Genomic DNA, 539,210 nt, shown 5'->3' on the forward strand with positions numbered 1-539,210 from the left:
AAAGTGGCTGAGTTAAAAGCAACTTTGTCAGGGATATTCAGATCGATGAAAGAGTGCAGTCGCCTTTGCAACTGTTGCTTTTAATAAACCAGAGTAAAACAGGTATTACTCTTTTCATTACGTTACCTGTAAAATCATGTCCTCAGTGCAGTCAGTTCTGAACCAGTATTCATTTTATCTCTCTTCAAAGCAAGCCCGGACGTTGCAGTTTGGATATTAATTAAAGCAGCTCTGATTTAATCTCGAAATATGATCCTGTCCAATCATTTGCTTAAGCTTCTCAGACCCGCTCGAAAACCTTGTGGGCTCGTACTAGGTTCTCCATACTTGTATTCTATGTATGGAGAATGTTTTTGTCTGTTTAATAAAATTATTGACTGGTCTTATATTGATTTCGTTGGTGTCTGACAGGTAATTACTTGGTCAGCTAAGAAATAAATTGTCTATTGTTTTCAACAATCGCCTCCTGCAGGCCAGAAATATTTTTTCTAAATATATACGTTGAGATGATAAATAGGTTTAATATCGGTGTTCCTTTAATCCTTAATGAAAAGATTTATAATAGCGACGTAAAAAATGCTACATTTCTTTAAATTATTTCTCAGGACAAAGTTTTCTGAGAAGTACACTCTTCTGATTATTACTTTTTATAACTCTGCTTAGAATTTTCTGCAGGAATATTGCTTTTTCTTTTTAGATTTATTTATTCTCTTTAAGATGTTCATATTTGAGTAGTCTCCTATTCTCAAAATAAGATTTCTATCCCAATAATATTCTGCGCCTGCCTCAGATTTGGAGAGGAATAAAGCATGCGATGGCTATTGCATTATTTCAGACAAAATGAGGTAAAAATGAGTCTTTTTGAACAAACCGTAATATTAACACTACGTGCACTTTATTTATTTATTAAAAAAGGCGGTCCCAGCCAGCTTTCCTAGCAAACCCACCATCTATTGCAACACTGAACAGATAATCTATAGCATAACATAGTTGGTTATCATTCAACTACCAATACAGCAGTTGGTTATCATTCCTGGCACATGGAGACGGCCAGGAATATTTTGCCAGAGCACGGATTATATCAAATACAGCATCAATATAATACCCCCAATTTGGAGGGTACGTCAATTCATTAGTTCAAATAACAATGAAACAGCATGTTGCATTAAAGTTGATCATGAGTCTGCTCATTTTGATTAGAGGAAGTCTTTCTCACGAGGAAATATTCAACTGCTTCACCTCGTCACAGAAAGTAGACTTTGCATTCACTACGTAAAGTCACAGTCAGAATAAGTCAAGAATTTTGTAACTACAACAACATATGCAGCTGTTGCACCCCATCACATAGCAATGGAGAAGCCGTAATCAAGAAGAGCACTGCTCAGGAAATTGAACGTAATCCATATACAAGTCCATGTAGAAATGGAATGAACAGGAGATGCAGCATCCGTTCATTAGCTATTAAGGAATACGCAGCTCAGTAACAGACCAGTTCGAACCAACATCTTCAAGAAGCAAAGCAACGATTCGATATTCAAGCATCGCCATCACAAGCGGCAGCCTCGCTGTGATCAAATCCTTCACAGGAGCCCCTAGTTTCTAAGACACGAACCCAGCCATCCAGAGAGGACAGATGTACTTGGCGCCTCCGTAGCCAGGTGGGCAGGAGCAGCAGTGCGTAGCACACGCTTCTTGATTAGACCGGGGTTCGAACCCGTGACCACCAAATACGGAAGATGCGGAAAGATCAGGGAATGATCACCGCATATCCCCGGAGCAATATGGCCTTAGTTGCTAATGCTCCTAAAAACCAAACAACAACAACAACAACAACAACAGATGTACTTCAAGGGTGATGGATCACAAATTCAAACTCAAGTCTGGTCCCTAAATACTGCCTTCCACCTCAATATCGAGATCAATTTCATAGTTGGCTAATCAGTCCATACGGGTCGCGTACCACTGTTCGAGATATTCCCCAGTTGCAAACAACTTCCGATCTTCTATCTAAATTGCCACAAAACAGCGTCCACTCCATTCTTCGAATGAAGTGCTGCTCGTGTTTAATACTAACCAAAGCAGGATCAAAGCCATTCATTCGACAGGCAACTCATACGAACCAGAGACGAACCATTGTCACGAAGAACCTGATAGCTCCTGCAATCTTGGAAAAAATCAAGCAGGATGTGAGCGATCAACTACAGAGAACAATGAATACGGGAATAACCAAACCAGAACTGGTGGAAGAACAGCAAGCATAAGAACTACAACCCGAAGCAGTCGAAGTGGAAACAAACGAGGTCGTGATATTTAGAATAAAAGAAGAGTGGAAGAAGGCCTCAGCAGAATTCGAGGGCATATACCCCACAAAAGCCCACATCATACCAAAGCAGAGACCCAACAGAATCCTACGGCAAGGTAAGGACCACTTCAATAGACGAATAATACTGGATTATAACAAAAACGAAGTAGCCACACAATCTGACAACCATTTACCGCATTAGCAGCCATCAGGATGAACGGAAGAGAAACCAGAGACCAACAGAACACAAAATGTAAAGACAAGGAATTACAAGCCTGGGAAAGAAGGCTATAGCAGAAGATAGAAGAGATAAGAGGGAAGATAGGCCAACTGATCAAGTACCAACGAAGTAAAAGAACCAAGAAGCTGATAAAGTCACGATTCTCCTCAAGAAAGACAACATCCACATCAAACACAAGAATTATAATCAGAGGATCGAAATATACATTGACACTCTCAAGCAGAAACTCCTGGTACACAGCAAGAGATGTTGCCGTTACAGGGAGAGTGTCCAAAGAAAAACAGACAGCATATTTGATGAAAAGCAGAGCCTTCCACAAGAAAATAGGAATAAGAGGAGAAGCAAGGCAACGAACCCCCCACCCCACCCCCCACCCCCCATCAACACCACCCCTAATCAGAAGGCACTCGAGGAGTTCTGGGCACCCTGTGAAGCAGCAAAGTTAGCCGTAAAGGCTGTGCTTCCTGGATAGACCTAGAACGGAAGAAAAACAATGACAGCATGGAAGATTCGAGAGGAAGAAGAACAACAATCATACAGAAAATGTGCTATAGCCATTCAAAAGGGTAAAAAAATGTCCGAAATCCATACGGATCACTTTCACAAAGATAAGAACTGCAGTCCATCAGCACATTTTTGCAGTCCAGAACTGAACAGCACAAGGAGATGCTTATAGAATAATAGCATTCGTTCTTTTCCAGACGTCAGGAATGATGTCATTAGCGCACATCCCATGCCTAACCTAATCAATTAAGACTTCTGTTCCGATAGCTAGAGGCCAACTTACGCATATTGAGCCATTGACCTCCAGCTTAGTGCTTAATGTAATCAGACCGACGTCAGTTACTTTTCTCCAGCCTAATCAACTGGGTCTGCTCCAACTGCAGGAGTACACGTCTTCGAAAAACCTTCAAGGCAAAGAATTGGATAGAAAAACAAAATCTGACAGGAGAATTGTGGCAGAAAATCGAGGTTGACTGAAAGAGACCGCAGGACCCTAAAAAGAACTGTAGCTTGAAAATATAAAACTGATGCCTCAAAAATAGCTGTAGAACTTAATGTGAATTCAGCAATCCAGTTTTTAACAAAACGGTTCGGTGAGAGCTTCATAAAGCTGAAATTTATGGCAGAGATGCTACTGCCAAGCCACTTGTTACTGACAGCAATGCTAGAAGAGGTTGTAATGGTATAAGGAGCACTCTTGATGATCGGAAACGTGTCATATTTTCAGACGAATCATTACTCATACTTTTTCCATCATCAGGAAGAGTCTGGTCTCTGGCGAATGTCAAAGGAAGCGCATCATCCTAATTGTCTTCTGCCAACCGTCAAATATGGAAGAGGATAAAAAAAACAGTTTGAGCAGCAATATCTTGGTATTCTGTAGATCTTATCATCACCCTGAACGGGCGAATTACTGCCATCCTTGATTACCTTGATTCCCATTGAATTACTGCCATCCTTGATTACCTTGATTCCCATTGAGCAAACATTGTTTCCCACAAAGTATGTCACGTTTTAAGGTGAGACTGCCCAGATACACAGCCAGATATGTCCTATCTGAGGAGAATGAAACAGGCTAAGCATCTCCCATGGCCTGCACAGTCACAGCCTTAAACGCTATTGAGCGGGCATATAAAATAAAAAAACAAATTTTCTGTTTATACTCCGGGACGACCAAATGGTCAGAGGAGTTCACAATATACACAGAATACAAGAAACAGCACCGTATTCAGCAGTCACGGGCTTGAACCCTGGTCAATCAAGGCACGTGTACTTATGCACCTGCGCGCCTGGCCACTAGGCTACGGCGGCCCTGGAGAGGAGAGTAAGAAGCAGATTTCCTTCATCTACATCACTCAAGGAGCTTGAAACGTTCCTTCATGAATAATGGCATATTAGGATACATTATTTCAACATCAGAGTACCTACCCATCCACCGATTAGAGGCCAAACAATGTAATGGTAGATTTGAAATTCTCAGTGGACACCATCGCCCAGATGGCGGTGGTATCCACTGAGAATAAGCAACAACAGTCTTCTGCATTGGTGAAGCGCTGCTTATTCAAGGTAGTGCAATATCAGGCAACTCGTTGTGAATTGTTATACGTAAGTGAGTCACCATTTCAGTGATTCACTTACATGTAACAATGAGGCTTTTGCACTAACCATTACGACAGTTCAAGATTTATTTGAATGAATTCCAAAGAGAATACAAGTTGTTTTAAAAGCAAAGGTGGCCCAACACAATAATCGCATACGTGTAACCGTTATCATAGGCGTTTCTATTATTATGTCCACCCCCTGTACAGAGAAACAGAGGGTCTACAGTATTCTATCGACGATCTACAGAACAACTGTTCTGTAATAACTATTTTGTAATACAAAGTTATTCGTTAATGATTTCTCTCAATTCAGGAGCAGTGGACAAGAATAGACGCTTAAAGTTGATGCGAGATGCAGATTCTCAGAGAACTCCTTCAAAAAGAAACACTGCCAAGAGGCGCCCCCCCCCTCAAAAAAAAGATGCTTATTTTCGATTTTGACGCTGTCCTTTCCTTGCAACGTCCTCAACAACACGTTAGCAACACTTCTGAGACGAGTTACAGCGCAAACGAGCCTCAAACTTGTAGTGGTACTCAAACCTGAAAAAAAAAAAAAACAAGTACGTACCACATATGGCACTTTTTCGCATAGCAGGAATCATTCTGCTACCTCGAATCTTTTTCCCCTTTGGTGAATGCAACAACCTCGCCTTGATCTTAGCCTGGCAGCCAGATTACGAAGGAAGAAACAACTTTTTAACGCGACAGATGGAGTCAACTGTAAACATTGCTCGAAATTAGGCTTTCCAAGCATAAACAGCGAACCCAACTCTCGTTCTGTTTGGGCTAATTTTGAAGGCAAACACGTAAATGGGTGAAACAGATGGGTGGGGTGTGGGAAACCAACCAAACTGGTGCTGACTTAATTCTGCAGCTATTCGAGGGAGGAGGAGAAAATGTTTGTAAATCGACATTTCTGAAGATCTCTCACGCGGGGAAGGGACTGTTCAAACAGTCTCACCAGGAAGTGTCGCGCGTGAAAGTTGTGCGGAGGGCGCAGCGATGTCTCCTAGAAGGGCCGATTGTCCTACCGCCCACGAGCACTCTGCGGAATGAGGTCAGGGAGGTTCTTAATGAAAATGAAGTTTGCGCACCTTTGTCATCTCACACACGCGCTCAGCGCCGCTACTCAAAGAAACGTGCGCAACGGAATATTTCGCAACGTGCAGCGGATATTCTTTTCAACAGAAATTTCAGAATTCGCCATTCGTGTGTACAGGATTTTGTGCACCTCTTTATCTCTTTTACAGAATGCGCAGAAGAGATGCACAAAAGAGCAAATCCAGAACTCAAGTTGGCATGTTTGGCCTCACATTTAATCCATCAAAATTTGCCCTTTATACGTCACTGCGTAGACGCCGTAGAGGCTGTGATATATAAAGGGCACGGCTGTTGTTGTTGTAGTAGTTGGGTTTTAGGAGCTGATTTGGTAGTTGTTGACGCATCGGCTTCTGTGGCCATATTGCACCTCCCAAGGTTTTTTGCAGTACTTTGATCCAAGCCCGAGGCGGGAATCGAACCCGCGACCTTTGGGTTGCCGGGCCGGTACTTTACCCATTCGGCTAGCCCGGTCGGCCTGTTTTAGGAGCATTCAGCAACCAAGGCCATATGCTCCGTATATACACTGTCTGTAAATTGCGTGTTCTGTGGTCGAGTTTCTATTTGCTGGACGAAAAACCCGAGTTTTCGGGAGAAAAAACCATGCTACCTCGCTTGAGACCGACTAACTCAACCACGTTGTGAAAAAGTCCAATAAATGTTCCTCACGTCATCCACGGGACTCACACTCAGGTCTTTTCCACCCAGTGCGTGGAGGACGGCGATCCTATCGACTGTGCTACCCACAAGGGCAAGGGTAAGGCAATCTCGGGACTCGTGACAGATGGGTCAGCCTAAAATCGTTTATTCATAGTGTGCTGTGATTGCAGAGGTGGGCCCAGAAGATAATGTGTAGGATGAGAACGAGGAACAAACTTTGACCTGTAATGCTGGATATTTTACAGATGATTCGTTGTTTGAGATTGCTGAACTGAGTTCAGGATTAAAACAATTAAATAATAATAAAAGTCCTGGGCTGGATTTAGTAGAGAAAAATGAAATAATTAAATTTATAGATTGTTACCCAAGTGTAGCTTGAAATATGTATAATAAATGTTTATTGGAATGTATTTTTTCCTGATTTTTCCTGATTTTTCCTGATTTTTGGAAGAATGCACTCCTGAAATTGAGAAGGAAACCAGGTAAGGAAATTACTAATCCAAAGGCCTTCGGGCCAGTATCATTATTACCTAATCTTGGTAAACTGTATGAGATTTTTGTATGGGCGATGCAGTAATTGCTGATAAATAGGAAAATTACATCAATTTGGTTTAAAGAAAAATGTCTCAACTGAAGATGCAATTAATGCATTGCTAAATGATGTACACAGTCCAAGATTTAATTATGAATTAGCTAATGAAACTCTTTGTCTAAATACTTATAACTGTTATGCAGCAATGCAAGGTTTTTCCACCCTAGTTTTCTATAAAAGGTTAAACTTGCCACATGGACAGTAGTTGAATATGATGTTTTTTGTTTTATTTTATTTATTTTATTTTATTTTATTTATTTATTTTTTTGCTGGCTCCAAGGCCTGGGAAACTTGGGAGCGGGATTGCTGGCACTCTCCGGTCTAGAGCTTATACCGGAGGGTGCGGGATTTTTGTGCGGTAGCACAGACAGATTAGTGAACCCGTGCCTGGGGTCGGGCGCCGGGTAGTGGGTTGTCAGAGTGTTGGCTGGGACCAGCCAACGAAACAATAAAGAACAGTGACAACAGATGGTTTTGGCATATGTCTAGGGGGCCACCGGCGACCATAAATACATACATATGCATAGTGAGGTCTGCACCAATTTATTATACACACTAAGTGGTCATTTTGTTGGGTACAGCCACCCTTTTCATAAAATGGAGGCTCCTCCAACAACAGATGAGATGCATAAAAACGCAAATTGAGAACCGAAGTGAGGTGTCGGCACGTTTAGCCTCACATTTAATCCATCAAAACTGACATCTACCATCTGTGTCCTGCCAATACTCTGGAGCTCTTTAGAGACTTCAAAATAGACCCGGACAGGGCTGCAATGACAGGAAGTTGATTGCAGGGGATCTCTACACTAAACTACATTTATAATGAAGAATGCATTTCAAGAAAGAAGAGTTTTGTTCACAGCAAGACTTCAAAAAAACCATGAACTCATAAAAACTGTAATGAATGTTTTATAGTGTCTTCAAAAGACTCTTATAGGACTGACGATATTCCGCTCAGCAGAATGACAATGACATTCAATTCAGGTGAAAAATGATTGCAGTTATTCTTCTTTATTTATTTATGTATTTTGTGATATTACTATCTGTAAGTTACTGTATTACTATCTAATAAGTTATGTTGGATATAGGTATGAGCCACTCTCCTAGATAACTTCTGTACAGTGGGGGGGGGGGGGTTGTTGAATAAACTGATAATAACAGCATCACAGCATCACGGTTAGACCACGTGATGCTGTTGCTGGATGTTGCAGGTGGGAAAATACGTAGGAGACTGTAGTTCTGGGCCAGACGGACGAGAGGAAAGATTTCAATGGGCAGAAGGATGCCGGTTTCTCACGGGTGACTGTGTCCCGGATGTATCGAGATTGGTCTAATAATCAAATAACGTACAGCGTCGATCCTGTGGTTCAAAATAATTCGTCGAAGCGAGAAGGCCAGCCGCCGAAGCTGACAACACTTGTGCAGGGAGGGGAACACTTCGGCTATAAATTCGATCAAAACTCAACCCAATATCACGGTGGTAACTAAAGAAGCATTTCAGAACGCGCAACTCGCACAAACTTTTAGAACGGTGTAATAACTGCTTTTTATCCAGTCATGTGGTGATTACTTTGAATAACAATAAAAAAATTTTTGAGTTCCTTCACTTCGTTTTCTTTTCATTGCACCAATCTGGAAACTTTATTGCCACACCTCGTACTTCGTAGACAGACTGAAATGAAAGTGTTTGTGACTTTCTAATTCATCAAAGTTAATGTTTTGTTGTTATGTGAAGAAATTAACAGCGTCCTCCTCGCACTAGCGGGTTACCTTAAACAATTTGGCATTTACATTAACCCAGCGAAGTCTAACTGCATGCTCTACTCCCTGAAGAAAGAAACAACAATCATCTCGCCCAACATCAGTGGAGTTTCCATCCCGACTGTTCATTATCATTTAGATTTGGGGGTTGTCTTTGACACAAAACTCAGATTCAACAAGCACATTAACGAACTCATCAGTCGTGTGGCGCACCTAAAATGGAGAGCAAAACAACACTTGCATTACGTCTCAGACAGGGTTACAGCAGCAAAATATGTCAGGACCATTACATATGTAGCCTAGTGGCCAGCCGCGCGGGTGCATAAATACGCGTGCCTTGAGTGACCGGTGTTCAAGCCCTTGACTACTGAATACGATGATGTTTCTTGTATTCTGTCTATCTTGTGAACTCCTCTGACCGTTTGGTCGTCCCGGAGTATAAACAGAAAATTTATTTATTTATTTATTTATATACTCCCCACCACTTTATGCAGCTGAAATCTGGGCATCAGCAGCACCTACGAACAGGAAGCTCATCTGGACAGCGGAATATTGGCTCCTCAAATAGGTAACCTACAAGCACAGGTTACCACCCCTTGTTTATACAACTGAGATGGCCCAGGCCCTGAGAATCCCCAAGCTGCCCTCTCTCATTGATGAAAAAAGACTGATAATCGGAGTAAAGATGTTGACCGGTCTGATCACATCTCCTTCATTCTGGGATCTCTGTGGCTGGAGGATTCCACCTGCCCAGCTCAGAGCCACCCGAACTATTTGCCCTCTTCATTCACGTCTTCCTCCACCTATCAGATCGTTTCCTACCATGCCAGATGCTCGGACGAATTCAGGACATCGACGCCGACCTTAACAAATTTCCCGTCAACGGACGATATAGACGTAGGATGCTCGGCCCAACACCCTCCATGGACCGCGAACTGTCAGCTGCATTTGACAATCGCCAAACCCCTTAACTAATACAGGGAATGGCGACCACAGCGGACGTAGCGCCACCATCTCTTGACAAAGCCCTTCGACCTATCGCAACCGTCTAGACGGAAATGAAACTGCCCCGGTTGGAGACCCTGTGACTCAATTAGTGAGCATTATGGGAAACGAGCCTGACAATGCTCTTGCTGCTCTCCGAACTGTGAGGACAACAGTCACAACTGTAAATTGTACATGTATTTGTCATTTCGTTTTATTCCTGTATCATTCAATGCCATCTTCTTTTTGTTTCTTTGATGTCTTATAGTATTTAACGTTTTTGTAGCACCTCTTATTTGTAAACCCCTGGCCTTTTGGCCGTGAAGGGAAAGTTGCAATACTTAACCTTGTAACCGGTTACAATCAAATGTTGCAATAAAGATTCTCTCTCTCTTCTAGCAAACATCCGAAAATTATTCTCCAAAAGTCATGTGCCAGTTGAGCACCCGATGCCATTTTTAATCGTCAACGATACACTGACCTATATTTTAATGGTCGTCCACGCAATACAAAACTCATACTAAAGTGAAGGAAACAGTTTAAAAGTGGATTCTTTCTAGCGATCATCTTCTTTCGCATTTTGGATCATCACTTTTGGAATCGGTCCACGAGCTGATCCAGCTAATTGGAACTCCTTTCAGTACAATTACCGCGACATCAGTAAATGAGTAGAGGGGGGCACGGGGAATGCATGTATTAACTACCCGCTGTCTGTCACACGAACCTGGTTGAATGCGAACAAACCGACATCATTATTTAAAAAACAAAAAGCAACGGGATCACGTGACCAACATCACTAACTGGGCCGAGTTACTCTTAGGCTCAAACATCACGTTCAATGCTGCCACGTTTCCCACGTAACACGATCGTCCTCAATGGGGTGCTACAAAGTAGAATCAGCTTCGATTACGAAAACGCACAAAATGCTGCATTTTGGACAAATTTCGCGGATCACGTTTTGCTTCTGCAACATCAGTTAGCAGTGAATCCAGCAAATTTTAACACTAACACTAACACTAGCTAGCAGTTTTTAGAAAAGAAAAACAGACTAAAAACAGTTTTAGTATTTTTTTTTACATCTCTTAGTCTGTTTTTCTAAGTTTTTAGTCTGTTTTTTTTAACACTAGCTAGCAGTTTTCCGACCCACCTAACAGTGCCTCGATAGCATCAGCAAACATTCTTGCACCCTTTCTATTTAAGGGTATCCCATCCCTGTAGAAGCAGTCTCTTCTGTTAACAAGCACAGACCACGCAGAGAAATATTCTGCCCCATGAGTCTCGCACAATCTCTCCTGGGCCGAATTCATTGACAATGTTCTCATCTTATACTCCCTCCTATCGTGTCCGGGCAGAATTGCACACACTTTCAAATTGAATCCTCACTCGCCACTCTTTTTTCAACGTTGCTCTGCGCTTTTTTTTTATTGCGATCATAAGTGAAATTTTACACGCATCCTGATGCGATGTCCACACTCGTTAAGTGAGTCTGCAAATCCCCAACTCTTAATGCGACATATAGGTCACGTGGGCTCGAAACGTTGTCTCAAACGCGCTAGTACAGCGCGTCTTTTTCTTTTTTTTTTTCGCAGGCGATGATGCATTCGAGGAGCTTTGCTGATTTTTGGATCTGTTTTAGAACAGCTTCGGTGGATGAGTGGAGTCTTCGAGGAAGCAGACTCGGTGGAGGAGCTCGTTAAGAAATCGGACAGGTGGCAACCGGAGACTCAGAAGAAAGCGCACGAAAAGTAAAGAGGAGGCACCGGAGCGTGCACGCGCCAACCAAAGCAAAAAAATTTCGGAATTTGAAGGTCCTTCGTCTTGGCAATGGTAATTTGCGCGCGCATTAACGTCTAAAAACGTCCGAGATGGCCCAGAGCGTGACCGGTGGCCTGAAAACGCCATCGTTGGCACGGTTTATCCGCTAATCGTCACACGACGGACACATTGATGACAGCTTCCGCAACGCGACCTGCTCGCGAACAGAAATCGTGCCAACAAACGTCGAAATTTCAGGGGCCACTTGGGAGGGGCGAACTCGCTGTCGGAATGCAGGATGCCATACTGCACGCTACGCGGAGCGAAACCAGTCCGAATGGCGCGGTACTCCTACAGACAACGCCTCGCTGGAGATAGCGGGCCAGGCAGAGGGCGCTGCGTCCTTCCTCGCGATGGAAGCGCTCCACCGTCACGAGGAAGCCGCTGAAAAGTTTGTTTGTTGCACGATTCCGGTCGGGGATTGTGCCTCCCCGTCCGACTCGCATCCTCCGCTGCAGAACAATCGCGCAGACGACCCCCTCCCTCCCTCATTGGGGTTAACGAATTCGGTGCAGCGAAACGAAACGCTTAACGAGGTTAACGCAGTCCGACAAGCGGGTCACAGTCCGTACGAAAAGTAGGCTGCGTACGTGTGGGAGAGGGAATCGCATCCTCCCACTTCCCACCTTGGACTCGGCTCGCGCAGGCAATCTTCTTCACGAGCTACGTGCGATTTCGATAATGTCGTAGATCGATGTAAACGTACCCACCCTGTACGGAAAGTGGACCAATTTTTTATTTTTAGGGATTTTATTTTTAGGGATTTTTTTATTTTTAGGGATTTGCGAGCGAAAGACGGTTGCATCGGTTGTTCCCCTATCCAAAGGCACCCCAAAGACAGCTGATTGACTTTCGTCACCCACACTCAAACGGATGGATGCGGAGCCCCGATAAGCTCTGAGGCACGCAACTTTTTAAAAAAGGGGCTAGGGGCCTCCTCCTGTACGTATACGAGAGTGCGTACGTACACGTGCTTCAGTGACCGGGGTTCAAGCGCATGACCGCTAAATACGGCGCTGTTTCTGTATTCTCACTATCCGCCATTCGATACAGAGGACGTCGCGGAGAGGGGAGAAATCGCAGGAGCCGCTACACCCTCAACGTACCAAAAATAAATAAATTTCCTGTTTATACTCCGGGACGACCAAACGGTCAGAGGAGTTCACAAATAGACAGAATACAAGAAACAGCACCGTATTCAGCAGTCACGGGCTTGAACCCCGGTCACTCAAGGCACGTGTACTTATGCACCCGCGCGGCTGACCACTAGGCTACGGCGACCTTCTCGTGAACTCCTGTGGGTCTCTGGCCGTCCCGGATTATGAACGGAAAATTTATTTGACACTTGGCGCTTAACAGCAACTGCACCCCTTCAGAATCACATCTTGTTGTTGTTATTATTGTTATTGTTATTATTAACAGCTACAAAACAGCAAACAACGTGCCTGAGGGTGCAGCTACAAAGAATTATTACATAGCTTCAAAAAGCTTGGAGTATACATTTCCCAAAGTAAAGAAAAAAGTATATGTACAGATAAAATAAACTAAATAAATAAAAGGACTCATCCGTCCTATTTAAGTGAACAGGCAGAGCACTGGTATTTCTTCACACACAATCAGAGTCTTAGAACTTAAAAGAAGAGTCTATTTTAAGTCAGGTACCGGATGAGGTTAGCAATTTCAGTTGCCTCTTGAAGTGTCCGGGGGTACCAAATATCTCAATATTTGCTTTGTTCATTGATCTTGCAGTCCTGTTGTAGAAGTTGTAGTATCCATAATTTGTTCTCGCATAGGATGGTTTCAGTAGTGGATGGTTTCTTAGCGCTCTTGTCGGAGCGTTGAAATTTATTTGTGAGACGAGATGAGGGCAATTCAGGGTACCATTTATTAGTTGGTTAAGTAGGAGTAAATCGGCTTTATCTCTTCTTTTTTCCAGCGTTTCGAGTCCAAAGAATACACACCACTCTTGGTAGGATTTCTCATAGTATTCAAGGCCACTTTTAAAGCAAACGTACTGGATTGCTCTCTTTTGAATATTTTCAATTTCTAATTTTTGGTACGCAACATGTGGGGACCAGACCTGTGAGGCAAATTCTAGGGCTGGCCTAACATAGATTTTGTAAAGAAAGATGAAAAGTGCCAACTGATTGAAGTCTCGGTTAATTCTTTTCAGGAAACCTAGTTTTTTGCTAGCTGCCTTTACAATGTTAGAGACATGGACATCAAAGGAAAATGATTCTTTAATAAAGATACCTAAATTTTTGGCTGTACTAACTTTTTTGATTGCCTTGTTGTTGATACAATAAGAAAAATTAAGTTTGTTTTTCTTGTGTGCATTAGCAAAGCTCATCAGCTCACACTTGTTTTCATTGACTGCCATTTTGTTCTCCTTCAGCCACTGAATAACTCGTTGAAGAGCTTCGTTTAGGATGATGCACTCATTGGTACTGCGAATTACTTTATACATCTGGGCTGTGACAGAGAGCGCAGTCCTGAAATCGGATCGAAACTGCAGGTGAGAACACGAGAGGTCTCATAAAAACCATCGGGTCTCGATGGAGATTCCACGAGTCGCATTTCGGTCGAAAGTTTTGATGTTAAAATTAGATCTTGCGATTTCTAAATTTTATTTTTTTCTAATCGGGCTTTTTTCTCAATCGGTACGCTTACGAAGCAAATGTAAAGATTTATTTAAAAAAAAATAAAAAGAAAATCAGCGCGTGATGGTCGCGTTTTGGTAGACGTTTAACCGCATGGGCGACATATCGCGTTTCCTCTACAAACGGCGTCAAATTGAGAAGATTGAGCCCCAGAAAGGTCCAAACCAGAAATGGCTTAAACCTAAAAATAAGGGAGACAGACCCCGGCGTGTTTTTATTGAACCACCCCGTTTATGGTGCAGCGAAACAGCCCACACAGTGCGGGCACGATCTTTTTACGAGTCGAAAAAAATAAGAAATTTTTCTATTTCGAAATTTATTACATTTTAAAGGGACGGGGTCGGGCAAGTTGCCGATGTTTCCACAGTTGTTTGGCTGAGGTAGAGCGCGGATTGGCTGTCAATAAGGGGGGAGGGGGGGTTCGCACTAAAACAGACAAAAGAAGTGACAAGTGGGGACTGTTCCGTTTACTCGCAAATATAACGAACGCAGGTATGGCCGTAAAGCTAAGTTGGGGGAAAAAGGCACCGCCCCCAAATTGCCCCTTAAAAACTGTAAGTGCACGAATCAAGCAAATGCGCAGTACTGTAAAGATGAAGGGGAAATAAGAGGTAAGATTTGACCGCGAAGGGAAAAAGCCCTGCCAGAAATGGTCTGTACTTCGGGGGACAAAATGAGCCGTGACTCTCTTAATCGAAGACACCTTCATTTTCCGCAGATACAAAGTGACGAAGTGACCCCGTTGAAAACTGAAGGGCGGCTAGGTCTGGCGAAGAGCGCAGAAAAAAGGATTAAAAGAGTGTGGCCATTAAGTAAAGCAACTGATGGAGGCAGTCCGTAAACAACACGGGTATTTCTGCGGAAGGATGGCTTGGCCATACGGAAGGTTCCCAAGGTAAAGAGGACAGACTTCAGCGAATAAGAAGAAAGAGAAATGAATGGCGATTGGTCAAGGAAAGGGGGAAGACGGATAAACAAAAAAGAGAAACACGGAGAGGGAGAAGAGGCGAGACATTTTTCTTTTATGGAGGTGTGAGACAGATTTTTGGAAATGGGAGTCAGAAGAGGGCCGACACAGTTCAGTGGGCATTAATAAAAGTAAAGTGAGAGGAAAGGTGAAGAAAGAAAATGTTACGAGAAGTGAAGATAGTTGCTGGAAAGTCTAAATGAATGGCCAGGCCGGTTCTCTCCTCGTATTGAGGAGAGAACCGGCAAAGAACGCAGTCCAGAGATGTACGCCTAATGGACCAGTAAGCCAGACCAAGAAAGAGATCAGAAGCCAGGAACTCTTTCGAGGCAGTGGGAAGAAAAGAGAAACGCAGAGAAATTAAGTCCTGGAATTATGATTATGTTAACTGATAGGCAATGAATAGGACTGTTAGGTAGAGCTGTGAATACTTTGTAATAAAAAGGGGTGGTGAAGAACAGTGGTAGACAGAGAGAAAGAGTGTGAGAGAGTGAGTTACCTAACTAATGTAAAAGCAAATGTGCAGTAGTGCATTAGATGTTATTGGCATTAACAAATAAAGTTCGTGCTCTGATGGCTAAATCATAAAATGTGGTGGGCTTTTCCTGTATCTTCCAAAATAAATAAATAATTCTATCATTCATATCTTCTTCTTCATCGCCAGGAAGTGTCTATCTAATCCCGCTTTGCATTTTACCACACTACAGACTTCGACCAACGTTGCTAGAAATTCATTCCAGCGAACGAGAAGGGTCAATAGGCTGCCCGAAAGTAAACTTCATTAAACCCAGCTTTCTGTTACTCCCCAAAATTTTGTATTTGTGTCCCCTGGTTCATCCCCCTTTATATATCTGCTTCGTTCATCTTACCGATTCCCTTCAAACCTTGTTACACCTCTATCAGCACTCCCCATCTTAAGATATCTAGTTGCCAATGCTTACAGGCTGCACTTTCTCAGCCGTTCTTCATATGGACATCGATTACTACCCTTCACCAATCTAGTTGCCCTTTTCTGAACCCCTTTTACAAGTTCTACTTCTTCTTCAAGTGTGACCTCAAGACCTGATCAAAATACTCTAAAATGCGGTCTGATGGTGATCACTCTCACCATCAACAATGACACCAAAGGCCTGACTGGAAAATTTCATTTCTGACTGAACCGAAATTCCCAAAAGTCTCTTTCGTCCTGGTACATCTTTCATTTTTAATATTTAAGCTTTAATTTTCAGTCATTAACAGCCATAGCTGGATTTGCGATTTTAATATTTTGAAACTTTTGTTTCTAAGCATTAAAAAATTGTAAACAAAATTGTCTGTTTTCTTTCGTTAACCACCCTTCCTACCTTTAAATCATCAGCAATATTTGACAGTCCCTCCCCTGCTGTTGTTGTTTTTTTGTTCTTATTGGGTTTTAGGAGCATCGGCTACTTAGGCCATGCAGCTCCGTGTATATTGTCTGGGAATTGCGTGTGTTCCGAGGCCGAGTTTCTGTTTTGCTGGACGAAAAAACCATGGTACTCTCGCCTGAGGCCTACTAACTCAGCCACATTGTGAAAAAGACCCATAAAAATTCCTCCTGTCATCGTTGGGATTCGGACTCAGGTCTTTTCCACCCGGTGTGGGGAGGACGGCTGCTCTACCCATGAAGGCCTCTCCCCTGCACTCCTTGATCATTGTCATTGAGGAAAATAAGAAACAGAAATGACCCCAGCCCTGAGGGATTCCACTTGTACTCATCCGTCCTCAGGTATTTTCATTTATGACTACTCTGTCCGCTATCTTTTAACCAACCCTTGATCCAACAAAAGATCTGGCCATTAATCCTAGTTTTCTTCAGTTTATACAAATAGCCCTTCATGTTTTTTTCTTTTTTCTCATGGGTACCGAATTAAAAGCTGTACATAAATAATGTCAAGGTTGTTTTATGCATCCAACTGTTTGTTGCTATTTTTTACCATGCCTATTAAGACGGTGCATCTTTAAACGGACTGCATTATCTCATCCACCACTGAAGTCAAAGTCACGGGTCTACTTATCACGTCTTTCGTACCTCCTTTTTGAGCTGGGTTTTGACTTTAGCGCTTCTTCAGTCCCGGGGATGGGGGGGGGGGGTGTCTCCCTGTAGTCTGATGATGATCTATAACATCTTCAGCCGGTTGATGCACTCACAGGTTTTTTGTTGTTGTTTTTTTCAGTAAAACAGGACCATCCGCTCCTGGAGACTTTCGCTCGTATTTTACTCATACATTCTTTTTCGGGACTGTGATATACCACTTAATTCACAGCCGTCAGAATCCTCGTCACTCATCCCTCGTCAGAAGGGTTTTTCGACTGTAAAGATCGCTGCAAACTACCCATTCAACTTGTCTGTTACTTCTGCTGGACTTTCTATGACTTTTCCATTCGATCAAGTAAGGGACCTATCTGATTCACTCTGTTCCTTTTGTACTGATGTACGAAAGGGACTCGTCTCCACTTTCAGACTGGTTAACGTATACCGCGTACAGCGCCTATTGTGTTCATCACGTCTGTCCGTCCCCGTATAACAACTGGATTCTTACTGGATGGATTTTCATAAAATTTTATATTTTGCTCTTTTATAAGATTTTTCGAATCATCTCAAGTTTCATTAAAATTGGACAATAGAAAAACAGCAATTATTATTTTTAGTGTAATAACTCGACTTCCAATTGATCGATTGTCACACAACTCGTCTTTCGAAGAAGGATTTGTGTAGCTTCCCCAAATTTCGCTAAAACCGGACCAACAGAAATCCGGAGATTATTATTATTTATAATTTATATACATATGACATTGGCTGCAAATACGAGCTGAAGAACTGACTATTACCATTCCTATTATTACGTTTGTAGCCGCGCGCTGATTGGAAGAACGATCAGGCATTTATTTATTTATTTATTTTTGTTATAGATTATGAATTATTACTATTTGCTTGAAATATAACGCACCGTGTACATCAACTAACTCGTTGGCTCTCTTTACAAGTGATTTCTCGTATTGAGGTTTCACCTGTCTTACCCCATCAGATAGGTAACTACCGATAGTCTGCAACTATTCGATGCTCTAAATGAAACCCTCAACCTCTTCGGCTGTTCACTTGGTTATCTTTCTGATGTGAAACTTTTTCACATCAGAAAGGGTGAATCAATTGAATACTTCCCATAATGAACTCGTACCCAACAGCATATACAGTTGTCTCTTCAGCTAATAGAGCTCAAGTATCTCAATCCATTATAGTCCCCTCTCTTGATATTGAAGCCCTTTTTCCTTTTCCTTTGACCACAGAATCTCTTTGGACATTGACTATTTTATGACATCGCATTATCAAATTGGATGCAGTTTGGATCCTTGGTGAGAACCAAGTCGACTATATTAGAGCTCCTTGTACCTTCTCTAACATGTTGGAATACATAATAATCACCCAGGTAGCTCAGAAATCTGTTTCCTCAAGAAGAATGCCCGTCCATGAGGTAATCACACTTGACAAGAAGCATGACTCCTTCCCCTACCCGTCGGCCGTCCTTATCCTTCTTAATTACGCTATACTTAGCTAGATGAATGCTTCATCACCTATCTCTCCATAGAGTGACTGAATGAAAAACTCAAGTTCGTTTCATTTGTTTTCAATACCCCCTGCCATTACATAAACAAATAAAATTTTGTACATTTTGATTTTTACCGCTCTGACGCACCCCCCCCCCCCCACTACAGTTGTTTAATCACCGTTGCTTACCGGGAGCGTGCAAGTGCGATTTTTCCAATATGTCACTAAACTATTATATTTATATTTAGGCCACTCGAATAATTAAATTCATCTGCCGTGCTGTGTGTGTGTCATTGTCTGTTAATTGCGTGTGTTCTATGGTCGATCTGTCTGTTTGCTGGACGAAAAACCCGAGTTTTTGGGGCAAAACATTGCTATCTACTAACTCAGCCACGGAGTGAAAAAAGTCCATTAAAGTTCCTCGCATCATCGACGGGATTCGAACCCGGGCCTTTTCCACCCGGTGTGGGTGGAAAAGGCTCGGATTCGAATCTCACGCAGACTCCAATATGTCACTACTTCCATCATTACGGTGGATCCCTTAGCCCTAGCACTTTCCCTGAATCCTTGGCAGTAGTAAAACTTGTTGTACCCGCCTCTTGAAAAAATTAATCTTAAATGAATTCTTTGCTGAAACAAATGTCTTCTATTCATTAGGTAAAACCATGCTGAAAAAAACGTTCCCATCATAAGCCAAGTCTAGAGTTAATCCTCAAAAAGGCTTTCATTGTACATTCTTTCCTGTCACGTTTGGGAAGAACTGTAGGAACAAAAACATCCTGTCCCTTCTTCCGACATTTTTCTAGCACGACCTTATATTTCTCAACAAAATCGTGAGTTCTTTTATGTTTTAAGCCATTGTAATTCACATGGATCATTGCATACACCCTTTACTGCTCTTAAAAACTGATAACTCGTTGGCTGCGTCATCTGTTTTCGCACGTGGCTCTGTTTCGTCTCTCTTTACTACAGAATATATTTCCAATTGCCTTTTCAATTGAATCCCTCAGAAAGACTACCTCCTGTGGAACCAAAGCATTATGTACTGAAAGATCCAGTCCTGGGGCATGCTGGAGATAGCGTCGCTCAGTACAGCACATTTCAATCTCTGTTGAACCCCCAGTTCGAATTTTTACTAGAGCATCAACTCGCGTCCTCAGAGACTCAATGTTGCCCAACTGTGTTGTAATTTAAAGTCGCCGCACTTCCTCTATTTGTCACCAGAAATGTAGACTGGCTACATTTCTATGTCATTATATACTGTATGACACAGAAATGTAGAAATGTTTTATATACCAACCAACTTAAATACCCTGGAGAGTTCACATTGCATCCAGGAATATTCTTCTTCTTCTGTCTCAGATGCTTACCGGTGTGATTGACGCCCCCCAGTCTTCGAGGACTTATCTCTACTCCACGTGCTGGACGCAATAATGACAACCCCCACCTACCGTTGCATTGTACACTGTCCAACTTGTGCTGTCTGAAGAACTTTCCGAACAACGCAGTCCCCCTTTTCAATGCATTGGCCTGTGACCACCCTGCGAAATACTGTGAAGGCAAGCAGTAGAATAATAATAATAAGGGAAAAAGGCGTAACTCACAGGTGTACTGTCGGTAACAATTCTCCTATCAGTGACGACCTATGAGCTGAAACAATAACTTAAAAAAAACAAAAACAAAGTAATACCTTTAAAAGTTTCCCTTAAACTAAAACTATCACAATACATCGAAGAAAACTTAATTTAGTTCCGATCAATGGTTTTATTAGTGTTAAGTACACTTCACGAGTCTGCAACCAACAATTCCAAATGCAAAAATTTGGAATTGTACTCCCCCGAATCAATCCAAAAAATATAAATAATAACCCGAAGTCAGGGAGAAACTACGGGCCAATCTTTATTGGAAGCCACGGACTGAAGAAACAAATCCACATTCCTCGCTGGCAAAACTAATGACAGAACCGATGCATCGCCACATCTTTGAAACTCCTTCTGAACCTCCTTCTGCCAGGTGGGATGTTCTCGGCCAAATCAGCGCGGATAGACCGCGAGCAAATCTGTTGCGCGCAAAAGAAAGCTCGAAGAAAGAACATCCCTACTCGTGCGAAAAAAAAGGACATTTGAACTTCCTATCGACTTTGACCTCAACTTCAAAATATTGCCGATAACCCGTGAAAGAGCCAGAAGATTCCATCGCAAATAAATAACGAAGATTCTTCCTCCTTCACACCGCTGGATGACCATCAGTGAGGCCCACAATCGGACGATGCCAAAATGTACACCGCAGATGACCTCACACTTTATACACGACTGCTCTTTGGCTCGACATTCCCAGGAAAGAACACGAGGGAGTTCATCCGAGGGTGACGAGGAAGGAGATGGCCACGAGTTCTGTTTTTTGAGCGGAGACCTTCAGTGGGGCGAAAGAACGGCCCACATCTGGTTAGGCTCGGGGCAAAACACGCTTCGGCGAGTACGGAATCGCAAGAGGGAGCCGTAATTAGCAAACTACGGCGCAGTGATCATAACACTCCCCCTCCGGCGCACCAGGAGGGAAACCCGCAGCCACGACGAACGTCGTGTGTGACCCACTTCTTCACAAGACCCCTTTCGATGCCCAACAGCTACTCACCAGATGTCGCCACACGGCTGGGCTGCCCAGCACAGCACGGCGCAAGCGAGACAATTGGGCAACGAGCGAATCTCAATAGGGATGCCAGCGATCACATTCACCGTCAACGAGGGGATTGAACGAACATTGTTCGGTGGTGCGACCTCGTAAATAGGTTGCCGGGAAGTAGGCCGGGACCCCCGCCCCCCACACAGTACAATAAATAAATAAAAAAGAGGCACTTTAGAGGAAACGTGGAAACGTTCGGAGAAATCCCCCGAACCCCTCGCAGAGAGAATTATCGCGGTACCATTCTCGTACCTTCGCGTGACGGAGGTCACTGATAGTTTCTGACCTCCACCATTGGTGCGAAGAGAGCATCGCGAGTTGTAGGCGGAGAATGCAAACAGTATAAGGAGTGCAGAGTGCCTGGGAGGGGCAACGAGGGGGTGGCAAGACTCACTGTATGCTGGAAAACTTAGGAACCATCGGGTGGTTCGCGAAAATCGAACAACAGTTCAAGAATGCCGTCTGTATTGAGTAGGTGCGCGTGAAACGGGAGCCAAAAATATTGACCACGTGGACACAAATTGATTGCGTGCGAAATATATTGACCGCGTGACCACTACCCACGTGGTCAGTAAAGTTCGCGTAACTCCTTTCACGCACACCAAAATTTGAACGAGTTAATCCGTTTACCCTTCCCCACCCCCCCGTCCTTCACACCGTGCCAGGACTTGCCCCACTTACTTGCAATGAACAGAAGATCCTCGAAGACATCACACGATCTGAAACGGCGATGCAAATCCGAGCGGGGGAGTCCCTCGGTTGCAGGGGCCTTCCGACGTGGCCGCGCTCATCTAGGAAGTGGACTGCCGCCACAACACGGGTTGCTATGACAACGAGCACGCCGAACGAAAACACGAATAAGAGGAATCTTCAATGCCCGCGTGCAGCTGGCTCGAGCAAATGGCGCATCACGAAAGCACACTGTCACGTGATTCACTGACGACCTCCCCTCTTCGTTTAGCGGATGAACGGCAGTTTCCAGGAGGACGGTTTCCTGGTCAGGTGCACTGCTGCGGGGAATGGGTGGGTCGGTGTCTTCTGTGGGGGAGGGGGGCTTTCGCACACACACAGAAACATGCACTCCTCGTGCCGTCTCAGCAGTCGCAGAAATGAGCGGTGAAAGTATCGTCGTTACCATTAGCGACGCCGTTCCAGTTTCACGCGGGTACTCGCCCTAATTTGGCTAATTTGGAATCAGTGGGTGTACGGAAGAGGGCGCCGATGAACAAATGATCGATCGCGCATTTCCAATAAGTCCCCGCAATCAATTATCGCCCGCTTCGTTCTCGAGGGCAAGAATGCACTCACGTGACTTTCTAATTCCTACCCTCCCCTTCCATTCCATTCACTTTGAAACTTAAGTTGTTCGCAAAGTGCGGCCCGTGAGCTTTTTGTACGCGGTCTGGGGCCGTTTTTATGCTGCCACGTGCAAAGTGAAGAAAATCTTTTTGTTCAAATGTTACGGAGTCTGTACAAGAGAACGAACACGGAGTTTTAAGCCACATTGAGAAGTTGCATCGAATAACGAATAAATATTAAAAAAAACAAAGTAATTACTTTGCCTTTTGAGCAAGTTGAGCTACATACACGAAGGAATGCTTTAATTTTAGCACGTGGCTTTGTGGACTGTGGGCGTGTATTGCAGGTTGGAGCAGAGTGCAGATTTAGATGTCCCGTAGATTTGGTGAGACCACAAGTTGGCCCCCTTCAGCACTCGGGATTCGAGGCCCAATAGTTTCTCGAGATTGGTGCAGCAGACCAAACTTCCATCGCGATAACAGAGATGCACTTGCACACCCTTCTCTTTGCAACCATTCTTTCGTGCGAGGTCCTCCCACGATTCCCGGATATTTTTCAGATTTGGACAATTTTTTAGACGCAAAAGAAGGTTGTCCAAAATTTGGCTGTTGCTAAAAGAACAACCTAGTCCGATGGGGTGGAGTGGAATTGAGTTGGAATGTTTCGGCCAACTAAGCACCATCCTACCACCGGACCGGCTTCTTTAAATTAAGTTTCCGAGCCACAGACAGCGGTGTATTATCTCGGGGAATGAAAATCCCAATCGAGAAAAAAAAAGCACGCGCACTTTGCTCAGACGAAAAATATCACGAAATCCCTCAAATTCGAATCTTTTTTCCATTTTATTATTCATCTTATTTATTTATTTTTTTTTTTTTGCAGCGCAACAGTTCCGAAAAATCATTTGTGTTGCCAAAATCTGACGAAGAACCCCAAATTCGCGATTAGCCAGGAAGCGAGTTCACCCCCCCACAGGCAGTCTCAGAAACGCGCATTATAATTACGGCAACATAAAAAATATGAGCAGACACCGCGGTACTTTTTCAAGCGCCTTCTTACTAGCAGTGGAACTAAACCATCCCCTTAAGCAGCTCCACCGGCGCGAGAACACCCTCGAACTGACTTTCTTCTTTTTTTTTTTCTTTGGGGGAAGGAATTTCGCCACCGCCGAGGCCTCGATGCCCTACGGAAAGGGTTGGCAGGCCTCTCGCTGCGCTGTCGTGCTCCGCACCTGCCAGGCGAGGAAGGCTACCTGGAAGTGCGGTACTTAATGCGGGTGACCCCGAGTGCGAGGGCGGAGAAGGCTGTAATGAATTATAATTGATGAGGGAAGCGCGCGGACCTCGTTGCCGCGATTTTCTTGTTTGTCCGCTGCGAGCGGGTCTACCTTCGATAGGAAACGAACCCGGGGTGTTTACTTAAAGTGTCCGTTCCTGTCACACCATCAAAATTCCGACGAACAAAACGCGGGGGTTTTTGTGATGGTAATTCCTCGCATTCATCTCCCTCAGTGTCACTAATACACGCCACGCGCGTCCCGTTTGAATTAATTTCTCGGAGTGAAAGAGAGGGGAAGGAAACTTTTCTGAACGCCACAATGCAAATGAGTGTCCCGGACATCCTACCGAAATAAATGTGTCCAACCACTTTTCCTCACACTTCATTTTCAGGAAAAAAAAAAAAAAAAAAAGGAGAAAGGCGCTGAGAATCAACTCTTTCTCTAAACTGGCTTCACTCGGTCCGAGACTCCACCTGCAGGCACGTGCAGCCGATAAAGGCCGTTCAGTAGGGGGGGGCGAAGGGAAAAAGACGATAGGGTATGCATTATATCGTTGTAAAGAACTCCCCTTCCTCCCCCCCGAGGCCCCCTTCAAACCCCCGGAGAGAGTAAATTTCCTCTCTGGTTGCAGATGCTTTTGTTGTCCACCAGGTGCCGCCTTTGCCGCTGGTTATTATGTCACCGCTGACAACGGGGAGGGGGGTCTCGACTCTTTGGTCCATAATAAAACCCCTAAAGGTGCCTTGAGATAGCATGCCGTTCCAGAGAGATAAAAAAAAGAGAATAAATTTGACGCTGTCAGTCACACTGTAATTATAATTCATCTTTCTTTCTCTCATCCGCGGGGAGGTCGTTGTTCGGGTGTACTCACTGATGTGTTCCGAGCCAATATGAGAGTCGCTGCTCCACACTCCATCGAAGCGGCCTTATTTCGTTGCGGCTCCTATTTTCGGTGAGGGGGGGGTAAAGAAGCTCCCTCGTAGACGAGGGACGCGGGACCAGAGAATAACACATAAATTACACGCATCTGCGCAGCACGAGAAAATTTAATGAACGAAATTACTGCGTCGAAGGTCAACACTCACACTCGAGAGAAACCCATCGGACAGAAGAAAAGAAGGCGAGGTTATCATTCCAAAAGTAAACGGTAATGTCTTCTGCGATCACCTTGAATTCCTAAACTAAAGGTTACTGAATCTTAACGAACATCTTCCAAAATTATTTGACACCAACCAATATTTACAACGCGACGCTGACATGTGTCTCAATAGACCAACTGAGAGCTTGCGTGTGCTGCGACAAAGTCGACTTGTATTCCGAGCGGAAAATTCTATTCACAGTTTTTCACGTTCGGTCATCTTCGGAAGTTTTCCCGTCGCTTCGTGACGGTTTCAGCATCAGCCCGCTTTCGTTTGCAGATCACATCACCAATCGTCGAACTGCGAATCTTCAGTGCCGTTGAGTCACATACAGACCGATTTTTTCGTGGCACCCTATCATCAGTGCGCTCTGGACGTCTGTGAACTCCGACGATCATGGCATCTCACATTCACAATTTCCCTGCTGTGTCCTGGAAGGCCTATGAGAATATTTATAGTTGTGCCTGACACGCGCCCAACTATCTAGAGTGGTATTTGGACATTAATGGTGGAGCAGTGTATTATCTCGGCTTCTGTAACACTGTTCTCTCATTTGTGGAAAAGTTTGGCGAACCTCAAAGTTATTGTTCTTAATATTTTAGGGAATTAACGAGTTTGGCCACCAGAAAATCATTTTTTTGTTCATCGGCAGTTGGTGGTCAAAGCGCTCTGGTTAGCATGGTTCTGTTTCGTCTGTTGTAACAAGTCTGTTTAGGCCGATTTAATTGTGGGGGTGAAAACCCCAAAATTGTTGCATTACGCTATAAAAAACTGTAAAAGAAATTTATGTTTATAATACAATACCAATTTTTTTCCATTTTTGTTGTTTAATTTTTTTTTTTTTTTTTGTATTTTTAAAGCTCGCCCAGAATTCTTCCCCTTATTCTTTTTGTTTTATTCCATTACTTTCAATATTTGCCACAGGAAGTTTGAAAATTTCCCAAAAATACTGGTAATTAAAAATGCGGCTGAAGACTTCTCAAAATATTCCCTGAGCCCATGGAATTAAGGCCTCAATCGCATGTTTCTTTCCAATTTCTCAAATCATGCTGGAGTTCCCACAGATTCGGTTTTCTCTCGAACTCTTTTTCTCCTCTATATTTTCGACCTCTTCCACTGACTGGAAATGCTATCCATAGTTTTGTTGATGACAGCATAATACATCCGACCTTCAATGACGCAAAGAAAAATTACAAGACTTTCTTTGCACCACTGAATTCAGGGTTTAAAAAGGATTGAATTAACTTCAGTACTTCTAAAACTCTGTCCTTTGTTATTTTTCGCAAAAGGGTACGCTACTTTCATGTTCATCTTCGATACACTGAGATTTCCAGACAGCTCTATTGAGGAAATCACCCTAACTTCCAATCTTTCTTGGCACAAACATCTCATTAATATTGTATCCCCTGCATCGAAAAATACTGAGTTGTCTCTCTTTGGGATCTTCTGAATACTTCAACGAGCACTGTCCGTCTGAATTAGCATCTGTAATCTCCCCCTGCCCCCACTTGCAAACCAGTTCGAACACGTGCCTGAAGAAAGATTTTCACTGTTCAACTTCAAACTTACAAAACTAAGTTTACGCAATCAAATACTCTTATAGTTATAGCTACAGCATTCCACAATAAATTTCAGCAGTTTTACTTCTTCGACATTGAAAAAATGAATTTCAAATCCCAACTGTCTTTAGGCATGCATCCAGTGGAGATGCCATCGTATTTGGAAATTGCACGAGGGTACTTTATAAACTGTAAATACATAATGCCATTGACATTCTTTAAGGTTTCACACGAGTTCAAAATACATTTTTTTTTTTTTTGTATTTTGAACTCGGCTACTGCGGGCAATGGCAGGACAGGAAACACCACTTGAAAAGGCTCATTATCTCAACACCATCTTCTACATCGTCTGGAAAAGGTTCGAGTTCGAATTCCGTCCACACGGATTTATTTCCTTCATGAAATTGAGGTTTTTCTTCCCGATAAACAAATGCCGCATTTACAATTGGACACAGAATGTGCCATGCAGTTTAGTTTTTTTCTCGCTATACATTAAAAAATTTTCCTCCTAGTGATATTTATTCAAGCCAATGGGAGAAGACGAGGGGAAATTGCGTCACTACAAATGCGCAGGTAAATAATTGCATTGTTTTCTTCCATTGAAAGATAACTGTCTCCATAACGTTCACTAACCTCGTGCACATGCTTCACTGTCAAGTACATGACCACGCCCGGCATCATTTCATGTTCCATTGTAATGTCAGCTGATGAAGGTACCAGATATAGTTTGTATAGTTCTAAATAGTTTAGTATTCTGTAAGAATTTTAAATATTTGTATAGTTTGTAAATATTTTAGTCCTTCTCTTTCGGATGAAACATTCCTCATGCATTATGAAACCCGAAGCAAAAGGCTTAAGTGACCTATGTAAATGTAGGTAAATAATTACATAGTGATATTTATTGCACCTTGAGGATGCCGCATGGTGGGGTAGCCAATTGGGGGAAGAGGGATGCGGGTAGCGTGGTACACGTGGGCGGGGCATTTGCGTCACTACAAATTGCACGGGTAAATAATTACATAGGTCATTTCCTGATTATATATCGATCAGTGCGATTTGATAGGTGTGGTCTTTTATGTAGAAAAGATTTTACTTACTCCGACATACCTCTACATTTTACGTAGAGAAACGTGCGCGGGGTTGGCGAGAAAATCCCCCTAGTTATTTATTAAAAAAAATTGCCCCGAAGGGTGCAATTTCTTTAAAAGTAAATTTTTTTTACAGCCGGAAATGGAAGGATGTCTTTAATTTAAGGCAACTTCATGGAGGCTTGCGATTTTGTTTTGAAAATGGGTTGAGTGAGTAAAATACCTTGAAAATTGCTGTTTCATTACGCAGGGCGATTCGGGGGGAAGGTCATACCTTCAGAGCTTGTGGGAGCGATCGTTTTGAGCCAAAAAATATTTTGATATTAAAATGCGTAATTTTGTTTATAATTATACACTCATAAAATTTTATTTTTAATTAGTAACAGCTTTTTATAGTTATTTTGCAACATATTTTAATAACTTTTATACAATTAATTTGTGCCAAGTTCATGCACCAAACGTTTTTATAAAAACTGTTTTTTTTTTTTTTTTTTTGGAATATGAAAATTGATTCCTGGTAAGAGGGCGCTGTTTAAACGTTTACTGCGAATTATTTTGTGAATAAACCTCAATCGTTGAGTATGTCTTCTAGAAAGTAATGGTTTCGTTTTATATTTAGCCAGATAAGAGATAATGATATTTATAATTATGATAAGCAATGATGCCATCTTGTCTCAGCGTGTATTTTATAACGCGTACGTATATTTGAATGTTTTCAAATTTATTAAATTTAAGGAGACCAAATTGGACACGTAGGAAGCATTAAAGAGGAATATAATATTTGCGTTAGTTTGGAATTTTAAATGAATAAACCTAATAAGAACCTTCTTATAAAACCGGGTTTGCGATAAGCTGATGATAAAATATTATTTATACGAGTGGTGAATGAACAATTCTCTGTAAAGGTAACCCCCTACACGCTGTATAATATATGCTCCTTAATGCAGGTCTGTGGTGTATGCAATTGGATAATTTGTTTTCTAAGGATGATGGTAGGAAACAGTTTTACGTTTGTATATATTTATGGCGAAGTTGTTATTGTTTGACCACAGTTTAAAAAGGGAAAGATTTGGTATTTCAGCAGAAATATAAAATTTTGTGATCAGCATAAAAAGTAATTTCGAGCCCTCCCCCGGTAAAGGAATAATACTTAGATAATTTACGTTTATGTTAAATAATAAAGGGCCCAAAGAAGAGCCTCGGGGGATGCCAGTTTGAAAGGTAATAACTCTAGAAGAATATCCTCGCAATAATCCTTGATAACGACGATCAGTTGCATATCTAAGCGAGTGAAAGATACTAGTTTATGTTTCAGTAGTTGATGGAATCGAGAAGGCCCTTGAAGGATCGGCGCAAACTACGTCAACCCAGTGGCCCATGTTAACCTCAGAGGATACAAATTACCATAGAGTAGCGAGGTTAGTGGTCAGGGATATCTCCCCAGACTGAAGCTTTGTTCCAAAATGGGGTTAAAAACATGCTGACAGTTTTGCGTGAAGAATAGTATCGAATATTTTTGAGAAATTTTTTAAAATTGTTGTTGGTCGGATTATGTTTTTGATCACGTAGTAGTAGTAGTAGTAGTAGTAGTAGTGGCACATGATGCAAGAAAGCAAGTGTAGGAGCTTATGCAGCATCAGCCAAAAAAAAAAAAAAAAAAAATCACACCATTCCCTCCAAATGCCTGTCCAGTTCCTCCTTAAATTTATTTAACCTATCAACTTCTACAACGACAGATGGAAGTTTGTTCCAGCAATTAACCACCCGCTGGCTAAAGGCAAATTTCCGCACATCTATTCTACATCTGTCCTTTCTTAATTTGAACTTATGTCCCCGTAGGTTGGTAATCTGAACAAGTGGAAGGATCCCATCAGAATTCAGCGTGCTCAACCCATTCAAGGCCTTATAGACCTCAATCAGATCACCGCGCAGGTGCCTAGTCTCCAGCCACTGCAATTTGCAGAACTTAAGCCTCTCTTGGTAAGAGAATCCCTTCATTCCCCTCACCAATCGTGTTGCTCTTCTCTGTACACGCTCACGCAAATCTACATCCTTCCTAAAATGAGGCCTCCAGACCTGTACGCAGTACTCTAGGCGTGGCCTGACCATTGCCTTATACAGAGGGACAATCACCTCCTTTTCCCTGCTAGCAAAATTCCTATATATCATTGACAAAACCCCATGACCCGCCCTAGCAGCCTGTCTGCACTGCTCAGAAAACTTCATATCTGACTGCACAATTACTCCCAGGTCTTTTTCATTTTCTACCACCTTAAGTGTAGTACCACACAGTTGGTACGTTTCTCTGGGGTTACTTCTACCCATATGCAGTACTTTGCATTTGTCAAGGTTGAACTTCAGTTGCCACTTCTTAGCCCATCTGCCCAATTTATCTAGATCCTGTTGCAGTAGCACACTGCCATTACTGTCATTAACAACCCTGCCAACCTTTGTGTCATCTGCAAACTTCGACATTAAGCCTGATATACCTTCATCAATATCATTGATAAATACACAAAACAACAGTGGACCCAACACCGAACCCTGTGGGACTCCACTAATAACATTAGTCCACGAAGAGCAGCACCCATTGATTACCACCCTCTGTCTTCTCCCACTTAACCATCCTTTTATCCATTGTAGCAACTTACCCTTAATACCATTCTGCTCCAATTTGTACAGTAGTCTTCCATGCGCAACAGTGTCAAAAGCTTTCCTGAAATCCAAGTACATGATATCAAAATTATTTTTTGCATCCAGTTCCTTTGTGACCACATCATAATAACCAATCAAATTTGTCAGACAAGACTTTCCCTTAACAAACCCATGCTGTGTCTGAATTATTGCTGCAGTCTTGTCTAGATGATCCTGCAATGCATCTTTAACCAGTGACTCCATTATTTTATCCGGAACAGAAGTTAAACTACCTGGTCTGTAATTACTCGTGTCACCCTTCGAACCTCCTTTGTGAATTGGGGACACATTTGCACATCTCCAGTCCGTGGGAACCTCCCCTGAGTCCAAGGATGCTCTCATAATTATGGCTAAGGGTTTGCTTAGTTGCTTTGCCGCTTCCTTTAATATAACTGGATAGATCCCATCCACCCCAGGTGCCTTTCTTATGTGTAACTTCAACAATTTCTCCTCCACTTTGCTCTCAGTTATTACAAAATCATTAAGCACTCTGCTATAATTTAATAACCTTCTTCCATTTTCAAATTGTAATAATTCCTCACGTGTGAATGTAGATGCAAAATACTCATTCAGTTTGTTTGCTATCTGAGCAGGATCATCAACAGTCGAACCATCGATGTCAAGTGGACCAATCATATTCATCCCCTTCCTTTTAGAGTTTATATAAGTAAAGAAATCCTTGCTGTTTTTCTTAGCATCTTTTGCCAAAGATTTCTCGTAATCCGCCTTCGCCTGCCGAACCTCCTTTGTGACCTGATTACAGACTAGCTTATATCTGCCACAGGCTTCTGCGTCACGTGGGTGGGCTATCGCTCTTTAGCCCTACCTGGAATTACCATTGGCTACGGATGATTGAAATTTAAAAAAAAAAATGGTTAAAAACATAAATATATAAGCAGACAAACGTTTATTGGTAGGTGTACGTGTGTTTCTTTCTTCTTTTCATTATTTTTTAAAAGTGCGTGGCTACTTCGTTATCGGGGGAACTTTTCTGGCTGAAAGCGACTGCTGCGGTCAACTCCCAAATGCGGATAAGCGAACGCTGCACAGCTTGTATTACAGGCTGGAAACGCTGTCACTTAGAGCGCGAGCAAATACCAAAATTAAACGATAAGCCGATCATTTTTCGGTACTCACCTGCGAGTGCGGGCTAATCGGCCGCCCGACACGGAAAAATCAAATTGTACGTACACGTGACCGGCGAGAAGCGGAATTAATAAACGGCAATGACGAGCATGTCCGCGGTTTAATCCATAACCGCACGCCACATTTGCTCGCTACAAACGCATCCCCTAGTTAATGGTGTCGGGGCAGAAGTCGCACTCTCTGGTGCGAGGGTAGCTCTTCGCCTCTCCGCAGCTACCTGTGCAGCGCGTGAAAGAAAGGGAAATTCGTTGACCCGCCCTTTTGTGGAACCGTTTGGGCCGGACAAAGCGCCTTTCTTTCTCTCTCTCTCTCTCTCTCTCTCTCTTCGCACACTGTCGAACGTCGCGTGCTGTGGGCGGGGCTAGCCGTGTTTACTCACGTGGTGCCCATTGTCATCAGACGACGCCGGAATGTTTGTACAGTGACTCACGGCGGCGGTGGCGGCACCTGGGAATGCGGCAGCTCCAAAAAGCCGCCAGATTAGCGCTGCCGCTTACAATCGGCCTTTCGGGACTGTCAAAAGTGACGTCATTATTGTGCCCTTATGACGCCAGCTCGCAGGTGCACCTCGTGCTACATTGTTTCCAAATCGCACTTCGTGTGTCGAACCCGATCGCCTCTTGAACTCTCGAACGGGGGGAGGGGAGGGGGGGGAGTTCTCCGAAATAAAAGCCCGACATTAAAAAACATTTCCGAAAGGTCGCTCACGAAACGTCAAAATAAATTTTCCGTTTGAAGCCACACACGGTTAGCACAAGAAGAGGGACAGAATGCAAGGAACAGCGCCGTATTGAGCAATCACGCTCACTCGAGGGGCGCTGCGAGCTTTATCTTTCTGTACATTAAAATAATTTTCCTCCTAAAATAGTGATATTTATTCAGCCAATGTGAGAAGAGGGATGCGGGTTACGTGGTAATACGTATCAAATACAAAAATACGTAACAGAAGCTTGTTTTACCGCGGTAAAACAAACTTCTTTTTATGCGTGGTCACGCGCTGTGTTTATCTAACACGGCCACGCGGTGCCATTCTTCATTTCCACACGCAACTTATTATTTAAACAAACTAAATGCAACGAGGCATAATATTACGTAGCCATAGTAACGTATTTATGTATTCGTAGCGGAGGAAGAGTCACACAGAGTCGAAAGCTTCTGTAATTATTTTATTTTATTTTACCAAAAGAAGCGAACGCAGCGAGCAGGGGGCGAAGTCCCCTAGTAATTAATTAAAAAAACAAAACAAAAAAAAAAAAACAGAGAATTATAATTATTCAAGAAAATTGCTACGGTCACGAATATTCCAAGGTAAAAATATTCCCCTAAAAGGAACCTTTGACCCACCCACAGAGAAGGGCGAGGCTCAGTTCCTCGAATTAGGACAAGGTAGAACACAACGGACAATACAAATAGAGCAAAACTTTAGACGGTCAAGGGCACCCCGGATATTTAGACATTAACCAAAAGGGGGGGGGGGGAGAAAGGAACGCGAGTTATATGAAAGGAGTTTTAGAGAGAGAGAGAGAGAGAGAAGGCGGAAATTGGTGATTGAGGTGTTGCGGGATTTGTAGAAGTAGTTGTGTTACGGAGGGAATGCGTAAGAGTTTTTGGGGGTCTTCGTCAGTGGTGTAGTGTAGCGGAGTATGAGAAGAGTACAATGGAGAAAATTTTATGGAGTGGAGTTCAAGCCGTGGTAAATGAAAAATTCCAAGTTTGATAATACCGGAGCCAAGTTGAAAGTCAAAGGCAAACGGAGGAACCACAAAAAAAAAGTCCAGTTAAGGAACAGAAGAATCGTTTTTGTTAGGTAAGCTGGCCTGGAGAAAAACTGTAAGAAATTTCCAATACGAAGTTTAGTTGCCAATCTTAGCCCTCGGGAGCAGAATGAAGTACGAGGGGGTATGAAAAAGTTACCTCGAAATAACAGCCCCAGAAAGGTGAAACTTGTGATGGTGAGGAAGAATGCCGAGTCTTCAACCGATGAAACAAGTTCCGAACGCAGATGTACTCGACAGCCGAATGTCCATTTTGGTGGAGAATTCGTCAATTTTAAAAACGCGGCTTTCACCAGGCAAGAGCTCACCGGTATTAGAGACCCCGGTCTGATGAAGCAATACATCAACAGATGTGTTACTCCTATTCCCCTATACGCGGCACAAATCTGGTCTTCAGCTCCCGAAAGCAGTATCAAAGCCTTTCTAGGACTCGAATACTGGCTCTTGAGATGGCTGAACAGAATTTCAGCTAAACCTTTTACCATCTCAAGAGCTATACTATACTCCAATTTAGAGGTCACACCCTGGAGACAAATAATCACGTCAAGGAACATAATGACCCTCGCTCAGCTTTTAACGGGACGACTGGATGCACCGAAAGCCCGAGAGTGGATAAAAATACCCGGCGAAAAATCAAGACGAGTTGCAGATAAAGAACCACAACTGAAAGCGGCATTTACGCAGTTGAATAGCCTCGGAAGATTCTTCCCAGCAAACACCATCCAGCTATTTAACAACCTCAACATCAATCCTGAAAAGCTCTGCAATTGCAAATCCTACAGAAAGGAAGTTCTCAGAAACTCTTACTTGCAAATACAGATGTAAGGATACAGTTTCAGCACCTTGTTAGGCCAGGCACAAGCCACTGGGCTTTAGGAAAACCGACCTCATCAATGTGTAAGGATTGGCCTACCTACACAACTCTAATCCCCACAGAAGAAGAAGACTGCTGGAAAATTGAACTTTAAAATTTTTATTTTGCCGTATCATGGTCATTCCTGTTGTTTCATATGCTGTACGTTGTTTTGGCTGCTGTAAATATTTGTGTTTATGTAAATATGGTAAAACTCCCACTTGTGGGTGTTTAAGCAGAAGGTATGCTTCAATTGTCACGGTATGTTCTTACCAGTTTACAGTAGTTAAATAGTAAAAGTATTTGCGAATAATTAATAACTCAAATAGTGTATTTTCCAGATAAAATGTAGTTATAAATCAGATATTATGTATTTCATGTATTTTATAATTGTAACATAGATGTATTTTTGTAACATAGTTGTATATGTATTTTCACCCTCTAGCCAGTAGCTGTAACCGGGTGTTCTCCTAAGAGAAATAAACTGATGATAATAATAATAATAATCTTAAATACACTTTTCCCGTTAACAACACGGAAGAGGTGTTAACAGAACGCACGTTGTCGACCATCTACTGAAACGAGGCCGCGACAATTTCTGGAGTAGTGGGGCTAAGGAACTCGAGGCGCACAAGCGTAATATTCCAACACCGATTAAAGTTTTTTCCTTCGAAAATTCCCCCTTTTCTTGTTGGGAAGAAGTTGGGCGAAGCCTGTCGATAAAGAGATCATAAATCCCGATCGAAATCCCTAATTACGATCCCGTGACCCGATCTAATTACGGCTCTCCGTCTTCCCCGAAGCCGAAGTTGCTCGTTATTTGAAATCATTACGGCGTCTATTAGGGGCAGTGCTGGTCAGGGCAGTGCCATATGTCGACCATCTACTGTAATTAGGGTTGCGACGATTTCTCTCGAAGGCAGCCCGGGGTACAAACTCCGAAAAGACAGTTAAAGAAAAAGAAGAAAAAAATTATTTTTTTATTATTATTATCTGTTTATTTCCATAAGGAAACCACCCCGGGACGGCAAAGTGCCAGGAGGGTGCTAAGTACAAATCAGGGTACGAGATACTACGTGCAGTGGGTTACATATACTGAACACGTAGTCTCGTCCCGAAATATTATATACACATTTTATGTTTAATATATACAGTATTTACACATTGATGATTCTGTACATACATTATACAACTCATATATTTACAATTCACTAATAATTCCATCTATAAATTACATATTTACATAACTGTTACAGAAGGTATATTTTTACAGTCAACAGATTATTATTGTTCTTAAAGCAGAAAGCTTCACTTTTATTCACAATTCTTTAGTACTTTGCAGCCGATTCATATTTCAGTAAGTCTGTACGAATCCTGGAAGATCTCTTTCCGGTATGTTGCATCCTCACACAGTTTTTCGGCATCTATCTGTAGTGAGTTAAATATTCTCGCTGCATTTGATGGGAAGAATCTTTGCAGGCTACTAAGATTGTTCAGGACTGAACGTAGTCGATTTGGTGCCGCGCGATTTGAGGTTAATTAGTCACTGGCCAGTCGTTTTAAAGTCGAGATGCGAGCCTCGCAATTGGCTGTGGTACAGAGCGAGCCAAAAGTCAGGGTACACAACGAAAAATGCTTTATTTTGAGAACCTCTACTTTTTTGTTTTGTTTGTTGCAGAAAAAGCAGAATTGTGTACGCACAACCTTCAAGGTTATCGAATTCAACCGCGAAAATCAATGTTATCAAACAACCAAGAATTTTGAGGAGATTAAGGGGAAGGAAGTGTTTCTGAATCCCAATATTATATTCTGTTCAGCTCGAACACAATACAACGTTGCACGCTTCAAATGAGTTCTGGATGCCCCACATTCCCAAGAAAGATTTCCAGTGAGCTAAAACCCCATATTTCGGCGAGAATAATTTTTTAAGATTAAAGTTTACATTCCAAAACCGGGCCACGCATTTAACGCGAATGCGCGAGAGTTCAATTTTAAGAAAAGTTCCTTTCTTCGCGTGTGCGAAAGTGAGGAAAATTCAGCCGATGGCATCTTGTTTTCCGATGAGGACACTTTCAAGATCAATGGACACGTTGCCACCATTATTATTATATATAAAAAAAACCCTTCTCTTCTTTATGGGGTTTTTTCCACCTCGTGACGGGTAGTAGCACTAAGTGCATGGGGCGGTTGGTTGTGTCCAGTCACCTTTTACAGCCCAAATTCTTGGGCTGTAAAAGGTGATCAATAATGCGCGTATCAATGTAAAAATGTACAATGAAATAAATTGAAAAGACAAAAATGTATCGGTATTAATTTGCGTCTTTCTGGCACGTGCCTTTACAATTTCGTACGATTTTTGAGCGCTTCTTGCTCTCACTCTGCCATTTTCCACTCGTAGAATAGTGTGTTTAAGACTTCTGCACACGCCTGGATTTTGCTAATTGGGGTGATGTCCCCTCTAGTCTGAACGGATTCAGATCGTGGCCTTTGAAAGAGAAGGCGATTTACTTCACCGCTTGCTACGACGGAACTTTGCATATTTATGAGTTTGGAGAACGAGTAAACATCCGGTGGTCCACGAAAGGCAAACAAATGCGCACCTTTCAGTTTAAGGAGTTTCGTTGGGAACCCTCTGGATTGACGGTAGATCGGACTGGGAGGTACCAAAATGGTGGTCACCTTTGCGAAGCGCTTTCAAAAAGCTCGTATTTTGATAACTAAACCATTTAACGTGTTGGCTGTAAAGAGTTTATGGTTTTACGAATGCGAGTTTATTGTCCAGAGTGCAGGATGGTCACCATGACAAACGAACAAAAGCAAACTCGACCCGTTTCATCCAGCTCGTACATCTCCATGGATGAAACGGGTTCCACAGTAGAATATAACAATATTACCCTCGCCCTTCCCCCGAGTGCTGCTTACACTCGACACAGGATGTCACTCTAGGGAAGGGGAGGGGGATATTGCGTGTGTCTGACATGCCGCTGCAGGTCGTTCGCAGTTTGTGTGTGCGTGTGTGGAAATTGCTAGTTTATTGATGGGTTGCGACCTCGTCAGAAGGAATCCCCCAAAGACGTGCCATATCCATCAGGTTCAGAATGCGAAGGTGCGTAGAAAGACTCATGAATGGGGCCTTCGGTTCCCTTACTTGGGAGGGGGGAAGAGCCGCAATAAAAGAAGGCCTATTACGAAACGTAATTGCAACTTCTTCCCAAGGTGATTATCCGAAAGTCCCGCAGAAAGCGGTGCTCGGGGGGGTCGAGCAATAAACAAGACGTTTCCTTCGCCAGCAGCAACGCGACATCCTCATCCTCGGGTACTGCACGAGGACAAGCGAGACACTCCCTTTCCTAAGTGTCACTGGGTCACAGGGGTTGGGCACTGGGAAATCCATTCACTGTCGCTCTCAACTTTTCTTTTTGTCCTCGATGTTCATCCGAAGGCACTCCGTCGTTTTTAGGAAGAGTGGGAGACCGAAAAGGTGCACGGTACAGTACACTTGTCGCTGTTTATTTAATAATTTCGGCACAAAACCTCAGGGACAGCTTAAGGGTAATAAGTACCACGATCTGAGCAGAGGACCTTCGAACAACGAAGCACATCTTGGCATTAAACAAACGAATGACATCGAATTCTGTGGTGCAATGAAGCAAGCGCCGAGTTCTCAAAGAAAATGAAGTCTGGGGCTGTTGGAAGGCTAGATGACTGTAGAGGTTAGCGAGGATGTGCCTAACAATGGAATAATTATTCATTTCTATTAACAAAATTCGCGTACAACAACGATGAACGCCACTTCTGTTCTAGCAGTCTGTCTGCGCTGTTCAAGTGTGCAACCCTTCAGAAAGAAAGCTTTGTGAAGGGTTGTGCACACTTGAGAAAATCTGCAAAAACGCTCCTTATGTAAGACTGTAAACAATATCGACAATATGTGATGCGTATCCTTTTCTCATCTCCTTCCATCGCAGTTCTCTTCCATCGGACATTAATGGCGACTTCGATATGCGCTAGAATATGCACAAGGAACATCGGGTATAGACGTAATGGTCTTTTGGGGAACTCATAGAAGGGAGCTGGATTGTGAGAACTGGCCTAAGAAAGATTAGGAAGAGTAAAAGGTTATAAAATGAAATAAAGAATAATATTTTATTCTGCCACCCTTTCCTTGTCTATACAGCCGTTAACTTAGTCAACAGCTCCCTCACCTCAAAGGCCCACAATACAGTCTGACTGCTACATCATACGTCTTCTCGATGTGACAACCAGAACAACCAGAAATATGTTTTATTGGTCAGAACTGCGTATATCTCGTGAGCAATTGAGGCTGACGCACAAATTACAACAATTTTTTTTAACAAAATGGGAACAGTTTTACTAATAAATGATCACTTCCTTTTCTCCATCTTTAATTTCCAATTTGTTTATTTCGATTTCGTTAGTTCATTAGAATCCTCTTTAAATCAATACCAAAATGCAACTTTAATTAATCCAATGTAATATAACGTTCTATAAACCATCGTTTTGGACGAGTAGAACGAAGTGGGACTTTTGTATAGGCACACGACTACCAAATCCCAGATTCTTCAACTCCAACTGAATATTGCAATAGGAAATGGGTCTTTCTTTACCTGCATTGAGATTTTCAACCGCTTGTCGCACACTGGACCTTCCTTCTGACGCACTTTAAATTCCTGCGGTCTCGTTCTTGGAGCACCACTTTCTGCCACATTTCTTCCTTTTAGATCAGCATTCTCCTTTCGCTGCCATTCATTGTATACTTTTGAGATTGCTGTTGTTGTTGTTGTTAGGTTTTGGGAGGCATCATTGACTAAGACCATATTGCTCTGTCTATAACGTCTGTAAATTGCGTGTGTGGTCGATCGATTTTCTGTTTTGTTGGACGAAAAACCCGAGTTTCCGGGAAAATTCGGAAAGCATGCTGCCCTCGCCTAAGACCGACTAACTCAGCCACGTTGCGAAAAAAATCCATAAAAATTCCTCCTGTCAATTCAAACTGAGGTCTTCCCCACGGCCGAATCGACTACGAATTCTCGGAAGAGCTTTTCCAATATGTAAGTTTAATTATCAGCCGATGCCAATTGCAACAGGTTTCTAATTTTTTGGCCACACGACTCATTCTTTATTTGTGTACAATTCAAAAGATTAAGTTTTCAGAAACAGGGACATAGAGAAACAAAATGAAGTTCCTTTGAAAAAATCTTTCGATGTGAAATCAAGGACAACGTGGAAAAACGTTTGGCTATGATTGCAATCCCAGCCCTATGTTGGGTTGAGGCAGGGGTGGAGCCAGGATTTTCTAAAAGAGAAACTAAAGCACCGACCGTGCCGGGCAATCGTGGAACTTTAATCGCCATATTGCAGTAAAAAAAATCCCACATTATTTTGATCATAAATATAAGGGATGTAGGCTCTTTTGCCCTTGCCTGGGACTGCTTGCGGTTGGGGCTGATGTTTTTGTGGGATGAAATTTCGAGTTTTTCTCTGGAAGTCTCGCCCCAGACCAGCAGACCGCACCAATCTGTGAGAAAGAGCCATTTTTGGACTGGATTGTGCGGTGGTCAAAATATTTATTAAATTGACAGTAGACAAACAACAAAAAATGTTCGTTATTTTTTTATAAATAGCTTTGTGATTGTTGCGGGAGAAAGAGGAGTGAATAGATCGTTAATAAAACTGCGAAAACTAAGGGGACAAGTGATGATCCTCGGGGAGCTCCTTGCTCCAGACAGAAGTTGACTGTTATGCACAGTCAACTTGTTTATCCTAAGTGATGAATGGGAATCGAACCTGGTCAACAGCGCACTCACGGGAGGGGGGAAATGAAAGTGATGACCTCCCAAGAACAATTTCTTTATTTATTTGCAACGTTCATTCTGCTGAAAAGGAACGGCAATCTGTTCGCGATATCGAGAGGGGCTTCCAGGTAACCACTAAAGAAGCTCTTGTCCTTTTAGGAGGGCTCTTGTGTGTTACAAAATGGGGGGATCGTGTCCCCAACTTTCTTCCCCACAACCAGTAACGACGGTCAGCCTCTGCTCCAAGGTCACGGGGGTCTCCTGGTGAGTGCATGCCACGCGCCTGTACTCACGGCTTGCCTCACGACGCCTCTTCGGATTACACCCGGATTGCAGTTTCGGAGTTCTCGTGAAAGAACGTGCTATTCGCGAGGAAAGGGGGGAAAGAGCCGGCGTTGGCCGCTTGAATTTCATTCGCTCTCTCTCTCTCTCTCTCTCTCTCGGATTTCGCAATTGTTCAGTGTTTGCGAGTGAGAGGGGAGCTTCGTAGACGCGTGCCTCACACACAAGGGCCATAAGAAAAAAGGACACCGTAATTAGTTGTGCCTCTTTAAGCTCCCACCTTCTCTTCAGTAGATTCCTGGCCACCGCCGGATGTAATCGGCAGTCGGTAGACCGTAAAAGGTCACCGACGGATACACACACCCTGACAAATCGAAACCGAGGTATTACTGTGGAGTGGGAGGTTTCTTAGTAGACTCTCCTCCTCGGGCATACTCCTCCCCCCCCTCCCCCTAATGACATTGAAAGCGGACGAGAGCTCGATCGAGACTGTTGGCGTTGTTCTGTGCACCGGCCACCCTAAGTGCGATGTAATTCTCCTGTAGATTCTCCTATAAAACGAAGTGAGGCTAATAAATCTCTATTGGAGAATTAAATTAACCACGCATGCCTAAAATTCATTTTATGCTTTAAATGAACGTGCAACACGTAGAACTCTCTAAACTGGTCCGCTATTATGCAACGTTAATTTTCCTCTAATCCTTTGGGATTAGAGGAAAATCTTAATCAGTTATGCACAGTTAGTAAGGATTTTGGACTAAAGATGAATATGGCTAAAACAAAAGTAATGATGAACAAGTATGCCACAGAAAGGGAAATAATGATTGAAGGAGCAGTAATTGAAAAGGTGCAGTCATATACTTATCTGGGACAAGTTATTAGCTGTAATAATGATAAATGGCTGGAAGTCAAGAGAAGAATAAATTTTGGATGGATAGCATTCAGGAAATATAGTCACATACTGAAGAGCAATATCCCAGTTTGTCTGAAACGTAAAATAATGAACCAATGTATACTCCCCACTATGACTTATGGAAGTGAAACTTGGGCACTAACCAAAAGAATGGAAGAGAAGCTGAGAACTACACAGCGAAGAATGGAACGAATTATATTGGGAATCAGACTGTTAGATAAGAAGAGAAACACATGGATTAGGCAGCAAACTCAAGTAAAGGACATTCTTATCAAAACTAAAGAACTAAAATGGTCTTGGGCAGGACACATAGCTCGAAGACATGATGACAGATGGACTAAGAAAATAACAGAATGGTACCCAAGAGGAGCTAGAAGAAAAGCTGGAAGACAAAGGCGGAGATGGATATATGAAATTCATGAGTTTGTGGGTAATAAATGGATTGCCATTGCACAAAACAGAAGGAAGTGGAAAGTTGCTGGAGAGGCCTTCATCCTGCAGTGGATTGAAAATGGCTGATGATGTTTTAAATTTTATCAGAAACAACTCGCACCACAGTGCCGCCAATGTGGACAAAGCGGACGATGGCGAATAAATTGATATCGGTAAATTAACAGCGGAGGCACACCCCTTCCGCACACCAACGAGGCCCCCTCGAAGGTCCAGTGGGGGAGGACACATTCCAATCGGCTTTCGCCGATGGGAAGGGCAAGGGCCTCGTACTGCACGAGTTGTGGTGGGTGGCGTAGCGAAACGAAGCTCATTCATTGTCGATCGAATTCCCAGGAAGAGACGCGAAGGTCGCGGGGTATCTGAATCGCATCTCGTATCGGCTTCCGACCACCCGACACAGCACTGCACGCGAGCGCTTTTTATGCGCTGCGTTTCCATGGTTTCAGCGAGATTGCAAACACGCACTCGGGAAACATCGCCCTCTCGTGTTCGTTTCCAAAACACAATTGGTGTTCTTTCGAAGAACGGAAAATTTTGTTGGATAAAAGTCAAGGGGCGCCCTCTTCTGGCTTTGAACGTCACTACTTTGTTAAACGGAAGTACTGTACTTATGGGGAGAGGGGGGAGTGTTTGCTCGATGAAACTCATTCTACACAAGAGGCTGAGTTTCTGAAAATAACGCGTTTTATTTATTGGTTGTTCCCACAGCTGATGGACGGGGGAAGGGTGGGTTCCGCCGCACGATTACACACTTGGCGAGAGCCCTGGCACGAAGGCGAAAGTGGGTACCGAACCGAACAGTCACGGCCGCAGAATCCCACGAGCCTCATACAGAGGGAAACGAGAGTGCTAGCGACCATTGATCCCCGGAAATAAACCAACCGAAACTTGGAGCAGAATGGAAATCCGTCGAATTATGCGAATGCTTCGGGTGCTTACCGAAGTAATTCCCAAAACTATGCAGCCCCGGATCCTTCTATCCATTGCGGGAGAAGTTCAACCCTCACACACGCACAGAGATATGGAATGTGCGATGGAATGTTCAGAGAGGTGTAACCAACCACAGTTGTAGTGAGGGCCCGGGTCGAAACGGGGACCGAAGTCCAGAAAGATGGTACGTTTTAATTAAATTTATTTTTGACTACCGACTCCCAAATCGAAACCGACTTTTCTACAATTCCACCATTGAGTGTACGGGGAGGGATAAGACTGCGTTGTGAAAAAATGCGAGAATTGTCAAGTGGACAGAGTGAGGCGGACGGGTAAGGATGTGACAAGCTCGGAGATATCAAATAACTGCAACAGTGGAAGGCATTCTGGGTCAAGGTACCACGAAACAGTCACAATGTGAGCTCCAATAACGAGGAATGTGCTCAGAGAGAGAGAGAGAGAGATTCTGGCTGCACAAGGCCACGACAAGGACAGATTAAGGACTTTGTTCTCGTTTGAAAGGTCGGGATGCTCTTAACAAACGAAGCGCGGGCAGGGGAACGAGTGATAAACGCGGCTGCTGCAAACAAGAGATGGTAGCGGGCGAATTTCTGTCCCCAAATAGTCATGGCTGGTGAACAGAGACAGTTTGCATCGTTTATTTAATTTTAATGATATACGCAGGATGTAATTCAGCCCTCCTGCAAAACCTCTGGAGTATGTCGAGTAATCAGAGCGATAAGGAAAACAGTTCTGGAGTATTTGCCCGAAAACGCTTCTGTGCCGAGTTAAAACTTCCTGAAATTTTTCTGTCCAAACAAGAGCTCAATCTTTCATTTATTGAATTCTTATATTTCTTTCGCAAACTGGCAGTATTTTCAGAATGCCCACTTTAAATCTGGGCACGTGACTTCCACAGATGTGTGGAAGTCACGTACTGAAGTGTGCTGAAGTGGGATTCACTCAAAGAGGTAACTACCATCAGGGGTAAAGGGAAGGGTTATTGCTTTCGTAAAGGTAACTACGATGGTCTGAGACAGTATTTAAATTCTATACGGTGGGACCAACTGATGATGTTACCAACAGCAAATTCAAAATGGGAAGCATTCAAAGAACGTATCTTGGAAGCTACTAGGCTTTACATACCAACTAAGAAATATTGTTCAAGGTTTAGGCCTAAGTGGATGTCAGATGAACTAATGAGACATATGGCAGAGAACAAAAATGCATGTGATACATATAAATTAACACGTGACACAGAAGCCTATGATAGATACAAGTTGATATGCAACCAAGTTACAAAGGAGGTTAGGCAGGCGAAGGCAGATTACGAGAAATCCTTGGCAAGGGATGCAAAGGAAAACAGCAAAGAGTTCTTTACTTATGTAAACTCTAGAAGGAAGGGGATGAATCAGATTGGTCCACTTGATATTGATGGGTCAACTGTTGATGACCCTGCTCAGGTAGCTAACAAACTAAATGAATATTTTGCATCGACATTCACACATGAGGAGTTATTCAGCGAGGGGAATGCCAGAGGTGTATTCAACTCTGGCAGTAAGTTAGATAATCTTGTAATAAGTCAGAGTAAAGTGGATGAAAAATTGTTGAAGATAAACACAAGAAAGGCACCTGGGGTGGATGGGATCTATCCAGTTATATTTAGGCCTGACGTAGCCCAGTGGTCAGGAGCGAGAGTGCATAGCATGCGTTCCTTGAGTGGACCGGGGTTCAAGCCCGTGACTACTAAATACGATAAATATTTGTATTGACGATTTATTGTAAACTCTACTGACTTGGTTGTCGTGCCGGAGTATAAACAGAAAATTTAAAGGAGGCAGCAAAGGAAGTAAGCAAACCCTTAGCCATAATTATGAGAGCTTCCTTGGACTCAGAGAAGGTACCCATAGACTGCAGATGTGCAAACGTGACCCCAATTCACAAAGGGAAGTCTTGCCTGACCAATTTGATTGGATACTATGATGCAGTCACAAAAGAACTGGATGCAGGGAATAACTTTGATATTATATACTTGGATCTTAGAAAGGCTTTTGATACTGTTGCACATGGAAGACTGCTGCACAAATTGGAGAAGTGTGGCATTGGGGGCAAATTGCTGCTATTAATAAAGGGGTGGTTGAGGGGGAGAAGACAGAGAGTAGTAATGAATCGATACTGCTCATCCTGGACTAATGTTATTAGTGGAGTCCCTCAGGGTTCAGTGTTGGGTCCATTATTGTTTTCTGTATTTATAAATGATACTGATGATGGTATATCTAGCTTAGTGTTCAAGTTGGCAGACGATACGAAGGTTGGCAGGGTTGTTAAGGACACTACTGACGCTATGCTGCTGCAACAGGATCTGGAAAGGTTGAGCAAATGGGCTGAGAGGTGGCAAATGAAGTTTAACATTGACAAATATAAAATACTACATATGGGAAACAGCAACCACAGAGCAAAGTATCAACTCTGTGGTACTACACTGACAGTGGTAGAGAATGAAAAGGACCCGGGGGTATACAGGAATTTTTCTAGCAGGGATAAGGAGGTGATTATTCCCTTGTATAAGGCAATGGTCCGGCCACACCTTGAGTACTGTATACAGGTCTGGAGGCCTCATTTCAAGAAGGATGTAGAGCTGCTGGAACGAGTACAGAGAAGGGCAACAAGATTAGTGAATGGAACAAAGGGTTGCTCTTATGAAGAAAAGCTTAAATTTTGCAAATTACAGTGTCTGGAGACTAGGCACTTACGAGGTGATCTGATTGAGGTGTATAAAGCCTTGAATGGTTTGCGCATGCTCAATGCTGATGGGATTCTTCCTCTTGCTCAGAATAATCAACTGAGAGGGCATAAATTCAGATTGAGGAAAGACAGATGTAGGATAGATGTCCGGAAATTTGCCTTTAGCCAGGGGGTAGTTGGTTGGTGGAATAGACTTCCATCCCTTGTTGTGGAAGTTGATAGCCTAAATAAATTTAAGGCTCAGGTGGACAGGTATTTCGAACGAACGGAGGGGTGAAGTGGAAGTTTTTTTATTATTTTTTTTCTTTTATTTCGCTGATGCTGCATAAGCTTGCTTTCTTGCATCATATGCTTCTACTAATGCTAATGCTAATGACCAAAGAAGCGATTCGGCCACAGTGATCCCGCTCGCATTCCTACAAGCTACACTGATGACCTAACAGTCGTAGTTCAAATTGACCGCAAACTTTCGTATTTCCAGTTCCTGCAAGTTCCACCTACACTCCCACAGTTTGCTGACACTCCCATGCAATTTAGATTCGAATTCAACTCTAAAAAGTCGACTACGCTATTGGCGCTCAAAAGAACCAAAGATGTCTTCATCCGCATCCCACAAAAGCAAGCTGAACTTTTGTCACTATTTGGAGGTTGTAATTATGAAGAGCCCATGGGACATGTATGAAAAAATAATGTGTCGGCTTTCTATTTGTCTTCTCTTAATGAAATTTGGAAATGCTCAATAAATTGTTTTCCAATCGAATCAAATATAAAATTACATGAAAATCCACCCTCTGGGAGCTGGGTTACTATATGCGGAAGGAAAATAGTAATAAATAATAATAACTGCCGGATTTCTATTGATTCGATTTCAAAGAAAATTAGGAACGGCCCAAGAAATCCTTTTAAAAGTCCTAAAAATACGTGTGCTGGAAGTCGAGTTGTTGCTTGCGAACAAACGGACAAACTTGGTGAAGAGAACAGGTGCATAACGATTCTAAAAATGTATCAATAAAATAAGATTACAGGAATACTTTACTACATATTCAATTTTTGAAACTGACCAATAACCAATAGACATATATAAATAACCATATATAACATCATGTAAATAACCATATATAACATCATATATAACCATACATTATGATCTCTTTTTGAGAATTGGATTTGCGTTCTGAGGTCCATTTTCTGTTTGCAGAAAAAAAACAAACCCCCGAGTTCCCCGGAGAAAAAAACATGCTACCCTTGCCTGAGACCGACTAACTCAGCCACGTTGTGAAAAAGGCCCATGAAAATTTCTCAAGTCATCGACGGGACTCAAACCCAAGGCTTTTGCACCCGGTGCAGGAAGGACGGCAATTCTACCAACTGTGCTATCCACGAAGGCTGTGATCTGAGGTGCCCACAGGACCATTCACCTCGATCGTGTACTTTGAAGGTTTGTTTGTGAGAAAAAAGAGTGTTGGCTGTGGTTTTCTGATATTCTGGTAGCGAAATGAACAATCTGTGCGAGGCCATTTTAGTAATTGCAAAAGCCTCAACTTCTCGGCCAGGTGGGTCCGTGTGACTAGAAACTGAAGCCAGCTGGAGTTGTGAACAATGAAATTACCAAGGAAAATTATCACGCTGTTACGAGAGTTAGACTGGAGAAAGTCGAGTTTCAAAGAAAGGAAGTCAAAGAGTTCCGAGTAATTAGTGGAACTGGGAGATCGACGGAGGCAGCAAATGAATTTTACAGGATGGGGTAGAGAGATTTTAAGCCAGAGAAGATCGAAAAGAGGAGATTGCAAAATTATTTAGTCTCTGAGAAAGAATATAAAGAGCGGATATATGCACGAGTACCACTTTTGAAGCGAAAGGAATCGTACAGCGAATAATTCGGATAACTGAGATGAGCAATGGTTGAATCAACCGATAATTGGGATGCTGTCAGAAAAAGTACATGAAGTTTGGCAGACTGTAGGTGGAGATCGACGTCATTGAGATTGGAACTGAGACCACCTATATTTGTGAAATGAATGAGGAAGTTTTTGGGAGGTTTAGATCTTTTCGCAAATAAGTTTGTTCTATTGGTTTGACTATCCACGATGTATTCAGTAGTAATAAAAGGTGGGAGGGGGGGACATGTTATATGAAGTACTGTAATGAAATTTTTGAATATGCCAAATCACACAGCAAGAATATCCAGCCCCCCCCCCCTGTCATAACGTTGCCTGGACAATGCCCTCCCTTGTGTACGCACTACTTGGACTCCCCCCAATCACTATCTGGGAGAATCGAGGCAGTGAGCTGGATATTCTTGCTGCGATACATCAGAGATTATGTATCGAGTCAATTGCAATACAGACAAACAGATTTCTAATTTTAACCTTTATATCTTCGGAACACGGAAGGGCAAATTTTGAAGGTGGGTTAGGACTGTTTCTGATTGTTGATCTCATTTTTTAATAATTGCGAATAATAAAACAAAATAAACGAAATGATATATATTTTTTACTCGTTGGGGACGGGGGGATGATGGAAATATTTCCTGTTCCTCAAGTATCGATTGCGATCAGTCGAAATCACCAGCACATTCGGCTGAGGATAACAAAAAAATTAAACGAAGCTCTTTGGAAAAACTCAGATAAATCGTTCCGTAAAGCTTCAATTAATTCTTTTCCAAAGAAAACGTGTATGTTGTTGTCCTCTCTAGAGGAGAAGAAGACATTATTATTATTATTTTTTTTTTTTTGTAAATAAGAACGTTCATATCATATATAATTAAACAAACAACAAATGGATATCAAATACAGTATAGAAGATTCGCCAACACTTTTTTGTTCTTATTTATATTCTGCACGCAGAGAAGTTTACAATTACGGTACTTACTTTGAAAATGAGTGCAATCATTAAGCATATTTAGCAGTCATGCGATTATGAACCACAATCCACTCAAACGGGTGTGCTGTAGCGCTCTCGCTCTTGATCCCTCGTTTATGTAGAGCCTTCTTTTAAGTGCTCATAAAAAAATAAAAAATAATAAATATATATATATACAAAAAAACGTTGAAATAGAAAGTAAACTTTTAGTATTTAACAGTGGCCTTTGTAGCCGAGTGGTTAAGAGCAGGAGTGCTGTACCACACGCTCTTTGAGTAGACCGGGGCTCAAGCCCCTGACTGCTAAATACGGCTGATCACTGGACCAGCGTGGCACATTATGGTTCCTTTCCTTCAAAATGAATCGTTGAGGCTTCCATCCTGCAGTAGAGTGACAATGGCTGCAGTTTTTTTATTTAACAAACTCCAAAAATTTCGATGATCGTGCTGAAACAAAACTTGGCCTTTACAAATCTCAATGCACGAAAGAAATCTTTCTGGAACATTTTTCTCTAACTAGTAGCACAGTTGGTAGACTCACTACGCTAAGAATCTCTGGGTACGATCAGACTGCCATGCACGGAAATTGAACTTGGCTTGTTATAACGTACGATCACTCATCGGTGAAGACAGGATATTAGAGCTGGAAAAGGAATTAGAAAATGTGAATTGGAATATCATCGGTTTGGCTGAAACAAGAACAAGAAATGAATCACTTATAAGTTTATCAAGTGGAAATCTGCTGTACACCAATGGAAACAGTGAAAGGAGTGAAGGTGGAGTTGGGTTTCTGATCCATAAAGATTTTAAAAACAACATTTTGAAATTCAAAAGTACATCACCAAGGGTGTCAAGACTAATACTCAAGATTTCTAAGAGGTACAAGCTAAAGATTATAATGATTTATGCACCAACATCGAGCCATGATGATGAAGAGGTTGAAGAAATGTACACTGAAATTGAGAGTCTTCTAGATGAGCAGAAAACCCACTACACTATTATTATGGGAGACTTCAATGCTAAGGTTGGAAAAGGGCAAAACAGCGCAGAAAGAGGAACTATAGGAAATTTTGGAATTGGTGAAAGAAATAAAAGAGGTGAAAGACTTGTGGAATTTGCAGAATCTCAAGGAATGTCAGTAATGAACACTTTTTTCAAGAAAAGGGTGAACAGAAAGTGGACATGGAAGAGTCCAAATGGATTAACAACTAATGAAATCGACTTCATCCTCACTAACAGAAGATATATTGTGAATGATGTTACCGTCCTGAATAAGGTAAATGTTGGAAGTGATCACAGAATGGTAAGATGTACACTTGATATAGATGTAGGAAAGGAAAGGAAAAAACTGACTCGAGTAAATAATACAAAGGTCTTTGAAATAACAGAGGAGGAGAAAAGGCAGTATGTACTGGAACTTAAGAACAAGTTTGAGCTTCTGCAGACTGCTCAGGACCAAGATATCGACGAGGAATATTACAACTTTCTGAAAGTGATAAAGCCCAAGAAACCTATAGGGAAACAGAAATCCAAAGAAGAAAAAATTAGTCAAGAAACACTTGTCATGATGAACCAAAGACGACAAATGAAGAGCAAGAAAAACACTGACAGGGAGAAAATTGAGTATACTGAGTTATGCAAAGCCATTAGAAAGAGACTCAGAGAGGACATAAGAAGATTTAACACAAGAAAAGTAGAACAAGCATTAAGGGAAAACAAAGGATTTAAATCAGCAGCCATGAGCAGTAATACAGAAAGACAAATGATACTGAAACTGAAGAATAGCGATGGTGTACTTATAAACAGCAGAGAAGGCATAATTCAAACAGCAGAAGACTACTATAGAGAATTATTCAAGGAGCGAGGGAATGATACCAGCAGTAGGGAACATGGATTGCAAAGTAGCAACACATACGACATACCCCATTTTCTTCCTGATGAGGTAGAACATGCATTGAAGAAAATGAAGAATCGGAAAGCCCCGGGGGAAGATGAAGTTACTGTAGAGTTGTTAAGGTTGGGAGGAAGAGACATAACACAAAAACTGGCAAGGCTCTTCACAAAGTGCATTAGAAAAGGTGTGATGCCTAAGCAGTGGAATAATGCAATCATAGTTTTGCTGCATAAGAAAGGAGATAAATCAGAAATTGGAAATTATAGACCAATTAGCTTGTTATCCCATATCTACAAGTTGTTCACAAGGGTCATTACTAACAGATTAGAAAGAATACTTGATGAGAATCAACCGAAAGAGCAAGCTGGCTTTAGGACAGGATTCTCAACTATGGATCACCTTCACGTAATATCACAGCTAATGGAGAAAGCAAATGAATATAAAACACCATTATGCCTGGCATTTGTGGATTATGAAAAGGCATTTGACTCCATACAGCATAAGGCAATGTTTCGGGCACTGGAAAGACAAGGCATAGATACTCCATATATTATGATTTTGAAGAAAATATATGAGAGTGCTACATCCTTTATTAGACTAGACAAAGACAGTAGCAAATTTAAAATCGAGAAAGGAGTTCGACAAGGAAACACAATATCTCCGAAGCTGTTTACTGCTGCCCTTGAGGAAGCTTTCAGAAGATTAGACTGGTCGCAGAAAGGAGTCAATGTGAACGGAGAGTACCTAAACCATTTACGATTTGCAGATGACATTGTGGTCATAAGCCACGATCCCAAAGAATTAGAGGAAAATCTTAATCAGTTATGCACAGTTAGTAAGGATTTTGGACTAAAGATGAATATGGCTAAAACAAAAGTAATGATGAACAAGTATGCCACGGAAAGGGAAATAATGATTGAAGGAGCAGTAATTGAAAAGGTGGAGTCATATACTTATCTGGGACAAGTTATTAGCTGTAATAATGATAAATGGCTGGAAGTCAAGAGAAGAATAAATTTTGGATGGATAGCATTCAGGAAATATAGTCACATACTGAAGAGCAATATCCCAGTTTGTCTGAAACGTAAAACAATGAATCAATGTATACTCCCCACCATGACTTATGGAAGTGAAACTTGGGCACTCACCAAAAGAATGGAAGAGAAGCTGAGAACTACACAGCAAAGAATGGAACGAATTATATTGGGAATCAGACTGTTAGATAAGAAGAGAAACACATGGATTAGGCAGCAAACTCAAGTAAAGGACATTCTTATCAAAACTAAAGAACTAAAATGGTCTTGGGCAGGACACATAGCTTGAAGACATGATGACAGATGGACTAAGAAAATAACAGAATGGTACCCAAGAGGAGCTAGAAGAAAACCTGGAAGACAAAGGCGGAGATGGATAGATGAAATTCATGAGTTTTTGAGTAGTAAATGGATGGCCAGTGCTCAAAACAGAAGGAACTGGAAAGTTGCTGGAGAGGCCTTCATCCTGCAGTGGATTGAAAATGGCTGATGATGATGATGATGATGGTAGACTCACTGTCCTCCCCACACCACATGGAAAAAAGAATTTCCAGTCTGGAACTCATGAAAAAAGAATTTTCATGAGTTCCAGTCCTGTCGATGACATGAGGGATTTTTATGGGCCTTTTTCACAACATGGCTGACTTAGGCAGCCTCAGACTAGTGTAGCATGTTTTTTTCTCTCGGAAACTCGAGTTTTTCATCCAGAAAATCGACCACAGACACAAGCCATTTACAGACAGTAAATTGCACGGAGAAATATGGCCTTAATCGCCGATGCTCCTAAAACTCTACAACAACAATAACAACAAAATAAACATTTGGAACGTTTGCTAATAGCATATCTTATTTTTAATAAGGTATTTTATTGACGATAAAATGTATGGACATAACATTATCTATGCGTTACCTATAACGTTGTAACTGTTTTTAGGTCCGTTATAATAAGAGGTTTCCTGGAACAGACGTGGTCTTTTAAACTGTTGCCCAGAAAACTCTTACTCGATAGGGCCGCGATGTCCGATCCACTGTTTGGTAATTTTTCATTCAGGAGTTTCCTATCTTCGAGGGAATAATGTACAGGAACGGCAAGAAGCATGAAAATAAGGTATTTTCCTTTAATTTTAGAGTAAGCAAAATATCGTAACTTTCATAAACAGCTGTTCGCTAATAACATATCTTAAGAAGTAACCTTTCCGTTTAAAAAAAAAAAAGAAAGAAATAAAAAATAAATAACCCAACAATCTCCTGAGAGCAAATATCGATCCAAACAACATTTGGAGCACACATTAAAAAGTCTGATTGGAGTACATAATTGAACAGCTTACCCTCTTTATAATTTGGACAGTAAAGGTTCTCTATGGCCGAATAAACGCAACTGTGTTATTCAACGTGTTCGTTGTCTTGAAAATTGCCTCAGACTACAAATCATTTTACTGTTCAAATTGAACTCTCCATCACACTTATGCGTCAACCAATTTTGGAATGTAAACCGAATCTTTGAAAGGTTTTCACACTGAGATTTTCCTGTTTTTAACTAGTCTGAAAGACTTCTCGTCATTTTTCTTTTCTTTTTTTTTTTGGAGAGGTAAAATTGATGCTGGAACTGGGTACTGAAAAGATCGGGAATTACGTGATGAACTGTAAGATGTAAAATCTTACAAATATAATATTTGGTGGAGGAGGGAGATTGATTTAAAGTAAAACTTATAATATGGCAATATGGGGGAGCGAACCTTACAAGCCAAGGGATTAAATTAGACAACGTCTATACAAGGGGAGCGGTAAGTGAAAAGCTATTAGCAAGCTAGGTACACTCCGACTCCCAGCTCACACAGGCAAACCAGAACAATAGAAACGAGTAGCAACTGTATTAGTAAAAGGTGTCAACTCTGGTAAACAATAGCGCGGTGGACCACGTGCTGTCGGGACATTTCTTTAATCGGTTACACCTGGACAGTAAAATACGGAACAAATGCTGGGAATTAGATTTAAGTCTGTCTGGCTGTCGGTGATGGCAAGTTTTTAGATCGTGGGAAATTAGTCTGCTACAGTATAACTATAAGCGGCTGACTTCAAAGGTACAGACAGCCTGAGAAAGTTTACAAACTTCTTAAAATAAGAAGTTGGATCGGGCAATAAGGAAACAGCGTGAGAAAGATTAAAATTAGCGAATAAGAAGAGAGAGAAAGTAGATAAAATGAGTAAGATTGGTTAAACAGAAAACTAGAGCGGAATTGACATATGTAGGCTGTACAGAAAAGGAGATGAACAAAAAGTGAGTAAACAGGGAAAAACAGAGTCATACCCTGAGTTGAGATTCCTGTCGGTGTTTATGGAAATGAGTTAGAAGACACAGAGTTGAGAATTTGGGAGTGTTTTGCGAAGATGAGTGAGTGTCAGATACCCGAGTTGAGTTATGTGGGTGTTTAGGAAAATGGGTTAGTGGGATTCTAAGTTGAGTATTTTGTTGGTGCTAGGGAAAATGAAATAGTCAGCGAACACAGCAGTCGAGATTTTCGTCAAATGAGTTAGTAATATGGACAGTTGAGGGTTCTGTTGTGGTAGGAAATGTGTGCCAAAGTTAACAGTGGAGTGTTTGGACGTGGTGGGAAAAGAGAAGGGTGGCGCCCTGGGAAGTTTTCTTCTTGAAAGAGTTCTTAATAGGTGGAGCGAAAAAACGAGGGTAGCACCCTATGAGTTTTTCCTTGTGATGAGTTTTAATAAAGTGGAGTGGAGAAGGAGTTAGTGTGAGATGCCCTATGAGTTTTCCTTGTGATAGGTTTTAATAAGGTGGAGAGAAGGGGAGCGAAATCCGCAGAATCAGTAGCTCGAGAGAAAGGAGCGAAAATGCGAAATTAGTAGCTCGAGGAGAAGGAAGGAAGCAACGAATGGAAAAGATAGAAGTAGCCCTAATAAGGTGGAGAAAGAACACCAGTCCCATGCAGCAAAGAGTTCCTAAAAAACTACCTGTAGCAAATTCAGGTGTAGCTGATGAAAGAGATCCCCAGAAGGTACCCTGAGAGCCAGGAAAGCTTGAATCCGCCCCGGAAAGCAAACCAAAGAAAAAAGATAATAGTAAGTACTGTAGGTTAACAAGGACTGTTGGTGAAACAGTATAGTGATTAATTAATGAAAGACAGAGATAGCACTAGAAGTGAATTGATAGATAAATTATCTCTTAAGTAAATTATATATATACTAACAGAGTTTAATTAATTCAAAAAGGTTATTGTAAAATGCAAGAGAAACGAAAGATAAGTAATAGATTAAATTGTTGTTCAAATGATTATAATATGTTAGAAGGATAATAAAGTTTATAGTGAGAATCTTGGAATGTTCTAAGGACAGATAATTGAATATAGTGTTTGTATTGATGAAGAATTGTTGGTTCATCTGAAGGATTAATAACAAATAGAGACTTTAGGAAAGTGAAGATTGGTCTTCAGTGTATTGTAACAGAATGGCGAGAACACTGAGTATAATGATGAAAATAGCATATTGATTGTTAATATAAGAATAATTTATGCAAGGTATCCTTGACTTAACCTTGTATGCATATTACCTGTTTTTTTATTCAATTGCATATTATGTTGTATGTATATATATGTAAATAAACTATGTTATGTTATATATTAATGTGCGTTGTTTGTCATTCCTGAACACTCAGCCTTTCCAAAGGGAATTATACACAATTGAGAAGTTCCCACGAATCTGGAATTCTCCTAGGAAGTAAAGTCAGATGCGTAAGTGGGGGAAATAAGAATAAAGTGGACAAACACATAATAGGGAACAAAACGAAATAAAAATAAGAACAATAAAACAATAACTAAATATATAAATCATCATCTCAAATTCCACCCCCCACAGAACACCACTCGGAAAATTCTACTTTCGCAATTATAAATTTTCAGCAATAAAGAGAACGTTTTTAAATTTACACGCGCAATTTTGTGAACCTACGATGCTAGCAACGATCCTGGATAGGAACTCGCTTAAAGCAGCTAACATTAATCTTCTGTTTGAGCTGAACACTCTTCTAGGGAGATTAGCGATTGCCTGTCTACTGCAAGGATTGATTCTTCGGTTAATATTTCAGTCGTGAACAAAAATCACCTTTATAAATATTTTTCAATATACTGTATATGTATAATAAAAAAAATAATTTTTAATGTGTACAGTACTGTTGGCGTTGGCTCAGGCTAATTAATAATCGTCGATCAATTCATTTTAATATATTTTTCTACGGCTTAAAACTATTGCAAGATATATGCAATGTAAACAGGGACACGACGTGTGGTTGTTTCGAAGGACACATTTATAATATTAAGAACATCGCTCCATACGTCAATATTCTCGATATACGAGTTTTATAAACTAAGAACTCGTACCTTACCTTGAAAAGAAACGACAAATCGTGGCGATGCCACTGCCCTCTCACGGTACAAGTTCAAAACTTTTCGCTCTTACCTCAGCCGAACTGAAGGGACGTTTGCGATTGAAGAAGGCCCCCGAACAACAACCTCTCTTTTCAAAATGCTGTTCGTGGTGGAGCGGCTGCAGTCACCATCTGACCTTGTCTGAACCGTGTCGGGGAATGTCCTGTTTCTTATTTTTGAGCTACTCCACAATGAACTGTTTCCTATAAACGAAGTCAGTTCCATTAATCCACAAGGTTACTTTTTAAAAGTGGTGAACGTTATCCAAACTACAATTATAAGCACATTTACTGTACGTACTTGGAAACAGTGGGGTTTCCAGGATTTTCTAAACGGGAGGGGAGTGGGGGTAAAGTAGTGTTCAGACAATCATTAATACACTAATTATTTAAAATAGGATAATAGAGAAAAACAAAATTTTCTTGAACAGAAGAACAAGAAAATAAAGCCAATAAATTGTACAGTACTTAGGTGCAGTCAGTTAGAACTTAGTACTTAGTTACTTTGTCATCCCAATTAGCTTTCTTTGTCTTCTCACCCTCCTTCGACCCACGCACGGTCCGTCAAAGGATGCTGAGATGACACAAAATAGTTATTGATTAGACTTCTATTTCTGAAGATCGTAATTTGTAAGACATCCTTTTTGCAAGTTTAAATGGCAGGGCCGTGCAAATGGGGGATGCGTTGAATGCGCCGCCCCTACCGATCTAGGGGCTCCAATCGAGGGAGCCATTAAATTCTCAACATAAACAAATGAGGCCCCTTAACCCTTTTGCATCCGGGTCCCCAAAACCCTTTGCACGGCCATGTTAAATGGGTATGATTAACTTTTCGGTGGAACAAAACATCCAACAAGGGTGAAAAGACGCGGTCATGCTTCCAAAGTAGGACACTTGGGAAGCTTTCAGGCGGTGACCTTTTATCTGAGATTAAGGGTCCCTGATAGTGACGTAGCCAGGGTAGGGTCAGCAGATACGTTGTACCCCCTGGCGCTGAAATCTGGTATTGTGACGCTTTTTAACATTACAGCAATTGGCGCCTTTTTTTTTGTGAATGTACCTCTGCTGACAAAAAATCCTGGCTACGCCACTAGTCCCTGAGGATTTGTTCTACGACAGCTGCAGCAAACGGGATTTACTGTGGTGGAATTCATATGACGGCCCACTGGATCGCCAAATGAATTTCACCGCAGTAAACCCCGACTGGGGTCGGAGGGCTGATACGAAGAAGATGGCGAGTACTGGTGGCCAGGGATAAAGGGATATCATAAAAGTTAAGTTTTGACAAGTACAAACGGACCACATTGTAGGAGAGAGTTTTAATTGGGTCGATTTGAGTGGATAAGCGAGGATAAGAAATTAGAAAGAAAATATACACGTTTTCGGGAAACTGTGATTGGGAAAGAAAAAAAAAAAAAAAAAACAGAGAGAGACAGGAGAGCAGTGGACTTGAAGAGTAGGGTGTAGCTTGGGTTGGAGGATAGAACGAGATGTGGTTGTAACGTGTAAAACGTATCTGTTAAACGCAGTCTTGAAAGAAAGTAGGAGTAATTCGGATGTATGGAAAAGATATGTTTTTTTTTTTTTTTTTTTATCTCTGATGTCACTATTTCACTGGTTGTCCGTTTGCTCAGATCGTGTCATAAAATTATTCTTATAAGGATGAAATCCTATTGCATTAGCACTAGTAGGGATATATGATGCAAGAAAGCAAGCTTATACAGCATCAGTAAAAAAAAAAAACCTTCCGTTTCACCCATCCATTCACTCCAAACGTTTGTTTAGTTCAGTCTTAAATTTATTTAACCTGGCAACTTCCACAACGGTAGATGGAAGTTTGTTCCAGTAATCAACCACCCGCTGGCTAAAGACAAATTTCCGCACATCTATTCTGCAATTGTATTTCCTCAATTTGAATTTATGCCACCTCAGGTATTTATTCCATCGGTGTTTTTCATTTTCTAATGACCTATAGGTAAATGAACACAGATTATTCATTTACCTACCAGAATAACAGATAATCTTAACCACAGGAACAATCCAACTTACTTCCTCAACAATAGATAGAAGCTTGTTCTAGCATTCAACCACCCACTGATTGAAGGCAGACCTCGGTAAATTTCTCCTGCAACCGTCCATCCTCAATTTAAATTTGTCTTCCCCCCCGTGTGTGTGCAGAGAGAGCAAGAGGAAGAATGCCACCGGCAATGAGTTTGCTCAATCCATTCAAAGCCTGAGTTGCTTGGAGCTTAACGCATCACTTACAAAACACCACTTACATATTGCGTCCAAACAAGTTCCTTTAAAAAGTCTAAAATATCAACGTGGCTATATAAACTGAAATGTTTCATGAAATGATGGCGTTGCTAGGTGTCGCTCGTGATGTAGCTGTTCGTCGTTGTACTGACAAATTTGATTGGATATTATGATGTGGCTACAAAGGAACTGGATGCAAAAAATAATTTTGATATCATATACTTGGATTTCAGGAAAGCTTTTGACACTGTTGCGCATGGAAGACTACTGTACAAATTGGAGCAGAATGGTATTAAGGGTGAGTTGCTACAATGGATAAAAGGATGGTTAAGTGCTAGAAGAGAGAGGGTGGTAATCAATGGGTGGTGCTCTTCCTCGACTAATGTTATTAGTGGAGTCCCACAGGGTTCGGTGTTAGGTCCACTGTTCTTTGTATATTTATCAATGATATTGATGAAAGTATATCAGGCTTAATGTCGAAGTTTGCAGATGATACAAAGGTTGGCAGGGTTGTTAATGACAGTAATGGCAGTGTGCTACTGCAACAGGATCTAGATAATTTGGGCAGATGGGCTAAGAAGTGGCAACTGAAGTTTAATCTTGACAAATGCAAAGTACTGCATATGGGTAGAAGTAACCCCAGAGGAACGTACCAACTGTGTAGTAGTACACTTAAGGTGTAGTACCACACAGTTGGTACGTTCCTCTGGTACGTTGCTACACTTAAGGTGGTAGAGAATGAAAGGGACCTGGGGGTGGTTGTGCAGTCAGATATGAAGTTTTCTGAGCAATGCAGACAGGCTGCCAGGGCAGGTCATGGGGTGTTGTCAATGATATATGGGAATTTTGGTAGCAGGGAGAAGGAGGTAATTGTCCCTCTGTATAAGGCAATGGTCAGGCCACGCCTTGAGTATTGCGTACAGGTCTGGAGGCCTAATTTTAGGAAGGATGTAGATTTGCTTGAGCGTGTACAGAGAAGGGCAACAAGATTGGTGAGGGGAATGAAAGGATCCTCTTACCAAGAGAGGCTTAAGTTCTGCAAATTGCAGTGGCTGGAGACTGATTGACGTGTATAAGGCCTTGAATGGGTTGAGCACGCTGAAGTCTGATGGGATTCTTCCACTTGTTCAGATTACGAATCTAAGGGGCATAAATTCAAATTAAGAAAAGAGAGATGTAGAATAGATGTGCGGAAATTTGCCTTTAGCCAGCGGGTGGTTAATTGCTGGAACAAACTTCCATCTGTCGTTGTGGAAGTTGATAGGTTAAATAAATTCAAGGAGGAACTGGACAAATATTTAGAGGGGATTGTTTTGTAATTTTTTTTTTTTTTTTTGCTGATGCTGCATAAGCTACTACTACTATTATTATTATTTTTTTCATATCTATTTTTATGTTGTAATATTGCTGTCGTATTCTAAATATTACTGCTGGATTCTACGTATTTAATTGTAGTGCAATTTTCCACTGGCTACGCGCTAATGTCTTCAACTTAACTCCACTGTCATTCGAAAATTACTTCACCTTACGAAATACAAAGCCTGTTGCATTTCGACAAGACGAGATCGTGTTTCAGAGTGGTTACGTGGCGCCATCTATTAGCACGAATGGGAACTGTACAAATTTGTCGCGTTGCTAAGAGTACAAGAGGCGGTTCAATATAGGAAACACCCTGATTACTCATCTTGTTTACCGCAATGTGAGTCATTAGTTCTTTTACTAATGTAGACAGTTCGTTCACCAGGGAAGAGCTGACAAACAAAACAAAAGCGCGCGCGCACTTGCAGATTGCACAAATTACGATCTCCCCTCGTAAAATAAAGTGGATCCTCGTAAGCTTCATGATTTGTGAATACCCTTCATCGCTTCATTTTGAAAATACGATTGACATCGAAGAACTGGATTATCCATTCTTCACACTCGGCAACCCCACAAACCCAGTCGGAAAAAGTGAAGCAGTTGCCATGACAGCAGCGAAACTACCCCGAAGGCGAAAAACACCATTAGAGGATATCACCACGCAATTATCACGATGATGACATCGACCCACTGCATTCGGTGGGCTCTCCTGTACTAATTGTCCAGGATACAGACCACGAGTAAAGCAATTGTCTATCATCAGGACAATAAACTGCTTTCTTTCCCAGTGCAGTTGAAAACACTGCCGTGTGCACAAAAGGACCAGGACTGAGCAAAATTTTGCGTACCAACTGTATCAGCTAAGCACGTGAATCATCCGTAACAGATGCTGGAGATTTATTAACCTAAGGTCAATAAACAAATAATAAGTTTACCTACGCCATCCAGAACGGTACTGTTACCATTCCATGAGTTAACACACACTCAGTGTTAACCGTGGCCAGTTTTTTGAATACTGTAGTTCTGAAAAAGTTAGACAGCACTAGAACACTTGCATTTCAAACCTGGTCAGCTCATTTCAGATGAATCGCCGGGGTGTATTGCCAAACCAGACACTAAAGGAGTAGAAACAGCACTTCACATTTTTCTTTCCCAGAATGAGATGTAGAGCCACTATGGAAACTATCCGGTAGTGCGGAATCTCGATCTGCCTCGACGACAATGTTCCACGAATGGCCACATTGCAACTTTCGAGCTAAAGCGCGAGCCATATGAGCCTACAGGCACATATGTATAAGCCTTATGCACATAACTTTAAACTTTAGACTCATACTAACGCTGTTGTGTACACAAATGTAAAGTCGCACGTTTATATGCAGACTTTTTACAACAACGCAATAAGACCATAGTTCAGGGCATCTGTGTAAGCATATTTAGGTTCTGAGGACATCACCTCCTCAGAAATTGGGAGGACGGATAATTGGTAGATGCCATTAAGAAGATGACAGGTCGGGTCGGGTACCATGGCTTGGGGAGAGAACGAACTCCGAGTTCTCAGTTGCAAGAAAGAAAGAATTGAATTATCTGAAACAACTGGTACTTGGCACTCGGATTCTCAAGCAGTTCGATGTCCTGTTCGAGCAATCTTCAATCAGCAAATCGGTGTGAAAATCCAAGCAAGTAATTCGATCAATGAAAGATAAGGATTTAAAATCGATCAGCTTTTATTAAGTGGGTGAAATATTCAAAGGGAATAAACTTCTTGTTCAACATGATTTTGTAAACCATATTGAACCTTATTGTTCCAATATTTCTTGGGATGTCCCGTTGGCTGTACAAAAGCCACACCTTCCTATGAATGCGACGTGCCGGCACAATGGATCACCACTTCGGGAAGCTTCCTTCATTATTATTATTATTTTCTTCTTCTCCATTAAATGCCCATCAGCCCTTCGTGAGTTTGCTTTCCATGCTCAGAGGACACCATTTCACAACTTGCATATGCCTCCCCCCCCCCTCTTCCTATTTGGGCTTCAATTACCATTTTTAAGGTTCTTCTCTCTGGTTTTTTTTAAATTTTTTTGTTATATATTTTTTTTTCAGCAAAGCCAGCGCTAGCTGTCCCAAAGCGCGTCGATGCCGAATGAAGAGGTCATCATTCACTGCCACGGCCACGGCAGATGTCCGACGCACGAAAATTAAAGCCTTCTTTCGCACACCAGAAAACCCCGCATCGTCACGAGGGGGGGGGATATTACCGAACGTCCGTCTCCTGATAACCACTGAAGCGACCACCAGGTGGCGAAGAAGCCTTCCTGAAGCGGTGCCCGGAGTGGGAAGGCCACCCGGTCGTCATTAGGGCCATTTTCCTCCATTAGAGGGACAGAAACGTGCAGAGGGGTGGAAGGGGAACGCGACGGTGTCTCACTTTGTAATCTCCAACTTTCCCACTTGTGATTTGGCGGAGCACGCGAGCGAGGGAGAAGCTCATTCCGTTCGAAAGGGCGTGGGCGGACGTCTTCTTAACAGCTGGTTGTTGCATACTCTGCCCGGGGACATCCCCACCTCGAAAAGTGGGAGGACGGGGAATTGTTAGATGTCATTAAAAAGAAGACAGGTCGGGTCAGGTACCGAGGCCTGTGGAGAGAAATGAACTCGGCGAGGCGACATGCGCCGAGTGACGCAGCCACTAGGGTGACCACGTGACCACGTCGACTCTGAAGTCCATCTTCGGTCGTGCTGGAGACCTTTGAAAGACGATCCGTCTCTCACTATGCACCTAACGTGCTTGGGTCGAAATGCTGAAAATGACGTTTAGTGTCTAGAGCAAAGCTCCGACTGTCTCCCCCCCCATCTCCTCCACCATGTGGTATGAGTGCGATGTTTTTTGAGGTTATGATGAAGATCCAATATTCCTTACATTTCGAGGGAACAGCTCTAAAACGGTTTTGCAGTCCAGCCGCTAGATAATCCACAGAACTGAACCTCCTGGAAACTCTCCAGGAGGCATCCAGATGAGCTCGTGTATAATATCGCTACCCCTACTCTGTTAGCTAGTTGCTGAATGCACTGTCGAGACTACGTTAAGGAGCTGCATATATTTTTCCTCTGTGAATACTAGTCCTTACATGTTCCTCCCACTCTTCTTTTATTTAATTAATTCAATACACCGCGAATAGTGAGAACAACAGAACAAACTTATCTGCGAAAAGATCTAAACTTTCCAAACACTGTCTCATTCATTTTCAATATCAGTGATGTCCACATGTCCGTCCATCAATGAGATTGATTTTTCCCCACGCCCACAGCTCCTCTTACATTTTCCTGGAGAATCTGTTATCGGGAGTCTCAAACACTAGGCATTCACCCATCAATCTGTTCGCTCGAAAGGTTCTACTTGTACTATGTCTGCTCTGATTTTTTTTTTTTTTTTCAAAGAGTTGCTCATCTAGAATTTCCTTTTTTTTTTTTTTATTTCGACTATGGAGACTCGTGATACAATGATGTCAACATCAGTAACGGCATGTGGTATCAGGTTATTCAGAGCAGTTGTTGAGGAGACTGCTGGGCTCGTATCGGAGAAATTAGGGACTCAAGTGGATGAACAGACTCACAACGAGCCTGCTGGTCTGCGTTTCTGGTTGCTTCCTTGATGGATGACCTGTGCCGCTGTAGTATTATTGTTGTTCCAGGGATAATACGTGGAGACTGATAGAGGTATTACTCTTTAGTGTTAATTGCTGTACTGTTGGGGCTGCTTAGGTTTGAGAACAAAGTTGACTTCTTCATTGTGACTACAATTCTTGGTTTGGACCTCTACTTCTTGGATTGGACTTCTACTAATGATTTTGAGTCTTCGTGGTGGACCTATAATGGTCAGTTGGTTCCTTGGAGGTCCTCGCAAACTTATGTTGGAACTTTTATAGTTTCAGATACCTTCATGGCGTTGCATTGTGATATTACATCGAGAACGAATTCACCCCCAACGAGGGAATCTGAAGACTTTAATAACATTAACTTTTTTTTTTTCTTTCATGTAGCCCCTGAAATTCAACACCATCAGCTACAGAACGCTCTGCAATTCGCATTAAATTCTTATTGCACAATGTAATAATAATTAGTATTACTTAGCCATGTGCTGCAAGGAACTCTTAGGTTCTACAGTACAGGCCAAAAAATAAAAATAAAATAAAAAAATAGTAAATAAAAATAATAATAAGTAAATTAAAATAAACCTACCTTTTTGACTGACTTCTCACGTTTATCCAGCTGATCTTTGAATTTCTCCAAAACTGTCAGCTTCAACCATCCATGGAGGAAACTTATTCCAGTAATTAATAACGCGATGGCTAAAACAAAACTTTGTGCAATCAAGTAGCAGCCTCTTTCCCGTAATTTGTTAAATATAAAAATCTTTTCTAACAGTAAAAATTTCGCCCCATTCATTTTTAACCTCACGGAGTCTTAAAGAACTCAATCAAGTCTCCTCTACCCTTCCTCCTCCTCGTTTTCAAGCTCTATAGCCCTTTTAACTGAAGCCTTTCTTCATACGGATGATCTTTTGCCAACCACACCAGCTGCACTTCTTGTCTTTGGACCAATTCAAGAAGTGTGTCTTTCTTTATTATTATTATTATTATTCCCCAAGTGCACCTTGCATTTTGCTGCATTAAAACATAGCTGCCACTTTTCTGACCATCCCTGAAGTTCATCTAAGTTGTCCTGAAGAAGCTCTGCTTGGCGCTGATCATTAACAGCTATCGATCTTGATATAATCTGCAAATTTTGGCATTTCACCCTCTGTCCCCTTTGTCATTTAAGAAGATCTTAAAGAGATCAAAAACAATGCCAGCACGTCACAGCTAGTACACTGAGTGGACAGAGATCATGGGATACCTACCTAGTAACGGTAGGTATCCCATGACCCACCTTCCGAGCGGATAAGGGCAGTCACACGGCGAGGCATTGAGTCCACTAGTTCACGAAAGCGTTCCACAGGTATTTCCATCCATGCTTGCTGCACCGCTGTCCATAATTCCGTCGCATTCCTGGATGGAGGATCCAAAGCTCGAATGGACCTTTCCACAACATCCCAAAGATGCTCCACAGGGTTCATGTGCGGTGAACGGGAAGTCCATGTTCTTCGAATTGCGGAATGCTCTTCAAACCATGTTCTAGTCACCATGACTCTGTGGGGAGGTGCATTGTCCTGCTGGAAGAGTCCATTGTCCTGCTGGAAGAGTCCATTGCCCTGTGAATGCACGATGACCATGAAGGGATGTAGATGGTCTGCAAGGATGGACACGTAACCTGGACCGTTCAGAGATGCGTCTAGACGTACCAGAGGTCACAACGTGCGCCAGCTGAACATGCCCCAGACCATTACCGACCGTCCACCTGCCTGAACAGTTCTTGTTGACGACAGGTGCATAGTTTCGTGCGATTTCCGCCAGATACGCACCCTCCCGTCCGCTCGAAATAAGTGGAAGCAGGACTCATCGGACCGGGAGACTAGTCTCCAATCATCCAAGGCCCAGTACCGATTTTCCTTCCAGTTGAGGCATAGCGTCCTGTGTCGTAGTGTTAGTAATGGGACTCTGGTGAGTTGGCGGCTCCCATAACCTATTACGACCAATGATTGCCTGATGGTCTTGGTGGAGACGTTTCTGGCACCTCCCTCTTTGAAGTCGGCGGTGATTTGTGCCACTGTCACTCTCTGGTTGGCTGAAACAATGCGAGATAGATGGCCACGTTCATCCACTACCTTTCTCCGCCCACAGCACTGTCGACGATCAGATGTTATTCCGGAAATGACGTATTCCAGATACACCGTTGATACTGTCGAATAGGGATAGCGTAATTTTTGCACCACCTCCGCGATAGAGTGACCCATGCTTGGGGCACTCACTATCATCCCTCTTTCAAAGTCGGTTAACTCACGATGTTTATCCATACTGACATCGAATTACGTGAGTGTAGTAATGCAGTATGCCTATATACCTGGCAAGCGGTGAGTTCGTCCACTAGTGAGAGGGGGTGACAGCGTCGCGTTGCCCAGGAACCAGGTATCCAATGAATTCTGTCCTTTCAGTGTATTATACAAGCAATAACACGGAGTCTTAGTGGGGAATTTCTAAATGCGATTATTTCTGAGTCATGCGATTCTTGGAGGTGTTATGCTTTTACTTTTTCTAGAAGAAAGCATATTTATCGCTGGATAAAATTAAACAAATTACAAACAACCAAAAAAACATGTATTTCAGTCTGTATAGACATTTCAATAAAATAAAAAAAAAATGTTCTAAAAAATAAATAACAATAATTTTAAACAACGTAAATAATTAAAAATTCAACTAAACGTATTAAATATACAAAATGATTATTTTTTAATATATCATCCTCGTTCGATAATGCATTGAGGCATCTGTGGAGTGATCTGATTGAGGTGTATAAGGCCTTGAACGGGTTGAGCAAGCTCATACTGATGGGATTCTTCCTCTTGTTCAGATTAAGAACCCGAGGGAGCACAGATTCAAATTGAGGAAAGACAGATGTAGGATAGATGTGCAGAAATTTGCCTTTAGGTAGTTGATTGGTGGAACAGACTTCCATCTTTTGTTGTGGAAGTTGATAGCCTAAATAAATTTAGGGCTGAATTGGACAAGCATTTGGAGTGAATAGATGGGTGAAATAGGAGTTTTTTTTTTGGGTTTTTTTGCCTGGTGTTGCATAAGCTTGCTTTCTTGCATCGTACGCCTCAACTAATGCTAATGCTAATATAAATCGGTAAATGTAATCAGTAGCATCAGTATAAAAATTAATTATTATTTATCAACTCAGCTTTCTCTTTATCTGCCAGCACGTGGATCATATCGATACCGTAAGTACATTATAGTATTTGAATGGTTTACAATAACAACATTTTCTTTACATTATACAGTCTTTCGAAGTGGTTTATAATAACAGTCTCTTTCACTCCAGTGAACCGTTCACAATGTATCAAAGCCACTGCCATTCGGTTTAGATGAACAAAATTCAAAACAGAAAATGTTACCAAATTTAAAAATAAAATAATTTAGCAAGAGATTTTTCCGAACTTGCACTAAACCCTGTCTAATCGAACTACTTTGTGCTTCCATAAACCACGGCCATATTGTGGCTTCTTAATAAAAGATGTACCTTGGTTTACGATTATTTATTTTTTTTTAATATATTTTTTCTATGCTATTAGTTGTAATTCGTTTAACCGAATATTATTACACTAATTTTTACTTAACTCACTGCGCCTTATACAAAAAAATCTATTAATTAATTAAAAATTGTTTATTCTCTAAAAGTGTATTTTATATGCATACATAAGGTTATTTCCCATTTTAAAAGTCGAAATCACCTATTGTTTTCGAGTTACTAACTTTTAAAATTATTCATATGAATAACTTTAAAAGTTTTATAAGTTAGTAAAATGGGTTTCCTAAAAATCCTCTCTGTGCCCGGACTGTATAAATATCTGTCATTATTTCATTTTTAATTATAAAGTAAATTCTAAATTAAATTGTTTCATTATAGCAGCGTGTCATTTCCTTAATAATTTCTGAATAGCTGCGTTATTCAAATTTCTTTAAAGAATTTATTATGGATCACAGTACTATATAACAGCAGAAATTGCAAACATGACACGTTATATATAGCAGTATTTCAAAAACAGTTCACTCGAGTCATTGACATCAAATAGAATAAAAGGACTTCGTATTTCAGCTTTAACAGCGGTGATGCTATCTGAAAGCAAGTCTGGCTGATGGTAGAGGACGAATGAATGAATGATGGAAAATGAATGGTAAATGAACGATGATAAAGACGAAAGAGTGAATTCGAAACCCATCAATGATAGGAAGAATTTCTGTGAGCTTTGTTTCCTCCCGGAAATTGGGGTTTTGTATCCAGCAAACCGACCAGAGGATACATCTAATTACATACACAATATACTGAGGCCCAATAACCTTAGTTTCTTTGGTGTTAACAGACACCTACCGGATATACGCAACGTGCGTGTATATAACGCAATCCGAGTGATTCAGACAACCAATGTTTTGCTAGTCGAAGTTTCACCGCAATATGAGCTTCGTTACTTTGGGTATCGGATGGCGTTTAAAAGATTCTCTGATTGTGAATCTGAATTACTTTTTGTATTTCGAAATACGAATACTCATAAGTTTGTATGTTTTTTGTTTCTTTATTTTCTTTGTTTGCCGGTCACCACAAATGTATGAATTTATTTTTTTACTTAGATTTTGTTTCTTATTTTAACGACTCCTACAATAACAAAAAATAGGCGGGGAAAAAAACAGCAAGAAATAGTTCGTGACCCCACACCCCTACTTTTAAAAGAATTCTCGATTCACTTCCCTCGCTATCAGGAAGTGTAATAATACTGGGCTTGAAGCGTTAGGTTAGAAAATATTTTAATGACCCTTCAGAAGACACAGACCTTTAAGTTCTTTAAGATTAAAAATAAATTTACATTTTCCACCAAATTGTTAACTGCGCTGTAGCCGTATTATTAAATTACCATTAAAAACAACAACCTAAATCCTAACAGCTGTCCACGTTCGAAGCAGAGAAAGAATTATTTATGGCATTCATTAATAGCATGGTTATCTTGCTTGGGAAGATTATGCTTTATCTGCCCTCATTCCCTGCTCAATGGTTTCCTTTTTCGCTCCATGAATTCTCAGACTAATAACAGTAACGCTAAAAAAAATAAAAACGGACACACCGAGCGAATGTGCACCGCAATTATCAAACGTTAGGCGTAAGCCAGCAACATAGGCGTGCTTCTAGGACAAAGTGATGATCCCGTGTTCGTTTTTTAAACAATATTTCTTCGAATGTAACGCCCAAACCCAAATAACGATTTAAAAAAAAAAAAAGTTGCTATTTTGGCTCTTTGGTATGCTAATGGTCGTTTATGGCTTAAAGAACGAGATATTTACCTTTTAAACAACGACTGGAAACTACCATACCAAAAGTATTGCGATACTAACAAATAAAAGCAGTTTATGCAAATTGTTTGTTATGCAAATTGTTTACCCTAAGATATAAATGGAGAAAGCTGAAATCCCCTTTAAACCGGCATGACACACGGAAAAGAGCTCGTCGAATTTAAATGTAGACAGATATTGGGATGCCTAGGAGAGGCATCCCAATATCTGTCTACATTTAAATTCAAATGGATTTCTAGGCTCTCCCCATTTAGATCTCCGCATGAAACGTCACACGGAAAGGCAACTGACCGTGTTGAATTTCATATGTCTCACGGTGGCAGCAGAACTAAATTCGTCCATCTCCACCATTTGTCATGTAGAGAAAAAAAACTCTTAATCACATCGGCCTGAAGTGTAAATGGGTATTTACCAGGCCTCTCTGCCATCAGGTGGCAGCCACCAACATGGGCAAATACCAATCGATGCTCGCCCTAGCACAAGGAGCCGAACCTGGGTCTACTCCTGTGTCAGTGCTAACATAGCACCAGAAAATCCAGCAGCCACCAGTGGCCGTGCAAAACCGGCAGGTGCCCGCAAAATCCCGTTCCCAGGTCGCCCACACCAGAGAGCCAGCAAAAAAAAAAAAAATAAAATAAAAATAAAAAAATAAAATAAAATAAAAAATTAGCATCTGAAAAAAAAAAAAAAAAAATCAGATGCCAGCAATCCCGCTCATCAATTATAATTTGCACATATTACAGCCAGCATGCAGATTGCAATTTAGAGCCAGCATAAAAAATAAATAAATAAAATAAAATAAAAAAATAAATAAAAAATAAACAAAATTAAAAAAATATATATAATAATAATAATAAAAAAGGTCATCCCCTGGAATATAAATCCAAACTGGAGATATATAATATCCAGCCTACAGTTACCCTGAAACTACAGGCCAGCATAAAAAAAAAAAATAATAATAATAAATAAATAAAATTTAATAAAAGTAAATAATAAATAAAAATAATAATAAATAAAAAAATAAAATTTTCCTTCTCTTTTTACTGCTCAGTAAGACCAGAAGTTGACATTACAAGGAAACATATCTGTCTCCGCTTATTAAAGACCAATCTTGCAAATTCTTGCAAGGCATTAAAATGCCTTCTATTTGCGAGGTATCATTTTTCATTTGCAGGACAATAGTGTTTCTTAAATTTTGTCTGTAGTGCTCATAAATAGTGCAATCGTACAGTGCATGATACCAGGTTTCAACAGACGTACAGTGGCAAAACGGGTCAGGTTTTAACCCAAAATAATGCAGCTTATAATTAAGAGATCCGTGTCCTGATAAAAAAAAAAATACGAGGTTTCTATTTCTGGAAACAACCAGCTGTTTTTTTTTTTTTTTTTTTCTTATCACAGACAAAGTTAACATCTGGAAGAAACAAACGGGTAACTTGACCAGTCTCACTACTGCACCATATGGCCTGCTACTTTAGCAGTCATTACAATTTCTTAGCCTTAGACTTAGTGATATCTAAATTATTAGTAATACCCATAAAAGTAAGTTCAACCCCCTTTCTCAAATAGTAACAAAAAACTCTGTAAGCACCACAGAGATCTAGAGGCATACAACCAGATATAACCTGAGCAGCATTAGTGGAAACACATTTTAAACAAAGATAGTATCATTTTCCTTTGTACAGACAATAATTTCTGTCTGAATTTTACAGTGAGTAATCTTGAATACCAAACATTAGCTGCATACACAATGATAGGCAGAAAAACTGCCTTATAGTATAATACAAGAGTCTTCTTACTCAGGCCCCATTCCTTTCTACTAACCCTAATAATAGACGAGGAAAAGTTTTTAATTTTTTCACCTAAATACTCTAAATGCTGCATAAAAGTCAACTTACTGTCAATTAATATCCGTAGATGCTTTGTTGTCTTACCCATAGGGATTTGTTTCCCTTCAATTAATACCCTCGGAGGCCTTCCCACATCTAATCTACTGTAAAATGCCCACATTTTTCATATTAATTTACAGATATTTCCCATGCATTTCCCTCCCCCCCCCCCTTTGCTGTGCCCCTTCTTGCTAAAGAGTTGTTTTGACCGTTTCAGCAGAAAATATAAATGCCAATCGTACATGAGTAACCGCTATCAGTTTCTTGTCAAATATAGAATGGTAAAATTCGACTTAGTTGCTTTCTCAGTTATAAATTCCCTTTGCCATTATTTTCCTAACTGAAGATAACAGTCGCTACGTAGAAGTAAGTTCACAAGTCCACGAAAATACGAGCTTCGCTCTCCCTGACAAATACTGGTCAGTGTGTCTGATGTTGACCGCGTGAGAAAAGTGTCCCACCCTAGTTCAAGCTCGGTGTGAGGCGAAAGTTCATGCGATAAGGAGCATATACCCTGGTGGACGATGAGCGAAAGGGGGTTGTTTTGTGGTGGCTTTTGGTAGAAGCAGTCGGTTAGTTAGTCTGTATGAGAGAGAGTGAAAAAATACAGTAGTTTTTGGAAACGGGAATTACGTTACAGAATGACTGTACAGAGAGAAGCTTGAAGAACAGCGCAAGAAGATACAGAATGAGCGAGCAAAGATAGCAGAACCCGAAGGAAGGCTGCGAAAGCACGGAATCCCCTCACCGAGTTCCGCCCCCCGTAGAATGAGTCATCCGTATTTAGGTAAGTCATCCCACAGCTATACATAAACCTTACTCCTCAATAATATAATTAATTATGTTAGCATTGATAAATTGTTGAATACCCTAATTGCTGCTATCTTAAATAGCTTACTACATAGTATTTCAGTCTATCATAATTTACTATTGGTAACATGATGTGTCACAGGGTAAAACCTATTTTATGTGTGCTATCCTAAATAGCGCGACATTTTAGTAATAACTCCCATTACTTCTTTTGACACTGAATGTAACCAGTATGATTTATTATGATGGTATTGTTAAGTATAGAATATCCTAATGCTGCTATCTTAAATAGCGCACCATTTATATTGTCGTCTATCGCAATTAACGATAGATAAAATAGTGTACAATAAGTTAAAACACATCTTATGCAGAATTTTTAGTATTGACCCCATCATGTTTGTACAACCATTATGTCATATGCTAGTCCTTGCCTGAGATGAAGTATCCACACGAAGAACACCTATGTGAAGAACCCATTAATTTCCAAAACATCAATAAATGCTAAGAACTCTTAAATACTTCCATAAAGTCAGTTTATATTATTGTAACCAAATGATTTAGGATTTGCTTGTCACTGCCGCTAGGGCAGTAGTTTTCATACATGTATCAATTCTATAGTGGAGTATATTAAACTATATTTTGTTTTAAACATATGCCTCAGGCCTATCCTCTATTCACACGAATGAGTAAGCAAAGAATTATATAATAGAACTGATACCGCGGGTACTCGAATTTCTACCTATAATTGGAAAGAGTTTGAGTATTTTCACAACGCCTGATCGAAGCTGCAGTTCCTATTCCCTTGAATAGTTTACCGAGGGCCGAGATCATTGTCCTAATATGAAAAACCACTAGACAATCACATGAGTATACTGGGGTTATGATTGAACAAATGATTAAGGAAGGAAAACGTCCCGCCATACAGATGTGTTGTCCAGAGAAGTCCGAACGAACGAAAGTAAGTAATTAATAAGCAAGCAAGAAGTATAATAAATAAAACCCCACCCCAGTATAACACTTGTGCCAATTGTGTCCAGGATTAAATATTTTGCGGGATGAAAAACTGTCTACACAGAAGAAGAAGTCACAAAGAGAAAGAATCTAAAGGGATTACTGATAAGTAGTAAGATTGTTGATTTCGTGCTTTAAGAGAATAGGTAGGAGGCATTACTCCTTTGCAACAACACAGGACATCTACACTAATTAATAAATTATTGCTATTTTTATAATTAGATTTAATAAACAAATGACTACATGCTATAACACACTCTTGTTTTAAATAAGTGATTACTAACATCATAATTTTGTTTCAGCAACAGGTAAGTCACATTATTTTGGAAGACGGGCCCAAAATTAGCAATTAAATTTCCCAATTCCTAGTAAATTTAAAAAAAAAAAAAAATGGAGGATCAAATTCCTCAAACAACAGGAATATCATCCCCCCTACCTCAAACACAACAGCCACCACCCACCCCAGAACCAGACAGACCGCATTCAGCGAATATCGCAGGATTTTTAAGTCTTGTGCCATTATTCTTTGGCAAAAATGATGAAGGCCCTTCAGTCCAATTGTTTTTCGAAACTTTGGAGAGTGTTGGAGAATTAGCACTCTGGGGACACAGAGAACTTTTGGCAGTCTCGAAATCTAAACTTCGCGCTTCGGCAGCCGACTTTTTAGCCCAATCCTTTGAATTACGCGGGGAAAAGAATTACAACATATTTAAGAATGCTTTTTTAGCTCAGTTCGAAAAAACGGAACCAATTATCACTTCCCTCCAGCAGTTCGCCAGTGCTGTGCAAGAACCTTCGGAAACCATTGCGAGTTATAGCGCGCGCGTGAGGAATTTGGCAAGGGCAGCTTTCAAAATTCAGGGAGAGACACCTGAAGTATTAAACATTTTAGACCAGGCAATGCTGGCCCAATTCCTTAGGGGCATATCTGGAAAAATTAGAAAAATGGTGCTCACACACAATCCTTTAACTTTTTCACAGGCAATTGAGATTTCGAAAAGAGAGGAAATTAATGACCAACTTACTCACACAAAAACTGTCCCTGTACATGTTATTAATAGTCCTGTAAGGGCCGAGAATGAACGGGAGCGACAGGAAAATAATCCCAAACACATTCTTGAACCCATTCAAGATCAAATACGCGACTTACAACAATCGTTAAGTTCATTATCAGTAAATCACGCAACAATCAACAATTTAGAGACACAAATAGCCGCCCTGAGTCAGCAGATGCAAACTATGAAGGTGGGCAAATTTTCCCCTCCCCACGGTCAAGCAGCATTAGGCGCTACCTACCTCCACTCGGACAGCGCAGTAGATCCGCTAACCGACGCTAACGTGACCTTCAGACCAGAGGTCGTTGACCGCCCGGAAAGACGCATAATCTTGCCATACTACGGCCGGCAGCAGGCAGCCAGAAATATGGTAAAAAATCGCGAACGAAGGGAAAGACGCATTTTTGACGGTCGTCCGAGCTTCCATCAACCCACTCAACTTTTCCGCAGCCGCCCGTGCACGAATTACGAAACGGACATGTACACTGCATCTCCAAAAGTTAGGACGTCCTATGCTAATAATCAATATTGTAATTTTAATGAAAATCGAGATCAAGTCGCCAATAGAATGTATTATGATGATCAAAATAGGGGTAATATAGACTCTTATTCTAGGATAAGGAGAGGAACATATAGGAATGAGCATATTCAGGGGCAACTTCGGCCAAAAACATTTCAGGGCAGACAAAATAATTATACAAATACTGGAAGCTACAGGCGAGATAGAGATAGAAATTTATGACTAAAAAGGGGTTCTAAACTTAGTAGGAAAGATCCGCGATGTAATAAAACCCTTTTGCCAACCCCTAACTTTAGTAAAGTTAGTAAGCCAGAAGTCAGAGACATCAGAACACAACATGGCATTTACATTCTGGAGGATAATACTAAACTACCTGTGGTATTGGGTTCTGTACAAAACATTAAAACTAGATTTCTTTTAGACACAGGTGCTGGCGTTTCTTTAATGAGTGCAGATTTATTTAATAAAATTAAAAATGATACATCGTTAGATTTCAGACCTCCAGAATTAACTGTAACCGGAGTTTCGGGAAATATTGTGCCAATACACACTACAGTAACTGCTAATATTAAATTAGATAAGGCAACTTTTAGGGAGAAAATTCTGGTTACTTCAAAAAATTTTAGTGGCAAATATGATATCATCCTCGGCTTGAACATATTATGGAAGTTTTCATTCAGCCTAGACTTAGGTAAAGGGATCATACGATCAGTTCCATTAGGGATTTGCCTGAGGGAAGAGGATATTCGGCAACAATTGGTGGATTCCACACCCACAGTTGCTAAGCTTACATGTAAACATGTGCTCCCAGCAAGCACAGAACAGGTGGTAACAGTATCTTGTGACCAGCTTGCTGCTCCTCCCAAACAACTAGTATTAGCAGGGCCAAATTCAAACTTAAGCCGGGATGATTTAGCAGTGAAATATTCGGTAGACCAGGTGGACGAAAGTGGGAAAATATCTGTGCTCGTCGCCAATTTAACAGCGGAACCGCTGCATCTTCCAAAAGGCATGGGTATTGCGTGTCTGGAGAACCTGAATCCTCAATCAATTAACCCTAAGAGCCAGGAAAGAGGCAAAAGGGAAGTTTCTCCAGTGACCATAGAGGACTTTAAGCTTGATCACCTGACTGCCGATCAAAGACACCAATTATCAGACCTGTTACGCAAATACTGGGATGTGTTTGCCAAATCACCAGCCCAACTAGGCAACTCAAAAGTTATCCAACACAGAATTAAATTGACAGACAACATTCCTGTTAGACAGAATGCTTACAGAACCCCCTTTTTACTAAAGGATGAGATTCGCAACCAGGTCCAAGAACTCCTAGATTCAAACATCATTGAACCCAGCTGTTCTCCGTATGCCGCGCCCATTGTTCTGGTGAAGAAGCGAGGTGGGGGATACAGGTTATGTATTGATTTTAGGAAACTTAACGCCAAGACGATCTCCGACGCATACCCGATCCCTTCCATGAGTGAGATACTTGAACTTCTGGGAGGCGCGCGCTACTTCAGCTCTTTGGACCTCGAAGCCGGATTCCACCAGATTGAAGTGCACCCCGCGGACTGCCACAAGACAGCTTTTACTACAGGGGAATCGCTGCTACAATACCGGCGCATGCCTTTTGGGTTAAAAAACGCGCCATCTAGTTTTGTGAGAGCAATGGGGCTTGTCTTGGATAATTTACAACGAGATTCCATTTTCGCTTACTTAGATGACATAATCATAGTGTCGAAATCTTGGTCCTCACACCTTTCGAAGCTTGAGAAAGTTTTCCAGCGCCTGAGAAAGTACGATCTGAAGCTGAAACCGAAGAAGTGTGAGTTCCTAAAACAGCAAATAAAATACTTAGGTCATCTCATTGATAAGGACGGTGTCCGTCCCGATCCAGCGAACGTGAAGGCCGTTCGAGAGTGTTGAGAGCCAAAAACAATGAAGCAAGTGCGATCGTTTCTTGGGATGACAGGATTTTACAGAAAGTTTGTCCCAGAGTACGCAGAGATAGTCAGGCCGCTAACCCAACTTACAAAAAAGAACACCCCCTTTTTATGGAACAGTGCCACCCAAGAGGCATTCGACAAGCTGAAGGTCGCTTTGACCACACCACCCCTATTGATTTACCCTGACTTTTCTAAACCATTTTTTGTGTCCTCTGACGCATCTAATTATGCAATCTCGGCTGTGCTAGAGCAACAAGTTGACGAAAATCAAAGACAGCCAATCGCTTACGCCTCCAGACTACTAAAGAAAGCAGAGACTATGTATAGTACCACAGAAAAGGAAGCTTTGGCAATAGTCTTTGCGGTATCACAGTTCAGACCATTCTTAATAGCCTCCAGTTTCACACTAATAACAGACCACCAACCATTAAGCTATCTTCTTCACTTAAAGAATCCATCCCCCAGATTAGCTCGCTGGAGTATGCTTCTACAAGAATACAATTTCAAAATCATATACAGGCCGGGTCGACTTCACTCAAATGCCGATTTCCTTTCAAGGCCAGTGTTAGAGGAAGAGGAAAGACAAAAGGGGCTTAAGAAATCCAAAACTGCTGAATTAGTTGCTCCTATAGCAGCAAATCCCACCATAGAGTCACTGATCATGCCGCAACAACAAACCAGAACTTTGATTAGGAATCTCCAAAGAGAGGACCCTAATTTGCAGGAGTTAATTGAGCAATTAGAAGGAACACTACAGGCAACAAGCAAAGTCCCAGATTCCTTCTATCTGAGTGAGGACAGGATACTGTATCACTACACTTTACCTGACCATGGAGCTACTCGCTCAGAGCCCTGTGAACAGTTAGTAGTTCCAACCAGCTTGAAAGCAGAAGTGTTGAAGTCCTGTCATGACAGTTTTCTCAGCGGGGGCCACCTGGCCCTACACAAGACGTTAGAGAAGGTTAGAAAACACTTTTTCTGGCTAGGCCTTTTTGGCGACGTCAAGAATTATGTGGAGACTTGTCCATCGTGTTTGGAGCGTAGAGGGTATAACCCTAAGGCAAAAGCAGCCCTGATGAGAGTTCCTAATGAGAACTCACCTTGGGTCCGAGTGTCCTTGGACATTTTGGGACCCCTTCCAATGACTTTGAAAGGACACAAATATTTACTGATGGCAATAGACAATTTTACGCGTTACGCAGAAGTAATCCCACTGCATACCCAGAAAGCTGAGGAAGTGGCCACAGCTTTCATAAACAATGTGATCTCGAGACATGGGATTCCTAAATACATCCTAACAGATCAGGGCACTAACTTCATGTCATCACTGTTACGACAGGTGTGTAAAAAGCTAGATATTCATCAGCTTCATACGACCCCCTTCCACCCCCAAGCCAATGCAAAGGTCGAACGTCTAAACCACACCTTGGCAAACATCCTGTCTCATGTGGTGAACGAGTCTCAAACGGACTGGGATGTCATGGCCCCACTAGCAATCGCTGCGTACCACGCGGCAACCCATAGTTCCACACAGGAATCGCCAAACTTTTTAATGTATGGCAGAGATTTGCTGTTGCCATCTGACTTATGGCATTCCAAAGAGAGACATTCATATGCATCTTTGGAGAACTATGCAGAACTATTGTGTGCACGCCTTCGCAGATCCTATGAAATCGTCTCTCAGCACCTGGAAGAGGCAGTGCAGAGGCAAGAGGATCGTAGAGCATCTGTTGCAGTAGACAAAAACATCCGTGTAGGAAGCCTTGTTTATCTTTTTACCCCTAAGATAAAACCGGGCACTACAAAGAAATTGGCGCGTTTGAGCACAGGTCCCTACCGTGTGATCAGTCAGCCATCATTAGTGAATTATGAAATACAGCACCTGTACAACCCAAAAGATAAACAAATTGTGCACGTGGACAGATTGACAAAGGTTATTGACAGGAAAGTGTTTCCCGAACTGAGAGTAGAGGAGTCAGAGGAATCAGAAGATAGCAATTCACCAGACCAAACAAGCACTACATCAGTGCCCAAAGAGACATGGATCTTTGATGAACCTTTTGTGGAGGATTGTGATCTTATCCCGCCTATAATTCCCCGTCCAACATTGACCAGGCCGACCAGCTTACCCGTATCAATCCCGTTGTCATCCCTCCCACCAAGAAATCAGGAGGGCCAACCAAGGACAGATCAGTTAGTAAGACCAGAAGGAGCTGTGCAAGCACCTACTCAGACCCACGGATATAATTTACGTAGTCGCGACCGAGTAACTCATGCCCCACCAAAGGAAATTGTGGTGTCCCAGTCACAAACTGAGGAATTAGTACCAGAGACAGCTTCAGTGGAAAGAGCAGATACAGTGGTTGATACTTCCAGCAATGTAGCTGAAGCAGAAAGAGGTGTCACCCCAGATCAGAGTAACAACACTCAAGCAAACACAAGCCAAAGCGAGCCACCAGATAGGATAGAAAGAGCAGTTCAGTGGATATTGGGTCCACATCTTGCTGAGAGATACCTTCGACCAAGCGATGGCAGTAGTTCTGATCTGGCAGGTATTCTGAGAGATGCCTGGAGAGACTAAAGTGAGGATAGTGATGTGTATCGATTTCAAGGAGAAACAAGCCATAATTACAGTTACTAGCAAAGTGAATGCTTTGGCAAGACAGTTGTGTACACCGAACAACCAGTTTCAGAACCAGCACCAGTAAAATTTAAAAAATAATAATAATAATAAGATTGGTGACAGAAAGTAGAAGCGGGAAAAAGGATTGAGAAGTATAAATGGCACAGGTGGAAACACAGAAGAGAGAAGATATGAAAAAAAAAGGAGAGAAAAAAAAAAAAAAAATCTTTTTAGCATTCTTGTAAGGCATTCAATGTACAAAAGGTTCGATTCCGAATCTGTATCTAATAGCTAAATCGGGGAAGGAGGAAGGGATATACACCTGTATACACATCCCCTGCATAATAATGCATGAGATGAAAGGGACAGAGAATACTGAGAACTATAGGAGCAGATGTGAAGAGCAAGCACAAGTCTTTTTTTTTGAGGAGAGAATGAGGAATGATTGGGAATTTAATTTGCATTTCTGCTTAAACTGTGGTAGGACCATTGAGAAAAGGTTTCTTTTTAATTTACATATCACTTTACCAGTACAAAAAAAAATTTATGACATCAGGAGATCAAGATTTTAGATAAGTAGATCATCTTCCTGTACTAATGTGAAAAAAAAAACACTTGTGTTATTTCAAGAGAAAGAGAGAGGGGATAAGCGAAGTTATGATAAGAAAAGGATCAAAGTACATAACTGACCACAGAGGTGAAGAAATTGATCAGTTTTGTTGGATTCTGGCAGTGTGTTTTATCAGCAGCCAGATAAATGGATGGCAAATTGAATGACATGGCACAAGTAGGAAAATAGAATTAATTTATCTTTATAAATCTCACGCAGAAGCACGAACCACTCCAATGAACCTTGAAAAAAAAAAAACCAGAGATTTTGTATCCGAATTCTATTCAAATATGACCATTGAGCTAATACTATTAAAGCAAACACCTTTCTCCACCAAATATATCTAGACTTTATGAAATTATGCGGTATAAAAATGGAGAGAGGAAGGATACAGGTGGCTGAGGGAATGTCCGGAAATCCCCTAGTCACTTTTTGTTTTCCCTCTCTCTCATTGCACATCGAAATCCAAAAGTCAAGAGAGAGGATCCTAAAAAAAAAAAAAAAAAAAAAAGGAGAACAAGAGGGAGATAATATTTGGTTTCTTTTGGAGAGAGGATAGGGCAATTGGCCTGGGGATGGCTGGTTCCTCCCAGTCACTAGTTGTTTTTATCACTTTCCAGAGAAAAAAAATTTAAGTGAATAGGAGGTAACTTCTGAACTTCAAGATCTAGACTTGGGATCCATCTTCTTGTACTACATATATATAAATAATATATATTAAAAAAAAAAAAAAAAAACAGAAACAAGATTGCTGAAGTAGTGTACTCATGTTCGTGCCTTCAAAAATCCAGACTGCTGATAAACAAAACATTGTGCTAATTAGGAGAATCAAGGGCTATTTTAAAATAAGAGAATGATTTCTAAAGTTTTTGTTTTCTGATGGGGATATTATTTTTTTTTTCCATCCATGGCATGAAAAGTTTCCTAAATTGGAAGGGTGAGGTGCAGGTTTCTAAACATGGACTTGGGATGGTGGAACGCCTTTTCCACCCGACCTGGAGCACACCTGCCCTTCCCCGGCCACCTACAACACGCCCCCTTGGATCACCTCCTCTTTTCTCAAAGTGGATCGTCATTGATTTCCTCTTTGCCAGGAACCAAGAAAGTGCACTCAAAGTAGAGGAGATTGCCCTAGTAAGTTGGGACCATCAGTATATTTCATCAACCCCAAAGGCAGGAGCGTTTGCATCTCGGATCATGGTTAAGCATCCTTACGAAGCCATACCAAACGATCATAGCTATAGGAGAAAGAAAGGCACGAAGCCTGGAAAAAGTCCTTCCCTTCCGGACTGTGGTGGATGCTAAAGTCTTCTCCTGTCCCGATCCAGAATTCTTGCCTGATGCAAGAAACAATCCCTTTCATTGTCCCTGGAACCACCCGGCGGACCACTGTGCAGTCCGCACAGTGAACCTTTGCACCCAGTGGCTGGAATTCATCGGTCTAGTGAAGGCAAGAAAAGCTCTTCCTGAGAACTGAATAGTGAAAGTGGTTTACCACAAGGCCATGTGTTAACAGCCAAGAAAGACAAGGCCAAACGTGGAGACAGAAGAGATTGTAATTCCATTCATTTCTGTGTAAGGAGATTGCTAAGGTCTACAATATTCAAAAGAAAAATTATATATATACATATATATATTTTATAGACCTAACTTTAATATTTTTATCAGCTTTACATATATGATATTTCTTTTATGTATGTTGCAGTGTTCCATTTTAGTTATTAGTTCATGTCTATGTTATTGTGATGTTTAGTTACATGTATACAATTATAATGTACTTGCTTAATTAACTTCAGATGCTTTGTGTCCATGACCTAAGGACAGTTACTAATTGTGTGATTGTTTATGTTTTATGTCGTGCCTGTGAGCCAAGTAAGGACTATGAACAAAAGCAGTGCCCAGAACATTCCTTGGAGGGATAAGCTCCTTTTGTGTGTCTCCAGCCTGCTGAAGAATAACCTCACCGAATCATGGACTACAGAAGAACTTTTCTTTTACTGCCTGACAACCTCAGCCTGGAAGTCCAGATCTGTTTTCTGTTGTGCTTCAAAATGCTCACTTATTTAAACCAGGGAAACTGTTAACTGAAGCACGAACTTTAGTGGTGAGAAAAAAAAAAAAAAACAATTTCTCAACAGATGGGTGCAGACAATGGCCTCCATGTGGAGAGCGAACAGCATTGAGAAGTGTGAATACATTAAGTCCACACAGTGAACTAAGTGCTATACGCTTTGTTTTGTTTGTCTTGTATTTTATTTGATTATATCCATATAATATGTTAGTAATTAAGTTAAGTTTCTTTTACATACTGTAAGAGGAGGAATGTTTATGTTGTCCCCCCCCGACAAAAGTCAAAGCCCCAGTAGGGACGTTGAGAATTTCAGTCTTAGTTGTGTACCCTGACTGAAATCCTCAGCGGTAGTGGCGAGGAGTGTAAAATGCCCACATTTTTCATATTAATTTACAGATATTTCCCATGCATTTCCCTCCCCCCCCTTTGCTGTGCCCCTTCTTGCTAAAGAGTTGTTTTGACCGTTTCAGCAGAAAATATAAATGCCAATCGTACATGAGTAACCGCTATCAGTTTCTTGTCAAATATAGAATGGTAAAATTCGACTTAGTTGCTTTCTCAGTTATAAATTCCCTTTGCCATTATTTTCCTAACTGAAGATAACAGTCGCTACGTAGAAGTAAGTTCACAAGTCCACGAAAATACGAGCTTCGCTCTCCCTGACAAATACTGGTCAGTGTGTCTGATGTTGACCGCGTGAGAAAAGTGTCCCACCCTAGTTCAAGCTCGGTGTGAGGCGAAAGTTCATGCGATAAGGAGCATATACCCTGGTGGACGATGAGCGAAAGGGGGTTGTTTTGTGGTGGCTTTTGGTAGAAGCAGTCGGTTAGTTAGTCTGTATGAGAGAGAGTGAAAAAATACAGTAGTTTTTGGAAACGGGAATTACGTTACAGAATGACTGTACAGAGAGAAGCTTGAAGAACAGCGCAAGAAGATACAGAATGAGCGAGCAAAGATAGCAGAACCCGAAGGAAGGCTGCGAAAGCACGGAATCCCCTCACCGAGTTCCGCCCCCCGTAGAATGAGTCATCCGTATTTAGGTAAGTCATCCCACAGCTATACATAAACCTTACTCCTCAATAATATAATTAATTATGTTAGCATTGATAAATTGTTGAATACCCTAATTGCTGCTATCTTAAATAGCTTACTACATAGTATTTCAGTCTATCATAATTTACTATTGGTAACATGATGTGTCACAGGGTAAAACCTATTTTATGTGTGCTATCCTAAATAGCGCGACATTTTAGTAATAACTCCCATTACTTCTTTTGACACTGAATGTAACCAGTATGATTTATTATGATGGTATTGTTAAGTATAGAATATCCTAATGCTGCTATCTTAAATAGCGCACCATTTATATTGTCGTCTATCGCAATTAACGATAGATAAAATAGTGTACAATAAGTTAAAACACATCTTATGCAGAATTTTTAGTATTGACCCCATCATGTTTGTACAACCATTATGTCATATGCTAGTCCTTGCCTGAGATGAAGTATCCACACGAAGAACACCTATGTGAAGAACCCATTAATTTCCAAAACATCAATAAATGCTAAGAACTCTTAAATACTTCCATAAAGTCAGTTTATATTATTGTAACCAAATGATTTAGGATTTGCTTGTCACTGCCGCTAGGGCAGTAGTTTTCATACATGTATCAATTCTATAGTGGAGTATATTAAACTATATTTTGTTTTAAACATATGCCTCAGGCCTATCCTCTATTCACACGAATGAGTAAGCAAAGAATTATATAATAGAACTGATACCGCGGGTACTCGAATTTCTACCTATAATTGGAAAGAGTTTGAGTATTTTCACAACGCCTGATCGAAGCTGCAGTTCCTATTCCCTTGAATAGTTTACCGAGGGCCGAGATCATTGTCCTAATATGAAAAACCACTAGACAATCACATGAGTATACTGGGGTTATGATTGAACAAATGATTAAGGAAGGAAAACGTCCCGCCATACAGATGTGTTGTCCAGAGAAGTCCGAACGAACGAAAGTAAGTAATTAATAAGCAAGCAAGAAGTATAATAAATAAAACCCCACCCCAGTATAACACTACCTTTACATAACATCATTACAGTTTTACTAATAGATATCTTTAACTTATGATCTGATGCCCAACATACTAGATTATCCATTACAGTAGCTGCCTTAATCTCTAAATCCCGTCTTGATATGCCATCGAAACCCAGCACCAAATCATTTGCATATGCAATTTTGTGGCATATGCAGATGATTGTTAACTGCGCTGTAGCCGTATTATTAAATTACCATTAAAAACAACACGTTTTTAATGTTCCATAAGATTGCCCCAAAACAGGCCCCTCGGGACAACCTCTGGAAATATTCTTCGGGTACACCAAATACTGAGATCTTACCAAAATCTTCGTGCCGTGCAAATAATTTGACAAACATTTATATAACAACTGAGGACATTTCAACAAGCGCAAAAATAAAGTATGCTTTCGTGCCAGGCATTATCAAAAGCTCCTTTAAAGTCTCTATAAATAACTACTACATATTTACTATTTGAAGAGCCAACATAATCTACAAGGTCCTTTAGTGCATCTTCAGCGGAACATTTTCGTTTAAAACCATGGTGATACAGTAGTGTATAATTACACTTAATAAATCAATCATTTAATCTGAGGAATAACAATCTTCCAAAAATCTTAGACATATTTGGAACTAAAGAGATAGGCCTGTATGTTCTAGGTTCCAACAAATCTTTGCCAGGTTTAGGTATCAACTTTAGCAAGGCTGGTAAATAACACTTATTAAAAATCTCTAACATTAGATGTGGATAGACATGAACCATTTTGAGTACTGCATTATTTTCAACAAGATCAATACCTGGAGTTTTATTGATGTTAATATCCGAACAAACTTGTTTAAGGTCGTTAACCCTAAATAAAGTATCCGCACCTGAACCAACATAATTACAATTATCACACCTTACATGCAATTGATTTACAGTATCATCCCCCACATTATGATCTGGGAATAAACAGTTAACTATACCAGCAACTGTTGTCTCCCAGTCACTTGTTTCGCAACTACCTGACGTAATAGTAGATAACAGGGGACTGATTTGCATTTTATTGGTTACTAACTTATATACAAGGCCCCAAGGATCAGAGTTATCCACCCCTGAGACCAAGTTTTTCCATGATTCCATTTTACTTTTAAGTATTAATTTATGATAAGCTGCCCTATTAATTTTATAGATTTCTTTATAATACATGGCTTAGGACTAGCATTAGTAGAGGCATATGATGCAAGAAAGCAAGTTTATGCAGCATCAGCCAAAAAAAAAAAAAAAAAAAAAAAAAAAACAACTTACACTTCACCCCTCTGTTCGTTCGAAATACCTGTCCAGCTGAGCCTTAAACTTATTTAGACTATCAACTTCCACGACAAGTAATGGAAGTCTGTTCCACCAACCAACCACCCGCTGGCTAAAGGCATTTCATCGTTACTCTATGGCACACCACATACCAAATTTTGTCTTGCTTCATCCCAAGATGCACGAGTTACACCACGTTTTCGCGTGTTCTTTTAATTTTGTCGAGCAGTGTAGTTAGTATTAGAATGCTAAATGTTTCGCGTCATTCTCACCTTTCCCGTCTCATAAAAATGAATATCCAGTTCTGTTTTGAATTTCTTTTGCCAAACTTTGCACCTCGGTCACTCGACCGATTAATCTTAAATAAATAAAAACAAATCAATTTTCATTTTCACTCTGCCACCGTAGCCAGGTGGGTTTAAGGTTTCATTGTAATTGTTTCAATACAGCAATTAAACTCACACACTTGGTGGAAACCCTTTTGTATTCGATTTCGCAATGTGCGTGCCTTTCTCCGCGTACATCATCCCAGGACCACAGCCAACCTTAATAATTGAAATTCCGACAGGCCTAAGATGTGACCCAGTTCCTGAAAAGCAAACATGTCACAATGTCAGTTGGTAGAAACACTGCAAGCACCTTCATGTTATGTGTGAGATGCGATGCGATCAGTCACCCTTAATATCAGCCAACGTTACATGAACGATAAAAACTCAAGTACTCCAACAACATACTGTGAAAGTGAAATGTAAACAGCAAAAGGCATCACAAGTCAACTCTCTCTCGCTGGTTTTTGCTTCCCGAAATTCAGGTTTCTCGACCACAAAATACATTCAATTTACAGATACAAAATATTCTCTCCTCATAGCCTTAGTTGCTTTGGCGCTTAACACATACATACATTCTCTCTCTCCTTCACTCTCGTGGATAGTGCAGTTGGTATAATCACCGTCCTCCTTATATCGGGTGGAAAAAACTTGAGTTCGAATCCCGTCGATGACCTTAGTAATTTTTATGGGCCTTTTTCACAACGTGGCTCAGTTAGCAGGTCTCAAGTGAGGATACCATGGTTTTTCCCTCCAGAAATTCGGATTTTTCGTCCAGCAAACAGCAAATCGACCACAGAAGACTCACAGACATAATATATACGGTCCAATATGCCCTAAGCTGTTGATGCCCCTAAAACTTGCAACAGTAACAACAACCTCTCTTTCCTGCTTCAGCGGGAAGAAAAGAGTTGTGGAGAGATGTCAGAACAGTTTACAGATTCAGTTCGGCCGGAAAATTCAACAGAGGGCCAATTGTTGATAGATATTGGTAGATACAATGGCCGATAACTTCAGTAGGAATAGTAACAAGAGCTATGGAACTAGTGAAGACTGTGTCCACTCGCACACATTATCCTACAACATGTTGACTGCAGATGTGCAAATGTATCTCCAGTATTTCCCAAAGGGGGATCAAAGGGTGACACGATTAATTACAGACCTGTTAGTTTGACTTCTGTTCCTAGGAAAATAATGGTCACTGGTTCAAGAAGCATTCCAGGATCATTTAGACAAGACTGTAAAAATAATTCAAACAGAGCATGGGGTTTGTTAAGGGGAAGTCTTGTCTGACCAAATTGATTGGATACTATGATGTGGTCACAAAGGAGCTGGATGCAAAAAATAATTCAGACAGAGCATGGGGTTTGTTAAGGGGAAGTCTTGTCTGACCCAATTGATTGGATACTATGATGTGGTCACAAAGGAGCTGGATGCAAAAAATAATTTTGACATCATATACAGTGTATTTGGATTTTAGGAAAACTTTTGATACTGTTGCACATGGAAGACTACTGCAAAAATTGGAGCATTATGGTTGCTACAATGGATAAAAGGATGATCGAGTGGGAGAAGACAAAGAGTGGTAATCAACGGACACAACTCTTCGGGGACTAATGTTATTAATGGTGTCTCCCAGGGTTCAGTGTTGGACCCATCGTTGTTTTGTATATTTATCAATTATATGGACAGAATCAATATTTGTATACAGATGATACAAAGGTTGGCAGGATTGTTAATAACAGTAATGACAGTATGCTGCTGCAACAGGAAAAGTTGGGCAAATGGGCTGAGAAGTGGCAACTGAAGTTTAACATTGACAAATGCAAAGTACTGCATATGGCTAGCAGTAACACCAGAGTAACATACCAACTGGGTGGTGTTACACTCGCGGTTGTAGAGAATGAAAGAGATCTGGGGGTATTTATGTAGTCAGATGTGAAGTTTTCTGAGCAATACAGACAGGTTTCAGAGTAGGTCATGGGGTTTTGTCAATGATATACAGGAATTTTGCGAGCAGGGATAAGGAGGTGATTATTCCTTTGTATAAGGCAATGGTCAGGCCACACTTTGAGTATTGCATACATGTCTAGAGGCATCATTTTACGAAGGATGTAGAGTTGCTGGAATGAGAACGGAGAAGGGCAACAAGACTGGTGAAGGGACCAAAGGGGTTGCTCTTACGAAGAAAGGCTTAAGTTCTGAAGATTGCAGCGTCTGGAGACAAAGCACCTGCGAGGACTAAGCATCTCATTGAGGTGCTGATGGTTTGAGCAAGCTCATTGCTGATGGGATTCCTCTTGCTCAGATTACGAACCTGAGGGGCATAAATTCAAAATGATGAAATAGTTGCAGAATAGATGTGCAGAAATTTGCCTTTAGCTAGCGGGCGGTTTGTTGCTGGAACAAACTACCACCTGTTGTTGTGGAAGTTGATAGCTAAAATAAAAATTAAGGAGGAACTGAACAAACCATTGGAGCGAATCGTAATGGGAAGGTTTTTTTTTTTTTTTTGGCTGATGCTCTATAAGCTTCTTGCATCATATATCATATGCCTCTGCTAATGCCAAGTCCTGTGCACAGATTTCCAAAATGTCACATGTTCAATCCGTTAATGTGATCTGTTTATGTATATGCACTGACCTTTCTGAAACCACTCGCATACATAAAAATTGCCGATCACGCACACCGTAGATTGCATCTTACTTTTGTCTAATCGACAAATGTCCAGATCGATCAAAATAACGCTCACATGCTGACTGGAGCATGTGAAGAGAGCAGACTGACAATTTACTGATTCTCCCCTGGCTACACCAATAACAACAGAAACCAACCCGATTTCGTAATGATCAACCCTCTGGCCAATAACACCGGCTGGTAATCTCGGAAAGGTTACAAAACACCCAAATTGAAAATCGAAATTTTCGAATTGTGTTTTGTAACAGTTTCAATTTTGGAAAGAGTTGCATTGCAGAGCACTTCAAAAAAAAAGTGAAGATCCTTTATGGATAACTGGCTGTGGTTCACATTTCGTCTCGACGAAAGGAATTTTAATGGCTTCGCCCATTTGTCTCAGGAGATAGTTGTACGAATTTTTCTCCTGAAAACTGAGGTGTTTGTTTCCCGTAAAAAGAAGCAAATTGACCAGAGACTTCTATAAATCTTGAATGGCATAAGTGGAAACTGAAAACAAGTGTACTGTATTTCTCTATTCAGCGCACGGCAACAAACATAATATCCAGTTCTTCATCTACAATATCATGTATGTATATTGATAGCTTGTGATATGAATGAAAATAATTAATAATTATTTTATTAATAATTAATTATATTAATTAAAACAAATAATAATTTCTGGAATTTTGTTGGTCCGATTGTACCAAAATTTGGGAAATTTCGACAAATCCTCCTAATAGAGCGAATAAAAAAATTCATGAAAATCCATTACTGAGAGCCGAACGAATTATATGCAGACGGACGGACGGACAAAGAAACATGTGTTAGTCCAATTTTAATAATATGTGTCATGGCTCAACAAATTTTTCTGAAAGACACAAATATAAAATTTCAGGAGAAGCTGCATTGAGAGTCGAGTTATTACATGCGTACAGACGGATGGACGTAGCGCAGATAATAAGCTCGTTTTGCATATGCGTTAATGCGCCTAAAAATGGAGAAAGACGAACATCGGCGAAACATCTGAGTTTAGTATAATCAGTCTTTTTATAACAAACAGATTCAGAATCCAGTCATTTCTGAAAGGTATTCGAACCCTTCCACAAGATACAATCATTTTCACTGCACTACTCGCCCGGAAGGGCGGTTCTGTTTTGCATTAAAAATCTGTTTTAAAATTAGAAGCGAGTAAGCGCCTGAGTTTAAAGGCACAATGATTATACCATTTTTAGGCGCATTCGCATATATATATATATATATATATATATAAAAGAATGAATGCCTATTGTCTTTACCATGCTCATCAGCCTGTCTGTCTCTGTGTCCTTTCGTTTGTTCGTCCGTCCGCAGGTAACAACTACATTTCTAGTGGACGGATTTTGATGAAATTTTACATTTGTGCCTTTTAAAATGATTTGTCGAAGCATTCCACATTTCACTAAAATCGGACAAATAAAAATCCGGCATTATTACTTCTTTTTTCGATACAATTTTTATCTAAAAAAAAAAAAAAGAAAAACATATTAATGCAGTATTATGCTTTACACAGCCTGTGAACTTCGTGTTATTGTTATGTAAAATTCGTGAACGTGTACTGTTATAAAGAGATACATATACGAGGTATTGCGGTCATGTTGAATGAGTTTAAAAATAAACAGAAGTGGTAAGTTGTAATTCAAACTTGCTCGAACAGATGGGAGACTGTTGAGTAGGTTGCAAGCAACAATCAGTTTCGTTAATAGCGTTAACGTGCCGTGCCACGATTTTGCGATGGAGCAACGAACAAATATCAAATTTTGCTCTAAGCTGGGAAAATCTACAACAGAAACGTGACTGTTGATGGTGACGAAACACTAAGTCGTACCAATGTGTTTGAATGGTTTAAGCGGTTGAAAGACGGATGTGATGTTCGCGATGACCCACGAAGCCGGCGTCCGTCAACCTCTGAAAATCTGCCATCAGAATGATAGCTCATGAGTTGGTATGAATAAAATTCTGTATGAAGATTTAGGGAACAGGAAGGTCTGTGAAAAATTCATGCCGCACAGCTTCAAGGATGAGCAGATGCAATGAAGAGTGTCATCGTACGAAGACTTCATCCAGACCCGTCAAGACAATCCTGATTTCCTCGTTTGTATTATCACTGGAGATTAGTGTTCGGTGTTTCAGTACGACCCAGAGGCGAATATGACACAAGAGACCCGTTTGAGCCTTCCCAAATCAACGTTGCCCAGTGTTCTGAAGAGAGAAAAGACCAAGGGTATTACAACAATTAGTATTAGTGTTATTAAAGGCAAAAATTAAGGAAGCAAGCAAGCTTAACCCATTTCGTAATCGCATCCCTTCTAATAATTTGGCTAATCCTTTAAATTTATTCAAACTATCCACTTCCACAACATCAGGAGGAAGTTAATTCCAGAACTCAGTTACTCTCTGTTTGAAAGAAAATTTTCGCACGTCTATCCTGAACCATTCTTTTCCAATTTAAATGTCTTCATGCATGCATTGTAAAAGTAAGAATGCCTCAGAATTGAGCTCATTTAAACAATTTAAAGCCTTTTTCCATACGCTTGATATGGAAACTAGCAAAATGAGACGGAGCACAATAATGCTCCATGCCTGCCTATAGTCTTTACCTGAATTCCTCGATGAACTGGAATGTCGAAATGTAAGTGAAGCCAGTACAGTTGGAACATCGCCAAATTCCAACCAGCTAATATTGTGAAGTGGTCAGGTCTTCCATTGACCACTTCACAATGCTATCATTGACCAACTGCGAGGGCACGAATTATAAATTTCTTTAATAAAAACACCCATTCTGTTTTCAATATTACTGATGATGGCATACTTGCGAAGGCTCAATTTATATCTCAGTGTGGGTTACACTTTCTATTACCGAGAAGACGCCCGGTACAAGAAGGATGGTAATCAGTGCATCGGATACACATTGCAATTTATTCTTCGATGATTTGTATAGGGACGTGAAGATATTTCAAGCATCAAAACAAGCAAACAAAAAACATATCGCTATATTTGACATTCTCCATTCCCTTGGGTTTTTTCTCTCTTCTGGAATAGCAGGTTCAGTTTACCTCGAAACTAAGACGACAGCAGCGTCTATAAATAATTCTTCTCTACGTCAATCTAGTTTCTTATATCGATGATTTGAAAGGCTTGCTAATCCTCTGAGACTACACCTTCGAGCAACTACACCCATTCAAAGAATTTATAAACCGAGGCAACAAAATTTCTTTCGAGAAGGAATTAGAAACGGATAAAACATTATTGCTATTATTTTTTTAAAAATTACTCAATTATTCCATTTCTATCTGACGTATCTAACGCTTGAAGACCACCCTAGTAGTGTTTTGCAAATTATAAATAATTATTACCAGTTTAATATACACTAAGTGATCACTGAATTATGACCACCCCTATGAAAACTGAATGCGACCCGATGACCACGTGAGGTACGAGAGTGCGCAGTTAGTCAACGTACGTAGCATAGATGAGGTGTCAGTGGTTTTTTTTTTTTTTTTTATGAAAACCCCACACACGAAAGGTATCAAAACCTATAGTACATAGTACCATGCATGGGTTGAAGGAGAAGTATGGGGAGAGGGGGATGCCGGAAACTTTGCTCTAGAGACTAAACATGGGTTTCACCACTTCAAGCCTCCAATAAGCAAAGTGGTGGTATTTCACCGGTTGATGAAAGTCATCTACCACCTCCAATTCAGTAGGTAGCAAAATTCCGAGCGTGATAGGTAAAAGATGGGTTTATCGGACTTCGATAACGGACAGATTGTAGGAGCTCAACGAGCTGGTGCCTCGATTTCCCAAACGGTTGAACTGGTGGGGTGTTCGAGAGCCGCCGTTGTTAGAGTGTACCAGGACTGGCGTCAAAATGGTCAAACAACGATCCGACGGCAAAACTGCAAAGGTCAGCGAAAAGTTGATGTTAGAGGTGAGCGCCGGGTCCGACGTCTCGTAGAGGCGAAGCACTGTTGAAGAGCTGACTACCCAATACAACATGGGCCAACCTGGAACAATATCTGGCATGACCATGCATCGCACGCTCGCACGTATGGGCTATTCCAGCAGACGACACCTACAGCATCCTCTCCTAACCTACGTTCATCGGCGTAAAAGACTCTCTTGGTGCAAAGAGCATGCAAGTTGAACGTTAGAAGACTGGAAGAAGGCCGCCATAGCCTAATGGTCAGGTGCGCGGGTGCATAAGTACGCGTGCCTTGAGTGACTGGGGTTCAAGCCCGTGACTGCTGAATACGGTAATATTTCTTGTATTCTGTCTATCTTGTGAACTCCTCTGACCGTTTGGTCGTCCCGGAGTATAAACAGAAAAAAAAAAAAATAATAATAATAAGGTGTGCTGGTTGGATGAGTCACGTTATTTACTCCACATCGTGGATGGTTGTGTACGGATTTGGCGTCAGCAACATCAGGTTTTTCATCCATCATGCATGGTATCAAAAGTGCAGGCCGGTGGAGGCAGTTGTATGGAGTGGGGCAAGTTTCGCTGGCAGGAACTTGGACCCCTGACACATGTGGAACAACGTATCAGTGGTCTCCGCTATCGTCAACTGCTTTCTGACTGTGTACCACTATGTTACACTTTTTCCGGAATGGTGATGATGTCTTTCAAGATGACAATGCGCCGAGCCATTGGGCACTTGTTCTGCAAGAATGGTTTGAGGAACACAGTTCTGACTTCCAGCATATCGATTGGCCTCCGAACTCCGCCGATATCAATCCCATAGAGCACTTGTGGGACACTATGGAAAGGTATATCAGCCGTCTGGATACACCAATCCCCTCCATACCTACATTGCTAGCCGCATTACGCACAACTTGGTTTGCCATACCTCCCGAACGCTTCCGACATCTTGTTGAATCAATGCCATGTCGGATAATTGCTGTACTGAGGGCAAAAGGAGGATCTACGAAGTATTTCCAGCTGCGAAAAACTTTCCGACTGCCTAATAAAATGTTCATCATTATCATGCCAGCTTCTTTCTTGCAATTTTTGTAGTGGCATTAAAGATATAAAACGGACTGCGCAACTTAGGAAATCAAAATGGAGATGTGCACTCTGCCGCAAGCAAAATAGGGATTCGTCAGATATAGCTGACATATTGGCTGCTCCCTTAGTGCACCGGCCTCCCCCCCCCCCCACAGTCTTTCCCTCTAGAATGCTGAATGTTGTTAATGACGTCACCACACATATCAATTCCACTCTCAGTGAACCGGTTACGAACAGCAAGCCGTTGCCTGGGGTTACTGATAATTGTTCTCAAACGGAATCACAGGCTCAAGTCAGCTGCGCTTTTTGCGGGTGTAACACTGAGAAACTTGAAACTATTGAAGGCATTCTAAGAAAACTGTATTCAGAAAATAGCTCGCTAAGGGAACGTCTGAGCCAGCTTGAAGATTATTAACGAAAGTCCTTGAGCGTACTACAAGGTCTCTTGCCCGTGAACACTAGGCTCCCTTGTCTTGGCCCACTGGAACGCCCTTCTCCCACACCTGAGTCATCGCTACTACCCGAAACTGATATAGTTACACTCTCTAAAGATAGTGCCTATAGCGCCATGCTAAAATCAACGAAAAGGAACTCTGACGTTGTAGGCATGAATGGAGCACAGCAAAGCCAGATGCCCGGACCTCAACCGACACAAGCATCCCGACGCCAACGGTATTCCAGAAACAGCAAAACCACCTTGATTGGCACGAGAGTAGTTAATACTAGCCTCAGAATATGAGATTGCCAAGCCACCAGCAATACTCATGCTTCAGCAATACTCTTCATTATCAGGCTGGATCCGTTGACAAAAGTTGAAGAAATTCAGGCACTGTTGATGGAATTAAGCATACCTGGTAAGCCTTTCAAAATCAATACCAAGCATCCGTCTTATGCTTCCTTTAGGATTCAGATTGATGGGCCTAATTACCAACAATACCTCAATGCAGAATACTGGCCCAGAGGTCTGTTGGTAATGCCATACTATGGGACACCAAAGAACAAGAACTTATCAAGCCCCAACCCCATTCTACAACAATGCATAACTACACCAGCATAGCTACCTGTCCTCTCTAGCGGAGTCTCCCAAATTATATCCGAGAGCGGGTGCAACTTATGGATATCTAACGTGGAGATGACGAGCGAACATCGGACCGGTCGCATTCCAGTTAGAATATCCAGTAAGAGGGCACATCGAACGCGACATCGATCCCAGGACGAGATTTCAGATCATTATGTGGAAAGCAAATACTGTTCCAAGAGTAATCTCATCATAGTACAACCTTCTGTCGAAGTAAAAATTCGATGTTTCCTACAAAACATCAGGAGTGTCAAAAACAAGCTAGATGGCCTACTTGATTTGCTTTCCTGCGCAGAGCAGAAGCGGATTAAGGTCGATTGAGGCCCCGGGCGCAAAAGAAAATATTGGGCCCCTTAAAAAAAAAAGAGAGACAGGGAAAATAAAAATACATGTTAACCATTTTTTTAAATAAATAAAAAATATTAAGTACTATTAATGTTTTATTTCCAATAAAATTTGAATATAATATATGTATAATATAATTAATAATAGCATAATAATAATCACAAAGTTTTGAACTAATTTGTTGGGGTTTTGCGTGGGCCCTTCAGAAGTCGGGGCCCAGGGCGCGCGCCCGGTGCGCCCGCCGTTAAATCCGCCTCTGCGGCAGAGTACGACTTTGTCATTCTGATTGAAACCTGGCTCAGAGATGAAATGGAAATTGATGCCTTCACCTCAAATCTTGGCTATCACACGCTGGCTGCAAATAGAATTGGGAGACGAGGTGGCGGTGTAGCAATCTTTGTTATTATTATTTTTATTTTTTTTATATTTTTTAATATTTATTTATTTTATTTTTTATTTTTTATTTTTTTTTTTATAGAACAAAATAAGTTGTATAAACAACAAATTGTAAGATTCCTCTGGCTTTTTGTGTAAGGAATCACTATTGCATAAAATTTATGTTAATAAAGAATCTTATTATTATTATTATTATTATTATTAGGTAGGTGGTCATAATTCAGTGATCACTCAGTGTATAATAGTGGTCCAGCCTGATGGACCACTATTATACACTGAGTTCGAGTCCAGCTTTGGGGGAAGCGAACGCAGCTCCATCACGCTGGGAGACGGGTATAATAATAGTAATAAATTAGAATAATAATCAAATGAAAAATAAATAAAAATAAAAAAACATCGCAAAAGTTGCTCCAGCAGATCTACTACCCACAAGGTCGGAGTGACAGCTAAGGCAGATCGTGGCGCTATCTAGTGTCTCTCCCAAGAACTAGCACTACCACTGGACGTAACCCGAGGCTAAACAGCTCCACCTCCATAGATGTACGATGTTGAAGAGAAATAATAATCATACTGGATCGAGTGTGGCGCAGAATAAAGTCACTCGTGTTCAGAGCTTAGGCAGAGTAGCCGTTTCGAAAAGTCGGAGACAGTCTCCCGAGGAAGACAGTGGCGCTGTCCCCCATATGGCTACCAATAGAGAAGGGCAAGACCATCCAGAACGATCGGAACTGCGCTAGTGACCCTCCAGGAAAGAATGAAACGCCAACGGATGAAGTGGAGCATCAAAATGAATACGTCGAGACTACATACCAAGTGGTTGGAACGTTTCCCGAATATTCAGGTCACCGAACAGCGAATAGCGGACCAGAGAAGGACCGTCGTCACGAAGAACCGGACAGATCCTGCAATCTGGGAAAAAATCAAGCAGAACGTGAGCCACCAACTGCAGAAGATGGACAACACAGAACCAGAGGAGAAAAAGCAAGAAGAAATACAATCCACTACCAAGAATCTCGGAAAGTGGAAAGAGACACGGTCATGATATCCAGAATAGAAGACGAGTGGAAGAAGGCCCTGACAGAATTCGAAGGGGTGGACCCCACAAAGACCAATGTGATAGCGAAGCAGAAGCCCAATAGAATGCTGTGGTGAGTTAGACCACCTCAATTGGCAAATAATACTACATTACCTCGATAACAATGGTGCAACACTGGAGGCCATCTGTGAGATATCTATCTTATATGTTATTAATTATTATTGTCAGGGTTTAAGAATTTTATTTGTTCTGATTGAATTCTATGAAACTGGTTGGGAAAACAGAGTGATCACATCAATAGACACTTGGCCAGTTTGTTTGCGGTAGAGTGTGGATTAGCGCTGTCAATGGGGAGCAGTTCGGGCTATGAACAGAACAATTGTAGTGTCAGTTGGAGACTGTTCTCTTTACTGTAAATAGAGCGGGCACTGCGCTTGAGGGAATGACCGGAGTAAGAATGGATGCAGAAATCAAAGGGACCGTAATTAGAGTGACGACTTTAGGAATGTAGAGCAACTATTGCTTTTAGGGAGGCTGTACGTTAAGTAATCGTCTCATAAAGACACTTTCCCCGCAAGAAAGATTAGAGCTCCAAAGAACAAAGGTCCGGAAATCCGGGGCAAGCCAAGATTAGATATTATAGTGCAGAATAAAGAGCCCGACCCCAAGGTGCGCTCTTACAAATTTCAAGGGCGATTACTTCAGTAAAGTGTAACGAAAGGGGCAAGTGAACGAGGATTGTTAGAAGAAGTGTTCTAGAGGTCTCTAAATATCTAAATGTCCTCAGCTATGAATAAAGGAGCCCAACCAACCAATCAACCAACCAACCAGAGAACGGTGCAGAGACAACTAAAAGAGAATTGAATGAATTAGAAGGAGGATGCTGGAAATGAAATTGATGGTGATTGGTCACGAAAGGAGGGAGAGGAAGAAACAAAAGAGAAACTCAGAGAGAGAGAGAGAGAGAGAGAGAGAGAGAGAGAGAGTGGGGAGAGATATTTTGGAGGGTGGTTGGAAGAAAGTTCTGGTCCAGTTCGGGAAGGTGTGGAAAGGGGGAGAAGAGAAAAAGTTATGAAAAAAAAAATAATAATAATAAGTTCTGTGTAGCACTTAACCCGATACAAGAATCCCAGCGAAATATAGGCCAATCACCAACTCCCAACTATGTACAAGATCCTGACCAGCTGCATAACCAGGAAGATATCAGACTTGGAGAGCCAGAACATAATGGCCGAACAGCAGAAAGGATGCAAGGAGAAATTAACCATAGATGCCGCAGTTATGGAGCAAGCCTACAAGAAGTGCTGCAACATGTACACAGCCTACATCGATTACCGCAAGGCCTTCGACTCCGTGCCTCATAGCTGGCTAATAGAGGCGCTGAACATCTATAAAGTCAATCCGAAACTTCCTAGGAGAAACGATGGCGAAATGGAGTACAACCATTAAGGTCGAAAACATCACAACCACGCCAATCCACATCAGGAGAGGAATCTTTCAGGGAGATGCCCTGAGCCCATTGTGATTCTGTCTAGCACTTAACCCGCTATCCACCATGCTCAACAGTAGCAAGTCGGATATAACCTCAAAGAAGGAAGGAAGAACCTGTACACCCTCATCCACCTGATGTACACGGATGACGTCAAGCTCTACGTGGGAACCGAGAAGCACCTCCAGCAACTACTCCAGATCACCGAAGAATCCAGCAATGATATTAGGATGTAATTTGGTCTAGACAAATGCAACATCCACGGATTGCACCAGGGAAAATTAGTCAACCGAAGCCATGGCAGAGGGAGAGGCCTACAAATACTTGGGGATGATGCAGGCTCAGCAGTTACAGCGCAAGGAAATTAAGGCCTGCCTGACTGAAAAATATCATCAGAGACTCAGAAGCCTGCTGAAAGCAAAGCTGAATGGAGGGAACACAGTTAAATCCATAAACACCTATGCAGTCCCAGTGCTAACATACTCCTTCGGGGTCATAGATTGGAGTAACACCAAGCTGGAGGATATCATGAGAAAGACAAGGACAATGATGACCAAGAGCCGCCAACACCACCCGAAATTTGCCGTGGAGAGACTGACAATTGCCCCGAAAGAAGGAGGAAGGGGCCTGATAGACCTCATTGAGCAACAGAAGACAGCGATCGTTAACCTGAAGGATTACTTCCAGAAACACACAGCAGGCCACAAGGAAGATAGACAAGCGGGTGGTAGATGACTTTCATCAACCGGTGAAATACCACCACTTTGCTTATTGGAGGCTTGAAGTGGCGAAACCCATGTTTAGTCTCTAGAGCAAAGTTTCCGGCATTCCCCTCCCCTCCCCCCATACTTCTCCTTCAACCCATGCACGGTACTGAGTACTATAGGTTTTGATGCCTTTCGTGTTTGGGGTTTTCATAAAAAAAAAAAAAAAAAAAACCTAAGCGAAGAGTCCCTCCCAACCAGGATGCACAATCATCCTGGTTGGGAGGGACATTATTTTTTTTCATGCAACCAATTTTGTAAATGTATTACACATCCTGCTGTAAATCTAATGCCGTTTTTGTCAAGTTCTTTCCAATAGTATATAAGATTAAATCATCTGCATAAATTTTTAAAAAGGAGTTCTTAATTACTTCGAATATGTCATTTATATAGAGGTTGAACATGATTGGCCCTACATGGGTGCCCTGTGGTACTTCTCTCTTTATATTGTATGGCTTTCCCTTTGTATTCTCTACTTCAAATAATAATAATAATAATACTAATAATAATGATTTGCTGATTATCGTGCTAAAATAATGGATAAGTAGAGACAGCCAGGCTAAACTATAGTTCATTGTACGTGATGCTGTAACACTTTCACGGGAAGCTCAAGGTTTCCATGTGACCTCTATTTTCCTGTATTTCAGTCGAAGATATCCTTCCGTATTTCCCCATTTATAGACATACCTTGCATCAACTAATCAGTAGCATCAATATGAAAAAAAAGGAAAGAAAGAGAGAAAGATGTGCTAATATGTAACTAGCTGATGTTTAAACATTGTAAGCGATGATCATTCCAAATAGGAGTAGAAATATGTTAACTCGTGAAATGTGAACAAAGGGCAACAAGTTACATTGGAATATGAAACAAAGTCGACATGAACTGCTGATGCCCTTCATGCACAACCTCTTAAAACAAAATTATACATTCGATTTATTGCAATGCTCTGTTGGTTAGCGCATTGATCATAGTTGTCATTCCTCTATACATGCGCCCTCATGGGTAGCACAGTTGATGTAATCATGGTCCTCCCCAATCTGACTTGAAAAGATCTCAGTTCGAATCCTGTCGATGACGCGAAGAATTTTTTTTTTTTTTTCCCTCAACATTGCTGAGTTAGTCAGTCTCAGGACAGGTAGCGTTGTTTTTCTCCCGGAAACTCGGGTTTTTCGTTAAGCAAACAGAAAATCAACCACAGAACACACGTAATTTACAGGCGTACACCGCGCAATATGGCCTAAGTTGCTAATGCACCTAAAACCCTGCAACAACCAACAGCCTCTATACAGTTTTGGAAAAGGCTAGGTTCGATTTCTGTTGCAATCGAAATTGAACTTTAAGAAATAACAAAAAGAAAAATAAATAAATAAAATAAAAAAAAAAATTGTCATATTAGGGTCAACCGAGAACCAACTCATCTACCCAAGTGTAATTTGTCCATAAATTTCGAGTGTTCTCTGATCGATTTGCCTGTTTTTTTTTTGATAAACGAAAAACCGGAGGGAGAACCATGCTGTCCACTCCTGAGACCGAATAGCTTAGCTACAGAGATCAAAAAGCCCATAAAATTTCCTCGCTTCGTTGATCAGAACCAAGGCCTTTTTGTGGGAAGGATGGTGATTACACTGTGCAACTCGCGCAGACTACAGAAATAAGACACTTATTCACAAATGATACAATGGAGCAATTACAGAACGGCGTAGTACAAGAATCCCTCCCTTCACCCTTAACTCAAGCGAGCCGGCCAACTAGTCGTCCAAAATAATTTAACTTCAGGCCCGGGCATTATACAGAAAAAAGCATATTAAACTTGCAGTAAATGCATCGAAATCTTACAATTTGAAGCGAATCACCATAAGTTGCCAGTGCAACATGTAACTGCTAAAACCATATTAAAAAATATTCTCTGAAATGCTATTTTGAAATCAGCTCTCTGTTTTGATAGCCATGGTCACCAACAAATTTAGGAGTCATGCATAAATCTGGCTTTCTTCCATCATTTTGCCTATAATTTTTTATGCCAAATGTGCCTGATTTTAACTATTGTTTCGTTGTGCTTTTCTATGATTTACAGCTTTTAAAAGGGGCATGGACAACAAATAGATTTCTGCGTGATTTCAAATACATTTATGAAATAATAAATGAATACATATGATGTATTCGTTTTGGTTGCCAAGCTCTGTAGTCCACATATTCGGAATCTTTCCTCGTGTGGTCGCCCTTTTGCCGATCTCACCATGCCAGTTGTCGTCTTTGGATCCTTTCAAGAAGTTCAATCTCTTTCTTCTCCACTCTACCTGAACACAATATTCCAAATGCGGTATTTCTTTTTGTAATCTTCGGATAATAAAAAGAAATTCCGTTACAGGTGTTATTTGTTTACATTTTGTAACCCAGGTGGGAAGGAGCAGCAGTGCGTAGCACACGCTTCTTGATTAGACCGGGGTTCGAGCCCGTCACCACCAAATACGGAGGATGCGGAAAGGTTAAGGAATGACCACCGCATATCCTGGAGCAATATGGCCTTAGTTGCTAATGCTCCTAAAAACCAAACAACAACAACAACAACAACATTTTGTAATGTTCCTGCAGACAAGACCTCTGATTTCTTGAATTTGAACAGCATTCCAACCTTTACTTTTTGCCTAGTAGGTCATCCTACGTATATCTTTCAGTTTATTACTGGGCAGTTATTTTTTATATCCCTCTCCGAGTTTTTTTTTTTTTTTTTCAAATTTGTGTCCGTGTACATCCATCATATTAATACAGAAAATGATAGGTCCTTCTAAGTAAGTAGTCACGTGGTGTCTTTATTAAATTTTTCTTGCTTAGTAGTACTGCATCTAATATTCTTCTCGAGTTGAGTTGTCCTTTGTATTGAACAAGCACTTCTTCGGCAGGTGATTTTTGATATAAAACAAATTTACGTTTTCGTTCATTCAAATCGCGGATTATCCAGGGTTTCGATGGTGGATGGAGTCTATTGTATTTGCAAAAAATCACATAATACTTATGTAAAGTTCTTATATAATGAATATCTTTTAATGACAAACACGAGATGTATAAGGACCTAGTAGTTTAGTACCGCGTGTGCCTATAGTTTAACGTTGAAAAGATAAGCATGTTGATAGTACACTTGAATTTCTGTAGATTTTAATTTGCAGGAATTACCGTATATACCGCGTATAAGTCAACCTTTGAACAGTAAAAAATCATCGAAAATTTTAGGGTCGACTTCTACGTTGAGCATAAAATCTTAAACGAATTAAAAGTATTTTCGAGGATTAGAAATACATAAAATAACACCAATATATTTTTCAATTATTAAAAATATTTTTTACACAAATATACATTGTTGCTTACTTTAAAAATTTTCTTCATTGTAATCTTTTTTTTCCCCTTTTTTCCGTTGGGAATTACAGTTTCGGGTTTACTTTTCGAGTTCTCGAAACTTTCGAGATTGTCAATTATTTCTTACAGCAAAAGTGTAGGGGGAAATCAATTTGTACTAGAGTGCCTCATTGTAGTCTTTGACTATGTAACCTAAAGCATCAATAAGAGCGATGTCGAGTCACCTATGCCTGTAGGTTTTGGTTTTGTGACCTTTAGAATTTACTGTGCGATGTAGTTAAAGGTCACAATGCAAACTTTTAAAAGCAAGAGCAGAAATAATTGAATTAAAAAAGAGAATGGTTTTACTATAATATACCATTACGCGATGAAAGATGACAGTAAAAAAAAGGGGTTATACGACAAATATATGATTAAGGGGAATTTTCCAAGCCAAAAAAAAAAAACAGAGGGGGGGGGATTCGATTTATATGACAGAATATATGCCACATGTATATTCCATCGGACATGTTTGAATTGGATAGTGAATGGACGTTGACTAGTTGATGCACACGTTCAGACTGGTTTGGAAGAGAACGGTGGAATTACAGATGTCAGTTCAGAAGAACAATGCCTGACGTAGCCGAGTGGTCAGGAGCGAGAGTCCATAGCACGCGTTCCTTGAGTGCACCGGGGTTCAAGCCCGTGACTACTAAATACGATAAATATTTGTATTGACGATTTATTGTAAAGTCTACTGACTTGGTTGTCGTGCCGGAGTATAAACAGAAAAATTATCTATAGAAAGCATGCATTAGAAACGTGTGTGTGACAGACAGTGAAGTACGTTTGTTAAACAGCGATTGTTAATTAATTAACTTGACTACTCTCTTTTGAATAGAATCTAGGAGCTTAAGAGAGGTTGAACGTGTACAGAGAAGGGCAATAATATTGGTGAGGGGAACGAAGGGGTCGTCTTACCAAGAAAGGCTTAATTTCCGCAAAGTGCAGCGGCTGGAGACTAGGCACCTACGAGGTGATCTGATTGAGGTGTATAAGCCCTTGAATGGGTTGAGCACGCTGAATTGTGATGGGATTTTTCCGCTTGCTCAGATTACGAACCTAAGAGGGCATAAATTCAAATTGAGGAAAGACGGATGTAGGATAGATGTGTGGAAATTTGCCTTTTCCCAGAGGGTGGTTAATTGTTGGAACAAACTTCCGTCTCTTAAGTTCCTCCTTAAATAAATTCAAGGAGGAACTGGACAAACTTTTAGAGGGAATGGATGTGGGAAATCGTGTTTTGTTTTTTTTTTATTTATTATTATTATTATTTTTTTGTGGCTGATGCTACATAAGCTCATACGCTTGTTCTCTTGCATCACATGTCCCCATTACTACCACTACCACTCTAGATGTGGGAACAATATGGCGGATTTGAAATTTTTGCAGAATCAGCAGCTGTTTAGAGGAAAGTAACGCATCAAAACACTTCCTCTGCAGCAAAATGACATATTTTTCGATGCCGAGGAAGCAATAATACTTGTGATGAGTCACGGCGATCCCAATATAGACATATGATCTTGTCTAGAAATCTGAGTGTTACCGAAGGCGAGCAGTTGGGTATGTATTAAATAATTTACAGATTCTTATCGTAAATTATTTACTATACAGGTTTTATATTTACTATATAAAAGTCACTGCGCATTTTGGTGAAACAGTGTGATTTTCAAATAAATTTCATTACGAGAAAGATATTCATTCTTTTTTACATAAAAAATAAGTATTTGTAATGCGTTAGAGATGTTATTATAATTTTTATTAATTTTTTAATGTTTTCTTTTCAGACCGATAATTCATGATGAATGTTCAAGAGCGATTTTCGTTGTAGCATCGCATCAAATGAACGAAGTTTTGTGACATTAGGGAAAGATTTTCAAGGAGATTTCATAGCCTGTTCTACAGACAATACGATTCGTGCACTGGTGAATAAGTTTAAAAGAACTGGGTCTGTACGTGACGATGAGAGATGTGGATGCCCAAGGACAGCACGTGAATACATTGAATCAATTCGAGAAATGTTCGAAGAGGACCCAAATTTATCAATTAGAGAGGGATCTCGAAGGGTGAACATACCCAAGACATCAGTTCAAAAAATTTTGCGTTCGACACTGATGAAAAAGCCCTACCACATCCAACTGTTTCACGAAAAAGATTTTCCACGTCGAGCAGCAACGTGTGCAGAACTTGTCAATCAAATCCAAAATAACAGCTTAATGGACCACACTATGAAATCTATCGTTTGATGCGGGATGTTACAACACAAATTCGCTCTTGAACATTCATCATGAATTATGGGTCTGAAATGAAAACATTAAAAAATTATAACATCTAACACATTAAAATACTTGTTTTATGTCAAAAAGAATAAATATACTTGTTGTAATGAAATTTATTTGAAAATCACTGTTTTACCAAAATATGCAGTGACTTTTGGTTTTGGGACACCCTGTTTATACTTAAGGCCCACAGTAGTAAAACAAAAACAAAAAAATAATAATAATAACGATTAGAGATTCTGCACCGCATATTTGCTTTTTGAAATGAGTAGACATTTCAAAATTACACAGTTAGTTTACGAATCTATCATATCCGATCAAAAGACTGAGGTATAAATATTTGCCCAACAAAAGGGAATAAGCAAAGTTACATGTCAGATGGGATACAAAATTCATGCACACTCATTGAGAGGTAGACGGATAAATCGGACGTGAAAAGGATTTGTTAGCTCTATTCGAAAGAGGTGATAGTAGGTTGTCGCGCACAACGGGCATATCCATTCAGTAAATAACACAAAAAGAGGAATACTCAAATCAAACCAGTCGGAAAGTAACACAAATATTCATTCTAGGACAAGTAGACACAATTAATGACTTCCCCTTCCCCACAAACCATATCGATAGTTGAAATGTAGAGTGAGTTGAAATCGCAAAGGTACCTAATTGAGCTGACTAAGAGAGAGTGAGACAAAAACAAAACAAAATTGTCATATTGGGGTTACCAGAGAACAACCTGATCCTTATGGGTATTACGTTCAATTTACAAACATAATACCCATGAGGATCAGGTTATGCACGTTCAATTGCTATCATCACCTGCGATCGACTAAGTCAGACACGGAGTGAAATAAGCTCATAAAATTTCCTAAAAGTGAAAAACTCGGGTTTTACACCTGGTGTGGGAAGGACGGTGATTATAACCACTGTGCTACCGCGAAAACTGACGAGAGAGAGAGAGAGAAGGGCCACCAGCCAAGAAGCGTCTTATTTGGCCATACATATTAGTCCAGAAATTGCGTGTGTTTTCTGATCGACTTGAGACGAAAAACACAAGTTTCCGCTGGGAGACTTTGTTGTCCATCTGAAACAGACTAATTCAGCCACAGAGTAAAAAAGCCCATAAAAATTCTTCTCATCACTATCGGAATTTGAATCTGGGCCTTTTCCATCCGGTGTGAGGAATACGGTGATTATACTAACTGTACTACCCACGAAGACACCCCAGAGAGACATAACATTATAATTATGCTGATATGAATGTAAGATCAACAACAACCACCAGAAAAACACTTCATGGAATGGGTTACCATGGCCACGCAGTTGTTCGTAAGCTGAAACTGTCTTCTAGTAGTGCGCGCCACTGTCTATCTTCGTGCAGAGAACGGAAATATCGGATATTCTAGCAATGGAAAAACGTAATGTGGAGTGATGATTCATGCTATACAGTACAGGTATCAGATGGACGAACCTGCCCAAAGAACATAAGAGAGCACCCAAAAAGTATATATATATATATATATATATATATATACACACTTTTTGGTGTGTATATATATATATATATATATATATGGACCAGAGACAGCTATGACAGCTATCACAGCACTTAGTTACCACCTGATCATTCACAATATGTTCATAGATATTAAGACTGATGTAATGTTTTATCTAGACATTGATGGCGTTAATCAGCTCTTCTCTCCCTTGTCAGGTTCTTTGTTTAGGTTTTCACTGATTGTATCACTATTATAATTAATTATCTTACGTTTATAACTGTTAACTATTTGCCATATCCACTATATATATATATATATATATATAAAGATTGTACCAATTGTACTACCCCAACAATGAAGTTCACTTTAAGCGGATAGAATACTACTCTTGCTCGAACAACACACTGAAGGGGAAGTAAAATTTGCTCTCTCTCGGAGAGTGATTGATTGTTGGAACAAACTTACATTTGGTGTTGTGGAGATGGATAATTTGAGAAAATGTTAGGAAAATTCGAGAAATTATTAGAGGAAATGGACAGATGAGGAAGTGGGTAATGTTTTTTTAATACTAATACTGTAAGCTATATAAGATAAGCTAATACTGTATAAGCTTGCTTTCTTGCATCATTTGCTACTACTAAACTTATAACAATATTAATACTACAGTATTATGATATTCTGAACAGTTCTATCTTGTCTGCATTTGAAAATTTTTGGAGAGACGCCGTATTTACACGAGTATGTCATTAAATATTGTCGGTACAACAGGAGAATAATGTGCTGAACCCACAACATTTATATTTGAATCCAACTGAACACCTTAGGATGTTTTGGAACAAAAACTGAGAGATAAAACAAGACATCCCTGTACTTACGAGTAGGGAAGATTTCATTCTTGCCAAAAACTTGATTGAAAAAAAAAAAAAAGTGCCTCCTGGAGTATTATTGAAGTCATTACTCTATATTGAAAAATATTTTTTTTCTAAGCAGATATATGTGTTTTTTCATCGGTGTCTTAAAACGTTGGAGGACAACGTATTTTGGATAGAAAATAATAACTTTTCTATTAAATTAAATCGAAACGGGGACAAGGATGAATGCAACTTGTTCGATGAAAGATAATGAGTATTCTAAAACCAAAATTTTATGTGGTTTAACTTTAAAAAGCATGTCAACTAATTACTTATGACCAAGTGACCAAATGATATCATCGTAGCAGTATTGGAAGCAAATAATTGTTTCTGAAGAGAAGATAACAGTATGTGCTCATATTTACTCAGTGCAAATATTATAAAATAATTTTTGTTTATACTTTGCCAAATATTTATCGTATTTAGCAATCACGGGCTTGAACGCCCGTCTACTCTGACACTCTCGTTCCTGACCACTCGGCTACGTCAATCCTAAATATATTACGTTATAGTACATTTACAAAATATGATTAATATTTGTACTGCTGTTGTAAAGAGAAACGAATTATATCAGTCTAGATACTATTCACCGTTCTCGCCGAAAAATCAACAAAATTCACCACAGAAAGAATTTGCTGTTTTTTACTGCCCCAATATCGATTCATTATGTTAATTTTCTCATTCTTCTGTGTATTATTACAAGAAAATGGTATAAGTTTTACGCATAGTTTTCATTTTAATTTAGATATTCAACTTATAATATTTATGTAATCTCCTTGAGTAATTATATTCTGATTCAATAAAGCACTGAAAGATTTTGTGTTTACCACGATTGAAAGAGTGAAATGAGGTGGTTTTGTGCTTGTAGAAAGTTTAAGATGAAACCAGCATTTTATAATCCTACTCTGGTGACTCAGTTTTCTGTAGCACGATTGTTATTATTTATTTATTTTCTAAATATTATTTTTTAATCAAAACCAAAGTGATGAAACGCAGGACTTTGTCATTCTTTTAAACTGTTGTTGTTGTAATAGGGTTCTAGGAGCTCAGCAACTAAGACCATAAATTGCGTGTTATGAGGTCGATTTTCTGCTTACTGGACGAAGAATAACAAGTTTCCGGGAGGAAAAAACACGCTACCTCGTCTGAGAACAGCTAACTCAGCCACGTTGCGAAAAAGGCCCATAAAAATTCCTCACATCATCTAAGGGATCCGAACTCAGGTCTTTTCCACCCAGTGTAGGGGAGGACGGCGATTCTACCAACTGTGCTACCACGAGCCCACTTTTAAGCGCCTAAATGCAAACAAGAAAATACCTCCTCCCCAACCACATAAATGGATACCAGTAATACTATATCAATCTTTTTGTATTTTCCAAGAAATCGTATTTTTTTTTAAAGTAAACTAAATGCTTTGGAAATTTTGATATTAACAATTCAGAAAATATTGAAAGATACATTTTATTTTACACCGGGACATGGAGTATGAGGCCATGGAGTACTACGGTTTGGACATGGCCTAGTAGTTAGTGTGTTCAAGGAGACACAAGTAAGGAGGTTGCAGGTTCGAGCTGTATGTTGCCACAAAAAATGCAGGGCCCAGAAAACAGCGATGGAAATTCGGCTCGCGTTTTAATATCCACTCACGCTTAATTTTTAAACTCTCCGGCCTCACCCATTTCGAGAATATACGGAAATTTATTTATTTGCATCCTCAGTATAACGCTACCACTTTATAAGGTGGCGTCCGCTTTGTCCATGGAATATCTGGTAATCAAACACCCGTATCATATATTTTAGCAGTTAGTTTTAATATCAACTTAACATAGCTGACATTTCAATCATATGATTTATGCAAGTGGAGAAAAGAAAAAAAAAAAAAATCCTGACCAATGACCCTTCCGTCATCGTTACAAGAAGACAGGTCGATATCAGAGTAGCGACATCCACTGCAACGCGCAGAACTAGAGTGAATGCCCTTAATTTTTTCTGTCAATAATTTCATTCGGACTCCTTTCGGCTGATTGCACACTACTCTGTTCCTGGAAATTTTTATTTCTAGTGGCGGAATTTAAAACGCTTCCAATTAAATTTAAATATTTCTTTCGCGAAAAAGAAATTATATTCTCGAATTTATAAAAATATATATATATATATTATCCCCCCCACCGTGTTTAAAAGTTTCTATTTCATACAGAAAGTTATTTTCGTCCTCTGTGCGAATACCATATACTATATTCCTGACGTAGCAGGAATAAGTAGAGGTAATTCACTCGCACTGCGACGAATATAAGGAACTGAAGTGAGCATTAACTGTTTTGTACCGTTTTAAGTTAATAAAATTGGGGGCCCAAACAAGCCTGCTTGAAGGACAGTTTTATGTGACATTATAAAAATCACAAATAAAGATGAATACATATTAGTGTGATTTTAAAATAAAAAATTTCCTCCCCTTCCTCCTTTTGGTCCAAAATATGGGGGCACAATAAGTTTCGTAATTTGCTCCAAAACTATCGCAACAAAGATAGCAAGTGCGCTTAGTGCTGCCATCCCAGAGGCTCACATCTGGTGAGTATGGGCTTGGCACACCCAGGGTCCTGAGAGCTGGATATCATCATTCTTCTCTTTCTTAGTGATTCCTTTCTACTTCTGAATCTCTCTCTCTCTCTCTCTCTCTCTCAGGGTGACACAGGAATTTTTTTTGGCTGGTGCAGCATAAGTGTCAGGCTTCCTTGCACCATATGGCTAATAATAATAATAATAATTTCAAATTTCGAAATCGGGACACACAACGGAACTCTGGAAGAGTTCGTCAAGGAACTGATGTCATAAAGGAGTATCGTATGATGTCAAATTGATCCTTTCATTCTACCCTCTCCATCCCCCAAATGGGAAAAATGTTTACTTACTTTCAAGATCGTAGTTCTTGAAAGTAAACATATTTTGACAATTTTAATATTAACAATTTAGAAAATATAGAAGACGTCGAAATTTATTTTGGTTCATATTTGTCACACAAGACTTCCCCCTTAACAAACCTGGACTGTGTCTGAGCTATAACTGCAGCCTTGTCGAGATGATGCTGGTTTACTTCTTTTATCGGTGACTCCATTATTTCCCCGGAACAGTTAAACCAAGAGGTCTATAATTACTCATACCACCTTTTGATTCCCCTTTGTGAACTGGGATATATTCACACATCTTCACTTCGCAGGGACCTCCCAAGAATCCAAGGATACTCTCATAATTATGGCTAAGGGTTTGCTGACTTCCTTTGCTCCCTCCCTTAATATAATTGGATAGATCCCATCCACCGCAGGTGCCTTTCTTAAGTTTAACTTCAACCATTAGTTTACAAAATCATTTAGTCCCCTGTTAGAGTTTGATAAACGTTTGGCATCCCTTTCCCTAAAAAAATCGTCATGTATGAATGTAGATGCAAATTACTCATTCAGTTTGCCAGCAACCAGAGCAGAAACACCAACAGTTGCACCATGGATATCAAATGGACCCATTTGATTCATCCCCTTTCTTCTTGTGTTTACATAAGCAATGAATATTTGCTGTTTTTCTTTGCATCCTTCGCCAAAGATTTCTCGCAATCTGCATGACAAATTTTTCCTAACAAACTTTTTGTCGACTGATAATGCACATGCGTCCCATGCTTTTTTCTTCTCTGCCACGAATCTCATCAGTTCATCTGACATTCGTCTAGGCCCATACCTTGAAGAATATCTCTTATCTGGTATGAAAAGCCTATTAGCTTCTATGATTAATTAACTAGTAAACGAAGTTGTCATTTAGTGTGTACAACATGATGCAATCCAAGCTTACCATCATCATCATCAATTGGTCCCACTGTAGAATTTAACTGTCTGACACTACTGTATTCACCTTTACGAAAGCAAAAACCCTTCCATTTACCCTTGATGTTAGTTACATCTTTAAGTAAATCCCAAATCAATACATTGTGATCACTGCCACCTAGTGGTTCTTCTATCTGCAGATTCTTAACGCATGAATAAGCACTGCTGATAATCAGATCAAGAGTAACATTTCCTCATGTCGCCTCTCTAACATGCTGCTGTAGAAAATAGTAATCCAATAAATCAACAAAATTCTTGCTAATCTCTGAATGGCCAAACTACAAGTTGCAATCAATATCTGGAAAGTTAAAAATTTTTCCATTATTAGATATTCTGATTTACTGGCGCACTCTATTTATCAGTACGAGATCTGTTATTTCTTCGTGGCGATCATGGTGCCCTTCTTGTTCGATAAACAAATCTGTTATATAAACAAAAAAAAAAAAAAACAGAATACGCTGATGACGACAAGCTCTTAATAAGAATTTAGAATTTCGCCTCGGTAGTAGGAATTACTTCAGAAAATCAACAAGAGACTAAAAGACCTGACAAGTGCCTTAACACCTTTAACCTATGAATAAACTCTCTAAAATCAAAACATACAATCAAAACATACAATAAACAATTTTCTCATTGAGGTCATAACAACACTAGACCAGCTTAATGCCGCTAGAATCACAGTAGTCTTGTCAGACGAGGACTTAGCATTTCGACACGAAGTTGTCATTTAGTGTGTACAACATGATGCAATCCAAGCTTACCAATGTGAGTTGCAAAGCAACAGGTCCTCCATACCAGACATGGAAGGAATGTACCTTTATACCAGAAAACCTGGTAAGAAGATAACCTAACAAACTTTTTGTCAGTCATCCACGCACATCCGAGATTTGGCTGTGCAGTCCATTCTCAAAAGAATTTTCGCTGCGGAATTCTGGCTTCTGAAATGGACCGACGCCAATCTGCATATTTTAACAGCTCTGTAAACAACAGAATTAGCCAATGCTTCCTAGCGCTATAGAGGATGATCATTACATCGAAAAAGGAAACTGCTCTTCACAACAAAGATGGCAATACGAGGCCATATTTTTGGGTACCATAGCGCATTTTTCTGCACACTCTCTTCGAACGTCACCACAACTAATTGCACAACACAACCTGCCGCTCGCCGACACATTTCTACCAAATCAGATGCTTCACAATATCGAAAAGATCGATGGGGACCAAGAAGTTGGAGATCCCTGTTGATCAAACTGAAAATCCTTGTTCTAAATACAATATATGAAATCTCGCTCCAGCTATAAATATACGAAATTTCATACTCCACCGACATGCGCCTTCCTGATATAATCAAGCGATGCTTCCTACAAGCACTCATCGAAGGCAGTCCAAATCCATAGCGATGAGTGACAGCTGAGTCTGCTTCCTTGCATATTATATTACTTGTATAATGATTATAATACTAATACTAAGTAATGTATTGCCAAACTGAATATTGTTGATGTAATGAAGATTATTTGGAAGGTAACCATACAATCTGATGTAAAGAATTCATCTTAGTGTAGACAGGCTGCTAGACCAGCCCATGAGGTTTTATCAATAATATATAGGAACTCTGCTAGTAAAGATAAATATCTGATTATTCTATTATATAAAGCAACGGTTCCTATCTTATATTGTATACAGCTTTAGAAACCCTAATTTAGGAAGGGTGCGGGTCTTTTTTTTTTTTTATTAATCACAAAAAACAGCACTTACATTTGTGAAAAACAGTTTGAAATTTAATGATAACATATAAAAATAAAAGTAATACAAATGAACTTCAGTAAAGTTAAAATATAATAATACAAAACATGAATGGGCTAAAACAAGTTTGTGATATTCATTTTTAACACTAGTTTTATTAATAAAAATATCAATTTTATTATCATTTAACAATAGAAAAATTTCTATTCTGTTGAAAAATTCAAATTTAAGATGTTTTGTCCTAAATTTGGAGATGTAAAATAATTTATGTTCCCTCAAAGGCCTAGGTGGACAATTGAAATTAATACATGACAGCAGCAATAGAGCATCTATTTTGCCTTGAATAATCGAATGTAGAAGGAAGCAGTCAAACATATTCCTTCTAACACTTAACACGGTCTGTTGGAAAGTGGACAGAGAAGACTGACAATGTGGGGAAGGACACAAGGCGAAGAGTCTTATCAAGAGAGAGAGACATTCTCTATGATTATTTTTGTTTTCGCATTTACAGTCATGTGACTTACAAAAAGCGAGCATAATATTAAATAACCGCGGAAGTCCGAATAGTTTCTTTTAGTCAAGGAGTAATTGACTGTTGGAGTAACCTACCATCTGCTCTTGTCGAGGCTGGAAGTTTATCAACATTTGAAGTGGTCATTTGAAGCGTATTATTAATTATATTTTATTTTATTTTTTTGGTAGATGCAAAACTTTGCTGATATCATTAACCAGTACTAATAATATATATTATATTTATTTTTAAGAAACACATATTAATGACAGAATTGTGCGAAAAATTGTGTCGATCCTGTAAATATAAACACCATTTATTTTTTTGTCTTCCGAAACTTAGCACGGGGCTTTTGCAAAGGTTGCTACAATTTTTGGCAGAATTTTAGTTTAAATGACTTGCCTTTCTGGCTAGCATTCAGTAATTACTATCATCGTTGAAAGACCTGGGTTCGAAGTTGTCAAGACGGGAGACATTTTTGAGGCTTTATTCATTTTTTTTAACAGTGGCACAGTCGGTTTGAGTGCTTATCTTGAGCTAGAATCTCATCAGCACATAATTACACAGATATAAACTTTATCACTTAAAATTGGATCTTCTTCTTAGCCGCACCTGCCTGTCTGACTAGTCAGGATTAGGGAGACACGTTACCGTCCCTTCCCTTATCACCATTATCTAGCCTCTCTTTTAGGTTCCTTGGTTTTATTTCCCTAAAAGGCAGGTTTCTTGTTCAACATACAGGCAAGTCGACCAAAGAATACCGGTAATTATAGACAAAATGTACGAACGCTTCATTCTCTTAGTGTTTATCACACAATCTAGCTAAGTACATAACAGACATTACAGGTCAATACCTTGCGTCCGATCTTTCTCAATAATGCAATCACGGTTAAAAGTACCTCAAGCATTTGTAAAGGCCGAGACAAACCAATATACACTCAGTGATAGCTGAATTGTAACCATCCCAACCAAAATGGACTATATCGCTCGCATAGATCGCAGTATAAAGTAGCAGTTAAAGAACTGTGTACGAGTTTCAAAAGGGCATGATTGTGGGAGTTCGTGCGCCGGGTGCTTCCATATCGAAAATGGCACATCTTGTCGGTTGCACACGGCCCACTGTGGGTTAAAGTGTACAAAGAACAGTGTCAAACCACCTCCCGCCGATAGAAGGCAACCAAAGAAGTCCAACAACACTAACAAACAGGGAATTAATAAAGACTAATCACTGCAGTAAACAGACATTTGCTGAGAAATATTACATCTCTGTAGCTCTTACCAGAACCAATATTTTTGCCCCGGTTCGGACCTTAAACACGCCCTGAATCCATTAAGAGAATGTTCCTTGCAATATCCCCACTGAATTGAACAGCTGAAAACTCGGCAAACAGGCTACGCCTCGTTCCTAGTAATATGTTCACCCTCTGTCTACCAAAAAGTTCTTGATCCCGACTTCTGGCCCCCAAGCATATTTATCAAACCTTTCTCTGAGGAAAAAGTGGTCCTCCCCCCCCCCCAACTCATCCTCTACGATAGCAATCACCACATTCAAGGTTCTCTCGCAAAATGCGTAGTATTGTCAACAAATTGGCTCCTCTGCAGTCCCTTCTCCTGCTCGGCGAATATGATATCATTTGTATCCAGGAAACTTAGCTTAACTATGGAACGCAACTTACCCACATGGCCACTCCTCACCGTTACGGAAGTATATGTAAAGTGTAAAGTGTAAAGTGTAAAGTGTGTTTAGGGTCAAGCGGCACCAGGGGTTTCCCCCATCTCCGCGTAGGTTACATTGTATGTGAACCAGTTTACTGGAAAAGCCAGAGATTTAAAAGTGTATGGACTTTGTATATGTGTGATGCCTTGTACCGTTGTTCATCTGGTCATTTAGCCGCCAGACCTCTACTGAGGCCCGACGTTGCCCCACTTTCGCCCCGTGGAGGCAGACCAGGTATCCACTTGAATATAGTTCACTCTGGCAGGTCCTGCCACCTAATTTCCTGAGATTTCAGTGGCTAGGACCTAAAAAAAAAATAAAAATAAAATAAATAAAATAAAAAATAAAAATAAAATAAATAAAATAAAAATAAAAATAAAATAAAAAAAAAAATAAAATAAATAAATAAAATAAAATAAAAATAAATAAAAATAAATAAATAAAAATGTGATCACGTTGAGGAGGAAGTGCTAGGAGGTCAAAAGAAATGGTGGGCGAAATTGATTTTCACTTGTGGAATTTAGGTTGTGTGGGGCGTTCACTAGCGTGCAGGTAGAGTGGGGAGGGAGACTGAAGACTGGGGGGGAGATAGATAGAAGTATGGAGCCGATAGGGAAGACAACTCCAGTTTACAGTGGGGCATGCCCATGCCCCACCAGAAGGAAAAGAAGGGGTGGCGAGAAGGGGAGGTGACAGCAGGGCTGTCCCCTCATCCCCCACCAGGGACGGGTAGAAAGTAGGCCAGGCAAGGGAGCTGGCCTATTTGCCCACAGGGCATACATGTGGGGTGGCTTCAGTCGGGCGCCAAGGCGTCAGGGCTGCCCCATTTGGTATTCCCAGGAGTGGAGTGAAGATATCTCTGTCCAGGTTTTCAGTCCAGGTCTGTATGACATTTGTGCAGATCATGCTTCGTCTTTTATTAAGTAGTTACTCGTGGGATCCAGGTCCATCCACTAGTGGATATTCAGTAGGATAGGCTTCAGTCACAGTCAGGGAGGACTCCCGAAGGTCCGATTGTAGTCAATGCATTTGGTTAACAGTTCTCAAATGGAATCGGTGTCCTCCATCGGTCAGTATTTGGGAGAGTGCAGTTCAGGCACAGTCCAGTTTTATCTTGGTTCATCATTTGTTGTGATTGTTGTTGTATTTATCCTAGTTGTCCTAGATTTTCCGGCAAAGGAAGAGTCTGGCGTCTTACAAAGAGGCACTGAGCAAAGTTGGTTAGGGCATTGTAGGTTCCCTCGTCCTCCAGTAGGTAGTGCTCCTGATTTTTGGGGTTGAACTGGACTCGTGTGATGAGGTGTCCACGCAGATCTTCGTACAGTTCACACTCGTGTAGCAGGTGGTCCCAGGTCTCGAGGGAACCACATGCGCAGGCTGGGTTATCTGTCAGTCCAAAGAGGTGTAGCTTGTGGCGGATAGCTCCATGTCCTGTGAGAAGGTAGGTGACGTGGAGACCAGGGCAGAGCCATGTCGGATATTTTGGGTACACCTTTTGCAAGTTCGGAAAGAACCTTCGCGTGATGTCTCCTTTGTCAGAAATCGTCCAGCGTTGTTGCCATATCGATGTCAAGTACGTTTGCAGCCTGTATTTCTCAACTTCACAGTTATTAGCCGGGTCCGTAGTGTGGTCCTGGAAGGTTGTGACTTTGCCACGTCTGAGTTGCTGAAGCATGCCATTGCGAATCACCTCAAGATCAAGAGGGAGAGCGCCCGTGATCACTTGTAGTGCATGAGTAGAGACTGTCTTGCATGCTCGGGTGAGGGTCAATAGGATGGGTCTATGTATGATATCCAGTCGTCTGCGGTTTACCGCTGTTGAGGCTTTGTGGAACCAGACGCCGGAGGCGTATGCGATTGCCGGGATAATGGCTGCTTTATAAAGGATCGCAAGTGTGCGCCTTTTCAGGCCCCATTCGCAACGTGTGACTCTGGCAAGCATGCCAGCGTATTTTTTCATCTTAGCCTGTATATATTTTAGGTGTGGGGTGAAAGACCGATTACGGTCCAGGATAACTCCCAGGTACTTTAGTTCTGTGACTAGCTTAATTGTCCTATTGTTGATTCTTATTTGCGGCGGTCTAGTTGGGGTTAGGTAGCCCTTAAGTAAGATGGATTTAGTCTTGGTGGCCGAAATGGTGAGCCGATGCCTTTCCGTCCATTCTTGCAGTGTGGTTACTGCTGCATTCGCGAGAGTTTCTAATTGGGCTCTTGAATCTGCAGTAAGGGCTAGGGATAGGTCGTCTGCATAGGCCAATGCCTGTACACCCCCTAAGTCGAGGGAGAGGAACTCGTCCAATACATAGTTCCACAGGAGGGGGCCTAATACTGAGCCCTGGGGGCATCCTCGGTGTATCTGTCGATCTACCTTGCAGTAAGGGGCCTGTACCAGGATCCGTCTGTTTGTTAGGTAGCTTCTTATGCAGCTGAATAGATTTGATGGCAGTTGGGCTGCCCTGAGTCTTGCGAGGACGCTCGGCCACCAGAGGGCGTCGAACGCCCCTGCAAAGTCAATAGAGATGAGGAGAAAGTATTTTTGTCGGCAGCTCTCCGCCATGTTAAGGATACATTCCAGTGCGTCGAGGGTTGAGTTTCCCGGTTTAAAGCCAAACTGTTTGTTTGCTGTTAAGCTAGCTGTGAGGTAGTGTGATTCAATCCTATGTCTGAGCAGCTGCTCCAACACTTTGCTGAGCACAGTCAGGAGTGCTATTGGCCGATAGGAGTCCGGCTTGTGCTGTGGTTTTGAAGGGTTTTTAAGGATCAATTTAATGTTTGCCACCTTCCAGTCCGTAGGGAACCAGCCTGAGTGGAGACAGTGGTTGTAAAGGTCCAGGAGCAGATTCGGGGTGTACTCAGCCACTTTCCTTACTATTTCCGGCTCGAGCATATCTAATCCTGGGGTTTTCCTGTTTCTTATCTTGTTAATAGCAATTTGTAGTTCTGCTTGGGTGAAGGGCTCCTCCGTCCTGGGGGATTTGTATGCATCGTTGGCTTGGCATAGCAGTTGCTGTTCAGGAGTGTTGTCTCCTTCAATGGATTTAAAAGTGGCGTCTAGTATATTGTTTACAGTATCGTGCCAGTTGTTGGTCATAGCACCCTGGGGAGTGATGGTGGAAGGGGTTACCTCCCCCCTTGGCAGCTTATTTGTGACTATCCGATAGATGATACTCCAGGGGTCAGAGTTGCCGACAGTAGAGACCAGATGCTCCCAGGACAGCTTTTTCCGCTGCCTGATCGTCGCAGTATAGGTGTTCCTGGCCTCCCTGTACTGTTGCCTGAGTGGTTCCACCTCAGGGGCCAGCCAGGTCCGTCTGGCTCTTTGGAAGGCGCGTCTCTTCTGGTTCATTTCTCTTCTTAAAATATCAAGTTCTTGCGACCACCACGGAACGGCTCCTGGCCGAGGGGTCCTTTTCCTGATTGCTTGATTAGCCGCATTTACAATGGCATTGGTGACAGCGCGTTGGTGTTGGTCCGGAGTTTGTTTGTGGAGCTGGTTGGATGGCAAGTTTTGTGCATTTCTAGTGATGGCTTCTTTGAATTTTCCCCAGTCTGCTTTGTTGACAGCATATCTATTCTGTTTGTAACAGTTTGTCTGAGTACGGTGGAGTGATCTATGCATAGTAAAGGTGATAGCCCTGTGGTCGGAGGAGGTCCAATCCTCCTGCACTTTCCAGTCATTGAGGTGACCGGCTAGGGATCTAGTTGCCATGGTGGCATCCAGTGTGGCCTCCCAGAGAGTTGAACTGAATGTTGGTAGATTATTAGAGCGATTTATGACAACAAAGCTGCTATTGGCCAGGAACTCCTCCATGTGTTGCCCATTTCTAGAGCCTCTACGCTCTGGGGTCTCACTGTGCCACAAAGGTGAGCGGCAGTTTAAGTCGGCGGATACAAGGATCTTGGCTCCTGCTAGTTCGGTTTGCACTTTATGCAGATATTGAATGTACGGGAGGATATCTGCTTCTGGACGACAGTACAGGGAAATGATGTAGAGTTCCCCTAGAGAAGTTATGATGTGTGCACAGGATGCCCACTCGTGACACAGGTGTGAGATCTTGGTGACAGTTATGTTGGGGTTTCGTACAACAACTGCAGCCCATGGGGTTGCTCCATCCATTTGGACAGTTTTATAGCTGGGTGGGTATCCTCGGACAGCACCTGCACAGGTATAAGGTTCTTGCAGCAGGAGAATGTCTAGATTTTCTTCTTCGGCCCTTTTCCTTATCTGTCCCGCTACAGCAATGGCTCGTTGTGCATTAAGTTGGAGGAATTTAATGCAGCTGTTGTTGTAACTTTTAGGAAGAGTCCCCATAATATATTCTTGATTGTTGGGCGCTTCTTGCTTTAATATATACCGGGCATTTGTTATCTCTGACTGAATGTGTGTGGGGGAGTTTTTGCCACTTGCAGTTTGCGCAGGCTGGGTCGCTTTGTTTATTTGGACAGTTTGCATAATTGTGCCCCTTCTCAGCACAGTGTCCGCAAGTTGGCTCCTGCTGGACGCACGTGTGGGTGGTGTGGCCGAATCGGCAACACCGGAAGCACTTTGGGACTGCGATGTGTTCCCTGAAGCGGTGGGAGCTCCAGTTTATATATATCCTCTCTTGTTTTTTTATCACCCTCCATGCCTCAGGGGCCAGTCCGACCACCCAGTTTATTGAGCTACCATTCCCGCTCTTGGTTTGGTGTTTAGGTACCAGTAGACTTGCGTAGTCTCTGTCTGGTAGATGTTGTTGGAGGTTTCTTGTGTATATCTCCTCGCAGATGGAAGTGGGGGTCAGATCCGGGTCTGTGCCGAATATAACAATTGAGGGACCTTTTTCTCTAGGCAGCTCAGCAGAGAGTCCGAGCGTCGGTATCTTGGCGTTATTTATAATCAAGTTGGCATCGTCTTTTGTTTCCGTCTCGATTATTACCCCAGTGTTACGAGTTTTCCTGATGGTTCTAATCTTGGCTGTTTTGAATTCTTGGGTCAGAGAGTCAATGACTTTCTTCTTGACCTCTTCGCTAGTTTTAAGAGTATCAGTAGTGGTTGGTTTAAGAACTACAAGATGTGGTGTAGGGAGCAGCGTCTTCCTGGGTGCAGACTTGGTGTTGGTGGTGTTTGTGAGAGCCATTGTTGTCGCAGTTTGATTCCTCAGCGCATCAGAATATGCCGGGGCGCGCTGTGGCATTTGGCTTGCCCCGCATTCCATATAGGCCTGTAGCCGTGTGGTAGCTCTCTCTCTGTCAAGGTGTTCATCATGTAAGATTGTCTCCATCTTGTGGAAGATTGTGACAATCTCAGATCTGAGTGCTGCTGACACTCTATTTGAGTTTTCCTTGAAAATGTTCTCAAGTGCGGTTTTCAGAAAGAGCGTCTTTTCGTATATGGTACCCTCCGGTATGGCAGGGTCGAGGGGTGAGTCCTGCTGTATGTCTTCTTTTTGGTCTTTTTGCGATGTGGCTATTTCTGGCTGTTCTTTAGTTTCTGTATGGGAACGTGTTTCCCGCCCCAATCTAGGGATCACTTGATTTCGATTTTTCCGCTTGGTTAGTTGCGATCCAGAACGGGAGTCCTCCTCTTCGTCCTGGGGTTCCACAATAACAGGGTCGTCACTCTGGCCCGGGGATTTATTGTGTTTTCCTGTTCTTCCTTCCATTTCACGAAATTCGGATAACCGGTACAGTTCGGATTATCGAATGTATGGTAGGATAGTAAGATAGGCCACTGAAAATGATGGCAAATGATACCCACCACAGGTTCGTGGCATATAGCCAAAAGATTAGCAATCAATGGTATATTTGGGCTGTTATACCATAATCTACCAATTTTCCAATAAGTCCTACTGAATCCGCCAGGGGGCGTAGCAGCTTTGCATATTCAAATTAATGTTCAGGACCATAACTAATCTAGATTTGCATAATTTAACACACAGCACAGCTAGTTCACTATGTAAATAGTTCAGCAAGCAATCAAATTAATAAATGTTAATCACTGCTAGAGTATAGGAAATTGTTCCCGAAAAATGCATTGGAAACAAGGCCGCTGCGTTTGACAAAATAAACTGTTGTGTTCCGTTAATTAATCGCCTTCAGATCGGAAGGTCACCACATCCCCAAATAAGGCTATTAGCAGGGAGGTACGATGGCACTCCTAACGCCTGCAAAAATAGGAATGTTTGACCTTGTGTTTTCCCGTCGTTGACTGTAAAGCTTTGTAGCTGAGAACTTTGACCTTGTGTCACACTGCAGCGGACAGAGTGTCTTAACACATATACATATCATATAGGAAAATTTCAAAATAAAAGGTTACCTGATGACAATCTGCATAATATAAGTTGAAGGACGAGAAGAACATCCAATACAGCATCTATTAGTATAAGTTTAGATTTCATAAACGGGAAGAAACTATTTAATTTTTTAAAAAGTTGAAGAGCATACAAATCACTTGTCAACACACTACACGCGCACGCGCTGTTCCCGGAAGTATATGTAATGGCATGGACCACAGACGTGGTGGTAGTGTCTGCATCTTGTTCAAAGATATCCACCACCTCGTAAGTGCACAACTCAGTGACTCGCCAACATTTGAAGTCCAAGAAGTGAGGATTCAGGTCGCTTCTGTTTACTTACCCTCCAGACCATAATCCTGACACAAGGGATGAACTAACCACCTCGATTATAACTCACATAATCACCTTCATTTTAGTAGATTTTAACCTCCCCAAGACATGAAGCCGCTCTGAATGAGCTCGTTCGCTCCTTCTCATCTCTAGGCACTGCACTAATCCATACGCGACCTACAAGACACCATCAAAACTTTGACCTCTTATTCCATAACAACGACAATCTCACTCTCACAACGCCAATCTTTAGTTTCGCATCAAATCATCTTCCAATTGCCTTTCATTGTGAAAACATTTGCTGTCCCCAACAATCTGGCCAAGATTACCATAAAGAATCTCATCTCAAGATCTTCTCATTAAAAGATATACAACCTCAAATCATTCTACAGAGATTAAGATCAACAGATTGGAACCAAATCGCTGCTAGACATCCTGATCAAACGCTCACAAATTTAGCAAACTTCTTAAAAGACATCGCCAGCGAAGGGGCTTCCAAATCCACCTGCCTGTCTTCCAGGACAAAGAACTGGTTCACCAGTGACGCGAAACGAGCCTTCATCACGAAACAGAAACTATACCGGAAAAGGCAAAGAATACGAGATCTAGCTCACTACCAGCTCTATCATAAACATCGGGCACGTTTCCTACGTATACGGAGAAAAGCATAGAATGACTGGATCTCTTATAGAATGAAACTTGGGAGAATAACCTACACCAACAAGAACCAACAGGTCCCATGATCATTGTCGTCTTCCTCGAATGGACCAAGTCTCTTGAAACCAAGCCACTGTCTGCCCCCATCCCGTCAATACAGGTTAATCCACTATCACACCAAACATCACTGGTTAAAATAGTCATTTCAAAGGAACGCCTTATTGAAGTAATCAGCAGTCTCCCCAACAAGTCCACCACTGGCTCTGATGGATTTCCAGTTTTTATGGTCAGAGAATACAGTGCATATATCATTGACCTTCTTGATGCATAAAACTCCGTCCTCGCACTAGGAGCTTACCCTACCATCTGGAATACATATTATGTCTCTCCTGTCCACAAAAAAAAACGGTAACTCAAAATCGTCCAACGATTACAGACCAATTGCTGTAGGATGCAACCTTCTCAAAATCATGGAAAAAGCCATACTCCCTGCTCTCACTCATCATATGTTTGGCCATAGCCCTCTATAGTGTATTATCTGGACGATCCACGATCACCAACCGCATTGACACACTCTTCGGAATAGAACATACCTTAAGCAACACAGAGCAACGAGATATTCTGTTCCTGGACATTAAATGGGGCTTTGCTCCATATTATCCAATTACTTCAAAATCTGTAGCCACCTTTTAGATCTTCTTAAGAAGCTCCTACAGTCCAGGATCCTATGCATGAGAAATCGCAACCTTCACCATCGAACTGTCTACTCCAGAGGACTACCCGAAGGGGGGTATTCTCTCTGCCGCCCTCTTTAGAACCCTTCCTCGCACATCATGCCAACTTTACCACGTACACTGATGATTTAATGTTCTTTATTGACACAAAATGCCCACAGTCTCTTTCTCTCTAGTCTACCATAGTGACTTCCAACCGGCAGTTACAAGAAATTGAAAATTACCTCCATGCGATTGGGCTCTCCATAAACAAAGAAATAACCGCTCAACTTACTAACACCAAGAAGAGAAACATCAATGATGTGAGCATCACAATAGCGAACTCTACAATTAAAATAATCACCCAGCATAAGGATTTAGGCGTCATCTGAGACAAAGATTTTACTTCCTTGCCTCATTTTAATGTTACTCGAAAAAAAAACATGCAGCTATATAGTTACATAGGCAATGAAACAGGATTTTTCCAACTTTCATAATCCGCATCTTATCATCAAATATATAACCACGGGGTGGGGGGGGGGCTGACATTTGTGAATATGGGCTTGGCACACCCAGGGTTCTGAGCTGGATATCATTCTTCTCTTTCTTGGTGATTCCTTTCTAATTCTGACTCTATCTTAGGGTAACTTCTCGGGAAATTTTTTTTTTGGCATAAGCCTCAGGCTTCCTTGCACCATATGGCTAATAATAATAATAATAATAATAAATAACTAGGGGGCTCTACCCTCTGCTTGCCAACCCCCGTGCACGCTTTTCTATGTAATATGTAGAGGTATGATGGAGTAATTCAAATCTTTTCTACGTAAAAGACACACCTGTCGAGACGCACTGATCGATATCTAATCTAATATATAAAACAAAATAGAAAGTGTAAGAAAAAACTATAAAAAGTAAAATTGTGTGAATGTTAAATGGTGAAAGTAATTATTAATTGTATATTCTATCTTAGCCTCATCACTGGACAGACTGATGGCTATGCATGCCCTCAGGGGCCGCATGGTTATCCAAGCTGATACCATACTGTAGCTTTTTCTAGCTGGCATGATGTGGTTGTTGTTGTTTGGTTTTTCGGAGCATTAGCAACTAAGGACATGCGGTGGTCATTCTCTGACCTTTCCGCACCGTATTTGGTGGTCACGGGCTCGAACCCCAGTCTAATCAAGAAGCGTGTGCTACGCACTGCTGCTCCTGCCCACCTGGCTACGGAGGCACCACGCATGATGTGGGATGCTGACACTGGCCATTAGGGTAACCCCCAGGCCAATGTGGGACAGAACTGCAAAAAGCATGCCCCACCATAGGAATCTCTTTCCCTATGTTCAGAGACTCAACAAGCTGGGGTGGCTGAGTCCCTTTCCCCCAATCCCCTTCTCCCACCATGTGTGGCCTCCTACCCCCTTTTGCCTGGTGGCTCACCCCACCACCCAATTTCAACTCCCACCCCCGGACCAAGATGGGCGTCCTGTACCAGGAGTCCCCTTACTGTCTCCCCTTTATCAGGCAAATGCCTCAACACTGCCCCCTCTGTTCTCTACCCTTTTTATCCCACCATCTTCCTATCTCCCAATTATCTCCTTTCCAATCAATTTTTTGGGGCTCTCCTTGGATGTATAGGCTACCGCAAGGTTCACCCTGCCAGAGCTTTCTTCTCTCTTAATGTGTCCTGACCCGCCTCCCCATGGCGGTGACGGAAACTGGGGTTGTTAATGGCTCTCCACAGCCCTCCAGACTAAGTGGCCAGAGGAACAACACAACCCACACAACCTGGCCTTACGTAGAATATTGTATTCCACACAGAGTAAAAACATGGAGTTTGGGGAGATCCCCGGTGCCGCCAGACAAAAAACACTAGGTCACTGTGATCGACATCTAATCAGCAAATGACCTATGTAATTATTTACCTGTGCATTTGTAGTGAGCGGCATTTTCAAGGTCGAATAAATATCACTATGAAATTATTTACCTGCGTTCACATAGGTCACTTAGGAAAAGACCTTTTGCTTTGGGTTCCACAATACATGAGGAATACTGTTGCATCCCAAAGAGTAGGACAAAAACATTTAACTAAACTACAAACTATATACGTTACAATCGAACATTTTATGTTCGATTGTAAATCAGTGAATCACGTGCACGAGGTTGGTGAACGTTATGGAGGCAGTGAGATAAAGGGAGATAATTAATTGCATTTGTAGTGACGTAATTGCCTCGCTCTCTTCTCCCATTGGCTCGAATTCACTAGGAAGAAAACTTTTTTTAATGTATAGAGAGATATATTCTTATATTCTTCGTTACATAATCCCAATTCCTTTATATGCTTCAACTATATGGTCTTTTGCACCCCATCTTACTAAACCAGGTTCCAATCCCTGGAGTACTGGATTTTAAAATGGCTGAATAAGACTGCAGACCTACCACCTACAATCTCAAAATCTGTCTGCTCTCCAATCTAAATATGCTATCTTGGAAGTATCACATAATCTCCAGGAACCTCGTGATCTTCGCCCAGCTTTTCTCCGGAATATTAAGCTCACCTAATATCTGGGATATCATTGCTAGACAGTCAGGTCGTAACAGAAGTCATACCAACGCGCTCCCAAACAGATCTAATTTGTGTAGCACGATCTCCTTGGATAATATGTTTCTATTCAACTCCAGCGAATTTTTTAATAGACAATCCATAGACTTTCAGAAACTGTGCAAGGACAAAACCTACAAGTCTTCCACTTTTGCAGACATGTATGCCCTATCATGCTGTAGGTGAGATTTTTTTTGGTGATGCAACATGTCTCTCGCATTGTTGCATTTATGTATGTATGTTCCTCGCATTGTTGTATTTATGTATGTTAAGTGACTGTTTGAGGGTATGTATTGTATTTACCCTTTTGAGTATCTGTACACATTGACTGTAAATAGTATGTTATTATTTATTCCATATTATTCATGTAACCCGTGTTCCTCTAGCTGCATAGCTGTAAAGGGACATTTCTTTGGAAATAAACTGATATTAATAATAAGTGTAAAGGATTACGCAATGTGTGAAATGTGCAGCACGTTGTACGGGCTCAACGGCAGGTCACTATGCGATCGTACAGTGACCTTCCAATATGGGGAATGTAAGAAATTGTTCTTGCATTCCAAATGACGATGCACTGCATAACATTGGTCAACACGTAAAATATTACGAAAACGAAAATACCCAATCTTGACTAATTTTATGCTGCTGCGCACGAAAATCGCATTAAAATTTATCGATTGATTCTTGTTTTCGAATTACAGTTGGGGTTTCATATTAACAAGTTACTCTACATTATCAACTACGGTTCTCGGCAAAACGCATGGCAAACCACAGTTTCAGTGCCATCACGCTCAGCATCACGTGACAAGTTGTTGTCGCCTCAAATGCGTCTTCAAATATGTTGCAGTAATCCTCGAATACGGCTAGGTACCGTGTGATTTGTTCTCAGTTAACGGTTGTCCTCTATGAGATTCCTATTTTTTGTGCAGTATTTGCATATTAATATAAGATTAATATGCCCTGCAATTGTGTGAATAGTCCGGTGACTTCTATTACGTATGTGGAGAAGTCACGTAAGCGTTCCTTAACTCGACCCATAAAAAAGGCTTGCTTCTTGTACTTTGGGTATAAAGTAGGCAACCAGGACAAGAACTGGGTTCGACATATATGCTGCACAACCTGTTCAACAAAACTCAACGCGTTGGTGAACCGAAAGGAACGTTTTATGAATTTCGCAGTGCCTATGATATGGAAGAAACCAACAAATCACGTCAAAGACTGTTACTTCTGTATAAAAATACAAATTATTATATTAGGGCCACCCGTAATTGCATATGCCTGTTTTGCTAGACGAAAAAACCCCAGTTTCTGGGGAAAAAAATCTTGCTGTCTACGCCTGAGACCGACTAACTCAGCCACGGATTGAAAAAAGCTCATTAAAATTCCTCGCCTCATCGATGGGATTCGAACCTGGGCCTTTTCCACCCGGTGACGATACCACTGTGCTACCGCTCAGACTGTTACTTCTGTATGTGTCTCCTATTAGAAATGGGATGACAATGAACAAAAAGTGGACAGTGACATACCCAAATATACCATTTTCAATTCGTCTCGTGAGCCACTGTAAAGTACTACCTGTTCCTCAACCACCCGACCGTTTTTCTGTACACTCTGATGAAGATGAAAACACTGATCAACATCAACTTCATATACACGAAGTACAGCATCCGTCTACATCAAGGGAGCCACAATTTTGTCCAAACCTTTATCCTTTTGAACCACATAAGATCACAGAAAGTGAGTGTAATGACCTCATCAGGGATCTTGAACTGTCGAAGAATAAAGCAGCGCTTTTGGTCTCGAGGCTACAATAGTGGAATCTTCTAAGATCATTCTGTGAAAGTACAACATTTCGCACTCAAAATAAAGACTATTAAAAATTCTATCAAACAGAAGGTGACTCACTGTTTGTAAGGATGTTGTTGGTCTAATGGCAGCAATGAACTTGAGGCATGTTCCCGAAATTGGCGACTAAAAAAACCAAACTATTATTTTTAGGCCGCTCGAATAATGAAATTCATCTGCCGTGCAGTGTGTCTTATGTCTGTTAATTGGGTGTGTTTTATGGTCGATTTGTCTGTTATGCTGGACGAAAAACCTCAGTTTCTTGGGGGAAAACCTTGCTATCTACACCCGATACCATGGAGTGAAAAAAGCCCATTAAAGTCACTCGCGTCATCGACGGGATTCGAACCCGGGCCTTTTCCACACGGTGGGGAGGACGGTAACGATACCACTGTGCTACCCACGCAGACCGAAGAATGGCGACTATTTATAGATGCTTCTAAGGTCCAGGGCCGGCGGAACACGGTTAGCTAAGCTTAGTAAGCAGGGCATAGGTGTCGTCTGAGGTCGCCGAAATTCAAAATTTTTATTATAATAATATTTGATAAAAGTATCTCAAGGGCGCCAAATACATTTGTGCCTAGAGGTGCCAAAAATCTTAGGGTCGCGCCTGCTAAAGTTTAATAAGGCTGTGTAATAACACAGCCTTATTAAACCTTATTATTCCATTACACAACCTTATTACCCAATGGAAATATGCTGTACCTCTTGCATATGCCGTCAACAAAAAAGAAACACGCACACATGGAGAACATCCCCTTAGGTGTACACGCTCAAAAGTATGAGTGGTGATTTAAAGGTAATCGCCATTTTATTAAAACTACAAAGGGTTACACTAAGTAGTGTTGCTTTCTCTTCGCATTGTGTCATTTTGCACATGCAGACAACCTGAAAGCTGGGAGCATGTAATGTACTACTGTCCTTATTATGAGGATTATAGGACAAGACTGATCACAAAACACACGGAAACCTACACCATCAGGAACATGCCTTGAGTGACCGGGGTTCAAGCCCGTGACTGCTATACGGTGCTGTTTCTTGTATTCTGTCTATCTTGTTAACTCCTCTGACTGTTTGGTCGTCCCGGAGTATAAACAGAAAATTTAATTAATTAATTTAAATCTATTTCTGCAAGATGAGCTCTACTACCGTGTCCTTACCGAGTTTGTTCAATCAATCTTCCAACTTAGACAACAATCTCCTAGGCAACAGTTCCACAGTAGTACAAAGGGAATCCACCTAAACGCACTGCAAACCCCATCCAGGGTAGGAGTAACTTCAAACCCTGCTAACACCTTCGGGTGTGGGATGGCTTTGCACCTGTATACTGGAAGGTGGGTCAGGTGCTACAAACGCCTTCGGGTGTTAAATGCCATATGGCGCTCATTGCAGGGTAACTGCTACCCTGCAATATTTTTTCTTTCCTTGGCCCTGAGTGGGTGGACTCCCCAGGCCAGGGGTTCCAACCTTCATTCCTGCCTACATCTGGACGCCTTCTTTCTACGTCTTTCTTCTTCCTTCCCACTTTAATTATCTCCCTCGTTTTCTTCTTTTTTTAAACTTGGTCTTTGTCAGGAAGCTCAGCAACCCTGGCAAAGGCCAGTCAGAGTATTATGGGCAGCCTGGCTCATCTCCCAGTTGTGGTGGCGGGGTCCTGCGGCCAAGAAGCCAGTGACATAACAACAGAAGATAACGGTACTCTGACACAAACCAGACATCACACTTTTTCTGGCTTTTACAGAAATTCTGTATTTCTTCACAAAGTACCATGGTGCAGATGTGGGAAACCACTGGTGGCGCCTGCCACAAAACACTATGCCACTCTGTCTGGTTGATGATTTGTTCATACGTGAAGCTGTGTATATCTATCCGTATTACGAACACGAAGTCTCTTGAGACTGCCTGATTTTTCGCGATACGGGATTAAAGAAAAGCATTTTGCATTCTTTTCTTGGACTGATTTATGATAGAATTGTACTGTTCTTTAACATATCGCATTCTTCATTCTTTAAACTTTATAATTTAATGTTTGTAATTTTTTGTATCCGCATGCTTTGCTGTATACATAGATTTAGCAATAATGCCACTTCATTAGCCGTGAATTCAGGCATCGCGAATTTTGAAGCCACCAGGGCAACAGACAAGTGTATGTGTGTGTGTGTGGGGGGGGGGGTGTCAAAATAAAAATATTGTGGCAACTTGTAGAAAGGAAATTACATTTTTTATTTACTTAAAATTTGTAAAGATATGATAATTATCTCTTTCATTATTAGTATCTATGACTAAAGAAGCTCAATAATAAAAGGCCACGGGAGAGCCTTATTATTATTGGGGCTCGACATCCCCTTCCACATACGGGGATAGGGATAAGGAAGTGCAGCTTTTCTGAGCACAAATCATATACCTCTTGCCATGAAATTTGTACTGGCAAATGAGGTAAGCGGTGCAGACGCTACCCTTTGTTCCAAGAGCACAAAGGTGGTTTTTTTAATTTTTTTATTTATCCCAAGAGCTACTACGTTCATGTAATTTATTTATTTCAAAAAGTGGATGGGTATTTTATTCGGAAATTAGTATTAGCATTAGTAGAAGCGTCAGAACTATAACTGCAGTTATTGTTCAGACACAGCATGGGTTTGTTAAGGGGAAGTGTTGTCTGACCAATTTGATCGGATATATGATATGATGACAAAGGAACTGGATGCAAAAAATAATTTTTATATCATATACAGTACTTGTATTTCAGGGAAGCTGTTGATATTATTGCACGTGAACGACCACTTTACAAATTGGAGTAGTATGGCATTAAGAGTAAATTGCTGCTTGGGATAATTCAGTGGGAAAGGACAGAGAGTGGTAATCAATGGACTCTGCTCTTCCTGGACTATATTAGTGGATTCCCCCAGGGTTCGGTGTGCACATTGTTGTTTTCTGTATTTATTAATGATAGTGATTAAGGTATATCAGGCTTAATATCCAAGTTTGCAGACGATACGAAGGTTCACAGGATTGTTAATGACACACGCTACTGCAACAGGATAAAGAAAACCTGAGCAGATGGGCTGAGAAATTTAACACTGACAAATGTGAAGTACTGCATGGGTAGCAGTAATCCCAGACTAACATATTAACTGTGTGGCACTAAACTCAGGGTAGTGGAGAATGAAACCTGTCAGTAATTATGCAGTCAGATATGAAGTTTTCTGAGCAGTGCAGACAGGCTGCCAGAGCAGGTCATGGAGTTTTGTCAATGATATACAGGAATTTTGCTAGCAAGGATAAGGAGGTGATTATCTCCTTGTATAAGGCTATGGTCAGGTTACACCTTGACTACTTCGTACAAGTCTGGAGGCCTCATTTTAGGAAGGATGTAGAGCAGCTGGAACAAGTACAGTGAAGTGCAACGAAATTGCTGAATTGAAGTTATGGAACAAAGGGTTGCTGTTATGAATAAAGGCTTAAGTTCGGAAAATTGCAGTGTATGGTGATGGCACCTGCAAAATGATCTAATTGAGGTGCATAAGGCGTTGAATTGGAGTCAATCTGATGGGATTCTTCCTCTTGCCCAAATTAATCGCCTGAGGGGCCATAAATTCAAATTGAGAAAAGACACAGTTGTAGAGTAGATGTGTGGAAATTTGCCTTTTGCCAGGGGACTATTGATTACTGAAAGAAGCTTCCATCTGTCGCTGTGGAAGTTGACAGCTTAAATAAATTCAAGGCAGAACTAGGCAAACATTTGAGTGAATGGATGGGTGAAATCGGATGGTTTTTTATTTTTATTTTTTTGGCTAATGCTGTATAAGCTTGCATCATATGCCTATACGAATGCTAATAATACAAGAAAGCAAGCTCTATTATATATTTTTAACTGAGTGCTGTCAAACCGTTGCTTCCCATACGAATGGAGGGAATAGCTAGTCAAGCCAAGGCCAAAAATTCGAACTCCATTACAGGTGAAACACTACAGGATCTCAAACTCATACTGCCTGTTGAAGCTGCTAGAAAAAATATTTTTGCCGATCCTCACCAAGCAGATCCTAGCAAATACCCCACACAAAATCACTACGCACTTTTACACAGCTCAACTGTGACCAATCTTCTAGAAACTACCAACAGGATCATCATCAGCCTTTGAGAATAGAGAACTAGCAGCCACCTACGTAGGCATCGAATCTGCATTTGATGCCGTGCACATTCCATCTCTGCTAAAGAGAACTATTATCAATTTAACCCCAGGGGCTCACATCTGGTGAGCATGGGCTTGGCACACCCAGGGTCCTGAGCTGGATATCATCATTCTTCTCTTCCTTGATGATTTCCTTCTACTTCTCTCTCTCTCTCTCTCTCTTAGGGTAAATTAGAGTTTTTTTTTTTTTTTTTTTTTTGGCTGGTGCAGCAAAAGCCTCAGGCTTCCTTGCACCATGTGGCTAATGATAATAATAATAATAATAATAAATAAATAGGTGGTGACATCTTAGCTTTCCTGACATCTCCTCTGCTGTGTAACCGCATTGTGAAACTGTCTGTGGATAACTCCCAATACTACTAAGTAATCTTGGTTGGAGTCCCACAGGGGGTAGTACTATCCGGCCTCCTCTTCACTGCCCTCATTGCTCCACGGTAATCCGAGAGCTGAAGCAATTTGCTCTATGCATCAATCCAGCCCTCAATGGAGCTTCTGTCCCGCTTGTTCAAAATTACTCTGACTAGGGATCAGATCCAACCCAAAGCTTCTGTTCAGTTAGCATGTAGACATGCTTCTCACAAAAGCTGCTAGACAGAGATGGTTATGCAAGCAGCATCTTCAACATGTGACAGACAAATCCACCATTGTCAAATACATTTGAACAATTTTTATCGCCCACTTCTCTATGCTGCAGAGATCTGGGCATCCGCATCTCCCTCTACCACCAAATCAATATTCTCCTCTGAGTATTGGCTCCTGAAATGGGCTTGCCACAAGCTGAGCCTTCCTCCCCTTCTCCGAACCACCGCTATGGCAAACACACTCGACATCCCAAGGCTCAGCTGACTCACTGATGAAAGAAGAACCGTCATTACAGTCAAACTCATGACTGGTCCATCTCCTCTCCCTCCTTCTGGGATAACTGTGCATGGAGGATCCCAGTGGCGCATCTGCGAGCAATTCCACAGCTATTCCCTCTGCAAACACGCCTTCACCTGTCGGATCAGTTCCTTCTTCAGCAGATGTTATCAAGCGTCCAAGATCTAGATGTCGAGTTCAACAAGTTTAGTCATGATCGACATTATAGAAAAAGAATATTCCGTAGTAGATGGCCAAGGCTACCAATATTATAACCTGAGTCCCGATCAATGTATTCTTTTGCTCAATTCGATATACATAGGCGGCTTCGTAGCCAGGTGGGAAGGAGCAGCAGTGCGTAGCACACTCTTCTTGATTAGAACGGGGTCCAGCCGTTAAACCACCAAATACGGAGGATGCGGAAAGGTCAGGCAATGACCACCGCTTATCCCGGAGCAATATGGCCTTAGTTGCTAATGCTCCTAAAAATCAAATAACAAACAAAATCGATATATATATAATTATGCTATTCGATGTACAGTACGTTCTCATGTTATGTATTTTGTGACTAATGTTCTGTACACTCACTTAAATATTATTAGCTATATGGTGTAAGGAAGCCCGAGGCTTATGCTGCACCAGACAAAAAGAAAAAGAAAAAAAAAATTCCCGAGTTACCCTGAGAGAGCGAGTGCTAGTCAAAAGTAGAAGGGAATCAGCCCAGAAGTGAGCCCCTGGAGTTAATGTTTAGTATATCCAATTCATTTCTGTATTTTTCTAATATTGTATTTAACTTATTCATTATTCTTTTACTCATATTTTTATTTTATTATTACAGTATTATTATTATTTTTTTGGTTTATTCAGGAAACTTTTGTCTTTTCATTACATCGTTGGCCACTGTGCAGTGACGGGCAGTTGCAACTGCACTACTATGTACATCACTACTCTCTGTAAGATTTCTCTTTCTTATACAGCATCAGCCAAAAAAAAAAAAAAAAAAATTAGCCATACGGTGCATGGAAGATTATAACGCTTACAATTTTTTTGGCATCTTAAATTATAAATAACCATAATTATCAGAAATAAAAATAAGTACGCAAAAAAATAACTTTTCCCTTCCTTGCAGTGGAGGATCGAAATTGGGTCACATATTTTTGTACAATTTCTTTATAAGACGATTTAAAAAAAAACGATTTTCATAAAACCGAAGGGGGGGAGGAAACATTCAAGAATTGCCAAATTAGGAAGGATCGTATCCGCGTTTAATGACGTGAATTTAGTAAATATTCAAAAAAAAAAAAAAAGTGTAGTTGTTTTATATCAACAAATCTCTGCATTTATAACTGCCAAGTTAACCTGAAATAACTTCGGTTACCAACTTTTATTTCGGCATGTACATTCAAATCTAAAAAGCAGATCCAGATTTTCTCTCTGTACGTCCTGATGGAAGCATGTTTGCTTCACGAATGCACCACAACATCCAAACACGTGCGTTTTGTGAGTTGTAATGCACGGACTGACATATGCTTAAACGCGACAAAAATGGGCAAAGTTGGACAGTAATGTGTTACCATTAATCCATTTTCCCCTCAGTGGTGCAAAATAGTGCATTTCGCAAACACATAACAGGGAGCAGTTGTTCTTAGAAGAAGGAATGACGGCAGATGCCACTTACCTGGTAGGAGACTCTGATTCACACCCAAAAACCCTCGCACTCGTGGATTGTCCGCATGTGGGTGAATAGAATATTACGGCACGTGCCACCTGCTCGCATTAACAACAACTCTCTCCCAAGGGCCCGGGGTTGCCCAAGCCAATCGCACTCGGGACACGATACTCAGGTATTATGCACCTGAAGGGCATTTCTAGACCAATAGGAGAGCAGCATTGTCGTAGGAGCGGGATTGTTATCAGCTGGCTTCGTCGTGCTGGTTAGATAATGTGTCTGCTAGTCGTACGCTGAGCACAGATTTAAAATATCATGTTGCTCGTAAAATGTGTATTGATTTGGAAGTGCATACGCTCAAAAATTAAATGTTCCAGTACAGGAGAGTTTTAAAGGAGAATTCGGGATTATCGAAGTGATTATTTTGCTCGCCTTCAGTTAATATCCTTATTATGAAGTTTGCTGAACATTTGTCAGCCCACATCACTCCAGAATGGCGAAAACAGTATATTCAGTACGAGGTAAGCCTAAGCACAAAAAAGAAAAGCCGAGTGAATCTTTCTCCTATCTTAAATAATGCTTCGTTTGGTAACAATTAAAAATGAGTTTGTTGTTGGACAAAGGCTTTGTTGGAAGCTGTGCTGCAGAATGATGGCTTCCGTGCCAAACGAGCTTTCTTCACTGTTTCAAACAAAACTTGTGTTCGCTGCTGAATTTTCGACGACAATTAAGCACGTGGATAACTATAAGAACTCGGAGATATGTCTGCAATAATGCAAAAAGTGCACTGTGCTCCTTTTATTTATTTACTTTTAATGCAAAATAAAACCAAAAACCGACTACTCGTATCTAGCAGTACGCCTGTACTAGACAAAAGAATTATCTGCACTTCGTGTGCTAGTTGTGGGGTTGAAAAAGTGTACGTTCAAATCAAGTAACCAATTGTGTTTATGTGAAACATGGTTGGGTAGAGTTTTTAGTGTACGCGGATTTGGGTTTAAATTGATTTTTTTTTTTTCCCCCAGAAAGCAAAATCATAATATTCCTTCCCCCCACCTTCTCCGTGATCTCGCTATCGATATTTGAGGTCCAAGCTTTTCAAAGGTAACCTGTCATTTTCGTAGAGCACTTCAACCTCCCCAAAGAGATCGTGTTTGAATTTACCAGTGAAGGAAATTAATTCCACTATTATAAGAGGTTCAGGAAGCTTCTAACGGGAATAAGTTTTCCTGCCATCTTATAATGAATTGTCAGTTATATAGAAATAACTTAATTTCTTCCATAACGTCATTAATAAATTTCGACCGTCTGCTAATTAAAATGATAAAAATAATAATATAATTTTTCATAAGTGTTCGCCTTTTAATGGAAAATTAAAAAACTTATTTGAAAATTGTACACGAGGAAAATGTATTTACATTTTGAGAAATATATTGACAATTGGAATGTCAATTCAGTTCTTCATTCGGATTTTGAATCATTCTTTATGTTAATGCATTCACTTCTTAATTGTATACAGTATAGTGGCTGTACACAAATTAATATAATTTATTAGATATATTATTAATAGTGTAATTCACGTACCGAACTTTTTTTTTTCAGTAAGAAAAGCTGGTATTTGTGCGTGAATGCAAAACAGGGTTCAACTTCTAAAAACAATGCAGAAATGCATCATGGGTACTAAAATTTTATGTGTGTGTGCATCTCTAATTCTGCATAAATTTTTGTTCAATCTGTGGTAGCAACCTGTCCCAGTAAATTCCATGAAGATTTGAAAAATACCCAAATATAAACTGAAAGAAGTTCTGACAGAGTGAGAATGGGAAAAATCAGACTAAATCCTCAATAAACAGTAACTTCCTCCCTACAAGATTTCATTTGCCCCACAATGCACCAAATAAATATATTAAAAATAGAAAACATAAATGTATTTTTACCTGGATGCCTAAAATCTTAATTGTGTTTTTCTTCCAGCTTATATAATGGAAAATTATACAACAAGGATGCTGCTACCCCTACCCTGGATGCCTAAAATCTTAATTACCTCTACCCTGCCACGGGAATCAACTTTTATGTTAGTAATTGGATAAAAGTGGTGGTGGTGTTCCATCCATTTGGATGGATTTCCCATATTTAGTAGATTAGAGCTATCCAGAGTTAGGATTTCTGACATCCACATAAATTCCTCCTAAAATGCATTTTTTGATTAAAGTAGCAAATTCTGGAAGTGATATTTATAATATTAGATTTATTCCATAGTGCATTGTTTTTCATTCATTTTACTCTCCCTGAGGGTTAAAACTCGTTTTAGTTGGTATGGTGTATGTCCAGGGAGGGATTACTACCCCAGATTAAAAAATAATTGTAATATCCAATTTTGCATGGAGAGAATTGTAGATTCTACTTTAAGTAACAAGGATTCATAATTTTATCTGAGTATCAATATATGATTGTTTGTAAACTCAGACAACTTGCAGATCAGCCCATAAATACAGGCATAATTCTCTGCACAATGTGAGCTAAGATGTTGATGTGTTGTAAACCACTACTAGCTTAATGTTTAAAACTGTCTCAAGGGTCTTTGGTTAGAAGTCGGCAAGCATTGTAATCTCTAGTTAAACTAGAAGTTGCACAGATAGTCTGACTCAGTTGAACAGGCTGTCTCCAACACTCTTAGTACTACTTCTAACCTGTGTATTGCTTCTTGAACTGTTGATGTTCATTGGAGCACTTTCAGGAAGATTGATGTTTACACGCCTCGATATCCATACACAATGCAGCAATTGGAAAATGAGACTGATGTTATGAGATGAGCGCTGGTGCTGCCATTTACTAGAAGTAAATATGAAATGAAAGGGATTGTTCCTCAAGCAGTGCAGTCAAGGTGAGTGGAAATTGCCACTGTTTCAGAACGTAGTGCAAGCTGAATTGCACTTCTCTTCTGTGTTGTAAGGACAATGGAAAAAAAAGAGCAAACAAGTACTGTCAGACTACAAAAGTGCCACAGAAACATTTCAAATAATGAAGCAAATGTATGTAGAGAATTATCTTGTGCATGTGTGTCAGTGGCATAAGTGTTTTGCCCATGGAAGAGAATCACTGAAAGACAAAGAACATCTGGGCTCTGCAAAAATGGTTTGAATGCCAGAGTTGATTGAAAAGATGCAGGAAATCACTACCAACAAGCAGTGTTCAATGCTTTGAATATTTTAGATCTGTGAGTTAATAAGGAAACCATTTGACAAATAATAACCCAGATTCGAAGAAAAGGAGGGTCTGTGCCTGGTTTGTTCCACATTCATTAACAGTATGCACGAGTTTAACACTGCAGAGAACTCATTGAGGCCCCTGAAAGTAACCTTGCTCTCTGAATATGATTGTTATGAGTGACAAGATGTGGTGTTTTCATCACAATCCCACAATGAAGCGATACAGTGCGAACTCTCCCAAGGTCATTAAAGTTCGTCAAGAAGGCCAAAAATCAAAACCATGCTCATCACTTTCTACGATAGCAAGGGAATTGTGCTCAATGTCCAAAGTGTTACTGCTGCCTACTATCTGGATGTTTTGAAATGTTTGTTGCAGAGAATCCGTTGTGTGCAGCCTCAATATGGAGAAGACTGTGGTTGGTTTCTCTTGCATGAGAATGCTCTAAGCCTTGAGGCTCTCACTGTTCAGGAGTTTTTGGCTAGTAAAACATCTGCATACTGTCACACCCGCCATATTTACCAGACAGCCATGTGCGACTTCTTGTTGTTCTCAAAGTTCAAGGCACCCCTGAAAGGCTTATTTTCATGATGTCAGTATTCAAATAGCTGTGATGAGAACACTGAATAGTGTACCAGTCATGACGTTCTGCAGGTTGCTTCATGTTCGTTGCATGCAGTGGATGCAGGTGGAAATTACTTTGAATAAAGCAAGGTTAGTTTACTCATACATGGGATCATTATATTTTTTAGCATCAGTTTTGTTTTCCAATTGGCATACTATGTATAAAATTGTAACAATGCATAAGATTTTATCCCTAAATAAGTCTAAAATTAGTAGCCTTTGTTCTGTAGGTTCTGAATTGAATAGAAACATTTTGCCATTTGGTTAGCAAACTTGTTCTGGACTGACAAACCAAGTTGGGTTTTTGTTTTTTTTTTTCATTGCATGAAGTGGGGAATACTTCTATTTGTTGCATTTGGCTCATTGGTTTCAGGAAGCCCCCATTTCCATTCTCTGGGCTGTGGTGCAGTTTTTCTGTTTCATTTATCATCAAGTCTTCCTTTCTTGAAAGGAAGAAGAATGGAAACCAAAACCATAAAACCTTGTTAGAAGATGTTATATTGCTTTCAAGATTAGCCTTCATGTATGATGGAGTGCTGCCACATAGTATTAGAACAAAAGAATGCTCATACTAGCAAGTGCTTGCAGTTGTGTAAATTGTAGCATCTGGATCTGATTGAGGTGTTTAAGGCTCTGAATGGATTGAGTAAGCTCAGTGATGATGGAATTCTTCCTGCTCAGATTACAAGCTTGAGGAGACATTTTAAATTCAGCTTGAGGAAGGACAATTGCATAATAGATGTATAGAAATTGATTGAACTAGACACTGTTAGAGGGGATGGACAAGGTAATATTGAAAGTTTTTTTTTTTTTTTTCCCCTTCTTTTTTGGTTAATGCTATATAAGCTTGCATCATTTGTTAACTATTGAAAAGAAAGCTGAAGTATTTACAAATGGGAACTGGAGACTGAATTCATCCTTTTTGGGACTTAGCTTTAAATTTAAAATTTCAAGAAACTGAGTGGCATATTTATGTGGCTGTCTGATTGATTATGTTCAAATTATATTACTACAGTTTTACTAAAAAATATCTTTACCCATATACAATCTGAATTTGGACCAATTTATCTTATAAAGGAGTGATTCTCACTCCAGTAAAGGAGTGCTGTAATTAGTTAGTCTTTGCCATTTTGCAATATAAATATGTAAAGTGATGGGCTTGCATCCCATTCTTCTTATTTCAAAAATCATTTTAATGATGAAATAATGAAAGAATAATTTGAGTTAGAATAAGTAACATTTTAATATAATTTATCTAGTTGTCACATGAATGGCACTTGAAAATAATTTTGTATTTTCAAAGTGACAGTATAATGCAAGGAGGCAAAGATTATGTATCATCTGTATTGTATCTAGATTTTGTATATTTATCAATGATATTGATGAAGGTATATCAGGCTTAATGTCGAAGTTTGCAGATGATACAAAGTTTGGCAGGGTTGTTAATGACAGTAATGGCAGTGTGCTACTGCAACAGGATCTAGATAATTTGGGCAGATTGGCTAAGAAGTGGCAACTGAAGTTTAACCTTGACAAATGCAAAGTACTGCATATGGGTAGAAGTAACCCCAGAGAAACGTACCAACTGTGTGGTACTACACTTAAGGTGGTAGAAAATGAAAAAGACCTGGGAGTAATTGTGCAGTCAGATATGAAGTTCTCTGAGCAATGTAGACAGGCTGCCAGGGCAGGTCATGGGGTTTTGTCAATGATATATAAGAATTTTGCTAGCAGGGAAAAGGACTTGATTATCCCTCTGTATAAGGCAATGGTCAGGCCACACCTTGAGTACTGCGTACAGGTCTGGAGGCCTCATTTTAGGAAGGATGTAGATTTACTTGAGTGTGTACAGAGAAGGGCAACAAGATTGGTGAGGGGAATGAAGGGATCCTCTTACCAAGAGAGGCTTAAGTTCTGCAAATTGCAGTGGCTGGAGACTAGGCACCTGTGCGGTGATCTGATTGAGGTCTATAAGGCCTTGAATGGGTTGAGCACGCTGAATTCTGATGGGATCCTTCCACTTGTTCAGATTACCAGCCTACGGGGACATAAGTTCAAATTAAGAAAGGACAGATGTAGAATAGATGTGCGGAAATTTGCCTTTAGCCAGCGGGTGGTTAATTGCTGGAACAAACTTCCATCTGTCGTTGTGGAAGTTGATAGGTTGAATAAATTTAAGGAGGAACTGGACAGGCATTTGGAGGGAATGGTGTGTTTTTTTTTTTTTTTTTTTTTTGGCTGATGCTGCATAAGCTCATACATTTGCTTTCTTTTAGCATTAGTAGAGGCATATGATGCAAGAAAGCAAGCTTATTCAGCATCAGCCAAAAAAAAAAAAAAACCCCCTCCCATTTCACCCCTCTGTTCGTTCGAAATACCTGTCCAGTTGAGCTTTAAATTTGTTCAGGCTATCAACTTCAACAACAAGTGATGGAGGTCGGTTCCACCAACCAACCACCCGCTGGCCAAAGGCAAATTTCCGCACATCTATCCGACATCCGTCCTTCCTCCATTTCAATTTATGCCCTCTGAGGTGATTATTCTGAGCAAGATGAAGAATCCCATTGACATTGAGCATGCTCAAACCATTCAAAGCCTTATACACCTCTATCAGATCACCTCGCCGGTGCCTGGTCTCCAGACTCTGTAATTTGCAAAACTTAAGCCTTTCTTCGTAAGAGCAACCCTTTGTTCCATTCACTAATCTTGTTGCCCTTCTCTGTACCCGTTCCAGCAGTTCTACATCCTTCTTGAAATGAGGCCTCCAGACCTGTATACAGTACTCAAGATGTGGCCTAACCATTGCCTTATACAAGGGAATAATGACCTCCTTATCCCTGCTAGAAAAATTGCTGTATATCATTGACAAGACACCATGAGCTACTCTTGCAGCTCGTCTGCACTGCTCAGAGAACTTCATATCTGCCTGCACAATTACCCCCAGGTCCTTTTCATTCTCCACCACTGTCAGTGTAGTACCGCAGAGTTGATACGTTGCTCTGGGGTTACTGTTTCCCAAATGTAGTACTTTACATTTTTCAATGTTAAACTTCATTTGCCACCTCTCAGCCCATCTGTTCAACCTTTCCAGATCCTGTTGCAGCAGCATAGCGTCAGTAGTGTCCTTAACGACCCTGCCAACCTTTGTATCATCTGCAAACTTGGACATTAAACTTGATATCCCATCATCAATATCATTCATAAACACCGAAAACAACAACGGACCCAACACTGAACCTTGAGGAACTCCACTAATAACATTAGTCCACGTTGAGCAGTGTCCATTGATTACCACTCTCTGTCTTCTGCCACTCAACCATCCCCTTATCCATAGCAGCAATTTGCCTCCAATGCCACACTGCTCCAATTTGTGCAGCAGTCTTCCATGTGCAACAGTATCAAAAGCCTTTCTGAGATCCAAATATATAATATCAAAGTTATTCCCTGCATCCAGTTCTTTTGTGACTACATCATAGTATCCAATCAAATTGGTCAGGCAAGACCTGCCCTTAACAAAACCATGCTGTGTCTGAGCTATAACTGAAGTCTTGTCTCAATGATCCTGCAGTGCTTCTTTAACCAGTGCCTCAATTAATTTAACTGGAACAGAAGTTAAACTAACAGGTCTATAATTACTTGTGTCAGCCTTTGATCCTCCTTTGTGAATTGGGGTTATATTTGCACATCTCCAGTCTATGGGTACCTCCCCTGAGTCCAAAGAAGCTCTCATAATTATGGCTAGGGGTTTGCATACTTCCTTTGCTGCCTCCTTTAATATAACTGGATAGATCCCATCCACCCCAGGTGCCTTTTTTATGTTTATCCTCAACAATCTCTCCTCCACTTTCCTCTCAGTTATTACAAAATCATCCAGCTCACTGCCAATGTTTACTTTACCTACATCATTCTCCTTCCTGAATAACTCCTCATGCGTGAATGTAGATGCAAAATACTCGTTTAGATTGTTAGCCACCTGAGCAGGATCCTCAACTGTTGAACCATCAATATCCAGTGGACCAATTTGATTCATCCCTTTCCTTCTCGAGTTCAAATATGTAAAGAACTCTTTTCTGTTTTTCTTTGCATCCTTTGCCAAGGATTTTTCGTAGTCTGCTTTTGCCTGCCTAATCTCCTTTGCGACTTGGTTACAGACCAACTTATATCTATCATAGGCTTCCATGTCACCCATTAATTTGTATGTATCCCATGCATTTTTCTTCTCTGCCACATGTCTCATTAATTGATCTGACAACCATTTAGGCCTAAACCTTGAACAATATTTCTTAGTTGGTATGTAAAGCCTGGTAGCCTCCAAGATTAGTTCCTTGAATGCTTCCCATTTTGAGTTTGCTGTTGGTAACATCATCAGTTGGTCCCACTGTATAGAATTTAAATACTGTCTCAGACCATCATAGTCGCCTTTACGAAAACAATAACCCTTCCCTTTACCTGTGATGGTAGTTACCTCCTTGAGTAAATCCCACTTCAACACACTGTGATCACTGCCACCTAGTGGTTCATTTATCTGCAGATTCTTAATGCATGAAGAATCACTACTGATAATCAGATCAAGAGTATTGCTCCCTCTTGTTGCCTCACGAACATGCTGATGTAGAAAACAATCATCCAATAAATCCACAAAAGCCTTGCTAGTGTGCGAGTGACCAATCCACAAATTCCAGTCAATATCTGGGAAATTAAAATCTCCCATTATAAGACTCTCTGATTTACTGGCCCACTCTATTTCCCTGTACAATATCTTATTATACTCATCAGAGTCATTAGGCCTATAGCACACTCCTACTCTCAATTTTGATTTCCCTATGCTTATGTCACACCAAACTGACTCGACACTGCCCTGTCCATCGATGTCGACTGGCTTCACTTCCTTGGACTTGCATCACATGCCACTTTCTTGCATCACATGCCACTACTACTAATACGATCTGTGTTCAAAAAGAAATCTAGCACCAAAGAAAGATCAAATGACTGAAGATGTATATCCTACGGAATAAATTTTTCCAATATTGCTTGCGGGATAATGCTTAATGAACATTTTGATATTTGCAGTAAGTTACTGCTTGATTCAGATAAAGTCACTATTGAATTAGCTAATTATTTTAATTGGATTTTTCAGTTTATTATTGAACATTAAATAGACTTCAGAATAGTGTGTATAATTCCTATTTCCAAGATGGGTGATGAATTATTCTGATTGTAGTCAGTATTTGTTATACCTTATCTGATTCTGATGTAACTGAGTGGTTGGCACTAGCACATTGATATGAGGTGACTTTGTATGAGCCTGTGTGACTGATAAGTTTAGTCAAGAGTATATTATTGTGGGATGGGTATGATTATTTGTAAATCTTGACTTCTGTGGTTGTGCCAATGTGTAAACAATACATTTTTTTTTTTTAAATTGTTTTAGTCCTCAAATGCAGTTTGCCTAGTTAAAAAAAAAAAATTCACACATCCATTCCTTCTAAATGTTTAACCAGTTCCTCCTTGAATTTATTTAAGCTATCAACTGCCAAGACAACAGATGGAAGTTTGTTCCAGCAATTTACTACCCACTGGCTAAAGGCAAATTTCTGCCCATCTATTCTACGACTGTCTTTCCTCAGTTTAAATTTATACTCCCTTAGGTTTGTAATCTGAGCAAGAAGAATCCCATCAGAATTGAGACTGCTCAACCCATTCAAGGCCTTATATACCTCAATCAGATCACCTCACAGATGCCGCAGTTTGAAGAATTTAAGCCTTTCCTGGTCAGACCACCCCTTCATTCCCCTCACCAATCTTGTTGCCCTTCTCTGTACTTGCTCAAGCAATTCTGCATTCTAAAATGAGGCCTGCAGACTTGTATGCAGTACTCAAGGTGTGGGCTGACCCATTGCCTTATACAAAGGGATAATCACCTCCTTTTCCCTACTAGCAAAATTCCTGTATTGAAAATACCCCATGACCTGCTCTGGCAGCCTGTCTACACTGCTCTGAAAACTTCATATCTGACTGCACAATTACTCTCAGGTCTTTCATTATCTACCACCCTAATTATAGTACCACACAGTTGGTATGTTTCCCTGGTGTTACTTCTACCCATATGCAGTACTTTGCATTTGTCAATGTTAAATTTCAGTTGCCACTTTTCAGCCCATCTGCCCAAATTTTCTAGATCCTGTTGCTAGCATGCTGGCATTAACAACCCTGCAAACCTTTGTGTCATTTGCAAACTTCATCATTAAGCATGATATACCTTCATCAATATCATTGGTGAAGTACATCAGAAGGTGGGAAGACATTGTAAATAGCAAAATCTAAATTAATAAATTCTGCATTTCGATATCATTATTTCATATAACTTTGATATCGTATACTTAGATTTCATGAAAGCTTTTGATACTGTTGCACATAAGTGACACTGCTCTTCTTGGACTAATGTTATTAGTGCAGTCCTATGGGGTTTGGTGTTGGTGCCCATTATTTTATGCATTTATTAATGAGGGTATATCATGAGGGTAAAAAAAAGGGTATATCATGCTTAATGTACCCTCATTACAAGATCTAGAAAAATTAGGCAGACAGGCTGAGATATTGCAATTTTAAGTTTAACATTGACAAATGCAAGGTACTGCATATGGATAGCAGTAATCCTGAAGTAAAGTATCAACTGTGTGATACTACACTCAAAGTAGTGGAAAATGAAAAGGTCATGGGGTGAATTGTGCAGTCTGATATGAAGTTCTCTGAGCAGTGCAGACAGGCTGCCAGGACAGCTCAAGCGGTTTTGTCAATGATGTACAGGAATTTTGCTAACATGGATAAGGAGGTGATATCCCATTGTATAAGGTAATGGTCAGGCCACATCTTTAGTGCTGCATACAGGTTTAGAGGCCTCATTTTAGGAAGGATGTAGAGCTGTTAGAACATGTACAGAGAAGGGTAGTGAGGGTGCTCTTACCAAGAAAGGCTTCAGTTCTTCAAATTGCAGTGTCTGGAGACTAGGCACCTGTGAGGTGATCTGACCGAGATGTTTAATGCTTTGAATGGCATTGAGAAAGCTTAATGCTAATGGGATTCTTTCTCTAGATTACACACAAGGGAGCATAAATTCTAACTGAGGAAGGATGGTTGCAGATTAGATGTGTGGGAGTGGGCCTTTAGCCAACAGGTGGTTGTTTGCTGGGATAAACTTCCATCTGATGATGTGAAAGTGGATAGCTTGAATAAATTCAAAAAAAGAATTGGACAAATTGTTGGAGGGGGGATTGATAGGTGAAATGTGTTTTTTTTTTTTTTTTTTTTATGGTACTGTATAAACCTGCTTTTTGCATCATTTTCCCCCACTGATGCTAATACTAACTTCATCAGAGCTGTTTTTAATCCATTGAGAATAAATGGATAAAATATGAAGTGATAGCAGAGATACAATATGATTTTAGATTGGCTGGCTTAATGGGAAAAGAATAAGAGCTTCTGTTTTTTTTTTTTTTTTTTTTGTGGTGGTTATAAACACAAACATTATCAAAACTTATAGTTTGAGTTAAAGTTTGGGAAATAAAGAACCATTTGACATATACTGCAGTTTTTGTCAAACTTCAATTTAACACAAATTAAAAATTATAATCTGCAGATTATAAATTTTAGCAGCATTTGGAGGAAGTTTGTTTCCTGATGATAGAAGCTGTGGTAAAAGTGATGCTTTGAACTTTATCTAAATGTTTCTGCTTTCCTTTAATTTACTTATTACATTTGTCCACATAGATTTTGATGTTTTCACAGTTCATGCTATATTTGGGTGTACTTTGTGCTAATTCTAATATTCCAGATCAGTTTAACTGTCATGTATACTTTTTTTTTTTTTTTTTTTTTTTTTTAACAGATGGTAAGAATTGTTTTCTTAGATACACATTCCATGTATATGAATGCTGCTTCCTTTGTGATTGACAGCTATAGAAATGTTGAGACTTGCAAATCAGTTAGCTATATAAATCTGTTTCATCTGCATTTACTATCTGCTTCTAACATGCTTTTATTCTGCATCTTTGATAATGGCAAGTTGTGGTTGTGTGAACAATCTAATATGTTTTGTTCCATATGCAATAACTGTGTTGTGAAAAAACAAGGTAGGTTATAATGTTTTTGAAGAACTTATGCCCATGTCATGGAATTAAACTAGATATCCAAAATAAGTGCACTGTACATGTGTAGGGGGCTTGTAATTTGGAAATGTGGGAAAAAGAAAGCCATGATGTTGGTTCCATAATCTGAAAAGAACCTTGGGATCATATTAATGACTTCTACATTTGTCCCATAAATGTATCAGGTTATAAATCAAAAACACATGAGACATATGGCAGAGAAGAAAAATGCATGGGATACATATAAATTAATGGGCGACATGGAAGCCTATGATAGATATAAGCTGGTCTGTGACCAAGTCACAAAGGAGATAAGGCAGATTATGAGAAATCCTTGGCAAACGATGCAAAGAAATACAGAAAAGAGTTCTTTACCTATATAAATTCCAGAAGGAAAGGGATGAATCAGATTAGTCCACTTGATATTGATGGTTCAACAGTTGAGGATCCCGCTCAGATGGCTAACAAACTAAACAAGTATTTTGCATCTACATTCACACATGAGGAGTTATTCAGGGAGGGGAATGCCAGAGGTCAGTTAAACTCTGGCAGTGAGCTGGATGATTTTGTAATAACTGAGAGGAAAGTGGAGGAGAAATTGTTGAGGATAAACATAAAAAAGGCACCTGGAGTGGATGGGATCTATCCAGTTATATTGAAGGAAGTAAGCAAACCCTTAGCCATAATTATGAGAGCTTCTTTGGACTCAGGGGAGGTACCCATAGACTGGAGATGTGCAAATGTGACCCCAATTCACAAAGGAGGATCAAAGGCTGACACAAGTAATTATAGACCTGTGAGTTTAACTTCTGTTCCAGGAAAATTAATGGAGGCACTGGTTAAAGAAGCACTGTAGGATCATCGAGATAAGACTTCAGTTATAGCTCGGACACAGAATGGTTTTGTTAAGGAAAAGTCTTGCCTGACCAATTTGATTAGATACTATGATGCAGTCACAAAAGAACTGGATGCAGGGAATAACTTTTGATATTATATATTTGGATCTTAGAAAGGCTTTTAATACTGTTGCACATGGAAGACTGCTGCACAAATTGGAGCAGTGTGGCATTGGAGGAAAATTGCTGCTATGGTTAAAGGGATGGTTAAGGGAGAGTAGACAGTGGTAATCAATGGACACTGCTCATCATGGACTAATGTTATTAGTGGAGTCTGTCAGGGTTCAGTCCATTGTTTTCTGTATTTATAATGATATTGATGATGGTATATCAAGCTTAATGTCCAAGTTTGCAGACAATACAAAGGTTGGCAGGGTTGTCAAGGACACTACTGACACTATGCTGCTGCTGCAACAGGATCTGGAAAGGTTGAGCAGATGGGCTGAGAGGTGGCAAATGAAGTTTAACATTGACAAATATAAAGTACTACATATGGGAAACAGTAACCCCAGAGCAGCATATCAACTCTGTGGTACTACACTGACAGTGGTAGAGAATGAAAAGGACCTGGTGGTAATTGTGCAGGCAGATATGAAGTTCTCTGAGCAGTGCAGATGGTCTACAAGAGTAGCTCATGGTGTCTTGTCAATGATATACAGGAATTTTCCTAGCAGGGATAAGGAGGTGATTATTCCCTTGTATAAGGCAATGGTCAGGCCACACCTTGAGTATTGTATACAGGTGTGGAGGCCTCATTTCAAGAAGGATGTAGAGCTGCTGGAACAAGTACAGAGAAGGGCAATAAGATTAGTGAATGGAACAAAGGGTTGCCCTTATGAAGAAAGGCTTAAGTTTTGAAAATTACAGTGTCTGGAGACTAGGCACCAGCGAGGTGATCTGATAGTGGTGTATAAAGACTTGACTGGTTTGAGCATGCTCAATGCCAATGGGATTCTTGCTCAGAATAATCACCTGAGAGGGCATAAATTCAAATTGAGGAAAGACAGATGTAGGATAGATGTGCGAAAATTTGCCTTCAGCCAGCGGGTAGTTGGTTGGTGGAACAGACTTCCATCCCTTGGTGTGTAAGTTGATAGCCTAAATAAATTTAAGGCTCAGCTGAACAGGTATTTCGAACCAACGGAGGGGTGAAATGGGAGTGGTGTTTGTTTTTTTTGGCTGATGCTGCATAAGCTTGCTTTCTTGCATCATATGCCTATGCTAACACAGAGCATTGTTTCACCTGTAATGCCATGAACATGAAGTACTGGTACTACCTTCACCACTGATACCAGTAGGTATGTTTGCTCTTTCTGTCAGGTCCTGAATTCGATATTTGTTATGTAGAGGTGTTTACAGTTTACCTGACTGTGGTTTACCAGACTGTGAACCACAGCTGTTTACAGTCTTGTTAGAGATTTTTAAATCTGACCAAGGAGTCAACATCTATTCTCTGTCCAATTCTTAACTTGCAGTACTAACTTATCCTCCTCTTCATTTATTCCTTTTATATCCGTTCTTTGGAATGATCTTCCTTCAAGTGTAGTTCCGAAAAATTGCAATCTACAGAAATTAGTCTGTCAACAAGTAACCTCTCTCTTCTCACCTTCAATCCATACACAGTACTAAGCACTATAACTTTTAATACCTTTTGTGTTTGGGGTTTCTTTTTAAAAAAAAAAAAAAAAAAATTAATAATTCCACTCAAGGAGAAATTGCACTTGAGTTCAATGAAGCACTCGTGATTAATCTTATCTTAATATCATATTGGTTTGATGCATTGCCTTGCTGCTTCCTTTAAAAACTTCTATACAAGAACTTCCTTTAAAAAAAAAAAAAACTTCCTTTAAAATCTTCTAAACAAGTCTTCTATTACATTACTCTTAACTTCTGTATAGCTGATTTTTTGTAGTACTTCTTGCTGTAAAAAGCAACAGGGAGTACTAATTCAGTTAGGTCAGGGGTGGCAAAGCCATGGCATGTGTGCCCAAAGTGGCTTGCCTACAAATTTTTTAGGCTTGTGGAATTCAGAGCATCCAAAAAAAATTCAAAACTCCATGCAGGGATTTGTTTGAAGTCTGAGTAGTGAGACATACTGATGAAACTATTCACATTCAGTATTTAGTGTAGCTTCCTTCATTGTCATTTACAGTTTGTATGGGATGTGGAGATTATTCTTCATTAATTCCAATAAATTCTCATAAATATCTTAATGCTATTGCCCTTTACAAATTGTTCAGAATGTCAGCTCAACCAGCAAAGAAACAAATTTTCAAATGAAGAGGGGAGTTGCAGACCATTTCAAGAAATAGAGTGAATGGTTTGCTTTGATTAAGAAGCACTATGCATTTTGTGTTCTGAAATGCAAGGATAGTTTTTTAAAAGATTTAACCAATTTTGGCACACACCCTTAAAAAGTTTGGACCCCTGGGCTAGGTCATCAGTGACTGAATTTTCTGCATCAAACCATTAAGGTAGTGTAGTAGTAATGCCAAATTATGCGAGAAAGCAAGCTTATATAGCATCAGGCAAAAAAAAAAAAAAAAAGTCCACCCATCCATACCCTCCAAGTATTTGTCTAGTTCTACCTTGAATTTATTCAACCCATCCACTTCCACAACAGATAGAAGTCCGGTTCCAACAATCTGCTAGCTGAAGACAAACTTTCGCTCACCTATCCTGCAACCATCCTTCCTCAACTTGAATTTGTGCCCTTGTGTGTAATCTCAACAAGTAGAAGAATACCATTTAACATTCAGCCTGCCCAATCCATTCGAGGCTTTAGACACCTCAGTCTGATCTCCCTGCATGTGCCTGGTCTTGAGATGTTGCAATTTGCAGAATTTGAAGTCCTTTCTAGGTAAGAGCACCCTTTTGTTCCCTTCACCAGTCTGGTTGCCCTTCTCTGTACCTGTTTTAGCAGATCTACATCTCTCAAGATGTGGCCTAACCATGACCTTATACAAAGGGATAATTACCTCCTTGGAGTAGTATGGTATATCATTGACAAAATCCCATGAGCTGTCCTCACCACACTGCTCAGGGAAATTCACATTAACTGCACAACTAGCCCCAGGTCTTTTTCATTCTCCACTATCCTGAATGTAGTACCACCCAGTTGATAAGTTACTCTGGGGTTAGTTGACCATATGCAGCACTTTGCATTTGCCAATGTTAAGCTTAAACTGAGATTTCTCATCCCATCAACCCAATTTCATAGATCTTGTTGCAGTAGCTCACCCTGATGACTGCTGTTAACCACCCAGCAAGCCTTTATATTGTCTGCAAACTTAGACATTAAGTTTGCAGATTCGTTTTCAATATTTATCATATCATTTGATAAATATTGAAAACCACAGTGGACCCAGCACTGTACCCTGGGGAACTCCACTAATAACATTAGTCCACAAAGAGCAATGCCCGTTGATAACCTCTGTCCGACTTCTTCCACTTAACCATCCATTTATGCATAACAGTAATTTGTTCTTAATGCTATATTGCTTCAATTTTTACAGCAGTCTTTTATGTGTAATAGTATCAAAAGCCTTCCTGAAATTTAAGTATATGACGTCAAAATTATTTTCTGCATCCCGTTCCTTGGTGACTACATCATAGTAACCTATAAGATTGGTTAGACAAGACTGCCCCTTGACAGGTCCATATTGTGATTTGCAGTATAATTGCATGCCTGTCCAAACGTTCCTTCATTGCTTCTTTAACGATGTCAATGGCTAATCATGTTAAACACTTTACGATTAACTATTAAGGATAATCAGGAGGGGAATTCTTCTGAATTAAATCTTGTTTGACCAATTTAATTGGTTACTATGATGTTTTTGCAAAGGAACTGGATGCAAAAAAAAATAATTTTGATATCATATACTTGGATTTCAGGAAAGATTTTGATACTGTTGCACATGGAAGACTGCTGTATAAATTGGAGCAGTATGGCACTGTGGGTAAAGGGATGGTTGAGTGGGAGAAGCGGTAGTAATTAATGGATACTACTGTTCATTGATGTTTTTAGTTGAGTCCCCCAGGATTTGGAGTTGAACCCATTGTTGTTTCTATATTTATCAATGATATTGATGAAGGTATATCAGGCTTAATGTCCAAGTTTGCAGATGATTCAAAGGTTGGCAGGGTTGTTAATGACAGTATGCTGCTGCAACAGGATCTAGAAAAGTTGAGCAGGTGGGCTCAAGTGGCAACTGAAGTTTAACATTGACAAATCGAAATATTGCATATGGGTAGCAGTAACCCCCAGAGAAATGTACCAACTGTGTGGTACTACACTCAGCATAGTGGAGAATGATAAATACCTGTGGGTAATTGTGCAGTCAGATATGAAGTTTTCTGAGCAGTGCAGACAGGCTGCCAGAGCAGGTCATGTGGTCTTGTCAATGATATACAAGAACTTTTACTGGCAAGGATAAGGAGATGCTTATCTCTTTGTATAAGGCAATGGTCAGGCCACACCTTGAATACTGTGTACAGGTCTGCAGGCCTCAATTTAGTAAGGATGTAGAGTTGCCAGAAGCAGTACAGAAAAGGGCAACAAGACTGGTGAGGGGAACAAAGGGTTTCTGTTATCAAGGCTTATGTTCTGCAAATTGCAGCATCTGGTTTGACCAATTTACCATCATTTTAGTTTGTAGTAAATTGCTGAAGTAAGTGAAATGTAGGTTCACAACATGAGATTAAAAAAAAACCCTATGCCATTTCACCTACTGCGTTGATTTTCTGTGAACTAAAATGATTCTCTGCACTGACTTTTTCATCTAGTAAATTTCCTATTGTCTAAGGTATCTGCTGAGAATAAATAACATTAGTCTTCTCAACTGCTTATTTGAAGTAGTGCAGTACCAGGTAACTTGTGAAGGCATAATGGGATGTAACAAAAATATTCCATTTCACCTACTTCAGTGATTTAAGGTGCCTCCTTAGCCAGGTGGGAAGGAGCAGCAGTGCGTAGCACATGCTTCTTGATTAGACCTGGGTTCGAGCCCGTCACCACCAAATACGGAGGATGTGGAAAGGTCAGAGAATGACCAATGCATATCCCGGAGCAATATGACCTTAGTTGGTAATGCTCCTAAAAACCAAATAACAAACAAAACAATAACATTCAGTTATTTACTATGAACTAAAATACTTTGCACTAACTAACGGATGCCTCCATAGGCAGGTGGGCAGGAGCAGCAGTGTGTAGCACACGCTTCTTGATTAGACCGGGGTTTGAGCCGTGAGCCACCAAATACGGAGGATGCGGAAAGGTCAGGGAATGACCACCGCATATCCCCTGAGCAATATGGCCTTAGTTGCTAATGCTCCTAAAAACCAAATAACAACAACAACTTTGCACTAACCTTCCCTAGTCTGAGGCTTTTAGCTCTAAACACTTTTGAGAGGCTTGGAAAAAAAAAAAAAAAAGCATATGGAAGAATAATCAATTTAATTATGACTATATAATTTAACAGCTTAGAGGATATAACTACTTTTTATTAAGTGTTATGTGAAGTTGTAATCTCTGTAATTAGTTGATAAGAAGATAACTATATTTGTTATTAATCACAGAAAAACAAAAAAAAATTGACTGTGTACATTAATTTTTCAATATCAACTGAACAAACATAACTTTGAAAGAAAAAAAAAACATTTTAACAAATGTTCTTCCTCATAAGTTTTGCAGCTTTTTAATTTGTACTAGAAATTTTCTGCAACATGACATTAAAAATTCCTTCTTGAATCATTTTTAATTCAATGAAATTCAAAGAGAAATTGCAAAAAAAAAAAACCTTAAACAACTTTTCTGTAGTATCACTAAAGGAAAGTCATTTGCACTGAGGTTGGAATACCTTGGCATCCGTGCATTGGGAAACTTTATCTAAGACTTGTATGAGATGTGTAGGCTGTATTGAATTGTTAGAAATAATGTTCTGGCTATTAATATTATGAGTTTATTTAACAAATACCCCTGCACAGAAATTATCTAGGAGGGTAGTTCATACATACAACAACACTTGTTAGAGAATAACAGAATAAAATCACAAATGCATAAATAAAAAGGAAATGTTACATAGATACAGAAATCAGTACATACATGGAAAAATTACATAATTTTACACTAAGAATTGAATCTGATAATCGTTCTGCTGACCAAAAAGGAATATTGGCAGTCCTATAAGAGTATTTTGAAGGCCTCTTAGCACATTGAGTACAGATTTTTGAGTTCATGGGCACTTGGTCTTTTGTTATGAGTACTCTTTCTTGAATTATGTTCTTCATTATATTCATAGTTTAGTAAACAGATTTGCTGCAATGAACTTCCTATAAGTACTGTTATTACAGTACCTGTCTGTTGTTGTTATTTGGTTTTTTAGGTGCATTAGCAACTAAGGCCATATTGCTCCGGGGATTTGCGGTGGTCGTTCCCTGACCTTTCCGCATCCTCTGTATTTGGTGGTCACGGGCTCGAACCCTGGTCTAATCAAGAAGCGTGTGCTACGCACTGCTGCTCCTTCCCACCTGGCTACAGAGGCGCCAGTACCTGTCTGGGTCTATTTTGAAATCTCTAAAGAGCTCTAGAGAGGCTTGTTTCATAAAAATTTGTACAATAAACAAATGCATCACCCTGTGTTCATTGTTACTTTGATTCTTCTCAAAAAAAGTGATTCTGAATTGACAAATCTGTGTTGTACTATAACCTTTGGTCTATTCAACAGATTTTTTCATGCAGTTCTCTAGAATTCAAATAAAAATTCTTATCGTTTACCTGTGATGTGTAGGAATTGATTTGATTTCAGTTACTGCATTGAAATACTTTTGCAATCCTGAGTATTGTTTCTAAGATTGCTTTGAGACCAGCTGAAATAATGGATATTTGCAGGAGAGAGAGAGAGAGAGAGAGAGAGAGAGAGAGAGATGATTTCCTTTCCAATATCACTGAATTAAGAGATTCTGTAAGAAATCTGAGATATTAAAAGGATAATGCTGCAAGGAATCAAGCTTATACAGACAAAAAAACTATCTATTTCACAGCACCAGATGGTAATTTTTGCAAACAATGTCATATTTGATTGTATCTTCGTGGAAAATTTTCAGCATTTTAAAAGTGGAATAACTAACAAGGGAACATGTTTTTATTATTATTAGCTACATGGTACAAGGAAGCCTAAGGCTTATGCTGCACCAGCCAAAAAAAAAAAAAATTCCCAAGTTACCCTGAGAGAGTTGAAGGGAATCTCCAAGAAAGAAAAGAATGATGATATCCAGCTCAGGACCCTAGGTGTGCCAAGCCCATACTCACCAGATGAGCCCCTGGGGGTTTTATGTACTCAACTTAGTTTTTAGGAACTAAAACTGCATTATTTATACTAGTATATATTAGTTCCCCCCCCCACACACAATTTTCTCAACTGATATTACAAAATAAAAATTTTCAGTTTCCAGTACTGCACTCTTCCTTGTATAAAGGAATAACAATATCTGCTTGCAAAGGTCTGATAAATCATTGATTGTATCCTAAATGTTTTTTGTCCTAATTAATTTTTTTTTTTAAATAAACATTTATAACTGATTATTTCGTGGCCTGATTCTTGTCATTAACTACCCTTCCTACTTTCAAATCATCAGACAACTGCCTCAGTGCTTTCTCAACAGTGCCATAAAAGAATATAAGAAATGGGGTGGGGGGGCACATGCACTTGAGCCAGCTCCAGATTCACCTAATTTTTTTTCTGTAATTCCCTTTTCAGTTTATATATAACTTCCTGTAGTAGCTTATAATAAGCTTTGCTATAGTTTAGGTCAATGGTGCATAAACTGGTCTGTGGACAAGTCTGTTGGGCTCTGTGAGAAGGTAGACTTTCCATTCACTATGAATTGCATAGCAAAAAAAGAAACAAGATAACTCTCACTAATTCTGAGAGGTAAATTGTTGAGATTATTTTCTGTATAACTATGGAAAGCCAAGGTATAAGTGATATATATATATAGAGTGGTTTGCATGGAACAATGAAATGACATATTTTGGGGGTTTGCTGGTAAAGCTAGGAGTAAAAGTTGGGGTGGAAACCCCTGGTTGAAAAAGTTTGTAACACTGCTAAGTATGTCAGTTTTTTTTTTTTTTTTTTTTTTTTCAGCATTTGACGTTTTGTGACTGCATCATGGTGCATAATCAATCTGGTTAGGCAGGATCTTACTTTGGCAAGTCTTTTAGACTTGTATTCTTGTTGGGGTGGTCTTCTTTTATGTTCTTAGCCATAGACTTCATTATATGACAATGAAGTCAAACTGAATAGTGTGCACTTCCCATCACCTTTTTTCTTTTTTGTATTCACATATAGAACTGCTTTTAGCTAGGAATTGTATTCAGTTTCCACTTATCCCATTAGTGGTTTTGTTGCAGATTTACTGCTTATAATTGCCATATGAAATGGTCCTGCGATAGTACAGAATTTTTTGCTTCTTCCCCCCCCCTTATTTAACCTCTTCACCTTTTAGTATTACTGACTTCTAGGACAAATTCTTTAAACACTTACCATAATGTATTATTGTCCTATAGCATATAATTTCTCTATTCAATTAAGAGACCAAAAAGATACTTCAGATCCCTAAGTATCTTCTTTTAAAGCAGTAGCTTTCTTTTGACCACCAAGATTTTTATTTTCTTGGTTCATGCTCACCTTTGACAATGTGCTGTCCACTATTGGCTCCTATATTGTCACATCCTTGATATTGTTTGGATAATTGGTGAGAACTAGATCAAGGACATGAACATATTCCCACTCTGACATGCTGGAATAAATAATCATTTACTATTTTCCATGAGGTAGTTGCATTTGTTTCTCTTTTTTTTAATTGCCTAAACAAGTTTTTATCATACTCCTCAGTTGTTTGACTTTTATCTATACCTCCACTGTCATCTTTCTGTTATTACAGCTAGTCAGTTTGGCCACACACCCAATTTTAACCTGGAAATGGTTCAAGATTTTGAAAATGGTGTGTTGCTGGTGTGTGGCAGTTTTTGATGAGAAACATTAAACTATCTTCCCCATATATATTGTATTGACTGTAATGAATTATTTTGTCCACATGGCAGTGTGGCACCATGTTTCGGCTATCTCTGTATATCAGTATTAAATGACCCCACCAGAAGCTTCTTAAATTTTTTAATTTATTTACAACACTGCTGCAGTTTCTATAATAGAGGTTAGATTTTTGTATTTTAATAGTAGCAACAAATGGCTGATGATGAGATTGCAGGGGAGCAATCTCATCATCAGCCAAAAAATAAATAAAAACCTTATCTATACATCCCTGTAATTATTTGTGCAATACTTCTTTAAATTTATTAATATTACACATTTACACTCCACAACACCAGATGGATATTTGTTTCAACAATCAATTACCCTGTAACTGAAAGAAAATTTTTGTACATCTATCTGAAACCTTTCCTTCTCAGTTTAAATTTGTTCCTTTATGGGTGTTGTCCAAAAAAGGGTAAGGATGCCTTCAGTTTAAAGCCTTAAACACTTCAATCAGATCTCACAAGTGGTTAGTTTTCAAAAGCTGTAATTTGCAGAACTGAAGTCTTTCTTGGTAAAAGTATCCTTTTGTGTCCCTTATTGCTGTTCTTTATAATAAGATTGCAAAGAACAGCTGAGGCATCCAGACCTGTATGCAGTAGTCAAGATGCAATGTAACTAGTTTCAAGACTAGTTTGCTTTTCTTATACAAGGAAATGGTTAGGCCTCACCTTGCTTTATTTTTATGAATGTGTTACTTTTCAATTATCTTGATATATCCCTTTGTATAATTTAAACAATCTTTTCCTTTCCCTGCTAGGACCCATGTTTCCTTGTAATTATGCCTCTAATTCATTACCTCCTTGGTAAATCCAGGTTGTATATGAGAACTGATGAGGAAGGTGTACTCCTAATTCCCACAAGTTCTCCAGAATACTCAAGTCCTCTTCTGTGATATCAGCAAATACTCTTGAACTACTTGAAGAAAAATGTAGTTATTCCAATAACTAAGAAACAACTCAAACTAAAAGACAAAAATTCAAATTAGATGTTGATTGTACAATTGACAAGTCAAGCAAAAATGCAAATATGCAACAATGCTTCTGACTGAAATTACTTAACTGAAACAACACTAAACTGAAATTAAATAGCAAAACTGCAAGTTAACTAGAAAAATAATTATTATTAGTCACGTGGTGCAAGGAAGCCCGAGGCTTATGCTGCACCAGCCAAAAAAAAAAATTCCAGAATTACCCTGAGAGAGAGCGAGCAGTAGAAAGGAATTGCCAAAAAAGAGAAGAATAATGATATCCAGCTCAGGCCCCTGGGTTTGCCAAGCCCATACTCACCAGATGTGAGCCCCTGGGGTTAGATTAATTTGATAACTAAAGACAAGCTTAAAAGACAAAATGCAAATAATTAATCAAATTGTTATTCAGATATTGCCAGATGCCTGTGGAGTTGAGGAATGGATCCATTAATCTGCTTACACACTGACCACAAGTTTGATGAATAATTTATTACATAATACAAAATATATCCTGCTTAAGAACATAATATTTTGTATTATGTACTAAATTATTTGTCAACTTGTGGTCAGTGAGAGTAGATCGGGTAATTTTTAATTATACATACTTTTAGATAGTACATACTTTTAATATTCCTTGTAAATGTTTCTTATGTAATGGATTATTTATTATTCATCAACTTCTCTTCAGTGCCTCATTCTTGAGACTAAATCTGTTAAGAAATAACAGTAGTGAAGAATGTTTGTGGTCAGTCATTACTGATAAACAACTAAGTGTGAATTACTTAGTGAAACTTTTTTTTTTTTTGAAATGTTACTTTTGAGTGACTAAAATTCTTATTAGTATTGTCGAAATGATGTAAGGAAACAAGTTTATACAGCATCTCCCAAAAATACATTTCTGACATCACCTTGTTTGTTCACCTTTTCTGTTATTGCTGTGTGATTTTTATGTATACTGTTTGTGCTAAGAAATAAAAATAAACCAAAAATAAAATATTTTAGTTATTATTTTGGGAAATGTAGTAGGGTGCCCCAAAATTATGAAGATGTTGAACTGAAGGTTTGGGGGGGGGAGAAAGTACCATTGAAGTTTTTTACTCAGTCATGAAAAGCTGAATTAAAAATATATTATTATTGTTAGCCATAAGGTGCAAGGAAGCCTGAGGCTTATGCTGCACCAGAAAAAAAAAAAAAATCCCGTGTGTGTCAGAAGTAGAGGGGAATTGCCAAGAAAGAGAAGAATGATGATATCCAGCTCAGGACCCTGGGTTTGCCAAGCCCATACTCACCAGATGTTGAGTCCTTGGGATAATATAGTTTATATGGGTAAATCAAACTGAATATGATACTCAGTAACGAAGTATTAGATGTTTAGTGGGATCTAGCAAGATAAATTAAAATCTCTTTCTAACAATACTGTACATAAAAACAGGGATCAACCATGAATTTATGGAATTCAGAAACCAGCCATGTTACACAGCTTTGTTAGGTTTTGCTTTGGGGGAAGGGATCTTTCCTACCAAGGTCAAAGGAATCTTCCATTTGCTCTCCCATAGTTGGACATTGCATAAACAGATGAAGACATAAGAATAGGCAAATAATACACAGATATAGAGATCCACTGATCAAACCAATTATTTTGAATGATTAAAAATAAAAAATTAGAAATGTGTTTATTCTGCAGAGTGATTGGGAAGTTACCTGCTATTTTTAAAGTTGATACTGTGCTAGTATGTAAGGTCTTCATTAAATCAATGTTGGTTAGTAATTTAATGCTGTTTAGCTATACATAGTCACAGTTCACCATTTTTATGTTTTGCATAATCAATACCTTGTCTACAGAGTGCAAGGTCTCAGAGAACAGACACTAATCATTCCCCAGATATTGTCCCACATCAACAATAGTCAATTTTTGTTATGTGTTCCTTTGCAGACTTATTTTACCCAAGCTAATTTGGGTAAAATAGGTATCCTAGCTATCTACTCTGTTGATCCAGATCTCTTTAATCCATTTGCTAGGAAAATTGGCATCCCTCCCATCAATATTTCCTACTTACCATTTTCTCATGATGTTATGTTGGGTTCCAGTCATTTGGAGAAGACTGGCAAAGGTTTGGTTTCCATTGCAGAAAGAATTCTTTAAAAATCTTTTTCAGTCTAGGCTTTAGTTAGTATGGTGCAAGGAAGCCTGAGGCTTTTGCTGCACCAGCCAGAAAAAAAATTCTAATTTAGAGAGAGAGAGAGAGAGAGAGAGAGAGAGAGAGAGAGAGAGAATCCAGCTCAAGACCCTGGGTGTGCCAAGCCCATGCTCACCAGATGTGAGCCCCTGGGGTTTGATTTGAAAGAAAAACCATTGCTTTCCTTCTCTGGAAGCTGAAGTGTTTCAAAATCCCATATATGGCTTATTTGCTTCAGAGCTTATCTTAATCCAACCATCCCTTGCCCTTTGGGTGACCACTGGTAATCAGAATAGTGAAATTTTCATTTTTGAACCCTGAGTGTGACACTTTTTAGGGAACCTTTTGTGAGGGAAAACTGGATGTTTAACAACCTTGATACATGTGTAATGGCTTATATTAATTTAGAAAACCTAAGCAACTGTTTATTCTGCTCAAAAAAAAAAAAAAAATTACAAGGGAGGTAACATTTTGGTTAGTATTTCATGCAAAAGTTAAGATTTACAAATGTGATCTGTTAACATGTTCAGAAAAGTTATGCAATTTGGGTGGTTTTTTTTGTTTTTTTTTTTGATAAAATAAACAATTTTTTTATCTTTGTGGAGGCATGTGCACCACTCCCAAGTAGGCTTGTAGTTAGGATAAAATTTTGATGAGTAAAATTGTAAGTTTGTGTACACTGCACTGTGAACTTTCAGGCTGTGTTAAACTATGGAGTTGTACTTGTTTATTTATTTAATCTTTTTAGAGATATACTTCAGACTGTTGATGGCATAAGGCCAGATTTCAGAGTGGTTCTGAGATAACATCTTTATTAAACACAATGATATTAAAGTGGAGTTAGAGAGATGTGTTTATTTGAAGTTAGTTAGCCATGTGTGAGTACTACTTTATATTATCAGTGATAAAGCTCTACCAAAATATATAGAATAAATCCATCTGTTTATTCTATTTATGTGGTAGAGCTTTATCACTGCATTCATTTACTTACATGCCCAGAATTTCTGGGCATGTAAGTAAATGAATTTTACCATTTGAAATCAAATTTGACGTTATGAAACACTTAGTAGTTGAAACATCTATAGGATTAATATGCATATAAATATGATTAAAGTGTTCTACTAAATGTCTTTCTTTACATTGCTTACAAGCTTTTGGGCATGGATATATTGGGCCCATCTTTTTTTGGGGCCCTATATATAATGGTCATAGATCTGGTTTATACTATAATAGTAAACCCAATATTAGTACAAAGCTATATGGTAGATGTTATTAAAACTAATTTATTTATACAATAAAACCAATATTATACTAGTGTATAATATTGATTTTAATTCCTGACAGCTCTGCAGCTGGGTGGATGGTAGTTAAATTAAGAAATTTAACTAATCAGAAAACAGATTTGATAGAAGTTTTAAGATAAATACAGGTTTTATTAGGCATTGATAATTATCCATAACAACATAATTATCCTTTAACTGTATAAAGATAAAAGAAAAAATAAATGAATGCACAACTTAGAGAATTTCTTAGCTTTATCTTGTATTTGACACATGGATGAATACTGTGGTCCTGCCTAGAAATTTTAATTATAATTTAATGCTCAGTTACACCCTGTAGGGTATTTACTATATCCATATTATTATTAGCTACATGGTGCAAGGAAGCCTGAGGCTTATGTTGCACCAGCCAAAAAAAATGAGAGAGACCTTCATTCTCCCCTAATGTAATAAGCTATATTAATAATTTATCTTTTTTGTGAATACACCAAAGAATTAGAACCTATAATACTATGCAATTGTTGACATTAGACTTAAATCGTAATTATTGGAAAATATATGTAAAGGATGGTTGTTCCAGAGGATAAAATTAAAAGGGATAAATGAGAAAAAGTTAGCTCTGCAAGTTTGGAGCGGGATAATGAATGAATGTTGACCGACTGTTTCAGGCATGTATTCGGACCAGTTTGGTGGCAAGCAGTGCAATTACAGATGCCAGTTCAGCAGAACAGTGTCCGTCAAAGTCCCTGTTGAAAAAGTACAGCAGAAATTGGATATCCATCAGACATGAGTAAAGACATAAGAGATGGGTCATTACTTAACCCAACTGCCTCTTTGGAATAGGCAAGGAGCTTGAGAATGGCTTTGGAGGCACCACCCTCCCCAGATGTGGGAACAATATTTCATAGTAAGCAGATTTTGGAAAAGAAGTTATAAGAAGAAAAATAATAACAAAAGCTAAAAGGAAAACCAGCTTTTTGATGCAGAGGAAGCAATATTTGTGTAAGCAATATTTGTGTTGTAGAGAGAGAGAGAGAGAGAGAGAGAGATTAGAAGCCAAGTGATCTCTATAGAGATGTGATCTTCTCTGGAAATCATTGAAGATTAGCATAGGAGCAATACTTTTTTTTTTTTAAATTTTCCTGTGAAAAATAAAATAGGATTGAATTTTGGAAGGATTTAAGTTCTTTTTCTCCAGAAGAGAATTGTGCAGATATGGGCATTTAAGGAAGTGATGGATATTTGAGAAGTTGAAGTTTTGTGAAGGTCTGGTTTTCTGAGGATAGCATAGCACACCATTCTTAGAAATTATGAATTGGATTTCAGTGGAAGGAGGTTTGTGTGGTACTGCATTCAAGGTAGTGAAGAATGAAAAAGACCAGAGCCTAATTGTGCAGTCAGACATGAAATTATCTGAACAGTGCAAACATGCTGCCAGGACAGCTCATGGGGTTTTGTCAATGATACAGAATCTTTTGCTAGCATGGATAAGAAGTTGATTATTCCTTTGTATAAGGAAATGGTTAGGCCACACTTTAGGAAGGATATAAATCTGCTGCAATGGGTACAGTGAAGGGAACAAAAGGATGCTCTTAGCTAGAAAAGATTCAGTTCTGAAAATTGCAGTGTTTTGAGACTAGGCACCTGTAGGGAGATCTGATTGAGGTGTTTAAGGCCTTGAATGGATTGAGTTAGCTGAATGTTAATGGCATTCTTCCACTTGTTGAGTCTACACACATGATTGGAATATAAGCCGACTGGGCTAGCCGGGTGGGTAAAGTGCTTGCCTAGCAACCCAAAGGTCGCGGGTTCGAATCCCGCCTCGGGCTTGGATCAAAGTACTGCAAAAACCTTGGGAGGTGCATTATGGCCACAGAAGCCGATGCGCCAATAACTACCAAAAAAAAAAAAAAAAAGATTGGAATATAAATTCAAGTTGAAGGATGGTTGCAGGATAGATGTGGGGAAGTTTACTTTGATGGATGGTTGATTGTTGGAATAGGCTTCCATTTGTTGTGTAAGTGGATAGGTTGAATAAATTCAAGGAAGAACTAGACAAATTTATGGAATGTATGGATGGGTAATCTATGTATGTTTTTTTTTTTTTGGTTGATGCTATATAAGTTTGCTTTCTTTCATCATTTGCTGCTGCTACTACTAGATTTATTTCAGAACTGTGGAATTTTTTTTTTTTTAACTGCCAAATAAAGTACAAATTGCATTAATTTTGCTGTCCCCATCTTGTGTCAGTAATTTTTACTTTTATTTCCTCTTTTGCTGCAATTTTCCCAAATAGAAAATATTTTATAGGATTCGGGGGAAAAAAATGCTATTCATATTAATTAACCAAAAATATGATTTTATTTTTGCACATGATTGTGTACTTTTAAATACAACTACATTTAATGTTCATAACATCATGCATATATGGCATTTGATGACATTTATTTTTATATGAGCTTGAAAGCCATTATATTGGTCAGAAATATTTGCAGTACCAGCAGTGGTATGTTAATCCTATAGGCAAAAAAATACATCTGCCTAAGGACCTGATCAGAGGGGACCCCAAAAATTAGTGTTTCAAAAGCTCATTGCTGTTTTTTACTAATATTTTAAAGTGATTTTTTATCGGAAACTAAACTTTCTACCTGCCAAGGTGAATGAACTTTGAAGATTAACATAATTTTTTTGCGTTTTTTTTCAAAAATGGTTTTACCGATTTTGGTGAAATTTTTTTATTTAGTTCTTCCTTAAATAGTTGAGTTAATTGAAAAAAATACTGTAGTAGTAGTAGTGGCACATGATGCAAGAAAGCAAGTGTAGGAGCTTATGCAGCATCAGCCAAAAAAAAAAAAATAAAATAAAAAAAATAAAATCACACCATTCCCTCCAAATGCCTGTCCAGTTCCTCCTTAAATTTATTTAACCTATCAACTTCCACAACGACAGATGGAAGTTTGTTCCAGCAATTAACCACCCACTGGCTAAAGGCAAATTTCCGCACATCTATTCTACATCTGTCCTTTCTTAATTTGAACTTATGTCCCCGTAGGTTGGTAATCTGAACAAGTGGAAGGATCCCATCAGAATTCAGCGTGCTCAACCCATTCAAGGCCTTATAGACCTCAATCAGATCACCGCGCAGGTGCCTAGTCTCCAGCCACTGCAATTTGCAGAACTTAAGCCTCTCTTGGTAAGAGAATCCCTTCATTCCCCTCACCAATCGTGTTGCTCTTCTCTGTACACGCTCAAGCAAATCTACATCCTTCCTAAAATGAGGCCTCCAGACCTGTACGCAGTACTCAAGGTGTGGCCTGACCATTGCCTTATACAGAGGGACAATCACCTCCTTTTCCCTGCTAGCAAAATTCCTATATATCATTGACAAAACCCCATGACCCGCCCTAGCAGCCTGTCTGCACTGCTCAGAAAACTTCATATCTGACTGCACAATTACTCCCATGTCTTTTTCATTTTCTACCACCTTAAGTGTAGTACCACACAGTTGGTACGTTTCTCTGGGGGTTACTTCTACCCATATGCAGTACTTTGCATTTGTCAAGGTTGAACTTCAGTTGCCACTTCTTAGCCCATCTGCCCAAATTATCTAGATCCTGTTGCAGTAGCACACTGCCATTACTGTCATTAACAACCCTGCCAACCTTTGTGTCATCTGCAAACTTCGACATTAAGCCTGATATACCTTCATCAATATCATTGATAAATACACAAAACAACAGTGGACCCAACACCGAACCCTGTGGGACTCCACTAATAACATTAGTCCACGAAGAGCAGCACCCATTGATTACCACCCTCTGTCTTCTCCCACTTAACCATCCTTTTATCCATTGTAGCAACTTACCCTTAATACCATTCTGCTCCAATTTGTACAGTAGTCTTCCATGCGCAACAGTGTCAAAAGCTTTCCTGAAATCCAAGTATATGATATCAAAATTATTTTTTGCATCCAGTTCCTTTGTGACCACATCATAATAACCAATCAAATTTGTCAGACAAGACTTTCCCTTAACAAACCCATGCTGTGTTTGAATTATTGCTGCAGTCTTGTCTAGATGATCCTGCAATGCATCTTTAACCAGCGACTCCATTATTTTACCCGGAACAGAAGTTAAACTGACTGGTCTGTAATTACTCGTGTCACCCTTCGATCCACCTTTGTGAATTGGGGACACATTTGCACATCTCCAGTCCGTGGGAACCTCCCCTGAGTCCAAGGATGCTCTCATAATTATGGCTAAGGGTTTGCTTAGTTGCTTTGCCGCCTCCTTTAAAATAACTGGATAGATCCCATCCACCCCAGGTGCCTTTCTTATGTTTAACTTCAACAATTTCTCCTCCACTTTGCTCTCAGTTATTACAAAATCATTAAGCACACTGCTACAATTTGATAACCTTCTTCCATTTTCAAATTGTAATAATTCCTCACGTGTGAATGTAGATGCAAAATACTCATTCAGTTTGTTTGCTATCTGAGCAGGATCATCAACAGTCGAACCATCGATGTCAAGTGGACCAATCATATTCATCCCCTTCCTTTTAGAGTTTATATAAGTAAAGAAATCCTTGCTGTTTTTCTTAGCATCTTTTGCCAAAGATTTCTCGTAATCCGCCTTCGCCTGCCGAACCTCCTTTGTGACCTGATTACAGACTAGCTTATATCTGCCACAGGCTTCTGCGTCACCTGATAATTTATATGCATCCCATGCATTTTTCTTCTCTGTCAAGAGTCTCATTAGTTCATTTGATAACCATTTAGGCCTAAACCTTGAACGATATTTCTTAATCGGTATATAAAGTCTAGTAGCTTCCACGATTAATTCTTTGAATGCTTCCCACTTAGAATTTACTGTTTGTAACATCGTCAGTTGATCCCACTGTACAGAATTTAAAAACTGTCTGAGACCACTGTACTCCCCTTTACGGAAGCAAAAACCCTTTCCTTTACCCCTGACCTTTCCTTTACCCTTTTCCTTTACCTCTTGTATGTAAACAGCACTGCTGGTGCCCTTATGCTTAAGGCAGTACAGTAGCAGGGAGAAGGTAGCCACAATCTTATCAACCAGTCTTGAGTGAATTTCCAAGCAGAATTGAGTTGCAGTGGAATAATTTGGCAGTTTTTGATTTTAATGAGTCTATGAAACCTAAATGAACAAATGTAAGAACATTAAATATTGAGTTACAAAAGAACACTGAGAGCTGAAATATGTTTAGCTCTGTGTTCTTCTGTCACTCGATATTTAATGTTGATGGGCCACTTTTTCTTTAGATGGGTCCAGAATTCCATTTTGCCTTGGACCCCATGAAGGTATAATGCACCACTGAGCACCATCAAAAAAGTACCTCCAACTATCTTTTTTCATGAAGACATTTTGTAATTTTTTTTAAAGCTACACCTGTTGATTTTTCTATATTTAAAATAGTAATCTCTTCTACTTTTCCTTTGCTGTCCACATCTGATTATAATTGATTGCTGCTCCATTCCATGTACTATCTATTTGCACCTAAAAATATCAGCCTTTTTACTTCTGCAATAGTTCATTATTTCCTTACAAATAATTAGCATTATTTTATTAATAGTATTTACTCTGTCAATTTAGGGCTAAAAATAATAAAGATTACAGTGGAAGAGTTAAAACAAGTAATGTGAAACTATAAACCACAGTTTTGAATTACTTTTTTTTTTTTTTTTTTTTGTAGTTTTATATTACTCGTTTTTACTCTTCTATTCAATAAACAACTAGTTGAAATATTTTGTTTCACATAGTAATGCGAGAATATGAAACCTGATATTCTCTCAAGATGGTCACTACTCTGCAGGAAGCAAAATGCGTGAATCTAAAATTCATGCAAAAAGTGTAAAAACTTGTAGTGGGTCACTTGTCACGTGGACCACCACCAGTTTTTGCACAAAGTACTTGCATTTAATTTCTCTAAAAACTGTAGAGATCACTTCAGAGATCATTTCAGTAATTTTTTTTTTTTAATTTAGGAAGATAAAAAAAAATTTCAGATTATTCACTAATTAACAATTTACATGGGGTCATTATTTGCAAAGGTCACCTGCCAAGTGACCTACCACTACCAGCTTAAATGGGATGAAATTATATGCTGATGTCCTTACTCTTTTTTGGGACATATGCAAGGAGACAAACTTAAATTGGAAAAGGACAGTTACACAATAGTCATGAGAATTTACTTTCCAGCCAGAGAGTAATTGATTATTGGTATAAATTTCCAATTGTTGTTGAATTAGATAGTTTGAATAAATTTAAAGGGCTTGACAAATTATTAAAAGGGATAATGCAAATGATGTCTATAAGCTTATACAGGTATTTATAAGCTTACTTTCCTTGCATTATTTTGACACTACTTGATACAAATTTGAGCTATTTTCCTAAAGCACTAATTAGTATTAGTAGAGGCATGTGATGCAAGAAAGCAAGCTTATACAGTGTCAGCCAAAAAAAAAAAAAAAAAACCACATTTCACCCATCCATTAGTTCTTCCTTAAATAGTTGAGTTAATTGAAAAAAATACTGTCTTGTATGTAAGTGCAAGACAGTCTTTTATTTATTTTTTTTCCCCTTGTTATTTAAACTGTCAACTTTTACAATGACAGATGGAAGTTTTTGTTCCAGCAATCGACCAGCCTCTGGCTAAAGGCAAATTTCTGCACATGCATTCTACAACTGTCTTTCCTCAATTTGAATTTATGTCCCCTCAGGCTATTAATCTGAGCAAGAGGAAGAAACGTGGTTAAAAATGAACATTGTCTTAATAGTAATTTGAGTAATATTTTTATTGGCAGTTCTCATAAAGTAAGTTAACATAATTAAATTTATAAATTACCTTATAGGAAATGAAAGCTATGTTATATGCTGCAGTGGAAAGATCTCCATCTTCAGAAGGTATTTGGCTCTTTTTTTTTAGTAAAATGCTATTATATGTAAAGTCCATCTTGCTCATTAATTTTGATTGAATGCAGATAAACAGGCAGTTCAAGCACATTATGTTTAAATGAGTTATTAATACGAGATAAGGTGAATTTGATGACTCATTTAAACATAATGCTCGAATTGTCCACTTATCTAAATTTAATGTGCATTGAATATAAGTTCTTTTATGTGTTTTTTTGCATTTTAAATTGTGTTTTTTTACCAATCATCAAATTTGCTGCATGTTTTAAATTTTCAAAATTTTCAACACCTATAATTTTAAAAATGGCTTTCAGATCTTTTTTTGTTTAAAGAGTTTCGATGGTTTGCAAAGATTTAAAGAGAGATACTTGTCCATCAAAGATGGTTCCTCACTCTTCAACTTCAAAAATCAGTTTATTTGTGATATGATCAAGGCTGATCAACATTAAGCTATGTGTAAACTATAGTGAAATCTGTATTTCTTATGGGACATGTCAATCAATTTTAATGCAAGATTTGGAGATGCTGCTAATATATCCTGAAGTTTTTGCTTTGCATTCTTACCATTTAATTACAGAGTTGTCAATTTTCACATATCAGGATCTTTGTTTTCTTCTATCATTACTGGTGATGAATCATGGTGTATATCTTTATAACAAAGGCCTTATATATATATCTCCCCTATGGGCTTGGCAAATCTAGGATCCTGAGCTGGATATCATCATCATTCTTCTCTTACTTGGTGATTCCTTCTACTTCTGACTCTCTCTCTCTCTCTCTCTCTCTCTCTCTCTCTCTCTCTCTCTCTCTCTCTCTCTCTCTCTCTCTCTCTCTCTCAGGGTAACTCAGGAATTTTTTTTTTTTTTTTTTGGCTGGTGCAGTATAAGCCTTAGGCTTCCTTGCACTATATGGCTAATTATATATATATATATATATATATATATATAATTAGAAACGCCCCTTTTTTCACCCATACACTTGCTTCAAATGTTTGTTCTAGTTCTGCCTTGAATCTGTTTAAACTATCAACTTTTACAATGACAGATGGAAGTTTGTTCCAGCAATAAACCGCCTGCTTGCTAAAGGCAAACTTCTGTACATCTATCTTACAACTGTCTTTCCTCACTTTGAATTTATGCCCTCTAGGTGATTATTCTGAGCAAGAGAAAGAATCCCATCAGCATTACCCCCAGGTCCTTTTCATTCTCTACCACTGTCAATTTAGTACCACAGAGTTGATACATTGCTCTGGGTTGCTGTTTCCCATATGTAAAGTACTACATATGGGAAACTGCAACCCCAGAGCAACATATAAACTCGGTGGTACTACACTGACAGTGGTAGAGAATGAAAAGAACCTGGGGGTAATTGTGCAGGCAGATATGGAGTTCTCTGAGCAGTGCAGACGGGCTGTAAGAGCAGCTCATGTTGTCTTGTCAGTGATATAGAGGAATTTTTCTAGCAGGGATAAGGAGGTGATTATTCCCTTGTATAAGGAAATGGTCAGGCCACACTTTGAGTACTGTATACAGGTCTGGAGGTCTCATTTCAAGAAGGATGTAGAGCTGCTGGAACGAGTACAGAGAAGGGCAACAAAATTAGTGAATGGAACAAAGGGTTGCTGTTATGAAGAAAGGCTTAAGTTTTGCAAATTACAGTGTCTGGAGACTAGGCACCGGCGAGGTGATCTGATCTGATAGAGGTGTACAAAGCCTTGAATGGTTTGCGCATGCATCAATGCTGATGGGATTCTTCCTCTTGCTCAGAATAATCACCTGAGAGGGCATAAATTCAAATTGAGGAAAGACAGATGTAGGATAGATGTGCAGAAATTTGCCTTTAGCCAGCGGATAGTTGGTTGGTGGAACAGACTTCCATCCCTTGTTGTGGAAGTTGATAGCCTAAATAAATTTAAGGCTTAGCGGACAGGTGTTTTGAACGAATTGAAGGTGTGAAGTGGAAGGGTTTTTTTTTTTTTTTTTTTGCTGATGCTGCATAAGCTTGCTTTCTTGCCTCATATGCCTCTACTAATGCTAAAAGCATTAAGCATGCTCAAACCATTCAAGGCTTTATACACCTCAGTCAGATCACTTCGCAGGTGCCTAGTCTCCACACACTGTAATTTGCCAAACTTAAGCCTTTCTTCATAAGAACAACCCTTTGTTCCATTCACTAATCTTGTTGCCCTTCTCTATGCTCATTCCAACAGCTATACAACCTTAAAATGAGGCCTCTAGACCTGTATTCAAGGTGTGACCTGACCATTGCCTTATACAAAGGTATAATCACCTTATCCTGCTAGAAACATTCCAGTATATCATTGACAAGACACCATGAGCTACTCTTGCAGAATGTCTGCACTGTTCAGAAAACTTCATATCTGCCTGCACAATTACCCCCAAGTCCTTATCATTCTCTACCACTGTCAGTGTAGTACTACACAGTTGATATGTTACTCTGGGGTTATTGCTTCCCATATGCAGTACTTTGTCAATGTTAAACGTCAGTTGCCACCTCTCAGCTCAGCTGCTCAACTTTTTTAGATCCTGTTGCAGCAGCAGCATACTGTCATTAGCGTCATTAATAACCCTGCCGACCTTTGTATCATCTGCAAACTTGGACATTAAGCCTGATATACCATCATCAGTATCATTAATAAATACAGAAAACAACAATGGACCGAACACTGAACCATGGGGGACTCCACTAATGACATTAGTCCATGAATAGTCCATTGATTACCACTCTGTCTTCTCCCACTGAACCATCCCTTTATCCATAGCAGCAGTTTGCCTCCAGTGCCACACTGCTCCAATTTGTGCAGCAGTTTTCCAACAGTATCAAAAGTCTTTCTAAGGTCCAAATATATGATATCAAACTTATTCTTTGCATCCAGTTCCTTTGTGACTACATTGTAATATCCAATAAAATTGGTTAGACAAGTCTTTCCCTTAACAAACCCATGCTGTGTCCAATGATCTGGCCAAGCTATAACTAAAGTCTAGTCTATATGATCCTGCAATGCTTCTTTAATGAGTGTCTCCATTTATTTCCCTGGAACAGAAAAACTAACAGGTCTGTAATTACCTGTCTCCCTTTGATCCTCCTTTGTGGATTGGGGTCACATTTACACATCTCCAGTCCATGGGTACCTCCCCTGAGTCTAAGTAAGCTCTCATAATTATGGCTAAGAATTTGCTTATTTCCTTTGCTACCTCCTTTTATATAACTGGATAGGTTCCATCCACCTCAGGTGCTTTTCTTATGTTTATCTTCATCAATTTCTCTTCCACTTTACTCTCAGTTATTACATGATTATCTAGCTTACTGCCAGAGTTTAATACAACTTTGGCATTCCCCTCCCTGAATAACTCATGTGTGAATGTAGATGCAGAATATTCATTTAGTTTGTTAGCTACCTGAGCAGGATTGTCAATAGTTGAACCATTGATATCAAGTGTACCAATCTGATTCATCCCCTTCCTTCTAGAGTTTACAAAATAAAACTCTGCTGTTTTTCTTTGCATCCTTTGCCAAAGATTTCTTGTAATCTGCCTTTGCCTGCCTAACCTCCTTTGTGGAGGTTAGGCAGGCAAAGGCAAAGGCTTTGTGGAGGTTAGGCAGGCAATAGACCAGCTTATATCTATCATAGCCTTCTGTGTCACCTATTAATTTATGTATCCTATGCATTTTTCTTCTCTGCTACATGTCTAATTAGTTCATGTGACATTCATTTAGGCCTAAATCTTTAACAATATTTCGTAGTTGGTATGAAAAACCAAGTAACCTCCAAGATTAATTCTTTGAATGCTTCCCATTTTGAATTTGATGTTGGTCAGACACACATCAGTTTGTCCCACCGTATAGAATTTAAATAGTCTCAGACCACCGAAGTCACCTTTATGAAAGCAAAGCCCTTCTCTTTACCCCTGATGGTAGTTACCTCTTTGAGTAAATCTCACTTCAACACACTGTGATAGCAGTAGTTAAAGGCAAAGAAAAGGGTTATAATTTAACCCTTTTCTTTGCATTTTCTGAGCTATTATTTATAGCTCAGACGCAGCATGGTTTTTATAGCTCAGACGCAGCATGGTTTTGTTAAGGGCAGGTCTTGCCTGACCAATTTGATTGGGTACTATGATGTAGTCACAAAAGAACTGGATGCAGGGAATATCTTTGATATTATATATTTGGTTCTTAGAAAGGCTTTTGATACTGTTGCACATGGAAGACTGCTGCACAAATTGGAGCAGTGTGGCATTGGAGGCAAATTGCTGCTATAGATAAGGGGATGGTTTAGTGGCAGAAGACAGAGTGGTAATCAATGGACACTGCTCAGCGTGGACTAATGTTATTAGGGGAGTTCCTCAGGGTTCAGTGTTGGATCCGTTGTTGTTTTCGGTGTTTATGAATGATATTGATGATGGGATATCAAGTTTCATCTCCAAGTTTGCAGATGATACAAAGGTTGGCAGGGTTGTTAAGGACACCATTGACGCTATGCTGCTGCAACAGGATCTGGAAAGGTTGAACAGATGGGCTGAGAGGTGGCAAATGAAGTTTAACATTGACAAATGTAAAGTACTACATATGGGAAACAGTAACCCCAGAGCAACGTATCAACTCTGCGGTACTACACTGACAGTGGTGGAGAATGAAAAGGACCTGGGGTAATTGTCCAGGCAGATATGAAGTTCTCTGAGCAGTGCAGACGAGCTGCAAGAGTAGCTCATGGTGTCTTGTCAATGATATACAGGAATTTTTCTAGCAGGGATAAGGAGGTGATTATTCCCTTGTATAAGGCAATGGTTAGGCCACATCTTGAGTACTGTATACAGGTCTGGAGGCCTCATTTCAAGCAGGATGTAGAGCTGCTGGAACAGGTACAGAGAAGGGCAACAAGATTAGTGAATGGAACAAAGGGTTGCTCTTACGAAGAAAGGCTTAAGTTTTGCAAATTACAGAGTCTGGAGACTAGGCACCGGCGAGGTGATCTGATAGAGGTGTATAAGGCTTTGAATGGTTTGAGCATGCATCAGTGCTGATGGGATTCTTCATCTTGCTCAGAATAATCACCTGAGAGGGCATAAATTCAAATTGAGGAAGGACAGATGTCGGATAGATGTGCGGAAATTTGCCCTTGGCCAGCGGGTGGTTGGTTGGTGGAACCGACTTCCATCACTTGTTGTTGAAGTTGATAGCCTAAACAAATTTAAGGCTCAACTGGACAGGTATTTCGAGCGAACGGAGGGGTGAAATGGGAGTGGTGTGTTTTTTTTTTTTTTTTTGGCTGATGCTGAATAAGCTTGCTTTCTTGCGTCATATGCCTCTACTAATGCTAATGCTAATTTCAGAAAAGGAAATTACAATAGCTTAAGGTGTTACGTGACTTCTATTAACTGGGTAGATATCTCAGAATTAATTTACTATATAAATTAAACCTTCAATTGTATTCAGAGTGAATACAATTGAATTATGGTATGCCTTTAAAACATTAATCACAGAAGCCTTTAATGCATGTATATGGTTTAACCCTTGAATTAACAATGGGGCGAAGAGTTGTCTGTTAATGCTGAAAGCCCATTAAATCGAATGTAAACTGGAGGAGAACAATTTTTTTTTATTGTTCTTAATGTAAAAAAAAAAAAAAAAGCTTTAATACAATATACAGTACTGTACAATATTAAATTATAATAAAGAATATGTAATATTCACTCACCTTTTTTGACAGTGTAGTTGAAAAGTATTTTGCTGTGACCTTAGTGGTAGCAGTACAGTAGTTATTTAGTATCTAAAGGTGAAGGGGAATCCTCAACTTCAGATTCTTCTGAAATGTTCACAAATGGAGGCACTGTGTCATCTGTTTACTTGTAGACAGTTGAGATGTACAAGCAGTTGGAGGTGAAGTGGGAGTCGGTGAAGTTCGCTTAAAGAAAGGGTCCAGCTTCAGTTGTTTGCCACTCTGATGTTGTTTCTTAATAATTATCACGCTGAAAATGTTCATAGTAAGGGACAATTTCAGGGTCAGAAGATGTCCCTATGTAGCGGATGGTGATGTTCATGTGATTTCTGATTTCAGACATAATGGTGTAATTTGCTCTTCCTCAATGTCTTCTTCCCCTGCTTTGACATTGAACCTCATCCACAATTTCTTCTTCAGTGAGGACTTGGTACCCTGGATCACCTTTATCATCTTTAAGCCATTTCAGAACATCATCTTCAGTTGTTTCTCGATTACCAGCATTTACAAGGGTGCGCCGAAAGTCATTTGCCTCGAATCCTTCAAAATCCAAATCCAGTTCAAAATTGTACAACAACTTCTTCCAACCATTTGCCAAAGTCATAGTCTTCATCTCCTTCCAAGCAGCTGCAAAGTTAAAGAGTGCAGGCTTAATGTTGTAGGCTCGTAGATTCTGAAGTGTCCTGGCTCCTCTTGTGTTCTTCTTCATCCTCCAACACAACCATTACTTCTTCCAAAAAGTTCTTATTCAGCCTCTTGCAGACTGCAATTATTCCCTGGTCCATTGGCTGAATAACTGAAGTTGTGTTAGGAGGCAAAAAAAGACATTTAATTCTGCCATCCTAACTAACTTCTCAGCACCAGGATGAGCAGGGGTGTTGTCAAGAAGCAACAATGCCTTTACATTATTTTGGGAAATTTTCAGAATATCTGTCTGGAAGCATCTCACATCAGGGACAAAGTGGTTGAAGAACCAGTCAGAAAAAATCTGAAGTAAACCACTCATTCTTTGAGCTGGTGTAAATAACAGACAACTGGATTCATAATGTCTTTAAGAGTGCATGGTTTCTTTGATTATCAAAACAGTAATGGAAATAGGTAATTATTTTTAATTAATAATAACACTGAGGTTTTATATAACCTAAAAAAATATTGTCGCGATTAATATGTACATTACTGTATTATTTGTTTGGTCCGTTAAATCAAAAATCTGTTATATCAGGGTCCGTTAAATTGAGGGTTTACTGTACTATTTTAAAAAAAAAAAAAAAAAACTCCATGAGGAGGAATTTGAAGTTGGATGAATAATGAAGTTGCCATATTACTTGAGCAGAAAAAGCTGGCATGGAAAAGTTACTTCAATAAAAAAGTACTGAAGCCTATAGCAGCTATAAATTGATCTGTAATAGTGCCACAGAAAAGGTGAGGCTGACAAAGAGTGGGATAAGGAATTCTTCACATATGTGAAGGAAAGGACAAATCAGATCAGACCCTCATGTAATGGACTTGGAATAGTATTAGATACCCCAGCTGATGTTGCAGATGAACTCAACAGTTATTTGCATCGATATTTACAGAAGAAAAACCTTTTATGTCAATGAGGAATTGAGGCGCCTCCGTAGCCAGGTGGGAAGGAGCAGCAGTGTGTAGCACACGCTTCTTGATTAGACCGGGGTTCGAGCCCCTCACCACCAAATATGGAGGATGCGGAAAAGTCAGAGAATGACCACCGCATATCCCGGAGCAATATGGCCTTAGTTGCTAATGCTCCTAAAAACCAAATAACAATAACAATGAGGAATTATGGGAGTGAAGTTGAAAAACATGTAATTAATGATATTGAAATTTCACATGATTATTTAATGAAAACTTTTGAGCCTGCAGGCGAGTAAGGCTCCTGGGGTTGATTGAATATATCCTATAATTTAAGGGGAGGTGACAAGTAAAGTACATTGAACCATTAAGACTAATTATGAGAGCACCTTTGGATAGTTCTATTGGTTTGGAAAAGTGCCAGTGTATCACCAGTACATAAAGGTGGTTCTAAGAGTAATGGGAAGTTACCTGACTGTCCAGTCCAACTTCAGTAGTAGGGAAAATCAATGAGGCAATGATTAAGGATGGAATTCAGGATCATTTCGATAGAAATGAATTCTGAAAGATGCACAGCATAGTTTTCTAAAGGGAAAATCACATTCAACAAATCTGTTTAGCTATTTTGTGATAAATGGTTATTCCTCACATTGAGTTTATGTACGAAGTGGGGTTTCCCAAGGATCAGTATTGGGACTACTGTTCTTGATTTTCTTAAATGACATTGATGAAGGAATAGAAGGTATTATGTTTAAATTTGCAGATGATGTAAAGATCACTAAAGTAGTTAATGATTTCTGCCAAGAAGAGCTTCTTCAGAGTGGCCTAGATAGACTTCAGAGATGGTCAGAAAAGTGGCAGCTATGCGTAAAGCATAGCTTACAGCAGTGGCCTCAAACTCAAATTGCATGCGGGCTGAATGCACGATCTGAAAGCAGCTGACGGGCTGAAATTCATTTTTTAAACAAAATGAGAGTGAATATAAGCACCGTATTTACAACAAATACATAACTGAAATGCATTTGCAGGCCGTGTAAAATTGCTTCGGGGGACCGGATGTGGCTGCAGGCTGCGTTTGAGACCACTGGCTTACAGCATCAGCAAAATGCTAGGTCTTACACCTAGGGAATAGTAATCCCAAAATAATTTCTACATTTGGTAGAGTTGAACTAAAGTCATTAGTGGAAGAAATGGACTTAGGAGTTATGATACAGTCAGACATGAAGTTCTCTGAGCATTGTAAACAGGTGGCAGGGAAGGCCCATGGTGCCCTTTTGATGATCTATCTATGGAACATTTGCTAGTAGAGATAAGGACATCATAATCCCATTTATAATAAGGCTATTGTTAGACCACACTTGGAATACTGTGATCAAGTATCAAGACCACACCTAAAAAAAGACAAAGCTTCTTGAAAGAGTCCAAAGACTGACTTGCCTGGTGAGATCAGCAGAAAAGCATCTTTTTGAGGAAAGACTTTGAATATGGGGGTTGCACAGCTTGGAAATTAGGCACCTTAGAGGATACTTAATTGAGGTGTTTAAAGAACTGAGCAGCAAAAGTAATATGAATGAAGAAATTTTTCATGGTTATAAATGATTCTAGAACTAGGGGCATAAAAATCCAAGTTACAGGTGGTGGGGAGAAGTTTAGACTGGATCGCAGGAAGTTTTATTTTAACCAGCGAGTTGTAAATTATTGGATTGAGTTACCTACATGGGTGGTTGAGACTGACAGTTTGGGTAAATTCAAAGATCAGCTGGATAGTTACCTATGGGAGGAAGGAAATTAATTTGCTGTGTATTTACTTTAATTTTATTATTATTAGTTTTTTTTTTGTATTTTTTTTTTTGCTAGTGCAGCATAAGCCTTAGGCTTCCTTCCACCACGTGTCCATTATTAATACTAAATTCTTTCAAAACTGTTTCTTTCCAGTGGGTACAGTTGTCTTTGATTACAACTCCACTTTTACTCGAAATAACTTTTTCGAGTTAGCCATGGTGCTTTTTAAATTTGTCCAGCCACGTGAATGCCCCTGATACCGGCATTTTTTTTGTCTTTTAGCTTTGCCCACTTAAAAATGGCTTCATCTGTATCTTCTTACAGACATAATTTTGCATGCTTCCAACTGGGTCCCTTTTCCTCAAACACTTTGAGAATCGAAATATGGTTTTCCAGAATGGTTGCTATACTACTGGTAGGAATACCAAATTTTAAAGTAATTTTTTTTTTTTTTTTTAGTGCTGATCTACACTATTAAGTGCTTCTACATTTTCCACTATATGCAAGAATTTAATCTTAGACATTGTAAGGTTACTTGCACAGCAGCTAAAGCAAAACTGATTTACCGATCACTTTACCTACCAGGCAAACAGACAAATGAAAATTTAGTGCAAGTGTCGATGACTCATTTCTGCAAAACAAATTTCTGGGATAAAGGAAAATCACTTTCTTCTAATTCTCTAATAGGGTGCTTACTGAAGAAAACTGGTTGACTAAAGCCAATGTTAGCTTTGGGAATATGCCTTAATCTTTGACAATGGCTGCAGGTACATAGATAGCAGTTGACTAGTATGAATTCTCAGTAGAATAGAGGTGGTTGTGTAGGCTTTACTAGCAACACTAAATTGGGGAATGTTTTAGCTCTTAATTTGTGCTCTTAAGAATTAATTGCTTTAGCTCTTAAGACTAATCCTTTGATTTAATTTGTGCTTTCTAGCTTTACTGCCTAAAGGCCAGAGGTGCGAATCATGCATACCCAGGTCTAGAAATCATCAGTTTATATGGAAACAATTTTCAATGTAATGATCAAGGGGAAATCAAAAAATCACTAAATAGAAAACTTCGCTATATATATATGTTCGTTAAAGAGAGGTCTGACTTTGTGTGTTTATTATTATTTATTTATTTCTTTTTTACTTTAGGAGGCATTGTTCTTGTGAATTTGTCCCACATGATCAGACAGCAATAGTACAAAACAGTTCTTCAGTGATTGTACAATACTATTCAGAGAAAATAGGACTGGAAAAGTCTGCTTCAGAGAATTGTTGCTTGCATCACGATAGTTCTGCCTGCAACCACTCAAAAGTAGTTGACACTACTTTTGAGAAGTCTCAATTATATGACCACGAAAAAAGAAAATGCTTTTTATGAAAGTAATTATGAAACTATAAATTTGCCTGAAGCTTCATACAAAATAAATTTTTATTATGTCATACTAGATATAACAATATTACAAATGAAGAGATTTGAACAACTGAAAGTTCATAATAATAGTTAATTTTTTATTAGACCTTTATTCGTTTCCATCTCTAAATAAAGAAACCAAAATTAAACATTGTATGGACTTACAAACTAATTTGTCAGATTCATATTTAAAAGAAATTAACATAAATGCTATTGACTTGTATGAAGAAATATAGAAAATTGGTCAATTTTTATACAGCCAAATATGGAAGCATATTGATGTGTTACTGTGTGTGTGTGTGTGTGTGTGTGTGTGTGTGTGTGTGTGTGTGTGTGTGTGTGTATATATGTACTGTATATATATATATATATATATATATATATATATATATATTTTTTTTTTTTTTTTTTAACTATCTTGTTATGTTTCCTAATGTTTCTATTCCAATATGAATATTTCTCATCCTACCTGTCATCACTGCACATGGAAAGCATGCTTTTCCAAATTAAAAATGGTAAAGAACTATTTAATATCAACCATGACGCAAGAAAGGTTAACAAATTTTGAGTCTCATTAGTATTGAAAAAGATTATTTCCAGTTTCAGTATTTCTGAAATTGTCAACGATTTTTCAATAAGAAAATCGAGAAGAATAAACATTATTTGGTTATTTACTGTGATGTAAATAAACAAATAATTATTGCATTCTTCTTCATTATGATTTAATGTATAAACATAATAGTTTTGCATGTATAACTTTTACTTAATTATTTTCTAATTAATTTTTAATTTATTAGTTGTGATTATGTAAATTTTGTTGTCAATTATAATTGTATTACTTTTGTTATTAATTATCATTATATGAATAAAAGTACAACAAAATATATAAATATTTTTGAGGGGAATTGCAATTTGTACCTGGGCACCACATTCCCTAAGAATGCCCCTGTTTAACTCTATTAGGAGACTCCATTCTCAGGAAAATTTGTGTATTCATTATTTGAGTCATTGATTTCCAGGGTGCATCTTGTATACATTAAATGATGGATCTAACAGCCATATTTCATTTGTCTTGTTATTCAATTTCCTTGCATGTTTATTTCCTCTAAAACTTCTTTTAGATATTAGTTTGTTGCTTATTGATTTGCTTAAAAGGTTGTCATTTGGTGTACTCCTTGGCAATACGTTATACATTTATTACAGCTCAAGAATTTGCATTTTCTATAAAAACCCTGCCATCTGGAAAGTGATGGCATTTGTAAATTTTTTAACAACCAATAGATGCTAAACATTTAATTTTTCTTTTTAAAAAAGAACTGGGGAGATCACATTTCTTTTTGCACAGAGAAATAGTGAGCTAGTAAATCAGAATGTCTTTATAATGGGGGATTTTAACTTTCCAGATATTGACTGGAACTTGTGGGTTGGTCACTTGCACACTAGTAAGACTTTTGTGGATTTATTGGATAATTGTTTTCTGCAGCAGCAGCATGTTCGAGAGCCAACCAGAGAGGGTAATACTCTTGATATAGTTATCAACAGTGATCACTTGTGTATTAAGAATTTGCAGATAAAGGAACCACTAGGTGGCAGTGATCACAGGGTACTGATGCGGGATTTACTTAAAGATATAGTTACCATCAGGGGTAAAGGAAAGGGTTTTTGCTTCCATAAAGGTGACTACAGTGATCTGACAGGTTTTTAAATTCTGTACAGTGGGACCAACTGATGTAACCAACAGCAAATTCTAAGTGGGAAGCATTCAAGGAATTAATTGTGGAAGCTACTAAACGTTTCATACCTATTAAGAAATATTGTTCAAGGTTTAGGCCTAAATGGTTGTCAAATGAACTGAGACTCGTGGCAGAGAAGAAAAATGCATGGGAGGCATATAAATTATCAGACTACACAGAAACTTATGGCAGATATAAGCTAGTCTGTAATCAAGTCACAAAGGAGATTAGTCAAGTGAAGGCATATTACGAGAAATTTTTTTTACATAGGATGCTAAGAAAAACAGCAAGGATTTCTTTACTTATATAAACTTTAAAAGGAAGGGGATGAATCAGATTGGTCCACTCGATATCGATGGTTCGACTGTTGATGATCCTGCTCACATAGATGGTTATCAAATTGTAGCAGGGTGCTTAATGATTTTGTAATAACTGAGAGCAAAGTGGAGGAGAAATTGAAGTTAAACATAAAGGCACCTGGGGTGGATGGGATCTATCCAGTTATATTAAAGGAGGTGGCAAAGGAACTAAGCAAATCCTTAGCCATAATTATGAGACCATCCTGGGACTCAGGGGAGGTCCCCACGAACTGGAGATGTGCAAATGTATCTCCAATTCACAAAAGGGTATCGAAAGGTGACACGAGTAATTACAGAACAGTTAGTTTAATTTCTGTTCCTAGTAAAATAATGGAGTTACTGGTTAAAGATGCATTGCAGGATCATCTAGACAAGACTGCAGCAATAATTCAGACACAGCATGGATTTGTTGTCTGACAAATTTGATTGGGTATTATGATGTGGTTACAAAGGAACTGGATGCAAAAAATAATTTTGATATCATATACTTGGATTTCGGGAAAGCTTTTGACACTGTTGCACATGGAAGAATACTGTACAAATTGGAGCAGAATTTGTACAGTATTGAGCATATTAAGGGTAAGTTGCTATAATGGATAAATGGATGGTTGAGTGGGAGAAGACAGAGGGTGGTAATCAATGGGTGCTGCGCTTCGTGGACTAATGTTATTAGTGGATTCCCACAGGGTTCGGTGTTTGGTCCACTGTTGTTTTGTATTTTTATCAATGATATTGATGAAGGTATATCAGGCTTAGTGTTGAAGTTTGCAGATGATACAAAGGTTGGCATGGTTAATGACAGTAATGGCAGTGTGCTACTGCAACAGGATCTAGAAAATTTGGGAAGATGGGCTGAGAAGTGGCAACTGAAATTTAACATTGACAAATGCAAAGTACTGCATATGGGTATAAGTAACCCCCAGAGGAATGTACCAATTGTGTGGTACTACATTAGGGTGGTAGAAAATGAAAAAGACCTGGGAGTAATTGTGCAGTCGGATATGAAATTTTCTGAACAATGCAGACAGGCTGCAAGAGCAGGTCATGGGGGTTTGTCAATGATAAACAAGAATTTTGCTGGCAGGGAAAAGGTGATTGTCCCTCTGTATAAGGCAATGGTCAGGCCACACCTTGAGTACTGTGTACAGGTCTGGAGGCCTCATTTTAGGAAGGATATAGATTTGCTTGAGTGTGTACAGAGAAGGACAACAATATTGGTGAGGGGAATGAAGGGATCCTCTTACCAAGAGGTTTAATTTCTGCAAATTGCAGCAGCTGGAGACTAGGCACCTGTGAGGTGATCTGATTGAGGTGTATAAGGCCTTGAATGGGTTGAGCACACTGAATTCTGATGGGATTCTTCCACTTGTTCAGATTAAGAACCTAAGGGGGCATAAATTCAAACTGAGGAAAGACAGCTGTAGAATAGATGTGCGAAAATTGCCTTTTAGCCAACGGGTGGTTAATTGCTGGAACAAACTTTCATCATTTGTGTGGAAGTTGATAGGTTAAATAAATTCTAGGAGGAACTAGACAAACATTTAGAGGGAATGGTGTAATTTTTTTTTAATTTTTTTTATTTTGTTTTTTGGCCGATGCTACATAAGCTTATACCTTGCTTTCTTGCATCACATACCACGATTACTACTTTTATTATTACATCTAGTCAAAGGAATACCTGAATGTGTGAACTCAGAAAAGGACCTTATTTTGATCACTGATTGCTATCAGATCAAATAACAGTGTCATATCTCCCTATGTTGAGAGTGAGTATGAATTAATGAAGACTCACCTAAAGTCATGAAATGTGCTATGACCATTGTCTTTTATAGATTTCCTTATTTAATCTGTGGAAGACAGATATGTCATGAAATATGATATGGTCATATCGTATTCATGAGTTTTTAGTTTGTTTATTTCTCTCTGTCTGAGTTATATAGTGACACCCATTGATTTATTAAGGTTCTATCTCATGAAATACAGCTTTAAGAAATAAAAGAAAAAAGTAATACACAATAATAAATTCAATGCTGGGAAAGAAAGAAATAATAAATGAAATGAATGGATATCTGAGTGCCTGACATATGATTTCGGCTATTTGCTATTAAAGTTCAGTATCAGTGATGTTCAGCAGCATTGTATAGCTGCTACAGCCATTATTCCACAAAATAAGGTAAAAAGTGTAAGTAAAATAAGGGAAATAATATAACTGTGGCAGATTCAGATAATTTTAATTTAACAACAAAACACCAAATAACACACAAAAACATGGCACTTTTCAATGGAAGAGTGTGCTTTTTTTTATATTCCATTTTGAAGTGCTATCTACTTTAACTATCTACTTTAAACTTTATGGCTATTAAAAATTTAATCTTTTACAAAGATATGATGATAGAATAAAACTGTTATTAGGTAGCTTACCAAGAACTGTTATAATCAGAAATCAAATCTAGAAAAAAATGTATATTAAGTTACCACCAATTTATTCTTTTAGTAGTTTTACAGTTTTTTTTTTTTTTTTTTCCCCAATTGTAGTGGTAGAGCTGAGTATCATTACCAGGTACTTTGCCAGCTTTGATGAAGAATTTTTCCACCACTGTGAGAAGGAGCTGGAAAAAATCAATACTTTCTTTTCAGGTTTGTTTATTAATCCTTCAAACTACAAACCTTTATTGTATTTGTACCTATTATTTTAATGTACACTTATTTTCTTTGCATTAGAAACACTCCCTTGTGCAGAAATGAACTGGTCTGTGATACTGCTGAAGGCTCAATGTTATTATTATTATCATCTGTTTATTTCAGTAAAGGAAACCACCCCAGGACGGCAAAGTGCCAGGAGAGTGCTAAGTACATATCAGGGTAAGAGATATTACGTGCAGTGGGTTACGTATACTGAACACGTAGTCTCGTCCCGAAATATTATATACAAATTTTATGTTTAATATATACAGTATTTACCCATTAATGATTCTGTACATACATTATATAAATCATATATTTATAATTCACTAATAATTCCATATATAACTTACATATTTACATAACTGTTAGAGTAGGTATATTTTTCCAGTCAACAGCTTACCAAATTATTATTGTTCTTAAAGCAGAAAGTTTCACTTTTACTCACAATTCTTTGGTACTTTGCAGCCAATTCATATTTCAGTAAGTCTGTACGAATTCTGGAAGATCTCTTTCCGGTATGTTGCATTCTCACACAGTTTTTCAGCATTTATATGTAGTGAGTTAAATATTTTTGCTGCATTTGATGGGAAGAATCTTTGCAGGCTACTAAGATTGTTCAGAACTGGACGCAGTGGATTATTTACTTCTCTGCAATGTCTAGCAGTGGCACGTGGTTTGACTGGAATATTATCCAGGACTGGACCATCTACTCTGCTTGTGAGCATTTGTGCGAGAGTGTGTATGTTCCTGTTAATTGTCCGCTGCATCCAGGGTGTGATGTTAAGGTTTGAGCAGAGAATGGCCCTTGAGATAGTAAAAGGGTGGCCAGCAACTCTGTTAAGCCATCGCAGGAACCAGTACTTGATCCCAAGGATGGACTTGTAATGTAAATCTGGAGCTGAAGACCAGATTTGAGAGGCATACATTGCAATTGGCAGGACACACATTAAAATGTACTTGGTTGCTAGCTGAGGATCCCTAATTCCTACTAGTTCCTGTCTAGTAGCCCATAAAGCAGCAAATATTTTTGTCTTCATATGCACGACGTGTTGAGCAAAGGGGAGTCTGTCATCCCACTTAAGACCCAGGTCCAGGTGAGAGTGCACTTTTTCCACACTAGACTTGTTCACAGAGATTGAGATGTCATTTTTATTCTGCTTGTAAGTTATGGTCATTTGGGCAGACTTCTGTGCGTTAATACAGAGCCCGATGCAATCCAGGTAGCTCTCAAATTCTCGGATTGTGCTATTTGCCATCTGACAAATACCTTCTGCTGATTCATAATCTTTGGAAGTGATGATGAATTTTACATCGTCAGCATATGTTATAAAATTGTAGAACCGTGCAAGAAACGGCTACAGGGTGGCCGCGAAGCTGAAAGAACTCCCCCCTGTGGCATCCTCGCGAGATGGTAAAGCATGATTGTAGCTTTTGGTGCTTAACAGTAAGTTTTCTGTGTTCTAGCAGGCTGCTTATTATAGTTAACAAATTTCCTCTTACATTAAAATAATTCCCTAAAATCGCAATTAGCGCTGGAATTGAGACATTGTCGTAGGTTGCGGAGATATCCAAAAAAATATCAATTTGTTTTTTCTCATTTAGTGCTTTCTGCACGCGAAAAAGGGTTTACCAGTAAGTTTGTTATTGTTGATCTCCCCGAAATGACTGAGTGCAAATGTGGTGGTCTATGGCTGAAGCAGTGTTGATTGATGGGGAAGCAGTGCTTTTTCGAATACCTTCTGTAGGGTGCAATTAATAGAAATTGGTCTGTAATCCTTAGCCAATTTTGGGTTTTTAATTTTTGGTATTGGAGTTACAATGTAATTTTTCCAAGCTTGTGGGAAAGCTCCTGACCTGATGATTTCCTGATAGATGTGCAGTAATAGATCTATTATAAATGGGCTACTTATTTTAAGGATGAACATTGGAAATTTGTCTGGTCCAACAGTGGCATTATTGGGCGGATCATTGATTGCTTTCATTACGCTCTCTCTTTGGTGATTTGTATTTCACTCAATGGAGGTCTTGTTGGTTCTTCTCTTGTCGAATAGTTTTGCTTGTTTAAATCTTTCAGGAGGTCCAAAATTTTGTTACTATCATCAGTGTTCTCAATTTGAATCAGTCCAGGCAGGTTACCAAAAGTGTTATTAGCCCATTCCTTGAAAATGCATTCGGTCATATTCTCTGTGCTATTTCTATTGCTAGTAATTCTTTTTGCTTGTTTTAGTTTGTTATGAACAATACTGCAGTGTGCCTGTCATTTTGCTTTGATGAAATGTGCTCTTTCCTTCTTATAATGAACGTGATTGGCAGGATGACCTGTTATTTGCCATTTTCTATACAGTTTTTGCTTCCTGAGGAAATTTGCTTTCAGTTGTGGGTTGAACCATTCTTTTGTGTTCTCAGATATTTTGATTTCTTTTGCTGCTCCTTCCAATGCTGTTTGGTATAGTTTTTTAGTGATCATTTCTAAAGCTTCCTCTACTGGTTTTTCTTGCAGGCCATTCCAGTTGTAACTAGTCAGATGACTGAGAATGACTTCTGCCTTAATATACTTCACGGAGAAAAGATACTTACTTTGCTTTTTCCAGTTCGTGTGCTTACCCTGCATGTATTTATGTATCTTCAGTGTTGCTTCTATTTCAATGGGATTGTGGTCAGACTTTAATTTTATGAAGTTTTGCATTAGCCTTATGTCTAAGGATCTATGGTACAACAGGTCAAGTTGCTGCATTCCCCTTGTCATTGGTGTCGGAAGCTGCATTAAGTGCAATGCACCCAATGTAGCATCCAGCTCTTTCTTGGCCTCCCTGTGTTTCGGAAGAGGCAAATTAAAATCTCCCGCTATTATTGTGTCGACTGATGGCTTTAGATTTGCAGCAAGCCACACAGAGTTCATTTCTCGTCTCCTTTGTGTGCTCAGGTGGGAGGTATATGATGCATAACTGTATTTTCACGTGCTCTTTTGAAAAGGTAACGCAAATCCTTCAAAATTATTTGAATTGGTTGTTTATTCTCGTATAGGCCGGTATTTATTTTCATAGCAAATTATAACTCCCCCCTCCTCGTCCATCTGTTCTTCCGGTTCCCACACATTTGTAGTTTGCTGCTGCAGTTAGTCGGCCCTGAGTGCCAAGCGAGTGACTATAGTGATTTCTAAGCGATTTTGAAAGTGATTTACTTAAAAGAGCGGTTGATTATAGAATAGTGTTATTTTTCTGAAGTTATTTAATTTTGCACTTCTGAAGTAAAGAAGTTAGCTCACTTTACAGAAAGGCAAGACACCTTTCTTTTTGTATATAGGAATAACTTATTAACACACTAACAACTAATCTCTTTATCGCTTGGTCCTGGTGGCACCGCTCCTGCCTCCACGTGGCGGGGCTGGAAGTCTGGGAGAAGAAATCCACTCTCCCAGGGCTAAAAGGAGCAGTAATGGAAAACACAAAACAGTCCAGCTGCGGATCTACTGATCCAGATCTAGATAGGCATGATCTAGATCATGACTTAAACCCATCGCATGCCAAGAGACAAAAAACAGAAGGGACAGATTATTCTGCTCCTCTCTTTTTAATATTGCATTCCTCCACAGACCAAACACTGAGTAAGTTATCTCCATTTTTGATTCAGAAATGTCTCAAATGTGTGGCTGGCCCTCCAAAAATGGTTCGTTGATTAAGATCTGGAGATTTATTAGTGGAGATGAATGAACATAGACATGCAGAGAGACTCCTGAAAATTTCTACCTTTGGTGGAATTCCCACAAAGGTTACCCCACATACCACCTTGAACTCCTCTAAAGGGGTAATATCAGAATGGGATCTCCTAAATGTATCGGAAGATGAACTTGTCCAGGAATTAAACAACCAAAATGTAATCCACGTCAAAAGAATTTTGATCAAAAGAGATGGAGAGCTTGTTCCTACTCGGACAGTTATACTGACTTTTAAAACACCAATTCTCCGCACAACTATAAAAGCTGGATACCTCAGATGTCATGTTCGACCATACATTCCCAATCCAGTATGGTGCTTCAAGTGCCAAAAATTTGGTCATTCACAAACTGTATGCAGAGGTGTAGTCACTTGTGCTGCTTGTGGTTCTAAAGAACACACACATACCGATTGTAACAAGGAAACTCAAGTGTCCTAATTGCCATGGAAATCCTTCTACCTTCTCTAAGGACTGCGATCAATGGAAACGAGAGAAGAATATTCAGAAATATAAAATAGAGCATAAGGTGTCATAACAAGAGGCAAAAAAACAATTTACAACTCCTGTTAAATCATCTACGTATGCGTCAATTACTCAACGACTACGCTCAGTATCAACTCAAACTGACTGCTCAGTCCCTCCAAATATCTCTATATCTGGTTGGGCTAAATCAGTACTTTTCATCAAAGGAACACTCTCCCTCCAAATATGTAACTCAAGAAGTAAATACACCAGTAACAGTACCTCCAGATAAGAATCCCAAACAGCAACAGAAAGAACAAATCAAGAGCTCTGAAAGAAGTGATAAATACAAACTCAGATCTGATACCATGGACATCGATGAAAAAGCAGGCGAAGAAGATACAATTCTTGAAATTCATCCAGAAGATGACATCGACACAGGCAGACCAGTTTTCTCAAAGAAGGAAAAGGAGAAAATAGACAGGCGTAAGCAGACTACTTCACGGATGTTAGCAGACACCAGTTAAGACCAAACAATGAGTACAGTTATTCAGTGGAATTTCCATGGCCTCTGTGCTAACGTAGATGACTTTTACGATCTATTAAGTAAATATAAGCCTGTTGCAGTATGCATTCAAGAAACCAATCTCACGAATACAGTATCTATGACAATTAAGCATTATACTATATATAGAAAAGATAGAAGTTCCTCTAATTCAGCTCATGGAGGAGTAGCAGTCATAGTGAACTCTGTAGTTCCCTGTAGACATATCCCCATGCAAACATCTTTAGAGGTGGTTGCAGTTCGTGTCACCATTGGTATAACAGTAACATTAGTTTCGTTGTATCTATTGCCAAACCATGCATACAGCTTTAATGATTTAGATGAGATAGTAAAGCAGATACCTGTTCCCTTTTGTATTATGGGTGACTGGAATGGTCATCATCCCCTATGGGGTTCCCAACATCTTGACTCTAGAGGACAGATAATAGAAAAATTTTTAGATAAACATAATCTAACTATTCTAAACACTGGTGATCACACATACATACACTCTCCATCTGGTTCAAGTTCAGCTATTGATCTTTCAATATGCTCCCCCAACAATATTTCCTATCATAGACTGGACTGTTACTGATAACCCTTGTGGTAGCGATCACTTTCCTATCATCTGTACTTTCAGCTCAAGTTCTCCTCCCCAGAGAGAAATTAGGACAACCTGGAAATTTGAAAAGGCTAACTGGACTAAATACCAGGAAATAGCTCGAATAGATACTGCCGTCATAACAACCCTCACAATTGATTCTGCAGTCAGGTATACTACACGAAAAATAATGAAAGCATCGGAGGCTGCTATTCCAAAATCTTCATCCAAAATCCGGCTTCATCCAAAAATGTGGTGGAATGAAGCATGTAACAATGCTAAAAAAGAAAGGAATAAGTACTGGAATCTGTTTCGAAAATATCCAACCACAGCCAACTTCCTACAGTTTAAGAGAGCCAGCTAAAACTCGTCATATAAGACGAGAGAGTAAAAAAGAAGCATGGGCACATTTCGCTTTCACCATAAACAGATCCACAGATACTTCTAAAATATGGAAAAAAATCAAACGAATTAATGGCAAATACTGACAAACAACTTCTCCTATTCTACTTGTAAGAGGGAAGGAAATTTCTGAACCTCTAGAGATTGCCAATATCTTAGGTAATTCATTTGAAACACTTTCAGCTGTTGCCACATATGAACCAGCATTTAAATTGGTAAAATCCCAGACAGAAAAATACAAACTAAAATTTAATACTTCCGTCCCATATTCGTATAACCTACCTCTGACCATGATTGAATTGCGCAGTGCACTTTCCCGATTAAAGAATAGTGCTCCAGGCCCCGATGGAATATTTTACACCATGATCTGTCATTTAAGTGAGGATTCATTAACTGCCCTATTACAACTGTATAACAGAATTTTTCTAGAGGAGTATTACCCTGCTAGCTGGTGCCATTCTTATGTGCTGGCTTTCCCGAAACCAGGAAAAGACCACACAGATCCCAGAAACTACTGCCCTATTTCTCTAACCGGTTGTCTGGGAAAAAAATTAGAAAAAATAGTTAACGCTAGATTGACATGGTTTCTAGAAACGGAAAACATTCTAAGTCCAAACCAGCATGGCTTCCGGAGAAGATCTACACTTGATTTCATTATCAAAGCAGAAACAAATATCTGGAACGCTTTGCTCAGAAACGAGCACCTAGTCATGATATGCGTTGACATAGAGAAAGCCTTCGATACAACTTGCCGATATGGGATTCTTCAGGACTTACATAAATGTGGACTTCGGGGTCATCTGCCGATATTCATTAAAAACTTTCTAGGCAATAGATCATTTCAAGTCCGATTCCATTCATCATTGTCTCGAGCATATGTACAAGAAGAAGGAGCTCCCCAAGGTTCAGTGTTGAGCGCCACACTCTTTGCCATTAGGATTGATAACCAAGTGTATACCTAATACAGTTGACGCATACCTATATGCTGATGATCTTGCCCTCTCATGTCACTCTCAAAATATGCGACTAATTGAAAGACAACTAAAGGTACCATTAACAAAACTCTCTTGGGCCAAAAACAACGGATATCGACTTTCTAAACCAAAAACAACTGCCGTACACTTCTGTTGCAAACGTTCTTTACATCCTGATCCAGACCTACAGTATCGTATTACTTTCCAGCCTAGTATTAGATTCCTTGGTGTAATTTTTGATAAAAAATTAAACTTCCTGGAGCATATAAAACATATCCGTACAAGTTGTCTTAGAAAACTAAATCTTCTGAGAGTAATTTCCTCCATGTAATGGGGTGCAGATCGCTACGTGTTGCTACAGCTATATCAATCGCTGATTAGATCCAGGTTAGACTATGGGTCTCCTGCATGTGACTCGGCCAGACCGAGTGCACAGCCGACCGGGCTAGCCGAGTGGGTAAAGTACCTGCCCGGCAACCCAAAGGTTGCGGGTTCGATTCCCGCCTCCGGCTTGGATCAAAGTACTGCAAAAACCTTGGGAGGTGCAATATGGCCACAGAAGCCGATGCGCCAACAACTACCAAATCAAAAAAAAAAAAAAAAAAACAGAGTGCACTTAAATGGCTCGATCCTGTACATCATAGTGCCCTAAGAGTTGCACTGGGGGCTTTTCATACTTCACCAATCTTAAGTCTATATACCGAAGCCTATGAGCCACCGCTACATCTTCGACGACAAGTTCTGTTACTAAATTACGCAGCCAAAATCAGCAGTCTTCCACATCATCCCATATGGCAATATCTCTTTATGCCCAAATGGAGTAAACTTTATGAAAGTAAACTCCGGCTCAATAAACCATCTGGAATTAGGCTTCAAACTCTTATCACAAGCTGGGATCTCAATTTCACTAACGTACTTCAGGATACTAGCATGGAAACCCAGCCACGGCAAATGCCCCCTATACATATTGATAGACACTTTCAGCAATGGGGAAAGAATAACCTTCCAGATTCTAACATTAGGCAAATTCATATGACCCACTCCTCTGAGTTTAGCACTTCCATTCAAATATATACAGATGGATCCAAAATTGGTAGTAAAGTTGGTACTGCTGTAGTATTACCAAATGTCACCATCTCCAGACTGCTTCCGTCTGAATGCAGTACTTATACCCCAGAATTATACGGTATTGTTCTAGCCCTAGAGAATATCAAACAAGACTCGTATACCAAATCCATCATATATACGGACTCGTTAAGTGCTGTTAATGCTCTACAGTGTAAATTCTTCCCTAGTCATCCGCTGGTACAAAAAATTTGGGCACAGCTACTAGAACTTCACGGACATGGACAGAAAGTAATATTTTGTTGGATCCCTGGACACGTTGGAATACCAGGAAACGAACAGGCAGATTTAGCTGCTAAATGTGCTACAAATGTGATACCATCTAATTTCAAGACTCCTTATATTGACCATAAATCCATTATCAAACAGATGTATAAAAAAGAGTGGACACGTATGTGGCAAGATCAAGCAAATAATAAACTTCTTGAAATCAAGAGAGAACCCAAGCAATGGCAATCCAGTCTGAGACGAAACAGAAAGGAAGAAACCATCCTGGCCAGATTACGCATTGGTCATACATTCCTCACTCATAGCTACCTACTAACAAACGATGATCCTCCACAATGCAGTAACTGCTTATGCTCATTAACAGTAAAACATTATCCTGGAATGCCCGCTATATCTGAAAGAATGGAAAACTGCTTTCTTCTCTCATTTTCATAACTTCAGCCAGTTATCATTACAGTGTGTTCTAGGAGATCGTGAGGATATGGATGACATTTTTCTCTTTCTAAAATTGATAAATAAATAAATATCACAATATATGAGTTATATCACTCGTAAGACAAACGAAGAAGATATTAGACAGTAATTAGTGCATTATAGCCTAAGCTGCTGATGCACCAACAAATTTAACAACAACAGCTGCAGTTAGTCGATTTAACTGTTTTCCATTTCCAACCAGGTTTCGATGAGGCAAATGAAATCCAGGTCCTCATACATCCACATCGTTTGCAAGGTGTGGAGCTTATTTGAGATGATCCTCACGTTTTGTGCAAACAAGTGGATATGATGTTCTGCATCCCCATCTGGGGGTAGGTTTTTTTTTTTTTTTTGATTGCTATTGAGCCAGATTCCTTGCATCATTTTTAACCAGTGGTCTGGCCCATATGGCTGTAGGGCTTGACTAAGGTACCTTAGTCAAGCCTTACTGGCCAGGTGCTTATGTCTTGTAGGCGAGTTGCTTTATCTGGTGGACAAGAGATTATAAAGCAGGAATAAGCTGGGTGTCGTGTTTTCACTTGCTTTACTTCCACAGTTATTCCATGTTTGCCGTCACACCTGGCTTTAATGTTTCTGGGCTGTGTTGTGGGCCCCAGCCTTGATACAAAAATTTGCTCTCTGGTTGCAACAGAAGTAATGTTGTAGATTTCAGAAAACTGTTTGTTTGTTTCAGGTGTGTTACAGGAAGACATGTTAATACTTTCTCTGTGAACTGGATTACGTCCTCGTCGAGAGTAGGCATGATATTTTGGGATGGGCGAGTTTTTCTACCCACAAAAGTGTTATGCTTTTTAGGTAGCTTAGCGATGTGTGCATAAGTGAGTGGGTTTGCAGGAACATGATCTGAGGGGGAAGATGTAACTCTGTTCGTACTCTCTGAATACATGCATGCTCCAGTCATTTCAGTGGATGCCTGTTGTCCTAATATTTCTGAGACTTCTTTATTTTGGTTTCGACTTTTCCTAGTGGAATGTGTGAAGTCATTTCCTTGTGCTGCCCCTAAAGTTTCACTGGGTTTGGTGCTATTGCTTGTGAGGTCCTGCTGCAAACAGACAGTTCGCGGCTGGGCTTGAAATTCACATATTATTTGGCTACTTGTAGTTTTGCAATTCGTTCTGATATGTTTTCCCCCGAATTCCATTTTTCTTGTCTTCTGTTTGTGATTTTCAATGCTTTCTATCCTCCTGTGCAGCCCCAGGGGCTAATCTTGGGGAATAGTGAATATTGGTGATTATCTTGAGTGATTGTTTGATTTGATTGAATTAAATTTTAGTTGATAGTTACCATTTTGCTGTTTCTATTGTTGCACAAGTTGTAACCTGATTAGCTGCCCTACGTCCTCGGCGTCTGGGGTGGGCAGTTGGGGGTTTACCCCTAGCCGGCTGAACAGTGTTTTGAGGTAGGAGGTGCAGAGTTGGTCAGGAGTTAATTGCATTTTGTGCCCTCAGGATTGTATTTAAAAGTTTCCTGGGACCCTGACTCGTTTGACTTGAGTAGGGATAGATTTTAAATTGGTTTGGATAGATTTCCAGACTCTGTTGTTAGTTTAATATTTTGTGAGTTAATATTTTTGAGTTCGGGTCTGTTTAAAACTTTTGGCCGCCAGACTCCTTTATTAAGAGTTGTATATAGTTGGCTAAATTGCCCTTTTAAAAATTTTAACATGGCTAGTAAGAAGTCGAGCGCTGGCTCTCTTCCTTGCGATAGAACAGAAACAGATTCAGGAAGTGAAGACTCAGATGATAGCTCTGTGTATGAATTTGATGAAGAGCAGGATAAAAGTGCTGTTGCTGAAAAAAGGAAGTCTAAGGATTCTGTTTCTAAGAAGCAAAAGCAAGTTATGAGAGCAGAGTCAATAAAAACTAAGGTGACTAAGAGCAGTCAGGTGGTTGATTCACCTAGAAGTGCTAAGAGAACTGATATGTCTGTGGATAATAAGGAGCAGTTGTTTAAAAATATGAAGGTTATACTAGGAAGTATAAAAGAAAGTTCTGAAGATGTAAGTGCTGCAAAAAGATTGGAAAAAATAGCTGAATCTCGTTCTAATTTGAGATATATCCTTTTTCAACGGGAGAATCGAATAACTAGTAAAGTATCAGCCCGAATTTTGGAGTTATGGGATGACCTAGAGATGGTTGTCTTAGAGCTTGATATTAATGCTCGAATAAAGAGGGTTAAAAAGGACACTCAAGGAATTCCTAGAGAATATGCAACTGTAGTAAAAGATAAAGTGGAGAATAAACCGAAAGTTGCCATTATCTCAACCAAGAATGAGAAACATAAGTGCAGTGAAGATGTGAGAAATGATCTAATAAAGAATGTAAGACCGATACTTTGTGATGTCAAAGTGAGAAATTTAAGGGCTGTTCGTGATAAGAAAGTGGTGATTGAAGTTGAAACAGAAAAAGATCTAGATATGATTACAAAATGTGTGAAGTTTAAAGAACTTAAATTGAATGCTGAAAAAGTGAAGAAGCAGAATCCGAAGATTTTGATATATGATGTTGAAAAAGACATTGATAAGAAGGAGTTATTAGAACAGCTATGGTTAAAGAACTTGAAAGATTATGGAATAAAAGAAGACCTGTTTCAAGAAAATCTGGCAGTTATATCTGTGAATAAAGCCAAGAAGAGGAATGTTAATAACTGGATTCTTCAAGTCTCCAGTCCTGTTCATAAGCAGTTAACAAGTGTGGGCAGAGTATTTTTGAATTGGTCCGCTTGTCGAGTTCGTGACATTGTCACAGTAACTCAATGTTATAAGTGCATGACTTATGGCCACATTGCCAAATTCTGTAGGAATGAGGTTTTTTGTGGCTATTGTGCAGCACATGGGCATTCTTTTAAAGATTGCCCAAATAAAGATAAAGTCCCTTGTTGCGTAAATTGCAAGCGCAAGAAAATTGTAAGTGATCATGTTGCAGTAGATCATGCATGTCCAGAGTTTAATAATGCAATGGAATTAAATAAGAAGCGTACTGATTACTATTAGAAGTTAATGACATTAATTTGTCGATAATATATCAGGATGTTTTGATGTTGAGGTGCTGTGGCGGTGTCGTGGACTTGGCGAGTATGGGACTAGTGTGTGGATGTTCTGTGTGTTGGGAAGAGATCTAGTGTGAGATTTGAGTTAGATAGCCAAATTTGTATAATATGATTTTAGAATTTTAGTTAACCTTCTGAGCGAGTAGAGGTCTTCCTCCTCGAGGAAGGGGCGGCAACTGGAGTCGCATGAGATACTAAACTATCTTCATGCGATGACAGGCTAATGACCGAAAATTTGTAAGTCATTTAAACAATGGAATGGTTAAATGTATAATTAGGACATAGTTTGATTTGAGATTATAACACCAAAAATTTTAAAAGTACAAAAATTTTCTTTAGACTTCTGTGCAGATAGGCATATTTGCCTAGGTGGCACGTTGAGGTTCCGTTGTTTATATGTATCCTCCTGTGCAATCCATGCATATCACTTCTACTTTTATTTGGGTAGCTCTGCCTCGCATAGCAAGTTTCGTCAGTTATGGGGCCACTGAGCCACCTTGTGCAACGAGGATGGACTAAAAGCATCCTAGCTTTTCTTCCAGTCATTTAAGGGTGTGCAATATTCTACTGTTTTGTTCTTTGAGAAGAAAATTCTCTTCCTGCAGTTCTTGTAGCATTTTATGTACAGGGATGAAATTGCTTGCAAGGTTTTCGGCATATTCCACAGCCTGCATTGAAAAGGGGCTGATGCCGTCTGCAAGGATATGCTTTAATTCCACATGCGAGACATATTCTTTACAGTTCTCTTCCTGCCTTTCATTTGGGCTATGATTGCTCCTCTGTCTAGCGGAATCCCCTTCAGAGTGCTTGCAGTCTTCTGGGCAAATATTACATCCCAAGGTTTCAAAAATTAATCCTTCAGGATGGCCCAAGATGCCATTTCCAAGGTCAGTCTGTGAGAGGATTACTCTTGTTGCTTGTTCAAGGTCGTTAATCTGTTCTTTGCAAGAATCTTCACAAATGACTTCATTAGGTAATTCTTCATTTTTTCCTGTTTTTCGCCTACAAGCGTCACATTCAAACTTGCATTTTCTAGTTTTGTTCAATCTCTTAATATCGACAGAAGTACAATCAGGCTTATTGCAATAGTTTTTGTGACAAGTAATGCATTTAATTATGAAGTTATCATTCGTCAGACATATGCAGCAAGTAAGCGGCACGGCTGATGTACTGAAATTTGTCATTCTGCAATGCAAACGGGAGCCGGAATTTCAGTAATTTCGTGGCAGGTAGTCTTTAGCACAACAAGATAGTGCACTTCTATCGTTCGATGACTGGCCGATGAAGTATGCATGTGGGAGTGGCAGAGGTATAATCCCTAACTTTGTCATCGCTTGACCTTGTTCAGAGCTTAAGTGCTGCATTGCCCTAAGCAGAATATTGCTATGTTCTGCTGCTCTGAATCACTAAAAACCGACCGTTCGTTTCAACTATTACCCAAAGTATGAATGCTTAAAATCAAGATTAAACATATTAAGCTGTTCAGGATTCCATTAATAGACACTATATCCAGATTCCACTTCTCATAAGCTCTGTCAATATGCAGTACATTTATGATCCTTTCAGGTTAACTTAGGTATTTGAGTATTTTTAGGAGCACATAATTCAGTAACTCACTGACCTTCACCACCTGGCGGAACTCCTGTAATGGTTATAAGTTTGTAGTACACACACACGTGGCTGTGGGGGCAAGACGTGTGGATACTGGCACCTGCCCAAAGTGCTCTTATTCTGTGGTGCCATGAGTTTACCATGACTGACTCAATGGCAGTAGACAGCCAGCCAAAAGTCACATGTGGGACTGCCATGTGCATTCAATGCTTATGATGAGTGTCTTGTCTCGATTAGCTGAGCCATTCTCTTGAATGGCTCAGCTAATTGCCTAGCAGGACTAATAGCTATATGGACCATGTGCTGGACATTAACTAGTATAGGCTGTCGCAGTCAATGGCCATCACAGGTACGTATGCTCACTGTGAGACACAAACCTGTGCCTTGCATGGGCATGTCAGCACCAACACTGGACCACCGACTTGTGAAAACCTGTTGCCAGTGGCATGTTATCCTATAGGCAAAAAAAGACATCTGCCTAGGGCCCAATATCACTGTTTCAAAAACTCATTGCTGTTTTTTACTAATATTTTTAAAAGATTTTTATCAGAAACTGAACTTTCTACCTACCAAGATCAATGAACTTTACTTGATGTTAATTTGAAAATTACATTTTATTCAAAAACGGTTTCATAGATTTTGATGAAATTTTATGCTTAGTTCTTATTGTTTGTTTTGTTATCACAATAAAATGAAATTAAACATTCTTCATTAGTTTTGTCTTTAGATGTGACCCCCAAATTCCATTTTGCTTTGGGCCCCATGATGGTATAACGTGCCACTGCCTGTCACCTGATCTGATGAATCCCATTTCCAACTCCTTCACGTTGAAGGACATCTGTATTTTGAGCAGGCAACATGAGGGTATGGCACCTGGATGCACTCTTGGTATTCAGCAGGCTGGAGGTCCATGGTGTTATTGTTTGGAAAGTGTTTTCATGGAGTGCCCTGGGTCCTTCAATCATTGTTAATCAGTGGCTTGATGGGAATGCCCACCTTTCTATTGCCACCAAATATCATCACCCCTTCATGAAATAGAAGCAGTGCAAAAACCATTGCCCCTCACCCTGTGGTTGTGTATCCACAAGCCTGTAGTTTTCTGACCCACTTTACTCTTCCTCATTAGCATTGACAAACATTCTTGCACTCCTGTTGAAGTGTATCCTGTTCCTGTAAAAAAGTTTCTCCTGTTAACAAGCATAGATCATGCTGAGAAAGTCTAGACCAAAAGGATACCAGAGGGGAAAGCATATGGTGTTCTTTTAAGGCATATTTTGGGTATGCCTAATTCTAAGTAGTTAATTTTTTTTTACACACACACACACACACACACACACACACACACACAGAGGGAAAGGGGGGGGGGAGTCAGTGAACCGAAATGGATGTATTACTGTACGTTCAGATTTGACCACTTGGCTCCAGTGGATGCTTGTGATCCTAGATGATTTCATAACTAAGAGGAGGTTGGGGAGGGAGGGAGGGAGGGAGAGAGAGAGAGGGAGGGAGAGAGGGAGAGAGAGAGAGAGAGAGAGAGAGAGAGAGAGAGAGAGAGAGAGAGATTATTGAATTTACAGGTAAATAGGGGCTCTGATATATTTGAAATATATCAAATTATATTAAAAATGTAAGCAAACCTTTAGTCAAAATTCTGAGCATTGTTGAATTCATTGGAGATGTGCAGATGTCTGTCCTATTCACTTTGCAATTTAATTGCAAAGTGAATATTACAAACCTCTAAGCTTGACTTTTTTACCACAGAAAAGAATAGTGTCAATGATTAAAGAAGTAATAAGCCATTTTTATAGTATATTAGATTGTACAGAATAGTGTAGCATATCTCAAACTTGATAGCGCAAGGTAAACTTTTTAACTTGATAGAGTAATATCAAGTAATAGAGTATCACTGCATTTAGGAATCTGTTAGCTTAGTTTAGTGTTGTCAATTGATCTTTTAAATATATTAAACCTATTAATTTATTGTCAATTAAATTGAAATTAAACAGAAATCATGCCACAAGGCAGTGGGGGTGCTGTGGCTTAGGGGAGAACTGAAGGAGGCGATTTTCCAGCGCATCAGTCTAAAAAAAAATGTGCAACTTGTGAAATGTATGTGGCCTGTCTGGAGAGGAGGTTTTTTTTTTTTAAACCCTAAACATGAGAGGTATTAGAACCTATAGTACTTGGTCCTGTGCTTGGGTTGGAGGTTGAGAAGACGAAGATATTTGTTGACATTAGACTTGAACTTCTGTAGACTGTAATTTTCAGAAAACATGTATGAAGGAAGGTTATTCCAGAAAACGGCAGTTGAATGAATAAATGAGGAAGATGAAAAGTTGGTTCTGTGAGTTTGAAGTTGGACAGTAAATGGCTGGTGGTGGCATGTGTTTGGACTGTTTTGAAAGAAAGAGAGAGAGAGAGTGGGAATAATAGAAGCCAATTCAGAAGAACAGTGCCCATGGAAGTATCTGTAGAAAATGCATGCAGCAGAAACAGGACATACTGTGAATGTCTTTGTGTGTTAGGATTTCCTCAAAGGAATTAAAATGGGAGACCCATCCAGCTCTCAGTACCAGAGCTCGCTCTTCCTTGTGCAACAGGCAATGCTGTGGCAATCTTCAAGGCAGAATGAGCTGGTCCCACAGGAGTCAATTGTCTGAGAAATGGGAAATATATTGTGCAAAAAAGATAGGTGGTATGAGACCAGAGTATATCTGCCAGGGGGCAAAAGTTTGATGTTGCAGAGCAGATATTTTTTAAAGGCCCTAAAGGTGATGTTGTACATGTGGCACTAATGACATTAAGAGTAGAAGGTATACAGACTTACTTAAGAAGTAAGTTTGCAGATCCTTTTAATCATTTTTCATCCAGACAAGACTGCAGTTATAGTTCAAACACAGCATGGGTTTGTTAAGGGGAAGTCTTGGTCTTGTCTAACCAATTTGATTAGATACTATGATGTGGTCACAAAGGAACTGGATGCAAAAAATAATTTTGATATCATGTACTTGGATTTTAGGAAAGCTTTTGATACTGTTGCACATGGAAGACTACTGTACAAATTGGAGCAGTATGGATTCAGGGAAAGTTTCTGCTATGGATAAAGGGATGGTTGGGTGGAAGAAGACAGTAGTAATTAATGAACACAGCTCTTTGTGGACTAATGTTATTAGTGGAATCGCCCAGGGTTTGTTGTTGGTCCCATTTTGTTGTTTTCTGTTATTTATCTATGATATTGATGAAGGTATATCAGGTTTCATGTCTAAGTTTGCAGATGATATGAAGGTTGGCAGGGTTGTTAATGACAGTATGCTGCTGCAAAAAGATCTAGAAAAGTTGAGCAGATGGGCCGAGAGTTGGCAACTGAAGTTTAACATTGACAAATGCAAAGTACTGCATATAGGTGGCAGTAATCCCAGAGAAATGTACCAACTGGGCAGTGTTAAATTCAGGGTAGTGGAGATTGAATGGGGTAATTGTGCAGTCAGATATGAAGTTTTCTGAGCGGTTCAGACAGGCTGCCAGAGTAGGTCATGGGGTCTTGTCAGTGGTATTCAGGAATTTTGCTAGCAGGGATAACAAGGTAATTATTCCCTTGTATAAGGCAATGATCAGGCCACACCTTGAGTACTGTGTACAGGTCTGGAAGCCTCATTTTAGGAAGGATGTAGAGTTGCTAGAAAGAGTACAGACAAGGCTTAAAGAATTTTTATGAAGGAGGGCTTAAATTCTGCAAATTGTAGCATCTGGAGATTAGGCACCTGCAAGGTGATCTGATTGAGGTGTATAAGAACTTGAATGGTTTAAGCAAGGTCAATGCTGATTGGATTCTTCCTCTTGCTTCGATTACGTGCCCAAGGGGACATAAATTCAAGTTGAGGAATGACAGTTGTAGAATAGATGTGAAGAAATTTGCATTTAGCTAGCAGATAGTTGATTACTGGAACGAACTTCCATCTGTCGTTGTGGAAGTTGATAGCATAAATGAATTCAAGGAAAAACTAGAATTAACTTTGGAGCGAATGGATGGGTGACATGGAAAGTTTTTTTTTTTTTTTTGCTGATGCTCTAAGCTTGCTTTCTTGCATCATATGCCTATAATAATGCTAATGTAAGATCAACTTGGCAACAATGCAGTTATTGCAATTTCAGCATGAATTTATTAAGGGAGATTGTGCCTGACCAGTTTATCTATTATGAGGTAGTCCAAAGGAACTAGATGCGAAAAAAAAAAAAAATTGATATCATGTACTTAGATTCAGTACAGCTTTAGATACCATATGATTGAGTGATATACAAATGGAGCATTACGATGAAATTACTGCTGTGTATGAATGGTTGACTGGTAATAGACTGAATGTTTATTAATGGCTATTGTTGTTCATGGATTGATGTTATTATTGGCATCCCTCTGAATTCTTTGTTTCCTGACTATTGTGAATATTTATTAACAATATTGAAGGTGTGTTAAGTTTTAATGTGTAGGTTTGTTGATGATACAAAGATGGGCAGGTAGGTTAACAATTGTGAACAGTGCTATACCAATAAAACCAGAGTCCATTAGGCAGATGAGCTTTAAAATTTGCAATATTAACATAAATGATGTATGATAAATGCTAGCTACTGAATGTAGGTAGCAATAATCCAAGACTTATCACTTAAATAACATATTGTCATGTTCAATGCAATGCAATGATGAATGCAAGTGACCTGGGAATAATTCTGCAGTGTAACATGAAGTTCTGAGAGCAGTATATTTAGGCTGCTAAGACAGCTCATGGGTTTTATCAATGATATATACCAGAAGAGACAGAAGTGATTCTATTGTATAAAGCAGTGCTTAAGCCCCATCAGATTATACTGCCTCATCTGCATAGAGGTTTAGTGGCAAATGATGCAAGAAAGGAAATGATGCTCATACAGCACCAGCAAAAAAAAAAAAAAAAAATTAAAAATTAAATCTTGTCATATCACCTGTCCATCCCCCTCTAACAATTTAACTCTGTTCATTGAATTTGTTAAAACTATCCAATTCTACTACACCAGATGGGAGTTTGTTCCAACAATCAACTACCCGCTGGCTGAAGACATTTGTGCACATCTATTCTGTAATCATCCTCCTTCCTCAATTTGAATTTATGCTAACTTGTGTGTAGTGTGAACAAAAGGAAAGATTCTATTGGCATTGAGCTTACTCAATCCATTTAGAGCTTTAACACCTCAATCAGATATTTCAGGTCTCTAGTTTCTAGATTGCTGCAATTTTCAAAAGTGTAAGAACACCCTTTTGTTCCCATCACTAATCTTGTTGCACTTCCCTGCACCTTCTCCAACACAACCATATCCTTCCACAAATGAGGCTTCCATGCCTTTATGCAGTACTCAAGATGTGGCCTACCTTATATGGGGATAAGGCACATCTATCTTTATTTACTTACATAATTCCTATATATATTGACAAAAAAAAAAAATTTCTTGCAGGACAGGCTTTCCTTGCAGCCTATCTGCAAGAAAGAAAGCACTGCTCATAGAACATCATATCTGACTCCACAATTATCCCCAGCCTTTTTTCATCGTCCACTACCTGAGAACACAGGTGGTATGTTAATATGGGATTACTGCATAGTTCTTGTGTAGAAAGGATATAAATCTTCTGCTGTAATTGGTGCTGAAAGGACAGCTTTTACCAAGAAAGAATCATTCTGTAGATCAGAATGGCTAGAAACCAGGCACTGCAAGGTGACCTGATTGAAATGTTTAAGGTTTAGGGTTGATTAAACCAAATGCTTAACCCCTACACAGTGGGGGGGACATAAATTTAAACTGGAAAAGAATGGTTGTTGGATAGGTGTTTTTCAAAGATCTATCGCTCTTTCACTTAGAGAGGGATAGAGCATTGGAATAAGCTTCACCTAACATTCTAGAGATACATAGTCTGAATTTAAAGGAGGATTGGAATTATTTCAAAGAGAAATAATAATTCCAATTATTATTTCAAGGAGAAAAACTTATACAACCTCAACAAAAATTACCCACATGTAGTGGGTATTTTTGCTGCTAATAATCGTCAAGAAATATTAAGACAACCTTAAACTGCCCGTGAGGAATTAAAAAAAAAAAAAAAAACACACACACACACAGTCAGTTCTGCTATAATGCAGCACGTGTGTTCCTAAAAATCTCCACATTGTGGTATTTCATGCATTAAATACAAAAAGGGTTATGGGAAAAATAGGGATAGGGACAGAGCACTCAAAAAAAAAAGTTAAATCCAGTAAAATTGCTAACACAGGTTTAAACATGTTAAATTTCTAATAAATTAATAAAGATTACAGTAAATATAGCACTTTTTTGGATTGTAAAATTTAAAACACTAAAAAAAGAGAAGTAATCAGTAATGGCCAACATGGGACACACACACACACACACACACACACACACACACACACAAATTGCACTAGTGAGATATGGAGTAAAATGTACGAAGCTTTAAGAATGAAGAGAAAATTCTGAAAATTGTTTTTCATATGATTGAAGGTTTCTTGGAAGGGGAAACATATTTCACCATAATGTAAAAACACACAGAATTTCAGCTATTGATATTATTTCAAATGCAATAAGATCAAGTTTACCACCCATTTATAATTAAATTGCACTAACAGAAAAGCCAAATAAATCGGGAACTGCAAATTGTTTTATGGTAGTGACCTCCAGAAATGTGCTCCTCTGCTCAGATTATACTGCCTCATGAAATTTCTGTTCAAACAGAAAAATGTGAGTTGGTCTATAATATCACCATTACCTTGTGAATATAGTGAATGACAACAGTGTCTCCAACCAATACAACTACAATAAATGGGAATACAGTTCTCACACATCTGAAATTTTTTACACGTCGTAAACTTGTATGTATCGCTGCACAGATTGTTACATTCAGCTTGGTGCCGGGTTTTGTGCTCACTTGGTGTTACTTGCAGATGAAATCATGCATGAGCCAATGCGAAAATCGTGTTATACTTGCATTGTTCCCTAATATATCAGTCGTGTTGCAAAAATATGCATCATAGCAGAACTGTGTGTGTTAAATGTTATTTAAAGAGTCAAAGTAATAGTTGATGGAAAAATAACAATAAAAGACAAAAATGAATAAACAAGGTATGACATGTGTAAAGCAGCAGTAAAGGATGCAAAAGTATAAGCATGTAAGTGTAAATAACTGAAAAGTTTGTATAGATGGTGACAATTAAAGTGCCAGGGAGTAGAAGGGTAACGATAGTAGAAAAAAGTAGTAATGTAGATATGAAAAAGGCAAAAATTAATATCCTACCGAAAATGCAGCTCAGTGGACCTATTACCCCAGTAAATAATTTTCTGCTTCCTTTGAATACATTTTAGAGAAAATTTTTTCTTTTTTTTTCTTTTTCTTTTTTTTCTTTTTCTTTTTCTTTTTCTTTTTTTTCTTTTTCTTTTTTTTCTTTTTCTTTTTTTTCTTTTTCTTTTTTTTCTTTTTTTTTTTTTTCTTTTTCTTTTTTTTCTTTTTTTTTTTTTCTTTTTTACTACCATACAATGCCTTGAAGTATGGTATGGTAGTATCGTTGTTTTATGTCTAATTCCCTTATTCAAAAATATGGAAAAAAAAACCTTGCATACTTTCCCTACTATCTTTTAAGATTAAAATTAAAAAATAATGAATTCAAAATGCTGGCAAATAAACCAATATTTGTTTACTGAGCATAGCATTTGTTGATCTAATATGAACTTTCTAGGCATTGATCGAAAGAAAAAAGCGAATAAAATTCATTATTAAATGAATGTGCTCTTATCCTGCAGTTTGGTTAATTTCACTAATATAAAATGAATTTTGTATTAGTAAACTTATTTTACTAATGTAATAAGTTTTTGCATTAAATTATAATTTTATATTACAATATAAAAAACTAATTTCATTAGCATTAGTAGAGGCATATGAAGCGAGAAAAAGTATCAGCCAAAAAAAAAAAAAAAAACTTTCCATTTCACCCATCCATTAGCTCCAAATGTTTGTCTAGTTCTGCCTTGAATCTATTTAAGCTATCAACTTCTACAACGGCAGATGAAAGTTTGTTGCAGCAATCAACCACCCACTGGCTAAAGGCAAATTTCTGCACATCTATTCTACAACTATCTTTCCTCAATTTGAATTTGTCACCTCAGATGATTAATCTCGGCAAGAGGAAGAATCCCATTGGCATTGAGCATGCTCAAACCATTTAAGGCCTTATACACTTCAATCAGATCACCTCGCAGGTGGATAGTCTCCAGACACTGCAATTTACAAAATTAAGCCTTTCTTTGTAAGAGCAGCCTTTTGTTCCATTTATTAATCTTGTTGCCCTTCCCTGTATTCGTTCAAGCAGCTCTACAATTTTTCCTAAATTGTGGCTTCCAGACCTGTATATAGTACTCAAGGTCTGGCCTGACCATTGCTTTATACAAGGGGATAATCACATACTTTTTCCCTGCTAGAAAAATTCCTATATATCATAGGACGTTTTCTGCCCTGCTCAAAAAACTTCATATCTGACTGCACAATTACCCCAGGTCCTTTTCATTCTCTACACCCACAGTAATACATTACTCTGGGGTTACTGCAACCCATATGCAGTACTTTACATTTGTCAATGTTAAACTTCAGTTGCCATCTCTCAGCCAGTCTGCTCAACTTTTCTAGATCCTGTTGCAGTAGCATGCTGTCATTAGTGTCCTTAACAATCCTGCCAACCTTTGTGTTGTCTGCAAACTTAGACATTAATCCTGATATTCCATCATCCATATCATTAATAAATACAGAAAACAACAATGGACCCAACACTGAGTCCTGGGGACTTCACTAATAAGTATTAGTCCAACAAAGAGCAGTGACCATTGATTACCATTCTGTCTTCTGCCACTCAACCACCCCTTTATTCATAGCAGCAATTTGCCTCCAATGTCACACTGCTCCAATTTGTGCAGCAGTCTTCCATGTGCAACAGAATCAGATGCCTTCCTAAGATCCAAGTATATGATATAAAAATTATTCTTTGCATCCAGTTCCTTTGTGACCACATCATAATATCCAGTTAAATTGGTCAGACAAGACTTCCCCTTCACAAACCCATGCTCTGTCTGAATTATTACTGCAGTTTTGTCTAGGTTATCCTGCTTTTTGTTTTGGTTTTTAGGAGCATTAGCAACTAAGGCCATGTTGGGTGGTGGTCATTCCCTGACCTTTCCGCATCCTCCGTATTTGGTGGTCACGGGCTCGAACCTCGGTCTAATCAAGAAGCGTGTGCTACGCACTTCTGCTCCTGCCCACCTGGCTACGGAGGCACCGGTTATCCTGCATCACTTCTTTAACCAGTGACTCCATTATGTTCCCAGGAACAGAAGTTAAACTAACAGGTCTGTAATTACTTGTAGCCTTTGATCCTCCTTTATGAATTGGGGTCACATTTGCACATCTCCAGTCCATGGGTACTTCCACCCCTGTCCAAGGAAGCTCTCATAATTATAGCTAAAAGTTTGCTTTCTCCTTTGCTGCCTCCTTTAATATAAAAGTATAGATTCCATCCACCCCAAGTTCCTCCCTTTCTTGTGTTTATCTTCAACTTCTCCACTTTGCTCTGAGTCATTACAAAATCATTTAGCTCACTGCCAGAGTTTACACCTCTGGCATTCCAGCCCCCTCCCCACCAAATAACTCCTCATGTGTAAACGTAGATGCAAGATACTCATTCAGTTTATTAGCTGCCTGAGCAGGATCAACAGTTGAACCATCGTTATCAAGTGGACCAATCTGATTCATCCATTTCCTTCTAGAGTTTACATAAGTAAAGAAGTTGCTGGTTTTCATACATTAATAATTGTTCTGTACATATTTCTTATTTGCTATTATTTAACATCTTTCACCTTATAAAAGCTGTTACCTGTTTGAAATACTATATCAGTAAATTTAGCTTAGCTGTTAACAGTTTGCTGATAATGATTGCAGAAAAAATGGCAGAAGGAACCAGAAAGTTTGGTAATCTGAAAAGTGAACTGAACAATTATAAATCCAGAAATGCACCTGGAAGAGGATGGGAAGATGAAGATAAAAAGTAAGTAATATAATAGTGCGAGACAATTATTTTGAGAGAAAGACTGAAAAATGATTTTTTTGATTAGTGTACCCATCTGTCAATGTTGATTGGTTTTATATTATTTTTAAGCATGAAGCTTGTGTAGTTGTCATTTAGAATAAATTTTTGCAATAAAGATTAGAAATAACTTAATTGTTCACTTTGCAATGCCATTATTTTAACATGAGGGATACTATTATGAATAAAATATTTATTTTAATTGTACTTGATGCAGCTGTGCACCAACAAACTTTCATGAGTGGTCACTTAATTTTTGAGTAAAAGTATTAATAAACCTGGTTTTCCTTTAAAAAGGGTACCTGAGCAGGAATGGGATACTTGTACACTACTAGAATTGTCTGCTTCCATGACATATTTTTGAATCCCCATTTATTCACTTTTGCATTACAGAGATTTATCTGCATTCATTAACAGACAGTTAGGCAAATAAGTACCTTGTCCAGATGTAGTGTATGTTATAGTGTGCACATTTTTATAATTTATCCAAAAAACTATAGCACTTGTTACTTTCAACCTCTTTTTTGGTGCATAATGACCTTTTAGTTGCTGTTGCACAGTAAAATCAGTCATGTAAACTACTCCAAGACTTATTGTAATAACATGATTGTTGTTAAATATTATTGGGGAGGTGTGTGTGTGTGTGTGTGTGTGTGTGTGTGTGTGTGTGTGTGTGTGTGTGTGTGTGTATATATATATACAGTTTTTTTACCCATAAAAATTTAGCACATGGTCTGAGAAGGAGTAGTTGATTTAAAATTGATAAATGCAAAGTATGCTGTGTGTGTAGCAGTAATCCCAGTATATAATACCAATTGGGTGGCACTACACCAAAGGTAATGGACAAAGTAAAAGACCCATCTGAGCAGTGCAGACTGGTTGCTAGAACAGTCCATGAGGTTTTTTCAATGGTATACAGGAATTTTGTCAGCAGAGAGGTGATTTATCCTGTTGTTGCCATGGTTAGGTTGCATCTTGAATTGGCACCTCCATAGCCAGGTGGGCACAGGAGCAGCAGTGCATAGCACATGCTTCTTGATTAGACTGGGGTTCGAGCCTGTGACCACCAAATACGGAGGATGTGTAAAGGTCAGGAAATGAACACCGCATATCCCCGGAGCAATATGGCCTTAGTTGCTAATGCTCCTAAAAACCAAATAACAAAACAAAACAGTGTCTTGAATACTGTACATTTACTTTGCTAACTTCATTTAACTCTCTACTGGATAAGTTTTTAGTAGTTTTATTTTATGAAAACCTCAAACATGACAGGTATGAGAAACTATAGTATTTAATACTGTGCCTGGGTTAAAGGTTGAAAGGATGAGAGAAGTTACTTGTTAACGTTAGGCTTGAATTTCTATAGATTGTAATTTTCAGGAAATGCATGTGAAGGGAGGTAGTTCCAGAAAATGTTAGTTGAGGGAATAAATGAAGACAAAGTTGTTTCTGTAAGTTTGAAGTTGGGCAGTAAGAGGATCCTGACTAGTTGTGGCACATCTTCAGACTGGTTTGGAGAGACAGGGGGAAAGAGAGGGGGGGAAGAATTATAGAAGTTAATTCAGAATATGCCCATGGAAGTATCTATAGAAAAGGCATGCAACAAAAATGGAATAAATATGAGATAGAAAAGTGGAGAGACTTTGTAAGAGATGGGTCATTAATTAACCTAACTTCTTTTGAATTGAATGTGACAATTCAGAAGCCTGAAAAGCCATGGAATATTGATCCCACCTGATGTGAGAACAATATTCCATGGTGGGATGGGGTGGGGGTGCATTTGAGTGAGTGGCTCTATAGAAAAATAATGCTGAGAGCAAAAGAGAGAACCCATTTTTTTTTTAGTTCCAGATGATGCAATATTTATGATGATCTTATTCCACAAGAGATGGGAAGTTGTGGTAATCCCGAATAGAGATATGAGATTGTCTGGTAATTTGAGTATTGTTAAAGATGAGTATAGGAGCATAATCCTTTGTGTGAGATATGAAATAGGACTGGCTTTAGAGAAATTGAAATTAACTAAGTTATCTTCGCCCCACTGGAAATTAAGCATTTAAGGAATTGGCAGTGGATATTTGAGAAATTGTAGCTGTTTATGTAGGGCAAGATTTCTCAAACTGGAAGGTGGAATGCAAAAGCTGTCATCAGCAAAACTATGGATAAGACTTCTCTTCAATAGAAGGTCATTAATATACAAGAAGCAAAGAGTGGAAAAAGAAAAATGAGCTTTGAGGAACACCAGCATTAGTAGAGAACTTAGAAGAAGAGCTCTATCTGTAGAGATCACAATGAGCTGTCAGAGAACTGGATACCCAGTTACAAAAATTCATGAGGAGTAGTCCAACTATTCCTCATGAATAGTCATGTACGAAGTAATGAAATTTTTGGATATGGCTTACATGCAGCAAGAATATACCCGGCTTTTTGACATAGGTTTAGACCTAAATGGATGTTAGATGAACTATTGAGACATGTGGCAGAGAAGAAAAGTGCATATGATGTATATAAATTATCAGGTGATACAGAAGCCTATAGTAGATATAAATTAGTCTGTAATCAAGTCACAAAGGTTAGGCAGGCTAAGGCAGATTATGAGAAGTCTTTGGTCTGTTAGACAAAGAATGCAAAGAAAAAAAAAAGCACTTCTTTGCTTGTAGAAGGAAGGGGTTGAATCACATATGGCCATTTGATGTCTGTGTTAAATGTTGATGACCCTGCTCAGGTTGTGGACAAATTGAATAGGTATTTTCCATTTACATTCACACATGAGGAATTCATTAGGGAAAGGAATGCCAGAATTTTATCAAACTCTTAATGGGGAGCTAAATGGCTTTGTGATACGTAAGAGGAAAGTGGAGGAGAAATTATTCAAGATGGACATGAAGAAAAAAAAAAAAAGCACCTTGGATTCAGGGGAGGTCCTATGGACTGGAGATGGGCAAATGTATCCCCAATTATAAAGGGTGATCAAAATGCAACAAGAGTAATTACACACCTTGTTAGCTTTAACATCTGTTCCAGGGAAAATAATGGAATAACTGGTTAAAGAAGTAATGTAGGATCATCTCAGCAGGCATGTAATTATACTGCAATCGCAGCATGGATTTGTCAAAGGGCAGTCTTGTATAACCAATCTGATAGGTTACTATGATACAGTGACCAAGGAACTAGATGCAAAAAATAATTTTGTCATCATATATTTAGATTTCAGGAAGGCTTTTGATACTTTTGCACATAAAAGACTGCTATACAAACTGGAGCAATGTTGGTATTAAGTCCAAGTTACTGCTATAGATAAAGGGATGGTTAGGTGGAAGAAGACCGAGTGGTTATCAATGGGCACTGCTCTTTGTGTATTAATGTTATTAGTGGAATTACCTACGATTTGGTATTGAGCCCATTGTTTTCTATATTTATCACTGATATTGATGAAGGTATATCAGGCTTAATAGGGTGATCTACTGGAGCAAGATATAGGAAAATTGGGTAATGCACATGGGTAGCAGTAACCCCAGAGTAATTTATCAGTTGTGTGGTTACTACCCTTAGGGTAGTAGAGAATAAAGAAGACTTGGAGCTAATTGTGTAGTCAGACATGAAATCTTCTGAGCAGTGCAGAGATGCTGCCAAGACAGCTCATGGGGTTTTGTTAAACTTTGCTAGAAGGAATAAGGAGGTGATTATCCCTTTGTATAAGGTCTCATCTTGAGTACTGTATACAGGTCTGCAGGCCTCACTTTAGGAAGGATGTCCATCTACTGGAATGGGTACAAAGATGGCCAACCAGATTAGTTGAAGAGAATAAAAGGGTGCTCTTACCTAGAAAGGCTTCAGATCTGGAAATTTGTATCTTAAGACCAGATCCCTGCAGAGAGAGATCTGACTGAGGTGTTTAAAGCCTAATAAATTGAGTAAGCTGAATGTTAATGATATTCTTCCACTTGCTGAGACTACACACACACAAGGGAACATAAATTCAAGTTGAGGAAGGATGGTTGCAGGATAGATGTGTGGAAGTTTGCCTTCAGCCAGTGGTGGGTGGTTGATTGTTGAAATAGGCTTCCATCTGTTGTGAATGGATGGATTGAATAAATTCAAGGTAGAACTAGACAAATTTTTGGAGGGTACAGATGGGTGAAATTTTTTTTGTTTTATTTTATTTTTCCTAATGCTATATATTCTTGCATCATTTGCCATTGTTACTACTATCACTAAAATCCCTTCACTTTGCACTTGAGAGTAGTCACATCTTTAAGCAAATTTCACTTGAATACACTGATCACTTAGTGTTTCTGTAACACCTGACTCATTTTATTGGCCACCCATATCAACTGGGTGCACTACTTTTGATTCAGTGTGCTTCTTAGAGGAAAATAATTTCTCTCATTCTTTCTGTAAATGTTGTACTCATTTAAATTCTGCATCCCTGTGTCTGAGTCACACCTATATTTCTGATATTCTTACAATTTTCATTTTGGTGGCCTAACCAGTACTTTAAATTTCTCAGATTTGTATACTATATTTCCATTAGTGTATAAGTGTATGTGCACCCAGAGGTGTATTGCTCAAAAAAATAGTACTGAAACGCTCGTTCTCCAGAAGACTATATATGATAATGCCACATCCACTGTACAGTAACTGAATCAGATTCGTTCATTGCGAAAAATTTCATTGTGAAATTTATATATATATTTTTAAAGAAATCTATTAATTTTAAGATAGATAGATAAAATAGATATTTCTCCCTCCCCTTTAATTATGCCATTGTTTCATTATATTAGGTGTATAAATTTAAGGATTTTCTATTATTACATTTATAAAAAAAAAAAAAAGTACTGGAACATTGTTCCTGTGCATTCCAGCTCAAATACACCACTGTGTTCACCTATTTTTGCTCCTAGTAACGGTAATGCATTCCATGTAACTGCTTGGTTCATCAGCTGACATTGTAGACATGTTTTCCTGGTTGTAGTGTGTCCCAATAGAAGCAGCACAGAATCAGTTTTACTTCTATTTACTGCTGTTGGACTATTAGCCTGTTTCCTCCCAGCAGTTTTCTGACCTACTTAACACTGCCTCAATAGCATCAGTGAATAGTATATCTGATCCTTGCAAAAACATTCTCTCCTGTTAAGAACATATACCATGTTGAGAAAATTTCTATCCTATAAGCCTTTCCTAATTTATGAACAAGGCTCTCGTGTACCCTTGTCTATTGTGTCTTGGCAGAAATTGCAGACACCTTCAATTTTAATCTTAACTTTCCTGAATGTTGCCTTTCACTTGTTAAGTAAATCCATGGGTCTCCTACACTTAATATCATTAGTACCATCTTGTCCAACATCACCTTTTGTGTCCTTAAAAGATAACTGCTCAATGTCATCAACATTTTCCCCTTTCAGACATGCCATGTTTCTATTCCTATATATTTTTTTTTAATATATTTCTCATTTCCCTAACAATGGGGTTGCTGACAATAGCTGCCTCCTGTTGGACCAGTGCTTTCTGTCATTGGGATTGAAACAATGTTATTTGGTGCTTAAGTGTATGGCATTGAGATGGGCAACTGAGAACTTGATTCAAGATGCTTTCTGGGAGTGAGAGCAGTTGGTGTCCATCTTTTTTGACATGGAAAAAGCATAGGACGTCTTGGAGATTTGGCATTTTGATAGATCATTATAGCTTCAGCCTTAGAGGCCAACTCAATGTCTGTATTAAAAACTTCTTCTGTCTTTCTAAATACATATAGGATTTATCTTTTAGCCCTTTGGCCTGGAGGGGCTAAATTATGTTACATTAGTGACCATTCTAGAAAGTGGTGGGTTCATTTTGTTGTCTGAATGGTAGTTCATTTTGAGCAACTGATCCTTAATGGTAGCTCATTATGCTAACTAAGCAATTTTAGCAAATATTCCTAAATGGTGGTGGCTCGTTGTGCTACCTAATAACACCATTGGCTTTCCATGGCAGTTTAGTGATTTTGCCATTTGTCACTCATTTGGTAGGTTCAAATCCTGTTGACAACTAGAGGACTTTCTGAAGCTCTCTTCAATTGAGGCTGTGCAGTTAGCCAATCTCAGGTGGGGGAGTGTGGTTTTCTCTGAATTATTCAGAGTTCATGGGCTGACCTGCACCACATGCAGATCAGCCCATGAACATCCATTTCTACACACATATGGATTTGGGTAATGCCTGGGTACAATTATGGCCATTACTACCTAGTACCTAGTTGACACATGCCAGATGGTGGCTTGTTGCACTACCTAGTGTCTTATTCCTGATGGTGACTCATTGTATTAACTTGGTGATTGATTCCCAGTGATTGAATCCTGGACAGTGATGGATTGTGCTGCCTTAGTGGTCTGTATAGATGGCAGGGATGCCAAAGATTGGCTGACACTACCAAAACACAAACATAAATGTAATGTAAATGATGCTTCATTTATGTTAAGGAATGTTTTCTTTTTCTAACTTATTTGGGCTGCAATCAGACAATCCAAATAAACTTGTAAACATTCCTTATCAGCAGTGGCAAGCATAATAATGACATATTGACTGTGCTTACTTACTTCCTGTGTAATCAATGGCCATTTATTGTCTAATTATTTATACACTGTCTCTATTAGAATATCCATTTTAGAGAGGTCATTTAGTATGTAATTTCTAATACTTTGGTTTGGGACCCAAGCCTGAGTGTCCACAACAAAAGTGTACTTTTTAGAGAGGTGTTTGCTAAGGGAGGTTTCACTGCATTATTTAAATTTCTTTTTTAGTTGATGCAGAAAAAGTCTTTCTTGCACCATGTGGTGCAGGGAAGCCTCTGGCTTATGCTGCACCAGCCTAAAAAAGTAAGATAAAATAATAAGAGAAAAGGAAATGGACAACCTATGCATTTCCCTCCTCCTGTAGGTAATTATGCAGCTGACCTTTGATTTCCCCAAACCGTCAGCCTCTACTACTCATGTAGGTAACTTACTCCAGTAATTTATAACTTGCTGGCTGGCTAAAATAAAAACTTCCTGCAATCTAGTCTAAACATCCCCCCCCCCCCCGGTAATTTGAAATTATGCCCCTTTGTTCTAGAATCATAACTGTGATAATTTCATCCTTATTCATTTTGCTTATACCTCTCAGGGCCTTAAACACCTCAGTCAAGTCTCCTCTAAGGTGCATAGTTTCCAAGCTCCGAAACTCACATATTCAAAGTCTTTCCTCATATGGATGCCCTTTTGCCGATTTCAGCAGGCAAGTTATCAGTCTTTCAAGAAGCACAATATCTGTCTTTAGGTGTGGTCTCCATACTTGAATACAGTATTCCAAGCCTGGTATAACAATAGCCTTATGTAATGAGATTATGACGTGCTTATCTGTACTCAATTGTTCAATAAATCATCAATATGATACCATGGGCCTTCCTTGCAACCGGTCTACAATGCTCTGAGGACTTCATGTTTGAATGTATCATAATACCCAAGTCCCTTTCCTGCACTACCAGCATTAGTTCAACTCTGCGAAGTGTATAGATTATTTTGGGGTTACTGTTCTCCAGGTGGAATACCTTGCACTTTGCTGGATTAAAGCATAGCTGCCATTTTTCTGACCAATCCTGAAGTCTATCTAGGTCACTCTGAAGAAGTTCTGCTTGGCAGTGATCATTAACTATTCTACTAATCTTTACATCATCTGCAAATTTAGAGATCACACCCTCTCTCTTCATCAATGTTATTTATGAAAATCAAAAACAGTGGTCCTAATACTGATCCTTGGGGAACCCATCTTCTTATGTCAACCCAATCTGAGGAATAACCATTTATCACAACCCTCTTCCTCCTGCCCTGAAGCCATCCAGCTATCCATCTAAGGATGTTTTTCCCTGTGATTCCAACCTGTTCTAGCTTATAAAGTAACTTCTCATGTGGGACTGAGTCAAATGCTTTGCTGAAATCCAAATAAACAATGTCAAAATTATTCCCTAAGTCCAGCTCTTGAGAGTCCCTGTCAAAATAGCTAACCAGATTAGTTAAACATGATTTTTTCCCTTTACAAAACCATGCTGTGTATCCTTAAATTCCATTTCTATCTTAATGATCGTGAATTACACCCTTAATCATTGTCTCCATGATTTTCCCTGCTACTGAAGTTAGACCATCTGGCCAGTAATTTCCCACTTCACTCTTAGAATTGTCCTTATGTATTGGAGATACAGTGGCACTTTTCCAATTACAATGGAATCACTCCAGAGTTCAGTGATGCTCTCATAATTAGCCTCAATGTTAAATGCACTCACTTGTCATCTCCCTTAAGATTATAGGGTATATGCCATCAACCCTAGGAGCCTTGCCAGCCTGTAGGTTCAAGTTTTTTTTCATTAAATCAACACATGAAATATCAATATCATTAATTACATTTTTTTTCAACTTCACTCCCATAATTTCTCATTGACATAAAGGGTTTTTCTTCTTTAAATATCGATGCAAAGTAACTGTTATTCATCTGCAACATCAGCTGGGGTATCTAATACTGTATCACGTCCATTACTTAAGAACAAACCAGACCAGACCCTTCTTTTCTTTGCATTTATATATGTGAAGAATTTCTTATCCCCCCCCTTCTTTGCTCTCTTTGCCAGCGATTTCTCATCTGCCTTTGCCAGCCTAACCTTTTCTGTGGTACTATTACAAATAATTTTGTTGCTGTTATAGGTTTCAATACTTTTTATTGCTCTAACATTTCCATGCTGTCTTTTTCTACTCAGGTAATTTGGCAACTTTATTATTCATCCAACTTTGAATCCTCCTTGTGGAGTATTTTTTTAATGGTATAAGCATTCATGGTTTCTGTGATTAATGTTTTAAAGGTATACCATAATTCAGTTGTATTCGCTCTGTGCGATATCTACCCAGTTAATAGGAGGCCATGTAGGACCTCAAGGCATCCTAATTTCATTTTCTGAAATTATAACCCATTCCTTTGCCTTTAACTACTGCTACCTCTCTCTTCACCACCCACCATAGAACTCAATGTGCACTTCCTGCTACTGGTTCCTGTACTGTCAGCCCTATTATCATCTGGTTCATGGGTGATGAGGTGTAGTATTCTTTTTCCTAGTACTTTCCCTGACATGCTGATAGAAATAGCAATCACCTACTTGATTTAAAAATATAGTCCCCCCATATGGAGTTTCCTTATGGGAGGGGCTTAGAGGGGAACAGGTATCCTGTGTGTTATCAGACACTCAGTCTAAAACACTGATGGACCCAATATCTCTCTATTACAGAAGATTTAGAAGTCCGGTTGGCCTGCCTCCCTAAAATCCACTCGTGCACACCTTCTCGATGGTAAGCCCTGTTACGTCACTTAGGTGGCAACAAACGTGTAGAGTGGTTCTCTTCAAGACGCTTGGTCAGTGTGAAGAGGAAAAGACCAAACCCTACAGCATATGACAGCATGACAAAACAAATGGCCCTCAGTCCCCAGCGACTTTCACTCTCCCTCTTACGGCAGCGAGAGAATCAGAGTGGAAGCAGAGGGTGCTAAGAATCTCTGGCTATGACCAGGCTGCCATGCACGGAAACTGAACTTAGCCTGTTACAACATAAGATCACTCATCAGTGAAGACAGGATATTAGAGCTGGAAAAGGAATTAGAAAATGTGAATTGTAAAGTAACTGTCATCGGTTTGGCTGAAACAAGAAGAAGAAATGAATCACTTATAAGTTTATCAATTGGAAATCTGCTGTACACCAATGGAAACAGTGAAAGGAGTGAAGGTGGAGTTGGGTTTCTGGTTCACAAAGATTTAAAAAACAACATTTTGGAATTCAAAAGTACATCACCAAGGGTGTCAAGACTAACACTCAAGATTTCTAAGAGGTACAAACTAAAGGTTATAATGATTTATGCACCAACATCAAGCCTTGATGATGAAGAGGTTGAAGAAATGTACACAGAAATTTGAGTCTTCTGGATGAGCAGAAAACCCACTACACTGTTATTATGGGGGACTTCAATGCTAAGGTTGGAAAAAGACAAAACAGCGCAGAAAGAGAAACTATAGGAAATTTTGGAATTGATGAAAGAGGCGAAAGACTTGTGGAATTTGCAGAATCTCAGTAATGAACCCTATTTTTTTTTCAAGAAAAGGGTGAACAGAAAGTGGACATGGAAGGGTCCAAATGGATTAACAACTGATGAAATTGACTTCATCCTCACTAACAGAAGATATATTGTGAATGATGTTACCGTCCTGAATAAGGTAAATGTTGGAAGTGATCACAGAATGGTAAGATGTACACTTGATATAGATGTAGGAAAGGAAAGGAAAAAACTGACTCGAGTAAATAATACAAAGGTCTTTGAGATAACAGAAGAGGAGAAAAAGCAGTATATACTGGAACTTAAGAACAAGTATGAGCTTCTGCAGACTGCTGAGGACCAAGATATCGACGAGGAATATTACAACTTTTTGAAAGTGATAAAGCCCAAGAAACCTATAGGGAAAAAGAAATCCAAACAAGAAAAAATTAGCCAAGAAACACTTGTCATGATGAACCGAAGACGACAAATGAAAAGCAAGAAAAACGCTGACAGGGATAAAATTGAGTATACTGAGTTATGCAAAGCCATTAGAAAGAGACTCAGAGAGGACATAAGAAGATTGAACACAAGAAAAGTAGAACAAGCATTAAGGGAAAACAAAGGATTTAAATCAGCAGCCATGACCAGTAATACAGAAAGACAAATGATATTGAAACTGAAGAATTGCAATGGTGTACTTATAAACAGCAGAGAAGGCATAATTCAAATAGCAGAAAAGAATTATACAAGGAGCGAGGGAGTGATGCCAGCAGTGGGGAAGATGGATTGCAAATTAGCAACACATATATAACATACCCAATATTCTTCCTGATTAGGTAGAACGTGCATTGAAGAAAATGAAGAATCAGAAAGCCCTGGGGAAAGGTGAAGTTACTGTAGAGTTGTTAAAACTGGGAGGAAGCAACATAACACAAACTGGCAAGGCTCTTCACAAAGTGCATTAGAAAAGGTGTGATGCCTAAGCAGTGGAATAATGCAATCATAGTTTTGCTGCATAAGAAAGGAGATAAATTGGAAATTATAGACCAATTAGCTTGTTATCTACAAGTTCACAAGGGTCATTACTAACAGATTAGAAAGAATACTTGATGAGAATCAACTGAAAGAGCAAGCTGGCTTTAGGACAGGATTCTCAACTTTGGGTCACCTTCACATAATATCACAGCTAATGGAGAAAGCAGATGCATATAAAACACCATTATGCCTGGAATTTGCGCATTATGAAAAGGAATTTGACTCTATACTGCATAAGGCAATGTTTTGGGCACTGGAAAGACAAGACATAGATACCCTGCATATTATGATTTTGAAGAAAATATGAGAATGCTACCTCTTTATTAGACTAGACAAAGACAGTAGAAATTTTAAAATCGAGAAAGGAGTTCGACAAGGAGACACAATATCTCCGAAGCTGTTTACTGCTGTCCTTGAGGAAGCTTTCAGAAGATTAGACTTGTTACAGAAAGTGACCAGTCTAACTTCTGTTCAGAGAGTACCTAAACCATTTACGATTTGCAGATGACATTGTGGTCATAAGCCACGATCTTAAAGAATTAGAGGAAAATCTTAATCAGTTATGCACAGTTAGTAAGGATTTTGGACTAAAGATGAATACGGCTAAAACAAAAGTAATGATGAACAATTATGCCACAGGAAGGGAAATAATGATTGAAGGAGCAGTAATTGAAAAGGTGGAGTCATATACTTATCTGGGACAAGTTATTAGCTGTAATAATGATAAATGGCTGGAAGTCAAGAGAAGAATAAATTTTGGATGGATAGCATTCAGGAAATATAGTCACATACTGAAGAGCAATATCCCAGCTTGTCCGAAACATAAAATAATGAACCAATGTATACTCCCCACCATGACTTATGGAAGTGAAACTTGGGCACTCACCAAAAGAATGGAAGAGAAGCTGAGAACTACACAGCGAAGAATGGAATGAATTATATTGGGAATCAGACTGTTAGATAAGAAGGGAAATGCATGGATTAGGCAGTGAACTCAAGTAAAGGACATTCTTATCAAAACTAAAGAACTAAAATGGTCTTGGGCAGGACACATAGCTCGAAGACATGACAGATGGACTAAGAAAATAAAAGAATGGTACCCAAGAGGATCTAGAAGAAAACCTGGAAGGCAACTACGGAGATGGAGAGATGAAATTCATGAGTTTGTGGGTAGTAAATGGATGACCAGTGCTCAAAACAGAAGGAACTGGAAAGTTGCTGGTGAGGCCTTCATCCTGCAGTGGTTTGAAAATGGCTGATGATGGAGTTTCCTTCCCATTTGCTCCGTTCAATTAGAGGCAAATTAAAATACCCCATAATAAGACATTCACACTTACTTGCCCATTCCATTTGCATTAGAGACTCATCATAATTTTCACAATCACCTGGGCTGTAGATTACTCCCACTTATTATACCTTTGCTTTCAACAGTCTCACACACCATACAGATTCTATACCAGCATGCAAAATGTCTGAATCTGGGAAAGCTTTCATCGTGCTCAGGCTGCTTCTTTTGATAAGAAGCACGACCCCACCACCACCCTTTCTATCTTCCCTATCCTTCCTAGATACAGTTATACCTACTGTACTGAAACTCATCATCCCCTATCACTGGGTGGCACCACGTTTTTGTTAGCCGTATTATGTCCAATTTCTTACTTGTCCTAACCAGCAGTTTGAATTCACTCATTTTATTGATGACATTTCTGACATTACTGTATAAATAATTAAGACTTAGTATTCTTGTATAGTTATCTACCCTGACACACCCTTAAAGTTATTTAAGCTTGCTTCCCTGCTATTAGGTGCCCACTCATTTGAAACATTTCTGCCCTCAGAACATCTTGCTACTATGTTCTGTGGTGTTCTCTGTGCTCATACAAGGTATGAGAACATTTAATCAAGAAGTCTGAAATAGCTGCAAATACCCTTTCCTGCAGTGGGACATCTCTCCAACACAGTAGTTCTAACAACATTCATTGTACTTCAGAAGGATCTTCAAGGAAGCCTATTTAATAAAATGTTTCAGAAATTCAACAAGAAGCAAGGAGTTAACTTCCATAATGCTTATTACAACCTATTCCATATGATATCCTGAAGAAGTTCTCAGCATAAAGAAACCACACCTGTTAATAAGGAAAAGTAAATTCGGGGATTCCCAATTAAAATTAACTTAAGGTCTTAAAAAATAAATTTTAAATTTAATAAGCAATTAATCAACAAATTAAATAATTCTTAATCTAATAATCATAATTTGCAACTGTATGGCAATTTTATAGGAACATTAATTTAATTTTAATTTAATACTAATACAACACAATTATTAAATACCTCATATGTCAATCTAATAATCTGTAACAGATTAAAAAGTTTAATATATTCATATTACTTCCCCCCTCCCAACCTCTGCACCATTCTAATCTACCTCTGTAATTACCATTCTAATCTACCCCTGTATCCAAAATTCACAATGTTTTTGAGTATGGGTATATTGGAACAAACTTCCAGTGGCTACACCAAGTCAGCTCCTTTCACCTCAGCTCAGTCTTCCTCAACTGAACTAAGAGACTACTCCCAGTTCATGTTTTAGCTAAGCTGTTCCAACTAATTTAGAAAGCAACTTTAGGGATTTTTCATAAACTATCTTTTTCTTAATTAATTGAGTAAAATTATAAGAAGTGTAACAATTAAAACATACAATTGTATGTATAAATTTAGGAGTATAGTATAATTACTTTGAAAATAATCATATCGTTATCAAATTGAACACTTGTAATACCACTCCTCAAACAGTGTTCTCACCTCCCATAGACCTGAAGATGGCTACTGAAACATAGCCGTAAATAGTTTGTGGTTGGATGGTTGTTAGCATAAATAGTTTAAGTATTGAGGTTGTTCAATTCCATTAAATTATATAATTTCAATACCAAGTTACTTGATCTACCTTGTGATTATAATAGTGTAGTGTCTATAAATTCATTAACATCAAATCTATTAAATGGTGTGTTGTAAAAGAAGTTATAGGTAAATTATAAAATCTGGTATAGTTGCTATGCACAATATAAATAGAAATTTATTTATTCACCCTGCAGCAAATTGGAACTTTTTTTTTAAATTTTTATTCAAGCTTTTCTTTATAATTAATGTACACTGACCTCTATTTTTAGGCCAACTCTTAGGCTGAAAGCTTTAGACAGGCAAGCACACAAACAAGTACGAACTCATACAAGAAAGATTCATGAATTGAAGCTTGCATTTAGTGAGTTTTACCTAAGTCTCATCCTCTTGCAAAATTATCAGAATCTCAATTTTACTGGTTTTCGTAAGATCCTAAAGAAGCATGACAAGGTAAATAAATGCTCTTTTTTTTTAAGTAGTAAATATCAAGGTTTTTTTTTTTTAATCAGACTGAAATATATTAAATGATTATTTTCTCTTAAATGGCTCTTAACATGTTTGCTATCACTTATATTTGTGGGGTACATTCAGTGTGCCATACCTGCCTAAAAATAACGGTTGAAAAAGCAAAAGACTGAATTCACAGCTAAAAGTGAATACTTTGTTTTATCTGAAATCAGAACAAATCTCAAATTTTATCAAAAATTTCATTCCCATATATATAAACTAACCTCAAGCAAGGAACAAAAAAAACTGTTTTTTTCTATAAACGAAAACAGAGTTGCTGCCAATACTTCAGCATGCCAATATCAAGTAGTTAATTTCATGTGCCTGTAGTTTTACAATACTTATTTATAAAAGTATCTTCCAAAGTATCTTAAAACTGACAATCTTCAGTTTTAAGATACTTTGGAATGTTCAATATAAATCCTTTACTGTATCTAGTAGTTCCACATATCCTTTTTATACATATCTGACAGTATAGCCGATTCATCACTTGATTTAGAAGACATTTTGAACAAAATCTCACATTGAGAGAGAGAGAGAGAGAGAGAGAGAGAGAGAGAGAGAGAGAGAGAGAGAGAGACAAGAAAAATCCTTCAAGGCATCTTTAATTGAAGCTATAGTCTGCCATTCTTAGTCAAAAAGGATAGGTCTTATGGTTTTCAACCCACATTTAAGGAATTGGTGGTGGATATTTGAGACACAGCTGTTTGTGAGGAGCAGGATTTCTCAAATAAAATAAATTTTCTGTTTATACTCTGGGACAACCACGTAAGGTCACAGGGGTTCACAAGCTAGAAGACAAGAATATTCTGTATAGTTACTAGTGATGTATCTTGAACCACAGTCACTCAAAGTGGAGGTCTTCTTATGGTGGAATTAGTGTACTATCATCCACAAAACTAGTGACTGGATTTCCAATCATGAAGATAACTGAAAACTCTTGGATTTGCAATGGAGATTCAGTGTCTTTACCCCTTCATCTGGTTAAGTTTTTCCCAGTCTTTTCACAAAAAAAAAAAGAGAGAAACTATGGCATCACTGTTAAACTTGGAATGCTTAATTCAAATTTTTGCTTATTTTTGTTAATGTATTGGATAACATTGTCTAGCTAACAAATTATTTCATGTGCTAGTCTACATTGCATAAAATATGTGAAACAGTGTATTTGTTGTACTGTCTCCTTTTCTTTTTTTGTTCTACCCTCTGTGGGTTTTGACCTGCTCAATGATGTTGTTCCAGACTTTTCTATATCCTACTCTTTCTATCCATAGTTTACTTTTATCACTCAAATCCTTTAGCCTATTGTCCTGCAACTCAGTCTTGTCATTCTCTGGAGCTATTAATCTTGGGTTTCCAGAAAGTTTTATATTTTTGGTAACTTTTATTATTCATTCTTTTTGTGAGAAATCAATTCTGTTGTTTGAGTTAGCATTAGTAAAGGCATATGATGCTAAAAAAAAAACCTTTCCCATTTCACCCATCCATTCACTCCAAAAGTTTGTCTAGTTCAGCCCTGAATTTATTTAAACTGTCAACTACCACAATGACAGATGGAAGCTTGTTTTAGCAACCAAACCACCCACTGGCTAAAGGCAAATTTCCATACATCTTTCCACAACTGTCTTTCCTGAATTTGAATTTATACCCCCTCAGGTAAAGAATCTGAGCAAGAGGAAGAATCCCATCAGCATTGAGCTTGCTAAACCATTCAGGCCTTATAGACCTCAATCAGATCACCTTGCAGGTGCCTAACTTAAGCCTATCTTGGTAACAGCAACCCTTTGTTCCATGCACTAATCTTGTTGCCCTTCTCTATACTCAATTCCAGCAGCTCTATATTCTTCCAAAAATGAGGCCTCCAGACCTGTATGCAGTATTCAAAGTGTGGCCTGACCATTGCCTTATACAAGGGGATAATCACCTCCTTATCCTTGCTAGCAAAATCCTATATATCATTGGCTGGCTGTTTAGCTTATTCGAGGCAAAGTTAGGAAGGTAATTAGGATAGAAATACGCACCCCTGCCCTCGTATTACGCTAAGAGCATGGAAGAATTTTAGTTTTAGGAAAGTAAAGATTTATATTCTTCAGTCATATACTTTTTATTTTCCTACAACTAAAATTCTTCCATACTCTGAGCTCTTAGTGTAATAAGAGGACTCCTGTCCTCTTATTACACTAATAGCTCAGAGTATGGAAGATAGGTTCAGTATTTTAGGTTCAACAAGTTCCAACAGTTTTTTTTTTTTTTTTTTTTTTTTTAGTACTTGATAAAGTCAAGTACTTGATTTGTATAAAGTTTAATAATTTACAGTTATATGGCAAAAATACTTAAATTTTTATATGTTAAAATAAGTAATGCAATACTTGTGTAATATTATGGTCAGTGTTTTTTTTTTTTTTTCCCCCTCTAAATGAGAAATTATTCCCTTCCAATCAACTGCAACTGGGTTTTTTTTTTTCTTTTTTGCAAATCCACACTAAAAATATTAGTTTGTATATTCTCTTCCATAATAGATTTCCTCCATTTTTGATCAAATTAAGATAATATTATCACGCCAGGTGTTGCTGTTCTCTTTAATTATTTTTAATCATTGTTTTAATTATGATTAAATTAAATGATTTAATTTAATCATTTCTTCTAGTGTCTATGGTGGGAAACCTATGGTTTTTGCTTCCGTTACTATAACCTCTTCTTCCAAAAGAAGAGGTAGACAGATCCCACCATTACCTAAAACGTACCTGGTTGGAATCGTTAAATATAAAATCTTCGGATAAATCCTTGAACAGGAACAGTGGTTGCCAAGTCAACCCGATCACAGAGTCAGTAGTTCTATCATTGGACAAGCGCTGGCCACGTCATCATGCGTCACAGCCACAGACGTCAACAAACAATTAAACCTCGCGTCTCACGCACCTGGCAGTGCACATCTTCATTCCAACTGCCATTCATGTATTTTTAATTCTGATGAAGGCTACCATATAGCCGAAAGCTCATATATTTCTTCCTTTATTTGTACGCTCTGTGTATACTGTAATAAATTCTTAATGAATCCAGAGCGCGTAGGCCTGTTTCGTTACCTCTTCTTCCAGTGATATCTGATATTTTATATCAGCATTAGTCTTCAAAACAAACCTTCAATCTATTAAGAATCCCCCCCCCCTTCACATAATTTTCCATATGCAACTTTACATATATATGGTTTTGTATTAAACTCGTCATTTATCTACTTCATTTCTTTTGCAGAAATTTCTTTATTTACATTATAAATTTATTTCTCTCATTTTCCTTTTATGTAATTTTTTCTTAGTCATACATGAATTATCCCAAAAATACTGCACATGTGCTCCCCACTCCATATGCCTGTGCAATTGACATTTATTGAGATAATAATTTAAAGTTTAACTTCAACATTAGTGTGCTTGATCAGAGCTGCACTGAATGTTTCTGTAGAGGCATTTTAAAAATGAATATTGATTTTGGTCAGATTAAAGTTTCAGATCAAAGATATTTATCAAAATTGAAACTTTACATTGTTGACTGCTGGCACAAATTTATTAATTGTTGCAGGAAGTGTGTGGTGAGTCAACAGTAGATTGTAGCACAATTTCATGTTGGTCTTAAAGGTTTTGTTAAAACCAGATCAGTGTTGAACAAACTGCTTGGGTAGACAGAACATTTTGGAGGAAGACAGGTGTGAAGAAATAGTCAATAAATCTGGAATACTGAAATCATCTGTTTACCAAATTTTTAACAGGTGTCACAAAAATGACAGGTCACTGCTTGACGAGTCCCACATGAGCAGCAAGCACAGCATAAAGAAATTGCAATGCATTTACTTGCACATTACTGACAAGAAAGTGAAAAGTTTTTAAAATGCATTGTTTCCATTGAGACATGGATGCGCACCAGCTTTGAACCTGAATTAGCATTAGTAGAGGCATATGATGCAAGAAAGCAAGCTTATTCAGCATCAGCCAAAAAAAAAAAAAAAAAAAAAACACACCACTCCCATTTCACCCCTCCGTTCGTTCGAAATACCTGTCCAGTTGAGCTTTAAATTTGTTTAGGCTATCAACTTCAACAACAAGTGATGGAAGTCGGTTCCACCAACCAACCACCCGCTGGCCAAAGGCAAATTTCCGCACATCCATCCGACATCCGTCCTTCCTCAATTTGAACTTATGCCCTCTGAGGTGATTATTCTGAGCAAGATGAAGAATCCCATTGGCATTGAGCACGCTCAAACCATTCAAAGCCTTATACACCTATCAGATCACCTCGCCGGTGCCTAGTCTCCAGACTCTGTAATTTGCAAAACTTAAGCCCTTTCTTCGTAAGAGCAACCCTTTGTTCCATTCACTAATCTTGTTGCCCTTCTCTGTACCCGTTCCAGCAGCTCTACATCCTTCTTGAAATGAGGCCTCCAGATCTGTATACAGTACCCAAGATGTGGCCCAACCACTGCCTTATACAAGGGAATAATCACCTCCTTATCCCTGCTAGAAAAATTCCTGTATATCATTGACAAGACACCATGAGCTACTCTTGCAGCTCGTCTGCACTGCTCAGAGAACTTCATATCTGCCTGCACAATTACCCCAGGTCCTTTTCACTCTCCACCACTGTCAGTGTAGTACCGCAGAGTTGATACGTTGCTCTGGGGTTACTGTTTCCCATATGTAGTACTTTACATTTGTCAATGTTAAACTTCATTTGCCACCTCTCAGCCCATCTGTTCAACCTTTCCAGATCCTGTTGCAGCAGCATAGCATCAGTAGTGTCCTTAACAACCCTGCCAACCTTTGTATCATCTGCAAACTTGGACATTAAACTTGATATCCCATCATCAATATCATTCATAAACACCGAAAACAACAATGGACCCAACACTGAACAATGAGGAACTCCACTAATAACATTAGTCCACGTTGAGCAGTGTCCATTGATTACCACTCTGTCTTCTGCCACTCAACCATCCCCTTATCCATAGCAGCAATTTGCCTCCAATGCCACACTGCTCCAATTTGTGCAGCAGTCTTCCATGTGCAACAGTATCAAAAGCCTTTCTAAGATCCAAATATATAATATCAAAGTTATTCCCTGCATCCAGTTCTTTTGTGACTACATCATAGTATCCAATCAAATTGGTCAGGCAAGACCTGCCCTTAACAAAACCATGCTGCGTCTGAGCTATAACTGAATTCTTGTCTAGATGATCCTGCAGTGGAATTGGAATCAGTCAGCTCAATAGAGGCATCTATCTTTGCCAAGCACCTCTTAATGTTGCCAGCAACAATCAAATAGGAAACAAATGTTATCATTGCCTATGATTGAGGGCATTATTGCCACTGATTGTGCCACTTGGAAGTTCAGTAATTGGAGACTACTGTGCAATGTTTCTTCATAAATTACATCCGATAATCATCAGAAGCACTTCTGATGATTATCGGATGTAATCATTATCGGATGTAGTACAAGCTGGCGTGCTTGTACTCCATAACAGTGCAAGGCCGTTTTATCACAGTATTTTTCAGATTATGATCTGTTCTTCAAGCTCAAGAAATTGTTGTCTGGACAAAGATTCTGTCTTTAGATTTGTTGGGGTGCAGCTGTGACCTGACACATCAGACAGCTTAACTTCAGCAAAGAGTTAAATGGCATTCAAAAATTATCCGAATATTGGGAAGTAGTTATAAGGTGTGAAGGAGTTTTAATGTAAATTACATTATAAAATAAATTCATTTTATTCATAAATTCAAAAAAGCAGTTAATTTAAAATTCTGTTTTTAATTATTTTGGAATAACAATTATAGATAACCTATTTACATTTTATCTCTTTTTTTTTTTTTTGTTACTTTTGTGCAAAAAAAAAAGATAAAACGATAAACCCCTTCTGACTTAGGGGAGTTTTCTGATAGTCTGGATTGTTCTCTGTAAATATGATTTAATATCTGTCCTTTAATATTTTAGTCTCCCATTACGTATCCTTCAAGTTCGGTTTTTTAATGCCTAAAGTTTTGGTTTAATATTATCTCTATTAGATGGTGATCTTTTCACTGACCTACTTTTAACAGCAGATCAATTTGGTTTACTGTATTTTTGGAAAAAAGTATCTATGTACCTTTATTTTTGTGTTTAAAGAAGATACTTACAAGGGTCATTTTGCATTATTGCATAATTATACAGTATCTCCATTATTGTTCCTTCACATAAGGATGTTACACACAATAGTCTTTACCTATCATTGCATTAAAATCACCAGCTCTGATTACCAGATCTTGTACTTTATCCAAATTGTGTAATTTTTTGCAATTTTTTGTAGAAGTCCTCAACAGCTTCAAAGTCTTCTTTTGGAGCATGTGTATTTAATAATATTCATTACAAAATTTCATTTTATTCTTATTTTACATAGTCCCTCATTGTCTTGAAAACAATACATATTTCATTAGTACCTTGTCTACAATAAAACCAGTTCCATTCACACTTTTCTTGTCATTATAATTGTATATAATATAGGTGTTTAGATACACCATAGACACTCTTAAGAAACTACAAAGTAGTTGTTGTAGGCATCATTTGCTCTTTCTCATATTGTGCTCTGCCTTCACAACGAGTTGCCATGATATTGCACTACTTCGAATAAGTAACGCTTCACTAATAGAGAAGGCTATTGTTACTTATTCTCAGTTGAGTACCACCACCCAGACAGCGCTGTTTCATGGCTATTGGCCAATCATCAGTGAGTGGGCCTTGTGCATTTATTTATTTTAAATATTGACATCTACACCTCTTGGCATCTCTCATATTGTGTGATTAACTTCACAACTGGGTCGTCATGTCTGCAATACCAGGGTACCTGCCCACTCACTGATGATTGGCCAATAGCCATGAAACAGCGCTGTCTGGGTGGTGGTACTCAACTGAGAATAAGTAACAATAGCCTTCTCTATTAGTGAAGCGTTACTTATTCGAAGTAGTGCAATATCATGGCAACTCGTTGTGAAGGCAGAGCACAATATGAGAAAGAGCAAATGATGCCTACAACAACTACTTTGTAGTTTAAGAGTGTCTATGGTGTATCTAAACACCTATATTATATAGATACCAAACTCTTAAAGTATTATGCCTTGTGCATTTATTTATTTTAAATTATAATTGTAGTACACTCTATAATTTCTTCTATTAATCTGTCCTGTTTGCATCCACCTTGTCTTTTGGAGTGCAGCCACAGCAGAGGGCCCTCTTAACTGATCTCTGTTAAAACAATAGGTGACTCAGAGTTACATGCATGGCATGGGTATGAAAGGGTAGTGGTACAAATTTTAATATACACTGAGTGATCACTGAATTATGACCACCCCTTGAAAACAGAATGTGACCCGTTGACCACGTGAGGTACGAGAGTGTGCAGTTAGTCGACCTATGTAACATAGATAAGGTGGCAGTGGTTCAGTAGGTAGTAAAATTCAGAGCATGATGGGTAAAAGGAAGGATTTATCGGACTTTGACAAAGGACAGATTGTGGGTACTCGACGAACTGGTGCCTCGATTTCTCAAACGGCTGAACTGGTGGGGTGTTCGATAGCCGCCATAGTTAGTGTACCAGGACTAGCATCAAAATGGTCAAACATTGACCAGATGGCAAAACTGCAAAGGTCAGCAAAAGGTTGATGTTAGAGGTCTGATGACTCGAACAAGCACAGCACTGTTGAAGAGTTGACTACCCAATACAACATGGGCCAACCCGGAACAATATCTGGCATGACCATGCGTTGCAAGCTTGCATGTATGGACTATACCAGCAGATGACCCCTATGGCAACCTCTCCTAACCAGGGTTCATCGGCATAAAAGGCTCTCCTGGTGCAAAGAGCATGCAAGTTGGACGGAAGGTGTGCTCTGGTCAGATGAGTCATGTTATTTACTCCTCACCGTGGATGGTCGTATACGGATTTGGCATCAACAACATGAGGATCTTGATTCATAATGCATGGTATCAAAAGTGAAGGCTGGTGGAGGCAGTTGTATGGTGTGGGGCATGTTTCACTGGCAGGAACTTGGACCCCCTGGTGCATGTGGAACAATGTATCAGTGGTCTCCACTATTGTCAACTGCTTGCTAACCGTGTACATCCTGCTATGTTACACTTTTTCCCGAATGGCAATGGTACCTTCCAAGATGACAATGTGGCGAGCCATCGGGCACTTGTTGTTCAGGAATGGTTTGAGGAACACAGTTCTGACTTCCAGTGTATCGGTTGGCCTCCGAACTCCCACTGATATCAATCTCATAAAGCACTTGTGGGACACTAGGGAAAAGCTTATCTGGTGTCTGGATTCGCCAATCTCCATACCTGCATTACACACAGCTTGGTTGGCCATACCTCCCAAACACTTCCGACATCTTGTTGAATCAATGGCACGTCGGATAGCTGCTGTACTGAGGGCAAAAGGAGGACCTATGAAGTATTAGGTAGGTGGTCGCAATTCAGTGATCACTCGGTGTATAACACTTGATATAATAAAGTTTCCATCCTTCACCAAGTTTCCACACGTTTCAGTGACATTTTTGAATTTCAGGTCCCGAATTCAACAAAGTTGTGTGATGTGGAAAGTTGGACAAAATCATCCATCAGTATTTAGGGGGAAATTCAATATTTAGGGGGAAAGGGCTAATGCCAGATGCAATGGCGTTAGTCCTATTGCATCTGGAGTTTGGCTACTGAGGGAGGATTCCTCTTCTGTGGTTAAGAAATGGGCAGCAAAATTTAAGTGAGAGAGGAAGTCTGGAAGATGACCTTCACTATGGCTGGAATGTCTTTTGATACTGTGCAAGAATGAGAAAAAAATAAAACAAATAATTTGTATCCCTGGATTGAGAAATTTATTATTTCAACAAAAATATAAGTGGCTTATTGCTAGTGACATAAATGTTGGATGAAAATGGTGTTAAAAAGTTATCTTTAAATGTTGAAAGTGATAAACACTTCGTCTGAATGGCAGCCATGTTCTCTTAGAGCTCATGAGAGTTCAAATAAAGAAAATTTGCAATCATCAATGAGGAAAAAATTAAAAGAACATCACAAATCAGTTTTTCACTTAAAGCATTTGAAATAATAAAAACTTTCAAAAAAATATTTTGTCAAAGTGTTGATAAAGCTCATAAAAAAAATATTTAGACGTACCATCAGAATTTTTAAAACTATCTATTGTATGATTAAAAAAAATAATCGTCTATTTTCAGTTATGAAATATTTAATAGAACTTCAAAAAAAAAATATTGATATGGGTGTAGTGTCACTTCAATCTAGATTTATGGTCCCACTTGTTGCAAAACACATCTATTGAAATGATAACTTTTTGAAAAACTTATAAAACAAGGAAGTAAAATTTTGGTCATTATTGAAGAAGCCTCAGCTGTTTCATATAGTGTTTTAATCATGTATTTAAAATGCAAAATTCAAGACTTTAAAGATATAGTTTATGAAATGGGAATAGTTAAACATTTGGAAAGTGAAAAATTTTTTAGGTTTGGCATTAATAAACTACATTCTAACAGCATGTCAGTACTCTCTTTAGATTTACAAGAAAGAAATGTTTCAGTTATTAAAGCCTGGCAGATTAATTTGACGATTAAAGCCGACAGAATAAGAATGACTGAACATACAAAGCTAAATAACAGAAACTATGAAATAGAAGCGGAAGATATTATAAAAACGAATAAAGATGATATACCATTTGATTGAACAACTATTAGTTGTTTAATAAAGTATACGAAAACACCTTTCTTGTTTGATTACAAAAGTGAAAATTATAACGAACTTTAAGTTTCTTCCATTCATTGAATCCTGAAACTTGGCCAAATAACATTTGTGGAGCTCTATGGATTGAAGATGAACAAAAATTAATAAAATTAAGCCAGCTACTTAAATATGGCATTCCAATAAATGATTTTTCTCTTTTGGTAAAAGAGATATTGAATATATAAAAGTTTCATACAGTATTATAAGGGGTAGAAAAACTCTAAATGTAATTTCTGTTAGTTCAGCAGAAGCTGAGAGAGGATTCGGCACTATGATCAATATCGTTGATGTTAAGAAATTTTCTACTAATTGAGACTACAAGTCAACTAATTGCTTCAGCTGCATCTAAAAAAACTTGGATTTCTCTTTTACTTTCTTCAAAACAGATGCCATAGCCTAGTGGTCAGGTGCACGGATGCATAAGTGCACATGCCTTGAGTGACTGGGGTTCAAGCCCATGACTGCTGAAGACAGTGCTGTTTCTTGTATTCAATCTGTTATGTGAATTCCTCTGACTGTTTGGTCATCCTGGAGTATAAATAAAAAATTTATTTATTTTTTATTTGACTATCAGTTTAGAATGGGGAAATCATTGATTTGACATAAACCTCATTGAATTAGGTTTATGTCAAATCATGATTTCCCCATTGAAGTTTATGATGTTCCCTATGTCAAATCATGGCTCAGACAGGGGCATCATTTAGGTAGTGACAGCTGCGTCAAACAAAAAGATCTTGCCAACAGTTTCCAATTAATGATTTGTTGATCTAAAAAAATCAACAAATAGTTTGGAAATTATTAGAATGATTTATGCTGCTACTTATAATAAAAGGGAAATTTCCCATATTACATCCCCCCCCCTCTCTCTCTCTCTCTCTCTCTCTCTCTCACGCGCGCGCACACACACACACACACTTTTAAATTATTACCATACCTGTTAAATATATATTAGCATTAGCATTAGTAGAGGCATTTGATGCAAGAAAGCAAACTTATGCAGCATCAGCCAAAAAAAAAACCCTTTACCCCTAAAAAAAAAAAAAACCCACTTCCACTTCACCCCTCTGTTCGTTCAAAATACCTGTCCAGCTGAGCCTTAAACTTATTTAGGCTATCAACCTCCACCACAAGGGATGGCAGTCTGTTCCACCAACCAACCACCCGCTGGCTAAAGGCAAATTTCCGCACGTCTATCCTACATCTGTCTTTCCTCAATTTGAATTTATGCCCTCTCAGGTGATTTTTCTGAGCTAGAGGAAGAATGCCATCAGCATTGAGCATGCTTAAACCATTCAAGGCTTTATACACCTCTATCAGATCACCTCGCTGGTGCCTAGTCTCCAGACACTGTAATTTGCAAAACTTAAGCCTTTCTTCGTAAGAGCACCCCTTTGTTCCATTCACTAATCTTGTTGCCCTTCTCTGTACTCGTTCCAGCAGCTCTACATCCTTCTTGAAATGAGGCCTCCAGATCTGTATACAGTACTCTAGGTGTGGCCTGACCATCGCCTTATACAATGGAATAATCACCTCCTTATCCCTGCTGGAAAAATTCCTGTATATCATTGACAATACTCCATGAGCTACTCTTGCAGCCCGTCTGCACTGCTCAGAGAACTTCATATCTGCCTGCACAATCACCCCAAAGTCCCTTTCATTCTCCACCACTGTCAGTGCAGCCCCACAGAGTTGATACGTTGCTCTGGGGTTGCTGTTTCCCATGTGTAGTACTTTACATTTGTCAATGTTAAACTTCATTTGCCACCTCTCAGCCCATCTGCTCAACCTTTCCAGATCCTGTTGCAGCAGCATAGTGTCAGTAGTGTCCTTGACAACCCTGCCAACCTTTGTATCATCTGCAAACTTGGACATTAAGCTTGATATACCATCATCAATATCATTTATAAATACAGAAAACAATAATGGACCCAACACTGAGCCCTGAGGGACTCCACTAATAACATTAGTCCACGATGAGCAGTGTCCATTGATTACCACTCTCTGTCTTCTCCCCCACAACCACCCCTTTATCCATAGCAGCAATTTGCCTCCAATGTCACACTGCTCCAATTTGTGTAGCAGTCTTCCATGTGCAACAGTATCAAAAGCCTTTCTAAGATCCAAGTATATAACATCAAAGTTGTTCCCTGCATCCAGTTCTTTTGTGACTGCATCATAGTATCCAATCAAGTTGGTCAGGCAAGACTTCCCCTTAACAAAACCATGCTGTGTCTGAGCTATAACTGAAGTCTTGTCTAAATGATCCTGCAGTGCTTCTTTAACCAGTGCCTCCATTAATTTTCCTGGAACAGAAGTTAAGCTCACAGGTCTATAATTACTTGTGTCAGCCTTTGATCCTCCTTTGTGAATTGGGGTCACATTTGCACATTTCCAGTCTATGGGTACCTCCCCTGAGTCCAAGGAAGCTCTCATAATTATGGCTAAGGGTTTGCTTACTTCCTTTGCTGCCTCCTTTAATATAACTGGATAGATCCCATCCACCCCGGGTGCCTTTCTTGTGTTTATCTTCAACAGTTTCTCCTCCACTTTACTCCCAGTTATTTCAAGATTCTGTAGCTGACTGCTAGAGTTGAATACACCTCTGGCATTCCCCTTGCTGAATAACTCCTCATGTGTGAATGTCGATGCAAAATATTCATTTAGTTTGTTAGCTACCTGAGCAGGATCATCAACAGTTGACCCATCAATATCAAGTGGACCAATCTGATTCATCCCCTTCCTTCTAGAGTTTACATAAGTAAAGAACTCTTTGCTGTTTTTCTTTGCATCCCTTGCCAAGGATTTCTCGTAATCTGCCTTCGCCTGCCTAACCTCCTTTGTAACTTGGTTGCATATCAACTTGTATCTATCATAGGCTTCTGTGTCATGTGTTAATTTGTAAGTATCCCATGCATTTTTCTTCTCTGCCATATGCCTCATTAGTTCATCTGACATCCATTTTGGCCTAAACCTTGAACAATATTTCTTAGTCGGTATGTAAAGCCTAGTAGCTTCCAAGATAAGTTCTTTGAATGCTTCCCATTTTGAGTTTGCTGTTGGTAACATCATCAGTTGGTCCCACTGTATAGAATTTAAATACTGTCTCAGTCCATCGTAGTCGCCTTTACGGAAGCAATAACCCTTCCCTTTACCCCTAATGGTAGTTACCTCTTTCAGTAACTCCCACTTCAGCACACTGTGATCACTGCCACCTAGTGGTTCATTTATCTGCAGATTCTTAATGCATGAAGAATCACTACTGATAATCAAATCAAGAGTATTACTCCCTCTAGTTGCCTCCCGAACATGCTGATGTAGAAAACAATCATCCAATAAATCCACAAAAGCCCTGCTAGTGTGTGAGTAACCAGCCCCCAAATTCCAGTCAATATCTGGGAAATTAAAATCTCCCATTATAAGACTCTCTGATTTACTGGCCCACTCTATTTCCCTGTACAGTTCCTTATTATACTCATCAGAGTCATTAGGCCTATAGCACACTCCTACTCTCAATTTTGATCTCCCAATGCTTATGTCACACCAAACCGACTCAACACTGCACTGTCCAGCGATGTCGACTGGCTTCACTTCCTTGGTTTTTATGTGTTTCTTAACTAATAGCATAACCCCTCCCCCCTTCCTATCCTGTCTATCCTTTCTGTAGACGTTGTACTCCCCAAATTGCAGTTCTGCATCCCTTATATCTGTGTGACACCACGTCTCTGATATCCCAACAATATCTGCCTTTGATGTTTTGAGCAATACCTCAAATTCATCAAATTTATTTACTAAACTCCTAGCATTGGTGTACACGCAAGTATACCTGCACCTGTTTCTATTCTTAGCTACCCTAACACAACCCATGTGTTTATTTGTACCGCAATGACTCCCAGCAGTCTCTGAAATATCCTGAATCTTGTTTTTCAGGCTTCTGCTCATTCCAATAGAAGCAGTGCAAGAATCTCTTTCACCTCTGCCAGTGGCTACTGTTAATCTATTCGTCTTTGTATCCCCCCAAGCTAGCAGTTTTCCGACCCACCTAACACTGCCTCGATAGCATCAGCAAATATTCTTGCACCCTTTCTATTTAAGTGTATCCCATCCCTGTAGAAGCAATCTCTCCTGTTAACAAGTACAGTCCAGGCTGAAAAAAATTCTACCCCTTGAGCCTTGCACAATCTTTCCAGGGCCGAATTGATCGACAAGGCTCTCATCATATACTCCCTCCTATCGTGTCTGGATGTTTGAAGTTTATGAGGTTCCCTATGTCAAATCATGGCTCAGACAGGGGCATCATTTAGGTAGTGACAGCTGCGTCAAACAAAAAGATCTTGCCAACAGTTTCCAATTAATGATTTGTTGATCTAAAAAAATCAACAAATAGTTTGGAAATTATTAGAATGATTTATGCTGCTACTTATAATAAAAGGGAAATTTCCCATATTACATCCCCCCCCCCTCTCTCTCTCTCACGCGCGCACACACACACACTTTTAAATTATTACCATACCTGTTAAATATATATATATATATATATATATTTTTTTTTTTTTTTTTTTTTTGAACCTGTATATATACATACAGAGAACTGTATTAGTAATGGCCATATGGTGCAAGGACACCTAAGACTTAGCTGCACTGGCTGCATAAGTCTTAGGTGTCAATCCAGTCTAAACAACTCTTTCCTTAATTTGAATTTATGGCCCCTAATTCTAGAATCATATATAACTGTGAAAATTTCTTCCTCTTTCATTTTACTTTTGTCTCTCAGCACCTTAAACACCTCAATCAAGTCTCCTCTAAGGTGCCTAGTTCCCAAGCTCTGAAAAACCTCATATTCAGTCTTTCCTCATGTAGACGCCCTTTTACTGAACTCGCCAGGTGAGTTACCCATCTTTGGGCCCTTTTAAGAAGCTCTGTCTCTTTTTAGGTGTGATCGCCATACATGAACACAGTATTCCAAGCGTGGTCTAACAACAGCCTTATATAATCTGATTATGACATCTTTATCTTTACTAGCAAATGTTTGATAGATTATTGAAAGGACACCATGGGCTTTCCTTGCAATCTGTCTGCAATGCTCCGAGAACTTCATGTCTAAATCGTAACTCCCAAATCCCTTTCTTCCACTACTGACTTTAATTCAACTCCACCAAGTGTACAAGTTAGTTTTGGGTTACTGTTCCCAGGTGTAAGACCTTGCACTTTGCTGGATTAAAGTATAGCTGCCACTTTTCTGACCATCCCTGAAGTTTTTCTAGGTCACTCTGAAGCAGCTATGCTTCGCAGTGATCATTAACTACTCTACCAATGTTTACATCTGCAAATTTGGACATCACACCCTCTACCCTTTCATCGATGTCATTTAAGAAAATCAAAAATAACAGTGGTCCCAATCTGATCCTTGGGGAAACCCACTTCTTATGTTAACCCAATCTGAGGAATAACCATTTATCACAACCCTCTGTCTCTTGCCCTGAAGACATCCTGCTATCCATCTAAGGATTTTTCCCTGCGATTCCAACCTATTTCAGCTTATAAAGTACCAATCATAATTGACTGAGTCAAATGCTTAGCTGAAGTCTAAATAAACAATGTTGAAATTATTCCCTAAATCCAGCTCATGAGTGTCAAAATATCTAACTAGATTTATTGAACATGATTTTCTGTTTACAAACCATGTCCCATATCCTTCAGAATTCCATTTCTATCTAAATTATCCTGAATTTCACCCTTCATCATTGCCTTCATGATTTTCCTTACCACTGAAAGTTAGACTGACTTTCAGAAGGCTGACTCAAAACTTCATCTAAAGTTTTGTTTTTCTTTGCCAACAGGCAGAAAGCCCTATTGGAATAATCTTCTAACAGCAACAGAACATTATATATAATGTGGGCGCTCTCTCTCTCTCTCTCTCTCTCTCTCTCTCATTTTATTTTTAAGACTATGGATAAAAACCTTAGTTTCTGAGGTGAAAATTCTTTAATTCCCTTGCTTGGGATTTGTAGACATCCTCATTCTTTCTCTCCTCCTGGCAATAGACCTTCTGTTACAGAAGGCTTAGAAAGCTATCACAAAACTGTAAATTGATAGCAATGTAAATAAACATCTACATTACAGTCAGTTGCAGACATCTACATAAACATCTTTCATGTGTAGAATTTTTTTTTTTTTTTACTCTAAACAATATCTACCCACCAATGTTATTAACATCTTGTACTTCCCATTGCAGCCCTGGCACAAACTGAGAGGAGGGCCACTTAGACTTGTTTTTATAATTGTCAACCTAAATTATGTAATAACTGATGTAATTTCTAACATATGCATGTGTGCTAGCATTAGCAAGGGCACATGATGCAAGAAAACAAGCTTATATAGCATCAGCCAAAAAACCCCCCCCTTATTTCACCATCCCCTCGCTCCAAATGTTTGTCAAGTTCTGCCTTGAATCTATTTAAGCTATCAACTACAACGACAGATGGAAGTTTGTTCTGGCAATCAACCACCCACTGGCTAAAGGCAAACTTCTGCACATCTATCCTACAACCATCTTTCCTCAATTTGAATTTATGCCCTCTCAGGCGATTATTTTGAGCAAGAGGAAGAATCCCATCAGCATTGAGCATGCTCAAACCATTTGAGGCTTTATACACTTCAATCAGATCACCTCGCAGGTGCCTACTCTCCAGACACTAATCTGCAAAACTTAAGCCTTTCTTCGTAAGAGCAACTCTTTGTTCTGTTCACTAATCTTGTTGCCCTTCTGTGTACTCGTTCAGCTCTACATCCTTCTTAAAATGAGACCTCCAGACTTGTATACAGTACTCAAGGTGTGGCCTGACCATTGTCTTATACAAGGGGATAATCACCTCCTTATCCCTGCTGGAAAAATTCCTGTATATCATTGACAAGACACCATGAACTACTTTTGCAGACAGTCTGCACTGTTCAGAAAACATCATATCTGCATGTGTTAAAAATATAGTGTAAAATATAGGCAATCAATTTTTAGAGGTGATGTAGTTTCAGTTAGAGGAAAGTACTAATTTGTGTTTATACTTTTATTAATCCACAACCCTTTTTACATCCATTCTATCTATGTTTACTTTCTGATATCTAATTATTCATACCTGGAATTGGTAAACTTATGACTACTCTCTATATAAAAGCAATTTATAGAATATGAAATAAGACTGCTATTAATTGTATCATTTTGTTTTATCTAGTGTTTATAAGAAAACTATATATATGTAATTTGTACCAATATTCAGAACTGCTATAATTAGTCCATGTTATTCTTCAAGAAAATATTAGATTTTGATTGCTCTTGCATTATAAGTTTTAGTTCCAGACATGATTTGATTCTGGATTGTGTAAGTGCAAAGATTAAAATCTTTCACTGCTTACAAAGGGTATTACAAAACTTAAAATAAATTCCAAGAACTTGCGCTTTATATATTCACTTTTTTTTCTATTTTATTTGAGCATAAAAATGAAATACAAATATCTTTATATGATGGCACTGAATTCTTTTATTCAGTATAAAGCTATTAATTCTTTGCTTTAATTAAATTGAGTCATCTTTTTTTTTATTTCCTAATATAAAGCTACTATGCACTGATGCAGGAGCCAAGTGGAGACAGATTCAAGTGGAAGTTGCTCCATTTTATTTAAATAAGGATATAGATAAGTTAATACAAGAAACTGAAGTAAGTATTATGTATATTGCATATATTTTAGAATCCTTAAATGAATTGTTGTGACTGAGATTGATCATTCAATCTACATCACAAAAATTATAAGTTAAAATTTGACATAACAAGAAAAGTATAAATTATCTTATTAAACAGAAGGGCTGTGTAAATGAATGGTAAGAGATATGCATTACAAATATCAAAAACTTCAGACTTGCATATGGAGAGAATTGGCATAATTGAGGAAGAAACTAACAAATAAGTTAAATTAACTTCTTTAGGAATGCAATTATGTTGTAGTTGAACCTTCAACTTTTATTAAATCAATACAATCAACCTAAAAATTGTATGTGATGTTTCTCGAATTTTGTCTGGGCAAAGAATATAAGTAAAATTATTAGTAACTACAAGATATGGCTGAACAATTTAAATTATATTTAAAAATGAATGTAACTTGTGTTGTGCATGTTGTTCCTATAGGTACAAAATTGAATCAATTTTGTATGTATAGGAAAATTAACAGTTAAAATTAAATTTTGTACCAATTTAATTTCAACTGTTAGCTTCTCTGAGCAGTTATAAGTATAGTTAAGTTAACACTTCCTAATTCATTCCACAAATATACGTGGCCTCAATTCTAATCTCAACGATGTCCATTTCCACTTGCAGTCTGCCAAACCCATGTACTTTTTCTGAAAGAATCTCAGTTATCAGTTGATTCAACTACTGCTCATCTCAGATGCCCAAATTATTCGCTGTATGATTCCTTTCGCCTCAAGAGTGGTACTTGTGCATATGTCCATTCTGATATTCCCTGTCAGAGACTTGTCAATTTGGAATCTCCTCTCTTTGATCTTCTCTGGCTTAAAATCTCTCTACCTCATTGTGTCAAATTCATCTGTTGTCTCTACCATTTTCCCAACTCCACTAATCACTTGGAGCTCTTTGACTTCCTCTCTTTGCAACTTGACTTTCTCCAGTCCAACTTTCCTAACAGTGAGGTAATTTTCCTTGGTGATTTTAATGTTCACAACTCCAGCTGGCTTCTGTTTTCTAGTCACACCGACCCAGCTGGTCGAGACTCTGAGGCTTTTTCAATTACTAATGACCTTGCACAGATTGTTCATTTACCTACAAGAATACTGGACAATCCTAACCATGCAGCCAACATGCTTGATATTTTTCTCACAAACAACCCTTCTAAGTACATGGTCGAAGTGAGAGGTCCTTTAGGCACTTCAGATCACAACTTGGTGATCGTCTCTTCTCCAATGGAGCCTTTATCTCATGGCTATTCCCACCCTACTGTGTACTGATGTGGGATTTACTTAAAGATTTAATTACCATCAGGGGTAAAGGAAAGGGTTTTTGTTTCCATAAAGGTGAGTACAGTGGTCTCAGACAGTTTTTAAATTCTGTACAGTGGGATCAACTGATGATGGTACCAACCGAAAATTCTAAGTGGGAAGCATTCAGTGAATTAACCGTGGATGCTACTAAAAGTTTCATACCTAATTAAGAAATATTGTTCAAGGTTTAGGCCTAAATGGTTATCAAATGAACTAATGAGACTCGTAACAGAGAAGAAAAATGCATGGAATGCATATAAATTATCAAGCGTCTCAGAAGCCTATGGCAGATATAAGCTAGTCTGTAATCAGGTCACAAAGGAGGTTAGGCAGGCGAAGGCAGATTGCGAGAAATCCTTGGCAAAAGATGCGAAGAAAAACAGCGAAGTGTTCTTTACTTATGTAAACTCTAGAAGGAAGGGGATGAATCAGATTGGTCCACTTGATATCGATGGGTCAACTGTTGATGACCCTGCTCGGGTAGCTAACAAACTAAATGAATATTTTGCATCGACATTCACACATGAGGAGTTATTCAGCGAGTGGAATGCCAGAGGTGTATTCAACTCTAGCAGTAAGCTAGAGAATCTTGTAATAACTGAGAGTAAAGTGGAGGAGAAATTGTTGAAGATAAACACAAGAAAGGCACCTGGGGTGGATGGGATCTATCCAGTTATATTAAAGGAGGCAGCAAAGGAAGTAAGCAAACCCTTAGCCATAATTATGAGAGCATTCTTGGACTCGGGGATGGTTCCCATGGATGGGAAATGTGCAAATGTATCCCTAATTCACAAAGGGGGATCGAAGGGTGACAAGAGTAATTACAGACCAGTTAGTTTAACTTCTGTTCCGGGTAAAATAGAGTCACTGGTTAAAGATGCATTGCAGGATCATCTAGACAAGATTGCAGCAATAATTCAGACACAGCATGGGTTTGTTAAGGGAAAGTCTTGTCTGACAAATTTGATTGGTTATTATGATGTGGTTACAAAGGAACTGGATGCAAAAAATAATTTTGATATATAATATTTGGATTTCAGGAAAGCTTTTGACACTGTTGCGCATGGAAGACTATTATACAAATTGGAGTAGAATAGTAGTAAGGGTAAGTTGCTACAGTGGATAAAAGGATGGTTGAGTGGGAAAAGACAGAGGGTGGTAATCAATGGGTGCTGCTCTTCATGGACTAATGATATTAGTGGAGTCCCACAGGGTTTGGTGTTGGGTACACTGTTTTGTATATTTATCAGTGATATTGATGAAGGTATATCAGGCTTAGTGTCGAAGTTTGCAGATGATACAAAGGTTGGCAGGGTTGTTAATGACAGTAATGGCAGTGTGCTACTGCAACAGGATCTAGATAATTTGGGCAGATGGGCTAAGAAGTGACAACTGAAGTTTAACCTTGACAAATGCAAATTACTGCATATGAGTAGAAGTAACCCCAGAGAAATGTACCAACTGTGTGGTACTAGCATTAGCATTAGTAGAGGCATTTGATGCAAGAAAGCAAGCTTATGCAGCATCAGCCAAAAAAAAAAAAAAAAAAAAAAAACCCACTTCCACTTCACCCCTCTGTTCGTTCAAAATACCTGTCTAGCTGAGCCTTAAACTTATTTAGGCTATCAACCTCCACCACAAGGGATGGCAGTCTGTTCCACCAACCAACCACCCGCTGGCTAAAGGCAAATTTCCGCACGTCTATCCTACATCCGTCTTTCCTCAATTTGAATTTATGCCCTCTCAGGTGATTTTTCTGAGCTAGAGGAAGAATCCCATCAGCATTGAGCATGCTTAAACCATTCAAGGCTTTATACACCTCTATCAGATCACCTCGCTGGTGCCTAGTCTCCAGACACTGTAATTTGCAAAACTTAAGCCTTTCTTCGTAAGAGCACCCCTTTGTTCCATTCACTAATCTTGTTGCCCTTCTCTGTACTCGTTCCAGCAGCTCTACATCCTTCTTGAAATGAGGCCTCCAGACCTGTATACAGTACTCAAGGTGTGGTCTGACCATTGCCTTATACAAGAGGATAATCACCTCCTTATCCCTGCTAGAAAAATTCCTGTATATCATCGACAATACACCATGAGCTACTCTTGCAGATGGTCTGCACTGCTTAGAAAACTTCATATCTGCCTGCACAATTACCCCCAAGTCCTTTTCATTCTCTACCACTGTCTGTGTGGTACCACAGAGTTGATACGTTACTTTGGGATTACTGCTTCCCATGTGCAGTATTTGTCAATGTTAAACTTCATTTGTCACCTCTCAGCCCATCTGCTCAACTTTTCTAGATCCTGCTGTAGCAGTGTACTGTCATTAACAACCCTGCCAACCTTTGTATCATCTGCAAACTTGGACATTAAGCCTGATATACCATCGTTAATATCATTTATAAATACAGAAAACAACAAAGGACACAACACTGAACCCTGAGGGATCCACTAATAACATTAGTCCATGAAGAGCAGTGTTCATTGATTACCACTCTCTGTCTTCTCCAACTCTCCATCCCTTTATTGGAGGCAGCAATCTGCCTCCAATGCCACACTGCTCCAATTCATGCAGCAGTCTTCCATGTGCAACAATATCAAAGGCTTTTCTAAGATCCAAATATATGATATCAAAGTTATTCTTTGCATCCAGTTCCTTTGTGACTACATCATAGTATCCAATCAAATTAGTCAGACAAGACTTCCCCTTAACAAACCCATGCTGTGTCCGAACTATAACTGAAGTCTTGTCTGGATGATCCTGCAATGCTTTAACCAGTGCCTCCATTAATTTCCCCGGAACAGAAGTTAAACTAACAGGTCTGTAATTACCTGTGTCTTCCTTTGATCCTCCTTTGTGGATTGGGGTCACATTTGCACATCTCCAGTCTATGGGTAGCTCCCCTGAGTCCAGGTGAGCTCTCATAATTATGGCTAAGGGTTTGCTTACTTCCTTTGCTGCCTCCTTTAATATAACTGGATAGATTCTATCCACCCCAAGTGCTTTTCTTGTGTTTATCTCCAACAATTTCTCCTCCACTTCACTCTTAGTTATTACAAGATTATCTAGCTTACTGCCAGAGTTGAATACACCTCTGGCATTCCCCCCCCTCCTGAATAACTCCTCATGTGTGAATGTCGATGCAAAATATTCATTTAGTTTGTTAGCTGCCTGAGTAGGATCATCAACAGTTGAACCATTGATATCAAGTGGGCCAATCTGATTCATCCCCTTCCTTCTAGAGTTTACATAAATAAAGATAAACAGCAAAGAACTCTTTGCTGTTTATCTTTGCATCCTTAGCCAATGATTTCTCGTAATCTGCCTTTGCCTGCCTAAGCTGCTTTGTAACTTGGTTATAGACTAGCTTATATCTATCATAGGCTTCTGTGTCACATGTTAATTTATATGTATCCCATGCATTTTTCTTCTGTCACATGTCTAATTAGTTCATCTGACATCCATTTAGGCCTAAATGTTGAACAATATTTCTTTGTTTGTATGAAAAGCCTAGTAGCCTGCAAGATTGATCGTTGAAAAGAGGCTGGTCTTCACAGCCAAACTCATCTCAGGCCAAATATCATCTCCAAATATTTGGAATGCTTGCTCTTGGAGGATTCCACAGCCAAGCCTAAGGTCGGTACCAGCACTTGTGGCTCACCACAACAGGCTTGTACTCACCGAAAGATTTCTGCCCAAGCAGATGCTCGCTGCCCTCAACCGTGTGGACGCCGACATCGACACCATAATAAGTAAAAAGGACAGACACAAGTTTATCAAAGCTCTTGAAACCTGAATCACTGCCAACTTGTATTTGTTTTTCTTTATTTGTGTTCAGCTCCTTGTTTTTATGATGTATTTGTATTTCTTTTTGCATTTGTAATCTGTATTTTGTAGCCTTTTGTATGTGTTCGCTATATTTTGTAGCCATTTGAATTTGTACTTATGTTATCTATATGTGAACCCCTGGCGCTCGTCGCCGTGATGGGATATTGTGCTGTAAATCTACTTCACAATAAAGATTTATTTATTTATTTATTAGTTCTTTGAATGCTTCCCATTTTGAATTTGCTGTTGGTAACATCAGTTGGTTCCACCATATAGAATTTAAATACCGTCTCAGACCACTGTAGTCACCTTTACTAAAGCAAAAACACTTACCTTTACCCTTGATGGTAGTTACCTCTTTGAGTAAATCCCACTTCAGCACACTGTGATCACTGCCACATAGTGGTTCCTTTATGTGCAGATTCTTGATGCATGAAGAATCATTACAGGTGACCCCCGCTTAACGCTGATAATTCGTTCCGTAAAAACAGAGCGCTAAGTGAATCCGCCGCATTCCCATAAGGTAACATATGTATTTGTGAATTGCGGTCGGTGCTATAGGATATTTCCTAATCAATAATAAATGGTAGCGAAAAAATGCACAAATGTCGATCAAAATATTTAATATTCAAATATTTGTACATATAAAATATTCTGCATTACATATGTATATAATTATGTGGTAACTACTTACGTATTAAACTTAAAATTTCAATTAAAATCATGAATTTAATTGATCTAAATTAATTTAATTTAATTGATGAATTAAATCATGAAAAATGTGTGATTTTGGGTTGAACTTTGGTCTTCTTCCAAATAAACTAAAAGGAGTATTAATTTTAAATCCCCCGCAGTTAGCACGCAACAATCAAGTCAACCGATCCTTTGCCACTTTGAAACCTGGCATGTTTTTTTCTTCTTTCAATATGAAACTTCTTTTAGGCATTCGTTTCCACAAAAGTCCTGCTTCATCTATGTTAAAAACTTGAGAAGTATAGCACATAATATTCCTCTTAAATAATTTTAACAAATTCTTTTTTTTGAAAGTTTCGGCTCCTTAATCTGCACTTGCGGCTTCTCCCTGGATTTTAAATCTATTCAACCAGCCGTTATTAGTTTTAAATGGTTCCACAGTTTTTTTTTTTTTTTTTTTTTTTGGGTGAGTTTGCTTCAGATCATTACATTGGCTAATCTCTCTCTATCTCTTTTTAATAATATTTAACTTAACTGAATTCTGCATTGGATATTATCTTCAATAAAATTAGTTAGTCTTTCCTCCGTAGCCGAGTTGTCAGGAGCGGGAGTGCAGTAGCACATGCTCTTTGAGTAGACTGGGGTTCAAACACCTGACTGCTGAATATGGTCGATCTGCCAACCCGCACTGGACCAGCGTGGCAGATTATGGTCCATTTCCCTCAGAATGAATTGTTGAGGAGGCTTCCATCCTGCAGTGGGTTGATAATGGTTGCACTTTACTTTTTTTTACTTTCCATTTCAATCCTAATAGCCGGTCTAGACCTAGTTGTTTGCAGTGGAACAGCTATCTTTCCCGCTGCTAAAATTAATTATTTATTTTTTTTTTTATAATTGTTCTTACAGTTAAACTTCAAGTCCTAAATTATGGCACACATCCGCTTGTCTTTGACCGGAGTCGATTCGTTTCAAAACGTCTAATTTAATTTTCAAATTCAGTCTTTTTCTTACATTTATAGTCTTCGTACTGCGCTCAGACGTTGTTGCTTTTTCATTCTTATCGGCAATGAGGCACGTGCCTAGGAGCCCCAGGCATTGGGGGTGCCCCAGGCCAAGACATTTTCTTATAGTTTTCAGTAAACATCATAAAAATCTTGATTAATTTAAGTGAAAATTCAAAAGTACAAAATTTCATTTATTTGTCACCTAACTTTTATTTAATTTTTATTCTCTTTTTTTATTGTTATTATTTTTTGGGGGCCCCCAAATATAATTTGCCTAGGGCCCCCAACTATCCTTAATCCACCACTGCTTATCGGCCATTATTAACTCTTCGAAAATGTAACTGCGTTGGTTGCATTAATTATGATACAATGTTCAAGTAAACTGTCCGTTATGCACAATGTCTAATACTGTACTGTACTTTCGTCCAGCAAACAGACTAGACTTCGGATAAATGCATATAACACAAATTTACAAGCAATATACTTGATCATTTTTTAAAATGTTGATCTCGGAACTACGTAACTACGGAACCACTGTACTGCAATTAAATTAGCGTGGGAAAATTTCTTAAGTTGGCTTGGGAAACCTTTTTAATGCTGTTTTGCTATTCATTTTCAAGCTATCGACTCCATCAAATGAAACGATTTCGTTAAATATGCCAAAAATGCAATCTGTAAAAGGGCGTTATAATGATCTGTGACAGCGTTATAATCAGATATGGGTTATAATATAAGAACAGCGTTATAGCGAATCAGCGTAATGCGAACCATGTTATAATGGGGGTCTGCTGTACTGATAATCAGATCAAGAGTATTACTCCCTGTAATTGCCTCTCAAACATGCTGCTGTAGAAAACAATCATCCAATAAATCCACAAAAGCCTTGCTAATGTGTGAGTGACCAAACCGTAAATGCCACTCAATATCCGGGAAATTAAAATCCCCCATTATAAGACACTCTAATTTACTGGCCCATTCTGCACAGGTGCGTCCGTAGCCAGGTGGGAAGGAGCAGCAGTGTGTAGCACACACTTCTTGATTAGACCGGGGTTTCAGCCCCCTCACCACCAAATATGGAGGACGTGGAAAGGTCAGGGAATAACCACCGCATATCCTGGAGCAATATGGCCTTAGTTGCTAATGCTCCTAAAAACCAAATAACAAACAACAACAACCACTCTGCACAATTGCTCATTATACTCATCTGATTCATTAGGCCTATAATACACACCTACTCATTTTTCCTTTCCCAGTGCTTATTCACACTAAGCAGACTCAACATTGCATTGTTCACCAACATCAATTGGATGCACTCCCTTAGATTTTGTTTTTTAACTAACAGCGTAACCCCTCCTCCCTTCCTGTCTATCCTTTCTAAGTCATGCAAGAACCACTTTCACTTCGCCCTGCAACTATTGTTAATCTATCAGTCTGTGTATCCTCTCAAGCTAGCAGTTTTCTGACCACCTAACACTGCCACAATAGAATCAGCAAATATTCTTGAATCCTTTCTATTTAAGTTTATCCCATTCCTGTAGAAGCAGTCTCTCCCATTAATAAGCACAGAGCATGGTGAAAAAAAATTCTATCCCATGAGCCTTGCACAAGCCCTCCCACGCTGAATTGATTCTCATGTATTCTCTCTTTTCTACTACTTTCCTCCCTATTAGTTCATAACATCAGCCCTTCATAGTATAGCAAGTTCCAAGCATATCTCCATGTAGGTAATGTTTCCTAGTTAATGTGGGCAGTAGTATTTGTGTGGTTATTCATTTGCAAATTGCTGTTTTAACTGAAGCATCTTTGAAAACACTCAGTTCAAGCAATGTGTAATTATTAAAGTTTGCAATTACCAACCCATTTGAATTAGAAAGGATACAATTTTAAAATTGTGACTGGAAGTGAATCCTGGATTTTCCACTTTCCAACAATGTCACCATTAAGATAACTTTTTGTATAAACTTCCTTTTTTATAATAGGGCTAACAGATACTTGGTGCCCCCCAGAAATTGGGGATGACGAGTTCCACTATGGTATGTATAAGGTATTTGATGGAAGGGGTGGAGGGATTTTCTTTTTTTTCTCTTATCAAAAGCAGCCTGAGCATGAAAAGAGCTTTTGCTGAGTCTGAAAGTTTTGTCTGCCAGCATAGAATCAGTGTGGTGTGAGTTAGTTGGAAGCAAAAGGTACAATGAAAATGGATCTAAATACTGGAAGATTGGACAGTATGACGAGAGTCTCTACATGTAGATGCAATGGCCAAGCAAGTGTTACTGTCTTTGTTATGGGTGACTTTAATCTGCCCCAGATTGATTGGAATAACTGGGGGAGGGGAACTTACTAAGGGGAAAATATATTTTTAAATAAGCTAGATGATTATTTGTATCAGCATGTTAAAGTACTGGGGTGAGAATATCCTTGACCTCATCATTACTAAAAAATTAATGACATTACAGGGCTTAAAATATGGGAACCACTGTCAGGAAGTGGTCTTGCAATCATCAGTTGGAAGATGAAGAAAGATGTTGCAGTAGGTAAAGGCACAGGTTTTAACTTCAGAAGAGGGGACTTAGATGGTGTAAGGCACTATATGGCATCTGTGGATTGCCGAGGGAGGACAAATACACTTGAATTATGGAATACTTTTAAAGCAAAAATTGCCGGAGGAGGATGCTGAAATGGATGACTGAGCTGGCTGGTCAAATGGAGTAGAAAAAGATAGCATAGGATAAAGTTATACAGCAATGAAAGAACTGAAGCCTACAACAGATACAAATTTATATATAATAATACTGCAAATAAGGTTAGAAAGGCCAAGACTTCATATTAGAAAGCATTGGCTAAGAGAGCCAAGAATGGGGACAAGGAATTTTTCATGTATGTGAATACAATGAAGAAGAAAGCTAATCAGATTGGGCACTTGGTATGGGAAAGTCTTAGATAACCTAGCTGATATTGCAGATGAATTGAGTAGATACTTTGCATTGATATTACTGATGAGAGATCCTTTGTGCAGAAGAGGCTGTGAGTGACGCTGAGCCATTTGAAATTAGTAATTTCATAATTACAGATGATTCTTGATTAGAAAACCTTTTTGAGCATAAAGGCAAGTAAGGCACCCAGAGTTGATGGCTTATACTCTGGTAGTTTTGAGGGATTACCGCCTGGGAGTGTATTGAACCATTGAGGTTAATTATGAGGATAACTTTGCACTTGGGAGATTCCTTGGATTGGAGAAGTTCCAGTGTATCATCAATACATAAAAGCAGTTCTAAAAGTGTAGTTGGTAACTTGAGACCAGTTAGTCTGACTTTGGTGGTAGGAAAAATCTTAGAGGCAATGATTAAGAGTGCAATCTAGGAATATTTAGATAGATATAGCATTTTGAAGGACACACAACATGGCTTTGTTAAAGGAAATCATGTTTAATTAATTTAGTAGGCTATTTTGACACAGCTACTCATGAGCTGGAGGTAGCAAACAATTTTGATATAGTTCATTTGGATTTTAGCAAAGCATTTGACTCAGGCCCTTGTGAGAGGTTCTCTATAAGCTTGAACAGGTTGGGATTACTGGTAAGATTTTAATATGGATTGATGGGTGGCTGCAGGGCAGAAGGCAGAGGGTTGTAATTAATGGATATTCTTTAGGTTGCTGTAACGTCAGGAGTGGAGTCTTTCTAGGATCGGTTTTGGATGATTATTTCTCATTTTTATAAATGACATCAACAAAGGGATAGAATGAGTGATGTTAAAATTGTGATGTTGTTAATGATCAGTACCAAGCAGCATTCCTTTAGGATGATTTGAACAGACTTCAAAGATGGTCAAAGAAGTGGCAGCTACTGAGGAATAGCAACCCCCAAATAAATTACCCACTTGGTGGGGTTGGGCTAAAAACAGTGGAGGAAAGTGATCCGGAAGTTACAATATGAGCAGATATGAAGTGTTCTGAACAGTGTAAACAGGCAACCGGGAATGCCCGTGGTGTCATATTGATGATTTATTGAACCTTATTCTGTAGCGATAGGGACCTCCCTATTGATAGGGAGGCACTTCTCCCTATTGCTATATGTACATTTTATCATGTCTTTCAGGATTTCCTTCTGAGAGGTGGTGGAGTTGGTGTTTATATGGATGAAGCTTCTATGCATGTCCACAAAATGGGAAAATGTCTAGTGCACTCCATTGACTTACCTTGTACTTACATTGATTCCAGACTTTATTGATACTGAATAAATTTTTGGATACAGTAGTAAAATTACCACAATTACTGTAATGTTATTAAAAGTAGATTTCCAAGGTTTCTGTTTTTTACCTCCCCAAAGAATAATGTGATCTCAAAGGAGATTGAAACCAAAATCATTCTTGGGTTTGCCATGCTATCTAAATTTCTTTTATTAAAGAATATGCACTGTGGTATAGTCATTCAGCATGAACAATAAAGTGGACTGTTGTCATGTGACATGATGCTAAAAAATGTCATGTGACCTGATGCTAAAAAAAGAAACTGTCTTCTGGTGATTAATGTTATATATTTTTAAAGTACTACAAATAGTTCAAATGTATATATTTTTTCTTTTTTATTTATTAGTACAGAAATACACTGTATAAACTAATGTGATAACAGAATTACTCTGCTAAGTTAACCAAATTACAATTTTGAATACAGTATTTCTTTCTAATTCTTTCCTGTGAACATAGTTTATTTGCTTAAAATTATTTATGCTCAAATTTCATATGAGTCTATTAATTTCAGAGATTATTTACAAGGGAGTTGGAAGGAGGAGATCGCCAAAAAGCAATGAAAAGGTTAAGAGTGCCCCCCTTGAATGATCAGGTTTGTTTTGATTAGTGTTTCCTTATTAGCAATTTTAATTTCCTTTTAAATTTTTAGAATTGAAAAAAGATGCAAGGAAGCAACCTAGTTCTTATAACATCGGTCTCCATTTGAATTCATACCAACTTTATTTCAAGTGGTAGAGCCACTTGAGATTGTAAGTTTTTCCAACTCTCCAGTCTAGCTGAAAGCAAATTTAGCATTAGCAGAAGCATACAATGCAAGAAAGCAAGCTTATACAGCATCAGCCAAAAAAAAAAAAAAAACCCCTTCCCGTTTCACCCATCCATTCAGTCCAGAGTTTGTTCAGCCTTGAATTTATTTAACCTGTCAACTTCCACAATTGCAGATGGAAGTTTGTTCCAGCAATCAGCCACCCGCTGGCTAAAGCCAAATTTCAGCACATCTATTCGATAACTGTCTTTCCTCAGTTTGAATTTATGCTCCCTCAGGTATGGAATCTGAGCAAGAGGAAGAATCCCATCAGCATTCAAGTTGCTCAAACCATTCAAGACCTTATACATCTCAATCAGATCACCTTGCAGGTGCCTAATCTCCAGATACTGCAATTTGCATAACTTAAGCCTTTCTTGGTAACAGTAGCCCTTTGTTTCACTCGATAATCTCATTGCCCTTCTCTATACTCATTCCAGCAGCTTTGCATCCTTACTAAAATGAGGCCTCCAGACTTGTAAGTAGTATTCAAGGTGTGGCCTGACCATTGCCTTATACAAAGGGATAATCACCTCCTTATCCCTGCTAGCAAAATTCCTGTATATCATTAACAACACCCCATGACCTGCTCTGGCAGCCTGTCTGCACTGTTCAGAAAATTTCGTATCTGACTGCACAATTACCTCAGGTCTATTTTGTTTTCCACTAAACTGAGTGTAGTACCGCACAGTTGGTATGTTACTGTGGGGATACTGCTACCCATATGCAGTACTTTGTATTTGTCAATGTTAAATTTCAGTTGCCACCTCTCAGACCATCTGCCCAACTTTTCTAGATCCTATTGTAATAGTGTACTGTCGTTAACAACCCTGTCAACTTTTGTATCATCTGGAAACTTGAACATTTAAGCCTGATATACCTTGATCAATATCATTGATAAATACAGAAAACAACAGTGGGTAGGACTCCACTAATAGCATTAGTCTGCAAAGAGTGTACATTGATTACCACTTTCTTCTCCCACTCAACCATCCCTTTATCCATAGCAGCAACATGCTGTTAATGCCATACTGCTCCAACTTGTACAGTAATCTTCCACATGTAACAGTTTCAAAAGCTTTCCTAAAATCCAATATATGATATCAAAATTTATTTTTTGCATCCAGTTCCTTTGACCACATCATAGTATCTGATCAGATTGGTCAGACAAGACTTCCCCTTAATAAACCCATGCCGTGTCTGAACTATAACTGGAGTCTTGTCTAGATGATCCTGCAGCTCTACATCCTTCCTAAAATGAGGCCTCCGGAACTGTAAGCAGTATTCAAGGTGTGGCTTGACCATTTCCGTATACAAAGGGATAATCACCTCCTTATCCCTGCTAGCAAAATTCCTGTATATCATTAACAACACCCCATGTGCGCACCTGTAGTGCTTCTTTAACCAGTGACCCCATTATTTTCCCCTGGAACAGAAATTAAACACAGGTCTGGAATTAGTTGTCACCTTTCGATTCCCCCCCCCTTTGTGAAATGGGGATACATTTGCACATTTCCAGTCTGCAGGGGGCCCTCCCCTGAGTCCAAGGATGCCTTCATAATCATGTCTAAGGGCCAGCTTACTTCCTTTGTTGCCTACTTTAATATAACTGGATAGATCCCATCCACCCAAGGTGCCTTCCTTATGTTTAACTTCAACAATTTCACTTCCACCTTGCCCTCAGTTATTACAAAATCAGTTGTCTCCACTTCCCTTCAGAATGAAAAATACTCATTCATTCAGTTTGTCATCTGCCTGAGCAGAATCATTATCAATCAAACCGTTGATATCGGGTGGACCAATCTGCTTCATTCCCTTTCTTCTAGAGTTTACATAAGTAAAGAAGTCAAAACGTTTCTGTTTTTATTTGAATCCTTTGCCAAAGATTTCTTGTAATCTGCCTTTGCTTGTCTAACCTCCTTTGACTTATTTACCAACTATTTTATATCTATATAGGTATCTGTGTTTCCTAATAATTTATATGCATCCCATGCATTTTTCTTCTCTGCCACGAGTCTCGTTAGTTCATCTGACATCTATTTGTGCCTAAACCTTGGAACGGTATTTCTTAGTTGGTATGAAAAGCCTAGTAGTTTCCAAGATTAATTGCTTGAATGCTTCCCATTTAGAATTTGCTGTTGGTAACATTATCAGTTGATCTCACTGTATAGTATTTAAAAACTGTCTGAGACCACTGTAGTCACCTTTACGAAAGCAGAAACCCTTCCCTCTACCTCTGATGGCAATTACATCTTTGAGTAACTCCCTCATCAGTACACTGTGGTTGCTGCCACCTAGTAGTTCCTTTATATGCAGATTCTTCAATTTTTAATGACAACTTTAATAACATTACTAAATAAATTTACCTTAAAGAACTGAGATTAAATAAATAAATAAAATTTGAGAAATAAACATCTAAAATTTTTAGACCTCTATCACTATAACTACATTTCACTACCTAATATCATTAATTTAGTGATAAAAGCCAAAACTGACTTAAAGATTTACTATCTTACATGTTGGAATTTCAATATCTATAAAAGTACACAAAAATATCTTGCTTACACAAATCATTAGAATGGTTAGAATCTGTTCCAATAAAGTTGTTTGTCAATGCCATTGAGAAGCTCCTGAAAAAACTGCATGATAATGGATTTCCATTCAGTTTTCCCAAGACATAGAATATTCCTACTTTATTCAAAACGCTTTTGGGTTTTGTATTGCTTGAGTTCAGTAGTCCATAGTTTACATCTTTATACAACTGTATGGTGGTAATTTTCTCCACCCATAGGTAATTGTTGCTCTTTATGATTTATAATTTTTGAATGATTTTTTCAGGTTCTGATTGTCTCCAGTTTATTTAATAATTTCATTTGGTTTATTCATTTTAATTTGAATTTCTGCAGTAGTTTCTTTTTTTTTTTTTCCACACCAATTTTTGCAAAGTGGTGATGAATGTTTGTTTTTCTGGAAAGGTTCTAGCATTGTAACTGCAGACACTTTGTTTGTGATTATACAGCAGACTCTCTGTTTACCGGGACACTTCGACTTCAAATTAAAAAAAAAAAAAAAAAAACAGAAATCATAAAATTCAAGTAATAACCAGAATAGGTATTTAAAATATAAACAGATATTTTGCGAGTTGTAAATAAGCGACAAGAAGCAGCATTATAAGTCATCATTGGGAGATTAATGTGCCTATTATCTTGCAACCCCTGCTGTCTTCACACCCGCTGCTCAAAAAAAAAAAAAAAAAGACCAAATGTTTAGTTTGTTTTAGTGCACCACTTCAATTATTATGTTCCATCGCACCCAAAAAGACAAATTTTTTTCGTTATTTATGTCAGGGATGTCAATTTTTTTAATAGTAAATATATATATATATTTTTTTGTTTAGAAATCGTGAATATGATGGGTAAACGCAAAAGAGTTGCATTTTCAGTTAAGCAAAGACTTGAAATTATTCAAAAGTTTGGAAACAGTGCATCCGTTAAATCTCTAATGAATCATAATGTTGGTGACGAAACCATACGCGAGATTGTAAAAAATAAAGGGAAACTATTAGATTTAAAATCGACATCACAAAAAATAAAGGGAAACATTGCATTGGACACACTAGTAGTACCTGGTGAGTTTTTTTATCTATTAACCTATTTTTTACATAGGTTGCTGAACATTTTTTGATACAGTAAGTCTCCGACTTACAACTATGGATTTACGTAAATTTGTTTTCACCCAATTTTTTTTTTTTTTTTTTAAGGATTGTAAAATTTAAAACAAAAAAAAAATAATAAGCAATCAATAATGACGATCACAGCACGCATAAATTGCACAATTGAGATCGGAGTAACAAACAAAAAAAAAAAATAGGAAAAGAGAAGATTCTTACAATCATTTATGGTTTTTTTATATGACTGAAGATTTCAGTGAAGGGGGGGGGGGACACACTTCACCATAATAACGTAAAAACCAACAGAATTCCAGCTATCGGTACTATTGCAAATGCAATAAGATAGTTTACTATCCGTTATCCGTAGCGGATTGGTCAGGAGTGGGAGTGGAGTAGCACATGGTCTTTGAGTAGACCAGGGTTCAAGCCCCTGACTGCTAAATATGGTCTATCTGCCAAGCCACACTGGACCAGCGTGGCAGATTATGGTCCATTTCTCTCAGAATGAATTGTCGAGGAGGCTTCCATCCTGCAGTGGGTTGATAAAGGCTGCAGTTTACTTTTTTTCCTTAATAATAGATTGTGCTAACAGAAAAGCCCAATAAAATGGAAAGTGCAAATTGTTTTTTGTTGACCTCCAGAAATGTTCTTTAGTAAAATGTGAACTTGCACGGGGTGATAATGGTGAGTTTTTGCCTTAACCCTGTGAAGTTCTTTTCAAAAAATTTAATTTTGACCATTATCATAGTGCTGACTAAGAGAATAGTGACAGCTGTACTAGTAAATCTACCAAGAAAAGGAAAGCGATCGATTTGGATCAGAAAATTAAACTAATAAGAATGTATGAAAATGGTCAAACATTAACAAGTATCACGCTGAATTCAGATTTGTCAATAATAATATAGTAGCAATATGTTACTAGTCACTCCCGAGTTATGTAAAACTCTTAAGTAAGAAGTCCTGGAACGTATCTCTTACGTATGTCGGGGACTTCTATATTTTTGGATTAACTGGGAAATCGATTATCTGGGATTTGTTTTTTTACCACCTATCCCAGAAAATCTAGTCTACTGTATCTCTATTTCCATTTGCATGTATATTCGACTTTGTATCTATGGGAATATGTACAAAGTCGAATTTGTATGGCAATTTTTGCAAGTTCCTTTTCTTTTCTTATTCCTTGATCTATAAAAAAAATTGTATCAAAAATACACACTCAGTGATCACTGAATTGTGACCACTCCATCCGTGATGAACTGTACTGCATAGCTCACAGTATAAAAAGCTGAACAGCTTCATTTATGCTAGAGCAGTGGTAATTTGCTTCTGGTTGTGCAAGTCAGTGATATAGTAGTTATGGGACATAGTAAAAATATCAGAGTTTCAAAAGGGCATGATTGTAGGAGTTTGTGGATTGGGTGCTTCCATTGGAAATGGCACATTTTTTCTATTTCTCACAGTCTGCTGTGTTTAAGGTGTACAAAGAAAGGTGTCAATATGCCAAACCACCTCTCACTAACAGAAATGTAAAGAATTTCACAAGATGGATGTTCATTGTGCGTGAAGGGTGCAACATGTTGTATGGGCTCAAAGACCAGCCACTTTATGATGACATTACAATACAGTATGGGGGAATGAATTATACTCCCCACCATGACTTATGGAAGTGAAACTTGGGCACTCACCAAAAGAATGGAAGAGAAGCTGAGAACTACACAGTGAAGAATGGAACGAATTATATTGGGAATCAGACTGTTAAATAAGAAGAGAAACACATGGATTAGGCAGCAAACTCAAGTAAAGGACATTCTTATCAAAACTAAAGAACTAAAATGGTCTTGGGCAAGACACATAGCTCGAAGACATGATGACAGATGGACTAAGAAAATAACAGAATGATACCCAAGAGGAGCTAGAAGAAAACTTGGAAGACAAAGGCGGAGATGGATAGATGAAATTCATGAGTTTGTGGGTAGTAAATGGATGGCCAGTGCTCAAAACAGAAAGAACTGGAAAGTTGCTGGAGAGGCCTTCATCCTGCAGTGGATTGAAAATGGCTAATGATGATGATGGGGAATGAAAGAACAATATCTCAAATGATGATGCACCACACTCTCAGACATACGGGAGTCCACAGCAGACCACCCAAGAGACACCCTCTCCCCACCGATGATCATAGTTGACAGTGAGTGGTTGGAAAGTCTGTTGTATAGAAATTCTGTTATTTTGATAATATACATTTTAGATTTTTAAAATTATTTCTAAAATTTGGTTAGTTAAATTATTTTTTTTTTTCCCATTTTTTCTTGATGCCACCTATGTTATTCTGACTTGTTCATATATCTGGTCCTATATCTTTTCGTAGAAGACAGCTTGGGATTTTGTAAATCCTTTCCATTTCTGACTCCACAGATTTATCATATTGGTTTATGTGACCTAAACAATAATACATGGTATTACCTTTCCTTTTAAAGATTAATCTGATTAATTTTAGCCAGATCTTTTACTACGTCATGACTTATGGGAGGATTCTATCAGCATGGCCCACATTTGTAGGTAGAAGGAATTTGTTTTGTAGAGACAGGATACACTTAAACAAAGTGGTGGTGCAAACATTTTTGCCAGTATTATTGAGGATACCGTAAAGGTTCAGGGAAACTGCTAGTTAGGGGGGGGGGATGTGGTTAATACTGACACGAGTTTATCTGATAATGTTGGTCAAAGTAAGTCTTGCACATACCTCAAGAGTTCTTATCTGTTACCCCAACTGGGCATATTATCTAGATGTTCTGGGGGCAGAAACGTTTCAAGTGAGTGGGTAGCTAATGCCAGGGAAGAGAGCCTAAAAAGGGTTGTGTTAGGGTTGTCAAATATGCAAGAACAGTAAGTCTTAATTGTTTATACAGTAATGTTAGAAGTGTCGTCAATAAAATGAGGGAATTCTAACTGCTGGTTAAAACAAGTAACATTGGACATAATAGGGCTTATGGAGACGTGGTGCCACCCAGAAATTGGGGATGATGAGTTTCAGTACAGCTTGTATAATGTATTTAGGAAGGATAGGGTAGATAGAAGGGGTGGAGGGGTAATGCTTCTTATCAGAAGCAGCCTGAGTGCGACGATAGCTTTCCCAGATTCAAACGTTTCACATGCTAGTATAGAATCTGTATGGTGTGAGATAGTTGGAAACAAAGGTATAATGCGAGTAGGAGTAATCTACAGACCAGGTGATTGTGAAGATTATGACGAAAGTCTCTACATGCAAATGGAATAGGCAAGTAAGCGTCAATGTCTTATTATTGGTGATTTCAATTTGCCTCTAATTGATTGAAGTAAATGGGAAGGAAACTTGACATGGGGAACTATTTTTAAATCAACTAGATGACTGTTATTTGAATCAACATATCAGGGAAAGTACTAGAGAAAAGAATATCCTAGACTTCATCATCACACATGAATCAGATGACATAACTGGGCTGACAGTAGAGGAACCAGTAGCAGGAAGTGATCACGTAGTTCTACGGTGGATGATGATAACAGAGGTAGCAGCAGTAAAAGGCAAAGGAATGGGTTTTAATTTCAGAAAAGGAAATTACGATGTCTTAAGGTACTACACGGACTCTATTAACTGGGTAGATATTGCACAGAGAATGAATACACTTGAACTGTGGTATGCTTTTAATACTTTATTCACAGATTCCTTGAGTGCGTATTTACCATTAAAAAAATATTCCACGAGGAGGGTTCCAAGTTTGATGAATAGTGAAGTTGCCACATTACTTGAACAGAAAAAGGTGGCATGGAAAGGTTACAGAGCAATAAAAAGTACTGAAGCCTATAACAGCTACAAGATGATATATAATAGAGCCGCAGAAAAGGTTCGACAGTCAAAGGCAGTTTATGAGAAATCACTAGCAAACAGAGCAAAGTGGGGGGATAAGGAATCCTTCGCATATATAAATGCCAAGAAGAACAGGACAAACCAGATCAGACCTTTACATAAGGGAAAGGGGATAGTATTAAATACACCAGCTGCCATTGCAGATGAACTAAACAGTTATTTTGCATCGATATTTACAAATGAAAAATATTTTGTGGCAATGAGAAATTGTGGGAGCGAAGTTGAAAAATGTGTAATTAATGATATCGAAATTTCGCAAGATTTAATGAAAAAACTTTTGAGCCTACGGGCCAGTAAGGCTCCTGGAGTTGATGGAATATACCCTATAATCTTAAGGGAGGCGGAAAGTGAGTGCATTGAATCTCCCATACATAAGGGTGGTTCTAAGAGTGAATTGGGAAATTATCGACCTGTCAGTCTGACTTCAGTGGTAGGGAAAATCATGGAAGCAATGATCATGGGTGGAATTCAGGATCATTTGGATCGAATTGAAATTCTCAAGGATACTAAGCATGGTTTTGTAAAGGGAAAATCATGTTTAACAAATCTGATTTGCTATTTTGAAAGGGTCACTCATGAGCTGGATTTAGAGAATAATTTCGACATTGTTTATTTAGATTTCAGCAAAGCTTTTGACTCAGTCCCACCTGAGTGGTGGGACTGAGTCAAAAGTCCTTTGTAAGGTGGAACAGGTTGGAATCACTGGAAAAATCCTTAGATGGATAGCAGGATGGCTTCAGGGCAGGAGGCAGAGGGTTGTGAGAAATGGCTATTCTTCAGATTGGGTTGATGTAAGAAGTGGGCTTCCCCATGGATCAGTATTAGGACCACTGTTGTTTTTAATTTTCATAAACGAAATCGATGAAGGGATAGAGGGTGTTATGTCTAAATTTGCAGATGTTAAAATTGGTAGTAGTTGATGATCACTGTCAAGCTGAGCTTCTTCAGAGAGAGACCTAGATAGACTTAAGGAATGGTCAGAAAAATGGCAGCTATGCTATAATTAAGGGGCTTAGAGGGGAACAGGTATCCTGTGTGTTATCAGACACTCAGTCTAAAACACTGATGGATCCAATATCTTTATATTACAGAAGATTTAGGAGAAGTCCGGTTGGCCTGCCTCCCTAAAATCCACTTGTGCACGCCTTCTCGATGGTAAGCCATGTTATGTCAATTAGGTGGCAACGAATGTGTAGAGTGGTTCTCTTCATGACCGACTGGTCAGCATGAAGAGGAAAAGACCAAACCTTCCAGCATGTGACAGCACGACAAAACAAATGGCCCCCAGTCCCCAGCGGCTTTTACTCTCCCTCTTACAGCAGCGAGAGGATCAGAGTGGAAGCAGAGGGTGCTAAGAATCTCTGGGTATGACCAGGCTGCCATGCACGGAAACTGAACTTGGCCTGTTACAACGTAAGATCACTCATTGATGAAGACAGGATATTAGAGCTGGAAAAGGAATTAGAAAATGTGAATTGGAATATCATCGGTTTAGCTGAAACAACAAGAAGAAATGAATCACTTATAAGTTTATCAAGTGGAAATCTGCTGTACACCAATGGAAACAGTGAAAGGAGTGAAGGTGGAGTTTGGTTTAGTATTAGTATTAGTAACGGCCGCATGGTGCAAGAAAGCCTATGGCTTATGCTGCACCAGCCAACAAAAAAAAAAAAAAAAAAAAAATCCGAACAAAACAATGATAAAAACAAAAAAAAATAAATAACTAAATAATAATAATTAATAAATAAAACAAATAATAATAAAATAAAAAATAAATAAAAAGGAAATTAAACCTATCATCCTATGCGCTTCCCTTACCCGAAAGTACTATCCAGATGACCTTTGAATTTCCCCAAACTGTCGGCCTCTACCACCCAGGAAGGCAACTTATTCCAGTAATTTATAACTCGCTGGCTAAAATAGAACTTCCTGCAGTCCAATCTAAACATTTCCCCCCGTAACTTGAATTTATGTCCCCTAGTTCTAGCATCATTTATAATCTTGAAAATTTCGTCCTCATTCATTTTACTGATGCCTCTGAGAGCCTTAAACACCTCAATCAAATCTCCTCTAAGGTGTCTAGTTTCCAAACTCTGCAACCCACATATTCGAAGTCTTTCTTCATAAGGACGCCCTTTTGCCGATCTCACCAGGCGAGTTACCCTTCTTTGCACCCTTTCAAGAAGCTCGATGTCTTTCTTCAGGTGCGGTCTCCATACTTGAACACAGTATTCCAAGTGTGGTCTAACATAAGCCTTATATAATGGGATTATCACGTCCCTATCTCTACTTGCAAAAGTTCGATAGATCATCGATAGGACACCATGGGGCCTTCCTTGCAACCTGTTTACAATGCTCAGAGAATTTCATGTCTGACCGTATCGTAACACCCAAGTCCCTTTCCTCCAGTACTGGCTTTAGTTGAACTCCAAGTGAATAAGTTTTTTTGGGATTACTGTTTCCCAGGTGTAATACCTTACACTTTGTTGGATTAAAGCACAGCTGCCATTTTTCTGACCATTCCTGAAGTCTATCTAGGTCTCTCTGAAGAAGCTCAGCTTGACAGTGATCATTAACTACTCTTCCAATTTTAACATCATCTGCAAATTTAGACATCACGCCCTCTATCCCTTCATCAATGTCGTTTATGAAAATTAAAAACAACAGTGGTCCTAATACTGATCCTTGGAGAACCCCACTTCTTACCTCAACCCAATCTGAGGAATAGCCATTTATCACAACCCTCTGCCTCCTGCCCTGAAGCCATCCTTCTATCCATCTAAGGATTTTCCCAGTGATTCCAACCTGTTCCAGCTTATAAAGCAACCGCTCATGTGGGACTGAGTCAAAAGCTTTGCTGAAATCTAAATAAACAATGTCGAAATTATTCCCTAAATCCAGCTCGTGAGTGACCCTTTCGAAATAGCGAACCAGATTTGTTAAACATGATTTTCCCTTTACGAAACCATGCTGAGTTTCCTTGAGAATTTCAATTCGATCCAAATGATCCTGAATTCCACCCTTGATCATTGCCTCCATGATTTTCCCTACTACTGAAGTCAGACTGACAGGTCGATAATTTCCAACTTCACTTTTAGAGCCACCCTTATGTATGGGAGATACATTTGCACTTTTCCAATCCAAGGGAATCTCCCCAGAGTCTAATGATGCTCGCATAATTAGCCTCAATGGTTCAATGCACTCGCTTGCCGCCTCTCTTAAGATTATAGGGTATATTCCATCAACTCCAGGAGCTTTACTGGTCTGTAGGCTCGAAAGTTTTTTCATTAAATAATCTTGCGAAATTTCAATATCATTAATTACATATTTTTTAACTTCGCTCCCACAATTTCCCTTTGCCACAAAAGGCTTTTCATTTGTAAAAGGACCATAAAGTTTCTGGACCATAAAGATTTAAAACGTTAAAAAACAACATTTTGGAATTCAAAAGTACATCACCAAGAGTGTCAAGACTAATACTCAAGATTTCTAAGAGGTACAAGCTAAAGGTTAAAATGATTTGTGCACCAACATCGAGCCATGATGATGAAGAGGTTGAAGAAATGTACACCGAAATTGAGAGTTTTCTAAATGAGCAGAAAACCCACTACACTATTATTATGGGGGACTTCAATGTAAGGTTGGAAAAAGACAAAACAGCGCAGAAATTGCTCAACCTTTCCAGATCCTGTTGCAGCAGCATAGTATCAGTAGTGTCCTTAACAACCCTGCCAACCTTGGTATCGTCTGCAAACTTGGACATTAAGCCTGATACACCATCATCAATATCATTTATAAATACAGAAAACAACAATGGACCCAACACTGAACCCTGAGGAACTCCACTAATAACATTAGTCCACGTTGAGCAGTGTCCATTGATTACCACTCTCTGTCTTCTGCCACTCAACCATCCCTTTATCCATAGCAGCAATTTGCCTCCAATGCCACACATCTCCAATTTGTGCAGCAGTCTTCCATGCGCAACAGTATCAAAAGCCTTTCTAAGATCCAAATATATAATATCAAAGTTATTCCCTGCATCCAGTTCTTTTGTGACTACATCATAGTATCCAATCAAATTGGTCAGACAAGACCTGCCCTTAACAAAACCATGCTGTGTCTGAGCTATAACTGAATTCTTGTCCAGATGATCCTGCAGTGCTTCTTTAACCAGTGCCTCCATTACTTTTCCTGTAACTGAAGTTAAACTAACAGGTCTATAATTACTTGTCAGCCTTTGATCCTCCTTTGTGAATTGGGGTTACATTTGCACATCTCCAGTCCATGGGTACCTCCCCTGAGTCCAAAGAAGCTCTCATAATTATGGCTAGGGGTTTGCTTACTTCCTTTGCTGCGTCCTTTAATATAACTGGATAGATCCCATCCACCCCAGGTGCCTTTTTTATGTTTATCCTCAACAATTTCTCCTCCACTTTCCTCTCAGTTATTAGAAAATAATCTAGCTCACTGCCAATGTTTACTTCACCTACGACATTCCCCTTCCTGAATAACTCCTCATGTGTGAATGTAGATGCAAAATACTGGTTTAGATTGTTAGCCACCTGAGCTGGATCCTCAACTGTTGAACCATCAACATCCAGTGGACCAATCTGATTCATCCCTTCTTGAATTTAAATAGGTAACGAACTCTTTTCTGTTTTTCTTTGCATCCTTTGCCAAGGATTTCTCATAATCTGCCTTTGCCTGCCTAATCTCCTTGGTGACTTGGTTACAGACCAACTTATATCTATCATAGGCTTCTATGTCACCCATTAATTTGTATGTATCCCATGCATTTTTCTTCTCTGCCATATGTCTCATTAGTTCATCTGACAACCATTTAGGCCTGAACCTTGAACAATATTTCTTGGTTGGTATGTAAAGCCTGGTAGCTTACAAGATTAGTTCCTTGAATGCTTCCCATTTTGAATTTGCTGTTGGTAACATCATCAGTTGGTCCCACTGTATAGAATTTAAATACTGTCTCAGACCATCATAGTCGCCTTTAAGAGAGCAAAAACCCTTCCCTTTACCTCTGATGGTAGTTACCTCCTTGAGTAAATCCCACTTCAGCACACTGTGATCACTGCCACCCAGTGGTTCCTTTATCTGCAGATTCCTAATGCATGAAGAATCACTACTGATAATCAGATCAAGAGTATTACTCCCTCTAGTTGCCTCCCGAACATGCTGGTGTAGAAAACAATCATCCAATAAATCCACAAAAGCTTTGCTACTGTGTGAGTGACCAACCCACAAATTCCAGTCAATATCTGGGAAATTAAAATCCCCCCATTATAAGACTCTCTGATTTACTGGCCCATTCTATTTCCCTGTACAGTATCTTATTATACTCATCAGAGTCATTAGGCCTATAGTACACTCCTACTCTCAATTTTGATTTACCTATGCTTATGTCACACCAAACTGACTCGACACTGCCCTGTCCATCAATGTCGACTGGCTTCACTTCCTTGGATTTTATGTTTTTTAACTAATAGTATAACCCCTCCTCCCCTCCTATCCTGTCTATCCTTTCTATACACATTGTACTCCCCAAATTCCAGTTCTGCATTCCTTATATCTGTGTGACACCACGTCTCTGATATCCCAACAATATCTGCCTTTGATGTTTTGAGCAATACCTCAAATTCATCAAATTTATTTACTAAACTCCTAGCATTGGTGTGTACACAGGTATACATGCACCTGTTTCTATTCTTAGCTACCCTAACACAACCCATGTGTTTACTTGTACCGCAATGACTTCCAGCAGTCTCTGAAATATCCTGCATCTTGTTTTTCAGGCTTCTGCTCATTCCAATAGAAGCAGTGCAAGAATCTCTTTCACCTCTGCCAGTGGCTACTGTTAATCCATTAGTCTTTGTCTTCCCCCCAAGCTAGCAGTTTTCCGACCCACCCAACACTGCCTCGATAGCATCAGCAAATATTCTTGCACCCTTTCTATTTAAGTGTATCCCATCCCTGTAGAAGCAATCTCTCCTGTTAACAAGTACATTCCAGGCTGAAAAAATTTCTACCCCTTGAGCCTTGCACAATCTTTCCAGGGCCGAATTGATCGACAAGGCTCTCATCATATACTCCCTCCTATCGTGTCTGGGCAGAATTGCAGACACTTTCAAATTCAACCCTACTTCAAGGCTTTTTTTCAACAGTGACCTGTACTTGTTAAGTAATTCCGCTGGTCTCCTACTCTTAATATCATTAGTGCCAACGTGTACAACTATATCACCTTTTGTGACCTTAAAAGATGATATCTGCTCTACAACGTCATCAACCTTTGCCCCTGGCAGACATACCATGGTCCTGTTCCACCTATCCTTTTTACAAAGCTTGTAAAAAGGATAGGTGGACATGTTCCCCGTTTCCCTGACAATAGTCACCAACAACTACTAGTTCCTGTGGGACCAGCGCATTCTGCCTTGGGGGCTGCCTCTGTGTTGCAAGATGACCAAGTGCAAGCTCTGGCGTTGATGTGGGCAGCTGAGAGCTTGATGGGCCCCTCAGTTTATTTCCTTCGAGGGCATCCACCCTGTCCTTCAAGGTCTCATATAGGCCCATAACGCCGAGTTGTCGCCTAATTTCCTTGCATCGTGCACACACAAAAACATCCCCCATGGCAGTATCATGTCCCGTACCCGATTGCTCCGCAAACATCATGCAAACAGTGCTTCTTAAAAGGCTGTGATTCAGAGGGCAACTGCCCCCCTCAGTTCTCCCCTGAGTCACAGCACTCCCATTAGCTTGAGCCTTTTGCTTTGCTGCTCTGGTCAGAGTCATGATTTCGATTTAAATGTCAATAAAATTACAATTTCAGAACAAAATTAAAACTTAAACTTGTATCTTAACACAGTTATAACGCTATATTTATTTTTCAGTATCGAGTGTTATCTACGAGTTCCCTTTATATAACTTCCGTATCAAGTATGTATTAATTATTTGTTACGTTTGTACTCTAAGTCGTTATATATATATATTTAGTTAAAGTACAATTTAATTGACAATGAAGTTTAACAAGATTAATAGATCTACTGATTAATTGACAATATTATATTATGCACTATACTATACAAAGCTAATGCTATCGAATTCTGGATATGCTGTATCGCGTTTCAGTAACGAGTGTTATCTACGAAATCCCTTTATATAACTTCCGTATCAAGTTATGTATTAATTATTTATTTTTACTAATTATTTATGTTCCGTAACCTAAGTGGTTATATGTATAGTTAAAAGTACAATTTAATTGCCAATGTAGTTCGACAAGATTAATAGATTTTACTGATTAATTTTCACGTAACAATGGCGGCTGTTTATGAACGGTAAACACGTGGATTTGATACCCTTTCCGATACTAAGTAATACCTACAAATCTCTAAGTTACTTTAACTTTAAGTACCGTAAATAGGAATATAAAGCTACTCTAGAAATAAGTTAATATGTCAATTTAAACTAATAAAGCAGAAAATAAATCAGAAAAAGCTTCTCTGTTCCAAGAGCGGCAGAAAGGCACGTCCACACAGGAAACTCTCGTCCTCAAATAAGTTTTAAGGCTCAGCTGGACAGGTATTTCGAACGAACAGTGGGGTGAAGTGGAAGTGGTTATTTTTTATTTATTTATTTATTATTATTATTTTTTTTTTTTTTTTTTGGCAGATGCTGCATAAGCTTGCTTTCTTGCATCAAATGCCTCTACTAATGCTAATGCTATATTTTCATGATTTCCTCAATTCTATTCTTTGCCTTTCTTGCCAAGTGCTGATGGTTAAGTTATTCCACCACATGTTAAACCTGTACATTAGTTAGATAAATATAATTTCTATAAAATGAGCTTAACTATACTAAAATTTTTTTTTTTTCTTTTTTTTTTTTAAATCCCTCTCTACATACTGAACCAGAGGATTCTGGTTCAGTATATGCTCTTTGGGTAGACCATGGTTGAAGCCAGTGACTGCTAAATATGATTAATGTTGTATTCATGGTATGTTGTAAATTCCTCTAGCTTGGTGCTAAAGCTGCGGAAACAAGTACAAACAAGAATGCTTTTTTAATATTTTTAAATTTATTATAGATTGTGTAAAATTTAATTTATTTTTCAGAAAAATTTATTACAGTATTTTGTGGCCCAGGTGGCATTTGATTCCGTATCTGTTCACGCGTTGGCAAGGCTACTACGCGAGTATTACCTCATTGGTGGAGACGTGCTCTGCTTTATTCAGATGGTGCTTGAGAACAGGACAATTATTGTTTGCGATGCCAATCGGCACTACACCAGAACTATTACAGCTGGAGTCCAACAAGGTGGGGTCCTCTCTGGTATCTTATACTCGGCGTTCTTCTGCCTTTTGTGATGGGCTGAACTGATATTATCACCTTTGCTGATGATATAAAGCTGTTCGGGCACCTCCATAGCCAGGTGGGCAGGAGCAGCAGTGCGTAGCACACGCTTCTTGATTACACCGGGGTTCGAGCCTGTGCCCACCAAATACGAAGGATGCGGAAAGGTCAGGGAATGACCAAAGCATATCCCCAGAGCAATATGGCCTTGGTTGCTAATGCTCCTAAAAAAAAAAACCAAACCATAAAGCTGTTCACTACTATCAACCCTGTAGACGCTGCTGACTACACAAATGCCTTAATCCTATAGAAAATTAGAACCTGGAGGCTTTCCTTTCTGGTTTCGGCCTTCACATCAATCCCGAGAAGTCAAAACAGTTGACTTTCTCGTTCAATTGGAACCCTAACAGTGGTGCAACCCAATCTAAGAGGATCTGCAGTTTCTGCTGTTCAGCAACATACCGATCTGGGTGTTATCTTTGACCAGAAGCTCTCCTTTCTACCACACATAGACCACCTGCAAATAAACTTCTGTTGCCATCCATTGGATGCTTAAGCAATAACTTATGCATGACCAGGCTGTTGGTCTGGCTCCTGGTCATGGACATGCATAAGCAACAACTTATGCATGTCCATGACCAGGATGTCGGGTGCAGATATATTAAGACATGTCTATCCGTTCATACTTTACGGTGCAGAAGTCTGGACCTCAACTGCCACAATGCATTTGAGGATTTTTGCAGGTGAATTTTGACTACTAAAGTGGGCCATATAGAAATTTCAGCTTCCCCCTGCATCAAGGACCACCCAGATGGTGGCAGCTCTAAACATCAGATGTCTCCCTGCCATTATCCGTGAGAGAAGACTTCATTTTCTGTAAAAATGATGGTTGGCATTATTTCGGTACAGACTTCTGGGCTAACTGCAGGTGGAGAATCCCAGTACCAATCCTTAGGGTCAATCTAGTCCTTCAGGCCACCTCAAACTGGTTAAAGTTATCCAATCGGTTCTTACCAGTGCAGATGCTGAAGTTCATATACTCATTGGACGGCAACCTCTACAACTTCGCAGTCAATAAAAAATATAGGCAGAACTTACTCCATAGACTTCCTTCTCAGGACTGCATCACAGGAAATTAGAACCTGCTCCCGAGGACCTGTGCATCACTGCCATGGATCCATCACTACATTGTTCCAACTTTCTGTGCCTGCTCGGATGACTCCAGCACTGTAAAAGGATTGCTCCCTGGAGAATAATTTAACTTGATAACATTGTATATATTTTCATATGTAAATTTGTCATTTTTGTCCTCCAATGTGTTTCTCTCTCACAGTCCATTGTTTGTATAGTACTGGTCTGTGTTGATGGGCCAACATGGTTAGAAGTTGGTGTGATTATTCATATACTGCAGCAAGTATCTAACAAAGTCCAATTATGAAATAGTATTACAAACAAGAAAAAATCTTATGAAAGATTTTAATAGCAGCTACAAAACAAATGTAATGCTCAATTACTGAGGAAGAACTTGTAAAATTATCTGTAACATATGCGTGTACGTGTTGAAAAAGCACACCCTAATGAGGTGGTTTGTTGCAATTTTTTTTAATTACATTTATTTCTAATTTTCTCTGCCTACGCAAATATTTAATTTAAAATTATTAGCTTTGCTTTCTGTTTTTTATTTTATTATTCTTATTTATTTATTATTTTTTAGCAATCTCCATGGACTACATTTAAAGTGGGGTTATTTTCTGGTGCCTTTCTTGTTCTGGTTGCTGCTGTTATTCTTTCAGGTATGTGTTAGTTTGCTGTTTTTTAAATAATATCCTTAGACACTTCAAACATGTATACTATCAAGTTAAATAAGCGCTTGGCTGTAATTGTTTTTGTAGGCGAGCATATCAACTTAAACCTGCACTTAATATATTATGCCTGATTTGGATGTTGTGTGGGCTAAAAAATGTGGAATAACTTGCAGGAAAAAATCCTATTTCCTTCGCCTGAGATCGGCTAACTACAGCCTTGATTGAAGAGGACTTTAGAAATTCCTCCAGTCTTAGACAGGAGTCAAGCCCAAATGAGAAAAGTGGCAAAATCATTATGTAAATATAGAGAACACTTGTGCAATATATGTACAACAATTTAAGATATGTTTAATTTGCATTAACTCATGGTTTTTTAAGCTATATAAGGAGCAGTTTGTTGATAAAATAAGGAAAATTGTAATAGTCTTTCCTTTGCTGTATTAATAGTATTAGTAAAAAACATCTTAAATAAGTTTTTTTCTCACAAGTTATGACTGTGGGAATAACCTCAGTTTTACTGCCTTCAGTAAAATTTGATAGTATCATCTATTTTTCATCCTTAATCAGCTTAAACTGTACTTAAGTTTACTGTAAATTTGTCTCTATTCTGCCTTGAATATATATTTCATAATACAGACTTTCACATAATTTTTGCCTCAGTAAAGAAATGAGGTGCAATTTTGTATTTGCATGTCTGATTTCCAAATAACTACTTTAGTGTGTTAGAGATTTCTACCTAAATATAGCCTCACTTAACAACTGCATAAAAATTGTTGAATACAGATGCACAGCAGCTAGTGAATGCTGAACATTTCATGCTAACATTATTTTGACAGGCAGTCATTGTGGATAACCAATCCATACTTCTGTTTATGTTGGTAGCTATTTCCATAAAAATTCAGTGGATTCTATTGATATATAACACCCATATTTTATTGGACATTGGGAGTCTCACTAAAGTTGTAAACAAAGGTGCCTTCTCTGCCCATTGTTTCTGTACACCCCAATATATATGCTCCCCATCCCATGCCATTGTGGTAACCTGTGCTAGTAATATGTCCTCTTACCCCTACCCACTCTGATTCCTGAAAGATAAAATCAGTAGCTGTTAAGTTGCTAGTTTGCATCATGTAATATGTGAAAATAAAACATGGTTGTAGTGTACTTACATTGGTGGTCTTCATTTGCTATTTAATAGTTTGGTTCTTATCTTCTTATTTGCAATTTGACTTTTCAGTATTCCCTGTATTAAATTATTTTCATTTATGAAATTTCTGCAGTTTTTTTTTTAAATAATAATAATATTTTTTAGTCTTTATAGTCCATTTAATTTGATTATGTTAGTTTTGTTTCTCTGCTGTTTGCTTAGTTAAAATTTTCATTTTTCAACTTTTTAATTTTAACAGTTACTGAATTTGCTTTCATTTTCAGGTTCTGTACAGCTTAATTGTGTTTTTAAAATTTAATTTCGATCTTTATTTGGTTTAATTTCATCGATATGTTCCATACTTCAAGTATTATATAAGGTAACTATGGCATTTTCCTTCTTTGCCTGTTATTCTCTTTTCTATATAAGCTGACTTTATTTTAGTACTTTAAAATTTGTCACATTTTCTTTTTGGCTGGATGTTGTTCATAAGGTAAGTATGCTACAACTCTTCTTTTAAAACTTGACAGATTAGATTAACCATAGCTTTTTGCTTGCTGACATTACTGTTGGAATGCTCTGTCTGAAAGAAATGGAGAATAACTTTGCCCTTATAAGGCACCTTATATATGCATTCACCCCAGCTTATGAAGGTGTAGTTTTAATTTGTTTTATATTAGCAGTAAACCCTTATCTAGCTTGCAGTGTGCAATTTCTTTAGTGCATTGCATGCTATGCATCGAGCAGGTGGTTTTCTAGTGTAACCTAAGTAGCATTTTTCCTAGTATGAAAATTAGCTTTATAGTTTCAAAAGTTATGCTCAGTGTTACTGACCTCAATTGCTAGCAGCTTACTAGTAAATATTTGTATGCTTTTATGATAACGGGTAGTATCACTGCAGCCTCTACTTAGCAGGGCTTGAAACCTGGGAGGAAAAGTTCTTTTGCTACAAGGGCTAAAAGGAGTTATCATGGATAATCTAGCTACACCAATCCATGTGGAGACTGTATAACTCAATAAAGTGATCAACTTACAAGATTACTATATGAGGTGATCAATAAGTATTTATCCTCGCCTAAAAATATTTCAGTTAGGGATTTCAAATTCAGCTGGCAATTTTATCCTTCTCTACATAGCTATCTTCTAGAGCTACACATTTTTCTCAGCTGTGGATATGCTTTCAGCCTCTTGAACAGAACTCCTCACTTTAAGCAGAAAGCCTGTCTTCAGCTTTCTTGTTTTTGTTTATACCCTGGCACAACCACCAGGTCAGTGGAGTTTACGATAAATTATCAATACAAAAATTAATCGCATTTTAACAGTCATGGGCTTGAACCACAGTCCACTCAGAGCATGTGCAACTGCTCTCTCGCGCTCCCTCGGCTACGTCAGGCCTATGGGGTTGGAATGGAAAATTCCAAAATGAAATGCTCGTTATGAACTATCTTATTTTTAATAATCAAATATATAATTTAATAATATGTGAATGTAATAATAGTGTACTTACCTCCTCATTAGTTTGAAATCTTCAGCCTTGTAATAGTTTATTTTAGGGAAGAGGAAGAAGTCTGAAGGTTAGAGGTTGAAAGAATAAGGTGGGTGCTACAGATTTTCAAAGCCACACCTCATTGCAAAGTGTACTTGAGAGCAGTGTTGGGAGGAGAAGCATTGTCAGCTAGGAGGCAATGTTTGAATAGCTTCCCATGTGTCAACTTGATATTGTCTCTTAATTTTCTCAGAAGGTTTATGTAGTACTCTCCAGTGATGCTGTTTAATATGTATGGATATATCTTTAGGGTTCTAGAGCAATGACGTGCAAACTTATTTTGCTTGTGACCCCCTTTATTAAATATAAAATTGATGTGACCCTTCAATGTAAACCCGAGGGAGGATGACAAGATCTTTAGAGAATAAAAATGGCATTTTATAAATTATGTACTAGAAAATTTTATTTGAGTAGAAATTGTTGTTTTTGCTGTATTCAATAAAAAAATTAAACAATTATTTTTAATGTGTAAATAAAAAAATATTGTTTCCTTTTTAATTTACACATTAAAATAATTGTTTAATTTTTTTATTGAATACAGCAAAAACAACAAATCAAATTCTTATTCTTCAATTAAGATTACAAAACAATAAAAAATGAACAATTACAAAACAATTAATGAAAAGGATGAGCCTGGATAACTGATAATATTTGGATGCAATATTTGAAAATGCTAATCTCATGTCATCGTCTCTATCAGGTCTGGAACGCTGTTTTGTTTTTATAGCTGTTAATTTTTAGAAATGAACATCACATAAATATGTAGACCCGAAAGCTATCTTTGTATCGCCATTTTCGATAATTTTGGATACTCATCTCGAAGAGAAAGCCAAAATTTTTCACAAGTAGTCTTGAAACGAGCATGTCAGATGCTTCGTCAGATAACAGGTTGATGAGATCTTCCTTTTGCTCAATGGTAATTTCGGGACATGAAAAAATTTCGAAAGTAAAGGGATCACAAATCCAATGCAACTTTTTTTTTTCTGAAGATATATTAAATCATTTGAAAAAATTCTTAATTAGCATTGTTAGGTGGGTGGCAATGACATCCCTAAATTGTAAAATGTCAATATTATTTCTATTAACAAAATCAGAAAAACATGGGAACATTTCAGTATTATTTCGTTGAAATTCAGTTTTCCAAAGGTTAAGTTTATTTTTGAAAGCTTCTGAGTACTAATATATTTGTTCCCTATCCTTGTTCAGGCTTAAATTAAACTCATTAAGTTTTTCAAATATATCAACAAGTTAGCTAAGATTTCCAAGCCATTTTTTAATTGTAAACAATTGAGCATTTGATAAAAAACAAACTTCATGTTTGAGGCCAACAAGACGTCGCAACACTTTACCACTGGGCAACCACCTCACTTTCTTATATAAAAGAAGCGTTTCATAAGCGGATCCCATTTCATTACAAAGTATAGTGAAAAGTCTGCTATTTAAGCTTCTACTTTCAATAAAGTTGGTCACACGTACTGCATCTTTCAAAACTTTGTGCAAATCAGTTTGCATTTCCTTGCCTACTAATACTTCCCTATGTATAATGCAATGATTAAATAAAAACGATATTTGGAGCAATTTCCTTTACTTTGCCTTTTAAACCTTTATTTTCTCTTGTTAATGCAGCCATTAGTACAACTCACAACACCGTTGTTCCACGTTAGATTATTGTTTGAAAGAAAATATTTATAACATCAAAAATCTTCTTGTCCATCGTTCTTCCTTCCACAATATTTTGCTCATAGCAGTATCCAACATATACAATAAGTTGAGCAAGGTTTGAAATATCTGTCGATTCATCTAATTGTATTGCAAAAATTGGACTGTCTCTCAGTCGATTTAATAAATTGAATTTTATGTTGTCCGATGACTGTAAGATGCCTCGAAACTGTCTCTCTGGACAGAGGAATGGTTTTTAAATCATTGCTGTATTTTTCTCCATGCATTATTGAAATTTTTATTGCAGCAAGGAGAATGCACCGAATTACGAAGCAGAATAAAGCTTGCGTGCAACCAGAGCTGACAGAACATGGTAAGCAGGGCATAGGGGTCCCAACGTCTGGGAGCCCCACAATTCAAAATTATTATTATAATAATATTTAATAAAAGTATTTCAAGGGGACCAAATACATTTCTGTCTAGGGGCGCCAAAATCACTAGTGCCACGCCTGCGTGCAACACACTTGCTATGTATATTTACTGCTCCCGCACATTCGCACCTCTGACTTTTAGGCAATACAGTACAGGCAATTTGAGAATTTGTCCTGTAGGAAGCACGAATTAACAGCTAAAGGCTGTAAGGGATTAATTGAGTATAAGTATCAATACATACTGAAAAGTCGCACTAATTAGCTGCTTTTTGTGTGTCCATAGCCAGTGAACAAATTAAGGCGTAGTGGGCAGTAGGATTCATTCGTATTGCAGACTTAGTTCGAATAGTAAGGTCTCTACACCTACAGTATTGAAAAAGTAATTTTAACAACAGGTTTTTAGCTTTTATGTACACAAAAATAAATTTATTTAAAAATTTCAGCGACCCCCTTTAATTTATCCTGCGACCCACTCTGGGGGTTGCGCCCCACAGTTTGCACACCACTGTTCTAGAGGACTGACAACATGACCTTGTTAGCAAACAGTTGAACCTTTGCATTTGGTGGGGGGGTTGGTAAAGATGAATGTTTCCATTGTTTTGTCTGGCTCATGGTGATGTACCCAGCATTTGTCCATCACAACTTGTTTAGCGGCGCCTCCATAGCCAGGCTGGGCAGAAGCAGCAGTGCGTAGCACATGCTTCTTGATTATACCGGGGTTCGAGCCCGTGCTCACCAAATACGGAGGATGCGGAAACGTCTGGGAATAACCACCGCATATCCCCCGAGCAATATGGCCTTCGTTGCTAATGCTCCTAAAAAAACAAATAACTTGTTCAAGAAATCATTCATTCATCAAGTAAATTATCTCTACAAAGCTCCAACAACTGTGTGGAACACTTTCTTATGCAGCTTTTAAGTAGGCGACAACAATCTTAGAAACCAATGAGCTGCCACTTTATACACATGCAGGAACTCTTGCATTATGAAGCAGACCCATGGCTAATGTTAATTTCATTTGCTATGAAATTTATAGATACATGTCTGTCTTCAAGAACTTGCAATTCCTATTTTTAACTACAAAGGCAGTGTCTGTGGCTGAGATGGTCTTCCTTCTTTTGAGTCTTAGTGAACACTACTGCTGGTGGTGCTCCCACACCAGAAATGTCTTTCCAGTTTTTCAGTCTGTGTTGGGTGATCCTCTCCATATACTGCTTTCATCTCCTTATGGATTTGTTTCACTTATTTGCCTTGAAACTTTATAACATATTGAACTTCAAACTTCACCAGAATACTACCTCTTACTGTATTTAATAACTACTGGATCAATAAAAACAAATAAATATACATTCACTTATGAGACTTAGTAGTATAAATATGTATCTAATACTAACTCTCTCTCATATTTTTATGTGAGGGTAAATATTTTATCATTAGTTGAGGCATATGATGCAAGAAAGCAAGTTCCCATTTCTGACATCTGGTCACTCCAAAAGTTTTAGTTCAGCCTTAAATTTATTTAAGCTATCAACTTCCACAACAATAGATAGAAGTCTCTTCCAGCAATCCAACTACCTTCTGCCTAAAGGCAAACTTCTGCACATCTATTCTACAACTGTCTTTCCTCAATTTGAATCTATGCCCCCTCTTCTTAATTTGAGGTTCTTAATCTGAGCAAGCAGAAGTATCCTGTCAGCATTGAGCCTGCTCAAAACATTCAAGGCCTTATACACCTTGATTAGATCATGTCGCAGGTGCCTAGTCTCCAGATGCTGCAACTTGCAGAACTTAAGCCTTTCTTCGTAAGCGCATCCCTTTGTTCCTCTCACCAATCTTGTTGCCCTTCTCTGTACTCGTTCTAGCAACTCTACATCCTTCATAAAATGAGGCTTCCAGACCTGTACGCAGTACTCAAGGTGTGGCCTGACCATGCCTTATACAAAGGGATAATCACATCCATGTCTCTGCTAGCAAAATTCCTATCATTGACAAAACTCCATGATTTGCTCTGGCAGCCAGTTTGGTTTTGGTGCATTATAGCCTTAGTTGCTAATGCGGCAATCAAATCCAAACCAAACCAGCCAGTCTGTGCTGCTCAGAGAACTTCATATATGACTGCACAATTATCCCCAGGTCTTTTTCATTCTTCACCTCCCTGAGTGTAATACCTCACAGTTGGTATGTTTCTGATGGGTTACTGCTACCCATATGCAATACTTTGCATTTGTCAATGTTAAACTTCAGTTGCCACTTCTCAGCCCATCTGCCTACTTATTGACCATCCCTCATGCACAATCCTTAGTCAAGCAGCAAAAAACACAGTTCACAGTTGTTGCTCTTTCTTTGAATTCACTCCTTTTGATGGAAATATAATAAACAGCACAGTTATGAACCATTATTCAGAAATCAACTTATGGAGAATATCTGTAAGAGGTCTTGACCCACAGCTCAAAGAGCACAATTGTGGAGAGGGATTTTAATTTTAATTTATGTGTTATGCGAGATAATAAAACATAACTCTGTGATCGTGAAATAATATTAGCAAAGCGAATTTTCATTAAATGAGATGAATGGTCAAATCCATCTTGGCTCTCTGCAGCTCCAAGTCCAAGTGCTGACCTACCACCCAAACACCAAAATGTCTAAACTGCAAAAGGTAATCATTTTCATGTACAGATTGTCCAGAGACAAAAGAAACTTGGCATCCAAATTGATACTAATATTAAAACATCATAATGATGTAAGGAATTTAAGTTATTCTTTATTTGCAAAAGGGAAAAAAAAAATCCTTTCCTGGTCAAAAATTCTTTCTTCGATTTTTCTCTTTTGGCTACTTTTACAGGCAACTTATTCCAACGTTCCACAGCAGATTGCAGAAAACTAAACTTCATAAGATCTAGCCTACTGCTCTTCCCTAAGATTTTTGAAGTGTCCTATTGTTCTATTCAGCAGTGAGTATATTCCACCCTCATTAATCCCCTCGTGACTTTATGCACTTTAATCAACTCCCCCCCCCAGATGTCTTTACCAAGCTCTGCTGACCACATCTTCTAAACTACTTTTCATAGGGATAATGTTTAGCACTCCACATTTCTAGTTACTTTACTTTGTACCTTCTCCAGAACTTGTATCTTAGAAGTGGATATAATATTCTAAATGTTGCTGCATTATTGTCTTTATAGAGAAGGATAATTACACTACCCAACACGATTTTTACCACCAGAAACAACCATCAGTGGTTGTTTCTGGTCAAGTTTTATGTATAGAATTTAAAATCAATCATTAATTTCCTATCATGTTTCAGTTTTAAGATATAGATAGATAATTTAACCCCAGGGGCTCACATCTGGTGAGTATGGACTTGGCACACCCAGGGTCCTGAGCGCTATATGGCTAGTAATAATAATAATAATAACTGGATTGTGTACAAAGATATCATTACTGTTTGAAATACAATTTTTAAACTTAACTTTTGGTTGGTTTTGTTTATTGGGCTAAAAGTTAAGCAAGTACATCATTACTGTTCTTGCAATATAGTATATTTTGATTTTGTTGCACTTTTCCAGACAAGACAGTATTTTTATTAATTTTATTACACTGTTCAATATATAGTGTATCATAAACTACGCTACAACAATTCACCTTCTGTTCAAATTTACCAATTGCTTTTACTGTTTTTAGGCTAATGCATTGTTAAAATGGAGAAGCCAAAGCACAGAACTTGTCAATCACCAAGACAACTTCTATGTTTGTGGACACTTACCCCAAAAACTCAGAGGAAGAAAATATACAATGTCTCAAAAGTTGCATATTCATTGTACTTTAGCTGCAAGATCGATGATCAAGAAAAAAATTGGACTCCACATATCTGTTGTATTACTTGTACAATGAATTTAAGGCTGTGGTTATATGGCAAGCTGAAATTATTACCTTTTTGCCATCCCTATGGTGTGGTGCAAGCCCAAGAATCATTTAGATGACTGCTATTTCTGCATGACAAAAATAAAAGGTATTTCCAAAAACAGCAAGCACTGCATCAAATATCCGAATATCCCATCAGCAATTAGGCCAGTGCCACATGGCAAAGAACTGCCAGTACTTGTGCCACTTAAATCTTGGAGTATTGGAAGTAGTGGTGAAGGTACAGAAGAAATTGTTTTACCAGATGTTGCAGAATCATGTATTTCACATGATTTGGACTAAGAGCCAGAAAAAGAAAAGGCCCACACTACATTGAACAAGAGGAATTAAGCGACTTGATCAGAGACTTGGGCTTACCTGAAGAGAAGACTGAATTACTCGGATCCAGACTACAACAGTGGAACTTACTTGCCAAAGGTATAAACATTACAATATACCATAAGCGAAATGAAGAGTTTAAGATATTTTGCAATGGTTGGTTAGTTATAGTATTACTATAGGTTACAATGTGTATCTGCAAAGTTACCATTGGTCTTATGCACGAACTGTGAACATTGATCACAATATCTCTGAATGGCGTTTGTTCACTGATGCGTCAAAGCTAAGTTTGAAAGCAGGTTTGCTTCATAATGGAAATACTATACCATCAATTCCTCTTGTTCATGCTGTTGGCCTGAAAGAAACTTACAATAGTATGTCCAAGATTCTTGCTGCTATATGTTACAATGACTATGGCTGGAATATTTTTGGTGATCTCAAAGTGATTGGACTGCTTCTTGCAAGGTGGTTTCACTAAATACTGTTGTTTCCTGTGTTTGTAGGATAGTCGTGCAACAGCCAAACACTGTCGAACAACACTGGGACAAGAGAGATGAATATTTTACTGGCAAAAGCAATGTAAAGTATGTCCCATTGGTTGATCCACAAAAGGTTTTTCTTCCCCTTTACACATCAAGCTTGGACTGATTAAGAATTTCACTAAGGCTCTGGATAAAGAAAGCAGAAGATTTGCATATTTACTGAAAATGTTTCCAAATTTATCTTGACTATATAGTTTTGAGTAAACAGAGGTTTACCTAGTTGTTCCATGTATTTTCATTTATGTTTGTAATCTTAATTTATCTTTGTATCTGTGATAATATAAATGAAAATACATGGAACAACTATGTAAACCTCTGTTTACTCAATAACTATATATTTGATGCAAACTTACCTATAAACAAACTCTTAGTGTTCCTATGGGTTTCCAAATACCATGCTTAGTTTCCAACCTTTTCCTGCATTATTCTGAAGAACAATACACCATAAATAAATCAAATTATAACCTATTAGCTTTCAGATATGTAGATGCCTAGTCTTAAGTACTAACTTTGAACCTATAGCCAAAGCTATTTACCCTGGTGAACTTAAGCTAAATAAAGAAAACTCCAATCACACAGCCAACTTCCTTGACCTCAGTATTACTATTAACAATAGTAATATTGAAGTAATAATATTAACATATATGATAAAAGAAATAAATTTAACTTTGATGTCATCTATTTTACCAACTGGCATTCCAATATTTCCAACAAAATACATAAAAAATATGTGCCCAAACCATAAGACTAGCTAATATATGCAGTAACAAATTACTGTTCACTAAAGCTCTACAACTGCTTTATAATAAGTTGGTCAACAATAATATCCCTATGTATAAAATACTGTTTCAATATAGTTTCCCATGTTATCATAATAAATTCAGTTATAATTTACTATATACTAGTCAGTTCTTATGTATAGTTGTATATTATCTGGTGGAATTCCACTACTTGGTAAGTAATAGCTATACATGATTTCTGATGTAACTATTTTCTTCCAATTGATGACTTTGACTCTTTACTCACTAAGTTTCTACTCTTATGTTTTCACTTTTCTCATATATCCAATGGATTTGATTTTAATAATCATTCATGAAATTACTTAACTTCCCTTCTTGAATCTTGGCTTAATTACATTTATCTGCCCATATTGTGTCTTGGCTGACTTCTAATGATTTGTTTTAGGATACAGTTGATATCATATATAGAATTTACCTTGGGGATCATGGATTTTAACTGATTATTTTTCCTTGGTTTCATTTATTGTTATTTCCATAGTAAATTCACACCTGATTCTACCTGTGGACCCGTCTTGTTTTATATACATGGAATTATTTCCTGTTCTTCTTTACCTTAAATGTTTTCTTGGAATTGTTGCATATTCATGGACTTATTTCATCTTTAGTCACCATGTTACTTATATCCCTGGACACTTCATAATTGGATATAATGTTAACTGATTCTTTTTCCTTGGTTTCATTTACTACTATTTCTACAGTAAATTCACACTTTATGCTATCTGTGAATTTATCTAGTATTAAAAAAATGGAATTATTTCCTGTACTATAAATGCTTCCTTGGGATTATTTCATATACATAGACTTTTTGCATGTTATTTCATGTTCCTTTGTCGTGTTCTTTTATAATTGGTTCCATAAAATGCACCTCCTTTGGATCTCAAGTCACCATGTTACTTATTTCGTTGGATTTTAATCAGTTATTTCTCCTTGGATGCACTTTCATGCAAATTTGGATAGATTATAATTATTAATTTATTTATTTCTCAAAATATTTGATGATTCTTATTTACCATACTCTGTTTACTTTACATTATTATAATAATATGGCCTTAGTTTCTAATGCTCCTAAAAATCAAATAACTAACTAGGAGCTACATTATTATAATGTAGCTCCATCATTTAACCTACGTGTATGTTTTTTGCCCCCGTATAATTCTCTATATGTTAACGATAATGTTAAATTTTGTATAACTGTATCGCCATTCTATTCCAACCTGTTTCTTTTCCTTTTTTCAACTCTAATTATAAATTATCTCCATGCATTTGTATTCTAAATACAACTATAGAGGTCTCAATTTTCTTGCTGTTTTGAATTTTTTCACAGCTTACTATTAAGTTCACTTCACTGCTCTAAATTGCTTTCTCATGTAGATATATTGCTCATTTGGTTTAAGTCTGCATACATTCATCTACGCTACTGAATTTGTGCATCTCAGCTCCCCACCTTTATTTTTCCCATCAGCTCATTTTCTTGCCTTGAAATACTCCAGGTATCATACACTTTCACTGTCTTATACTTTTGGTTTCATTTTAGATTTGTTTCTCGGCATGTCTTGACATATTTTTCCTTTCAATACAAGTATTTGGTATTAGCTCCCTTTTATATTAACCCTTCCAAATGCCAGAGCCCTTACTACAAGGTTGGGCTTCACAACCCCAGCAAGCTTAGTGTTGTTTAATAACTTTTTCTATGCTTTTTTATCTTATCTGCTGTCTAATTCTAAATTTCTTCCCATTCATTAAAATTCTTAGTGTAATATGAAGGTGAAATGAACATTCCTACTTCTATTGCTATTTTTCGTCTTTATTTATTTAAAATACTCCTTTTCCCTTCCCCATCCTCAATTTAATATCTCACCCTTATACCATTTGCTTGTTCCAAATTTATTTTTAAAATACACTGATTTCTTATCTATACATAATTAAATCCTACACTAAATTCCACATATTTATATTAAACATATTGATATTTACCATTTTAATCCCAACTCAATGCTTATTTTTACCTAAATAAATTACACTGTATTGGAGCTACTTTGTCTATATTGTATTAAAAAGTGCTAATTTCATTTCATTCCTTTTTGGACACTCACTTCTTCTGCTACTATAGACAAGTATAGAAATGTAGTCCCCTGATGAAATACCTGATCATATATCAATATTTATTTCTGCTGACATCAGATCAAGCATTTTTTGCATTACCTATATTACACCTACCTTTTACTAAAATTGTTCCCCCCCCCCCATATCTGATGACAGCTATACCATTTTCATTTTATTTGCATTTTATTAATATTTTGTACTAATTTTACTTTACAGTTCCCCCACTTTATATTGGCCTGGCAATTCAGCCCATTTCATAATTTACTTAATTAACATTCTTTCACTAATCTACTACTATTCTTTTTCTACTTTCCTCGCCCTTATAGTTACTGGCACTTTGTAACTTTCACATCCATTTATACTTACTTAATTTAATATTAATACAAATTACATATACTATTGCATCCTTTAATGCTGCTTTATGCTGCTTTTAGGGGCATCTGTCATATCTAATTTATTAATTTTGCTTTTGCTAAACCATTTCATCAAATGTTTACCTCTTTTCTTTACGCTTTTATTTTAAAGAGTTACATTGAAAACCCATATACAGTAATACCCTGACTTACGCTACCCCGACTTACGCGAACTCGGAGTTACGCGGTTCCTGATTTTTTCGTTTGGCAACGCTGCCGCCCACTATCTTCAAGGTCGTTTTTCATATGTTATCGATATACGGTGCAACGGCGGAGAATGAGAGCGAAAGATGAACAAAATTCAACTTTGCTGCTTTTATGTTTTTTATATCAGTGAAGGGGAAACACAATTTCACCATAATAACGTAAAAACCAACACAATTCCAGCTATCGGTATAATCGCAAATGCAATTAGATCGAGTTTACTACCAGTTTATAACAGATTCCACTAGCAGAAACGCAACTGGATTTTTATTGTTTTATGGTAGTAACCCCTAGAAATGTGAGGTGTTAATAGTGTATCTCTGCCTTTATGGTGTTGTTTATTCAGTTGCTACATGCGCGCAGCTTTGTTTATGCGTATCAAGCGTGCCTCCTCGTTTTGTAATTGTGCTTTATTCCCTAAAAATGAAAAGGAAGCGTCCTGGTGAAGACACTGCAGATTCAGAGAGAAAAAGAAAAGCAATTATCGATAAACAGAGGCGGACTGGGTCAAAAATTCTTACCCGGGAAAATTTATAGTGGCCTCATACTATGGTTTATGGCCAAAATCACACTGGCCCACCGGGGTTTCCCCGGTAAGGCTTATTGCCAGTCCGCCTCTGTCGATAGAGAAAAAAATATGAAATTGTGAAACGCTTTGAGCGAAATGAAAGACCATGTGATATTGCACGTGCTACAGGCCTAAATGAAGCAACGGCGAAAAGCACATGACAATTGCAAACTTGACAGGTTGAAAATTGAAAAGGGCTCAATTGTAAAGGGCTTAAAAATTTTAGAAAACATAGACTCCAATGAAGAACGCGTTATAGCTACAAAGCAAGGAATAAAAAAATTATTAGCTTGCTACGAAGAAATTCTGCGTGAAAAAAAGAACGCGCTGTGTCGTCAGACGAATTTGTTAGATTTTATGAAGCCATCGACATCGAAATAACTTTTTAACGTAAGTCATTTGTTTTTTTTAATACATATTTTGTATTAATATGTATAAAGAACTGCAATTTTATTAATATTTTTCTTCTAAACTAGTGTTTTTGTTAGTCCTTGGTCCCAATTAAGCAAAATTTATATGCAAAGTTGTACCCCGACTTACGCGAATTCGACTTACGCGATTTTCGTCGGACCCACCTATCGCGTAACTTCGGGGTATTACTGTATATATAGTCCATTCCGGTTATTTGGGACATATCGGGACTAGTGCATTTTGGCCCAATTAAGCGGCTGCCCCAATTATCTGAAGTTTCACATAAATAGTTAAAAATACAATGTAACCCCCCCTTTACAATTAGTTCACTGTACAATAAAATCACGTTACGATGAACTCACCATAGTAAAGTACCGTTCACTATACAATGTGTAGTAAGCGCCGGTCATTGTGATCACTGTGAATTGAATTTTAATTCTATTAAACAGAGATTCTAATTAGAGAAAATATGAGGAATATTATCCACAGGCTATAAAAGTAAAGATATATATTAAGCACAAATTTACCCTTTATTACCTTACCAATTAAAAAAATTAAATGATACGTGAAAATCGGAAGAATATATGTGATAATCGGAATAATTAATACGTACTGTAATATGTGCATACGAACTAGTTGACACTTCTGTTCACTGACATTTGTGGGTGGGGGTTAAAATTTAAAACAGTAAAAAGATAAGTAATCAATAACAAAGAACATGGCACACACAAATTGCAAGTAACACGATGCACGCAAGTGAGAACGGAGTAACGAGTTACAAAGCTTTAAAAATAGGAATGAAGAGAAGATCTGAAAATTAATTTTTTTATATGATTGAAGATTTCATGGAAGTGTAAATTCATTTCATCATAATAACTCACAGAATTCCAGCTGTCAGTATTATCGCAAATTCAGTAAGATCGAGTTTACTGTCCATTTCTGCTAGATTTCACTAACAGAAAAGCCAATAAACAGGTGACTGCTAATTGTTTTATGGTTTGACCTCCAGAATTTCGACCGAACCACTTGGTACTATCGGAGAAAATCGTAGAGTAATCTCCAGTGCTGCGGTCTCCTGCCCCGATTAAACGGCATTTTGTCCCAATTAAGCGAAGTAAACCCTGGCTATTTTCTCGATTGGTTTCTGTTTTTTAAGATTTGCCCCAAATAAACGGCTGTCCCGATTAACCGGTGGCCCAAATAACCAGAATCCACTGTGTGTGTGTTTGTGTGTATATAAAGTACCTATACTGTTTGTCTATTCTTTCTAATTTGTTTAAGTCTTACTTGAATTTGTTCAAGCCATCCACTTTTGCAACACCAAATGGAAGTTTATCCTGACAACCAATTACTTTCAGACTCAAACCAAATTTTCACACACCCTATCCTATAACTGTTCTTTTTCAGTTTAAATTTGTTTTCTTATGTGTGTTTCTTATGCCAATGAGCCAGCCAACTTATTGGGTTGAGTTTGCATTAGAATCCTTTTCTGACAGTGGGAATGCAATTCATGTATTTTCATCAATTTTCTTGTAAACTTATAAATAAAACTATTGCTATTACATGCTTCTCAGAACTTTTTCCTTTTTTTTTAGGTATTTTTCATCACTCAAGAGATGATTGGCGTATAGTTTTTCGGCTGTATCGAGGGACGCTTCTAATAATTCTTTTCCTTTTTTTAATTGGAATTAATGTTTATGGATGGAGGACGTCAGGCGTAAATCATGTCCTTATATTTGAATTAGATCCTAGAAATCATCTGTCAGAACAGCATTTAATGGAGGTAATTAAATTTAACTTTTAATTAACTTTAATTGTTTGCATTGATAAAATTCATTACAGGAAAACAGTAATTTCACAAATATTAATTTTATGTTTACTAAAAGCATTGTAGGTAATGACCTTAAAATATAAAAATTACTTTAGTGGTAGGGACATGCATTTTCTGTTTATAATGGAGACCAGTATTACTCTTTCAAAAGATCGAGTATCTGCATTAGCAGAGACATACGATGCAAGGAAGCAAACTTAGCTTGCTTTCTTGCATGATACAGTATTTGAAAATGCAATGTGCGAGGCATAATATGATATTGGTGTGATACACCATAGTTTACCATAACTTAAACTATGTACGTAGTGCAAAGGCATAGTTTGTATCATTCTGTATACCATTTGGCATTTCTCATATTGTGGAACCACTTAGCAACTGTGATGGTATGTTTGCATTATCAGGGTACCTTCCCACCCACCGATGATAGGCCAACAGCTTTGAAATGGTGACCGTCTGGGTGGTGGTGGTATCCACTAAGAATAAATAACAATAGTCTTCTTTACTAGAGAAGCATTACTTATTCGAAGTAGAGCAATACCTGGTATCTTGTTGTTGAAGGTAGCCACAATATGCGATACAATTAAACTTCCTTCACACTACATACTTAGTTTAATTTACGGGTAAAGTATGATGTATCTACCCAGATATTATATAGTTAATTTAAACCCATATCATGGCTTGTGCATTGAATCTTAAAATACATGTCATTACGAAAATATTGCATGGGGAGGATGCCGAAATGGATAACCGTGTAGCTGGCTGGTCAAATAGAGCAAAAAAAAATACTGTGGTATGGTTACAGAGCTAAGAAAAGTACTGAAACCTACAACAGGTACAAGTTGATCTGTAATATTATCACAAATAAGGTTAGGGAGGCTAAGGCTGCATATGAGAAAGGATTGGCTAAGACAGCAACGAATGGGAACAAGAAATTTTTCATGTATGTGAATACAATGAAGAAAGATCTTATCACTTTGTCTGATCTTATCAAATATCTTATCAACTTAAAGAAGAATATGGTTTGTGTGGATGTCCATTCTCGGAAGACAGTCTGCCTACTCATCTTTTATAATAACGTGCCTTCCATTACTAATGAGGGAAAAGTGCTGAATCTAAGCTCCCTCTTATTAAGGGCTCTAGTAAAATGCTTCATGGACAAACTGCCAAGGGAGCCCAAAATTCCTTCTCCAAATGCATAGCAATCAGGGGGCCCTGCTATCTATACACACTATGCTCTCCTCTCATCATAGAATCCCCAGATCTCATCTGTTCAGTGTTTACCTTCAGAATTGCAGGAGTATAGTTAGTAACCTAAAACACTTTAGAGCAATCCAAGGCTTACATATGACATTTATGACATTTTGACATTTATTTACTCACTGGAACCTGGCTCTCCATAGATATTGATGACCAGGAGATTATAGATGAGCAATATATAATCCATAGAAAAGACAGAGGATTTCATGGATGCGGAGTAGCTATTATACATTCTAATCATATGTTCTGCGAAATTGTATAATTTCACAAATATTGAATCACTGTACTGCCTTCTCCATCTTGGGAAGTTTAAAAGTTTTATTTGTATTACTTTATTTTCCACTTCCCTTAACTAATAGTGACCTTCAGTATTTAGAAAACTCACTGGAATTTATCTTCCCGCTAATTCAGTCTACTGACATAGCAATATTTTTGGGTGATTTCTACTGTCAACTGGCCAATTTAGAATCTTCTCCATTATTGCAGACTAGGGCTCTCTTTTTAATATACTTCACATTTATGGTCTTGAACAAGTTTGCAATTTTCCAACCAGAGAAAATGCCTACCTATTACCTAATTCTCCTCTACTCACATAGAGGTTTGCAAAGACAATCCTATATTCCACTAGGATCATTTGCCTGTGACTTCTCATAACTTCAAATGCAGCTCCCATTCTCCACAATTCAATTTCAAAATGGCTGACTGGCTTCTGCTCAACCTAGCTCTCAGCAGTATGGACAATCACCTCTTTCATGCTGTTGATGAAATCGATGTGCTCACCAATAACCTGATTAACTGTGTTCACTCAGTTATATCCGACATTGTTCCTCAATCCCATCTGACGGCATGCTCTACCTACCCGCACTGGTATAACAGCAAATTAATGCATAAAATTAAATTCAAAGAATTCTATAGAAACTAGTATAGGCAATCAGGTGACAGTCGATACTATGAAATATTCAGACAACTTTGCTCATATTAAAATCTTACAATGTGTATATGAAATCAGTTCAGTCTACTTGCTCACAGAGATATTAAACCATTCTGGAATTTCATGAAGCACAGGAATGTAACCAGTAGAAAGTTACAACTCCATAACATAGATGAAATTCTCTTATCGGACGAATTCAGCATTGCTCAAGAGTTTGCCAAACATTTTTCCAGAATCCAAACAAACACTTAAGACCTGCCTTATTTCCTGACTTCACACCTGTTAAAGATGATATCCTCATCAACCTCTTTATCACAGATGAAGATTTAAAGTCAGCATTAAAAAGCATGAAAAATGACTGTACTAAAGGTCTAGATGACATTTCTGGCTTATTTTAGAAATTGACTGTCACTACCTTAAAACTCCCTCATACTTCGGATCTTCAACTTGTCTCTCAGCCTGGGGCTAAGCACTTTAAGCAGGTCAATATAGTTCCAATTTTCAAAAAAAGGTGATTAAAATGATGTAGCTGATTACAGACCCATACTTTGCAAAACAGCCTGGCTAAACTCTTTGACAGAGCAGTACACAAACATCTCTTCGAATTCTTCAGGCCTTTCATTGATCAGAATCATAGTTTTTGTAGTGGCAAGTCAGTAGAAATTTGCTTCCTCACAAACTTGTCCACACACATTTGTTAAATTCTGTCACAAATTTACTTCCTTTCTGGCAATACACCTCTGAAGTTCTTGATAACCACCTTCAAGTTGATGCAGTCTACACAGATATCTAAGGCATTTGATAAAGTCCTGCACAAACAACTTCTGGAAAAACCTAAGCTATATGGTATCCATGAACCTTTGCTCTCATGGCTACGGAGCCATATTACACACCGTTCCTTGAGCGTTATCATCAATCAAGTGAACTGGGACCATTTTATGCCACTAAGTGGAGTACCTCGAGGCTTCTCCCTCCAGGTCCTCTAACTTTCATAAATGAGCTTCCTTCTTTCATCTGCACCTCCAATGTTCAAGTTGCTCTCTATGCAGATGATCTTAAGATCTACTCAGCAGTGAAGATTACCGATTCTCAACAGCTTCAATGTGCCCTCAATAAATTCTCTCTCTGGCTATCTCTGAATGCTAACCCCTCAAAGTGCAAAATAATCTTTCTCATCCTGCAGATCTCCACACCTAATAAATATGGAGTGCACTAGCTCTGTGATCATCAAAACGTGTGACCAAGTTAATGACTTGGTCACACCTTCGAAGATCACACAATTCTCTTCTTCAGCAGTGCTAAATTTGATGCCAGTGTCCTTAAAATCACAAGAAAAGCATTCAAAACACTGGGATTTATTAAAAGGAACACATGAAAGTTCAAAAACTACAGATATGCTGTTATCCTTTATAAAACTATTCATGGCTGCTACGGAAACATCATTCAGCAACAGACACAAACAATAAGAAAAAAAGTCAGCATAGTGTGTCTGTTGGATGAGAACTTAATTTTTTTTTTTTTTTATGTGAACCCCAAACACAACAGGTATTGGAACCTATAGTACTTAGTACCGTGCTTGGGTTGGAGCACGGTACTAAGTTGGGTTGGAGCACTTGGGTTCGAACTGACTAAAATTATGGAGAAGATGAAAGAAGATATTTGTTGACATTGGACTTCATATGTATTTCCTGAAAATTACAATCTACAGATTGTAATTTTCAGGAAATACATATGAAGGAAGGTTGTTCTAGAAAACGGCAGTTGAATGAATAAATGAGGAAGATGAAAAGTTGGTTTTGTGGGTTTGAGTTGGACAGTAAATGGATGTTGGCTGGTGGCGACACGTGTTCGGATTGTTTTGAAAGAGAGAGCGGGAATTAAAGAAGCCAATTCAGAAGAACAGTGCCCATGGAAAGTATCTGTAGAAGAGGCATGCAGCAGAAACAGTACGTCTATGAGAAAGCGAGTGGAGAGACTGTTAGAGATGAATCATTAATTAACCTAACTGCCCTCTTCTGAATGGAATCAAGAAGCCTGAGAGAGGTTTTGGGGCATCACCCCAGATGTGGGAACAATATTCCATGGCAGGGCGGATTTGCGATTTATACAGAGTGAGCAGCTGTTTGGAAGAAAAGTAACGCCGAGAACGAAAGAGAAAACAAAGTTTTTTAGATGCACAGGAAGCAATATTTGTAATGTGCTTGTGCCAAGAGAGATTAAAAGTCAGGGTAATCCCCAAAAGAGATATATCATTTTGTCTAGAAATTGGAGTGTCACTAAAGATAAGCATAGGAGCAGAAGAATCCTTTTTGCGAGATATAAGACAAGACTGAGTTTTAGAAGGGTCGAAATCAACTAAGTTGTCTTTGCCCTACTGGAGAATTACCTGAAGATCGGCATTTAAGGAATTGGTAGCAGATTTTCGAGAAGTTGAAGCTAATTGAGCAGGACAAGGTTTCTCAAAATGGAAAGTGGAATGCAATGTGCTATCATCGGCAAAACTATGGATAGGATTTCCAATCAATGGAAGAAGGTCATTAATATACAAGAGGAAAAGAGTGGGGGACACTGGAATTAGTGGAGAAGTTAGAAGACAGAGACATCTACCATCACCCTCAGTGAGCGATCAGAGAGAAAACTGGATAACCAATTACTAAAAACAGTTGGCAAACCATAAGATGGAAGCTTGTTTAAAAGACCTTTATGCCAAACATGATAGGTAGTTTAAGAGTTGGCGGTTACTTGATTTCTCCATTACTTTAGAAAGAGTAGAAGTAATTGCAATGGGACGATAATTGGATGGGAGGGATTTGTCACCCTTTTTAGGAACTGGCTGGATATGAGCAAATTTCCAAGCAGAAGGAAAAACACCTTTGGAATAAGAAAGTGAAAAAAGGTGGCAAAGAATAGGAGTAAGTTCAGGGGCACAGGTTTTGAGAACAAGTGGAGAAAAACATCAGGACCTGGAGCTTTCTTAGCATAGAGATTCATCAAAATCCTTCTGATATCCTTTGGACGGAAGACCACAGGTGGCATTGAATGGAGCGTGTTGGGAATGGTGGGAGGTGTTTTACCAAGATCATTAATACATGAGCTGGAAGAAAAATGGGATGCTAGCAGGTCAGCTTTATCCTTGGCTGAAGTGACAACAGAACCATCTGGTTTGGACAGAGGTGGGAGCAGAGATGGGCAAAAGTTGCGGCCAATAGCTTTGGCAAGAGACCAGAATGCTCGGCTACCATTAGGGCAAGAAGCAAGTTTTCTACTCCTAGCCTGTACAAACTCTAGTCTGGACTGATTGATAACTGCTTTACAATTGTTGTGAGCTTTGGTGTAGGCAGAAAATGAAACTGAAGAATAAGAAACAAGCCAATTACGATATGCAACATTCTTCTCTTGAACAGCCTTAGCACATTTATTGGAAAACCAAGGTTTAGATAAAGGATGAGATTTTAAAGTGGAGTGTGGGATAAAGGATTCCATTCCTGCAAGAATAACTTCACTGACACGATCTGAGCAAACGTTGACATCAGAAGTTTTGAAACAGTAATCCGACTATGGAAAAGAAGTCTCGCAGGTCATCCCATTTTGCATTCTTGTAATGCCAAACAACACGAGGTTGGGAAAAGCCATGAGATAAAGGTTCCATTGGGGAAGAGACAATCACCAAGTTGTGATCTGAAGTGCCTAAAGGACCTCTCACTTCGACCGTGTACTTAGAAGGGTTGTTTATGAGAAAAAGATCAAGCGTATTGGCTGTATAATTAGGATTATCCGGTATTCTTGTAGGTAAATGAACAATTTGTGCTAGGTCATTAGTAATTGCAAAAGCCTCAGCATCTCGACCAGATGGGTCAGTGTGACTAGAAAACGAAAGCCAGCTGGAGTTGTGAATATTAAAATCGCCAAGGAAAATTACCTCACTGTTAGGAAAGTTGGACTGGAGAAAGTCAAGTTGCAAAGAGAGGAAGTCAAAGAGCTCAGAGTGATTAGTGGAGTTGGGAGAACGGTAGAGACAACAGATGAATTTGACACAATGAGGTAGAGAGATTTTAAGCTAGAGAAGATCAAAGAAAGGAGATTCCAAATTGCCAAGTCTCAGACAGGGAATATCAGAACAGACATATGCACAAGTACCGCCTTTGAGGTGAAAGGAATCATACAGCAAATAATTTGGGCATCTGAGATGAGCAGTAGTTGAATCAACCGATAACTGAGATTCTGTCAGAAAAAGTACATGGGGTTTGGCAGACTGCAAGTGGAAATGGACATCGTTGAGATTAGAATTGAGGCCACATATATTTGTGAAATGAATTAGGAAGTGTTTGGGAGGTTTATGTCTTTTTGCAGATAAGCTTGCTCTATTAGTTTGACATTTCATGGTGTATTCAATAGTAAGAAAAAGTGGGTGGGACATACTGTATGAAGGAATGAAATTTTTGGATATGGCATACACGTGGTAAGAATATACCCAGATCCTTGACATAACATGGCCTCGATAATGCTCCCTGCATACACACTGCTCGGACTCCCTCCAGTCACTATCTGGCAGAGTAGAGGTAGCAAGATTATACACTAGCTGATCCGGAAGCCTCCTAGAGAGTTACCAATAGGTTCGGTCCGGTGTACTAACTAGTGGCCGGCCTGCGAACACCGTTTTAGAGCTGTACCCTCGAAATGTAAGGAATATTGGATCTTGCCATGACGTTCATCATAACCTCAAAAGTCATCAATCATACTGCATGATGGAAGAGATAGGGAAAGGTTGACCGGAACTTAGCTCTAGAGACTAAACATGGGTTCCACCACTTCAAGCCTCTAATAAGCAAAGTGGTGGTATTTCACCGGTTGATGAGAGTAGTCTAGCACCTAGTACTGCCTGGTAACATAGAGGGGCGGCGTTCCTCCATGTGGTGTGGGTGCCACATCTCGACCCCTGCATACGTTGGTTCACACCTGGGTAGTCACCCACCATGTTCTTGTGCATGGAGGTTATACCCAGGATTACTAACGGTCCCACCATCGTGAAGGTGCAAGCAGAGGATTTGGCTGTTACAGACCGTCCAGACTTCGCCGAAATTGGGTCCACTTGACATGAGTGTCACCCGTATATTAGTTCCATCAGCGTTTTAGACTCCCAAGTAGCAAGTACAGCTTGTCTGGCATATCTGAGAGAATGTCTGTGACAACCTCAAGGACCAACTAATAAATTTGGAATATTCTACAAAAACTTTATATTATGAAATTATTTTATTACTTACTCTTTACACATTTTGCTTATTTTTTTTATATACTTGAATAATAAATTTATGCTTACTATACTTAATTTGTAGTTCTTATTCCAAAAAAACATTACTGCTAAAGTAACAATATCAGGAAAAAAAAATTAAGAGTAATTTCAATTTTTCCTGATAGCAAAGAATGAGTACTGGCACCTATATTTTTTACAAAAAAAAAAGCATATATATATAATAGGAGCAATTAATAAATATCTTAAGCAACATAGTACAGATCGGATTAATGCCATCTATTGTAGATAGAACATTACATCCATCGTAATATTATATTTGATTATAGTCTAACAACTAAATGTTGTAAATACTAAATTATACACCTAACCATTAGACTTTAATATTACCTTTTTGGGCTACATTATACAGGCAAATGACAACAGAAACTGATAGCTCTGTTGATTATTGGAGGGATATATTGAGAGGGTTAGCCCTTGATAATGTCCCTTTCAATGTATCCTACTGCCCATAATTAACATATTGTGTTATATTATTATTACCTTATTTTACTTATGATTTTTCTTTACTAGGTTTGGCCTATGGGGGCTAGTACCAGCTATTATAGCTTTTTGGTGCCTTGATATACGGGTATATATATATATATATTTTTTACTAGGCAACCAGCTGGTATATCTCTTTATATTTATGTGGTATCAGTATTATATTTTCAGACACCACATAAATTCTAACATAATATACCATTAAACAGCACATACCTTATCTACTTAGACTATAATCAAATATATTTTATATATATATATATATATATATATATATATGGTAGTAGTTAAATGTACCTCGAAGGTGAGGTATATGTAGGTCGGTATAGTGTAGAACCATTGTAGCCTGTGATACACCATAACCCATCAAAACATGAAGACCTAAGTACGTGCCAATGGCAACTGGAAAAATAATAATATATACACATGTAACATATAAAAAATTATTAACATGTTAATTATAGGTATGTAGATATGTTGAAAGTGGATGGATCTCATTCTTAGTAATACTAACTATTAATTTTGTAAATTAGCTATCTGTCAGGCTAAATGTCATCATGCCAGTCAATGGCAAAATTTTATCATACTTTATTATACATTGATAACCTTAACATCCTAATAAAGTTTAAATTTTCGGGCATCCCCCTTTGGGTATCAACTTTTTGGAACTCTCATTTTTGTATACCACACTTATGTATACTTTTTACTATCACTTGGAAATTGTTGGACTGGATGATGATAACAGAAACGGATAGCTCATTAATTATGGTGATACATTGAAAGGTTAGCCCTTGGTAAAGTCCCTTTCAATGTTTCTAAATATCTATAATTAGCATGTTAATAATTTTTATATGTTGCATGTGTATATATTATTATTTTTTTTTTTTTTTCAGTTTCCGTTGGCGCGTATTTTTAAGTCAAGTCGGTATAGTGTAGAACAATGGTTCTACACTATACCGACCTACATAGACCTCACTTTCGAGGTACATTTAACTACTACCATATATATTATTATATATTTACAGACAGATTTAATGTTTAATCTCATACAGATAGCATTAATCGGTTCTGATATAATTTATTACTTACATCTAACATTAAATACACTATTGCATTTTCGTATCAGTGTGCATGTATGTGTGTGTGTATATATATGTGTATATATATATATATATATATATATATATATATATATAATTATATTTAAGTAATGTTGGAAAAGAAGTATTACTTAATAAAAATAAAAAGGAGGCTACAGCACACACCAGAGGCAGCAAAAAGCATATTCCTCTACATGATGCTTGAAATATAGTCATATAAATTAGAATAAGGTTTAAAATAATGCCAGCAGTATGGCAAGACAAGAGCGAAGAAACAAAATTAAACCTAGATTCAAATCTAACAGGGAGGGAAGAGAAAGGTAACAAGAATAAAAATATATTGCAATGGAAACTCTAAATTAATTTAGAAAATCTAATTATACAAATAATAATTCATTGAAATTTAAAGCCAATTAAATAGAAATTTAGCGGTGCCCCCTCTGATGGGCACCAGGTCCAAATTTATGTGAAATATCACCAAACAGAGATTTCAACCATTCACAATAAAACAAAACAAAAATAAAAAATAGACTGACCATTATGCCCCATCTCAACAGAGGACCACAAGGCCAATAATGGTCGGGGAATCGCTGCATTTCGAACGCTAAACAAATCGCCGCAAAGGCAAAACGATCGCAAGATCAGTCCGCCACACCGATCCCCAGATTGAACCGCCAATGCAGGGATTTGAATCTAGGTTTAATTTTTTTCTTCGCTCTTGTCTTGCCATACTACTGGCATTATTTTATTATTTTAAACCTTATTCTAATTTATGACTATATATATAGTCTTTGGGTGCCTTTTACTCTACATAGTAGTAACCCTGGTCTATATTCCTTCATATATTCCTCTTATTACAACTCCTGCACTTCTATTCTATATATATATATAATTTAGATTCTAAGACTGTATTACTTTAAGACTGTATTATTTTGGAGTAAAGAGGTTTCATTCACATTAAGTATCTTTTGTGCATTTCAGATGGCAGCAATATTTGGAGTAATGTGGGCCCTCTGTGCTCTTGCCTTCTTGTATAGTAATGCCTTGTCCATCCCTGCCTATGCAAATCCCTTAACTCTTGTTATTGTAATGCTTGCATTTCTCTTCAACCCTACCAGAACATTACATCATCAAGCACGCTTTTGGCTCCTCAGGGTTTTGGTAAGTAAAAAATTGAACTGTGGTTGTGTAGTATATATAGATAGTCCTCAGACATGACAGGTTACCATTTCCCAATAAAGCATAAGTAGAAGCCAGTTTTTGCTCACAGACAATTAAATCAATAAAATTAGTTCATTGTCTGTATTACGAAGTTTCTGCAATCACAGGATGGCACAAGAAATATAATTCAGGTTGAGGTAAGAAAAATTGACCTAGGCTTATGGAACTGATATTCAGGAATCATTAAGTCAAGTGGACTGAATTTTGGCAAATCCAGTCATTCTGCAACAACAAAGTCCTCACCTTCGTGACGACTGGACTGTTATTAATGCTGGGTTATACCCATGGTTACTGTTAGTAATAACTTGAGCTCCCCCCATCTTCAATCCCATTGAACATGTACGATGTGGTGGACTTAATGCAGTATAACTCCCATCTTTGAAACTTTACTTTCTCCATTCCAACTTTCCTAACAGTGAGGTAATTTTTCTTGGTGATTTTAATGTTCATTCACAACTCCAGCTGACTTCTGTTTTCTATTCACATGGACCTAGCTGATTGAAATGCTGTGGCTTTTGTAATTACTAATGACCTTGCACAAAGGTTATTACTAATTGTTCATTTACCTACCAGAATACCAGACAATTTTAACCACACAGCCAACACTCTTGATCTTTTTTTCTCACAAACAACCCTTCCAAGTACACTGAGGTGAGTTTGCCTCAGATTGCAACTTAGACAAGAATGCAAAATGGTACGACCTGCAAGATTTCTATTTTTTTTTCCCTTGTGAATTTTTTTTAAAAATGTAAAATTATTCTTGTAAGGATGAAATCCTTTATTCCATGCTAAAACCTTAATCTCGTCCTCTATCTAAACATTTTTATGTTATATTTGACGTGTAACATAATGTTACATAATGTTATGTCATAAATGGCTTCCATCCAGATCTTTAGGTTCCTTTTCTGCCTTCACAAAGCTTGCAACAATTTTAAAGCAGCTATTAATCAGTCCAAATTAGATTTTGAATAGGCTGAGAGAACAAAAATTAATTGCTTCTTGTTCAAAGATAGTTGAACATTCTGGTGTCTTGCCAAAGCCGTTTGTCATCTGTATTCCCACTTCTATTAAAACCTGACAGTTGTATTGCCACCTCAGCTAAACATAATGCCAACTTGCTATCATCCTACTTTTCTTCCAACTCTTGTATGGGGGATATACAGACTAAAAGGTTAAATATGGCTGCAGACAGAGGCAAAAGTGATTCTTGCACTGCTTCTATTAGGATGAGTGGCAGCCTGGAAAGCAAGATAATGGAGATTTCCAGGACTGCTGGGAGTTACAGTGGAACAAATAAATACATGGGCTGTGTTAGGGTAACTAAGAGTAGAAACAGGTGCATGTATACTTTAGGCCTCATTTTAGGAAGGATGTAGATTTGCTTGAGCGTGTACAGAGAAGGGCAACAAGATTGGTGAGGGGAATGAAGGGATCCCTCTTACCAAGAGAGGCTTAAGTTCTGCAAATTGCAGTGGCTGGAGACTAGGCACCTGCACGGTGATCTGATTGAGGTGTATAAGGCCTTGAATGGGTTGAGCAAGCTGAAGTCTGATGGGATCCTTCCACTTTTTCAGATTACGAACCTAAGGGAGCATAAATTGAAATCGAGGAAGGACAGATGTAGAATAGATGTGTGGAAATTTGCCTTTAGCCAGCAGGTGGTTAATTACTGGAACAAACTTCCATCTGTCTTTGTGGAAGTTGATAGGTTAATTAAGGAGGAACTGGACAGGCATTTGGAGGGAATGGTATGTTTTTTTTTTGTTTTTTTTGGCTAATGCTGCATATACTTGCTTTTTTTTTTTTCTGCATCATATGCTACTACTACTTGCACCAATGCTAGGAGTATAGTTAATATGTGAGTTTGAAGTGTTAGTCAAGACATCAGAGGCAGATATTATTGGAATATCAGAGACGAGACGTGGTGTCACACATTTTATGGAATTTGGGGAGTACAATGTGTACAGAAAGGATGGACAGGACAGAAGGGAGGAGGGGTTATGCTGTTAGTTAAGAAATATATAAAATCTAAGGTAGTGCATCCAATTGATGGTGGACAATGCAATGTTGATTCTGTTTGGTGTGACATAAGCACTAGGAAAGGAAAAATGAGAGTAGCTGTATGTTATAGGCCTAATGAATCTGATGAGTATAATGAGCAATTGTGCAGAGAAATAGTGGGCCAGTAAATCAGAATGTCTTGTAATGGGGAATTTTAACTTTCCAGATATTGACTGGAACTTGTGGATTGGTCACTCGCACACTAGCAAGACTTTTGTGGATTTATTGGATGACTTTTCTACAGAAACATGGTTGAGAGGCAACCAGAGGGGTAATACTCTTGATCCGATTATTAGCAGTGATTATTCATGCATTAAGAATTTGCATATGAAGGAACCACTGGGCGACAATGAGCACAATGTACTGATGTAAGAATTACTTAAAGATGTAACTACCATCAAGGCGTAACTACCATCAAGGCTAAAGAGAAGGGCTTTGCTTTCGTAAAGGTGACTACATGGGTCTCAGACAGGTTTTTTTTTTTTTTTTAAATTCTATGAAGTGGAATCAACTGATGTTACCAATGTTGAATTCTAAATGGGAAGGCTTCGGGGACTTAATTTTGTATGCTGCTAGGCTTTTCATTCCAACTAAGAAATACTGTTCAAGACTTAGGCCTAGATGGATTTCAGATGAATTAATGAGGCTTGTGGCAGAGAAGAAAAATGTATGGGATGCATATAAAGTATCAGGTGATACAGAAGCCTATGGCAGATATAAACTAGTCAGTAATCAAAAGGAGGTTAGGCAGGTGAAGGCAGATTATGAGAAATCCTTGGCAAAGGATGCAAAGAAAAACAGCAAAGAGCTCTTTACTTATGAAAACTCTAGAAGGAAAGGGATGAATTAGATTGGACCACTTAACATAGATGGATTGACTGTTGATGATCGTACTCGGGTATCTGATAAACTGAATAAGTATTTTGCATCTACATTCACTCATGAGGAGTTAGTCAGTGAGGGGAGTGCAAGAAGTTTATCAAACTCTAACAGAAAGCTAAATGATTTTGTAATAACTGAGAGAAAAGTGAAGGAGAAATTGTTGAAGTTAAACATAAAGGCACCTGGGGTGGATGGGATCTATCCAGTTATATTAAATGAGGCAGCAAAAGAAGTAAGAAAACCCTTAGCCATAATTATGAGAGCTTCCTTGGACTCGGGGTGGTCCCCATGTACTGGAGGTGTGCAAATGTAACACCAATTCACAAAGGGAGTTCAAAAGGTGACACAGGTAGCTATAGACTTGTTAGTTTAACTTGTGTTCCAGGGAAAATAATGGAATCACTAGTTAAAGAAGCATTGCAGCATCATCTAGAAAAGACTGCAGTAATAGTTAAGACACAGCAAGGGTTTGTTAAAGCGAGGTCTTGTCTGTCCAATGGATACTATGATGTGGTCACAAAGGAACTGAATTCCCAAAATAATTTTCATTTCATATACTTGGATTTCATGAAAGCTTTTGATACTGTTGCACATGGAAGACTGCTGTACAAATTGGAGAGGTATGGCATTAAGGGTAAGTTGCTACAGTGGATAAAGGGATGGTTGAGTGTGAGACAACAGAGTGGTAATCAATGGACACTGCTCTTCATGGACAAAGGTTATTAGTGGAATTCCCCAGGGTTTGGTGTTGGGCCCATTGTTGTTTTGTATATTTATCAGGTTTAATGGCCAAGTTTGCAGATGATACAAAGGTTGGCAGGGTTGTTAACGACAGTAAAGATAGTATGGTACTCCAACTGGATCTAGGTAAGTTGGGCAAATGGGCTGAAAAGCGACAACTGAAGTTTAACATTGACAAATGCAAAGTACTGGATAGCAATAACCAAAGAAAATTTACCAACTGTATAGTACTACACTCAGGGAAGTGGAAAGTGAAAAAGACCTGGGGGTAATTGTGTAGTCAAATATGAAGTTCGCTGAGCAGTGCAGAGGGACTGCCAGGGCAAGTCATGGAGTCTTGTCAATGATATATAGGAATTTTGCTAGTAGGGACAGGGAGGTGATTATCCTGTTATACAAGGATCTATTATCCTGTTATGTAATGATCAGGCCACACCTAGAGGCCTCATTTTAAGAAGGATGTAGAGTTGCTAGAACCAAGTACAAAGAAGGGCAACAAGATTGGCGAGGGGAACAAAGTTGTTCTCTCACCAAGAAAGGCACAACTAAGTTCTGCAAATTGCAGTGCCTGTAGAGTAGGCACTTGCGAGGTGATCTGATTGAGATGTATAAGGCTTTGAATGGTTTAAGCAAGCTAAATGCTGATGGGATTCTTCCTCTTGCTCAGATTAAGAACCTGAGGGGGCACAGATTCAAATTTTGGAAAGACAGTTGTAGAATACTGGTCTGCTAACGAGGCTAGTGGGAGCCAGACGTGTTCAAAGCCGCTAAGTGGATTTTCTTATTTATTGATTTGAAATTATTTTTCTAAAACTTTTGATTTAAATTTAGTAATATAGCATTATTTTGTGATTTTTTTGATTAATCTGGTGTATTTATTCTTTACTCGGCCTTGTAATTGCATAAAAGTATCGGTAAGGGTATCAAATCCACGTGTTACAAGTTGCAGCTCCGCTGAACGAGAAGTTTTTTTAGCCATATTTAGCTGCTTTATTAACCAATTGATACATCGAATTATTTTCTATAAGTAGCTTATAGACCTAGTCAGGATTGTTAGTTTATTCTGAATTGAGACAGAGATTTGGAAGTTAATTAATACTTCAGTGTCTGTAGATTTACTGTTCGTAATTTACCCCCATTGTTATACGATACAATGATATATGCTGAACTAGATAGCTTTAGTTTAGTATAGTATATAATATAATATTGTCAGTTAATCAGCAAAATCTATAAATTTTGTTAAACTTCGTTGTCAATTAAATTGTACTTTTAACTAAATACATAACGACTTAGATTACTAACGTAATTAATTAATATATAACTTGAAAAGGAAGTTATATAAACGGAACTTGTAGATAATATTTGATACTGAAAATATATATAGCGTTATAACTGTGTTGGGATACAAGTTTAGGGTTATAATTTTGTACTGAAATTGAAATTTTATTGAAATTAAATCAAAATCATTACTCAGAGCAGCAAAGCAAAAGGCTCAAGCTAATGGGAGTGCTGTGGCTTAGAGGAGAACTGAGAGGGGCAGTTGCTCTCTGAATCACAGCCTTTTAAAATGCACTGCTTGCATGATGTTTGTGGACAATCTGGTACTGGACATGATATTGCCAAGGGGATGTCTTTGTGTGTGCTTGCGATGCAAGGAGTGTAACGAAATCAGGCGACAACTCAGCGTTGTTATGGGCCTATATGAGAGCTTGAAGGACAGGGTGGATGCCCTCGAAGGATCTGAAGTGAGGGGCCCATCAAGGTCTCCGCAGCCCACATCAAAGCCAGAGCTTGCACTTGGTCATCATGCAACACAGTGGCAATCCCCAAGGCAGAATACACTGGTCCCACAGGAACTAGTAGTTGTTGGTGACTCTATTCTCAGGGAAACAGGGACCATCCTTTGTAAAAAAGATAGTTGGAACATGACCAGGGTATGTCTGCCAGGGGCAAAGGTTGATTATGTAGAGTGGATATCATCTTTTAAGGGCACAAAAGGTGATAGTTGTACACGTTGACACTAATGATATTAAGAGTAGGAGACCGACAGAATTATTTAACAAGTACAGGTCACTGTTAAAAAAAAAGCCGTGAATTAAGGTTGAATTTGAAAGTGTCTGCAATTCTGCCCAGACACGATAGGAGGGAGTATATTTGGTCCTTGAGGTTGTCACAGACATTCTCTCAGATATGCCAGACAAGCTGTTCTTGCTACCTGGGAGTCTAAAATGGTGATGGAACTGATATTCGGGTGACACTCAAGTCAAGTGGACCCAATTTCGGCGAAGTCCGGACGGTCTACGACAGCCAAATCCTCTGCTTGAACCTTCACGATGGTGGGACTGTTAGTAATCCTGGGTATAACCTTCATGCACAAGTACATGGTGGGTGACCACCCAGGTGTGAACCAACGTAAGCAGGGGTCGAGGTGTGGCGCCCACACCACATGGAGGAATGCCGCCCCTCTATGTTACCAGGCAGTACTAGGTGGTAGATGACTCATCAACTGGTGAAATACCACCACTTTGCTTATTGGAGGCTTGAAGTGGTGGAACCCATGTTTAGTCTCTAGAGCTAAGTTCTGGCCAACCTTTCCCTATCTCTTCCATCATGCAGTATGATTGATGATTTTTGAGGTTATGATGAATGTCGTGGCGAGATCCAATATTACTTACATTTCGAGGGTACAGCTCTAAAACGGTGTTTGCAGGCCGGCCGCTAGATAGTACACCGGACCAAACCTATTGGTAACTCTCTAGGAGGCTTCCGGATCAGCTAGTGTATAATCTTGCTACCTCTACTCTGCCAGATAGTGACTGGAGGGAATCCGAGTAGTGTGTATGCGGGGAGCATTGTCGAGGCCACGTTATGTCAAGGATCTGGGTATATTCTTACCACATGTACGCCATATCCAAAAATTTCATTCCTTCATACAGCATGTCCCACCCACTTTTTCTTACTATTGAATACACCATGAATTGTAAAATAATAGAGCAAGCTTATCTGCGAAAAGATCTAAACCTCCCAAGGACTTCCTAATTCATTTCACAAATATACGTGGTCTCAATTCCAATCTCAACGATGTCCATTTCCACTTGCAGTCTTCCAAACACCATGTACGTTTTCTGACTGAATCTTAGTTATCAGTTGATTCAACTACTGCTCATCTTAGATGTCCAAATTATTTGCTGTATGATTCCTTTGCCTCAAAGGTGGTACTTGTGCATATGTCCGTTCTGATATTCCCTGTCAGAGACTTGGCAATTTGGAATCTCCTCTCTTTGATCTTCTCTAGCTTAAAATCTCTCTACCTCATTGTGTAAAATTCATCTGTTTTCTCTACTGTTCTCCCAACTCCACTAATCACTTGGAGCTCTTTGACTTCCTCTCTTTGCAACTTGAGTTTCTCGTCCAACTTTCCTAACAGCGAGGTAATTTTCCTTGGTGATTTTAACGTTCACAACTCCAGCTGGCTTCCGTTTTCTAGTCACACCGACCCAGCAGGTCGAGATGCTGAGGCTTTTGCAATTACTAATGAACTAGCACAGATTGTTCATTTACCTACAAGAATACTGGACAATCCTAATCATACAGCCAATACGCTTGATCTTTTTCTCACAAACAACCCTTCTAAGTACAAGGTTCAAGTGAGAGGTCCTTTAGGCACTTCAGATCACAACTTGGTGATTGTCTCTTCTCCAATGGAACCTTTATCTCATGGCTATTCCCAACCTCGTATTGTTTGGCATTACAAGAATGCAAAATAGGATGACCTATGAGACTTCTTTTCTTCTTTTCCTTGGTCTGATTACTATTTCAAAACTTTTGATGTCAACGTTTGCTCAGATCGTGTCAGTGAAATTATTCTTGCAGGAATGGAATCCTTTATCCCACACTCCACTTTAAAATCTCGTCCTTTATCTAAACCTTGGTTTTCCAATAAATGTGCTAAGGCTGTCCAAGAGAAGAATGTTGCGTATCGTAATTGGCTTGTTTCTTATTCTTCAGTTTCATTTTCTGCCTACACCAAAGCTCACAACAATTGTAAAGCAGTTATCAATCAGTCCAGACTAGAGTTTGTACAGGCTAGGAGTAGAAAACTTGCTTCTTGCCCTAATGGTAGCCGAGCATTCTGGTCTCTTGCCAAAGCTATTGGCCGCAACTTTTGCCCATCTCTGCTCCCACCTCTGTCCAAACCAGATGGTTCTGTTATCACTTCAGCCAAAGATAAAGCTGACCTGCTAGCATCCCATTTTTCTTTGAGCTCATGTATTAATGATCTTGGTAAAACACCTCCCACCATTCCTAACACACTCCATTCAATGCCTCCTGTGGTCTTCCGTCAAAAGGATATCAGAACGATTTTGACGAATCTTGATGCTAAGAAAGCTCCAGGTCCACATGGTATTTCTCCACTTGTTCTCAAAACCTGTGCTCCTGAACTTACTCCTATTCTTTGCCGCCTTTTTTCACTTTCTTATTCCAAAGGTGTTTTTCCTTCTGTTTGGAAATTTGCTCATATCCAGCCAGTTCCTAAAAAGGGTGACAAATCCCTCCCATCCAATTATCGTCCCATTGCAATTACTTCTACTCTTTCTAAAGTAATGGAGAAATCAATTAACTGCCAACCCTTAAACTACCTAGAAACCTTCCGTCTGATCAACGATCGCCAGTATGGATTCCGTCAGTGTCGATCCACTGGTGATATTCTGGCTTATGTTACCCATTTATGGATAACATAAGCCAGAAATATAAATAACTCTTCACCGAACAATGGAAAGGTTTGGTGAAACACAAGTAGTTGCTCTTGACATCTCAAAGCCTTTTGATCGTGTTTGGCATAAAGGTCTTCTAAACAAGCTTCCATCTTCTGGTTTGCCAACTGTTTTTAGTAATTGGTTATCCAGTTTTCTCTCTTATCGCTCACTGAGGGTGATGGTAGATGGCTCTCTGCCTTCTAACTTCTCCACTAATGCCAGTGTCCCCCAAGGTTCAGTTCTTTCCCTAACTCTTTTCCTCTTGAATATCAATGACATTCTTCCATTGACTGGAAATCCTGTCCATAGTTTTGCCGATGATAGCACATTGCATTCAACTTTCCATCTTGAGAAACCTTGTCCAGCTGAATCAGCTTCAAGTTCTCGAAAATATGCTGTCAATTCCTTAAATGCTGATCTACAGGTAATTCTCCAGTGGGGCAAAGACAACTTAGTTGATTTCAACCCTTCTAAAACTCAATCTTGTCTTATATCTCGCAAAAAGGATTCTTCTGCTCCTATGCTTATCTTTAGTGACACTCCGATTTCTAGGCAAAATGATATATCTCTTTTGGGGATTACCCTGACTTCTAATCTCTCTTGGCACAAGCACATTACAAATATTGCTTCCTCTGCATCTAAAAAACTTGGTTTTCTCTTTCGCTCTCGGCATTACTTTTCTTCAAAATAGCTGCTCACTCTGTATAAATCGCAAATCCGCCCTGCCATGGAATATTGTTCCCACATCTGGGGTGATGCCCCCAAAACCTCTCTCAGCCTTCTTGATTCCATTCAGAAGAGGGTAGTTAGGTTAATTAATGATTCATCTCTAATAGAGTCTCTCCACTCGCTTTCTCATAGACGCACTGTTTCTGCTGCATGCCTCTTCTACAGATACTTCCATGGGCACTGTTCTTCTGAATTGGCTTCTATAATTTCCGCTCTCTCTTTCAAAACAGTCCGAACACGTGCCGCCACCAGCCAACATCTATTTTCTGTCCAACTTCAAACCCACAGAACCAACTTTTCATCTTCCTCATTTAGTCATTCAACTGCCGTTTTCTGAAACATCCTTCCTTCATACGTATTTCCTGAAAATTACAATCTACAGAAGTTCAAGTCCAATATCAACAAATATCTTCTTTTGTCTTCTCAACCTCCGACCCAAGCATGGTACTAAGTACTATAGGTTCTAATACCTCTTGTGTTTGGGGTTCTCATAAAAAAAAAAAAAAAATTAAGAATCTGTAGATAGAGGAACCACTAGGTAGCAGTGATCAGTCTGCTGAAGTGGGATTTACTCAAAGAGGTAACTACTCTCAGGGGTAAAGGGAAGAGTTATTGCTTTCGTAAAGGCAACTACGGTGGTCTGAGACAGTATTTAATTTTTATACAGTGGGACCAACTGATGTTGTTACCAACAGCAAATTCAAAATGGGAAGCATTCAAAGAACTTATCTTGGAAGCTACTAGGCTTTACATACTAACTAGGAAATATTGTTCAAGGTTCAGGCCTAAATGGATGTCAGATGAACTAATGAGACATATGGCAGTGAAGAAAAATGCATGGGATACATATAAATTTACACGTGACACAGAAGCCTATGATAGATATAAGTTGATCTGTAACCAAGTTACAAAGGAGGTTAGGCAGGTGAACGCAAATTACGAGAAATCTTTGGCAAGGGATGCAAAGAAAGACAGCAAAGAGTTTACTTATGTAAACTCTAGAAGGAAGGGGATGAATCAGATTGGTCCACTTGATATCGATGGTTCAAATGTTCATGATCCTTCTCAGGTAGCTAACAAACTAAATGAATATTTTGCATCGACATTCACTCATGAGGAGTTATTCAGCAAGGGGAATGCCAGAGGTGTATTCAACTCTGGCCGTAAGCTAGATAATCTTGTAATAACTGAGAGTAAAGTGGAGGAGAAATTGTTGAAGATAAATACAAGAAAGGCACCTGGGGTGGATGGGATCTATCCAGTTATATTAAAGGAGGCAGCAAATGAAGTAAGCAAACCCTTAGCCATAATCATGAGAGCTTCCTTGGACTCGGGGGGAGGTACCCATAGACTGGAGATGTGACCCCAATTCACAAAGGAGGATCAAAGGCTGATATAAGTAATTATAGACCTGTGAGTTTAACTTCTGTTCCAGGAAAATTAATGGAGGCACTGGTTAAAGAAGCACTGCAGGATCATCTAGACAAGACTTCAGTTATAGCTCGGACACATCATGGTTTTGTTAAAGGGAAGTCTTGCCTGACCAACTTGATTGGATACTATGATGCAGTCACAAAAGAACTGGATGCAGGGAATAACTTTGATATTATATACTTGGATCTTAGAAAGGCTTTTGATACTGTTGCACATGGAAGACTGCCGCACAAATTGGAGCAGTGTGGCATTGGAAGCAAATTGCTGCTATGGATAAAGGGGTGGTTGAGAGTGGTAATCAGTGGACGCTGCTCATTGTGGACTAATGTTATTAGTGGAGTCCATCAGGGTTCAGTGTTGTGTCCATTATTGATTTCTGTATTTATAAATAATATTGATGATGGTATATCAAGCTTAATGTCCAAGTTTGCCAATGATACAAAAGTTGGCAGGGTTGTTAAGAACACTACTGACGCTATGCTGCTGCAAAAAGATCTGAAAAGGTTGAGCAGATGGACTGAGAGGTGGCAAATGAAGTTTAACATTGACAAATGTAAAGTACTATAAATGGGAAACAGCAACCCCAGAGCAATGTATGAACTCTGTGGTACTATACTGACAGTGGTAGAGAATGAAAAGGACCTGGGGGTCATTGTGCAGACAGATATGAAGTTCTCTGAGCAGTGCAGACGGGCTGCAAGAGTAGCTCATGGTGTATTATCAATGATATACAGGAATTTTTCTAGCAGGAATCAGGAGATGATTATTCCCTTGTATAAGAGAATGGTCAGGCCACACCTTGAGTACTGTATACGTCTGGAGGCTTCTTACTTTCAAGAAGGAAGTAGAGCTGCTGAAACGAGTACAGAGAAGGGCAACAAGATTAGTGAATGGAACAAAGGCTTGCTCTTACGAAGAAAGGCTTAAGTTTTGCAAATTACGGTGTCTGGAGACTAGGCACCGGTGAGGTGATCTGATAGAGGTGTATAAAGCCTTGAATGGTTTGAGTTGCTCAATGCTGATTTGATTCTGCCTCTTGCTCAGAATAATCACCTGAGAGGGCATAAATATAAATTGAGGAAAGACAGATGTACGATAGATGTGTGGAAATTTGCCTTTAGCCAGTGGGTAGTTGGTTTGTGGAAGTTGATAGCCTAAATAAATTTAAGGCTGAGCTGGATAGGCATTGGGAACAAATGAAGGGGTAAAATGTGAGGTTTTTCCCTTTTTTTGCTGGTGCTGCATAAGCTTGCTTTTTTGCATCATATGCCTATACTAATACCCATACCCAGTATACTCCACTCAGTGCCTCCTTGAGGTTTTGCATCAAAAGGGTGTCAGAAGAATCTTTGTTAAGAAAGCTTCAGGTCCTGATGTCATTTCTCCACTTGTGTACTCCTCAGTTTACTCCTATTCTAACACTTTCCTATTCCACTGGTGTTTTTCCTTCTGCTTGGAAATTTGTTCATTTCCTGTCAGTTTCTAGAAAGGGTGACAAATCCTTATGTGGTGACAGTTACTCCAATTATCATTGTATTGCGCCTCTCTTTTTTTTAAAATTCATCTGATCAATGATTGTCAAAGTGGATTGCATGAGTGTCAATCCATTGTTGGTATACATAGTTTGTATATCAACAATGGATGGTATACATAAATATATATAACCTTTTGGGTTGTGTTTTTTCATAACCTTTTGAATGTGTTTGGCATAAAGGTCTTCTAAAGAAGCTTCCAGCTTATGGATTGCAGTGTTTATATTATTGAGTATACAGTTTTCTCTCTGACTTCTTGCTATGGGTTATGGTAGATGGTTTGCTGTCTTCTAACTTTTCTACTAATGCTGGTGTTTCTCAAAGTTCAGTTCTTTCTCCTGCCCTTTTTCTCTTTTATATTAATGACCTGTTTCCATTTATTGGAAATCCTATCCATAGTTTTGCTGATGATTGGACATTTGGATTCCATCTTCCAGTTTGAGAAACCTTGCCCTACACAAACAACTTTTGAATATTCACTGCCAGTTTAATTGCTGATCTCCAGGTAATTGTCTGCAGGGGAAAAGATAACTTAGTTAATTTCAATCCTTCTAAAACTTAGCATTAGCATTAGTAGAGGCATATGATGCAAGAAAGCAAGCTTATTCAGCATCAGCCAAAAAAAAAAAAAAAACCCTCTCCCATTTCACCCCTCCGTTCGTTCGAAATACCTGTCCAGTTGAGCTTTAAATTTGTTTAGGCTATCAACTTCAACAACAAGTGATGGAAGTCTGTTCCACCAACCAACCACCCGCTGGCCAAAGGCAAATTTCCGCACATCTATCCGACATCCGTCCTTCCTCAATTTGAATTTATGCCCTCTGAGGTGATTATTCTGAGAAAGATGAAGAATCCCATTGGCATTGAGCATGCTCAAACCATTCAAAGCCTTATACACCTCTATCAGATCACCTCGCCGGTGCCTTGTCTCCAGACTCTGTAATTTGCAAAACTTAAGCCTTTCTTCGTAAGAGCAACCCTTTGTTCCATTTACTAATCTTGTTGCCCTTCTCTGTACCCGTTCCAGCAGCTCTACATCCTTCTTGAAATGAGGCCTCCAGACCTGTATACAGTACTCAAGATGTGGCCTAACCATTGCCTTATACAAGGGAATAATCACCTCCTTATCCCTGCTAGAAAAATTCCTGTATATCATTGACAAGACACCATGAGCTACTCTTGCAGCTCGTCTGCACTGCTCAGAGAACTTCATATCTGCCTGCACAATTACCCCCAGGTCCTTTTCATTCTCCACCACTGTCAGTGTAGTACCGCAGAGTTGATACATTGCTCTGGGGTTACTGTTACCCATATGTAGTACTTTACATTTGTCAATGTTAAACTTCATTTGCCACCTCTCAGCCCATCTGTTCAACCTTTCCAGATCCTGTTGCAGCAGCATAGCGTCAGTAGTGTCCTTAACGACCCTGCCAACCTTTGTATCATCTGCAAACTTAGACATTAAACTTGATATCCCATCATCAATATCATTCATAAACACCGAAAACAACAATGGACCCAACACTGAACCTTGAGGAACTCCACTAATAACATTAGTCCACGTTGAGCAGTGTCCATTGATTACCACTCTCTGTCTTCTGCCACTCAACCATCCCCTTATCCATAGCAGCAATTTGCCTCCAATGCCACACTGCTCCAATTTGTGCAGCAGTCTTCCATGTGCAACAGTATCAAAAGCCTTTCTAAGATCCAAATATATAATATCAAAGTTATTCCCTGTATCCAGTTCTTTTGTGACTACATCATAGTATCCAATCAAATTGGTCAGGCAAGACCTGCCCTTAACAAAACCATGCTGCGTCTGAGCTATAACTGAATTCCTGTCTAGATGATCCTGCAGTGCTTCTTTAACCAGTGCCTCCATTAATTTACCTGGAACAGAAGTTAAACTAACAGGTCTATAATTATTTGTGTCAGCCTTTGATCCTCCTTTGTGAATTGGGGTCACATTTGCACATTTCCAGTCTATGGGTACCTCCCCTGAGTCCAAAGAAGCTCTCATAATTACGGCTAGGGGTTTGCATACTTCCTTTGCTGCCTCCTTTAATATAACTGGATAGATCCCATCCACCCCAGGTGCCTTTTTTATGTTTATCCTCAACAATCTCTCCTCCACTTTCCTCTCAGTTATTACAAAATCATCCAGCTCACTGCCAATGTTTACTTTACCTACATCATTCTCCTTCCTGAATAACTCCTCATGCGTGAATGTAGATGCAAAATACTCGTTTAGATTGTTAGCCACCTGAGCAGGATCCTCAACTGTTGAACCATCAATATCCAGTGGACCAATCTGATTCATCCCTTTCCTTCTCGAGTTCAAGTATGTAAAGAACTCCTTTCTGTTTTTCTTTGCATCCTTTGCCAAGGATTTTTCGTAGTCTGCCTTTGCCTGCCTAATCTCCTTTGTGACTTGGTTACAGACCAACTTATATCTATCATAGGCTTCCATGTCACCCATTAATTTGTATGTATCCCATGCATTTTTCTTCTCTGCCACATGTCTCATTAGTCCATCTGACAACCATTTAGGCCTAAACCTTGAACAATATTTCTTAGTTGGTATGTAAAGCCTGGTAGCCACCAAGATTAGTTCCTTGAATGCTTCCCATTTTGAGTTTGCTGTTGGTAACATCATCAGTTGGTCCCACTGTATAGAATTTAAATACTGTCTCAGACCATCATAGTCGCCTTTACGAAAACAAAAACCCTTCCCTTTACCTGTGATGGTAGTTGCCTCCTTGAGTAAATCCCACTTCAACACACTGTGATCACTGCCACCTAGTGGTTCATTTATCTGCAGGTTCTTAATGCATGAAGAATCACTACTGATAATCAGATCAAGAGTATTGCTCCCTCTTGTTGCCTCACGAACATGCTGATGTAGAAAACAATCATCCAATAAATCCACAAAAGCCTTGCTAGTGTGCGAGTGACCAACCCACAAATTCCAGTCAATATCTGGGAAATTAAAATCCCCCATTATAAGACTCTCTGATTTACTGGCCCACTCTATTTCCCTGTACAATATATTATTATACTCATCAGAGTCATTAGGCCTATAGCACACTCCTACTCTCAATTTTGATTTCCCTATGCTTATGTCACACCAAACTGACTCGACACTGCCCTGTCCATCGATGTCAACTGGCTTCACTTCCTTTGACTTTATGTGTTTCTTAATTAATAGCATAACCCCTCCTCCCCTCCTGTCCTGTCTATCCTTTCTATATACATTGTATTCCCCAAATTCCAGTTCCGCATTACTTATATCTGTGACACCACGTCTCTGATATCCCAACAATATCTGCCTTTGATGTTTTGAGCAATACCTCAAATTCATCAAATTTATTTACCAAACTCCTAGCATTGGTGTACACGCAGGTATACATGCACCTGTTTCTATTCTTAGCTACCCTAACACAACCCATGTGTTTACTTGTAACGCAATGACTACCAGCAGTCTCTGAAATATCCTGCATCTTGTTTTTCAGACTTCTTCTCATTTGAATAGAAGCAGTGCAAGAATCACTTCCACCTCTGCCAGTGGCTACTGTTAATCTATTAGTCCTTGTATCCCCCCCAACTAGCAGTTTTCCGACCCACCTAACACTGCCTCGACAGCATCAGCAAAAATTCTTGCATCCTTTCTATTTAAGTGTATCCCATCCCTGTAGAAGCAATCTCTCCTGTTAACAAGTACAGTCCAGGCTGAAAAAAATTCTACCCCTTGAGCCTTGCACAATCCCTCCAGGGCCAAATTGATCGACAAGGCTCTCATCATATACTCCCTCCTATCGTGCCTGGGCAGAATTGCAGACACTTTCAAGTTCAACCCTAATTCACGGCTTTTTTTCAACAGTGACCTGTACTTGCTAAGTAATTCCGCCGGTCTCCTACTCTTAATATCATTAGTGCCAACGTGTACAACTATATCACCTTTTGTGCCCTTAAAAGATGATATCCGCTCTACAACGTCATCAACCTTTGCCCCTGGCAGACATACCCTGGTCCTATTCCACCTATCCTTTTTACAAAGCATGTTCCCCGTTTCCCTGACAATAGTCACCAACAACTACTAGTTCCTGTGGGACCAGCGCATTCTGCCTAGGGGGCTGCCCCTGTGTTGCCTGATGACCAAGTGCAAGCTCTGGCGTTGATGTGGGCAGCTGAGAGCTTGATGGGCCCCTCAATTTATTTGCTTCGAGGCCATCCACCCTGTCCTTCAAGGTCTCATAAAGGCCCATAACAACGCTGAGTTGTCGCCTGATTTCCTTGCACTCCTTACATCGTGCACACACAAAGACATCCCCCTTGGCAGTATCATGTCCCGTATCCGACTGCTCCGCAAACATCAAGCAAACAGTGCATTTTAATAGACTGTGATTCAGAGGGCAACTGTCCCCCCCCAGTTCTCCCCTGAACCACAGCACTCCCATTAGCTTGAGCCTTTTGCTTTGCTGCTCTGGTCAGAGTCATGATTCCAATTTAATTCAATAAAATTTAAAACAAAAATTAAATCCTTAAGTTATATCCCAAAACAGTTATGTTATATATATATATATATATATATATATATATATATATATATATATATATTTTTTTTTTTTTTTTTTTTTTTTTTCGGTATCTAGTGTTCCCTTTATACAACTTCCGTATCACGTGTACCACTATAGTTATGTATTAATTATTTGTTACGATTAAGTCGTTATATATATTTATAGAGTTAAAAATACAATTTAATTGACAATAAAGTTTATCAAGATTAATAGATTTACTGATTAATTGACAATATTATATTATGCAGTATACTACACTAAGCTTATGCTATCGTGTAAAAATGGCGGGAATTTACGAACGGTATTTCTACGGACTCGTAAGTATTGATTAGCTTCGAAATCTCGCTATCTCAATTTAGAATAAACTAAGGATCCTGACTAGATCTATAATCTACTTATAGAAGATAATTTGATATAACAATTGGTTAATAAATCGACTAAATTTGGTTAAAAGACCTCTCGTTCAATTTGTGACACGTGGATTTGATACCGTTACCGATACTAAGTAATATCTACTTACTTGGTTATGTCTTATCTTGCAAAAAGCAAACTTCTGCTTGTATAATTTTTTTCAATGATACTACACTTCTAGACAAGATCACATATCTCTATTAGGGATTACTCTGACTTCTAATCTCTTTATCTTGATAAACATAAATTGCTTCCTGTATCTAAGAAACTGGGTTTTCTCTTTCATTCTCAAATTTACTTTTCTTCTAAACATCTACTCGCTCTACAGATTTCAAACCTGCCCTAAACAGAACATTTAGGGCAGGTTTGAAACATATGATAAAAGCAAACTTATACAGCATTAGCCAAAAAAAAAACAAAAAAAACTTCCATTTAACTCTCCATTTGCTTTAAAAGTTTGTCCAGTTCTTTCTTGAATTTATTTAGGCTATCATCTTCCACAACAGATGGAAGTTTGTTCCATTAATCAACCACCCTCTGGTTAAAGGCAAATTTCCACAGATATATTCTACAACTGTTTTTTTTTTTTTTTTATTAATGCCTCAATTTGAATTTATGCTCCCTCAAGTGTGTAATCTGAGCAAGAGAAAATTCCATCAGCATTGAACTTGCTCAAACCATTCAAGGCCTTATACACCTCAATCAGATCACCTCACAGGTGCCTAGTTTCCGAATGCTGCAATTTGCTTAGAAAGAATAAGCCTTTCTTTCTAAGAGTAACCCTTTGTTCCCCTCACCAACCTTGTTGCTCTTCTCTGTACTCATTTCAGCAGCTCTACATCCTTCCTAAAATGAAGCCTCCAGATATGTATGCAGTAATCAAGGTGTGGCCTGACCATTGCCTTTTACCAGTGGTGTCCAATCTTTTCCTGTACAGGGGCCATATTCAAAGTTAGATTTGTGTTGCGGGCCTCACTGAGCGAGTCGAGAAAAATTAGTATGGTACATTTTTCGTATCTTGTTACGTGTAATTTCTGTTTTCATGTTACCGTTTTTTATTTTCAGGATGTATGTATAAAAAATGCAAATTCCAACACTTTTATGGGTAACATATCCATGTCAGTGATTTATTTTTTAGATTTTATTTAAATGTTTTTTGTTTTTTTTAAAAATACCTTACTTTTGCTAAAACTGCTGGCTTTAGAAAATTTACAACCTGAAAAGGATCATTGCTTTTCAATATTAAGATAAATAAATATAATTATCTAGAATTGAAAATATTTAAATTTTATTAAGTACAATACACAACATTTAATAAGATGATTGAGGCTCGATATTTTTGATAATTGTTCAAAATTTGGTTGAAAATTTATGATGCCAATTCTCAATACAGAATGAAAGTGCTCATTTGTTATTCTGTTTCTTTTTAAATATTTATTTGATTTCATGCATGAAAAAATTTGCTCAGAAATGTATGTTGATCTGAGCAAAGTAGCCATTTTCATCTAATTTTCTTTTATTAGAGGAAAGTCTTCAGATGGGAGAGCCTTGTAGAATTCAAGCAGTTTATTTTTGCAGTCCATGTACTTGTTTTTAAATTGTGTTTTGGCTTGAAGGTCAATAATTTCAAGTTGCAAGCTAGGATAGTTTCTGGCCATAGAAGTAGACTTTCAAACTCATAAAGTAATTGTAATAATGAGGGGGCAATGATTCTTTAGAAATGTGTTTTTCTTTTAACTCGGTACATCATTCAAAGTGAACTAAATTGTCTTGTTCTGTTTGGGATTTAAATAACAATTTCTTCTGAAATGATTTGATATCACCATACAAATCAGAAACCAATTTTCCTTTCCATGTAGTTTTAAATGAAGAACATTTAAATGACTAAAAATGTCTGTAAGCAGGGCCGTGAAAAGGTACTTGGGGGCCCAGATGCAAAAGGAGTTAAGGGCCCCCGTTATTTATGCTGTGACTGATAGCACCCTCGATTGGGTCCCCTAGATCGGGGACTCTGGTGCAGCACATCCAATGCATCCAGGGTTGCCAGATTTCAAATTAGGTCTTGCTGGACAAAAATTTTAAAAAATGCAGCAATTTTTCTCAAGAATATTTTTTCACAATTAACGATTTTGACATATCATTTTTAATTTCTAAACTTCATTTTGACCATTTAAAAATGTATTTAATAAAAAAAACAACAAAAATAATTGAGTTAAATTTTTATTTATACTATAATCCTAAAAATTATTCAATATTTATCACTTGATTTCACTTCATTAAGAATGACTAAACCTCAATTTTTTTGAAAAAAATTGTAATTCCGTACAATTCATTCTGAAATTCTGTTTTATCATCAACTCAGACTCCAAATTTTTTAGAATCAACCTATTTCTATCTTTATGTCAAGCACTCATCATTAGACTAAAAATTAATTTTTAATTTAATAAGACAAATTCAAACAAATTAAATGAAATTTACCTTATATAGGTAACAATTCCTACAGCAGCTGAACTGATTAGACAGATGTCAAAATAATTTTTATTCTTTTTATAATGAAAGATAAACACACACACTAGAGATATACCTAGCTTAAACCACCAGACAGCAGTGACATCGTTGATCACACTATTTACACAGATGCTTACGTCTAAAAATCCCCGAGCAGCTCGAGGGGATTCCCTGACATCTAACACGTCCTGTGACCATCAGTGTGCAACTAGCCCACCAATGTCTGAAATTCATACATATTAGGAAAGAAATACATTTCATAACAGCATCCATCACTTTTTATGGCATTATTTTATTATTTTACAGTCAAAATCTGTTAATTTTTTTTTACCTGCGGGATATTTAAATGTTTATGCGGGGCGTGGGACAAATCACTCTTGTGCAGGACTGTCCCGCGCATTGCGGGACGTCTGGCATCCCCCCATTTGCACCACCCTCTCTGTAAGAATTGCAAGATTAAACAGGCACTCCATATTTGATGGTTGTTTTATTGGTTTCCCTTTTTTCTGTCATAAAAATATCGATTTCATGTCGCAGTTAAAAGCAATTGCTTCACGATATAACACTTTTCCGTGACTAAGCCAAGAGGTTAAGAGAAGTTAATTTAAAGCATTAATATTTTTTTTTTTTCATTTTGGAAGGGAAATATTACAATCCATAATCTTACTGGCCATAGGACAAAGCATCTTGAATCTTTGAGGAATGACTCCTGTAACTGACCATAAATTAGAACAGTTGGTTTGAAAGTTATAAAGCTAATAGGGTAACAGTAAATATTATTTGACAATATCATGTAATTTAACCATTTAGAATGTGTTTCTAAGATAACAAGCTTCTAGTTTGCTGGTGCAGAATAGAAAACACTATTCCATTGCTGATGTATTTTTTAAATGGAATGTCTTTAATAAATAAAATTTTGAAGTTGTTATTTGAATAACCATGTTGAGTAATTTTTTACTCAGATAATCCATATGGGGACACTTGTAGATGTCAAGCCAAAAATTATCCCTAGCCCTTTATGCATGGCAACAGTCTGTAATTGAAAAAGAGTGCATTTATAGCTAATTTGAACATGCCGAGTCTGGATTTATTTACAAATTAAACATGTCAGACAATTCATTAAGTGTATTATGAAGGAAGACAACTGATCACTGAATTGTATAGCTCTTTTGTGAGATAGGTAGAGTGGATGAGTGTTAAACATCAGCATAGAACACTAAAGAGTATACATGTTTACATGAACAAGTTGAACACTTCTGGCACATTCTAAAAGTTTTAAATTCTTTAATTTATAATAAAATTTCTTGTTTTGCAAACCAGATTGCATTTTAATTGAATAATATTTTCAATTTCTTAAATTAGTATCAAGCCTTTTAATGGCTTTAAGAATATTTGATTTTCTAATCTGAATGCCAATTTTTTTTTTTTTCCACTTACTTAGGGAAAAGTGATAGCAGCTCCATTTTTCTATGTGGGATTTGCTGACTTTTGGTTGGCTGATCAGCTCAATAGTTTAGTGCCAGTATTTGTAGACTTCCAGTATTTTCTCTGTTTCTACATTAGCAGTTCTGACTGGATAGAAAATAGTGGTAAGTAATTTAAATGTTATTTTTTAATCTTTCTTTATAGTAAAGAAGCAATAATTTAAATATTGTTATTGCTAATATTAAAACAACTTCAGAATATTAGCCATTATAATTCAGAATATTTGTTAAAGGATTTAGGGATTAATCTTTGTTCTAATGGATCTTTTATATCTTACATTAACTGTAATAGAATGTTGTAACCAAATAGAAATATTGCAATATTTTATTATATTGAGACATTTTGCCTACCTCACTTGTTCCCCTTCATTTTACAAAATACTTCACCTAAGTTTGGTTGCACCAGTCTTGGAATATGTTTTGATTCTGTGATCTCCCACTTTTGCATTGCAAATCTCAGCACCTGAAAATTTCAAAAATACTGCTGTGAAACAAATGCTATGACTGGATGACAAAATTCACTATTATAAACATCAGTATTTGGCTTACCTCAAGAGGTATAATCTCCATATAGAGACATGGCCAATTTAAGGGGCTTTTTTAATAATGCTTTACATACTCCCCTAATTTCAGAGGGGGGGCTACCTTATCAGCTGTACATTTCCATGCACCCTTCAAAGACACCCAACAACACTGATTATTTATCAGTTATAAAAAAAAAAGTATGGCAGATAGGCCTCAATTGCAAACATTCAAATTAATTAATGATTTTAATGTGGATTCTTTCATTAATTTAATAACTTTATTTACTGATTCCCAGGGGCTCACATCTGGTAAGTATGGGCTTGGCACACCCAGGGTCCTGAGCTGGATATTATCATTCTTCTCTTTTTTTTTTTTTTTTTTTGGTGATTTTCTTTTTTTTAATCTCTCTCTCTCTCTCTCTCTCTCTCTCTCTCTCTCTCTCTCTCTCTCTCTCTCTCTCTCTCTCAGGGTACTGAGGTGTTTTTTGGCTGGTGCAGCATATGCCTCAGGCTTCCTTGCACCATATGGCTAATAATAAAAGGCCATTGAGCCAATGATTTTATCAAGTTCATTTATTTTTATCATTTCTGCATAGTTTTATTTTTATAAATGTAATTGAAATATCTTGTGTAACAAATTCTACTATTTAGAGTTTTATAATTTAGATTGTTTACTCTATTTAAAAAAAAGTCTTCTCTTTAGAGAGAAATTCATATTGTCAGTTTCAAGTTTGTTTTATTTCTATACATTAATTTTACATGGAAACCCTGTTTTTATTTTACACAGTTATATTCTTTAATTATTTGAATTTTAAACAGAACCAAAGTTTTATTTAATATATCTAGAAAAGTTGGAAATGGGCTGAGAAGTGGCAACTGAAGTTTAACATTGACAAATGCAAAGTACTGCATATGGATAGAAGTAACCCTAAAGAAATGTACCAACTGTGTGGTAGACTTAGGGTGGTAGAAAATGAAAGACCTGGGAGTAATTGTGCAGACAGATATGAAAATTTTCAGAGCAGTGCAGACAGGCTGCCAGAGCAGGTATGGGGTATTGTTAATGATATACAGGAATTATGCTAGTAGGAAAAAGAGGCAATGGTGAGGGCCATGCCTTGAGTACTGCGTACAGGTCTGGCAACCTCATTTTAGGAAGAATGTAGAGCTGCTGGAATGTGTACAGAGAAAGGCAATGAGATTAGTGAGTGAAACAAAGGGCTACTGTTACCAAGAAAGGCTTGCGTTCTGCAAATTGCAGCACCTGGAGACTAGGCACCTGCAAGGTGATCTGATTCAGGTGTATGACCTTGAATGGATTGAGCAGGCTCAATGCTGATGGATTTCTTCCTAATGCTCAGATTACAAACCTGGGGGGGGGGGGGCATAAACAAATTGAGGAAAGACAGTTATAGAATAGATGTGCAGAAATTTGCTTTTAGCCAGCTGGTAGTTGATTGCTGGAACAAACTTACATCTGTTGTTGTGAAAGTTGATAGCTTAAATAAATCAAGGAGGAACTGGACATTCCTTTAGAGGGAATGGATGCGTGAAATGGTGTGTGTTTTTTTTTTTTTTTTTTTTTTTTGGCTGATACTACATAAGCTTGCATTTCATTTTTTTCATGAAAACCCCAAACACAAGAGGTGGTGGTATTAGAACTTATAGTACTTAGTACAATGCTTGGATTGAAGGTTGAAAAGATGAAAGAAGATATTTGTTGACATTAGACTTGAGATTCTGTAGATTGTAATTTTCAGGAAATACGTATAAAGGAAGGTTGTTCCAGAAAATGGCAGTTGAATGAATAAATGAGGAAGATGAAAAGTTGGTTCTGTGGGGTTGAAGTTGGACAGTAAATGGATGTTGGCTGGTGGCGGCACGTGTTCGGAGTGTTTTGAAAGAGAGAGCGGGAATTATAGAAGCCAATTCAGAAGAACAGTGCCCATGGAAGTATCTGTAGAAGAGGCATGCAGCAGAAACAGTACGTCTATGAGAAAGCGAGTGGAGAGAGACTCTGTTAGAGATGAATCATTAATTAACCTAACTGCCCTCTTCTGAATGGAATCAAGAAGCCTGAGAGAGGTTTTGGGGGCACCACCCCAGATGTGGGAACAATATTTCATGGCAGGGCAGATTTGCGATTTATACAGAGTGAGCAGCTGTTTGGAAGAAAAGTAACGCAGAGAGCGAAAGAAAAAACCAAGTTTTTTAGAGGCAGAGGAAGCAATATTTGTAATGTGCTTGTGCCAAGAGAGATTAAAAGTCAGGGTAATCCCCAAAAGAGATATATCATTTTGCCTAGAAATTGGAGTGTCACTAAAGATAAGTATTGGAGCAGAAGAATCCTTTTTGCGAGATATAAGACAAGACTGAGTTTTAGAAGGGTTGAAATCAACTAAGTTGTCTTTGCCTCACTGGAGAACTACATGCCTTTACTACTACTTCATTTAAAAATGAATTTTGCGTATAAATTTTTATGTATTGCCTTTTCTGTCTCATACAATTTGTGGAATTTAATTACTGTTTATTTATGATACTAAATAAAAGGTTAATATTAACAAAGCTATGAAGTATATAAGAGACTTTATCTCAATGCTCTTTTGTAGAATGCTTCAGCATGCCAAACTCCTGAATTCAATAAAACTTAAAATTATTTAATGACTTCTCTCCCCCAAAGATGCACGAATTGCTCGACACATCTGTGATTGATAGCTAAGAACCCCCAATGCATCTGCCAACATATCAAACCACCACCACATAACCCTGAATGACAGAAGCTATTATGTCAAATAAAATCAATAAAAGGTTGCAGAAAGTAATAGTTCAACAATAAATTGTTAAAATGATTTAGAAACAAATTTGAATAACTTTCTTCCTAAAGTGGACTAGGGCTTTTCAACAGTGTCTTGGTCACATAATAAAAGAAAAGTGTGGTTTTTGCCGAGAAGCTAATTTCGAGGCACCTACTGTAGAAGCATGAACAGAGAATATATAAGTGCATAATTATTGAATTCATTGAGCATCATACCTCTGTTGATATTTACCTTAAGTTGGCATTTAACATTTGTTCATGCTTCTAGGGCAGGTGCCTCGGAATTAAATTTTCATGCAATCAGCGAAAACCGCACTTTTTTTTAAAATTTTTTTAATTTAAGAGTCCAAAATAACATATATAGCGTAACTATACTAAATTAATATATATATATATATATATATATATATATATATATATATATATATATTAATTATATATAGCATAACTAATATATATAGCATAACTATACAACTTTCTGAAAGTGATAAAGCCCAAGAAACCTATAGGGAAACAGAAATCCAAAGAAGAAAAAATTAGTCAAGAAACACTTGTCATGATGAACCAAAGACGACAAATGAAGAGGAAGAAAAACACTGACAGGGAGAAAATTGAGTATACTGAGTTATGCAAAGCCATTAGAAAGAGACTCAGAGAGTACATAAGAAGATTTAACACAAGAAAAGTAGAACAAGCATTAAGGGAAAACAAAGGATTTAAATCAGCAACCATGAGCAGTAATACAGAAAGACAAATGATACTGAAACTGAAGAATAGCGATGGTGTACTTATAAACAGCAGAGAAGGCATAATTCAAATAGCAGAAGACTACTATAGAGAATTATACAAGGAGCGAGGGAATGATACCAGCAGTGGGGAAGATGGATTGCAAAGTAGCAACACATACGACATACCCGATATTCTTCCTGATGAGGTAGAACATGCATTGAAGAAAATGAAAAATCGGAAAGCCCTGGGGGAAGATGAAGTTACTGAAGAGTTGTTAAAATTGGGAGGAAGAGACATAACACAAAAACTGGCAAGGCTCTTCACAAAGTGCATTAGAAAAGGTGATGCCTAAGCAGTGGAATAATGCAATCATAGTTTTGCTGCATAAGAAAGGAGATAAATCAGAAATTGGAAATTATAGACCAATTAGCTTGTTATCCCATATCTACAAGTTCTTCACACAGGTTATTACTAACAGATTAGAAAGAATACTTGATGAGAATCAACTGAAAGAGCAAGCTGGCTTTAGGACAGGATTCTCAACTATGGATCACCTTCACGTAATATCACAGCTAATGGAGAAAGCAAATGAATATAAAACTCCATTATGCCTGGCATTTGTGGATTATGAAAAGGCATTTGACTCCATACAACATAAGGCAATGTTTCGGGCACGGGAAAGACAAGGCACATAGATACTCCATATATTATGATTTTGAAGAAAATATATGAGAGTGCTACATCCTTTATTAGACTAGACAAAGACAGTAGCAAATTTAAAATCGAGAAAGGAGTTCGACAAGGAGACACAATATCTCCGAAGCTGTTTACTGCTGCCCTTGAGAAGCTTTCAGAAGATTAGACTGATCGCAGAAAGGAGTCAATGTGAACGGAGAGTACCTAAACCATTTACGATTTGCAGATGACATTGTGGTCATAAGCCACGATCCCAAAGAATTAGAGGAAAATCTTAATCAGTTATGCACAGTTAGTAAGGATTTTGGACTAAAGATGAATATGGCTAAAACAAAATTAATGATGAACAAGTATGCCACGGAAAGGGAAATAATGATTGAAGGAGCAGTAATTGAAAAGGTGGAGTCATATACTTATCTGGGACAAGTTATTAGCTGTAATAATGATAAATGGCTGGAAGTCAAGAGAAGAATAAATTTTGGATGGATAGCATTCAGGAAATATAGTCACATACTGAAGAGCAATATCCCAGTTTGTCTGAAACATAAAATAATGAATCAATGTATACTCCCCACCATGACTTATGGAAGTGAAACTTGGGCACTCACCAAAAAGAATGGAAGAGAAGCTAAGAACTACACAGCGAAGAATGGAACGAATTATATTGGGAATAAGACTGTTAGATAAGAAGAGAAACACATGGATTAGGCAGCAAACTCAAGTAAAGGACATTCTTATCAAAACTAAAGAACTAAAATGGTCTTGGGCAGGACACATAGCTCGAAGACATGATGACAGATGGACTAAGAAAATAACAGAATGGTACCCAAGAGGAGCTAGAAGAAAACCTGGAAGACAAAGTTGGAGATGGATAGATGAAATTCATGAGTTTTTGAGTAGTAAATGGATGGCCAGTGCTCAAAACAGAAGGAACTGGAAAGTTGCTGGAGAGGCCTTCATCCTGCAGTGGATTGAAAATGGCTGATGATGATGATGATACTAAATTATTAATAGCCAAAACCCTGAAAATCAAAATGCATGCAAATTTTATTAATGTACATTGCCCATATCTCATCTCTGATTCGTGGTCAATTTCGTGCATGCATCAAGATACTGAATAATTTCTGTATAAAAAGTCTTAATGCTTGTTACTCCTATTTTGTGACCAAGACATACTGTCAAAGCCCCAGTCCACTTTAGGAAGTCATTCAAATTTGTTTCTAAATCATTTTAACTAATTTATTGTTTAACTATTACTTTCTGCAACCTTTTATTGATTTCATTAGACATAATGGCTTCTGTCATCCAGGGTTGGTGATGGTGGTTGATATGTTGCCAGTTGGGTTGGGGGGGGGGGGGAAGAGAAGTCATTAAATAATTTTACGTTCGATCGAATTCAAGAGTTCAGCATGCTAAAGCATTTTACAAAAGAGCATTGAAGTAAAGTCTAATTTTTTATATACAGTGGATTCCGGTTATTTGGGGCAAATCTTAAAAAACAGAAACCAATTGAGAAAATAGCCAGGGTTTACTTCGCTTAATTGGGACAAAATGCCGTTTAATTGGGGCAGGAGACCTCAGCACTGGAGATTACCCTACGATTATCTCTGACCGTACCACGTAGTTCGGTCGGATTTTTGGAGGTCACAACCATAAAACAAAAACAATTAGCAGTCACCTGTTTATTGGGCTTTTCTGTTAGTGCAATCTATCATAAATGGACAGTAAACTCGATCTTATTGAATTTGCGATAATACCGGCAGCTGGAATTCTGTGGGTTATTATGGTAAAATGTGTTTACACTTCCATGAAATCTTCAATCAAATAATAAAAAAAATTAATTTTCAGATCTTCTCTTCATTCCTATTTTTAAAGCTTTGTAACTCGTTACTCCGTTCTCACTTGTGCATATCGTGTTACTTGCAATTTGTGTGTGCCGTGTTCTTTGTTATTGATTACTTATCTTTTTACTGTTTTAAATTTTGACCCCCGCCCACAAATGTCAGTGAACAGAAATGTCAACTAGTTCGTATGTACATATTACAGTACGTATTAATTATTCCAATTATCACATATATTCTTCTGATTTTCACATATCATTTAATTTTTTTAATTGGTAAGGTAATAAAGGGTAAATTTGTGCTTAATATATCTTTACTTTTATAGCCTGTGGATAATATTCCTCATATTTTCTCTAATTAGAATCGCTGTTTAATAGAATTAAAATTCGATTCACAAACATGATCACAATGACCGGCGCTTACTGCACATCATATAGTGAACGGTACTTTACTATGGTGAGTTCATCGTAACGTGATTTGATTGTACAGTGAACTAATTGTAAAGGGGAGGTTCATTGTATTTTTAACTATTTATGTGAAACTTCGGATAATTGGGGCAGCTGCTTAATCGGGCCAAAATGCACTAGTCCCGATGTGTCCCAAATAATCGGAATTACTGTATATAAGATATAAGATAAAAATAATGAAAATAAATTGTATCATCGTGAGAATAGTGCTTCTTTTTTGTTCTTGAATGAACAGCACTGTTGTTCATTCCAGAGCAACGTGCATTTTCAAACAAGTGAAATGACCAAATTCTATTTATTTTTTTTTTTAAAATACAATAATCTGCTATGAAGTCTTGTTTCAGGGCTTACTGATCTCTCGTCAGATGGTCTCAATTAGGAAATCTGACTTATGAAGCATTTGCATGTGAGTTGTCATGCAATATAAATAAGTTAAGACTTCAAATTTCAGTATACTGAAATTCTATGGCTTATGAAGTTAGGAAACTGATGACCACTTTGCAGCTAGTAGGATTTCAGGAGCTTTTCGGTGATATTTGTTTAAAAGTAGTGAGTGCATCTCAAGGAGGCTGTAATTCTCGAGGAGGCTGTAATTCTCAAGGAAAACCTTCTGTATACATAAGCATTTACTTGTAGAATCTGAAATCCTGCTAAAGCACTAATTGCACTTTAGCCATGTTCAGAAAATTTTTTCTTACTAGTGAAACAAGAGCAATTCAAAAAGTAATGGTAATTTTACCTTATCTCAGAAATTGAGAATAGTCACCTAACAATGCTGTCTATTTTAACAAAGGAGAACACAAAGGAAGGTGGAAAGAATACTGTGAGCAGCTCTTCCAAGCACCTGCTGACACTGATGATCTGCCACCCCATTTTCAAGAGTGATCATGAACCAGTTACACTGAAGGAAGAAGCTAGAAAAGCCACCGAAGAACTGACGTGTGGGAAGTCACCTGGAATTGATTAAAGCTACAGGTGCGAAGGGCACAGAATTTTTCATAAAATAATTGTAAAGATTTGCAAAATCGGATGGTGGCTATCAAATTCGAAGAAATCAATTTTCGTTCCTATACCAAAAAAAGAGACTTGAAAATTTACCAAATTACAGGATTATTAGCCTAATTTCTCATGCTAGCAAGGTTCTTCTTAAAATCATATTAAACAGAATTTCAAGAAAACTTGAAGAAATGCCAAAAGAGCAAGCAGGTTTCAGAAGGGGCAGTGGAACCAGAGATTAGATCTTAAGTCTATGACTGATTATTGAAAAATGCAAAGAATTCAATGTTCCAGTCGTTTTGTATTTTATAGATTATTCAAAAGCATTTGTTCAACATGAGAAACTATGGGAAATGATGACTAATATGGGATTTCCAATCCACACAATTCAGCTAATTAAGCTACTGTACCAGGAACAGGAAGGAGGTAAATTGCAGTACTTAGCAGTATTATGAAGAAAAAAATAAGTATTTGAAACATTTCTAGTGATTGCAGAATCACTGGGTTGCATATTAAGTCAGAATTCAACTGGAGATAGAAAAGGTGTGGGAAGTAAATGCTATTTATCCATTGATATTACAGGAAGCAGTAAGATTGTCAAACTCTTCTATTATAATGATTGCATCTCTGGATTAAGGTAGTCTGAGCAGACTGGAGATGTGCAGATAGTTCCAGTTTGCAAGGTTGATTCTATGAGTGAAGTAGAAAATTATTGAAAGCAGGGAAAATTACATTACTGAATTCATGAAAAAAAAAATTTGCAGGAGCAACTGAACAGTAGTGGAATTATACAGCACAGGTTTGTCAAAGGGAAATCATGTCTAATTAATTGATAAGCTGTTATGAGGTTGCCACAATAGAACTGAATGCAAGGAATAATTTTGATCTGTAGATTTCAATCAAAATATAAATTAAACATTGTGTAATCAGCTTATCTCAAATTAAACACTTATGCAATGTATGAAAATTAATGCTAAATGCTATGAGTGATACTTGAGAGGCACTGATTGCTGCCTACAACTAAACAATTAAAATAAGGACAACAGGTAAAATCTTCTAAACAAATTCATTGGAAGAAAATTTTTTCATAATTTTTTTAGTGTAATTCCCATTATATGAATACAAAGGGATAGTGTATATAAGCATTACTTAATTTTACATACATAAATAGGCTACCAGAAAATGTAGAATATAAATTATAGATAATTCATCCATAGATGTCTCATCTGACTGAGAACCACAAGTTTCATTGAATGAAAGAATCATGGGTGTAGCATTTCATTAATTCCATCATAGGCTTAGGGCTGTGGCCTCTCTGCTATATATGCTATGTCCTTTTGGTTTCTTCTTTCACCCTGTAGACTTGTGGTTCCTCATAATATGCTTTTGTAAAAGAATTAAAATATCTAGTCTCTGGGATATGTATGGGTTTTCTCCATAATAAAGATTATATAATTTCTGGTCTATTATTACCTTGTGTTCTTTCATAAGTGCCTTACAAATATTCTTTCTGATGCTCAGATTACAAAACCGTATAGCAATATTTTGCTATGCTGTTTTTAAATAAGAAATCCCATTTATGCATGCATTAGTGATCCCATTCTTTGTAGGACTTCAACTATTTTTACAAGGCAAAAATATGCTGGGGCAAGAATAGCATAATGTGAGCAATGTTCTAAGACTTGAAATTCAAATTTTCCAATGTTGTTGGGTTTTGGGACACATGGCCTGACATTATTTCCATAAAGCTTTTTCCCATCACATCTTTTTTTTTTTTTCCCATTATGATGCTAAATAAAGTAAATTGTTATAATTTAAATTAAATAATCTTTGTAGCACGTACAGGAAATTGTAATTATAGAAATGCACACCTACTCATGTTCAGATTTAATGTCTGTTCTTTTATGCATTTAATTTATATTCCTTGCTTATATTTTTTGCTCTCCAGATTGACTATCAATGTTTCAGTGGAAATATTAAATCTTCTAATTAGTATCTGTAGGCCCAAAATTATGCAAGGAAACAATTTTAAACAAAAAAAAAAAAAAAAGCCCATTTAAAATTGAAATGGGTTTTTCTTCTCTCAAACTGTCCACCTTTACGACACTGGATGGCAGTTTGGTTCCTACAATCAATTATGCTAACCAAAAACATACTTTTGCTTTCAGCCAGAGAATAATTGATAGTGAGGTTGTCATCGGTATTTAATTTAGCCAATTCATTTAATGCCTTAAAATTCAGCCAGGTCTCCTCAGAGGTGCGTAGTTTCTAGACACTACAATTACAGAGCACTTAGTAAGAGTACCCTTTTTATATCCCCTGATGAATCTTTTGCTGTCCTTTGCCCCCATTCCAACAGACCTGCATCCTTACCAAAATGAAGCTTCTTGTATGCATTCTACCCCAATGCTTTATGCAATGCATTTATCACCTTGTCAATGCTGTAAAAATTCTTTGTTACTGACAGAACCCACTGAACTACCATAGCAGTTCTCTGCTCAGAACTTCATGTTGGATTTTATAATTATCTTGGCTCTTTTTCACCACAATGTTGAGTGGAGTTACCCCCCCCCCCCCCCGTTTACTATCTTATCCTGGGATTACTACTATCCAAATGCAGAACTTTTCATTTATCAATGTTAAATATCAGCTGCTACTTCCTATCTTGGGAAGATAGGCTGAAACAGAACTTGTTGGAGTAGTATATCCTGATTACTCTCATTAACTACTCTTCTAACTTTTGTGTTATCATTAAACTTTGTAAGTTTTATGCATTAGTTGATAATGAAAACACTAAGGAGCTCAGCATCAGAAATTGTAGGACTCCACTAATAACTTTAGTCCTTGAAGAGCAGTGCCCATTTCATTTTATTTTCCCATTGTCAACAATTTACGTGAAACAGTATCAAATGCTGTACTGAAAGCTGTGTATTTTACGTTAGAATTCCTTTTTTGCATCCAGTTTCTTTGACTGCCTCATAGTAACTAATCAAATTAGTAGTGCAAGATCTCCTGTTAATAAATCCATGCTGTGATTGCCATTTAGTAAGAGTATTTGCCATATAGTGAAGGAAGCCACATGCTTCTTGATTAGACTGGGGTTTGAGCCGTCACCACCAAATATGGAGGATGCGGAAAGGTCAGGGAAGGACCACCACATATCCCGGAGCAATATGGCCTTAGTTGCTAATGCTCCTAAAAAAAAAAAAATAACCTCACACAGGTAAGTATCCAGTTGACCTTTGAATTTATTCAAACTTTTAGCCTCAACTACATGCGAGGGCAACTTATTCCAGCTATCAACTTACTTGCTTAAAACAAAACTTGCTACAATCTAATCTAAACCTCAAGCCCTGTGATTTGAATTTATGACCTTAGTTCTGGAATTCTTTTGAACAGTGAGAATTCAGCATTCATTCATTAATTTTTAATCTCTCTTAGAGCCTTATAAGCCTTAATCAGGTCACCTTGGAGGTGCCTGGTTGCCAAGCTCTGTAGCCCATATAATTTGAGTCTTTCCTCATATGGTCGTTCTTCTGCCAATCTCATCATTCAAGTTGCTCATCTTAGGATCCTTTCAAGAAGCACACTTGTCTTTTTTTTTTTTTTTCCCATGAAGTCTCCATACTTGAACACAGTATTTCAAATGTGGTCTTACAATTACCTTAGAGTGGGATTATGAATTCCCTATTTCTACAAGATGTTTGATAAATCATCGATAGGTACCCACGGGCTTTGCTGGCTGCCTGTTTATGCTGTTCAGAAAACTATCTGCCTGTATTGTAACTCCCAGATCCCTTTCCTCCTCCACTGTTTTTAATTCAACCCACTAAGTGTATAATTTGTTTGTGGGTTGATATTCCCCAAGTATAAGACTTGCTTTTAGTAGCATTAAAACATAGCTGCCACTACCCTGACCATCTTTGAAGTTTGTTGAGGTCATCCTAGAGGAGTGTTGCTTGGCACTGATTATTAACAACACTACCAGTCTTTTCACCCTCTGCAAATTTTGACATCAAGCCTTCTGTCCCTTTGTTGATCTCATTTATGTAAATGAGAAACAACTGTGGTCCAAGAACTGATCCTTGAGGGACCTCACTCCTGACATTACACCTACCTGAAGAATATCCATTAATTGCAGCCTTCTGCCCTGTAGCCACCCAGCTATCCATCTTACAATCTTACTAGTAATCCCAACCTGTTCAAGCTTATACAGTAACCTCTCATGAGGGACTAAGTCAAATGGTTTGCTAAAATCCAAATAAACTGAAATTATTCCCTAAATTCAGCTCATGAGTAACTGTGTCAAAATAGCCTATTAAGTTAGTTAAGCATGATTTACCTTTAACAAAGGCATTTGTGTGTTCTTAATCAATGCTTCTAAGATTTTTCCTACCAGTGAGGTCCAACCAACCAGTCTGTAGTTACCAACTTCACTCTTAGAACTGCTTTTATGTATTGGGTATATATTGGCCCTTCTCCAAACCAAAGGAACCTCCCACAAGTCCAAAGATTCCCTCATAATTAACCTCAATGATTCAATACACTCCCATGTGCCCCACCTCAAAACTGTGGGGTATAAGCCACCAACTCTGGAAGCCTTGCCTTTGTGCTAAAAAGTTTTTCTAATAAACAATCATATCATTCGTAATTACGATAATTACAACGTTACTAATTTCTTAATGCTCAACCTCATCCACACAGCCTATTCTCAACGTGTAGGGTCTTTTGTTAGTAAAGACAGATGCAAAATACCTATTTAGTTCATCAGTAACATGAGCTGGGTTGTCTAAGACTTTCCCACATCCAGTCCACAAGGATCCAATCTGATCATTTTTTTTTCCTTCCTTGTATTCACATATGAAAAATTCCTTGTCCCCATTTTTTGCTTCTTAGCCAATGCTTTCTCATATGCAGCCTTGGTCTTGCTGACCTTATTTGCAGTACTATTACATTTTATTCCATTTATTTGTACACACAGTTATTACATACATATACAATTTTATATACATTAACATTCTTGTTACACATATATAAGATACTATATTATATTTGATCTCCTGGTGCATTGTGTAATGTGTATCCCAGAATCAAGGGTGGCTCCTAGGCAAAAGCCCATCTCCATCTATTCATCTGTTTTAGCATAGAACCCCTCTAAAAAGCTAGCCTAAAAACGTGTGAGTTATTATGCCACCACCAATACAAGGCAGTTGCTGGCCGGTGCCCTTCTCTAGGCCCGGGTTTACGTTATCTGTTTGTGCCAAATGCACAAGTCCTGCACCCACTGGATGTAGTGCAATACCAGTGGGTGCCAACAAGTGAATTACTAGTGGGGAATTTCCACAAATTATCCTCACTACCACTGAGAAACAGTAATTATTATATTACAGATATATATAACACTTGTTTTAAATATGCTCAGTGTCTGAATTCCTGAGAACCAGGAAAACAATATATAATTAAATTACATACAATGGACAATTAATAACAATGTCTAGTCTGTCTGCTAGAACTTCCAAACCTGCTGACAAACACAATGAGATAGCAACTAAATGTTTCTCATAAACCTTGTGTTTCACAGAAACCAATCTTTACAGTAACAATTGACATAAATCTTTTCAATAATCTTCATAAATCTTGTCAATAGGCTTCAATACTTTTCTTTGCTCTGTAAATGTCCCATGCTATGTTTTTCTGCTCTGTTTGACCAGCCAATTCTGCAGTCAATTTCAGCATCATCATCCTCCAATATTTTCTTACAGGTATGTATGCATTAGTGGCTTCTGCTGTGATTTTTTTTTTTCTTTAAAAATATTCCATAATTCAAATGTATTTGCCATCCCTTGGCAATCTGCCCAGTTCCCAGATGTCGTCATATAGTGCATCAAACTGTCCAAGTCCCCTCTTCCAAAGTTAAAACCTGTGCATTTACCTTTAACTATTGCAACATCTTTCTTCATCTTTCAGCTGGTGATTGCATGATCACTTCTTGTGTACTTTAAAATCTGATGTCAATAAATTTGTTAGTAATTATTAGGTTGAGTATTCTCATCCATAGTGTCTTTTTCTAACATGCTGGTACAGAAAACAACTTTGGAGATATTGTCTCCTTGTTGAACTCCTTTGCCAATTTTAAATTTGTTACTGTCTTTGTCTAGTATAATCAAGGAGATAGAATTTTCATATTTTCTTCAAAATCATAATGTATGGGGTTGTCTATGCCTTGTCTTTCTAGTGCCCGAAACATTGCTTTATCTTGTATGGAGTCAAATGCCTTTTTTAATCCACAAATGTCAGGCATAATGGTGTTTTATATTCATTTGCTTTCTCTGTTAGCTGTGATATTATGTGAAGGTGATCCATAGTTGTGAATCCTTTCCAGCTTGCTCTTTCAGTTGATTCTCATCAAGTATTCTTTCTAATCTGTTAGTGATGACCCTTGTGAACAACTTGTACATGTGGGATAACAAGCTAATTGGTCTATAATTTCTAATTTCTGATTTATCTCCTTTTTTATGTAGCAAAACTATGATTGCATTATTCCACTCTTTAGGGGTCGCATCTTTCCTAATGTATTTTGTGAAGAGTCTTGCCAGTTTCTGTGTCTTGTCTCTTCCTCCTAATTTTAACAATGCTACAGTAACTTCGTCTTCATCAGGGGCTTTTTGATTCTTCATTTTCTTCAATGCATGTTCTATCTCATCAGGAAGGATATTGGGTATGTCATATGTGTTGAAAGTTTGTGATCCATCTTCCCCCTGCTGGAATCATCCCCTTGCTCCTTATATAATACTTTATAGTAGTCTTCTGCTATTTGAATTATATCTTCTCTGCTATTTTTAAGTATGCCATCACTATTCTTCAGATTCAGTATCATTTGTCTTTCGGTATTACTGCTTATAACTGTTAATTTATGTCCTTTGTTTTCCCTTAATTCTTATTCTACTTTTCTTGTGTTAAATCTTATGTCCTCTCTGAGTCTCGTTCTAATGGTTTTGCATAACTTGGTGTACCCCATTTTGTCCTTGTCGGTGTTTATCTTGCTCTTCATTTGTCATCTTTGGTTCACCATGACAAGTGTTTCTTGACTAATTGTTTTTCCTTTAGATTTCTTTTTACCTATACACTTTTTACATAATCCTTTATTACCCTTAAAAACTAACTCATTAATTGCATCATCTGTTTTCACTACTGACAGACATACTCTGGTTTTGTTCCATCTGTGTTTAATACAGAATATATTTCTGATTTTTCCTTACAGTTGACCCCCCCCCCCCCGAAGTAAAACTACTGCTTATTGAACCGAAGCATTTTGCATTGAAATATTCACTCCTTGGACCAGATTTAGGAGTGTCACTTGGTATAGAATCAGTACACAAAGTTGTAATTTTAGGTTGTTGCACTCTCTACATCTAGCACACAGAAAAGAATCGCCATCACCTAGAGAAAGTTCTGCCTGCATTTAACAGTGAGTGCAAGGAAAAAGGCCATTAACTTGCAGATAAATTGTCAGTGAAAATTCTATCAGTCACAAAGTCCTGTGACGTTACAGATGTTATGTTTGCCTTTTCAAGATGAAACCATTATTTAAATAAAAGTAAGGATAAAGATTTAATAACAGAAATATTAAAATAAGCACTAATTATTTACCTTATAAATTTTGCTCCTGAAAAATGAGACTAAAATTATCACAAATACAGTAGACTCTTGATTAACCAGGAAGCGGATTAACCTGGTTAATCGAAAAATCATAAAATTCAAGTATTTGATAGTATAAACCAGAGCTACAGTGTTCCTTTCTCTCCAGGTATAACCTATCGAGGAAGGAAAATCTTCAATGCATGTTCTATCTCATCAGGAAGGATATTGGGTACATCATATGTGTTGAAAGTTTGTGATCCATCTTCCCCCTGCTGGAATCATCCCCTTGCTCCTTTTACATTTTTTTCTGTTAAATAAATTTTTTACTTAATTTTTAATTGTGTTCATTTGATTTTTAATTATTGTTAATTTTTTTTACTGTAATGTAACGTTTTCGTTTTTTTTTTAAAATTGTTTTCGTTTTAATTTCTGGAGAGTATCATATGGAAGTGTTCTATGTATCATATTGAAGTAAACTTCAATGGTCACATGGTGCAAGAAAGCCTATGGCCTATGCTGCACCAGCCAAAAAAAATTTTTTTTTATTTTTGTTTTACAACTAGAATAAACAAATGTTTTGCAAGTTGTAAATAAGCGACAAGAAGCAGTGTTATAAGTCATCATTAGGAGATTATTGTGCCTATTACCTTGCAACCCCTGCTGTCTTCACATCCGCCACTCAAAAAAAAAAAAGAGAGAAGAAATGTTTAGTTTGTGTTAACGCTTTGCATCGATTCTTGTTCTGTTGCACTGCAAAACAACATTCTTTCGTTATTTATATCAGGGATGTCTTTTTTTTAATAGTAAATATTTTTTTGTCTAGAAATTGCGAAAATGATAGGCAAACGCGAGAGTTGCACTTTCAATTAAACAAAAACTTGAAATTATTCAAAGGTTTAAAAAACGGTGCATCTGTTAAATCTTTAATGAAACATTATGTTGGTGACCAAACCATATGTGAAATTTTAAAAAATAAAGGGAAGCTATTCGATTTAAAATCAACTTCGTAAAAAATAAAGGGAAGCATTGTATTGGACACGCAAGTAGTGTGGGTTAACTTTTTTCATTTTTTATCTATCGCCGTACTTTTTATGTAGGTTGCTAAACATTTTTCGATACAGTAAGTCCCAGACTTGCGCAACTTCAAACTTACGTAAATTTTTTTTCGCCCAATTTTTTTTTTTTTTTTTTTTTTTTTTAGGATTGTAAAATTTAAAATGAACAAAAAAAAATAAGCAATCAATAATGACGAACACGACACGCACAAGTGATATACGGAGTAACAAGCAAAAAAATAGGAAAAAAAGAAATTATCCTTATTTGTTTTTTTTTCCTACATGACTGAAGATTTCGGTGAAGGGGACACACATTTCACCATAATAACATAAAAACCCACTGAATTCCAGCTATTGGTATTGTCGCAAATGCAATAAGATCGATAAGGAAAGCGATAGATTTGGATCAGATTTGTCAATAATAATATAGTAGCAATATGTTATTAGTCATTCCCGAGTTACACAAAACTCTACCTACGTAATAAGTCCTGAAATGTATCTCTTATGTATGTCAGGGACTTCTGTATTTTTGGATTATCCGGGATTTTTTTTTTTTTTTTTTTACTATTTATCCCAGAAAATTGAGTGTCTACTGTATATTGAATGAAGCCTAAATTTAGTTCTGGTAACTTCTATCAAACTAGTTCTATCAAGATTAAGTACACTTGATGAGTAGCCATCCAACGCGAGACCTACTTTTGAAATCCAAACTAAAAGTTAATCTCCTTTTAAAACCAAAACTACTCCTCTAGCAACAAATGTTTGCCCGAATAGAAAGCCTAAAAACTTAAAATAATAAAAATATACTTAATGCTGTAAAAGTAATACAAAGATACTTTCCAAAATGTTCTATGTTCTTACACAATGGTTTTAAGTGGGGAGATGAGTTGTAACTGATCTTGTATAGTTAAATACATGTATCTAAGAGCGGACACCACATACAACCATTGTTCCAAAAATCTTCTCTCAGCTAAATTTTTCTTATATCTAGTGAGATCCTAAGAAGGCTGACAAATCTATCCTTGTAAATTATTGTCCCATTGCTGCTGTTGTGGTCAGGCTTTAGCTGCTTAAGCCCTCTGGGTCCAATTGCATTTAATTCTTTCCAAACTAATGAAGAAATCTATCAGCTGTAATTCTTGCACTACCTTGAGACTTATCTAACTGCTAGATATCACTAGCATTCATCTTGATCCACTGGCTGATGCAGCGACTTCTGTCACTTATCTTTGGACAAATTCTGTCAATCATGTTTGGCAGATGGAAACTTCTAAACAAACTTCCATCCTTAGTTTGCATTCAGTTTTTTTGCAATTAGATAGCAGGATTCTCTCCAACACACTCATTGTGGGTAATGGAAGCTTCCTCCCTCACCGGCCCCGGGTGCCAAGCGTTTTTCGAGGCCAAGCGACATTACTGCGACTTATAGTGCTCTAGATAAGTGAATAACGTTATTTTTAAGTTCCTGTCTTTCTCCCAACAGTTTCATTTTAACAACAGTTCCATACTTGAAAACTACAAGTCAGAACGCAGAAAGGAAATTCACCTTTCTTTTCCTTTATCATATATTTTTAAGCAACACTAAACAACTAACACTAACCGCTTGGCCTCCTAGCGGCACTGCTCCTGCCTCCCCGTGGCGGGGCCGGAAATCTTGGTGGAAAAGTCCTCCAGCCAAGGGCCAAAAGGAGCAAACATGGCAAACACAGACCATGTTTCTGCTACACAAACTAGCAGAAAACTAGATCAAATGGATTCATGTACAGCAAAGAGACAAAGGACAGAGGATCTCCCTCTAGTCGCACCACTGTTTCTAGTTATTCATTCAAAGAATGAACAACCGATCGGAAGCTTGTCACCTTTCAGAATTCAAAAACCTCTTGAAAGCATAGCTAGTTCCCCTAAAGCAGTCAGAAGACTAAAATCAGGCGATCTACTAGTAGAGATGACAAATCAAAAACAAGCAGAGCATCTAATAAAAGCGAGATATTTCGGAGAAATTCCAATAACAGTTACTCCTCATTCCACCTTGAATACATCGAAAGGAGTAATTACAGAGTGGGATCTTCTCAATGTTCCCGAAGATGAAATAAAAGAAGAGTTGAAAGACCAAGGAGTTATTCAAGTGAAAAAAATAACAATTAAAAGAGGAGAAATTATCCCAACGAGGAATATAATTCTGACTTTCAACACTCCAAAACTACCAAAAACAGTTAAAGCTGGATATCTAAACTGCCCACTGAGACCATATATTCCAAACCCTGTCCGATGTTTTAAATGTCAGAAGTACGGACACTCTCAAGCAGTATGTAGAGGCTTTTCCATCTGCGCCAAATGTGGATCACGAGAGCATACACAACACGACTGTACAGCACAGAATTCAAGATGCCCAAATTGCAGAGGAGAACATGATGCCTACTCAAAAGAATGTGAAGAATGGAAGAGAGAAAAAAGAATACAGAAATATAAGGTAGAGAACAATGTAACATACCAAGAAGCAAAAAAAACAATACAACCACAACGAACAAATAGACCAACGTATGCACAAGTAACGCAAACTTATAGGACAATAGAAACACAGACAGATGTAACGATCCCACCAAAAAAATCCATGTCAGAATGGGCACGTTCTCTTATTGAACCAAAAGAAAAACCTGATCAGGCAATAAACACGCCCATCACGATACCACCAACTAGAGAAACCACCAAATCTACAAAACAAGTCAGAACCACTGAAGCAAACAGAAATAAAATGGAAGTAGAAGAAAAGGATCAGACGGATGAAACAATACTAGAAATTTTTGCAGAAGAAGGAGAGATGGATACCGGAAAGCCACACTTCCCTAAAAAAGGAAGACAAAAAACAGAACTCAAAGGCAACAACCTCAAGAAAACAAGCTGAAAGTACTAACAAAACCAAATAATGAATAAATTTTTACACTCGAACTGTAGAGGATTCCGCAGCAATTTCGAAGATATCCACGATCTCATATCGGAGTACAATCCGATTAGTCTATGTTTGCAGGAAACATATCTTAAGCCCCAGAATAAAATAACACTAAAACATTACAATATATATAGAAAAGACAGAATTACAGGCGGTACAGCACATGGTGGAGTAGCAATCCTAGTAAATTCCGGCATACCAACTAAACAGATCCCTTTGCAGACTAATCTAGAGGTTATAGCAGTACGGATTGCAGTACACATGAAAGTTTGTCACATAAACTTTCATGTGACAGTTGCCTCCATCTACCTACCACCAAACGAAGACATAACCTATGCAGAACTAGAAGACCTAGTAGTTCAATTACCAACTCCTTTATGTATCATGGGAGATATGAATGGCCATCATTCTCTATGGGGAAATGAAAATATAGATAAAAGAGGTCAAATTCTAGAGAAACTACTTGATAAGCTAAACCTAATACTCTTGAATGACGGGACACCCACATATATACGTCTAACCACAGGAACTAGCACAGCTATAGACCTTTCCATATGCTCTCCGTCAATATACCCTCTACTGGTGTGGGCAGTTCATAACGATCCCTTGAGTAGTGATCATTATCCAATAAGGATTACTTTAAAAGAACCTACCACTTGTCAACCACAATGAGCTCCAAAGTGGAGATTAGATAAAGCAAACTGGACAAGATACAAGCAGCTGGCAATATTAGAACACAAACAAATCCAACAGGTATCATTTGACTCTGCAGTTAAATATGTGACTGACAAACTCCTCCAGGTTGCAAAATTAACAATACCAAAAACTTCATTAAAATTTCCCATACATCCAAAGCCGTGGTGGAACGATGCATGTTCCCTAGCAAAACGCGAGAAAACCAAAGCATTGGAATATTTTCCGAAGACACCCTACCACAACCAACTTGATAATTTTCAAAAAGGCAAGGGCGAATGTCAGACGCATTACAAAGATTAGTAAGAAAAAATGTTGGATCCGTTTTGCATCTACGATTACTAGGAAAACAGACAGCCGGAAAGTTTGGGACAAAATAAATAAAATGAACAACAAATACCAAAGAATTTCTCCTTTTATAAAATGGAATGGACAAGATATAGCTAAACCTGAAGACATAGCAAATGCTCTTGGTAGAACCTTTGAAAAAATATCAGATAGTAACTCCTATAAGGCAGCTTTCCAAAAACATAAAGCCCATGCAGAAACATATAAATTGAATTTCTCTAGTAAAAACAATGAATGCTATAACCAACCTTTCACCCTCAGAGAACTTTATAAAGCCATTTCACAGACGAAGCAAAGTGCAGCAGGTCCAGATGAAATAGTATACATGATGGTACAAAAATTAGACGAGAAATCATTGAGATCGTTGCTCCTCTTATATAACAGAATATACCTGGAAAACTCCTTTCCGAATCAATGGCGCCACGCAATAGTCTTAGCCTTCCCAAAGCCAGATAAAGATCCCACAAATCCAAATCACTATCGCCCAATAGCCTTAACTAGCTGCCTTGGAAAAATACTTGAAAAAATGGCAAATGCCCGACTAATGTGGTTTTTAGAAACCCATAACTTACTAAATACAGCTCAATGTGGTTTCAGAAAGAACAGGTGCACCCTAGACTTAATGATAAAAGCAGAAAACAACATAAGAAATTCCTTCTTAAGAAAACAGCACTTAGTAATGATATTTTTCGATATTGAAAAGGCGTATGACACAGCATGGCGATATGGAATACTTAGACATTTTTAACTTTGGAATGAGAGGACATCTACCAATGTATATCCAAAATTTTTTACAACAACGAACTTTCCAAGTTAAGATATTAACCACACTATCGGAAGTCTTTGTGCAGCAAGAGGGAGTACCACAGGGATCGGTACTCAGTGCTACCCTGTTCGCCATAAAAATCAACTCAATAGCTAAACAAGTACCAAATACTATAGACGCAGCGCTTTATGTTGATGATTTTAGCATTTCTTATCAATGACAAAACATGCGAACAATAGAACGTCAATTACAAACAGCAATTAATAAAATAACTGCATGGACTCAAAACAATGGCTTTAAAATCTCTAAACAAAAGACAGTAGGAATACACTTTTGTCGGAAAAGAAACTTGCACCCAGACCCAGAATTAAAGCTAGAAGAAGAAGTAATCCCAATAACATCCAGCACAAATTTTCTCGGATTAACCCTAGATAAGAAACTGACCTTTTTAGATCACATAAAGCGCCTTAGGATAAACTGTCTCTAAAGAAATTAAATATTCTTAGAGTCATATCTGCAACAAATTGGGGAGCAGACAGGTACACCTTATTACATCTATATAGAAGCTTGATAAGATCCAAAATCGATTATGGGGCACCAGTTTACAGCTCTGTAAAACCAAGTGCATTAAGATGGTTAGACCCTGTACACCACAGTGCACTCCGCATAGCCTTGGGAGCATTCCGTACTTCTCCAGTTCAAAGTCTCTATGCTGAGGCTTATGAACCACCACTTCATCTCAGAAGACAAGAACTCCTATCTTATGCAGCCAAAATAGTGTTTTCCAAACCATCCTGTGTTCAAAACATTATATACACCAATATGGGAAAATATGTACAGAATACACCCAACAGTTAACAAACCAGCAAACATACGCATCAAAGAGCTACTTCCAATTTGGTCTCTTGACTTCAACAAACTAGCTATTATACGAAACGCACCAAAACCCCCCTGGGAAATAACATCACCAAACTATGATACCTACTTTCAATCTTGGGGAAGACATTCCCTACCACGAAGCAGCTTTCAACAACTACATGCTGCATATCTAGAGAAATATCCACAATATTCACAAATCTATACAGATGGATCGAAAACCGATACAAAAGTAAGCACAGCAGCAGTTTTCTCTGATTCTACAATAATCCAAGTCCTCCCAACAGAATGTAGCATCTGCACAGCTGAACTGCAAGCAGTGAATAGCAATAGATCAAATATGGAAGCAAAAGCTACCCCATAGTCTGATCTTCACAGATTCCCTCAGTACGATGCAAGCAATACAATGTGACGCAAAGAATTTCCATCCAACTCTAAGACAAATCCAAGTTACCCTAAACAAAATTCTTAAAAGAAGAAAAGAAGTCACTTTTTGTTGGATTCCTGGACATATGGGAATTAAAGGAAATGAACAAGCAGACCATGCAGCAAAAATGGCAACCGGCACCCTTTCTTCAACCACCAAAGTCCCATTTACAGACTACAGACATAGTATCAAAGTGAACAGCAAAAAACAGTAGCAAAGAATATGGAGCGAGCAAACACATAACAAACTTTTTCAAATTAAACCAGTTTTAAATCAGTGGAAATGCAGTGAAAGAGATGTCCGAAAAGAAGAAGTAACCCTTGCCAGGTTACGGATAGGGCACACACATCTAACCCATTCCTATCTACTTAAATCCGAAGAACCACCTCAATGCAGTCAGTGCCGTGTACAACAAACAGTAAAACATTTACTACTAGATTGTCCAGCCTTTATAAATGAAAGAAAAATAGCCTTTAGTTCTGTAACTAAAAATCAAGATGCTCTAGTTTTGGAAAACATTTTAAGCGAAGAAAATAAGGTAAGAGAAGTTTTTCACTACCTAAAATCAATAGGCTTATATAATCAGATTTAAAACACAAAAATCACCACAAGTCAACAAATCCATTTGAACTCCATCTCTTCATAAAGTCAGGTATTACTTAAATTCAAAATTTGAAAGAAACCAGACTAGGAAATCAAAACCGAGAGAGGTGCATTATGGCCACAGAAGCCGATGCGCCAACAACTAATAAACAACAACATCCTCCCTCACCACATATCTAACTTCTCAGCTAATACTGGTGTTCCCCAGGGTTCTGTTTTTTAAATCTACTCTTCCTGTTGTATATTAATTAATAATCTTTTATCCCTCACTGGAAATCCTCTATAATTTTTCCAATAATAATACACTACATTCTACCTTCTACTTAAAGATGCTATTCTACAGAAACAGCTTTAATTTTTCAGATATTTGCTTTAAATTATAATCTCCAGTTAATTCTTGAATTGGGTAAAGAAAACTTAACCATTGCTCCAAAACCTGCAGCAAAGGTTAAGTTTTCACTTTTATTGCAAAAAAAAACAGTCTACTCCCATTATCTTTGATAATACCCAGATTTCTAGACAAGACTTTTATATTTGCTTGCTGGACATTTTGGAGTCTGTCAATTTTTTATGTGCTTGCATTTGTAAAAAGTGCTTACTAAAATTATTTTATATTTTACTAGATGCAGTGAAATGTATAGACAAAATAGGAGTCGTCCTTCGTCCTATAGTAGCTTGCCTGCCAGCTTGGTTTCGGTTTGCTCAGTGTCTGAGGCGATACAGAGATACTAAAGAAGCATTTCCACACCTTGTTAATGCTGGAAAATATTCTACAACCTTCTTTGTTGTAATTTTTTCTACTCTTTTTAATGTTTTCAAAGGTAATTTAGAAACTGTTTATACATGTGGCTTTGCATGCACATCTGTAAATACATGGTATTTTGGTTAAAAGGAACTGGGATCTGTGTCACTTAGTTAGGCTATTTGTCATCTGGACTGTTTTTAATATTTGAGTTAATTTTTGAATTTGATGTTAAAATGGGTAATTTGTAATTCTGATAGGAACATGAGCAAATTTTCTTTTAAGGAAAGAAAAAATAATAAACACAATGGTTGTAAGCATGGGGAGATGAGACATAACTGCTCTTGTATAGTTAAATGCATCTACCTAAGAATGAACATCACATACAACCATGTTCCCACCACACGGAGATGTAATCAGTTTGTTCATTTCAGAATTACACCAATGATAACTGATAAAATAATAGTTGATTAAGCAAAATTTAATTTTTTAGAAATTGTAAAATCTAAATGGTAACACTTAGTGCAATTTTTATTTCCTTTGTTATCAAAATTTTTATTTTTGTAACAGTTTCACTCTAATGTTGGGCTGTCAAATGAGAATAAGAGCATTTTAATATTTAAAGGCATTTATGTATGAAGTTCATCTTTATGAAATTTGAATTCCCTAAAACTCCACTCAGTAGACAGACATGTTCAGAGAAGTTCTCTCCTGAATGGGTTAAATATCCCCTTTATAGTTGCCTGTCTTTGAGCAGCCCCAGAAAAGTCCTCCATGGAAGCTTGGTCACAATATATCACCAGCTGCCATGTACAGCTGCAACGGGTGATTAAGCAATTTAGACAGTGGGTACTGATAAATGGTTTCAAACTTTTTATGCAGAAGACAATATATGTATGCTTTTGCTATAAGCACAACCTCTATCTGGACCCTGAACTGAGATTAAATGGGGATATTATCCTGTTACATCAGATGTGAAATTTTTAGGGCTTTTCTCTGACAAGAAGTTGACTTTTCTAAGTATTTGTTATTTACAGACGAGAGGCATCAACATCCTTTGTACTCTCCCTTCCACTTCTTGGGGTGTAGATAGATGTACTCTTCTCTGCTTATATCGAGCCCTAGTTTGATCTAAAATAGATTGTTTTCATTTATTTTATGTTTTCATTTGTAAAATTACCTGTTTTTGTAAATTAATTGTTTGATTTTCCCGGAAGTTTCGGGAGGCTGTAAAAATGTAAACCCCTGGCTTTTTCGCCGTGAAGGGCATTAAAGATTCTCTCTCTCTATTATGGATCTTGGACTGATACGTTGCTTTAAGATGACTGGATCCCTTACATCATCAAGCTATCCATACAGCTAGTACTTTTTCCACATCTCTGAGTCACAGCTTATATGTTGAAACAAATGAGCCACTTATTTCTGTATGTCATATGCATTTGTTTTTAATGTGTGTGTGTGGCTTTCAAACTGAAGTCTACCTGACCAACCTATGTGGGCAGCTGTATTTGCCCCACGATGAATATTTATGTTTGCCACACATTACAGTTTTAACACATTTACAGTGTGAGAATATACAGATAAAACAACTCGTATATAAAATATTTATATATGAGTTAATTTCATGAGCTAATAAAGAGAACGTAATCCATAATATAAAATCCAATGCAAATAAAATAAAGTGATATAATTACAATTCTGATTCCTCTATAAATAAATTAATAGAAATAAAAGGATCATAATCATTTCTATTTAGAATATTTAGTAAATAGAAGATAATGCTGCATTTCCCATAATTTGTTCAATACTTTAAAAAAATCTTTTAAAATAAACAGTTACTGTGAATAATTTGATATATAAATTTCAATCCTAATTGCTGTCTTCTTTGATGAAGGGATTTTAACTTGTCTTTAAATAGTGGTTGCTATTTGTTCTGCAGTAATTCCCAGGCCTGTTATGTTTGATTTAAATACGTGATCATTTTTGTTTGCACATTTTCTAATTTATTGATATGAGAATTGGTCTCAAAATCAGAGAATGCACAAACTGTAATATGGGAATTAACAAAAGTTGTAAATAATATTTGGTTAATTGGGTATTGCTTAAGAAAGAGGAATATCATTTATTGAAACCTACTCATCTATCTATATGCCTGTTTGGTTATGTGATTTACATATGAAGTGTGGGAACAGTTACTCAGATATAACACCTAGATCTCTAATTTCGTTAATAACTTTGGATTTTGTAGGTGAATTTTATTCCTTTCTTGTGAGGATCTTTTCGAAAATACTACTTCACATTTTTTTTATATTTATGATCATATTATTATGCCTAGTTCAATAATAAAAGGATTCTAGGAAAGACTGAATTTTAATATAGTCATTTATATTAAATATAAATTATATTAAATATAATCTGGGTTTGTATAGTTTACTACCATCTGCTTATGTATTGTTGAGAGGAGAGACTGCTTCTACAGGGATGGGATACACTTAAATAAAAAGGGTGCAAGAATATTTGCTGATGCTGTCGAGGCAGTGTTAGGTGGGTCAGAAAACTGAGCTTGGGGGATACATAGACTAAAAGGTTAAAAGTGGCTACAGACAGAGGCAAAAGTGCTTTTATTAGAATGAGCAGCAGCCTGGAAAGCAAGGTAATGGAGATTTCCAGGACTGTTGGGAGTAATAGTGGAACAAATAAATACATGGGCTGTGTTAGGGTAACTAAGAGTAGGAACAGGTGCATGTATACTTGCATGTACACCAATGCTAGGAGTATAGTTAATAAATTTAAGCTTGAAGTGCTAGTCAAGGCACCAAAGGTTGATATTGTTGGGATATCAGAGACGTGGTGTCACGCAGATATAAGCAGTGCAAAATTGGAATTTGGGGAGTTCAATGTGTACAGGAAGGATAGACAGGACAGAAGGGAGGAGGGGTTATGCTGTTAGTTAAGAAACACAAAATCTAAGGAAGTGCATCCAATTGATGTTGATGAACAATGCAGTGTTGACTCTGTTTGGTGTGAAATAAGCACTGGTAAAGTAAAAATGAGAGTATGTGTGTGTTATAGGCCTAATGAGCAATTGTGCAGAGAAATAGTGGACCAGTAAATCAGAATGTCTTATAATGGGGGATTTTAACTTTCCAGATAGACTGGAACTTGTGGGTTGGTCACTCACACACTAGCAAGACTTTTGTGGATTTATTGGATGACTGTTTTCTACAGCAACGTGTTCGAGAAGCAACCAGAGGGAATAATACTCTTGATCTGATTATCAACAGCAATTACATGCATTAAGAATTTGCAGTTAAAAGAACCATTGGGTGACAGTGATCACAATGTACTGATGTGGGAATTACTTAAAGATGCAACTACCATCAAGGTTAAAGGAAAGGGCTTGTGCTTTCATAATGGTGACTGCAGAGGTCTCAGACAGTTAAATTCTGTAGAGTGAGATCAACTGATGATGTTACCAATGTTGAATTCTAAATGGGAGGCCTTCAGGGACTTAATTTTGAAGCCTACTAGGCTTCTCATTCCAACTAAGAAATACTGTTCAAGGTTGAGGCCTAAATGGATGTCAGATGAATTAATGAGGCTCGTGGCAGAGAAGAAGAATGTATGGGATGCATATAAAGTATCAGGTGACACAGAAGACTATGGCAGGTATAAACCAGTCTGTAATCAAGTCACAAATGAGGTTAGGCAGGCAAAGGCAGATTACGAGAAATCTTTGGCAAAGGATGCAAAGAAAAACGGCAAAGAGTTCCTTACTTATGTAAACTCTAGAAGGAAAGGGATGAATCAGATTGGACCACTTAACATAGATGGGTTGACTATGGATGATCATGCTCAGGTAGCTGATAAACTGAATGAGTATTTTGCATCTACATTCACACGGGAGGACTCATTCAATGAGTGGAGTGCCAGAAGTTTATCAATCACTAACAGGGAGCTAAGTGATTTTGTAATAACTGAGAGCAAAGTGGAGGAGAAATTATTGAAGTTAAACATAATAAAGGCACCTGGGGTGGACTGCATCTATCTAGTTATATTAAAGGAGGCAGCAAAGGAAGTAAGCAAACAGCCATAATTATGAGAGCTTCCTTGGACTCAGGGGAGGTTCCCATGGACTGGAGGTGTGGAAATATATCACCAATTCACAAAGGAGGTTCAAAAGGTGGCACAACAAAACTACAGACCTGTTAATTTATTTTGTGTTCTGGGGAAAATAATGGAATCACTGGTTAAAGAAGCATTGCAGGATCATCTAGACAAGACTGCAGTAATAGTTAAGATACAGAATAGGTTTGTTAAAGGAAGGTCTTGTCTGACCAATTTGATTGGATATTATGATGTGGTCACAAAGGAACCGATGAATGCCCAAAATAATTTTGATATCATATACTTGGATTTCAGGAAAGCTTTTGATACTGTTGCACATGGAAGACTGCTGTACAAATTGGAGAGGTGTGGCATTAAGGGTAAGTTGCTACAGTGGGTAAAAGGGATGGTTGAGTGGGAGATGACAGAGTTGTAATCAATGGACACTGCTCTTCAAGGACAAATGTTATTAGTGAAATTCCCCATGGTTTGGTGTTGAGCCCATTGTTGTTTTGTATATTTATCAATGATATTGATTAAGGTATACCAGGTTTAATGTCCAAGTTTGCAGATGATACAAAGGTTGGCAGGGTTGTTAACAACAGTAAAGACAGTATGCTACTCCAGCTGAATCTAGATAAGTTGGGAAAATGGGCTGAGAAGTGGCAACTGAAGTTTAACATTGACAAATGCAAAGTACTGCATATGGGTAGCAATAACTGAAGAGAAATGCACCAACTGTGTGGTACTACACTCAGGAAAGTGAAAAAGACCTGTGGGTAATTGTGCAGTCAAATATGAAGTTCGCTGAACAGTGCAGGTCATGGAGTCTTTTCAATGATATATCGGAATTTTGCTAGCAGGGACAGGAAGGTGATTATCCTGTTATACAACACAATGGTCAGGCCAAACCTAGAGTACTGTGTACAGGTCTTGGAAGCCTCATTTTAGGAAGGATGTAGAGTTGCTAGAATGAGTACAAAGAAGTGCAACAAGATTGGTGAGGGGAACAAATGGGTGCTCTTACCAAGAAAGGCTTAAGTTCTGCAAATTGCAGCACCTGGAGAGTAGGCACCTGTGAGATGATCTGATTGAGGTGTATAAGGCCATGAATGCTGATGAGATTCTTCCTCTTGCTCGGACTAAGGACCTGAGGCGGCACAGTTTCAAATTGAGGAAAGATAGTTGTAGAATAGAGGTGCAGAAATTTGCCTTTAGCCAGCGGGTAGTTGATTGTTGGAACAAGCTTGCATCTTTTGTTGTGGAAGCTAATAGCCTAAATAAATTTAAGACTGAGCTGGACAAGCATTTAAAACGAATGGAGTGGTGAAATGGGAGAATTTTTTTTTTTTTTTTTTTTGGTTGATGTGCATAAGCCTGCTTTCTTGCATTGTATGCTAATATTAAAAGTTTAAGACCTTGTGGTCTCGGACAGTGGCAAACATAGGGTTTTTGGTGCCCTTGAGATACTTTTATTTAATTTGTTTATAATAAAAATTTTGAATTTTGACACCTGTATGCCCTGCTTCTCAGGTTACAATATTCTGCCATCCCTAGTCTGGGAATATGCTACCATTGTTTATGTAAATATTAAAAAGGATTAGAAAGTTTTTTTTTTTTAATTTTAAGAGTTTGTGATTGACTGTATTGAATGTCCTAGAAAGATCTGTATAAATTGCATCAACTTAGTTTCCCTGAACCAACACCTTGGTGATAAATTGCCAAAAGGCAACCAGGTTAGTGATAGCAGTTAAGATAGGTTGAAGTAGGATGCCAATTTATGCTGAACTATTGCATCTAATATTTTTGCAGTGGTATTAATTTGTGTAATTGACCAATAATTATTTGCATAGAATTTTGAATCTCATTTGTGTATGGGTAACATGAGATTTTTTTTTAAACAAGTAGGGTAGATGCCATCTTTTAGTGATTTATTAAAAATATATAATAAAGAAGGAAATGAAATTGATCATTGCTTCCAGAAAATCTGTGGAATGTTTAACATTTCTTGCATAATGTTTGAAATTGTTTATCTGAAAATAAATTAAAATGGTTGATTTTGTTTATTTTATTCATATCTTCTAAAGGCTGAGATTTTTTCCTGTATATGAGCACTGTGGTGTTGTTACTTTAACAGTTGAACACATTTTGATGACCTTCTCTGAGTATTTTAATGAATGAAATGAAGCTTTTAACCAACTGGCCTTTGTTCTCTACATCCAGGCAAATTTTAACTGAAAATGATATATCAGTTGTCTTTAATTGTTTACTAGCCTCTACCATAGCATCTAACCATGATCATAATGTGCTGACTTGTACATCTTTTATTTGCACTTTCTATACTTTATACAAGATGTATACATCTTACATGTATTTTTGTGTCTTATATTTGTAGTTTTATATCTTTTGAAGCTTTATATTTTATGGTTTATTGTTATGCCTTTAAATGTTATATCTCTTATTGTCTGTACTTCATGCATTATGTGCCAGAGATGCAATGTAAAATCACAAATAAGTCAACCAACCATACATTTAGAGAGGTCTAGGTTCAGTTTTCATCAATGACTGGAGGAATTTCTAAAGTCCTTTCAGTCAAGCCTATAATTAGGCAATTGCAGGCAGTGAACATACATTTCTATAGACAAAAGTATATGAATATGAGCAAAAATTCTGGTTAAAAATAACTTTTTTTTTTTTTATACTATAGATCATCCCACCATACCTCCTAGTTTTACTTATCTAGTTGACCATTTTTTGCCTAGTACTGCTGTGTATATCTTACAGGTTTCCAACTGGCTGACATGCACTGAAGTTATATTTGACTTTGTTTTTTTTTTTCTTATGGATCTACAGCCTTTTACTCTGGTGCTTTTGAGTAAAAGACTGTGGATCTTAAGAAGAATCAGAAGTGACATCCAAAAAAAATGAGGAAAATCTTATGGCAGTAGACAACCAGGCACTGAAAATGGGTTGTTATGGTTACCCCACTAGAATGTTGTGTGACCTGTATTTTTCTTGCTGTTTGAGGAATAGTCCTGCCATACATGATTTTAATCTTATTAATTATTTGTAATTGTAGTCTACTTTTTCTTATTTAACAGTTCTATTTCTAATAAACATAATTTATGCTTATAATTGTGAAGTCTTTGATTATCAAAATCTATTTTTGTTTTGTTATATCCAGTTAATTCCTCTTATCAGTTTGTATTTACCTTTTGACTATGAACTCTAACTCCAAGATGAGACAACAGTGGTCTCATAGAATTTTTAAATTCTATGCAGTGGGACCAACTGATAAGTCATTATAGCAGCTGCTAAGCTTTTCATACATACCAACTAACAAATACATTCAAGGCTTAGACTTAAATGGATATCAGATGAACTAATGAGACTCATTTCATAGAAGAAAAATGTGTGGGGCACATATATATATATATATATACAGTGTATTCCGGTTATTTGGGCCACCGGTTAATCGGGGCAGCCGTTTATTTGGGGCAAATCTTAAAAAACAAAAACCAATCGAGAAAATAGCCAGGGTTTACTTCGCTTAATTGGGACAAAATGCCGTTTAATCGGGGCAGGAGACCTCAGCACTGGAGATTACCCTACGATTATCTCTGACCGTACCACGTAGTTCGGTCGGATTTTTGGAGGTCACAACCATAAAACAAAAACAATTAGCAGTCACCTGTTTATTGGGCTTTTCTGTTAGTGCAATCTATCATAAACGGACAGTAAACTCGATCTTATTGAATTTGCGATAATACCGGCAGCTGGAATTCTGTGGGTTATTATGGTAAAATGTGTTTACACTTCCATGAAATCTTCAATCAAATAAAAAAAATTAATTTTCAGATCTTCTCTTCATTCCTATTTTTAAAGCTTCCTAATTTGTTACTCCGTTCTCACTTGCGCGTGTTGTGTTACTTGCAATTTGTGTGCCCTGTTCTTTGTTATTGATTGCTTATCTTTTTACTGTTTTAAATTTCAGTCCCCACTAACAAATGTCAGTGAACAGAAATGTCAACTAGTTTAGTTAGTATGTACATATTACAGTACGTATTAATTATTCCGATTATCACGTATATTCTTCTGATTTTCACGTATCGTTTAATTTTTTAATTGGTAAGGTAATAAAGGGTAAGTTTGTGCTTAATATATCTTTACTTTTATAGCCTGTGGATAATATTCCTCCTATTTTCGCTAATTAGAATCACTGTTGAATAGAATTAAAATTCAATTCACAAACATGATCATAATGACCGGCACTTACTGCACATCGTATAGTGAACGGTACTTTACTATTTTGAGTTCGTCGTAACGTGATTTGATTGTACAGTGAACTAATTGTAAAGGGGGGGGGGGGTAAATTGTATTTTTAACTATTTACGTGAAACTTCGGATAATTGGGGCAGCCGCTTAATCGGGCCAAAATGCACAGTCCCGATGTGTCCCAAATAACCAGAATCGACTGTGTATATATATATATATATATATGTATATATGTATATGTTTTCAGGTGATACAGAAGAAGAGGATGATACAGAACTAGATATAAACTAGTCTGCAATCAAGATTATGAGAAATCTTTGGCAAAGGAAGCAAAGAAAAATAACTTATTTACTTATGTAAACACTATAAGGAAGAGGATAAATCACGTAGCTCCACTTTATCAGTGATTCAACTATTGTTGATCCTGCTCAGGTTGCTGATGAGCTGAATGAGTATGTTGCATCTACATTCACACAAAGAATTCTTTAGGGGAATGGATGCCATCAAACTCTATCATACAGCTAAATTATTTTGTAATAACTGAGAGGAAAGTGAAAGAGAAATTGCTGAAGTTAAATGTAAGGAAGGCACCTGGGGTGGATGGGATCTACCCAATTGTATTAAGGGAGGCAGCAAAGGAAGTAAGCAAACCCAACCCCCTTGCCATAATTTTGAGAGCATCCTTAGATTCAGGGGAAGTCTCCATGAATTGGAGATGTGCAAATGTATCCCTAATTCACAAAGGGGATCAAAGAATGACATGAGTAATTACAGACCCTTTAGCTTAACATCTGTTCTAGGGAAATTAATGGAATCACTGGTTAAAGTAAATACAGAACCATCTAGACACGAGTGCAGTTGTGTACTTGTTGTTTGTCAAAGGTGTTATCTTTTCTGACCAATTTGATTGCATACTATGATGCAGTAACGAAGGAACTGGATGCAAAAAATAATTTTGATAGCATATATAGTAAACCATCACTAATCCAGATTAAGCAAAAGATAGCCTTAAAAGAACAAAAACTTAAACAAATAAATAGAAAATTTAACAAATAAAATATAGGTAATGCTGATGAAAATAAATAAAATAATAACACTGTAGAACCTTTATTTAAAAACAATAAAAAGACATATACATTTATCCATTGATAGATGGATAAATGTGTTGTCTTTTTATACATTTATCAGGTGACACTAGCGTTGCAATCCAATGGCACTTGATTGTTGCTGTGAATACCACTTAAGTACAGCTTCTTTCAGCAACACTTCTTTTGGCTTTTTTAATGTTTGTCTATTTGATGCACTGCTTTTATCACTTCCCACATCGAATTTTAAAGCAAATGTCTTATAGATTTGTTTTGTTTTTTAATATCTGACAGTCTGTTGGCCAATACCAAATTCTTCAGCAATTTTTTTTTTTTTTTTTTCCTTCTCCAGAACACCATTTTCTTATTACTTTGAGCTTGTTAATGATAGTTAAAGTAACACGTTTTCCTTTTATTCCACTTTTCAATTCTTTAGAACCCATAATTATATAAAATATGTTAACTTATGTACATTTATATGTATAAAGAAGTACGCAAATGAAGCAATATAAGCAGTAGCATCCGTCCGACTCGGAATCAACAATGATACCAAACAATATGCAAGACAATGTAATGTATGTTCAGTTTCTCTTTGCACACAGTCAGAGTAAGTTATCTGCCTTCTTAAATCCCATGTGTCTTTCAAAGTACTGAACTGTGAATAGAATTTTTCATATTTTGATCCAGATTAACTGTAACCGAATTAGTGAGGGTTTATTGTACTTGGACTTCAGCAAAGGTTATGATACTCTTGTACCTAGACTGCTGTTATTGGAGCAATGTGGCATTAAGAGTAGGTTACTGCTATGGATAAAGGAATAACTGAGTGGGAGAAGAAAGTAGTAATCACTGGACGTCTCTTCGTGGACTAATATTATCAGTGGAGTTCTCCATGGCTCGGTGCTGGGCCAATTGTTTTCTGTATTTATTAATGACATTGAAGATATGTTAGGCTCAATGTCTAAGTTTGCAAATGACAGTAATGACAGCACGTTACTGCAAAAAGATCTAGAAAAATTTGGCATTTGGGCTGATAAATGACAATTGAGGTTTGATATTGACAAATGCAAAGTACTACACACACAGGTTGCAGTAATCCAGATTAACGTACCAACTGAATGGTACTACACTCAGGCTAAATGGAAAGTTAAAAAGACAGAGGTAATTTTGTAGTCAGATATGAAGTTCTCTTAGCAGTGCAGACATGCTGTCAGGACAGCAAATGGAGTTTTGTTATTTGGTTTTTAGGAGCATTAGCAACTAAGGCCATATTGCTCCGGGGATATGCAGTGGTCATTCCCTGACCATTCCGCATCCTCCGTATTTGGTGGTCACAGGCTCGAACCCTGGTCTAATCAAGAAGCATGTGCTACGCACTGCTGCTCCTGCCCACCTGGCTACAGAGGTGCCATTTTGTTAATGCTATACAGGAATGTTGCTAGCAGGGATAAGGATGTGATTATTCCATTGTACAGGGCACTGGAAGTATCACATTGAACCAATATCAGACCACATCTGGAGTTCTGCATACAGGTCTGGAGGCCTCACTTTAGGAAGGATATAGAGCTGCTGCAGCAGGTACAGAGAAGGACAATGAGATTGGTGAAGGGGAAAAAAGGAGTGCTCCCGAGAAAGGCTTCAGTTCTACATCATTGCAGCATCTGGAGACAAGGTACCAGTGAGGTGATCTGCTTGAGATGTTTAAGGCTTTGAATGAATTGAGCAAACCCAGTACCGATGAAGATTCTTCCTCTTGCTTAGACTATGCACATGTGTGCAGGGCATGAATTCAAATTGAATGATGGTTGCAGAATAGATGTGTGGATGTTTTCCTTTATCCAGTAGGTTGATTGCTGGAACAAACTTCCATCTGATGTTGTGGAAGTGGATAGTTTGAATAAATTCAAGGAAGAACTAGACAAAACTATTGGTGGAGATGGATAGGTGAATGGGAAGGTTTTTATTTATTTTTTTTGGCTGATGCTGTCTAAGTTTGCTTTCTTGCATAGTCTGCCACTACTTAAGATTGACCTCACATCTACTTTCCTCTCCACACCCATTTCTCATTTTCATCAGAACTCAGCAAAATGTTGATAGTCTTACAAATTTAAGTTTTTCTTTCTTTTTTCCTCCCCTTTTTAAACTTCTAATTCTGGCTTTATACTAACATCTTAGCATAAATCTACATTCAGATCAGTCATTTTCATCTGATTTTATCACCACTTTTTTAATAACCTCTTTGTTATTCTCAGACATTTAAAGTTACTCAATTTAAGCAAAAAAAAAAATTTAGAAAACTTGATTTGAATACAACACTTAAGTTATGCTTCTTTCAATAGCTTTCTTGGTTTAGATCATAGTGAATTAGCTCAGTTTAGCCCTCTTTGTTGTTATAATATGCCCTCCAGTTATTTAACCCCTCTTTCTAATGGACTTTGTCACCAATCAAAAGTGGATGTGTCAATGTAATGATTCAGGTGCAGGATATTTATAAAGAAAATTAGGAAACATTTTTCCACAGTATAAGCAGTCTTTGCTGTTTATATGTATTTATCCATTACATAATGTATAATTTGAAGATTAATTTGCTTTTTTCTTCTTCTTTCCCTGTAAACTCAGATAGTACAGGCATACCTCGGTTAACGTTACCTCTGACAACGAAGCTTCAATATAACGAAGTCAGCAATTTCAAGCCCCATTTAACATTAAAAAAAAAATATTCCAGTTTAATCACCTGAAATCTAAACAAACTGAAGAAATTACGGAAACCTTTGGGGCTTCTCGTGGTTGGTTCGAGAAATTTAAAAAACGGGCCAGGATTCATAGTGTAAAATTAACAGGAGAAGCTGCAAATAAGTTTCCAGAAAAACTAAAGGAAATAATTGAACGTGAAAATTTTCCAAATTTGGTGTTCAATGTTGACGAAAGCGGTTTGTTCTGGAAACGGCTACCAACAAAAAGCTTCATTTCTATTGAAGAAAAATCAGCTGCTGGGTTCAAAGCAGCCAAAGACCATTTAACGTTACTCTTTGGATCAAATGCCTCTGGCGATTATAAATTAAAATTGTTATTAGTTTACCATTCAGAAAATCCGAGGGCGTTAAAAGGTAACATAAAAATGAATTTACCTGTAATATGGAAAGCAAATAGAAAAGCGTGGGTTACCAAGAAGTTATTTACTGATTGGTTTGTTAACCACTTTTGTCCTGAAGTAAAACGGTATTGTAAAAAAAAACAACTTTGAAGAAAAAGCTCTTTTGTTGTTAGACAATGCTCCGGGACATCCTACTGATCTTAACACGTTGGACACATGCATTCCTGTCAAAGTTGTGTTTCTTCCAGCAAACACAACTTCCCTGATTCAACCATTGGATCAGGGAATAATAGCATCATTTAAAGCTTATTATCTGCGTCGAACATTAAGCAGTTTAACTGAACCAGAGGATAAAGAGGAAATGACAGTTAAAACTTTTTGGAAAAACTACACCATTTAAAAACGCAATTGAAAACATTGATAGTTCTTGAAAAGAAGTCACTAAGAAATGCTTAAATGGAGTTTGGCGCAAAATATGGCCAGAAGTTGTACTAGAAAAAGAAAATAACATCCAAGAAATTAGAAATGAAGTTATCCAGATGGCTCAATCAATAGGTTTCGAAAATGTCGATGAAGAGGATGTTAGAAATTTATTGAATGCAGAAGATGATAGTTTTTCAGTGGAAGATTTAGAAAACCTTGTTAGCAACGAAGACAAAGATAATGAAGACGAAGTTAAAGAAGTTCCTGCCGAAAAAGTGTTAACAACCAAAGATTTAAAAAGGTGCTTAAATGACATTGAAAACGTTTTAAATTTTTTTAATGAAAATGATCCTGATTTAGGAAGAAGTATTATTGTTAAGCGATCAATGTTAAATGCAATAACTCCATATAGGCAATTGTTAAATGAAAGAGAAAAAGAGCATAAACAATCAACTTTAGACTCGTATTTTAAAATGTGATTTCACTTTGTATGTAAGTTGACTGTTTATTTAATAAAACTTTTCTTTGTTCGAAAAAAAAGCTTTTCATTTTCTTTACGTAGGAACGTATCCCTATTCTGGCCATAGTATTTTTACCTCTGAAAACGAAGTTTCGCTTAACGAAGTAATTTCGTGGAACGCATCCTATTCGTTATTCGAGGTATGCCTGTATTTTGTTGTTTTACAAAATCTATGTCAATGTTACATCTTATGAAGGAGCAGATTTTGGACTAGGCAACTGCCTAGGACCCCTAATTTTTTGGGGCCTGTAAAACTGTTTTATTATACATTTTTACATTATTTTATTTTAAATAAATTTATAATGTTCCACTTGTTTCGCACTGATCAATCAAAGCATCTTTGCACTATGTGGTGAATCATTGTGTATACCACACCAGGCACAGTATACATGATGATTCACCAGATAGCGCTAGTTGCACATTGATTATGTAGATTTAGTTACTTAATCAATGCCTCTGTTGTACGTTGGTATGAACAATTTGATTTAAGTTGGCAACTTCAATAATAGAGTTAAAATATATTTTTATATTTAGTAATAGAAGACCTTTTTTTAACCCATTCAACTGTCCTGCATTACAATTTCTGAAAGGTGGCAACCATAGGTGGGGCCCGAAATGAGAATCTTGCCTAGGACCCGATTTTTCCTTAGTCTGCCACTGATCTTATGAAGGGGGATGTAGTAAAGTTCCAGGAGTTGCTTTATAAGGAAGTTACAATTATTTGCCTGCTTTTGCTATTTTCAAAGAGTAGTTCTATTAGACAAGCTCTACATGATACCATTTTCTTCTATTATGATTGGAAGCATTTTTAGAACTTCTTTACAGTTGTAAATTTTATTCCCATTGTTTAGTACTGCTGGATTGCTTTCAGAGAGCTGAAATGTTACCATTTGTGTTCTGTTTTTATACAGACCATAACACTTAATTGCATAAAAAGTAAACATAGCAAACTGTTTCTTTACAAATTTGTGCAGTTAATTGTATAATGCTTATTTGCATATGGTTTTTTTTTTTTTTTGCATAACCAAGCTGAGTTGAACTTTCACATTTTGTAATAATTAATTAAATATATATTCTTAATAAAAATATATTTTTCTTTACTTTTCATTTACACAGTGATAATGTTCATGCTGCATATTCCAATCTATGCACATGTTTACTTTTATGAACACTGGATAATTGTTTACCTACAGGTTGATAATATTTTTAATTCTGTTTTTAATTCTACATTAACCAATTTTTTTTCTCAGTTTACTGGTTCTTGAAGATGTTTCCCACACATAGACATAACATGGGAACATCTAGGTTCCCATGTTATGTCAGTCCTTTTACATTTAAAGACCAAGACCTCTTCTGTATTTAAAGAGTGGCTCATAGAATTTGACAGACATTACTAAGTGAAAGCTTAAGTTATGTCTTCTGCTATTTAATTGCACATACCACAAAACTGATGTATGTCAAGACAAGCTGTGGAAATTGTTTTTCTTTCCCCAAACACAACCAGCTCTGTACACCATTAGATCAAAAAAATTTAAAAAAAAATTTAAACACTATTACCATAGTAGCAAGATGACAAAGATTATTTGCCTCCAAAACTTGCAAGGTTTGTTACATTACTTGATGCAATTCCCATTAACCCAGAACAATCGATTTGTTTTATGTTCAGCCTCACCTCTGTGTCTGGCATTTCTGAGGGATTTTCAGAGGAGGATGTGCCCAAAAACATGGATGAAAAAATATGCAGAAGGTACATGGAGATAGTGATGCACCAATGAAGCAGAACTCATGGATAAGGAATTATTTTCTCATCTTGGAAATAAGATAAATAAAGAGAAGGAGGAAGCTGTTGTTGATCCATCAAATAGTGCTGGTGATGGAAGCACAGGCACCCATAGGAATTGCATCTATGCTAGAGTACTGCTGCAATTGGGAGATTCTTTGGCCACTTTAGAAAATGTGTAAGAGCAGAAATATGCAAAACCACTATGTAGAAAACTTAATTTTTTATTATTTTTTTTTTAAAGTACATAAGAGACCAACTTTTTTTTTTATTGTATTGAGAAATTTTAAATTTCAGTATCCTTCAAGTTCATTACCATACTATTATTATTATAGTAGTATTACCATAGTAGTATAATTGCATTATGATGAAATTGGATGTTAATCTAAAAACCCATTCCATGTCATTTAGCCACTTTGTAGATAGTGTTTTTGTTCATTGCTAGTGTGTTTTGATGGGTTTATTTATACTTACTGCAAAGTATTTACATTTGTTTCTCAATAAATGAAAAGATATATGAAAAATTTATGCTATAAATTTATTAATACAGGTAGTTCCTGACTTTGAGTTAATTTTTTCATAGCGTGTGCTTGTACAGCAGGAATTTATTTCCCGTAGTCATAATTTTCAGAACAGGGTTTTATGTTCTCAACAATGAAATTTTGACCATAGTAATGTTAAATAAAGGTGAACAAAACAATAGTTTATGCTTAATGATTTTTTATCCAGAGAAATGAAAACAGCCTTTAAAATCAAGCAAATTATAATAATAAAGAAATTATTTGTCATACAAATGTTGAAGAATATTTATCATCATCATCGACTAAATGCACACTCGTTGATGATTTGTCACTCATTGTTGGCTTGGCAATCGTTGGTTAAAACACAAGTAGCCTTCTTCAGAAATGCTTTTAGTCATTTGTTTCCAAGACAGTCTTCTCTTTTCTTTATAAATTTCATGATAGCAACTCTTCTAGTGTGCTCAAAATTTGAATCTTGTGCAGAGGCAAACTGGCCATAAGACTTATCAGGGAAATCCCGGTGGGCCGGAGGCCAGTGTTATTTTCAATATTGCACTCTGATCTCCTATACATTCTATTTGTTTTCTCCGGTAAGAATTTTTGACCCAGTCAGTCTCTGATCTTGTGATTCAAAAATCTCTATTGTTTTTTCATGTGTTGGAAAGCTGTCAAGCCCCTTGAGAGTGAAGGAATGAACAGGAGTTTCAGCTGTTAAATCTTCTTCCTCAGCTCCTTCACATTTTGCCATTTCAAGGAGGTCTTCATTGTGTGCTTAAAGCAGAACAGCGACATCGATTGTAGAAACCTCAAGCTGCAATTAGTTAGCAGTATTAATGACTGCTTCTGTTTCATTTTGTACAATCTTTGCTGGTTCTTGAAATCCTTAAATTATCAATAAACTGAGGACAGAGTTTATTAGAAAGATCCTTAAATGATCCCCCTTAATAAGGGGGATAAATTTGAAATAAGACAAGACAGTAAAAATTAAAAGCAACACAAACCACCCTTTGTAATGTCAACGTAACTGCTTTATGTGAGTCAGTGAGGTGTTCTCATCTGCCTGAATAAAACAGTACTGTATTATATAACTACTCAAGTGATTTGAAATGCCGTATTTATGAATGTTAAGCATTTATTTATTGCAATTAATCTTCATAATTTCCATTTTGTTGACACTTGGGGAAAAAAAACTCTTAAAGTGGAAACTGCCTGTATATCATTACATAAACAAAGCATTATCTACATGCATATGGAAGATATTCTTTCTGCCAACATGTGCATCTTTGGTGCCATGGCAACTCTCATCCTGTGGTCTTGTAAGGTCTGTCCTGATAATTTCATATAACAGATTATCGCATATTTTACTTAGAGAAAAATTGTGTCTCTAAGTAAAATATGTTAGAGCTAAAAAGTGTCACTGATATACAGTGTGATTTATTATATTAACCTTGTATGCAAAATCCACTTGCCTTTCCACATGCTTCAGAACTTGAAAGTAAACTCTGAAATTTGCCTTAGTGAAATGAGTTCTGAATGGACAATAGTATTTTTATCATAAATTTTGAACGTGGTCTTAACAATTTTTTTTTCTTTTTTTTTTTCTCTCATTGTACATGGTCTCAATTTTTTATTTTTTTGCCTTTTCATCTCAGATTATAATGAAATATGTACATTTCATCCACAATGAGGATATTATCCAGGAAGTTTGTCAAAAAGGCAATACATTCTCATCTCAGTTGTTGGCATTTTTTCCCCCTCAAAATCTTCATTTCAAGATAGATTAATAGTTGCATTTTGGCAAACTCATTACTCATCCTCGGTCATTCACTATTATTCTACTAGTTGATAATTTGTTTAGTATGAAAAAGTTTCCTTCAACATTTTTTGAAGAATCAGACAGATCAGGAATTATCTTGGATTGTTCCCTATCTTTCAAAAGTTGCTTATACCACTCAATTGTCACTTCAAACATTTATATTTCCCTCTCACATAACCTGCAAATCAGTGTGTGAACACAGTTCTGCAGACATAGTGGTGCAATATGCTACAGTATTTTTGGATGTGTCTAAAATACTACCAAGTGGCTTCTAGGGATCAGATTTTCCCCCAGTGGATCCACTGAACAATAGCCTCTCTTGATATTGCTCCTCAGTTGCATCCAGCTAGTCAAATCCCATCTTCTACAATATCAGATCCAAACAAGAAAATCCTAATTCACCAGTGTCAAGGCCAAAAAGATAATGTGGCAGCATGTCAGTCTGTTATTTTTTAATTTTTTTTTCAGTTTCTGTCACAATGTCAAAGATCTCTGGGAAAAAGGATTATAACGCATGGTATTGTGTTAAAGTGACAAATTCTAGCCAGATTGGAGAACTTTAACACCATCACCCCCTTGAAATTGTGATTTCGCAATAACAATTTCAAGCCTTGTTTAAGCACGGAGACAGAAGTGATAATTATACATTAAAAATGTTTTCTTCTATAAATTTTAATATTAAAAATATGCTTGTTAATTGCTTTTTTGTCAAATGGTAAAATGATTATACTGCTTTGGAGCACTGTCTTTATAACTTAAAATAATTCTTTTTGCATTATAAACAAATATATTTACATTTTACTTTCTGTACTTCCATAGATAACTATAAACAGTCTGCAGACAATCCATTCTTCTATCTCTGGATTTTTTCAGCAATTTTAAGTTCCTGCTACACATATATTTGGGATATTAAAATGGACTGGGGACTTTTTGAAGTATATTCTGGTGAAAATCGCTTTCTTAGAGAAGAAATTGTATATTCTTCTCCAGTAAGTATCACCAAGAATTTTATTATAAAGATAAGTAATATCATTGCAAGCATAATGAACATTCAATTTATAAAAATAGTTTATATTAGTCATTTTTGCTTTGAACCAAGCACCATGCCTGAATTCAGAAATATTTTGAGGATTTGGCATATCAGTTTAGGTGGTGATCAGAGAGAGATATATATATATATATATATCGTAATAAATATGACAAATAAAAATAAAGAAGATGGCAGTTCGAAACACGCGGAAAGCCAAAGGCCATAAAAAAAAAAGGAAGATAGCAGAAAAATGAGTGACATGTAGTAACCTATAAAATTTAAAATTACTTGCCCACAGCTATGGGCAAGTATGGAAACACAGTCCTTTGATGTAGGTCAGGTGTAGTACCATGATGAAATACCTGATCATGTATCAATATTCACTTTGCTGACATCAGATTTTATTTTTATTAATTGCATATTTGCTTTTCTTTCCCTGATTCGAAGTATTTAGCTAAATTTTTCCTGCCTTTATCTGATTTTAGGCTGCCATTACCTTCTTTGGACATTTTGATGTAATTTTAATTTTTATTATAAAGGTTACTCATTTTAATAAAGTTTTGAACTGCCATCTTCTTTATTTTTATTTGTTATATTTATTATGATAGGCATATATTTGCATCCATTGCTGCTGCTTTGCACGCTTCAGTGCATTTGCCATATCCAGTTTAACTTTCTCTTTAATATAATTTTTAATATAATTTAATATCCAGTTTCTCTTTAATATAATCTTACATATATATATATATATATATATATAAGTTGTGTTAATACATATTTAATTAAGTATGGATAAATGGATGTGAAAGTTACACAGTGCCAGTAACTAGAAGGGTGAGGAAAGTAGAAAAAGAAGTGTAGTAGATTTGTTTGTGAAAGGTGAAAGAATGTTAATATGATCTGATCATGTATCAATATTTATTTCAGCTGACATCAGACAAAAGCATTTTTACATTACCTATATTAGACCATTTACTAAATGTTTCACCCCCCCCCATATCTGATGACAGCTATAACCATTCATTTTATTTGCATTTTGATGTTAATTTTACTTTACAGTTCCGCCACTTTATATTGGGTTGGCAATTCAGCCCATAATTTTCTTAATTCATCATAACCTCTAGGATATTAACATTCTTTCACAAATCCTACTACACTTCTTTTTCTACTTTCCTCGCCCTTCTAGTTTCTGGCACTTTGTAACGTTCACATCCATTTATCCATATTTAATTCAATATATATTAATATAACTTATATAATACTCTTGCATTAGATGCACTTTTAAGTGCATCTGTCATACCTGTTTATTAAATTTGCATTCACTGAAACCATTTCATCAACTGTATACCTATTTTAATATGTAACTCTTTAAACATCACCTTTAAGGGGTTACATTGAATACCCATATTCAATGTAATCTTCTAGAATCATTATCATTATCTTCTAGAATCATTCCCAATAAACTTATTTTTTGGAATTACTAATAAATCCTGTGTCACATTCAGAATAATTTCCTCATTCATTGCAAATCCATGTAATCAATTTTGTTGTCTAGTTTCTGATGAAGTACTTTACAAGAAATTTCTGAATGGAAAGCAGTGCACTTGCCTTACTTCTGGGAACTTTCAAATGCTCTGAAATCCACTTTCCTGACAGTTTGTTCTAAACTGTATCTGAAGGACTGTTTGTACTTATTCCCATGGTCAGACAGTGAATAGTTTGGTACTATTCACTGTATGACTATGCAGGACAAATTCATAATGAACAATGCTGTTTAAATCAGAAAATTATGATGTTGATCACAGTGAAGATATTGCTTGTCTTGCTTTATCCCAGCATTGGAGGACTATCTTCCATTGAGAGGGCAAGACTTTTGTCTCTGGATCACAGCCATACAGCAGTGCTCATGATTTGTTCCAAAACAGCACATTAAAGAAGATCCTGACATGCAAGAACTTGCTGTTCTATATGATAAATCTGTGTGGCCCTAGGCCAAAACAGCTCTCCTTCAAGATGACTTGAACAGACTTCAAAGGTGGTCAGAGAAGTGGTATCTATGTTTTAATGATGCTAAATGCAAGGTTACTTGAGGAATAGCACCCCACAAATAAATTATATACTTGGTCAGGTTGAATTAAAAACAGTGAAGGCGAAAAGGGATCTGCAATACAGGCCGATATGAAGTTTTCTGAACAGTGTAAACAAGCAGCCAGGAAAGCCCGTGGTGTCCTATCGATGATTGATTTATCGAACATTATCCTGTAGAGATAGGAGGTTGTAATTCCACTGGATAAAGAAATTGGAAGACCACATTTGGAATACTGCTTTCAAGTATGGAATGTCATCTGAAAAAAGACAAAGACAGCCAACTTGAATGTTGAGATTGGCAGGATGACTTTATGACGAAAGACAGATTGGGAGCTACAGAGCTTGGCAACCAGACACCCCAGAGGTGACCTGATTTGAGGTTTATAAGGGTCTGAGAGGGATTAATAAAATGAATAAAGGTGGATTTCTCACTGTTATATAAAGAATTCCAGAACTAGGGGTCATAAATTCAAATTCAAGTGTTGAGGTTTATATTAGCATGTAGGTAGTAAATTAATAAGAGGAGTTTACCTCAATATAGTACGTGGAACACTTCCGTATGATACCCTCCAGAAATTAAAACGGAAAAAACGAAAAAATCGACAACTTACCGATACATTAAAGTAAAATATAAATAATTAAAGTAAAATATAAAAAATTCAATAATCAATTTAACACAATTCAAAATCAATTAAAATTCAAATTAACGCAATTAAAAGAATCTAACGAAAATATTCAAAACTATTTTCCTTCCTGAAGCTGACAATGCTTTTCGACCGACTGTCGTGATCACAGGAATGAAAATTGATTTCAATTTTCATTCCTGTGATCACGACAGTCGGTCAAAAAGCATTGTCAGCTTCAGGAAGGAAAATAGTTTTGAATATTTTCGTTAGATTCTTTTAATTGCGTTAATTTGAATTTTAATTGATTTTGAATTGTGTTAAATTGATTATTTAATTATTTATATTTTACTTTAATTATTTATATTTTTACTTTAATGTATCGGTAAGTTGTCGATTTTTTTCGTTTTTTCCGTTTTAATTTCTGGAGGGTATCATACGGAAGTGTTCCACGTACTATATTGAGGTAAACTCCTCTTATTAATTTACTAATATTATTATCAATGTAGAACATATTGAGTATTACAGCTCTGATTCATACTATCTAATTAGCATGTAGGGCACCTCCATAGCCAGGAGGGCAGGAGCAGCAGTGCATAGCACACGCTTCTTGATTAGACTACCAAATATGGAGGATGTGGAAAGGTCAGGGAATGACCACCGCATATCCCCGAAGCAATATGGCCTTAGTTACTAATGCTCCTAAAAAAATAAAATAAATAAATAACAATATTAGCATGTAGGAAGTTTTCTTTTAGCCAGCAAGTCATTGATTTTTGGAAGAGGTTGCCTTTGCAGGTAGTTCAGGCTGACAGTTTGATTAAATTCAAAGGCCAACCAGATAGTTACCTGTGTGGGGAGGGAAGCATATAATTTGAATTTTCTTAACTACTTGGGGTTTATTTATTTATTTATTTTTTTTTTTTTTTGCCAGTGCAGCAAAAGCCTGTGACTTCCTTGTACTATGTGTCCAATACTATTTCTATTCAGGAGAAGTTCCTACAGATTGGAGTTGTGAAAATGTCTCCCCTATTTACAAAGGGGAATTAAAGAATGAAGTGAGCAATTATAGACCTGTAAGTTTGACTTCTGTTCCAGGGTAAATAATGGAGTCATTGCTTAAAGAAGTAATGCAGGATCTTCTTGGCAGGGATTCAGTTTCAAAAAATCAGTGGATTTATTCAGAGGGATATTTTATCTGACCAATCTGATAAGTGACTGCAGTAACAAGGGAAGGGATGCAAAATATTGACATCATGTACTTAACATTCAATAAAGCTTTTGACACTCTTTCTCATTAAAGATTGCTGTACAAACTGCCACAACTGCAAGGAGGTATCTGATTGAAGTGTTTAAGGCTTTAAATGGATTGAGTAAACTAAATGCTGCATTAGTGGCAAATTTACTGCAATGGTTAAAGATTGTTGGGTGCAAGGAACAGGGTGGTTATAAATAATTCCTACCCTTTTTGGCCATGAAGGGTCAAAATTTTAAACATAGTAATATGTATGTTTTGTACATATTTATAACAAATTATTTTAACAGTTATTAGTGGAGTCCCTCATGGTTTAGTGCTGGAGTCCCCTTACTGTGGCAGGCGCCTCCGTAGCCAGGTGGGAAGGAGCAGCAGTGCGCAGCACACGCTTCTTGATTAGACCGGGGTTCGAGCCTGTCACCACCAAATACAGAGGATGCTGAAAGGTCAGGGAATGACCACTGCATATTCACGGAGCAATATGGCCTTAGTTGCTAATGCCCCTAAAAAACCAAACAACAAAAACAAACAAATCCCCTTACTGTTTTCAGTATTTATTAATGATAGTGATGAAGGCATATCAAGCTTATTGTCTACATTTGCAGATGATACAAGCATTGGTAAGATGGCTAATGTCAACAATCAAGGTATACTACTGCAACAAAACTTAAAAATTAAATTGGCTGAGAAGTGGAGATAATTTAACATTGATAAATGCAAGGTACATAATTTAACATTGATAAATTCTTTGAACAAGGCATTGTTCAAAGAATATCATACCAATTGAGAGATGCTGTTCAGTGTTGTGCAATTGTCACATCATGTTAATTGTGCAGTCTGACATGAAGTTCTCTAAGCATTACAAACAGGCTGCTAGGATAGTTCATGGTTCTCTCAATGATATACAGAAATTTTAGCCAGCATGAACATGGAGCTTATTATACCAACGTATAAAGTAACTATTAGGCTGGATCTTGAGGTATGGAAGCTTAATTTTAAGAATGACACAGAACTGTTGGAACAGATACAGAAAAGAGCAATGTGATTAAGCACACAAGGTACATACTCTTACTATTTGTAAAAGAATATAATACAGTAAAAAATAAATTGAAAAAAAATTAAATCAAAAATATTACATTAAAAAAATAAATTGGAAACAATCAATTGACACTTAAAAAATGATTGAATGCAATTAAAAATTAATTAAAAGAATTTAATGTGAATTTTGCAAAACAATTTTCCTTCCTGATTCTGACAGCGCTTTTCAACCTTATGTTGTGATCACAGGAATGAAAGATTTTGTGTTCACGGCATGCGGTCAAAAAATAATGTAATATTTTTGGGTTTTTAATTGTTCAATTTATTTTTTACTGTAATGTTATATTCATTTTAATTTCTGGAGAGTATCATACTGAAGTGTTCTACGTATCATATTGAGGTAAACTTCTCTTATTCTTTTACAAATATTGATATCAACGTAGAATGTATTGAGCAACACAGCTCTGGTTTATATTATCAAATACTCTTACTCTGAAAGACTTAAGTTCTGCAAATTGCAGGCTTGGAAACTTTATGGCTTTAAATGTATTAAGTGATTTAAATGCTGATTTGCTTCCTTACCCTTTCTTTGTACAATGTATGAGGTGATATAAACTTTAATATATACTTGAAAAGGGATGACTGCAGGTTAGATGTGTGAATATATGCTTTCAACCAGAGATGAATTTATTGGTGGAACAAACTTTCATCTGGGCTTGAACCAGTGATTAACATGCATGGCCACAGGTAAGGAGGTTGCAGGTTCAAATCTGTGTGCTCCACAAAAATTGCCCATTGTGCTATTCTGAATTTTTTTTTTTTTAAATTCCGGTTTCATTTTGTAATTTTAAAGTAATTTTACTTTAGTAAAGTCAAAATACAGTAAATTCTATCCACAGAGCTCACCCTTATCAAAAACTCACTAAAGAGACCCACACACTTTCAGGAATCTCACTTGGGAATTAATGATTGTTGGCAAATTTTAATAAATTTTCATACTTTATTTTTTAGCACTAATTATTGTTTTAATTTATTCTAAAGATGGTGTGACTTTCAGTCTGTCTATTTCATTCATTGGTCAATCACTGACTGCATTATTATAGAAAATTATTCAATTCTCTACAATGATATAGTCAATCATTTTAGTATATAGACTATTTTATTGATTAAATGCTGTTTTTAATTCAGTGAATGGCTTTTGCAAAAGTATAGTAGTTGTACAATTATTAGCTTTCCGATTATTAGTTTTCCAGTTGTACAATTAATTATTACCTTTCCAAATTTTTATAAAATATCTCTGTAGATGTAATTGTCATTTCCTGCCCTGATATTTAAATCTCCAAGAAATACCATTCTTTCTTTGCCATTAGTTTCTATTGCTTTTTTTTTTTTTTTTAAGATAATATAGTAATCTTCTATTATCCTTTTCTTGAGCCTTGAACTGAGTAATATGTGCAGATAAATTTTATCAACCCACATTCCATCTTAAATTTTGTTTGCATAACTTCTGGCTAATGCTTCCCAGCCAATTAAACTTTCTGTCAAATTATTAGATACCTATAATGATACAGTTGCACTTTACATTGGTATCATTATTGTAATGTAATAATCATACCAATGTAAAGCAACTAGAATGAATATTATAAACATTTTCAGTGCTGATTTGTTTTTCCCTCTCTCCTCTCCTGCATTTCTTCTGTCTAGAATTACTATTACTTTGCAATTGTGGAAGATTTTATATTAAGGTTTGGGTGGACTCTATCAGTTTCCCTTACTGAAATGGGACTTATCCATAGTGATCTGATGGTATCAATACTAGCTCCTTTGGAAGTCTTCAGGTACTGCATGCAATATTCTTTTGAAGTAATTAAACACATAAAATAGTATGAATTATAAATGTTTAATATTTTAATGGTTTGTAATAAATCTAGTCATTTTATGCTTAAAGTTTCATGATTTTTCTCCTATAAAAAAGTTTGAAGTGTTACTATTTATATATTTCTATAATTTATATTCAGTTTTTGAGATATGAGATTAACTAGCATGATTAGGAATAATCCATCTGGTGAGCTTAACATTAGCTTTACTGATAGTATTCAAAAGAATGTAGTAAAATCCTTTATTTTTCAACTTGACAAGTTCTTTAAACTTGGACATTTTTACATAATTTACACACCCCAAAAAAATTTCCTAATTCATTTCACCAATATGTAGGCTTAGTTCTAGTCTCAGTGAGCCAGTTCCATCTGTAATCTGCGAAGCTCCCCTCCCCCTTTTTATACAGAACCTCAAATATTGATTTTATTGACTTTTTTGATTATATTGATTTTTTTTTTTTTCCCTAATTATTATATTTTTCTTTCAGCTTCAAAAGGGATATTTATGCATGTCTGCTCTTGTATTCCTTATTGAAGACTTTCTAATCTGAAACACGTTTTTTGATTTTTTGGCTCCAAGACTCTGGTAAATTCATTTGCTGCCTCTTATGTTCTCTCAATTTGACAAAATCATTTAACTTTAACTGTCTCTGAAATTTAGCTTCTCCAGTCTAACTTAGTAATAGTGAGCTACCAAGACTGTTTTAGAAATAAGAACACTGATTATACTATCTATCTATCTACGTTAGACTTAATATGGCAGATTGCCACCCAGTTCCCATTTTCCAAAGTCGCCGGACTTGGGCATCTTCAGCTTTCAAATTTCTCTTTCTTGTGGCTGATAGTGCACCTTCCTTCCAGATTTTTCTAGGGTGTCCTCACCTTCCCTTCCACAAGGGAAGAGAAGGTGAGGACACCCTCATATATAATTTTAGGCCATCTCTCTTCATGCACAGCAGATATCCAAACCATCTCAACCTCCTATTTTCTATTTGTTCTATAGTATCTTCATCTGTGTGCATTAGAAATCTGCACAGGCCTACATTTTTTATTTTTACCCAGCCTGAAGTCTAGATGACCAGGCCCGACCCGATCATGAATTTGTTTTTCAAATTCATTTCCTTCCAGAACAGATTTTTATCCCATCCCAATTGAAACTTTGTATATAAATAAAATCACTTGCGTTACTTTGAAGTTTCATAAGAATAAAAAAAAATAAACTTTCAGATTCAAAATTCAATATTAATAATTATATAACAATAATAATTATCCAAAATAATTATATAAAAAAGAAAATGCAATAAATTTTCAGTTTATCATATTCAATATAGTTCCAAAATGAATATTGATATCCACCTCTACTTAAAAAATTAGAACAACAAATTTCAGCAAATTTTGGACACTTTGGCAAAGTGCATTTATTAGTCAATTAAGAGTCAACAGACAACTAATACACTTTTTTTCTAAAAAACCTTTAAGAATTTAAATACATAAAAAAATATTTAAAAAATATATATGTAGGAAATAGCCTAAACAAGTCTGAAATGTTTCGAAATAACAATTCATTAAGATTATTTGTACCCAAGCCAAACCCGAACGTCATTATTGTTACCTGGTCAGAGCCCAAACATCTTTTGTGTTACTCGGCCTGGCCCCTTGCATACATTGTCTTATTTCCTCTTTTGTTATCCTCTCTAGGTATTCCATCTCTAGAGCCCTAAGCTTCTTTTTGTCACCCTCTTTCAGTGTCCACACCTCATATCCATTTACGTCCACACCTCACATGTCTGATACGTTTTTTAGTTCTATGGGAGATATTGTTGTCCCACCATATAGATTGAGGGCACTAAGAATCTTCCTACTTTGATGAATTCATATGTAAACTTCCTCTTTCCCCAATCCTTCCATAGTTAATCTACAACATCCAAGATATTTGAAAAAGTCAACAGGTTTTAGATATATAGATTGTAACTTTCAATTCATCAGGATGTTCCACTGTGCTTAGGTAAAGTCTTTGAAAAATTGATATTGAGACCCTTTGGTCATATGTAAGATGCAATTTTCTCAACATGTATTCTAAATCATAAGCTTTTTGTGTAATGATAACCTGATTAGTGGCAAAATTTAGACTCCAAAGACCTCTAATAATGTCCTTAATTGGTACTCCCATTCCATAACAGGTTCTTTTCCATTCTTGTAAAGCACATTCCAAGAAAACATTAAACAATAAAGGTGATAGGCCCCTTTGTTGGATAGATTGGTTTAGATAAAGTATTCCCAACTTTAATATATGCCACGTTGTTATCGTACAATTCCCTAATCATTTCCACAAGCTCTGAATCAACTGACATATTTTGAAGGGCTTTCCATAATGCCTTTCTTGGAACGGAGTCATAAGCCTTTTCTAAATCGACGAAGGCAAAGAAGGTTGCTTTTCTTTTCTTCACTAGCTGTTGTAGAACAAATTGTTCACACAAGAGTGGCCTGACCTAAACCATTTTTTTCTTTAATTATCTTATCCTTTACCTCCTTGTAATTTTAACTGAAACACTTTAGAGTATAGTCTGGACATTGCGCAATTAACACTTAAGCTTCTATAATTCCCCGGATCCAGTTTATTTCCTTTTTTATATGTGGATGAAATGTAACTTACTTTCCATTCATTGAGTTTTTCTTAGCTGTATACATCTATTAATCAGCTGTGCAATCAGATCGAAAAGACTTGGTGGTCCATATTTAATTAGTTCCATCACTATGTTCCCAGGGCCTGGAGATTTTTTGTTCCTCATTAATTTTGCACAGTCAAGAACTTTGTTTTGTAATTTCCATCTCCCTTTTATCTGCTGGTGGAGGGATAATTATGCTCTGATATTAAGATCGTCTTTTGTTTGGGAGGTTATTATAATGATTTTCCCATGCTGGCATATCTATAGAGTTCTTATTCGATCGAGATCAATTTGTTTTCAGTGCTCTCAAACTTCGCCAGGCTTCGGATGACTGTTTTCCTCCTAATGAGCTGTCAATTTCTTGGTATCTTTTCTCCCATGCTGCTTTCTTGGATTCAGCAATTTTCCTTTTAACTGCTCTATTGCACCTTTTGTATTCTCTATTTTCCTAATTTTTATTCATTAACCATTTGTTATAGGCTCTTTTCTTTTCTTTCACCAAACCTGCTACCTCCTCATTTCACCAATACTATTGTTTATATTTTAACACTGATTATACCACAGCACTAAATGCAGCAAATTAATGCAACATTAGGATTATACTTGGTCAGATGTGTTTTCTTATTTTTTTTATCAACTTAAAATAAAGTTATTAAAATAAAAAAGGAGAAAGGTGACACACTCCCCCCAGCAGTGCAAACACAACACCTTAGCCCAGGAGATGCATCTTGCAACTATACCAGAGTGCCACATCCACAGTAAATGAATTAACCACTCACATCACTTCATGGAACATAACTGCTTGTGAATTCCTTAGAATTCACAAGCAATGATGTTCACAAGGAATTCACAAGCAGTGATGTGGAACAAAAATCCTGGAGTCATTTATAAGCTAGCGGAAGAGGAGCTGAAAGTGGTTCAAATTGAAAAAAAGACTTGTGTTATGATTCAATTGGGCATAATTTTTCATGCGAGGTAAACAGGCAGCTGGGAAGACATATGGTGTCCTGTCTATGATTTATAGGCTCTTTGCTAGTCGAGAAAAGGATCTTGTTATCCCTCTTTACAAGATTATTGGTAGACTGCATTTGGAATATTATATTCAGATCTAGAGACCCCACTATTATTAAATAAAATAATAAATAAATGAAATAATTCTGGAGAGGGTTCACAGAAGGGCATTCAGACTGGTGATGAGTGCAAAGTGATGCATATGTTAGAAATAGCTTAGAAGGTGTGGATTTCAGGGTTTGACAACCAGACATTTAAGGGGAGATTTCCTCATTGGCATGACACATCAGGATTCAGAATCTTAGAAGATTGAATCTCATGAAGTTTGCCTATGGGCAGCAGGTTGTTGAATGTTGGAATAAGTTGCCTCCCAACATGGGTGGAGGCAAGGCTCTATTAACTTTTAAAGCAGAACTGAATGATTACCATTTTGGGAATGGGAATAGTATGAATATTCTGTTGTTTGAATTTTTGTTACTACTATTTGTTTTTGGCTATTTCAGAAAAAGTTCATTTCCTTACATCATTTGGCCTTACTATTTTTTTTATTTTAAATTTACTAAATTTATTTTAATTTGACATGGTAGCTTGGGACACAGACAGTACACTGTCTTTTCAAGCAAGTACCTTTTCAAGTAGGCGCCTCCGTAGCCAGGTGGGAAGGAGCAGCAGTGCGTAGCACATGCTTCTTGATTAGACCGGGGTTCGAACCCGTCACCACCAAATACGGAGGATGCGGAAAGGTCAGGGAATGACCACCGCATATTCCCGGAGCAATATGGCCTTAGTTGCTAATGCTCCTAAAAACCAAATAACAAACCTTTTCAAGTATGCCTTTAATCTGAATTAGCATATGATATAATAGTGTTCATTTTAGCATGTTCTTGAAGCATTTTATTATATTTATTTTTGTATTCACCATACCTGTAATTGTATTACTCCATCTCTATCAACAGCATCTTCATTGTGCATGCTTTTTCAATTTCTTCACTTTAAATTTGTTCATTGGGCATTTCTTCCTTATTTCAGTTTTGAAGTTACTAAGATAATTGTTTGTATTTATACAATAACTTGCTGTTTGAAGAACACAGGTAATGCCGAGTTGCATGTTTTCCACCATTGTGATATCTATGATACTCGTGCCATGAACTGTGCTAGCTTGCATTAGGCCATATTGCTGTTTATTTTATAATGTGTATTTATTGAGCTGGTTTATGTAATTGTGAAAATCATACCCTGTTTAATTATGGCATTTAAATGACCTGCAAAAATGAATACTTCTGTTTTAGAAAAGTAAGAGGCTAAGGATAAAAACTGATATCGGAGCAAGAGTCAAACATTATTCATGGGTTTCAAGCAAACGAGCATGTGGTGAACATTGCAAAAGGTTTATCCATGATATGATTTATCTTTGACAAATGATGATCTGCTTGTAGGAAAGCAGCAGTATTTAGAAGTGCTGTGCAAAATTTTACTTCTTTGAGTGCAACCGAAGTAACAAGAATAAAATATGCAGTGTTTTGGAAAGAATGAAAAGCTTTCATCAATCTTGATTTGAAGATTTGAATCAACAAATGTTCATTAGTATGAGAATAATTATGGACAAAGCATTGCATTTATGCATGCATGTAAAGCAATTAGCACCAGAAAAAGTGTAGCCTTTTCACCTGTATCACTTGTAACCATGTCTTCCTCTTGTTCCATCATGATAAGATCATTGTTGTAAAGGTTTTTATTAAAAGTTTTTATTCCACAAAAATTCCATAAAATTCCATTTTATTCCATAAAAGTTTATTCCACATCATCTCCAGTAACTTTGTTTAAAACCAGCCTGTTGGGCAATATTATTGTGAATCTGAAACAGTTTGGGATTTCTGTTAAAGATTATTGACATTCACGCCAAAGTGTTTTCCACATCTTGTTCACTCACTGATTTTTTTTTAATTTTATTTTTTTATTCTGTTCCTCTCATATGTGTTTTTCTGTGTTCAAGACAATAGTTGTGCCACATTCCCTCATAGTTATACCATTTTCACTGTGCATTTCTTTGAAGCTAGGAAGATTCTGTAACAAAGAACTTTACAATTGAAAATGAGTTATTTCTTTAAGAGAAATGAGGTAGAGTATGAGTTCTTGCAGAGATACAGAAATAAACTGCTTTTTCCCTTAGTAATTTTTTTAATATATTAAAATAAATGTTTAATATATTAAAAAAAATTATAAAGGAAAAAACGGTTAGCAATCTAAGGTCATAAATTGTGGATTATAGAACACTTATTTTTACTCCAATTAATAAAATATTTTTTTATTTATTTTTTTTGCCTTTGGAACTTCTTTGTGTTAATATATGCATGTATTCAAGTCAAAACATGGGTTTATGATCCCAGTCATTTAATTATTTGTTGTGGTTCTGCAGAATGTAACTATGACAAACAGTGAGGACCTGCTGTGTTTTTCTATTGTATTGCCTTTCTTTATGAATCCACTTCAGTAATTTTCAGCTTGTGCTATTTTTATTTTATTTATTTTATTATTATTTTTTTTTTTTGGTATATATTAGAAACCACATCTAGAGTACTGTACATGGCACCTTTAGGGTCAAATCTAAAAAAATAAACATACTAGATCAGTATCTATATTTTGAATATAAAACAGTGATTTCTATGGTGGAGTGGAGTGTTGCACCTTGATACCACATTTTGATTCTTTGGTTAATTTTATAAAGTAGGCAACCATTTATGGCATAAACTGCAGTAAATATATTGCATAAGTAATTTCTGTATTTGTGGGAGTTTCCAGAGTTACTCTTTTCCAGCAGGCGTTTTGTGTGGAATTTCTTTCGCTTGGAAAATGAGCACTTGAACAACTGTGGCAAATTTCGTGCAGTCAGAGATATTTCTGTTGCACCGATAGACACCAGTGATCAAGCAGCACTTCTTATCAAGATGATGGATGATATAAATGGAGTTGTTAATAGGAAGTGTAAAGAAAAGAAAAAAGGACACAGGTAATAGAAATTTAGTTATTCATTATCAGTTATTACATGGACTAAAATTTGCAGAACTTTTGATTTTAGAAGGGAAATCTGTAATACCTCTTAGAGGGGTGTTGCAGATCTCAAGGTATATCAAGACTTCAGGTTATCAGAGTGCTTCTCTGGTTAATGAATTAACAGTTGTATACAATGTTTTAATGACAGCAGTCGTTATGGTACTCAAATTTAAACATGTATTTCAGGCATTTATCAATATATCACATGTTTTCCCCAATCTGTTTGACACTATAATATCATATTCCTAACTAAAAGGGATTTAAAAGAAAAAAAAAAAACTTATTCTAATAATAATTTTTATACACTAAATTTGGAAGCTTACAGCATAGTGACCAGTAAGTTTCTGCTTAATTTATTTAGTTGACTAGATGTGCAGAGATTGTGGAATAAATTTGGTTTTTGATAGGACTGTAAAAAGGAATGTTAATTAGATCAGGGATGGACACACAAAATCTCATAAACTGGTTTTTGGAAAGCAGACTAGACTAAAAAAAAAAAAATTGGTGTCAGTTTTGGAACATTTTCTTCAATAAAAATTGATTGTGCTTAATATTTCTTTCTATAATACTATGCCATTGCAATATTTGCACACCAGTTGTGGCCCTCTAGTCCCAGAGCACCAACAGGACATATGGCTCTCAGTTTAACATCTATGTGGCCTGTTGATGTTCTTGCATTTGCCCACTGTCATAAAAGAAATAAAGACCTGCTCAGCTCCAAAACTCGTGTGTCAACTGCCAAGGAGTGCGCCCAGAATACTCAAGCATGTTAACTTTAAAAAAAAAAAATTACACACAAAAAGCAGAAGGGCCAAGATTTCCTTTTAGGCACTGTGCTATGGACTTTTTAGGATCTAAGAAAAAATCAGACCATATTAAAAAAAAAAAAAAAAAGTAATAATAATAATAATAAATCAGATAGAATTCATCAATTTTATTCCAACAAAAATTCTGTAAACTAATTTTTAAACTCAGATTTCTAAGAAATTCTTTGACAAAAGCATTAACAACCCCAACAAAGTTTATATTTCTTTAAAAAATAAAATTATATTTAAAGCAAGGACATTACAATATGTTTGATACAATCTAGTGAGGCCTTGAAATGCGAAGAGTACCTAGGGCCTATGAATACCAAAATGCAGCCCAGTACATTAACCCAGCAAAGTGAAAAAAACCTAGATATGCTGAGAAGGCTGCAGAGAAGGTGTTCCATCAGAATACAAAATTTAAATGATCCCTCTACTTTAGCATCATGTTACTAATCACACATTAATTATTTAACTCTTGAAGCCCAGTCAGTTACCTCCTTCATATGAGCATTTTCTAGTGCTTCATCTCTACTAAAAATGTATGCAAATAATTTTGCACACCTTTTTCTTTTAAATTTTAGCTCTATATCTAAAACCACCAAAGCAATCAATTTGACTATTTGTAAAATTTCGATAAAATTAGCCAACTTTTATATAGTTAATCAAGTTTTTGCATTTATTTACCTTTTGACAAACATTTCTCACTCGGTCACTCTATGGTTTGTGCATGTCTGTGTACGTGGAAAGGTATTGCAACAATTTTTACAGCGCTAGTTCGATTGCATTACTAAAATGTGTCGATCTTGTGGTCTTATCCAAGAGCAGATTCAAAAATTCTAGAGGAATTAAAAAAAACTATCTGAAGAGGAGAGTAGAGACAAATTTAGAGAATAAGAAAGTGATGAATGGATTCCTAATGAAAAGGGGTGGGGAATCTAGTAGTAGTGAAAATAATACTTTGTTCTTTGTACATAAAGTGATAATGTAGATGATAATACATGGCATCATAATCATAAAAACTGTATTAGTGGACAGCAAATATACTTCAAAATCTGGGCACATGTGGGAAGTTGTAAAACCTGCCTGGTCCTTCAGCTGGAGTTCATTACAAAGGAACATAATTCACAGTAAACCTGGGGGCCAACTCCTTATGCAAGATAATGTGTGCATGGATTCTGTGGTAAGTGCAGTTTGTTTATTTGTATACAGTTCTGTATGATAGAACACATGCAGAACTGCACTCAACATCCATTCAAGAACTTGATGCTTTTATTGCTGTACTTTTAGCTCACAGAGTATATAGTTCTAGAAATTTAGAACTGGGATAGTTTGTGGTCAACTGTATGGGGGCCCTCAGTTTTTCATGATGCGTCACAACTTTTGTGAAATTAAGCAGTTCATAAGATTCTCCATATGTTCAAGGAAGGAGAGTCTATAAAATGATAAATTAGTTTTAACTTCAGAAATATAGTGCAAATTTATTTCTAACTGTAAAGTTTGCTGTGTACCTGGAGTGAATATTACACTAGATGAGCAGCTATTTCCAGCTAAATCTAGATGCTGATTCACCCAAAAAAAACAGACAAACTTGGTAGCAAGTTTTGCTGGCAGCTGACAACTTTAAAATCTACTGAATGACTTTCCTTATTTGGGGAAAAGACTGTTCTCCCAGCTAGTCGAATCACTTTCTGAATGTTTTCCTTAAAACTAATGGAACGATTTTTGAATCGAGATGGAAATGTAACCACCAATAAAGTCTTTACCAGTTTTGAATTGGCAAAGAAATTGTTCCAAAAAAAAATACTACTCTAGTGGAAACTGTGAATTGTGCTTATAAAGAAGTTCCAACATCCATGAAAAAAGAAGGTAGAATTATATTCCACTACGGTTTTCAAACTGTAATTGCACTCTGGTGAATTATCAGGCCAAAGCAAATAAAAATATCTCAATCTTGAGTACACTTCATACAAGTGTTGCAATAAGTAATGATACAAGGAAGAAGCCTGATACAGTATTATATTACAACAAAGTATGGGGTTGAAGTTTTAGACCAAATGACTAAAAAATATCCAACAAAAGCAGATTCATTAGATGGTTAGTTCACATCTTTTATAATATATATCTTGCAGTAATCAACTCTTGGATTATTTATAAAGAAGTGACAGGGAAAGTTATGAAGAGAAGAGATTTTATATTGAATCTAGCTGAAGAACTCAGAAAAGAACATAATTCACAAGAAGAAGCAGCTCAAACCAGTAACAATAGTAGCCATGTCACACCTCTGAAAAGGCATTAATGTCAAATTAGGCAAACAAAACTACAGAAATGTGCACTGTATGTAAAAAAAAAGTATGCATGTGGGAAGTGTACAGGAACTGTTGAAAAAAACTCATTTGTTTAAATTGTGCAAATTAATTTTTTAACTTCACTTTTATACAAAGTTTTGTGTTAAAATTTTTGCTATCAGAAATATTACTTTTATGTGCTATCACAAGCACAGCGCTATGTACTGTTAACAGTTACTTTATATCAATGTTTATAATAAAATTCTGGCAACACAACTTAGGTCTATTTTAAGCACAGCAGTCAAAACAACTGGTAACGGCAGTTCTAGAGTTACATAATGCTCTACATCTTCTAATAAAATTTATCAAGCAGTGATGGCAATATCAAGTACTCTTGCCTCCCAATACCACGGTTCTTGTGCAGCTTGCATATCAGGAAGCTGATATGCAAGCTTTGATACGTACATTTACTCAGCTGTAAATGTACGTATCAAGGAAAAGTGTCAGACAAAGGACCTTAGCTAATATTAAAAATGCTATTTGTAACTCGGCTACAAGTTAGAATAAATTAGAGTACAGTAGTAAGTGCATGAGGGAAAAGCTGTAAATGTTCTTATTTATTTAAATAGAATCAAAAATAGGCTGTTCCATAAGAGGAGATATTTGAGGTTTATAAGGGCTGTGAAAGGAATGAAGGTGAAATTTTCACTTTTATAAATTATTCCAGATCTAGGGTCCCCTAAATTCAAATTATACTGGCCGAGGTGTAGACCGGATTGTAAGAAATGTTTTTATTATTATTTTTTTAATAACCAGCTGGTAGTTTATCACTACTAGAATAAGTTACTTCTGTGGGAAGTTAAGGCTGGGGAAATTCAAGGTCTGTCAGATAGTTATCTGTATTGAGGTGGGAATAACACACGGGATAGTTTATTTATTTATTATTTTTTTTATTTTAGGCTGGGCCTCTTTGCACAATATGACTAATACAAGAAAAATATTAATTTAGATGATGCAAGAATGTGATTAGTAAATGAAATGGTAACAGCATTTAAAGGGGGCAAAAATCTGCAGGTAAAAGAAAAAGTTAAATTATGTGAAGGTAGACGTTGGCTTGATACTCTTATTAAATTTGATAATTCTGACAAGAAATTGAAAGAATATCCCTATGTTCTAAGAGAAATGAAGTTGCAAGATGGACCTCTAACCAACAACAGAACATTTCCAGTTCTTCAGAAAGAAAATTATGGTTGGTGAGGGTCCTGTAATTAATAGCATATAACATAAAATTGTTTAGAAAATTATGAATCTTTAGATGGAGTATCTAAAGGTTTTTTTGTCTTGGAACTGTTTGTGGAGAAATATAGGGACAAGAGCAACATATGTCCTTTCCCCAAAACAGAAATTTGGGACACAGAGAGAGAGAGAGAGAGAGAGAGAGAGAGAGAGAGAGAGAGAGAGAGAGAGAGAGAGAGAGAGAGAGAGAGAGAGAGAGAGAGAGAGAGAGAGAGATAAAATTATGCAAAGTTTATCTGAAGATAAACTTTGCATAATTTTAGTGTCATTTGTAAGGATAAAATGGGTGATTGTCCTGCTCGTTGAGGTGTTTTTATCTTTGTGAGCATTCTTAACTCATTCCAAACTGTACCTCTTAAAACCAACAGAGTAGCATTAGAATTTGCAGTTTGGTTTTCATATTTAATAGTATACTCCATCTGATTTGCCACACATGGGTCTGGCCCTCAAGTAGAACCTTGATGCTGTTATTCAGTTTCCTCCTCTGTTGTTGCTATTCGGGGACTTTGTGGGATATTAGTAGGAGGAATCATTTCTCATTGACAGTGAGCTGTCTGTTATTAATATGGGAATAGTGCTTTTTTCTATATGTTTATCTATACCTTTTCTGCCATTGATCTTTCTGTCTGCTCCCTTCTCCCTCCCCATTTACCTTTGATGGGAAGGCAAGGTATGTGATTTCTTACTTCCGTGTGATAACCAGTCTACCACCTATGAAGATATGGTGAAAAATGATCAGTGACTGAAATATATTTAGACTCCTGTCAGAGTTTTTTTATCACAGTATTCTGCCTATCAGTTGCAGTTTTCAGTTTCCAAAACCATGTTGAAATTCAGAATGCACAGTAACAAAAAAAGAAAGAGAAAGAAAGCACAATACAAGGCTTGGGAGATATTTTGGAGAATTTCCCACCATAGATAATTTTTATAGCATTTTAAAAATGCACATGGTTTTGCATATTATTTGATATCAAAGTCAAAAGGAGTTGGACCTGTTTCACATCATACATTATACACTAGTTAGCATTAGCATTAGCAGAGGCATTTGATGCAAGAAAGCAAGCTTATGCAGCATCAGCCAAAAAAAAAAAAAACCCACTTCCACTTCACCCCTCTGTTCGTTCAAAATACCTGTCCAGCTGAGCCTTAAACTTATTTAGGCTATCAACCTCCACCACAAGGGATGGCAGTCTGTTCCACCAACCAACCACACGCTGGCTAAAGGCAAATTTCTGCACGTCTATCCTACATCTGTCTTTCCTCAATTTGAATTTATGCCCTCTCAGGTGATTTTTCTGAGCTAGAGGAAGAATCCCATCAGCATTGAACATGCTTAAACCATTCAAGGCTTTATACACCTCTATCAGATCACCTCGCTGGTGCCTAGTCTCCAGACACTGTAATTTGCAAAACTTAAGCCTTTCTTCGTAAGAGCACCCCTTTGTTCCATTCACTAATCTTGTTGCCCTTCTCTGTACTTGTTCCAGCAGCTCTACATCCTTCTTGAAATGAGGCCTCCAGACCTGTATACAGTACTCTAGGTGTGGCCTCACCATTGCCTTATACAATGGAATAATCACCTCCTTATCCCTGCTGGAAAAATTCCTGTATATCATTGACAATACTCCATGAGCTACTCTTGCAGCCCGTCTGCACTGCTCAGAGAACTTCATATCTGCCCGCACAACCACCCCCAAGTCCCTTTCATTCTCTACCACTGTCAGTGTAGTACCACAGAGTTGATACGTTGCTCTGGGGTTGCTGTTTCCCATGTGTAGTACTTTACATTTGTCAATGTTAAACTTCATTTGCCACTTCTCAGCCCATCTGCTCAACCTTTCCAGATCCTGTTGCAGCAGCATAGTGTCAGTAGTGTCCTTGACAACCCTGCCAACCTTTGTATCATCTGCAAACTTGGACATTAAGCTTGATATACCATCATCAATATCATTTATAAATATAGAAAACAATAATGGACCCAACACTGAGCCCTGAGGGACTCCACTAATAACATTAGTCCACGATGAGCAGTGTCCATTGATTACCACTCTCTGTCTTCTCCCTCTCAACCACCCCTTTATCCATAGCAGCAATTTGCCTCCAATGTCACACTGCTCCAATTTGTGTAGCAGTCTTCCATGTGCAACAGTATCAAAAGCCTTTCTAAGATCCAAGTATATACTATCAAAGCTATTCCCTGCATCCAGTTCTTTTGTGACTGCATCATAGTATCCAATCAAGTTGGTCAGGCAAGACTTCCCCTTAACAAAACCATGCTGTGTCCGAGCTATAACTGAATTCTTGTCTAAATGATCCTGCAGTGCTTCTTTAACCAGTGCCTCCATTAATTTTCCTGGAACAGAAGTTAAGCTCACAGGTCTATAATTACTTGTGTCAGCCTTTGATCCTCCTTTGTGAATTGGGGTCACATTTGTACATTTCCAGTCTATGGGTACCTCCCCTGAGTCCAAGGAAGCTCTCATAATTATGGCTAAGGGTTTGCCTACATCCTTTGCTGCCTCCTTTAATATAACTGGATAGATCCCATCCACCCCGGGGTGCCTTTCTTGTGTTTATCTTCAACAGTTTCTCCTCCACTTTACTCCCTGTTATTTCAAGATTCTGTAGCTTACTGCTAGAGTTGAATACACCTCTGGCATTCCCCTTGCTGAATAACTCCTCATGTGTGAATGTTGATGCAAAATATTCATTTAGTTTGTTAGCTACCTGAGCAGGATCATCAACAGTTGACCCATCAATATCAAGTGGACCAATCTGATTTATCCCCTTCCTTCTAGAGTTTACATAAGTAAAGAACTCTTTGCTGTTTTTCTTTGCATCCCTTGCCAAGGATTTCTCGTAATCTGCCTTCGCCTGCCTAACCTCCTTTGTAACTTGGTTGCATATCAACTTGTATCTATCATAGGCTTCTGTGTCATGTGTTAATTTGTAAGTATCCCATGCATTTTTCTTCTCTGCCATATGCCTCATTAGTTCATCTGACATCCATTTTGGCCTAAACCTTGAACAATATTTCTTAGTTGGTATGTAAAGCCTAGTAGCTTCCAAGATAAGTTCTTTGAATGCTTCCCATTTTGAATTTGCTGTTGGTAACATCATCAGTTGGTCCCACTGTATAGAATTTAAATACTGTTTCAGTCCATCGTAGTCGCCTTTACGGAAGCAATAACCCTTCCCTTTACCCCTAATGGTAGTTACCTCTTTGAGTAAATCCCACTTCAGCACACTGTGATCACTGCCACCTAGTGGTTCATTTATCTGCAGATTCTTAATGCATGAAGAATCACTGGTGATAATCAAATCAAGAGTATTACTCCCTCTAGTTGCCTCCCGAACATGCTGATGTAGAAAACAATCATCCAATAAATCCACAAAAGCCCTGCTAGTGTGTGAGTAACCAGCCCCCAAATTCCAGTCAATATCTGGGAAATTAAAATCTCCCATTATAAGACTCTGATTTACTGGCTCACTCTATTCCCCTGTACAGTTCCTTATTATACTCATCAGAGTCATTAGGCCTATAGCACACTCCTACTCTCAATTTTGATCTCAAAATGCTTATGTCACACCAAACTGACTCAACACTGCACTGTCCAGCGATGTCGACTGGCTTCACTTCCTTGGTTTTTATGTGTTTTTTGACTAATAGCATAACCCCTGCCCCCTTCCTATCCTGTCTATCCTTTCTGTAGACGTTGTACTCCCCAAATTGCAGTTCTGCATCCCTTATATCTGTGTGACACCACGTTTCTGATATCCCAACAATATCTGCCTTTGATGTTTTGAGCAATACCTCAAATTCATCATATTTATTTACTAAACTCCTAGCATTGGTGTACACGCAAGTATACCTGCACCTGTTTCTATTCTATTCTTAGCTACCCTAACACAACCCATGTGTTTACTTGTACCGCAATGGCTCCCAGCAGTCTCTGAAATACCATGCATCTTGTTTTTCAGGCTTCTGCTCATTCTAATAGAAGCAGTGCAAGAATCTCTTTCACCTCTGCCAGTGGCTACTGTCAATCTATTGGTCTTTGTCTTCCCCCAAGCTAGCAGTTTTCCGACCCACCTAACACTGCCTCGATAGCATCAGCAAATATTCTTGCACCCTTTCTATTTAAGTGTATCCCATCCCTGTAGAAGCAATCTCTCCTGTTAACAAGTACATTCCAGGCTGAAAAAAATTCTACCCCTTGAGCCTTGCACAATCTTTCCAGGGCCGAATTGATCGACAAGGCTCTCATCATATACTCCCTCCTATCGTGTCTGGGCAGAATTGCAGACACTTTCAAATTCAACCCTAATTCTCGGCTTTTGTTCAACAGTGACCTGTACTTGTTAAGTAATTCTGCCGGTCTCCTACTCTTAATATTATTAGTGCCAACGTGTACAACTATATCACCTTTTGTGCCCTTAAAAGATGATATTCGCTCTACAACTTCATCAACCTTTTTCACCTGGCAGACATACCCTGGTCCTGTTCCACCTATCTTTTTTACAAAGCATGTTCCCCGTTTCCCTGACAATAGTCACCAACAACTACTAGTTCCTTCGGGACCAGCGCATTCTGCCTTGGGGGTTGTCTCTGTGTCACGCGATGCCCAAGTGCAAGCTCTGGCGTTGATGTGGGCAGCTGAGAGCTTGATGGGCCCCTCAATTTAGTTTCTTCGAGGGCATCCACCCTGTCCTTCAAGCTCTCATATAGGCCCACAAGAACGCCGAGTTGTTGCCTGATATCCATACACTCCTTGCATCGCGCACACACAAAGACATCCCCCTTGGCAGTATCATGTCCCGTACCCGATTGCTCTGCAAACATCAAGCAAACAGTGCATTTTATAAGGCTGTGAGTCAGAGGACAACTGCCCCCCTCAGTTCTGCTCTGAGCCACAGCGCTTCCATTAGCTTGAGCCTTTTGCTTTGCTGCTCTGGTCTGAGTCATGATTCTATTAATTTATTAATTATAATTATGTTATTAATTATGTTAAATATAATTAATTATATTACGTTTGTAATCTAAGTCGTTATATGTATTTATTTAAACGTACAATTTAACTGCTAACAGGCGCCTCCATAGCCAGGTGGGCAGGAGCAGCAGTGCGTAGCACACGCTTCTTGATTAGACTGGGGTTCGAACCCGTGACTACCAAATACGGAGGATGCGGAAAGGTCAGAGAATGACCACCGCATATCCCCGGAGCAATATGGCCTTAGTTGCTAATGCTCCTAAAAACCAGATAACAAACAAAACAAACAACTGCTAACGAAGTTCAACTAACGCTATCTAGTACGGTAAATAACTATCGTATCACAAAGGCGGGAAAATTACGAACGTAGCGGAGTTGAAACACGTGGAAACCTTTACCGATACTTTTATGCAATTAGAAGGCCAAGTAAAGAATAAATACACCAAATTAATCAGAAAGTCACAAAATAATGTTATACTACTAAATTTAAATCAAAAGTTTTAGAAAAACAATAATTTCAAATCAGTAAATAAGAAAAATCCACTTAGCGGCTTTGAACACAACCGTCTCTAGTAGCCGATTGAACTGTGGTATGCTTTTAAAACATTAATCACAGATGCCTTGAATGCATATTTACCATAAAAAAAAATACTCCACGAGGAGGGTTCCAAGTTGGATGAATAGTGAAGTTGCCACATTACTTGCGCAGAAAAAGGTGGCATAGAAAGGTTACAGAGCAATAAAAAGCACCGAAGCCTATAACAGATACAAGATGATCTGTAATAGAGCCACAGAAAAGGTTCGACAGGCGAAGGCAGTTTATGACAAATCACTAGCAAACAGAGCAAAGAGGGGGGAAAATGATAAGGATTTTCATTTACATATATAAATGACAAGAAGAGCGGGACAAACCAGATCAGACCTTTACGTAAGGGAAAGGGGATAGTATTAAATATACCAGCTGCTGTTGCAGATGAACTCAACAGTTATTTTGCATCAATATTTACAGAAGAAAAACCTTTTGTGGCAATGGGAAATTGTGTGAGCGAAGTTGAAAAATATGTAATTAATGATATTGAAATTTCGCAAGATTATTTAATGAAAAAACTTTCGAGCCTACGGGCCAGTAAGGCTCCCGGAGTTGATGGAATATACCCTATAATCTTAAGGGAGGCAGCAAGTGAGTGCATTGAACCATTGAGGCTAATTATGCAAGCATCACTAGACTCTGGGGAGATTCCGTTGGATTGGAAAAGTGCCAATGTATCTCCCTTACATATATAAGGGTGGTTCTAAGAGTGAAGTGGGAAATTATCGGCCTGTCAGTGACTTCAGTGGTAGGAAGAATCATGGAGGCAATGATCAAGGGTGGAATTCAGGATCATTTGGATAGAATTGAAATTCTCAAGGATACTCAGCATGGTTTTGTAAAGGGAAAATCATGTTTAACAAATCTGGTTTGCTATTTTGAAAGGGTCACTCATGAGCTGGATTTAGGGAATAATTTCAACATTGTTTATTTAGATTTCAGCAAAGCTTTTGACTCGGTCCCACATGAGCAGTTGCTTTATAAGTTGTTATTTGGTTTTTAGGAGCATTAGCAACTAAGGCCATATTGCTCCAGGGATATATGGTGGTCATTCCCTGACCTTTCCGCATCCTCCGTATTTGGTGGTCACGGGCTCTAACCCCGGTCTAATCAAGAGGCGTGTGCTACGCACTGTTGCTCCTGCCCACCTGGCTATGGAGGCACCTGCTTTATATAAGCTGGAACAGGTTGGAATCACTGGGAAAATCCTTGTATGGATAGCAGGATGGCTTCAGGGCAGGAGGCAGAGGGTTGTGATAAATGGCTATTCCTCAGATTGGGTTGATGTAAGAAGTGGGGTTCCCCAAGGATCAGTATTAGGACCACTGTTGTTTTTAATTTTCATAAATGACATTGATGAAGGGATAGAGGGTGTGATGTCAAAATTTGCAGCTGATGATGTTAAAATTGGTAGAGTAGTTAATGATTACTGTCAAGCTGAGCTTCTTCAGAGAGACCTAGATAGACTTTGGGAATGGTCAGAAAAATGGCAACTATGCTTTAATCCAACAAAGTGTAAGTTACTGTTTCCCAGGTATTACACCTAGGAAACAGTAATCCCAAAATAACTTGTTTACTTGGTGGAGTTCAACTAAACCCAGTACTGGAGGAAAAGGGACTTGGGTGTTACGATGCGGTCAGACGTGAAATTCTCTGAGCATTGTAAACAGGTTGCAAGGAAGGCCCATGGTGTCCTATCGATGATCTATCGAACTTTATCAAGTAGAGATAGGGACACGATAATCCCATTATATATAAGGCTTTTGTTCGACCACACTTTGAATACTGTGTTCAAGTACGGAGACCACACCTAAAGAAAGACATCAAGCTTCTTGAAAAGTGCAAAGACAGGTTACTCATCTGGTGAGATCGACAAAAGGGCATCCTTACGAAAGACTTCGAATATGTGGGTTGCAGAGTTTGGAAACTAGACACCTTAGAAGAGATTCGATTGAGGTGTTTAAGGCTCTGAGAGGCATCAGTAAAATGAATGAGGATGAAATTTTCAAGATTATAAATGATGCTAGAACTAGGGGACATAAATTCAAGTTATGGGGGGGGGTGTTTAAATTGGACTGCAGGAAGTTTTATTTTAGCCAGGGAGTTATAAATTACTGGAATAAGTTGCCTACATGGGTGGTAGAGGGTGACAGTTTGGGGAAATTCAAAGGTCATCTGGATAGTACCTTCGGGTGAGGGGAAACGCATAGGATGATAGGTTTAATTTCCTTTTCTTTTATTAATTATTACTTTGTTTTTTTTTAATCAGTTTTATTTGGGGTTTTTTTTTTTTTGGCTGGTGTAGCATAAGCCATAGGCTTTCTTGCACCATGCGGCCATTACTAATACTAATAATAAAATGATATACAAGAATTTTGCAAGCAGGGATAAGGAGGTGATTATCCCCTTGTATAAGGCAATAGTCAGGCCACACCTTGAGTACTGCATACAGGTCTGGAGGCCTCATTTTAGGAAGGATGTAGAGTTGTTAAAACATGTACAGAGAAGACTAGTGAGGGGAAAAAAGGGGTTGCTCTTAAGAAGAAAGGCTTAAGTTCTACAAATTATAGTGTCTGGAGACTGGGTACCTGCAAGGTGATCTGATTGAGGTGTATAAGGCCTTGAATGAATTGAGCAGGCATAGTGCTGATGGAATTCTTCCTCATGCACAGATTACAAACCTGAGTGGGTTTGTAATCTGTAAATTGAGGAATAAACTTTCCTCACACTTCTCCACTTCTTCAGTGGAGAAGTGTGAGGAAAGACAGTGTCGAACAGATGTGTGGAAATTTTCCTTTAGCCAGCAGGTAGTTGATTATATCTTCAAAGTAGGTAGTTGATTGGTGGAACGAACTTCCGTCTGTCGTTGTGGAAGTTCATAGCTTAAATAAATTGAAGGCAGAGCTAGACAAACATTTGGAACAAATAATGGGTGAAATGGGAAGGGTGTGTTTTTTTTTTTGCTGATTCAGTCTAAGCTTGCTTTCTTGTATCATATGCCTCTGCTAATGCCAAGTCTTAAATTTTCTCAACCCTTCTATCTGATTAGTGATCATCTATATTTATTCTGTTAGTGTTGATCCACTGGTAATATATTGGCTTACATTAATCATCTTTGGACAAATTCAGTGGAGAAGTGTGAAAAGCTTTTGATTGTCTTTAGCATAAAGGTCTTCTAAACACTTCCATCTTTTGGATTGCTAACTGGTTTTTGCTACTGTGTATCCGGACTTCTCTCGCCCTCACAGCTGTTGATGGTGACTGCTCTGTTAACTCTGACCCCCAAGGGTCTTTTCTTTCTTTCATTCTTCTCCTCTGGTATGTTAATGATCTTCCAATGACTATATTCTACCCTCCAGTTTGAGAAACTTTGCCCATTACAAACAGCTTCAACTTCTTGAACACCTACTGCCAAATCCTTAAATGTAGATCTGTGTAATTTCCAACTGGCCAAGGATAACTTGGTTAACATTTCAATCCTTAACAAAATATAGAAGTGGGGTACAATGTCAGTACTACATTGAAATAGTACCCTGTTTCCATATTTGTAGTAGATCTACACCACCTACTGATATGAGTTTTATTTTCACATAATGAAAATTGCATTTGTGGTTGGAAGTTTTTTATGCTTGTTTAGATTAAATACATTTGGCATGAGGTCGTTAATTGAGGCTACCTGGTTTGTGATGATGGAACCAAATAGTTCCGAAACCAGTCACAATAGTATCTTTGAGTTTTTAATTTATATGATTAATTATTGATATTTATTAATATTTGAGTTTTTATTAATATCAATTATTAATTATATCATGATATAATAACTAGATGATTTATTAATAAATCATCCAGCAGACCTTTGTCTGCTAGATAATTTTGTAAATTTTAAAATAATATTAGTTACTTTAAGTTGACTCATCAATAATGTAGTCATTTTAAAGAGTTGCAAACCTAATCTCTGTCATTGCCATAGGAGGTGCAACATTGTTCCTGGCAGTAAAGACAGAAAAATTAATGCACTGTGAGAATTATCTCTCAAACTATTTCAGTCCTTCTAATACTGTTATGTCCTATTCTTGCAAAAAAAAAAGTCCCTTGTTCTTTTTTGCTTTTACTCTTCTCATCATTTCAGGTGGTAGATGACTTTCATCAACTGGTGAAATATCACCACTTTGCTTATTGGAGGCTTGAAGTGGTGAAACCCATGTTTAGTCTCTAGAGCAAAGTTTACTGCATCCTCCCCCCCCCCCATACTTCTTCAACCCATGCACAGTACTAAGTACTATAGGTTTTGATACCTTTTGTGTTTGGGGTTTTCGTAAAAAAAAAACTTATCAGATATTCTTCATATGATGAATATTAGGGAGTATTTTAACTACTATTCTCTATTGTGCATAAGCATATCACAAATATTGCTTCCTCTGTATCACACAACTACTCACTCTGTACAGATATTCTCATGTCTTGGGTATTGCCACAGAGCCTCTTCTAGACTATTCAGAAGAGAGAAGTTAGGTTAATTAATGATCCATCTCTTACTGAGTCTCTCCACTCTGTGTCAGATGTTTAGTTTTGATGCATGTCATTTCTATAGATGCTTTCATGGGCACTGTTCCTCTGACTTTTCAGCATCCACTCACAGAACCATTTTCCTCATCTATCCTTTCTACTTCTGTTTCCTTCATGTGTATTTCTCAGCAATTACAATCTACAGAAATTCAAATCTAATGTCAACGAATACCTTCTGCCAGGAACCACACTTTGGGAAATTCTGTACCAGAATTTCCCAAAGTGTGGTTCCTGGCCTGGTATTGGATTCAGAAAAAATATAGTACTGGTCCTTAGAAAAATATATAAATCACATGATCCTATTATTATCACACAATATTTGTGAACATGGCAAATCAAGACAAAGTGTGAAACTAGTTTTTCTTTGGTATTTTTTTGAAAAACAAGTATAGAAATTGACGAGCATTGAGATTTTAGGATAAAATTGTCTTCTTTCGTTGTCGACATAAAGTTGCTGTGTGATGCTAAATAATATTAGTTCTCTTAGTTTTGAAAAGCTATAAAGTGAACACATAATAAATGACTTAATGTTTTAAATAAAATTAAATAAAGAGTTTTTTTTTTCTTTTTTATATCATTATATTTTTAGGCTGCAAACAAAGTACTTAAAAAAAAAAAAAAAACTTGACTCCAGCTACACAAACCAGTTCCCAGCTATATAAAACTTTAGAAATGCTATACATTCTAATACCTCTCATGTTTGGGTTTTCATTAAAAAAAAAAAGTCATTTTGTTTTTTATACTACCATGTGTCACACCACAGCAGGAATGATTCAAATATGGACCCTTGTCTTTGCAACATGTATGCTGCAGATATTCAGCAGTAGCATTTCTGATTATTTTCAGTCAGTGATGCCAGTAGAATTGGGGTTCTTGTATGTTTTTTTTTTTTATGCATTAAGAGCCTGACTTTATTGGTCATTACTTCTCTACTAGTGTTATTACTGTTAATTTCTTTATTACATATTAGTACCATGTTTAAAACTAGAATTATTCTTTATTACTGTTGGAATACTATTGTTGCTATATCTCTAAATTGAATTGTTAATTATAATTCTGATCAGCTAATAGAAATTTAAAAGAGAATGTTTGTTTGAAAAACTGATTTCATTAGCTAGAATATAGTTTGTGTTAAAAGTTTTGCTAAATGTTTTAATATGGCATGGGTTTTTTTTTTTTTTCAGAAGGAAGAAATATGATAATAAGGAGACAAGAGTTTTGCTGGAAGGTAATGACACAGATGACCAAGAATTATGAACCATTGGCCTTAATGATAAATGGCTGGGATATGTTTAAAAGTATGAATACTGGCAATTCTGTTTAGCTGCAAGCCCAATCCATTCCATGAACATACATTGTGCAATTATTACTAATGGAGATTGACTTCAAAGTGTATGTAGCTGTAATATTGTAGTATTAATTTGTAAGAAATATTTTTAGATTTCATTTGTGTGAATTTGTAAAAAGAAAAAAAATCATGTACATTAGTTCTTAAATGTGGCTCATATTGAGCATTGTGAAGTGAAGGGCATGTATTTAATATGGAAATGCATAAAGCTGCAATTAATGTGGATCATTAATTTCTGGTGGCATTATATTAATGCACTATGAAATTCCCATTCATTGATAAGTCAAGGGATTTTCAGGAAATGAAATTCAAGACTTTTTTTTTTTTTTAATACTTTATTTTGCCTTTTTTCCTGTTATCTTGTTTTTAGATATTCTCACAAAACATTTTTAAAAATATTAATCATTGTGAATCATGTTTCTTAAGTATGTTAATGAAAATAGCATGAAATTACTATAGTACTGAAAGGTTTTAAGAATGTGAATGAATATACAGTTCCATGTTTATTAAACATTATTAGAAATTTCTATATATATTAAGAATAAACAGTCTAAAGAACTTTAATTTTACTAGTTAAAGAATTTTTTTTTTTTTTTTTTAAAGCAGAAAATTGTTGCAATTGTCATTTTAGGATTCTGGGGAGTCTGTTTTATGAACTGTTTTTGGAAGAACATATATAATTATATTTTTTAAGGAATTTCAAATGAAGTATTGAGACCTGATTGATAGTTTTATGCACTGCATTCTTAGAATCCTGTACCATCCTGTTAACAGAACTTTTTTGTTAATATTTTGATGGATTGATTTTAAGTGTGAATTTAGATTCTTCTTCCCTTCTAATTCATAGAAATGCTTGCCTGTTTTGTTGTTATGCACAAATACATAAATATATTTTTTTATAGTTTTTTTTAATAGTTGTGCTATGTAAATAGTATTTAGTGAGTTCTGGAGTTAGTTTGCGTACTGAACTAGTCTTGTGTTTTGTATTTATTAGATTTTAAGTTATCCATTATTTTATTGAATATTTTATTATATAAAGTTTCTTATGAGTTAGTTTTTATCAGTTCTGTTAATTAGTAGTGATGAATGTAATCATTTAAAATGTAAGTTAATACTGATTAGTATCTGAAAAATAAAGATCAGTTTAAATATAAAATTTATTTTTTTAGTGCTGACAAAATTCATAGCTAAAGTGTATTTTAAAATTTTGTTCCTGTGTTATAATTAGTTATCTCTGAATATTCAGTTTTAGGTATCCACAATGATTCTCAATTTAAAAAAAAAAACTTGACTGCTGAAAGTCTGGTAAAAATACCATACTTTAATTCAATGAGAAAATTTAACTTGCATTTCAATGTTTGCAGAGTTTAAGAATTTATCTAGAAGCTCTTTCTTATTTAGAATTTCCATCATTGACAATGGCCCATTAGAATTTTACATTTAATGTTCAGAATCTCTATCCCTTAAATTTATTTGAATACAGAGAAATAAAATCTGAGAAATTAATATTGTATGTTCAGAATCTCCACGATAATCTTAATTACATTTTTTTTTTAACTTTACCTGGTGAAACTAGTCATGTTGACATTTATTTGTAACGTCGAGCTCTCATTTTATTAAGCCTATTGGCTTATCTACCATTCTATTTCTCTTCCAATATTATCTACTCCTTGTCAGTAGTTAACCTTGATTGTTCCAGTTTTAAATGAGGAAAAGGAAAAAGCTAACACTGCATTATATACCATTAATCTGAAAAGAATATAAATTTTGTAAGTGAAAGTCCAGTTATTTTATTATAGTATTAATTTATATAAACTAAGCCTTCAACATTTGAGATTACATAACTATTTGCTTATTATCAAGCCTGATTAATTTATAATTAAGTTTTTAGTATTAGTGGAATACAAAAGTTGTGAATAAATAGAATACTTTAGAAACAAACAAAAATAAGGGAATAGCGATAAATTAAAAAAATATAAAGTGCTCTGTAATTTAGCTCATACCTAATAGATCAATTTGCATTTTGGTAATTATGTCATAGTGATTATTAAATGCAGCTGTTCAGACTATAAAGAATTAAAATTAGTCCTTGTATCAGGACTAATGAACAAAAAAAAAAAAAATTGTAGCATTTTAAACATAATACTTACCTGAATCAGTTACTTTTATGTTTTCATGCATTTGAAATGTGAAGTTTATATTCCAAGTGAAATAGGTCTTAATTTTTAATCACTTAAGTATATATATATTTTTTTTCTCTTAAGTTTAATTTTTGTTTAATTTATTTTGAAGTTTTCTTGAATTATCAATAAAGGAAGCTTTCTGAAGTGATTAAAGCATTGTCCTTAACACCTTAATAATCTAAATTTGCTTTACATTATTCTGAACCTTCTTTTTTGGTAAATTTTGGCAGTGGCTTCTATGATAGTATGCAATTCTTAAGGAAAGAAGAGTGGCATCTTATCAATCTTTTTTACTTTCTAAAATAGACCACTTTATTTGGATTGTTTTAATCTCTGAAAAACAGTTCATCTTAAACAATCCTAATGCATTAACCTGTTTACTGCATTCAGCATAGTAGTATAATCTGCAGCATATTTTTGTGCAAGTCACACTATTTGCTGTAAGTTGATATTGCTAATGTGTAGTTTGTCTTTTTAAATATGAAATTTCCTAAATATTTTGTTTGTCACTTAATAAGCAGTACTTTAATTAGCATTAAATGTAGCATCATATCATTCGAATCAATTTTCCCTTTCAACTTCATTAACAGATTCCTCAGTATAAAACTAAGTTTAGTTTCAGTTCTGCAACCTGTAGATTATCAGAAGAGGAAGGAAGGATATTTTGCATGTAGTTCTTACTAAACTAATGAAAAAATTGAATTTATTTACCTTTTAAAAAATTTTTTGATGAAATGAATATATCATAGATGGTATCTTCAGTGACTTACTTTCTGCATCATTTCAAAGTGGTTTACATGGTAAACAAATTAGAATTAAAATGAATTCCTTCATTTTTCATTATCAGATTTTGACACTGGAATTTTTGCAGGAATTCTCAGAAATATCAAACTCTTTATCTTACAGCATTTCTGCCTCCTGTAGTTTAAAAAAAAATTGTGGCATTTTAAATAATTATCTTTTGAGCAATAGGCATTGAATACACTTGATTTCTTTAGTTTTAAATATATTTGTTTTTGTCTCAATAGAGGGTCATGGCAACAGTTCCTTGAACAGTTCTATGAATAAAACTTCATAGAGTGCAATATATTGCAGAATTAAATTGGAGACTAAATGGTTAAAATGATAATGCAATTGGGCTATAATAGCTGTTTAATTATAAATTGAAAAAAATTTAAAAATATATACAGTATTTGAAAAGATATTGAATTTAATTCAATATATAGATATTGAATTTAATTCAATATATAGATATTGAATTAAATTTAATTTTACAGTATTTCTAATTCTACATTTAGCCTTACTAACTTCTTTAAGGTATTAATTTCACGTCTTAATAGAAATTCTTTTATAATTATGATTTACAAAATTTATCCTGCTCCTCATCACATTAAATTTCATCTGCTTATTTTTTATTTATTTATTATTATTTTTTAATCTATATCCCCTAGCTTTCTAAGAGTACTTAGTGCCATAGGTATGGGGACACCCCCATTGATCTATCTAACTGTTAGGGACCATTCACTTAGCATTAGTAGAGGTATATGATGCAAGAAAGCAAGCTTATGCAGCATCAGCCAAAAAAAAAAAAAAAAAAAACTCTCCCATTTCACCCCTCCTGTTCGTTCGAAATATGTGTCCAGTTGAGCCTTAAATTGATTTAGGCTATCAACTTCCACAACACAGGATGGAAGTCTGTTCCACAAACCAACTACCCATTGGCTAAAGGCAAATTTCCGCGCGTCTATCCTACATCTGTCTTTCCTCAATTTGAATTTATGCACTCTCAGGTAATTATTCTGAGCAAGAGGAAGAATCCCATCAGCATTGAGCATACTCAAACCGTTCAAGGCTTTATACACCTCAATCAGATCACCTCACAGTTGCCTAGTCTCCAGACACTGTAATCTGCAAAATTTAAGCCTTTCTTCGTAAGAGCAACCCTTTGTTCCATTCACTAATCTTGTTGCCCTTCTCTGTACTCGTTCCAACAGCTCTACATCCTTCTTAAAATGAGTCCTCCAGACCTGTATACAGTACTCAAGGTGTGGCCTGCCCATTGCCTTATACAAGGGGATAATCACCTCCTTATCCCTGCTAGAAAAATTCCTGTATATCATTGACAAGACACGATGAGCTACTCTTGCAGACTGTCTGCACTGCTCAGAAAACTTCATATCTGCCTACACAACTACCCCCAGGTACTTTTCGTTCTCTACCATTGTCAATTTAGTACCACAGAGTTGATACGCCACTCTGGGGTTACTGCTTCCCACATGTAGTACTTTATATTTATCGATGTTAAACTTCATTTGCCACCTCTCAGCCCATCTGCTCAACTTTTCTAGATCCTGTTGCAGCAGCGTACTGTCATTAGTGTCCTTAACAGCCCTGTCAACCTTCGTATAGTCTGCAAAGTTGGACATGTAAGCTTGATATACCATCATCAGTATCATTTATGAATACAGAAAACAATGGACCCAACACTAAAGGACTCCACTAATAACATTAGTCCACTATGAGCAGTGTCCATTGATTACCACTCTGTCTTCTCCCACTCAACCATCCCTTTATCCATAGCAGCAATTTGCCTCCAATGCCGCAGTCTTCCATGTGCAACAGTATCAAAAGCCTTTCTAAGATTCAAATATATGATATCAAAGTTATTCCCTGCATCCAGTTCCTTTGTGACCGCATCATAGTATCCAATCAAATTGGTCAGGCAAGACTTTCCCTTAACAAAACTATGCTGTGTCCAAGCTATAACTGAAGTCTTGTGTAGATGATCCTGCAGTGCTTCTTTAACCATTGCCTCCATTAATTTTCCTGGAACAGAAGTTAATCTAACAGGTCTACAATTACTTGTGTTACCCTTTGATCCTCCTTTGTGAATTGGGGTCACATTTGCACATCTCCAGTCCATGGGTACCTCCCCTGAGTCCAAATAAGCTCTAATAATTATGGCTAAGGGTTTGCTTACTTCCTTTGCTGCCTCCTTTAATATAACTGGATAGATCCAGTCCACACCGGGTGCCTTTTTTATGTTTATTTTCAAGAATTTCTCCTCCACTGCCAGAGTTTAACTCACCTCTGGCCTTCCCCTCCCTGAATAATTCCTCATGTGTGAATGTAGATGCAAAATACTCATTTAGTTTGTTAGCCACCTGAGCAGGATCATCAACAGTTGAACCATCAAAATTCAGCGGACCAATCTGATTCATCCCTTTTCTTCTAGAGTTTACTTAGGTAAAGAACTCTGTTTTTCTTTGCATCCTTTGCCAAGGATTTATCATAATCTGCCTTTGCCTGCCTTACCTCCTTTGTGACTTGATTACAGACCAGCTTATATCTATCACAGGCTTCCATGTCACCCGTTAATTTATATGTATTCCATGCATTTTTCTTCTCTGCCAAATGCCTCATTAGTTCATCTGACATCCATTTAGGCCTAAACCTTGAACAATGTTTCTTAGTTGGTATGTAAAGCCTAGTAGCTTCCAAGATAAATTCTTTGAATGCTTCCCATTTTGAATTTGCTGTTGGTAACATCATTAATTGGTCCCACCATATAGAATTTAAATACTGTCTCAGACCACCATAGTTGCCTTTCAGAAAGCAAAAACCCTTCTCTTTATCCCTGATGGTATTACCTCTTTGAGTAAATCCCACTTCAGCACACTGTGATCACTGCCACCTAGTGGATTCTTTATCTGCAGATTCTTAATGCATGAAGAATCACTACTGAAAATCAGATCAGGAGTATTACTCCCTCTAGTTGCCTACCGAACATGCTGATGCAGAAAACAATCATCCAATAAATCCACCAAAGCCTTGCTAGTGTGTGAGTGACCAACCCACACATTCCAGTCAATATGTGGGAGATTAAAATCTCCCATTATAAGACTCCCTGATTTACTGGCCCATTCTATTTCCCTGTACAGTTTCTTATTATACTCATCAGAGTCATTAAGCTTAAACACACTCCTCTCAATTTTGATCTCCCAATGCTTGTGTCACACCAAACTGACTCGACACTGCACTGTCCAGTGATGTTGACTGGCTTCACTTCCTTGGATTTTGTGTTTCTTCACTAATAGCATACCCTCCTCCCTTTCTGTCCTGTCTATCCTTCCTTACACATTGTACTCCCCAAATTCCAGTTCTTCATTCCTTATGTGTGACACCACATCTTTGATATCCCAATAATATCTGCCTTTGATGTTTTGAGCAATACCTCAAATTCATCAAGTTTATTTATCAAACTCCTAGCATTGCTATACATGCAATATTACATGCACCTGTTCCTATTCTTAGCTACCCCAACACAACCCAGTGTTTACTTTACTGCAATGACTCCCAGCAGTCTCTGAAATACCCTGCATCTTGTTTTTCAGGCTGCTGCTCATTCCAATAGAAGCAGTGCAAGAATTATTTTTGCCTCTGCCAGTGGCTACTGTTAATCCACTGGTCCTTGCCCCCCCCCCCCAAGCTAGCAGTTTTCCGACCTACCTAACACTGCCTCAATAGCATCAGCAAATATTCTTGCACCCTTTCTATTTAAGTGAATCAAATCCATGTAGAAGCAGTCTCTCCTGTTAACAAGTACAGAGCAGGCTGAAAAAAATTCTATCCTTTGAGCCTTGCACAATCTTTCCAGGGCTGAATTGATCAACAAGGCTCTCATCATATACTCCCTCCTATCATGTCTGATCAGAATTGCAGACACTTTCATATTCAACCCTAATTCACAGCTTTTTTTCAACAGTGCCCTTAAGTAATTCTGCCGGTCTCCTACTCTTAATATCATTATCACTTGAATAATTTCTATTGCACTCCAGTTTTTTACAAAAAAAACAAAACTTTCTTGGTGTTTGTTTGACTCAGACTAAACAGTTATTCTTCCAGAATTAGTAATATATCAAAATGAAAACAGAAGTAAATGGGGAGCAGGACATTGAAAGATGTGATTATACTCCAAATGTATAGGAACAGTGTGGGGTGGGGGGGAGGAGTTTGGCAGGAGTCCATTACATATGAACTCCAACTCCTGCCAACCATAGCTAAAGGATTAAGAGCCCATCTAGTCTTTTGGTTTAGACCTTTTTATCTCTCTTATAATATATCCTACACTTACTAAGCACTTTCACTGCCTTTGCCACTTAGCTATTGTTTTAGATAGAAAAAATGATTTTTTTTTATATTATAGTATTTTTTTATAAAATTAAACTCAAGCATTCCTCTGAAAGTAATGAATACCTGTTTGTATTTTAGGAAGTTTCTAGATTGAATTTTTCAGTTTTTTTTTTCCCCTTCACTAAAGTGAACAACAGTTTTAGTAAATGCAGTACTGTGCAATACACGTAGAAAATTTATGGACTCTGGTATTCATGATTAATATTCCCAATAATCTGAGCAACCTGATTCTATCTTTCCTCCCCCCCCCCATCCATTTATATTTTTTAAATTGAGTATTATTTCATAAGTATTAAGAAGGGTAAAAAAGAGACTGAAGCTTGGCTTATCAGATTAATTATGATATCATAGTTTAAAAATCATTACAATTGCTAAGAAATCTTGATGCTCAGATAAGTTGACAGTTGGTAGTTTTAGGAAAAATTGCTGGCAATGTCTTATTTTCTAAATGGATTTAAAATAATAACATTCTTTTGGATCGGTAGATACAAAATATGGTGTTTAAGACCTTTCAAGATATTTATGTCCCTTTGTCATAATCATTATCTTCATTACTCTAAATCATTAAATGTCACATACAGGTAGTTCCCGACTTTACAAGTTAATTTGTTCCTTGCGCACGCTCGTAAAGCGGGAATTTATTTCCCATAAACATAATGTTAAAAATAGGGGTTATGTTCTCAACAATGAAATTAGTTAGCTAATTAGTTTATATTTAAACAATGATTGATTTATCCAAAGAAATGAAAACGTAGCCTGTAAAATCAAGCAAATCATAATAACAAAGAAATTATTTATGACTTACAAATGTTAAAGAATATTTGTTTATTCTTCGACTAAATTTACACTCATTATTCGCTCTGCACTCGTTGGTTTGTTGCACAAGGAGTCGTCTTCTTCAGAACAGAAATGCTTCAAGAGCCACTTGTTTCCAAGATCATCTTCTCTTTTCTTTATAAATTTCAATAGCATGCATAAGCATTTTTTAACGGAGCACACAAATTGCAACTATCATAGGCGCCTCTGTAGCCAGGTGGAAAGGAGCAGCAGTGCGTAGCACACGCTTCTTGATTAGACCGGGGTTCGAGCCCGTCACCACCAAATACGGAGGATGCGGAAAGGTCAGGGAATGACCACTGCATATCCCGGAGCAATATGGCCTTAATTGCTAATGCTCCTAAAAACCAAATAACAACAACAGCAACTAACATGATTTACACGGAGTAACAAGTTTACGAAGCTTAAAAAAAAAAAGGAATGAAGAGAAGATTCTGAAAATTTATTTGTTTTTATATGATTAAAGATTTCAGTTAAGGGAAAACACATTTCACCATAATAAAAAAAATCCACACAATTCCAGCTATCGCTATTTTCACAGATGCAATAACATAGTTTACTACCCGTTTATAATTGCTTGCAGTAGCAGAAAAGTTCAATAAACTGGAAAGTGCAAATTGTTTTTGTTTTATGGTCGTGATCTCCAGAAATGTGCAGTAGAAAAATATCACAAAGGCATTCAAAATTGGTTCTTATAACAGAACATATGATATGATGAAAGGTTTAGTACATTTTAATGATTTGAATTGGTGGCTAATGCAATTTACACTATAAAAACAACCTTTTAGAAGTTATATAGCGGAAATTTCGACTTTATATAATTTTACAATATAATTAATATCATAAAGAGGGGTGCACTGTATTGTATAGCTACACGTGTGGTTTGAAATGCAGTATTTATGAATGTTTAACATTCATTTTTTTGCATTTAATGTTCATATTTTCGATTTTCTTGATACTTGAAAAAAAAATAAACTCAGATACAGGAACTCAAAGCGAAAACTCGAAACGGGAACTGCCTGTACTTAAGTTGGGGAAAAACTTCTTTTAGGTTATTTGATTTGTAAAATTTGTTTGTACCACAGAAATTTATTTTTCATCCCTTAGCTGGAAGATGATTCTATAGTACAACCAAATCAGATATTTTCAGAAACAGGTTTTGTTTTTCTTTTTTTTCCATTGTTTGAAAATTTGTTTTGGATCTCATTTTATTGTATAAATTTCTCTTAGATTTGTCAGCTAACTTAATGAAATTGGCATAGGACAACTGCTTCTTTCTGCATTTTATAATAAATTTTTTTTATTGTACTCTATATACCACTACCACAAACCCTAGAATCATAACCTTGTAAAGAAAGTAATTTCCATAACTGAGTAATTTTTAATGTGAGGAATAACTAACCATGCAAGTTGTTTTAAAGTGAATTTCATTATGAAGGAAGTTGTGTTTAGTGAACAATTTTATTCACAGCATAGTCACTTAATTTTGTGAATTTCTGGATTGAGCATGTTTTGTCATGTGACCCTTGTTTTACATGTGAAAAATTTTACTAATGGTTGTGATTCTAGTATTAAATTATTATTTTTCTTCACTGCATAGTTTTATTCAAGTTGTCTGTTTGTAGCTCTAGATTGAGGTTCATTGTTAGCTTGCTTATGATTACACTGTTCTCCACAGTTCTTTGCCTCTAAAGTTTGCTATCATTTGTAGACAATTTGATTATATATGGAATAAAAATAGATTAGATATGTATGAAGTTTTAAAATGATAATTTTCTGAATTCATTAGCACATCTTGAACTGCACCTAGGAAAAACACTTCTGAACCTAAGTTCAGAAGTTTTTTTTTTTGTGTATATTTGACAGATATTGAAAACATGGGGGAAAAATAAGTTATATTTAACTTTTTTTTTTTTTTTTTTTTTTGCTAATAGCTTTTTTGTCATTCCAAACAATTTCTATTATTCAAACCAAATTGACTTATTCTATCTATTGCATGACCACAGAAGCTTCTCGTTATATTAGGATTAATTACTTAAAAATAAATAGGGTGATAAGATCCTCAAAAGGAATTAAATAAATTTTAATGACTTTGATATGATATCATCAGGGCTCAAGAATAGACAAGCATTAATTTAACAGTGAATTGTTAAATTAATGCTTGTGAAAATGCTGTCAATCTGAACAAAAGATTAGTGTTCCTTTTGTAAATTTGACTCGTAAGTTTCCTGTGGGTATGGCTTCTGCATAACAGCTCTCAATAATATTAATATTGGCAACTTTTTAAGGTACCATTGTCTTTAAATCATGCTATGCACAGTCTGAACTCATACTGTGCATAGCATGATATCAGTTACTGAAGTGATTTCCCTCCTGAAGTGCATAGCATAATAGCAGTTACTGAAGTGACTTCCTTTTGCACAATATAAGGAGATTGTTTTCTCTAAAAGTGCTTTAAATGGTGGAATGAAAAGCTTTCTAAACTTCCACATTCTTTAAACCTTTACTTAATAATATTTCAGTAGGAAGGCTAACTTTTCTGGAGTGCTGATGTTCTGAGTTGCATGTACATTTTTAGTGTATTAATTCTGTACCTATGTCTATTTGACTTGATGGTTACTCTGAAGAGATCTATTTTAATCTGTATTTACAAAATGTATGATGGTAACATGGTTTAAAAATTAAAATTTGCTATTTTAATTAGTTTTTTTTTGTTGTTTTTCTATAAATACATTTTTAAATAATCCTCCCTCCTCTCAAAAAGCATTCCCCCCAAATGACAGGATCTTAAAGTAAGAAAAACTTTTTCTCTTAAAGTGAGGAAAACTTTGACTGCATGTGGAGCAAAATAAATATAAAAGATTTCATCTTCGTTTTGTACAATTTTGCTGAAATGTTTAAAATTGTATCTAATATTTAAATGGATATTCCATTAATTTGGTTGAATTATAGGTGCCACTTTCTCAAATATTTGTCCACAATTTTACCCTCTAATTTTGCATCTACAAAGACCCATCATATATCATTAAAGTCCTGATGAGGAATAGTTGATATTAATCAGCATTATATAATTCAGCAATCACTTTTGTCATAGAGTTGTGCAATTTGGCTCTTTCTTATTGTAGCATAGGAGCATATCTCAATAAGAGTATTGTAAGTGTGGAAATGAGTGGCTTAGTAATTAAACTAATTTTTTTGCATTGATCTTTCATAGTACAAGTGAACAAATTCAGCTGTGGGTGTTTTCCTTTTTTTTTTTTTTTTTTTTAATTCTCTTGAAAAAATTTAAGAAAGTCATGAAACTGCTAGTTGTAAATGAAGCTTATTACCAGAAACAGCTTACAGATAAAATAAACCACAGCACAAAAATTTTTAATAAAAACATTTTCCATGTGAAATATTTAATTAGTTCATTGGATAAACTGATTCAGTTAGACAAAAAAAAAAACAGTCAATAAATAATTTTTACTATATTTCATGCATCTATGCTAAAATCATCTTTCAGGTCTGGGTTTTGGGTTCTATAAAATACATGTACAAATGGAATTAATATTAGTAGTGGCAAATGATATAAGAAAGCAAACTTATAAAGCATTGGCCAAGGGAGAGAAAAAAATCCCACATCACCCGTCCATTCCTTCCAATAATTTGTTGAATTTATTCAGACTACTCACTTCCACAACAACAGATGGCAGTTTGTTCCAACAAGCAACTACTTGCCCGCTGAAGGCAAACATCTGCACATCTATCCTGTAACAATCTTTCCTCAATTTGAATTTATGCCCCGTTGTGTGTGTGTGTGTGTAGTCTGAACAAAAGAAATAATGCTATCAGCATTGAGCTTTCTCAATCCATTCAAAATGTAAGGTAGAAACAGGGCTGAAATGGTACTTACTTTATTCTAAGTTAAAATTAAATTTTTGCAAAAGGATACTTAACTGATAAGTATATGTCACTAAGGCTTATGCTAAATTAAACTGGAACTTTAATGATGTACAGTGAAATTATGGGAATGAGTACTAAAATGGATTACAATCCATAAATGGCAAAATATAAAGTTAGGAGCACTTAGTCAAGAGGATTGTTGCTTGATTACAGAACCATAACTTGATCCCAAGAGAGAACTGAACTGTACCAAGGAACACTAGCTACAGAAATGATAGGAAAAAGGACTAGGTAATCTGGAAACTAGATACCACTGACTAATCACTTAAAATCAACATGGGAACAAGATCAAGGATTATGTCATAGCTATAATGGTATAAATATTCTCTGTAGTCATACATATAAATATAGTTATGGTCCCACCCTGACCTGGATAAAACATCAGTAGGAAGATGCAGTTTTTAATATAAGTTGTCTACATATTCAGTAACTGACATGTGAAATTTCATTCCCATAAGTAAGAATCTGAGGAGATAAGCTATGGTTGCCAAAGTGGAGCAGTGATCAAGTTCCTGCATTTGCAGGGCAAGAAAACTGAGGAAATTTATGAAGAAATGAAAGCTGTGTATGGGCAGAATTGTCCATCCTATGACACTAAAAATAGTGGGAATGGGAGTTCCAGTGTGTCTTTGACGAGCCAAGAGAAGGAAGACCATCCACAGACAGTGAGACGGTTGCAGTGCTGAGTGACAGACATGTGACAATTAATTTCATCGCAAATGCAAGCATTATACATGTCTGCACATGTCTTAGGTCTCTGCATGATGGGTTTCAAGATTGTTTGGCGCCTTTGTAGAAGCAATATCGAATTCACTGTTCTTGCAAACTGTTGGATTTGTGTTACTGCAGCACCCACCTTATTCTCCTGACCTAGCACTGTCAGGTTTCTTGTTTCGAGAAATGAAGAAACTATTTGCATGGATGCCACTTTAATTTGTCTCAGGAAGTCATCGATGAAGTGGAATTGTGGTTTCAGGCAAAAAAGTGCAAACTTCTATGAACAAGGCATTAAACAACTGATCCATATATGGGAGAAATGTGTTACTATACATGCAGAGTACATAGAAAAGGGTTAAACTTCCTGTGAAGTTTCACCTTTCTAGGGCTATTATTTCTAGGTAAGGGTATGAACTTTTTGTTCCCCCTTCATATAACTATATTTATATATATAGCTATAATTATATATAGTTATGTATGGCTATCAGTATATTTCAACAAATTTAACTATGAACAAATACACAATATATAGTCTGTAATCACTGGATGGTAAATAAATTGTGATTACCTAAGCTTAGTTCAAAATTTGAACACTTTAGAAATTAAAATGAGCCTATCTAAAGGGATAAATAAACCAAATTAATTTCGATCATACCAAAATAGAGTAGTTTAATCAAATGAGTTCAAAACTTAATGATGACAGGAAAAAGTTCAAAGATAAAATACAATCCATAATGTTAGTGATAAGGAAAGAATATATATTTTACTGAATTAGCAGCAATTAATGTCATACAGATACTAATGCAAATGCAGGTAAAAATAATTAATAGCTAAAATTAGACACAGATCCACTTTATTTGGATTGAAGTAATCTCCCTGGATCTGCTTCTGAATAAATTGGAGTAGCTGGAATTTGGCTGCTCCTTGGGTTCATCTAGGTCGATAAAAATCATTTTGTGGTTTTTGTCAACCCAGCTTTGTTGATAAAAAAAACATTGTGGTTTTTATCAATAAAGACAGATTTCCAGGTATTGGAAATCTGTTTTGGTCTATGGAATTTTCTTCAATAGATCTTATATGTTAATTTTAGTTTTTGACAGGGTCTGATCTTGGACCTGATTAATGAACCTTTGATTAAACTGCTTCTTACTTTTTGTTGATAGAAATGTAATTAAAGATAGATATGAAAACAACACTTTCAATTTATTGAGGAAGTTTAGAATATATTGGTATAAATGAAGTTAATTATAAATTCAGTTAAACTTTCTCCAGTGTTGCTGAGATCATTATATTTTTCCAAATTCCTTTAAACATAGCTCAGCTTATACTTGTTAGTGCTGCCATTGAAAATACCAGACATGGCAAAACAAACTTGCAGATATGAACGTTTAATAGATATTACTAAATTCCTAGTTAGTCCAGGATTTCTTGAAATTCAACCAGTGCCTCACCACAAAAATTACATCTTTAAACTAGGAATAGGTCTCTTAATGAGACCTAACATAGTCAGTCTAACTCTCTAGGGAGTGTTGTTAGGCTGATTGTGTCAAGTGCCAAATCTCTGACACCTGAGTAGAGGAACCTGTCAAATAAGGAAGAGAATTTAGAAAATAAATTGAAGCTAAGAATAAATAAGGCACCTGTGGCATATGGAATTTATATAATTACATTAAAAGAAGCAGTAAAAGAGATAAATACACCTTTAGCCAGAATTGTAACCTTAGATTCTGGAAAGATGTCTGTCGACTGGTGGTGTGCAAAGGGGATCAGCAAGTGAAATGAGTCACTACAGAGCTTAATTTCTCTTTCTGTGCTACAGAAACCATCAGGTGCCTTATTTTAACATTTATAAATGCAAGGTTGCAGCATTTGGGTAAGAGTAATCTCAGAATAACAAATTGGTCACGTATAAGGTAGTGGAGAATGAGAAATCCTAGAGACTAGTGTAAAATCTGTGACATTCTCTCAGTGCAGTGCAGACATGCTGCAAGGTCAACTCATGGGGATACAGGAATTTTACTAGTGAGGAGAAAGAGGTGGTCATTCCATTATAAGGCAATGGTTGGGCCACATCCCGAGTGCTGCATACAGGTTTGTGGCGCTCAAAATATGGTAAGAGGTAAGCCTCAGTTTAGAAAGGATGTTGATATGTTGTAACAAGTGCAGAGAACATAAAAATACAAAATACCAAGAAAGACTTCTGTAAATTGTAGTATATGAAAACTAAGCACTACAAGGGAAACTAATTGAAGTGTTTAAGGCTTTAAATGGGTTAAATAAAAACGAAATGCTGACAGTATCTTTACTCTTTCTTGTATGGCATGCATAATGCAGCAGATCTGAACTGGAAATGCATGGTTGCAGGATAGATAATTTAAAATTTGTTTTCAGAGTGATTGTTGGAACAACCTCTGGTATTTTGAAAATGAGTAGTTTGAATACATTTTAAAGAAGAATTAAACTTATTAGAAGGGATTAGAAAATTAAGTGATTGTGTGTATATTGGTTTTTATTTTTTGCCGATGCTGTATAAGTTTTTATAATTTTATGCCAACTCTGAAGCAAAACATATACATAATGATTGCACCTCTAATGACCTACCAATTAGTGACACTGCCTAAGTGGTTATAAATTTGAGCAACAAAAGTACTATAAAAAGCACTTTGTTGTTTTTTATGTTATATGAATTAATATCCCAAAAGGCTTCAGTTTTCCTTCTTAAAAAGGAGTCATCAGCTACTAACTGCTGAAAGTGTATTTGGTCAAGCCCTCTTCATCTAGATCAGGGGGTGGCCAACTTAATTTGTGATGCAATCGACTTTTTTTTCTTCAAAATGTGCAGCGATCTACCATCTCAAGAATTTAATTGCACATGGTTAAAAAGGTTAATCAACACATATTGAAAAATGTTTATAAATTTTAAAATTAAATAAGATTTAAAATTGTTATTTTAAATTCATGTTTTTTAAAATATGTGGAGTTTTGTCTTAATGCCATCTGCCAAGCTTTCAAAATCGGGGATATACTGTGATAAGGCCAACTGTAAAGAATCTTCTGTATGCAAGTCCATAAGAGTAGAGCGATTCTTTCTCTTTTTTTTGTTTCAAATACGAAAAGGCAAATTCACATAGATATGTGGAACCAAAACATGAAATTAAAAGTTCACTGCATTGTTTTTTACATTTAGGTACTTTTCTCAGTAAAGATATTTCCAAAAGTCTTTTTCTGATGATCTAGCTTTTAGGGAAGATATAGTTTTGCAATGTAATAATTTCATTTTCAAGTAATATTTTCTCCATGCGAAAAATTTATTTTTTTTTCAGCAGTTTGTTTGTTAACTAAGTCGACATTAAATGGATAAGAAATATATTGAACGATGTCTTCATTTGTTTTAAAATCACTGAATCTGGTTTCAAAATTATCCACAACGTTCTAAATTCCAGAAACATATTTCTCACTATTAAATTCAAAAACAGGATATTTTTGGAAATGATCTTGGCATATTTGCAAAATAATTGAATTTTTTTTTTCTTTGCAATCCTTAGCCATTGCCAAAAATTGATATTTATGTGCAGAAATACTAAGAATCATGTCACCCACATTTTTAATTTTTCCTTGTAATTCTGAATTCGGATCACTTCATTTACTGGTAAAATCTGCCAAAAAAGCCAGATCACACAACCACTCCTTATCCTGTAGCTGCTGATTTTTAATTTCAACAAATTTTTAATTTTATTCAGCAAATTTCTAAATCTCTCTGGAAACTTACTTCGACTCGGCCACCTCACATCTGTATGTAATATCAGATCTGGTCAGTTGCATTTTGAAAAGTCTCATTTGAAGAGATTGTCCTCTGATGGAATTCACGATTTTGAAAGATATGTCCATAACACTTTTAGTATTTAATCTTTTGCTGGCTAGCACTTGTTGCTGGATGATACAGTGGTAACTCAAAACATCTGGGAATTCACCATCCTTTTGGCACAATGCAATGAATTTGTTAGGATGCCCCATCATTGCTTACCTCCATCTGTTGTTATTGATATGAGTTTAAATAGTGGTAATTTAATTTTTTAAACAATATTTTTGAATGCTTTAAATATATCAAGACCTAGTTTTTTTTTAACCAAATCATATGCACCAGTTCTTCTCTAGTGGCAGAATCGTCGAAAACCATAAGAATAAAAATGAGCAATTGAGCTGTGTCACTGACGTCTGTAGATTCATCCAGTTGTAAAGAAAAAGACAATTATTCGCTCACATTTTTACTCATTTTTTCGATGCGTCGCATCACAGTATTTCAAGATAATTGCAGATCTTTAAGAGCACTTAATTTCATTTTTGTTAAAATTTTCAAAAAGAGAATCTGTTATTTCTAAAAATGCATCTTTGAATTCATCAGAAAATGGTTTGCATTTTTTTGCAAGAAATTACTCACTTTAAATGATGCAACAGTTACTGCTTTAGATTGTAAATTAGGTGTTACAAAGAAACTTTGTTGCTTGAATAATCTGGATTTAAGTTCTTTTTAATTTATATTTTCTAAGGTCACTATTAGGTGGAAAATCCGATTGTTATTTACCAGGAGTGCGGTGAAGTGTCTTTATAAATTTCCTTTTTTTTTTTTTTTTTGGGTATAGCCAAGGAAGCATTGCAAATCAAATAACATTTTTCTTTTATCATTACAAAAAAAGTATTCTAGTTCCCACTCTTGATGAAAATGATACATTTTACTCTTTTTTGTGGTATTCATTTTAAATCAAAGGTATTAAATTAACATATAAGCACTGTCCAGTTATTAATATTAAGTAAGCTAAATAAGAATTTGATGCATACACTATGCTCTCCACAATGTACCTGTGTGAATTTTCACTAGACAAGCCTAGCGGCTGTGTGGCGACAAGAGTAGTCATTTGGTTCAACGGATTTGTAATAAGTGTATGCAGTGGGGTGCATGATATAATATTTAGATTTTGACTAATCTCTTTTATATATATATATTTAAAATTCTTTGTGATGACAGGAATTAATGCCACGATCGACTTGTTGGCCACCCCTGTTCTAGATCATTGAAAGCTTATTCTCTGCAAAAGAATTCAGTGGTAGAATTTTTGTCACCTAGGCTCATTCTGCAGTATATTCTTAGAACAGATGTTTCAATCTGTTCTAAGTCAATTTTGAAATTGTCAGTTAAGTTGTATGGAACAAAGATTTCAAGCATTGATCATGTAAGGAGGCTCACACGATGATGCCTACTCCAAACTTCATTATTTGGATGATGCATTGTGAAAAGTAGCACAATAATTTGAACAATGTGTATCAACTTATTACTCCGTAAAATCTCCATTCTGAAGCACAAGGATGATAGGCAATACACCACTATGTGATGCTTCTCATTCATTAGTAGTATATTAAGATTGAGTTGCACTTATACCATGGAAAACTGGACTGCAATTCTCTGATTAGTGGCTGTATTTATAGGTGCACCTTTTGATTATTCTTAAATCAATTTGTGCTTTGCTTTACCACTAAATGGCTAGCACTATAGGGTACCCATATACAATAGTACATAATAAGTATGTGATAAACATTCAGATGATACATAAAAGTAAAATACACCAAATCCAAATATCTAATGTTACACAAAAATAATTACACTGTTAATTCATACAATAATATATCTTTCATATATCTGTAATTATTATTATTAGCTATATGGTGCAAGGAAGCCTGAGGCTTGTACTGCACCAGCCAAAAAAAAAAAAAAATTTCTGAATTACCCTGAGAGAGAGAACAAGATTCAGAAGTAGAAGGGAATCATCAAGAAAGAAAAGAATGATGATATCCAGCTCAGGATCCTATGTTACAAATAATGGTAGCTGCTAATATGAACATTTAATCATACATGGATAGGCACCTCTGTGTGCAGGAGCAGCAGTGCGTAGCACACGCTTCTTGATTAGATTGGTGTTCAAGCCCGTGACCACCAAATATGGAGGATGAGGAAAGGTCAGGGAATGGCCACCGTATATCTCCGGAGCAATATGGCCTTAGTTGCTAATGCTCCTAAAAACCAAATAACAATCATACATGGATATAATAACATACAGTACTGTGAATCACATGTTATTACAGAATTTGTGGTTTTGTATGTTTGGAAGTTAGTAGGGAAAAAATCCTTCTTAGCATCATTAATTATTCTGTTAGGAGCTTCTTTAGGGAGTTTGTATCACCTTGAGCTGTCAAAGGGCATACTCCAACATTGTGGGTGTTAAAGGCACTGAGTTATGGAGGATAGGCAAATTTTCTGTTATGAGCTATAACTGATGTTATGTAAATTAGATTATATCACAGATTTTGAAATGGTTAATGGATGATCAATAACTTAGAGGCATAAATGAGAATTGCAACCAGGCATGTTTGTATATGTATTGAGTAGAAAGTTTTTAGTTACTTACTCGAAGCTCCTGTTATTTATTCCCACATAACCGGCAGGCTTTTTTCCATAGTGTTAGTAAAGTGCCATGTAGAAGGTCAGGCCTTCATACCATGTCAAGTTAGAAAACTGTATTATAGAAAACTTTCTGGACCTGGGGATTGAGTTTCAGGGTTATTCAGAAAATTATCTACCTTTTTAATAAAAATACAATGTAGCCTACTTTTTTTTTATTTTATTTATGTGTATGTATATATATATCTTTCTCTGAGTTCAGTGAACATCCTCTGTTTTCAGGGAAAAAAATAAAATATCTGAGGAGAAAAAAAAATGGAAATTACCAATGGATTGGGGCAGGTCTGAACTGTAGAGTGGGTAGTACCTTCCCCTCACCTCCAGAATCCCCAGTTTTGTATAGTTATAGTTGCTATAATAAACTTGTATGCTAGAGCATGTGAAGAAGCAAAACACCTTGTGTCAATTTTTATTTTCTCTGTTCTTTTATAGCCTCTCTTAAATTTTCAAGAACAGCAGTACAGGCATTTCAGTGAGTTTTATATGGCCTATCAAAAGAATCTTCCATATATATAAAAAAAAAAAAAAAAAAAAAATTGTGATCTTCCTGTTAGAAGGTTAAACCCTAAATTTTTTTTTTGGGTGGCGGCGGCAGTCTATGATGTTTCCACTGCATGGACTCCTGTTTGTTTCCAGATCCCGATGATGGATCAACATTTCATCACCAGTTTCGATTCGTGAAAGAAGCCTTTGTGGATCTTCATCATTCACGGCTAAATTCTCCTTGTAGACTTGCACAGTTCCTGAAGTGTGAGCATTCTTGGCACTCAACAAGACATTTAACATGATTAGTATCAAACCCCTCAAGAATGTTAAATTCTTGGGTAATTACTGACCCAGTGTCTATCCTACATAACCAGGCCTTTAATTTTTTTTTTTAGCAGTTTCTGGTGTCACGTCCATTGTTTGTTCTGAGGAGGGGGTTATATTCTATGAAATCTTGAGACCATTTAGACCAAAATTTTGTCAGGTATTCAAACTATATTCATCACCATATAGTTTTCACATATAACTTTTGGTCTGTTCTGTTTCTTTTGTCAAAAATTGAATGATGGCTCAGTGCTCCAACTTCATAACATCCATATTTTTCTTTAGGTTGGTTATGCTTTTTTTTTTGTTTAAAAATCTTTTTTTATGTTTATAGTCAAAGTAGATAACTTATTCAATGCATCTACTAATACTGATATTTTTCCTCTTTAAATTGATAAATGATTATTTGAGCTGGTAAAGTTGCAGCTCTGCTATTAGAGCATGGTCATTGGCAGTTTCAGTTTAGTCAGAGTATTTTAATCAGTTTCAATAAGATTTTTGGTGCTTGGATTTTTGCATTTTGCTGATTTTAGAGAAAGCTATCAATGATGAAATTCAGGAACTGCACTTTTTATATATATATATGTTACAGATTGTGAAAGACACTGCAATGCTATCTTATTTTGGTCGCCTTTTCACTTACCTTTATTTTAATTTCCTGTTTATTTCTACTTCTTTTTCATACCATATATTACTCAGTGTATAACATATATTCAATAGATTTAATCAAAATCTTCTTCACACTTTCTACATACAATATACTTTATATATATATATATATAAAACTGTGTTGCAGTAATCCTCAAATGCTTTTGCAATCTGGATGTCACAAGAATGTGAATACTTATGAGCATCTAGTATGTACATTCTTTGATTAAAGGTTACATGAAAAAAAAAAATTTCCTTGAATTTTCTTTTTGATAAGAAAAATCCTATCAGCTTTGAAACTGCACTGTAGTGATGTGAATTTGAAAGTAAACCAAATATAAATCTGCATCCTTCCAGGTGCAGAATGTTCTTTAGTTGATGCTTGCCATGGGCAAGGGCACTTTATGCAAGCTAATGCTGTTGACATTTACTCTTAATATACAGTGATCTCCAACATATGAGAAGTAGTGAAATACAATTTCAGTGATAGCCACAGAAACTATTTCACTTACCTCCCACGTAACAGCAGAATATTAGACTTTCTTCTCTTAGCATAGTGTCTCATCAAGTACAGGTAGCCCTCTATTTACATCGGGGTTAGATTCCTTGGGGGACAGGCGCAAATGGAACCCTTTATATAATGGAGTCAATCGAAAATCGCAGGGTTAGGTTCGGGCACCAAAAATTTTACTTATCACTTTGCATCGATTGTTTTATTTTATTAGCATTCTTCATAGTTATAGTTTATGGAGGCATAGCCTCTACACACATTAGGGTGGCTTTCATCAGATTCTATCCTCCAAATATTGCACTAGAATTCAATTAACTACTTTTACCAGACATGGCATGTCTTCATTCTATTAAATTAAAAACTTTATAACACGATTTATTAATAGGACAATTAATAAAAAAATGTTAGCGCAATAAATTTCCAACACATGTAAATAGCATAAACAACAACCAACTGAATGCTTCACCGCATGGACCTTTACTACCGACATCCACGAGTGGTTACTTTGAGGGCGGGAATCTTTCTTGTCTCTGATATGAATGCGCTAATTGCTGATTGGCTCAGATTGTCCTAAATCACGTGAACAATGCACGCTACATAGCACAGTATGATGCTGATAAATTTTGTATGATTTTAAACTTTCAATTTATAAAAAAATTGCAAAAATAAAAATGCTGTTTTGGGTTGTGGTTAGTAATCAGCACAAATCGGACCAGGGCAAAATGAGGGCTACCTGTATTATCAACATGCTGAATTATATAATTCATGTTTGTTGTAGCACATCAACATTGTAAATATAGGACCACAGATAGTGTGATATACATATGCCCACTGACTGCGTGTTCAATTTCACGACAGAAAATTATCAAAGCATTTTCTAGTCCATGTTGGTTAGTTTCACGATCAGGGATTGCTCCTTTTTTTTTTTTTTTTTTTTATGTGTCTGTCACTTATTATTAGCCATATATTGCAAGGCATTTATGGAGAAGACAGGAGAGGCTTTGAATATGTGGGCTACTGAGCTTGCTAACTAGTTAGCTTAGGGGGGGGATCCAATTTGAAGTTTTATAAGGCTCTTGAGATAGAGAACAGAAAAATGAATGAATGAGAAACTTCATGGTATGAAGTGATGCTTGAACCATAAATTTGCACTATTTTATTATTTTTTTTAAGGCTTTTCACCAATGGGCAGACCAATCACATTAATAGAAATAAAGACAATTTTTTTTCCTATCTGTTCCATGGCTGTTCTTATTTTCTATTCCTCTCAGCTCATCTAGTCACCCATCAAGGTTCTGTTGTTGGCAGTCTCAAAACTTCAGTTTTGGAACTTCTGACAATCAGTCTAGTTTAGTGACAAGGCTGCAAGTAAATTTAAATCCAGTGCCAGTGGCCATGTATCAGATTTGCACCAGGAGATCACTGAGGTTTCTAACCATGCAACTAGATGTAGAGAATCAGTTCAATGTTATTAGAAAATTGTAAAGACTTAACTACAAAGAAAGCACTTTGTGTTTTTGTATTTTTTTTTTTTTTTTTTTTTTGTAAGATGTAGTTGGCTAAAACAACTGTATTGTTTCAGCCAACTATCCTTCTGTCACCGTTAAATATGAAGATTGGTCTGTTAAATTTCTTTGGTGCTATAAATTATGGAAATTCTCTGTATAATTTGCATCTGTGTTTACAAGTGTTGTGTGTTTTAATTTAATAATTGTTTTCTTGTGTGCTTGACCACTGATAAAGATGTCCCCCCCCTCAAAAAAGAGGGGATGTAATGTACATCTTCCTTTCTGATAAATCATTTTCAAAAGCAGTATCATTATATCATAAAAATAAAAAAAAAATGCAACTGCTATATAGTAATAAAATGTCATTCTCCATTCATACTATATAATTTTGAATTAAGGTTTATGGAGAAGCTTATGAAAGTCTTTCCTGAAATTTCATCAACAGTAGTGTTGATGAAAAGTATTAGCAAAATCATACAAGGAGTCAAACTTATAGTATTAGCCAACAACAAATCAATAGCTTGAAGTTCTGGCCCAGGTTTTCAAGCTATTCTGAGCTTAAATATCTCATGTCAAAATATATTGGAGTGGAAATAGAAATTTTGTCCATATGAATATGTTTTAAAGCCTTAACTTGTTGGGATGATTAAATGTAATAATTTTCAGTACTTAACGCATCCATCTAGGGTGCCAGATAAGGTAACTATTGGTGTGTGCGTCAGAGGAACATGTCAGAATAGCATAATGGTGTTATTGCTCATGGACTTACACATTCAATAGGAAATTTGTTTTTATCTTGAAATAAATGTCCACATTAATGATACACATGCTTTTTTGCAAAGGGAGTGAAAATGTCATAATTATGCTTTTCTGTGATTAAGGCAAAAAAAAGTCATGTTGGCAAAAAGAAGCCACTTAAGAAGCTAATTATGTGATATGAAAAAAAAGTTGGGGGGGGGTTCACTTATTATCTGCTGTTATCAATCTTCTTTTTATTACCATCAGTGAATTAACTGAGCTTCTGGTTCTTTTCAGTTTCCATTAACTGAATGACATGTAACAAAATTATTTACTTTCATGTATAAACTTTTTCTTATATAATATGACTTAGGTTATTTGTGGATCTTGTTTTCCTGTAATCTGTATGCAATGAGTTAAGGACACAAGTATAATCAAGACATTGTAAAACTGTAAGATATGTGACCAGAAATATGTCTTGACAGATAAGTTATATATACTGATCCTTATGTAGAAAGGACTGACTTAACTTTGTTTATGTGAAGAAAAACAGTTGATTCAGGATATATGCCACTACAATGAATAAATAAATTGATAACAGGATTTCTTATTAAATGTAATAAGGAATAGTATACCATTATATAATAAATGGCTTATTTATTGTTTTTAATAATAACCCATTGGTAGAATAAAAAGAAGCACACGGGAAAAGATTGTCATCCAGATAATTTGTTTGATTGGCATATTTAGACTTTCTGTATTGAATATAGTTTGAAAATTTTTTTTGTCTTAGCCAGCATAGTATTTATTTAATCTTCTATAGGACTAGTTAATATCTGGATTCATAAATATTTATAAATTTTTCTTGATAACCTGGACCATGGGGTATTTGCCTTTCATCATATAGCCAAGAAATTTATATGTCCAGAGATTCGTTTATAATGCCTTATAATAGAATAAGTGCCATTTTCTTGTGTCCTTTGACTAATCCTAATTTTAACATATCCAATGTGATTGGTTGACCATTTGTAAAGTTGTATGGTAAAGGTGTCTGTCTGTTACTGTATATTTTATTTATTTTTACGATACAAGAATGCCAAATGGCATTCACTGTATATATGTATGTATATATATATGGTTTAGTTTCTTGAAAAAATACTGGAACAGTAGTATTTTTTAGCCATTCCTAACGATGCATATATGTACATGAACTTTTTTGAACTCTTTGTTGACTTGTATATATACTGTTAGAATCATGTTGGCTTTTCTGGAAAACAAATAGTACAGTTAGAGACTAGTTTGATTTAATAAATGGCACTCTTTCTAATTCTTTTTCTGTGTTACTCAGTTATCACAATACAGAATTAAAATTATAAACAGTTTTGTATCAAAAATAGGAAACCCAGTTTTGTAATCTTTTATATAGCTGTGTGTGTGTATATATATATATATATACCGTTATGATATTATACTCCCAGTGGAGGGGTATATACTGTAGTGATAGCAGTAACCCAGGCACTTAAAAGTAAACTAAGCTCTTATGCTCCCAACTTGCAAGAACATAACAGTTTGAGGAGTGTGTGTGGGGGGGGGGGGATGTTAGTAAAAACTCGCATCAGTATACACCAGATCTTTGGGTATTTATAAACTCTGCCAAACACGTAAAGAATAAATCTAATATTGAAGCCACTACTGGCAAATAATCAAAAATGAATTAAGATAATTTTTTGATGACATGAACTTTAAAATGTTACTGATCATGGATTTGATTTTTTACTTAATCATGTATAGTTATAAACAGTTGTCTTAATCAATCATATAGTCCTAATCACTTCCTGATCTCTTTAATCTACCCCCCCCCCATCCTGTCAAACTCATCTGTTGCCCTTGTTATCCTCTAAATTCACTAATCATTTAGAAATCTGACTACTTTCTCAGGTCTAAATTTTCAAACAGTGAAGGAATTTTCCTTAATGATTTTTAATGTTACACATCTCTACATAGCAACAGCATTAGGACATCAGGGCAAATGCAGAGAGCTCTTTTTTAATCAAGTGAGGAAAATTTAATTGATAAACCACATGGACTGTATTCTGGATGTATGTTTGTATAACTAGTTGGTCTTCTGCTAGGAGACAACCATGTTCACAGAGCTGAGGCTTTAGAAATGACTTAAGTTTTTAAGTGTAGTAATTTCTCAAGAGCAAAAGGAGGAAAGAGCAACATGGTCCTCCAGCAGTATCGACAGAAGTCAGTTGCAGTGTGAGCAATATTTCTCAAACTATTTCAATACCTTCATTGAAATAGTACCTCACTTCCTTAGTTGGATATTTTTAATGCTGAAATGGAGAATGTTACAATAATACACTGTACTATGAGAGAACATTAAATATGGTAATATCAGGGCTGTAGTAGAGGGTACACATGGATATATGCCATATACCTCTAGATTCTTTTAGGTGAACAGCATATACCTTCTGGTTTTTGAAAGATTTGAAAAAAAAATTAAAATATTTACTGAAAATTAAAAAATAAATTTATTAGAATTGATTTTTAGGCAATACTTGTAATTTTATGCAACTTCTGTGTGATAGAAGTGAATTCAATTAATAAGCCTGATATGCACAGTATACTCTTTGCTTTTTGTAACATTCATAGATTATACCTTCTGCTAATTTTATGACTACCGCACTGTGTAATACTGTATTTTACTACACACACACACATTCCTGTGGAGCGGAAGTTTTTGAAATTGTTCATGTCACGTAGTGAAAGCTGATTAAAGCCTATTCTGATTAACCCCCCCCCCCCATGGGGAAATAATGCTTAGTACCCTTTACCAATTTAGCTGCTCTTCTCTAGAAATTTTGTATCTTTAAGTGTGGCTTCCAGAATTGGATACTGTATTCAAAATGTCTTGCCATTGTGAATTTATAGCAAATGAACCTTAGCAATCAGAAAATGATTAAAATTGTTTTAACATTTAAATAACTATTGCACTTTTTTTTTTTGTAATAGCAGATATTTACACTTACATATGTAGTGTTTCACAGTTCACAATGAGGAATCAGTAATATGAGTAATTACAGACAGTGTGACTTCTGTTCAAGGAAAAATAATGGAGTCACTGGTTAAAGAATTAATGCAGGACCATCTAGACGAGAGCTATACTGCATTCACAGCATAAATTGGTTAAGGAGCAATCTTGTCTGACAATCTGATTGCATACTATATGCTGTAACAAAAGAACTGAATGCCAAAAATAATAGTGGCATCGTATACTTTAAATTTCAGAAAAGCTTTTGATACTGTTGGATATAAAAGACATACCCACTCCAATTTGCTTAAAAATTAGAGCAGTGTGGCATTAAGGGTAAGTTATTGCTATGGATAGCGATGGTTGAGTGGAAGAAGACAGCAACTATCATTTGGCACTCCTCACCATGGACTAATGTTATTAGTGGAGTTGCCACAAGGTTCAGTGCTGGGCCCATTGTTGTTTTCAGTATTTATTGATGAAGGTTAATCAAACTTAAATGTCTTAGTTTGTGGATGATGCAAAGGTTGGCAGGTGAGTTAATGACAGTAATCAGGCTATGCTGTCACTGCAGTATAACTATTTTATTTAATCTGAAGCAAGTTTTTCTCTGGCACCCAGTTTAGGTTTTTGATCATTGTAGTATATGAGATAGACTGTTGGTTGTCAGTTTATAAATATACTCATGTTAACAGTTGAGTCTCATACAACATGCAAGAAAGGAGTTAAATCTTAATGTAGAAGAGGACAAATATATGCAGTCCTGGCTGTGCCTTTTTTTGTGGGGTCACAGCTGGGACCCAGGAAAAAGGCACAGTATTACTTTGGCACATGTTGATAATTTTTTACTTTTTGACGCCCAACTGATGAGTGAGCCATCAAGCTCCGAAACGCATCTGGGTTGTGGTGCCCACTGAGTATAAATAACAATAGTCTCCTCTACTAGAGAAGCATTTATTCGAAGTAGTGCAATACCTGGTATCTCATGAAGGTAGCCACAATATGAGATAAAATCAAACAATGCCATTACATTACTTATGTAGTTAAATTTATGAGTAAACTATGATGTATTATATAATTTTTTACATATTAGCCAGTGGTGTAGCAAAAAAAAAAAAAAAGGAAAACTTTCCAATTAACATCTCTAGACACATTTAACAAAACTTTTAATACTATTTCTTTTCCTTTTATTATATATTATTTTATCATAATGCCCTACTTACATTGCTGATTTAACCTTACTTGACATTTACAATGAAATTTAACAAAATATAATGTATATATACAAGAATAAGCATGAATTGCCTTTTTTTTACACAATACAGCCATTTTGTAATGAAGCACTACATATAGGAAGAATAAAAATTACAACTGTCTTCTGGCCTTGTTATAGGCTTTTTGTTGCTGAATCCCATTTTGAACATCTTTCATTGCATCATAAACTTAGATGGGTGGAGGAACATTGTTCCTAAAACTTCCAATTAAGTTTCCTGGAGGACTATAATTTGCAACAACCACAACTGTTTTGCTGTCGCCTGTCTTTGCTATTCCTACCCCAAATGACTTTGAATCTTTCCATACAATTTGAGTGAAATGACCTGTTAAAATGGTTCACAATTTTTTGTTAAATATGTGTAACATATTTTAGTTCATTGTTCAAAATATTGAATATTATTAATGAACATGAACTGGAACATTCTATTGACCTAAATGTCTTTATTAGTGTAGTTCAAAAAATAAGATAACTGCACATAAAAAAAAAAAAAAAAAAAAAAGTGGTTCACAAGCAGGTTTGATTAAGTAAAGGGAGCATATACATCTCTTTCCTCATACAACCATGAGATTGCACCACATGTTGGATCACTATACTATCAGATGATAGATTACAAAACTACTGAAAATGTGAGTACTAGGAGAAATTCGTTAGATGAATTTCTTCTGCTCTTATACCTTTATGTGATTGTGTATGAACCAAATATCAATAGTGAAACAAGTTTGGTGCAATTCCTTTGATAATGGCAGGAAAAACATTTAAAACGAGTGACCTGGATAACAAAGTGCTTCCACCACATACACTTGTTGTGCACAACAGTGTACTGATCACCTGCTTAATCAGAGAAGACAGGTGCAACTGAGAACATATCAGTGAGACAGTAAGCTTTCCGATATTGCCAGAGAGAGAGCTTACTGTCTCACTGACAGGCTCTACACATTATTGTGCGCTGAAACGTCAAAGTAGTGCATGGCATTTTTCACAAGCTTCTGGACTGCAGAAATGTTTGTGTACATTGGCTGCCAAAAGAATTGCACAATGACTGAGAGGTTCCAGACCATCTACTACACAGTCCCATCCTGTACCAAGTAATATACCCCTGAAGGAGTACCTAGCTAGCAAGGTGCTTTTCCAGAGGTTAGAGCAACAGTGGCTTGCAGCATACTATCATTTCCTGGTTAAAAGTGCTGAACTTAGATTTAGCATTAGTAGAGGCATATGATGCAAGAAAGCAAGCTTATGCAGTATCAGCCAAAAAAAAAAAAAAAACCTTCCGTTTGTTCGAAATACCTGTCCAGCTGAGCCTTAAATTTATTTAGGCTATCAACTTCCACAACAAAGGATGGAAGTCTGTTCCACCAACCAACTACCCGCTAGATAAAGGCAAATTTCCACACATCTATCCTACATCCGTCCTTCCTCAATTTGAATTTATGCCCTCTCAGGTGATTATTCTGAGCGAGAGGAAGAATCCCATCAGCATTGAGCATACTAAAACCATTCAAGGCTTTATACACCTCTATCAGATCACCTTGCTGGTGCTTAGTCTCCAGACACTAATTTGCAAAACTTAAGTCTTTCTTCGAAAGAGCAACCCTTTGTTCAATTCACTAATCTTGTTGCCCTTCTCTGTTCTCATTCCAGCAGCTCTACATCCTTCTTGAAATGAGGCCTCCAGACCTGTATACAGTACTCAAGGTGCAGCCTGACCATTGCCTTATACAAGGGAATAATCATCTCCCTACCCCTGCTAGAAAAATTCCTGTATATCATTGATAAGACACCATGAGCTATTCTTGCAGCCCATCTGCACTGCTCAGAGAACTTCATATCTGCCTGCACAATTACCCCCAGGTCCTTTTCATTCTCTACTGCTGTCAGTGTAGTACCACAGAGTTGATACGTTGCTCTGGGGTTGCTGTTTCCCATATGTAGTACTTTACATTTGTCAATGTTAAACTTCATTTGCCACCTCTCAGCCCATCTGCTCAACCTTTCCAGATCCTGTTGCAGCAGCATAGCATCAGTAGCATCCTTAACAACCCTGCCAACCTTTGTATCGTCTGCAAACTTGGACATTAAGCTTGATATACCATCATCAATATTATTTATAAATACAGAAAACAACAATGGACCAAACACTGAACCCTGAGGGACTCCACTAATAACATTAGTCCACGATGAGCAGTTTCCATTAATTACCACTCTCTGTCTTCTGCCACTCAACCATCCCTTTATCCATAGCAACAATTTGCCACACTGCTCCAATTTGTGCAGCAGTCTTCCATGTGCAACAGTATCAAAAGCCTTTCTAAGATCCAAATATATAATATCAGCTATTCCCTGCATCCAATTCTTTTGTGACTACATCACAGTATCCAATCAAATTGGTCAGGCAAGACCTTCCCTTAACAAAACCATGCTGTGTCTGAGCTATAACTGAAGTCTTGTCTAGATGATCCTGCAGTGCTTCTTTAACTAGTGCTTCCATTAATTTTCCTGGAACAGAAGTTAAACTCACAGGTCTATAATTACTTGTGTCAGCCTTTGATCCTCCTTTGTGAATTGGGGTTACATTTGCACATCTCCAGTCTGTGGGTGCCTCCCCTGAGTCCAAGGAAGCTCTCATAATTATGGCTAATGGATTGCTTACTTCCTTTGCTGCCTCCTTTAATATAACTGGATAGATCCCATCCACCTTTCTTGTATTTATCTTCAACAATTTCTCCTCCACTTTACTCTCAATTATTACAAGATCATCTAGCTCACTGCCAGTGTTTACTTCACCTCTGGCATTCCCCTTCCTGAATAACTCCTCGTGTGAGGAGTTATTCAGGAAGGGGAATGATTTAGTTTGTTAGCTACCTGAGCAGGATCATGAACAGTTGAACCATCGATATCCATCGATTTGTGAGGCATTACTAAAGCATTACTAACAGAAAGGAGATTGCAGTTCCTGCTTGGCGCCTCCGTAGCCAGGTGGGAAGGAGCAGCAGTGCGTAGCACACACTTCTTGATTAGACCGGGGTTCGAGCCCGTCACCACCAAATAAGGACGATGCGGAAAGGTCAGGGAATGACCACCGCATATCCCGGAGCAATATGGCCTTAGTTGCTAATGCTCCTAAAAACCAAATAACAAATAACAACAAGCAGTTCCTGCAGTACATTGTTACTGAGAACAAAAGTGGGTGCATTTTGTATGACACAGAAACTAAGAAAAGCATACATGATGTGAAATGCCAGTCATTTCCCCTCTATAGAGAAACTCTGCATTACCAAAGGAAGGTCATAACAATGGTGTTTCGGGACCATGAAAATATGCATTTTATTGATTTCTTTAACCATGGTGACATTCTGAATGCTGAGTACTACTGTCATATGCTGTATTGGATAGGAGGGACTATTCCATTGTAAATAGCTTGGTTTACTGCATGAAGACATGCTGCATGATAATGCTAGGATGTACACTGTCAACAGTACCCACGATCGAGAAGTCTTGGACCACGCTACAAAGTCTCATTTCGATTCAAATGATTTCCATACCTCTTTATACACTTTCATCTCTTTATTTCCCTCCCACACTTCTGGAGGAAGGGGGCAGAATATAAAGAGATGGAGCACCCAGCTGGCAAGTGGTTTCTCAGAGGTCCAGCTGATGGTAATGCTTGCCACCTTGCTGTTTATAGTAGCAGTAGTGCAAGACAGCAAGCTTAACAGCATCAGCCAAAAAAAAAAAAAAAACACATTTCATCCATCCTTGCCCTCCAAGAATTTTAGTTCTTGAATTTATTCAAACCATCCACTTCCACAATAACAGATAGAAGCCTGTTCCAGCAATCAACCACTCGCTGGCTGAGGGCAAACTTCTGCACATCTCTCCTGCAACCCATCCTTCCTCAACTTAAATTTGTCCCCTTGTGTGCAGTCTCAGCAACGGGAAGAATGCCATTCACATTCAGCTTATGCAATTCATTCAAGGTCTTAAACACCTCAATCAGATCACCCTACAGGTGCCTGATCTCCAGATGCTGCAATTTGTAGAACTGAAGCCTCTTTTAGTTAAAGCATCTGGTTAGAGCATTTAGTTAGAGCATAAGGGACCTGGGGGTGGTTGTGCAGGCAGATATGAAGTTCTCTGAGCAGTGCAGACGGGCTGCAAGAGTAGCTCATGGTGTATTGTCAATGATATATAGGAATTTTTCTAGCAGGGATAAGGAGGTGATTATTCCCTTGTATAAGGCAATGGTCAGGCCACACCTAGAGTACTGTATATAGGCCTGGAGGCCTCATTTCAAGAAGGATGTAGAGCTGCTGGAACGAGTACAGAGAAGGGCAACAAGATTAGTGAATGGAACAAAGGGGTGCTCTTACGAAGAAAGGCTTAAGATTTGCAAATTACAGTGTCTGGAGACTAGGCACCAGCGAGGTGATCTGATAGAGGTGTATAAAGCATTGAATGGTTTGAGCATGCTCAATGCTGATGGGATTCTTCCTCTAGCTCAGAATAATCACCTGAGAGGGCATAAATTCAAATTGAGGAAAGACAGATGTAGGATAGACGTGCGGAAATTTGCCTTTAGCCAGCGAGTGGTTGGTTGGTGGAACAGACTTCCATCCCTTGTCGTGGAAGTTGATAGCCTAAATAAGTTTAAGGCTCAGCTGGACAGGTATTTTGAACGAACAGAGGGGTGAAGTGGGAGTGGTTTTTTTTTTTTTTTTTTTTTTGGCTGATGCTACATAAGCTTGCTTTCTTGCATCAAATGCCTCTGCTAATGCTAATGCATCCTTTTGTAACCCTCACCAATTTGGTTGCCCTTCTCTGCACAGATCTACATCCTTCCTAAAGTTGGTATTAACATACTAGCTGTGTGGTATTATACTCAGATCAGTGGAAAATGACAAATAGCTGAGGGTAATTGTTGTTGTTATGGGAGTTTGATGGTGCATAAGCTGCTTTGGCTATAATGCACCTCTGAGGGTAATTGTGCAGTCAGGTATAAAGTTCTCTGATCAATGCATTTTATCAATGATATACAAGAACTTTGCTAGCAGTTATGACGTGATTATTCCAATGTACAAGGCAATGGTTAGGCACCATCTTTGAGAACTGCATTCTGGTCTGGAGGACCCATTTTAGGAGGGATCTCTGCTAGAATGGATGCAGAGAATGGCAACAAGAGTGGTGAAAGGAATGAAAGCGAAGTCTTACCGCATATCAGTCCGTTGGACAAATCCCTGTATGACAATTTGGTGTATGCAACAATGCATGACAGTTCATTGTACGAAACAGTTTGGCAAATGACATTCACTGTATACAACAATTGGTGAGTATGATGATTTGATGAATGCTTTGAGAGAATTCCATGTATGGCAAAACAAGACAGAAATTGCAAACTTTTAACATGCCATGCTGTAAACAGTGAATTTAGTGATCACAATACCATTATTGATATTTTAGATTTTTTTTTTTTTTAGGGAGCATACTGTCCACCTTTATTTTTTAATTTTTTTTAATGCACATTCTACTTTTTTTTTAGGAGATCCTATTAAAATAGTGACAATCAACAGGTTAAAGATTGGTATGCAAGAAAACCTTGTTCCCACTTTGACTTCTGTAAGTTGCATTTTTTTGGAAATACATATGAATGGGGAGTTGTTCCACAGACCAAAAGTAGAGATTATTAATGGATGCTGGCTGGATAATGTAAATATTCTGATATCTAGTTTGCAACCCGATCTATAGTTTTTATTGACAGAAGTAAGTGGTACACTATTACTGTGGATGGTTTAAGGGTAGGCAGGTAAGCTTCCCTAGAGATTGTGTGGGGGTCAGAATTGAAGTATAAGGCTTTGAATGGTTTGAGCAGGCTCGATGCTGATGGGATTCTTCTTCTTGCTCAGATTACGAATGTGAGGGGGAATAAACTTAAATTGAGGAAAGACAGTCATAGAATAGATGTGGGGAAAACTGCCTTTAGCCAGCGGGTAGCTGATTGCTGGAACAAATTCCATCTGTCAAGTTGCAATTGTAATGGTTAATGTGGAGAGAGAGAGACCACAAGTGATGAGTGTTGTTGTAGGATTTTAGGTGCATCAACAACTTATGCTATATTATCTGTGTATATATACACCGATAAGCCAAAACATTATGACCAGCTAGTCGTGCAAATCGAAGCAACTGCAGGTGAACTATGGCACAGGTTGGGACACAGTATAAAAAACACCTGATACTGAGTTCTGTTAATCAGTGTTACTCTTGTTCTTCAGATGCGAAAGGCAGCAGACTTAAGCGAGTTTGACAAAAGCCAAATTGTAATGGCCAGGCGACTGGGTCAGAGCATATTCGGAACGGCTGGTGGGATGCTGATGGTCAGCTGTGGTTAGTACCTACAGAAAGTGGTCCAAGGAGGGGAAACCCAGGAACCATCGGCGATGCGTTGGACGACCACGGCTCATCGATGCTTGAGATGAGTGAAGCCTCTCTCGGATGATACATCGCAAGAGAAGTGCAACTGTGGCGCAACTAGTTGGTAATTGGAATGCTGGAGACGGCAGTAATGTGTCACAACACAGTACATTGATCACTGATGAAAATGGGACTGCACAGCAGCAGCAGGCCGCTCCGAGCGCCCATGCTAACGACGGTTCACCAGGGTTAGCATAAAATCAAAAGAAGTGCATCCAGTTGATATAGATGAACAGTGCACCGTTGAGTCAATTTGGTGTGACAAGCACTGCGAAAGCAAAAATAAGAGTAGCAGTGTGTTATAGGCCTAATGACACGAATGAGTACAATGAACAATTGTACAGAGAAATAGAATAGGCTGGTAAATCAGAATGTCTTATAATGGGGGATTTTAACTTCCGGATATTGACTGGAACTTGTGGGTTGGTCACTCACATACTAGTAAGACTTTTGTGGATTTATTGGATGATTGTTTTCTGCAGCAGCATGTTTGACAGGAACCAGAGAGGGTAATACTCTTGATCTGGTTATCAGCAGTGATCATTAGTGTATTAAGAATTTGCAAATAAAGGAACCACTAGGTGGCAGTGATCACAGTGTATGGATGTGGGATTTACTTAGAGATAAAATTACCATCAGGGGTAAAGGAAAGGGTTTTTGCTTCCATAAAGGTGACTACAGTGGTCTCAGACAGTTTTTAAATTCTGCACAGTGGGATCAACTGATAATGTTATCAACAGCAAATTCTAAGTGGGAAGTATTCAAGGAATTAATCGTGGAAGCTACTAAAAGTTTCATACCTTTTAAGAAATCTTGTTCAAGGTTTAGGCCTAAATGGTTGTCAAATGAACTAATGAGACTCGTGGCAGAGAAGAAAAATACATGGGATGCATGTAAATTATCAGGTGACATAGAAGCCTATGGCAGATATAAGCTAGTCTGTAATCAGGTCACAAAGGAGGTTAGGCAGGCGAAGGCAGATTACGAGAAATCTTTGGCAAAGTACGCTAAGAAAAACAGCAAGGATTTCTTTACTTATATAAACTCTAAAAGGAAGGGGGCGAATCTGATTGGTTCACTTCATATTGATGGTTCGACTGTTGATGACCCTGCTCAGGTAGCAAACAAACAATGAGTATTTTGCATCTACATTCACACATAAAGAGTTATTAAGGTTTGAAAATGCCAGAAGGTTATCAAATTGTAGCAGGGTGCTTAATGATTTTGTAATAACTGAGAACAAAGTGGAGAAGAAATTGTTGAAGTTAAACATAAGAAAAGCATCTGGGGTTGATGGGATCTATCCAGTTATATTAAAGGAGGTGGCAAAGGAAGTAAGCAAACTCTTAGCCATAATTATGAGAGCATCCTTGAATTCAGGGGAGATCCCCACAGCCTGGAGATGTGCAAATGTATCCCCAATTCAAAGGGGGGGGGAAGGATAACACGGTAATTACAGACCAGTTAGTTTAACTTCTGTTCCGGGTAAAATAATGGAGTCATGGGTAAAGATGCATTGCATCATCATCAAGTAGGATCAGAGAAGATCAGTTAAAGAGGCATTACAGGATCATCAATACCACCACTTTGCTTATTGGAGGCTTGAAGTGGTGGAACCCATGTTTAGTCTCTAGAGCTAAGTTCCGGTCAACCCTTCCCTATCCCTTCCATCATGCAGTATGATTGATGACTTTTGAGGTTATGATGAACATCCTAGCGAGACCAAATATTCCTTACATTTCGAGGGTACAGCTCTAAAACGGTGTCTGCAGGCCGGCCACTCGTTAGTACACCGGACCGAACCTATTGATAACTCTCTAGGAGGCTTCCGGATCAGCTATTGTATAATCTTGCTACCTCTTCTCTGTCAGATAGTGACTGGAGGGAGTCTGAGTAGTGTGTATGCGGGAAGTATTGTCGAGGCCATGTTATGTCAAGGATCTGGGTATATTCTTACCATGTGTATGCCATATACAAAAATTTCATTACTTCATACAGCATGTCCCACCCATTTTTTCTTACAATTGAATACTCCATGAATTGTCAAACTAATAGGGCAAGCTTATCTGCGAAAAGATCTAAACCTCCCAAGCACTTCCTAATTCATTTCACAAATATACGTGATCTCAATTCTAATCTCAACGATGTCCATTTCCACTTGCAGTCTGCCAAACCGCATGTACTTTTTATGACAGAATCTCAGTTATCAGTTGATTCAACTACTGCTCATCTCAGATGCCCAAATTATTTGCTGTATGATTCCTTTTGCCTCAAAGGTGGTACTTGTGCATATGTCCGTTCTGATAATTCCCTGTCAGAGACTTGGCAATTTGGAATCTCCTCTCTTTGATCTTCCCTGGCTTAAAATCTCAATACCTCATTGTGTCAAATTCATCTGTTGTCTCTACCGTTCTCCGAACTCCACTAATCACTTGGAGCTCTTTGACTTCCTCTCTTTGCAACTTTCCTAACAGTGAGGTAATTTTTCTTGGTGATTTTAATGTTCACAACTCCAGCTGGCTTCCGTTTTCTAGTCACACTGATCCAGCTGGTCGAGTTGCTGAGGCTTTTGCAATTACTAATGACCTTGCACAGATTGTTCATTTACCTACAAGAATACCAGATAATTCTAATCATACAGCCAATACGCTTGATCTTTTCCTCACAAACAACCCTTCTAAGTACACGGTTGAAGTGAGAGGTCCTTTAGGCACGTCAGATCCTAACTTAGTGATTGTCTCTTCTCCAATTGAACCTTTATCTCATGCCTATTCCCAACCTCGTGTTGTTTGGCATTACAAGAATGCAAAATGGGATGACCTGCGAGACTTCTTTTCTTCTCTTCCTTGGTCGGATTACTGTTTCAAAACTTCTGATGTCAGCGTTTGCTCAGATCATGTCAGTGAAATTATTCTTGCAGAAATGGAATCCTTTATCCCCCACTCCACTTTAAAATCTCGTCCTTTATCTAAACTTTGGTTTTCCAATAAATGTGCCAAGAGAAGAATGTTGCATATCATGAAATTAAATCGAAATCATGACTCAGACCAGAGCAGCAAAGCAAAAGGCTCAAGCTAATGGGAGTGCTGTGGCTCAGAGGAAAACTGAGGGGGGGCAGTTGCCCTCTGAATCACAGCCTTTTAAAATGCACTGCTTGCATGATGTTTGTGGAGCAATCGGGTACGGGACATGATATTGCCATGGGGGATGTCTTTGTGTGTGCGCGATGCAAGGAGTCTAACGAAATCATGCAACGACTCAGTGTTGTTATGGGCCTATATGAGAGCTTGAAGGACAGAGTGCATGCCCTCGAAGGATTTAAAGTGAGGGCCCATCAAGCTCTCAGCTGCCCACATTAACGCCAGAGCTTGCACATGGTCATCGTGTAACACAGCAGCAACCCCCAGAGACAGAATGTGCTGGTCCCACAGGAACTAGTAGTTGTTGGTGACTCTATTGTCAGGGAAACCGGGAACATGCTTTTTAAAAAGGATAGATAGAACAGGACCAGGGTATGTCTGCCAGGGGCAAAGGTTGATGACATTGTAGAGCGGATATCATCATCTTTTAAGGGCACAAAAGGTGATATGGTTGTACACGTTGGCACTAATGATATTAAGAGTAGGAGACCGGCAGACTTAACAAGTACAGGTCACTGTTGAAAAAAAGCCGTGAATTAGTGTTGAATTTGCAAGTGTCTGCAATTATGCCCAGACGCGATAGGAGGGAGTATATGATGAGAGCCTTGTCGATCAATTCGGCCCTGGAAAGTTTGTGCAAGGCTCAAGGGGTAGAATTTTTTTCAGCTTGGTCTGTACTTGTTAAGAGAAGGGACTTCTTCTACAGGGATGGGATACACTTAAATAGAAAGGGTGCAAGAATATTTGCTGATGCTATCGACGCAGTGTTAGGTGGGTCAGAAAACTGCTAGCTTGGGGGGAGACAAAGACCAATAGATTGACAGTAGCCACTGGCAGAGGTGAAAGAGATTCTTGCACTGCTTCTATTAGAATGAGCAGAAGCCTGAAAAACAAGATGCTTGATATTTCAGAGACTGCTGGGAGCCATTGCGGTACAAGTAAACACATGGGTTGTGTTAGGGTAGCTAAGAAAAAAATAACAGGTGCATGTATACTTGTTTGTACACCAATGCTAGGAGTTTGGTAAATAAATTTTATGAATTTGAGGTATTGCTCAAGGCATCAAAGGCAGATATTGTTGGGATATCAGAGATGTGGTGTCACATAGAAATAAGGAATGCAGAACTGGAATTTGGGGAGTACAAACTCTACAGAAAGGATAGACAGAATAGAAAGGGGGGAGGGGTTATGCTATTAGTTAAGAAACACATAAAAACCAAGGAAGTGAAGCCAGTCGACATCGCTGGACAGTGCAGTGTTGAGTCAGTTTGGTGTGACATAAGCATTGGGAGATCAACATTGAGAGTAGGAGTGTGCTATAGGCCTAATGACTCTGATGAGTATAATAAGAAACTGTACAGGGAAATGGAGTGGGCCAGTAAATCAGAGAGTCTTATAATGGGAGAATTTAATTTCCCAGATATTGACTGGAATTTGGGGGCTGGTCACTCACACACTAGCAGGGCTTTTGTGGATTTATTGGATGATTGTTTTCTACATCAGCATGTTCGGGAGGCAACTAGAGGGAGTAATACTCTTGATTTGATTATCAGCAGTGATTCTTCATGCATTAAGAATCTGCAGATAAATGAACCACTAGGTGGCAGTGATCACAGTGTGCTGAAGTGGGATTTACTCAAAGACGTAACTACCATTAGGGGTAAAGGGAAGGGTTATTGCTTCCATAAAGGTGACTACGATGGACTGAGACAGTATTTAAATTCTATACAGTGGGACCAACTGATGATGTTACCAACAGCAAATTCAAAATGGGAAGCATTCAAAGAACTTGGTAGATGACTTTCATCAACCGGTGATATACCACCACTTTGCTTATTGGAGGCTTGAAGTGGTGAAACCCATGTTTAGTCTCTAGAGCAAAGTTTCCGGCATCCCCCACCCCCCATACTTCTCCTTTAACCCATGCACGGTACTATGTACTATAGGTTTTGATAACTTTCGTGTTTGGGGTTTTCATAAAAAAAAAAAAAAAAAAATTATCTTGGAAGCTACTAGGCTTTACATACCAACTAAGAAATATTGTTCAAGGTTTAGGCCAAAATGGATGTCAGATGAATTAATGAGGCATATGGCAGAGAAGAAAAATGCATGGGATACTTACAAATTAACACACGACACAGAAGCCTATGATAGATACAAGTTGATATGCAACCAAGTTACAAAGGAGGTTAGGCAGGCGAAGGCAGATTACGAGAAATCCTTGGCAAGGGATGCAAAGAAAAACAGAAAAGAGTTCTTTACTTATGTAAACTCTAGAAGGAAGGGGATGAATCAGATTGGTCCACTTGATATTGATGGGTCAACTGTTGATGATCCTGCTCAGGTAGCTAACAAACTAAATGAATATTTTGCATCAACATTCACACATGAGGAGTTATTCAGCAAGGGGAATGCCAGAGGTGTATTCAACTCTAGCAGTAAGCTACAGAATCTTGAAATAACTGGGAGTAAAGTGGAGGAGAAATTGTTGAAGATAAACACAAGAAAGGCACCTGGGGTGGATGGGATCTATCCAGTTATATTAAAGGAAGTAAGCAAACCATTAGCCATAATTATGAGAGCTTCCTTGGACTCAGGGGAGGTACCCATAGACTGGAAATGTGCAAATGTGACCCCAATTCACAAAGGAGGATCAAAGGCTGACACAAGTAATTATAGACCTGTGAGCTTAACTTCTGTTCCAGGAAAATTAATGGAGGCACTGGTTAAAGAAGCACTGCAGAATCATTTAGACAAGACTTCAGTTATAGCTCGGACACAGCATGGTTTTGTTAAGGGGAAGTCTTGCCTGACCAATTTGATTGGATACTATGATGCAGTCACAAAAGAACTGGATGCAGGGAATAGCTTTGATATTATATACTTGGATCTTAGAAAGGTTTTTGATACTGTTGCACATGGAAGACTGCTACACAAATTGGAGCAGTGTGACATTGGAGGCAAATTGCTGCTATGGATAAAGGGGTGGTTGAGGGGGAGAAGACAGAGAGTTATAATCAATGGACACTGCTCATCGTGGACTAATGTTATTAGTGGAGTCCCTCAGGGCTCAGTGTTGGGTCCATTATTGTTTTCTATATTTATAAATGATATTGATGATGGTATATCAAGCTTGATGTCCAAGTTTGCAGACGATACAAATGTTGCCAGGGTTATTAAGGACACTACTGACACTATGCTGCTGCAACAGGATCTGGAAAGGTTGAGTAGATGGGCTGAGAGGTGGCAAATGAAGTTTAACATTGACAAATGTAAAGTACTACACATGGGAAACAGCAACCCCAGAGCAACGTATCAACTCTGTGGTACTACACTGACAGTGGTAGAGAATGAAAGGGACTTGGGGGTGGTTGTGCAGGCAGATATGAAGTTCTCTGAGCAGTGCAGATGGGCTGCAAGAATAGCTCATGGAGTATTGTCAATGATATACAGGAATTTTTCCAGCAGGGATAAGGAGGTGATTATTCCCTTGTATAAGGCAATGGTCAGGCCACACCTAGAGTACTGTATACAGGTCTGGAGGCCTCATTTCAAGAAGGATGTAGAGCTGCTGGAATGAGTACAGAGAAGGGCAACAAGATTAGTGAATGGAACAAAGGCGTGCTCTTACGAAGAAAGGCTTATGTTTTGCAAATTACAGTGTCTGGAGACTAGGCACCAGCGAGGTGATCTGATAGAGGTGTATAAAGCCTTGAATGGTTTAAGCATGCTCAATGCTGATGGGATTCTTCCTCTAGCTCAGAATAATCACCTGAGAGGGCATAAATTCAAATTGAGGAAAGACAGATGTAGGATAGACGTGCGGAAATTTGCTTTTAGCCAGCGGGTGGTTGGTTGGTGGAACAGACTTCCATCACTTGTCGTGGAGGTTGATAGCCTAAATAAGTTTAAGGCTCAGCTGGCCAGGTATTTTGAAGGAACAGAGGGGTGAAGTGGAAGTGGTTTTTTTTTTTTTTTTTTGGCTGATGCTGCATAAGCTTGCTTTCTTGCATCAAATGCCTCTACTAATGCTAATGCTAAATGCAACAATTGTAAAGCAGTTATCAATCAGTCCAGACTAGAGTTTGTACAGGCTAAGAGTAGAAAACTTGCTTCTTGCCCTAATGGTAGCCGAGCATTCTGGTCTTTTGACAAAACTGCAACTTTTGCCCATCTCTACTCCCACATCTGTCCAAACCAGATGGTTCTGTTGTCACTTCAGCCAAGGATAAAGCTGACCTGCTAGCATCCCATTTTTGTTCCAACTCATTTATTAATGATCTTGGTAAAACACCTCCCACCATTCCCAACATGATCCATTCAAAATGCCTCCTGTGATCTTCCACCAAAAGGATATCAGAAGGATTTTGACAAATCGTGATGCTAGGAAAGCTCCACGTCCCGATGGTATTCCTTCAATTGTTCTCAAAACCTGTGCTCCTGAACTTACTCGTATTCTTTGTCGCCTTTTTTCACTTTCTTATTCCAAAGGTGTTTATCCTTCTGCTTGGAAATTTGCTCATATCGAGCCAGTTCCTAAAAAGGGTGACAAATACCTCCCATCCAATTATTGTCCCATTGCAATTTCTTCTACTCTTTCTAAAGTAATGGAGAAATCAATTAACCGCCAACTCTTAAACTACCTAGAAACCTTCCTTCTGATCAACGATCGCCAGTATGGATTCCGTCAGTGTCGATCCACTGGTGATATTCTGGCTTATGTTACCCATTTATGGATTAATTCAATGGAAAGGTTAGGTGAAACACAAGTAGTTGCTCTTGACATCTCAAAGGCTTTCGATCGTGTTTGGTATAAAGGTCTTCTAAACAAGCTTCCATCTTATGGTTTGCGAACTGTTTTTAGTAATTGGTTATCCAGGTTTCTATCTGAGTGTCACTGAGGGTGATGGTAGATCGCTCTCTGTCTTCTAACTTCTCCACTAATGCCGGTGTCCCCCAAGGTTCAATTTTTTCCTCCACTCTTTTCCTCTTGTATATTAATGACCTTCTTCTATTGACTGGAAATCCTATCCATAGTTTTGCCGACGATAGCACATTGCATTCCACTTTCCATTTTGAGAAACCTTGTCCTGCTCAATCAGCTTCAACTTCTCGAATATCTGCTACCAATTCCATAAATGCCAATCTTCAGGTAATTCTCCAGTGGGGCAAAGACAACTTAGTTGATTTCAACCCTTCTAAAACTCAGTCTTGTCTTATATCTCTCAAAAAGGATTCTTCTGCTCCTACGCTTATCTTTAGTGACACTCCGATTTCCAGGAAAAATTATATATCTCTTTCGGGGATTACCCTGACTTCTAATCTCTCTTGGCACAAGCACATTACAAATATTGCTTCTTCTGCATCTAAAAAACTTGGTTTTCTCTTTCGCTCTCGCCTCTACTTTTCTTCCAAACAGCTGCACACTCTGTATAAATTGCAAATTCGCCCTGCCATGGAATATTGTTCCCACATCTGGGGTGGTGCCCCCAAAACCTCTCTCAGGCTTCTTGATTCCATTCAGAAGAGGGCAGTTAGGTTAATTAATGATTCATCTCTAACAGAGTCTCTCCACTCGCTTTCTCATAGACGCACTGTTTCTGCTGCATGCCTCTTCTACAGATACTTTCATGGGCACTGTTCTTCTGAATCGGCTTCTATAATTCCCGCCTACTCTTTCAAAACAGTCCGACCATGTGCTGCCACCAGTCAACATCCATTTGCTGTCCAACTTCAAACCCACAGAACCAACTTTTCATCTTCCTTGTTTATTCATTCAACTGGCATTTTCTGGAACAACCTTCCTTCATATGTATTTCCTGAAAACCGCAGTCTACAGAAGTTCAAGTCCAATGTCAACAAATATCTTCTTTCGTCTTCTCAACCTCCAACCCAAGCAGGATACTAAGTACTATAGGTTCAAATACCTCTCGTGTTTGGGGTTTACATTAAAAAAAAAAAAAAAAAAATCTAGACAAGACTGCAGCAATAATTCAGACACAGCATGGGTTTGTTAAGGGAAAGTCTTGTCTGACAAATTTGATAGGATATTATGATGTCATTACAAAGGAACTGGATGCAAAAAATAATGTTGATATCGTATACTTGAATTTCAGAAAAGCTTTTGACACTGTTGCACATGGAAGACTACTGTGCAAATTGGAGCAGAATGGTATTAAGGGTAAGTGGCTACAATGGATAACAGGATGGTTGAGTGGGAGAAGACAGAAGATGGTAAACAATGGGTACTGCTCTTCGTGGACTAATGTTATTAGTGGAGTCCCACAGGGTTCGATGTTGGGTCCTCTGTTGTTTTGTATATTTATCAATGATATCGATGAAGGTATATCAGGCTTAGTGTTGAAGTTTGGAAATGATACAAAGGTTGGCAGGGTTGTTAATGACAGTAATGGCAGTGTGCTGCTGCAACAGGATCTAGAACATTTGGACAGATGAGCTGAAAGTGGCAACTGAAGTTTAACATTGACAAATGCTTGTTTGTTTGTTATTTGGTTTTTAGGAGCATTAGCAACTAAGGCCATATTGCTCCTGGGATATGCAGTAGTGATTCCCTGACCTTTCCGCACCCTCTGTATTTGGTGGTCACGGGCTCGAACCCCGGTCTAATCGAGAAGCATGTGCCTGGCTATGGAGGTGCCTTGACAAATGCAAAGTACTGCATATGGGTAGAAGTAACCCAGAGAAATGTACCAACTGTGTGGTACTACATTTAAGGTGGTAGAAAATGAAAAAGACCTGGGAGTAACTGTGCAATCAGATAATGAAGTTTCCTGAGCAATGCTGACAGGCTGCACTGCTCAGGCATCTGCGATGTGATCTGACTGAGGTGTATAAGGCCTTGAATGGTTGAGCACGCTGAATTCTGATGGGAATCTTCCACTTATTCAGATTACGAACCTAAGGGGGCATAAATTCAAATTGAGGAAAGGCAGATGTAGAACAGATGTGTGGAAATTTGCCTTTAGCCAGCAGGTGGTTAATTGCTGGAACAAACTTCCATCTGTCATTGTGGAAGTTGATAGGTTAAATAAATTTAAGGAACTGGACAAACATTTAGAGGGAGTTTTTTTGTAAATTTTTTTTTTTTTTTTTTTTTGCTGATGCTGCATAAGCTCATACACTTGCTTTCTTGCATCACATGCCACTACTACTACTACTACGGTCTTCCCCTCTGGCAGTGCCATCTTTCAGCAGGATAATGCGCTATGTCACACCACCTGGATTGTTCGAGACTGGTTCGCAGAACAGGAGGAAGACGTCCAGGTATTGCCTTGGCCTCCAAATTCCTCAGACATCAATCCCATCGATCATCTGTGGTGTATGTTGGAATAGCAACTCCAATCTGCAGCGTCTCAACTGCAGACCTTACAGGAGTTATGTGTTGCTACCAGATACCACAAGACGCTTTTAGAAATCTTGCAACGTCCATGCATCGCCGAGTATGAGCTGTTTTGGCTGCACATAGAGGACCAACATCATATTTGGTTGGTGGTCATAATGTTTTTACTGATCGGTGCGTATATATCACATTAGCCAGGTGACGCAAGGAAGCTTGAGACTTTTGCTGCAGCAGCCAGAAAAAATTTCTAAGTTACCCTGAGAGAGAGAGAGAGAAGTAGAAGGGAATCACCAGCAAAGAAGAATGATGGTATCCAGCTCAAGACCCCCTGGGTGTGCCAAGCCCATACTCACTAGATGTGAGCCCCTGGGGTAATATATATACAGGGTGTCTCAAAAATACACGGCATAACTCCAGGAATGAGTTCCTTATGTAGACAATTAAAATATTTTATATCAACATAGTTCCTGAAATGCTTGGTTTCCGAGTTTTGAAGGTCTATGTATGACACTTAACTGTTCACATCACTGTATAGTAATTGTTCAAAATGTCCACTTTCTGCCTGAATACAGGCTTCACATCGACATCTCATGGACTTGCGAAGACGATGCCAAATTCCTGGCATGTTTTGTATTGTCTCTCAACCTGCCACAATTCGATTTTGAAGAGTTTCCACATCAGCTACCAGAGTCGAATACACCAATGACTTGAATTGGCCCCATAAGAAGAAATGTAGTGGGTTTAAATCAGTGAGCGTGGTGGCCAGGCAGTTGGTCCACCTCTCTACTTTAAGAGTCGTAGATCTTGGTCGTCCTCTGTCCGCAGCATGAGGTGTAAAGGTCCCATGTTCACAAAGGCGGCGATGGATACCTTCAAATGTTTTCCTGTCTGGACATCATTCTGGGAACCTTTCGTGGTACAAACAACGAGCCTCCAGAGCATTTCTGTCTGCCAAACCGTATATAAAGTGCATATCCACTTGCTCCTGATTTGAGAACATGGTCGGAATGGAAAACCACCAGATTCTGTCAGTACCTTGTGATGAAGGAAATCACCTGCGGGAGATAAGACATTCCGGTTAATAACTCAGGAACAAAGCATTTCCTGAACTATGTTCGACCCCAATTCACAAAGGAGGATCAAAGGCTGACACAAGTAATTATAGACCTGTGAGCTTAACTTCTGTTCCAGGAAAATTAATGGAGGCACTGGTTAAAGAAGCACTACAGGATCATTTAGACAAGACTTCAGTTATAGCTCAGACACAGCATGGTTTTGTTAAGGGGAAGTCTTGCCTGACCAACTTGATTGGATACTATGATGCAGTCACAAAAGAACTGGATGCAGGGAATAACTTTGATATTATATACTTGGATCTTAGAAAGGCTTTTGATACTGTTGCACATGGAAGACTGCTACACAAATTGGAGCAGTGTGACATTGGAGGCAAATTGCTGCTATGGATAAAGGGGTGGTTGAGGGGGAGAAGACAGAGAGTGGTAATCAATGGACACTGCTCATCGTGGACTAATGTTATTAGTGGAGTCCCTCAGGGCTCAGTGTTGGGTCCATTATTGTTTTCTGTATTTATAAATGATATTGATGATGGTATATCAAGCTTAATGTCCAAGTTTGCAGATGATACAAAGGTTGGCAGGGTTGTCAAGGACACTACTGACACTATGCTGCTGCAACAGGATCTGGAAAGGTTGAGTAGATGGGCTGAGAGGTGGCAAATGAAGTTTAACATTGACAAATGTAAAGTACTACACATGGGAAACAGCAACCCCAGAGCAACGTATCAACTCTGTGGTACTACACTGACAGTGGTAGAGAATGAAAGGGACTTGGGGGTGATTGTGCAGGCAGATATGAAGTTCTCTGAGCAGTGCAGACTGGCTGCAAGAGTAGCTCATGGAGTATTGTCAATGATATACAGGAATTTTTCCAGCAGGGATAAGGAGGTGATTATTCCATTGTATAAGGCAATGGTCAGGCCACACCTAGAGTACTGTATACAGAGCTGGAGGCCTCATTTCAAGAAGGATGTAGAGCTGCTGGAACGAGTACAGAGAAGGGCAACAAGATTAGTGAATGGAACAAAGGGGTGCTCTTACGAAGAAAGGCTTAAGTTTTGCAAATTACAGTGTCTGGAGACTAGGCACCAGCGAGGTGATCTGATAGAGGTGTATAAAGCCTTGAATGGTTTAAGCATGCTCAATGCTGATGGGATTCTTCCTCTAGCCCAGAAAAATCACCTGAGAGGGCATAAATTCAAATTGAGGAAAGACAGATGTAGGATAGACGTGCGGAAATTTGCCTTTAGCCAGCGGGTGGTTGGTTGGTGGAACAGACTTCCATCCCTTGTGGTGGAGGTTGATAGCCTAAATAAGTTTAAGGCTCAGCTGGCCAGGTATTTTGAACGAACAGAGGGGTGAAGTGGAAGTGGGTTTTTTTTTTTTTTTTTTTTTGGCTGATGCTGCATAAGCTTGCTTTCTTGCATCAAATGCCTCTACTAATGCTAATGCTAATGCTATGTTGATATAAAATATTTTTATTGTCTACATATGAGGAACTCATTCCTGAAGTTATGCCATGTATTTTTGAGACACCCATAAAAATTCTTTGCATCATTCGTGGGATTTGAACTCGGGTCTTTTCCACCTGGTGTGAAAGGACAGTGATTATACCCACTGTGCTATTACTCACAAGGGCTGTGGTGAGTAAATTTGCATGTGCAACTCAATCTTGAGGGGTCAGAGAGAGAGAGAGGGAGAGAGAAGCAAAAAGCAGATGATAGTCGAAAGTGATTTAAAAAACTATAATTGGGCATATTTTTTGTCAGAAACTCCTTTTAGTCAACAGATTCTGTCAGTACCACCAGATTCTGTCAGTACCTTGTGATGTTTGTCTCTGTGATTGCGAAGTATATACTCCTGATGCATTCAGTATGCAGAATTCTTTAAATGTTTTGTAACTTGCAACACAAGTGTCTTAGGGATACAAGATAAGAGCAAGAGTGATGGCCATCACATTTGACCAGATTGTGCAACTTTGACATGCAGTATGTAATTTCCAAAAGTTTCCAAAAGTAATCACCAGCAAAGAAGATGAGTGTTGATTACTTTTGGAAACCACTTACATCCTTGACTTCCTGGAATGCAGATATGACGGCACTGCAGACATCAATCAGACACCTGACAAGAAAGAGTGTATCTTTTTCTTGTCTCTTTCAGTCAGACTGCCAGCCAAATCTAAAGGAAAAGTCCAAAAGATCTCTTAATGAGGGTAGAGAAAGAGCTTACTGTTTTTGTTGAATAAAGTAAGTGAGATGTGTTACACTTTGCCCATGGTGAAAAAGAAATTTTTCTTTGTAAAACTAAAACACATCAGGCAGCATTAATGTTTCAATTGCAGCTTCATAATATACTATTGGCAAAAATTCAATTTTAAGTGTTATTTTGAATAGCTGCAGTTGGTAAAGGCAGCTAAAATTTTGAAAGAAATATTACCTCACATAATCCATTAATAAGCAAAATTTTATGTGAGGTTTCAGCATAACACTGATGGCTGGCTGGCTGCCTTGTTATTGATATGTGAAACCAAGTATTCTGAGAGCCTGCTGAAATATGCACTTGTTTCATCGAATAAGCTTTGGTGTATTGTTCTAGATCTGAATTCGCTGCTGTTCTCTCTCTCTCTCTCTCTCTCTCTCTCTCTCTCTCTCTCTCTCTCAGAAGTATTTCTGAACTTAGCCACCTCAATGCATATTCTAAATAAATAAACATCTGGGGTTTATTCTCTAGATGGCTAGGACCATCTACATATTTTTTCTAACTGTATATGTACACCGATGAGCCAAAACATTATGACCACCTATGACCACCTACCTAATATGATGTTGATCCTCCATGTGCAGCCAAAACAGCTTGTACCTGGCGAGGCATGGATACTACAAAATTTCTAAATGTGTCTTGTGATATCTGGTACCAACATGTAACCAGCAGATCCTTTAACTCCTATAAGGTCCGTAGTTGAGAAGCCGCAGATCAGAGTTGCTATTCCAACACAAATCACAGATGCTCGATGGGATTGTCATCTGGGAAATTTGAAGGCCTGGGCAATACTTGGAAGTCTTCCTCATGTTCGGCAAACCAGTCTCGAACAATCCGGGCGGTGTGGCATGGCGCATTATCCTGCTGAAAGATGGCACTGTCAGAGGGGAAGACCGTTGCCATGAAAGGGTGTACCTGGTCAGCAATGATGTTTAGGTAGGTGATAGACATCAGGGTGCCCAGCACATGGATGACTGGACCCAGGGTATCCCAGCAGAACTTTGTCCAAAGCATGACACCGCTGCTATCACCGGCTTGTTTTCGTCCCACAGTGCATCCAGATGCCATCACTTCCCCAGGTAAACGATGCACACGTACCCGGCCGTCCACATGGTGCAACAGGAAATGTGATTCATTGGACCAGACGACCTTCCAGTCACTCAAGGTCCAGTTTCGATGCACACGTCCGCATTGTAGGTGCTGTTGCCAGTGAACCGTGGTTAGCATGGGCACTCAGAGTGGCCTGCGGCTACGCAGCCCCATTTTCAGCAGGGTTCGATGTACTGTGTGTGTTGTGACACATTACTTCTGTCACCAGCATACCAATTACTGGCTAGTTGCGCCACAGTCACCCTTTTCTTGCAACGTACCATCCGGGAGAGCCTTCGCTCACCTTGAGCATCGATGAGCCGTGATCGTCCAACACCTCACCAGCGGTCGTGGGTTCCCCCTCCTTGGACCACTTTCAGTAGGTACTAACCACAGCTGACCGTGAGCATCCCACCAGCTATGCTGTTTTGGATATGCTCTGACTCAGTCATCTGGCCATTAGAGTTTGGCCTTTGTCAAACTCACTTAAGTTCGCTGCCTTTCCCATCTGAAGAACAAGTGTAACACTGATTAATGGAGCTCAGTATCAGGTGTTTTTTATATCCTGTCCTGACCAGAGCATGGGCCGTAGTTCACCAGCAGTTGCTTTGATTTGCATAACGACTCGTCGGTCTTAATGTTTTGGCTCATCAGTGTATATTTAATTAAGGGCAACCAGGGTTTTTTTCCTTCCCTCCCTGGTGCCACAGTTTTCAGTAGATCATACAATTTTCATGGTAGGGCACAGGCTTGAGCCTGAACCTTTCATACTTGTTGCCATGCATGCTAACCATAGCCAGTCCAAACAACTATTCTTTTCCTTCCCCATTTTCACTTGGAGGAAAAATGTGGAATTTGACATATTTTTCACCTAGCCAATCATCTATCCCTACAGTGCCTTAGAGCCACCTTAACACAAGGAATAATAAAAATAAATAAATAATAATATCCCTACATATGAGCATAACTTGAAATACTGCAACAGAAATACAACATCAGAATTTCACTGATTATTTGAAAATAAAAACTGTAGAAATTGTGTGAAAGAGGATGATAAATGGTTAGCTATTAACTATGATTTAAAGAAAATTAAAAAGACAAAATTTTAAATGTTTATTGAGGTGAATCACATCGATTTACACTTAATACTGTGGCAGCATTTCAAGGCTCAACTGAACCCTGTCATCAGGCCTATAGGGGAAATTAACACATGAAATAAATAAAATTAGCAATTGTAGGGTTATAACAAGATTGATGCATTTTGCAACTGATTTCTTTTATGAGATAATTTTCTGGTTTATGAAAAAGAATGAGCTGTGCTTTATTCATATCTAATGGTAATTGTGAGAAAGGGGAATGATCAATCGTAATGTAACCCACAGTTAGATACTCTGTACAAATCTGAACTCCACATCCTACTATGGAATACTGTTTCCACAACTGGGGTGGTGCCTCCAAAATCTCTCTCAGGCTTCTAGATTCCATTTAAAAGAGAGCAGTCAGGTTAATTAATGACTCCTCTAATAGAGTCTCTCCACTCTGTCTTATAGATGTTCTGTTTCTGCTGCATGCCTTTTCTATAGATACTTCCATGTGCACTGTTCTTCTGGGCTTCTATAATTCCACCTCCCCCCCTCTCTTCCAAAGCAGTCCAAACATATGCCTCAAACAGTCAACAATCTTTTACTGTCCAACTTCAAACTCACAGAACCAACTTTTCTTCTTCCCCATTTATTCTTTCATCTTTTGTTTCTGGAACAAACTCCCTTCACAAGCATTTCCTGAAAATTATGATTTACAGAAATTTAAGTCTAATGCCAATAAGTATCTTCTAAAACCTTCAACCCATGCACAGTACTGAGGACTGTAAGTTCTAGTACCTTTTGTGTTTAAGGTTGTTATAAAAAAAAAAAAAATGCTAATTTGATATCTTTCACATTTTAACTTCCCCTATAGGCATGATGATGGTGTTCAGTTGAGCCTCGAAACATCATCAAAGTATTAAGTGTAAATTGATGCAATTCACTTCAATAAACAGTTAAAACTATAATGTGTAACAATGCTTTTAATTTCTTTTAAAACTGCAGCAGTTATTCTATTATATTTAAAATAAGTTTCTACCCTTCTGAAAAGGGAATCTTTTTGATACTGTTGGGGATAATAGTTTGTGATTCAAATATTATAATTGTTTACATACCAGTTTTCATAATGTCCTTAATATCTTTCGGTTCTCTTTCAAATTTATATTCTTTGATTTCATTATACCACTGATCAACAATTTCTGCACCTGAAAGAAGAACATAGAAGTTGAGTAAACAAATAGTCTTGGTTTTATCGAACTGAGACATTGCTGATGATGTTTAATTAAACTTTATAGCTTCCTTTATTTCCATTTTGATATTATTATTATTAGCCATATGATTCAAGGAAGCCTGAGGCTTATGCTGCACCAGCCAAAAAAAAATTGATGAGTTACCCTGAGAGAGAGAGAGAGAGAGAGAGAGTCAGAAGTAGAAAGGGATCACCAAGAAAGAGAAGAATGGTGATATCCAACTCAGGACCATGGGTTTGCCAAGCCCTTGCTCACAAGATGTGAGCCCCTGAGGTAATTCAGTGTTCTGAGAAAAATTTTGTCTCACTCTAAAAAAAAAAGAGTGTAGATCGGTTATCTGAGCTTTGGTATACAAATAGGTAAGAGTAAATCAGTGGTTAAACTACCCTATTGACAGATTTGCCATGGGGGTACCAGAATTTATAGTGATGCTACTGGAATAAAGGCAAGAAACTACAGAACAAAAGATCTCTATTTAATCTGGAAAGCTAGCATACATCAATATGAAGTACAATCCTCTGGCAGCCATGCAAGCCACTAAGGGTACTAGTATTGATTTAAAAAAAAAGTACCTTCTGTAGTTCACAGTATTTTTCTGCATTCAGTTTAATTGTTCCATACCACTGTTATGGTCTGGACTGGTTGATGCATGGTTCAGAGTCCCAGACTCTCTTTATAGGTCCTGAGTTGCAGTATATTAGTGATTGCAACGACTCTTTCAGCTAAAAAGAAACGATAAATATTTTTTTTTAAATCATTTATTATTTTAAATACAGCCATTTCAATGTTTATCCCCTTCAAAGTACCCTCCAGCTTCTCCTATGTAGCACTCCATTCGTGATTTCCAGGATCTGAAACAGCAGCAGAAGTCTTCAGAAGATACTACCTTTAATTGCTGTGTTGTGTTCTTCTGAATGTCTCCTTAGTCCTCAAATCATGTTCCTTTGAGGTGGATTTTAATTTTTGGGAACAGAAAAAAGTTTCACAGTACGAGATATGGCGAATGAGGCGAGTTTTCCAATGTTGTGATCTTGGTTTTCGTTAAAAACTCTCTCATGCAAAAGAGGAATGTGCATCATGGTGCATTGTCATGATGCAAAAACCATTTTCCGATTTTCAGATATTTTCATGAAGTCTTCTTAGTCAGCCATCATATTGACGTTCCTTTCCCTCCTTTCTTTTATATCCTGATGGAATCTCTATGCTGCTATTCACTTAAACTACCTGAATTTCTAGAGTTGAGAGGAGAATGCAAAAAGTGTATCTCAACACTCATATTGCAGCCTAGTTTTCTGAACTTACTCAGCATGTCATGATCATTTCATAATTTGTTTTTATTGTTTCCCAAAAAAATTGTGTCAGTCCAAGTGTCTCTTTCAGTTTTGTTCGTGGATTCCTCAATACAGTCTAGCAGCAGTTTGCAGATTAAAGGTCCAACAAAAATTCCTGCTTTGATATTTTTTTGCCTCTAAGAAATCAGGATTTAGTGTAAACATATTTGAAACAATTTCCATCTTTATTTGGGGTTTGGATAAAGACCTAGCTTGATATGCAAAGCGTGCTTTGTTTTAATCTACTAGTAGCTCTTTAATGTTCTTTGAAACGGGTGTCAGAGATTACCACAGTGACCACACTTTATAAATAGCCTCCACTGTGTTAGGTGATAGAAAGTTCAAAAAAAATTTATAACTGAAGAAATATTACAATATATCTTTGAGCCTTCTTCAGAAAAATGAGAAACCAATTCTTTTTTCATAGTCTATACCATGAAAAGACTGTTCCAGAAGCCAGCACATTCTTGGATTTTAGTCTTCACCCTAAAAGTTCTGCAAACCCTTTAGGTAGATTCAAATCTGTCACAAGATCATTAAGTTCATTTTGTATAAATAGCTGTGTCAGGAATTGTAAATTTATTCATAAAAATAGCTTATCACATCTTCTAGATCACAAATTTAAGATTCAAGATTTAATGGCATATCAGTAATGGCAAATGATTCAAACTTATACAGCATCAGTCAAAAAAAATAAAAAAAAGCCAATACTTCCCATATCATATGTCCATTCCTTTTAAACAATTTGACCAGTTGTTCCTCCTTAAAATTATTCAAACTACCCACCTCTACAATACCATATGGGAGTTTGTACCAACAATATACCACCCACTTGCTGAATGCAAATATCTGCACATCTACCTTACACCCATCCTTCCTCAGTTTGAACCTATGCCCCCTTATGCATGTAGTCTAAGCAAGAGAGAGGATTCCATCAGCATTGAGCCAACTCAATCCATTCAAAGCCTTAAATACTTCAATCAGTGACATGTGCCTAGTATCCAGGTACTGCAGTTTGCAGAACAAGCCTTTCCTGGTAAGAGTACCCTTTTGTTCCTCTCACTAACCTTGTTGCTCTTCTTTACACCCATTCCAACAAAGCCACATCCTTCCTAAAATTAGGCATCCAGATCCGTATGCAGTATTCCATGATGTGGTCTATTGTCTTATACAATGAGGTAATCACCTCCTTATCCCTAACAAATTCCTGTATATCATTGACAGAAACCTGTTTGCAATGCCCAAAGAACATATCTGACTGCACAATTACCTCAGGCCTTTTTCATTCTCCACTGCCCCAAGCATAGTATCACACAGTTGGTACGTTATGCTGGTATTACTGCTACCTAGATTACTGCAGTACCTTGCTTTCAACATTAAACTTCAATTGCCATTTCTCAGCCCACCTGCCTGATTTGTCTAGATCTTGTTGCAGTAGCATACCCTGTTTACTGTGATTAATCACCCTGCCAGTCTTTGTATCATCTGCAATCATCACTATCATTAATAAATGTAGAAAACAATGGACCCAGGCCCGAACCCTGGGGGACTTTGCTAATAACATTAGTCCACGAAGAGTAGTGCCAACATCCAGGTGTCAACATTATGACCAGTGGAAATGGTACCAGTAGTTCAGGTTCTTGGGGTACTGGCCTTATAGCTGAAGTAATCTTATTGAGGTATCCAATGCTCTGCTTGTTCTTTGCATTATAACCTGTTACATTTACAGAACAAAAGCAGCAGTCATTAATATTATACAAAATTCTCTCCACATCATGGGAATGGCAAATTTCACAAATATACATTTTTCACAAATGACGTTATATCCTGCCTTTGTTTGGCCACAACGTGGTTACTGCAAATATGACAAAATATATTTGGATTATTCACACAACCATGAGTTGCCATTGTCAAAGGCAAAAAATATGAAAATCACATTAGAACAGATACTAGTTAACACAACTGCACCAGAAAACAACTGAACATGGAAGAAACATTTTGCAGGTTTATATAGCTAACCAACTTGGTCTTAGCATGTCCATGCACATCTATACCTGTCAATCACAAAGAAAGTAGTCTATACTTCATTTTGGAATTTGTACCTAAGAAACATTTCTTCCTCTTTGTAATTTAGTTATTGATTTAGTTAAAGAAAATCACCTACCAAACAAAATATTAGTCTCTGCCTCCACAAAGAGACCATATGCAAAATAAAATCATCGTATTGTTCTCAGCTGTGGCATAGTTATGCTTCTGATGTTTTGATACAGATTTTGTGATCGCTAAGAAATTACATAATCTCTAATAATTATGTGAAATACACCATTTTAAACTTAAAATCTCATTTTTACATGCATTCATATCAACATCCAAATGTAAAAACTCATTTTTACATTTAGATGTTGATATGAAATTTCAGTTCATGTGGTTATAAAAATATATTATGTCATCCTTACCTGTAATTGGGAGTGAACCACAGCTCACAAACAGACTCTCACCAAACCTCCGATCTGGATGGTGTTCAATTTTTCGTTGGCTCATAAGTTTGTCTGCCCATTCTTGAGCAAATTGGCATAACTAAGAAAAGCAAAGGAAGAAAACAGCATAATTTAGATATAATATAATAAAAATCTGCATTCTTCTGTGTTGTAATGAATTTAACAGAAAAGAGATCAGGAGTGGCATAATATCAATCACTGTACATTTTTTTGAGCTAAAGTAACAAAGTTTTGAGATAATTTTAAATTACAGCTCACTACATTAAATAAAATATGTTAAATAAAATAAATACAGCTCACTCGTTAAATAAAATATACCAGTAATTAGTATGTACTAGACTATGAACCATTGCAAACTGGGAGTCTAAAATGCTGATGGAACAGATATTCAAGCGGACTGAATTTTGGTGAAGTTCAGTCATTTTGCAACAATCAAATACTCAGTTTTTACCTTCACAATGATGGGACTGTTAGTAACGCTGAGTATAATCAACACATCAAAGGCAGATATTGTTGGGATAGCAGAGACGTGGTGTCACACAGATATCAGGAATGCAGAACTGGAATTTGGGGAGTACAATGTGTACAGAAAGGATAGACAGGATAGGAAGGGATGAGGTGTTAAGCTGTTAATAAAGAAAAACATAAAATAAAAAGAAGTGCATCCAGTTGATATAGATGAACAGTGCACTGTTCAGTCAGTTTGGTGTGACATAAGCACTGCGAAAGCAAAAATAAGAGTAGGAGTGTGTTATAGGCCTAATGAGTACAATGAACAATTGTACAGAGAAATAGAGTGGGCTAGTAAATCAGAATGTCTTATAATGGGGAATTTTAACTTCCCAGATATTGACTGGAACTTGTGGATTGGTCACTCACACACTAGTAAGACTTTTGTGGATTTATTGGATGATTGTTTTCTGCAGCAGCATGTTCGAGAGGCAACCAGAGAGGGTAATACTCTTGATCTGGTTATCAGCAGTGATCATTAGTGTATTAAGAACTTGCAGATAAAGGAACCACTAGGTGGCAGTGATCACAGTGTACTGATGTGGGATTTACTTAAAGATATAATTACCATCAGGGGTAAAGGAAAGGGTTTTTGCTTCCATAAAGGTGACTACAGTGGTCTCAGACAGTTTTTAAATTCTGCACAGTGGGATCAACTGATAATGTTATCAACAGCAAATTCTAAGTGGGAAGTATTCAAGGAATTAATCGTGGAAGCTACTAAAAGTTTCATACCTTTTAAGAAATCTTGTTCAAGGTTTAGGCCTAAATGGTTGTCAAATGAACTAATGAGACTCGTGGCAGAGAAGAAAAATACATGGGATGCATGTAAATTATCAGGTGACATAGAAGCCTATGGCAGATATAAGCTAGTCTGTAATCAGGTCACAAAGGAGGTTAGGCAGGCGAAGGCAGATTACGAGAAATCTTTGGCAAAGTACGCTAAGAAAAACAGCAAGGATTTCTTTACTTATATAAACTCTAAAAGGAAGGGGATGAATCTGATTGGTCCACTTGATATCGATGGTTCGACTGTTGATGATCCTGCTCAGATAGCAAACAAACTGAATGAGTATTTTGCATCTACATTCACACATGAGGAGTTATTAAGAATCGAAAATGCCAGGTTATCAAATTGTAGCAGGGTGCTTAATGATTTGGTAATAACTGAGAGCAAAGTGGAGGAGAAATTGTTGAAGTTAAACATAAGAAAGGCACCTGGAGTGGATGGGATCTATCCAGTTATATTAAAGGAAGTGGCACAGCAACTAAGCAAACCATTACCCATAATTATGAGAGCATCCTTGGACTCAGGGGAGGTCCCCACAGACTGGAGATGTATCCCCAATTCACAAAGGAGGGGGGGGGGGGAAAGGGTGACACGAGTAATTACAGATCAGTTAATTTAACTTCTGTTCCGGATAAAATAATGAAGTCACTGGTTAAAGATGCATTGCAGGATCATCTAGACAAGTCTGCAGCAATAATTCAGACACAGCATGGGTTTGTTAAGGGAAAGTCTTGTCTGACAAATATGATAGGATACTATGATGTGGTTACACAGGAACTGGATGCAAAAAATAATTTTGATATCATATATTTGCATTTTAGGAAAGCTTTTGACACTGTTGCGCATGGAAGACCATTGTACAAATTGGAGCAGACCGGTATTAGCATTAGCATTAGTAGAGGCATATGATGCAAGAAAGCAAGCATATGCAGCATCTGCATGATCGTTTCTAACTGCCCACCGTGCAGTTATCATAAGTAACTCAATTAATTTGGAAGGCGCAATATGGCCTAAGTAGCTCTTGCGCCAGAAAACACCACAACAAGAACAAAATATGCAGCATCAGCCAAAGAAAAATAAAAAAGAACTTCCACTCCCCCCCCCCCCCGTTCGTTTGAAATACCCTTAAATTTATTTAGACTATCAACTTCCACAACAAGGGATGGAAGTCTGTTCCTCCAACCAACTACCCGCTGGGTAAAGGCAAGTTTCCGTATTAAGGGTAAGTTTCTATAATGGATAAAAGGACGGTTGAATGGGAGAAGACAGAGGGTGGTATTCAATGGGTGCTGCTCTTCGTGGACTAATGTTATTAGTGGAGTCCCAGAGGGTTCGGTGTTGGGTCCTCTGTTGTTTTGTATATTTATCAATGATATTAATGAAGGTATATCAGGCTTAGTGTCGAAGTTTGCAGATGATACAAAGGTTGGCAGGGTTGTTAATGACAGTAATGGCAGTGTGCTACTGCAACAGGATCTAGATAATTTGGGCAGATGGGCTCAGAAATGGCAACTGAAGTTTAACCTTGACAAATGCAAAGTACTGCATATGGGCAGAAGTAACCCCACAGAAATGTACCAACTGTGTGGTATTACACTTAAGGTGGTAGAAAATGAAAAAGACTTGGGAGTAATTGTGCAGTCAGATATGAAGTTTTCTGAGCAATGCAGACAGGCTGCCAGGGCAGGTCATGGTGTTTTGTCAATGATATATAGGAATTTTGCTAGTAGGGAAAAGGAGGTGATTGTCCCTCTGTATAAGGCAATGGTCAGTTCACGCCTTGAGTACTGCGTACAGGTCTGGAGGCCTCATTTTAGGAAGGATGTAGACTTGCTTGAGCATGTACAGGGAAGGACAACATTGGTGATGGGAATGAAGGGATCCTCCTACCAAGAGAGGCTTGAGTTCTGCAAATTGCAATGGCTGGAGACTAGGCACCTGCACTGTGATCTGATTGAGGTGTATAAGGCCTTGAATGGGTTGAGCATGCTGAATTCTGATAGGATCCTTCCACGTATTCAGATTACAGACCTAAGGGGATCATAAATTCAAATTAACAAAAGACATTTATAGAATAGATGTGCGGAAATTTGCCTTTAGCCAGCGGCTGGTTAATTGCTGGAACAAACTTCCATCTGTCATTGTGGAAGCTCATAGGTTAAATCAATTTAAGGAGGGAATGGTGTGATTTTTTTTTTTTTTTTTTTTTTTTTGGCTGATGCTGCATAAGCTCATACACTTACTTTCTTGCATCACATGCCACTACTACTTCTGCTACTAATCGCATGTGCAAGTCCTGAAATATTACTTGTGGTGCAGTACCACTACAATTGTAGTGGTATTGCACCACAAGCTTGAAGTGGTAAAACCCATGTTTATTCTCCAGAGCAAAGCTCTGGAAATCCCCATCTCCTCCATCATGCAGTATGATGATGTCTTTTGAGGTTATGATGTACATCATGGTGAGATCCAATCTTCCTTATAGCATTAGCATTAGTAGAGGCATTTGATGCAAGAAAGCAAGCTTATGCAGCATCAGCCAAAATAAAAAAAAAAAAAAACCACTTCCACTTCACCCCTCTGTTTGTTCGAAATACCTGTCCAGCTGAGCCTTAAACTTATTTAGGCTATCAACTTCCACGACAAGGGATGGAAGTCTGTTCCACCAACCAACCACCTGCTGGCTAAAGGCAAATTTCCGCACATCTATCCTACATCTGTCTTTCCTCAATTTGAATTTATGCCCTCTCAGGTGATTATTCTGAGCAAGAGGAAGAATCCCATCAGCATTGAGCATGCTCACACCATTCAAGGCTTTATACACCACTATCAGATCACCTCGCTGGTGTCTAGTCTCCAGACACTGTAATTTGCAAAACTTAAGTCTTTCTTCGTAAGAGCACCCCTTTGTTCCATTCAATAATCTTGTTGCCCTTCTCTGTACTTGTTCCAGCAGCTCTACATCCTTCTTGAAATGAGGCCTCCAGACCTGTATACAGTACTCTAGGTGTGCCCTGACCATTGCCTTATACAAGGGAATAATCACCTCCTTATCCCTGCTAGAAAAATTCCTATATATCATTGACAATACACCATGAGCTACTCTTTCAGCCCGTCTGCACTGCTCAGAGAAATTTATCTGCTTGCACAACCACCCCAGGTCCCTTTCATTCTCTACCACTGTCAGTGTAGTACCACAGAGTTGATACGTTGCTCTGAGGTTGCTGTTTCCCATATGTAGTACTTTACATTTGTCAATGTTAAACTTTATTTGCCGCCTCTCAGCCCATCTGCTCAACCTTTCCAGATCCTGTTGCAGCAGCATAGTGTCAGTAGTGTCCTTGACAACCCTGCCAACCTTCGTAACATCTGCAAACTTGGACATTAAGCTTGATTTACCATCATCAATATCATTTATAAATACAGAAAACAATAATGGACCCAACACTGAACCCTGAGGGACTACACTGAAAACATTAGTCTATGACGAGCAGTGTCCATTGATTACCACTCTCTGTCTTCTCCCCCTCAACCACCCCTTTATCCATGGCAGCAATTTGCCTCCAATGCCACACTACTCCAATTTGTGCAGCAGTTTTCCATGTGCAACAGTATCAAAAGCCTTTCTAAGATCCAATATAATATCAAAGTTATTCCCTGCATTCAGTTCATTTGTGACTGCATCATAGTATCCAATCAAATTGGTCAGGCAAGACTTCCCCTTAACAAAACCATGCTGTGTCCGAGCTATAACTGAAGTCTTGTCTAGATGGACACTGCTCAACTTGGACTAATGTTATTAGTGGAGTTAGTTCCTCAGGGTTCAGTGTTGGGTCTGTTGTTGTTTTCTGTATTTATAAATGATATTGATGATGGTATATCAAGCTTAATGTCCAAGTTTGCAGATGATACAAAGGTTGGCAGGGATGTTAAGGACACTACTGATGCTATGCTAATGATGCTATGCTGCTGCAACAGGATCTTGAAAGGTTGAGCAGATGGCAAATGAAGTTTAACATTGACAAATGTAAAGTACTACTTATGGGAAACAGTAACCCCAGAGCAACGTATCAACTCTGCGGTACGACACTGACATTGGCAGAGAATGAAAAGGACCTGGGGGTAATTGTGCAGGGAGATATGAAGTTCTCTGAGCAGTTTTAGACGAGCTGCAAGAGTAGCTCATGGTTTCTTGTCAATGATATACTGGAATTTTTCTAGCAGGGATAGGGATGTGATTATTCCCTTGTATAAGGCAATGGTCTGGCCACACCTTGAGTACTGTATACATGTCTGGGGGCCTCATTTCAAGAAGGATGTAGAGCTGCTGGAATGAGTACAGAGAAGGGCAACAAGATTAGTGAATGGAACAAAGGGTTGCTCGTACGAAGAAAGGCTTAAATTTTGCAAATTACAGAGTCTGGAAACTAGGCACCGGCAAGGTGATCTGATAGAGGTGTATAAGGCCTTGAATGGTTTCAGCATGCTCAATGCCGAGGGGATTCTTCCTCTTGTTCAGAATAATCACCAGAGAGGGCATAAATTCAAACTGAGGAAAGACAGATGTAGGATAGATCTGCGGAAATTTGCCTTTAGCCAGCGGGTAGTTGGTTGGCGGAACAGACTTCCATCACTTGTTGTTGAAGGTGAGAGCCTACACAAATTTAAGGCTCAGCTGGACAGGTATTTCGAACAAATGGAGGGGTGAAATGGGAGTGGTGTTTTTTTTTTTTTTTTTTTGGCTGATGCTGAATAAGCTTGCTTTCTTGCATAATATGCCTCTACTAATGCTAATGCTAGATGATCCTGCAGTGCTTCTTTAACCAATACCTCCATTAATTTTCCTGGAACAGAAGTTAAACTAACAGGTCTATAATTACTTGTGTCAGCCTTTGATCCTCCTTTGTGAATTGGGGTCACATTTGCACATCTCCAGTCTATGGGTTCCTCCCCTGGGTCCAAGGAAGCTCTCGTGATTATGGCTAAGGGTTTGCTTACTTCCTTTGCTGCCTCCTTTAATATAACTGGAGAGATCCCATCCACCCCAGGTGCCTTTCTTGTCTTTATCTTCAACAATTTCTCCTCCACTTTACACTCAGTAATTACAAGATTCTCTAGCTTACTGCCAGAGGTGTATTCAACTGAATAACTCCTCATGTGTGAATGTCGATGCAAAATATTCATTTAGTTTGTTAGCTACCTGAGCAGGATCATCAACAGTTGACCAATCGATATCAAGTGGACCAATCTGATTCATCCCCTTCCTTCTAGAGTTTACATAAGTAAAGAACTCTTTGCTGTTTTTCTTTGCATCCCTTGCCAAAGATTTCTCGTAATCTGCTTTCGCCTGCCTAACCTCCTTTGTAACTTGGTTACAGATCAACTTGTATCTATAATAGGCTTCTGTGTCACATGTTAATTTGTATGTATCCCATGCATTTTTCTTCTATGCCATATGTCTCATTAGTTCATCTGACATCCATTTAGGCCTAAACCTTGAACAATATTTCTTAGTTGGTATGTAAAGCCTAGTAGCTTCCAAGATAAGTTCTTTGAATGCTTCCCATTTTGAATTTGCTGTTGGTAATATCATCAGTTGGTCCCACTGTATAGAATTTAAATACTGTCTCAGTCCATCGTAGTCGCCTTTATGAAAGCAATAACCCTTCCCTTTACCCCTAATGATAGTTACCTCTTTGAGTAAATCCCACTTCAGCACACTGTGATCACTTTCACCTAGTGGTTCATTTATTTGCAGATTCTTAATGCATGAAGAATCACTGCTGATAATCAAATCAAGAGTATTACTCCCTCTAGTTGCCTCCTGAACATGCTAATGTAGAAAACAATCATCCAGTAAGTCCACAAAAGCCTTGCTAGTGTGTGAGTGACCAGCCCCCAAATTCCAGTCAATATCTGGGAAATTAAAATTCCCCATTATAAGACTCTCTGATTTACTGGCCCACTCTATTTCCCTGTACAGTTTCTTATTATACTCATCAGAGTCATTAGACCTATAGCACACTTCTACTCTCAATTTTGATCTCCTAATGCTTATGTCACACCAAACTGACTCGACACTGCACTGTCCAGCAATGTCGACTGGCTTCACTTCCTTGGATTTTCTGTTTCTTAACTAATAGCATGACCCCTCCTCCCTTCCTATCCTGTCTATCCTTTCTGTAGACATTGTACTCCCCAAATTCCAGTTCTGCATTCCTTATATCTGTGTGTCATCACGTCTCTGATATCCCAACAATTTCTGCGTTTGATGTTTTGAGCAATACCTCAAATTCATCAAATTTATTTACTAAACTCCTAGGATTGGTGTACACGCAAGTATACATGCACCTGTTTCTATTCTTAGCTACCCTAACATAACCCATGTGTTTACTTGTACTGCAATGACTCCCAGCAGTCTCTGAAATATCCTGCATCTTGTTTTCCAGGCTTCTGTTCATTCCAATAGAAGCAGTGCAAGAATCTCTTTCACCTCTGCCAGTAGCTACTGTTAATCTATTAGTCTTTGTCTCCCTCCAAGCTAGCAGTTTTCCGACCCACCTAACACTGCCTCGATAGTATCAGCAAATATTCTTGCACCCTTTCTATTTAAGTGTATCCCATCCTGAAGAAGCAGTCTCTCCTGTTAACAAGTACAGTCCAGGCTGAAAAAAATTCTACCCCTTGAGCCTTGCACAATCTTTCCAGGGCCGAATTGATTGACAAGGCTCTCATCATATACTCCCTCCTATCGTGTCTGGGCAGAATTGCAGACACTTTCTTAGTTCTTATAGTTCTGTAAGTTACAGACACTTATAGTTCAAGGTATAGCCCTAAAATGATGTTTTCATGACAGCTGCTACCTATTAAATTACATATTTCCATGCATGTGTTTTTTTATTTCTGTACTATTCCCTCATAGTTCATTGAATTCCAAAAATATGCTAATCATAGCTTAAGGCAGAAACTTAAATAAAAAATAACTTTTTATGATTTGACCAAACACATCTCATTGCTTCTAGACGGTAGAATATGCTAGCGATCGTTTGTAGGCTATAAATTGTTTATGCGATAAACTGACCCGGCAGTAAACTGCTAGCGATTAATTGCTTGCGGTAAATTGCTGGTGGTGAATTGCGGGCGATAAATTTTCCGGATCCCGTACTGCATATGGGTAGAAGTAACCCCAGAGAAACGTACCAACTGTGTTGTGCTACACTTAAGGTGGTAGAAAATGAAAAAGACCGGGGAGTAATTGTGCAGTCAGATATGAAGTTTTCTGAGCAATGCAGACAAGCTGCCAGGACAGGTCATGGGGTGTTGTCAATGATATACAGGAATTTTGTTAGCAGGGATGGGTTTGGGTTTTTTGGGTTTTATTGGTGCATCAGCTACTAAGGCTATAATGCGCCAAGACCAATTTAGCAGGGAAAAGGAGGTGATTGTCCCTCTGTATAAGGCAGTGGTCAGGCCAAGCCTAGAGTACTGGGTGCAGGTCTGGAGGCCTCATTTTAAGAAGGATGTAGATTTGCTTGGGCGGGTACACAGAAGGGCAACAAGATTGGTGAGGGGATTAAAGGGATCCTCTTACCAGGAGAGGCTTAAGTTCTGCAAATTGCAGCAGCTGGAGACTACTCACCTGCGATGTGATCTAATTGAGGTGTATAAGGCCTTGAATGGATTGAGCAGGCTGAATTCTGATGGGATTCTTCCACTTGTTTAGATTACGAACGTAAGGGGGCATAAATTGAAATCGAGGAAGGACAGATGTAGAATAGATGTGCGGAAATTTGCCTTTAGGTAGCGGGTGGTTAATTGTTGGAACAAAATTCCAATGTCGTTGTGGAAGTTGATAGGTTAAATAAATTTAAGGAGGAACTGGACAAATATTTAGAGAGGATTGTTTTGTAATTTTTTTTTTTTTTTTTTAGCTGAAGCTGCCTAAGTTCATACACTTGCTTTCGTGCATCACATGCCACTACTACTACTGTTACACTACTACTAATACTACGACAACGGAGATGCAGGCCGACCGGGCTAGCCGAGTGGGTAAAGTACCTGCCCGGCAACCCAAAGGTCGCGGGTTCGATTCCCGCCTCGGGCTTGGATCAAAGTACTGCAAAAACCTTGGGAGGTGCAATATGGCCACAGAAGCCGATGCGCCAACAACTACCAAATCAAATCAAATCAAACGGAGATGCACAGATGAAATTCACGAGTTTGTGGACAGTAAATGGATGGCCATTGCACAAAGCATACTATTTTAAATGAAGTTGCTGGAGAGGCCTTCATCCTGCAGTGGATTGAAAATGGCTGATGATGATGAAATTCTTCTTCACTACCCTTAAGATGTTGGAAGAAATTCTTCTTTGCTACTCTTAAAGATAATACTGTTTTACTCCATTTGAATTGTTACAAGAAATTTTTAAAAACGATTTTACAGATACTTTTCCAAATGTAGCAGTTGTATTATTAGGATTTTTCTAACTTTACCAGTTTCAGCTGCCTGAGGTGAACGAAGTTTTTCAAAATTAAAATTATTTACGATCAACAATATCTGAACAACGACTTTCTAATTTGGCAATAAATTAAATAGAAAATGACCTTTTCGAAAAAAATAAACATAAATGAATAATTAATAAATTCGCATTTCTTAAAGCAAGGAAACAAATTTTTATAATTTTCCTTTTATTTTATTATTGTAATGGAGTACGATTACTGTGATTTAGAATTTAAAGTTTATTTCCAGAATTTCAGAATGATTTGTTATTTTTGCTTGTTGTTTCATTATGTTATATGTGAGATATTTTGTAATTATTTTCTCTTTTTAATAAATGAATGCTATTTTATTTACGCCGTATTTTATTTTTTAATCCAAATAATTTGGGGCGGCAAATTTGATTTCGCTTCCTGGTGACACATAGGGTCGCGGCGTTCTTGTAACCAGGACAAAGTTTGTCGTCTGTTGCACTGGAATTAGGTCTCATTGCTTCAACAGTGAATGCTATTTTAAGGATAAGTACAGCGAACCCCAAGTGAAGTTCGTGGCAAGCAACAGATGGTTTAATAGGTTCAAGCATCGCGCTGGTTTCTAAAAAATATTCGGTGTTCAAAAAACTGTTCAGTGGAGTCGGCAGTGTCGATTCTGCAGATGCAGAGAAATTTTGTGATGTGTTGGGGAAAAACCCCTTTTAAGTCTCCACAGTCAACTTCTGCAGCGGCGTGCATATCAGCTTTAGAGTTAATTCTGGCAAGGATGCTCGAAAGGTAAAACTTGCTGACATTATGCCTGACTTCTCTCTCTTTTTATAATTTTTGTAATTTTGAACACTTTTGTAATTTTTCCTGCACATGAAAAAAAAAAAGAATAAATACCCCCAGGCGCTCACATCTGGTGAGCATGGGCTTGGCACACCCAGGGTCCTAAGCTGGATATCATCGTTCTTCCCTTTCTTGGTGATTCCTTTCTACTTCTGACTCTCTCTCTCTCTCTCTCTCTCTCTCTCAGGGTAACTCGGGAATTTTTTTTGGCTGGTACAGCATAAGCCTCAGGCTTCCTTGCACCATATGGCTAATAATAATAATAATAATAATAATTTACATGTTCGTCGAACATTTCTTATTTTGCTTCAATCATATTCAGTGCACATAGTTGTGAGTGCTGCATAAGCATTTAAGGAAATTCCGACTATGTAAAATTCGACTTACTTAGATTTACACGGAACGCAACCCTTGGATAAGTCAGGGAGTGGCTGTACTATATTAATACTAATTATCATCCCATGACACTTACCTCTACTCTTTGCAAAGTAATGGAGAAATCCATTAACTGCCAACTCCTAAACTGTCTAGAAACCTCCCATATGATTATTCACTTTGGGTGACAGTAGATGGCTGTCTTATAACTTCTCCATTAATGTTGTTCTAAAAGGTTCAATTCTTTCTCCAACTCTTCTCCTTGTGTATTAATGACCTTCCACTGATTGTAAATCCTATTCAAAGTTTTGCTGATGATAGCACATTGCTTTCTACCTTCCATTTTGAGAAACCCTGCCCAGTACAAACAGCTTCCACTCTTTGAATATCCACCACCAGTTTCTTAAATGCTGATCTCCAAGTATTTCTCCAATAGGGTACAGATAACTTAGTTAAATTCACTCTTCTATTTCCTGTGTATGTTTTAATACTTTCTAAAACTCAGTCTTGCCTTATATCTGTACTGTCTTATACCTCGTCTGTACTTGTTAACAGAAGAGACTGCTTCTACAGGGATGGGATACACTTAAACAGAAAGGGTGCAAGAATATTTGCTGATGCTATCGAGGCAATGTTAAGTGGGTCGGAAAACTGCTAGCTTGGGGGGATACAAGGACTAATAGATTAACAGTAGCCACTGGCAGAGGTGAAAGTGATTCTTGCGCTGCTTCTATTGGAATGAGCAGAAGCCTGGAAAACAAGATGCAGGATATTTCAGAGACTGCTGGGAGTCATTGCAGTACAAGTAAACACATGGGTTGTGTTAGGGTAGCTAAGAATAGGAACAGGTGCATGTATACTTGTGTGTACACCAATGCTAGGAGTTTGGTAAATAAATTTGATGAATTTCAGGTATTGCCCAAAGCATCAAAGGCGGATATTGTTGGGATATCAGAGACATGGTGTCACACAAATAATAAGGAATGCAGAACTGGAATTTGGGGAGTACAACGTCTACAGAAAGGATAGACAGGATAGGAAGGGAGGAGGGGTTATGCTATTAGTTAAGAAATACATAAAATCCAAGGAAGTGAAGCCAGTCGACATTGCTGGACAGTGCAGTGTCGAGTCAGTTTGGTGTGACATAAGCATTAGGAGATCAAAATTGAGAGTAGGAGTGTGCTATAGGCCTAATGACTCTGATGAGTATAATAAGAAACTGTACAGGGAAATAGAGTGGGCCAGTAAATCAGAGAGTCTTATAATGGGGGATTTTAATTTCCCAGATATTGACTGGAATTTTTGGGTTGGTCACTCACACACTTGCAAGGCTTTTGTGGATTTATTGGATGATTGTTTTCTACATCAGCATGTTCAGGAGGCAACTAGAGGGAGTAATATTCTTGATTTGATTACCAGTAGTGATTCTTCATGCGTTAAGAATCTGCAGATAAAGGAACCACTAGGTGGCAGTGATCACAGTGTGCTGATGCGGGATTTACTCAAAGTAACTACCATCAGGGGTAAAGCGAAGGGTTATTCCTTTCGTAAAGGCGACTACGATGGTCTGAGACAGTATTTAAATTCTATACAGTGGGACCAACTGATGATGTTACCAACAGCAAATTCAAAATGGGAAGCATTCAAAGAACTTATCTTGGAAGCTACTAGGCTTTACATACCAACTAAGAAATATTGTTCAAGGTTTAGGCCTAAATGGAAGTCAGATGAACTAATGAGATATATGGCAGAGAAGAAAAATGCATGGGATACATATAAATTAGCACGTGATACAGAAGCCTATGATAGATATAAGCTGGTCTGTAACCAAGTCACAAAGGACGTTAGGCAGGCAAAGGCAGATTATGAGAAATCTTTGGCAAAGGATGTAAAGAAAAAAAAGCAAAGAGTTCTTTACTTATGGTAAACTCTAGAAGGAATGGGATGAATTAGATTGGTCCATTTGATATCGATGGTTCAACTGTTGATGAACCTGCTCAGGTAGCTAACAAACTAAATGAATATTTTGCATCGACATTCGCACATGAAGAGTTATTGAGCGAGGAGAATGCCAGAGGTGTATTCAACTCTGTCAGTAAGCTAGATAATCGTGTAATAACTGAGAGTAAAGTGGAGGAGAAATTGTTGAAGATAAATACAAGAAAGGCACCTGAGGTGGATGGGATCTATCCAGTTATATTAAAGGAAGTAAGCAAACCATTAGCTATAATTATGAGAGCTTCCTTGGACTCAGGGGAGGTACCCATAGACTGGAGATGTGCAAATGTGACCCCAATTCACAAAGGAGGATCAAAGGCTGACACAAGTAATTATAGCCCTGTGAGTTTAACTTCTGTTCCCGGAAAATTAGTGGAGGCACTGGTTAAAGAAGCACTGCAGGATCATCTAGACAAGATTTCAGTTATAGCTCGGATACAGCATGGATTTGTTAAGGGGAAGTCTTGCCTGACCAATTTGATTGGATACTATGATGCAGTCACAAAAGACCTGGATGCAGGGAATAACTTTGATATTATATACTTGGATCTTATAAAGGCTTTTGATACTGTTCCACATGGAAGACTACTACACAAATTGGAGCACTGTGGCATTAGAGGCAAATTGCTGGTATGGGTAAAGGGGTGGTGGAGGGGGAGAAGACAGAGAGTGGTAATCAATGGACACTGCTCATCGTGGACTAATGTTATTAGTGGAGTCCCTCAGGGTTCAGTGTTGGGTCCATTATTGTTTTCTGTATTTATTAATAATATTGATGATGGTATATCAAGCTTAATGTCCAAGTTTGCAGACGATACAAAAGTTGGCAGGGTTGTTAAGGACACTACTGACGCTATGCTGCTGCTGCAACAGGATCTGGAAAGGTTGAGCAGATGGGCTGACAGGTGGCAAATGAAGTTTAACATTGACAAATGTAAAGTACTACATATGGGAAAGAGCAACCCCAGAGCAACGTATCAACTCTGTGGTACTACACTGACAGTGGTAGAGAATGAAAAGGACCTGGGGGTAATTGTGCAGGCAGATATGAAGTTCTCTGAGCAGTACAGACGGGCTGCAAGAGTAGCTCATGTTGTCTTGTCAATGATATACAGGAATTTTTCTAGCAGGGATAAGGAGGTGATTATTCCCTTGTATAAGGCAATGATCAGGCCACACCTTGAGTACTGTATACAGGTCTGGAGGCCTCATTTCAAGAAGGATGTAGAGCTGCTGGAATGAGTACAGAGAAGAGCAACAAGATTAGTGAATGGAACAAAGGGTTGCTCTTACAAAAAAAAGGATTAAGTTTTGCAAATTACAGTGTCTGGTGACTAGGCACCAGCGAGGTGATTTGATAGAGGTGTATAAAGCGTTGAATAGTTTGAGCATGCTCAATGCTGATGGGATTCTTCCTCTTGCTCAGAATAATCACCTAAGAGGGCATAAATTCAAATTGAGGAAAGACAGGTATAGGATAGATGTGCGGAAATTTGCATTTAGCCAGCGGGTAGTTGGTTGGTGGAACAGACTTCCATCCCTTGTTGTTGAAGTTGATAGCCTAAATAAATTTAAGGCTCAGCTGGACAGGTATTTCCAACGAACGGAGGTGTGAAGTGGAAGTTTTTTTTTTTTTTTTTTTTTTTTTGGCTGATGCTGCATAAGCTTGCTTTCTTGCATCATATGCCTCTACTAATGCTAATCTCATAAAAAGGAGTATATTGCTTACCTTGAATGACACTCAGATTTCTGGATAAGATCACATATCTCTGTTAGGGTTACCGTCTTGTTGGCATAAGCACATCACAAAATGTTGCTGCCTTTTTATCTAAAAAACTTGGTTTTTTTCTTTTGCTCATCAGCATTACTTTTCTTCTGAACAATTACTCATTCTGTACAAATCTCAAATCAGCCCTACCATGGAATATCGTTCTCACATCTGTAGTGGTGGTGGTGTAGCTGGCGCCTCCGTAGCCAGTTTGGCAGGAGCGGCAGTGCGTAGCACACACTTCTTGATTAGACCGGGGTTCGAGCCTGTGACCACCAAATACGGAGGATGCAGAAAGGTCAGGGAATGACCACCGCATATCCCCGGAGCAATATGGCCTTAGTTGCTAATGCTCCTAAAAACCAAATAACAACAACAACAGTGGTGGTGTTGCCCCCAAAACCTCTCTCAGGCATCTAGATTCCATTGAAAAAAGAGAAATGAGGTTAATTTTTGACTCATCTCTTACAAAGTCCTGCGACTCTCTATGGATGGACTTTGTAAGAGATGAGTCGTGAATTAACTGTGCATGTTGTAGAAAAAGACTGTCTCATGGACATTCTATTTCTGCAACATTTTTTATAAATACTTCTACGGGCTTCTGTAATTCTCTCTCTCTCTCTCTCTCTCTTCTCCCCCCCATCTGCAACCAATTAATATCCATTTACTGCCAAACTTCAAGCTAACAGAACCAATTTTTCTTCTTTTTACTCATTTATTCCCTCAAATTCTGTTTTATGGAACAACCTTTCTTCACATTTATTTCCTGAAAATTACAATTTACAGAAATTCAAGTCTAATGTCAACAAGTAAATCTTCTCAACCTTCAATGTCTGTGCACACACACACACACACAGCGAGAGCACTAAGTACTGTAGGTTTTAATACCTTTTGTGTTTGGGGATTTCATTAATAAATACAAGATAAAAGTTTCCAAAATACAAAACATGTCTCTTGGGAAACCTGGCTTGTATTTTGGTTCAGTTTCCAAACACTGCAATTTGCAGAATTGAAGTGTTTTATGGTACAAGTAGGCTTTTGTAACCTTGACTAATTTTTTTTTTATTATTATTATTAAAATCAGTTTATTTTCCAAGAAACCTCGGGTCATCCCCGGACAACTCTGTGCCAGAAGGGTGTGAATATTTACAGACTAAGGTGCGAGGAACACGTGTACAGTAAACAAGAGTGCATGCATGTTCGACCCGAGACATTTACAGGATTAAATATACAATTGCATGAAGACAAAACAATGTCTTTGTCAAATACAAATAGGCAATCTAAAAAAAACAGTCATGTCCAGGAGCAGGTGAGTATCATAGATTCATTATCTGGTAGCAGTTCTTGAGAATTTCCTTCCTGTAGAGCTTGTCTTCACAGAACCTATCAGGGTGTATCCTAAATTTATTGAAGATCTGAAGACAATTGGCTGGAAACATGTTCCTCTGGGAATCAATACCTGACAGTGTAAGGCACAGAGGGAGACAGGAGTCGGGGTGCTCCCTTCTTGGCCTCCTCGGGCCCGAGATTAATGTGGATACCGATGGAGCATCAATTTGCCCGTTAGAAGCCATGCAAGCATGGGGACATTTTTTGTCATGATGATATGTCTCCAGAGAGTGGTGCCCAGATTTGTCTGTAGGATTGATCTGGAGATAGTTAGGGGGTGGCCTACCATCCATCTAAGCAACCGGTACTCTAAACTGAGATACTTGTGAAGGTATGAGACAGGGGTTGATGACCAAATTTCTGATGCATAGAGAGGGATTGGTGTAATACACCTCAGGATGTGCCGAACAAGCAGCGCTGGCTGATGCACACCAACGAGCTCCTGACGCACTGCCCAAGGAGCCGTGTACGTCTTCTGCCTCATCCTGACAAAGTGAGGATGATGCAGAAGACATACATCCCAGTTGAGGCCAAGGTCAGTATGGGAGGTCACTTTTTGCACCAGCTCCCCACTAACAAAGATTTGGATATCATTTTTGACTCTCTTCTTGGTTATCGGCTGTTGCGCTGATTTGGAAGGGCTCAGATGTAGCCCAATTGTGGCAAGATAATTTTTCAAGCTCAATATCTGCCTAGAAGCTTGTTGGTTTATATCATGAATCTGATGATTATGATCTGAGCCCATGTAGAACTTCAAATCGTCAGCGTAAGAGACAAAGTTAGGATTCTGAGCTAGGAAAGGCTCCAAAACTGCTGCAAACAGGATAGTTGACAGCACGCTTCCTTGCGGGATGCCTCTTGAGACTTCACTAGTTACCTGGAAGTTGCTATTTTGTTGCTCTTATCTGTACCTATTTCAACAGATCCAAATCCTTCCTAAATTGAGATTTCCAGAGTTTTACGCAATAATTAAGATGTTTAACACTGCCTTATACAAAGGAATAGTCACTTCTTTATCCCTTTTGACAAAATATCTGCATATTATTGACAAAACCCCATGAGCTATCCATGCAGCCTATCTGCACCTCCGAGGACTTCATATCCTACTGCTCAATTATCCCACCTCAGGCTTTTTTCATTTTCCACTACTCTGAGTGTAATAGCACACAGTTGGTACATTAATCTAGTATTAGTGCCTCATATGTCTGTCTTGCATTTTAAACTACAATTGTGATTTCTCAGCCTACCTGCCTAATTTGTCTAAATCTTGTTGCAATAGCATACTCTGATTACAAAGGTTGACAGGGTGGTAATGAGAGTAATCAGGGTATGTCATCTGCTAACTTAGACATTAAGCCTGATAAGATTTTACTTTTTAATCTTCAATATAATTTGATCTAACTGAAGTTGTAGCATCAATAAGAAACACTGAAAATAGCAATGGGCCCAGTCCTGAACCCTGGGGAACTTCACTAACAACATTCATCCAAAAAGAGCAGTGCCCATTGATAATCACTCTATGGCAGAAGACAGAGAGTGGTTCTGAATGGACACTGCTCTTCTTGGACAGATGTTATTAATGGAGTCCCCCAGAGTTCAGTGCTGGGACCATTGTTGTTTTCAGTGTTTATTAATGATAGTGATGAAGGCATATCGGGCTTAATGACTAAGTTTGCAGATTATACAAGACAGTAATCAAGGTATGCTACTCAAACAAAATACTAAAATTACATAATGTTTAAACTTTTGAAACACTCTCCCAGCTTCATTAACAAAATATCTTGATCCACCCATCCTTAATGGATTAACATTTTACCTGCCTTCCCTTTCCCTCCTCATATTGTGTAACTGAAATGGTCTCTTAACTAAGGGTTCAGGAATAAATTAAATAAATAAATTTTCTGTTTGTACTCCGGGACGACCAAACGGTCACAGGAGTTCACAAGATAGATAGAATATAAGAAACAGCACCGTATTCAGTGGTCACGGGCTTGAACCCTGGTCACTCAAGGCACGTGTACTTATGCACCTGCATATAATTGTAACATACTGCTATAGATATGCTGAACACCCATATAGAAAACTCCTTTGTATCGATGCCCAAGATCTCAGTAAATGCTCAAGAGAACAGGTCCTCTTTCTTTTTCATTACATTTGATTTTATTTAAATTAATTTTCTAATTTTTGTTTTATTATTTCTTATACCTTGAATTACTGGCACTGTGTGATTACTCTTGTGCCATTTATTTCCCTTTCAATTTGTAATATGTTGTACTATTCATACTTTGTTATCATTTAGCTGTTTCTTCTTTTACTGCTTCTTAATTAATCCATGCTTGTGTTTATGGTGAATGTCATATTCTTAATGGTCATTATTTAAGCAATAACATGCAATAAAGGATTTAATAATAACAGTCTTGAATTCTCAAATTTAAATTTTCACCATTATTCCCAACCACAGCAGGCCTTTCTATAGAAATAAAAAAAAAAAAAATTCAGATTTTTAAGTGCAGTGTTAATAGCATTACATCTATTATGCAGGATCGCAATGGACTATAAGCTCATAGCACTTTCAATCCTCGTCGTATTTTGAATAGTTATAATTTTAACTCTGTTGGGCAATAGTAGTGGAAATCAGGGGGTAGCCAACTGTTCCTTGTTTCGTGCCACGTATTATGCCTGTGACTGAAATTTTTTGGTAACTACGTAGAAGAACCTTATGCTAAGCATTTGTAATAAAAAAAAAATTAAAACAATTTCTTGTTTATAAAATAAATTTAATATATATTAAAGAAACCAATGTTTGCCATACAAAATTAATGTCATCAGGAACTCACCAACTCCTTATATGCTCTAAATGTGTATTTATCTTCATTTCTGATTCCTATAATCAGTTTCTTGCACAAGTGCTACAGGTTGGCCACACCTGATATAGATAAAGGCATACTGATGCAAAGAAGTCCAGTTTATTCAGGCAGTCAAAAAAAAATGAAAGAAAGAAAGTGGGAGAAAGTCACCTGATTTCATCTAGATATCTATCCAACCCTTCTTAAAGTTATATCTGTTTTATATATCCAATCTACAACTTTCCTTAATTAATTTTAGTGTATCCCCTAGTTTGTGTCACTTACGAAAGTAAGAAATATCCCCATTATTTAATTTATCTAAACCCTTATGTTAAATACAAAACTGAAACTGAAAACAATACAAAACAGAAAAAAATCTGCCGGAACCAGGTCAGAGAGTAAGGAGGGAAGTTAAGTACTACAACCTGCTTGTGAGCCAGAAACATCTGTATGTTGATCACTGTGTGAGAAGGCACATTGTCATGGCAACAGCTGCCAACTAGACTGTTACAAATCTGGCCAGTGTGCTTGATTCTTGCCAACGAATATTTTTCAATATCTATGAGCAGTAATTGCTGGTAACAGTCCCTTCTGGAATTCCTTTTGAAATTATCCTTTGATCAAAGAATGTGATCAGTATGGTTTCAAAGACTGATTTCTGGAAACAAAGCTTTTTTTTTTTTTTTTTTTTGGTGAGCTTTTTGATAGCCATTCTACACTTTGTCTTTTATTGTCAGAATTATACTGGATGAATCTCATTCCCAGTAATAATGCTGTTTAAGAAACCAGGTTGACAATATGCTTTTTAAGAAACCAGGTTGACAGTATGCTGTTTGAACAAAAGCTTTGCAGGTATCCAAAAATCTGAGTTTTTCCTCATCATCCAAACAGTGTGGAACAAACTTCACACAAATTTTTCTTTTTTTCAAGTCTCCGATAATTATGAACCTTATGAAATTTCTTATTCACATTTATTAATTCCTTACTAAGCATTCTCAGTATTAATCGGCATATACTTGCTAGTAAATTGCACACTTTTGTCCACCAATCAGGATTAATGTCCAAGTTTGCAGATGATACAAAGGTTGGCAGGGTTGTTAACGACAGTAAAGACAGTATGCTACTCCAACTGGATCTAGAAAAGTTGAGCAAATGGGCTGAGAAGTGGCAACTGAAGTGGCAACATATGCAGTACTTTGCATTGACAAATGCAAAGTACTGCATATGGGTAGCAATAACCCAAGAGAAACATACCAACTGTGTTGTACTACACTCAGGGAAGTGGAAAGTGAAAAAGACCTGGGGGTATTTTGTGCAGTCAAATATGAAGTTTGCTGAGAAGTGGAGCAGCAGGTCATGGAGTCTTGTCAATGATATATAGGAAGCAGGGACAGGGAGATGATTATCCCATTGTACAAGGCAATGGTCAGGCCATACACCTAGAGTATTGTGTACAGGTCCGGAGGGCTCATTTTGGAAAGGATGTAGAGTTGCTAGAACGAGTACAAAGAAGGGCAACAAGATTGGTGAGGGGAACAAAGGGGTGCTCTTACCAAGAAAGGCTTAAGTTCTGCAAATTGCAGCACCTGGAGAGTAGGCACCTACGAGGTGATCTGATTGAAGTGTATAAGGCCTTGAATGGGTTGAGCAAGCTGAATGCTGATTCTTCCTCTTGCTCAGATTAAGAACCTGAGGGGGTATAGATTCAAATTGAGGAAAGACAGTTGTAGAATAGATGTGAAGAAATTTGCCTTTAGCCAGCAGGTGGTTGATTGGTGGAACAGACTTCGATGTTTCGTTGTGGAAGTTGATAGCCTAAATAAATTTAAGGTCGAACTGGGCAGGCAACTTGGAAAAAATTGGAGAGGTGAAATGGGAGGGGTTTTTTTTTTTTGGCTGATGCTGCATAAGCATGCTTTCTTGCATCGTATGCCTCTACTAATGCTAATTTGGGGCTGCAGGTCGTTTTTGGTTGTCCACTTTGAGGATTGTCTGCTACATCCTCTTTGTCCTCTTTAAAATGCTTAGACCAGTGAAATATTTGTTTGGAATGGAGCCTTATCCTCATAAAGCTGTTTTCAACATTTTGTGTTTCAGTGGGACTTTTCCCCAGCTTTTCATAAAACTTGACATTCATCTGTTGTTCCATTCTTTGGTTTCTGATAGTGATGTTAGACACAATGCACAAAGAATATTAACACAAAAAAGTAACTTAGCATAACCTTGGGTTGCCAAGGTTATGCTTCTTTGCTTCTGTAGTCCTCTCCTGAAGCAATACGCACATTATTTTATTTTTTTTTTTTTTATATTATTATTTCACTCTCATTACTTTTTTCTGCACTGTGTACAATCAACTTGTGTGTTTCAAGACTTAATACAATTGAACAATTACTTCTTTCTTCCATACAGTAAAATTGCTGTATATCATGAAATACCACAGGCAGCCTGCCTACACTGACAGAACTTAATGTTAAATTTCACAGTTACTCCTAAATCTTTTTTGTCAAACTGGCTTAAGATTATTACCTCCCAAGTAATAAGATAATCTGAGATTGTTATTACCCAAACCTTACATTTCCCTTTATTGTATTACCATATAATTAACATTTTTTTTCAACCAACTATAAAGTTATATAACCTGGATTGCTAACTTGAAAACGTCAATATCTGTTATGCCCTCATCAACATCATTAACAAATATCAAAAAACAAGGGATGCAGTATTGAATCCTGTGGAACCCTACTTGGGACCCTAGTCCAGTGAGAGCAATAGTGATTTATAACTCCCTTTGTCTCCTGTCACTTAATGAACCTTTTATTTGCCATAGCACCACTTGACGAATTGGCCATTGTCCCAATTTATGTGAAAGGTGTTCATGTGACTTAGTATCAAGAGAAGTCACTGGTCTAAATATTTTATGTCGGAATTGTCCCTTGCACTCAATTCTTTTGTGACAACTTCATAATAGCTTATCTAATTAGACGTGACAAATGCATGTTTTGTTCTTTGTATAATTCCATTTCTGAAAAAAAAAAAAAGGTTAAACTTTTGTAAAAAGGTCCTGTAGGAGAGATGAAACTATAAACTGTGGGCCTTACAGCAAGATTTCCAAATAGCTTCCACACAAAATTTATAAAACCACGTTGAATCAATTGTCAAAAATGGTATTTTTCCACAGGTCTGTAATTACCTATTTTAGCATTGGAACCACCTTTGTAAACTGCAGAGACATTTGCATATCTCCAATCCCTTGGGACTTCATCTGATTCCAGAGATACATACACATTATAATAGATAGGGGTTTGGCAATCTGTGCTGTTTCCCTTACTAGCACTGGATAAATCCTATTCAACTCCCCGTGTCTTTTTCTTTTCATTTAAGTATTTCAGTTTCAGGGTTCTATATCAAAAACCTGAAAATAACAATAAACCATCATAATTTGGTGGTGTTTATATGTCAAAGAATGTAATAGTAATACCTAGTAGTATTATATTATTGCATTGCTACTCATTTTCAGATTGTAAAACTTACAAGGTAACCTAAAAAAATATTAATATGTAAGGAAAACACATGAAAGCCATACCTGTGCAGAATATACCAATGGACTGCATCCATGTTTGGCCCGTAAAACATTGTGTCGCAGCAGACATTCCTCGATAAATGTTTCTTTGCTGAACTGTTAGGAAAAATTTAGAATTAAAACAGGAACAAAATTTAAAAAAAAAAATTCTCATATATTTCCTATTATTATTTATTAATTTTAGTTAAATAATTGATCTAACTTCCATTTATGACAGCGTTAATGTGTTAGAATTCAGATTTAGAGATGTACTGTTTTATCTAGTCTAATTTACTTTTTTTTAATTATAAATTTTCAAAATAATGTGTAATTTTAAACAGTAAATTGAAATTTTATAAAATTACAAATATATTTTACAATATTTGTAAATTTTCTGTGTTAAATCATGTGGTTGCATAGGATTTTAAGCACATCAGCAACTTAGGCCATATTATATATGGCCTAAGCAGCACAGTGGTCACCCAGTGTGTGGAGGTCAATGTTCTCCCCACCAGATTCAAACCTGGGCCTTTTCCACACTGGGTGGAAAAGGCACAGGTTTGAATCCCTTTGATGACGCGAGGAACTTTAATGGGCTTTTTTTCACTTCATGGCTGGGTTAGTCAGTCTCAAGCATAGATAGCAAGGTTTTTTTTTTTTTAGAAACTGGGGTTTTTTCGTCCAGCAAAACAGGCAAATCGACCAGAGAACACTCAATTTACAGACACAAATATGGGTATATGTAAGAAATTAATGGGTGATCCCAAATATAGTAGGTTTTTTTTTTTTTTTTTTTTGTTTGCTCACCACCTGATTTAGCCCTTGTGCTACTCACAATTGCTAAATCAGGTGGTGAGCAATATTTGTTCAGTTGCAGGCTGCATGAAAATTTATGAATTGTCACAGGCTGGTGCCTAGTTAATACATTGCCAGGCTGCTTTAAATAAATATATTTATATATTTATTTATAATTATATATATATATATATATATATATATATTTTTTTTTTTTAATCTTTTTATTTAATTTCATTTTATTAATTATTATTTTTAATTTATTTGGTCATGCAATGTTGTTAGTCTACGTTTCCACCTTGACATTTCACTAATTTGGAAACAAGCGCCACTAAATTTCTTTTAATTGGCTTAATTTTCTAAACTGCTTCAACACTACCCTCTCCTTCTTTACTCCTCCTATATATTTTTCTGTTATTGTTATTTTTTTATTTGGTTCAGTTCATTTTCACTCTAATGGTTTGCCATGCTACTGGCAAAAATCCTATTTTAATTTAGTTTATATATATATATATATAAATATGTATATATATTTTTTTCTTCTTTTCATCTTTCTTCTCCCTCCCTGTTCATTAATTATTATGTTTAATTTATTATTTTTCGCTCAACAGTTTTGTCATGCTACTGGCATTAATTTTGATTTATATTTAATATCAGTTATATATATATACTGTGTATATATATATATATATAAATATATATATATAATTATAAATAGTTAGATATAGTAGAAATTAATGGCACTGGTTAAACGAGTTGCATTGCAGCTCATTTAACTGGTTAAATGCATTGCAGGATCATCTAGACAAGGCTTCAGTTATAGCTCGGACACAGCATGGGTTTGTTAAGGAGAAGTCTTGTGTGACCAATTTGATTGGATACTATGATACAATCACAAAGGAACTGGATGCAAAGAATAATTTTGATATCATATATTTGGATCTTAGAAAATCTTTGGATACTGTTCCACATTGAAGACAGCTGCACAAATTGGAGCAGTGTGGCATTGGAGGCAAATTGCTGCTATGGATAAAGGGATGGTTGAGTGGGAGAAAAGACAGAGAGTGGTTTTGACAATGATAGACAGTGATATTGATGATGGTATATCAGGCTTAATTCCAAGTTTCCAGACAATACAAAGGTCGGCAGGGCTGTTAATGACAGTACGCTGCTGCAACAGGATCTAGAAAAGTTAAGCAGATGGGCTGAGAGGTGGCAACTGAAGTTTAACATTGACAAATGTAAAGTATTGCATATGGGAAGCAATAACCTCAGAGTAAAGTATCAACTGTGCGGTACTACACTGACAGTGATAGACAGTGAAAAGGACCTCAGGGTAATTGTGCAGGCAGATATGAAGTTTTTTGAGTAGTGCAGATGGTCTGCAAGAGTAGCTCAAGGTGTCTTATCAAAGATATATGGAAATTTTTCTAGCAGGGATAAGGAGGTGATTATCCCCTTGTATAAGGCAATGGTCAGGCTACACCTCGAGTACTGTATACAGGTCTGGAGGCCTCATTTTAAGAAGGATGTAGAGCTGTTGGAACAAGTACAGAGAAGGGCACAACAGTAGTGAATGGAACAAAGGGTTATTCTTATGAAGAAAGGCTTAAGTTTTGGAAATTACAGTGTCTGGAGACTAGGCACCTGAATAGTGATCTGATTGAGGTGTATAAAGTGTTGAGTGGTTTAAGCATGCTCAATACTAATGGGATTCTTCCTCTTTCTCAGAATAATCGCCTGAGAGGGCATAAATTAAAATTGAGGAAAGATAGGTGTGCAAAAGTTTGCCTTTAGCCAGCGGGTGGTTGATTGCTGGAACAAATTTCCATCTGTCGTAGAAGTTGATAGCTTAAACAGATTCAAGACAGAACTAGACAAACATTTGGAGCGAGTGGATGGGTGAAATGAGAAGGGTGTGTGTGTGTGTGTGTGTTTTTTTTTGTTTATTTTTTTTGGTTGATGCTATATAAGCTTGCTTTCTTGCATCATGTACCCTTGCTAATGCTAAAATGCTAATATAAATAATTAGATAAAAAAATAATTATTAAATAATTGCTACACATGGCTGCCAATTATTATATAGAATTCTGGATAATATTTCCATTCCGTCATTCCGTATATCAAGCTTAATGTCCAAGTTTGCAGACGATACAAAGGTTGGCAGGGTTGTTAAGGACACTACTGATGCTATGCTGCTGCAACAGGATCTGGAAAGGTTGAGCAGAGGTGGCAAATGAAGTTTAACATTGACAAATGTAAAGTACTACATATGGGAAACAGTAACCCCAGATCAACGTATCAACTCTGTGGTACTACGCTGACAGTGGTAGAGAATGAAAAGGACCTGGGGGTAATTGTGCAGGCAGATATGAAGTTCTCTGAGCAGTGCAGACGAGCTGCAAGAGTAGCTCATGGTATCTTGTCAATGATATACAGGAATTTTTCTAGCAGGGATAGGGATGTGATTCCCTTGTATAAGGCATTGGTCAGGCCACACCTTGAGCACTGTATACAGGTCTGGAGGCCTCATTTCAAGAAGGATGTTATTTTTTTTTGGTTTTTTTTAGGAGCATTAGCAACTAAGGCCATATTGCTCCGGGGATGTGCGGTGGTCATTCCCTGACCTTTCCGCATCCTCCATATTTGGTGGTGACGGGCTCGAACCCCGGTCTAATCAAGAAGCGTGTGTTACACACTGGTGCTCCTTCCCACCTGGCTACGGAAGCGCCACCAAGAAGGATGTAGAGCTGCTGGAACGAGTACAGAGAAGGGCAACAAGATTAGTGAATGGAACAAAGGGTTGCTCTTACGAAGAAAGGTTAAGTTTTGCAAATTATAGAGTCTGGAGACTAGGCATCGGCGAGGTGATCTGATAGAGGTGTATAAGGCTTTGAATGGCTTGAGCATGCTCAGTGCTGATGGGATTCTTCCTCTTGCTCAGAATAATCACCTGAGAGGGCATAAATTCAAATTGAGGAAGGACAGATGTCAGATAGATGTGCGGAAATTTGCCTTTAGCCAGCGGGCAGTTGGTTTGTGGAATAGACTTCCATCACTTGTTGTTGGTTGAAGTTGATAGCCTGAACAAATTTAAGGCTCAGCTGGACAGGTATTTCGAACGAATGGAGGGGTGAAATGGGAGTAGTGGTTGTTTTTTTTTTTTTTTTTTGGCTGATGCTGAATAAGCTTGCTTTCTTGCATCATATGCCTCTACTAATGCTAATTATTGTCATTGATTTCATAATCAACTAATTTGCATATACTACTCAATTATTTCAATAATTAATTATTTAGTTATGCCCAGAGTTTAGAAGGTTGTCTGAATTGATTATTTCAATGTAATTACGAATGAAATTAAATCAAATTTAAAAACATGGTTTAAGTTGTGAAATGGATTTGTTGATAAATTTGGCTTTCTTTTGAAGCATCAAAGCCGACACTGAATGTGATGTGGCAAAGTGGTTCAACTACTCCAGAACACCAAGGTTGCAGGAGAAGGGTCCTAAGACTAAAAATTACTGTGTGGAGAAAAGTTTTTAGCTTTTAATATTTATGTGAACCCGGACTACTTAAATCGGGCACTGATCCCAACTTAAAAAAATTTTAACAGCAAAATCTTTTAAAACAGTACCAATATTTATGATTGTCGTCTCCATTTCATCCTCTGAAAGCAGCTTTTCAAGACTGAAACTAAGAACTAAGACTGAAACTTATGACTCTAGCACTTCAAGCTTATTCAAAGTTAATTTGTTTTGCATGGATTCTCATTTGAAACGGTAATCTTTATATTTTCTAGCTATTATTTCATTATATGAAATAACAGAAGGCACAAACTGCCGTGCTTTTACACAGTGTGGAAAATACGAGGATTCGAATCCTGTATCAGGAGGTGGAGGGGGGGATGCTGGCTATCCGCTGTTTTCTGCAGTGTGGTCAAGTTGGTAGGTCTTGGGCGGTGGTTGATCTCACCTAAGAACAATACGTTTTTATAGATATTAGTTGTCGTGGCATTTAACATATCAACCAATCACAAATATTAAGAAATCACATAAAACTATAAGGTATTGTATTGTTGTTAAATCTGTATTGAGAATTACGGAGTATTTTTGACTCCTTCAATTGAGGTTTTTTTTTTGCTATTTAACACCTTTTGTTTATAGTATAGGCTTGGAATGCACTAGAAGGCCATACTGGTTCATCACGTGCATTTTTAATGTCATGTATATACATCGTTAAGTCAAAACATGACCACTACCCAATAGTGGGTATTGCCCTCCTCTTGCTGCCAGTACCACCACCACATGGCCAGGCACAAACTCTAAAAGGCCTCTGAACATTGCAGGAGGTATATTGTACAATGTCATCAGGATTGCATCGTATAGATCCACAATATTCCGTTATGATGGATCCAAATGCCAGATCAGCCGATCCAAGTAGTCCAAAGATGTTCATTGGAATTCATACCCATGGAATTCGGCAGGCCAGGGTATCATCTGGAAGTCACCTTCATGTTTGTCGAACCACTCTCAACAGATGCCAGCAACGTGGCAAGGCACATTATCCTTCTGGAATACAGTTGTGCCATCCAAAAAGACAGTTATCATGAGACAGTGAATCAGCCACAATGGATAGGTAGTTTTTAACATTCTGAGTACAGTCTAGGGCAGTGGTTTTCAACCGGGATGCCGCGGCACACTAAGGTGTCGCAACAACATCTTAGGGTGCCATGTAATTTTGGTTTAAGTTACTTAAAGTTATTATTTTATTTTATTTTATTTTTTTGAAATTTATACATTTATTTCATTACAAAAAGGTGTATGGTATCCATACTGTATCTTTTTAATTTTGTGGTGATCTATAATTGATCTCTATTTAGTACCTCTATATAAAGAATAAAATTATTATATAGGTATGTATTAAAAGGTCGAAAACCACTGTGTTAGATATTTCTTTTAGCCTAGGGGTGCCGTGAAAAATTACTGGGACACTAAGGGCGCCGTGAACCGAGAAATTTTGGGAACCTCTGGTCTAGGGATATGAGGGCACCAAATGATTCCCAGGAAAACATCCTACATACCCATACACTGCTGCCATCTGCTTGTATACGTTGGACCAAGATATCAGAGTGATTCCTCTTTGCAATTTGTCCCTTCACTTTCCATCTTCCATCAACACAGTATAGCAGGATATGTGATTCATCAGAAAAGGCAGCTTTTTATCCAGTCATCAATGGCCCAATGACGCAGTTCAGATGAAAACTTTTGGCATCATTCGTGATGAGGTGGTAAAAAGCATGAGTAACTTAACTGGATGTCTACTTCAGGAGGCCCATACGGAAGAGGCTAAGTTGGATCGTTGTCTTAAATACTGCTGATCGTCCTCTAGTTAAAGTCCATGGTAAGCTGTTTTACAGCTTTCCTATCAGCTCTCAAAGCAGAACAGCCTACATTCACCACAATCATTGATGAGGAGTGGGCATTTTCATCACCACTCTTTGAATACCTTAACTATAGTACTCTTTGAACAGCCTGCAAGGTTTGCAGTATTCATAATACTGCCATCCTTCAACCAGTGCCTGACAATCATCCCGTCTTTCGAATTCCATCATATCGCATTCCTTGCTCGTCTCAATCGAGTACTTTATGTGGACTGCATTATATGAACCTGCAGTATAACATTTACCTATCCTCACTGTGCCACTTGTCACCATGTGATGGCATGATATTTTTTTGTCAATTGTTTCACTTTGTTAAATTTTCCATTTTGACTATTGGATACACATGAACCTGTGTTGTGTCTTATGCAGAACGGCTCCTGAATGTGAGTTCAATTGTGGTGTCAAAGAAGAGATGAATACAGACTCCCCTATCTCTGTTCGTGGTATTATGTTTCTCAGAACAAATCCGCAAGCTCTCGAGCCATTTCTGCCTATGTGAATGATCAACGATAACAGCACCCCCCTGCTGTCTCCATTTGCTCTAATATGTTCATATATCTGGAGAAGATCAGAGTGTCACAGCGGATCTCCGAAAAGCGGCTACCTCCAGAAGATTTTGAGTAAACACATTGGAGAAGTTGAACATGGGTGGAGAGAGGCATTCTCACTTGCTGCTACCGCATAACACTTCCCACAATCCAGATATTTGATCACTTGTACAATTCCACTTGGTGCCCTCGTTAGGTACAGGATCTTGCGGCTCAGGTTATATCTGGTTGTATAACACTAGATCTCTATGCTGCTTACAGAGTTTTTATTACTTTTTGAGAAAGGGGGTTGAATTTGCTTTTATAGGTATTACTAATAATTTAGATACAGCTAAGTCTAAGGTTAAGAAATTGATAATGACTGTTTTGATGGATGCAGTAGTGAGCCTTGTCAGGTTCACTACTGCATAAGAAAAAAAGCACCTGGCTGTTTTCAGAAACGAAAACCTCATTTTTTATGACAGAACATAGATCTTTTAATTATAAGCTGCATTATTTTGGGTTAAAACCTGATCCATTTTGCTACTGTAGGTGTGTTGAAACTTGGGATCATATATTGTTATGATTGCATTATTTATTAGCAATACAGACAGAATTTAAGAAATACTATTGTTGAGTTAAGTCCTGGTAATGAAAAATTATATCTTGCAAATAGAAGGTATAGTGTCTTGCAAGATTTTGCAAGAATGGTCTTTAATAAGCGGAGACAGATACCTTTGTCAACTTCTGGTTTTGCTAAGCAGTAAAACAATTTTTTTAGGATAACTAGATGGGATATTATATATCCCCCAGATTAGATTTATATTCCAGGATATATGATTTTTTTTTTTTTTTTTTTTTGCTGCCTCTCAATTGCAATCTGCATGCTGGCTAAAATATGCACATTGTAATTGATGAGCAGGATTGCTGGCATCTGATTTTTTTTCCCCTCAGATGTGAGAGTTTTTTTGGGAGAGAGGAGCTCTCGGGTGTGGGCGGCCTGGGAGCGAGCACCCACTGGTTTTGCACAACCACTGGTGGGTGCAGGATTTTCTGGTGCTATGTTAGCACTAACTTAGAAGTAACCCCAGGTTCGGTATCCTTGTGCCAGGGACGGACATCAGGTGGTATATATGCCCATGTTGATGGTAGAAAGGCCTGGTGAATACATATTTACACTTCAGACCAATTTGATTAAGGGGATTTTTTTTTTTTCTACGTCACAATTGGTGGAGATGGACGAATAGTCCTGGTGCCACTATGAGACAGGTGTGTATATATAGTACTAGACTAGACTCCTGGCATCCTCGGGACAGCCTGCCCCTGGTCAAAGGTAAAAGATCGGCTACACACAGTGTGTCTGAAAAGTCCGTAATATATTAGCATTAGTAAAGACACATGATGCCTGGCTGATATAAAAAATAAATAAAACATTCTCATTTCACCCATCCACTCACTCTAAATGTTTGTCTAGTTCTGCCTTGAATCTGATCAAGCTATCAACCTCTGCAACGACAGATGGAAGTTTGTTCGAGCAATCAATCACTCACTGGCCAAAAGCAAACTTCCGCACATCTATCCTACAACTGTCTTTCCTCGATTTGAATTTATGGCCTCTCAGGCAATTATTCTGAGCAAGAGAAAGAATCCCATCAGCATTGAGAATCCTTAAACCATTCAAAGCTTTATACAACTCAATCAGATCACCTCGCAGTGCCTAGTCTCCAGACGCTGTATTTTGCAAAACTTAAGCCTTTTTTCATAAGTGCAACCCTTTGTTCCATTCACTAATCTTGTTGCCCTTCTCTGTACTCATTCCAACAGCTCTACATCCTTCTTAAAATGAGGCCTCCAGACCTGTATACAGTACTCTAGGTGTGGTCTGACCATTGCCTTATACAATGGAATAATCACCTCCTTATCCCTGCTAGAAAAATTCCTGTATATCATTGACCAGGAGCTACTCTTGCAGATCGTCTGCACTGCTCAGAAAACTTCATATCTGCTTGCAGAATTACTCACCCCCAGGTCCTTTTCATTCTCTACCACTGTCAATGTAGTACCACACAAGTGATACGTTACTCTGGGGTTACTGCTTCCCATATGCAATATTTTTGCATTTGTCAATGTTAAACTTCAGTTGCCACCTCTCAGCCCATCTGCTCAACTTTTCTAGACCCTGTTGCAGCAACGTACTGTCATTAACAACCATGCCAACCTTCTTGTTATCTGCAAACTTCGACATTAAGTCTGATATACACAGATGAGCCAAAACATTATGACTATGAGTTGTTATGGAAATCGAAGCAACTGCAGGTGAACTATGGTGCATGCGTGGGTCGGGACACGGTATAAAAAACACTTGATACTGAGCTCCGTTAATCAGTGTTACTCTTGTTCTTCATATGGGAAAGGTAAGGGACTTGAGCTAGTTTGACAAAGGCCAAATTGTAATGGCCAGACGACTGGGTCAGAGCATATCCAAAACGGCATGGCTGGTGGGATGCTCACAGTCAGCCACAATTAGTACCTACCGAAAGTGGTCCGAGGAGGGAAAACTCACGAGTCGCCAGCGAGGTGTTGGATGACCATGGCTCAATGCTGCTCGAGGTGAGTGAAGGATCTCCCGGGTGGTACGTGGCGACTGTGGCACAACTCGCCAGTAATTGGAATGCTGGTGATGGGAGTAATGTGTTACAACACACAGTACATCAAATGCTGCCGAAAATGGGGCTGCGTAGCCGCAGGCTGCTCTGAGTACTCATACTAACCATGGTTTACCGGCAACAGCGCCTACAATGGGCACACGAGCATAGAAACTCGACCTTGAGTAATTGGAAGAAGGTCGTCTGGTCCGATGAATCACGTTTTCTGTTGCACCATGTGGACGGCCGGGTGTTTATCGTTTACCTCGAAAGTGATGGTGCCTGGATGTACTGTGGGACGAAAACAAGCCGGTGGGGGCAGTGTCATGCTTTGGGTAATGTTCTGCTGGGATACCATGGTTCCAGTCATCCAGTGCCAGGCACTCTGATGTCTACCACCTACCTAAATATCTTTGCTGACCAGCTACAGGGTACACCCTTTCGTTTTCATGGTCTTTCCCTCTTGCTGTGCCGTCTTTCAGCAGGATAATGAGCCATGCCACATCACCCGGATTGTTCGAGACTGGTTTGTGGAACGTGAAGACTTCCAGGTATTCCCTTGGCCTCCAAATATCCCAGACATTAATCCCATCAATCATCTGTGGTTTGTGTTAGAATAGCAACTCCGATCTGCGCCGTCTCAACCATGGACCTTACACTTTTTAAAGGATCTGCTTTTTACGTGTTGGTTCCAGATACCACAAGACACATTTAGAAAACTTGTAGCGTCCATGCCTCGCCGCGTGCAAGCTGTTTTGGCTGCACGTGGAGGACCAACATTATATTAGGTGGGTGGTCATAAGGTTTTGGCTCATCGGTGTGCCGCTATCAATATCATTAATAAATATAGAAAACAACAATGGATCCAACACTGAATCCTGAGGGATTCTACTAATAACATTAGTCCACGAAGAGCAGTGTCCATTGATTACCACTCTCTGTCTTCTCCCACTCAACCATCCCTTTATCCATAGCAGCAATTTGCCTCCAATGCCACACTGCTCCAATTTGTGCAGCAGTCTTCCATGTGCAACAGTATCAAAAGCCTTTTCAAGATCCACATATATGATATTAAAATTATTCTTTGCATCCAGTTCCTTTGTGACCACATCATAGTATCCAATCAAATTGGTCTTCCCCTTAACAAACCCATGCTGTGTCCGAGCTGTACCTGAAGTCTTGTTGTCGTGGGGGTTTGATGGCTATAATGCACTGAATTCTTGTCTAGGTGATTCTGCAGTGCTTCCATTGATTTCCTAGAGAATATCTCTGCCCGTTCTCAACTTCTCGAATGTGTTTGTACAAAATGTTTTTAAGGGTAGTCGCATTTTTTAAGATCCACTGTGACACGTCTGATCTCCTGCAATACACGGTGACCGAAAAGGTCTGGGTGCACTGGAGGATAATTCCCATGCTCCTATAGTATTACATTCCATGAGCCATGATCCTTTTTCCGATGCTATTTGGGGATGTGCTGTGACAGTAAAGATCCACTATTGCTGAAGGAGGCGGTTGCCTTTGAAATGTACGGTGCTGTTTTTATCGCTTTTGACAGTACAGCTATCAGCGCTGTTTTTTTTTTTTTTTTTACCCCAAAAAATTTTATCCTGTGTTATTTTTATCTAATTTCAATAAAGTTTTGGTCATATGTTGTTGTCGTTGCTGCATTGAATTGTAGTTAGTATGAGTCCTATATAATCCTCCAGGGCTCTTTGAAGAGCGTAGTGGTACATCCCAAACCGTTAAGTTTAAAAATTGTTTAGTTTTGGTTTGACAAAAGTTTTATCAACCTAGTGTTGGTTATAATTACTGTATTTGTAATTTTTTTATTTTTTTAATTTGTGATACAACTGTTGCAATTACTGTAATTATTGTAATATATTTGTATATTAAATTTTTTTTTGTTTTATTTCATTTTTTTATAACAGTGGGTATTTTTTATTTATTTATTTTTTGAGCTAATTCTCTCAACTATGATTATTTTTTTCTTAATTTTTTTTGATCTTGAATTCTTGATACCCACTAGTATTGCACTTTCTCTCCATTGAGTACGGCTTTTTTTTTTCTTTTCTTTTCTTTTTTTTTTTTTTTTTACTCATCCTCTTTCGGACAGTTAGATTAGAAAAATTTGGCACTCCTCTGTGCGATGTTGTGACCCATTTGTCCGTCTATTCTAGGTGGACAAATACACCTTCCTGGCTGGTGACTAAGTGGCCGAAACAACAAACCACACACACACAGTGCGCAAAAATAACATTACACATGCTTCTGGTAGATTTACAGAGTTGTGTGTCACTAAAATTACTTTGAAACTTGATGATCTTGCAAAACTTAAGGACCAACACTATTTCTAAAGGTCCTCACACGTGCTTCAAGACTCCGGTGGATAGCAAAACAGCATCTCCTTCATATCACAGACAAAAAGATAACCGTGAGGTACATAAGAACAGTTATCTTTCCACCTTTACTCTATGCTGCTGAAATTTGGGCGTCAGCGGCACCGTCAATAAAGAAACCACTCTTTGCCACAGAATTCTGGCTCCTAAAGTGGGCCAACAGGAAGCACAACCTTCCAGCTCTGATTCGTACCACACAGCTTGCCAACTCTCTCGGAATTCCACGGCTTCCCACCTTAATCGATGACCAACGCCTCCTAGCAACAGTCAAGATGATAACAGGCATAATGGCAACACCTTCATTCTGGGATACCTGTGGCTGGAGGATCCCCCCTGCTGCCCTTAGGGCCAATCCCGAGTTCTACTCGCATTCAGCACGACTCCATCTCTCGGACAGGTTCCTTCCTCAGCAGATGCTCAAGCAAACTCAGGCACTGGACGCCGACCTGAACAAATTCGCTGCTGACCGGACTTACCGGAAAAAAATTATGACGAGTACGACTAATCAGCAATGACTGATGTATACCTTGCACCTGTTCCTGTCTGATTGAGCTGGTGCTCTTATCTCGATGTTAAGCCAGCTCAAGCAGATTTAACTCTCGTAAGGAGTTCTCTCCTTTGTATTATAATATGTTTTCTTTGTAAAATTACCTTTTTGTAAATAATTGTTCAATTTTCCCAAGTTTGGGAAACTGTAAGCCCCTGGCTTTATGGCCGTGAAGGGTAATAAAAGATTATCTCTCTCTCTCTCTAAATCTTTACTTTTTTTTTGTTAGCTCATCGGCTTCTGGCCATATTGCACTTCCCATGGTTTTTGCATTTTCTACTCTAATCCAAGCCCGAGGTGGGATTCGAACCCGCGACCTTTGGGTTGCCAGGCAGGCACTTTACCCACCCGGCTAGCCCGGTCGGCGACTTAAAGTACTCTTTACTCATGAGAGTAGATTCAGTCTCAGCAGCGATTCTGGACATCAGCCAATCTGGCGAGAGGTTGGCACACGGTATCACCCCGCAAACATCACTGAAAGGGATCGATATGGCGGTCGAGGTGTTCTCGTCTGGGGAGGCCTTATCTTGGATGGACGTACACAACTCCAGATACTGGAAGGCGGTACTGTAACCGGTGCACGCTACTGTACTGATGTAATCCTTCCCCATGTACGTCTGTTCTGAGGTGCCATTGGCCCCGAGTTCGTGTTTATGGATGATAACATCGCACCCCATCGCACTGCAGCTGTTGATATGCTTTTGGAAAGTGAGAACATTGTTCGTATGGATTGGCCTGCCCGTTCCGTGCCGATCTAAATCCCATCGAACACATATGGAACGCTCTGGGGAGACGCCTAGCGGCACGTCCACATCCACCAGAAAATGTTCACTAGCTGAAGATGGCAGCGGAGATGGGGGAAACCCCTGGTGCCGCTTGACCCTAAACACACTTACACTAGCTGAAGATGGCGCTGGCAGAGGAATGGACGATGTTACCGCAAGAACTTATCAACAACGTTGTACTAAGTATGGACAGGCGGTGCAAAGTATGCATCGACATTAGGGGTGTGCATATCTCATACAGAGGGCCACCTCCTCCCTTTGTTCCATCTTTGGCAGTGATGCATCTGTATCATGGCAGCCAGTGCTATGTTGCCATTTTTGAATAAAATCCCTCTGTACCGTTTTGTTTTCGTTGTTGTTTCTTTCATCATTTCTGTACCTCACGAGATTCCTTTGGTATGCTTTTCCCATATCCTGGCCACTCCTGTGAGAAGCTACAGGTGAAAACCTGACTGGTCCTTAAATTTTGCATACCAGTGTAGTTAATTTGAATTGCATGTTTGCCGTTTTTTTTTCTCGTAGATAGTGACACACAATCTATAATAATTTGATTATGTCCCTCTATCCGGAACGCTCTTTGAACTTGAATAACCCAAAGACGAGCTGCAAGAGTAGCTCATGGTGTATTGTCAATGATATATAGGAATTTTTCTAGCAGGGATAAGGAGGTGATTATTCCCTTGTATAAGGCAATGGTCAGGCCACACCTAGAGTACTGTATACAGGCCTGGAGGCCTCATTTCAGGAAGGATGTAGAGCTGCTGGAACGAGTACATAGAAGGGCAACTAGATTGGTGAATGGGACAAAGGGGTTCTCTTACGAAGAAAGGCTTAAGTTTTGCAAATTACAGTGTCTGGAAACTAGGCACCAGCGGGGTGATCTGATAGAGGTGTACAAAGCCTTGAATGGTTTGAGCATGCTCAATGCTGATGGGATTCTTCCTCTAGCTCAGAAAAATCACCTGAGAGGGCATAAATTCAAATTGAGGAAAGACAGATGTAGGATAGATGTGCGGAAATTTGCCTTTAGCCAGCGGGTGGTTGGTGGGTGGAACAGACTTCCATCCCTTGTCGTGGAAGTTGATAGCCTAAATAAGTTTAAGGCTCAGCTGGACAGGTATTTCGAACGAACAGAGGGGTGAAGTGGAAGTGGTTATTTTTATTTATTTATGTTACTTTTTTTTTTTTTTTTGGCTGATGCTGCATAAGCTTGCTTTCTTGCATCAAATGCCTCTACTAATGCTAATGCTAAGACGAAACAAGCTTGGACCTGATATCTTTTGCAATAGGTTTTATTTAACAGTAAAATTGAGAAGAGAAAAAAATCCAAAAAAAAAAAAAATTCAAATCCCGAGAATTTATTTAGCTCACAGGGGAAACTAACTTGCCGTTTGCTTTGAAGAGAACACAATTTCGTTGCATTTTGTCATCACAACAAACTAATCTCGGGGTCAGACTTTCAACGAAGTTGGTGTTTTTGCACATGAACAACTTAACGTAGCTGTTTCCACGTTCAGATAATTTTTGTGCAGTAACTAACTTTTTTTTTAAAGGGCTATTAGTCATACATAAAAGTATGATCAAATTGCCTTTATATCTGTATTTATTGGTGTTTATGAATTTGAATATGCTAATTCCCAATATGACCTTAAATTTTGCATACCATCGATGGTTTACCCAGAAATGAAAGAACAGTAAATATGCAATAATAACTATATCAGATTTATTAACAATTAACCTCTATATAAAATATACTATCATTCTTTTGTATAAGTAAACAACAAGCAAAAAAAATACAAAAATTAAACAGTAGAAACCCTCCTGGGGAAAAAAAAAAAGAATTCTTAAAAGTAAAAGTATAGACTGAGGCGGTTTTCCATTAGTAATGCCTAGCTAATACCTCGCGGGGCCACCTTTTTCTCGCAGTGCAACCCGTACATATATTGGCATGGATTCTACAAGGTGTTGCAGGGTGTCCTGTGGTACTAATGCCCATGCGCTGCACAATGTGTCTATTAATGCCGGCACATTGTCAGGTGAATGGTCGTAGCATTGGAGGTCCCTTTTCAGTACGTCCCAAACTTGCTGAATTTATATTAATATCAGCAGTGGCAAATGATGCAAGAAAACAAGTTTATAAATCATCAGCCGAACAAAAAAAGAAAAACTTCCCACATCACCTGTCCATTCCCACTAATAATTTTACCGTTCGTCCTTGAATTTATTCTAACTACCCACTTCCAACAACAACAACAGATAGAAGTTTGTCCCAATAATCAGCCACCCGCCTTGGGAGAAGGCATACTTCCGCACACCTAACCATCCTTCCTAAATTTGAATTTATGCCCCCTCATTGTGTGTAATCAGAGCAAGAGGAAGAATTCCATCAGCATTGAGCTTATTCGGTCCTTTCAAAGTCTTAAACACCCGTAATCAGAATCTCACCTCGCTGGCACCTAATCTTCAGACGCTGCAACCTGCCGAACTGAAGCCTGTGTTGGTAAGACCATCCTTTTGTTCCCTTCACTAATCTCGTTGCCCTACTCTGAAGCCGTTCCAGCAGCTCTACATCCTTCCTAAAATGAGTCCTCCAGACCTGTATGCAGTACTCAAGATGCATCCTTACCATTGCCTTTTTTTGTTAGGTAGTGAAGTCTGTTACAGGGTTGATCACAAGGTTCTTCTTTCTAATTATTTAAATTCCTCGCTACTTTTTATATTTTAATTAAAGTACTCTCCTTTAATGTTAGAATTTTTAAAACATTTTCAGAAAAACGGGAAGAAAAATACGGAAAAATCAAATCCTGTTAATTAATTTATTTTTTTTTCCTGAATTAATTTGACGGGGTAAACCTAGATCTGTTTTTATCTTATGCTGAATTTTCCAAATATTGGAAAAATACTATATTTCATTCAGTGGTAAAACGCAACTATACACTTTCATAATTTTTTAAAATTAATAATTATTTATGCGGAAAGCACAAATATAATTATTAATGCACTCCTTTGTCCACTTTTGTGTTTTTTCCTTCCAACATACGTGAATATTGCTATGGTATTTTAGTACTACGACAGAGCAAATGTCTATAACAAGTTGCCCAAGCATTGCGCTATTTTCAAATAAATAACAACCACGAAAATAGTCCAAGTTATTTTGCACACATATTAGCCGGACATATAATTTTTATTTTAATAATTATTTAATTTTGTATTTTTAGTTATATTTTGTATTCTGTATATTTTTAAATTAAATGCTATACTAGTTTCGCATTTAATTTAAGTTAACCTCGCAGGGAAACCCCAGATATATGACGATTAGCAATTGCTAATACGCGAAGATCTTGCAAGCGATACGCACCTTAGGGCTCTTCCACAATGAAGGGAATTTCCCAAGATGAACGAACGATCCTTGAAGAGTTTCAATGGCATCTTGTCCTCGTCTGCGCTTCCGATGACCGGAAGGATCATTGAGGTGGTACGTTTTCCCGAAGAGAAATCGCATAATGCAACGACTTGATGACTTCGTTCCCACACTCGAATAAGTTCTGTGGTTGTTCTTTCGGCTGTTGAACATCCGTATTTGTCACTTTGCCACGATCACCCCCTTTTCAAGGGTAGCCCAACAAACAAACAAACTGGCTGGGTCAAGGTCCTTGGTGATGTCAACAGGAACCGAGTTTAAACTTTCCGTCCTCGGTGGGTGATAAATCCCTACCGCTGTCGGGGAAGAGACGGAAATAGTCCTCGTGTCACGTAGAACGAAGTTATAGCGCACTTACCGTGGCTGGTCTCAAAGGGTTCCAGACATGTTATCTTCGTTTTTATTAATTTTTTTATTATTGTTGACTTGTGTGTGTGTGTGTGTCATTACTGACATGTCAAGAACTGCGAATTTCGTAATTGCGCTAATGGGACCCGTCTTTCGCACTTAAAGTACGTTTCAAGGTTATGGCAAACAAAATTATTCTACGTTATCTCACTTTCCGCAGTGTTTTTTTTTTTTTTTTTTTTTTCCTTTTCCGGATAACTGTTATTGGATGTAAAGCAAAATATGCCCAATAGCCTGTTCTTGCTCAAGCTTGCTTCAGAAAGCTTGAGAAAGAACAGGAAATACTCAACTGGCTGCTCAAAAATACACATTTGCTAGCTGAAAAATGTGCTCTCATGTATTTAGCCCAGGGACTGGATACATGGGATGCATCACCAGCTCAGGGTGATCCGAGGATTTTCTAAAGGCAGGGCCAGCCCAAAAATTTGTCGAACCCTGTTCAAGAATTACTTGTGGGTCCTGGAGTCCTGTGCAAAACTTATACTGGGTGTTTTTGTAATAGATTTTTTTTTTTTTTTTTTTTTTTATGAAAACCCCAAACACGAGAGGCATTACAACCTCTGGTACTTAGTACAGTGCTTGGGTTGGAGGTTGAGAAGACGAAAGAAGATATTTGTTGACATTAGACTTGAACTTCTGGAGACTAATTTTCAGGAAATACGTATGAAGGAAGGTTGTTCCAGAAAACGGCAGTTGAATGAATAAATGAGGAAGATGAAAAGTTGGTTCTGTGAGTTTGAAGTTGGAGAGTAAATGGATGTTGGTTGGTGGCGGCACGTGTTCGGACTGTTTTGAAAGAGAAAGCGGGAATTATAGAAGCCAATTCAGAAGAACAGTGCCCATGGAAGTATCTGTAAAAAAAGGCATGCAGAACAAACAGTACGTCTGTGAAACAGCGAGTGAAGAGACTCTGTTAGAGATGAGTCATTAATTAACCTGAATGGAATCTAGGAGCTTGAGAGAGGTTTTGGGGTCATCGCCCCAGATGTGGGAACAATATTCCATGGTAGGGCAGATTTGCAATTTCAATAGAGTGAACAGCTGTTTGGAAAAAAAGTAACGCAGACGGCGAAAGAGAAAACCTTTTTGCGAGATATAAGACAAGACAGCTTTAGAAGGATTGAAATGAAATCAACTAAGTTGTCTTTGCCCCACTGGAGATCGGTATTTAAGGAATTGGTTGCGGATATTCGAGAAGTTGAAGCTGATTGAACAGGGCAAGGTTTCTCAAAATGGAAAGTGGAAAGTAATGTGCCATCATCGGCAAAACTATGGATAGGATTGCCGCCGGTCATTAATATACAAGAGGAAAAGAGTGGGGGAGAGAACTTATCCTTAGAGGACACCAGCATTAGTGGAGAAGTTAGAAGACAGAGCCATCTACCATCACCCACAGTGAGCGATCAGAGAGAAAACTGGATAACAAATTACAAAAAACAGTTGGCAAACCATAAAATGGAAGCTTGTTTAGAAGACCTAAATTTATGCCAAACACGATCGAAAGCCTTTGAGATGTCAAGAGCAACTGCTTGTGTTTCACCGAACTTTTCCATTGAATTAGTCCATAAATGGGTAACATAAGCCAGAATATCACCAGTGGATATACTGACGAATCCATTCTGGCGGTCGTTGATCAGACAGGAGGTTTCTAGGTAGTTTAATAAGAGTTGGCGGTTAATTGATTTCTCCATTACTTTAGAAAGAGTAGAAGTAACTGCAATGGGACGATAATTGGATGGGAGGGATTTGTCACCCTTTTTTAGGAACTGGCTGGATATGAGCAAATTTCCAAGCAGAAGGAAAAACACCCGTGGAATAAGAAAGTGGAAAAAGGTGGCAAAGAACAGGAGTAAGTTCAAGAGCACAGGTTTGGAGAACAAGTGGACAAATACCATCAAGACCTGGAGCTTTCTTAGCATCAAGATTCGTCAAAATTCTTCTGACATCCTTTTGACGGAAGACCACAGGAGGCATTGAATGGAGCGTGTTGGGAATGGTGGGAGATGTTTTACCAAGATCATTATTACATGAGTTGGAAGAAAAATGGGATGCTAGCAGGTCAGCTTTAGCCATGGCTGAAGTGACAAGAGTACCATCTGGTTTTGACAGAGGTGGGAGCAGAGATGGCCAATAGCTTTGGCAAGAGACCAGAATGCACGGCTACCATTAGGCAAGAAGCAATTTTTCTACTCTTAGCCTGTTCAAAATCTAGTTCGGACTGATTAATAACTGCTTTACAATTGTTGCGAGCTTTGATGTAGGCAGAAAATGAAACAAGAATTGGAAACACGCCAATTACGATATACAACGTTCTTCTCTTGGACAGCCTTAGCACATTTATTGGAAAACCAAGGTTTAGATAAAGGACGAGATTTTAAAGTGGAGTGTGGAATAAAGGATTCCATTCCTACAAGAATAATTTCACTCATACGATCTGAGCAAACGTTGATATCTGAAGTTTTGAAACAGTAATCCGACCAAGGAAAAGAAGAAAAGAAATCTCGCAGGTCATCCCATTTTGCATTCTTGTAATGCCAAACAACACGAAGTTGGGAATAGCCATGAGATAAAGGCTTCATTAGAGAAGAGACAATCATCAAGTAGTGATCTGAGGTGCCTAAAGGACCACTCACTTCGACCGTGTACTTGGAAGGGTTGTTTGTGAGAAAAAGGTCAAGCATGTTGGCTGTACGGTTAGGATTGTCCGGTATTCTGGTAGATAAATGAACAATCTGTGCAAGATCATTAGCAATTGCAAAAGCCTCAGCATCTCGACCAGCTGGGTCTGTGTGACTAGAAAACGGTAGCCAGCTGGAGTGGTGAACATTAAAATCACAGAAGGAAAATTATCTCACTGTTAGGAAAGTTGGACTGAACAAAGTCAAGAGCTCCAAGTGATTAGTGGAGTTGGAGAATGGTAGAGACAACAGATGAATTTGACAGAATAGGGTAGAGAGATTTTAAGCCAGAGAAGATCGAAAAGAGGAGATTCCAAATTCACCAAGTCTCTGACGGGATATCGGAACGGACATATCCACAAGTACCACCTTTGAGGTGAACGGAATCATACAGCGAATAATTTGGGCAACTGAGATGAGCAGTAGTTGAATCAACCAATAACAGAGAATCTGTCAGAAAAAAGTACATGGGATTTGGGAGACTGCAAGTGGAAATGGACATCGTTGAGATTAGAATTGAGACCACGTATATTTGTGAAATGAACTAGGAAGTGATTTTTTAATTTTTTTTTCAAATTTTACAGTAAATAAATAATTTTATATTATACTGAACAAAAATTTAATATAAAATATTAAATACATTAATCAACAATATTGTTTAACAATTGCAGTCATGTCATAAAAACGGGAACATGAATAAATAATAATCGGAACCAATAATCAACAGGTAGGCTCGTTGATAAAAATGTGGAAAACCAATGATATTATTTAGACCATTTGAAACCCTGTTCGACACAAGAGATTGAACATGTTTGTGGCCGGCCCTGTTAAAGGTGGGAACTAAAGTAGTTAAATGGAGGGGCTAATGTAGCACTCATAAGTGGGGGGGATCTAAATTATGCTTTAAAAATCATGTAGCAGGAAATAAATCCTCATTATTTTGATCATAAGAGGGCTATAGTCCCTGTACTCGGGACCGCTTTTGACCCGCTCCAATGCTCGGCAGGGGAGCATGTATTAATTTGCGAATCCCACGAAAAGTATCCATACACGAACGCTAAACAAAATATCTGCAGGCAAACCCTTAAGAGGGGCTTGCCTGCAGATATTTTGACCCGTGGTTCTCCTCTTAGGATAACGTTCAAGCTGATAATATTCAAGTGAATGGCAGTGGCCCTGCTTACATAAAAAAGACGAAGGGCGAAAGCGAATTAAGAGGAACTTGGCGTGATTTATTTTAGCTATTGTGACCTGATTTTGTTACTACTCTATTTAGCAGTAATGTAATGTGGTTCTTGTTTAGTATTTGTCCCTCACGTATGTTGGGGGGGGGGGTATGAATATTCCTTTTCCATTGTTTATGACTGGCGCGTCCAGGTTTTAAGCTGGCTCAATCCGTAGAACAAAGAGGCTGTTAACGTCGTGGTTGTGAGTTCCAAGTCCCGTAGATTGAGTGATATAAGCTTTTCAAGCAAGCCAGAGTACGATGAGCAGCCTAGCTCACCTCCCAGTGGTGGTGGTGGCGGGCCAACTAGCCAGAGACATAACACTACTTAGGCAAACCAGACATTGCACTTTTCTGGCTTTTACAGATTTCTGTACTTCTTCATAAAGTACTATGGCGCAGATGGGGGAAACCACCGGTGGCGCCTTTCACAAAACGCTATGCCACTATGATACTAGCTTTAAATTCCTGGCCTTATTCGAGTTGTGAAGGGTTGTACAGCAGTACTGTTCAATTTCATTTATTACACTCCCATCAATGTATTCAGGACTGTGATTGATCAAAATTTTTGAATTTCAAATATCTCAGTATGTGACAGTTTCATCCTATAAGTTCATTCCCTTTCAAATTTCACCATTTATCCATTGGCAGGCGTCGACAAATTTGTTCTAGATCTAGGCGCCAAGTGCAGGGGAAGAAGCATACTAAAAATGAGTTCGGGAACAGCTGTTATGTAGGGAACCATTCTCCTCTAGTCACGTAATAAGGTAAAAACATAATACATGGGATGATGGGTTGACATTTCACATTCATCTCCTGAACACCTTTGTTTGGAATGCATCTGACAAGGAAGGATTTCAGTACACCAAAATAGAACAATTCTTCACTTATGGCTTTTATAATACTTTATTATCATTTCAGAACATTGTAGTAAAAGAATATAATGGACAAAACCGTGTGATGTTTTCTGATTTTGAACATTTCGCTTCAAAAAATGCTGAAAGGGCAGAATATATTTTTTTTGGATTTAAGTTTAATACATAGGTGTGGAAAATTTAAGGACTAGTCAAGTTTTCACCTGTAGCTTCTCATAGGAGTGGCCTGGATATGGGAAACGCATACCAAAGGAACCTCATGAGGTACAGAAATGATGGAAGGAAACAACACCAACACAATGGAAACAAAACGATATAGAGGAACTTTATTCAAAAATGGCAACGTAGCCCTCGCTGCCATGATACAGATGCATCACTGCCAAAAATGGAACAAAGGGAAGAAGTAGTCCTCAGTAGGAGATATGGCCACCCCTAATATCGATGCAGACTTTGCACCGCCTGTCCATACTAAGAACAATGTTGTTGATAAGTTCTTGCGATAACATCGTCTCTCCCTCTGTCAGCGCCATCTTCAGCTGGTGAACATGCCGCTAGGCGTCTCCCCAGAGCGTCCCATATGTGTTCAATGGGATTTAGATCGTTGGAACGGGCAGGCCAATCCATAAGAACAATGTTCTCACTTTCCAAAAGCATATCAACAGCTGTAGTGCGATGGAGTGTGGCGTTATCGTCCATAAACAAACTCGGGGCAATGGCACCTCGGAACGGAACAGACACACATGGAGAAGGATTACCTCAGTATGGTGGCGTGCACTGGTTACAGTACCGCCTTCCAGTTCTGGGGTTTGGTACGTTCATCCAAGATAACGCCTTCCCAGACGAGAACACCTCGACCACCATATTGATCCCTTTCAGTGATGTTTGCGGGGTGGTACCATGTGCCAACCTCTCACCAGATTAGCTGACATCCAGAATTGCTGCTGAGACTTAATCTACTCTCATGAGTAAAGAGTACCTTAAGTAAAGATTTAGCGGTTGTAACCTTTAGAAATAGTGTTAGTCCTTAAGTTTTACACACCAGTGTATGTGTTCTTGTTTATACTCCGGCACGACCACCAGGTCAGTGGAGTTTACAATAAATCAATCAATACAAATGTTAATCGTATTTAACAGTCACGGGCTTGAACCCCGGTCCACTCAAAGAGCGTGTGCTGCTGCACTCGCGCTCTCCTGACCACTCGGCTACATCAAGCCTATAATGTATGATGGCCTACTAGAATTGTCCACGATCTCTTGGCAGAGATCGTGGACAATTAGTAAATCAGAATGTCCTATAATGGGAGATTTTAACTTCCCAGATATTGACTGGAACTTGTGGATTGGTCACTCACACACTAGTAAGACTTTTGTGGATTTATTGGATGATTGTTTTCTGCAGCAGCATGTTCGAGAGGCAACCAGAGAGGGTAATACTCTTGATCTGGTTATCAGCAGTGATCATTCGTGTATTAAGAACTTGCAGATAAAGGAACCACTAGGTGGCAGTGATCAGTGTACTGATGTGGGATTTACTTAAAGATATAATTACCATCAGGAGTAATGGAAAGGGTTTTTGCTTCCGTAAAGGTGAGTACAGTGGTCTCAGACAGTTTTTAAATTCTGTACAGTGGGGTCAACTGACATGTTACCAACAGTCAATTCTAAGTGAGAAGCATTCAAGGAATTAATCGTGGAAGCTACTAAAAGTTTCATACCTATTAAGAAATATTGTTCAAGGTTTAGGCCTAAATGGTTATCAAATGAACTAATGAGACTCGTGACAGAGAAAAAAAATGCATGGGATGCATATAAATTATCAAGCGACTCAGAAGCCTATGGCAGATATAAGCTAGTCTGTAATCAGGTCACAAAGGAGGTTAGGCAGGCGAAGGCAGATTACGAGAAATCTTTGGCAAAGGATGCTAAGAAAAACAGCAAGGATTTCTTTACTCATATAAACTCTAAAAGGAAGGGGATGAATCTGATTGGTCCACTTGATATCGATATCGACTGTTGATGATCCTTCTCAGATAGCAAACAAACTGAATGAGTATTTTGCATCTACATTCACATATGAGGAGTTATTAAGGTTTGAAAATGGCAGAAGGTTATCAAATTGTAGCAGGGTGCTTAATGATTTTGTAATAACTGAGAGCAAAGTGGAGAAGAAATTGTTGAAGTTAACCATAAGAAAGGCACCTGGGGTGGATGGGATCTATCCAGTTATATTAAAGGAAGCGGCAAAGCAACTAAGCAAACCATTAGCCATAATTCTGAGAGCATCCTTGGACTCAAGGGAGGTGACCACGGACTGTTGAAGTGTAAATGTATCCCCAATTCAGAAAGGGGGATCGAAGGGTGACACGAGTAATTACAAACCAGTTAGTTTAACTTCTGTTCCGGATAAAATAATAGAGTCACTGGTTAAAGATACATTGCAGTATCATCTAGACAAGGAGTCTAGGAAAATTTACCGCCGCGTCAGTTTATCGGATTTTACGGTCTAGAAGCAATGAGATGTGTTTGGTCAAATCATAAAAAGTTATTATTTATTTAAGTTTCTGCCTTAAGCTATGATTAGCATATTTTTGGAATTCTATGAACTATGAAGGAATAGTACGGAAATAAAAAAATAAAAAAACACATGTATGGAAATATGTAATTTAATAGGTAGATTATGTATTGTTAATAGTTACATGTATCACAAAAATTGTAAAAAATCCATTATTTGAACAATATAACAATTGGTTAATTTTAAACTAAACTAATTATAACATTAGGTATGTCATAGTACACTTCAAAAATTCAAAATGAATGTTTCTGCAATCTTCAGAATCAGTCACGTTGGAATAATTAATTACTAAGAAACTGTAATATTTACAACACAGTATATACATTATTAATAAGAAATATTTTATGCGCTATACCTCTTAGATAATAAACAATATCACCCCGTTCATCGTATGCACTAACAAGCCTTTTAATTCGTTCATCACAATCGCGATACTTTTTTTTTTTTTTTTTTTTGTTGCCCGGATCACTTCCACTTAAATATTGTTCAACGCGCATTTCGTTAATACTTTGTTCTTTTTTAATGCAATCGATAAATTTCCAAATGTTGCGATTTATTTCGTATGATGTGATCAATACACGAAGAAACCAGTTTTTCTTGCTTCCTGCGTATAGCGTGGCCGGGATATCCAACGAACCAACCGGTTGGTTCGGCACCATCATAACATCCAGACCGAGGCGGGAATCGAACCCGCGACCTTTCGGTTGCCAGGCAGGCACTTTACCTACCCGGCTAGCCCGGTCGGCAAATTTTGGGATGATAAGCGGCGACTTGTTCCTCAAATCCTCTATGCCACCCTTCAACAGTATTCGTTCTTGGTAATCCTTCAAGAACAAGCTGGCGTACGTTACACATTTCATGGGAATACTTTGGTGGTCAACGAAGATGTCGTCTGGTTGGGCGTCCCATCCATGTATCCTCAAAATAATCAACAACTTCTTGCGATTTTGGAGGAAAAACACCATTTTCACACAATCAAAAACGACTGTCACAATTGGAACATTTTTAATAAATGTCTCCAAGAAGGTCTCTTTCCTGATATGTGGAAAATTGCGCTTTTAAAACTGTTAAAAAACCAGATAAAGCAGCATTAAATCCTAGATCTTATAGGCCTATTGCACTTTTGCCAAATCTTGGGAAGTTGCTAGAGCGTCTAATGACTCTGCGTGTTACTGATCTTCTTCCGTCGAAAAATATGGTGTCCTCTAATCAATACGGGTTCTGTGTAGGGAAGTCTTGTGAAGATGCACTTGTTGAATTTGCTCGCAGCATTGAGAATTCAACATCAAAGTACACGTTAGCTACCTTTCTTGATTTCGAGGGCACATTTGATTCTCTATGGTGGCAGAGTGCTCTCGAACGGTTACGATCAGCTGGATGCTCTCAGCAACTGTACCACCTGTTCGCAAGCTATATCAGTAATCGTCACATTTTAGTGAAATCTAAATTTCGGGAGGTTTCTAGAGAAGTCTCACGAGGATGTCCCCAGGGATCTATCTTAGGGCCTCTTATATGGAATATGGTATTACAGGATTGGATTTCCCGTTTTTTCAGTAGTTCTAAAATCATCGCTTATGCCGACGATCTCACTATCTTAATTCACGGTTCATCTAGATCTGCTATCGAAAGTAATGCCAATGATGTCTTACAAAATTTATTTCAATGGACAGTGGATAATAAATTGACAATAAGTTTGTCTAAGACTAAAATGATGATCTTTGGATCACATTTAAACCCTCAACGACCCCCTTTAGTGAAGATTAATAATAACGGGATTCCACTTGTCTCTGAAACTAAATTACTTGGGATTACAATCGACTCAAAACTTAATTTTGTCTCTCATTTAAATAATGTAACAACAAAGATCAGAAGATTCACTGGTGCTGTTGTAAAAATTTCTCGTTCAGACTGGGGACTTTCTAGACGTACCATGAGAATTTATTATAATGCCGTATTCCTTCCTATGGCTACTTATGCGGCAGGTGTATGGTTTCACAGGCTTAGAACTGTTAAATTTCGATTGAAGTTGGCTACCATGCAACGCACAATATTATTATGTATGTTAAGAGCTTGTCGAACTGTTTCCACTTCTGCACTGCAGGTTCTTGCAGGTGTATTGCCATTGGACCTTCACGTAGCTTACAGAGGTCTTTGTTATAGGTTAAAAAACCAACTATCAACTGAATTTATGGGTTTGGTTCTGAATATTAATTCAGATATTAAGCAAGAACGTAATCGTTTGTGGAATGAAATGATAAATCTATGGCAGACACGCTGGGATACGTCATCTGTCGGATCTGTTACTAGGACTTTTTTCTCTGAGGTGACCTTTTGTGTAAAGCAGAAACCTGTCTGGTTCTCTTTGGACTCATATACATCCTTCCTCTTAACGGGACATGGATCTCTTAACGAAAAACTATGTCGTTTTGGTCTTTCTAGGACGGAAGCTTGTCAATGCGGGGAAAATGAAAATTGGAGTCGCATTTTATTTGAATGTCCGCTGTATAATGACTTTAGAGATGTTCTTCGTTCGTCAGTTTCTACACTCTCATGGGCATGAAACTTTGCTGGTGGGAGACAAGAATTCTTATGTTGCTCTTCAGCAGTTTGCATCCGATGTTTTCACAAGAAGAAGAATTAGTTATACGTCTACGAATTTTAATTTAATTTTATTTTATTTATTTATTTATTATTATTTTTTTATTCATTTATTTTCTATTTATTTATTTATTTACTTTTTATTTATTTGTTTATTATTATTTATTTTATTTTATTTATTTATCCTTTTTTTTTTTAACACCACGGGAAATCTTTTTTTTTTTTCTCTCCTCTGGAGTGGGCCCCCAGAGGAATCTGGCCCATCTTTTGCCAACATCAGGTGGGTCAGAGTCTCGAATTGAGACAGTGCGAGCTCCATTGAGACTGGCCCACCTTCCCGTGGTGTGAACGAGTACCCAGAATCATCTGTCCAGGTGACTGATGATTCTGGGTAGCCAAGCGGTCAGACACAACAACAGAACACACACATAATACACACAAACATACACTACTTATTTCTGGCCCTTCTACAGTGGTACTGTTCTTCACAGAGATACGAGGCGGAGATGAACTGACGTTCTAGGTGCCGCCTATTACAAAAACACATGTCCACATGTCACAATTGGAATGAGCACAAATGCAATTGCTGACAAAATTCTCATATTTACAGAAAAATTAGCATCAGTTTCATAACGTCGTTTCAATCCATTATTCTGAATGACACGAAAAATACATTGTGAAAAGTGGAAAAAACAACCCCATTGCGAATCGTCAGGAAAAACTCTTCTGGCGATCATCGCAGTCTCAAAATCTATAGTTATTGATTGCGGGGACATTACCGGTTCCAATACTTTCAGCTGCTGTAGTAGAGATACATACGTTTCCTCAGACTTGTTATGCATTTGCATATTTAAGGCTTGAAGTGGTGAAACCCATGTTTAGTCTCTAGAGCCAAGTTTCCGGCATCCCCGTCCCCCCATACTTTTCCTTCAACCCATGCACGGTACTAAGTACTATAGGTTTTGATACCTTTCGTGCTTGGGGTTTTCATAAAAAAAAACTAATGGAAACGATATTTTGTCCTCGAATCCATGTATCGTATACAGCTGATAAAAAAGTAAGGGAACAGTTTTAAAAGTCCCATCGGCATACCAGTGTTCACTTCGCGCTAACAACTGCAAATTTCTTTTCGTACTGAAAATTAACGTACGATTGTCCTCGGGTCCAGAATCAAATTGTAGAAACAATTCTCCATTGCATGATGTTTTATATTCTTCTGTAAAAACTGTCTCTACGATACGTTGGAAGAACTGGGCCATCAAAGTTTCGATTTCTTATATTTCGGATCGTTCGTTTCATTGTATCTACACTTGGAAGCTTCGGGGCTGCTGCTTGGCTGCAGATTCTCGAAACATTTGAAATAATACTATGAGGCATATTATTTGTTGTTTCTGCATAAGTTCGAATGGTATCAAGAAGTTGCGCTGCCTCAACTCCTGCTGCGTCTCCACAATGACTGTGCTCCTTCCATGTTTTAACGATGGTGTTTTCTACCGTGGTAACTCGAGCGGCACAAATTTGTTTTTCGGTGATTTTGACACTTCCAATGAATTTTTGTTTCATTTTGCCTGTCTTGATAAAACAAATGTCCAGTAATGCACAATTTCGGTTTTCCTTTTTCTGATTTCAAAAATTCCACGACACGATGCGTTCACAAACTCAAAAGGATGAAAAATAAACTCAAAATAAGAAAATGTTGCGATTGTAAGAGATTATAAAAAATAAGTACCTCCCTAATCGGCATGTCCCACTCCCCTAAAACATGCTACTTAAGTTAAAAATAAATTTACATAAATTATATGTATTGCCTGGCGATATTTGTAGGCTATAAATTTTTTATGCGATAAACTGACGCGGCGGTAAACTGTTAGCGATTAATTGCTGGCGGTGAATTCCGTGCAATAAACTTTCCTAGACTTCGTCTAGGAAAGTTTTTCGCCGAAAGTTTAAGAAAATTTAAGTTTATAAACAATTTATAGCCTACAAATGATCGCTAGCATATTTTATCGCCAGGCAATACATATAATTTATATAAATTTATTGGTCATTTTAAATTGAAAATAAGGCTTTTCTATAGGTGTTATTTAAGAATTAAGTGCAGTTAAAAATGGAAGTTATATGCTAGGTATACATTTCCAGGAAATACATACCATTGCAGGTGCTTTAATTTAATTAGGTAGGTACCTACTTAATTCCTTTAACTTAAGTAGCATGTTTTAGGAGAGTGGGGGTAGGGCATGCCGATTAGGGAGGTACTTATATATTTATAATCTCTTGCAATCGCAACATTTTCTTATTTTGAGTTTATTTTTCGTCCTTTTGAGTTTGTGAACGAATCGTGTCGGTGGAATTTTTTAAATCAGAAAAAGGAAAACCGAAATTGTGCTTTAATGGACATTTGTTTTATAAAGACAGGCAAAATGAAACAAAAATTCATTGGTAGTGTCAAAATTACCGAAAACCAAATGTGCCGCTCGAGTTACTACGGTAGATAACACCCATTGATTACCACCCTCTGTCTGCTCCCACTTAACCATCCTTTTATCCATTGTAGCAACATACCCTTAATACCATTCTGCTCCAATTTGTACAATAGTCTGCCCATCTGCCCTTGAATGAGTTCAGCACGCTGAATTCTGATGGAATCCTTCCACTTGTTCAGATTACGAACCTAAGGGGGCATAAATAAGAAAAGACAGATGTAGAATAGATGTGCGGAAATTTGCCTTTAGCCAGCGGGTGGTTAATTGCTGGAACAAACTTCCATCTGTCGTTGTGGAAGTTGATAGGTTGAATAAATTTAAGGAGAAAGTGGACAGGCATTTGGTGGGAATGGTGTGATATATTTTTTATTTATTTATTTTATTTTTTTTTTTTTTGGCTGATGCTGCATAAGCTCATACACTTGCTTTCTTGCATCACATGCCACTGCTACTACTACTACTACTACCATCGTTAAAACATGGAAGGAGCACAATCATTGTGGAGACGCAGCAGGAGTTGAGGCAGTCCAACTTCTTGATACCATTCGAACTTATGCAGAAACAACAAATAATACGCTCATAGTATTATTTCAAATGTTTCGAGAATCTGTAGCCAAGCAGCAGCCCCGAAGCTTCCAAGTGTAGATACAATGAAACGAACGATCCGAAATATAAGAAATCGAAACTTTGATGGCCCAGTTCTTCCAACGTATCGTAGAGACAGTTTTTACAGAAGAATATAAAACATCATGCAATGGAGAATTGTTCCTACAATTTGATTCTGGACCCGAGGACAATCGTACGTTAATTTTCAGTACGAAAAGAAATTTGCAGTTGTTAGCGCGAAGTAAACATTGGTATGCCGATGGGACTTTCAAAACTGTTCCCTTACTTTTTTATCAGCTGTATACAATACATGGATTCGAGGACAAAATATCGCTGCCATTATTGCCTAACAAGTCTGAGGAAACGTATGTATCTCTACTACACCAGCTGAAAGTATTGGAACCGGCAATGTCCCCGCAATCAATAACTATCGATTTTGAGACGGCGATGATGGCCAGAAGAGTTTTTCCTGACGCTTCGCAACGGGGTTGTTTTTTCCACTTTTCACAATGTATTTTTCGTTCCATTCAGAATAATGGATTGAAACGACGTTATGAAACTGATGTAATTTTGCTTTAAATATGCGAATTTTGGCAGCAATTGCATTTGTGCCCATTCCAATTGTGACAGTCGTTTTTGAACATTTGTGTGAAAATGGTGTTTTTCCTCCAGAATCGAGAGAAGTTGTTGATTATTTTGAGGATACATGGATGGGACGCCCAACCAGACGACATCTTCGTCGACAACCAAAGTATTCCCATGAAATGTGTAACGTACGCCAGCTTGTTCTTGAAGGATTACCAAGAACGAATACTGTTGAAGGGTGGCATAGATGATTTGAGGAACAAGTCGCCGCTTATCATCGCAACATTTGGAAATTTATCGATTGCATTAAAAAAAGAACAAAATATTAACGAAATGCGCATTGAACAATATTTAAGTGGAAGTGATCCGGGCAACAAAAAAAAAAAAGAAGTATCGCGATTGTGATGAACGAATTAAAAGGCTTGTTAGTGCATACGATGAACGGGGTGGTATCGTTGATTATATCTAAGAGGTATAGCGCAAAAAATATTTCTTATTAATAATGTACATACTGTGTTGTAAATATTACAGTTTCTTAGTAATTAATTATTCCAACGTGACTGATTCTGAAGATTGCAGAATCATTCATTTTGAATTTTTGCGGTGTACTATGACATACCTAATGTTATAATTAGTTTCGTTTAAAATGAACCAATTGTTATATTGTTCAAATAATGGATTTTTTACTATTTTTGTGATACATGTAACTATTAAAATACATAATCTACCTATTAAATTACATATTTCCATACAAGTGTTTTTTTTTTTTTTTATTTCCGTACTATTACCTTACAGTTCATAGAATTCCAAAAATATGCTAATCATAGCTTAAGGCAGAAACTTAAATAAATAATAACTTTATGATTTGACCAAACACATCTCATTGCTTCTAGACGGTAAAATGCGATAAACTGACGCGGCGGTAAATTGCTGGCGGTAAATTTTCCGGACCCCCTAGACAAGACTGCAGAAATAATTCAGACACAGCATGCGTTTGTTAAGTGAAAGTCTTGTCTGACAAATTTGATAGGATATTATGATGTGGTTACAAAGGAGCTGGATGCAAAAAATAATTTTTATATTATATATTTGGATTTCAGGAAAGCTTTTGACACTGTTAAGCATGGAAGACTACTGTGCAAATTGGAGCAGAATGGTATTAAGGGTAGGTTGCTACAATGAATAAAAGGATGGTTAATTGGGAGAAGACAGAGGGTGGTAATCAATGGGTGCTGGACTAATGTTATTAATGGACTTCATGGACTAATGTTATTAGTGGAGTCCCACAGGGTTCGGTGTTGGGTCCACTGTTGTTTTGTATATTTATCAATGATATTAATGAAGGTATATCAGGCTTAGTGTTGAAGTTTGCAGATGATTCAAAGGTTGGCAGGGTTGTTAATGACAGTAATGGCAGTGTGCTACTGCAATAGAATCTAGAAAATTTGGGCAGATGGGCTAAGAAGTGGCAACTGAAGTTTAACCTTGACAAATGCAAAGTACTGCATATGGATAGAAGTAACCTCAGAGAAACGTACCAACTGTGTGGTAATACACTTAAAGTGGTAGAAAATGAAAAAGACCTGGGAATAATTGTGCAGTCAGATATGAACTTTTCTGAGCAATGCAGACAGGCTGCCAAGACAGGTCATGGGGTTTTGTCAATGATATGTAGGAATTCTGCTAGCATGGAAAAGGAGGTGATTGTCCCTCTGTATAAGGCAATGGTCAGGCCACGCCTTCAGTACTGCGTACAGGTCTGGGGGTCTCATGTTAGGAAGGATGTAGATTTGCTTGAGCCTGTACAGAGAAGGGCAACAAGATTGGTGAGGGGAATGAAGGGGCCTCTTACCAAGAGAGGCTTAAGTTCTGCAAATTGCATTGGCTGGAGACTAGGCACCTGCGCTGTGATATGATTGAAGTGTATAAGGCCTTGAATGGGTTGAGTACGCTGAAGTCTGATGGGATTCTTCTACTTGTTCAGATTACGAATCTAAGGGGGCATAAATTCAAATTAAGAAAAGACAGATGTAGAATAGATGTGCGGAAATTTGCCTTTAGCCAGCGGGTGGTTAATTGCTGGAACAAACTTCCATCTGTCGTTGTGGAAGTTGATAGGTTAAATAAATTTAAGGAGGTACTGGACAGGCATTTGGAGAGAATGGTGTGATTTTTTTTTTTTTTTTGTTTTTGGCTTATGCTGCATAAGCTCATACACTTACTTTCTTGCATCACATGCCACTACTACTATCATACATTAGACACGTATCACGAGTCCGAGTTCAATGTCCTCCGATTAAGCTTCACGTTGCAATAGGCCCGTTGATACACCCCAGCTATGTATACCACTAAATCAGGTGAGACATTTGAAGTGCTACAATTAACCTTGTTAAAACTGATGCCAGTGCTCCCTACATTAAAGGAATTGAAATACTTTGGCAAGTGATTGGATTACGCCTTACGCAGTATGAGTTACAAGCCATCGGAGGCTCAACCAGCCTTATGTTATGGCGTAGGCTAAAGAGTCCTTCTACAATAGTAAAACTAGGCCACCCATTTTCTCCCCGATAATTCACTTTTTTCAGACGTTCTGATATTCATAGGGCAATCTCACGGTGACTCTTGGGAGCAATGGCCGTAGCGTGGCGAAGTCAGACTGGAACCTTTTTTTAGTTTATGTAAATTATAAATTAGTTTGTTATCTGCAGACACATCTGATGCTCCAGTGTCTGCAGACAATATATATTCTTTCAAATAATACATGTTTGTAGATGCAAATCTTCAGCAAAAGGTCGTGGACAAAAATATATTGAGCAACGGTTTTCCGATTATATTACAGATTGCTAATAATTTAAATCCAGCGACCTCCAGTTTGTACAAAGTACACTAACTTTCAATTTACAGAAAGCTCGTGCGAAATATTTCAGCAAGTAAATCAAAGGAAAGGCTTACGTCTGTCATGGAGACGACTTCTGCAATCTGGGCGCTATTTAAACATGCAACTTCTACCACTTAGTTCGCTTGGTTTTTTTTTTTTTTTTTTTTTGGTTTTTTTAAACTGATATCATTTTGTGATTCGACATCACGCGTGAAGCGTGCAGTTTCATTTATTGGCGTGACTCGTGTTATCTGCATTCTTGAAATTACGAATGTGGCTGAAAACACAAATTAGATAAAAACAGATTCACACAAAATGCTCGCAGCGCCCTTCGTGGCAACCAACATAAATACTTATTTCTTTTGTTGAGTTTAAAGATCTACTGTATTTACTTAGATGTTGTAACGCAAGTAAATCGAATTCTGCCATTTTAAAGAAAAGGTTAAATGTAATGACGCGTATTTTATGATTCCGAACATCTTAAACTTTATAATTAAACTCGTATTATGCTGTTTTCTGAATGTATTATTTATTAATGAAATTTCACATATTAAATTTTATTATTACGATTCTTTGTCCGTATGATCTTGTTAATAATCAAAAATGGTATATTTTATGAAACGATTTTTCAGAACGAAAAATGTTGGATAAAAATCGTTCAATATTTTCGTAGTAAAATTATTCAAAATAATACCGACTGAGTAGCGCATATTAGAAGCAGACATACCAAAAATACAGTAACGTTCAAGTCTGCATATCAGTTGTATGCATCATGAATAGGTTATTGTGTTCTCTAAGGTTATTGAGTTATTAAGGAAGGCAAATGCGAGAAGTTTATCAAACTGTAACAGGGAGTTAAATGATTTTGTAATAACTGAGAGAAAAGGGGAGGAGAAATTGTTGAAGTTAAACATAAGAAACGCACCTGGGGTGGTCGGATCTATCCAGTTATATTAAAGGAGGCGTATTCAAACCCTTAGCCATAATTATGAGAGTATCCTTGGACTCAGGGGAGGTCTCCATGGACTGGAATGGATTGGATACTATGATGTGGTTACAAAGGAAGGAAATGCAAAAAATAATTTTGATATCATCCGTCATAATAATAGACGCCACTTCATCAATTCCGTTTACTGTTTGCCCTGGTGATCCTCAAGGATCACCGTTGGGTCCGCTCTTCTTTATTGTTTACATTAATGATTTGTCAACTTTATCTCAGTCCGTTAATGTTGAGTGGCAACTCCATGCAGATGATATTAAAATTTACAAAGTTATTTGTTCTTCAGCTTGTTTACAAACTGCTTTTAGCCCTTAAATGTATATTTTTGGGGTTAGTTTCGATTTGTAAGATCAAGTGATAAGTTGTGGTATTTTAAAGTTTCGTTTTGGTCTTGTGAAAACACGTGGAATGGAGACATTCCACGTGTGCGACAAGCTTACTGTTTTTATTTTGGTAATCACGTGGGTGGTCAGTACAGAAGGTGGGCACCGCATATGTGCTGTGTGATGTACTATGTAAATCTGAATGAAAAGATGACGGGGAACAATTCTAAAATGCCTTCTGCTCTTCGGATGATCTAGCGACAACCAACAAGTCACCTCGAAGATTGTTACTTCTGCCTCACAAATACTAAGGGATTTTCAGGGAAAAACAGACTTAAAATAAAATACCCCAAACTTCCGTTCGCAATAAGACCAGGCCACACACACACACACACACACACACACTGGAACTCCTTATTCATCCATCTAGTTGCGAAGAAGTCGCCATTCTGGAAGAAGAGCAAGTGTTACTAGAGCCCATACCTTCCCCTTCAACGTCTGCTGGTCCTAGTTAAAATCCTGAAAATGACAAAACCCCACACTTAACTCAGCAAAGTAAATTTAATGATTTGGTTAGAGATTTAAGTCTTTCAAAGCAGTAGGCTAAGCTATTTGGATCTAGATTGCAACAAAGGAATTTGACTTTGTTTAGAAACGTAATGAAAGTTTGCAGGTTATTATCAAATGGAAGGTTCTTTGTGTCTGCAAAGATGTAAACGGATTGATAGATGAACTAGGATTTTAATGGATGAAGGATGCCAACAGCCATTTTCGACTGTTGGACAGCAAAGTATAAGTAAGGGAGAATTGGAGCATGATTAGTGTAGGCGAGCAGGATTTCAGAGGTTATTTAGTATATCGTAAAGTTTTTTCCCTGTAATAGTTTGATTTTTTTATATTATTAATATATTTTTTGGAAAGTTTCCTTTATTAATATTTAGTAAATTTTACAAAAGTTGTTACAAGTTCCGCCTTGAATACTTCGTCAGAGAGTACCATCACTCAGATGGAAATAGCCGATGGAGTTTTCCGGGTGAGTCATGATTTTATCCTTTGCAAAACCTGTGGTATGTATTCCAGTGTCGTACTATTGGATGATCATAGCTCACCTATAGATTATTTTCTTTTTCCTTTGTCTTTGGCCAGGGTTCGAATCCCGTCGATGACGCGAGGAACTTTAATGGGCTTTTTCACTCCGTGGCTGAGTTAGTAGGTCTCAGGCGTTGATGTGGACATGTGTATATGTAAAGGGCAGCTCCTAGAACGTTTGTTCAACTCCGCCTCTTATCTCTGTGAAGAACAGTATCACTACAAATGGGCCAGATATGTGTGTGACGTCGGTTTGTGTGTGTTCTGTTGTTCTGTTCTGGTCGCTTGGCTACCCAGAAGCATCAGTCACCTGGATAGATGATTCTGGGTACTCACCACGAGAAGGTGGGCCAGTCCATGTAAAGCACGTACTGTCTCAAGAGAGACTCTGACCCACCTAATGTTGTCAGAAGGTAGGCCAGGATCCTCTGGGGGCCTATTCCAGAGGGGAAAAAAAACGATCACCCATGGTGCTGGATTTGGAACCGAAATTATTAAAATAAAACATTTATAAAAATAAATAAATAAAATAAAATAAATAAATTAAAAAATAAATAAATAAAATAATAAAAAAATAAGTAAAATGGAAGAAGGTAGTGGTGCTGCTAAAAAAATTCTGATAATATATAAATGCACAAATAAAGAAAGTGATGCTACTAATAAAAAAACAAGAAATTATAATAATAAATATACATAAAAGAAGGAAAGTGGTGCTGCTAAAAAAAAAATTAGTAAACAGAAAAAAAAATTATGATAATATATAAATGCATAAAAGAAAGAAAGCGATGCTACTAAAAAAAAAAAAAAAAGGAAGAAAGCACTTAATTTTGTCTGCAGGCCGACTAAAAATTTCATTTCTTGAGGATTTCAGTTTATATATTATTAAAGGAGATCTAACCAGCTATGCATCAGCAGGACCATTGTGCTGCATTCTGTTGAGATCTGTTGACATTGAACGCCTTCGAAGAAATACGCCTTGAGCGAAAGCCTGAAGAATCTGATATGACTCCGAGCTTTGAAGCAGAGACAACTCCTGTCCTGGTTGAAAATTATTAAGTGCTTGAAGAGGAAGTCTGAGATCGTCATACAGGGAGCAATGAAACAAGATGTGATCCCAACTCTCTGGTGATCCACACGGACAGAGGTGTGTTTGTGATAAATTGAACCTAAGAAGACTCTGGTTCATCGATCCGTGTCCTGTCAACAGGTACGACGTGAATATATCCATGCAGAACCACAATCGAACACGTTTATCAAGGAGAAATGAAACTTGTGGTATAAATTTTCTCGTTGTTGCCCCAACGGGAGCTGTATCCCATCGAGACTGCCAGATGTTACCTAACTCGTTCCACAGTCTCCTTCTTTCTCTTTTAGCATCACCTTGAAGGTTGATGGTTATTCCAAGAAATTCGGTCTCAATCTGCTTTTTCAGTCTGTATAAAAATCCTCCATAAGTAACTTGAAAGTCTAAAGGTAATGTTCCGGCTAGTACTTGCAGAGCTTGCGTCGAGACTGTCCTGCATGCCTTAACTAAACACCGCAAGATGGTTCTCTGCAATGTTGCGGTGTTTAGTTAAGGCATGCAGGACAGCCTCGACGCAAGCTCTGCAAGTACTAGCCGGAACGTTACCTTTAGACTTGCAAGTTAACTCAGGCGTTGATATTTTATTGTTATTATTATTTTAGGGTTGCCCGTAATTAAATACATTAACCCGTGTTTGTGTCTGTAAATTGCGTGTTCTATGGTTGTTTTGCTGGACGAAAAAACCCCAGTTACTGGGGAGAAAAACCTTGCTATCTACGCCTGAGACCAACTAACTCAGCCACGGAGTGAAAAAAAGCCCATTAAAGTTCCTCGCGTCATCGACGGGATTCGAACCCAGGCCTTTTACACCCGGTGTGGGGAGGACGGTGACGATACCACTGTGCTACCCGCGCAGACCTCAGGCGTTGATAGCAAAACTTTAGAAAATGCTCCAGGAACATAGCGAAGAAATTCGCAATGTTCCGGCCTGTTTCTATGTCCTGAAAGGGGGTTCGCCACTGTCTATGCGTTTTAACATGTAACCGGAATTAACACTGTCGTCTATGGGAGTGTCCACTCTGTATATTAATACTCTGTACAACCATATCTTCGATCACGCGCTTCGTGGAAATTGAACTTAAAGCTTTGGAAACAGAACACAACATTAAAATGACAAACAATCAAAGTATGTGTGCAATTTGTAAGGTAAAATAAACTGTATTTCTCAGCTGCCTTTTGTGCAAGAGGGGGTTTTTGCAAGCCGTGCATCCCTACAATGTTATGGAAACTGAATAAAGAACGGCGAAAAATGTGGACATGCGATCGTTGTCACAGAAAGAGTGTAATCAATGTAGATAGTGAATTTGTAAATCCACGAAAAGTAGACGGCGACCTCCTAACCACTGACTTCGATATATCCCCATCACTGATGTCATTACCGCCTGCTCAACCTCCTCATGACTCTGGCATTAACGACAATGGAACCGAGATCGCGTCTAAGGAATCCAGCACACAAACCAGTATGCTCGAAAGCCCGAAGGTCAACCTAGACTAAGCAATCATCAATGATTTAATATCTAGAAGCCTTAAAGACATCATCACTGAGCACACGAGAAGTATCACAGCCCTACAAACAGATAATGCAAGGATCATGCCAGACAAGATGGAAAGAATTTCTGAAAGCGGCACTGACCTCTTCTTGGAAAACCAGTTCCTACGGGCGCAAAACGTAGAGATCCTCCAAGAAGTATCCCAACTGAAAAGACAACTTGAAGTATTTAAGAACATGACCTCACGGTCCCCATTTGAAACCTGCCTGAAATGTAGGACTCCCGTTTGCCGCTTCTCTGCCAACCAATGAAATGAACAAAACCTCACCCATTCAGTTACAGCGGTAGCCCAATAATAACCCCTGTCAATCAGTATGGGAGGACACTTAAAGAAAGTGTGATGTACCTGAACACCATCACATTTCGGCATTGACAAAGAACCCAACGCGGAATCAGAAAGAAACCTATGAAGATCCAATTGATAAAAGTAATGTTGAGTGTGAAATCCCCCAGCTTTTTCAGTGGCAGGTCTAACACGCACAGCTCTCCAAAGCGACACACCGAAACAAACTTCGGATGGATCCATGATTACACCTTCTAAACATCCCGATTATGTTATTAAAAACTATCGTGAAATCCATACGGAAGCTCATCGTCATACTGACTCTGGTCCCCACTCCTGGGCTGAGATTGTCGCTAGGCCATCCCCTCACGTATCCAAAGGGAACACGGCTAAGGAAAATTACAAAAGCCAAGATACAAGGGTGGTACCGCAGACACGAATAAACAAGAGATCCAGACGATCACATATAACTGGGACAGCTCCAACTAGCTGGCTCCAGTCTATCAGGAAAGCAGCACATGTCGACCAATAACTCACTCGCAGAAGCCTGTTCATTTCGCGATTGGCTCCACAAATAACCTTAGAACAGATTAAAAATATCATGAATTTTATGTGGCCTGTGGTACTATACTTAAGGTGGTAGAAAATGAAAAAGACCTGGGAGTAATTGTGCAGTCAGATATGAAGTTTTCTGAGCAATGCAGACAGGCTGCCAGGGCAGGTCATGGGGTTTTGTCAATGATATATAGGAATTTTGCTAGCAGGGAAAAGGAGGTGATTGTCCCTCTGTATAAGGCAATGGTCAGGCCACGCCTTGAGTACTGCGTACAAGTCTGGAGGCCTCATTTTAGGAAGGATGTAGATTTGCTTGAGCGTGTACAGAGAAGGGCAACAAGATTGGTGAGGGGAATGAAGGGATCCTCTTACCAAGAGAGGCTTAAGTTCTGCAAATTGCAGTGGCTGGAGACTAGGCACCTGCGCGGTGATCTGATTGAGGTGTATAAGGCCTTGAATGGGTTGAGCACGCTGAATTCTGATGGGATCCTTCCACTTGTTCAGATTACGAACCTAAGGGGGCATAAATTCAAATTAAGAAAAGAGAGATGTAGAATAGATGTGCAGAAATTTGCCTTTAGCCAGCGGGTGGTTAATTGCTGGAACAAACTTTCCATCTGTCGTTATGGAAGTTGATAGGTTAAATAAATTTAAGGAGGAACTGGACAGGCATTTGGAGGAAATGGTGTGTGTTTTTTTTTTTTTTTTGGTTGATGCTGCATAAGCTCATACACTTGCTTTCTTGCATCACATGCCACTACTACTACTATTTCTGCAAGTGTTCCTTATAATTTACACGAAAGTAGCCTCCATTTCTTTCTTGCTACCCCTATTTATTTTTTAGTCTTAATTGACTTTTCCCTTTTTTTTTGGATTCTTAATTTTAACTCAGTTTTTACTATAGTTTAGTTCAGTCATTTATTTAAATAAAAGTAGATTAAAAAAAAAAAAAGAAAATGGAGAAAGAAAACCATAATTACCGCCGCCTGAGACGGGTGAACTCAGCTACATTTGTACATTGCTAAAAAGACCGAATAAAATTCCTTAGGTCATTAAAGTGATTTCTACTTAGATCTCTGCAATCGAGGGGGACGGGGGTTATGGCAGCTGTGGTTCCCATGAAGAAAGTTTACTGTCGCAAGCATATCAAAAGCATTCTTATGTTGATGCAAGTTGATGAAGGTTCTCGATACTGTCCACCCATCCGGCCCCACAATAAACGAAGAACAGCAGAAGGGACGTTACGCACAAACTGGATGATTCATTTTGATTTTTCATATTTTCTGAATCTTCATTAATTTCTGAATTTCTTGCGCAGGTGAGGCAAACATGATTGGCCTATTCTAATCATGGAACAAAGCAATCCAAATTAACAGATCTGTTCCGTAGGGTTTAATAAAAAATAATTCTTTCATTTGTTTTCGGGGATTGTTCACCCTGCCAACAAATTCGGTTTCTCACTCACACTCTATATATATTTAATTTGAAGCGGCGTAAAATTGAATAGTTTTGAGAAATCAAATCCACTTAGTGCAAGATAAGAGAATCAACAAAAAAGAAGAAAAATGGAAATCACGAAACAGTTATTTCACCTTAATTATTTCGTAAGAGTAACTATTCTTATCGAATCCTATCGCTCTAATAGTTATTTGAGTCTCCTTTCATTAACAAGAATACTTTTTAGCGGTTAAATTTCAACGAGTTTTACTGATTAACCCTTTTTAATAATCAATGTTTGTTGATTAACTGCACCACTTAAAACTGCGCTTTACCAACATATTTCTTCCGTTGTTTTTTACAGGGGCTTGTGGCTGCTTAGATGCTGACTTCTCAACAGAAAGAGAGTATGAATTTGACGAACATGGAGGCAGAGAAGGTAGAAACTGTATATGTAGGTACGACAAAGTGGAGTACTCCGTTAACGTTCCAGTCAAAGCTGAAACCACTTTCGTCGTCACTGCCGACTTTCACCGTTTGGAGGTTCATACACTCTGTCAGATGAGGAACTGGGCAACTACGTCGGATCTGCTAAACGCATTGTAAAAGAACAAAGCCAAGTACAGATTGCCGATCTTCCAGCAAGGGATAAGTCTCCTTCTGAGGAGAAACAAATGTTATGGAAAAATGCGGATATAAACGGTACTGACAGGAAAACTTCCGCTATTCAACAGGATCCGACAGTGTTAACTGAAGAAGCTATTTTTGGGGATATAGCTTTGGAAGTAATTCCAGAAACCTCTAGTTACAACAAAGATGCCGATGAGGTTCAGCCCAGAATTACAGAAAGTCCAACTGTCATGGCAAACTTTTTATTTAACAATGGGGAATATAGCAAAGACCATAATGAAGTTCTTTCTCGCGATTCACACTTCAGAATTATAAGGCTGAATAGAGATGACATCGATCTGTCTCATCTGACTGGGTAAGTATTGATGAAAGTCGTTTACTTTGATCTTTTATAAATCAATTTCAGGAAATAATTGCGAACAGTTTTTAAAAAATGTTACATTTTAATCGCAATCCAAGAAGATTAATATTAAAAGGGAAGGGAACTTTCTATCTCTTTTAATTATTATTTCATACAGTTTAAAAATAGCGTGGAGTCCATTGCATATCTAAAAAATATCCATAGCTTTCTTTATCATCGGAAAACTTTCTGTATTACTTCAGTGCGCTGTGGTAAAGACTTTTGTCTGCCCTACTTTCAAATTTGCACCCGGCAACGGATGGTGTGAAGAGGAGGCATGACTCCTCAATAGCTGTCTAGTACAGTTTCAGAGGGCAGGATAGGAGCGAGTGGTGGTGAGTCGCAGTTGTAGTTAGTCTCTTATGCTCTAACAGCTGCAGTATTTCGCTGAGAGTAACTGCTATATTTATTGCACAATCAAATAAGAACAACGCCATGGTACGTTTCCGTTTATTTTCACTGCCAACTAAAGTCTGGTGGGTTGCTATCTGCTAGTTCCATTGCGAAGGCATCTTACTTACTAAAGATTTCAAAATAAATTAAGGATTCACGACTTTGAGGTCAAATCCTTTCATTAAAAAAAAAAAAAAAAAAAAAATTCTGCGCATGTGTAGACGTCCAGTAAACAGGTTTTGGAGAAGATGGGGTCTGCAATATCTTACTTCTCTCAGAACGAATTGCAAATCGCATTTTGCTATCCTTTGTACGAATGTGAAGTCGTAGACAAAATTATTTACAAAGAAGCAGGTGCATACAAACTAAGACCATATAAAGTACACTCACACTCATCTGACAAAGGATTTGGAAGAAAAATATGCACGGAAACTTTCTTAATCCAAGATATTCTGAGCAAATTACATCAAAATTCGCCCATTTTCAAAGAAGTATCAAAAAACTCGGCAAACACCGGGAATACACTTTACAATCACTAAGCCTAATGAAATAAAGAAAAGAAGTTATCGAATTGAGGGTGGTAACTGTTGGCACCACTTTTGCTATTTGTCAGGAAGCATTGGAGTATAAAATATTTACCGCTAATTACTAATGCATTTTCTTCTTCTGTTTATTAAATTCCAAGCTATACATACGATTTAGGTATTCAAACCAATTTAATTGTGGTAATTTTCATTGCAGATATAATGATGAAAACATCCCATTTGCAGAATTATCTGAGATTCATCGGGTCGTAAGAACATTGTATAAAGCTGCAGAAGGCTTCACTAAAAACGTTAGAATGAAGGAAAAGAAGAAAAAGTCAGGAGCTAAATTCTGGCTACGGTTTATTTCTAATAGAATTTTGAAGATTTTCAAATAGGGTGAGATTTCGGCATGGAGCACGCTTCTCAAAATTCTTTTTTTTACAATGGAGCATCTTTCCTGCGTGCTCAGAAGTTTCTGACCATTACGAGCTATACATCTGCTATCAAAATTCTTCATCACAATGAACATTTCAGAGGACATTATTATATATTTATATTTTCAGTTTTATGTTTATTAATCCTATATGCTAATCTCTGACACCTAATGCTGCATTTCAACTTGTTGTATTGTCTGTGTGGAATGAAAGGGGAACATCATTGCTGATGGAAATCCATGTGCAAATCTACTGGTTGCCACCGATACTGAACGAAGGCGAGTGCTTATTTCTACCCGAATTGGACAATTTCCGCAAACGGAAAGCGAGAGAATGAAGTGTCGCTTCCATTGTAGAGATGTCTACAGAATATCTCTTAAAAATAAAAGTAAAGGTATGTCATAGAGGGGGAACATTCTTTGCTACCATCGCGAATACCTCAATGAACGTGATACTTGGCTGCTTATGATGAACTTAAGTTATAGAATTTACTGTGGAGAAAGAGGGGAATAGAACTTCTGCTGATGGAAATCCATGTGCAAATCTGGTTGCCACCGATACTGAACGAAGGCGAGTGCTTATTTCTACCCGAATTGGACAATTGCCACAATCGGAAACCTGGAGAATGAAGTGTCGATTTCATTGTGGAGATGTCTGCAAAATATCTCTTAAAAATAAAGGTACGTCATAGAGTGGGGAACATTCTTTGCTACCATCGCGAATGCCTCAATGAACGTGTTACTTTGCTGCTCATGATGAACTTAACTTATATGGAATTTACTGTGGAGAAAAAGGAGAATAGAACTGCTGCTGTTGCTATAGCAACATCATGTGCTAATCTACTGGTTGCCACTGATACTCAATGAAGACGACTGCTTATTTCTACCTGCATTGGACAATTTCCGCAAACGGAAAGCCAGAGAATGAAGTGTCGCTTCCATTGTAGAGATGTCTACAGAATATCTCTTAAAAATAAAGGTACGTCATAGAGTGGGGAACACTCTCTGCCCTCTTCGCGAATACCTCAATGAACGTGTTACATGATGCCCAAGACGAACGTAACTTATATGCAATTTACTGTGGAGACAATGGGCAATAGAACTGCAGTCGCAAAGAACAGTTTTCACAACGGAAATCCTAGTGTGAGAATGCGAAACATTGATCGCTACTGTCGTATACAGGGTGTTTCAGTTAAACGTTTCAGAACTTCTAAGAGGGGTAGGGTACATCCTGACAACTCGAAATCATATACCAATGGGCAGAATCGAAAATTCCGAGCTTTAGTGCAGGGAATCTTAATTTCGCACGAGAACGCCAAGTTAGTAGGATGGATGATTACACGAACGCAGAGTTAGCCGATATGCATTTGGCGTACGGGGCTGCAAATTGTAGTGGGCCAGCCGCACAGCGTTTGTACGCGGAACGATATCCGACGAGGCGTATTCCCAGTCATAATTTCTTTGCAAGACTGCACCAGAGGTTAGCTGAGAGAGGTTCATTTGAAAGAGCTGACAGGGACAGGGTAAGAACAGCACGGACTCCAGCCGTTGAACAGAATGTGCTGCAGCATGTACAGGGGAATCCAAGAACGAGTACACGAAGTCTAGCAAACGCAGTCGGGGTTTCCCATTGCAGCGTCTGGAGGATTCTCCGAGAACAAGACATGCATCCGTTTCACGTGCAGCGTGTCCAGACACAGCAACGGAGGATTATGCACCTCGTATTGCTTTCGCACAGTGGTACCTTGGAAAATGTGCTACAAATCCCCTTTTTCCTGCTGAAGTGTTGTTTTTCGATGAGGCATCCTTCACAAGGGAAGGAATTTTCAACACGCATAACGACCATATCTGGGCGGTCGAGAACCCGCATGCAATACGACGTCGTGCAGCACAGATTCGATTTTCGGTCAATGTATGGGCCGGTATTATGGGAGATCACCTCATCGGACCTTACCTGTTACCGTGTCGTCTAACCGGACCTATCTACTTGATCTTTCTGCAGCAAGTATTGCCACAACTTTTGAGAGATGAACAGATTTCTGCATCGACACAACAGACAATGTGGTTCCAACACGATGGAGCCCCTGCCCATTATAGCGGAGATGTTTGTAACTACCTGGATGTCACATGTGGTCAACAGTGGATCGGACGTGGTGGTCCCGTGCGTTGGCCTGCTCTGTCACCCGACCTATCATGTCTTGATTTTTATTTCTGAGGTCATATGAAATCGCTAGTTTATGACACCCCTGTTGACAATGCTGAGGAGCTGGTTGCAAGAATCGCAGTAGCTGCCGAAGAAATTCGAAATTCGCCTGGAGTATTCCAGAATGTTCGGATGTCCATGCGTCGGAGATGTGAGGCGTGCATTGTAGCCCGTGGAAGAAACTTCGAACACTTACTTTAATCCATGTACCTTTTGCTTCTTTTCATGTATTATTAAAACGATTTCTCACTTACGGTCTCTTTTCTTTTTATGGTGCTTCTGTGTACAACACCGCTTCAGGAAAGCATTTCCGACCCCACATTGCTATATGATTTCGAGTTGTCAGGATGTACCCTACCCCTCTTAGAAGTTCTGAAACGTTTAACTGAAACACCCTGTATATTTCACGGATTCTGCTAATTGCCGTAGTGCGGAATGCTGATGATTGCATATTTCTAAAAGAAGTAGGTAATTTCTACAAGTAGGAAAGTGGGGGATAGATCTGTCGCTGCTATTCTGGAGATGAAGGCAGCATTTGAACGAGTAAAACTCTTATGTCTAAGTGTTTTTGAACATTAGCTGCTGCTGCTGTCGCGAACGTGTGACAAAAAATTCTAATTTCTGTCGATGAGAAATACTGACAAGTAATTGAAAATTATTGAGTCAGAAAACTGTTTGTCACTCTTGCTGTACAAGTTGATGATGGAAGTTTGAAGATACTGCCATCGCTGTGAGAGAAATGTTTATGTGTACATTTAAAGGGCGGCACCTGGATCATCTGTTCAACTCCACCTCGTGTAGCTGTTAACAACATCACGGAATCGACTTTAAAAAGGTCACAAATGTAACTTGTGTATGTTTTTGGGAGAAGTGTGCGTATTCTGGTCATTTGGCTGCAAAGAAGAAACAGTCACCTGGAGCGAGGATTCTGTGTTTGTCCTCACCACGGGAAGGTGGACCAGTCCCAGTAAAACAGATACTGACTTTGACTCGTTTGGTGGGCTCGATTGCTCTGGCCAGAGACTCATTCTTCCAAAGGTGGGGAAATCACCCGTGTGAAGCTGATAGAAACAAAACAAAAAAAAAAAAAAAAAACAGAAGCTCGTAAGAAAAAAAAAAAAAAAAAAAAGAATGGCTGGTGGTGCTGAAAAACGAAAAAAAAAAAATAAATAATAAATAAATAAATTGAATTTGGAAGCTGAAACGTATGGAATTAAATTCGCCGGGATAAAAAAAAAAAAAAAAAAAATACTTTTTATTAAGAATACCAAAGTGGAATCTTAACCAGCAGGTATCCCACCTATCTTTTCAATGAGGGCTCCTTGGCCGGTCACCAAGATGGACGTCTGAAGGCTGAGAGAGAACGTTGATATTGCGATTCTTTCTTTCAATGCTACAAGAAGCTGAATGAAAACCCTTTTTGTAGCCCTGCCCTCCGTCAGATCCTCTATGATTGTATCCTCTCTGTGGAACCTTTTCTTTAACTTCTTTGAGAACTCCGTGGCCGATCACCACGATGGACTTCTGAAGGCTGAGAGAGAACGTTGATCTTGCAATTCTTTCTTTCCGATGCTGCAAGAAACGGAATGAAAAACCCTTTGTGTAGTCCTGCCCTCCGTAAGCTCCTCTATGAAAGGGTTCCCTCTCTAGGGAACCCTTTCTTTAACTTCTTTATTATGGGCAGGACTTTGAATAAGATATCTATGAAGGAGTTGCATTTTAGAGATATATTAAGAAAGTTGTCCTGCAAAATTTGTACTTTGAATGAAAGTTGTGTTTGTAATAGTTTTCTGGTTTGACAACTAGACAATAATTAAGGAAGAAATGCTGCTGATTATAAATGCCCCTAAAGGAGAAGTGACCTTGTTTGTTAATTTTGTAAACTCTGTGTAGTGAAAAATAGAAATAAAATTGTAAATTAATTATTGTGTCGCAGTTCGTAGCATCATTCATATACACTTAATACCTTTTTCATAAATATGGAGAACGTTCCCTTTGGAAACTGAATTTGTGATTTTTAATAAAATATGGCCATGCATAGGGAATGATCACACATGTGAACGATAGGGGGAAGGCGAACGCCAAGATTATTACTGTCAATATCAATTTATTCTTAAGAAATGTTCCTTTACAGCTTTCCAGTTAGAGGACACGGGTTACATGATAATATTGAATAAATATTGCCATACTATTTACAATCTACCGGTGTGTACACAGTACTCAAATGGGTTGACACAATGCATGGCCTAAAACAGCATCTGATTACACAAATACACAATAGTAGTACAGAAATACAACATTAAGTGGATAATGTACGAGGGGTTTCCCAAAAGTAAGGTAACACATTTTCTCTCCATGATGTTTAATAATACGAAGTTGAAATTACACACCAGAAATAAGTGAACGTGCACTACTTATCCACAGTCTCTCCAGTTTTATTGATGCACTTGTCCCAGCGATGTAATCAGTTTACCAATACCAGTATTGAAGAAGTCCGTGCCAATATTACAGTATCAACCAGAATTTACAATACCACACAGCAATGGTGGAGCCTCTGTTTACCGGTTTTGAGATGGACCTGGCAATTAACAAGATGAAAGATGGAAAAACACCAGGTGCAGACCTTTTTTTTTTTTTTTTTTTCCATTTATTTGTACACACAATTCTTTACATTTTATATACAAGAACTTACAGAGAAGATATATATACAATTTTATATACATTAGCATTATCATTCTCATTATACCTATATATATACTATATTATATATGAACACGTGAGTGTGTGTGTGTGTTTTACCTGTATCAAGGGTGGCTCCTAGGCCTTAGCCCATCTCCACCTTACACGTCTGTGGTGGTGCAGAAATTCAGCAAGCTTTTTATCGCTTGTGTATGTCCACCTTGCCACCAGGGGGCAGCCAACACCCAGGCAGCCGCTGTCTGCCCCCAGGCACAAGCAGCCAAGCCTGGGTCTACTATTACCTTTAGTGCCATGGGCACAAATCCCACACCCACCGGAGATAGTGCAATACCGGTGGGGGCCAGCAATCCCGTCCCCAGGTTGCCCAAACCTGGAAACCAGCAAAAAAAAAAAAAAAAAGTAAATATTTACATATGTACAAAAGATAATAGAATTTTGACTCTAAATCCTAGTAATACAATTCAATTTACATATCTGACAAGTCATCCTATTTATATTTAATGGGATACCAACATTTATATTAACTGCTCAGCTGTCAGATTTATACTCGATTTTGGATTTGAGTTCTTAGTTGAAGTCTTTTCTTAAAGACCGATTCTGCAAAGGTCTGGAAAGTCTCAAAGTTTGTTTTTTCTCAACTAGTATTTTCACGTTGTCCTCAGCTAGACCTGGAACCTAATTAAGTAGCAATACTCGATGGTCTGTATATTGCGGACAAAACAGTAAAACATGGATCCAGTCCTCCATTTGACCACAGGTGCAAAAAGGATCCGGCTCCAAACCTCTGTCGAAAAGTTTGGCCCTCAGAGATCCATGGCCTGAGAATAAATACGTTGTAAACATGCTTGGTGCAAACCACGAAACAGAAGGTTGAGTAGAAGCAAACTCAACATTTTCAATATACTTCTTTGTGACTTCGCCGTGCACAGACGCATTCCATCTACTTTGCCAAATACTAACCATTTCACTCCATAATCTTTTCCGTTCTGTCTTTAAGTTACTAACTGGGTCGGTTGTAATTCCCATAATAGATACCTGCAGTCCTTTCTTATGTTTATAAATCATGCCACGGTATAAGATAAACAAATCTAAAGGCAGTTCTCCTCCAAGAATTTGGAGGGCATTGTTTGATACTGTACGAGGGGCATTGTTTAGTGCCAGAAGCATTGTCCTTTGAATTGATAGTAGCTTGTTTTTAATTATCACCTTAACGACGTTCTGGTGCCAAATACCTGCTCCATACGAAACTATAGGCAGAAATATTGCTTTATAATATAGTTTCAAGGTCTTTTTATTCAAACCCCAGTCTCTTTTGGAGATTCTTATGACCGAAGCAGTAAAATTTCTAATTTTTTCCTTCAGTTTGGTGACATGAGGGAGAAAGGTTAATTTATCATCAAGAATTATGCCAAGATATTTGTTTTGAGGAACATAAGGTATCTGTAAACCATTCAGTTGAATTCTTGGTGGTCTTCCGTAATTAAAGTGGTTTTTAAATGTCATGAAATTTGTTTTACTCGGAGATATCTTGAACTTGTTGATGTCAGCCCATGCCACCAAATCATCTAAGATGGGTTGAATTTTGTCCTCTAATACCTTACGTGACCTTCCTTCTATGGCAATCACGAGATCATCGGCGTAGGCCACCTTTAGAGAATCCTCGTGTGGTTTCGTGAGCCACTGATCTAGTACGGCATTCCAGAGGAGAGGCCCCAACACCGACCCCTGGGGGCATCCTCTCGAAACCTGGGCCTTGTAAGACAGATGCTTTGCCTTGACCATGATGTATCTCTCATTAAAGTATGATCTCAGTACCCTGTACACATAATTATCACATTTAGCCAGCCTTAAAGACCTGAGGGCACTCTCCCACCAGAGGGAGTCGAAGGCGCCCTCAAAGTCCACAAAAATTGCCAAAACATATTTAGAAGATGAATTCTGGATAAAGTTCATCACCGTAAGAATAGCATCGTCGGTGGACCTCCCTTTTTTGAAGCCAAACTGACAGTTTGAGCATAGCTGGTTTTCCTCAAATTTCTTTAGTATTCTGGGAGCCAGAAGACGTTCATATAACTTTCCCAGATTAGCAAGTAAGGAAATTGGTCTGTAAGCACGGGGATCGGATCTATTTTTCCCAGTCTTGTGAAGAATCTTGAGCAATGCCAATTTCCACTGATTTGGAAAGTATCCTTCCAGGAGGCATTTGTTCAAGAGGTTTAGCAGAACTTGTGGGTAAAAGTTGAAAAACTTGACGATAACAAGATTCTCCACAAGGTCAATTCCGGGGCATTTTTTGCTGTTTAATCCAGCTATGGCAGAACCCAACTCCAACAGATTAAAACACAATATCAGTTGAACCCGTGTACATACTGTTTTCAAGACGTATCTTGCCTTGCTCCAATGTATCCAACTCTGGAATATCTTTAGGGAACAGACTTGACACTATAGCATGTACCGTGGAGCTCCAGTCCTCAGATTCTGCTCCGTTTATTCTTACTGTATTGTACACTTCGCCACAGATTAATTTGTTTCTGGAGATTTTGTAAACTAATCCCCACGGTTCTGAATTTCCAACCTGTTTGACAAATCCTTGCCAACAATCTATTTTAGCATTAGCTATTTCTTTGTGGTATCTCCTTCGAAGATCTCTATAAGAATCCTTGTATGCTTGAACATCCTGTTGAGACAGATGTCTGTGATTTTGATATTCCTTCCTTGCGTTCTGAACTTGCGATCTTAAATTTTCAAGATCTGAGTTCCACCAAGGGACAGGTGTTGTCTTGTTGTGTTTTTTCTTCGCTGCATAATCCGTGGCCAGATACAGCTGGGTTTGAACAAAATCAACAATCTCCTCAGCCCTTAATATATTAAGGGATTCGATCATTTCGGTCGTAAAGACAGCAGAGAGGAAATCTTTAAATTTGTTCCATTTAATAGTCTTAATGGAAAATCTCCTAAGATCAGTAAGTTGAAGGTCGTCGACTCGCTGCCCAGGAAGAAGACCATAAACTATGGCACGGTGGTCACTGTTGATTAACTCTGGGACAACATCCCAATGAGAGATACAACAATCAATTTTGACAGAGGTCAGAGTAATATCAATGTTGCTTTCACCGTTGACAGTCGAAAAAAGTGTAGGGTTTATTAGGCAAATTTTGAACAGTAAGTCCATGAGCAAGAATAACATCTTCCAGGGCCGAACCACGAGGGTCATTAAACCCGCTATGCCACATATTGGATTTTGCATTTACATCACCAGAAATTATCAAGTTTTTCGAGGCAAACTTTGTACATAATCTATCTATACTGTGCAGAGCCAATTGGAAGTCTTCTGACGGCGGGCAATAGAGAGAAACGATATAGAAATTTATAAATTTCGAGGAGACAAGCACACAGACTGCGTTCTGAGAACACTCACCAGAAATAGAGGTGACCACTAAATCGTTATTCAGAATGACGATAGCTGTCTTGGGCGAACTGTCAAGCGAGTGCACAATTCTTGCAGAAGTTGGGAAGCCCATTAGCTTAAATGTTCTACCATCAATTTGTGCAGAGCAATAAGGTTCCTGAATACAAATAATATCCATTTTATTCTCAAATGCCGCCACCCTTATCTCGTCCATAGTTGCTCGAGCTCTTTGGCCGTTAATTTGCAGGATTTTAATGCCCTGGTAAGAATAATTTACACTCAAAAGAGGATTTGGATTAGCCGTGTTATTCATATTGTGTTCTCTTTTCTGTCAATTCCACCGCTCTTGTGTATTCGGGACAGCAGCTATCACGAACAGAATGTTGAAAATCTCGATTTCTCCTCTTACAGTTGACACATTTTGGTGGCTCCTCTTTGTGCGTGCATTCCGAGAAGACGTGGCCTCCATTGGCACAATGGCCGCACGAGACTGTTTTGTGTGAACAGTTTTGCGCTGAATGTCCATACCCCAGACAGCGAAAACATTTAGAAACAGCTGTAAAATGACGAAACCTGTGTGAGGAGAACCCCAGAAAAATACGATCATTTTGCATTATATATTTGTATATTTTTGGAGCTAATCCAATGACCCAGTTAGTAACACGATTTCCTGCACCAGAACTGAACCTGAAAGTGGTTCCTTGCCTCACCTCTTCCAAGCTACAGCCAAAGTCTTTCAAGTTTTTAATGTAGAGATCCTCTACAATGTCCTCTTTGGAATAATCCTTGGAGATATTGTATATTAGAACAGTGGGACGTTGCAAACGGGGTTTATCCATAGCCAGACCAATATCAGTCAGCGTTGTGGAATTGCAAATGGTTTTTGCATCTGTATAGTTCGTCGTTTCGACTAGAACACCATTGTTTCTTAACAATCTAATGTTTTTAATCTTGATATTTCTGTGCTCTTTTCTTATTGTGTCGATGACCTTGTTTTTTATGTCCTGACCACTGGATATTGAACTGTCAGGTGATGGCTTTAATATTATTATATTGTTAGGATCACTACTAACCGCACTTTTGTTCCTGGGTTTATCATATTCTGTAGTTCTGGATTCAGATACACTTATGTGTTCTTTAGTAATAACTCCTGAGGGGATAGTCTGATCAGCCGGACATTGTGCCCAAGTTCCAGTGTCTTCTCTAACAACGTCCGCATAAGACGTAAGTTTAGGATTTTCTTTAGAAAGGCTTTCAAAAAGGTTTGCTCTTATTTGCAATTCCCCTGCCTTGACTTTTAAACGCTCATTCTCAATTATAAGTGCAGTAGTTACAGCCTCAAAATCTGACCATAAACCCAGGATACAATTAGAGGCAACCTTTGTTACCTTACTCGATTCGGATGCTAAGTAATCCCCTAAAGATCTTTTAATTTTTGTAATTGTATTATATACCCTTGTTGGGTCAAGAGGTTCAGAAAAATCAAATCCTTCCACAAAAGAAGTGTTTTGTGTCAAGTCAGACTTGGGCAAAGCTTGTTCCTTTTCAGGATTTTTAACTACTTCAGAGTATTCATGTACAATTTCTTGATTACTCAGAGAACTTAAGTTTGAGGTATCCTGTACATCATGATTTTTACATACCTTTACTTCACTGAAATCCGAAGTAAGAGACCTGCTGGAGGTGGAAGTTCTTAAAAAATTCGCTGAGGCCTACCAAGCTATACTTCTAAGGCTACTGAATAAGTGCCTGGAAGAGGGCGCCTTCCCAGCTTCATGGAAGACTGCAACCTTAAAACTAATTCTGAAAAACTCAGACAAGTCACCACAGAATCCAGCCTGATATATCGCAATTGCCTTACTCTCCGTGATGGCCAAACTACTGGAGCGTCTACTCTTGTTTCAACTTTCTGCCTGCTACGAGAAACACCAACTCTCTTCAGAAAAACAATATGGCTTTAAAACAGGCTGAAGCACTGAAGACGCTATCAACAATCTAATCACCCAAGCAACGCACTCAGCTTTCAAGTACTCTCTTGCTATATTGGTGGACTTTGCTGGAACTTTCGACCGCCTGTGGTGTCCCAGCGTACTTCGGAGACTTCGTCAATCAAACGTTTCTACTAACCTATATAACAGTTTGAAGTCTTACCTAACCAACAGAAAAGTACGAGTTTTGCTAACAAATATCGGACAGTTACCAGATTCATTCACCGCGGCTGTCCGCGGAGCTCTGTGCTTGTGCTTGGCCTGTTCCTCTGGTCTATTGTCTTGGATGAGTTCCTGAGCTTTGCCCTTGGTGGGGGGAGAAGCTGAGCCCCTGGCCTTCGCGGACGCCCTTGTCCTGCTGGTGCATGCGGACACCAGGTCGTCCTTGGAAACTATTGCAAATGGAGCGCTTGTGAAGCTCCAGAACTGGGCAGCCTTGCACAACCCTACCACCTTGGCAGAAAAAACAAAATCCATTCTCCTCAAAGGTAGACTACAAATTAGAAGACCACCTACGATGAAATTAAACTTCACTCCCATCCGCCTGTATACAGAGGTTAACTACTTAGGTATTTACAATTACTCAGCTCTTACTTTCCATAACCACTCGAAATATCTAGCTAACAAAATCAGGAAGTATGCCGCCATGATCAGGACGGTGAGCAGAAGAGCCGACTGTGGCCTAAAGCACAAAGCTCTGACCTTCATATACAAAGCAGTATATGTCCCGATAGTTTGCTATGGTGCCTCCACCTGGTACAGACAAGCTACACTAGCAAAAAACAAACAGAAGCTGGATACAATTCAAAGGTTCATTCTGCTATGAAGGTAATATAGGCCTTGCCTGACTAGAAGCAGTCAGGCGAGGCCTATATTACTACCTTAGGAAAGGAACACCAGCTGAAATAGTAAATCTCCAGCTGGATCTTGCAAATGACCCCAAGATAGAGAAGAGAAGAATCACTCAACACCTACAAGCGATATGGCAACAGAGCTGGGAAATTACGCAGAAAGGAGGCATCAATGAGGCGATTCCTCCCAACTATAAACCAAACTCACCCAGAGCCCCCTCCCTGGTTCTCGCCTGTCTGCACATGACGTTTATTTTCACTGGACATGGCCCCTTCTGTCAGAAACTTACAGCTATGGGGATTGAAAGAAACCCGCGATGCCATTGTGGAGAAGGGGGGCATCTCATGTATGAGTGCCCTGCCTAGAACCATAGTAGAATCAAATTTGTTACCGCAATTCAAAGGAATCCACGTAATCAAGAGTCCTCGCTGCTGCTCGATGAAAACACGTACAGGCACTAACTGTGTATGCGCAGGAAATCTTCGCATTGAGGCGAGCCAAGATTACTGAAATAAGAACAACATTGGATCATGCTACCCAAGGCTTGAATCAGACTGCGTGAGTCCTTCTCTGCTAGAGGACACTGCCTTGACAACTTGCTAATCCTTTAAGGGTAGGAACACCGCTGGCACCATTCTGGTGCGGGATTGCTGGCACTCTGGAGAACTCCTGAGTGTGGGATTTACACTCCAACCCACAAGGATTAATACTGCTGGCATTGTACAATTGCGGGATTGCTGGCACTATCTGAGTGCGAAATACAGAGTCCACTGGCCTCTGGTGATCATGCAGGGGCGCCTGTCCCCTGCTTCTTTAACTCCCACTCCCAGACCCCTATTTTCACCTCACAAAAAGCGGACTGCTCCTGAACTTCAGTCCACCCTCCTTTCCTCTCTTTCTGTTCCTTCTAACCCGTACCCCTGTTCTATGCCCCCCCCCCCCCCCCCATTTTTTTAACTTGGCCTCTGTTAGGAAGCTCAGGCAACCCTGGCAAAGGCCAGCTAGAGTATAATGGGCAGCCTGGCTCACCTCTCAGTGGTGGTGGCGGGCAACGGTGTGTCCCACTAGGGGCTGTGCGGCCAAGCAGTCAGAGACACAACAAAACATAACACTAATCTGACAGAAACCAGGCATTACACTTTTTCTGGCTTTTACAGAGACTTTGTATTTTTTCACAAAGTACCAAAGCGCAGATGTGGGAAACCACCCGTGGCGCATTTCACAAAACACTATGCCACTATGCACCAAAAGACTATTTCAAAAGGCTAATTCATTGCGCCAAAAGACTATTTCCAAATGTGGGGGATGATACTGTAAATCAATTGAATATAAGGTGTGGTAAATGTAATTATGTTGGTTCGGGTGCAGATACTTTATTTACGGTTAATGATCTTAAACAAGTTTGTTCGGATTGATCTTGTTGAAAATAATGCAATACTCAAAATGGTTCATGTCTATCCACATCTAATGTTAGAGATTTTTAATAAGTGTTATTTACCAGCCTTGCTAAAGTTGATACCTAAACCTGGCAAAGATTTGTCAGAACCTAGAGCATACAGGCCTATCTCTTTAGTTCCAAATATGTTTAAGATTTTTGGAAGATTGTTACTCCTCAGATTAAATGATTGGTTTATTAAGTGTAATTCTACACTACCGTATCAATATGGTTTTAAACAAAAATGTTCCGCTGAAGATGCACTAAAGGACCTTGTAGATTATGTTGGCTCTTCAAATAGTAAATATGTAGTAGTTATTTATAGAGACTTTAAAGGAGCTTTTGATAATGTCTGGCACGAAAGCATACTTTATTTTTGCGCTTGTTGAAATGTCCTCAGTTGTTATATAAATGTTTGTCAAATTATTTGCACGGCAGGAAGATTTTGGTAAGATCTCAGTATTTGGTGTACTCGAAGAATATTTTCAGAGGTTGTCCCCAGGGCCAGGTTTTGGGGCAAATCTTCTGGAACATGGTATTGTATTGAATTTATGGTTACAAAACACAGATATGCAATGCCATAAAATTGCATATGCAGATGATTTGGTGCTGGGTTTCGATGGCATGTCAAGACGGGATTTAGAGATTAAGGCAGCTACTGTAATGGATAATCTAGTATGTTGGGCATCAGATCATAAGTTAAAGATATCTATTAGTAAAACTGTAATGATGTGATGTAAAGGTAGATTAGATGTGGGAAGGCCTCTGAGGGTATTAATTGAAGGGAAACAAATTCCTACGGTTAAGACAACAAAACATCTAGGGATATTAATTGACAGTAAGTTGACTTTTATGCAGCATTTATAGTATTTAGGTTAAAAAAATTAAAAACTTTTCCTCGTCTATTATTAGGATCAGTAGAAAGGAATGGGGCCTGAGTAAGAAGACTCTTGTATTATATTATAAGGCAGTTTTTCTGCCTATCATTGTGTATGGAGCTAATGTTTGGTATTCAAGATTAATCACTGTGAAATCCAGACAGAAATTATTGTCTATACAAAGGAAAATGATACTATCTTTGTTTTAAATGTGTTTCCACTAATGCTGCTCAGGTTATATCTGGTTGTACGCCTCTAGATCTCTATGGTGCTTACAGAGTTTTTTGTTACTATTTGAGAAAGGGGGTTGAACTTACTTTTATGGGTATTACTAATAATTTAGATATCACTAAGTCTAAGGCTAAGAAATTGTAATGACTGCTAAAGTAGCAGGCCATATGGTGCAGTAGTGAGACTGGTCAAGTTACCCGTTTGTTTCTTCCAGATATTAACTTTGTCTGTGATAAGAAAAAAAAAAAAAAAAACAACTGGTTGTTTCCAGAAATGGAAACTCGTATTTTACGACAGGACATGGATCTTTTAATTATAAGCTGCACTATTTTGGGTTAAAACCTGACCCGTTTTGCTTCTGTACGTGTGTTGAAACCTAGGATGGATCATGTACTGTATGATTGCATTATTCATGAACAGTACACATAAAATATGGCGCCTCCATAGCCAGGTGGGAAGGAGCACACGCTTCTTGATTAGACCGGGATTCGAACCCGTCACCACCTAATACGGAGGATGCGGAAAGGTCAGGGAATGACCACCGCATATCATGGAGCAATATGACCTTAGTTGCTAATGCTCCTAAAAACTAAATAACAACAACATAAAATTTAAGAAACACTATTGTCCTGCAAATGAAAAATTATACCTCTCAAATAGAAGGTATTTTAATCCCCTGCAGATTTTGCAAGATTGGTCTTTAATAAGCGGAGACAGATATGTTTCCTTGTAATACACATTTACCATTCAACTTCTGGTCTTGCTGAGCAGTAAAAAGAGAAGGGGGAAAAATTATTTTTATTTATTAATTTTATTTTTTATTTATTATTTTATTTTATTTATTTATTATTTTATTTATTATTTTATTTTATTTATTTATTATTTTATTTTATTTATTTATTATTTTTTTAATTTATTATTTTATTTTATTTATTTTTTATTTTTTTAAATTTATTATTTTATTTTATTTATTTATTATTATTATTATTTTTTTTTTTTTTTTTTTGCCGTTCTGTAGTTTCCGGGTAACTAAGTTTGGATTTATATTCCAGAGGATATGACTTTTTTATTATTTAGATATATATATTTATATTTATTATTTATATATATATATTTATATTTATTATTTTTTTATTATTATTTATTATTTTATTATTATTATTTATTATTTTATTATTATTATTTATTATTTTTTATTTATTATTATTATTTATTATTTTTTCTTTCTTTGCTGGCTCTCGGGTGCGGGCGACCTGGGAACGGGATTTTGCGGGCACCTGCCGGTTTTGCACGGTCACTGGTGGATGCGAGATTTTCTGGTGCTATGTTAGTACTGACAGGAGTAGACCCAGGTTCGGCTCCTTGTGCTAGGGCGAGCATTGAATGGGATTTGCCCATGTTGGTGGCTACCACCTGATGACAGAGAGGCCTGGTAAATACACATTTACATTTCAGGCCAATTTGATTAAGAGGATTTTGTTTTTTTTCTTCTTCTCTACATGAGAATTAGTGGAGGTGGACGAACAGTCCTGGTGCCACTGTGAGACAGATATACATATACATACATATACACCTCCGTTTTCAGAATGTCATCTCAAGTGAAGGAAAGCACACAGAACAATATCTTTAAAAATTGCAACTTTGAATTACAGGCTCTGAAAACGCGATAAAAGTGTCTGCAGTTTTATTTAGCTAATTCTTATTTTATATTTGTACTTTTATAATAGCCTTATAGTTCTACTTACGCTGGTTATTTTTAATTTAGATTACTACTTAATATACGTAAAACCGTTGTTGCGTTCGAAACAACGATAGGAGGGAGTACATAATGAAAAGGACAAAACAGCGCAGAAAGGGGAACTATAGGAAATTTTGGAATTGGTGAAAGAAATGAAAGAGGTGAAAGACTTGTGGAATTTGCAGAATCTCAAGGACTGTCAGTAATGAACACTTTTTTCAAGAAAAGGGTGAACAGAAAGTGGACATGGAAGGGTCCAAATGGATTAACAACTGATGAAATCGACTTCATCCTCACTAACAGAAGATATATTGTGAATGATGTTACCGTCCTGAATAAGGTAAATGTTGGAAGTGATCACAGAATGGTAAGATGTACACTTGATATAGATATAGGAAAGGAAAAAACTGACTCGCGTAAATAATACAAAGGTCTTTGAGATAACAGAGGATGATAAAAAGCAGTATGTGCTGGAACTTAAGAACAAGTTTGAGCTTCTGCACACTGCTCAGGACCAAGATATAGACGAGGAATATTACAACTTTCTGAAAGTGATAAAGCCCAAGAAACCTATAGGGAAACAGAAATCCAAAGAAGAAAAAATTAGTCAAGAAACACTTGTCATGATGAACCGAAGACGACAAATGAAGAGCAAGAAAAACACTGACAGGGAGAAAATTGAGTATACTGAGTTGTGCAAAGCCATTAGAAAGAGACTCAGAGAGGACATAAGAAGATTTAACACAAGAAAAGTAGAACAAGCATTAAGGGAAAACAAAGGAATTAAATCAGCAGCCATGAGCAGTAATACAGAAAGACAAATGATACTGAAACTGAAGAATAGCGATGGTGTACTTATAAACAGCAAATAAGGCATAATTCAAATAGCAGAAGACTACTATAGAGAATTATACAAGGAGCGAGGAATGATGCCAGCAGTGGGGAAGATGGATTGCAAAGTAGCAACACATACGACATACCCCATATTCTTTCTGATGAGGTAGAACATGCATTGAAGAAAATGAAGAATCGGAAAGCCCCAGGGGAAGATGAAGTTACTGTAGAGTTGTTAAAATTGGGAGGAAGAGACAAAACACAAAAACTGGCAAGGCTCTTCACAAAGTGCATTAGAAAAGGTGTGACACGTAAGCAGTGGCTTAGGCGTAATAATGCAATCATAGTTTTGCTGCATAAGAAAGGAGATAAACCAGAAATCGGAAATTATAGGCCAATTAGCTTGTTATCCCACATCTACAAGTTATTCACAAGGGTCATTACTAACAGTTTGGAAGAAAGAATACTTGATGAGAATCAACCGAAAGAGCAAGCTGGCTTTAGAACAGGATTCTCAACTACGGATCACCTTCACGTAATATCACAACTAATGGAGAAAGCAAATGAATATAAAACACCATTATGCCTGGCATTTGTGGATTATGAAAAGGCATTTGACTCCATACAGCATAAGGCAATGTTTAGGGCACTGGAAAGACAAGGCATTGATACCCCATATATTATGATTTTGAAGAAAATATACGAGAGTGCTACCTCCTTTATTAGACTAGACAAAGACAGTAGGAAATTTAAAATTGAGAAAGGAGTTCGACAAGGAGACACAATATCTCTGAAGCTGTTTGCTGCTGCCCTTGAGGAAGCTTTCAGAAGATTAGACTTGTCGCAGAAAGGAGTCAATGTGAACGGAGAGTACCTAAACCATTTACGATTTGCAGATGACATTGTGGTCATAAGCCACGATCCCAAAGAATTAGAGGAAAATCTTAATCAGTTGTGCACAGTTAGTAAGGATTTTGGACTAAAGATGAATATGGCTAAAACAAAAGTAATGATGAACAAGTATGCCACGGAAAGGGAAATAATGATTGAAGGAGCAGTAATTGAAAAGGTCGAGTCATATACTTATCTGGGACAAGTTATTAGCTATAATAATGATAAATGGCTAGAAGTCCAGAGACGAATAAATTTTGGATGGATAGCATTCAGGAAATATAGTCACATACTGAAGAGCAATATCCCAGTTTGTCTGAAACGTTAAATAATGAACCAATGTATACTCCCCACCATGACTTATGGAAGTGAAACTTGGGCACTCACCAAAATAATGGAAGAGAAGCTGAGAACTACACAGCAAAGAATGGAACGAATTATATTGGGAATCAGACTGTTAGATAAGAAAAGAAACACATGGATTAGGCAGCAAACTCAATTAAAGGATATTCTTATCAAAACTAAAGAACTAAAATGGTCTTGGGCAGGACACATAGCTCGAAGACATAATGACAGATGGACTAAGAAAATAACAGAATGGTATCCAAGAGGAGCTAGAAGAAAACCTGGAAGACAAAGGCGGAAATGGATAGATGAAATTCATGAGTTTGTAGGTAGTAAATGGATGGCCAGTGCTCAAAACAGAAGGAACTGGAAAGTTCCTGGAGAGGCCTTCATCCTGCAGTGGATTGAAAATGGCTGATGATGATGACTTAATGAGAGCCTTGTCAATCAATTCGGCACTGGAAGGAATGTGCAAGGATCAAGGGGTAGAATTTTTTTCATCCTGGTCTGTACTTGTTAACAGGAGAGACTTCTTCTACGGGGATGGGTCACTTTTGTGTCACTGTTGTTTTGTATATTTATCAAAGATATTGAAAAAGGTATATCAGGCTTAGTGTCGAAGTTTGCAGATGATACAAAGATTGGCAGAATTGTTAATGACAGTGATGGCAGTGTGCTACTGCAGCAGGATCTGGAAAATTGGGAAGACGGGTAGAGAAGTGGCAACTGAAGTCTAACGTTGACAAATGCAAGGTACTGCGGACGTGCCTTTCTGCCGCTCTTGGAACAGAGAAGTTTTTTCTGATTTATTTTCTGCTTTATTAGTTTAAATTGACATATTAACTTATTCTAGAGTAGCTTTATATTCCTATTTACGGTACTTAAAGTTAAAGTAACTTAGATAGAGATTTGTAGGTATTACTTAGTATCGGAAAGGGTATCAAATCCACGTGTTTACCGTTCATAAACAGCCGCCATTGTTACGTGAAAATTAATCAGTAAAATCTATTAATCTTGTCGAACTTCATTGGCAATTAAATTGTACTTTTAACTATACATATAACCACTTAGATTACGGAACATAAATAATTAATAAAAATAAATAATTAATACATAACTTGATACGGAAGTTATATAAAGGAATTTCGTAGATAACACTCGTCACTGAAACGCGATACAGCATATCCGGAATTCGATAGCATTAGCTTTGTATAGTATAGTGCATAACATAATATTGTCAATTAATCAGTAGATCTATTAATCTTGTTAAACTTCATTGTCAATTAAATTGTACTTTTAACTATATATATAACGACTTAGAGTACAAACGTAACAAATAATTAATACACACTTGATACGGAAGTTATATAAAGGGAACTCGTAGATAACACTCGATACTGAAAAATAAATATAGCGTTATAACTGTGTTAAGATACAAGTTTAAGGTTTTAATTTTGTTCTGAAATTGTAATTTTATTGACATTTAAATCGAAATCATGACTCTGACCAGAGCAGCAAAGCAAAAGGCTCAAGCTAATGGGAGTGTTGTGACTCAGGGGAGAACTAAGGGGGGCAGTTGCCCTCTGAATCACAGCCTTTTAAGATGCACTGTTTGCTTGATGTTTGCGGAGCAATCGGGTACGGGACATAATACTGCCATGGGGGATGTCTTTGTGTGTGCATGATGCAAGGAGTGCAAGGAAATTAGGCGACAACTCGGCGTTGTTATGGGCCTATATGAGACCTTGAAGGACAGGGTGGATGCCCTCGAAGGAAATAAATTGAGGGGCCCATCAAGCTCTCAGCTGCCCACATCAACGCCAGAGCTTGCACTTGGTCATCTTGCAACACAGAGGCAGCCCCCAAGGCAGAATGCGCTGGTCCCACAGGAACTAGTAGTTGTTGGTGACTCTATTGTCAGGGAAACGGGGAACATGCTTTGTAAAAAGGATAGGTGGAACAGGACCAGAGTATGTCTGCCAGGGGCAAAGGTTGATGACGTTGTAGAGCGGATATCATCTTTTAAGGGCACAAAAGGTGATATAGTTGTACACGTTGGCACTAATGATATTAAGAGTAGGAGACCAGCGGAATTACTTAACAAGTACAGGTCACTGTTGAAAAAAAGCTGTGAAGTAGGGTTGAATTTGAAAGTGTCTGCAATTCTGCCCAGACACGATAGGAGGGAGTATATGATGAGAGCCTTGTCGATCAATTCGGCCCTGGAAAGATTGTGCAAGGCTCAAGGGGTAGAATTTTTTTCAGCCTGGACTGTACTTGTTAACAGGAGAGATTGCTTCTACAGGGATGGGATACACTTAAATAGAAAGGGTGCAAGAATATTTGCTGATGCTATCGAGGCAGTGTTAGGTGGGTCGGAAAACTGCTAGCTTGGGGGGAGACAAAGACTAATGGATTAACAGAAGCCACTGGCAGAGGTGAAAGAGATTCTTGCACTGCTTCTATTGGAATGAGCAGAAACCTGAAAAACAAGATGCAGGATATTTCAGACACTGCTGGAAGTCATTGCGGTACAAGTAAACACATGGGTTGTGTTAGGGTAGCTAAGAATAGAAACAGGTGCATGTATACTTGCGTGTACACCAATGCTAGGAGTTTAGTAAATAAATTTGATGAATTTGAGGTATTGCTCAAAACATCAAAGGCAGATATTGTTGGGATATCAGAGACGTGGTGTCACACAGATAGAAGGAATGCAGAACTGGAATTTGGGGAGTACAATGTGTATAGAAAGGATAGACAGGACAGGAGGGGAGGAGGGGTTATGCTATTAGTTAAAAAACACATAAAATCCAAGGAAGTGAAGCCAGTCGACATTGATGGACAGGGCAGTGTCGAGTCAGTTTGGTGTGACATAAGCATAGGTAAATCAAAATTGAGAGTAGGAGTGTGCTATAGGCCTAATGACTCTGATGAGTATAATAAGATACTGTACAGGGAAATAGAATGGGCCAGTAAATCAGAGAGTCTTATAATGGGGGATTTTAATTTTCCAGATATTGACTGGAATTTGTGGGTTGGTCACTCACACACTAGCAAGGCTTTTGTGGATTTATTGGATGATTGTTTTCTACACCAGCATGTTCGGGAGGCAACTAGAGGGAGTAATACTCTTGATCTGATTATTAGTAGTGATTCTTCATGCATTAGGAATCTGCAGATAAAGGAACCACTGGGTGGCAGTGATCACAGTGTGCTGAAGTGGGATTTACTCAAGGAGGTAACTACCATCAGAGGTAAAGGGAAGGGTTTTTGCTTTCGTAAAGGCGACTATGATGGTCTGAGACAGTATTTAAATTCTATACAGTGGGACCAACTGATGATGTTACCAACAGCAAATTCAAAATGGGAAGCATTCAAGGAACTAACCTTGGAAGCTACCAGGCTTTACATACCAACCAAGAAATATTGTTCAAGGTTCAGGCCTAAATGGTTGTCAGATGAACTAATGAGACATATGGCAGAGAAGAAAAATGCATGGGATACATACAAATTAATGGGTGACATGGAAGCCTATGATAGATATAAGTTGGTCTGTAACCAAGTCACAAAGGAGATTAGGCAGGCAAAGGCAGATTATGAGAAATCCTTGGCAAAGGATGCAAAGAAAAACAGAAAAGAGTTCTTTATCTATTTAAACTCAAGAAGGAAAGGGATGAATCAGATTGGTCGACTGGATGTTGATGGTTCAACAGTTGAGAATCCAGCTCAGGTGGCTAACAATCTAAACGAGTATTTTGCATCTACATTCACACATGAGGAGTTATTCAGGAAGGGGAATGTTGTAGGTGAAGTAAACATTGGCAGTGAGCTAGATGATTTTCTAATAACTGAGAGGAAAGTGGAGGAGAAATTGTTGAGGATAAACACAAAAAAGGCACCCGGGGTGGATGGGATCTATCCAGTTATATTAAAGGAGGCAGCAAAGAAAGTAAGCAAACCCCTAGCCATAATTATGAGAGCTTCTTTGGACTCAGGGGAGGTACCCATGGACTGGAGATGTGCAAATGTAACCCCAATTCACAAAGGAGGATCAAAGGCTGACACAAGTAATTATAGACCTGTTAGTTTAACTTCTGTTCCAGGAAAATTAATGGAGGCACTGGTTAAAGAAGCACTGCAGGATCATCTGGACAAGAATTCAGTTATAGCCCAGACACAGCATGGTTTTGTTATCCAATCAAATTGGTCATGTCTGACCAATTTGATTGGATACTATGATGTAGTCACAAAAGAACTGGATGCAGGGAATAACTTTGATATTATATATTTGGATCTTAGAAAGGCTTTTGATACTGTTGCGCATGGAAGACTGCTGCACAAATTGGAGAAGTGTGGCATTGGAGGCAAACTGCTGCTATGGATAAAGGGATGGTTGAGTGGCAGAAGACAGAGAGTGGTAATCAATGGACACTGCTCAACGTGGACTAATGTTATTAGTGGAGTTTCTAAGGGTTCAGTGTTGGGTCCATTGTTGTTTTCTGTATTTATAAATGATATTGATGATGGTGTATCAGGCTTAATGTCGAAGTTTGCAGACGATACCAAGGTTGGCAGGGTTGTTAAGGACACTACTGATACTATGCTGCTGCAACAGGATCTGGAAAGGTTGAGCAGATGGGCTGAGAGGTGGCAAATGAAGTTTAACATTGACAAATGTAAAGTACTACATATGGGAAACAGTAACCCAGATCAACGTATCAACTCTGTGGTACTACGCTGACAGTGGTAGAGAATGAAAAGGTAATTGTGCAGGCAGATATGAAGTTCTCTGAGCAGTGCAGACGAGCTGCAAGAGTAGCTCATGGTGTCTTGTCAATGATATACAGGAATTTTTCTAGCAGGGACAGGGATGTGATTATTCCCTTGTATAAGGCAATGGTCAGGCCACACCTAGAGTACTGTATACAGGTCTGGAGGCCTAATTTCAAGAAGGATGTAGAGCTGCTGGAACGAGTACAGAGAAGGGCAACAAGATTAGTGAATGGAACAAAGGGTTGCTCTTACGAAGAAAGGCTTAAGTTTTGCAAATTACAGAGCCTGGAGACTAGGCATCGGCGAGGTGATCTGATAGAGGTGTATAAGACTTTGAATGGCTTGAGCATGTTCAATGCCGATGGGATTCTTCCTCTTGCTCAGAATAATCACCTGAGAGGGCATAAATTCAAATTGAGGAAGGACGGATGTCGGATAGATGTGCGGAAATTTGCCTTTAGCCAGAGGGCAGTTGGTTTGTGGAATAGACTCCCATCGCTTGTTGTTGAAGTTGATAGCCTAAACAAATTTAAGGCTCAGCTGGACAGGTATTTCGAACGAACGGAGGGGTGAAATGGGAGTAGTGGTTGTTTTTTTTTTTTTTTTTTTGGCTGATGCTGAATAAGTTGCTTTCTTGCATCATATGCCTCTACTAATGCTAATACTACTGCATATGGGTAGAAGTAACCCCAGAGGAACGTATCAACTCTGTGGTACTACACTTAGGATGGTAGAAAATGAAACAGACCTGGGAGTAATTGTACAGTCAGATATGAAGTTTTCTGAGCAATGCAGACAGGCTGCCAGGGCAGGTCATGATGTTTTGTCAATTTCCCTTTTCCCTGCTACAGGAATTTTTGTAGCAGGGAAAAGGAGATGATAGTCCCTGTGTATAAGGCAATGGTCAGGCCATGTCTTGAGTACTGCATACAGGTCTGGAGGCCTCATTTTAGGAAGGATGTAGATTTGCTTGAGCGTGTACAGAGAAGGGCAACAGGATTGGTGAGGGGAATGAAGGGATCCTCTTACCAAGAGAGGCTTAAGTTCTGCAAATTGCAACGGTTGGAGACTAGCCACCTGCGCGGTTATCTGATTGAGGTATATAAGGCCTTGAATGGGTTGAGCACGCTGAATTCTGATGGGACACTTCCACTTGTTCAGATTACGTATCTAAGGGGGCAAAAATTCAAATTAAAATTCAAATTCAAATTAAGAAAGGACAGATGTAGAATATATGTGCGGAAATCTGCCTTTAGCCAGCTCGTGGTTAATTGCCGGAACGAACTTCCATCTGTCGTTGTGGCAGTTGATAGCTTAAATAAATTTAAGGAGGAACTGAATAATCATCTAGAGGGGATGGTTGTGTGAAATTTTTTTTTTTCTTGGCTGATGCTACATAAGCTCATATGCTTTCTTTCTTGCATAACATGCCACCATTAGTATTACTATCTGTAGATTTCTATTTTCTGATATTAAAACCTCATCCTAAGTTAAGTATTCCATCTCATGTTTACAGTGCCAATTTCTACTCTGGCGGAAATTTGAACTAAACGTTTTTCTTCTAAAAATCGGTTCCACATATCCTAAATGACATACCCACCGATTTTGACACCGCTATTTCTAACCATTTTGACACTAGGGTCTCCTGAATAGGGAAACTTAATTTATAACCACCCGGGTTTTTAAATTTAGCCCATTCGGGAACAACAGCGCTTTCACTGAGCCGAAGCAAAAATTCCGTTTCAGAAGTTTTCCTTTTTTCATTTTTTTTAATGAGTTTTGGCTGTTAAAACTTCTGAAGAATTCGCAAATTTGATTTAGAATGACATTGAAAATTAAACAGACACTGCCGATTAAAAGTTCGAGTCCGTTCATAATTAATCGTGTCTTACGAATGTACGAAACGATTAATTCCAAATTAGAATTACGAATTCAGAACCAATGGGAAAAAATGTGTAATGTTTAGATGTGTTGTAAAACTCTGTCCCTGAGAATGATTTCTTTTGTTTTCGATTTTGCATAAAGACAATTACGTCCCAGAAGTGTCACTATATATTTCCCCCAAATTTTATACATCCTATGGTCGGTTTGCCTTTTTTTTTTCTTTTTTTTTTTTATGTAAACCCAAAACACGAGAGGTATTAGAACCTATAGTACTTAGTACCGTGCTTGGGTTCGAGGTTGGGAAGAGGAAAGAAGATATTTGTTGACATTGGACTTGAACTTCTGTAGCCTGTAATTTTCAGGAAATACATATGAAGGAAGGTTGTTCCAGAAAACGGCATTTAAATGAATAAATGAGGAAGATGAAAAGTTTGTTCTGTGGATTTGAAGTTGGACACTAAATGGATGTTGGTTGGTGGACTGTTTTGAAAGAGAGGGCGGGAATTATAGAAGCCAATTCAGAAGAACGGTGTTCATGGAAGTATTTGCAGAAGAGGTATGCAGCAGAAACAGTACGTCTACGAGAAAGCGAGTGGAGAGACTCTGTTAGAGATGAACCATTAATTAACATAACTGCCCTCTACTGAATGGAATCAAGAAGCCTGAGAGAGGTTTTGGGGGCACCACCCCAGATGTGGGAACAATATTCCACGGCAGGGCGAATTTGCGATTTGTAAAGAGTGAGCAGCTGTTTGGAAGAAAAGTAACGACGAGAGCAAAAGAGAAAACCAAGTTTTTTAGATGCAGAGGAAGCAATATTTGTAATGTGCTTGTGTAAAGAGAGATTAGAAGTCAGGGTAATCCCCAAAAGAGATATATCATTTTGCGTAGAAATCGGAGTGTCACTAAAGATAAACATAGGAGCAGAAGAATCCTTTTTGCGAGATATAAGACAAGACTGAGTTTTAGAAGAATTGAAATCAACTAAGTTGTCTTTGCCCCACTGGAGAATTACCTGAAGATCGGCATTTAAGGAATTGGTAGCAGATTTTCGAGAAGTTGAAGCTGATTGAGCAGGACAAGGTTTCTCAAAATGGAAAGTGGAATACAATGTGCTATCATCGGTAAAACTATGGATAGGATTTCCAGTCAATGGAAGAAGGTCATCAATATAAAAGAGGAAAAGAGTGGGGGAAAGAACTGAACCTTGGGGGGGACACCGGAATTAGTGGAGAAGTTAGAAGACAGAGAGCCATCTACCATCACCCTCAGTGAGCGATCAGAGAGAAAACTGGATAACCAATTACTAAAAACAGTTGGCAAACCATAAGATGGAAGTTTGTTTAGAAAACCTTCATGCCAAACACGATCGAAAGCCTTTGAGATGTCAAGAGCAACTGCTTGTGTTTCACCGAACCTTTCCATTGAATTAGTCCATAAATGGGTAACATAAGCCAGAATATGTTGAGTAACATATACCCAAATGGGTAACATAAGCCAGAATATGTTGGGTAACATATACCCAAATGGGTAACATATGCCAGAATAACACCAGTGGATCGACACTGACGGAATTTATACTGGCGATCGTTGATCAGACGGAAGGTTTCGAGGTAGTTTAAGAGTTGGCAGTTAATTGATTTCTCCATTAATTTAGAAAGAGTAGAAGTAATTGCAATGAGACGATAATTGGATGGGAGGGATTTGTCACCCTTTTTAGGAACTGGCTGGATATGAGCAAATTTCCAAGCAGAAGGAAAAACACCTTTGGAATAAGAAAGTGAAAAAAGGCGGCAAAGAATAGGAGTAAGTTCAGGAGCATAGGGTTTTGAGAACAAGTGGAGAAATAACATCGGGACCTGGAGCTTTCTTAGCATCAAGATTCGTCAAAATCTTTCTGACATCCTTTTGACGGAAGACCACAGGACACATTGAATGGAGCGTGTTGGGAATGGTGGGAGGTGTTTTACCAAGATCAGTAATACATGAGTTGGAAGAAAAATGGGTTTCTAGCAGGTCAGCTTTATCCTTGGCTGAAGTGACAACAGAACCATCTGGTTTGGACAGAGGTGGGAGCAGAGATGAGCAAAAGTTGCGGCCAATAGCTTTGGCAAGAGACCAGAATGCTCGGCTACCATTAGGGCAAGAAGCAAGAAGCAAGTTTTCTACTCTTAGCCTGTTCAAACTCTAGTTTGGACTGATTAATAACTGCTTTACAATTGTTGCGAGCTTTGGTGTAGGCAGAAAATGAAACTGAAGAATTAGAAACAAGCCAATTACGATATGCAACATTCTTCTCTTGAACAGCCTTACCACATTTATTGGAAAAGCAAGGTTTTAGATAGAGGACGAGATTTTAAAGTGGAGTGTGGGATAAAGGATTCCATTCCTGCAAGAATAATTTCACTGACACGATCTGAGCAAACGTTGACATCAGAGGTTTTAACACAATAATCTGACCAAGGAAAAGAAGATAAGAAATCTCGCAGGTCATCCCATTTTGCAATCTTATAATTCCAAACAACGCAAGGTTGGGAATAGCCATGAGATAAAGGTTCCATTGGAGAAGAGACAATTACCAAGTTGTGATCTGAAGTGCCTAAAGGACCTCTCACTTCGACCGTGTACTTAGAAGGGTTGTTTGTGAGAAAAAGGTCAAGCGTGTTGGCTGTATGATTAGGATTGTCCGGTATTTTTGTAGGTAAATGAGCAATCTGTGTAAGGTCATTAGTAATTGCAAAAGCCTCAGCATCTCGACCAGCTGGGTCGGTGTCACTAGAAAACGGAAGCCAGCTGGAGTTGTGAACATTAAAATCAAGGAAAATTTCCTCACTGTTAGGAAAGTTGGACTGGAGAAAGTCAAGTTGCAAAGATCGGATAGTGGAGTTGGGAGAACGGTAGAGACAACAGATGAATTTGACACAATGAGGTAGGGAGATTTTAAGCCAGAGAAGATCAAAGAGAGGAGATTCCAAATTGCCAAGTCTCTGACAGGGAATATCAGAACGGACATATGCACAAGTACCACCTTTGAGGCGAAAGGAATCATACAGCAAATAATTTGGGCATCTGAGTTGAGAAGTAGTTGATTCAACCGATAACTGAGATTCTGTCAGAAAAAGTACATGGGGTTTGGCAGACTGCAAGTGGAAATGGACATCGTTGAGATCAGAACTGAGACCACGTATATTTGTGAAATGAATTGGGAAGTGTTTGGGAGGTTTAGATCTTTTCGCACATAAGCTTGCTCTCTTAGTTTGACAATTCATGGTGTATTCAATAGTAAGAAAAAGTGGGTGGGACATGCTGTATGAAGTAATGAAATTTTTGTATAGGGCGTACACATGGTAAGAATATACCCAGATCATTTACATAAAGTGGCCTCGACAATGCTCCCTGCATACACACTACTCGGACTCCCTCCAGTCACTATCTGGCAGAGTAGAGGTAGCAAGATTATACACTAGCTGATCCGGAAGCCTCCTAGAGAGCTACCAATAGGTTCGGTCCGGTGTACTATCTAGCGGCAGGCCTGCGAACACAGTTTTAGAGCTGTACCCTCGAAATGTAAGGAATATTGGATCTCGCCACGAGGTTCATCATAACCTCAAAAGTCATCAATCATACTGCATGATGAAAGATATAGGGAAAGGTTGATCTAGTTGTTGTTCTAGATGAATAACGTGAAATTCTGAGGAGAAAAAAAAAAAAAAAAAAAAGAACATTAACGTTCGCCAAGATTGACTAACTCGGCCACAAGAATTCTTCCTAAACGAAACTGAAATCCTCCACACGTGCTAACATGAGTTTGTATCCCTGAAAAATACAGCGAAAATAGGAATTGCAAAATAAACTGGAAAATGAAGAAAAGGATTATACAATTTTTCCTTTCCGTCATAAATACAATCGAAAATTTAAGGCACAATATGGCCTAAGATGCTAAACCTTAAACCCTACAACACCCAACCAATAACACCTAACAGCAAGATTCTTGACACTACAGATATGAAGTGTTCTGAGCAGTGCAGACAGGCTCATAAGAGTAGGTTCATGGTGTCTTGTCAATAATATACAGTAATTTTGTTAGCAGGAATAAGGAGGTGATAATCCCTTGTATGAGGCCATAGTCAGTCCACACGTTCAGTACTGAATACAAGTCTGGAGGCCTCATTTTAGGAAGGATGTAAAGTTGCTAGAAAGAGTACTGAGAAGGGCAACAAGACTGATGAGAGGAACAAAGGGGTGCTCTTACGAAGAATAGCTTAAGTTCTGCAGCGTTTGGCGACTAGGCACCTGCGAGGTGATCTAATTGAGATGCGTGAACCTTGAATAGTTTGAGTAAGCTTAGTGCTGATGGGATTCTTTCTCTTGCTCAGATTACTCACCCGAGGGGACACAAATTCAAATTGAGGAAGACAGTTGTCGAATAGATGTGCGGATGGTTGCCTTTAGCCAGCGGGTGCTTGATTGATTGAACAAACTTTCATCTGTCGTTGTGGAAGTTGAAAGCTTAAATAAATTCAAGGCAGAACTAGACCAACATTTGGAGTGAATGGATGGGTGAATTGGGAAGGTTTTTTTTTTTTTTTTTTTGGCTGATGCTATATAAGCTGCTTTCTTGCATCGTATGCCTCTACTAATGCTAATGTAACATTGATGACCCAGGTAATATATTTAATTCAAAGTAATGCATAGCAATAAACTCCAAGCTACAAGTATTTAGGAGGCACCATAGGAACTCCACAGTAAGCTTCTTCATATCTCGACTGGCTTATTCCCCATGGATCTGGCGACTAAAATGAAAAAAAAAAAGGGGGGGGGGCCTCCAGTAGTGAGCGTAAACATAAACATACGTGTTGTAATTTTTGGAACATAAAGTTTAAGTGTTATTGTTCCAGTGGGTTTCAGGCAGCTGCTAATTAGCATTAGCATTAGTAGAGGAATTTGATGCAAGAAAGCAAGCTTATGCAGCATCAGCCAAAAAAAAAAAAACCCACTTCCACTTCACCCCTCTGTTCGTTCAAAATACCTGTCCAGCTGAGCCTTAAACTTATTTAGGCTATCAACCTCCACCACAAGGGATGGCAGTCTGTTCCACCAACCAACCACCCGCTGGCTAAAGGCAAATTACCGCACGTCTATCCTACATCTGTCTTTCCTCAATTTGAATTTATGCCCTCTCAGGTGATTTTTCTGAGCTAGAGGAAGAATCCCATCAGCATTGGGCATGCTTAAACCATTCAAGGCTTTATACACCTCTATCAGATCACCTCGCTGGTGCCTAGTCTCCAGACACTGTAATTTGCAAAACTTAAGCCTTTCTTCGTAAGAGCACCCCTTTGTTCCATTCACTAATCTTGTTGCCCTTCTCTGTACTCGTTCCAGCAGCTCTACATCCTTCTTGAAATGAGGCCTCCAGACCTGTATACAGTACTCTAGGTGTGGCCTGACCATTGCCTTATACAAGGGAATAATCACCTCCTTATCCCTGCTGGAAAAATTCCTGTATATCATTGACAATACTCCATGAGCTACTCTTGCAGCCCGTCTGCACTGCTCAGAGAACTTCATATCTGCCTGCACAATCACCCCCAAGTCCCTTTCATTCTCTACCACTGTCAGTGTAGTACCACAGAGTTGATACGTTGCTCTGGGGTTGCTGTTTCCCATGTGTAGTACTTTACATTTGTCAATGTTAAACTTCATTTGCCACCTCTCAGCCCATCTGCTCAACCTTTCCAGATCCTGTTGCAGCAGCATAGTGTCAGTAGTGTCCTTGACAACCCTGCCAACCTTTGTATCATCTGCAAACTTGGACATTAAGCTTGATATACCATCATCAATATCATTTATAAATACAGAAAACAATAATGGACCCAACACTGAGCCCTGAGGGACTCCACTAATAACATTAGTCCACGATGAGCAGTGTCCATTGATTACCACTCTCTGTCTTCTCCCCCTCAACCACCCCTTTATCCATAGCAGCAATTTGCCTCCAATGTCACACTGCTCCAATTTGTGTAGCAGTCTTCCATGTGCAACAGTATCAAAAGCCTTTCTAAGATCCAAGTATATAATATCAAAGTTATTCCCTGCATCCAGTTCTTTTGTGACTGCATCATAGTATCCAATCAAGTTGGTCAGGCAAGACTTCCCCTTAAGAAAACCATGCTGTGTCTGAGCTATAACTGAAGTCTTGTCTAAATGATCCTGCAGTGCTTCTTTAATCAGTGCCTCCATTAATTTTCCTGGAACAGAAGTTAAGCTCACAGGTCTATAATTACTTGTGTCAGCCTTTGATCCTCCTTTGTGAATTGGGGTCACATTTGCACATTTCCAGTCTATGGGTACCTTCCCTGAGTCCAAGGAAGCTCTCATAATTATGGTTAAGGGTTTGCTTACTTCCTTTGCTGCCTCCTTTAATATAACTGGATAGATCCCATCCACCCCGGGTGCCTTTCTTGTGTTTATCTTCAACAGTTTCTCCTCCACTTTACTCCCAGTTATTTCAAGATTCTGTAGCTTACTGCTAGAGTTGAATACACCTCTGGCATTCCCCTTGCTGAATAACTCCTCATGTGTGAATGTCGATGCAAAATATTCATTTAGTTTGTTAGCTACCTGAGCAGGATCATCAACAGTTGACCCATCAATATCAAGTGGACCAATCTGATTCATCCCCTTCCTTCTAGAGTTTACATAAGTAAAGAACTCTTTTCTGTTTTTCTTTGCATCCCTTGCCAAGGATTTCTCGTAATCTGCCTTCGCCTGCCTAACGTCCTATGTAACTTGCTAAAGCATAAAGCTAGTCTCAATTAATTAATTAGCTAATTAACGTGAATTTGAAATCGGTAGCTGCGGATGTTTGTTAGTTCGTCGTCTGGTGCCGCGATTTCAAGTCCGTTCATAATTAATTGTAATTAATTAATCATAATTAATCATAATTAATGAACGTTTGGAAGAAGTTAGCAAAATTCAAAGGGTTGCTCTTACGAAGCAAGGCTTAAGTTTTGCAAATTACAGTGTCTCGAGACTACGCACTGGCAAGGTGATCTGATAGGGGTGTATAAAGCTTTGAATGGTTTGAGCATGCTCAATGCCGATGGGATTCTTCCTTTTGCTCAGAATAATCACCTGAGAGGGCATAGATGTAGGATAGATGTGCAGAAATTTGCCTTTAGTCAGCGGGTAGTTGGTTGGTGGAACAGACTTCCATCCCTTGTGGAAGTTGATAGCCTAAGCAAATTTAAGGCTCAGCTGGACAGGTATTTCGAACGAACGGAGGGGTGAAGTGGAATTTTTTTTTTTTTTTTTTTTGGCTGATGCTGCATAAGCTTGCTTTCTTGCATCATATGCCTCTACTAATGCTAGTGCTAATTTCAAGAGAACTTTCAAGCTTTAAACAAAGATGTTTTATGCGAAAACATCTTTGACAAAATCAGAACCGTTTTAAAAATCGAACAAAGCTACAACCAAAGTCATGAATGATTCAGTGTTATGCTCAAGCCCGCTAGTTAGTCTACTGAATCTATAGTGACATTAGCATCATACTTCAGTCCAAAATATTTAGTATGAACGATGCAATGTTTTATGCTCATGCCCGCTACTTACTCTACCCAATGAACGTTTGGAAGAAGTTAGCGAAATGCAAGTCATTAGTCTAATTGTCCATTTGTTGAATAGTCTGATTCCAACAGTACAAATACTTACATAAAGAAATAACAGTACAAATAGGTTGCAAGTATTTGTGTTTCTAAAAATACAAATACAAATTCACATAAAAAAAAAAAAATATATATATATATATAAAATAAATAAATAAATAAAAAATACGCCCAACCTTTCGATTCTTTTTTGCAACATCAAACATCAAACAAATATTCAATGTCTCGTAATTCAAAGTAAGTATATTTGAAATAAAAGCAGAAAATATTGAATGACCAGTTAGGGAATATTGGTGGGGAAAGTATAGAGAAGGAGTTTATTTTATTTACACATTTCAAAAAAAAAAAAAAACAGAAATATTTTAAAAAGTGGCGTCTGTCAGATGCTATCAGAGGAAAGTTAATTACAATCATCTGCCTCTTGTGCAGCCACCGGATTTGTCAATGTTAAATATCTTACTTCTCTTTGTAAAATGTTCCAGTTTAGATAGTAATCTTTCATGATGGGCTGGCTTGTTTATATGAACTTTAGCAAGTCCAAATAAACAATTTCA

The 539,210-nt window shown here is 38.1% G+C and overlaps 2 protein-coding genes across 2 annotated transcripts; one reads left to right on the plus strand and one right to left on the minus strand.

Moving 5' to 3' along the window:
• The first annotated feature begins 132,699 nt into the window (after positions 1 to 132,699).
• Positions 132,700 to 385,578, plus strand: LOC150087618 (solute carrier family 53 member 1-like). The gene is made up of 16 exons (XM_090369888.1): positions 132,700 to 132,868; positions 165,618 to 165,669; positions 180,825 to 180,926; positions 204,191 to 204,296; positions 218,618 to 218,798; positions 236,267 to 236,368; positions 247,984 to 248,064; positions 265,924 to 266,002; positions 281,673 to 281,860; positions 291,969 to 292,148; positions 313,285 to 313,432; positions 337,375 to 337,572; positions 355,934 to 356,103; positions 362,853 to 362,986; positions 369,521 to 369,709; positions 385,474 to 385,578. The coding sequence occupies exons 1-16, from the start codon at positions 132,800 to 132,802 to the stop codon at positions 385,544 to 385,546; spliced, it is 2,052 nt and encodes a 683-aa protein (XP_090226014.1). The 5' UTR covers positions 132,700 to 132,799; the 3' UTR covers positions 385,547 to 385,578.
• Positions 385,579 to 413,718: 28,140 nt separating this feature from the next.
• On the minus strand, positions 413,719 to 468,685 carry LOC150087619 (Golgi-associated plant pathogenesis-related protein 1-like). The gene is made up of 5 exons (XM_090369829.1): positions 468,647 to 468,685; positions 463,682 to 463,774; positions 441,060 to 441,180; positions 437,138 to 437,227; positions 413,719 to 413,873 (listed from the first exon to the last, which is right to left on the minus strand). Exons 1-5 carry the CDS (start codon positions 468,683 to 468,685, stop codon positions 413,719 to 413,721), a joined length of 498 nt encoding a protein of 165 aa, XP_090225955.1.
• Positions 468,686 to 539,210: the final 70,525 nt, after the last annotated feature.

The sequence above is a fragment of the Mastigoproctus giganteus genome, chromosome 3 (genome assembly GCF_048544385.1).
Source record: "Mastigoproctus giganteus isolate SK-2022 chromosome 3, ASM4854438v1, whole genome shotgun sequence".
Taxonomy (NCBI): Eukaryota; Metazoa; Arthropoda; class Arachnida; order Uropygi; family Thelyphonidae; genus Mastigoproctus; species Mastigoproctus giganteus.

What these genes read in the sequence shown, in the direction of transcription:
- LOC150087619 (XM_090369829.1), bottom strand. Translation starts at nt 468,685, where the DNA reads ATGTATATACATGACATTAAAAATGCACGTGATGAACCA. An exon ending in TGGTTCACTCCCAATTACAG is followed by an intron (nt 437,228 to 441,059) that starts GTAAGGATGACA and finishes TTCTTCTTTCAG; the next exon opens with GTGCAGAAATTGTTGATCAG. An exon ending in TAAGGACATTATGAAAACTG is followed by an intron (nt 413,874 to 437,137) that starts GTATGTAAACAA and finishes CCATTTTAACAG; the next exon opens with GTCATTTCACTCAAATTGTA.
- LOC150087618 (XM_090369888.1), top strand. Translation starts at nt 132,800, where the DNA reads ATGAAGTTTGCTGAACATTTGTCAGCCCACATCACTCCAGAATGGCGA. An exon ending in AATCAATACTTTCTTTTCAG is followed by an intron (nt 180,927 to 204,190) that starts GTTTGTTTATTA and finishes TAATGATTGCAG; the next exon opens with AAAAAATGGCAGAAGGAACC. An exon ending in TCTTTTTAATGTTTTCAAAG is followed by an intron (nt 337,573 to 355,933) that starts GTAATTTAGAAA and finishes GTACTTCCATAG; the next exon opens with ATAACTATAAACAGTCTGCA.